A 491,923-nucleotide genomic window follows, 5' to 3' on the forward strand; every position below is an offset into this window, starting at 1 on the left:
ACTGAAATCCAAACGGATTACAGTACTGGCTTCCCTTGATCAACTGGGTGGGTTACCTTGGAAAAAATAGTTATAGACTATACTAGTTACAACTTAATGCTAGGAGAGGCTACCACCACTAAAGCTTTTTCCATGATGAGGTCAGATCTTGCCCCTTGGTTATGTTTCCACCTTCCCCTGGCAGGATGTTCATGCTGTTCATGGCTGCATGGCATCCTTGTGAGATCAGTGCTTTCCATACATGATTGGAGACATTTCTCCAGGTTCTCATGGCCATCCTCTTGGTTGGACTTAAACTGCAAAATCCAGGTACCTTCTAGATATAATTTCTTCTAACTGACTATTCTGAAATATTTTCAGTTTGTTGTTTGTTTGTCTGTGATTTTGCTTTACTTGTGGGTTTTGTTTTGGTTTTCTTTGGGTTTTTTGGGGGGGTTTTTTTGGGGTTTTTTTTTGGTTTTTTTTTTTTTGTTTTTTTTGTTTTTTGTTTTTTTGTGTTTTATTTGGTTGGTTTGGGTTTGGGGTTTTTTGGGTCTGGAGTTTTCTTGGGGATTTTTTTGGGTTTTTTTTGGTTTTTTGTTTGTTTTTTTTTTTTTTTTTTTTTTTTTTTTTGTGGGTTATTTTGGTTGGTTGGTTGGTTGGTTGGTCTGTTTTTTGGGTCTTTTTTTGTGGGGACGGGGGCAGCACCGTGGATATTTTTATCGATGTAGAAAAAAGACCGATTCACTTTTGTCCTCTGCTACGCTCCATCTCCATCTGCCCATGCTCCCGGCAGTGTCAGCGCTGGCAGCCAAGAGCCCATAACAATAGGTCCTCTCGGGGGCTGGAGCAAGGCAGCGAGCGCCGGGACTCTGGGAAGAGTGAAAGCTCTTTTCCTTGGGATTGGCGCTGTTTTGTTTGTTTGTTTGTTTGTTTGTGTGTTTGTGTGCAGTGCGCCGGGTGCGTGCGCGGAACGCCGGGGCCGCGGGAGCCGTTTCCAGCCGAGGCGGCCCGGGCACGGCAGCGGCGGCGCGGCCCGAGGGGCGGCCGGCGTGGCCCGAGGGGCGGCATGGCGAAAGTGCTGGCGGCCCTCAGGAACCACTGGAAGAAATCCACGTTCGGGGCCTGCCTGCTGGGCTGGGGTGGGCACTGGCTCTATGGGAAGCACTGGTAATGCTGGCTGGGGGCGGGCCGGGCCGGGCGGGAGAGATGGAGGGAGGGGGGAGCGCCTAAAACGGGGGTCGCCTCTCGGAGGGCCCCGGCAGCCAGCGGGAATCGGTCTCCTGCTTCAGCAGCTGTGGGCGTGGGAAGCTCAATGCCTTTTTATGCCTTCCCTCCTCGGTCGTGTTGTAAGACTGGGGCGGGTTCAGGCGGGAGGTTTAAACAGAGGGGATGTCTGGATGGTATGAACCATTTTAGGGCCTCTTGGAGAGGAGGAGGTTTTCTCTTTTCTAACTTAAAAAAGAATGTCGTGAGCCATACGTGTGTGTTCAGCTTGCCTGCTTTTAGCCTGTATTATAAGGATGACTGGAACCAGGCCTGCAGGATGTGCTGGGGGTGGCCCCTCCCAACGTGGGGATCCTGTGCCTGTGGGTTTTCCCACCTCCTTTTTGCTGTAGCAGAAGTCCTTGTCCCTTTCTTGAGGCTGGCACCGGCAGCGGCCTTGTGCTGTTCCTCTCTGGTGTGGTCTTCGCTGGTGTCGCCCACCCAACCGGAAGGAGCCTCTCAGCTGCTCCTGCCATAAGTTACACCTGATGGTGTCATTCCCACTGCTTACCTGTGGAACAAATGTCCCTTACAGTATGCAAAATCCTATTTAAAGAAAAAAACAAAACCTGGGTTTATATGTTAATACTTGTCCTTCAAGATTATGGTTAATGCATATTACTAAAATGCAACTGTAGCCAGATTATTTTTAAAAACTGTTACTTTTGGTTCTGCTGTTTACTGTCACTGTCTTAATGTTTTTTTAATTGTTTAGTCAGGTTTTTTAACAGTGTTTTTTTCTGCTTACATTGAAATGCTGCTAGAGTCTCAGTGGGAAAGTTAGGAAAATAAATCTGTTTATGTTGTTTTTGTACTCTCTTTCTTCAGATCCTTTTGCCTAGGGACTTTGGCATTAAATCAGTCTTTGTTTTGCATAGTACATCTACTTTAGTTGCTTGCTTCTTACCTGAAGCACTGAGGTTCAGCTGACTTTCAGAGAAGGGCTTGGGGGTCCTGGTGGACAACAGCCTGTCCCTGAGCCATCAGTGAGCCCTTGTGGCCAAGAAGGGCAGTGGAATCCTGGGGGGCATTAGGAAGAGCATTGCCAGCAGGTCGAGGGAGGGGATCTTGCACCTCTACGCAGCCCTGGTGAGGCACGTCTGGAGTGCTGTGTCCAGTTCTGGGCTCCTCAGGACAAGAGAGACACAGAGCTCCTGGAGTGGGGCCAGCAGAGGGTGGCAAAGATGATGTAGGGACTGGCTTGGGGAGCTGGGCCTGTTCAGCCTTGAGAAAAGATGACTGAGAGGGGGCTTCATTAATATTTATCAGTATCTGAAGGGAGGGAGGGTGTCAAGAGGATGGGTCCAGGCTCTGTTCGGTGGTACCAGGGAATAGGACAAGAGGCACTGGGCACAAACGGGTGCTCTGGAAGTTCCACCTGAAACTGAGGAAGAACTTTTTTACTGTGCAAGTGACAGGGCACTGGAACAGACTGCACTGAGAGGATGTGGAGTCTCCCTTACTGGAGATATTCTAGAACCATCTGGATACAATCCTGTACAATGTACTCTGGGAAAACCCTGCAGGTTAGAGCAGGGAGGTTGGACCAGGTGAACCACAGTGGTCCCTTCCAGTCTTACCCATTCTGTGATTCTGTGACTGCAGGGCAAGCAACAAAAAACTCTCCCTCCAAATTTTTTTCCTTGAAAATGCTGATTCCATGTTGGGGTTTTTTGACGCTTCCATATAGTGTCAGTGAACTTGCATTCAACTTTGTCCTCTGATAAACTGAACTTGGAATTTGGATAAAATAGTAGAATGTAAATGAGTAATTATTTGAAGTTCTATCATTCCAAATACCTCTTAGCCAAAAGAATAAGCAATGTACAAAATGAGGAAGAAGAAATTGCTTGGTGGCATTCATATGAGGGGCTGGCTGGTGGGGCAGAGCAGCCTGGGACCTTCCCAGGTACCCAGCTTATGTAAGTGGCCTCTTCACTGGTCTTTTGTTGCCACAGATACTGATGACAGGAGAGGGCAAGTCAGGCCCGGGTCCTCTGGACAGCTACTGAAATAGACATTAACAAAAGACTACCTGCTCCTTGTGCATATGGAGAGTGGGCACTTGAGGAGGCCTGGGAACAGTGACAGACACAGCCAGTGTGTCCCCTTTGTGTCTTTTGTGTCTGGAAGTTCGTGCCTGTGTGCTGTTGGTTTCAGCTGTGCATTGATTTCTTGTGTGGTAACGGTGAAGTTGTGTTCAGATCACAGAGAATGTGGAGCGTGCCACAGGGGATGCAGTGGGGAATAAGGAGGAAAATATGAAAGGCAAACAACCCAAAAAGGAATCTCTGGTATCTGAATTTTAGTGCGTGGAGGTTGTTTGCCTCAAGTATAGGCGTGGTGCTTTAACCCAGGTGATGGACTGGGGAGAAAAAAATTTTTACATATCCTGTTCTCCCTTTTTATCTGTAAAGGAAAATACAGCATTTCCTTAGCAGACACTGGAAATGCAAGGTGGGAAGTCCTGTGATGACAAACAGCTCAGTGAGACTTTGACGTAGGCCATAGCTACTGCTTTCAGAGTTTTAAACCCTGTTGGGAAGCACTGACAACTGTTTAGCAATTTCTGGGCCATTCTCTGTGGGGGGTTGTTTTATCCAGGTTAGAGAGAAACAAGGAACGACAAGAGCCTGATGGTAAGAGTGTGAAAAACAATTCCAAGGTGGTCTCAACAGCCCTTTGTGATACTCTGCATGGTGAGGAGCTTACCTTGTGGCAGGTGGACAGCAGGGAATAGGTCAGGATCCCACTCTGCAGCTTGTGGGGATGGCTTTTGGTGTGTTTTTGTACATTCCCTCTTCCCAGTTTCTTTGTCTGTGTCCCAGTTGTGCTGGGGAGCAGAGGTGCCTTTTGCCCCATGCACAGACTGCTGCAGGCAGCACTGGGAGAGGTTAATGAAGGATCTGTATGGACTGTGTTGGCCCTGAGGCTTCTTCTTATCCACAGCAGAAGGCTAAATTGCTATGTGTGAGCCATACCTGACTAGACTGGTATTTACCCTTTGAGAACACCTTAAAAGTGTAATGAGGTCTTGTGCTTTGGTTTCTGGCATCACAAGTTCCTGATGAAGGGCCTTGCTTTAGCACAGCATTGGTTCAGATTAGCCTCTGACTTCTTGGAAGCAGCTGAGATGTTGCTCAGTTCTTTGTAGTGAAGAGAATTTTTGTTTACCATCCTGCATCCTTCTTTCCGTCCTTGTGGATTTTCTAAAATATTTCTCTTGCAAGGAGAAGATGATTTGCTTTTTTGACTTCTCAAGGTTTCTCCTTCTTTTGGATGCAGCAGCCATGATGCCTGTATTAAGTGGAGCTTTTGTAAATAATCTGTCCTGCAGATAAATGGCAGCTCTTCTGTAGTCAGCTTCTACAAGCTCTTAGGGACAGAAGAGCTTTGAAGTATTTCCTTAAAACTTTGGAGGATGCTGTATGGACAAGAAGAATGTTACCTTTTCCAGGCTTGTTCCCAGCACCTCTTCCCTGCCTGGAAATGGGCAGGGATGTCCCCTTTCTGCACCCTGAAGACTGTGCTGTGGAGCCTGATGTGGATGCCCTTGTGCTCCCTAGGGTGTAAAGGGAAGAGGGGCACTGGAACGTGATGGATCATTGCTGAGTTGGTCTAAAGGTTGTGGATGGCAATAACTGTAAAGGTCGAGGAGCTGCTTAGTCTTGGTACTTTCTTCCTGCAGCATTTAGTTTCTGGATCAGGGTATTCGCCTTTCAGTTTGGAAGGTGTTTGTTCAAATACTGACTGATGCAAAAGTAAGGAGTTTTGGATGAGCAGGTAGAATAAAAGGAGGAAACCTTGTGCTGATTCCCCCTCCCCATATGTTATTCAGCCCTTCTAAGCATGGGATAGTACAGAAGGTATCTCTTCAACAGGGGTGTCAGTCAGGAGGTGGCAAAGGTTTTTCATGTGTGAAATGATAGGTGTTATGTCTGGTTGAACTACTGTTAACTAAAACCCTACTGTCATTCTTGCAAACAGTAATGAATCTTAAAATTCCTTTTGTTCTCATAAAAGAATAAGTTTTAAAAATCCATTGTCTTGCATTTAGGGTAGCAAATACTCTTGTGGTATCTGAGAAGCAGGAGGATAACTCAGTGTTGCTACATGTGAGGTTGTCTTTAATTTCTCTGGATTGCATGAATTTATGTATTAGGCTCATTTTAATCTATAGCATATCATGCTGCAGGTACAAGGGACACTTAATTTAATATCCTGGATCAAAGCTTGGAGGGTATGCAGATTGTCAGATGTCTGCTCATACACAGTAACATACTTCTGCTTAGCATAATACAGGTGAGGTTGATCACAAATAAAGATACCAAATGATTGTTCTAAAATTTTCACTAAGTTTGGAATCCCCTCTCCCCTTTATGTCCTGGGTCACCTTTCCTGAATTGAGCTGCAGCTGTTCTTTGTATGCCCAGGTGGTGCAGTGAGTTACCAGCTCTGTCAAATCAGCAGAAATGAAATCTCCAGCACCATGGACATCAGCTTAACTGATTGTCAGATTTGACCAGATTGTTCCAGTGATGTCACTGCATAAGTGATCATCACCATGTCAGGATGGAGACCCTGGATATTCTGCTGAGGCAGTGGACTCATCACATACTTAGTTTTACTTTCTATGCGTTAAAGTATTGACATTCTCAGTAGAAAGTGCTGGCAAAGCACCTGAGCCTTTGACTGCCTGCCAGTAATACTGAGTGGTACTGTTATCTACAATTTGAATGTTAGTCTCTGCGTGTTTGCCAGCTGATAACTCACTTTGTCACCTTTCTGCATATACTTCCTGAGTAGCTGACTTTATTTCATCAAAACTTTGTCAAAAAAACAGAGTAGAAGTTCTGAGTCTTAGGTAAAGCTGATGAAACCTAAGATTTGTCTTTCATGCCCTTCCAAGGCCAAGATGGAAGTAAATGCTAATATCCAGTAAAGAGGATTCTGTGCTCTTGCCGTATTAGAAGCAGCCAAAAAAGCTCTCTGCTAAGATAAAATGTTTTTCAAGAGTTCTGTTATAGCTCCTGAGGATTGATCCTGTGTGCACAGCTTTGGTCAAGTTTCTCCTCACAAAACTCTGTGTTTTGAAGATGGAGAGTTTTTAGGCTTCTTCATGCTTGAGTATATTTAATAGTCTTAGATTTAATGCTGATAACTCATTTCGGAATGAGATCCTGAGCTTCTTTATACATTTGTGGTGTGATCACTTTTAGGGGAGTTGCTTTGGTTGAATCTAAGGCAGACCCTTGCTGCAGCTGAGAGCCTCAAACAGCTTCAGTTTGACTTTGTTGTCTTCTGCTTGTTGCATTCATTGCTGCCTTGGGTGACCTTTCATCATGGGAGCTGTCCTTTCCACCCTGGCTTCTGCTGGCACTTGGGCACAGGACTTAGTCTCAGCTTGAGGAGCATCCATACTAAATTGTGTGCATCTTTGTGCTTATGTGTAAGAGTGTTAATTCCCTATTCCAGCTGAAACCGGTCAGGACAGGAGCAGTGGCCACCAGTCCTGCACCAGGGCTGTTGCAGAGAAATCAAAACAGCCCTGCCCAGGCGAGTTGTATGGATGTTGTGCTCTCAGAGCGTTGTGTTCTGGTAGCCTGGCACGGTTGGGGCGTGGGGAGCTCTGCACAGTTGCTCTTGGGTCCTTTCTGTGTTGGTTCCATCCTTTGGTGTGAGCCTGCTCTGTTCTCCACAGAGTCTGTGCTGCAGTGGCTGCCGCCCTTGAGGCTTTACTGGGAATGTTCTGTCTGTGGGTTCAGCCTAGGACAGCCTCTTTCTTCCATACCCTGCTGCCGCTGTTTGTTCCTCTCCGTTTCCCAATTTTTTACTGCTTAAGCAAGTTGGCCCAGCTGTAAGCTGTGTGATGCTTTATTCTCACAGCAGGAAGACAGCCCTGAGTTGGCCAGCGGATGCAACACTGCTTGTCTGTTTGGCTTTAAGGCCGAATTGTGTAGATAAGCCCTTAGGGGAAATGTAAAGTAAAAACTGATTTTTAGTTTGCGGTGGATATGGTGCAAGTCAGAAGAAATCTCTGTCTGTTCTTTAAGGCAGTGCAGCAATTTCCCTCAGCCTCCACCTGCTCGTGTTTGAGCACTGTTGAAAGGGCTTTGTTACTATCTAATAGTAGGCAATAAAGTACAAAAAACTCAGCAAAATCCTATGATTATTATTTAGTCTCTTCTTCTCTGGGGGCTGGTGAGTAATCATATTTTGAGAATTTTAAGAAGTTACCTTTTTACTGGTTTTCAAATTTTTCTAGCTGTATTTATTGATTGTTATGATTTGCAGAGGACTTGCAGGCCCACTTGTGGTACTTCAGGTGAGCCACGTGAGGTGAGAAAGACAACAGCTGTGATACAGGAGGAGGACTGCTGTTCTTACAGGTGCCCTGTGAGTGCACTTGTGCTGTTTTTTCTGGAGTTTGAAGCTAGTTAAGTGTTTTTAGGAAATTATTTTAAGGAAATATTTTAAGGAAATAAATTAAGGAAATATTTTAAGGAAATAAAAAATTTCCTGTTACCTGGCATCTTTAAACCAAACCTGGGACATCCTTAAGATAAACTCAGATGACTGTGAAATATGTTGTAGTTGAGTAAGTGGAAATCCTGTGAGTATGGCTAGGATGGTATGGGATTCTGGGTGCTGTGCTGCTGGAGAAGTGAGACAAATCACCTGGAAATTGCTGGATGGTAAATGATTCTTCTGGTCACAGAATCTAAACTTTTCCTTTGACACCAAAATGGTAAGTGTCAAAGTAGACTTCTTCTGTCTCTTTAAGTGCTTCGGTGCAGGAGAAAATCAGCATAAATGTTGACATCTAAATTGTCAAGCTTAATTTTTATGGGTAAGACTCCGCTGAGGTGAATCCTTGACAGTTGCTTTGAAGATCTTTGCAGGTTGGAAAAGAGAGTACAGTATCTTCTGCTTGCATTTGCAAAGTGTTGCTGGACTCCATTTTAAAGGCAATTAACACTGCAGCATAAAGCTGGGGCACCAGGAAAACAGACTGGCAGACAATGTGACAGAGCTTGACTTCTGAACAAAATAGCATCAATGTGAAGTAAACAGATAACATGGGTTTGGCTGGGATTTGTTCAGAAGGTTAGGACAGCAATCTCAAAGATATTTCTCAGCTGCGTGGCCATCATTTGATAGTGGGGGTTTCTTGATATCCCATAATATTTCAACTTTACATATAGAAATTGCAGTTGTTTTCTGTTTGCTTTGGCCACACATAGTCACGGGGAGGGGGAAATGTCCCTGTGTGAGGGCTCATGCCCTCAGTGGCACAGTGTGGACTTAGCCTGTCAGGCTGTCTTGATTGAGCTGGAATTAGCTGTGACACTGCTGTCCCACAGCTTGGAGCACCAGCCTTTTCAGGGGCAGTTGTTTTAACTGGTGCACTTTCATCATATTACTGCAATCAAACCCAAGGCTGTCACTCCTGTAATACTGCAGGTGCTTAATACAAGTTATCTACTCCTTTGGTTTTAAGGAGCAAATATGACAGCATGCCTCTGAGGATTTTTTTTTTCCAGACATTCCAGTTACTTGTTATCCTGATGAGGTGTTATTCACATATTTTCTTTTTCCATGCTTGAACTCTTCCTTTGTCTTTTCATTATTACCAGGAATAAATCTGTGGCTTTTATACCGTAGTTATTTTCTCAGAACCCAGTTTTATATCTCACATGAAGTCACCCTACTTCTCATTTTATGGCATTGCAACATCTCTTGGTGATGCCAAAAAGAGCGGGTTATGTCGTTCCAGTGACAAATAAATACTGTAAACCAGTGGAATCAAATAGATGGCACTTGGGTTTGGCCTCGCCTTGCCTTCTCTTCTGCCATTTCCATGGCAGGGTTTGGCCTGATGAGCCACACTTTGGGACAGAAGTGTGCTGTTCTCCCAGTCACTTGTTTCTGGCTGGCTGGCCTTTAATCCTTTTGGTTGGTATAGTGTTCATTTTGGTATGCTGACTGTAAGTGGGGTTTTTGGTACTTGGTATTTTGAGACAATAATATATGGTCTTGCCAGGTATTGGCAAGGGCAAGCTGAAGGATGGGGAGTGTCTGGTACCTCGAGGACAGGCAAGACTTTGGGCACTGCAGAACAGTACTCCCCATTTTGTCTGCAGGGGAAATAGGACATTTTTGGGGTTGGGGAAGAAACAGACATCTGTTCCTTGCTCAGTAGCTCTGTCTCCAGTGCTTGCCATCTATATACCCTGCTTGCCAGTAACAAGCCCAAGGATTAGTCGGGAATGTATTTCTGAAATGATGTCCGTGACATATCTAACGCTGACCATCTCTCTTCTGTTTTTAAACTTCACTTAACAAGTTGCGTGTTTTTCACCTCTCTGAGTTACTGCTTTGGGCCGTGCTCAGGTGGGTGGGAGGTGCTGCTTTAACGTGTGCTTGGCTTGCAAACTGATGGAGAGGGGAGTTCACAGTTGTGATGCACAAAGACTTAAGTCCTCTCTAAAACCCTTCTACAGTGCCAGAATGGTAAGTACCTTCAGTGTAAATACCAGGCAGCGAGAACATTGGAAAAACCCACACCTGAGCTCTGGAGTACAGTTATGTAGCAATTTAACAAATAAATCACAGTTACACAGTGTGCCAGAGTTTATGTAATCTCAGCACACTTGGCATCCTGGTCTTTGTTTTCTGCTTTTCTTTCCTCTAGAAAGAATGTTTGTATGCACATGCAGGAAAAAATATGCATGTGTGCATAAATGGGGGTGTTTTATCCTTAAAATGTTTTGGGTTGTTTTCTTTTTTTGTTTGTTTTAGTGTTGTCAAACTGTGTGTAAAAGAGGTATGTGCCTACATTTTAAAAATGAGCAAATTGTTTTAAACTTACATAATGTAATGTCTGCTCTCTTTTCTGTCTTACCTGATAGTGATAACCTGTTACGAAGAGCTGCATGCCAAGAAGCCCAGGTAATACTGTTTAAAGTAATAAAATTAGATTAAAATCTCCCTCTTATCTCGGTTGTGCAGGGCTCCTGAGATTTTCCCAGCAGGTCTTTCCTACGTGACAAGCCTTATAATGATGCCATCTGTGTTCTTTCCCTTAATGCCCAGGGGTGGACAGGGCCCTGGCCTGCAGCCGGGTACTGCCCCTTGCGTGCCCAGGCTGCTGCTGCAGGGGAGTGCAGCATTATCCTTGGGGTGATCTTAGTCACTGCTGGAGCTACTCACACCTCCATTGCTGCACATGTAATTGCTCTGTGCCTGTAAAGTTCTGGTAGGAAGATGATTTGTTGATAAGAGTGAAATCCCAGCCCCAGCAGGAGGGGTATAGTGTGGGCAGAAGCAGCCCAAAACACTTCGTGTCAGTGCTCAGCTGCAGAGACTTTGCCCTTGTCTGTTTGACCCTGAGTGGCTTTATCAGGGATGCCAGCTGTGATGACTGTCTGACCCAGCTCTCTAGAGACCCGTGTAGTGGGAACTGAATGGGGACAGCCTGGTTGCTGATCAGTGACAAGAAGGCCAGTGTTCAGGGGGAGGGAGCTGCTCTCTCAGGGTACTGACTGTTGCATTTCGTAGTTTGTGGCCTGCGTGGGCAAATAGCAATAAACAAACTCCCATACTGTAGTATTCCCACAAAGAAACTTGTCCTTAATAAGCAGTCTTTTGGAGGTGTAAGTGCTGCTGCCCATGGATGACATCACTTCTGTAGGACTTTAAGAGTTTTTACCTCCCACAAATAAAGTTTATTCTAAACCTGCTTCTTCATGAGAGATCTTTGAGATTTTGCAGGGTGTAACACTGCTCCCGTCATTTGCTACGTCCTGGGGCCCGAGTAGAAGGGTGAAAATTATTTTTCTCAGTAGAGAAGTGTTGTGCACCTGAATTATCCCAATTTTAGCCTGTCTGCTGTTGAGGGAAAGACTTTCACAGCAACTTGTCTTGTGCTATGGATCTTCATGGCAGAATAGATGTAAGGGAACTCACTGCTCATGAAAGGAAAATCTTTCCCTGAAAATACTGCTTTCACAAACCATATTTGTAATTTCAGAGTCTTACGTTTTCAATATTCATTTTTACTGCATAATAACAAAGTCATAGAGGTTTTTTGTATCACAGAAAATAGCTATTAATACCTCAGTATTTGAAGCATGCTGACCAAATTAAACCAATTTTTTTAAAAGGAGCTGAGGAAGTGGTTTGTGTGTATTGTCAAAAAGGTGTGAGTGCTAAGGGAAACACTGGTACCAGCAGATAGTTCAGTTCTGGAAATCTTGAATTTCCCATTTCTTCAATCCAGTTATTAAGTGACAGGTTCTATTCCATTATGGCTTATTCTTACAAGTGAAAATACAAAAGCACTGTCAGTAGAGCTTCCTACAATTTTAGTGGTTAAAGCCTGGGAAAATACCCTGCAGAAGACTCCTGCATTATAAAGGAATGAAGCAAAAAGCCTAGTAATCAATTCTTGCTGTAATTTCCATTCTCACTGATGTGTCAGTGCCAAATAGTGCTTGAAAAAACACAGCAATGCTGCATTAAGGCATTAAGTGTCTGGTATGTTCTTCAGAATAACAACAACCTAAAATTGTTTGAAAAATGCTGCTTGCTTTATACAAGTGCAATATATAAGTATTGGAAAAAAATAGAGGCAAACTCGCCAAAGAAGAAGTTTAGTCTGAATGGAGTGTGTGTGAAGTTCTTACCATTTTTACATTGGATTTTTAGGTTTTTGAGCCTGTTACATTATCAAATTCATGAGGGAGCTGCCTTCCTGACAAAGTATCCACTACGGAGGTATTTCCTGCAAAGGTTCCACCACGTGTGTCTGAATTTAAATATCAGTTCACGATGACAGCCTTGGTGTGGCAAATGATTATGGAAAGATTCTATAGTAAAGAACCCATTTATCATGTTTTTGACATTTTACACCTCTGTCTCTGGAATAAGTCAGTGTCAGCTGATTTGGACTTCCTTGACCAATCAGTCTTGCTGATTGACCTTGCTGTTGCTGAGCTCTGGGCATGTGTTAGAGGTGCTGTTTATCTGGAAAACAATTCACTCAAGGATAGTTTTCTGTAAAAGAATGTAGTTTCTTTGCTGGTATTCATAAAGCACTATAAAAACTTTGAATAAAGGGTTATACATAGTTGTAGAATAGTGATTATCATTTTAGAAGTCCAGAGATACAATACCTGGAAGTGTGCATTTGACAAGAAAGTGAAAAAGGCATTGGCTTACCTAAATTATACCTTCATATATATATTTAATAACCATTTTTATGGTATAACTATAAGTTGTCTTTACTTATGTTCTGCTCTGAAAGACTTCTAGAATGTTGCATTATTTTTTTTTTTTATTTGCTGTCTCACAAATCAGCATTTGCTTTAGAAATGCCCCTGTATGTAACATAAATGTCTAAGTATATTACATAAAGAAGCAATTATGTCATTACTCATAAAATCTTTATGACCCTTGTTAGATTGTTTGGAGCATGCAAATACATCACATTGTGCCCCCCAAGCAAATAATCAGTTGTTTCTAACAGCTGTAACATGCTAGAGGTACCCTATTCCCCAATTCCCATCCAACAATTGCAGTATAATAAGTTGGTCTGTTTTCCAGCTGATCTTTGAGTAAAGCTTAAGAGCTATTGATTTGTTTCACTTTCTTTGAAGATTTCTTTACTCTCAGCAACTTCTCTCATCCTTTTTCTTTCTTGAAGAAGAAATCTGGATGTTTTAAGCAGCACAGCCAGCTGTACCCTTCTTTAAATTGAGGTTTCCTGAGCAAAGTTTGCAAGTGGAATTAATAATAGATTTGAACAGCTAACAACCACTAAAATGTACTGTTCTTTGTGTACAGTATCACCTTCTTCAATATAAAAATTCCTGCTAGGGAATTAACTTTCAGGGTAAAGGGGAAAAAAAAGCCAAGGACGGTTGACTGGGCCACGTTCAGCACAGTAGTCTTTGGTTCCTACTCTGTTTCTGGGGCTTCTGGATGGTGTTGCTGAATACCTTGTCTTCCTTGTATTCAAAACCAATTTGATTTGGTGTGTTAGTGAGGGTGCCTTCAAAGTGACCTTCTAGAAGCTTAGAGAGTGGGATGTAACATGCCTGGAAGTTTCGCATTTCCTTGCCTCTCCTGTGCTGAACAGCTTTGGAAATAGGTACAAGGTGCAAGAGGCTTTATGGAGGAACTCTTAACTTAAAATTGAGGCACCTCGTCAGAACTGGATTAAAAGTTGAAGAGGAATTGAGTGATTTTATAGAGAGAGATTAGTTAAAAAAAAGTGTGAGGAACAGTGAACTTGCTTTTAGGTCAAGGCAGATTCTCTTGTAATTATCTTTCCTGTCTTCAAAAACTGAAGCATAGAAAATACTAAAATGAGTAGAAGAGATAGAGGAATTAGCATTCGGAAGTTGGAAAGAATGCAGAAAGAAGGTGGCAGGCAGGTGTATGGGAATTACATAAGGAAAGAAAATCAAGTAACCTTGGAGTCAAGGAGAGCTCCCTGGATCTCTGCCCATGGCAGAAAACCAGAGGTTGACAGAAACGAAATGGTGGTGGAATTGTAAAAATGAGCTAAAGAGTACTTATGACAGTGATGTGAGCTGCTGCTAAGAGTGCAGGTCTTTGAATAGGAGACCTGTACAATGGCTGAAGATGGAAGTCATTTGAGTGTCATAAGGCTTGAAAGCCCATTGACATTTGTAGAGATGCATTATTTTGAACTGTTTTAGCAGTGTGCTTAAAAGATAAACTGAGCCCTGCTCTTTTTCTCTTACTTAGGCTTTTGGCAACCAGCTGATCCCTGCCACTGTGCCATTGAAGAAAGCAACAGTGTTCCTCAACCCAGCAGCTTGCAAAGGGTAAAATTCCTCCTTTTCAGCACTCTCATTTGAGGCACTCTTTCTGCATTTTTGCTCTGCTATCCACTATAAAAGCCAGCCAGATTTTTGAGCTCATTTTTGCCTCCCTCTGATGCCAAGCTGGTGCTATGTTACTATGCCAAACTTTATTTCACCAAAAAGATTGGGATGAGAAATAGAATTAGTTGCTTGAGGTGGAAGAATGATTTCTAAGCATATATATATATATTCATATATATATATATATATATATATATGTATATTTTATTTCTTTCTTTAATTCTGTCTTTCGGCCTTTGTCATTCCTTCGTATATGGAATTCCTTTGTATTCCTTCCAAACTTTTGCATGTGATATATTTCCATCTTCAAAATCTATAGAAGTAAGAGATGACCTTGATAGCTTCAAGACTTGAAGTTGGCAAGAAGTAATCTTACTTCTGTGGGAACCTGCCCTTGAAAGGGCTGTGCCCACAAACTGAGAGGCTAAATATGGGCTGGGAGCAAGACTCCTGGAAAAGGTCGGCTGCTATTTTTATGTGCTCATTAGCAGAGAAACCATAGTCTTGGATATGATGTGTGTCTCTTTCTGCTGATCAGCTTTGGAATAGCTGCATTTGTGGAGGGGCAGAGAGTTTTTACTACCAATATGAAGAGAATAGTATACCTGGCATGGAAGTGCTTGGACTCACATGCTTTTGTTCAAAACACTCATGACTGGAAAACACGAAGTATTAATCAAGTCTCATGTTTCTACTTGTAAACAATTTATGGTTAGTGGTATAATTATTTTATTATACAATGAGAGGCATAAAATGTATCAGTCCTATAACAAAAAAGATCAGATAGAGTTTTGCTTCTAACCTTATTTAATAATATGTAATAATAAATAAGTGGGATTTTTTAAATGTTTCTGAAAACCTACATGGGCCTTCTTTGTGGTCCTTAAAGGCTGGTGCTTTGTAAGTAATTAATTTTCTAATAAATTTCTTTTTGGAGATCTTAATTTGTTTTTTCTGGGTCTTTGAAATTATTTTTGGCAAAAGCTAGATAGCATCTTTTGCATTTGTTAAAACTGCAACACAACTCTGACAACTGAGATGTGGGACTAGAAATGTAATACATTTGAACCACATGAAATCTCATCTTTCCTGACTGTCATGTTGAGTGACTGATTGTGCAGATCGAATGCTTGGTTTTAAGTAGACTTCTTCTTGCTATTCATTTGTTTCTTTCCTTTTGAATTTTTTTTTCAGCTACCAGAGTCATTAAATAGTTCTTACTCTGTTATTTCTAGCAAAGCTGGGAACCTTTTTGAAAAGAACGCTGCACCAATTTTGCACTTGTCTGGCTTGGATGTAACTGTGGTTAAGGTAAGAACTGATAGGTTCTGCTACTATAGAAATAGTGACTGCTCTGCTTTCTCCTCTTGAAGAATTGAAATTCAAAGCTGTATGCATTTGAAATTCTCAGTTGTCCTGTAGACATATTATGGGAAGAAATAAATACTGAGATATTAAGATGATACCTAATCTTTTTAATTCACTGTTAGTTTACAGTGTAGTGAGATTTTAATTTTCAGCTAAAGCAGTACATATGTTGTTTGTCTGTCTAAAGCAGCCCTTCTATAATTCATGTTTGAGAGAAAATTCTAAATATGTGAGTGCTGGCTAGTGGTGCATGCCCATTGCTGTTGAATTTGTTATTTCTGCCTAAACTTGAAGAATTCAAAAGTGAGGAATTTTGACATGCAGTTGAGCTGTTCAGATTAATTAAAAATAAGATTTTATCTGTACACTGAAATATGAGTATTTATCTCTCTCCAAATAATTCAACGTTCCCATCATGAAAGCAGAACACTGAGCTCTAAATGGTATGAATTAACAAACAGATTTTCTTTGGAAAGAGAAGAACAAGGAAACATGAAGGAATTCTGATCTTTTTGCAGGTTTTTGCGGCTGTGACATGTGGATTGCTTAATAGTCAGTGTGTCCTAACAGCAAAGTACTCTAATATGCATCTTTCTGCCTTAGAATCTTTTTCACAAGGTTTAGTCTTAAAGTGCTGTTTTTATTAGTCCCTTTTTCTGATCATTAAAAATACCTAGTCCCACCCTAAGAGAAGAAATTATTTTGCAAGACTTAAAACTGATGTTTGGTAGTGTCAGACCTGAAAAGCTGGCAAAACAGGACTGGGTAAGGAAGTGAGGCTGAGATGGCTCTGCAAAAGACATTCATTTGGCAGAAAACAGTTCTGATGGTTTAAAAAGTCAGTACTCTTTGCTGCTAAATACATTGTCAGTGGCTGTCAGGCAGTGGCCTGTTGTGTAGTTGATGCTGTGTTTCAGGAGATGCATTTGAGCACTTTTACTGTTAAAGATACTGGGAGTTTTTCTGCAAGAGCGTGGTTGGCTTCTGGATTTGTTTCAATGTAAAATTACCTGAAAATATGATTATTGCTATGGTATTCTAGATCTATTGAGTAAGATTTGCTCTGATATTTCATTTAACCTGTGTGTGTGTATGTTTGCTTGCACATATTATATTATGCATCAAACTGGTTTTATAAGTTGAAAAAAAAATCTCTGACTGTAAGTAATATACAGTACTGTGTGCCTGTATAAAAATAACTATTAACCAGATGGATAGATGATTTTTTTTCTAAGAGTATGTCTAAGTCTAAGAGACATACACTAGAAATAGTCATTTGAGTCCTCATGTTTGGGTTTCTGTTTCTTCAGACTGATTATGAGGGACAAGCAAAAAAGCTTCTGGAATTAATGGAAAACACGGATCTGATCATTATTGCAGGAGGAGATGGCACAGTCCAAGAGGTACTGCAGGAGCCTGGTTTGTTGAGAATCATAGCTGGGCTGAGGGCAAGAAGATTGAGTCTGTGCATTGTAGCAGCATCATAGCAGCTGTTCTTAGAGATCTGTCCCGCTCAGTATCTGTATTTTCAGTAAATGTTATATTATTCTGGGGGCAGAACACTCTGCTCATTGGTATTAGTCTTAAAGAGATGATAAGAGTGGGGACAAAAAGAGTGTGTGACATAACTGTCTTCCAGAACTTTATTCTAGAATGAGCAAACTCTTTGGAGGGACATGGTTCTAACTTTTTCTTTCTGTGTAATATAGTTGTAATGGTTTGATTTTCAAAGTTCCTTCCTTTCTATATGCTCCCCAAGAGGAATGCATATTTTGCGAAGTGGGAATCAGATAATTTAAAAATTACGTGGGAATGACAACAAAGCACAGAACATACTTAATAAATGCCTATTGTCAAGATGATTAATGACAGGAGCAGAACTGGGGGATATTCTCTTTTCAAGTAAGACTGTGTTTTATTCAAGCAATTCCTGGTTGCCAGCTACTGGTTTTATAAGACAATGGCTAAATGAATGCAATGACCTTAAGAGAAAGTGATAAGAATACATGTGCAAGTTCGTTCTGGCCTTTTGTTAATTGCACTTACTGGTGCTGGTTTTGCATTATGCAGAGCATTATCCAGTGTTAAAACCTTTAGACTGGCATTGGTTGTGGTGCCAGCATGTACTCGGGCACACTCATAACCCTGCTGTTTCCAACATGTTTGCAGGCTGAACATTCCTCCTTTCCTGTGTAAACAACTGTAGCACCTTCCATAAAAGAGTAGCTGCTCCTTAAATCTTTTCAAAGACTAAACATGGTTAAGAATTCCATAGCTTTTTACTGTAACTGAAAAATAAAATTCTTAGAGCTGAGCATTTGCCATGTTTTTCAGGTCATAACTGGACTTCTCCGTAGAGCAGATGAGGTGAGAAGGTGTCATTTTAAAAATTGTGTTTATTTCTTGGAGTGTCTTGTGCATCCACTGTGATGTCTTAGCCTCAGCTGCCTTCAGCAGACACGTTGCTTACTAATCTGGAGCCAGCTTGCTGTGTAATAAGCCAGCTGGGCTACTGTCCTGCAATGCTGCCTGTTGTTCTTTGTTCCCTTTCTGAGGGAGTGCAGTGACTCCCAAGGCATGGCTTTGGAAAGTTTCCAGTGTCAGAGCAGGGATTGTGGAGAAGCCAAATGCTCAATTTTCAAAGACCCATGGACCAGCTGTGCATGCCACTTTGTTTGGCAAAAGCATTGGGCCAAAGTACGTGTTTTTCTTGTATTTGTACAGGCTTGAAACCGAATTCAGTTCTGGTCACACTCCTACTGCTTTGGGATTGCTTTGCTGTTTCTTCAAGCAGTGCATACCTACCTATGCAGATGGCTGTACTAAGCAAATTTTAACCTCTCAAGGTGGATCACTCTGAATGGAAATGGAAAAAGATTTTTCTTTTTAAAGTGGGAGGACAGTGTTATTGAAGAAAGGAGGGAATCATTGTTCCCAGCACCTTCTGGCAGGAGCTGGCAAAAACTCAATTAAATGATCCAGACGAGATTATGATGATACCCTTGGCAGCTTGAATTGTTTCTGTTTGGGCATTTGCTTTGTCTGAATGTGACAAGGGGAACTCTGCAACCGAGCCAGTATTTTTAAAGGAGGGCTAGTTATATCAATTCTGAGAAATCACAGTTTTAAATTGAATATTATTATAGTTGGATCCTGAGACCTTTATTATCCAAAGATAGTGGAAGAAAAGTTTTAGAGGCTTTACTGGCTAGTTTCTCTTTATTTTTTTGGCTTCTTATCTTGATGTAGCTTGGATTGTTTTGCAGTAGTGTAGGAAATTCTGCATCCAGCACAATTACAGGTGGAATACCGCATTGTCGTATTGCCACTGTGTCACTTCGTGTCTTTGGGCAAGGAATTCTTGTACTTCATGTCACTCTGTCCTAGGAGCAGAGATCTGCACTTGAGCTTCCTCTCTCTGTGCCCTGCTTCCCTTTTCACTTGTGGGCGTCACACCACTGTTGCCTGCATAAGAAGAGCCTGTGCGAGGTGTTCCAGAAGCCCTGTTCCTAGCAGCCAGGGGGGCAGAGCTTGACTGCAGGAGCTGCAAGCAGCCTCTCATCTGCACAGTGTAAAGCAGGGCTGAGGAGAATCAGAGCAGGGTGTTTGAGAGTGTTAGGATTCGCAGGTGACACAGAGACAGCAGGGGAGAGCGCTGGGGGGTGCAGTGAGACGGGAATTCCTGAGTGGCTGCGGATTGGCTGTGCCCGGGTGCTGCTGGCAGCATCGCCCAGGAGGGAGATGGTGCACTGGGATATGTGGTATTTACACTGATTTGCTGACACGCTTCAAGAAGAGAGGTTTAAGATGAGGTGTAGGGTAATAACTTGCTCCTTCAACAAGCCCTTCTGCTGAACAGTGGTACAGAAAAATAGCATGGTCAGTGACTTCCAAAAATCAGACCTTCTGCTGCTTCATGATTTGGATGGCAGAGGAATCAATTAATTTCCTTTCCTTAAGTGAGAAAATCTCTTTGCTATGCAAGGTTACTCTGTCAGAGGGGGATTTCTGCAGTGGTAAATGAGATTCAGAGCCTGTGATGCCACCATCAGTATTAAGAAAGATGGCGGATTGCTGGTAGAATCCATGCATTAGTTGGGATGTGGCTGCCAAACATGTAACATGTAACAATGCTCTTAATGGTTACAGAGAGCTCCTTTGTACCCATTTGGCAGTGGTGGGTTCACAGATTTGGGTGCCATGTTCTGAGTCATTGTGTGAGGAAGTGCCTGGCTGCTCAGTGCCAACGGGGTGATGCCAGACACAGCTGTGATCTCCACACAGGAAGCTTCATGCAAATGTTAATTTACTCTCCTCATATGTCCAGGCTGCCTTCAGTAAGATTCCTATAGGATTCATACCCCTTGGAAAAACTTGCACTTTGAGCCACACACTGTACCCTGAGAGCACGAATCAAGTCCAGTAAGTATTGCATGTTTCTGAGACACGGTTTGTATCCAAGGAGCAGTGCTTCTTGATAGCTTGATGCTTTTCTTTTTCTTCTGTGTTACATAGAAGTTGGCAGTCTCTGGGCAGAGCCTGATGATTCTCTGGACTTGCCTGAGTTAATGACTTCCAAAAACTGACTAAAAATTAAAAGAAGGAAATGTATGTATTATTAGAAATCATTTGCTGTGGCTAATTTCTCTGTGATCGTGTGATGCTCAGCGTTTAAAAAGAAAGAGGGATTAAAAGGATCAGCATCTTAGGAAGAGCAAAAAGGGTATGACAGATATAGCGAGGATATGACAAAATAAGCCAAAAATAAGTCCTCTTTCTGACCCTTTTCCAGTCTAAGAATTGTAGAAACCAGTCCACATATAGCCTGGTTAGCACCTGCAAAGTAAGGCATACAAGAATATGGGAAAGGTTGGATCCCATTACTGACTTGCAGGGCAGCACTGACTTTTCCCTGAGGTGGGACTGATGCTGGCAGTAATCCAGCAACACAATTCTTACCTTCAGCATCCTGGATATGATCCAGTCTGGTGGTATCTGTTGCCTACAGTCCAGTTTGTTGCAGGATTGTTTCGTCCCCTTATAAAGAGAAAAGGAAGTCAAACAATCTTTCTTTTCCCCACACTTCATTTCTTTTCAATTCTTCCCCTCCTTGTAATAATGATATAAATAATAATCAATATATTTTTCATCATAATAAATATATTTCTTCTTGATCCTGAAATCTTTTCACTCTCACTCTCCCACTAACTCATTATCATTTTTCTTTGTGGAACCCTTGCTGGTAGCCATCATACATAAAACCCAAGAGTCAACTGGCATAACATCCTTCATTAAAACTACCAGAGTGCTTTGAAGCTCAGAAAAGTGCACAAGGCTGTAATCAGCAGCTAAGATTAAAATAATAATTTATGTTTGGGTTCCAAAGAAGCTGTTTGAAATGGATGATCTTTTCCCAAGGTAGTGAACTGTGCAGGTGGGACTGCAGCACACCGGTGAAGTTGAAGGTAATTTGGTCAATAGGCTGCTGAACAACCTGCACCAGTAACAGAACCTGAGTTAAGAAGTGCAGAAGTGACATTTTCAAATAAATATTTGGGCTTTGGTTCCTTCAGCACTCTCTTACTTTGGAGTGCAGGAACTGTAAAGGTCTTAGAGAAAGATAAGAGCTGGGAGAGAAGATGGGCTGTGGGAAGAATAGCTTCCTTATCTGTCTCAGTATTCAAATCCTGATGAAACCAAGGGCAATTTCTCCCAGATTCGCATGGATATTGGGCTGGATCTGAAAACTGCATTTTTTCCTTGTCCTGCTGAGACCCTGGAAATGTATGCAATGTGGAAACTAAATATTACCCAACTTTGAAAACAAGGAAGCAGTTTCAATCAAATGTATGCTTTAAGGTTTGAACACAGACTATTTAGTGGACTTAGACACTTTGGTTACAAAATTTTTACACCTTGAAATGACAAAGTGCCCTGGCTACTGTCCACAACTTAATGGAAACCTAAACGACATGAGCACTGCTGATAAGTAGATTTATGTTGATTGAAAACTTCAGAATAAATTAGCACATACAAATGCAGCTCAATCTCAGACACGAGTTGAGACCAGTCATGCTGCCCCCTTCTCTCCCAGGCTGTGATACTTGCCACCACTAAAATAAAACCATGGTTTGGGTCCTTAGTGCATTAAGTATCTGAAACAGCAAGTAACACAGTTGGCCTCTGACCTACCAGGTTGGCTCAAAAAGGAGGAATCTCTCAAAAGCTTAGGCTGATAATTACCTTTTGCTTTTTGTGGATTCTGCTGTTTGTTAGGTTTTGTCATGTGTTGCAACCACCCATTTTGCTTTTTGATTTCAGTTAAGTGCAGCGCGTTTCCCTGGGGTTTTTACGTTTGCTGAAAAAAACCCCTACCTGGACTCATACTGAAATTTGCTGAAAAAGAAATGTAATTTTAAAGCTTACACATTTCCTTTCTTCCTGTTTGTTTTCCTTTGCTTTTTTCCTATTTGTTTTCCAGGCATATTACTAATGCTACCTTGGCCATTTTGAAAGGAGAGACAGTTCCACTTGATGTCTTGCAGATCAAGGTGAAAGCATCTACTTATTTGGAGCCCAACATTCCTAAAACTTTCCTGTTCTCATGTGTTTATCTTTACATGGACTGCTTTTCCTCTGTGTATTGCTGTTACGAATGTTGGTTTATGATATCAGCAGTTCTGGTGGCAGTCATTTCTCTACCATGTGCTATGGCATCAGACAGTCTAAGCAGAACAAAACACTAGAATGCCTCAACATCACCTTTCCTTGAGACTCAGAGAGTATTGATGAATACAAAACTTAGTAACAGTGCTATTTCCGTAGCAATGGTGAGAGGTAGCAGTAGCTGGCTGCTGATTTGATGCATTTGTGTGTATTGTGAAGTTAATAGCTTTCTTTGACAAACTAAAAGATACAAAATGGGAGAACCTTTGACTATGCCCTGTATGGTTTTTGAATATTATTTTTCTGTTCAGTTGTAGAATGAACATTTCTGCAGTGAGAGTGTTGTGTCGCTGTGCAGAGCTCCTTGCTTTTGGCTGACAGTCAAATCCACAAAATGAAATGGCCATTGCTGGGTGTGCAGTCAAACTCAGGCTGCCTCTTCAAAACTTCACCTCTTATATTCCTCTCTGGAGCAGATGGAATGTACAATGCTTAAATTCTGCTAAGCTTTATTGCTGTTAGCTGTTTGTCATACCTCTTCTGTTAAATTTCCCTTTTGAGATTAATCACAAATCAGTTTTTATGTAGAAATGCTATTTTTCCAACTTCAGAAAATAAAGTTGGAAACAAGGTAAGAGAAAGCAATTTTGCAATGTTTCTTTTTCTTTACAGGGAGAAAAGGAACAGCCTGTGTTTGCAGTCTCTGGTTTAAGATGGGGATCTTACAGAGATGCAGGAGTTAAAGTTAGCAAGTAAGAAGACACTGTTTTTTGAAACCGTACCTTTTTTAGCATCTGTTGCCTAAAAAGACACATCCCCCTCTCTCAAGTAAGTCTTTTTTTGGGTGTAGGCATCTGACAGGCAGAGGCACCCACTCTTGCTAGGTCTTGCATTACACACATGGGAGTGCAAGATGTATCAGAATTTCTGTAATTTGAAATAAACAATTATTTGGTGCTGACCTATTCCTTTATGTATTTCTTTTCTTCTTGCCTTGTGGTATCTGCTTCTGGAACTTTATTCAGATTGTGATGGGAAAATCTCTCCCTTGAGTAAAGTCTAAGTAAAGTAATTGGCCATTGTTTTTCATCATCTGCCAATGAAAAGCTGCATGCGGACTCTGAAACTCAATTCCAACAAGGGACATCAGATGCAGTAGAGATGTCCTTCAGTTCCTGCCAGAAATGGCGTGGACTGTGCTATCTGATGACTGTTCTCTGAATGTTAAACTCATAATTATTGGGCTTTCTCCAAATGGACATTTAACATGTCACTGTCTGTGTATCAAATGACAAGCATTATCTGCTGGAGGAGCAGCAGGGCCAAAGCTGCTCACCTTCCAAGCTCTTACGGAGGAAATGCAGCTGTAAGGAAATACCATGTACTTTGTGAATGAGCTATCTGTGTCAGGAAGGAAGAGGTAGCAGACCTTTGGAGTCTGTTTGGAAAGTATTTGAGTAGGTTTGAGAAGTGATGTGGGATGGGAGAGATGCAGTAAATGGTCATGTTGTTTGTCCCTGGGAAGCCAGGGACATTCTTAGTAGGCTGTGTAGGTGCTGACTTGGCTGTGCTGCAGGCTCTCCTGCTAATTGCAGCCCCCAGTTCAAGGAAGTGCACTTCTCTCTGCTCTACACTCCTACTGGGCTTCCTGCCTATGCCCTGGTTTTCTCCTGGTGTCAGCCTTCACATCTTTCCCTGCAGCACTTCCGTTTTGTAAGAGTCCTTTGGGCTCAGTGCTGGAGGCATGACAGCACTTTTGTACGTGAGGCACACGAACATCCTCAAGCCTTGCTTCCTTCTATAAATGCTTTTGAATGCAGAGAAACATATCCAGCTTGGAAAGCACTTCAGCAACAAATGAACAGGTGCTCAGAGTCTGCTTGGAACAAGATCCACATGTGCTTGTCCTGTTTTTATACTTTCCCACTTCATCCACTTTTGCTCCCTGTGAGAGATGGGTTATTGGACTAAAAACATTTGGTGTGTTCTAGTGCAGCTGATCTTAAACTGAAAAGAACTCAAAGGGAGTTAAGCTTTAAGACACAGTTGCAGAAATGTACTTGACTATCCCTCTGCTAAGCATTGTGCTGCTGGAGACCCGGTGCTGTATTATGTTACTATTTTACAGACAATTTCATGGCTCGAGGGGAGTGGTGGGACAGTTGCATGCCTTAATGGTTAATGATATCCTTAGATCTGCAGTACTCTTGAGCTGGTGCTGTTTAATGTACTTTGTTGACCCTCTTTGGTGAAAGATGGTGATCAAAATGTGTGCCAGGCCTGCCTAAATGCAGTCACGTCTTTAGATTCTATACAGTGCTGTGTGGCTGGCAGGATTTTTATTTTGTAAAACCCTGATTTTGATGTGAGAATCCTTTGGGACTAATGAATGTTTGCTGGTTCTTTTGTCGCTGAAGCTTTTGATTTTTTGTTTGTTTCCTCCCTCCTTTGGAAACGCTGTATTGCATATTGTGGAGATGCACACCACCAGCTGTTAGACCACATCCCCAGTTGTCTCCTGTAACAAGGTAAAATTCTGATAGTAGATGTCCTGCTGCCTGTAGTGAAGATTATACACTGCATTTTGGTGGTGTGTAACTCAGGATAAGGATGTCACTGCTAGGCTGCTGGTGATGTGTAGAAACTATCTGACAGTATCAAAAAGCTAAAGGTTGTCAGGGAGCACTAACTCAGTGGCAAACAAGCCTGTGTGCTCTGACTTCATGCAAAGTTTCCCCCTTTCCTAATACTGACTCCAGGATATCTTAGAAGTTCTGTTTCTGTTCTTTTTCAGGTACTGGTACCTTGGGCCTCTGAAAACCAAAGCAGCTCACTTTTTCAGCACATTTAAGGTAAGTATTTATTGTGAGGAAAGTGTTTTTGTTTGGGAAATGAACAGGCTGACTTTGTTTTGTATAATCTGTCTGCAAGCTTTTGTGAAGGATTCTGGTAACAATATAAAATGGGAGTGAAACTCAACTTGTTAAAAAGCCTACCAGTTGATAGACTTCTGAAGAAAGGAAGGGGAAGAGAAATACTTTTTTTAAAAATTACCTTTACTGGGGATCTATTGCTGCAAGATCACCAGGGGAAGCCAATAACCCCCTGTGAAACTGGTGAGCAGCAGTGGTGGTGAAGTGCTAAAGTGCTCAACCACCTTTTTTCAACAGTCTTTGTAATAACATTTCACTCTGATTTATTCATCTGGCAGAAGGATCTATAATTAGACTGCTCATGCACATTGATAATCAGGCTTCCTTGTGTAGTAAAATGAAGGTGAATAGCTTTTATCTTGCCTTAAACTTTCCTGTTGCTTAAAAGTGATCCTGGAAAGGTTAAAATTTGACCTGCATGAAAGGTAAGGCATTTTCATTCACGTGGTTTTCCTGTTCTCTGAACATATAAGGAACCTCATGAAAGGCAGTGGAAATACCCAGGAGCTGGTGCAGTAGATCAAATAGTGCAGTCTAGCCATGCTGTCTGTGACAGTGCCAATGCTTCCCTTATAGCAAACTGCTGTAAAGGAGGGCTTAATAGTAAGGTATCCAGGAAAGTTGGGGTGAGTTTTCCCCCCCATCCCCAGAAAATCTGAGGTTAAGCTTCTGTGTGCTGGCATTCTAGGTAGAAACCTGTTCTTCATTTCTGACCAACTCCTTTCTCGCTTCCTTTGAGTCCTTAGGCTCATTTGAGGGTGGTGGTAGTGGATTTCTCTGGTGAGCCATTAATTGTACATTAAAAAGATCTGTTTAACCTGCTGAAGGTTAAAGAGAAGTGCCCACTTCTTCAGCTATTTAGATAGAAAAGTTTCTACCTGATCTCCCCTGATGGTGCTATTCATTGCTTTTATGTGCCTCGTATGTTAGCATTTCGTTAATTTCTACAAGAAGTAGCTCCAGCCTGTTGAGCTTAATCGCTTCCTGGCTGGTGTTTGCTGTTGCATACTTCATATTTTCTGGTTTTACTGTGGGTGTCTTTTGAAACAGGATGGCCTGTAGCTGAAAAAAGTGTAATTGGAAAGAGCTCACTTCTGATATTGGTAGGGGCATTGTTATGAGTGTTATCCGCTCTTCTAAAATACACAGCCTTAAATTACCACAGCATTGCTGCTTTTCCATTTAATCATTAATATTTATTGTTTGTGTACTGCCCTACTGATACAACCTCTGTTTGTCCTGCTTATTATGTAAGTATGAGAGTGAAATCTTTCCTTGTTCTCAGAGGTGTGAGGTGAATTAGCATAACAACCTATGCTACATGATCCAAAACTACTTCTCAAGTTTTATACATAGAAAAATAATGGTATTGAGTTCATGTGGGCTCTTGGCTGTGTTGTTTTCATATATAGATTGAAAAGCCAATGAAATTATTCCCTCCCTAAGTCCTGTGTTTGGAGCATTTTGGAAATTATTTTCAAAACAGTGACAGGAAATAAACTTTGTCAACATCTGGAGATATTTCAAAAGCTAAGGTTCTTCTGTAGCCCTGGGACTGGAATCTGAAATATCACCAAGAATAATGTGTTAGTACTTTTCTTTTTCTTTTTTTTTTTTTTTCCCCTAAGGTGCTTTGTGGAGCTCATGTGACTTGCCTTGAGACCTGTTGTGTTGCAGTTTATAAGCACCTGACTATCAGGCCAGGTCTGGATTGTTTGAGTTGCTGGAGAGCAAAGGCCTGTCAGGTTTTAGTGCCCCTTGGCTGCACACAGCACTGTAGTCTTTGTCTGTTTGCACTGGATCCTGCTGAGCAGTTGCTCTTTGAGGTTGCGTTTGTGCCATACAGAAACCAACTGTGCTTTCAGACATTAATGTTGACCTTGCTGGTTTGGGTTGTTCCCTCCAGCCAGAAGCAGCTGTGTCACCCTGCCACACATCAGCAGCAAGGAAAACATCCTTTCACCCTGTGTTCACAGAGGGGAAAATGCCTTCACTTCTGTGCAGGGAAGGATTAGCTTAGTGGATTTGGGAACTGTGGGTAATCTTTTTGAAACTGCAGAAATGTCATCTCACCCATGAATCTGGAGACTGGAGAGCCATAAAGTAGGCTGAGGCAGCGGGGGGGTCTGGGTAGCTCTGCAGGACTGTGTGTGAGTACACAATAAAAAGGCTACAGGACTAAACAGAATAAACAGGTAAGTGCTAAACAAAATGCCCTTTTATCATCTGTATTTCCTTTCTGTGTAAATCCAAGGAGTGGCCTCAGAAACATCAAGCTGCTCTCATGTACCTGGGTCCAACTGAGAGACCTCCAGAAGAGCCAGATGAGAAACCATCCAGACCTCCTTTGTATGTGAGGCTTTACAGACGGCTTCGATCGTACTGGTCATCTCCCAAAGGTGGGCTGGGTGTGTTCTGGCATGAACTCACAGACAGGCTCTACTCCTCTGATAGGTCCAGGGGTGTGTTGTGTGGAGGGCATGTCTACTTTACTGCTCTCTTTTTTATTACTATTATTTATGTGTTTGTTTACTTTTTTCCTTTATTTAAACTGTGATTTTTGTCAAGATAGTTATGGTGGTATCTGTCAGAAATGGAACACAGTGGTCCTGCCAGTTTATGATCTTATAAACGAATACTCATTTGTAAAGAGACCAGGGTATTCTCTGGACTCACAGTTGCCATTGCTTTGGAGGCATCCATAGAGGTTACTTGGCACTTCTGGGTGAGCTTCTTGAAATCTTCTTCCAGCAGAATGGCTTCTTAGTGAGCTGGGGAGAGAGGAGCAGCCTTTGCTTTCCAGGGTGGGGAGAGTTGCTGACACAGAGCAACAAATGTTACTTTAAATAGAACAGTATTTGGGCCATGCAGAAGCCCTAAGTTTCTCTGGGTGCATTAAATTCTTTCTGTACCATAAACTTTGTGTTCTCTGAGCCTCTCTTGGGTGGGGCTGTTGTCTGGGCAGTGCACGTGGCAGGCCACAGGAGGAAAGAGAGTGGGTATTTTGCATAGTCTGGTACAAAGACCTCGTTCCTCCTTGGCTAGCAGAGGTGATTCATGCAGGAGCATGAGCCGAGTGACCTGGATAGGAGAACTGAACTATCGAGCTTCCTCCTGTAGAAAATACATGTTACCACAGCATTCTGAACACTGGATTCCTGGTCTTTTTGCAGCAGCATTTAATGGGTTTTCTAAATGTTCCTGTAACCAGCCCAGGAGATCTGTTACTCCCTGGACATAAGGACTCACAGAGCTGTGATGTACTGTGCTTGACAGTCTTTTCTGCTACTGTGTAAATGCTGATGGTATCTTTTTCTTTTCCTCAGTACTCCCAAGCTCCCTTTTCCCTTTTTAAGATTTTGACATTTTAGAGAAACAAAACTAGTGGCCAAAATGGCTCTGACTGATTTTTCTGTCTGACGTCATGCTTCGTAGTGATCTGTGTAATTAAATTCCACTTAATGATTGGTATCTTCTCTTCCTGATATGCAGAATTCCCCCAGGAGGTAGCTCCAGAGGACTGGGAAGAACTGAAGCTATCCACTATTGAGCTTTCCATTGCAACTCGGAACAGGCAGCTTGATCTAACAGTAAGACCATAACATAAATGGATTCCAAATGCTGCCTGCTCAGAGTTTTCCTTTCTTGCTAAACTCCCATTCTTGTGTCTATATAAATAACATTTACTACCTCATGTAAGAAGAGGTCCATGATCGAATCCAGGAATGGGCAAGTTTCGGAGCCAGTGTAAAAGCACTGGAGACCAATGTAAAACTGGGATGCAGTGGGATCAGAAAGAATTTGTACAGCAAGGTTTCAGTAGCCAAACAGAAGCTTTAGGATTGCCTGTCAGTAAACTAAGCACCAAGAAGCATTCCTTTTCCTTTTCACCTGTATGAGAGTGATTCTGTTTCATCAACTGCTGCTAGAAGGAAGCTGAGCCTGAATGTCTGGCTGGAATTTTTGATTTTTCTCTCTTTTTGTAGACTTTCAGAGTGGAGTTAAAAATAATTGGTACTAGGGAAAAGACAGGGGCTACACTGATTTGAAGGAAAGGAAATGCAAGTGGCTGTGGAAGAATAGAAGCAAGGCAGCAAAGGAACTGTTCTTGTCATAACCTTCTCAGCATGTTCATGCTGTTCATTCATTGTTTTAGAACCTGTCTCTGGCTTATGCCTTTGTTTTGGTGCAATTTTACTTCTGGGAAAGCTATTTGGATGTATGTCAGTCTTTAATTTTACTGGAAAATGCAAACACAATGATCCTATACTTGTGAGCTTCCCTTCGTTTCCTCCTCATGGCTTCAGGAAACCCTTGCCACTATACCCAGGTTAACAGGAAGTGTTGAACTCACTGCAACATATTTCTTCCTTAGAATTCAGGGTCTTTAAGAACATGAAAACTTGAGTGATATTGATGTGTTATTTTGTAGGATCATACCAAAAAAACCCAAACAGGAGAGTATAGTTTTTAAAATGTTCTCCTGTTTTCTCCTTAGAATGTGCCACATGAACTTCAGTTTCCTCTTTGTTGTGGTTTATGATTTGGACTGTCAGTGTCCTAGTAATGGTAGAAGCTGGACAGAGACTAGTATTTTGGGGTTTTTTTAGTGGTTTCTAGATGGCACTCAAACACAAGAGATTTGGTTACTGAACTGGATTGGAGTCAGTGATACAAAGTAATAACAGACCTGCCGAGAACTGAAAAAGTATCTTGATTGCCACAAACTAGCCCTTATGCCCTTCCTTTGTTGTTGGTTTTGTCTCCTTCAGGCCTTCAAGATGCACTTTAATATTGGTTTGGAAAAAAAAGAAGTGATGTAGGGTTCTCAGGTCTCTTGCACAGCCTAGAAAAATGGACAAGTTCATGTTAGACCAGTTGTACTTTCCTGTTACAGAGTTGGAAGTATCTTGATGCTGCATCTTTTTTTCTACAAGTGTGGACCCTTACTACTGCCCTAAAGTCCCTCTCTTGTAACCATTGTCCCTGTAGCCCTCAAAGCTGAATAGCAACTCTCTGGAATCGATACCAGACCGTATCTGCTGACTGCTGCCAGCCACTCCTGTCTCGAATCTCACCTCAGATTCGTGCCTAGGCTGCCCCATTGAAGAGAAGCTGATAAAGCCATACAGGTGCAGCACAAGCAGTGCCAAGACTACATCTGCAGAACAGCAAAGGAATAGACCAAGTTATACTAATAGATGCATTTATTTTTACTTTCGTCATTTTGATTGCATCTGCACTAGGACTTTTGCCAGGACAGAAATATTAAAATAAATGAAAAAATAAGTTGCATCTTAATCAAAGTTGCTTTCCCAGAAAAAGCTTTACTGTATACTCAGTTTAAGGTCAGGCTGTAAATAGGAAAGAAGCTAAGTAAGGAGTTTAAAGGATTGTTACCAAGGACACTTTGATTTCCAATTTGTATTGTTTAAAATGCTCTTACTGTGGTGCTTGGTGGCCAAATGTTGTATCATTGTACTATTGCTGAAATTCATGAAAGACCCATTGAATAGAAATTAAATTAGTAAACCTAAGAGATCTGCTATTGTCTTTAAACGTAACAAGAAGCCAAATGTGTGACTCATTATTTTGCTTCTTGTGGTATTTATTGAATATTCATTAATGGGAAAATACTGTCTATAATTTCGAATTCAGATCTCAAGTTGAGATTTGAATAAAGCATGAAATGCAGAAATGCACCTTCCGCCTCCTTTTGTGGGACAAAGGACTGGCCGTTGTGTGAACATATTGCAGTATCCTGGGTGTGGCATTTTCAAATGTTAACTGCTTGATTTCTGAATCCTTTTTTGCACAGCGCACTGAGGACTTCATGGACATTTGCATTGAGGCAGAGAGTATCAGCAAAGGGGAGTTTGTTCACAGAGGGTGAGTATGGGAATGCTGTGAAAAGGGGACAGAATCTCAGAAAAGTGTACTGGTTTCCCCTCATGCTGTGCTGCAAAATTCAGAAGCAGAGGACTGCAAAGCACACCAGTCAGTAATGCTTCATGGGGGCTAATGATTTTGTTCTTTAAAATTCTTACTCATTTTCTGCTTCTCTAAACAAGGCAGAACTACAGAACCTGGAGTGTTGGTATTCAGAACCTGGAGTTCTCCCTAGCTTCTGAGTTTGCTATACCTTTCATCTTTTCCCCTGTTGCTCTAAGTCAGTACTGCTTGGATATTACTGTCATAACTGAGTTCTATAGGCAGCCATGCAGACTTACCCCAGAATCTTTGAGCCCTAGCTGCTCAGTGGGTTGAGAGGTGGGTCACAGAGCTGGTGTATTTGTACTAGTGGTACCTGGGAATTCTTGGCCCTAAGGAAAGAGCTTCCTTGTCTCAATAGCTCTTGTGAGAAATTACGTCTGAGCTGGAAGAACTTTGGAAGATGTGAATTTAAACAGGGACTTTAAGCAAATGTATCGGTCCAGCTTGTACATGGAATAAGAAGACTGCAGGAATGAGGAAGCAGTATGTGAAGAAAGTGAATGTTACTCACTTTCCTTTGTGCTTGTGGTGTTGTCTTGTAGTGTGCTTGTTCCTCCTGCTCTCACCAGATGCAAATCAGAGCTGCCTTTTCTGGCTCCTTCTTACAGTCCCACTCACAAATACATTGCGGCTTCAGTGCAGGTTTTATCAGCAACAGATTTTCCTGCTAAATCCGAGGGAGCTCCTCTCCATATTACCTTTTAATTTGCTGTTTTCTCAGTCTTCGAGCTCCCTCTAGTGAAAACAATGGGAGGATTTCAGTGCACTTTTACCTGCTTGTCATCACCCTAATAGTTCCTGCAAGATACTTGTTTATAATACCAATGGCAGCTCAGGCCCCTTGTTTCAGCATCCCAGGAGCCTCAGTGGGAATAGAAGTTTCTGACCTATGCAAACACTGTAAGTGGGGTTACCACCTGCAACTGCTTTTAAATTGCATGAGCACGTGGACCATGGTTGCTTGGGACTGATTTGTTTGCTTTGAAGGCTACAGAGGGAAAGGAGGAGGTGGTTTTCCTATTAGAAGCAAAAGGAATCTGGTTTCCTAAAGGAGCGAGACAAAGGAGATGCTGTTCTGAGTTCTCAAAGACTTTGCTAGCAGAAAAAGGTAGATGAGCTTGTGTGACTTGAGGGAGGCATATTCAAGTGTATTCCCACTGTAAGTAATACCTCTTGTGTTGACTGGACATGCTTCCTGCAGTAGTGTGGTACATTTTCTGACTACAGTTAGTGTCGTGCAGAAAAAGCCTCTGAGGAGCATTAGCATTGCCCTGCTGTTGAGAGCTAATTAGAGGCAGTACTGGAAGCTTTGAGCTGTTCAAGCAAAGTTCAGAGAAACAAGCTCTTTTGATTAAATAGTGCCAAAAATCCTGTAGGTAACAAAGAAAGACAAAGAGAGGTGTGTGGGGTGGGGGAGCAGTGGGAGGGACTGGTTAGTTGTACAGAGAGGAGTCACAGCAGAAAAAATGTGCCCTGTTTTCTCAAGGCTGAATCAGGGTGTTCAGAGATCCCACTGTGCCTTTGCCAGCTGGGTTTTGAGTCAAGCCCATTATCAGAGGCCCCCCCATTGCCTAGCACAACAGGGTTTGTCTTTGGAAATGTGTGAAACAGCTCTTTCTTTTTTCTTCTTTTTTAGTGCATAGTTTAAATACCAGAATTTGGGGGGTTGGAAAGATTTTTAGGGGAAATACCTTATCAGTGCAGATATAAAAAGGTTTTTTATATTGGAGAGGGCACTGACATGAGCTGCTGAGAACTGATGGGTCACACAGAGAAAACCATGCATCCAGCAGGAAACTACCATGGAGGCTCAGGCAGTGTGTGTGTCTGGGGAGGTGTGGAGATGCATCAGTGTGCTGGAGGGTAGCTGCTGTTGAATTTCAAAGAAAGGAGGAGGTCATCCCAGGTGTATAAAAGTGCCCTCTGGCTGTGGATCAAATTTGCGTGAACAAGAGCATCTGCAGCAGCCGTAGAGCCGATGTTTAGATAAGGTGGGGAAGAAGAGTTGTTTGCAATGGAGGGCCTACTAAAAAGTGCTGCAGGGAAGGAGAGCAGGCATAGAAAGTGTGGCATCAGTAATCCACATCCTGGTAGCCAGTTTAGATTGTGTATATGTACGTATGGAGAGCTGTCACTCTGGGGCATGAGTACAGTTATCAGCAACAGTACAGCAAACTGGGGTGTTTTTGTTAGAGGCCTCACTCTAAATCGTTTCACATTGGCAGCTTCTGGAGATGAAAACTAGGTTCCAGTTGTATGTTATGTGCTGTAGGTGTTGTGGTTCTCTCTCTGCCTGTATTTTTGTGATTCAGCATATAGAGTGGGATGCAACAATCAATAGAAACTTGCTGTTAGACTTCTGGTCTTGTTCCTGTTTCACATTGCTGTCTGGTCTTGAGTGAGGAGCAGAGTCGAAGGGAAATGAATTACGATATTTTTATGCGGGACCGCTAGAGGGATGATACTGCAAGTGGGGTTGTGTCTTACTTGTTTCTACCAGTGTTATCCTTTGATTGATCTTTGATTCCATGTCTTGGCTTTTTTGAGTTTACCTTGACCTCATAATTACATCTCTATAGAGAGCGCTTCATGTGCCTTCATTGACCAAAAAAATCTGCTTGCTCCTCGGAGTATGCCTTGTGTGTATCTAGTATCTAGAACCCTGTATGTTAAACTCCAAGCAGGTTAAACTTTAGGTGGGAAATCTTGCTGCTTGTTTGTACAGCACTGTATAAACTGACAGTATTGCATGCCATCAATGATTTATAATTTATATTGCTGGAGGATGTTTAATTCCCTCACAGTCACTCATCAATCTTTTAGTGTATACATATTTGATTAAAACCAAACTTGCACTGTTAGTATTGCTTCCGTCCTTCCCTGCCCTTTCCTTAGTTTTTCTTCCTTTTGTCTTTGATTAGCATCTCCTGTTTCAACTCTCTTTTCTCATGTTCCTTCTCTGGGATTTTCTGTGACTTTAAGAGGTGCTTGCCTTCCTCAGGGCATAGAAGACTTGGTATACAGGGAGATTCTGACATGTTTTTGTGAGTTCTTCTCCTGGGCAATACTGAAATACACTCTGCTTTCATATCAGTCTACAGGATAGATGGAAATTTGGGGACAGCAGGCATTGCCCATCAGAGGAACATCTGTGATAATTCTGCCATGCTTGAGAGTTACGGTGTATTAACACTGTAATTCTGTGCTGTTCTCTTTGCTATTTGTGTGTTGCTGTGTGTTTGGAGAGGAGCCCAAGTTGACGGGTTTCTGCCTGGGGTGCAGTGTACCCTTTGCCAGTCAAAAGGTTACGTGTGTGGTCAGTCAGGAGGCCAGAGGAAGGTCAGCACAGCCCAGAGCTTGTGCTCCCTCTGCAGCAGCACTTGTGGGGAAAAGGAATCGCAACTTGCTGTTTTGTAACACAAGTTACACTAGCTGAGCCAGTGACAGGAAAGCAGCCTAAAACTTGAAAAAGACCATGTGGCACTTGCACCACCAAGCAGTTTCTTGGAAAACTGCCTTCCATGTGCTCCCTTTTGACATCAGCAGGAGTAGGAAAGGAAGCAGCACTTATCTAAGTGCAGTACATAAACAAGAATGTCACAGGCACCAGAAGAGAGAAACTGACAAAAGCAGATATGTTACTTGGAATGGATAAAATGATGGGGGTTTCTTCATGAGTGATAACAGAAGCAGCTGATAAGACCAATCATGCTGATTGGTGTCGATATGGAAAACATGGGGGTTTTGTTAGTTTTGAGATAGTAATTTAATGGTTCAAATAATTCTATCTTTCTTTGGCTTAGGGTTGTTTAGGTTGCTGGTAAGTTTAGGTGCATGGGATTTGAGGAGATGGTATTCACTGCAGGAAGTTCACAGTTCAGCATGGAAGTGAAGAGCACAAAACTGTGCTCTATGTTCAAATATATTCAGTGAGCCTCAGAGCAGAAGCTGGTTGGAGGCTGTCGGTGCATTCTGGTATGTATTGACTGCAGCAGAAGAGGGAAGGACTCTTCTACTTTTTCACAGTTAAACCCACAAATATTTGTATAATTTATGTAACCTCTAAGTTTACCAAATGCATAGTGATTTACCACAACAAAATGTCATCCTTGAAGAAGGCTGTTTCTGAGAGAAACATGTCCTTACCTTACCTCTCTTTTGGTTTGGACAGAAGTCAAAAGATGCGTGATCCACATATGTGCCCTGACGGGAGTCAATGCATCCAAGCCAGCAGATGCATCTTGCAACTTCCAGAGGTGAGAAGCTGAGAGAGCTGAAAAACTCTTTCACTTTGTTTCTTGTACCTGTTGATGCTGCACTTGAAGAAATTCCTACTCTAAACCTGGGAGATGATTGATTACACTGCAGGTGAGACACTCAGTTCCACAGTGCAGCTAATGAGGCCCTTGCCAGGACTGACATACTGCACTTCCCCAGGTGGTCTGTAAACCTGAGGGGGAGCTTTGTTCTGCCAGGAAATAGTGGCAGATCTTTTATGAAGACAGTCCTGGTGGTTAAAGGGTCTCTTACTTGAGTGTATTGCATATGAACAGGAAGTTCCACCTGAACATGAGGAAGAACTTCTGGAAGAAGAACTTTACTGTGCAGATAATCAGGCACTGGAACAGACTGCACAGAGAGGTTGTGGAGTCTCCCTCACTGGAAATACCTAAGAGCCATCTGGACACAATCCTGTGCAATGTGCTCTGGGATGACCCTGCTTGAACAGGGAGGTTGGACCAGACGATCCACTGTTGATTCCAACATACCCATTCTGTGATTCTGTGATATGCAGATCTTCTTCTCCTTAGCATTGAAGATGTGTACATTTTGCCCTAGAAGGCACTGTGCTGTAGAGAAGAAGATTAATATTGGAGACAAAGGAGGGTAAGACAGGGCAAGGAAGCTGAGATCAGTATAAGGACATGCCTCAAAACTTTGAAATGATGAAGCTGAGAAAGAAGACAAAGCTGTGCCCACCTGTGTAATTTAGATTCATCTTTTCCTGCCTCTGAGCTGTTATTGTGGCCCTGGGAGGACATTTTCTTGTTTATACAGGGACATCAAATCAATCTCATAGATAATTTCTGTCTTCAAGTGATCTATCATTTGGCAAAATAATTCCATATTAAGGGAGAATAGAATGTGTTGAAAGGCAAAAAAATCTGTCACTACCAAGTAAAAATCATGAATTATGATGTCATGATTAACTGGCATCCTAATACTTGCACTGAATTCAGATCATGGCAGATTTGTGATTCTGAAAGAACACTCTGCAGTGCTGGGCTAAGTACAGCTGGGCCATAAGTAAGGGTTGTGGTATAAAACGAGCTGTTCATACTGCAGCTGCTGCTAAGATCTTCGGAACATGGATGCATGGTACAGGGCAGTGCTGTTCAACTCCATGGCCCAGCTCCAGTGAAGGAACTGGGAGCAGCTCAGATGAGTCTCACCAGCTTATGTTGATGGAGGTGGACTGCTTTGCTGTACCTTTTGTACTAGAACTTGTAAAAGTTCCTCTAGTCTGTGCTGTGCTGGTGTCTGAGTTCCCTTGGAGTTGGTTTGAGTATCCATGTAGCACAGCCCTCCCATGAGTCAAGGGCATACAAAGCAGTCACTGAAGTTGTTTTTACGTAAAGTCAGCCTGCCATTTTGATGAATGGTTTTAATCACATGGTGACTTTATCAGCATTAAACACTTGAGAAAATTCTACTGTTGAGTAATTCCTGGCCAGTACATTACTTTGCATCTCATGTTTCAGATCAATATAGTGAAACAATACTGAAAGGGGTTTGTAACATGGATTTAATAGAAGTTACTTAACAGGCATTTCTGCAGATTAGTTTATGTCACCACTGGCAGACCCAAGATCTAAGTGCACATAATTGTAGTTCCAATAGCAAAGAATCCTTCAGTATAAACAATGTGGGTCATTAAAGCTTCCTAGTGTTTAATTATCACTAATTAGTAACTAAGTGAGGTAACATCTTATGCACCAGACTCTTAACACATTCTGTGCAGTGAAGGATAGGTCTCCCTGTTGTGGAGAGCAAATGGGCTGGAAGACAGAGGCATCTTGGTTGAGACTCAGCTAAGTATTCACCTGTAGTCTGTTAGTAAAATCAGCATTACAGGCTTGCTGAAATAATGTGTGATGTTTGACTGTTGTCTGCACACAGGGCGCTGAGGGATCCTTTGGCATTGATAATGAGGAGTATGAAGCTATGCCTGTGGAGGTGAAGCTCTTACCCCGGAAACTCCGCTTCTTCTGTGATCCCAGAACGAGGGAGCAGATGCTGCAGGCAGCAGTACAATGAGAATTCATGGCAGAGGGGCCAGTGTTAAACAGTCTTACCAGGGTCTCTTCAAGGCACATGAGACCTAACTAACTTGATTAACCCCACTAGACTAATAAGCCTTTTGGCTATTTTTATGTGTGAGGTACTTCCATTGGAAGTGTATGATTTGACTGGTCTCAAAGGGGTTAAAAATGCAAATGAAAATTCTGAAAAGTGCATGTTAACTTGATGGCATCTTTTTTTTCCCCTCCCCTAAGAAGTCATCATTGTTCCATTTACAGCACTGCAGGCTGAGTGCTGTGTGCCAGATGCTACTGCTGTAATGCAATTGTACATTAAAGTAAAATGAAAGTATAGTTGTCCTTGTATTCTAAGAGTTTAGATCTACTTTACCCATGTAGAAATCTTGCAAAACCTGGGATCCTGGAAAAAAAATTATTTGGGGGGGAGTAGTGCTAAGTAATTCTATGAAACATTGGAATTGCCATGTTAAAACAGATGGTTGGTTATCTACTCTATACACAAAAATTGGAGATTGGTGATAAAAAGCTTTGGAGCAAGTTTAAAAATTCCCTGTATGTATCTGGATAAGATACTTATGCTAACTTTTTTCATCTTGCCAGATTCAACAGCAGAGAGTTCCAGTAATTATATAGTAGAAATATATTCCTTTGATCAATTTAGGTATATTGCACAGAAGGAAATTAGAAAACATCATTGACTCTAAGCTGTGTGAAGTGCATGTGGAAAGACTCTTTAACAAGCTGAGTCTTTTTTTTGTAAGTATTCCTTTTATTCCTGCAGTAGTATAACACCAGTAAGGACATCCAAATAACATTTATTATTTATTGTGTCTGATTGCTCTTTAATGTAAACAGTGCTCACCAGTCCATATGCAACCTCCATCCCCTGGAGCCTCAGTACCATAATTAGTTTTGTTGCTTTTATGAGCTTTTGTTTGTAGCTTTGCTTTAATTGCTGAAGGGAAGTATTACTGACTTAGGCAAGCCTATCTGTTGCCCTTATTCTAACTTAGAAATTCACATGATTCTGCCTTGCTTACTGGAAGAAGAAAAGTTATCCTTATTTTTCTGATGCGATTGTCTGTAGCCCTGTGTTACACTGTGGCCTAGTCTAAGTTCACCTGTTGACTCTCTGCTGTTACCAAAATATGGACAGAAGTGAGTTGGCTTCCAGCAGCTCTTCAGGACTGAATCCTGCCAGCCTGTGCTCCAACAGCATCCTCTGCTGGAGACATCGTAAAGGAAAAATGCCTCGAAAGGGGAAGCAGGGTTGGGTTTCTGCATGATGCTGAAACCAAACTGAATGTTATTCTTCCCTGAACTATACTGTGGAGAGACAAATTACCTCAACTAGGTGATCTTTAAAGTCCCTTCCAGCCCTAGCTGTTCTATAACTCTTGACAGAGACTGAAGGGGGTAGAAGCCTGCTAGTTCCTTTTAATAGTTACGCTGGTGATAGGACCTGGTTTGTGCTGTCTTTTGGTTTGCAGCATTTAAGAGTGCTCAGTGGAGCCCTGGGTCACTCTCCAAGCAACATGGTGGCTGTGCTCTGCTCTTTTTGCTTGCCACAGAGACACCTGGGACACTACGCTGCAGCCCCTGGCTTATTCAGAGTCAAGGGCACTTCTCACCACTGGAGTTTTTCTCAAGTTGATGTCTCTGTCATAAAATCAGCAATGTGTTTTTTTCTCCAGTGGCAGGAAAGACAAGGCAGCAGCCATTTCAAAAAGGTAAGCTTTAATTGTATTAAAAAATACCCATGTTTTTAGTAAGCAGATTCTCTACAGAGCCACAGGCCTATGGGAGCAACCACACATCTGCAAGATGCAAACAACATCAGAGCTGTTAGAATTACAACCAGCCTGCTGCAAGGGGTGAGATGGTGAGAACTGGCTCCTTGTTCATCTGTACCATTTTACAGGGAAAATCACTAGTTCTCTTCCATAGCTCCCATTGCAATGTGATTCCTTGCTTGAGGGTAACCAAGAGATCCCTTCAGAATTGGTATCATTGATGCTGTTCTGATGTTAAAGTACCAAGGATCAACTGAGACACAGGCTGATATTTAAATATTCATATCAGCATAAGTTGAGTAGCTTGTATAAATACCATTCAAGTAATTTTTCTCCTTCCTCTGCAGTTCAGAGTTCTTCTAGTATAGAGTAATTCTAGACCTCTGAATTGCAACATTCAGAGGGGAGGTGTGAGATAGACACTACATAAAATAGGCAGGGGCTGAACCCACCATCTACAGTGTTGAGGAAAGGACTCAGTTCTCATGTTTCTGTCTGACAGCAACACAAAAAACTCTCTTTGTATAAACTCCAAGACAGGAAGGAGGAGTAGAATCCTAGGTCCCACTTACAAAAACACTTATCCTGGCTTCAACTTACAGTCCATTCTAGAAGGGCTTAAAATACTGTAACAGAAATAAAAAGGAAGGATAACAAGCTAATGATGGACCAGCTCAAGGCACCTGTTTATTCTGACCACATTTAAACATTCCCATTTGAATGGCATGTTGCATTAACCAAGATCTAAAATCCTGGTTCACAGGCATTTAGTACCCTCTGTTTTAGACAGATCACACTGTTATGTTAATACATTTTAGTCTGTTGTAAAAGATATTGATGATGTCTTTTCCCATTACCACTACACCACTGGTTTTGGGAAGGTGGGAAGAAGACACCAACTAACTTAGAAGTAATGGCTAGGATGAGAGTTTGGGTTAGTGTGCATACTTTTTACCTCGAGTTTTGCTTTAGGACAGAGTGCTCTTGCCCTGCTGTTCCAGAAGCCACTGTCTTTCCACCTCCCAGAGCAAAGCATTCCTGTCCCTTGCATAGTCTGTGGCCAGGAGGGCCACAGCTGCTCCTAGGTTTTTGCTCATTAACTTTGGCAGGTGTTAAAATGGGGTATCACCATAACCCTGCTTTACTGATAACCTGTACAGGAAGCTACTTCCTCTTGAAAAGGTGATGGAACTTTCTTCTGCCCCTAAGGATGGTGGATAGGCAAGCTCACCTCCTGTGACAGTCATGACCACAGGCTGTAAGATACACTGCAGTAAGTACTTCATGTATGTTAGAAAGGAAGGCAGTAGCATATCTGTAAGATAAATCTGAATTCTGATTCCAAAAAGTGCCTTTCTCCTAGTATCCATTATAGTTCTTTATTGTACTTGGCTCTATGCAGCTTGGCCTAACCTTGCAGTGAGAAGACTTTTGCATGATTTAAATATCTGGCAGGGTGTTGCTTGTTCAGATTGAAAACCTAGCTTTTATGTCTCTCACAAGCTTTACCCTTCAGTGCAGATAGTACAAGTAGTAATAATTCATTGCTTGATTATACATTTCTAGTGCAGCTTGAGTTAAGATGCAGTTACAAAGCTCTTGTTCTCCTGGTTAAAGGCAAGTACCAGCTGAGAACTTGCAATGGCTATCCAATGACTGGAGTTTTGGAGAACACAGTGGGGCACAGGATAGACCTGGTTACTGTAACCACCATTCAAACCTGGGCTCTGATCGCAGCAATGGAGCACAGGCATTACACCCGAGAAACTGAAGGTACCACTGTAAAGGCAAAGTACTTCAGAGGGAGAAATCAGCAATATCCTATCTTATGCCATACTTTCCTCCCTCTTTTGATTCGAAACACACCCAGTAGCTGTCTCCCAGCTGCTAGTATGCAACAAAGCACCTATTGAGTGCCCAGGAGGGGATTTTGAATATCTGCACATAACTGTTTTACCTTGAATTATGTTATCTCCTGGAAAGATAAGACTCAGTTAAACTGGTTCCACAGAACAGTCCTTCATGTCCCAAGCTATAACAATTTGTTTCTATTATGTACCCATTACCCATTTCTTGAGGACTTTCCACATGTGACAACAATAAAAGCAGTATGTTTTCAAAAAGGAGTGCAGGTGAAAACACTTTTGCAGCTAATCAAATAAGGAAGGGTTAGGAGAAAAAAGTCTTGTTCTGTTTTCTGTTGGACAACTTCCTGACTTTTGTAGCTGTTGCCTGCCAAGAGAGACTTGGTAGAGAAGCAAAATTACAAGGAAGAACAAAATTACAAGGAAGAACAAAATGGGCTGCAGTCATCCAACTGGATGTAGCACATGGAAGCTACTTCTACAGTAATCTGCTTGCTTTGATGCTTCTGCACCCATATTACTACTAACAACTGAAGACCTAATTTCTGGAAAGTAGAGGTTTAATAAATGTGAAATAGTAATTTCCAGAGGTTCTACTTGGTGGGCTCTGGCAGTGCTGTCTACTGGACCTCATGTTCCAACAGCTTGTAAACAACAGTGCTCTAATGTAGGATGTTAGAAAGCCTCTGACTGCAGTGACTGTAAAATTTCAACACCAAATCAAAGGTTTGTTTCTGTTTAGTTTAGCAAAAGAACTACTGACAAAGAGAACAGAGAGTCATTAACAACTGACCACAGCTAAGCTACGTAGCAAACCTTCAAGAAAGTGAGAGGAAAAATTGCTAGAGACTCGTTTCAGTTCTGGTTTTTTTTTGGTTTTGGTGTCTGAAGAAGTGCCAGCAATTCGAGGGCAGCTATGCTTCCTCAGGGTCCATCACTGCAAAGAGCATGTTAAAACTAAAGTGGAAGTTAGAGGAAAAAAGTGTGCAGATTGTGGGCCACTTTTATACTTCAAGTGTCAATTTAAAAACAAAGCCATTTCTTAAGGAAAAGAGAGTGGTCTTTTCATTAAATGATACTCAGCTGTTTTTACCTCTTCCTACATTTTTTTCCCCAACCTTCTAAGGATGATGATGTTACAGTTGTGAGCAATTGACAGTACAAACAGCAGCATATTATCCTCTGTACAAAAACATCCAAAGCCTTGAAAAAGCAGCCAGGGGAGTGACTGCTCAGAGACAGGCAAATTGCAGGAACATAATATGCTGAAGCTCATACCAATGAACTGTGCAACAAGCCATGTGAAGCCCCAATACCACACCTCACTACAACTGTATCCACAGCAAGCAAAACTACCCCTTTGCTGCAGACAGCCTTCAAGGAAATACAGGACAGCCAGCCTCCTCCTTTCCTGAGGGAAACAATCCACAGAGGGTATACTTGGAGAACATTGCTTCACTTGTTTCCAAAAGGTGCTTGCCTGCTTTAGCATGGGTGAGACGTTGGTGGGTCAGGCTCTGTCTCATCCTATAAAATGCTAGGACAAATGGATACATCAGCTACAGTTTGCATTCCTACAGTGCACAGAAAGCCTCCAAGGGTGCTGGAATCTATAATGATAGAAGCAGCAACTAATTAGCTATAGCCACAGTTCAGGAAGAACAGTTTGCTTAAAGCCGATACTGCTACTGGCTGAAGGATTTGGGGCAAAGCAGTATGTCACACCTAGAACCCCCAATACATTCTTGGATTTTGCACAGCAAAGGGATTACTCTTTATTGGGATACCCTTCCTGGAGGTAATGACTGGTCCTTCATGAATTGAATCCTGTTCTTTCCACAGCATAAGAAAATACCTGTTTCATCTAGTTCTACAGCTCTGCCCAGGAAAAAAGAAAGACCTGCTTTTAAACATTGCTCCTAGCAGCTGTGCCAGTTAAGAACACCAAACTCCAAGGGAACCTCCTGCAAACTTCAGTTGTTCCAGTTGAAAGGTCTGTTGTCTCTCTCACATGGAAAGCCAGGGATAGCAGCAGGCAGTGCTGAAGGCTCAACAAAAGGAGGATTAGCAGACAGTGTTAAAGCAAAGGAGCAACAAGTCCCATCAGCTACAAAGGAAAGGCGAGTGACATAAGCTAAAGCATACTCATTCTACCCTGTCCAGCCTAGCACCATCCGAGCTGAGGCTGGAGAACAAAGTGATTGAAAAGTGGCTCAGTGGTGTTGGTCCCTGTTAAATGGGAGACCATCTTGCTGGTTGGAAGATTTTAAACCAAAGAAGCAGGTGTGACGCAACTAAAAACCAAAGGAAGTGGTGGGATGGATTGAGGAGAGAGGGTGCTCTTCTCCAGCTATGACACAGGTAGGTGCAGTCTGCCAGTTGAGACCACCTCAGATGCTGGGAGTGAAAGCATGCTGCTCCAGTAAGCAAAGTCATAAGATCCTGTAGCATCCCCGATCCCAAACTTGCCTCTGCCATTTACAGGGAAGGGTGGCTTTACTCCAATTCAGCTTCAAGTTGGGTGAGGAATATTTAAAGGAGTCCCGGTTCTTATCATTGGTTTAACTGTCCCCACCAATAAACTGGTAGGACATATTTATGAGACTGGGCCATTAACAGTTTGTGCTGAAGCTCTCTTCAGTCCCCAAGTGGAAGGGGGAGTTGATAATAGGATTTTCCAGCCAAGTCTGAAAGCTCAGCTATAGCATTTCACATTGGTTGTCATCAAACAAAGTGCTTTCCTGAAGTCTTCAGCCCTCAGGTATCCAGGCCAGGCCAAAACCTAGCTATCACTGGCAACAGTGAGGTTTGGTGCAAAGGTGCCACTGGTCCTAGCTAGACAAAACAAAAAAAGACAAATGAAAGGGAAAGGGAGACAAAACCACAAGGAACCCTAGAGCAGGTACTCAGTGGGAAGTTGAGTGTGAGAAAATAAAATCACATCTTGTTTTAAAATTATAAATACTCTCCATATAAAGTTATTAAATAACTGTGGCTGTGGTGAGTTCCAGTGATCCTCCTAAGCAATGTCAGGTAGTCTTTAAAAAGTGATCGTTGCTCCCCATCTCTCTTGCCCTTGGTTTAAGTGCAGCAGGGGTTGTCAATGACTAGCATAACATCAATGCCATACACTTCCAGGAGGTCCATAAGGAAACTTCGATCCCCTTGGGGATCCAGGCCCATGCCTCGTGCATGGTCAGCTGTCAGTGTCTTATCCTGGCTGGCTGACACCTCCATCAGTGTCTGGAATATGCGGTTGTTCTGCTCCATGAAAAACCTGTAGGGTAAAGTCAGTGAAAGCAATAGCACTGCACCTCCAAACAGACAGTGTATTTACAAGCAGGCAGCAGAGCCCCAGAACTGCATTTAACCTCCTTTCACCAGAGATCCTTTTCAGGTGACGCTGTAGTACTTTTCCATTCACTCTATGGATGACCCAGAATAAACAAAGATAAAGTAGTAACTTTTAATTGACAGTGCTGCTCCCATCTGTGGGAGGCATTTCCCTCAGAAGCCGCCACGTTATCAGCTAAAGTGTGATCTGTGGTCACCAAGCAGGTACATCATGCCTACAGCTCCCGTAATGAAAAGGAGGAAACAGTGTTGTCACCCATCTGATAAGCCACTGGGTAAATAAATTCTCCATTACTGGTGCAGAAAACACCAGTGAGAGCTACTTCTTACCTGTTGCTTTCCTAGAAACATGCAAAGCTATTCAGAAAGAGCTCTGGCTATGCCTGTGAAGCTCAACAATCAGAGCTCTGCCCTGACAGCCCTTCACAGAGTTTCATCCCATTACTTCTCACCTGCTGCAGAGTGTGAATAGCAACAGGCAGTGAAGGGCTTCAGAGGTGGTAGACATGTGGTTTTTATCTAATTCTGTACCTCCTACTCTACATCCAGTTCTGGTTCCTCTGTGTGCCAAGTATGAAGTCAGCCACATCAGTGGGCCAGTCCTTCACACGCAGGTCTTATTTCCACAGTGTACCACCCCCAGCATGGTACAGTGCCTGCTTCCCATGAACATTGTCTTTTCCAGAGCCAAATGTTCTGGCAAGAAAAATCCTATAGTGCTTATGTTTACAAAAATTGGAGGGCATTCTTACATCTCTAATTGTGTTTTTAAAATTCACTTCTCCCTCTTGGCACATAAGAGACCCCAGTGGATACTACATTTTGGCTTCTCAAAATGAAAGGAAGATGATCTGAAGAGGAAGAGCCAGTCTGTTTTTTGAACCCTAGAGGAAGAAAGCTGACTATGGAATTACATCAAACATGATGTTTCATAATATGCCAAACCAGTGCAACACGAAATCAGTGCAAGAGGCTCCCTAAAACTAACAGTGTCCAACTAAGTGTTAGAGGTAGCCACTCACAAGATGAAAAGGTCCTCTTCACAGGAGCTGCAATCCTCACCCACTTCTTGAGAGTACATTAACATCTGCCTGAGAAAAGGGAGACAGGTTAATTGCCCATACCTACTATGAACCTCAAAGCATTATGAGATGACCAGCACCTTCAAGAGATGAGCTGAACCAACCAGTGGGATATTTTAGAAATACTACAAGGAGGAAAGTTCAAAGGAGCAGTGTCCTCTTTATCCCACATCTCCTATCAGGACCACCCAGATGTCCGTGATTACCTTTGGTCATTGAGCCGTCGGTACTTCTCCTTGTCGGCATTGTTAATTTTCAGGAGTGGTTGCAGATGCTCATGATGCGTCTTCACATTCTGGTTGTCTACATAGACATCATAGAGATCCCGTTTCTGCTCAAAGATCTTTTCTGTTGTACCTGCCAAAATCAGAGAAGATTTTCAGAGCAGGATGTTGCTTTCCCAGCAGACCAACTGTTCTCTCCTGCTTTCATAGTTAGTCATTCCATGCACAACCTATTTCTCATCAGTTCTACTCCACAGCCTGGTGTCTCAAGACATTTTGCAGCCCGAGGCTAAAAACGCCTAATCCATTATACTTACAGGCCACGTATGATACTTCTGTCTCCAGCATTTCTATGTCTGCCACATTCACATAGAAGAATGGTTTGGACTCTGGGACAGTTCCTCCAAGACCAGGCAGAGAAACATTTGCAAGGCAACAGCAGCAATACACTGTGGACAAGAGAAGTACATCCTGAGATGCTTTTGGTTTTCCTCAAGGACACTCTGAATCCCACTTGCCCCGTTCTCCCACATGCCTCTATGAAAACAATGGTCAGAGCTCTGAAATGCCCTTGAACACCAGAACTTCTCAAGTGATGACATCCTGTTTTGCATAGGAAATAATCAGTTCTCCCGTAGGAATCCCACATTCTAGAATCCACAAATTCAGTCAGTGCTCTTTTCATCCTGTGCTGACAGGAACTGAGTTTGACAGTGCCAGATGTGTCCTTACTCATGAGGCCTGAAGAAAAGCATTTGGTAGGAAACGTGTCAATGCAGACTGAGCGGTATCTTCACGAGGAATGGTCACAATGGATTTTGAAGACCTGCATGACGTCTGTCCCCTCAGTACTCACAGCCATTTCTGCAGTGCTTCAGCCTACTAGATCAGAGCTCTGCAGTGTCCCTGGAAACATACCTCTATAGCAGACAACTCCAACTGGGGGTGGTGAAAATATCAGTATGCGCTTGCGCAGCAGGGCAAACTTCCAGAGGACGAGGATCTGCTCACCGAAGAATTTGATGAACTGAGACATACAGCCAGCAGGGTGTGTGATCTGCAGGTGGAGCGAAAGGGAAGAAAACAGCTCAGAGGTGAAACAGGGACACATGCACAGATGCTAAGTCTAAATGTGGGAGCAAGACCAGCACACAGCTTGCAACAGTCCAAGTAACAAAATCTTCACTAAAGCAGCCTACAAAGCGTGGGAGTGACTGCTTACATAAAGGAGTATGAGGCACCAGCAAGGAGCAGCAGCCCTCTGCCCATTCCTGCAGGCCTCAGGCACCTGCCTCACCTTCATCTCTGGGTACATGTATCTGTGGATGGAAGGCAGCCAGTGGACAGGTTGCTGAGAGCTGGGGGTGCCCTTGCTATCAGGGAGAACTCCTTTCTTGTCATCATAGAATGCCTCTAGATGGGAGTAGTGCCCTGGCATCTCCAGCTGGTGTCTGGAAAAGAAAGGAAAAAAGGGGAGACCTGTAGTGTCTCCAGACTATTTGTTGAGTGCCTTGCCCCCAGTAAATATCTGCTCTCCCAGCTAAAAGGGATCCTGGGTACCTCAGGGACTCATCCAAGGGGGCTAAAGAAGCATCAGGACCACCAGCAGCTCTCAGTGCAGCCAGAGAACATGCACAGGACTGACACAGGCAGTGAGCTGGGGTGTGCATAGCACGGATCCTGTTTGAAATACACTCAGGTAGGAAGAGTTTTCTTTTCTACCATCACCATTTTCCTTTCTAGATCCACTCTACACAGCTGAAGCACACAGCTAGCCAGGATCACCATTACACAATTAGAAGCCTTTTGTAAGCCCCTAGTAAAATGGTTTTCAGAAGAAGAAAAAGGGAAGAACTTCTTGTTCTCTGAACTCTCCCTGTGACACTTGTGTCTGCATACAATAAGTAGGGTTTGGATAGCATTTGAGTAGCCCGTTAGGAGGGAACAGACTGCTGCTAATCAGTTCCTTGTCTCCTTCACATTGTGAACCTGTAACACTTTCTGGAGAAATAGCCAGTCAAGGAAGTCACAGCACAGCATTGTTGCCAAATTCTCATTTGCCTAAAACTGCTCTCCGTAGAAGCAACATTACCTCTCCCAGGTGGGGAACAGCCAGTCTCATTCCCAAGGGAACTTACCTGACCTGGTTCTCCAGGAAGTGCATGTACCTATACAGCAGGGTGTAGGAAGGGGAGAGGATGCCCACGGACTTCATGCGGGCACCACGCTCTAACTCACTCTCCACAGGCATGTTGGCAAAGCAGGCCAGGCCAAAACAGAGCCCTTTCCGGAAATAACTGGAGACAAAGGTTTGACAGAAGGGTTAACGTTAAAAAGAGGAAAGAGGAAGAAAGGTAAGTAACTGAGTGCTAAAAATACTGATTTGGGAACATAGTTTCTTCTGTAAGGAACTCCCTGAAATCCCACCCTGCTAGCTGAAGGGCTGAGAACAGGCCTTGGGTGCCCCAGTCTTCTCACAAACAAGACAGAATATTTAAGGCAAGAGTTCCTACTAAAGCCCCTACTAGCCATGTCACAGGCTGGTAAGGAATGCAAGTAAATAAATAACTTGGAAGGAAGACCAACAGAATGCATGATTCAGTCAGTGCAGAGCCCTTCCTCCAAGGAAGAAACCTGCAGTGAATGCAGTTCTGAGTACAGTCCAGCTACCTGGTCATATTTTGGGTTCCAGCATGTTGAAGCACACTCTGACTGAAAGGGTTCAGTACACATGCCTTTAAGAAAGTAACTGTTATTCTTGACCAGAAGGAATTGTGACACTGCAGTTCATTGCAAAACATTGCTGCATTGCAACATTGGGTTAGCAGAATGCAGAAAATTCCTCTTACGTGTTTCCACTGAAGGAGCTAGCAAAAAAGAAAGTGAGTGAGACCTGTTTATAACAACATTTAAAGGAACCAAAAGCCCTGGCAGAGTTAAGAACATTTTTCAAAGTCCTGTTCCTGCAAAATGCTTCCTATTTTAGTTCTGCCATTCCTTCCCCTTCACCCTACACCTCTGTTCACAGTCCCAATAGTGGCAGTGCAGATCATTTGCCCAGTACACACTAAGATTTGCACACCAAAGCTGGCCTGCCCCATTCACCAGTTGGCCTCCACAGGCAGAGCAGTCACATGGCAGGTACCTGCAGCTAGCTGGTACTTAATATGATATGAAGGTGTCTGAAAAGTATCCTTGGCTCAGCTAGAAACAGTTTAGCAAGCAGGTTTCTGCAAAACCATAGCTTCCTAGATGGTATTTTTCTTGCATGTTCTGAAGTAAGAGCTGGTGGTGTAGATGTATAGCTAAGAAAGGAAGAAGTAATATAGCTCAGATGTACTCACATGAAATCTGACTGGATTTTGTGGGACCCACTTGCCATGGATTTGAATTCCACACCTTCCAAATCTATATCTTGGGGTAAACACCATTCCACCATGTTGCCTGCAGAGAAGCAAATTAATTTGGGTAAGCTTGAATACATTACTTGTTTCTAAAATGCACACCTCAGCAACAGCAAGTTGTTGCTTTTCTAACACTGGGATACCCGTAAGAGTGCCCTAACACAACTCCTGAACTCCTAAACTGTCACAGACAGTAGGTGACATAAAATACTCCACACGTCTTGCAAATGTTACTTGTAGCACGACTCACAGATACTGCAGGACATTTGGGGCCATTTCTGAAGCTAGTGCTATTTTGTGGGTTTATACTTGATAAGCTTAATCACAGAACAGCTACGATTTTACCTGTCAGTGGATAAGCTTTGGTCTACATGAGTATCCATCCCATACAGAAAGAACCAAAGGACAGACTGTTACTCTTTAGGATGAGTTTCTGGGATAGCTCACACCACCACCAATACTGTCCTTTGCCTATGCTTGACAGGCCTGGTCAAACAGAAACCTGTAGGCTGTCATCCAAGTCACCACTTTTTTTCTGAAATCTCTCCCATTTTCTTTAGGATAGGAGGAGTTAGCTGAAGCTTTATATGGAGGCTGAGGTGATCCAGGTACTGCAATGTGTTTGTGTATGCTAGAATAACCAACCAAAAAGTACATAAATTACAAGCTAGATCAAGATCAGCAAACATCTGTCACCTGCCAACCCAGCCAGAAAGCATGCAGTTGTTCAGGAGAAAAGGCCACCTGAGGAGCCTGATCCTGGAACAGATGATATCAGAGAAGTCACAAAATGTCCTTAAAGCAAATCAAGCCCAACAAGTTTACTATGGACAAAAGAAGGGGTGACTTCTCATGCTTTCCCATGCCAGCACTTCAGAGCCCACCCTGCTCACCTGGACATTCCCACTGCACTGAGATGTGCTCCAGATTTTACCCACTGAGTTTCCGTTCTCTGTCAGTTTGCCCACAGCATTTGAAGTCATGTGGCTTAGTTTTAAAAACAAGGCAAAAAACATTTTTCAGGATAATGCAATGGCAGATGCAGCACAAAGATGCTTCCTACTGCTTCACTCCTTTCCCTGCCCTTTGGGGTGAGCATCCCAGCTGTGCTTGCACAGACAGTGTACATTTGGAAGGGCCTTACACTCAGCCAACTCTTGGAGATACTTAAATCTGAGGCCTCATTTCTGAAGCCTGTCTTTTGTCTCATTACTCATACTGCACAAGTATATGCCTGCACAGGAATAGGGCTTAGCTACTGACATTTAAATAGGCTATTTTTCTTCTCACATAGATCCTGAATTCAGTAGACCTCCCCCAGCCCTGCCTGGCAAGGACTTCAAAAAAACCAACAGCGTTAGGCATGGCAACAGGAGAAGTTTTGCATCCAACTGCCCGCTTGGAGTGCACAAGCAGACCTCTCCCACAGAGCTGGGCTGGCCGGGGAGCAGTGGCAGCCTTGTGACCCCGAGCACAGCCCTGTGCAACCACACGCGAAACCACAGAGCTCTGCTGTGCAGCGCCTTGGCCTCTGAGGCGTGTGAAAGGCTGGCAGAGAGAGCCACTGACATCATAGCAGCCCGCGCGCTCCCCTGGAGGGCTCGCACATTATATAGAGATGGTGGCTTTTGTTGTTTGGGGTTTGTGGGTGCTGTTTGGTTTGTTTTTTAAAGGCACAAGACCCTTCCTTGAAAGAGTGAGGAAGTCAACTCTTGAGACTATTGCCTCATAACCACGAAATTGTGGTTAAGGCCAGATGTGCTTTTAAGCCTTGCCCCGCAGAGGATCCCTTATTGGTCATTACCTATAGATTAACAGATCGATACGCAAGAGTGCCATCAAGGGCAAAGGAAAACTGGCTTTGCTCAGTTTAGTCACAAACACTGTCAGGTGTCACATCCACCGCAGAGATGTTGAAGTGGACATGGCTTAAACAATGCCTGTTCTGTAGAAGCAATGGATTCACAGGATGCCTTGAAACAGATCTTTACCCTACAGGGCACCTCAAAAACTACACCTATCATGTAGCTATTTTTTTTTCTGGGATCTGTCAGGAGCAAACTGCACCTGTGCTCCTGGCTGTTCCTCACACCACCTTGCCCTATGAACACACGAGCGACGTGGCAGTCGGAGAACAAACACAGAGATAAAAAAGTAGGAAAGTCGGTCTGGCGAAACAGGAGAGCAAACAAAGGAGAGACTTCACCCAGATGCAATACGACTGCCAGCCTGCCCGAGAAACTAGAGGAGGGAGGAGGGAGCAATGTTGTAGGAAAACAGGAAGCATTGTTGTCCTTCCCCATGGAGAAAGCAGCTCTCGTGTGCACAGGAAACTTCCCAAGTGAGAGTCACCCAGCGTTAGAGAGCAGGCTAGTGATTTTGCTGAGAGTCAGATCTGCAGATCTGATCTCCTGGAAGCTGTCTCCCACCTTCAGGTCAAGTCTGAGCCAGCACTCATTTTCTAGTGTGCAAAGTTAAGGATGTTCTTCCTCTTTCCCCTTTCACATCCTCACAAAGAAGATATTGGCACCAGCATTTGGGGGTCATCACCTGGCCCTCCTCACTATTAGATGTTTCCCAAGGGCTTTAGGGTCCCCAGCTGTGCAACGCTACCATGTTGTGCCAGGACAGGAGAAGAAAGTGTAACCTAAACATCACACTCACTCCGTTTCCTTCGTGGAAGAAATGTGGGACAGAAAAAGAGACTATTTGCATGTTCACTGGTGCAAAACACATTACTTCCCTCTCTTCCCTCCTTGTCTCTCTCCATTACTTATAGACCCTTGACTGCTATCAGGTCCCCCACAGCAGCAGTGAAGAGAGCTCCTCAAGTGCCACAAGGTTGACCACGCTGGAGGTGGACAGCACCACTGATTCAGAAGCTGCCTCTGGCTCTTCCATCAGTCACTCACATGAGCACTGATGGTTACAGGGACACCGGAACTGTAACAGTGACCTGGCAACCCCATAACCTACCTTTGGAAACTCATCACATGCAACTGCTATACACTGAGTTCATCTGCTTCAAGCCCTTCTAAATTTAGGAGGGAAACTGTTACGTTCTTTATTAGCATAGTCACCACTTCATCCTTCTACCGTAAAACCTCTCTTGCCCATCTACTTGCCTATAGTTGGAGAGACACTACCTGGCATAAACCCCTGCACAGCCACCACCGGAAATTCAGCTGTTCCATGCTTCAGCAAGCTGCCAAAGAAGGTCTGCTGTGCTGTTCCTGGGTAGGATCAAGCAGGTTTCCAGCTCAGACACTAAATGGATGATTTCCTTTAAGTCATACACAAGGACCAGATACCCTTACAAACATTACAGAAGTCCTTCACACCATCTGATGTGGTTGACCAGTAATTCCCATATTATCTTTTTGACCCCAGCAAGTTCACACCTCTGCAACTTCATGACCTTTTTCCAAGTCCACATCCTCCGTAGGGCACTTTGCTCCCCAGCTGTAAAGCTGACATTTGTTGGTATATTGCTCACAGCCCTATCATGATCCTTACATTCATCATCCATCGTGGGTAGCAGGAGGAGGCTGAATCTTCCTGGACTTGACAGACTACTCCAAGGCTGGTGACACCCAGCATTAACTGCACATCAGATGTGAGAAGAGCTGTTGCCCAACTTTCCCTGGACTTCATTCAAAGCAACAGCTGGTTCAGAAAAACTTCTGAGAAAGCTCAGCTTTCTGCCAACTAAGAAAATCTCACCATTTCATAGAAGGCATATGCTGTTGGATTGAAAGACAACCTGCTGTTGCTGCAGTCATCCAGACTCTCTTGTGTTTTGGATACTTAGGAGAAACACCTCCATTTTCCATCTCCTGGTGGAAAGATGACATCCAATCTCATTTCAGATTTTTGTGAGTGAAGAGCCTCTGGCCTCTAGACTGACACTTCTCTCTGGTGCAGTATGAAAGGGTAACTTCTCAAAAGCCCTTGGCTGTTTTGGGACACAGCAGCCAAGCTGTCTGACAGTGGGCATTGCTGACAGCACATCACACCAGGGGCTATGTCCTGTTCACTACTTCCTTAGGATTTTCAGTTCAAGACCAGCATTCAGTCTTCACTACCAAAGCCCTCTTGTGAGCAGGATGTCAGTTACTCTCCCCTTCCACTGAAGAACCAACCTCACTGTGCTTTACAGACCTCTTTCCTGTCTCTAGTACTTTTGCTACGGATTTGCTAAGGAAGTACCTGTCCAGAGAAGAAAGAGAAGCTCACTCTCACATCAGGATGCAAATGGGCTCCTGAATCTCTCTCTCTTGCCTTTGAACCCCAGGTTGGTGCCTGGCAGCCAAAAGACCCAACAATGTGTCTCAGGACATGAGACCCCTATGCACAGTAGTACCTGTGTTCACAGGTTGGTGGGTGTTAACTTCATATCTGTGTCCTAACATCCTGTTTCGTGGATACTGTGGGAGCAGCAGGACTAGGAAAACAAAGTTAAGAGCTTTTCTGAAATGCTGATTTACAGGTTTGAAATTAATAACCTCTGTCAGTTGTGATACAACACCACAGTCCAACAGCACTGAGAGAGATGGATATGGCAGTGAGAAGTGGAAAATACATTCCCTTGCCCCTCTCCTCTGCCCTGCTGGATCACAGCACTCCTTCAAAGCACTAAGTCCCAGAGATCCCACCAGAGGCCAGCCTCTAAACACACTGGTCACCAAGAAATACACAGCCGAGCTGCTGCTGCTGGTGGCGATCATGCCCTGCGAGCCTGCCGGATTTACGCCTGTCACAAATGCCATCCATCACCGATAGCTGCGGGCAGGTCTGCGCCACTCCACGAAGACAGAAGGATGCTCTCAAGATGCTGCTAACAGGTTGGTGCCCTCCAGGCAGCGCTGGGCAGAGGCTCGGCCTAAATCGGTGCTGGGCACAGGGGATGCCCCTGCGCCGTCCACAAACTCCCTGTGCCGTGACCCGCTGTGGGGAAGAGATACACCCATCCCTCTCCTCGGAGCCGCACCAGACGCGGCGCCTTCCTCCCGCCAGAACTTCTCGGCGGGATGGAGACCAAACGCAATCCCCCTTGTGCTCCGTTTTCGGCAAATGCCCACGGCCCCCGGTCCCGACAGCCGACGGCAGCCGTGCGGTGGAGCCGCGGTCCCCCGTGAGGGCAGAGGGCAGCCCGGCTCCCGCCGGCCGCTCTCCACTGGGTCCGGCGACGCTGCCCCTGCGCGGCGGAAGGAGCGGTCCCTGGGGGGGCGGGATGCGGGGGCAGCGGTCCCCAAGGGATGCCCAGTCCCGGCCGCATCCATCTTACTCCAGCGGCACCGGGAGCCCCAGGCCCGGCCCCCGCGCCCCGGCCCGCCCGCCCGCCCCCGGCGCCGCTCACCCGTGCGGGGGTCGAAGGTGACCACGAAGACGGCCACGATCTGGTCCTCCTCCGCCTCCGCCCGCGGCGGCCCCGCCGCCTCCGCCGGCCCCTCGCCGTCCCACGGAGCCGCGCTCCAGCCGCCGCTGAGCCGCCGCCCGCCGCTGCCGCTGCTGCCCGGCTCGGCCGCGGGCGGCGGCGCCGACACGGCGGGGCCCTCGGCCCAGAACAGCAGCGGCGCCTCGTCCGAGCGCTCCACCATGGCCGGGCCGGGCCGAGCCGAGCCGAGCCGAGCAGAGCTGAGCCGAGCTGAAGCGAGCCGAGATGAAGCGAGCCGAGCCGAGGTGAAGCGAGCCGAGCCGAGATGGAGCGAGCCGAGCCGAGCCGAGCCGAGATGAAGCGAGCCGAGCGCGGCAGAGATGAGCCGAGCCGGGCCGAGCCGAGATGAGCCGAACAGAACCGATCTGAGGCGAGCCGAGCCGAGTGGAGCCGCACCCCCCGCGCCGCACCGGCGGGGGGCGGGAAGCGAGGGGGCGGGAGGACGGGGGTGTCACCGGCGGGGCGGGGCTTGGGCCGCGGGGCGGGGGCCGCGGGGCGGGGAGCGAGGGGCGGGGAGCGAGGGGCGGGGAGCGAGGGGCGGGGAGCGAGGGGCGGGGAGCGAGGGGCGGGGAGCGAGGGGCGGGGCTGGGGCCGCGGGGCCACCGCGCCGAGGCGGCCGCGCCCGACAGAGGCCGGAGCCGCCCGGGGCAGCCGGCGGAGATCCCGGCTCGGAGCTCTTCGGTGCCGGCTCCCGGAGGAGCGCGGGGGCTGGGGGCAGTCCGCCTGCCCGTGCTTCACCTCCCCGCGCAGGGCAGAGCCAGCTGCCCGCCTTCTGTCCCCCCCAGGCTGTGACCCCAGTGCCGGGCAGCTGCTTCCCCCAGCCCTGTTAAAGCCATCCTGCTGGGAAAGCCACGGGAATTGGGCAGAGCAGCCTCAGGGCCAGCAACGGGGAAGGCTCGCCCCCACCCAAATTGCTGTGGTGGAAGCTGCGAGCCACAAACCTGAAGGAGTCAGGGATGCTGATCCAGTATCTACTGGTGTGTGTGTATATATATGTGTATATACGTATGTACATAAATATATATACACGTACATATGTGCTACAGAAGGATGTGAAACTGTTTTGGGAGGAACAAGTGGAATCAGCTTGAAAGATGAACATAAGCATGACCAAAGCATCTACAGGCAGCCAACTTTTTGTAATTACCATCCTCCTTATGCTACCACCAATGTCATTAAGTGTCATTAGGATCAATTTGGTTCCCTAGGTCTTCCTGATTAATTGAATTACCCAATTAAACAGGCCACAATTAAAAGGAAGATATTGTCATAAAAGCCTTAATTGTCTTACTTTTTTCCTGTTGAGCAGTTCTGAGCGTTCAATATCCCATTAAGAAACCCATCATCCAGTTTCCTCAGCAGTGGGGTTTGGGTTTTTTCTCTCTTTTTTTGGTAACATTAGCATCCATTTGCTGTGAGCTTCATTTCAGACAGCTCCAACACTGAGTGGGCATTTTTGTTTTGCAAAGCCCATGCACAAGTTTTCTTTGCAGAGCTATAGACCAGAGTAGGTGGTGTTTAGCAGATGGAGTTTTTCATAGAAGGTGACTGGTAAAGAAAAAAAGAAACAAACCCTGCACAATATTTTGTTACTGTGTAAAGAAAAGCCAGATTCTGCAAATACTTGGCCACATGCTTTGCTTTAACCGTATAGACAGTGCCAATCTTCATTTGGATGAATATATTTTTGCATGTTGGTGACGCTGAAATGACAGCTCGTTTCTATCTTCATCTCCACAGTGGTGCTGCTACAAATGTCAAGTGTCTGTCCCCCAGCAATCTAGGTGGGAAACAAATCCCAGCAAACAAATCTTCATGACCCACACAAGCTATTTGTGGTGCAGAGCTGTTCCTGGTCCCCTCAGCAGTGCAGTCACACCAGTATTGCCCCTGCAAGAGGGAGGGGATGCGGTGGGGAGAGCAGCCAGTGGCAGGGAGCAGGGGCTGCCAGTGCTGGCTCTGAGGTGTGTGAAACATCATCATGCTCTGAGCTCTCTGCTTTGCTGAAAAAACCCCGTGGGACAAGTGACCCCGTGGTACCAAAGCAATTGATACGGCTTTGGCCAGCAATCTGGGCCTGCTGAGGGCACACTGTTTGCTGGATACATGCAAAAAACAAAGGCCACATTTTCTACTATTTTATTATTTCACCAAAACTGAAAAGATCTAGGCTGAGAGATAATATTACCCTTTTAGAAATAAAAACTCTACTTCAAAAGAAAATTAACACCTTCTCCCTCCAGCTGAGGGCTCTGGAAATTGTCATCAGGTCTTTGAACAGTCAGGAAAAATGTAAATGAAAATGTGGTGGTTTTTATTTTTAAAATGCAAGGTGAACAAGCTGGGCCTTGTTTACACAGCAGGTCCAACTTTTCTCCTTTACATATCACATCCCTCTTTAGAAAAATGGGTACTGCCTCTAAGTCTTGAGCGGGAAAAAAAAGAAAAAAAATATTTTTTAAGGTGGGATTGAAAGCTGGTCTGAAGGAATTTCTTTGCTGGGTTATTAAAAACATGTAGTTATAGGGACTAAAAACATTATTTCTTCAGAATTAATATATTCCAGTCTAATGCTTCGGGTACTGAACATCTGATGAATGCAATCAGATCACAGCAGTACTAAGGTGGTCCTGGATCTCAGCTGGCCAGGTGCTGCAGACACTGCTTGTCATGGCAGAAAGCAGCCAGTGCTGGCACTGCCAGGCTTTTGGACCTGGCCCAGGATAAGGCATGAGGAGATGCAGCAGCTGCATTTCAGACCAAGGGAGACTTGCATGGCAGCAACAGGTTCTGTGCCTGGAAGAAATACTGCAACCTCTGGGCCAGATGCAACCAGTTCTGGGTTCCTGGCATGGTGTCCTGAGACTGTTTTGGTGGCCTGTATCATATGAATTGTTCATCACAGTCTTAACAAGCAACTTCAGAGACCCACATGGCCATACTTTTCATTTAAGGAATGGGTTAGGAGAGCACAGAGACCTCAGACCAATGTGGCCCTGTATGTTGTGGTGGAAATTGCCCTAGATGTGTGCAAGGGAAAGCAGGTGCTGCATCTGCCAAACACCCATCTCCTATGGGCTGCAGCCACTTCCAATCTCTGCATGTCCTTCTAGCAGCTCTCCTCAAGGCTAAGAAAAAAGGCTGCTGTAACCTTGTTCCCAATTAGTTAAAACTTGCTCTAATCCCACTTTGAAACACAGGTTCCCAAAGGCTCAGAAGATTCCTGTTTTTACAAAGAGGTGCAGTGAGGGGAGACACTGACCTGCTCCCAGGGAGCAAGAGAGCAGCCCCACCTGTGGGGCTGCCTCCACCAACACAGCTTCTCCTTCCTCTCCCTTGAAATCTCAAGATGGGAAGCTATACTGAGATACTGAGACCTGTGTATGGCTCCTAACTCTCTCCTGAAGTCTTATAAATTATACATTCATAAATGTATATGTTATAAATTAGGCTACTGACCTCTGCATGCAGGCTGTAATGCTTGCCCAAACTAATGCATATCTAAATGCAGGAAGGGAAATTCAGACTTAAAAGAAGGAAACACAGGGCCCCATCACCACAAGACAATTAACTCATACAAGTAAAGCCCACAAAGACTGGATCCCTGATGGGATTATGGAGCAGACTGGCTGTCAGCAAACATCACCCCCCTTACAGGCCGCAGGAAGGTGGAGAAGGGACCAGCGTGCAGAAGCAGGGAGATGACTCAGACTCAGAGAGAGTCCTGGCTCCCTGCAGAGTTGGGTGTTAGCACAGCAAATCCACATGCACAGAGAACTCCTCATCCACCAGGCAACTGTGGACAGGTGCTGCCAAACTCCAGATGTTTTGCATTAGCATTGGCTCAGGTGTGGGGCGATTATAAATGGTCCAGGGCAGGAGAGAAGCTGTCTGTGGGGTATCTGGTGACTCCTTGGGGCACCCTCTGCTTTTACAGCTGTATGTACCATGGGATTTTTTTTTTTTTTTTTTTCTTTCCCCCCTCTAGTTGAGAAATTTAATGTAGAAAAGAGTGAGGGGAGGCTGTGTGTGTTATTCTGTTAGGATGTGGTTTCCTTGTGTGATGAGACTAGTGGGTGGATGGAGGAGTTGTCTTGGAAATTTACTGGGAAAGGCAGTGGCTTCTGAGTTGTATCTGAATTATGCTAATAAGGTAAAAAGCAAAATCTGGTGTTGCATAAACAGTAGCTGAATGGCTTTGTACTTGGTAATTCTGGGATGCTCTTCATTAATCAGTGATGTCTAATTACACCAATGAGTGACCAAGGCTTCTGTGTATGTGGGATTGGGGAGTGTGGTCAGCAGAACTGATGCCCTTGATGAAGCAAGGAAGAAGATAGTTTAGAAGACAGCTATTTAATAATGCTGTGTTTCTCTCCCTCTGTACCTCTAACAAAACAGGCCAGTATCAGCTCTACTTGTTCTGTTTCATGTGCTAACATGGATGACTGGGACAACAGCAACGAATTCATTCAGCGACTGGACTTCTCCAGCTGTGGTGAAGACAGTGAAGACAAAAGTGTAAATGAGGAGGACTCCCTGAGCTTGAGCCCCCCCAGAAGCTCAGAGTTCCAGAAATGGCAAGAGAGCAGTCCTCTGCCAGCAACCCCTCAGAGAAAGCTTAGTGAGATTTTCCTGAGCAGGACAAAAGCTTGGATGAGTCCCACCCTGAAGTCTTCCCCATCTGTGAGCAAGAGCTGGAGTAAACCTGAGACACCATTGCACATCACGTGGAAAAAGCTGCAGCTCTGTGACACCCCGCACACTCCTAAGGTAATGGCAGGTCTGTAGGAGATAAATGTATCTATCTCCTTTCAAGAAGCTCATTGTTTGGGGGGGACTTGGAGATAGGCAGCTGCACTTGCTGCTCTGTTCAGCACGTTTCTGGGTGCAAGTGGGTTTTGTCTTGAAAGTTGGAAATGGTGTTATGGGTGGGATGTGTACTTTGCTCGGTAAGTGTGGATCACCTCCAGCCAGCTTGTTGTCTGGTGCCATGGTTTTTCTTCTTGCATGGAGCAGTTGCTTAGTGAATTTGAGGAAAGCAGGGCTTTTTTCTGAGGGTAGCAAATCCCCTGTGGAAAGGGTAGCAAACCAATGTGTGCTTGTGGAGGGAAGTTAGCCTCTCTTCACCTGTGTCACTGTCCCAAAAAGCACCCTAGCTACTGGGCTAGTTTCTTGGGAGAATGATCCCAGCCCCTATTTTATGTGTAACTTCTTGGACAGAGTATAATACAACTGCTTTTTGTCTTGAGTAAGCACAGGTGGAGACTTGGCACCAGCTTCTCTGCTCCTAAATAATTTCTGGTGTGTGCATGGCTCCAAGCAGTCCAGACCTGCAGTGAAGCGTAGCTGTTGGTCTTGTCTCAATGTTCCTTCTCTACTGATAGATTGTTTGCTCCTTTGCTTAAGTCAGAAGATCAGTTCTTTAATGCTTCTGAACTAGGATTTGGCTTCTGTCCTCATCCAAAAACCTGATTGTGTGGAGAGAAGGATCCCCTGGCCTTATATGATTGACTGTGTGGCAATATTTACTGAGGAATGGCCTACCATTCTCTTGGGGAAAGCAGTCTAAAGGGCATCACTTCAAAAATTTCCTGCAGGGACCCTTTATCAGAATTCTCCCTAAATCTCACCTTACCATAGGTGAGAAATTATCCTAGTTGGCTAGAGTTAATTTTCTCCATAGTAACTGGTACTGCACTGTGTTTTGTGGGCTTAACATAAGGACAGTGTTGCTGAAACATGGTTGTTGCTGAGTGGTGTTTACCCAAAGTCAAGGACTTTTCAGTTTCCCATGCTGACAGTGAGCAGAAGCAGCAGCTGTGTGGCACCATAGCCAGGACAGCTGCCAGGAACAAACCAGAGGCGATTTCATACCATAGAATGCCATGCTCAATATATAAACAGAGGGAAATTACCCAGGAGGGGCTGATTAGGGCTCAGGGATGGGCTGGACATCAGTCAGCAGGTGGTGAGCAATTGTGAGTCACTTGTCTGTCTTGGATTTTTCTTTCTCTCTTTCTGTTGTCTCTTTTAATTGTGATAATAGTGATTATATTTTATTTTAATCATTAAATTGTTCTTTTCTCAACTCACAGGCTTTACCTTTCTTCCCTGTTTCTGCTCCCTATCCCACTGGGGAAGGGATTGTAGTTGTGAGCAAAGGGCTCACAAGCAGAGGGCTTAGTTGCTGGCTGGGGTTAAACCATGATAGAGGTCTATAAAAATCTTTTCTAGACCAGATGGGCTGCTGGTAGTGAAGGGTGCTTTCAGGGTGTGCATTGTGTAGACAACATGTTGGCTGGATGATTCAAAACATGCTGCTTGTACTTTGTCATGTTGTACCCCATAAGCAGCAATTGCATGAAATCAACAATTTCTTTTCCTTTCTCTCTTGGGATAAAGGTCTTGTTTTCCAAGCATGCTGCAAAAGATGGGCTCAAAAGGGCCTAAATCTGCTTGTAGACAAGGCTGGGAGCATTGGCCTTAGACATTTGAAAGGGATAGGAAGGATGAGAGAGCAGAGCCATGTGTAAAACTGCAGACAGATGAGCACCAGACCCACCAGATGTGAGTGGAAATGTGGCTCCAGGAGCATAATAGTGAGACCACTGCTGGATTGAGAAGATATGAGTACCTTGATCTTCAACAGGGAGACTTTTATATTCTTAAAGGGCTTTTAACTAGAGGAAAGTACAATGTTAAATAATCCTGTAGACCTTACATCAGTCTCTTGAAGCTGAAACAAGTCAGACCCAAACGTTTTTTAAAAGCTGATGGTTACTAAAGGAGTCAAATCAGAGTGAGTAGACTTTTGTTTTCAGCTCAAGACTGGTGTCTGTGCTTTCCATGGCCCAAGGTTCTGAATTAGTCTGAAACACAGTGGCCTGTGTTCTGTAGCAAGGTGACTATAGAAGATCTGGAGGTGCTTTCTGAACTTAAAGTTCTGAAATTCTGGTTTTTATCCATGAGGAGAAATGGGTTCTGGTTGCTTCGCTAGTAGCCGTACAAAAAATTTCTACCAACTTACCCTATTCTAATGCTGCTTATTGCTGGGGAGCTTGGGTGATGTTCCAGCTCATCTCCTGACAAACCTGTCCTGACCAAACTGATGCAACAGTCCATGCCTGGCAGAACTAGGTCTTCCATGTTAATGCAACATATGATGCAATTTCTGCTTCTCTGTGGGAGGGAAAGAGGAGCAGCTGGCTCCTCTTGAGGACTGTGCTTGCCAAAATGGCTCTGCAGGCCTCACCCAAGTGAGCAGGGAATAGAATATGAAAGGGCTTAACAGAGAATTAAATGCTTTGTGGAAAATGAAAACTGTGGGGACTAAACTAGGGACACAGGGATTTAATGATTCAGCTACTCCAAGGAAGGCAGCTAATTTCTCCTTGGGTCACAGGAGAACAAGAATTTTATTCTGAAATAGCAGCAACAAAAAAATGTCCTGGTTTATCTTCCACTTTTTTCTTCTCTCAATACAGAGCCTGTTATCAAAGACAGCTTTTCCTTCATCTGCAACAAAGGTCCCACCCAAAGGCTTCCGGCATCTGAGACTTACTCCTCGTGCTGACTCTGATGACTCTTCCCAAGCTTCTCTTGTCAACATTAATCCCTTTACACCAGAGTCCTATCGACAAATGCTCTTTCATCCTCATGGCAAACGGAAGGCCAGAGAAGAGCTGTAAGTGAGCTGCTCTTAAGTAGCAGACTGAAATCAGACTGTTGGAAGGAGATAAGTAATGGAGATGTTCAGTATCTGGACTTATTTGCTAACAATGAATCACTCACTTCTGTAGTATTCATTGGTGCAGAGCAAATGTTAGCAGATATATGAAGGTAGTAGAACTATAAATACAAATCAATCATTGCCTTTGTTCAGAAAGGGAAGTGGGGGATCAACAGCTCTCTTTAGTGCTATGGCTGCAGCTTCACTAGTAATAAGGAGGCCAGGAGAATGATGCCTCTGGACAATGCCACTCTGTCCTGTGGGCAGTACTGAAGTTGCTTTGTGGAGGCCTTTTAAATGGAAACAAGGAATTCCTAACCTGGGACTGTAGTCTTTAAGACCTCAACTAAAAACCTGTATATCAACTCTATAAAATATATGATTAAGCTGTGAAGCAAGATTTGGAGGTTCCTTTGAAAGATGTTTTAATTTCAAATCCAGTTGGATTGCTGCACTGAAATAATACACCAGACTTTCCTAATCTTCTGTTATAGGAATGATCCTCATCCAGGAAGCCAGATTAAACAGGAGCTACCTACAAATGTGAGTGTCTGTATATTTTCCTCCCATAAAGTGGATAAGATGCTTGTAAAGGCTTGGTGTTTGATGGAATTTATTCTGTTATTGGAGTATAAACCATGGCACCATGCCAGAGGATGAATACCTATGACAGAAAAGTTCCAAGCTGAATGTTTTGTTAATATTTGTTTGAGATGACAAACTTGGAAGAGGCGGAATTGTTCTTTGTAACTGTGCGATAGCCAGGCTTACAGAAGGATAATGGTACCCTCTAGCTGAGGAGACTGGGATTGCAGGCAAATGGTCTTCATGGAAAAATTACACCTGCAGAGCAAATAGCTACTGGCAGCATCCACTATCCGGCTGCCACGATTATTGTTTTACCTAGAAGAACGCCTCAAGTAACTTGTGAATTACTGAAATACTATTCTGCTCAAGTGCTAATTAGATTGAGTATGTAATATAGAAATAAAATTGTCTACTAGGAGGTATTTTTACTCTCAAGCTTTTAAGATAGTGTAAAATACAGCTGCCTTATGAAATGCCACCTGTTGGGAAGGGCTGCTGTTTCATGTGAGCCACGTTTTACTCCCTGTGAGGACCAAATCTTACTCCCTCCTCTGTAAGGCCATATACCATAAAGTACAGCAATGACAGCAGTGGTTTCTGTGCAACATGAGCTGCTGTCCCTGTAAGGGATGCAGGAGAATGGAGAAAAAAATCACTTAGTCCACTCTTGTTGTTCACTTCATGCTCCACTGCTTTTCTTTTCTTTACTCACTTTCCCTGCCAGTAGGCATCACTCTACCAACAATTCCCGGATCCCTAGTGGCTATTGTTGTAGCAATAATGATGTTCCAGCTGTTCTGCCAGCTTTCAACCTTTTGTGGAAAACTGTCTCTGGGTGAGATATCAGTGGGAATACAAACAAATACACTGAGACCAGCTAATCTGCCATTAGTCAACAGCTGGTGCTTCAGACCTGGAGAGCCTGAACTGATGCAGAATGGCCTTGGCTGCAGGCAACCTCAGCTGCCAGGATAAAGCAGCTCTTGCACAGCTGGGGTCACAGGAAACCAACACACCAAGCTCCTCTCCTGAGCTCAAAATAGGCATTAGATCTAAGGTCTTCTCAAGTCCTATCTTTAGGCCAGTTACTTCAGTATATTGTTGTTGCTTGCTGTTCATCCCTGACTGACTCCATCAGCTGTGGGTCTAGGAACTTGTCTGGGTTGTCAAGAGAAGGGATGTGATGTCAGTAACCCAAGGAAGCTTAGGCATGTACAGCCAACTAGACCAAATTTCTCCTTTGCTGTAATTTCTACCTCTATGGCTAACAAGTCCTGATTTTCTAAAACCAACCAACCAGCCTTGCAACTTGGCTGAACCAGGGAAGATGGCCTGTAAGTAGTCAGAAAAAACACAACAAGTGAAAGGTAATTTAAAGGATTGAAACTGCTGTTTCAAGAGCCGGCCACACACACCTGCACATGTGCCTGGATGAACATCAGAATGGGAGAGGGATCAGTGTGGGTGATCAGTGACAGCAAGTGTTACACATCTCTAAAACCATGACAGATATTAAGTCTTTTAACTCCTATTTGTGTTTGCTGTTTCTGTGACCTTGCAGAGATACACTCTGAAAGCGAGCAATATGGTTTCCCGCTACAAGAAGGAGTTCCTGGAACTAGAAAAAATTGGTGTGGGGGAATTTGGCTCTGTCTACAAGTGCATCAAACGCCTTGATGGATGCGTTTATGCCATCAAACGCTCCAAAAGGCCTCTGGCAGGATCCTCAGATGAGTGAGTGTGCTTGCTGGAAACTGCCAGTTGAAATGATGGGCATGTTCTTGTGATGGGAAGGAGGGAGCAGGGATCTAAAGGTATCTGATGGAAGGCATGAGCAAAACTTGGCTGCTGTTGCACTTCCAAGTAACAGTTGGGAGAATGGGGGAAGATATCACTATACAATTATTGATATAAATGTCTAGAAAAGGAAGAAGTCACATGCATTGCCAAGTGAGAGGATGGCATACCTGAACACCTTGGGTCCATCCAGACTGTTTCTTTACAGTAACTGTCAAGTAGTTTATTTGTGGTATGTCCCTGCCTTGCTGCATAGCCAGCACTACTCACATCTGTATTGACCAGCTTGTGGTGTCGTGTATGCTAAAGCAAAGTCTTTGAAGCTGCTGCTGCCTTTGCCTCTTTAACAAAAGGCTTGCTCAGTGATCATTTTCTTTAACAGCTGCTCAGTGCATTTGAGCAAGGGCAGGTTTTGCTCCAGCAGCTGTAAAAGCCAGCCTGTCAAAACCCAAGAGAAAGGGGCAACAGAGGTGTTCTGGGCTTTCAGGCTGCAAACCAGGGCTCCTCTCCTGGTGTGAAGCAGCCTCTGGCAGCCTGTCACCTCTGCTTTTTTTGTGTGTGCTTCCCTAGGCAGCTGGCACTGCGCGAGGTTTATGCTCACGCTGTCCTGGGGCACCACCCCCATGTTGTGCGCTACTACTCGGCCTGGGCAGAGGATGATCACATGATTATCCAGAATGAACACTGCAATGGTAAGAGCTGGGACAGTGTTCAAGGCTGAGAGCTCAGCATGGGCAAAGTTGCCTTCTTTTGTACTTAAATATGGGATATTTTGGCTTGCAAGAAAGCAAACTGCACTGGGGCTGCATTTCCATGGAGAATCCAGTCAGGGCTCATAATGTTTAGATGGATCTCTGAATGGTGCTTATGTTTTAGAAGCAGTGAATACCCTCTTCTTTCTGGGATTTGAAACCTGTTCCTCTATTTTGGCTGGCCTGGAATAGCATTGCCTATGCCAATGCTTAGAACTGTGCCTGGGACTGTCTGGGTAACACCTGATATGGGTGACTCAAGAGCAACTAACTCTTAAGGGCCATGTATCTTGGCAAGAACCTCTTCTTAATGGAGGTGGGTAATGACTGGAAGAGTGGCTGCCTGGTTGAGATGAAGGTACACTGCATTCTGACTAGAAGAAAGGGGTTGACAGCTGTGGAGAAATGGAGCAAATGATGAGGCAAAGTGTAAATGGCGTGCTGCAGGCAGGGTGGTAAACTCCTACTTGAGTTTGCCCTTGGCAATACCACTGCTTGAGAGAAATTGGAAAATATACCTTTAGCTACCAGAGTTACTGAAGGCAAATATGTAATATTTATCTTTCAACTGCACCTGTAGTATTGGGGCTCAATGAAGAGTGGTTATAGCTGTTTGGAATATTGCTTTCAAATCTGGTAGAGGCAACCATGAAATGTGGTGCTCATTGCTGCAGCATTGATGTATTGCTTGTGTTCTGGCGGATGAGCATCTGAGACTAAAGGAGAAGTGGTGAAAAGTAGGCTGATGGGGAGAGGCCATGATATCTTCTATTTCTGCAATATCCAAAGTGTCTCAATGGAGACTCACAAAACTGTGTCAAATGTTACGTTTTTCAGTCAAAAATCTGCTAGTGGGAACTTAATTTCCTTGTTCCACCATTCCTATACCTGCTTTCTGCACCTAAGCACAGCAGAAGCAATTAAGTGTTCTGTTGTTCACTTGCAGCAGCACCAGCATCATTAGAAGGTCAGCCCTCCTGGCAGGATGTAGAGCTGTAGGCTGGAGGTAGAAATGCAGTTGTTCATCCTTGTTGAGCAGCAGGCCGGGCATTCCAGGGCAGTGGAAAGGCTGAAGCCTTGTCCAAGTTTGCTCACTAGAGCACACAGAGCTGCTGTAGTTGGGGTGTGTCACTAGCAAGCCTCCAAGTGTTCTGGGCAGCTAAGCTATTTCAAACATGCTGTTCCATAAAACCTTTGTCAGGTCTCAGACTGGCTGTTTTCCCCTAGGAGGGAGTCTCCAAGATGTGCTGCTGGAAAATGCAAAGCTCGGGCAGTATTTCCCAGAAGGAGAGCTGAAGGAAATATTGCTACAAGTCTCCATGGGATTAAAATACATCCACAACTCTGGCCTTGTGCACCTGGATATCAAACCTAGTAAGTATAGTGCTCCCCTCCTTTGTGGAGGGTTTTCCTAATGATTCCTCAGGGGTAGGACCTCTAATAAATCCTTCTGAGTGGACTGATTGTCATGCTTCAAAGGAAAGAGTACCTTGCCCTTGTCTTGTGTATGGTGTTTTGGGTCTTTTTTTGATTTTTATTTTGATTTGTGCCACTACTGCTGCTCTAAAATTGAGTAGTCTCTGATATTTGGCAGCATTTCACTCTTGTCTTGTGACCTTTGCAATCCTGGCTCATGGGAATCACCTTCATACTGGTGGAGCAAGTAGGGCTGCCAGTGAAGATGGGGACTTCCTTGTTTATTGCTCTTTTGTTGCACAAGGCTTGACTTTTGAGTGTGTACCTACCCTGAGGGATTAAGTTCCTGCAAAAATAGCAACAAGGTTTCCTCTCTGCAGCTCAGGATGGTCACCTCCAGGGCGATGCTCCCCTTGTCACATAGTTAATATTCTCAGAGCGGAGCTCCTTTTTCCTGCTGAAATTACGCTTCTGCCTCAGAGGGCAGAGGAAGGGGAAGTTGATTTCACTAGGATATTTTATGCCCAAGATACAACTGTCTTATGCCAGCTGTGTTGCTGAATGTGAACTGGGCAGAAAGCTGACTAATGGGTGGGAAGCATATGCATGTTTTCTCTGGCTGCAGAACTTAACTACTTTGACAGGTGGGATTTTTACGAAGTTGTCAGGCTGCTGCAGCCCAACTGCTACTATCACCCTATTGCTAAACTTCTCTGTCTTGCAGGTAATATCTTCATCTGTCACAAGCTGGCAGTTTCAGGCCCTACTGGGCAGGAGGAGAGTGACAGTGAAGATGAATTCTCTCCTGGTGTGGTGTATAAGATTGGTAGGTTTTAGCCTACTTTACAATTGGTTTAAGATTAGGGCTGCCCATTACTGCTTGATACTGCCCTATCCTGCTGGCTGAAGAGACTTGCACATAAAAGTGATAGCATAGTCCTGAATGCCCCAATTACTTACCAGAATTAATTCCTCTAAGAAAAGTCACAGAAAACTCATGTGCCTGTTTCCAAGTGGAGATTTCTGAGTTACGAGTAGGCTTGCTCTTTTACTCATTATTTCTTTTTTGGTGCCTATAAAATGCAGACTTTTATTTGAGAATTCAGTTTGCTTCATTACATTTCAGCTTCTTGTTCTTTGTCTCAGGTGACCTTGGACATGTGACATCAATAACAAACCCTCAGGTGGAGGAAGGAGACAGACGATTTTTGGCCAATGAGATTTTGCAAGAGGTACAACTGGTAGAGCAGGGCAGTGAGGAGAACAGGGTGGGAGAGCAAATGGGGAGAAATCAACTGTAGAGCAGACATTAGTCTATCTTGTTCCTCCCCTTATCTCCTCTTTCTTCTGTCTGGTCTGGCCATGAAATCTGCCAAATTAGCACTTTAGCATGAATGATAGTGGTGTGGATATTGTCATGGAAATACTTACTTCATATGTGAATACTTCATAAGTAGCTATCATTGGATTATTGCAACGATTCCCCTTGAGGGATCAGTGGGACAAAACCTTTATCAGTTTGAAGATATTTGGTTTGCGTATCCAGCTGAGATTAAACTACTGGATGTGATTACTGAGGAATAAATTTACCCAGACAGATGCCTTGTAAAACAAACACTGAACAAGTAGTGGAGGCAGGTGGGAGGCACAAGGAACCTCTCCAACTGATTGCAGTTTTGTCACTCTGGCCAGCAAATGAAAAGGGAATCAGTATTGAATAACCAGGTTGGATGTGTTACTCAGTTCAGATATTTAGGTGACAGTGTCTGTTTGGGCTGGAAGTGGATTTAAGAATTGTTAGGCCAATGCATCAGATGCAGTCTTCCATTTGAGTTGAGCATGGGTAGCTTATTGCCTTGTGAAGGCTGGAGGTACATGTCTGTTGGGCCATCCTCTGGCGCTACTGCAGTGATCCCAGTGTGGCCTGCAAGCTCCTCATGAGTGGGTGAAAGCCAACATGCTTTAGTGGTACTGCCTGCTGCCAATGTTTTTATCCTGAGGAGGAGAAAACAGCTCACCAGGGTGGTGAAGTCCACAGTGCCATATACACACACTTGCTTGGCGGTTTCTTTTTGAGCTCATACCCCAACTCACCTTTGTTTAGTATAGCAAGATGTTCCTTTCTAACACCTTTCCCCTTCTCTCTGCAGCAATACTGCTACTTGCCCAAGGCAGACATCTTTGCCCTGGCACTCACGGTGGCTCTGGCAGCCGGTGCAGCGCCACTGCCTCACAACGGGGCCCTGTGGCACTACATCCGCAAAGGAAATATCCCACCCATCCCCCAGAAGCTTCCCCACTGCTTTCTAGAGCTCCTGAAGGTGAGGAAGTAGTCTTGACAGAATGGTGGCTTTTGCAGCTGGCATGTGACAAGAGTGTTAAGCTCTGAAGTCCTTTGCCTTCTAGCTCATGATCCATCCTGACCCAGTGCAAAGACCTTCTGCCACAGCTCTCACCAAACACCCTGTTCTCCGTCCTTCATATGGAAAAGCTGTGCAGCTCCAGGAGCAGCTAAATGAAGAGAAATGCAAGACTGCCATGCTGGAAAGGTAGGGCTGGCTTGGGCATGACCGGGAGAAGGTGTGAGCAATAACAATGCTGGTCACCTGCTCTGAATGGAGGGGTGGTGGTGTTGGGAGACTGCATGTGCAGAAATACCCAGTCAGCTCCTGTGCCTGGAGCTGGGAGGATGATGGGGCTGTAACAGGGACTTGCAGTGCCCAGGCAGCAGCTGTGCTTCAGCTCTGGGTTGGAGGAACTGGCCGAGTTACAACAATGAACTCGTGTGCTTCCTGCAACCACTGGTGATGCAAAATGCAGCTAGTGGGCAGATGAGGAATTGAAAATGCACTGAGATAGTGGTCTAAGCACAGAAGGAAGAGAAATATCAGGTGGTGGCAGATAGCCTTTTTTTCTCTTGTTCCCTCTCATTGCTGTTGGCAGTAGTGTTTAGAGGTGCTGGGATCTAAGAACTGCCCCACAACCCCTCTAAGTGCAGTAGTCAGCTGAGGAGTAGGTTTTCTGTGTAGACAGAAGAGTGAATGCTCTGGAAGAACAGCAAGTACCAGGGAAGAAAGCCAATGGAAAAGAAGTATATGCCTTTATGTAGGTATTTGTGCTGCATGAGATGACATTGATCTAAGTTAAACCATTCACAAATACCTGAAACAATGGGAGAAAAACTGAGCGAAGGGTTCCTCGTACTGGTGCCAGTGTGTTGCTGGCCCGATACATAGTTTTCTTTTGGTAAATCATCAGAGCTCATGCCTTTTCAAGCAGAAACTCTAGAGACAGCTACAGTAATCTTCACGTCACTCTCTGGGGTGAGAAGTTGCTCCCTTCCAGTGCTGCTGGCGTATTACAGTATCCCTCTTGTGCAAGATTGTTCATAGTTTGCTTCTGTAGCTGATGGGGATTCATGCATGACATGGTTTTCTTCCTTCCCTCTTCCTTCCATCTCCTCCCTGCAGGGAACTTAAAGCAGCTCGCCTTGCCCAGACCCTCATGAAGGACCAAGCCTTAGGAAGTGCCAAGTTACAAGAGTCTGAAACCTCTTCTAAGCAGAAGAGCAAGCGTCTGGTGGGAGGGAAGAGCTGTCGTTCGTTTAGCTTTACTCTGGGTTACTGAATTTCTGTGTTGTCCAAAGAGCTCTGACTGCTGAATGGCCCTGTGAAAGCAGAGGGTCTGCACAGACCAATGCCCCATATTCTCTCCCTGTCATTTTCCTTTTATTGTGGTGGTGTTTTTTGTTGTTGTTCCCCTGTTAGTTATGAGATGTTGGCTGAGAAAAGAATGACTGGTTTGCAAGTGTTGGATCATGGGATTTAAGGTTGTCCTCAGTCCTTTACCTGTTTAATTTCTTGTGTAACTGGTCTTGCTAGAGATGAAGTGTAACTCTGCCATGACAAAAAGATGACATTTTCTCTACTCACTTCCCTCTTTCTTGAGTTGGGCCCTGTTATTGGTGATTTTTGTGGTCTTAACACTTGGGCTGACTGCTGACTATATCTTTAGAGGGGTGATAGTGGCTGTACAGGGAGACAGCATCTACAGCTGGGCCCTTCTAGGAACAAGTAGGCAGAGACTATGGCAGCCAGTTTTAGCTACACATCAAGAGCCAGGCTGGTTACACAGCAGTCCTAGGGAGTTTGGGCTGCAGCTGGAGTGGCATTTCACTGAGGGGGGACACAGTAGAAAAGGAAATACTTTGAGTTAAGGAGTGGGAGTTGAAGAAAAACATTCTTTCAAATTTAAGCAACAAAACTTTTGTAACTGGGTATGTTTTAGCAGACTAGTTAGTCCCTGATGCCTGACTTGTTTTCTGTCAATCGGCAAGGATTCCCTGGTCAAGGAGGGGGAGACAACTGCAGTGTGTTGGTAGCTGGGTCTGTTCCCATTTCCCTTCCAGTATCTTGCGTGTGGTGCAGCTGCCTGCCTGTGAACTGCAGGCAATTAGAAAGGGCTTTTTCAGCTTTTTGGAGTTGCCCATGTTAATTGTATTTTGTGTTTAAGATCCCGTACACCCTTCTCCCTCTCCCCGCTGACTGTAACTTTGGGGGTCCTTGTCCCTTGTGTGTGTTGGATGGACAGAGCGCTGCACTGTTATGAGGGACAGCGTGAACTTGGTAACTCGGTTATTTCCAGGTCTTACTGGTTTGTTTTATGATGTTGCACATGCTGGCTTTTAACTGGGAGATCGTTTCGTGCGAATAAAGGTTTTATCTTTTTTTAACCGATGATGGAGTGATGGAGTTTTGTTCTCTCCTTGCCGGCGAGCTCTGGGTCCCCCGTGGGGCGGGTCTCCGCTGCAGGCGCTGCCCGGCCGCTCCTGCCCGTCTCCCCCGGGCCGCGTTTCCGCCCGGAACCTCCGGCCTGTGCCTTTCCTGTTCCGGCCGTCTGCGGGCGCAGCGGGGCGGCGGGAGAGGTGCGGGGGGCGCGGGGTCGGCTGCTGGGGCTGGGCCCGGGGCTCCCTGGGGCGCTGCTTCAGCCCTGCTTTTCCCTCCGCAGGCTCGGCGGCAGCATGTGGCGGCGACCGGCGTGGCAGGTAGGGCCGTGCGGGGCCGGGGCCGCGGCGGAGCTCGGGCCCGGCCGCCCTCGGGGCGGGGGGGAGAAGCCGCTGCAGCCGCTCTGGCCCCGCCGCGGGGCTGCCGGGGACTCTCCGGGAAGGGCAGCGGCGGACAGAGCCCGGCGCCCCGGAGCCCTCGCCCGGACAGCGCCGGCTGTGGGGCCGCGGCTGCTGTGCCCGCGCTCCGGCCGTGCGCTGGGTCTGCTTTTGGGGGAAAAACGTGAGCTCTCCCACGGGCCTAGAACCACATGTTATGGGAAATGAACCTTCCCCCCCGTTTCTCCACATGGATCTCTAGCAAAAGTGTTCCTGGGTTTTTTTTCCCCTGCTCGTTCTAGGATGGAATATTTGCTGGCATAAAGGCAGTTCCTTTACTTTTTTCCCCACTTGCAGTACTGAGAGTTTTGTGTCCTTGATTTGCCTTGGGAACAAGGGTGTCAGTGCATCCATTCCAATGTGTGGATGTACTTTTTGGGCACACCTGGTTAATCTCTGAAGTAAAGCAGAAAGTTGGTGGAACTATCAGACCTGTTTGGTTCCAAAGACCAAAGCTCTAACAACTAAACCACCACAGTACTACAAACCACCTCCCCCCTACTTATGTATTACAGAAAAAACAGTAGTTACTGCATGTCCCAAAAATAATTGCTGGAGGTACACCATTGGACCACCCTTCTTTCTTGGCAACTTTTTAACCTTGATTTAACCAGACATTCTTAAACAATCTTATTAGTTTCATTTGGCTGAACAGATTTCTTTCCTCAGTTTTCCCATTAGTTACATAAAAGAACATACTTGCAGAACCTCTGCAAGTGTTCCAAAAATGAGGTGTAAAGGCTTGTGAATGCTGTTCATAGTTTGTGTGGTGCAAACTCGCATTTCTCTGTTTGTTCAGGTGCTACGCCAGTTTGTAAGACATGACTCTGATATGGCTACCTCATTGGTACTTGAAAGATGTAAGTAGCTCCTGACATGCAACTTAGTTGTTTCTCACTGTGTTTATCTCAGTTTTAGAACATCTGAAATAGGGCAGGAGAGAAGGAGCTAGGAATGGTAGCTCCTCAGTGTAGCAGCTAAGAATGTGTTGTTTCAAGCACACAGACTCTTGAGTGGCTTCCTGTCTGGTCGCTGCAGGAGAAGGTGAGGTCAAGCAGCACTTTAGGGGGAAAAGAAAAAAGCCCTGATGAGGATTACCATCTGTAAAGGGCAGGTAGTTGTACTTTATCTGTGGCAGTGGTTTGGGTCTGCTGTTGTCATGGTTTCTAACACCTGTCTTCAGGTGCCTTGTGTGCTTGTTTCTCAGACTCCTGGGTCCCTGGGGGACTTGTGTGGGTGCTGCTGCCCCAGCAGGATTTGTTGCAGGTGTACTTCAGCCTTCACTATTCACTTCACATGCTCATTGTGCACAAGGGACGCCTCCCTGACCTCTTCCAGTTATCCTTGAACATGGAGAAGGGATAAACTCTGTCTGCCTAGGCCTGGTACCTGTGTAGAAACAAATGGCTCTCTCATTCAGAGGATGGAGTGTAATACTGCAACTTTGTTTCAAAGATACTGCTATGCATTTTATTTTTATCGTTATGAAACAAATAAAAGTCAAGATAAGTAAATGCAAATTAGCCTCAAGTGATATATGGATGTGTCTGTGAAAAAGATAGAACAGAAAGAATAAAGAACCTTTGGCTTTTAAATAGGTTATATCATAGTAATAATAATGACAGTACAGACACAGTCAACCACCTGCTGGGGCCTGAAAAAGCCAAAAGTCACAAGAGCTTGAAAAGTGGTTAGGAGGATCAGGAAGTTGTAATCCTAGCCCTTGACAAAAGCTGCTGATTCGCAGCTTGCCATGATTAGCAGTTCACCTTTATATGTGTTTGGTCTCTCTTGTTTCAGCCATGAATCGTGTTCAGCTGCTTGGTCGGGTTGGACAGGACCCTATCATGAGGCAAGTGGAAGGAAAAAATCCTGTTACCATATTTTCCCTGGCAACCAATGAGATGTGGCGGACAGGAGATGGTGAAGTGAGCCAGGGAGGTGAGTCTGCATGAGCAGCATGTCCCAGGTCACCGCTGCATGGCCAGCAGCGTCATGCTTGCAAATCTCTGGGGTGCAGGAAAGTTCCTTTGAGGTCAGCAGAGATGCTGCTGCATTTGTGTGCCTTACTGATCCCCAGCAGCATATACTGATGAGAGATCTGCTGTTGACCTTCCTCAGTAGGAGAGGAGTGTTGAGTGGGCAGTTTGTCACTAGTGGGGTTTGTCAGAGGCATAGCAGGTTCTGTACTCTTACTTGTCTTTCAAGATGAGGAAGATAAAGAAAAGATAATTTTCTCATTGATTCTGTCATCAGTTTGCATCTACGGATGTCTCATATTCTCTAACTTCTAGTCAAAGTGGAGTGTCTGACGGGGGAAAAAAAATAAGAGCCTGAGAGCACTGTCTTCCAGGAAAAGTGATGACTTGGTTTGAACTGTGCTTCTGCACAAGATTTTGTTTGGACACAGATGAGTGGAACATGTCGTTCTGGAGTGAAGTGGGAGATGGAGTGCTAGTATATGTCTGTTTTCAAATCACTTCTCATTGTTTGAGAATACCAATGTGTTGAAACTAATTTCTGTGTCTTGTATCACAAAGAGGATTTGGCATCCAGCTCTGTTGTTTCTGTTCCTTAGGTGATATCAGTCAGAAGACAACATGGCACAGGATCTCTGTCTTCAGACCAGGCCTCAGGGATGTCACCTATCAGTATGTGAGGAAGGGGTAAGTGAATAACAAATGTGGTTGAGGATTTAATGCCTTAATAATGGATTAGTGTAATAATTATGGTGTCCAGGAACTATACAAAGATACAGGTGCTGTAAAACAAGTTAGCAGACCTGCTACAAACAACTGATACAAAAGCCTGTGTACTCTGAATCAGATTCTGAGTTCAGCCTTTTCATCAGGAACTGTAGTAATAGGACAAGGAATGGGCTCAAAGTGAAAGAGGGGAAATTTAGGTTAGATATATGGATTTAGGTTAGATATACGCCTTACTGTCAGGGTAGTGAGGCACTGAAGCAGGCTGCCTAGAGAAGCTGTGGATACCCCATCTCTGGAAGTGTTCAAAAGTCAGGCTGGATGGGGCTTTGGGCAGCCTTGATCCAGTGGATGGTATTCCTGCCCATGGCCAGGGGGTTGGAGCGATACAGTCTTTAAGGTCCCATTTCAACCCAAACCATTCTGTGATTCTAGATACAGGGTGGAAAACTGCAGCACCAAAATCAAATTCTTGTTTTTTTCCAGCTCTCGAATCTTTGTTGAAGGAAAAATAGATTATGGTGAATATACAGATAAGAACAATGTGAGGCGACAGGCCACAACAATTATAGCAGGTAAGGAGCAAAGCACCAAGGTGCCCCTTGCCCTTTTAAAATGGAAAGGGGGTGGAGGACCTCTGGACTGGAGCTTGGTTTGTCTTCAGCCTCAGCATCCACACTCAAGGATTTTGAGAGAATGGGTAGTGTGTACCAGTAGATTTTCTCTGGCACTGCTTGTGAACACACAGAAAATGAGAGAATGCTGTTGCAAACTGTTGGTGTCATTTGCTTATGCCAGTTGGTGCAGGAGGCAGACACTGAGTGTTTTAAGAACACTGGTGTGTAGTGCTGCAGGTCAGGCAGATTCCTTTTCTAAGCACAATTTGTTTAGAAGCTTTGTCTCAGTTTGCCAGAATTTTTTTATTCCTGTTGAAGACTGGAGATGTCACCATTAAGGACCTTAGAAAGATGTGCAGATAACTTGATGGAGAACTTAGAAACACTTTGTTCTGGTAGCCAGGAGTGGTAAGAAGAGCACAGAATGGATGAGGAGTAGACTTGTGCCTTGGATAAACACAACAGAAAACTAGGAAACTCAACTTTTCCCAGAGCATTTAAATAGCCTGAGCATCCTACATCTTTATTGTGGATAGAGCTGCTACTGTGTTGCTTTTGAGTGAGGGGTAAATTAATTGGGTAGTAGAGCAAACATTTCTGTTACACAAGTATGTCTAAAAAAACTAGGACAGAGGGAAAGCAGGGGGGGCAAAAAGGAAAAAGAACAGCCATAGTCCTGGAGGCTGTTTCTGCAGCCTCTTTAAAAGCTAGCAGTGCTATAAATTACTGGAGGGGAGAAGCAATTCTCTTTTTTTAATTAGTGTTCTCCTAATGGTTTCTTGTTGAAAAGGCCCAGTCTCAAGATGCTTTAGAAGTTTGTGCGATTTGATGCAATGGGAGCTTCCTATAGTCTGTAGGCTATTGGCATGGGTAGTGCAGACTGAAAATGACAAAAAGGAAATAAGCTGTAACTGATAAAGATTGTACTCAAAGAATTAAACCATTATTTTAAAATGTTTCCAGTGTCTTTGACTGTTCAGCAGCTTTTCATCAGCTTTAGCACCCTTGTTTCATAGTAGCCACCTTGAATTGTCTGCTTTCAGGGCAGGTAGAGAAAGAACCCTGTATTGGACACTGTTTTGTTTTATGAACTATTATTCTGTTCCAAAATCCACATCTTAGCAGCTTATTTTAACACAAATAGCTGGTCTTCATGGTGTGAAGGCTTGCAACAGGGCAAAACAATCCTCAAGATTAACTTTTAAAATTTCTTTTCAGATAATGTGATTTTTCTGAGTGATGGCTCGGTGAGAGACAAGGTGTGATGTCCTTAGTGCTTGGACCCAGGCCATTTCATTCCTTTGGTTTTTCAGTGCTTCATAATTATGTAATTGCAGATATTGCTGTAGTTTCATTAAGAAATAAATAAAATGTTTGTTACCTAGAGGGTACTTCTGTGTGTTTTGTTTTCCCATGCGCTTTCTCTCTGTTATCATTGTTTGGATTCCTTTCTTTTTTGCTGTTAAAGGAAAAGTATCCCAGGCAGCTGTATCAATTCTTGAGCTGATGAATATATAAATGGGAGTCAGTCTTCGCATCTTCAGCTATTTTCAAACCTTCTGTCCCTCGCTGCCTTAATCTCTCTCCTGTCTTGAACAGCCTGACAGCCTGATCTCACTCACTGTTGACATGCCTCCTCTGTTCTGTGGGTTTCATTCCCTGTTTTTCCTCCACTAAGCCAGTTGGACAGTAAGTTTAAAGCAGAGCCATTGGTCTTAACTAGTGCTGAGCTGGAGATTTGTCACAGACCCAGAGAAGGCCTCCTGTGCATTTGCATCTGCCCCTCTGCTGATCCCAGCAGTTGAGCAAACCAGGTGTTGTCTTCCACCAAACCCTGCTTCGGTCTTGGTTTTTATGGCATTTGGCGTCGGATGACATCAGCATTCCCATCCAGTCCCTCCTTAGAGTGCTGTGCCCGTGGTTTGCCATCAGGAGGAGCTGGAGGAGCGACTGCCTTGGCTGTGCCTTTGGGGACTCGCGTGAAAAACATTCTGGGGCCGGGATTCTCGGAGTGGGGGTGGCGCTTGTTTCACGTTTTGTTGTCAGAGTGAGAATTACTTAGTATTATTGGTGAGAGGTTGCACAACTAAAAGGTGTTTAGTTCTACTACATGAAGAAGAGACAGTAAAATTCCCACTGTAATACGACATGATGTGAACAGGGAAAGAAAAATGCTAGAGGTGACAATTTCCTGCCTTCAGAGCTGGTGGGATTTTGTATCTCATCTCTCTCTGAGCCCAAGGCAGAACACATTTAATAGTCTTTGCAGCTCTTTCCCCTACAGAATTTTTGGGGTTTTTTTTTATGCCCTGTGAACACTGTCTGTACTAAGAAAAACTTCAATTCTTTCAATTTAGTAGCTATTTCTGTTTGAAGTTAAAGCTCTAGCAATTATCCAGGTCCCTGGCACTGGCATACTGGGGTGTTAGACGTACTGCAAATGCTCAGCTACTTCAGTGGGTTGTTATCCACAGGAGATTGTGGTGTCTTTTTAAATAGGAAGTCCTGACTTTAATTCCTTTAACTACTGGTTTAATCTGAGCCTGGTGTACTGCTGGGAGAATTGTGATGGTGCTCTTGCACAGCAGTGATCTAACTACAGTTTGTGCTTGGTCCACACAAATTTTTCCTGTTTGCTGAAAGCTGGGGTTTGTCTTGAGCTTTCTGCTAGGAGGCCTTGAGCAAATGTGCTGAGCTTCTTTTCATTCAGTGGTCACCTTGTTTGTACTCTGCTGTGGTGGTGGAGCTCATGGCAGTGTCTGTTTTGGAGCCTGGGAGCTGCCTTTCTACTCCAAACTCAGAGCAGAAGCCGCAGCAAGGATTCCCTTCCCCACCACCTGGAGTGGCCTGAACTGCCAGAACTCTGCAACTGCTGAATGGCTCCTGCTAATCTCTGCTCCTGGCTCAAGGTGGAGACAGCAGAGCTAGCACAAGATATAGGACTGGGTGCCAGCAAGGAAAAGTATTTGCTCAAGAACTTTGTATTCTTGCCCTTCCAGTTCTATTTAAAGTAGCTAGTACCCTTTTAAAGATTGACCTGCTTCAAAGACAACACACACTGACTTTGGGCACACACTGGAAGCAGTGTGCTGAATGTTCATCACACCTTGGCAGTAGGGTAGGTTTTCCCAAATGGTTCTGCACAGCAAAAATAACCAGTGGCAAAGGCTTGCTGTGTGTTCATCTCTTATGTCTGCTCTGCTGCTCTGGGGCAAAGTTAATCTGTAACTAAGTCATTCTCAGTTATGAGAAAATCCTGTGTGAAATCAGCATTCCTATAGCATCTGGTTGGTTTTGGTTTTTTTTTTTTATGGATAGGTACTTGTTCTGTGAGGAAACGGAATGGAAATGGTATGACCTGAGTGAAATACAGTGATTCCTTGTTTATAACTAGGCAAGGAGTGTTTTCCCACACTGTCCACTGGAAAATGGCATTCTGCTTTTGCTTGTCTGTTAGCATCTTGTGTAAACCTGATGAGGCAAACCCAGGTTGCTTGCATCAACCAGGATATTTAGAAGTGTTTGACCTTAACAAGGAATTTTATTTTATGTATTTATGGAGATAATTGGAAAAGATAAATACGGGTGACTTCTTTTTAAAATGTCAGCATGTTCAACAAGTACTTGGAGCGTTTCTGAACAGCTCTGAGGCAGAGCTATCCTGGTCTGCAAGGCAGCTCCACGGCACTCAGTTATTTCTGCCAGCCTGGTGTAAGGTGTAGGAAACAGTCTTCTCTGCTTGTTTTTGTGGATGGTTTGAGGAAGACACCATGGCACTGTGCCTGTGTCACACAGCAAAGAGCGCTTTCAACTTTAATTCTCATTAATCTGCAGAAATTGCTCTGTCTGCAGAAATTAGTTGTGAAAGAGAAGTAAGAGAAGATACTTCAAATCAAGTCTCTCTTGTTACCCTCTGTGTCCTAAGGGGTTGGGGGCACTGTGTGTTCCCAAATACAGGTCATGCTTCAGTTCAAGACCAGCAATGCCTGTGGGAGGCTGGTGAAAGCCCCTGCAGAGGGGCAGGAGTTGCAAAGGCAGGAAAGCTGAATCAGAGCTTAGAGAAGCCCCTGGGTACAAGAGCAAAGAAGGTTCTGGTAAAGGGAGCCTGTATTTCTGTCAGTACACCAATTATGTGGGTTTAGTAACAGGCTGTCTTCAGGGCTGGATATCCCACTATTTTCATGTGTCAGAAAAGGAATAAAATGCCAGGATTGTGGGAAGAAAACTTCACTATTCTCAAGCTCACCTTCTATTTTTAACTCTGAAATTTCTGTGGTGGAAGCCTTTTTGCCAAGTAACTGAGCGTGTCTGAATGTACAAACTAAGACTTGGTGTCTGTTTATCTTGGCAGTGGTGAGCTCCTCAGCACAGCAGTGTGATTTAAATCTCATTTACACAAGGAGTTTGCTTTGTTAGTGCATTGCCAGATACTGGGTAGTGCAAGTAAATTCTTTGCACAACACTCAAAGAAATAACTTTCACAGGGTTTCTCCTGAGACATCCTCTTGTGGGAAACATGTCAGCATGTGTGAGATTTCTTTCTTCTGCTTGTTGCTTAGTCCCATGTAAAAAATTCAGCTCATTATCATACCTGGCCATTTCACAAAAATCTCCAGTAACTACTGTGATTAGAAATTGATTGCTGGTTTATTCTGTATATTCTTAGTCCTGAAGACTCTTTAAGAGGTGCTGAATTTGTTGAAGAGATCTCTAACTGTGGCTGTTTTCTGTTGCTTTCAAGGGGTAAGATTTTTATTGGTAGCTGGTCAGAAACCTGGCAATTTTCATCCTGTGGGCTCTGTTGCTGTTTGTTCTTTTCTTGTTGCTTGCTTTCTCAAACTGATTTGAACAGAGTGGCTGTAGAAAATGGATGGTTATCTTGATCCTGGTTGTCACAAGTCAGAAAAATGTCACCTGTAAATATTTAATGAACCTTTGTGCAGCTGACCCGATCAAGAACTGAGTAATGATGTGGTTGCAGTTGTTGTGGCTGCTGTAACCCGGATCTGCAAGGAGAAAGAGAGCACCTTTCCTTTGCCAGGCTTTGTATTGTTGATTGCTTTGTTCTTTGATATTTTAAGTAAGTGGTGTTTGTTTGGAGCTCTGCCTTACCAGCCTCTTCTTTCTTAGCTGGTTAGGTTTTCTGTGTAGGTTTTCTGTGTGGGCTTTCTGGTCCTTGCAGAAAGGGGACAGAATTCTCTGTAAACAAAAGCTGAGCTCTCCTCTTCCCTGTCTGTGCAGACAATAACTCCCCACCCTTTTATCTTCTTGTAGATTTTTGGTCAATTTTTGCACTCTCCCCCTGTGCTGCAAAGTGAGTTCAAACCCAGCTCAAAAGACTGTGGTGAGGAAAGGGTCTTACACAAAAGCAGAAATCAAAAATGCTCTCAGAATTACATGAGTTGGAACTTAAAAGTACTATTATACCTGCTCTAAAAGGAAAGTAATGAAGCATGGAGAAACAGCCTTGATTTTCAACAGGCTGGTAACTATTGAAATCCACAATTTAAATCCTCCAAGCAGTGTGGGAAAAAGTTAGGATAGCTGTGTTTGTATCATGTTCTTGCTGGTTTTGTGGTGCTTTCCCCAGTGCCTTATTTCTGGTGTAGTGTTGGTCTGTGGGCAGCAACATGTGACACATTAGACTGCTGTCCCATGCTGTATCAGCACACTGAATAATTAATATTCTCTGGAAAGGATTAGTTTCCTCCACTTTTGTCTCTTCCTTCTTGGCGCCCTGTATGTGCTGCCAATCTCTAGCTGAAACTTGCCTTTACAGATTTTCTTTCCCAAGAAGAACTGGTGCTGCAGCACAAACACATCAGTGTGGTCTGTATGCTGTTGGTTGCCACCATGCAAAGCAAATTGGTCACATCTCCTCACAAAGTCTCAGGTAATTGCTTCAGAGATGTTGAAGCTCAAAAATAACATGTAGCCTCGAACTAATTTTAATAATGTGTCAGGAACTGGGCAGGATGCCCAGTTACAAATGTCTAGTTACCAGTATTGTGTTTTATATTTATATTATAGCCCCACAAATGGATAGTTTTGTGTGTCAAAATATTTCAGTGGCCAAAGAAGTCTTCCAGGATGCTTATGAATCCTCAGCAGCTCTGTGTCCCACAGCAGCAGCTGTGCTTCAGTACCAATGATAAAGAGAGCTCCTGGGGAAGTGCAGAGGGGAGAGGGACACAACTTTATATGGTGCAGGAGGAGTGGAAACCACTGGGAAAACCAGCGTGCTGTTTACCCAGGGTGCCTAAATTTGTATGAGTGCTTTACCCAAGGAGGAATGTGAGGAGTATAACTTCTCACATAAATAAATATTTCTGCCTGAGACATGTGTTAGGGTGAGAAAGTTCAGCCCAGTACTCTTGGTCAAATACCAGTCCTTGGGAGTCCCTTGTTCTCATCATGCTCAGCAAAGGAAGCTGCAGTCAGTCAGCACCACCTTCTTCTAAGGTGGCTTTCATTTTGTTGGTTTACAAAGCAAACATGGGCTTCCCTTTAGACTTCTCATTTGGGCAAAACATTAATTTAGTGCCCCAGCCCCAAGAAATTATCTAGTCACAGCAGTGATTTTAGAAAGCACAAATCTCAGCCAGCAGGGTGATGGAGAGCCTGTTGTTAAAGGGATTATCACAAGGCCATAAAAGCTTTGAAAGGAAGAACACATCCAATGAAAACACGGAGGCTCCTGGATAAGGAACTGACCTTTACAAATTTCACAATCTGCATCTCTGGACTGGCACAATGGAATGGCTTTGATAACAGTGCCTGGCAATGACAGCAGAAAAGAAGTTTGTACCTCTGGTGGAAGGTAGCAGTTCAGGCACTGGTAATTTGGCTTTAGGTTTGGCTTTAGATGTTTTCTGTGCTGCTGAAGGCAAATCTCACACTGACTTCTTTTCCAATGACTTAAAATAACTAATCTTTGCAGAAGATCTTTGATTAGGGCAGTTAGAGATTTTTCCTTCACATTCTTACCAAAACAGTGTAACTTTTGTTACACTTTTATTTTTTTTTCCTCATCAAACACCATCAGTTTAATAAATTTTAAAGGAGCAAACCTGGTCCAATCATCATTATTTTTCCTCTTTTTGTTGCTGAGGGCTGGGAGCTCCTTCTGGCTTTGTTTTCCTCAGAGGGCTAGTCTGGGCTCTCGAGTGAGGACTGGATCACTCGTGCTGCACACGCGCTGGCTCCGTCCGTGGATGGAAGTGGCTGTCACAAGGGGTGATGCCTAAAGGCAGGTCTAGAAGAGAGAGAAGACACACCAGGAGGTCCAGTTATGGTTCCTGCTCAAGGCAGCCTGGAAATGTCAATTAGTGTTGAACTGACCCGACAGCGCCCGGCCGTGCCTGAGCTCCGGGAGCTGCAGAGAAGCACTGAGGAAGGCCCAGCTTTTTGAATCCTTAATACTTGGTAACTTCTTATTTTCAAAGAACAATGGAATGTCAGTGTTGCCCCGGCTTGGCAGGAACACAAGTCTTAAAATACCAGAATTTCCCGTTGCCTGTGATTATTTTTGCTTCCGGTTGATGAGCGCTCTGGGACCGATCTGAGCCAGGCACCAGCGTCCCCGGTGCGGCTGCCCGGAGCTGTGCAGTTCTGGTTTGCACAAGGCGCGTTCTGACCCGCGCCTGCCCGCTCCCTCCCTGAGGGCGGGGCGGGGCGGGGCGGGGCGCCGCGCGCCGGCCGCAGTCCTGTCGCTGTCCCATTGGCTGACGCGCCCGCCGCTCCGCCGCGCCATTGGCCGCGCGCGCCCCGCCCGCATTCCGCGGCCGGAGCCTCCCGGGGCCCGCGCCCATTGGCCCGCGCCCGGCGGCCGCCCGCGCTGCTCGCCCCCGATTGGCGGGCGGGGTGGCGGGGGCGGGGCGGGGGCGCGGCGCGCAGCTGGCGGGGGTGACCCCCCCGCCCGCGCGCTGCCGCCGGCTGAGGGGACGCGCCGGGGCGGGAGCGAGCGCGCGTCTCCGCGGCGCGGGGGAGCGGCGGGGGCAGGGTCCGGCAGCGGGGCGGCGGACGGACCGACGGACGGACAGACCGACGGGCCGGCGGGGGTGCCTGCGGCCGCCATGGAGGTGTGCGAGAGCGGCGGGGAGCAGCCGCCGCTGCTGCACTGGGACCGCAAGCTGAGCGAGCTGTGCGAGCCCGCAGACCCCGAGACGCTGCTGAGCCGCACGGTGAGGAGCGGCGGGGGCGGGCGGCGGCTCCTGGCGGCGCCGGGAGGCCGGGGGTGGGATGGCTGAGGCGCCGCCGTGGGCTGCCGCGTTTCGGGGGCCGTGGCAGGGTTCCTCGGGCTCCCCGTGGGCCGGGGTGTCCCCGCGGGCGCCAGGGTCGGCGCCGGGCGGGTTCTGGCCAACAGGTGCTCCCCGCGTCCCTCGCCGCGACTGCCGCCCCTCCGGGGCTGCTCCCCCGAGGGCCGAGATGTCCTGGGGCAGGCCTTGGGGTCCCTTCTGCGCCGGGGGTCTCAACTCCCGCCCCTCCGAGCCTGGCGGTAACTGGGGTCCCGCAGCCCTCGCTCCGTCCGTCGCCGCTTCCCCCCGCCCGGCCCGGGCTCCCTCTGCGCCCTCGGCGGTGCCGCTTCCCCCGGGCGACCCCTCCGGAGTCGCCGGCCGCGTCTTCTGCCAGACGAGACCCGTCCCGCTTCCCAAGAGCAGGAAGGAAGTGACACACGTTTCGATGGTTTTGTTGTTTATTTTTTGGCTTGAATCCCCATATTTCGGCTTGTGCAAAACGCATAGTTCGGACAGTTCCGAAGAAATGTGTCTTGTTATCTCTGCTCCGTTGGTTCGCTGTTACTCGGGAGGCTTCTCGCAAGCACAGAGAGATACACGAATATAAACCCGCATAGGTGCAAATCCCAAGTGGAAGTGTGCCGTAGCACCTTGGGACAGCAGCATGGAAGAGTCCTCCAGTCCCCTGCTGGTGCGAGGCTCAGGGCAGCCACGCTTGGTGTGGTTGTCGAGCACGTGCTTGGATGGAGACTCAAGAGGAGCATGGTGGTGGTGACTGGGATGTGGCAGTGCTTGGATGGAGACTCAAGAGGAGCATGGTGGTGGTGACTGGGATGTGGCAGTGCTTGGATGGAGACTCAAGAGGAGCATGGTGGTGGTGACTGGGATGTGGCAGTGCTTGGATGGAGACTCAAGAGGAGCATGGTGGTGGTGACTGGGATGTGGCAGTGCTTGGATGGAGACTCAAGAGGAGCATGGTGGTGGTGACTGGGATGTGGCAGTGCTTGGATGGAGACCCAGGAGGAGCATGGTGGTGGTGACTGGCATGTGGCAGTGCCTGAGGGACGGCGCTTGGCAGGGGCTGCCATGTGCTCCGCGTTTCTTCCTTGCACCAAAGAGGGTGATGTGCAAATACAGCCCCAGAGTGAGGGGCCCAGCTCTTCACAGGAGCAGCGGTGATCCCATGGCCACTGCCTCCGTGCAGATCTTGGCATTAGTCTTGTAAGGCAAACAAGGAAAACCTTATTTGTTGTGTGTGGCAGTGCTAGTCTTACTAATCCGGGATCGCGTCTTTCACAAGCTCCAAGCCTCGTTCCAGCAGGAAGCAAGCCTGCTGCACGCGTGACGGTCTTTAAACAGTGTTTGGCTTCTTTATCGTTGAAAGTCTTGGGCTTTCTTGCGCAACGTGTATCATCTGGTAGATCCGGGCAAAAGCAATCATGTTACGGTGGCTTGGGCTTTTTAAAGAGCCAGGAGGAGCACTTAACAATGGAAAGCTCTTCCCTCAAACAGCTGTTTTCTTGTGGTTTTGTTGTTTTTTTTTTTTTTTCTTTATCAATAGGAATGTTGTGAGTGAAATGAGGGGCTCTTTGGAGAGTGTTCCCCTTCAGATTTTACAGCTGTGCTGGCATACTTCCTCTTGCTCTGTTTGGAGCCTTGTGATGAGAATGGAGTTGCCACTCTTAACTTTTGTTTTCTTACTTAGTGTTCTCGCATCTTCTTTAATTAGTGCCCCAAAGGAGATTTTACTCTTGGGCTAGAACTTGTGGCCACAGTGACATGGATATGTGTCTTTTCTGCCCTATTTCAAGGAGTCTGAGAATTGAGTTTGCATGTATTGATAAAGAAAACATGCTGTTTGTCTGGTGGGTGGAAATGGGATGCTTTTCCCTTTTCTGTTTTCAAGTTTTATTGGGGATTTTCAGCTTTAAATGCTATGATGATGAGCATTTAGTAAGGGGCATAGCTGGATCTGCAAAATTTTGGGCTGTGATGATCTTCGTTGGCAGTAACACTGACATTGATTTGTTTGTGTTGCTGTCTTGTTTGATTGGGTCTTTTTAGGAGTTTAAGATTTCTTGGGAGACCCTCTTGAAGCCAAATAAAAAGTGTGAAATCAATTTCTCTTTTTGGTTGTTCTTGGAATTCTTCTGAAATAAGTTTCAGAAATAAAAGCCCACGCAAATGCTATAAAGTAGGTGTAGTGACATATTGCAATCTTTAAAGAAGAAAAGAAGGTTTATGAAATTAACATCCTTTAAAGTGAAAAAACCCCACACTTCTGCCTGTTGAACTTTTTCTTTTGTGAGTGTGCTCTGCCATGTGGAGGAAAATACTGAGCTTGATACCATGAAACACAAGTTCTCTATTTACCTCTGGCCAAAACTTCATAGAATTACTTGAAAAACCCAAAACAAACAAACAGGCTCTCTGGATGAAACATCTGTTCTTCTCCTGGGTTATACTTTCCATCTGGGAGGACTGGTTTGACCCAGTTACTGTGCTGTGTTTATAAACTTACTGCAGGGTCTTTTTGAAAAGATTGGGATGATGAGGAAACCCTCCTGCGCTCCCCCTGCAGAAGTGCTCATGCCCTGTGCTGTCTGTCACCCTCACAGCCAAGGAACACATGTCCTACTGCATCTTCTGGTCTTCACACACTCCCAAGGTGTCCCTTAGCTAGATGTGCAGGTCTGCATCCAAGGAAACTGTGGGCTTAGGAAAGGTCTCTGGGACAGTCACGCAGCCCTAGGAGTGTGAGCTGGACTGGCAAGGGGGAGGAGGGAGAAGATGATGATGAAGATGATGATGATGATGACTGAGGGGAGCGCTCACAATAGGAAGAAGAATCAATGTCATTCCACAGTCAGACCTACCTGTGTGTACAGACTGGTGAGGGTGAGAATTCCGTGCCAACTGCCTTTTGTGTATTTTAAATTAAAATTTAACCTTTCTACGACCAAAAAGGCTGTTCCCAGCTCTTGTTGATTTGAACCTAGCAGACAAGTGTGAAAGTATGCATACACTTAAAAAGTCGATCTCTATTTTAAACTGTTCCAGCCTGCCTTAATTACCAGGGTTGAAATCCAACCTCCTGGGGATTTACATTTCTCTTTAACAGCTGATGATTTCACCAGTGCCTGGAGCTGTGTGAGGAGCCGTTCCCTCACTCCACTGGTGCTGTCAGTGATATCATCAGCTGTACCTGGAGAAAGTGGGGCCTCGAGGAGCTCAGCTCTACTATTGGCAGGTAGCAATCCTTGAGGTGGCTCATTAAAGTCCTCAGCTGGATGCCAGATAGCTTTATAGCAGTTATTTTTCCGGAGTGGTTTAGTTTCCCATGGAAGAAAAGGCCGAAAGATTTCCTAGAGGCGTGTTCATGGTATGTGTCACATGTCTGCATTATATAATCTTCATCTGTGCTGTAGCTTGTTGTGACTGTGTTGGTAGTGCCATGTGCTGGCACTGTGCAAGGCAGTGTTATTATTATTATTTTTAGTGTTATTATTGTTATTCTTTGCTTTTTCCTGGTGGTCAAACAGAAGGCAAACACAACACCTGCCACTGCCTGAGGGGAGAAGGAGCGTGGCCAGGTGGCAAAACCTCCAGCTTCTTGCTGCTGCTGTTACTTTCCATAACACACAGGTGGGCTTGAAGTGGGAGAGCTCTGCTGGCGGCCGTGGGACTGTGCTGGAATTGATCTGTGGTTGGACATGGCCCAGCTGGGACTGTGTTTTCTGTGACAAGTGCCAGATCTGGTGCAGATGGATGAGTCTGACAAACATGCTGTGAAATGCCAACTACCTGTCCCATTGCTGGATGGGGGCTGAAAGGCAGATGGTTCTTAGGAGCCTTTGGCATTTAAAACCTCTTTATGTAATACTGAGGAGGCAGTTTTATTTTTCCCCTCCATTTTCATGGCTATTTTAACACATTGGCTGCTGTTTCCAGATGGTAGCAAAATGCAGCTGAATGTAGGCATGGATGTGATCTTGGCATGGCAGATGTAGAACTGCAGCTGCCCTACAAATACATGGGGACAGCAACTGGCTTAGATTTAGGACTAAATTCCTAGATGTCATGTCCTGGATGTCTGCATGAGTGGTTAACTGGAAGATGACTAAAAATGCTAAATAGCCCAAATGGTTTATTGGAACTTGGAAGTCATGAAGAAATTGAAATTAGTGAACTGTCACATTGCTGCTGCTGTTGTCTGAGTGGTGTTTGAGCCCTGTGATCCTGTTTCCATGTCGCTGGCGATGCTTTGGGCATCAGCTCAACCCTGGGACCAAGGGTGTAATGTAGGTTGGCATGAGAGGAGGACGCTTCCCAGGCCCCAGCTACCAAGTTTCTGTCTCCCTGTGAAAGCAAAACCAAAGGTGAATGTTAATGCTCAGGGTTGTGATTGTCATCTAAGATGAGCTCGGGAAACTCTGAGCTGGCCTTCTTTCCTCCCCATTACAAACCTCTGAACCTCACCGGCGCTTGCTTGGTGACTCATTTCCTCTGCCGCAAAAACGATGGTTGCTGTTACTTTGTGTTTCTAATGACTTCTGCAGGAAAGCTGCCTCTGGATGAGCTGCCAGGGAGTGCCTTGAGCTTTCGGAGTACGGCAGTCCTTATTTTAAATGGATGACAGTGTTGGATTTTTACAATCTGTGTGTATTTAACTGAAAGCTGCGGTTACTGCGGCGGGTATGGATGTGGAGCTGGCTGTAACTTATGGTGTGGTGGCTGCATGTAGCTCTCTGGTGTCAATATAGTTGGATCCAACTTTTGTTTCATTTTGGTAGGGGGAGAGCTACTTCATTTATTTGCACATGGGGTTTGGTCTGTTGCCCACAAACCATAAAGCTGAAATTCCTCATTCTTTCTTCTCTATACACCTGCAGCTGACTTTATGTAAAATATTTGTACAGTCAGTACTTGCAAAGATTTTTCCAAAATTGCAGTAAAGAGGGGAAATGAGAAAGTTAGATTTTTAAATAGTTGTATACAGATCTCATACAAAGCAGTAGTGTTAAATTTTGTCAATGACTTTCCATATCAATAAAAAAGTCAACATCACAACTGCTGAACAGCAAAATTAGTTGTATGCGGTGCCTTGCACTGAAAACCATTTCTCCTCCTCATTTTCTTCCCAAATTGAAATAAGAAAACTATTCCAGTTTGCCAAGAGACATGCCACATACTTGTAATGGGTTTAACTGATCTACAGTTCCTCTAAAAGCTGAGATAAACACAAGTAGGGGACTTTGAAACTTTACCCTGCTGTTTCCTGGCAGTTAAAATTAGAAAAATGGGGCTATTGAGTTGCTGGCTGTAACAGTATAGTGAAGTGCTTGATCTGCAGTGAAGACAGGAGCTGGAAAAAATGTTAGTCTGTCCTGGGACTGACTTTGAAGCGTGGTAGATAGGAATGAGCCAGCATTTAATGTACAAACCCATTCTTTATTCTTTTTCCTAATGGACGTGACTGATGTGCACTGTCCTCTGTAAATGTTTCCTTTGGAAAGCCAGCCCTTACGCATGGAGCAGGTTGTGCACGATAGTGGGGGTAAAGGAATTTCACTTACGGTGTTACCAGACAGGGCTTTCCTGTGTCTGGAGTTGTTCAGCTTATCTACAGGGCTGGTGGGAACTTGTGCTCTTTGCAGGTCTTTGTTTGTAATGTGAAGAGTCCCTTCTTAGCTGGGACTAAGTGAGTTTCCCCTATCTTGGGATGGGGACAAGTTTTTATTAAAGCATTTATTAAATCATTTATTAAAGCATTTATTATCTCGCTTTTTAGGATTGTCTGTGTCTATGGAGGAGGCCAGTGTGTGCTGTGCCGTGCTGGCTACTTCTCCCTCCACAGAGCTGGGAGCTCTGTCACTGTGGGCTCATTTTCTCTTGGTCCCTCAGCTAACAAGGTCCCTCCGAGATGCTTGGCTGTTGCTTTGAAGACACTGTCCTTTGAAAGTAGCCTCCATCTCTGACGAGGGAAGTTTTCTTGCTGGCTTTGCGCTTGCAGATAGGTGCTGCTTTTTTGTGCTGTATCCAAATGTTGGTTATCAGGCCGTGCTGTCCTTATTGCCGTACACCTTCCTCCCTGCGTTCCCAAAAGCTGTTTTCCAGTCACTTTGTAATACTTGATTTAAGCATCCATCATCTGTATCCTGTGTCTTGGGCTGCTTCTCTCGCTTTTGGAGAAGGATAATTTTGTGGGTGAGACGTTAGCAATTATTGATAGGTGAAATTGCTGTCAGATACAGTGTCTGACCTGCCTCAGTGGCGTTTGCCACAAGCTGCATTGGCTGCTGACCCTGAGCTTACAAGGTCCCCCCTTTAACTCCTCTTAAATTCCCTAGAGCAGCTTGCTTTTTCCAAGAGGAATAGGTTCCTGGTGGGTCCCTTAGGGGTGCTCTCACAGTAGAGCTCTTTGTCTGTGTTTTCAGGAGGGTACATTTTTTTCATGCTGTTGCTCCCTATTCATCTCTCTCTGAATCATGGAGATGCCTTTTGGCTGTGTTTTTTGTGGGTGACAAGACCTGACAGTGCAGTTCTGCACCTGGATGTAACCACAGGCTGTTGTGGCAGCTGGCTGGGAGCTCATCCAGTTTTAAAATGACTTTTTTTTTTGCCAGAAAGTACCTTTCAGGGATATCAGTTCCCTGACACAGATTGCCCTGTAGCAGCCCAGGTACTGATGCTGACATGAAAGGGCAGATAGGAATATTTGGCTGGGGAGGGGGCAGCGGAACTGTATTTTGAGCTAAAGGAATGTGCTGTGGGAATAGTCAGAGTAGATTTATGAGTTGTGCTTAGATGTAAGCCTGATGTGTGCATGTGTATATTTATTTGACACCAGTAGACAATTATTTGGAAAAGAACAGGGTTTGCCTGGAACAGGTATTTGTTCAAGGATAAATAGGAAAACGGGTTGTTTGAGAAGGAGGTGGATCTGTAGCAGAAAAATAGGCAGACCTGATATTCAAGGAAGCACTGGTGTTGGATTGGTCCATGGTCCCACCACCCCTCCATGATGTCAAGTGCTAGTGAAAAGTGGAGGCTGTCTTGGATGCTAAATTATTTTTCTTTCATAAAAGTGAAAGGAATGGCATGCAAAGAATAAGCTTGTCTTAGGGCCACAATTTTGCTGGCAAATATGTTTCCCTTTCACCTCACTGAAGTGAGTAATATGCAGTAAAGAAGACAGGTGAAAAAATGGTGGGGTTTAACGAGGCGTAGCTGAGGTGGACATTCAGCCTGAGATGCTGAACTTTTCAGAGCAGGGATTTTTTCCTCATTCTTTCTGTCTGTGAGGTGTCAAACACAGATCACAACTGCAGAAAAGAAAGTCACTGGGTTGAGTTGGATCAGTGCTAAATGTGTGCAGGAAGGGTACAAATACTCCAAATAATGAGCATTCCCTCTCCAGAGGGTGGGTAGGGAAGTGGAGAAGGCAATGTGAAAAAATAAAGTGTGGTTAAATGGAATAGACCTTAATGGCTAGAGCTGTCCCCATAGGTGCCATCCATCCAAATGTGGAGCTGAATGCTGCCAGTAACCTCTCTGTGCCTTCTCTGTGTCTTGGAAACAGCTACCTTTTTTTTTTTTTTTTTTTTCATCTGCTGCTAACTGGCTTTCAATCTTCTGTATGTGATCTGGCTCTGCTGTTGCGACAGGCAAAAATTTAATGGAAGAACGTGACACCCACTTCATCTCTCTGCTCTTTGCCAAAGACAAACATTCCTCTGCAGCTGTGCCGGGGCTGGCTTTGTCCCTTCATGCAATTTGTCAGTCATATGGGGTGAGAAACAGAGACCAGGCTGCTCTGATAACCTCTTAGGGAGCTCTGGGTGTCTTAGGGAGCTTCAGGCCTCCTTCCTTGCCAAATTGGAATTGTCCTGAGCAGCAATCCAGGGCAGAAGTGAGTTGGTGCTGGTGGAGGCTTCTCCCCTGTAGTTCCTGATTGGCTTCAGTGGCTCACCTGGAGCTGGGCTCACTGCTGTCCTGCAGCTCTGCTGGGACAAGCCCTGGCTGTTTGGTGACCCTACAGCGCTCATCTCCGAGCTCTTGTTGCAGCTGAAGTTGCCTGCAGAGGTAAGGAGTGTGCTTTTTGGGGTGAGATGGGCTGATCTCCATTAGACAGGAAGAAAGTCATTTGCCCTTGTTCTGCACCAGAGGTGTTGAGTGCTGCCCCTAACTTTGGATGTGAGCAGAGTCCTCAGCTGTGGCAGAATTCTTTGAAGCACATGGTGGCTTGTGAAGCAAGAAAAGCATCTTTCAATTGCTGAGATTTGGAGCCCAGTCTAATTTCTCTTCTCCAAAGTTTGGATGCTGCGATGTGAAGGTCTGTCAAAAAGACTGGAAAAAGAGTCAGGCTCTTTGCACCACAGCATGACAGGAGGGTGAGAGGAAATGGACATCAGCAGAAGTGAGAGACGTTCAGACTCGTAAGGAAAAAGGGCTTCATGGTGAGGATAACTGAGCACTGGAGAGAGAGCTGCCCTGGGAGACTGCACCACCTCCTTCCTTAGAAGTTTTTAGGACCTGACTGGATAAAGCCCTGAGTAAACTGGTCTTCGGTTAGTGCTGGCCATGTTTGGGCAGAAAGCTGAGCTGGAGACAACCTGAGCCCCATTCCAGCTGGTGCTGTGCTGTCGTTCCTTTCACAGCAGTCTGGACTCAAGGCACTGACCTGCTCAGATTTAGATAGGGCACTGCTGGGCAGCAGACTTGTTTGTCTATGCTACCTCATACCTGTGTTATTTCCTTTTGTGGGTAACCCTGAAACTGTGGGTGTGGGAAGAGACCACCTCATGGGGTAGCTCACATGAGTAGCACGGAGAAGGTTTTCTAGACCTAAAACTTGAAAAACACTCAACAAAAAAACCCCCAATCCCCAAACTCCCCCAAATTAAATACTTGAATACCAAGCAGATTTCTCATCCTTCATCTCAACAGCAAATTTTGTGCACAAGAGAATGCTTATCCCAAGGCTGCTTTTTTTCCCAGTCTTCTATAGGTTCTTTTGTTGGCTTCAGTAATCTGCCTGCCGTGTTTTGATTTTATGGGGGTTATCTGAAGACATGTGTGTTCTCATTTATGGAGCCTCTGGTACCCACAAGAGAGATTTGTGTATGTGTAGAACCAAAACTCAGGAGCAGCAGAGAACTGATCTTCTCCTCCGGATTTTCTCACTGCCAAAGCAGTGACGGCAGGGTTGCCTTAGAAAGCTTGTGGTATTACGGACACGGTGATGCCTTCAGGAGGAGCCAAGACTAAGAACTTAGAACTAAGACTGCAGTATTTTTTGCAGCCAGACACCTGGCTTTCTGGAATCCGTCCTGGCTAGCAAAGGATGAAGACTGAGGGAAAATATGATGTCTGAACTCTCCACTTTCATAAGTCCTACTATGAGGCAGCGGCTGACTTTCTGCAAAACATCTGTCTTTCTCATCATGGGTGTAACTGGCCTCGTCATCAGCACTGATGGTATGTCTTGTTTGAGCTCCTTGGTGCTGCAGCTCCCTTCCCCTCCTCCTCTGTGCCTCCCCCCTGCGCAGCTGGGTGTGCGACTCAGGCCTGGGACTGGTGTGGGGTTTCAGGCAGGCTGGTAAGATATATTTTTCAGAAAACAGGCATCAAGCAGAAGGGTTTTTTTAAGAAAAGGAAAAGAAAAGCAAGACAATCCTGCCTACATATGGCTCTAATGCCTTGTGTGCTCCCTGGTGAAGTGCTACAGGGACTGAGGGCTCTCTGGGGATGTCCATCATGGTTGGCTGTGAGCCATCTGCCCTTCCTCTCACTGGGAAGCATTTCCTCCTTGCCTCTCCAGATGGATGCCTGTGTGTCTGGCTGACCCCTTCCCTCACAGCACTCCTGAAGGGGCTCACTGGGAGAGGGCAAGAGCTGGCAGCTGCAGGAGGGCTCCAGATGTGCGTGGGTGCTGCTCCCTCGGGATCCCCAGCTGGCTCGCTCCGCCGGCTGCTGGAAGGCACCACTCAGGTGTGACTACCTGCAGAAACAGGCGTGGCAGGAATGAGCTTTGGCACTATTTTTAAGGCATGAGCTTTCAGGATGCAAAATTTGTCTCCTCCTCGAGCCTTAGTGCTTTTGCAGTTCTTTTTCAGTTCAGCTTGTTTGCTCCTCCTGGCTTTCAGTGGATGTTGTTGCTTGCCAGAAGGACTGAAAGAGAAAAAGTAGTATTTTGTACTTGCCCAGGGTGACTTGTGACTTTTCACTTGGTTGTACTAATTCAGAGCAAAATTATCAGAAGAGTGCTTTGGGGAGTCTGCTCTATGGCTTGGGAATGCTTCCCTATTGCCATTGTTTGTCTGTTGGGTTGCTAGAAATATGTTAGAAAAACCAGAGGGAAAAGATGAACTTAATTTATGTTGCTGTTTTTTTTCCCAACTACAAACATCTCTGCAAGATCAAGATGAACACAAAAAGTGACTTTCAAAATTGTGCAGTTAAAGTCTTGATTACTTTTCTAAAATATTGAAAGGCATTTTGTATCCAGAACATCTTTTTTAGCTTTAATGAAAAAGAACCTTGCTTGGGACAGCTTAGTTGGGGATGGGAAAAAACCCTACTTGGTTTTAAGATGTGGCTTCAGTGCTCAGGAGGGACATTACATGGTGTGGTAGCTGGGATGGAGCCACTGGAGCTCTGAGGAACTTCTGGTCTCATTTGCTTTTGTTTCAAATGCTCAGGCATCTGAGGGGGAAAAGGGAGCTTGGAATTATAAGCAAGAAAGGAGTCTGCAGAATCTTGCATTGCTGAAGAGGCTTTTGAAGCAGTTAATGAGTGCAGAAAGCTGTAAAGTCTGGGTGTCGAAGGAGCCAGGGTTGTGACTGGGGATGGCCAATTAATGGTGCCGTTCCCATTGCTGTGATTAAGGTGTTGGAAAGCATGGTTTGGGGAGATTCTTAAAACCCTGGGTCTTGCAGGTGTCAGTATGTCACAGTTTGGCTGAGGACCTTTCAGTTCTTGACACCTGGGTATCTGAAAGAGAGGCTAATTTGGGAGAATGCCAAGAAAAACAGCAAAAGTGGTTGAAGTAGCAGGTTTGTGAGAAATGATTACAAACATTAAATGTGTATTGCTTTGAAGGTGGGCAGGTGTTTGGAGGAGTTTGAGGAAGTGGTGTGATCAGAACAGTTTATGTTGAGCTCACATTACTATTCTTGAGGCATCTTTCTCAGTTTCATGTGATGTATGTCATTTTCAGTAATGTACCAGAATAGAGTGTCTGCGAAAACTTTGATTTCAGCTGTGGTTCTCGTAACACACAGATAATGAATATTTCTGTACTTGCAGCAAGATCCCTTCAGAGCTTTGTGCTTAGATTAAAATTATGAAGGGGATTATATCTCCTAAGATTACGCCTTTTTTATACAGCTAGTGTCCTCTGCAAGTATCTTTTCTCTTTTTGCCTGATCCAATGCTTACAAGTTAGTGAAAAGTAAAAAAGAATCGGTGTGAAATTAAGAGAAGCTGGTGATGATCAGCAAAGAATATCCAAGGGGGAAAACACAATGTTGGCAAGTGTTAAGGGTAGCAAGGGGACTTCTCTAAATGGTGTCTCATGAAAATTAACCACTGTCAGTAATCGGGTTACAGAACATCTTGGAACCAGTAAATCTAGATAACTGGAAATCTGGATAGGCTGGAAGGTCCCAGAGGAAATGTTTGGCTTGTTGACACTGATTTTTTTGGGTCATGACATTATGAGGAAATACCTGAAAATAGTCAATTAATAGACTAAAGGGGAGGAAATTAAAATTATACACTGGAGATCCTGGTACCAAACATATGTAAAAATTCTTGGAATCTTTTAGGATTCCACAGTTACAGAGTGGAATAATGCAGATATGATTTAACCCTGGTAGGTAGAATTTAATGGAAAGCAGATATAGTCAGACAAACATGGTTTCATTCTTTGAGATGAAAAAAAATTGATAGTAAATGGAGACATTTTGCAAGCAATTTGCTTTTTATTTTACTGTATTGGTTGAAAGGTTGTACCACAAAGTGTATGAAATTAAAGGGTTGACTCAAAGCAGTTGCTAACGGAGAATTGGTGTCAGAGGATAGATTTATTGAGTTCTGCAAAATGGTACCAGACAAGAGGCTTTTCCAGGTTTTCATCCATGATCTGGAAGCAGAGTTATGTGACTAGGAATAAAAAACTGTATCTACCTATGGGACAGGTGAATACATATTGGAAATCAGAACTTGGAAAGCATTACAAAAAAAGTGCTAAAATATACTTGAGTTAAAAAAAATGCTCATTCCTCAATCTTTGAGGCACACCCATGTTCTCCTCTGGCAGTTATATTTCAACAAATTATCAGATCCTGTATAAGAGTACCTCATGGAAATGGTGGGTTAGGACAGGGAAGATTAGGAAGGTTTCATAGTCCTTTCTAGCTTGAAATGCTGTAAAACTTTATTGCTGGGCCTGTTGACTCTCTGGATACTTCAAGGCATAACATACATCACATGCATCACAGCATTTGGTCATTTTCCTAAACTGTTGATTTCAGTGAAGTTTAAATAAATGCTTTAATTGCTTCAAGCTGTTTTTGAACTGCTTGTGTTTATCGTGACACCTCTTGGCACATATAAACGAGGAAAATGTGCAAGCATGGGGGGAAGGATAAGAATTCTGATAGAAAAAAGGCATTAGTCCCAAAATACAAGGCCACCTTTATGTATATTCCCTCTTGAAGTTGAGTACCAAAGGTGGCCTTGTATTCTCTGAGCCTCTGTCTGGGATAGACTGGGTAAAACACATGTGATTGGTGTCAGTGTGCCAAGGGTCTTCAACCCTGGCAAGTGACAGGCAGCGGAAAACAAGAAAGCAAAACAGGGTGAAGCATGAGGAAAAAGGGAATGTGTGAGAAGATGGGATAAATATACAGATAAAAAAGCAAAGTTTGTAGCTTTCATTTTAAAGGTATAATTCATGGAAGGTGGTGGTGGATGTGGTTCCAGTTGTACTAATGGTACCAGCTTTTACCCTGGTGTTTAACAATGGAAGATGGTTCTTGTCCGTCTGCCTCTGTGCATCACACTACAAGCCTGTACTTTTCTACACCATCAGCTGGAGGAAGCTTAATCTTACTTTATTAAGGCCTGTCCAGAACTTCTGCAGCATTTTAACAAGCCTGGAGGTCTCTATGTGATCCAGCATCAGTCTCCTCATAGTTTATAGGGGAATAGTCTTTGGTTTTGACATGCAAATTGAAACAGGAGGAGAAGAGTGCCTGGGACATTTGGGGAGGGCAAGTAATTTTTCTCCCTTGGTGTTCCTGCATTTAGGTAGCTGGCAGACAGAAGATACTGCCTTAAACTGCTTCCATGGTATGGCATAACCTTTTGTAGTGGTAATGCTGTTTTGCTTTTTCTCTGGAATATGCTAGAAGCAAAAATATTTTATTCAAGTGTAGTGTGGACAGCAGATGTGGTTTGAAAGTGTCCAAAAGCTGTATTGGAAACATGGCAATGAGCAGGAATGTGCCCAGCTTCTCTAAAGCAGTGTTGCTTCTCCTTGTGGTGTGAAGTCCCAGTGCGCCTGTGATGTGATGGTGTGTGGGAGGTGCTGCTCCACTCGTGAAGTGGCTCCTTCCTGACCTGCTCAGCATGGAGTGCCTCCTGCAGAACGGATGGCGAGGAATGAAGCTCCTCAGCCTGATGATCCTGTCAGGCAGGTCAGGCTCCACCAGGAGAGACTGAAGCTACGTGCTGCTGGGAGGCACCTCCGGAGCCTGTCTGAGGATGGAATAAATGAGCAATGCTGGTCATTCGGCACCGGTTAATTTGTGGAATGCCTTCGTCATTCTGCTGTGCAAAGGTGACCTGTGGCAGTGGAGCCATAGGACAAGACATGCCTGACTTTTCAGAGTACTGCCAGAAGGCTTTTGAGGAGTCTCTCTTGAATTACATATCCTCTCTTAATTGAACCCTTGTAAGGCACTTTCCAGTAGGTGTTCCAAAAACCTCAATTCACACTTCTGCTTAGATCCTCTACAAGAGGTCTGATGTTTGAGCCAGGCAGGCTGCATTCCATCAGTTTAGTCAAGCAACAGGGAAAAACAGGAGTCAAAATTCTGTGGAGATGATATGAAGTGAGTGGGCAAATGCCTGAGAAAAGGTGGATCAAGTAGGGGTGTGAAGAAGTGTGGAGGCAGATGGGGTAAAGAAATGAAAATGAGTTGTGTGCAGCCCGGGCTGTGACTTCAGTGGTCTGCACTGTGTACCAAAGAGAAAAGGCTGTGCTGGTGCTGGGAAACAGCTCCTTGACCAGCTCAGTCACTGGCACATGCTGCACTGTCTGTGAGCTTTGAGGCAGTGCTGTGACAATCTGAAATGTGCCCGTGTGATGCTTTGCTTCAGAGCTCTTGCATTAAGCAGGGATACTTGACGCGTCTTGGACTGGAGCTGGACCCACACAGGCACTGATCTCCCTCTGGGCTTCGGGGGGGAGAGGGGCCTGGTGTAGAAGTAGCCCTGAGGTTACACATGGCCTGGTGCTGTCTCATAGCAGCAGGGAGGAGGTAGCTGTCCTGGTTTTTTCTTGTCCCTAAACAGATTGTCAGGGATTTCTCTGAAGTACAAGGGCACAATTAATGTAACCAGCACATTCAGGTTCCTCACTGTGGTTATTTGCAACACAGAGACACTTAAACCCTGTTTTGTTAGCTTAGCCAGGGACCAAGCAAAGACTGTTTCCTTCAGCATGCTGTATTTATTCCTGATTTGGTTTGAGGAGTGGTGCCCGTGGTTGCATCGTCCTTTGGGCTTCTTGGAATCTCCCTGCAAACCCGCCTGTTTCCAGTTAGTGACGCAGCACTTCAGGAAACTGAGCCAAGCCAAACAGGGATGTTCCCCACTTAGGGAGTGAGCAGGGAACTGTAGGACCTTATGGTCAGTGTAACTGCAGACGGTATATTCAAATGCTCAAGATCACTGTTAACTTCTCAGAGTCTCCTTTTTAGCAAATAGTCTTTGTGTCCCCGTGGTGTTCCTTTGAAAACCAAACAAGAGAATAAGGTTGGAAGGAAGGAGAGAGTTTTTCCATCCCCCTGTGACAGGGAGGAAAAAAAAACATTATAAAATGTAATTCTTTCGTAGTTTTATGTGAGGAACAGCTCTGCCTCATTTAGGTCTTCTCCATTACAGTCTAGTGCACAGTTTCTCACACTGGTGGACAGGCTCATATGAAAGGGTACAAGTGTAACCACTACTGGGAGTAAAAAGGGTTTCCATTATTTTATTGAGAAAGGGTATAGCCAGAGGATCTGTTGAGGAGATCCGGGGAGGGGGCAGAGAGAAGTAGAAGAGCTGAGAAATGTGTGCTCTTTCAGCCAAATCCTGTCCTAGAAACCATACAGTGTAGGAGGGTGCCACTTCTGCTCCTTACCTTGCTGGTAGGTGCTGGTGGTCTTGTGGAGCTCTCATTGTTAGGTTTTTGTGTATCTGACCCAAACAAAATAGCTCCTGCTGAGTATGTTTTAATAGGAGAACCTCTTCCCTTTCCGAATTAAGCTTTGGAGAGCTCTTCAGGGGGTTCAGACTAAGGGACAGGGCACGGACTGGACAACAGTCACTTTGACAGATTTTGGGAGGAAAAATAGCAAGGAGCTCTGTTAGCTTAAAACTTTATTAAAGACTAGTTGGACTGACCAGGAAGAGATTTAAGAAAGCAGAAACTGGCTGTAATCTTACTTAAAGCAAGAGTTATCAGTAAGGGAGGCTGGGTTCCTCCTATTCCATATGTCTGGTATATACATGATGAACCTGTGACTTAGCAGCAGAATTTTTATCTGCAGACTGTGCTTTTTTATCTTTCCCTGGCAGACATCATGCAGCTGTGTGTATCGATGCCGCCGTGGAAAGCTGGGCTGCTGGTCTGAGGCACCTCTGGGAAGTCTGCACTACTTGCTTTGGTCAAAGGCTGGCTGATAAAAGTGTAGTGCAAGCTGGCTCAGCCACTTTGGTTTGGATTCTGACTGGGCTTAGAGGGGTTTAAAGGAGATTTAAAGATGGGAAAAAAAAAAAGAAGACAAAATGTGCCTTTACCAGGAAGTGATGCAAACCTCAGATGATCCAAATTTGATTCCCTCTTCAACATGGGAAGGGGTGTACTCAGCCTTAGCAAAAAACTGTCTCTGTCCACTGGTGTGTTGTTTTTGTTGGAGGTGTGCAGTATTTTGGAGACAGTTTCTGTATTTTGGGAAAAGAGTGGGAGTGTACCATCCAAAGCAGAATATATCAGAATGTGGCACTGGCACATGAGCAAAATAATGTTTAAATAATGTAACTTAAATAACTTAAAGGAATTTAAGTGGAAGGTGCATGTTTTGCTTAGTTATGATTATGCATAACCATAAGGAAGGTAAAGATCTTGCTCATTAATGCGATGGGATTTTGCTAGATGGAAGCATATGTGAAGAAGAAAACGTGGAACTGTGAAATATTTTATACTCTTGTATATGCAGTGCTTAAAATGTGACTTGATAACTCTTTATAAAAATGAAATCATTCCTGTTATGAGTTTTTGATTGTTGCCAGCCAGCTCTGATCCTGCCATGATCTTGAGCAACACAGGAAATGCACTGCTCTGGAATCTGAGATGCCATCCACGTGGCTTGTCCTGTTCCTTAGACATTGCACAGGTGCTGCCTTGCACAGGAGACAAGGATTTGGTACTTGTGGGAGGACTGGAGCACCAGCACTGCTGCAGCAAGCCACATCCCAGGCTTGTCATGCCGTGTAAATAGAGAGGGAGGGGTTTGTCCCTCTGAGGACATCTGTGGTGTGGGTGGGTACAGACTCAGCTACGGGAGGGCGGCTGAGCAAATGTTTTACTGCTACTGTCACAACTATATATGGAAGACCAGGACAAAAACCCCCACTGCAGTGGTCAGGCCAAAAGAACCTGAGCTGAATTTTATTTTTCAATTGCTAAAGCATGTCCAGATTGTTTCTGTAGTAAGAAACAAAGTCGGGTACTTTGTGTCTGGTGGATGGCAGATGGCCCAGAGATGAGTAGATTGCTCAGTTTGAGGCTGATCTGCTGCCGTCATGAAGTACTTGGCCACCTAGAGTAATCTTTTTTGGTGGGATTTGGGAACATTATATGCCAGAAGCAGATGTTCCCTTCAGTAGGAAGGGCTGAATAATCCTGTCTGTGTGCTCTAACAAAAGTGTGCACCGGTTTAGGAGGAAGCAGCGTTGCTAGTGCCCTCCCAGAGCTTGCAGTGGCAGTCCTGTCAGTATAGCCTGCAGGATTATGCTGATTTATGGTAACTCTGACACCTCCAGCCATTAGGGAACTCAGGGTTGGGGAGAGTAGCCTGTAAAATCCTACTTGGCGCTTAAATGTTGTTGTTGCAATATTGTAGGAGACAGTACGTCCTGGTCAGGATGCACTGTAGCCCGAGATATTTCAGGCTAATCCATGAACTCATAAGGATAGAGAGCCACACAAACCACATGTTCTTCTCTAGAGAAGAGCTGTTCACTTTGGAGATAGTACAGCTACGCAGTGCAAACTTGGACAAGATGTCCAAATCCATCTGCTTTTTTTCCTGTCCTATGATCATGTGACGACAATTTAGTGAAATTGGACTTTAAAGTGCATCTTCACAAAGAAATTTTGTGAAGTCTTTAAGAGAACTCAAATTCCATGAATTTAAGAAGAATTCATTCTTTGGGGGGAACCCTTAAAGATGTCTGTTGTCTCTAGCAGTTTTGGTTCTTCCTGAGGCTGAAGACAGAGTATCTCTTTTGCAGACTTGTACATATGAGGATAGGTAGATTTGCAGATCCCTTACAGGAGTACTCAAGTTTTTGTTGCATTTTCAATGCCAAATGTTGCTCTATTTTGAGGAGGTCACTTCTTGCATTACCTTATCTGGAAAATAGATGCTAACATACCTCACTGTGTTTTATGGAGTAATTACAGAAAATGAAGAGTTGCCCGTATTGTTGGCAAAGATCTGCTGTAAGAATAAGGGTTTTATTTTTTATTCATTTTCCATGGAAGTGCATTTTTCACTTCAGTGAAGTTCTGTGCACCTGACCTCAGCCAGAATGGTCTAATTGTTGCAATTAAATCACAGATTCTGTCATTCGTAATACCTGTAAAGGGAGCAGTGCTCTGTGCAAGACAGTGTGATTTAGATGAAGCAGCCTAAACAACCTACATCATAATGTCTCATTTTGCAAAGACTTACTCACACCAGATGATACAGGAAGAGTGCATGATTTTTCATCATGTCACTGTAAGATTATGCATAAAAACACTGAATTACTTACATACTTCTACATTCTCTTATGTTTCCAAGAGGAAATAGGCTGTGAGGTGAGCTGCTGCTGTAAACAATGCAGGTCTGAGAGGTGGAGAGAAAAAAAAAATCCTAATTTTGCTGTGAGAGCTTGAGTTGTGCAGGGCTGAGTGCTTGGGCTGCTGTTGTTCCAAAGTTGTGGAACCTTGCTGACCTCTTAAGTGAGGTCAGTCCTGATCGACCAAACAGGTAGAAATAAAGCTGAAATCACTCGTGAGAGGGAGAGCAACAAATGAACAACTGGCTAGGTGTTCTGGCTGGCCCCTTTAGAGCTGCTGCCATAACTGAACCTGGAGTAGCTCCCTCATACTGCTCTGCCAAGGTGGTCTCTGTTAGCTTGAATAATCCACAAATCCATCTTTGTGGAACTGGGTTGGAGCAGCAGATGTGGAGTGAAGCTGCTCACTCCGAGAGAACGGTGATCTCTGGGAAGGATGGTGCCTTCTGTTGAATATGAGGAATAAACCAAAAGTTTCTGGCAGAAGGCCACATGTCTCTGCAAGTTATGCCTGTTAAACATTTTTATCTCAGGATTCCAGTGACACAGCAATACTAGGATTTTCTTGGTGGTGGCCTTTTTCGTGGTCTACTGATGCTGTGGGTTGCTGAAAAGAGGCTGAACCGCACCTTTTGGTGAAACAGATAGGATGGAAGGTCAGGCTGTAAGAAATTGCATATTTATGAACTCCTTTTGCATTTGCAGTCTGGTGTGATGGCTTCAGATTCAGTCTTCCAGTTGGAACGTGCCTCTTTGTTGTGCTCAGTCTGAGTTTTAATGACAAAGCTGGCGTAGCCGAGTAGTTTGCATGTGACTTTGCCAGGACTTGCTCAGTTTTCAAGATGTGCTCTCATCCGTTGGATATGAGCAGCATTTGGACTCTTGAGCTGTTAAAGATAGGTTGCCAAAGTATGTTTCATAGCTTGATATTGTTATAACACTCCTTCCTGCATGCTGGGTTTTCAGGCATGTCAAGGTTTTCTGAAATGTGTTCCTTCAGCTTTGTTCGCACTGGTTTGTGTCGTCTGAGATCCATGCTTCCTTCACCACTATCAACAAAGAAAAATAGTTTCTCAGAGTTTGAAGAAACCCAAGTGTTACCCAAAAATGAGGGTAGGACAAGACTGTGGTCATTTAGTCCAGAGAGTGTCCCTTCAAAGTCTAAGAATAGGCAGAGGAGCATGCCATCACAATAGGCTGCCTTATAATTGCTCCCCTTGCCCCTCCTCTTCCCCATCCACTTAAAAGTAGAACTTGGGAAAGAAATAAGAAAGACAAAAAAGAAGCCGACCCTAAAATGTACCCAGCCAGGGCAGTCTGAGACGGTGAAAGCAGAGGCATGCAATTAAAAAAAGCTGCGTGCGCCCGCTCCTAGACATTCCTGCAGCTGCAGGCTCCTGGCGCGGTATCCGGGTGGGCTGGATCCCTGCCAGCCCCGGCCTCGGCAGGGACTCTGCTGGGGCGTGGATGGGGGAGAGGCGGGAGTTACTGCTCTTTCTCCACAGGGCGATGAAACTGCTGCTGCCTCTGCTCAGAAATGTCTCACTTTCTCTGTTTATGTGCCTTGGACAAGCTGTGCTGAAGGAAGAAAGAGCCTCAGAAATCCATCTGAAAGGCAGATGGAGCACAGCTCCCCTCCAGCAGGGAGCCCACCTCTGCTTTCCACCCTGCCTGCACAGTCCCTACTCTGTGTGCCTGTGGTGGAACGGTTTCACAACAAATGTCTCTGTGTTTCCTTTGGATCTGGAGGGGAAGGGGCAGGGGTCAGCGGCAACAGTCAGGCTTTTGAGACCCTGGGACCATTGAGCCTTGCATGTGTGCATAACTTTTAACCAAACCCCGCTGAATCTGTGTGGTTTTATTCTGCCAAAGGGATGATGTAAATCCAGGGAGGGGTTAACACATCGGGTACTGGTAGTTAAATATAAAATGTGAGAGCATGGCTGGGATGTTGGTGGGGATGCTCTCGCTTCTTTCCAAGGACAACAACTCTGTGTTTGTGCTTTGGGCTGAAGCAGGCCTGAAGCTGCTCTGGGCATATACTTGGTCTTTCTTTGCGCAGTGTTGCTTTTCCATGCTGCTGCCTCCAGTTGTCCCTCTCGTGTCTCTGCCTGGGAACTGTCATGGGAAGTGGTGCCTGGGCCTTACACAGCAGTGTTTTAGCTTAACCCTGCCCAGGAAGGCCAGTTGTGCACCTTGTCCCTTCCTGAGAAGTGGCAGGGGTGAGGGCCTGCTCCTGCCATCATGAGAGTGATGGTCCTGCAGGTAGCACGATGTTATCTTAAACCAGGGCTGTTTTTCTGGATTTTTTTCTAGAACTTGTTTGTCTGAGTTTTTGGGCAGTCTCTGAAGGGTTCAGGTATCCTGGGGCTAGATCGCTATCTTACACAAAATACACCTGGGGTGTTCTCGGTGAAATATTGTCCCTTTCCCCAACATCCCTGGGGCTCTTCCCCTCATAGGCTCACAAGTGTGCTCTTGTGCCACCATATATCAGCACAGGAAGCTTGCCTGCGGTGTTCCTGCCCAGTTTCACAGGCGTGCTCTTGTTTTTGGGAAGGAAAGAGTCATTGCCATGGGAATTTGAGTGTTAAAATGCAAGATGGGGAGCTGTGCACATTCCTCTTTTGCTCTCCAGTTGTGTCTTTGTGTCTTCTTCATGCTCATCTCATCACTGAAGGCTTTAGAAGGTCTGTGTTCAGATTCTTGTAAGTCCTGGCAGGGACCCTCTCTTTAGTCCTCCTTAGGTGCTGGATGTTTTCCCTAAACAGAACACCAACTTCAGAGTGTCCCAGGAGAGCACCTGAATATATGCATGGACATCCCTTGTCAGTGGGAGATTTCACAGCCCTTGGCTGGGTCTGTAGCCCATTTACTTATTGGCCCAGTTGCCCTTCTTGGAGGTGCAGAGTAGTGGTGTTGTCTGATAATACAATGCATTGCCTAGTAATACCGTGATGTGGTGTGAAAAGTCCTGTCCAGCTGTTACTCCTGCAGGTACAGCTCTGTGTGTATGGCCTCTATCTTATCGACAGAAAAGCCAGGAATACAAATTTCTATACATCAAAAAAGGCTGATTCTCAGCATGTATCCCTGTTTACTGCTTGAACTTTTAAGAATGGATTTACATCAGAATCAGACAAATCATCTGCTTAAATAAGAATGACTAGAGCACTAAACCTTTAAAAGCATATCAGATTGTCACTGCTTTTATTTAATATTTACATTTTAGTTAGGGAATATGCAGTTTGAATTGCTATTAGCATGGGAATCTGGTTTAAATCTATTTCCATATTCTGTCCTGACCTTTCCTGACTGGTTTAACAAATCCTGTCAAAAGGGGAGTAAGTCTAACTGCAGCTACATGCGCTGGAGATTGTAGTGTTGTAGGCAGGATGGGGAGATTGATGATCTCTTCTACTCCTTGCCCCCATCCCACTCACCTGGCAGCTTGTAGAATAGCACAAACGGTGGTTACGCTAAAAGCTGGATGGTCCATTTAAATTTCTATTATCTCCTTCTGCTTGCAGGCTTTTCTGGGTGTGCCTGGCTGTCCCCATAGAGCTCAGACTGGAGGCTTGTGTAACGGAAGCCTTTCATGGAAAGAAACTATTACATCTTTCTGTAGAACGGTCTAGTGTGTTCCTTTTACAAAATTATTCCCTACTGGACCTTTTGATATGTTATTAGATATTTTTTATTGTATTATTGGAAGAACAAAGATGACTCAGTGGGGAAAAGAGGGACAGCTGCTCTTTCCAAAAGAAGAGCTATTTCTCTCTACTGTCCTATGCTTGAGTTCCCAGTGTATGTGTGCTTGCTACTGTTACAAGACAGGTACAATTCAGCTTACAGAATTACTGAAATACTGAGTTCTTCTCTTTTGGCATTAGTGCCAGCCATGCTCATTTTGACTTGCTGAAGACCAGATCTTCCAAAGCCATCTGGAACCACAACTTGTTGGTAGAACAGAGCAGTGATTTTAAATCCCTTGCTGTTTTTGCACACTCAACACTTCTCTGAGGAAGTTTGTGGACTCTGCAAACTTGAACTTATTTCATGTTCTTTAGTTTCCTTTGTTAGCCTTTGCAGCTCTTGCAACCAGAGAAAATTTTAAAAAAACCTAAAAATAGAGGCACAGAGAGGAGGATGCTCAGAAATTCTGAAAAACTGATGGTTTTAGTTTTGGCACGTCTGAGTCTTTGTATTATTATTGCATAAGATGTGATTATTGTGAGCCTTGATTTATAAAATCTTCTAGTTTGTAAAACTTTGCTCTAGTCTCTGGAGAACAGAAGCTGCTGAAGGGTCTGGAATACAAATCTTCTGAGGAGTGGCTGAGGTTGCTGGGTTGTTTAGCCTAGAGAAAAGGAGTCTCAGGGGAGACCTTACTGTTCTCTATAGCTACCTGAAAGGAGGTTGGGTCAGTCTCTTCTTCCAGGTAACAACCAATAGGAAATGGCCTGACACTGTATCAGGTTAGGTTTAGATTACATAATATGAAAAATATTTTTGTGGAAGAGGTTGTGAAATATTGGAACAGTCTGCCCAGGGAAGTGGTTGACATTCTATCTACACATAAACATTACGAATGTGAAGCTCTCTTGGTCAGAAGGATGTCGGAATGCTTACACAGGAACCATTTGTTCTTGTGTGTTAATTTAATGAATAAGAACTTGTGTGGCTTTGATGTGCTTTTATTTTTTGATGGAAGCATAAGATACTCTGTGCTAACCCACTGAAAGTCAGGTACCACTTTCAGTTCATTGGGGCAACATCAGTTCAGCGCTTGATCTTCTGGCACACTGATGCATGTCCTGACAACTTGGTTTGGTTCCATTTCATGATGCTGAATTTAAGTGCTATGAAGTCAGTACTGTCGTCTGTAGCCAGCTCCAACCCCCACAGGAAGCAGCAGTTTTAGGATCACTTCTCTTTCTTTTTTTTCCTTGTCTTAGTTAAAGAACCTTCCTGATAACACACATTTGTCAGTGTCCCTTACGCAACAGTTTTCTGTGTAAAATCCGCTGCAAGTTTCAAATTCCTCAAAAGTCCCATAGCATTTTGGTCTCCCTCCCTCCCAGTCCAGATGGTCTGTAGCAGATGCTCATCCAAAATGTAATGCAGCCAACGGTGTGGTGTTAAAAAAATGATCTATATTTAATACACACAAACACACAAGCACACATACACATGTATATATATCTATATATATATAGTCCTAGCTGGCTCTGGAGTTTACACATTGCTGATAAGCAGTACAAGGTTCCCCTGATTATTTTTCTGGCTCTGTACCTGTGTTTCCCTAGAGCCAAACAGACTCCTTTAGCTGCGGGAGAATTTTCCTCCCTTTGGGTGCTTTCTGTGTAAGCTGTGTAATGCGGGGGGCTGTGCTGGGTTGGTGCCTGGAAGTGGGGTCTTGTGTGGCCATGCACCACATGTGGCTTACAGGCTGCATGGAAGAAATCACAGCACCTGAAATTTGAATACAGATTTTGATTTCTGAGCTCCTGAGCTTGCACTTTACCTCTGGATAGCCCTCAGAGGCTGAAGTACTGTATGTGGCATTGTTGAGGTGGCATCTTGAATCCGGTGTTTGTCCTCACGACAGGAAAGACATTGAGGTGCTGGAGCAAGTCCAGAGATGGGCAGTGGAGGGGGTGAAGGATCCGGAGCACAGATCTTATGAGGAACTGCTGAGGAAGCTGGGGTTGTTTAGTCTAGAGAAAAGGGGGCTCAGGGTTGACCTTCTTGCTCTCTGTACAGCTATCTGAAAGGAGGTCATAGCAATGTGGGGTGGGTCTCTTGTCCCAAGTGACAAGCGGTAGGACAAGAGGAAATGGCCTCAAGTTGCCCTAGAAGAGGTTTTAGATTGGATAACAGGAAAATTTTCTTTACTAACAGGGTTGTCAGGCATTGAAACAGGCTGTCTAGGGAAGGGGTTGAGTCACCATCCCCAGGGATTTTTAAAAGATATGCAGATGTGGCGCTTGAAGACAAGGTTCAGTGTTGGACTTGGCAATGCTGGGTTGGACTTGATGATCTTAAAGGTATTTTCCAACCTAAACAGTTCCAAGTGCTTGTGTGTGTGTCTCTCACTCCTGGCCTTGGTGCAGTGTCCAGTGCTGTGCCCTGCAACAAGGGGCTTTCTTTGTGTCCCAGCTGTCTCTGGTTTTCTTATGATCCTGATAATTTTGGCATTGAATGTGATGCAATCTCCCGTACCACTATCCTTGAGATCCCTCCCTTGTGACTGGAGAGTATCGCTTTGTTACTGCCCTTGGGTGTGTGGAACGAAGGGGCAAAGGGTGCCTTTGCCTCAGGGGATGAGAGGCCCAGGCAGTGTGGGTCAGCAGCTCCTGCCCAGCCCTCTAACCACCAGGCCATATTTCTTTCCTTAGAAGAAGGAAAATGTGTTGATAAAGTCTGGAAAAACCACATTTTCCACCCTACTCCCCTCGCTTCTAAGCTGTGGGGTAATGGTTGCACAAGCAGGAGCCAAGGGGCCCCTGAAGGTACTGGCTGGGTGCTGGGACAGGTCCCATGTCCTTACCCAGGCACATCCCCAGGCTGGGTCTCCCCTCCTTTCTCCCCCATTCAGGCACCCAGCCGCCTCTGAATAGCTGGAGTAGATCTTGGCCGCGGCTGGCAGGGGTCTGAGCTAGCCCTGGCTGGGATAGCGGGAATGAGCGATTACGTGTGCCTTCGCTTATGCAATGTCTGATACTTCCCTGTGCCGTCGCTGTCCCCAGGATGCTGGCAGGCTCTTTCAGCAGTCTCAGGAGAGGCATCTTCCACGTTGCACAGCTCACTCTCTTGCTCGGTATATCCAATTAATTAAATTTCAGTGCTACAAGTGAAAGCGGCTTTGTTTGTGTGCTAGCATTTGGGAGATGTGGATGGGGAAGATGCTGCACAGGGCTGCGTGTGTGTGTGCTGGCTGGAGGTGTTGGCTGGAGCACCTTCTGCTTCAGTGCCAGAAACTCACATCGCCTGCTAGCATTAATCTTGTAATTAATCTTTAAAACTGGATGAAACTCCTGCTTTCCTTAAATGCTCCCTCTCCTTCCATTCTGTCAGCTGGTTGCTTTTAAAGCTTTTCTTTATCAAACTAAAAAAAGCTTTAAAAACTTTTTTTAAAAAAAAGCTTGTTTCTAATGTAAAACAGGAACACAAGTAACCTCTCTCTGTGTGTTTGAACAGGGTTGCACATTGCATGCTTGTGTTTATGCTCTTTGTCAGATTTAAAGCAAGAGTAAAGTTACTTGCCTTTGATTTCTCTGCTATCGGCAGCCTTCTGCTGCTGCAGACTTGGCACTTGGAAAGGATGATAGGTCCTGAAAGAGATGCCCAGACACATGGAGCTTTACTAACTAGAAGACTTAAAAGAGACTTTGAAATGAGCAACTACTAAATGACTTCTTTTGAAGCAAATCCCTTCACATGGAAGCTCCCTTTTAATTTCCTCATGCACCTCGGCATTCCTCTCGCTTGGCCTCATGGGGAGTCTCCCATCACCACTGAAACTGACCATCTATTGGATGTGGAAATTAAATGTGGACACTGAAAATGATCACAGTGCTCTGGGCTTGTGAGTCCTCGCAGTTTGTCACAGGCATTTGCTCGTGCTGTGGCTGCAGATGCAGCTGCCCCTCCGATCCTGAGGAACAAATCAGTTTCAGAAAGACGGGATAGTTTGCATGCGTGTTTGTGTTTTCAGTCTCTTTGATAGAGAAACCCTGAAATCCAATGCAAGCTTGCCAAATCTTTCCTCTGAGACCCTCTCCCAGCTTGCTGTTGAGGTGTGGCTCTTGGAGTGATGGCAAGTGGTAGGGGCTCTGTCTCCCAGCTAGTGCCCTCACCAGCCCTCTGGTGTGGGGAGGAAAGCTGACTCACTTGTGCAGCAGAGCTGGAGAACCCAGCCTTAAAAACAAACAAGGGAAAAGGCTTTCAGTGGGCTAATGCTGTGGGATGTGCCGGCCACTTGAAGTTTGCTGAGCACTGTGTTTGGAGCAGGCTTGTAAGCGGGGCAGTTGTGTCTAACATGAACAACCTTTGGTCTTAAACCTGGGTTCTTGAACTGTGTTCCCCAGCTGCCTTCCTGATAAGGATATCAAGTTATCTGCAATACAGGAATGCAAAGCCGTATCGGCAAGTTTCCCAGCTCTGGGTTTGCATCAGTTTCTCCAGAGCACGCTGCCATTCAAGTAAACAGCCTTGTTTTGCTGCCAGAAGGCCAAAGGAAACAATTATGATGAATTATTTTAACCTTATGTAAATCAAGGGCTATAAAACTTCCCCAGATTGTTTCCTGTTTGAATTCCTGCATATCTTTTTAGGGCGGTCTCTAGTCTTCAGTTAAGAATGGCTTGGGTTGAAGAATTCACACTGTTCCTTCATGATTGATTGTTCTCCCCTTTTTTAATAATGTGAACCGCAGTGAGTGGATCTGGCTCCAGCTTGAAAACTTAGCTGCAAGCTGGTAGAGCCATCCTCTTGAGTCTTATTCCCTGTTTCATTACTTAAGAACATTCATGGTCTGCATTTGTTTCCTCTTTGATAAGCTGAATACATTGGTTTCTTCTTTTCTCCTTTGCTTTTATTTTGAGGCAAGATTTCCCTTTCTATAGTGATTCTTGTGATTCTCTGAACTTTCTCCAGTTGTTCAACTTCCTTTTTTTTGACATTTGGTGGTGTAGGAGGGGAGCCTGGCTGTGGCCAGTAGCAGCTGCATCCACCATGAGCACGGAGAAATTTGTGCTTCACACCTCTCTGTCTCCTGAAGTCCTCAAACTCATGTGCTCTGGGTTTTGCAGGGAGCACAGACTTACGCAGCAACTTGTGTGATTGGCATGAGGCTGCAGTACAAAGCTGTAGCTGGGGGTTGAGCTTTATAGGGACACTTCTTTTAAATATGAAGCCTCATTTAGGAAACAAGTACAAACAAAAGAAGTCCTAAATAGATAAAAAAGGCGAAATTTCTGCAATACCTCCCTGCTGTTCTTTGGGTGCTGGCCCCTCAGCGTGGGATGGCCCTGCAAGAGTCCCCAGTGCTTGACTGCTCCTGGAACTGTGTGAAACCCCAGCACTGGCTGAGGGGCTCAACCTGAAGTGCAGCAGGTGTCTCCTGCATTTGGAGTATGAGCACACATCTGCAGTATTTCATCCCCAGGACCCAGTGCTTGTGGTACCTGTCCCACAGGGGTTTCTTCAGCCATGTCTCTCCCAGAGTCCTGGGGTCTTGGCTTCTGATTGTCAGTTGCCCAAGTGTGACTTGGAGCCTTTTGGTTTTGCACCATAAGATACTTTTTTTTTTTTTTTTTTTTTTTTTTTTAACCTTCAGCTTTACTTAAGACATGTCTCTTGTTTATGGCTGCTTACTGAGTTCTCTGTGTTTTGCTTTTGTGACCTGGCCTTTTTGTTACTCACTGCCCCTGCTGATACTGCATTATCTGCAACCTTCAGAGGCTTTTCCTCTCAGGTCACTGATAAAATATTGGAGTCTGGGGCCAAGAACTGATCCCTGTGGGAACCCACTGAAAATGTGTGTCATGATCAGCTCATTTTTGTTTCACATATGGAGATTTCTGATTTCCTTGTCACACGGAATGAGGCCTGTTGACTTCATCTCGCTCCGGCTTTGTTTTGTATAGCACCAAGTCAATTGCCTTATGGTACAAGAGGTATTAAGCTTGTAATATTATTTCAGAAAGAGATAAAATTTGAGAAACTAGATTATCAGTTATCGTGGAATTATAAATTAGATTTTTCTTTCCTTTGGAAATTCTTGGACTCTTAACTACTCTCTTCCCTTTTCCATCGCTTCCCTTCATCATAAACAGTAGGTAGGTTAACTTGATGTTACTTTGGTTGCCTTGTTTACACTTAAATATTTTCATATTATCTTTTACAGTCCATCCGTATTGTCTCCTACTGAAAATAGTTTCAAGAGCTCCTTAGAAGCTCTGTTTAGACTTTATAGATGGAAGTTTTCTAGGTCTACTAATTAAAATGGCCAACTTTGAGTAGCTGTTTCCATATTCTCTTCCATTATTGTTGGGATAAAAGTCATTTCATTAGCATCCTGTGGGATGGCTGTATCATCTGTTCTTATATAAAAAGCAGTAATTCAGAACCGCCCCCTCCCAGGAATATTCAATTAAACATTTTGATCTTCTTTTTTCTTCCCCCAATAACTGCAGCCAAGCAGTGGCCTGATCTATAATTAACATTCCTCTGGATCCTGAAAAACTCAGAAGCACGCCTTCTCCCTCTGAATTGTATTTTCTATTAACTCTTTCTTGTCTTCTAGATTCTGATTTATGTTAATTCTTGGTAATTTTTCCTTTCTCCCACTAGCCCAAATATATAATATTCATGTTCCCATGGCAAGCATGTTTGTTTTCCCTGTGTGGTTTTCTCTTCACCTGCCATGGTGAGATGGAAGTGGTTTTGTGTTTCAGGTGGGGAGGAACAAATGAGAGAAGGTCCAGAGCTGTCATGAGGGTGAGCACTGTAATGTGCTGAGATTTAAATGGCAATGCACAAAAGGCAGTGACGCTTGGCGAAAATGCACAGCTGGGGATGGAGGAAGTTCTTGCACAATCTTAATATGCTGCTTATCTGTCACTGGTTTATTTTATCCCTTTCCAGGTGCTGTGACTTTGCCTCCTCCTGTTGTTTCCCTTCTGCTCCCTTGCTTTTCTGGCTCTGTTCCTCCAGAGTCTTTGCCCACAGTTTGCAGCTTCATTCCCAGTTCTGCTGATCTTCTTTATGTCCTGCAAGGGGATGAGTAGCTTGGCCTCTCTTTCACCTGCTTGGGAGCAAAGGCCTGGAAATGGAAGGTACAGAGAGGAGGTAGAGATGAAGGAGAGGGGTGCTCTGAGTGGGAGAGGGCTAAAGAAAGAACCTGAAAGATCAGTTCACAGGCAAATGATGGCAATGCTGGTTTGAGAGTCTCCCCTGTATTCCCAGGACTCATGAGGAAAGAGAGCCACCATACCTCTTGCTAGATAACCTGTTCCACAAGTCCCTGCATCTCTGGAAGGATGCAGAGGGGAGATACAAGCTCACAAGTTTGTTTTTGTTTAAAACCTGGTCTTAGGATACAGATGTTTCTATCTACTGCTATTTTGGGTCCTGAACCTTAGTCCAGTACCACTCATTGTTTATTTATTTATTTTTTATAAAGCTGAGTGAAGTAATGTTTACTGGCACTGTGACAAAAGGCTTGTCATAGGAAGTGGAACAGCAGCTCTCAAGTATGGGGTGTCTTAAAACAATTTGTCTAGATGCATGCTACATGTGCTTGTAATTGTATATTTATTTGATCTTGTTCATATCCTGTCTCCTTTTTGCCTTTCTGCAGCTTTCAGCAGGGCTTCAAAACAAACTTTGTCTGCCTTTGACACGAGTCAAAACCAAGTGACCCACCCGCACTCTTGTTTTGACATAAAATGAAATGCGTCTTTCCTCAGAGGAAGGGTCCCAGAGTACCAGTGCTGATGGAAGTACTGGTCCATACAAAATGAGGTGCCAAAACCATTTCTGTGGGTTCCTGTGTGAATTTCTGCAGAGTTAAGGCTGTACAAGTCCAACGTGGGTGTCTGGAAGTATCCATCTCTCATGGTACAGAGGACCACTGGGGGTGGCTTCAAAATGCAAGCCTTTTTGCTGTGGGATGGGTTTGGTAGGGCTGGCTCATCTGGAGCAGCTCCAGTGTCATGGCTTTAAAAACCATGTTCTGTTTCAGGTACAAGGTGGGGATGTTCTTCCCCAGTGTTGTCACCATCAAGTGCTGTCACACTGCTGCTCATTAGCTTGCTGGGCCAGTAGCAGGTTTGACATGAAACTTGCTACAAAGTTGTAAGCTGGAAACGTTTTGACAGTCAGGGATGGGAAATCTGTGATGATACCTGCTGTTGACAGAGTACTAGCTCTGTATGCATCCTTGGTGTCTGGGCTTAGTGCAAGCTTATGGGAAGGATGAGAGATACGCCAGATCAAACTCCAGGATGTTTCTACTGAAAGCAAGGTAGAAGACTTGTTTGGAAAGGTTGTTTGTTTCACTGTCTGCTGAGATCACACACTGGAGTAGTATTTGACACACAACCAGCTTTTTTAGTGCACGGTACTTAATGTGTAACCCTCAGTGACAGCAGCACTGAACACAAAGTCCTGCCAGTGCTGTTTCTCCTTCTGCCCTGATAGTAGATACCTGTGTGATTGAGACAGAAATTCTGCTGGGCAGGGTCTAAACCCTGTGGCAGCTAAGGTCATTGCTAGCCAAAGGCTGCTGATCCTTGAGTTCTGCATCAGGCTGGGCAGTTCATCCTCCAGGCAATATGACCTGTGGATTTCTTTACATTCGTTTCACAAAAGCACTCCGTTTTTTTTTCTCCCTCCACTGTTCTCAAGCACCTGTTTCTTGAGTTCAAGAAAGGGTTATATGTGCATGGTGTGTTTTTTATTTTTTAAACTATACACACATCTGCAATTTCAACCATTCAGTGTATGAATTTTTGGCAGTTTTTATAAAAGCTGATTCATATTTTCGATAATCAGCTTGGGGTGTCTGCATTTAGGCACTTGATAGTCTGACTCTTCAAAACTGAAGAGTGTCTAAATAAACACTGAGGAGCTTAAATTTTTGTCTTTTCAAGCCTCAGGTTCTATGCTTCTATTCTTAAAAACAAACAAACAAGGCAGCAGAACACCCCCCATACTCAGTACTATAAATCTGTAAAACAAAGCCTACTAACTCTTTTGTGATATAAAATGCCCAATCTCTCTTTAAGCTGCCAATACTGATCATAAAGCCTTACTTGTTTTGTAATAACAGACAGCTTTAATTAAAGAGCAGGATTTTAATGGGTGGTGGGTAGGTTTGCAGCCAGTGCTAGGAAAAAGAGAGAACGATGGCTCCTTCAAGCTGGAACCCTGCCATTTAAACTTTGCAACTATTAAAGAAGAAACACTGTTGAAGAAGAAAATAAGGATTTTTATTTTAAATGTCAAGTGTCCTGTCAGTCAGGACTAGCAAGCACTGCTGATAGAGCAGAAGTTGTTTCCTACCTATAGCAGTCAGACTACTGAAAGATCCTCCTTTGAAGGACACTAATTTGGTCCTCATGGAGGAGGCTGTTGAGAACACTTTAAACATGAAACAGCTGAGCTGGAAAGCATCTGTGTTCTGCAGAAGACCCTCTGCACTAATGGGAACTTAGATGTGAAGTTATGATTTTTCTGAGGTCTCCTAACAGTGTGCCCACTGGCAGGGTTTTATTTCTGGGAGGTCATGCCTGTGGACAGGGGCTGGGAACTTCAAGTGCTGCTTAACCTGTGGGAGCTGCACCAGGACCTTGCAGGGTGAGCAGATGAGCGAGCTGTCACTGGCCTGCAGGGCAGGTTACAGCATCCCTGTTCTAAGGAACCATCCCTGAACTACATGGTGCTAGCCATCCTTTGTGTCCATGTAGGATAGCTGGACAGCAGCAGTATTATCAGTGGTTATCTTTTCCTCCTTCCTGTTATAACTCTAAAGTCAGCTGGGAGTTGGACTTGATCTTTACGGGTTCTTTCCAACTTGAGATATTCTGTGATCTCTAAAATGCATGCAAGTAGATTTTGTTTAAAATACAGGAATTGTGCTGGCTGTGCCCTTTACAAAGGGCTCATCTGTACTCATCAACAAGGGATGCTGTTACCTGAGGCCTGAGATTAATTTTCTTTGCTTTCATGCCCTCCCATTGCTATGTTGAGGGAAGATGTTAAATGAAGCCAAGTGTAGTGTGCCCAAACGGTGTAAAACTCTCCTATATTGTTAAGATCTGTCTCCTGTCAGGAGGGAACTGGAGCAGCCATGTTCTTTAAAAAGTGGCTGTAAGATAAACCAGCTGTGCAGCAACAAAATGTGTTGTCCCTGCTGCCGAGCTCTCAGGCAGCAAACAAGACCCTAAATATGCCCACTGTTGAACTGTAAAACTTTCTTCACTGTTTATTTTTTTGCTTAACACAGTGAGTTACACAGAAGACACTAGTTTCATGTAAAACTTGCAGTAAATGCAAGTTCCTTCCGTAGAGCCTGGAGGTATACCTGGGGTGTAACCAAGCAAATTATTATTATCTCACAGCAAATATTTATCACTGGCACTGCATTCCTGGAGCATAGCTGGGGCAAAAAAAGCCCCAAACAAACCAACCAAACATACTTGTCTTCACTACATAGCTTTTAACACATAACTGGTCTCTTCAGGTATCTTGCGTGGGTGCCAAAAGTCATTGGAGACCCCAGTGACTAAGTTTTGGAAGCTGAGTTCCCCTCCTTGTGTAGTGTGCGCCACACTACTAGCTGAAGGTGGCAGGGAGAGGCTTGCCCCTGCTCTTGGTGGCTTGGAGGCTCCTGAGATGCAGATGGGTCAGTCAGGCCTGTCTTGCAGCTTCTGCAGTCGCTGGGGGTAAAGAATTGTGACCCTGCTGCTCTCTGGGTGAGGGGAAGGGCATGGGGACAAGTAATGGAGGGGTTTAGTGTTCTGTGGTTGTGCTGCTCAAGCTGGCAAAAAAAAAAAGGGATGGAGGAGTGGGTGGGGAAGAGCTGAGACAAAAGAACAGCTACATCTGACCTGAGAGCATATTCCAAATGGTAACTTGCAACCCAGAATTAATAATGTACTTTGAGGTCTCAGTCAGGGACTCACATGGGGGGGAGCCTTTCTGAAGGGCTTCCAGCTCACTGACTCACTGCTCTGGCCCCAGTGACTCACTCCTCTGGCTTTTGCTTTTTGGGGAGAGGGTGGGAAATAGCAAAACATGCACCCAGCCTATTGAAAAGTTAGGCTAGATCCAAGAGCTATGCACTGGGGGAAGGGCAGGGGAACGTGAGAAGGATTTTCCTATTTTGCATGACTCCCAAGAGACTTGGGCTAGGAATGAGCAATAGCATCCTTTTCTCTGCTTGCAGGCAGTGGACTTAAAAGATTGATCTTGAGGGTTATTTCTCACTCTTGCCTCGACTGCACAAGAGCTTCTTTCTTTCTTTGTCTTTTGTTTTTCTTTCTTTTAACCCATATTTAGTCCTGTCTATTAAAGAGTTTCATTTAGGTTTTAGTTATCTTTTTAAATACAAAATACTTTTTTTGATGGGGGTTGTTAAAGAGGAAAGTGAAAGAATATTTTGGAAGATGGAAAGGCAAAGGAGTAAGCATGGTTCTTGAAAAATCCCCCTGATTAGTTAAAAATAAATGCATGTCTTCTTTGCTGGTTGTGGGGTGGAATATTTGAGTGTTTGCAATGGAAGTGTGTGCATACATGTGTACATAATGGGGGGGATTATGAGATTTGCTCAGCATGAACTTCAGCATTTCCAACTGTGTAACCTGAGCAAGCTGGGAAGATGTGCAGATTTAATTACCATGTAAATCTATTGGCTCTGAATTTCGTGGCATTTGTTTTGCTGGTGACACAACCTGTATGTTATTCACTTAGAGGATTTTTTTAAATCTGACCACTTTTTTTTTTTGTGCTTAAAATGAGTAAATGGTGGTGTGAGACTGCAAACAATCGTGTCTGCTCTTACAGTGGATCTCTTTGCTGGTTTCAAATACCAGTTTTGGGTTACTCTTCATAGTCTCCCACAAATGAGAGAATTTCAGTATAGTTACTGAATAGACATTGAAGGATTTTACAGTAGAATAAAGACATAAAACCCAGGCTGTTTTGTACCTACAGGTGGATGGTGGGATATTTTTTTATCCCATGAGTGCCTATTGTGTACCTGACAGTTCCTCCTGTGGAGGGGTGACTGATCCCTCCAGGGTGGGGAGACTTCAGGGTGAGCCAGGAGGGAGCCACTAACTCCCAGGAGGGTAATACCTGGAATATTTGTGGGTGGTTATAACCCAGTCACGTTGCATGGCTGCCTTGCCCTGGTCTGCTGGGAGAGCAGGGTTTGTTTTGCAGTGTGCCAGGGTGCTGTCATTGCAGCTCTCCTCTGGGGTGGCTCTGCTGGAGAAGGTGGGATTCTGCTGCTGCAGTCGGTGTGTGGGACTGGCAGCTGATGCAGTGCACTTTCCAGGCTCTGCAAGGCCTGCTGCTTGTTTAAAAATATAAATATAATTGTGAAGTGTCATTTGGGACTCTTGACTTCTCTGCGTTTCTTTTTTAATGGGTTCTTAGAAGGTCAGTTTTCTGAAGATGACTTTCATTTTTAGGCATGGTAGTGTCTTCTCTTCAAACGACTAATTGGGGTAGTGCTGCTCTCATCTGGCTTCAGGTCAGCTGGTGGAGAAGCCAGCACTGCCATGCACCTAGCAAAACCTGAGTGTTTTACTTCACAGATCTTCATTTGATCAAACAAGAGGGAAAAAAAGCCCTGGTCCCCGAGGCAGTTGGAGAAAAGGGCCTTTGTGTGGCAGGAACAGGCAGATGCTGTGGAGAGCTGCAGCCCGCGGCACAGCTGGTCTGCAGCCAAATACTACTTTCGAAGAGCTATCCAAAAATCCCCTGTGCACCCGGATGTGAGAGCTTTCCTCTGTTTGCTTACTGCAACGTGATGTCTGGAGGTGTTTGTGTTCCCCAAAAACACCCAGGATAAAGGCATGAGCCAATGTTCAGCCAGATGAGTGCTGAAACTCCACGGGGCTGCAGTTTGCTTTCTGTGTGTAAACAGGAGTGCTGCTGTTTTGTTTGTCTTTTCAGGGTTCTGGGGGAAGGGGAGGTGGAAGATAAGGTAACATCTGTCCTAAATCCCTGACTTTTTACAGAGGTTAAAATCCCAGCTGAACACAGCTCTTTGCTATGTGGTGAGAATAGTTTAATAATTCAAACAGACTCCTTGTACCAACACATGTCTGCAATTAGTGCTGAGGCTGCCAGTGGGGTGTGAGGATAGCAGGAAACTGGCAGCTGGGCTGTCTACAGAGGTATTAACAACAAAAAGGGAAAAGAAGAAAAAAAGGCAGATTCTCAGTGCAAGTGCTCTTTCCTCTCTTTTTAAAATTTCTGTAAAGGTGAGCTCTCTGGGTGAAAGATGCCCAGCTGAAAGCCATAGACAAAGAATTTCTTTCTTTTGCAAGCAAAAAAGGTTCTAAGGGTAAAAGTCTCAGTTTCCTTCCCAAATTGCCCTTTCCTGTTCCTGGCTGCAGGGGTGGTTGCTGCTGTGTCAAAACTGAGGGTTATTTTGGGGCTTTCCAGCTATGGAAGTGGCTGATGACCGCTGAGGTGCATATGGAAGCAGAGAGGGGAGGATGGGGTGGGGGGGGGCGTTGGCAATGGGAGAACGTGCTTTGAAGAGACAGAAGGAGCAGCTTAGGTGTAGGTGGAGATTTTGCAGAGCTGGAGGCCTGACTGCCCCCGGATGGTTTCTGCTTTAGCTGCTGCTCAAATGCCTTTTCTTCTTTAGTTCTCTAAGCAAATGGAGCCACTTTCAATGAGACAATTGTTTTATTAAGGACAAAAGGTGATCTAGCTTTAAGCATTCACTGTAGTAGAGAAGTGTATAACATATGAAAGATTCCTGTAAATCAAGGAGTCTGTGATTTTTATAATCACAGAATGAGAAGTCCAGATCCCTAAAATTGTCTGTTTGGTGAGTTCAGTAGCTGCAGAGCCTGACCTGTGGCAGTTGTTTTAGGTTTCTCTATGAACCAGTGTTCAACATTATATCACAGAGCATTAAAACTAAACTTGAGAATTATAATGAAACTAGAAAATCACTTTAGAAACCAACCATTTATTTGCTATCGGACAATTCTGTTATAAATGCATATTCTTTTCTTGCTCACAGCTTGCTGCTTTGCAGCGGCATGTGAAAAGGAGAAAGCACAAATATTGACGAACATGTTGAACATCCTTCCTCACCCCAAGGTTCTCTTTCTCTCTGGTTTTCTGAAGTTGAATGTTTGTTTCCTCCTTTGCTTTTTCTGAAGTGGTTTTAGGGAAATTCCCCATTCAGAAAGGAAAAAAAAAAGAATCTGATGGACTTAACTTCAGTCAAATGGAAAAGTAAAATAGCATTTGATAAGCTTTTATTCCATATCAAAACAGTGATAGACAGAAGGCTGATAAAAGTCTTTATTTGTGAATTTGCCAAAAACAGCTGAGTAGCCTGTGGCCATGTTTCTTTCAGTTAAGTTATAACATCTAAGTAGTGTCAGACTAAGTCAATATGTAGGTATGATATTTTCAAGGATGACATCCTGAAATTGGATGATGCTGGTGGTAAAGTAGCTCCAAGTAGAAACCACGGTACAAATATTGTAGCAGCCATATTTCAGCATCTGCTACTCATCAGTCTGAGTAATGCATGCAAGCATTGGAAAGAAAGAAATGCTCCAGCTTTAGGAAATTATGTAAACAAATATAATTGACTCTTGCTGTTACTCCAAATGAAAAGAAATGTGTAGACTGGAGGGAAAAACATTGTCCCTAAGAAAGGCACTGCTTTTTTATAGGTTCATCCTTGACTTCTTTCATGGCTGGGAAGTATTTCTGTCCCTTGTTTACACATTAATGGCTGCCTACCTTGTTTTACTCAGTGTTTTATTGATGCTCCAGGCTGTTCAGCTACTCTTGTGCATCCTTTTTCTTTCTTCTTTGCATAGTGGGGTGTTGTAGTTTATACTTCTATCCTTGCTGGGAAGCACCTGGTTGTGAAGTGCTAGTGAGTCCTTGGGTATCAAAATTAAAATAAATGAGGCTTTCTAAGGTGGTCATGATCCTCTTGCAGAGTCCTTTAAGAGTTTGTTTATTAGCGTTATCATTTACAGTAAGTAAATATGAGACTACAAATCTTTGTTGCCATTTGTAAAGGCTTTTCTTGAGCTAGCTTGTTATTCCAGCATAGCAACTGTGGTTCTCTGTTTATTGCCTTGTATTCAGTCAATATTTTCTTTTCCTCAGAGTCAGAATTGACTCAAGACTTACTGATTTAGAAAAAAGGCACAGTTAGCATTCGGAAGAGGTGCTTGAACATCCAAGGAACTTTGTGAGAGCTGGCTGTGCTCAGGGTTTTCAGCATGAGGCTTCAAGGCCACAGGTGCTGCTGGAATTGTGAAATGTGAGTGCATGAGGGTGTGAGCACACCGCTTCCCTTGTGGGTTTATACAATATTGACTTGTTTAATTCTTAATTTAGCCTACAGGAAGCTGAATCTTGAATTTCAGTGTTTGTTTCTGCAGGAGAGAGCAAGATGAAGAGCCAAGATCAATTCTGCTTGCAAAAACTAAACAAATCAAACCTAGACTTTTATAGCATCATGCCTCAGCCGACAAAGATTCCTATATAAGATGGTAGATAATGCCTCATTGTTCAGAAAATCTCATTACAATTCACTGTGCAAGTATTTTTATACAAAAATAGAATTCTTTGTGTGAATGAGATGAACAGAAATGATTTGTTGCAGTGCAGATTTTTCATCTGTCAAAGATACAGTTTTCTGACATTGGAAACGAGATGAGACAAAGTTTTTGGCTTGATGGGAACTGCACTGGGGTCTGGAGGAAATAGATTGCAAGGTTTGGTTTGTGCTCATTTTGAATAACAAACATGAAGTTACTCTGCTACATACAGATCTAACGTGCTGCTGGTGTAATGAATTCAGTGCAATAGACAAAGTGGTTATTAGTACTGGCTGTCAGGAGCTTTAGCTCTGGGGCCTAGAAGCTGGGTGTGGGCTCTAGGTAGAATGCTACTTCTAAAATAGATACATAAATCAGTCAGGAAACCCATTTCATAGCAAGCGTGTTAATAGCTTGGCTGTGGATATGCATGGACTCGTTTTCCTGGAGCACACAGAATGTTCTGCACAGCTAAAATAGTCGTGTGTGGTGTCAAAGTTTGTGCTGGAATGTGTTTCATTTTTGTTCTGTGCTACAGTGAACATTAACCCCCTATATTCTATTCCACGCACAAAATGTTCAGGTGATAGCTCCTGCAGGATCTTTCACTCTGTCTGGGAAAAATGTGCTTTCCCATTTTTGGTGTCGCACTGTAGTGTGTACCTTTGGTGTGGCAGGAGGAGGCTGCTTCAGGACATGAGTACCATGCTTCCATTTCCCATTTTTGTTGCAGTTTAATGACAGGCTCTTCTGTTGTAATGTATGCCTCTGAGAGGACTTTTGTTCTAGCTGTAGCTCTTCAGCTTGAAGTAGTGATTGGACAAGGAGGTTGTTAGGGCTGGTAGATCCTGCTGCTGACTGGCACGGATGACCAGTGCACATATAGAATTGTTCCGATCTATTCTCTCCCGTGGTTGGCATGACAGACAGGCAAGGAGATAAACTTTCCCCTGCCTTTTTGTCTCCACAGCACTTCACAGAGTTCCTGGATGAATTTTCACCTGATGTCCTAGGCCAGCTCTTGAATGATCCCTTCTTGTCTGAGAAGAATGAAATAATGGAAGTGGAACTGTCTCCGGCGTCCCCAGCGCCCCTCATCCAGGCAGAACACAGCTATTCCCTCTGTGGGGACTCTCGACCTCAGTCTCCCTTGACCCACATCTCTACTGATGACAACTTTACTGAAGGTACAACACGCTGAGCCCATGTTCATTTGTTGTGATGATGCAGTAACGAAATGTTCCTGGTGGAACTGTAGCTGTGGAAAATGGTGATGCATAGAAAATGATGAAAACCCATAGCATTTTTAACAGTTATCTGTAATTCAGCAGTTATAAACATCTGGAGGGGAAAAAGGGGAAAGGCAAGAATGGTGGGAGGAAGAGATCCAAGCTGCTTGTTCTGGTGTGAAGAAGCTTGTTCTGGAGGAGCAAGACCATGAATATCTGGTAACTATAAGGAATAATTGCAATGTCAGGCTTTAACTCCTAATAATTAGTTTATGTCTTCACCATTAGCTTTACAGTACAAAGCAGTGGAGTGTTAAGCTGCATTACAATAAAAGGGAGAGAGATTAGTGCTTGTGGCTAAGCACTGACAAGCTAAGCTGTTTGTGAAGATCCACCAGACAGGTCTTCAAAGGCTGACAGTTCTGTAGTCCCAAGTGCTCTGTTGGGACAAAATGAAATCTGTTAGAGATTTTACAAGAGGACAACTAATAAAACCTGTGAGAAGGATTTTCAGTGTGGGACAGGGGTTTTGGAAATGACTGGGAAACATCACCTGCAGAAAGTCTTCCATTTTTATACTTCCTAGCTGTTTTATGTGAATATTTTAAAATTAACACATACAAGAGACATTAATTGTGGCAGGGAAAAAAAGAAGGAGCATGAGAAACCAAGCTTTTCTGGAAGTTAATAGGGAGAAGCTTCAAACTAGGCTAAAAGTGAGGGGAGTTTCCTTTGGGGAAAATTCCTGAAGAAATTCATACTGCTGAGACCACTGTAATAGAGCTGTAGTCAAATGATGTTTTAAAAAGCCAAGAAACATTAACAAGTGGGTTTAAAAATAGCAAATGAATGGAAAACATTTCATCTTATGCTCACTCTGCAGAGTGTTTCATAAGAGAGGAGGAGGAGAAGTTGTTCTTGGTATTTGGGATTTTATTTAATCTTAACCCCAGAATCATGCCCACAACCTTTCCATACCTCTTGACTTCAAAACAGTGAAACTCAGAGAAATACTTAAGGAAATTGCAGTAATAGAGTGAACCTGGCTGTCTGATAGATGTTCAAAGGCATCACCCTGATGATTTTTCATTCCTTGAATCTGTGAGAGCAGGAAAAGAGGATTTTGTGGATGGCAGTACTGCAGGGTTTGACACTGGCAGTTGAAAGCGTCTCTTATTAGATAGTGAAGGTGCACAGTGCTCCTGACAACTCTGATGAAGGCCAGTTCCCTTGATGGAGTAAGAGGACAGATACTGAGAGCACCAGTGTCCTTTTGGGGACCAGAAAGTAGAGGATATGGAGGTGGAGGTCCATGTGCTCCAGCACCTCCACCTCCATCTCTCTGCTGCTGAGGAACTGGGAGGGGTTTTGTGGAGTGGCAGAGGCCGAGAGACACATATAGAATGTCCAAAAAATTTACGTTCTCCAAATACTCACCCCACTGGGCAGATTGGTGAGCTCTTACAGCTGTAGTGTTTTCATGCTTTTTTCCATGGCAAGGCTTCATGATTCTGTAGTGGTTTTTGAGGAGTTGCATGGAGGCTGAGAAAAAGGCCAGCTTTGTTCAGCACACGATCTTCAAGACAGGTTTAAGCCATTCAGTGTCTATTTCTGTCTTTTGTTTTTTCCCAAGTCTCCCAAAACCTCATTGAAAATGTTATTTAATGTTTCCTCTCAGCCATTATGGTGGAGCGATTGGTTGCTCTGACTCCATTTTCCTGCCCACTCCTGCCAGGGAACGAGTAACTTCTCCTGTGAGCTGTTTCTTGCTGGCCACTGCCTGGCCATTACTGTAATTTCTGCAGCTGCTGAATTGACCTATTCCTGTAATTGTAAATCTTATATAAAGTTTTTCTAAAAGGAGCTAGAACTGTAAAACCTATGAAACTCATAAGCCTGGGTTTAACTTTTCCGAGAAGTCCCGTTAAGTTCAATGTGAGAACACATTTAAGTGTCCAGAAAATCAAAGTCCAAACACTGGTTTTCTCCACTTACTCTTCTGACTTCACTGCATTGAGGCCATTTCCTCAACTTTGTACAGAATAACTTTCTTGAATACTTGCAGCCTGTTGCTAGTGTGGGGTCTCTGAAGGTGTCAGTTTTAAAGCACATGTGTACAAGACATCTGGCATTTAGTTATTTGGTTTCTCTCCATGATGAGAATCTATTCATAGGTTCAGTTTTGCATAAACTTTAAAGATACTAGAGGGAGAGGGATTTATAGGCTTGACCTGCCTGGTTGCAGCTGGCTGATCACTTTTGTTTGCGTGAACTGGTGAATAAGGCATATGGCCTGGGGAAGGCTTCAGGCTGCAGCACAAAAAAGGAGGCTGTGTTCTGTGTACCAGCTCTCCACACCAGCTGCACTGCCCCGTCTCGCCCACCAGGTTTCTGCTTTCTAGTTTTGAGCCCTGGGGTTTTTGAAACAACTATAGAGTGGCTGTGGAGAAGGACAGTGGGTAGCTGTGGAGTGGAAAATGCTCTTGAAAGGACATGAAGAAGCTGGCAGGGCAGACTGAGCATATGGCTGATGGGTAAAGGAGATCTCTTGCTGTGCATCGCAGCCTTTTGGGGCACAGATTCACTTCTGACAGTTGTAAAGAAATGGGGAAAGAAGCCTAATTTTCTGTTACGGTCGGTGCAGGTTCGTCTTCAGTTTTCCAGTCTCTGCAGCCTTTTAGCAAGGGAGGGCTGTGGGTCAGAGAGCCAGGAGCAAGGCAAGACCCAAGTTTCAGCAGGCACTATGGTTATCCCCCTTCTGACTTGAGATGTCAGTGTAGGCTCCTTCCCTGCCCTCCCATTGATCTTGTTAGCTGTAGGCACAGACTTTGGGATAGTGGCTGTCCCGTGTTTTGGACATGTGAGATGCATAGGTGGCAGCTGACTACAGGTAATACTGAGGGGCTGGTGTGTAAGCAGGAATGTGAAGGCAGAGCCTGCAGCATCTCTGTGGGGCTCTTCATCCTCTGAGATCAGCTCAGGTGCTGGGGGTGTTTCATGGTGGGTGTATGTTTGATTTTTCTGGTGTTTTTTACTTTGTGAGCCTGGCAGGGCAGAGACAGTGGACAGCTGACCAGTCACTTGTATGCTGTGTCTCCTCAGATTGTGCCTAGGTGGCTGGGTGCATTCCTTTCCCAGTCCCTGGAGGGCTCTGCTTTTGAGACTAGTTTGGGTCCCCACCTGCCCCTCCTGTTGGTGCTTTCCTGCTCAGGAATGCTTTGAAGTTACTTTTGGATTTGAAGAGACTTGTCTTGGCTGAAGGTTTGACAGACTGATTGCTGAAATGGTGTGTTTCTATTTTACTCCTGGCTGTGCCAAAACTAGGGCTGGCCCCAGACTGTAACCTGTATTGTTACTGGGTTTTTTACTGCTGACGTTATGTTTTTCTGTAATGTGCTTTTAAAACTTGAATTTTCTTTTTCAGCTTTTAAACTTCAAGTCCATCTCCCTACATGGTTTGAAAAAGAAAAACACAAATAAGAAACCCAAATGAACCAAACAAAACCCCAAAAACCATGGCTCCCACTTCTCCGGTGCAAGTAACCCTTCAACATTAAATCCAGCCCTCATCTCAGGCAGGGCTATGTGCACAAAAACCCTAGCTTAGGTATGGAGTTCACAAGCAGTAATCAGTGTCATGTGCTGTCTCTGCATAGAGGCATCTCTGGGCTTGAGGCTCACGCTGGTCTTCATAGATTTTGTATGTAACCATATGTATGCACACATATAATATACATGTGTGTCCATGGTGTATGTGTAAGTCATAGGAGTTTTATTATTTATAGTAGGTTATATTACATACCCTAGTTTTATTTTTTTATATAGCCTATATATAGAGAGGTATGTCTAGCTTTTGTCTTTTCTCCAAATACTGAATCAATGCACTGTGAACAATGAAAATGGGAATCTCCTCTGCCCTGACTTTAAAGAAAACAGAAATGAACAAAGAAATTCACTTGTGCTTTCAAAAGTTGCTGTCAAAGCCATACTGATAATTTTTGAGAGCACATTCCTGCAACTTTTTTTCTGTGTCTGTTTTTTCTTTTGTGTGTTTATTTAGGTAATGAGGAGAAAGCCATTTAGTGGGAATGGCCTGTATTTGAGTGATTTTTATGTGGAAAGGTAGCAGTCGATCCTTGTCACCATATACAGTTTTAAACTCATAGAACGTGCTGGGTTGGAAGGGACTCATCAGGATCATCAAGTCCAGTTCCTGGCCTTGCACAGGACACCCCAAGAGTCTCACCAAATGCCTGAAAGCATTGTTTTGTATGAGAAAAACTAAATTCATACTAAAGTATGAGAAGACTTTTGAACTTTTATATGTCCAAGGTCCACAATCTCAGTAGGTCACTCTGCATCAACCCTGTAACTCCTAGTTGAGCAGCAGCATGTCTGAAAGATGTTAGTTTTGATTTAGAGGTGGGCATTTTTACACGGTTACTGTTAATAATTGTCAGCTTTATTTGCAGTCTGGCCTCCTTTAGCTTCCAGTTCTACATAGATGAGATCTCATTATAGCCTTTATTCCTTTTAAAGAACCATCTGCTCTCTGAAACCTCTTTCTCTAGGTGTTTGTAGGCCATGATTGAGTTCCCTCTTGATTTCTGCTGGGATACAGTCTAAATGAACTGCACTTCCTTGGTGTTTCCCCCTAGGTGTGGAATCTTCTGGACCTTCAGCTGTTGCCATGCCTTTCTCAATATAGGGACATTTTCAGTTTCTTCTCCAAACTCTTTGTCAAGTGACTACAGGAACTGATTACCCAGGAATAGTTTCCCTCATGATGCATACTATGGGAATACTCCTCCCACTTCCAGTGCTGCTGTTTGTGAGACCAGTGATCTCATTTTTTCTGTAGTGTTGCACTGACAGCTTGTGCTCACTTAGTTATGCACTGTGAGCATCAAGTCCATTTCATGTGTGTTGAAGCCATAATACAGATCTGCCTTCACAGCATCTGTGTGAGGTGTGAGGAGAAAAATTCAGACATGAGAGAAAGAACTGTTTTATTTGACCACAGTGCTTCTGTGGATAACTTTCGCATACCTTAAAAGAAAAAAACCATAATCTTATATAGGACATTAATGGTATCCAACTTTAAGGCTGTAAATCTAGCTACCACCTCAGTCTGTTCCTGTCTCCCATGTATATGTGGATGGGTCTTCGTTTCTATCTTAGTAACTTTGATAGTGATACAAATTACCTGTGGGTTTTTCATGGACTCCACACTGGTCAAAGAGGGGGTGCTGATATGAATGATGGTCATTTGTTATGAAAACAGCAATTTCTGCTATGCATTGGGATTACTGTGTGTCACTGCTGCTCATCTTTGCCCCTTTATTTAATTTTCTCTCCTGGCACTTTAAAAAGGACCCCAATGTTTGATAGTCAAACAGTATCTCTTTTGTCGCAGCAGTTCTGAGGGCTTCGGTTTCATTATTTGCGGTGGGAGTGTGTGTGCGCACTGGGAGGGGGAAATGCCATCTGGAAAATCTGTAAGAGGAACTGTTTGTCGATGAATGTGGGCTCTCACCTCCCAAAGCAAAGAGAGGCAGAGGTAGTGGCGTTGGAGTTCAGCATTTCAGGCATAATAAACAGGGCTTATGTCTGACAGGGAGTGTTATGTGAGGCCAGAGCTGGGCACTGAGAACCATCTGAACCCAGAGGAAAGAGAAGGAAGCAGTTATTTCTCCAGAAAGGTTCCAACTTGCCTTTGGGAGACTGGAAAGGCTCAAACTGCAAAGCTGGGGCACTGAGCTTCCTTCCCTGCAAGTGGCATGTCCAGCAGCATGCCCAAAATCTGTGCATCAGCAGAGGCCCTTTTGGGTTCATGGTGAGGTGCTTCGCTGACAGATCAAGCAGTCATTGCCCCCACAAACAACTAGTGAGCCTCTTCCTAGAGGTGCTTTCCCCTTGCAGTTAGCTGGCTCCCAGATGACAGCTGTACTTCTGTGGTGGTGGAGAGCTAGTGAGCACCCCTGGATCCTACTGCTCCATGTGGAGAGAAAATGCCCTCAGAGGGAGGATTCGGGTAAGGACTGAATGTTTATCAAAAGGCCAGCTTTGCAAACATGGGTCCTTGGTACAAGTTCAAGCACCATCTGCGTCAAAGTGTATAGTTACCATGTGGTGAGCTGAGCCTGAGGCTGCAGATGGTCATACATGTCACAGCTGTGCAAAAGCCAGGTGGGCTGTGCCTCCAAGCCCTGTGGTTCGTGGTGACAGTGTAACGTCTGTCATGCGCCAAAAGGAATTAGTTGAAGCCCTGTTGTTCAAATCTGTAACACAGCTGAAGAGGGAGGTTATTTAAATACACTTGGCTGGTGAACACTTTGACTCATTAGGGAACTTCCTGCATTACTCTGTTCAGAGATGGCTTTTCTGATACCTGTGCAGAGCACTTTGACTGATAATCTGCTGTGATCTCCTTAAATTTTCAGTTTTGTTTTTCTCTAAGTTATTTTATCTGTTGCTTGAACAGTGAACTTTAATGAGGAGGCAAAAGCTGCCTCTTCATTCTGGTGATACAGATAATATGCCTTGATGATTCTAGACATCTTACTTGCACACTAGTTTGAAATGGCATTCAGTGCATGCATCTGTTTTCTCTGATGGAGATCTGCAATGGTGGTATGGGCTTTTGTTCCCCTTAAAGATTAGGTTCAGTGATACACCTTCATGTGGGTTGTTTACATAGTGGTGCTATCTCACTTCTTACTGCAGGGGGAAAAAAAAGGTGAAACCCATGTTGTTTTTCTGGGTACTTGCATTCTCTCTACTTGAGAGGAGTGAGGGCGAGATGCAGAGTGCATCTCTCATTTATTTAAAAATGCACAGTAAATGCACATGCAACTTAATTATCCAGCAATAAATGTCTCTGTTTAATGAAAAGTTCTGAAAAGAATGTGGGAAGCAAGGGACACCATTTTAGTTATTTGGTAAGTTCTGTTTCTCTGTACATCTGGCAGAAAGGGTGAAATTTAGTCAATGTTGGAGAAGATTTACATTTTCACAGGAAAGGAGGTGGTGTGTTGGACAAGATTGAAGAATTAGTTGGATAGAAATAAAGAAAGGAAAGCAAAACTTTCTGGGAACTCTGATATTAGAAAAACTACTGTTGAAGTAAGCATTTTTGACCTTGTGTATGAGGTATGCAGTGGAAGATGCACACTGAACAAGTCTGCGGGAGAAGAGGCACAAGCTTGATGACAGAATAAGCACACAAAAGCTTTCTGAAGAGATGTAATTTTAGTCTTGGACACAGGAGATCTTAGGTGCATGTGTCACAAACCCTGGGTGGCTGTGATGAATGGGTTTTTTGGATGCCTGAGTTAAAACACTGATGTTTAACTTGCATCAGTGGTAGATGCTCATAGCCCAACCTGAAAGCTCGATGCACACTGTATTTTGATCAAGTGTAATAACAGGGCTAAATCATCTGAAAAATCCAATTCCAGTTGTTTCCAGTTGGCCATTTTAAATCGCTGGTTACTTTTTGGCCTTAATCTCTCCATCTCACTTGAATTTTCAGCTCCACTGTGGAAATGAATTCAAGTTGTGGAGCGTTTCCCTAGGAGGGAATTAAACCCATGACACCCTGTGGGAACAAAATTTGAATTGTCTTTGGTAAAGGAGAGGTGAGGCTGTGCCTGTGACAGTGCAAACAACAAAGCATGGAATATCTCCTCAATTCGTGAAGCGTCATGCATTCTGCTTGTTGGATAAAGCATGGGTTCTGTAGAGAAATTGTTTGGTCACATTATTAAAACATTCCTATTTTTAGGTGTATATGATGTGCAAAAGGACAATGAGTTAAGCATTCGTAGTATTAATACCTGGGTGCTTTGCAACATGAATGTTCAGTTCACATGTGCAATTTACCAGCACCAGTGCATTGCACGTACAAGTGTCAGCTGGGATTTTGCTAAGTACTGCGTAGACTCCCTAAATTACATGTTCCAGGTGCCAAAAGGCCTAGCATTCATGGACTTAAGAAAGTGTAGGTAAAGGCGAATGCTTCTGATTTAAACAGTCATTGCATGATAGAGTTCTGGGATTTGTAGGAAATTTCAGCTGGGGAGAGAACTGGCAGCCAGGATCACTTGTTCAACAGTGAACTGTTCTGAAGCCTGAGAAGAGATTTTTAACAGCCAAAGTGACTATACTTAGGATGTGTATTTTCTTAGTCATTTGGATAGCTAAATCTCTTATTTAGTCTTTCTTCTCTCTATGTCTGAATGACTTGCAGTGTATCTTGTTTTACGTTAGAGGATGCAGTGTTGCCCTTTTCATATTTGTCTAGAATTTGTACCATCACGAAGACTATTTTCTCAGCCTCTTTGTTTGGACTCTGGCTTAAATGTTCATGTGTAACTCCTGGATCGTGTCAAATATAAATAGAAACACCTCTAACTTCTTGACACCAGTCATTTTTTCTAACCATAGTATGTCTTGCTTGGTTTGGAGAAGACACCTCCCTTTTCCTCCAGTGGGTCTCTTGAGCCAGCCTCTGTTGTCCTTTTCATTTCAATATTTCACATGCACCTTCTTGCTTGTTCTCATTATTCCATGAAACCTCTCTCATGGTTCTCTATAACCCTCTATCAGAAATACTCTTGTCTTGGAGGGTGTGCCATACCTCTCTGTATGATCACTAATCTATTAGCCTGCTCCATTTTTCCTCTTTGCGTAAGTTTTTCTGGTTTTCTGCTACGTTCTCAAGGGCTTTGGGAGAAGGGCTGCCACTCTGCTCTGCTAGTACAGTGCTTGGCAGAGTAGACTAAGCTGCTAAGGAACTATTAAAAGAATAAACTAAGAATGATTTTCAGATAATGTCAACTTGCTGTGTGCAGGAAGAGGAGAAAGGAGAGTGGGAAATATCCTTGCAGGTCCCTTGGAGCAGAGGAGAGATTGTTGGTGACTTCAGAAGTTAGAATGTTGTCAAAAGAAAGTAACTTGCAGCGCAACACTCCCTGATCCTGGTAGCGAATGTGTACCAGTGACTTGGAAAAAGTCGAGGGAGGAGAGTATCAAGGTGAGATTTGACCAGTCCTCCATCCCTTCCTTTCACAGGATTGTTCATCTGGAATGACAGCTGTCACCATGGATTGTAAGAGGCAGTGTCAAAAAAGTGTCAGATGCAGTTTTTCGGAATTATCTCATTGTTAAACTCAGTGTGTTGCTGTCGCTGGAAACAATTCATAACCCTACAAACTGGTTAGACTGGCATAAAGCCTAGGATAACCCTGAGCAGTTTATGCAGATCGAAGTGGTGATGGCAGGGATGTCAGGTTAATCAGCAAAGTCGGCCTCCAGAGGAGTAAAATGTTGGGTTCCAGAGCAGTGAAATAACCAGCTGAAGGCCAGCATATCTTGCTGTCTTAGAGTAGCTGAGTATTTGTGATGAGTCTGGGGATTAGAGGTGATAAACATCATAAAGTGCAGCCTTAGAGGACATGCCCTGTTTTGCTGGTCACCCATGGCTGGATTTCTCTTCTACTTGCATGATGATACAAATTTGAGAAAATTTAGGCCTGATTACTGGCTTCTCTAATAGCTCTCATTTATCCATAGCCTTCACAATAGTGCTGCTCCAGGGGTAGCTTGATCCAGAGGTGCAAGAGGCAGCAAATGGAGGCTCTGCACAACATGATTATGGGGCCAGTGTTGACACAAGTTATCCAAACACGCGTTTGCAAGTTGCATTTGCCAAGGGATTCTGGATTTCCAGGCAGATATCACTTTAAAGGTTTTACCTGAATGATGCACACACAGCAGGCTGGGAGGGAGCTGTGCTTTTGTGTTTGTGATTAGAGAGGCTCAGGGAGGGTTGAAAGAGAGCAGTGTCCTCTCTCCCGAGGAGGTAGACAAGCCTACCTCTTTTTTTTTCCTAAATATTTCTATTTTTGCATTTCCCAGGAAGCTTTGGGAGTAAGCTCTCCAGAAGCTTAAATATGGTGTTTAGCCCTTGCTCTGCAGTTAAATCTGGCAGAGCTGGGCTTGCTGCTCTTGAGTTTCTGATTACAGGATACGTATTTTTCATTTTTAATTCCTTGGTGTGTCTTCACCCAAATTACCTCCTTCCTTGCCAGTGGTGGAGGTTAGGTCCCACCACAAAGTAATTACTAGCACTGGAGATGTACATTCTTCTCCCTTCTTCCAGGCACCCAGCTTCTGCCCAGCGCCTGTGTGTGTGGTCCTAATAGCAGGGACACACAGCAGCACAGAGGCTGTAAGCCCACTCTTATTTTTGTTACCTGTTTGCAGCTGAACTCTCTTGACATCTCAGCAGCTTGATACACTCAGCTGTGAATGAAGAGTCTTGTGCAGCCTTGCAGAATGCTGATGGCACAGCCACAGCCCCATGGCTGCCTCCCAGGATGTTGGTGCAGCGCACAGTTAATTCAAATCTCTGTTGCTGTTCACTGGCCCTACAGTGTATGTTTTTGCTCTCTCTGTTTGAATTTTGTATATGCAGTAAAGACTCTGTATGAAGGCATAAGAAAGCTTTGAAAGAAAGATCAGCACTCTTTTTTCTTTTATGTATATTTGCCTTCAGATTCCAGCTGCTCAGTTTAATGGATACGCTTCTCACAACTACTGCTCAGTGGCAGCAGAGGACCATGCTACATGCTGTTGAGATGAAGTGCACCTGGTGTAGGATATTCTCCTGCAAGAGGAGGGAATCTACATGAGTCAAGTCTAGCAGTTGGAATAGGAAGTTTTCTAAGGCAGAATTGCAACTGCCAAAAATGCATTTGATTATTTTGTATTTTTAAAAAGGATTGTTAATAGCCTTGTGGAATTCTTTCAAAGTTTGAGTCTTTCCAAGTTCTTGGTCCTCTATCGTACTTCAAACCCAGGAAAATAAGTCCTTTTTCAGCAAGTCAAAAACAGTGAATGGAAATGGAATGGAAATGGGGAGCTAAACTTACCATGCCAACCTTCTTCCAGTTCTTGATAGTGCTGGGCAAACCTTTCAGCTTTGTCTAGAAAACAGTTGCATGGCTTTCTCCTGACTAGTGAGCTTTCCGTAAGTGGAGTTAGGGGATAATCCTGCCAACACGTGATGCACGTTTCATTGCTGTTAGTTAAAATATGCATCCTGTGCTGTGACTTCCCAGAGGCTCTGTGGAGGAAATTAGCATGATCACCATGGCACTGGTGCTCCTGTGAAATCATCAAAGAATATTCTCTTTTGCACTTACTAAATGAGTCCTTGGGGGAAAAAAATGAAGTTAAGGGTGTGATAAATACTTTGTTCTTAAAAGTATAATCTCACCATTTGAGCTATTTGCTGACTGCAAGCAGTAGAAGCAGCAGAAGTCTGGCTAAAGGCTATCTCTAGAAGGAGGAATAAAACTGAGTCAGCAGGCATTAGCCTGTTTAGGACATGCCTCCCTGGCTGCTTTACCCAGTGGTTTGTTTAGTCTTGTTCTGCTGCGCATTAGCAGCTTTCAGCAATGTACAGTGATTAGTGCTCTGTGTCTTTCCTCGCTGCTCCACTGTGTATCCTGGGGCTAGGATTAGGTTACAGCCCTGAAATGGCATGGTTGTCTGCATTGACTGAGAGCTGAATAGTAAGGGCAGAGTTTTGTTGATAGACTAAAATGTCTTCTGTGTTTGTTTTCCTTCTCTGGAGGAGGAATGACATTATTTTCATTTGTAGTCTTTTTGTCTCTGATCTAAACATGCGGTGTCCAATTTCCTTCCCTGGCAGGTGACCTGGAAAATGAGGAATGGTGTCTGGCTACAGAGTTTACTCCAGCTTCAATAAAGACTGAGCCAGGGCTGTGTGAGACATCAGGCCTTGCTCCCTCAGTCAGTCTCACCATCACGGCCACGTCGCTGGAGGGGGAACAGCCTGTACTACAGACAGATGCCCTGGTACTGCAGACTTTCTGTTCTCCTCTCTGCACAGTTAGCTGCAAGTTCTCCTAAGGCTGCATACCAGTGTAGCCTTCTTGGTGCCAAAGCTTGGCAGCTCAGGGTGCACACTGCAGTCTGCTTTAATGGTTTTTGATGTTTGCTGGTGTCTCACTATTGCTGTAAGAGCTTGTGTTTCAAAACACTTTTCTGCATCTTCAGCTCTTAATGGATGGCTATACAACTTAGTCTTCTATGCTAGCCCCAGAGCCTGGGGCTCTTGGGTTTTTAGAAATATTTGAATAGTTTCTAATGAACCAGTTGCACCTGAACTGACTAATCCATTTGCTCTATCAAGCCTGTGACAAGCTAAGTGTCTTTCATAAGAACTTGCTTTAGTGCTGCTGTGCCTTCCCCTAAGCAGAGTAAGACTCCTTGTTTAGATTGACTGGAGAGTTTCCCTGTGTGCCTGCGAAGTTACTTTTGCAGATCTGTGAAGCTTTGATATTTCATGCTGCTGCTTCTTCCAGACCAACCAGCCTCATAAGAAGCTTTGTGATGCCTTTCTGACCACAGCTGGAGCAGCAAGTGGGCATTCTAAAGAGCTTAGTTTGGCTCAGGAGAATGAACTGCAGCAGCTGGTGGCTCACCAGGTTCCCAGCCAGTGGAGGAAGAAGCATGGCTGTTGTCAGCCCCCAGGATGCAGTGTCAGCCCAGGCTGGAGGGAGTTGATATATGCTGAAGAGAAAGATTTCCACTTGGATGTGGATCAGAAATATGTGCAACAGATACGATTTTATGAGAAACTGAAAAAAGCTAAGCACAAGTTTCCCATAATTCTCTGTTAGTTTGAATGTGCTGTTCCCAGAATGTAGTCCTGCTGTAGCTTGGATGCCATGATTTTCAAGGTATTGGGACTTACAGGTGGTTCATTGCTGTTGCATGGATTAGTTATACAGGTTACTGAGAGAGATTTTGGCTGCAGTTAACCTGCTGGTGTGCCAGACTGGCTTCCTCAGGCCTGGGACTGTAGCACACAGACAGGCTCTGGACAACAGCTTGGCAGCCTGGTGCCCCAGCCCTGCCAATGGGGCAAGCCAGGTGTCTTCCAAACTTTAGTCAGCAGTGACTGTTGCTTTTCCTGCTCCTCAACAGTGTGAAAGGAACTCAGCTCCCAAAACCTGGTGCTCAGTGACTGGCACCTTGTTCTTGCTGCCAGATGACAATGGCCTTTAACAGGCTCTCCCTGGCTCCCAGGGGTGTTTCTGTCCTTGCTCAAACAGACCATGCAGTCTGGCAAATCCTAGCAGCAGCTCTGTTGCTAAGAGAAGTAATTTGAGTGGGTTACATGTTAGCTTTCAGTCTGAAATGTCATCTCTGAGGTGTAATCTTTTATTTTAGCTAAATATAGTAGTAAGAAAAGCCATAGTGGGAGTAGTCAGGGCAGTATTCTCTGTAGCCTGGTTTAGCAAACTGTGAAGCGGTTAAAGCTTTGCCTGTGGCAGAGCAGGAGGAGAGGATACCTCTCCATTTATGGAGAAGTAATCCTTGTGTCCTTCTATTAAGATTTTTAAGATATGTACTCTAGGTTTTCATGCTGGTAATTTCTCTTTTCTAGATGAAACCGCTGACCCAGAAGGTTCTTCCAGAGATTAAATTGGAGCCCCATGAAGTGGATCAGTTCCTGAACCTCTCTTCTAAGGAAGGTGTGTTAAATACCAAACAAAAATGTAGGCAGACATGACCAGAAAGCACAATAAATGTACTTTACCTTGATTAAATATTGGGATTTCTTGTTCACTGTGTTAGTATTTGTGCTGAAGCTGTTGTTTTCTAGGGATTCAACTCAGGCTATTGAAGAGCCAGAGTCTCTCTGAGCTTTTACGTGGGCTTCTTTGTTCCTCCCCCCCCCCCACCTTTTTCAATTTGAAGAAAATGATCCCTTTTTCTCTGTAGGATATTAATAATTGTACTGAAGGGAGCTTGAATTCTTCAAGTACAGGATTATGTAGGGTAGAAAAGAAGTCAATCTGAGGAGACTTAAATAAGACATAGGAAACTTTACTGTTAAACTCTGATGCAAAAGCGGGATGTGAGCTTATATGAAAATAAAAGTTAGGTGAATCTGTTTGTAGCATATTAGTTTTAAGAAAAACCATCATCTCTTTGTACTACACTATAATGTGGGAGGAGGAGCAACAATCCGTCCTCTGAAAGCTAAACATAATTAAAGCCAAGAAAACTTTGGAAGACCCAAATATTTGGCACGAAATCTGAGCAGATAGCTGCATTTCCGTTAGAAACACTTGATATTCTGTTAGTGAATTCATTTCTGTAGGTAGGTAGTACAGCTCTAGGGAGAGAAGCAAATGATGTAGCAGGTGGATAAAGGGAGGCTGTATCTCAAGCCAGGATGTAGATTTGTTTGCTCACTTCGTGGGATTAAGGGCCTTTATGTTTTTCAAATATGTTTCTTCTTCTGCAAGAGCTAAGATGTGAAACAAAAAGAGTTTCATAGCTTTTTTTATTACTATTTTTCTCCCATCCTCCCTTACTACCCATTTGATCTTTTCAACTCAAATTTGCAAAGCCTAACAGAAGAGGAAGGTGGCAGATTAGCCCTGTATCTTCCTATTTCAAAATTTAATTGCTGTAAATTTAGCTCAGAGAAAAAAAATGACTGAGTTATGGCTGTTTTGAGCATCTGCTAAATTGTCCATGCAATAAGAGTAGGTGAGACATGCCCCGTTTCTCTTGGTCCAGACCCATTTGGTCATAAGCAGCGCTTTGCCTGCCAATTCTAGAGCAGGTTTTTTTGGCTGCAATTGAATTTATCTTATGGCCCTGGATAGACAGTGTGAGAGAGGTTCGTGTGGTGGCTGCCTGTGCTGCTCCTGCTCCATCAGTGCGTTGAAGCCTTTGCTGTCACTAGGTTGTCAGTCACTTCTCAGTTGTGCCAAACCATGTCCTTAGGAGGCCTTTCTCTCCTTCCTGATCATGTAACACCTTGGATGTGATCCCTTCCCTTGAAAATACTGGCAAATTGTTTAATCCACAGTAAAGTTAGAAAATACTATTGTTTTTGGAGAGAAAGTATGCTGGCTCAGAGCCCCTCTGTTCATGTGGTTTCCCAGGAACAGGGAACTTGTACTTTACATTATACATAAACCTCAAAACATTTGAAGAAGGAGCTGAAGTGTAGGTAGAAGTGACTGGAGCATATGCACAGAGCCCTGTTTTGTCTGTCAAACCTAAAGATAGCTGCTGCATTTCATTCCTTGTTTGGAGACCTACATGCTCCGAACCTTTTCCAAGTTGCCACTTTTGCGCGATGCATTTTTTTAAGCAGACATTCCTAGTCTTGGAAACGGTGGTGGTGGTGGTGGTGGCTGTAGTGGCAATTTAAATTGACACTTTAAACCCTTGTGTTACCTTCTGTCTCTCTTGCCATTTAGCAGTGGATCCCCTGCATTTGCCTCCCACCCCTCCCAGCAGCCATGGCAGTGACTCCGAAGGAGGGCAGAGCCCAGCTCGATCACTCCCTCCTTCCAGCCCAATCCAGCTCCAGGCCACGGTTAAGGTTGCGTCACGCACAGCTTCAGTGCTCTCCAATTCCCCTCTCCTGACTGCACCACATGTAAGTTGAGCTGGCTTTCTCCATCATTTATCTGTGTGTCTTTTTTTAAACTTTTTTAGTTACTGGTTTTGGCAGAGATTTGCTAACTTTCTGTTGTTGTTTAGATGAATTCCTGTCTGGTCAAAACTTCAGATCCGGTAATTCTTGCTCACTGGTCTGTTCTGTTCCCACAGAGAACAGCATGGGCCTCTCCTCTAAGTTGAGACAGGGTTCACTGGTGTTATTAGCTTTATCCCATCAGGGACTGTGTTTTGCCTCAGGGCCCAGCCCTGCTGGGTTGACCTGTCTCTGGTAGATCTGCATCTGTCCTCTTGCCATGTCATTAGCAAGTGGTGATCTTTAGGGAGGGATTTTCAGTGGTCTTTCTCATGTATCTCTTTCCCTGTTTGAGCCAAAGACAGTTGTACTGTTGGCCTCAGTGTGTACAGAGCTGGGCCAAGAACCACTGTTTTGGGGGAATCCTGTCCCAAAGGTTCGAACTCTGAATAGAAGTTACCTAAAATGTCTTCCACACATTCACAATTGCAGGGGGCTGTTCTAGTAGGCCTAGTCCTCTCTGAAGGGGGAGACCTGCCTCTCTTCCCTAACAACCTTTTCTTCTAGGACTGTGTGCACTTACTGTTTTATATTATTTCATTTCTATGACCTTTGAAGAAATTACAGGGGACTGGCCCTCTCATTCTGACAGAAGAAGAGAAGAGGACTCTGATAGCAGAGGGCTACCCAATCCCTACCAAACTGCCCCTGACAAAAGCAGAGGAGAAAGTTCTAAAGAAAATCCGCAGGAAAATAAAAAACAAGGTAAATGTTAGTTTTGCTGGGAAGTTCCTACTTGTCCTTTGTTTTAAAAAATGCTGCAGAATTCTGTAGTCATGGTCTGTGGTACTGTTGAATGCTGTAAGTTGTCTTTTAGTAAAATGCTTTTCTTTGTTCCTAAACACATCCATCAAATTGTCTGTCACTGTGAGCGTGCCTCAGTGTAGGTATTTACCTGAGCCCATTAACAATAGAGTATTTAGCAGGCAGAGTATCAAGTTGCTGTGGCTTGGCTCCGTTTAAAAATCAGTACAATTCTCCCCTTATGGTAGGCAAAGACCTCTGTGTTCTTTGCATGGTGAGGAAGGTGTTCTTTTCTGTTTCCTGTTTTAAAATATGACTGTGTATTTCAGTGCACTAGTCTTTTGATCACTGAATTCAATGACTTGTAAAGTTGATACCAAGGCTGCCAAATGGCCCTATAAGCCTTTTTTTTTTCCTCCTTCTGACATGGGGAAGATTCTAGTGATAGGGAAGAATGCAATTTTTTTCAGACCTGGACAGCTTACTTGTTCTAGAGGATTTTAGCACATCTTTTGTGGTTACTCTATTCTGCTGCTGGTTTTGCAGATAGAGGTGTAAATTTGTCCATACTAAATTGGAATTTGGTCTTTTAATGTGTTTTTTCAAAAATTCTTGAAGTGGTGTGCATTTCATGTACCACTTACATAGAATCAGAGTCATTTATATTGAGGAGAAATCCGGAGGTCCTTTGGTCAAAGCCCTGGCTTGGAAACCAGGATCAGCTTAGAGTAGGTTGCTCAGGGTCTTGTCCAGTCACATTTTACTGCCCCAAGGGGTGATGAGTCCTCTGTGTCTCTGGGCACCATGTTCCCATATTAGGCCACGCTTGTGGTAAAAACAAATAAATATAATCCCTAGTGTGTAATTGGAATTTCCTTTGCTGCAACTTCTATTTGATGTCTCTTGCCATTTTGCTGTGCACCTGAGAGCTCTGGCATCATCTTTGCTGCATGAGATAGTTGAAGACAGCCATAGGATTCCCTCCTTGGCCTTCTCTTCTTCAATCTGAACAAGCCCAGCTTTTTCTGCCTTTCTTGAAATGTCACGTGCTCTGCCATGCTTATTATAGCAGTAGTTTGCCTCTGGGCTTGCTTCTGTACATCCAGAGGATTTATTTCTGAGTCATGGACTGTACTGCTGTACTCAGCTGTGGTTTTGCAGTCACTGAACAGAGGAGGAAGAACTACTTCTCTGGACCTGCTACCTACAATCTCATTGATGCAGATCCAGGTTTGGTTGGATGCTTTTCCAACAGGAGCATTGCTGACAGATGTTTGACTTGTTCATCAGGACCCCATGTCCTTGTCTGCTTTCTAACACATTCATGGGCTTTTCCTCTCCCAGATGCCACACATTGTCCTGGGATCATCTTTTAGTATTTGTCCTAGGATATTCTCTCCAGATGAATCTGATTTACTTTTTAAGGTTAGCTGGGGATGATTTTTTTCATGTGACTGAGAGGAGGAGTCTTGCTTCAGAATGTGGAAATAGATCAAGTCAGTGCTTTGCTTGCCAGGAATAAAAATGAGAACAAGACAGAAGCTTGAATCTAATAACACTGGGGCTTCTTACCAGTTTATTAATTCATCTCTGATGCTTTTGTTTTCTATGCAAATATTTGGTGTTTTTCCTCCTTTTTCCTTAGATCTCTGCCCAGGAAAGTAGAAGAAAAAAGAAAGAATACATGGACAGTCTGGAAAAAAAGTAAGCCAGCCTCCTTCCTGTTTCAAGCAGGCCAATAGCACTAGTTGTGGGACTGGGAAGGGATCCAGCTGTGGATGCTGGGATGGTTCCATGCACAGAGTGCCAGCTGCCATCTTGTGGCAGTGACTGAGAAAAGGCCCTGCTCCTGGCAGCTGCTTGTTGGGGGGTCAGGATGGTGCCTGCCTGCAGCAGGTCACTAAAGTGCCAGCAAGCCCTTCACACCTTAAGTTAGGCAGGACCAGCTGTATTGGCCTTTGCCTCAGGCAGCTGTGTTGGCCTAGTGGACAGGCAGTCCAGGGAAAGATGGATCCAGAGTGAATATATTCTGTCTTCTAGTGCAGATGGAAACAGAAATAGGAAGTGGGTGAGTCAGGACTGCCTGGGAAAATAAGCAGGACTCAGGAAAATAGCATGTGACCCATCAACTCCCTTAGCAAGCAGGAGGCAAACCCCCAGTTAGTGATTTATATTCCAAATTAATCTTTCTTCCAGGAGATGAATATTCTAGTATTACTCTTATGCAATTCACCAGATGGTTCTGTTAAAACCCTTGTACCATCTTTGGTGATATCTTTGATGTCATTTCCATTTTTTTCTTGTCTCTTTATAGCTCTGTCTTGCTTCCTCAGAGTTACTCTTGTGAAATTCCACCTCATGCATACCAGATATCAAGGCTATTTCCTTTTCCCTTTTTTCTTCTTGAAGCTATTCAGGATGGTCCTGTTTGTCTTCTTAGGAGTCACATATTTTACTTGGACCTCTTACGTGCCGTGTTATGACAGTTTTCTTTAGTTTGGGGATTTCCAGGGACAGTGTGGAAATGGGTAATATCTTGGGACAGTCTTGAGCACAGTCTTTGGTCTCCTGGCTTATTAGCCCTCATAAACTTGAAATTTGAGGATCTGATTTCAGAAGCATGGCATTTGCCAGGCAACTAATGCAACTTTCGCTATGTGTTTCACACTATGAAGAGTGATTAAATGTTATGACTGAAGTTCATTGGTGTAATGTTTCTTTAAATTTAGGCAAGATCATAGAGCTCTCAGTGAAAGCAAGTTTGCCTTGTTTTACAATCACTTGAATAAATAACTGATGTTTTTATATTTCTTTCTGCTGTCTCCAGAGTTGAGACCTGCTCAAATGAAAACAGTGAGCTGCGTAAGAAGGTTGAAGTCCTGGAGAACACTAACAGGTAAGGTATGGAGATCACCAAACAAAACTGTAGCAGGATATTACAGTGAAAAGTGGAAATAAGGAGGTTAAGAGATCAACTGAAATATGAACAATGGCTGTGTCTGATGGGCTTCATGTCAGAGAAAGATGTGGAACGCCAGTTACTGTGACTGCAGTGGGATGTAAAACATGGAGGTTTTGATGGCATGTCTTAAACTCTCTCCCTAGCCTGTGGTGTGCTTGAGAAACCTTTTAGCACTCTTCTCTGAGTTCTTCCACTACCCAAGGGAAAGTAATTAGAAATACAAAACAAACAAAAAACTACAGTCCAGCTCTCCCAGTTGTCTTTATTTAGTGAAATTTTGCCAGGAGGCTTTAACCTGGGACATGACACTTCCAGAAATTACAGTGCTAAAACTCAAGTCATTATTAGTTCCTTCTGCACTACTAGATGTCATTGCAATTACTGTACACCCTTCTAACCATCTCACACCCCAGAATTTCCTTCATTTGGAAGGAAAATCACCTTCTTGTTGCTTCATTTCTGAGGAAATGGGTGACTCAGTGGTGGCTTTTTCAAAGGACACATGGCAGAAGGTGTTGAATAGCTAAGCTTTTAATTGGGTGTTAGCTGAGAGTGCAGTGTCAGTCCTGGCTTTTGCTCAGTGTGGCAAATTCCAGTGAGTAGGTACTAGATGAGCCCACTCTTAGCACTTTGCAGCTAGAGGCATTTGTAGTGATGGTGGAATATTACCATGGAACATGATGGTGACACTGAAGTGTGGGAGGAAGCTGGGTTTTGAAGATAAGACCCACAATCATGGAAAATGGCCCTGGAGCTGATCTGGCAGCTAGTGTATTGCTAATTGAGTGGCATGTGTTGTTTCTGATCTCTGGATCCAGTCTCTGATTTCATGAAGCCAGACCCTGTAGCACTGTGACTTGCTGGAGAGTGTCTCCCACACACTGCTCATGCATAAAGACATCTGCTGCTTTCTTGAAGAGAGCCAAGCCATTTCTGTGCCTCTTATGTCGTCCTCCAGGGTTTGACATAAAAGAACCAGGAATTATTCTGTAGGTGTGTAGTAGGGATGTCTCACCCAGAATCTGTCCCAGAAGGTACTGAAGCCAACTTCTCTTAAGAAAAGGTGCAGCTGTAGATTATCCACTTGGGGACAGCATGTTGTCAACCCTGGAATTTTTCTCCCCACTTAAGATAAATTTGGCCAGCTGTTTTCACCTCTGAGCTGTTGAGGATGCACTCATGAGAACCAGCTATGTTGGTATTGTCCATTCTTTCAGAAAGGACCTTTAGCATCTTATCTATTATTTGATTATCTTAATTCTTTCATGCTGAATGCTCTAAAAACTTTTAAGTAAGTGATATTATCTCCAAATCCTTCATACTTTGGCCATGCGGGATGAGTTGCATTGTTTCCTTCCCACTGCCGTAGCATTGATATTGATCTGCGATCTCTTGCAGAGAAGCAGATGTTCATCCTTCTGCACAAAAATTCTTGTAATTCATGGCAATGCTGTTTTGGCTATTTACATATCAACTGAGTCTAAAATGTGCTAAGGCTTACATATGAAATACTGAGGAAATTTGTTAAAGTGCCTGCTTTCATCAAACCTCAGTTTTGTAACATACCATATTATGAGGCTTTCACCTTAACTCCAAAAAGCCACTTTTCCTATTTACTGTCTCATTCAGAGAATGGTTCCAGGCCCTGGTTTAATGTACATTATCCACATCCTACAGTGAATTCAAAATGTCTTATTTCCTCACTGGTATTTTCACAGAACCTTGGCATGATGTCCAGAAACTGTTCATGTTTCAGAACTTGTCTTCACAGCATCCTATAGCTGGAACTTCCATCTCCTACATACAGTCAGGAATCAAAATTCGGAGCAGTGGTGGTCAAAATTATTTAGTGTCAGTTTGGTGTGTCAGATGCCCAAATTTATATATTTAGGACTTTATTTCTTGAAGTACTTAGCACAGTTATGCAGACATGTATCTTATTTATTATGCCCAAAGCAGTGCCCTAGTTCACTTTAGTTGTAACTTTGAGTTCATTTCAGTAAAAAATGAAGATATTATTGAATATATTATCTAAAAGTAGATCTACAAACATCAGAGCTGTTCTTCCATTGTGAATGATTGTAAGAGTGGAAGAAAGATAACAGGAAAATAAGAGCTATGATTGCATATTAAAATGATGCATTCAAGTGTAGATGAAGACAAAGTTGGATTTTTACCTTGTTGAAAAACTGGGCTATAGCTGCTTACCTGAAAGGTCATGAACATGTATTGCTGTCAGTCAATATCATGTTTATTCTCAATCTAGCTGGATTGAGAGGAACTGAAGGGCAATTTCCAAAACATACAACTATTGAGCAGCAGTTTCCTTTCAGTATGTGCAATTAGATTTTAAGAGCATGCTATTCTATATATAGAAAACATTTGCATTGATAGATACCTTAGACTTAAGGGAAATCCTGCTTGCATTTCAAAATCTGGCTCCAAACCATGGAAATGCTAGAATTTTTTTCTGATAAAAGTGTTCCTTCATTACTCTCAAGAACATTAAAAAAGTTAGAAGAATCTTCGTTGAAAGCCAGCCTTAGCCTAAAAATCTGGGTCCGAAAAGATGTAATGTCAAAGGTGCAAGTGTGGTTAAAAAAATTGCATCCAGGAACATTTCCTTTGGCATTCACACATCTTAAAAGACAAGGCAGGATCAAGATGCCGGAATCTTTAATTCTCATTACTTTGAGTGGGTGAGTGCAGCATTTTTGTTAGCTTTAGTATTAGAACACTAGCATATGTTACCTCTCCTAATTTGTGTGACTCAATCCCTTAGAAGAAACCTGTCCAAGTTCCTTCCTAGGCAGTTTTCTCAAAACTTAGGAAGCATGTTATGACATGCATATCTGTTCTGCCTTACAGCCACAAGTGAGCCATTGGTTTGAGTAGCATCTAAACATGTGGGACACTGCTCGCTTAGAAAGCAGAGGGTGTGAGAAGAAGCTGGCACTGGGTAGTGAACTGAGTTGTCCCAGTCACCAGCAAGGCTTGATCCACTCACATTTTGGCATGGAGACCAAAGGCAGAAATTTCCAGTGATCCAGAGGGTTGCAAACATTCTCTGACACCAGCGTTGTTTAGCTGGGAGCCGGGTCTGTTTGAACTTAAAGACAATTTTGAATCATCTGGTGCTGGATATGATGTGTTGAAAAGTGCTCTTGCTTCTCACTTCTGTTGAGTCTGTATTTGTAAGTATATTGATGATCCCTTTTCCTGGAGAAATGATAGACATAGTGCGTGTGTGGTTGAGAGTGTCACACATGGACAATGCATGCAAGTGGCTGCCAGAGTTGCTCCCATGGAGTAACAAGTAGCCAGCTGTGTAGATCTGCAATAACAAGCACCTTAAAGGCAGCACTTTGTAAATAAAAGTGGTATATTCTTCCATTTCTCCAACTCGCAGTCGTCTAAAGATCAAGTTGCACATCAATTTGACCCACCAAGGGTTTATCAGCACCAAAGCTGCCAGACTTCACTGATTTGCTTGGCTGGTTTTTTTATTTGAGACTGGTAAAGTAATTTTACCAAATCATTTTCAAGGAGTAAAGGATCTAGGTTTAAGCTGCAGTGAGGTATCTTGCACTTAAATTCAGGCCACCCTTACAATATTTGACAAAGCTTGGCAGCCCTGGAATAAATCCTTGCTTTCAGAGCAGCAGGACATTGGCTTTCCTGCTGAAACATCTTTTATGAAAAATTGATGGAGATTTTCTTTGTAATTCAAATGACGAAAAGTATGGATTTAAGTGGTCTTTTACTTAAAACCTTACTTTGGAATTTGTCCTCTTTCCTACAAATGGGACAGGCAGAGAAGGAATCTGTGTAGAGTTAAAAGACAGAATGATTTTTCTCTCTCCTCATCAGAATTAGGTTTTGTTCCTCACAGAATGGGAACAATTCTCTAAAAACTTTTGATTAAGACAAAGTGTTTGGTGTCCCCTAGAAGATGTCTTGTTTGTTTGTTTGTTTGTTTGTTTGAATCGATGTTGGATTTTAAACAGAAGTATTGACTTGAGGAAGTCTCCCAGGTGGTTCTGTAGTGAAACTTCTCTCCTTAATCAAAGTATCACTGGGAGCAGAGGGGAAGCCTTGACTTGGTCCATACTTTGGTAGTGAAGAGGCCTCTTCTGAAGATGAATATATGTGAATATGCACCAAAAGACATCACAGGCAGACCAAGGTTGCTGGCAGTAAGTGAAGGAAGTGCAGGAGTCTTCAGTCGCTTTACAGCTTTCCTATGAGGTGCTTCCATTGGCAGGGAAAAGCGTGAAAGCACGGTCACACCTCCTATGGAGGTGACCCTCTAATTGAATATCCCTGGGAAATGTGTCAGACACAGTGAAAATAATCCCTGTGGGTGCAAACCCCCTTAGCATGCTGTCTTGGGATAGCATTTTCTCCTGTTAGGACTTAGCCATAGGCAGTGTATTCCACTAAAAGCATTTGTGGCCTTTCTACTGCTATTTAGAGGGAGCATCGTATTTTAGGAAAGTCCTTGTTCTGCTGGGCAGAGATTTTGCCTCTCATGGTCCAGATCATCCATGCAGCTGTCCAGTCACAAGCTTTTGCATGGGAATCTTTTGACCTCAGAATCCAGATTTCCACCATTCCAGATTCAAATAGAGAATAAAAGCACCAAGGAGTGTCCCATTTTGGATGTGGCAGGATAAACTGATGTCATCTCTGATTGAACTTGTTTCTTGCTCTTCCCTTGGTTCTTGCTCACAGTTTGCAAATGCACCTGTATCCTGTCAGCTCCAAACACTAAGTCCTTGTCTGTTGAGAAGAAAACAGTAGCTCTGCTCAAACAGATAATTGACTTGGGGAAGAAAGACATTTTAAGTGAAGATAGTTGGTAAATAAGGTGGAGGATGTGTATTGGAGACCTCAGAATACCTGCCTAATTATACTTTCCAAAGAGACTGTTTTGTAATCAGCTCTCTGGGCCCACTCTGCCCAACAGGTTTTTTAAATCGAGCATAAAAAGGCAGAGATGAGCAAAATGAGGAGAATTGCCTCTTCTCTGTTGATTTCCTCACCAGCCATTAGCTGTTTTCTCACTGACGCCTCCACAAAAAGTGGCAAGAATGATCAGCATTTCAAGGCTGCTGCTGCTGCTGCCAGCCCCCGAGCTGAGGAGGATGAGAGCTCCTTCCTCCTCACTCTGCAGAGCTGTTCTGTGTCGAGCCCAGTGAGTCAGGCCCAAAAAGGGGGAAAGATTTAGTCTTCCAAAATAGCACTGAAAGTGAAAGTTCAGGGTTAAAAAGGCATTGCTGTCTAACACAGCTGGTGGCACGGGGTGGGAATACTGCGTGCAACGTGTTGTGTGCCAGGAAATGATGTGCACAAGTCTGGTGAACCCCGTGCCATGCAGTGGATGTGAGGAGGAACTGGGGAGAGATGCCAAAGGGAGCAGGGAATTAGGACGGTCTCATTTATGTGATGGACACTGTTTGTATCTCTCAATTTGCCTGTGGTCTCTGTAATACTGAATAAAGGATTGAATTGGGCATATCGCTCTCCTTTTTTAAATACTGGGCTGCAGAATAAGCCATGCTCTCAAGAGCATGCAAGACATCCTTTCTTAATAAGTTGAGAAGGATCTGCTGGCCCAGATAAATCTGTGCTGTGAGAATGCCTTGTGCTCATTTCAGAATGTATTCCTGAAGTCCTTGAATTCATTAAACCCTAATTAGCGATGAGCATTGGTGATTTAAAAAAATCTATGAAAATAGGCAGACCAGTGTATATTGAGCTGTGAAGGCACCTCTGGGTCTGTCCTACAATTAGCTTTTAGCCAGTTTGGTCTTAAAATACTCCTTCTATTTTCTCTGACATCCTGACCTTGCCTCTTGCTTTAGCTTTTGACGTAACAGCCTCCAAAACTGTTGTCTGGAGTTTCTGTGGGGTATCCTCCAGAGTAGGTTGTGAAACTTACAGAAGTAAAAAGTAAACTTGGAAACAAACAGCAAATTTGACATCTTGATATAAAGTTACACTATATTTGTGTTAAGGACAGGCATTTGGGTTGCTCCTTGATTGTTAAGAAAACTGCTGTGAAAACCCTGTATCAATCATACTTTGAGATCATTTCCCATTTAAATTACTTGTATTCTGACTGTAGTAATTGCTGCTACAGCAGAAAAAGAAAAAAAACCAGAAAGGCTCTGCTGGTCTGGGACTGTTGACTCCATCCATATGGGAATTGTCATTATGGTTGGGACCTCTGAAAGACACAATCAGAGTATCCACTTGCAGCATCTGCAATTTTTGTCAACTCTGCAGTTTAACAAATAGCAATAAAGTGTTTTATTTAATAAATGAATGTGAGAAATGAGGTCTGTGCCTATGTCTGGTTTTAAGACATTCTCTTTAGAAGTCATTCAGCATGTGTTCTAAACCACTGAACAGCAGGTTTTTGGAAAAAAGGAGGTAGCCCTATACCTTGATAACCAATGAGAGCAGTTATAAACTCAATTCTGCATCTTTAAAAATAATGGCAAAATTCCTGCTGAATTCATGACACAGAGTCAGGGTATATATGCAACTGGTCTCTTGCATGTAGAGCAGTTTCAGTTGTTAATGTGCCATTTCTTATAGAAACACTGAAAATACAGTTTTTATTTATAAGAACTTACTGAAAATACTAAAGAAATAATTGTTCAGGGACATCAGCTGAGGGAAAAGCAAAAGATCTTTTTGAAAGTTCCAGTGCTAATACATGTAAAAACTTCATAAAATTAAAAACATTCCTTGCTAGTGATTTCAAGGAGAAGACTTTAACCATTTCTACCTTATCCTAAATGCTGTATTATTTCCATGTGTGGAATTTGAAACAAAAAGCTATTTAACCAACAAGCAGGTCAGTGTGTGTGATGCTTGTCTGTTGTCTTTGCTTTCCAGAACACTTCTGCAGCAGTTGCAGAGACTCCAAGCCATGGTTGCTGGCAAAGTGTCCCGCTCGTGTAAGGCAGCTAGCACACAAACAGGGACCTGTCTTATGGTGAGTGTCCCTAAAGCTGGGAACTGTAAGGGAATGAGAATCTCTTTCCACTCCTCAAAGGCACATTTCTTGTTCTGCAAAGCCTCTCAATGGCAAATTTGCAGCCTGGGGAACTCCTTTTTCGTGATTTGACAATTTTGAGGGAGGTGAGACTTGTGACTGATGAAGATTAATGATTGTGCGAAGGTACTAAGTTCTGAAGGAGACTGGGCCTGTGCCTTTGGTTGGGTGCTGCAGTGATGAAAGAAGGAGCAATGCTCCTCCAAGTAACCCAGTTTATAATTTCCTGCAGTATTATATGTGGGAAATGGTGTTTAGGGTTGTAAAATGAAAATGAAGGGTGATCTTTGAGGCTCGGTTCTTTTGATACCAATAAAAATAAACTTGCTCAAGCAAATCAAAATATGACTGAGGCTGTAAATCTACCTCTGTTCTATTTCAGTAGTAGTAAAGATAAGAAAATTAGTAGAATGAAACATTTCCTTTTCCTTCCTTGCACTCATCTATCAAGTTGCCTTTATACCTAAAGTGCTGCAAATTGATGGAAATCATTTACAAGGCCTAAGATGTTCTCCCAGTCTAGCCTCACTGTCACTTGGAAGCAAGACTGGGGCCAGCAGCAGAAGTAACCTTGGAACTTCTCAGCAGTATCTGTAAAGCACACATGGCAGCTTTATCTGCTTTTCAACTTTGTGAGTAAATAAGGCAGCTGGTCAGAATGGTGCAGACATTGAAAATGAAACCAGCATTGAGATGTGCCCTTTAGAACACTGAATTGTTATTGTATAGGTGCCTTTTCTAGGTGTGTAGTGATGAGAATGGCCTCAAATGATTTGTTTTGATAAAGTAGCAGTTCTCATGTGCGCATGTGGGTCAAGTGCACTTACTTCTCCTGCATCCTCCCTTTGCCAGATGGTGGTGCTGTGCTTTGCAGTAGTTTTTGGCAGCTTCTCTCAGAGCTATGGGCCATATCCTTCTGCTACAAAGATGGTGTTGCCCAGGCAGCATTCCTCACCAGAGTCCTACACAGATTCCATTGGTAAGTGACAGCTGTTCCAGTCTTGCTCTTTACTTGGTTGTACTTAAGCACTTGTTTTCCACCCCCATTCCTAACCCCCTTCTCAAGCACCTATTGCTTTTCTGCTCCTTAAATGGCCATTTTTTTATATAAACCCATGTTTTTCTAAGAAGGATAGTTTGGCAAACTATGCTGATGGCAGCAGTCTTCATAAAAATGAGCAAAACCTTTTCCCCACTAGCATCCTTGGTACTTCTGTTTAAAGAATTTTTGCCTCTGTTTGTGGAACTAAAGATAGTGGTCTGTGAAAAGTAGCAGGGTTTCTACTCAGTAGCAAATGTTCATACTGTTAAAATGCACAAATTATTTCAGTTGATGTTTTCTTTGCCACTGTCACCAAAGAGTCCAAGGACTGAATGGGAAATTGTTAGTATTACATAACCATAGTGAACCAATATATTATCAAAGTTATTATTTAATTTTGTTCTTGTTTTGTGAATAATTTAGAGCTTTTTGATCCCTACCTGGAGCATTCCTGTGGTTTCTTTCTTCAGCTATCAAATTGCCAGTTAATCACTGTGAAAAAGAAAGGTCTTTGCTGCTTTGGCTCTGCTCTAACAGTTTCCATTTCCTGAAATGACCAGGGCTGTTCTCTGGGCTCTCTGTTGCTCATCTCATTTTGCCTTCTGTCTTTGTATGCAGTGAGGTCAAGGAGTCTACTAATTTATGAAGAGCCTCACCAGCTGGAGGAGCCATCAAGCCCGATCTCCTTTGCAGATCGCAATGACAGGCAAACAGACACCTCCAAGTTCACAGCACTGTCCCTGGAAGCTGTGTCAGGGACGCAGCAGGATGATATAATGCAATTCACAATAGCCAACGAGACCAGGCTAGAGAAATCAGTGCTGCTGGGCCTGCAGCAGCACAGGTGAGTGCAGGGTGGGCTGCTTGGGACACAGGTGTTCTGTCACTGTTGTTCATGCCTGAAGGCCGGAGGTTAGACTAGCAGCTCAACTATGCTGGGCACCACGAAGCATGAAGTAAGAGTTTGGTTTTTATCTGGAGAGTCTACAAAGTCACTGTTGCTCTGGAGAAGTAGTTACAGCAGAACTGCAGTAATACAGCTACCAAACTCAGTACTTCTGCCAGAAACCTAACCCCTGTAAGCCTGTTAGTTGGGCCTACCCACTTCTTTAAAGCACTTACTTGTGTGCTTCCCAAAGGAATAAGCTTTTGCCAGTTGTATGGAGTGTGAGGTTGTGACTCACTGGGCTTTCTATGAGGTATGGGCGTGAAGAGCTGGAGTTTCTCACAGCAGTTGTCTTACTAAAACATTACTGCAGAAAGTTTGCAGGACTCAGTCTCAAGAGACAGACATATAAAATTACCTGAGTACTTAAGTTCCTACACTGAGTTCCCTCACTTTCAGCATAAATGTAAGGGTTTTTTTGTTGTTGTTGTTTTATTTTTTTTAGCATAAATGTAAGTTTTGCAGGCCTCTGAAAAGAGAGCGATTCACTGGTTTAAATACGTGTGCTTCTTTCTGCTGCACCTTTGCTTGCCTAGAATCAGAGAGATGACTAATTCAGTATGTTACCAGACTCAACTGACTGACAAATACCTGGTAAATACTGAATGGCTCTTTAGCATTAGCCAATTCAAGCAGGATATGTACTTTTAAAAATTACTATTAACATTAACCTTTTGTTTTTTTGTTCCCTAGAGTCAACTCCGAACTAGAAGGAAATGAAACACTGAAGATAATTGAAATAGATAGAAGAGTCAATGCCACCTCTTAAAAATAAAAAAAGGCCTTTTTTCTTGACTTCCCTCTTTCCCACATATTTTCAACCAAAGTTCCCCTGACTTGTCATCCTCAGTGAACCAAAGTACAAAAGAGAGGGAGTTCAACTTCTGCATTGACTGGTGAGGCTGTGACTACAGATGGGATCTCTTGTCTTTGTAACTCCCTTCCTCACGTCGCACACAGTCCCTGTCTCTGCTTTTATCCCTTTCCTGTCTAATACTGCAAGGGCAGGATTGAATTATGGTAACAGATGATGCCAGCAGTGTGCCAGTGACTGGTGGGTGTGTGTGTCTGTACATGCACACAGCTTGATCTGAGCACAAAGACATTCTGGAGAAGGGTGAATTGTGCAAAACCAATGGGAGCATGTGGGTGATAGGTTTCTTGGGAGAAGGTAATTGGGAGAGAGAGGAGATGCAGCATGATGGTGCTTAGAGTCTCACCACAGCTCTGCCTACTGGTCTACAGCACTTGAGCCTTTTGGGGGGATAGAGGCACGTGTGCAGCCTGCTTCTGAAGGGACAAGAAAAGACCCTGACACTGCTGCGTTCAGAGCACAGGCAGGAGAGGGCTAGTCCATGATGCTGCTGAATTGTCCTCCCCTGGCTCTTTCTCTTCTCCCCTCCAGCCTCTTCATCACTTAGCGGGGTAGGTTTCTCTGTGCATTGAAAGCAGTCCTGGTAGGCTTCCCTGCTTCCACCCTTGAGAAATTAAGCAAAGATCAGTCACTGTCTTATCACACTTTGTGTGGGAGAATTACACTAGTTCAACTAAATCTGTTTAGAAAGCAGGTTTTGTTACATTTATGCAATATTTTAGACGTATGCCCTTTAGTCTGCTTAAGGCTAATCTGTTTAGCTTAAATCAGTTCCTTCCCCAAACTTAATCAATGTAAGGCTTAAACCAGAAGTGCCTCCTGAGAGGACCATATGGATTTAATTTATTGGCTTCTAGGTGGTTGATGAAATTTCTTGTTTAGACCCAGTCTCAGATTGTCTTGTGTTTTGTTTTCCCTTCCTTACCATCTTCCTGTTACTGTTGTAAATAGTATTTATTAGCTTTGAAAAATTCTGTTCAGGCAGTTGCAATGAAGACAACTGAGCTTTCCTAACACTGCAAGTGAGCTGGGCAGACTCTGAAATCGGACACACAAAGATCACTGAACATCCATTTCCTCCCCTTAAGCTTGAATTGTCCTTATATAAAGCCATGTGTCTTATTTTCCCCTTACCTCCTTTTCCAGAGATGTGATCTGAGACCAACTGCTTTGGGTACAGATAGGCACGGTTCATGCCTAGAGGTGGTGGATACTGTATTAACTGTATGGCAAGGCAGCCTCTAGTCTGAGGAGCTGATTTTGTAGGCAAGAGACCTGTTGAAAGAGGAATGAGATGAGCACATGGGGAGGTGAACTGACTGGCCCAGGCTCAGTGGGAAAGCCAAGAGCAGCAGTCAGGTCTGATCCCGGTCCAGTACTCTTCTCCATGCTTTGTTTTCTCCTTGTCCCACATCGTTACTGTCTTCAAGCGTCCTCTCTCTCAGTACCCTGGTCATGCCTTTGCCTGAGCTGTGCTTCTTGCAATTTGTCCTTGCAGGGGCATGGTTGAACTCAGTCCAGAATGTGAGCAGGGTTTTATCTGGTTCCTACAGAAGGGCACTCGTGCTCCATTGAGGATGGATTTAATGTGAAAATCCTAATTCAGCAGGCTAGCATAGCTACTTTACAGTTTACCAGAAAAAGTCAATTTAAAAAAAAAGTGATTTGAAGCTCTTTTTTTCTTTTACTTTTTTCCTATTGATAAATAAGGGAAAAACTAACCTAGCCTTACAAATAATTTTTTACTATGTACAGTAGATATTTCCTGCAACTATTCTATTTTGTAAAATATTGTATTTGTATTTTATTACAGCAGCTGTCACACCAGCTCCTTTCTTGTTCTCCATTCTCCTTAGACTTTCTTCCTTTGGCATCCTATTTGCCACCCTCAGGCCTGACTCAAAATTCAGCGAAATGAATGGAAGGAATTTGGTGAACTGGAGGGGACTGTGGATCAGTCCCCTCTGTGCCATTTTAAGAAGGTGTTTCACATCTGCGACAGTGAAACAAGTGCCTGACTCCATGAGCTAGTACTGAGTTCTGGTGTACAGATGTGCTTTTCTAGGTAATGCCCTATTTGTCTATGCAAGTGCCTTAATATTTTACCTGAGGTGACCATGAGAGGAGAAATGCTGTTGTAGTCTATTTTGCAAGAGTTCCCTTCTTGGCGTGGGTCAGTCTCTGCCATAAAGTCTGTTTCTCTTCACAGTGATCCTGCTGGGTTCTCTGAATCATTCCAGTATCCATTAACAACTTTTGTGTTTGGTTTTTTTTTAAATGGTTTAAGGCTTCACAGTGATCACTGGTGAGTGCCACAAGGGATGGCTGCATTGCTCAGCCACTTGAGGTCAGCAAAGTGACAGGAGAAAGCTGGGGTTGACCCCGACTGATCAGCATAAGTGGGCAAGGTCATAGTTTAGAAAATTCTTTAAACGGTCTTTTTTTTTCCAGAACCCCCTTGCTTTGCTCTGAGGGCAACCAAGTGGTTAAATGTTTTGCAAAAGGGGGCCCAGGGTGTGAAGCACACCACCACTTACCAGTCTTGCAGTTTGCACTGTGCAGCCTGAGCTCCTGCCCATTGACAGCTAAATGGATCACCTCCCATTTCAGATACAGCTGGCTAACTTCACTGCGTGAAAACCAAAGTGGAATTATTTCTCAGTTCTTAAAACATAGATGATTTTGCACAACCAAAATGGCTCCTCCTCTCTGAAACCTACTGCACTCGCCACCATTAAAACTTTGCCCTTTTTTTTGTTTAATTTGGGCATGTTGGTTCAAATCTGGTTGGAAGATAATCATGTTTTCATCCTGAGCATTTTAAACTACCCATGGTCTGGGTCAGGCCTCTGTACTAGTTCATCCAAGCCAGTATGGCCATACTGATTTCTTGTAAGTGTTTGATAATCTATTGCTATAATCTGAATTTGTGTAATCCTGTAAGTTATTTTTAGGTACTCCTTTAGGGAATCTCTTGACCTAGCACACACATTGCTTGGGGATTTATTGTATTACATGTTACTTTATAATAAGGAAAAGCTTTGCTTCACTTTGATATGTTTGTGATCATTTTTCTTCAGGGGCCTTAATGGAACAGGTTTCTCTGCTAGGGGCCAAGGAATCCCCTGTCATCACCTACTCACAGGCTGTTGTGTGGCAAGGGCCCCACAATCTCCAGAGGGAGTTTGTGCCCGTGTTTTGTACTTAGCAGGGGATGAAGGAGGCAGCACAGGTGCCAGCCTCAGCATCCAGGGATGACCTCAGTGGGAGTGTTGGTGCACTGCAGACCATGTGGAGAGGCAGCTTCTGTGCTCTGAGTTAAGGGCATAGGGCAGGAGTAGTAAGGCATATTCAGGGAGGATGCCAGTAAGTGCTTTTAGTTAGTTCAGCTCTATTACTTGAAGCCTTAGCCTTCTGCTAGTGTGCTTTTTCTGGTGATCAGTGGCTTGGTGCTGTAGAATCGGGTGTGTATGGACAGGATAAGCAAAGGCTTTATGTGCTACATAACTTCCATTTCCAGTAGAGGACTTCAGTGATAAACTTAAGATTCCTCAGCTGTAAGGTTATGTTGCTCATCAGCACAATTTTATACACACTAGTAAACTTACCTTTTGGCCTATAGCTTTAAAGCATCTAGATCTGTTGGGTCTTTGCTTCTAGGGAGATAAGCTATTAAGGAATGTAGGGCATTATTTTATATATATGTATATTTAAAAAGTCTGAAGCACGGGGCATGTGATGTTTCTAGCCTTGTTACCAGTGTGTAGATAATGTTGGGGCTTTTCCCCCCGGGCTGTTTATAGTTCTTTGCTGCACTTCTTTCATTTCGTTTGTACCATTCAATATTTTTCAGCAGCACAGACTAATGGATTAGGCTGAGGTTCTTAGGCCAGATCCCAGCTGATATAACCAGCATAGTTCTCACACACTGCTCTCGGAGGCTGCAGGTCTGATTTGTACTGACAGGGGACCTCTTCCTCCACGTCTCTCTGTGTAACAGTATATCTCAATGTGTTCTTGATTTTTCTAACATAGACCAAAAATTAATCTAAAAACTTTTTTCCCTGCTAAAGAAACCAACCCACTTCTCCACTCCCATCCCCCCAGACTATCAGTGGTGAATTCTGTCTAGACGCTTTTAGAATGTAGGTCAAGTAAGTGAATGATGCTAATTGCTACGTTGGGAGGGATTTCCACTGAGTATTTGGGCTCTAGATTCTAGCTAATGCCAAGAGGCCATTGTTCAAAACCCACGCAGCTAAGAACAGAGGAATATGGAGTATTTTTATACTCTTGGTGACTAAAATATTTCTTTTTCGAGTCACTAATTAAAAAGGGAACATTTTGTATTCTGAAGGTGAAATGATAGGTCAGTACTTTGTGGCTACAAAAGTTGTCCCAGCCTAAATAATAGTGCAGTGCTATGATGTGTTGCTGCTTTGCACTATCTAGTGATAAAGTTGAACAGCTTTGGGGGTTGCAAAGGGGAATCAACTGATGTATGTGTTAAGTAAGGTCTTTTCAAAGAAGATGTAAGGATTCAATCCATCTTGTAGCTTTCTCATGGCCAATAAAGTGACATTGGGCATTCAGAGAATTTGTTGAAGGTTGATCCGGATTAGTACTGCATTGCTTAGGTGATCAGCATCCATTGGAAACTCCAGGATTGAGAGGGAAGCTGCAATTTGGTTTTCTCATTTTTATGTCAGGCCTTTTTCTGCTTTACCTACAAATTCCTGTGTAGGAGAAAGTGCATCATGCGGGAAGCTCATTCGTGATGCTGTTTGGATCTGATGCTGAATGGAGTTTGGATATTCTTTATTAGCAGTAGTCTCTTGTCTGCCCTACAGCCGATCTCCAGATTCTTCCTCCAAGAGCTGCAACTAAAGAGGTGAGAACAGAACATGGGAAAGCTGGATCTGTAGACCTGTCTTACAGAAAGGGGGAAAGAAAGGCAGGTCAAGGGACTCCTCACATCACAGGGAAACCTTCTAGTTCTTGATTCCATAAATCAGCAGTGATAGCCTCTTTCATTAGTTACCTGCTAGGTTTAGCTTTACTCCTATTCCCCTTGCTTTTTAATACTATGTAGTCCTGTTCATGCATACCTGACCTTTGTGTTATATTCCACTTTCCCCTCCAAACAGCAGGAAAAGTCTTTTTAAACCTTAGCAGTCCATAGTAAAGGGAGTGGAAGAGAGAGAGGGGGAAGCAGAGGCAGGTAATACATTTTTTTTAACAGGACTCTGCTCACATCTGACTTTACCATGACAGATTTTAATCCAGTGGTGCTGATATAATGGCATCTTGCTTTGTTCATTTGTACAGTTAGCAAGAACGAGTGTGTGTGTGAATCTGTGCACGTGTGCATGGTGAATAATCAAAAGGTATCAAAACCACAGAGTTTTCTTAATGTAATACATGTTGCTAAATAAAGGCATCTACCTGAACACACAGGGCACTTTGGGCTTGGTGCAGCAGAAAGTCCAGGCATTTCTCTCTGAAACCTGTTCACATTCCACATCACGGAGCACTCGTAAAACTGTTGTGTGAATTGCTGTCTGAAGACTGTCCTGTGATTAACTGTCGACTGAATGTTGTTGCACTGTGTCATTTTGTGTGCATAGACTGTCTGGCCTTTCTATAGAACAGTTCTAGCTTGGTACAAAAAATAATTATTTTATATTCTGGTATCATTTTTGGTCTGTAGCATTATGGCTTTGAATTTTTTTTTTTTTCCTCTAGTGGTGTAAGTTAGCCTTAAAAGGTGGCCCCTGGGAACTGATAGCTCAAGGAACACAATTTGTTGAGCTGGTCTTCTGGGGTCTTCCCTGGGAGCACTGCTGCCCTGACTACCCCTTGGGCGCAGTGAAATGCCAGCCAGGGGAAGCAGTTTCCTCTCAGAGGGTGGTGCAAGTACATCCCAGTTTCCCTGAGGTTCACTAGGCCTTCCAAGGGTAAATCACCTGGTGTTACTCCCCTGAAGAGAAATACATATCCAGGGCCAATTCCATTGCCTTGGACCATACAGAACAGCACCTTGTGACTAAGTCACTCTGCTGTGACACCCCTAGGGCACTTAAGCTGGTCTTTCCCTCTCCCTCTGTTCATGTGAATGCAGTATAGGTTTGTGCAAACATTTGAAACTATCTAAGATGACAGGGACAGTGATACTAGTGCAAAAGCAACCCCACAGTGATACTAGTGCAAAAGCAACTCCTTGGTAAACTTCACTGGGGCCTCTTCTGACTGCAGATATCTCTATTCTCTTGCCATGTCTATTTAACTCTGTGTCTGTGTTCAGTGGCCTGTCTATTTTTGTACAAGTGCTGTCATCTGGATGCGGTCCCACCTGATTTTCATACTGCAAACATGTCCATTGGGTGGAAAGAAATTGCTGTTTTTCCTTTTTAAATCATCTGCCTGATTCTGTGAGAGAACAGACTACCTGCTTTTGTAGCCTAAATATGTATGTAGTGAAGTATGTTATGCTTTTCATTTCTTGCAAATAAATATTTTCTGTAGAAAAAAGCAAGTATGACTTGTTTGATTTCCTGATGATCGGAAAAAATCTGGGCCCTTGGCTTTCCTGAGTGTGCCAGTGTGTGCAATGTGTCCATCTTCAACATGGCAGAACCCTGGTAATTTGGTGATAGAAAAGGAAGGTAAAAAACAATGATGTGGGGTTTTACTAAAGCTGGCTGCCCCTTCCCTTTTTGAGATTAGCAGAGAATTATATCTCAGTAATGGGTGGAAATCAGGTGCGGGCCGAGGGCATTTCATGGTGATACTGATACTCAGTGCAACTCTGTGCTACAGCCCCATTAGCAGTAAATTCTCTGTACAAGTGGGATCCAGGAAGGCTGATGCTCCAGGGGGCATTGCTTCAATCCAGTGACATCAGGGCCTGTGGGGCTGATCTGTGTGGGCCAAACAGCCCTCTGCAAGGTAAGGCCTTTCCCTGCTCTGGCTTTGCACTGGGCTTGTTTAAACTGGAGTGAACTCTTAAAAGAGCACTTTCTGCTTTGGCTTTTGGGGACTGGTCCTCTGCTGGCCTTGGCTCGTTTCCTTAGCTTGCCTCACCCCCGAGATAATTCAGGAGCTTTCTCCAGCAATTAAGAAGCTGTTCTGCCTGTGTGAGCACCCAGCATTGCACCCTACAGCCCAAACCAGCATTCAGCCAGGGGACAGATCTGACCTTGCTACTTTGAGTAGACATGGAAAAGAAATGCCTGATTGCTTTCAGTCTGGGGACTCTGTGGCTTTGCTGGTCATCCAGGGACCTTGACGATGGATGGCCGAGTGCAGATGAGAAAATTTACCTGCGCAGAGCTGGCATCACAAATGCTACAGTGATCTGTTTAATGCTGGTTTTCTACTAGGAAGGAGACCTCATCTGTGTGTACCAATCATCCCCACAATAGCAACCAAGAATTTATCTTCCACAGGAAATACTAGCCATGAAAGTAATAGTTCCAGCTTGACTGAAAATGGGAGCAAGACATGGCTTTGGTGCCTCCTTTGCAAGGCCTCTGAAAGAAGGCTGCTTTAGAGTTTGGGGAAGGCAGCCTACCACGAAAATTGGAACACCATGGCCCGCACTAAATTTGTGGCTGATGCGGATTTTCAGAAATGCCTTGATTTTAAAGAGGTTAAAGTAGCAGAAGAAATTGGCAGTGAAGGAAGAAAAACAAGGAAGCTCTTCTCCAAGAATCTAACCTGCATGCCTCTTTCTTTCCAAACAGGCAATTTCACTTGCCAGAACTATTGATCCAGGGCACTTGTTTGCAGCATCAAGCATGTATAGCATTTTTAGAGGAAAATCGTTAGACTGTGACTGATTGGGAAAGTTACCCTCAGCTCAGTTCTTCCAAGCAAACAAAACACAGACCAGTGATTAGCCGTCAGTTAAGAATCTCCTTGGATCTCCGTGTGACCCTTAAAGCATCACACAGCAGGTGATGCTGCAGGCAGGGAGTCTGTGATTAAAAAAGAAACCCACACACAATGGGGAAATGCTGTGTGATGAGCTGTCAGCCTCCCTACCTATCAACCTCTGGGACATGCTGTTCTTGGAAAAGCATCTTACTGTTTGAATTCAAGGCTGGATTTTGATACTCCTTTCTCAGGCTGATTCCTGTTGCAGGTCAGGAGGAAGGATATCCAAATGCAGATTGTGATGCCTCTCATGGCATGTTTGGGTAGAAAGTGTTCTCCTTGTGCTGTTAGCTATTGTTTGTACCTATTTTACAACAGCATAGACTTCACCCCCCTTGAAGGTATTTCATGGAAGATTCATTCCTGATGCTCCCTTTCTTGATTTGTTTGCTTTAAGATTTTTTTAGAAACATGGGCCTCATGCTTGTGGCATGCTGGTGAATTTGTCTTGCCCTATTTATTCCATGCTTCAGATTCCTGGTCTGCAAAGCCAGTGGTGGTTTCCTCCTCTCTGCAAATCACACTGAGATTAAGCAAAGCAAGGTGATCCAAAGGAGATAGCAATTTGAAACAAAAACATATTTCCTTTCTAATGAATACTAATGCTTGGGTGTCCCTCCAGATTGTGCCTCAAAAGTTGAAGTGATTTATTTGATTTCTCGTTTTCTTGCTGTTGCCTCTTTGTGGGCTTCAAATGGTCCCTAGGAATGATTTCTTTAAGTTTTCATTGTTGAATTAATCTTACGCTGTATTTGCATGAGTTCTATTACACTGCTATAAAATTACTATTTTGTGTGTCTCTAGTAAGGAGGAAATTACAAATTCTGGCCCGTACCTTTGCTGTGGAAGAGCTGAGGGAAGATAACTGCTGTAGAGTAAGTTCATGACTGTTGGGTTGTCTCAGTTTGCCTGTCTAAAGAAATGCTTAAGTTCTGGTTAGCCCTCTTTTTTAAGCTCCTTTGGTAAAAACCTGTGTTTGATCTGCTCCGCTGAGGTGGGGCCCTCCTCGCTGAGCCTCAACATCCCTCAGTTCCTCAATGGATGAGCAGTGCTCCACTAGACCTTCAAATGTTGACCAAAAGGGAATGTTTTTGTGGGTGGGTCCAGTCTGTCAACACTGGATCTGGAAAGGGAAGCCGGCCACCTTACGTCACAATTGAAGGAGATGCAAATACAGGCATACACATGTCTATGTGTATAAATATACTTTTATATGTTTTTTTGTTTTTCCTGAAAGTTGAATGTTGGGGGTTGACCTGGGGATGAATTTTGCATGAACTTAGGGAATATGGAACATTTAAAGTAGACTGACTTCTCACTGGCTAGCCTGGCACACTGAACAAGTAAGGTTGCCTCACCCTTTTCTTCCCAATCCCCTTTTTCATATATCCATCTCTTTTCTATTAGAAGAAGAATTTTCAGTCCCTCCCGCTCTGAATAAAACTTACTGCAGTGCGCACAGTCTGTGCACACTGGAGTGTTCAAAATGGGATTTAACAGGCATGTGAGTAATGGAATAAACCTTCCCTTGGCTTTGCTCCAGAAGGCTGAAATCCCTCCTTTCGCTGCATTTCCTCCTTCATTCCCACCATCCGCCCTGCTATTCATGGCATGCAGTATGGTGAGAAGTTTCCGCCCAGGAAAAAGAGCTCCCCACCTGCTGAACCTTGTCAGCTCTCCCAGATAAGCAGGGGGGGCACCACGGAGTGATGCGAGGTGCTCCATTTAACCTGACAGCACTTAAGAGATGAGAACCCAGACCTGGGAATTCAGATCTTTGTTAGCATGATAATCCTGGATAGTGGCAAAACCTGCTAAAAATCTATTTTTGTGCTCATCCTTTCCCTCCTGGCCCAGTGGTATGTCTGCAGCCACACCTTGGGGCAAACGTGATGCTCCTACAAAGTTTCTGCTGTTGCTGCCTTGCTGTATGCACAGGGATTGACAGCTACACCACAGGTGTAATTGTGTGAGCAGGGCTTTCCTTCACGAGCCTCAGACTCATAATTGCTCATATTCAGAAAAAGGCAAAGGAAGTCAATTTAGCTCTTCATGTTGCAAATGAGTCATTCAAATTGCAGCAGTGAGAGGAAAAATAGGTAATCCCGGAGCAGAGTGTAAATTTGGTCATGTGGGTAAAAGGGTTATTGACAAGCAGGAGCTACAGGAGGGCTCATGCTGGAGGAGGAGGTAGCTCAGTTGCATGGATGTCCACTGGAGAGGGGGTAGGAAATCCTGATTAGTTGTTAGGCTTTGCTCCAGATGCTCTGGGGGAGGTGGAGCCATTAGCTGGGGCACAGGCCACAGAGCTGTTCTCATGCGGTCCAAAGGCTGAGAGAATAAAGCTGTGAGATGATGCAGAGTGTTCTGCTCTCCGAGTGCAAAATTAATTTGCAGTTACAGGTTTTTTAGCACATGTCATTGGCATCTCCTCATAGCAACAGGCCACACGGTTTTCACCAATGACAAAACCTCAAAAATAGCACTGATAAGAGAGGGACTTACGGTGCCACTCCCCATTCTTTAAGCTGGCTTTTGGGCTGCCTCTGAACTACTTTTTGACAGGTCCACCCCAAGATGGTTTAGTTTGGTTCTGCTAAAAATGTTTGTCACATGCTTTTAAACTGAATGCTTTCACAAGCAACACTGGGTGCTGATTTCCCTGGAAGTTCAATCGGAGACTTCCCAGTTGAGGTCCCAGCTCTCAATGGAAAAGGCACCAATGGTTCCTGTAGAGCTCCATGCTGGTTTGTAGAACTCTCTGCACACAGCTCAGAGGAGGATCCGGACCTTCCTTTTACAGTTCTGCATAAGAACTTTAGTTTCGCTTCTAATAACCAAGGGCTCTACATTGCTTAATTATGCTTTATTCTGTGTGCTTCAGTCGTAATTAAAAGTACTCTGAGGCTTGGGGGAGAAAAAATATATTGGGCTAAGCGCATATGCATGCAGGGAATGTATGTGTTGGTTATGCATAGGGGTAGGACATTCCTTTGAAGGTCAGTTCAGCTTTTAAATACTCATGCTCTAGTGAAAAGAGCCACTTTTCATCACCCAACAAGCTGCTGGTGGCTACTGCCAGCGAGGGATGGGAAGATGTTAATTGGCTGGCTTGGAGGGCCTGTCAGTGCTGAAGTTGAGGTGAAAGATGTGTACACAATACGTGCTACACGTGGAGAAGCTGAATCTGTAAATGGGATTGGGAAGGAGACAGGGTCAGGTGTCAGGGGTCTGTTGACTGTCATAAACCTGATTGGTGCTCAAGATGTTGCAGCATTTTCATGCTGGTGCACATGGGCAGCAGGGTAATGCTATTACCTGTTTGATTTCCAATCAGCCACTGGCTGTGCTGTGGCACAGAGTTCACAAAGAAGAGGCGAGGCTGCGTGGGGAAGTTATCTGTGGAGCACGGGAGGTTGTGAAATCTGTTCCTGTAGGGTTTGCCTTCTCTGTAGAGCACTATTGTTCATGCTTCTCTCTCTTTTTTTTTTTTTTTATGTCTTTCTATTTTGGATCGCATTAGTGTAATTCCTGCAATAATTTCTGTATAGCCACAGACCTCGACCTTTTCTGTACTTTTTAATCTTGTCACTGCCAGCTGAAACATGCTGACGCTTTCCTCTGAAGTTTTCCGTAGTATCCCCTAGTGAAGAAAATGGAGAAGCAGGAAACAAGGTGGGAGTACAATTAACTTTACGAAGGGGCACCGTGCTGCTTTATCAGAAGATGTCTCTGCTATTGGGTGCTTTGCTTCTGAGTGCACCAAATTGAGCTCACCTGGGGAACAACCTGGAAGCAATTGGTAGACGAGCAAGCGCAGGTGTAGGAAAACGAGGGCGCCGCTGGGTGCTCCGGGGCACCTGGGCGCACTCTCGAAGGCGTTCGCAGTGCGAAGCCGGGCGGGAGCGGGACGCGGCTGAGGCCGGGGGCGGCCGCGGGAGCGCTGGGGCGGGGCCGCGGGGCGGGGCGCGGCGGGGCGCGGCCGCGGGGGCGCGGCGGGGGCGCGGCGCGGCCATTGGCCGGCGGCCGGAGGGGCGTGGCGGCGGGCGTGGCCGGCCAGGAGTTTCCCACAATGCCCCGCTGCAGTGCGGCCGCCGATGGATGCTGCGCGGTCGCGCTGCCATTTGCAGCCGCCGCGGCTCGCAGCGCGCCCCGCGGCCCCGGGAGCTGCGGTCCCCCGGCCGCCGCCGCCCCCCAGCGCCTGCAGCCGCCGGCCGGCCCTCCCCTGCCCCCGCCTCCTCCTCCTTCTCGGCCCCACTGCCCCGCCGCAATGAACCCCCCCGCCGCGGCCGGCGGGGAGGAGACGGGGGCGGCGGGCGGCGGCGGCTGCCGGGGGGCCGAGGGTGGCGGGGAGGCGGCGGGCGCCGCCGGGGTCCCGGAGGAGCCGGGGCTGTCAGCGGCGGACGAGTCGCTGGAGGAGAAGCTGCGGAGCCTCACCTTCAGGAAGCAGGTGTCCTACAGGTGGGTGCCGGCCGGGCGGGCGCCTCTCGCTGGGTGGGGAGGCGGCAGGTGGGTCCGGCGGCGGCGCGGCCGGGCAGCGGTGTGAGGGCAGCACCCTGGAGCCTGAGGGGCTTTTCCTTCATCCTGAAGCCTGAAAGAGCTCTCCCAGATCGGCTTTCCCTTAAGCCAGCGAGCGACCTGCTCTCAGCCCCGCTGCTGCCGTCAGGTTTAGGGTGCTCCTCCGGCGCGGCAGCGCCAGGGGAGATGGGGACCGTGACGGGGAATGTGGGTGAACTTCAGAGTTGCTCCGAGCCAGAGTCGGAGATCTTGCCCGGGGAATAGGGCTGCCTGTGCGCTTTGCCCTTTTCAGTAAAAGCACAGCCGCCCGTGACCCCGGCGCCTCCGAACGCTCGTTAAGGGGATCGGAAAAGCCTTTCTGGCGGCACCGCTGCTCCCGGGAGGGGTTTCTCTGCGGGAATTCTCCAGGAGTGCAGTGTCCCTCTCCCTGCCTGCTCCCCACCCGCTCTGGCCGCCGTTGCATAAGCCCCAGCGGCTGATAAGATAGGGGGGCTGCTGTGCCCAGCAACCCACGCGTGGCTGTGGGCTGAGGGCCACCAGCGGGCAGTTGCCCGGTGCCACATGACCTGCTATGGCCAGCGCAGGACGTTGCTTTCATAATCAGGGTCTTCTGTTTTTATGGCCGTGCATTTACCTCACTGGTCTGATGCCAAATAAATGGGTTTGTTCCTCCTGTAAATACACCTGTGTGAAGGACCCGTCGGTGGGGCTTGTCTGCTCTTCTGTTACCAGCTAGGAGCTGTTAATTACCAGCATCTGCTGAAACGAATTGCTGTCTGAGACGCTTCATGCCAAAAAGTTTTTGAGCCTTACCTAATTCTAGCTGTAGAGCCCCTGTGGAGGCAGCACACCATCAGTAACTAGTGTTCTAGTGTGCTTAGGGATGAGCCCTCTGAGCTGGGAGGATAGAAAACACAGAGCTGTTACTTGTCTCTGCAGGAAAAGGGTGTCTCTAGCCCCAGGTAAATCAGCTGAAGAATTTCCCCTGCCGTGGGGATGCTTAACGTGCTGTCAATTTACAGCTGGGATAACTTAGGAGCCGGTCTGAGTCTAAGCTTTGCAGGTGTCAGGGCTTAAAAATGATGTAATTAAACACTCTTCGTAGCTGAAGTTTTATATAATACTTGATGTGTGCAGAGAGACTTTTCCCAGCAGTGAGTGTGAAGTTTGGGATGATTCATTCTGGACTCAGTAAGGTGAGCAACGGGAAAATGAAAACTTACTGGACACCTCTGAAACAAACATTACATCAGTCAGCTCTTGGTACTTTTGCACCTCTACCCTGACAATTTCTTTAGCTTGTACCGTTTAGGGGCAACTCCACTGCAGAAAATGGCAAAGTCTGAGGTGAGCTTTTGAGATCAAGTGGCTGCTAACGAGACAGATTTGCTCATGTGTCTGCTCTTGGGACAGTAGGCAAGGGGTTTGCAGTAAGTCTTCTACCTTTTTTTTTTTTTTTGAGGGGAAAGGGAAGAGGAGGTACTAAAATCTGTTTTTAATGTTCTGCTCTCTAGATTGCCTTCGAAGTGTGTTAAAGATGTTGGTATTCTTGAAGTTTTCTGCATGGTCGTTATTTGTAAGGGCTTCATAATAAATGCTTTTAGGAGGAAATGTGGGGTTTTTTTTCCTCTTCTTTCTCCTCTCCTTCATCTATGCAAGTCCTGAACCTTCAGATACAAAAGCCTTTTCTTAAGCATCTCTTGATGCATATCACTTGCTCTACTTGACTTAAGATATGTGCAAGAAAGTACATTTTCTTTGCATCCTTGGATTTCCACACCTTTTCCTGATTTAGAGCTGGTTTCCTACAGATAATATGCACTTTATCATTTATCCATAATGAGAACAATCTGGATAGACAGTAGAGTAAATAACTTCCACAGAGGACCTCCACTGAGTTCTCCACACCCTGCAACCCCAGGCTCTTTAAATTGCTACCATTTCTCTCAGGAAATTAAGGTTGCTGAAATACACTTGCAAATGTAAATGACTATATCAGGTCTAGGAAAACCTATTTACATTGGCACTTGGACTCCCTTATCCACTGGTACAATAGAAATTATTCAAGGCTTCATACAGCCTTTCAAAGAGCTCATTTAGGGCTCTCTATGCAGGTGCATTACACTGCTGTACACAGCCATAGAGCTGTATTTATACATTCAGGAAAAAAACCCCAACAGTTGGAACTTGCTTAAAATAATAAAGATGCATGAAAATTCATGTAAAAAATAAATCTATTGGTGGTAGTTGAAGGAGTGAAATGGGAGGTCAGGGTATTGTTACAAGGGAAAAAAAAGGAAGAAAAAACTTCTGCTGTACCAACGTTATTAAACTGTAGTTTGCCTGGGGCTGGGCCTCAAATATTATCTTCCTCCCTCCCTTTTGTTTTGTTGTTAAAAAGCAAATGTCTTCAATGTAAACACATCTCTAATTAGCTGACATTGTTGTTGCATGCAAATAACCTGTTTGTTTCTCTAGAGCTGTACCAAAACTATGAGTAACATATTCAGAAATCAATGTTTTGTACCGGTGGGGCCAGTAGCTTGAAAAGCAGAAACTGCTGTATTAACTATGCCACGATTTTGTGTAGCAAATACCAACGTAGGCGTGTTTGTCCCCCAGTCAAACCGGCAGGAGGAAAAACTTGCTTTGAATAACGCAGATATGCCTCGTGGGGAGCTTGAAAATTCCCGTGCCCTTGCCATGTTCCCAGCCTTATCCACCGTGCCCCTGGCGCTCCCCAAAGCTCGGCGTCCGCACCCGAAGCTCTGTTGAGAGCAGAGCTGTGCTCTCCCCGGCACTCTGCTCTAATCACGGCTCCATGCGCGCTGGGGATGTGCCGCTTTCCCGTGCTTCGTGTGCGGGAGCTGGTGGCTTTCCAGCGCGGCTGCCCCTGCGCGTCCGTGCGCTGCCAACGCGCGGCCCTCGGGCATCTCCCCGCGCAGCGGAGCGCCGGGCACACGGAGGGCACGGGAGGCTCCCAGCAGGACCCTCCATCCCTTACCGAGGGGTGTCCTGCGGAGCGAGTGACAGCCAGAGAAATCATCTCCCTTCTCAGCCTCACGCTGCTGAACGAGGCCAGCCGCCCCAGGGGTTGGGTGCTGACATCAGAATGCCAACAGCCAAGCAGCGATTCTTAGCCCTTAAATATTTTACCCTGCAAATATGGGGTTAAGTATCTCCTGCTGAAAATCCGAAATACTGGCTCACAAAATGAAAACTTTTTTTTTTAAAAATAAGCTGATAGAACCAAAAGTTCAGTTTCCTGCCCTACTGTGAAAAGATTGGCAAATGAAAACAGAAAAGTGAATTAAATATGTACATCTGCCAGAGAGAAATGCTTTCTACATTTGGTTCTTGGAGTAGTATTTGCCCCATACATTTCTAGACCCAGCAGAATATTTACAAGGTAGTGGAACAGAAAGCAGTGAGGTAATTTTTTCCCCCCTTAATTTGTATTATTTTGTCATTGCAGAATTTGTGAGGAACCTCATGGTGTCTTTTAGGTTACGTAGAGATTAAAGTTGCTTTCCTGAAGTAATTCTTGATATAAAGAGAAATTCAGATTATAGCAAAGATGGATGCACTGTAAGAATATTTCCACAATAAAAAGCTAAGGTAAGAGGAAACCTTGGAAATAAAGCATTATGTGGTAGTTTCCTGCAGGTATTTGCAGGTCTAAAATCTAATCTGAAATGCAGTCTTGTAATTTAATTGTTTATGCTTAGAGAAATAGTAAAAGTAACAAATAAATGAATAAAAACCCCAACCAAACAAGAAATCATCCTTTAAAAATCAGAACAGACAACACAATCTAAAAGGAAGAAATCAATAAGGCAAATGGTGTTTAATTTCTTAACTAAATGTTATTTAGAAATCCAGGGAATCTTGATTAGTGGTATTGGAAATAAAAATAAAGTTGTAATTTTTAATGGCCCTCTTGTGAGAGCTCAAGTGGTGTTTGGCATACACTTGTCACTGGAGAACAGTTTTTCTAGAGAACGTAATTTCGTTTTGACCAACCAGAAATCCTGACTGAGGCAGTGGGTGGCAGGCTTTAGAAGTGTTGCTCGTACGTGAGTCAGGAATTTCCAGATGCGGGGCCATAACGAACCATCTCGGAGTCCTGTGCCGCTAATTGGCAGCGTCCTGGCAGCTCAGTGGTCGTGCCTTGTCTTTGGCAGAGGTGTCTTGCTCCAGCAGGGAATCATGCACTGCCCTTTTGGTAATGGAAGAGGCTGGAGGCACTGGTTTCCCTAGCTCACTGTGCTCCTGGCCACCCAGTTCCACTCGTGGTGGAATGAGTCACCGTGAACGGTCACCATCTCAAATAGGTGGTTTGAGGTTCCTTGGCTGAATTTTCTCCCCCAGTTGCCAAATGAATCTGTTTGGGATGTGCCCTGTGTGCTTTCCCGCCCCTTCCTCTGCAAGCAGAAGCCAAGAATTGAGCTGGCCTCTCCCCCTGCACCATCAGCAAGAACTGCTCCTCTGCCATGGCAATAAGTAACAGGAGTTATAATTAGAGTTGGTTTTGTCACTGCATTTGAAGGGGAAAAAGTTATGGCAAGGAAATTCCAGGAAATCCTTATTACACAAGCCCTGTCATTGTTGATGAGCATATAAGTACCTGAGACTACAGATGGGGACCAAAATAGAAATGTAAACAAAGGTAACATGCTTATTTTTTTGGTTCTTTTATTTTCAGACATGATAGCGACCGTAAAACGCGCATCACTTCTCAGTAAATATTAAATATAGACCGGATAGTAGAGGTGCCTCCTATTACTAAGACTTAATTGTTTTATGAAATGTGACAACATTTACTAGTGTACTGTGAAATATTATAAATAATTAAAGCTGAATGACATTTGTAAAAATGAAAACACCCAACACAAGCTTTTGATCGTTTGATTGTGTTGTTTTATTTTACTTAAGTTCCCTTAAATCTTAACACATTCTAATGCTGTAAATGTGTGTGGTTGTTCTGCATGAAAATGATGGATAGATTTTTATCTTCTACCAAATGTCAAGGAAATAATTCTCACACTCTGGCCTAATCTCAGAGGATCTGTGTGCAACTGTCTTTGTTAGAAGTGGTGGGTAGGTACTGTGCAGTCCTGTTACCACCCACTCGTGTAACAGGAACTCGATTTACTTTGTCACCTAAGACTTTCATCACCATTTTGTTTCCTCCCAAAGCAGATTACTGGATGTTTTTGGTACATGAGGGGGCTTTCATGAAGCTATTTGATTTATAAAGCTTTGAGGTGGAAACTCTGTGCTGCAGCAAAATGCAGAAAAATGCTAGGATAGTCAGAAAGAAGAATTCTGCCATGGGAAAATCAAGTTGACATTTAAGGTTCCCTCCTGACATTGAGTTGTGGCTGCCAGTGTGGCCATCAATGTCTCTATGTAGCACAAAGTAAAGGGGACAATCTTTGAATTTAGAGTGTGTCTCACATTCTCCCTTCTGTATCTGGGCTTAGCAGCACCTCACAAAAGAGGTGTTGTGAGTGGTAGCTCTGACTAAAATTACACATGAGCTGCAATGGAATTATGCACATAGTCAGAAGGAGATAAGTGCATCACTGATCTGAATGGGTGAGCCTCTGTGAGCACATAATGAAGCTGTTGTGCAGCACAGGCACGGACCTGTACGCTCAGATTGCCCTGCAGGTGGAAAATTTCATCGTGTAAAAAGTGCTGAATCAGGCGCCACATAACTTTGATGAAGTGGAAAATCACTTTTGTTCTTTCTGGTCCTTTGGAATAAATGAGCAGGTAATCAGTTCTGCTCTCCCGGGTCACTCATGGGGCTCATGAAATTATTTTCTTGAAGCCTCACCAGACTTTTGACAGATTTGTTTGTTTGGGGTTTTTTTTTGTTTTGTTTTTTTAATTAAAAAATATTTTTTATTTGGCAACTTGGCTGAGTTTTTGGGAAGGAGATGTGTATAGGCAACAATCTTCTGTGCTCTTTCTGTTCCTTTACTGGTACGTGCAGCAGAGCCTGGGCATGAAATACACACGTGACAGTCAGACAAAGGATTTCACTGATGTTAAGGAAAAAGAGGAACGGGGGAAAGAATAATAATAAAAAAATGGTCAGGAACGGCAGCCTCACATCTTTGTATCCCCTTCTAGTTACAGAACTGTCAGTGAAAAATTTTGCCTTGGAAAAGAAAGGATGTAGAATGTTGGAGCTCTTTTTTTATCTCACTTTACAAAGTTGTTGTTTTGCTTTTTTAAAAGCTCTTCGTAAGTGGAAGTGGTGCATGATCTCAAGTGTATTTGACATGTTCACCCACATGTCCCAGTGTTGGTTTGGGGAGGTTTTTTTTCACCTTCCTTCTTTTAGTTTTTGGATGATTCTATGGTTTGTTGCTCTCAGCAGAGAAAAGCTGTGTGGGACTGGGTATATTTGGAAAAAAAGTGTTAAGAGTACCTCTAGAGAGCCTCTGTGTGTGTGTGTGTGTGTAGGGAGACTGTAGAGGCCTCCATATGGGTTAGTGCTGGGTATTTGGTGTCTGTGTGGTTAAGGTGATGGCCTTTCAGGGTGGAGAAGGTGTATGGTGGGACATGGGCACGAAGGACTTTGCTGTGTGTTTTAAAAGGTGCAGCCTTGTGGGAAAACCATCTGTGCTTTCATCAAATAACTGCTGGGCCTTCTGTGGGCTCAGAAATGTATACCAGGGTGTGTTGTGTGTTTGTGGGCCTTGGTGCATGCTCTGTGTAAATATCCAGGGACAGAGATGAAGTGATGTCATTATGTTGCTAATTCCAATGTATGGTGTGTGGGTTTTCAGCCCTCTTCTGTCCTTTCCTCTGAGGTAGTACATGTTTATGCATATAAAATGTTAATGTGCTTGCTCATGGCGAAGGCCACGGCTCTGATGGAAAGTGCAGGGCCCAGAGCCGTGTCCCAGGCTTCCAGGCACGTTTCTCTCTCTTTCAAAGCCCCCAGGTCTCTCTGGATTCACTTCTAATTTCTGTCTGTACTGTGTTTTTCCCTTCTGTTTTCCTGTATCTCTTGGTGAGGATCTGCTGGGTACAGTTGCTTCCCTGGTGCCATGTTGTGCCAGCCCCTGGATTCTCTTGTTACCCTTTCTCTTGGGATGTTGAGCTCCTGGTGTGGCTGTTTCTGATGCACGTGCAGCCCACTTCATGCTGCCAGCAGGGAAATTGATTGCCTTTCAGCCAGCTCATAAAGGCTTTTTTTTTTTTTTTTTTTTCTACCTAGAAACTTGTCTTTTGTGTTTTGCCTATAAAGGAATTCCAGGAGGATTTTGTCGGTGAAGATTAAGATGTGTGCAGTCCTCACACCAGCACCACCTTGTCTAATGTGTTGGCTGCTGTGGGCCACAGATTGGCACAGACTGTCCAGTCTGTGCTTGAATCTGTCTCTGAGTAAAACACTAAGCTTGGGATGACTGTGGTTAGGAAAAAAAAGGTTTTTCTGCCTTAAATATCACTAGAATTTTTTTGCTTATAAAAGACCACAGTCCCCCATCTTAGTCTGCAGAAGAGATCCACAAATGAAGTAGGAGACTGTGTAGTGTCAAGGAAGAGGCTGTTTGCTTTTTGACTCCAAAAAAATCTATTGTGCTGGTTAGAGCAGCACAATAGAGCATTAGGAAAAGAGCACTTTTCCTAATGGGAAAGTGCTACTTCATAATTTGGTTCATCCAACTTTCTTTTTTTTTTTGAGAGGTTGTAGCATGAAATTCTACCTACAAAGTTTTCCAGCTCACCCTACCTCAAACTACAAAGTGTAATTCTTGCCCATTGGACGTTGTCTCAGCTTTTTCCACCTGTAGGGCTGCAATCTGTGACAATACAGAACACAGGCAGTGTAGGGGCTGAGTCTTTGTAGATAGGCTCCGAGAAACAGAGGGAAAGGAACATAAAGTGACTTATTTTAGAGTGCAGATGGAGTCCGTGGGAAAAAGTGGAAACAGATCTTCAACTCTAGCACTTAGAGTAAGACCTCTCATCCAGGCCAAAATGAGACTGGAAGAGAAATGGATTGAAACCACAACTTTTGGTAAAAACCTGAAAGTTGGGGGAGAGGCAGAGGACAACTGTGCATGAATATTATAATTTGATCTTGCTTAGAGTATAATGTACCCAAATATACCTAAAGGGGGCCTACAGGAAATTTGGAGAGGAGCTCCTTGAAAGGGTGGGTAGTGACAGGACCAGGGATAATGGCTTTAAAATGAAAAAGGATGGGATTAGACTAGATTCCTGTTACAAAGAAATTCTTTCCTGTGAGGGTGGTTAGGCACTGGAACAGGTTGCCCAGAAAAGCTGTGGATGCCCCATCTCTGGAAGTGTTCAAGGCCAGGTTGGATGGGGCTCTGAGCAAGCTGGGATAGTGGAAGTTGTCTCAGCCTGAGGAAGGGGTGTTGGATCAAGATGATCCACAAGGTCCTTTTCAAACCAAAGCATTCTTTGAGTCCAGGAAGTTTTGCTTCTGACTTCTTTCACTGAGCATGTGAGAGGGTTCATTTTTAAAGAGCTTCAGTAGCCTGAGGCTGCCACAGGGCACTAAGTGGTTCTTCTGAATGTCTCAACACCTTCAGCTAACTTAGTGAAATGGCTCAGCATAAAGGTGGGGAAGAGGCTGAGGGAAAAGGGAAGGATTTGTTAGGTGATTCTGAGGAATGAATGATCACTAACTGCTATGCTTGTGACAAGGGAAGCTGGTGCAGGGCTGACCTTGTCTATGCTCTGGGATTGAACATGGTATTTCCCAGTACCTGTTTATGCTGCATTTTTGAGGAAGTTTAGTGGTTTGAAGTGCTTGTGCTAGAAAAACCTTGGTAATCAGGTCCCAAAACTTTCAGTCCTGGATTTCCATTCCACTGCAGCTCTGAATGGCACTGCCAGAATCCCTTTCCATTTAACAGCTGTTTGAAAGCTTAGTTAGATTCAAAACTTACAGCTCCTAATGGGAAAGTGCTATTTCATAATTTGGTTCATCCAACTTTTTTTTTTTTTTTTTTTGAGGGGTTATAGCATTAAATTCTACCTACCAAGCTTTCCAGCTCACCGACCCTACAGACTGCTTAACACTAATCCCTGCTGCTGTAGACAAATGGCCATGCAGTCAGAGAGAAGGGAGGTGTGTAATTGTGCTTGGGATTGAGGCATAATTGAACACATCGTTGCTCCTCCTGTGGCTAAGCATGATAGATGAGAAGATGTAGGATTCTCTTCCCCCCAGGCTGCCAATAAGGTGTGTACCATCAGCAATGAGGTCACTCACTGGCAGTGGGGAATGGTGCTGCAGGCAGCCCTATAACCTCAGCTGGGCTATGGATGCGTTGCAGAGATAAATGATATTGGTGCTTTTGGTTGTCTGACTCTGTGCAAGAGCTCTTGGAGGAGAGATGTGGGCTCCTTTTCAATGTCCAGGGACTTGGAGGAAGGTGCTTAGTGGTCAGAGGTGTGGGTAGTGGGAATGTGGTGGGTGAATACTTTGTCTTGCTTTTTAATATCCTTTTCAGATTTATTCAAAATTATCCATTCCTCCCTCGCTGTTACTAAGGAGCTTGTGTTTAATATGTACATCTAAAATATGTACATATTAAGGCTATATGATACAGAAGTGTTTGGGGGTATGAGCTGGTGCTTTTTAAAGAAGGAGAAGAAAATTATCATGTTTAATAGAGACGTAATTGTTAGAACCACTATGGTTATGTAGAACTCGCTTCAATATTTGTAATTTCACCAACTTCAAAGTATTTCAAAATTGTAAAATTTGTTTCAATATTTCTAATTTCTTTCAAATGTTCATGAGTTTTGCTTGTCATAAAAACAAATAGCAAAGTTCTTGTTAGTCAGATTATATTTCTTCTAAATTGTGTGACTCATCAGGAAGCTTGACCCACTGGGGAGCATTTTCCAAGTGGGGCAGGGATTAAGCTTCAATTGCACAGATTCATCAAAGATGATGAGTCGAATACCTTAGAATCCCTCTGTGCTCTGAAACTGCTCCCTGATGTGTAATATGCAGGAGAGAGGACTGCCTGTGATGCTCTGAGAGGTGCCATGGGGTTTCTGGCCACAGTAGGAGAGGGTGAGGAAGCAAAATAGCTTTAAAGCCTGTTAGCATTAAAAGATGATGAGAAAATACCTTCCTGTCATCACTTTATTTCATTAGGTTGCTAACGAGTTTCCTCTAGGGATGGTAATGGGGTAGTTCTGATGCTTTTATCCAATTAGCGAGTGATCCCAGGAGTATATCCTTTTGTTGTGAAAACATATCGAGGTTCATTCCTCCTGGAGCATTGCATCCTGCAGGTGCTCTGAAGGCAATGAAATGCCATGTGAAGGTGCATGCTAGGCCAGGTCCTTCGTTATTAATTGCTGATGTTAGCCCAATCTATGGTTTTGAGATGGAGCCCTAGAGGGCAATGGACTCTCCTGTGAAAGTAAGTGAAATGCCAAAGATGTGAATAAATTTCACTCTCAGTGTTGAGGTTATTTGTAAGTTGAGACACTGAGAGAATTCGCATTTTAAAAACCCTCATGTAGATAGGAAGCAGAAGATAAGTGCCTTTGATGCTGCTGCCTTTAGGGATATCCAGCACCAGTGCCTTGCCAGCTGCCTGTGCTCGTAGGAACCTTTGCTTCTGGCACTACGGCCACCTCCAGGTTTTAGCTTGATTTGAAATGACATTTCAAATGAAGAAGGAATTAGCAGCAGTACTGATGCAGCTGACATGTTTGGTTGTGGGTGGCCTTCCATTAGTGAAAAGAGCTTGAACTATTCCTTGGTTTTCATTTTTGTCTCTGCAGGTAGCCAGCAGTTGAAACTTCTCTTGTAGGGCAGTATATCTGGCTTTGTGGCAGGTAGTTTCGTCCCTGGCCAGTGTCTACCATGAGAGAATTTATGTCTTTCTATATCTTTTGGTTGCTCTCTGCCCTTTTAATTCTGTAATTTTCCTCTGTTGCCCTGCCTTCACCGAGACACCAGTGCTCTGTGTTATTTATATACCTGGGGCTGTGCAGTGCATGGTACAACGGACGAAGAACACGGAATTATATGAACACTGGGATTCACATTCTACAAGGTTAAAGTTACTGAGGTTGCTCAAACAGTTTTTTCCTGCCTCCAAGGTTAGTGTGAGCTTTTTAGTGCAGTGTTTTATCTCTGATTCTTTACCATCAAGATGCCCATAAGCTGCCTCCTTTCCCCTTTAGAGTTGCAATATAGGGAGTTTCCAGGCCCTGCAGTGGTAGGCTGTGTTGCAGAGGGGTTACATGCTCTTTTAAAGTGTAATTGGAATAGAGACTGTTTTTTGACTCCTTCCTGTCTGTACAATGCAAACCTATGGCAAAAGTAAGAGGTACTACTTACCCTCTCCAGCTTTTCAGCTTTTACTTTGTTCAGCTTTTTCAGGTATTGAAGGAATGCTGAGAGGTGTCTGACAAACCCCACTGATGCATAATGAACAGTGCTGGAGCAGGCTCACAGTGGGTTGGGTACAAGGTAGTGCTGTGATGCTTGCCTGGGCTCTCTTTAGGCTTTGTGAATCTTGATTCAGCCTGGACAGCAAACAGCAAAACAGTGCTTTTCATTTCCTTGAGTGTGATATGGACCATGTCATCGTTTGATAAATGTGCTGTGTTCCAGAGTGAACAGCAAAATTACCGAGTGTCGGGTTATTTGGCCTCTGTCTTGGCAGCATTTTGCTTCTCTTTTTTCAGCAGAGAGGAGAAGGATGAGTAATGTTGGCTGTGATGCTGGGGCAGCTACAAGTTGGATTGAGACCAATGAAGCAGTTAAGATGCTCCCTCACAGATTTTACATATGGTGTTTGGAAACTGCTGCCCTGATGGTCTTCAGTCTAGTGGCCTAGGAGTGGCAGCTCTTTCCCCAAAAACTCCCTTACCAATCAAACCTTAATCCATTTGAGAGGGAGAAAAACCATAACCTTCAGCAGGGATGGCTGCTGGCAGCCTGGCTGGCTCTGGTGCCCTCCAAAGGGAGGGCTGGCAGAAACATAGCTTTTCTGCTTTCCAGAGGAGATCCTACATGTCATTTCCTCTGGGAATAGCCTGGGCTTTCCCAGTGCACAGCAAGCTGCTGTCCAGACCCCAGACTCTTGGGGATGTGATGGACATGAACAACGTAAGCCAAGCATTATGTAGGTTTATCCAAGCCCGTGGGCAGTCTCAAGCCAGAAGCACTCTAAGAAATGCTGTCCAGGGCAGGACAAACCCAGAGAAAGTGTTGTATGACCTCCCCTCTTAAAGAATGTGTTTAGAAAAACCTCATATATGATAATATTTTTTGGTGGCGTTTGTTTTTATTTTGAGTAGAATAAATTCAGCTAATTCTTAATTTTTTTTTTTTTTTTTTAATGAAGGGCGCAAGGCTGAGCTATCTCTGGCTGCAACTGGAAGAGGTGTTTAGTATGACGCACAAGTAATTTTATTTCCTCATAGGTAATCTTCTAGAGTCACCTATTCAAGAGGAAGGCATGTATTCTTTACAATTTTTGCCTCGTGTCTGGTGAAAACGTGAGGGATCAGATAGCAGGGAATTTAAAAGAAAAACCTAATCTAATCCCTTGGTTGGGCAATATGATATTTTGTCCCTAATCCCTGGATTGCTCAGTACACTCTTCTCCCCTTACCCCCACCTCCTTTGTGCAGAAAGGAAAGCACGGAAATGTAATTCTGCCATCAGCAGATGATGGGTTGAGGCTGTCTTTTTCCTGCCCATACAATAGCTGCTTACATTTCCCATTTCCCTTCTTTCTGAAGAAAGGCTTTGCTTTTGCTGTTTATATTAGTACCTGGTCCAGTAAGCCACAGTTGCTGAGCCCGAGTGGGGGGGCTCCTCTCCTTTCACAGATCATGCTATTTTTCTGTGGGAAGAGAAGATAAGATGACTAATTTGGGGAGAGAGAGAAGGAAGAAGGGAGCTGACCTGTGGCTTTGAAAGTGCTGGGTTCATTCCTCCTCATTTCCTAATTGGTAGGGGCTGTTGTCTGCTCAGGGAGAGGTTCTGTGCAGACCAAGGCAGTGAGAGCTTCCATCACACGCTGATTATACCCCTCTTCTGACTTAGCAGAAAAAGAAGGTAATTCACTTTCTTTTCAGTCTTTGGCCCTAGTCCTAGGATTGCTCAAGTCTTTTGCTTCACAAAAACTGGAGATCATCCCATTTTACATGTGAAGTGCCAAGATACCAAATGGCCTTGCCTTTCTGCCACCAGTGATGTTATTTTACTATCCTTTGCAGCTGTGCATCTTATCAGTTATAAAGCTGAACTTTACTGTCTCCTGAAGAGTATGGATGTGGGCCTGCTCCATGTGTCTGCTTCTCCCATCTGCTTGTGCTGGGAGCTGTAGGTGACAAAAAAAAGATTTGATCATTTCAGCCCAGTCAGAGTTTTAGCTGACCAAAGATCGGCTTCTCCAGCGGGTCACCAGCAATTATGAGGCAAGGAGAGGAAGGAAGGGTGGTGCACGCTTAAAGTGCACTAGGTGATGCTTTGTAACAGTAAATTTTACAAGCTTGAAAGAAGCCATTAGGCATATGAAATGCAGAGAGAAAAAAAAGGGGGAGGAAATGATCTGGGAGAGCAAAATCCACACTCAACTTCACCTGATTTGATGCAATGGCTGAAAAAGAGAAAGATGTGGATTTTTCTCCTGTAGGAGATGCAGCTTGCTGTCTCATGAGGCTGTTCCCTGGCAAGCCAGCTCTCCTGCCCACTCTGCATCATGAGGATCATGTGCAGAAAACATGGTGTTCTCCTGGGTTTTGCTGTGTCTGAGCTGTGCCTGCACAGCAGCCCCTGATTCTGCATGGTAGCCCCTTTCCCAGCCATCCCTACCCAAACACAGTGGGAGCTTTTTGTTTCTGATTCAGTCACTTTGCAAACAGTGTCACAATTTGTCAGGTGCTGAGCATGATATTTGCTTGATGGAAATGTTGGTCCTATTGTGAATCAACCCTAACAGCTTCTCGCAGCGAGGTTGTAAGACAATGAGACAAATTTACTACAGAGGCAGACAAAGCAGCTTCTATTATGTGTGGAACCACAAATAATAGGAGCAGAAATGAAAACCAGTGAGAATATCTTTGTGTTGGGTGGTTGCAGGCACAACAGTGCGCGTCAGCGGCTGGCTCGAGTGACGAAGGTGTTGGGGACAGCCAGGTGAGCCCGGAGGACTCGTGCCTGGTGTGGCTGAGCTGGGGGTGTGTGCTGAAACACAAAGAAGATTTCAAAGTCATTCTGTGAAGAGTCTGCTCAAACAGGGAGGCAGTGGGAAAACACATTTGTTTCTTAGAACAGTGACCTTTCACTCATCCTAAGAAAGCCGGGCGTGAGGTAATACTTGTGAAGGTACCACAATACATACACTCACTTGTAACTCCAGTCTTCTCTAGTGGAGAAGGGTAGCTTAAAATCTCCCAGGGGAATATTCTCATTTTAACATTTTAATTTTGACATAATATTTTCCAACTGAAATCTTCTGGGGAAGATGTTGATTTGTTTAAAAAAGCCTCCCAACATGACCAATATATTTATATCTTCATCTTGTAAGTGAAATATAGAATGGTTGATATTATGGCTCCTTTTGTTCATGCTGAGTTCTTTTTTTCACTCTGATTCAGAAGAGAAAAGTGATTTTGTTTTGATTTGAAACATAAGAATTTCCCAGTGAATGCGAGTGCTGCATTCTGGCAAGCCAAAGTTGTTATTTGGAGTGTTTGTGAAACTGTCTTGGTCACGATTCATTTTTTTGTGATAGAAATGTGTTGTAATAACCATGGTCAGCCCTACCACACTTAGCCTCTTCTGAGCTACCAGAGACTGAGCAAACATGGAAGATGAATTGGCCTCTGATTGCTAGCAGGAGCTTCTTGATGTCATGATTAAAATATGTTATCAGAGTAATACTGAGTGGTGGATGGCCATCCAAATTTTTACAGCTGAAGAGGGAGGTTGTTCTCCAGGGATGTCTGAAAGCTGAATGTACATCAGGTGTACGGTTAACGGTTGGCTTTTTCCTTCTCTTTCTGAGAACGTTCTGTATCTGGGAGTCTTTCTCTGCAGCTGCTCATGGAATGTAACTGGTTAGTAGAAAGCCAAGTAGTCACTTACTGGCAACAACTCCTGTCTTACAGAGAGAATGAAAGTGATGTCTGATGTTAGTCTGAAAAGTCTTCTTCCCTCAGGAAGTGTTGACCTGCTCTTTAGCCATTTCTGCTGCTCCTTTCTGAGCATGGAGCAGTTGGACCAGCATTTACCCTCTCTCAGGGAGGGCGTACCAGGGTGTTGGATCTTGGCAGGATGATGGTCTCTCCCACCATGCTCTGGTTGCTGAGCACCACAGTGTGCTTTCCTCAACAGGGCGAGAATTTTGTACAAGTCAAATTTCCGTGGGATTTGGCTCTCTGGACTGAGGAGCTCCTATCCAACTGGTCTGGGCAGCAGAAAAGAATGACTATGTGGGGAGGGTTAATGACAATCTTCTGTTCAAGACCGAAGGGTTTTTGGTAACTGCAGCCTGGCAACAAATATAAGAGATAGGCAAAATAGCAAGGCAGCGTTTGTTATAGTAAATTATGTCTGGACAAGGGATTGCTGAATTGTCAGCCACAGAACAGTGTCTGCTTGTACTGCTTTTGCTGTTCCAGACATATATCTCCCACAGGATTTAAGAACTTTCTTGGGAAGAGACCATGTGAATGTGCAGTTCTTGCCATTAAGACTAATGCATTTCCTTCTAATGGCTCTGCTGTGATGAATCAGTCCCCACGTGCACGCCTTGGTGGTTGGTGTCACGCCCTGCTGGCTCTGGAAAAATTGTGAGTACTGGTATGTGTGAAGAAGTCAGTATGAGGAGAGGAGGAATTATTCCTGAAGGATAATTTCAGGCTGGGGAGACTACCTACCCCTACTCAATGGTCATTAGCACGTGAGAGAGTCTTCTCCAGAGGACCATTTTGCCAACATAATTCCGGCTCCAAATTGTCCTCTGGAAGAGCCCATTTCTATTGACTGCAGGCAGTCCATGGAAAGCAGTCTCACAAAGCTAAAATTAGTTTTTATGTGGACCCTTCCTACGAACACGATGAATAGATGTATATGCTTGTTAGTGTTCCACAAATGTTTCCAAACAAACAAACAAAAAAAGGCAATATATAGAATTTTTCTTGCAAAAAGTTTTTTTTTAAGTGGGTTTTTTTGTTGCTGTTGTTGGGTTTTTTGGGTTTTTCTGGCAAGATATAAATCTGTCTTGAAGTGGAAGTGGTGACTTCTTTTAGTGGATGCTGGCAAGTATGTCAATTTTATAAAGTGCTGCAATATCTCTACAGCCAAATAGAGACGTTGCCATTTTGCCTGCTGTGACCTGCATCTTGAAAATGAACTGCTTTGCCAGCTGCAAGGGCAGCTGGGAGCCACTTGTTCTGTGATTTGGTCCTAGTGCAGGACATGAAAGTAAATCTCTTCCCTCTCCGGGGTATATATATATATATCTAGGGGTGCACATTTGTTGTGTGTTTTGTGAGCTACAATAGATTGCCTGGAAAGTAAAATGCATGGATTGCCCATGACTGCTGGTCTCTCAGGATTGTTCTTTAATGGTTCAAAGACAGGCCTGGCTGCTGAAAGAAGCATGTGTTAGAGGAGGGTTGGGCAGGTGCCTCTGTGCAAGTCCTGATGTTATTCTGTGGGACAGCCCCTTTTTTGGTGAGCTTTGCTCTTAGCTTAACATTTGCTGTTCCTCTAATTCATTTACCTTGCCAGAATGGCACGAACAAAACCTGCAGTGGGGAAGGAATGGGGACAAATCATCTTTATTGTGAATATGTGACACCTCCAGCTGTTGATGATGTGCTGAATGGTACCTGGGTGGCTGATATTTGACCTCTTTATTCGTTTTACATTTTTCTTTCTTTGGTTTGTTGGGAGCCTGAAAAGCTAGAGATGAAATGAAAAAGGACTAAAGAAGGGTAAATCACTTCAGGCATTCAAGTGTGTTTGTGATTATTCTGCAGGAAGAGAGATGACAGACTGTGGTTATTTGGCTTACAAGTAGAAGAAAATATGATGAAATAAGTGAGCTCAGAGGCTTTTTCTTTACTTGCCATACACGATTGTTTTGTGTGTGTTTAATAGGGACTTCAGTGCTGCAGCTAATCATTGAAGGGAAGTATTCAGTAGAATCCAAAGAAGGATTAGGTTTGTATAGGAAAATGAATTGCATTTGTAGCAAGTCTGACTATTGAGTACCCACAATGTCACTGGAGCTGCCAATGGTTTCTTGCTTCAGGAGGTGAGAATGTGACCTGGAGGGGCAGGAAAGGGAGTGTCTGTGCACTGCAACTTTCCATCCTTCACTGAGTACATGCCACTGCCTCTGTTTCTGTCTGCCTTGCCCTAAAATACCAGGTATTGGTGGGGATATTGAGCAGAGTTCTTGAACTCACGGGGCAGTGATTTGATCGGGCGTGACAGCCGCTAAGGACCTAAACAAACAGCAAAGAAGCTGATTCTGTTCCCCTATCTAAAATTCTAATCTTGTTTGTGACATCATAATTGGTTGCCATAGGGACAATTATGGTGTCATAAAAAAAGGATTAATGAGGAGTTTAAGTGAGGATTAAGCAGCTGGAACAGATGAACTTTTTAATAACTCCTGCCTTCTCTGAAAGCTACTGTTTTGTGCATAAAAATATAGCTCCAAATAAAGAATGATGGGCTGCATGAAAGTAAACATGCATGGAAGGAGCTGTTATGCATCTGAAAGAATATTGCTCTAAGCTTCTGGGGTCTATCAGGATGCTGCACTGTCAAGGAAATCTCATCCATGCAGAGAAATGCTAGAATGAGCAACAGATCTCCTGTCTCATGTGGACTTTTCCAGGTGTGAAGCCCCACAGTTTTTGATTTCTGTCCATCTTTTTTTCATGTATTTAAACATTAAAAGCTATGTGTACTTGGGGTTAATGTTTCACTGTAGTTAGTTTAGAAAATAAATACGAGGGAAGTGATAGGTAAAAGATAAATGAATTTTGATGCAACTTATGTTATGTTATGCATTTGTGAGGGTGCTTAAAATTTTAGTGGCTTGTCTGTTTGGAATTGGTTTTGTCAAGAAAATCAGGATTCCTGGAGCTAGCATGCTTCAGTATAGATCATCTGATGCTTTAGTTTTGCCTGTGCTATAAAAGCTAGGAGGGCTACTTAACGGAGAGCTAATTAGGCAAACAGGATTCTTGTGCCCAAGCTGACAGGATCTGAGCTATTTTATTAAATGACTGGCTCACACAAATTTTCCATGCTGCTGATTGTATGCGATTTGTAAAGCAAAGTTTTGAAAAAATCTGAATTGTTTCTGCAGCATGAATGTCTGTGCTGGCTGCTTTGTCCTCTCGACGGCTCTTGCATGTTCCCTCAAAGCCAGGCAGGCTCTGCGTGGCTCCGCAGCTCTCGCTGCTGTTTGCGCTCTGACCTGACCCGCTCTGGCAGCAGTGTTTTAGCAGAAGGGCCATCAACAAGGATTATTAATATATGACGGGGTGGAAAAGTCGTGTGAATAGCACTGGGGATGGACTCCATGGCGAGAAACAACCTGAGGGCTCGTGCGTGGGTGTCAGTGCTTTGTTTTTTCTCTTGCTCTTGTGACATTTGCTTATCTCTTTCTGTCTCCCTCCTCCTGGTTCTTCTTGGTGCCTCTGTTATGAGCTGGAGAGGAATGGCTGTTTCTGCCTGCATGGGAGGGGAAGCACAGGGCTCCTGTGAAGGGAATCACAGTTTTCTGGGCATCCAGCTCTCTTTCTTATTGCCATGATGGTGGTCTTTGTTGTGGCTGTGGAGTGAGAACAGCTCTGTTTGGTTGTTGGTGCTGAGCGTTGGAGCAGAGCTGCTCTTGCATCCATTACTGAAGTGCATGGGAATCCTTACCAGAATGCACAGGCTGGCAGGCACTGACTTGTGTTCCTGTGATGTACTCCTGCTGGGATTGCCTTCTGCCTTGGGGTGCTGGTGGCAGATGAGGTTGGGCCTCTGTGGCCCTGGCTCTGCTCTTGGCTGCTGCATGCTGAGAACAAGCCTCTCTCTGAAGCATTTTCGGGGAACAATGACAAACTCTGGGGACTTGTAAAGTGGTTTTCAAAACCCTGTACATACATTAATCTCTGCAGCACCACTGGGATGGCAGAGGACAGGCTGTTCTCTTACTGCAGGAGATGAAATTCAAGAGTAAAGGTTAAACTATGAATTTTCCAGATGTTTGTAGAGGTGGAACAGTCCTTTCAGAGTACCTGCTCAGGGACACATGAGCTTGGGGTACCTAAGAGGCTTTCTCTGATTTTTAGGCAGGCTGAAGGTTTTACCACCATTATAAGGATTTCTGTGGGTATAATGCCAATAGGTTTGGACGCTCTTTCATTGTCTGCTGCCTCCTTAATACAGTCTTTCAGTTATCTCTTCTCTCCCAAAGTCTTTGACCTTCATTCCTCCTGGATGAAGCAGCCCAGTGTACAGCATTTCACCTCAATCTGCCCTTGTGCCCCCAGGCAAAGGATTTGCTGGCCAAGGATCCAACCCTGCTGTTTTGTAATACTTTGGGAAGAGGAGTTTATAACTGGCACGAGCTGTGCTTTGGCTAGTCCTGCCCTCTAAGGCAGTGATACTGAAATCAGCTAGAGAACAAGATTTTTAACACAAATGGAAGTATTAGAAAGCAGGCATTTTTTATAACAGCACTGGACACATCAAGGGGATTTTTCCTCTAGCTGAATATGTGTTGTGAAATTTTACAAGAGGGTATTTATTCCATCATAATTAAACATATTCATTATAACATATTTACTAGCTAATACACAAGCACCACTTTTCCTAGAATTAATTTATTACATGCCTCTGCCTCTTACTGGAAGTCCTCTTATGGTCCTAGAGGGTCATCTAAAGGGGTCTCTGGTGGTCATATTCATTGAGAGCCCCCAATACCGTGATGACCTTGTCTTGTACTTACTTCTCTTAGGGCACGTGCTATCATTTCTTGGTGCACAACTTTGCCACAAAAGCCACTATGTTCTCCATTGTCTGTTTATCCACAGGTTCCAGCTACACTTATCATCCAGTGTGCCTACTTGTACATGTTTTTATTTAGTTTGCTAGTTGGTTTTTAAACTCTATTTTGCAACTTCATGGGAACTGAAAATTTCTATTCTGTGTTGTCTGTCAGTAGGAATATTACAGAGTAGGGACGCTGCTGCTCTGAGCTGTGCAGGCAGGTTGGGGAGTTCTGTGCTGCCAAGTCCTGGAGCAATAACTGCAGGGCAGAGTGGCATGATGAGCCCAGAGCAGGGCAGATGGCTTGTGCCTCTACAACGTGGGTTTTCAGGGGGAGCTAAAACCTACTGCTGTCTAGACCTTGGTGGTTCTCTTCTGAAATAGATTATTTAGTTGAGTCTCTTAGCAGATCACAACAGTAAGTCCTTGAGGAACGGCTCAGAGGGCACAAACAATTTTATCATCTCCTTCAGACTGAGAAGGTGTGCCCAACATTGGGTGTGCAGCTTCAGGCAATTTGAGAATGTAATGCCCAAGGAACGACTTTGTTATTTTTTCCATCTATGCTTATCCAGTGGTCTGCAAGCTCCTTCCTTCCCATATAGAGATGTGGGGCTCTGCCCTGGGAACACCTCATCTCAGTGCCAGGCTTCCTCAAGGTTTTTCCAGGGACCTGGTGCCACCAGTGTAGCGATGGGGACCTACTGGTAGCTCAGAGGGGTGAACCTGGGAGAAGGCACTGCCCCGGCTTCCTCTCAGATGTGGTTTTCCCCCTTAAATCCTAAGCACTCCTTTGTAAAATCAGGGACATTGTTTGTTTTCAACAGGCTGCACCAGATTACTTCCTTCTCAGTAACAGCAAAGGCAAGGTGTACAGCTGGAAGGAAGAGTTCTGTTCTAACTCCTGTGCCATAAAGTGCTGGAATAAGTATATCTCAGTCGTGTCTTGGACTGTCTGTGTATGACATGTGGTCAGTGAGAAGGCACGACTATGTGCCTCTGAGCTGAGCAGGAGAACATTATTCATGAGTGATCACATGCAGCTGACAAATGGTGGAGGCATATGATAAATTGGACCTTTGGCTGCCTCATACTAGAGAAAAAACTGAGCCTGGCTCTCCACTGAGTGCCTGCTGCACTGCTGGGGCTAGTGATGGAGGTGTCCCTTGTGACAGGAGAGCTTATGATCTGCCCCTCTGTGGGAGAGGAACAGGATAGGGCTGTCCCTCCTTTCAAACAGGGTGTGAAGTACATCTCTAGACTAGCACAACTGTTCTCAAAGTCACCTTGCCCTTGCAGAGTTCAGATGCTGCAGGGATGGACACCAGCAGCACTTTCTGCCCCCAGGCTGAGGGTTTTCTAGAGACTGGCCCTGCCTGCCTGGCCTGCAAAAGTGTTCCCTGAAAGTGCAGGTCTTGTGTTCTCAGGAGGCATTAAACACAGACTGAACCAAAAAGCGTGTGGGAGCAGTGGGTCTGGGTGCTAACATCTGCCAGAGCACAGAGGAAGTATTTGAAGCAAGGGGAATTTCTCTGTCTGTTGATACCTAGGTAAGAACTGTGGGCCAGGATGCTTCAATTATGTGTTTATATAGATGTCTCGAGTTCCCTGCTGCTTTCCAAAACACAGCCATAAACCAAGCCTGCTTCACCTTCTGACATTTAAAACCTATTTCCATTTGCTGTGTCAAAATCTCTCCCCTCTTCTCCCTCAGTATTTTATCTTCATCCTATTTAATCAGAAGATTATTAAAAGCCCCTACCCAAACCTCGTAAACAACTTCTTAAATTCTAGACTGAGTTTATTTCACTTCAGCTGGGATTGAAGGCTTCTACCACTTGCAAGTTACTGAAAAGCCTTTGCATAGGATATATTAGTTTGCTCCCAAATGGGTAAAGATACTGTTTTGGTTTTATTAGTGATCTCCATAGCAAAGAGAAGACCAGGCTCTGAGGCTGACCTGGAGACCTTTGGAAGAAAGCTAGAGGCAACCAGATCCCATTAATTTCCATAAGATCTGCTCCCCAGCTTCTTAGATTCCTCTGGAAAATTGCTGCAGGTGGTTTAACTGAATCCACCTCACAGGAGCATTCTCTGGATCAGGGTTTTGTGGCTCTAACCAGGATGTTGATGCTGTCCTTGTTTGAAATGGAGACTTCCCATGGGTGAAGGAGTAACACCTAAATTTAGGCCTCACTTCTTAGGGCTTCCCTTTTAAGACATTTTAGAAGTATTAAGTAATAAATTTCACTGCAAGATATGTGTAAATGGGAAATTATTTCTGTGTTGTTATTTCATTTCTGAAGAGGTGCTGTTCAGTCTTATGAGGTTTTTGATGATGCTAAATGAGAAAAAGAAAACCCTCTAGCCAAATATATCTTGAACAGAGCCCCCTTTTAATCTGACTCTGGGAACATGAAAGTAAAAATCTGTCTCTTGCTGAAAAATTTCATTTCTGTTCTAATTTGTAATAAGTCTCTAGGTGCTGAAACAATTTTCCTTTCTCTGCAGATTTATCCTGAGCATTTGTCAACGGTTTGGAACTGAATGGATGTTTAAAGTACATTATTCTCTTTTCTTTCCCCTTACATGTAGTATAAGGAAAAGTCTAAGCCAGTTGCTGACCAAAACAAGCCATGGAGACAAAAGTGTTAAATATGAGTCAGACTATCTTGCTTAAGAGGATGAGTCAGCTTCGGTTTTAAGAAAAACATTCAAAAGTTGATCGGAAAAAATGCTGAATGGAAATATTTCAGAAGAGTCTCTCTCTGTCCCTGAGAGAGCAGATGGGGGATTTACTTATCTCCCTGCAGAAATGACAGCAAGTGTTAAAAGTAGTAGAAGTGATGAGACCATACTAAATTGAAGGTGCTTCTTTGGGAGTACCATGCCCAGTGTCCTGAGCTGGCCACTTACAGCAGAGGAAACAGTTATTCAAGGTGAAGATCAGGGATGCAAACCCAGTTCAGTCAGTCCCTTGATTCACTAGGCACAAGGGAACATGTGGGTGATGGGATTCCCAGGAAGGAGAGAGACTCAACTGCTGGCTGTCTGAGCTGGCTTGGAGGCCTTTGGAGCTGGACTTGAGCTGAGGCATTGGAGGATGTTATTGCCCTTGGCTGGTGAAGGCAGGGGAGCTGCAGAAGGTGGGATGCTGTGACCACTTTTTGGGGAGGAGACTTGTTAGTGTGTGCACTGAAGCTCAGCCATTTTGGTAGGAGGGTAGCAGGTGTTAAGGAGAATGGAAAGATTGAAGAGATGGCAGACATCTATGGAAGGTTTTTCCTCTCCAGACTTATTATACCTGCTTCCTCTATTTCACAGCATTACCTTTTTGAAAAAAGGATGATCAGCCCAAAGGGATAATCTTCAGCTGTAAAGTTGGAAAACACCAGCAGAGAAGAGCAGGTGATGTGTGACACAAAATAGCAAATGAACCAGCTAAAAAGGCATCCAAAATCCCAATAAAAAGAACATATTGAAAAAGAGCACGAGAGTTGCTATTAGCATGGAAGGACTATTGCCATGCACCGTAAATGAAGTAAGTTTATTCTGGAATCCACTCTGACTTGAGGAGCTTTCCTTATAGCCAGACAAAATGTTTCTACAAAGAACACAGTAGCTTCTTCTCACTCATGTATAAAGATGTACTGGCAAACTGTGGTAATGTGTTATTATTATACTGCATCACAAGGTAAGGGTTATTATGTGCTCTGCCTGGCTTTGTTACTTGTTATAAAAGGCTACAGCACTCAGAGCTTTTAGCAAGCCTGAGTACTTGAAGCAAAAGCAAGGGATTCTTTATTTACTGCTCTAACTCTTGATGCTCATCCTTGGATTTGAAGTAAAATTTCAGGAGGATCTGGAAATTGCATGGGTTTTGCTTACTCTGCTTTTACTTGCTGTCCTGATGTTCAAACATTGTCAGGTCCTCCATGGAAAAATATAAGCAAAGGAGGTTGGTTTTTTTTTTTTTTTTCTTCTCCCTGGTTTATAAGTAACTACTCATGTTTTCACCTAAATATAAAAAATGGGAAGGGAACTGAAGCCTACTCATATGACAATTGTTCCAGTGGTCTCTCAGGAACCACCTCTTCCCTCCTTCTCCCCCTCATCTTTTTATCACTTGGCTACCCTGGGGCAGTCACAGGGTACTCCTCAAGCCTCCCTGGATCTACAGCTTTCTTGTCTTCATGCTGGGCAGCTCCTGAAGTTGACAAGAAAGTCAGACACTGGGTGCTGGTTGCAGGCGCCAGCAGAAATTTTCGGGAATGTGGGACCGGTGGAAAGACAAGCATCCTTGGAATACACGAAGGTTGGAAGTTTATATGTGCTGGTGCATACAGATCTATGTGGTCTGGGCTGTCAAGTGTGTATGTATATCTGTGTGGGCCATCTACACGATCCAAGTTAGCTGCAATGTGTGTGTCAGCGTGTTTGTGTGTGTACAATAACGAGCTCATGTAGTAGAGAAACAAAGGTGCTCTTTAAAGGGCTCACCCTTTTTGCTTTCTGTCGTGGCAATTTGAGTGGAGAGCTAAAGAGGAATTTTCTCCTTAAATGTCACCAAGAACTAAGTGGCTTTAGATGTATGGTGTGGAACACTTGAAGTGTGACAGAGGACTTTGCAGACTCTAAATGATATTATGCTTTTAATAATTTCTTGTGAATTCAGGCCTGGAAGTGCAAGAATTTTAGAGGGGTTTTGTGAAGGGTAAGAGGACTGAAATTTGACCTGCCCTCAGAACAAAGTTTGCTTCATGCTTCTGATCTGTGCAGTTTTTATTCCTCCTGCAGACAGGGTGTGATGTTCTGGATATGGCAGGCGCTCTCTGCTGCCAACCCGCTGGCAGCAGGCACAGAAAGCTGGGCCACCTTCAGGGTGCCAGGGCACTCAAGCAACCTTTCCTTTATGCCTGCCCCTTTGAGTGGATAGACTGAGCACTCATCTCTACTGGTTATTCCCCCCTTGGTTTCCAGGGAGTGGAATTCTTACGGGATCCCCAAGAGTTGGCTTTCCTATTGTCTGCTTTCTTTTGTTGAAATTAACCTGGTTTTGAGAGCTGTAAAATTGCTAGTTTCAGAACCCCTCAATTGTATTTGTAACTCTTGGTGGTCAAGATGTTTCTCAGTGTGAATGCACACAAATCACAGTGATTTGGAAGACAGGATGATGTGTTTGCAACAGCCTCTGTACAGAGTGCATTAAATACAGAATAATTTGGGACAAGGGAACCTCAATTATTAGTTCCTAGATTTCACTAATGAATCATAATATTGTGTGCAGCTCTTCATAAATCTTACTTAGTTTATAACTTCATCATCTTCTCTCACTTGCTCCTTTGAAAGATGCAGCCCTACAAAAGGCACTGAACATTGCAAACCCCTCTGCACTGTTTTCTCAGCTGTCGAGCCCTCATGTTGTGCAGTGTTTTTCTAACCCATCAGCTCTCTAGTTTCTACTTCTCTTATTCTAACTCTTAGACTTCATTCAACAGGCCTTTATCCTGTCTCTGTCTCAGCAGCATCCCGCACTGAAAACAAAGATGGACTCAGTATTAAAGCCTGTAGGATTAATTTGTTCTGTCTTCTGCTCATCTCATGTCTGATTTGGTATCCATTGGACCAGACAAAGTGACTCCCTGTGATTCTTCTCTGGCTACACTGCGCTCCACTGTCGAAATGTGATTTTGAAGCATATTTTCTTGATTATTGAATAGGTGTAGATGACTGTATGAGTTGTTGCAGCTGTGGTCCAAGACTCTGCACTTTAATTTTGTGTCTCTTGTACCTATTTCTCAAGTTTCATTGATTTTTTTTTTTTTTTTTTTTGTCTTTTTTGTCATTTTTGTCAAGAGATGGCATTGGAGAACCTAAAGAGGTACTATGTTTTATTTCAATTTAATTGAATGTAATACAATTTCTCTTAGTCATAGTGATTTGCCCAGATAAGTAGTAAGCTTTCAGTGTTTACATTTTGGAAGTTGGGGAGGGTCTAATACTATCTAGCAGCATATCAGATTTTATATAACTGAATATAATACAGCAAAAGTAGTCTGATTTTCTTTTACAATATTAAAAATTCTCTTATTTCATGGTTATGAATTTGAGCCCTAAAATTTAGCCTTCTGATGGTATTCACTGTGAATATATTTTTAAAATTTAATGGCTATCTAGCAGTGAAATTTTTGGTAAATCTTTGCTGTTTATGGCTGCTTTCCCCCCAGTTGTTTACAGTGCTATAAAGTGAGTGCATCTAGTGTTCAGATTTCTTGTTGTGGTACAAAATGAGGAACATTTTGGTGGCTAGGCTTATATGCTTTTCTTTAAGTGTGCCAGAAATAGAAAACCTGTTTTCCTTCACCCCTGAAAGGATGTATGTCAGAAATACTAATTTGCCCTCTTCCTGTGAGTTGGGTTATGGCAGGGCTGCTGCTGGAAGTACTGGGTGTTTCAGATGCAGTGTGGTCCAGAGCAAGATCAGCAAGATGTTTTTGTTTAGTTTTCTCCTTTGGCATCTATTCACATTACCTCAGCTCTCTGAGGAGCTGCAGTAGGGGGGGGACTGATGGAGTGACAGAGTCCCAGGAAGTGAAAATTGATGAATTTGTGTTTCAAAGGAGGGGAAGAGGAAAGGTGTGTTCTATGACACGCTGCATTAATTGTTTCAGAAGAGGATGTTTGTGTCTTCAGGCTTTCTGTGTCTCAGACTCTGCTCTACAGCTGAACCAGAAGAACTGAAGCAAGGAAATGGCTGTGTCACCTATTCTGACTCTAAATACTGGTGATGATGATAACAGCTTTCTTGGAAATTATATATATAGGGATGGAAGGTTGAAACACTGCTGAAGACATCAACCAGCTGATTTTGAAATTGTGGTGTACTTAACCCTCCTGCCCCCAAACATAGAACTCCTCCCCCTTCTCTGAATCCCAGATCTCCAGCTCTATTTCAGGACTTGATTGATCACAAACTTCCTGAAATAAGGGAGAAGGCTCAAGGAGGATGTTAAATTTGGATATTCAAAGATGTTAATTGCAATAGAACCAATTTCCTGATGAGAGCTCTTCTCCACAGAGAAGTCATCTCATCATTGTAGAAACACCACCATAATTATCAGGAGCTGAAGCACTTATTGGCAGCTCATCCCAGAGGCCTAGGTTAGTATGTGTCCAGATATATCTCCTTCTCTCACAGGAGTGGTACCTTCAGGCTCAAAGATGAGGAGTCTTGGATCATATGCTACTTCTCTGTTACTGCTGATGTCTCAACTGTTCTCTGAATAGCTAATGTGTGGTTCTTCTCTCCAGTTATCCAGACTCAGAATTATGGTGACTAAATATCTCTTTGGGTAAAATAATCCAGCAGCTTTCCAGAGTGTGTAAAATTCCAGCCAATAAAAAAACCCTGGAAAAGTGAAGAGGGCAACCTTTCTCTTATGTCTCTTCTCCCTAGCTCTGTTTCCCTCTGGTGTTTTTTGTGTGAGGCTTATGCTGCAAATTTGGACACTGAGAAGATAAATGCTGTGTGCCTGCCTCTGAGTGAAGAACAAAATGAATCCAACTCCTGTTATCCAGAAAGCAAATCAGAAACCTGTTCTCTGGGAGAAGGTGTTTGAAAGGGTTGCAGTGAAATTACAGAAGGGTATTTTACCCGAGATGAGGCACAGTTTAATTGTTCTCCTAGGTCTCCAGCAGGGTCACTTGGTTAAGTACATCCCAAATAGGTTAGACTTGGAAGTCTTTTGTCAGGGCAGACTGTAATGTTTGAGTAGAAGTGGTGCACATGAACTACAGTTGTATGGATCAGGGCAACAGCAAAAGACTGCTGCACAGAAAGCAAAGCCATTTGCCTAGCCCCAGGGGTTTCCAGCGTTTTGCCAGGGGATATGAAATGAAGACACACAGAAGTATGCTTCAGAAATGGGCACTGTTTCTTAATCAGTACACAAGTGTGACAGAAGACTATTTTAAGAGCATCTACATTTGGTACAAAGGACGCAGATTCCCTCATTTAATCTGATCCGTGCACTCCTTCTGCTTCAGCCTTCTCCTCAGCCATTTTCCTAACTCCCACCTGATGCTGCCAGAATTAGAAGTCTGTCCCTGTTCCTACCTTAGCGACCCACAGCTCAGCAGGCCCCTTGCCTTTCCCAGTCCCTTTCTGATCGAGGCAGACAGCTTTCCCTACACATATCCCTGAATGTCAGGAACATGTTCTCTGCTCCCACCACGCATCCTCCTTCTGCATGTACATCCCACTCCTCCCCACCTGTTGCTGGTTATGAAAAGGGAACAAAAGCGAGCATGAGTGAATGTGCGGAGCTCTGTGCAGCAGGCAGAGGTGTCAATCTGACCAAATCCCCAGCTTTAGCAAAAGCCTTCCTTCTCCTGCAGTGCCAGTGTTGCTTTGCAGCTCATGGTCCTTCCTCTGCTGGCACAGGCACCAGGACCTGGGGGCTGGAAGGGCTCTTTCTTGTCCTGCTTCAGCCTCCTGCTTTGTGCCCAGTGGCCACCCAAGCACCACATCCATAGTCTGGTGGGATATTAGGGTACCTGCTGGTCCTAAAACCTGATGAGAAGCTTTTGTTGCCCAAAACCTCTTAAAGCAGGGGTAAATAGTGATCTACAAATCCCTCTTCTTGCATGGGACAAAACTTCACCATTCAAAGGAGCCAGTAGGTTCCTAAACCAGCCCATGGCACACCATGGCTGTGGTCTGCATGCAGCATATGGCTCAGAGCCAGACCCCTGTGCAGCAAATGCACTGAGCTGCAGTGCAGCACTAAGGCCTCTCCCCACCACGTGTCTGGTCATGGCTGATCTTCTGTACATGGCAAACCTTGCCTTTGCCAAAGGCTGTGCTGGAGGAAGAAGAGAGCTACTTTAGACCTTCTTGTCCTGGTGTCTTCAAGCACCAGCTCAAAATAAGCTTGAGAGAAGCCAGAAGTGTAAGTAAAAGTTGAATTCACTTGGGTGGGTTTTGACTGGCTCTGTCATCCCAGGATGGGGGAGTGCAAGAACTGTAGGAGGAAAGTTGGATGAGAGAGGGTGGTTGGGTGAGGATTTCAAATATGTGCAGGAGTATGTGCCTTAATGCATTGAGTGTGTTGGAGGTGAGGAACTAGAAAAAGAGAAGTTATCTTAATAAGTCTGAGTCACTGAGTGAGTGGGGGTTGTGGCAGGGATTCATAAACTGAGGAGGACACTGGAAATTTTGCATGGGCTGAACCGTGGAGGGGAAAGGAATGAAAACTGCTGTGCCAAGTTCTTGTGAAGAAGCCTTTGAGCTCTTTTCAGTGCCCTCCTATTCCTTTACAGTGTTTACCTTGTGAAGTTTGTGAAAATAGAGCATGCAAACCTTCTGAGTGACTGGCAGTCTAATCTCATGTAAAGAGGAAATGGTTAACACTTAGTGAATAAATCTTAGACAGTTTTCTCCTTGGCCCCTAGACTACCTCTTCCTAGTTCAGGTACAAACTCAGAGGAGGCTTCAGCCGAAATAGTTTCAACTGAATTTCATTCTAAGTTTGTTCAGCTGTGAATGTCTGAGCAAAACTGCAGGTAGGAGACTCATGGGGATTGAAGAAGAAGAAATAACCCCCACAATGCTCTACTGCTGATCTGTGCACTCTGACAGCCTGGAATATACTTTACATATGATGGGGCGGGGTAGCAAAGCCGCTTGGGATTCCCATGTGCACCTCTTCAAAAAAAGCAGCCCCCGCAGAGAAATGAAAAAAGCAAAGTAGAGGGAGAGAGGAAACTTAGGTTGAATTTAAAAATGGCTTTCGTGAAGAACAAGGACCACATTTATCACAGAAAAGAGACTTCTGACAGGGGGCAGATTCATTTAAAGTAGGAATTTGCAACACCTTCATCCAGAACATGAACGAAACTTAGCTTAACTCAATGTTATTTTATTGACTTGTCTCTTTTTTCTAGTTGTGGGCCTGACCACACATGGATAAATATTCCCAGAGATGGCTGCTTGAGTGCTGTTTCCAACACTCCTGTAAAGAGTAAGAAGTAGTGGGAATGTCAGAAGGATCCAAATCATAAGAGATTATAGTTTGGCAGAGTATAGACTAGTGGGGGTAAAAGCCAAGTTGCATATTTGAAGCTTCATTTGAATTATGCCTGAACTCTGCACTTAAAATTTAGGGCTGCTAATTTAAGAAGGGATATTTCTGAAAGAGTCTGGGGGGAAGCCTAGCTGCATTCCTGAGAAATAGAGGTGTAAGAGCATCCATGTGTGTGGGCAAGCAGGGGACCTATGACCAAAGTACAGCCATAAGACAACTAATTGTAAACCACACTGTAAGAGCAGCTGTTTCTCTGGCAATTATTTGCCAGAGCTGTTGGATCTTTCAGCTAAACTCAGACCAGCCCAAGCCTTGAATTAGCTAGAAATCAGAAGTCCAACTGCTTTCAGAATTGTGCTTTTATTCACTGGAGGCAGGCTGAGCAATGAAAAGTCTTCCATTGGGACCATGATTCATATGCCAGTGAGCAGCTGTTGCACATCCCAGGGTATGCCCAAATGATCCTGAAACTGATGCTTCTGCTATGGTGTGAGGTTATTTTGTTGTAGTGTGGATGAAGGATTAACTAGTTATTAATTTCAGGTAAATAGGATCCTTGTTTGCTAACCTGCTTCGGTGTTGCATGCAGTGGGAATTCAGCCTCTTGAAAATCCCCTTCTACCTGTTCTTTTCCATCTTGACACTATTAATTTTCTAAGTATTTACTTCCGTGCAAATGAGTGAGATAGCATTGCTCTTTCTCTGAATATTTGTTGTACTAAAAATTATGAGGGGAAAACCAACTTCGGAATCTCTGCATTTAATCCATATATATATATATATATATATATATATATACACACACACACACATATATATTCCTCTGGAGATGGAAAGAATGGTTAGACAGTTACACATGCACACAAAGCCATGTGGCTTTATTCCTTCACCCAGCATCTCTTGCCACTTCAGTTTTTTGTCTCTCTTTCAAGAAAATACATCAAGAAAAAAAATTGTGTCTCTGAGTGGGAGTTATCACCTTCTGAGTATTGGCTTGAGACCAGCTGAAACAAGGTTTACTTGTGACCTACATAATTCTGGCCTAGATCTCTGGTCCATAGAAAGGAAAAAACTTACTTACTTCATGTTAAAAAGCTCTAGGCCACTGCAAACATTTTGTCTTTTTGGTTTTTCTTGTATATTTAGTCTCCTTTGCTTTTTGTTTTCAGTTTTCATCTCTGAAACATCTTTTCGGGGCTTTCCCCTCACTAATGGCATTAAAATTGCGTTGCTGATGTATAGTGAGGTAGGACAAGGCTGGTAATGGGGACTGTAGGAGAAGAGAGTTGTCATGGGAAGTGTTGGAAAGCTTCATCTAAAGTAGCTGGGATTAGGTGTCTCTGTTACTGTGGCATTTGGGTCTCAAGCTGCATTATCCTACCTGGTGCTCTCTGCTGTGCCTCTGATTCCTCTCTTGACAAAGCCAGAGAACACTCAGGCCTAAGGAACCCCTCTGCATCACAGTGGCTATTTCTGCCAAATTATGGATATTGGACTTGGAAAGCTCATAGGAGCTGTGGAGAAAGGAAGAGAGGAGGAAAGGATGATTATCAGACATATTATCTTTTTGATCTCTTCTTCAGAGAGGGAAGGAGTGGTAAAGGGAGGAGAAGGACAGAGCAGCCCATAAAGGAGAGTTCTGATGCTAGTTTATTTAACAAGCAAAACACATAAAGATTAAGGTTCCCATGGCAACTAGCTACTAGCAGAAGCACCTCAAGGATTTGGGGAGGAGTTGGGGGAATGATGGAATGGTTAAGCATGAGGTTCTAACATTTTGGATTAAAAAGATCTTTACCCAGCTGCAGCAGCATTCTCAGCTTATTTGCTGAAGAGCAACTTTTATGTATGAAAATGTCCTCAGCACCAGAGGCAGAGGACACGTTCTCCATGTTAGTTGAGTGAGGCCCTAAAGTCAACAGGAATTGTTTTATTGACAGTCCTGTCATGTTCCTTCTCTGAGGAGTCTGAAGGAGAAGAGTGGGAGATGGCAGATGATGAGGCGAAGATGGAGGGACCTTAGAAGCTGAGTGGCAAGGGCAGAAGGAGCACAAGTTAAGGTTTGTGGATATGATACCTAGCTCTCTCCCCTATTCTGCAAGGCCATAGGCGCCACATCCCTTCTCCTAGATGTGGGAAAGGTTGCAGAGCAACTTTATTCTCTGGCCTTCAGACTATGCCATCTCAACAAAGTCAGAGAGGATAAGTGTATGTACAAGCAGCAGAAATCTTTAAAATGTCAGTTTTGTTTGGCTTTTTAGAAAAAGTATTATTTTCCCCAGTGTTGTAGTAGCTCCGAGAGCCTGGGTGCTTGTATTTGTTCTCTGCTTGGTGCCAGACCTCCTGCTGAGAACAACGTCTCTCACCAGGTAGTGGGGTTTTCTCATTTGGATTTAAAATGCCAAATCATGTAGTCATTTGAATCTGGGAGTAAGAGGAAGATGAAGGAGGTTAAGTAGAGATTCAGTTTTACTTTGGCACAGCATGGAAAAGAAATGTCTTTATACGACCTCAATTCTTTGTATCGAAGGTCCTACTGACTGGTTCCTGGATCAAACCCGATCCTGGGAGGTTGATTGAGTGATTTTCTTAATAGAGTTTTGTCTGTTGATCTCACTTTCTTGGTTTTTTTTTTTAATAACTTATTATAATAATACCTTTCTGTCTAAAAAAATCCCCTACATCTCACATTGAGAAAGAATTGTACTTGTCCTTTGGCATCTGGTGGTTGGCATAGTTTCCATTAGAGCTTGTGATACTGCTGAGCAGTGGACACAGGGAAGTGCTCCCTGCTCATCCTGGGCTGTGCACACACAAACATGCACAAGCACAGCTTGTGCTGGCAAGGGTGAGAAAGAGTCTGTCAATCAATCTGCAGGTGAAATCTGAAATCAGGCTAATTTTGGTGTTCATGGAGTAAATAGCAAGTTGTGAACTTGTCCCGCCAGAAAGAGCTGCTATTTGAGTGGTGTGATACAGTTCCATGACCATTGGCTATCCTAGGTTAAATCATTCCATGTTAGAAGAGAATTTGCCCTACTTGTGACAGAAGACTGCATATAGCAGGAAAGAGACGTGTGTGGGGCTTATAGACAGATAAATAGCACAGGAGGATGAAGGAGCTTTAGTTCTGATCAGAAAAACTTATGTCCAAAATTTCATTAGGTCATAGCTGTTAATAAGAGGACCAATCCCATGACTGTTGTGGATGAGGAAGGAAAAAGTTTAGGACATGGGAAATATGCAGTGACAAGATGAGGGGAGATAAGTTGATATAAGAACCTGAATAGAATTCAGGAAAATGAAATATAATGAGGAGGTTTGAAACTGGGGCGGGAGGAGAAAGGCACAATGGATGCTGTGTGGGTAGGAATGAAGTGGGGGAGTAGGAACTGAGTAGGATAAAAGGGGAAGGAAGGAATGGTTAGTGGAGATAATGAATGGGGCAAGGAAGGTAGAGATTTGTAAGTCAATGGGAGGGAGGAGATTTAATGGAGAAGGTGGAAGAAGGAAGGTAAGCAAAGAGCATAAGTGCAATGAGGCTCTGAATTAGAGAGGTGTGGGGGAAGGATACTAAAAGGTGAGAGCAGAGAAAGGAGGAGAAAATGTTCTTTTACCTAGGGAAAGCAAAGGGTTTAAGAGAGAGAGAGCATTAATTTTAAAGGGGAGGAGTGCAGGGAATGGAGAGAGCAGTAGACACCAAAAACCTCAGAAAAAAACCCCATAGAGCTATAAAACAAAAACAGAAAGGAAAAGGTGAGAAAATAAAAGGAGAAAGGCAAAAAAGAAAGAACCTCCAAGGGTGACAGTGTGTTACTTTGTAGACATGGCACCTTCAGAAGCCCCTCAGACACACAGGTTCCTGTGAGCTCCCATATAAGCTTATCTTTGTGTTTCCCCTGATCTCCCACTGATGGAAGTGGGCAGCCAGGGCACAAATGCCTTTGCCAAAGGAAATGAAATCTCCACAGCTACAGGGTATGACTGTCTAGATGAGCTAACAAAAATGCCCTCCACACTGCCTCTGCCTGTATATTTGCTACATAAATTTAGAGTGAGGATGCACTTTAATTCCAGTTTCTAAAACTTTCCTGCTGTTCAGAGAATGCCCTTAATGTATGTAGCACTGGGTAGCATGCCTGTTTTTGAGTAACTTGTATAATAAAGATTTTATTTTACTGGTAGGAGCAAATGCTGTCCTCAAGAAGCAGATGTGTATCTTGAGTGGCTGACAGATGAAATTGTTCAGTGCAAATAATGCTCAAAACTGTCCTGTGATCAATGCCTGAACTGTCTTTAAAAGGAGACTGCTGTCATTCTCTTGCATATCTGCCCTGCCCTGGAACAGCCACAACCAGTTGTGACAGGCAGAGCTATAGGGAAATTCCTGTTAGCTTGAGCTGCCCAGCCAGGAATGGCAAAAACCAGGAAGGATGCATGGGATTTTCCTGCAAATCCACAAGATTTGTTCTTGCAGCAAGAGATGTGCCTAGAATGCTACCACTTCTAAGCCAGATTTCCAAGTATCTTGTGCTCTGAATGAATTCATGAGCACAGCCTGCGGCACACTATTTCTCCCTTGTTCTGGTCTGCCTGCAAAACGGCACTTTAAGGGAAGCTGGGATGCCTACCCCAGGCACTCATTTGTGGCTGAACTCTGTCAGAGAGAGGGAAGTGCCAAACACATGCTCTGATTTGTAAGCACCATGAAGGAATTCTTCTAGAGGGGATTGCAGCTATTCAACCACTCTTCCTACCAGGCCTTTTATACATTTTTCATTTCCAGTGATAGATTGAATCAACAGAGAAAATTGTGGATGGAGTGAAGCCTCAGGGATCTTCAGTAAGACAGAGTCTGTCAGGCTGAGCTCTTTGTGCGGAGTTTAATACTGGCATGATGATGTTTCTAAGCAAGGCTTCACTTTCCCAGGCTTAGTTTCAGCCTACCTGGTAGCTCACCTTGCCTCTCTTGATCTCCAATTAGATTTCCTTCTGCAATTGTCACCCTTATAAGCATCACTCCTTTGACTTAGGTTTTCATTGGGAAATTACTTTTTCATTTCATCTGGAGACTTTCCACTCCTGTTTCCTCTGTATACACTACTCTAGAATTCTCCATTAGTAGTAACTTCTGGGTGTTCAGCCCAATTTGAAGTAAAATAGGTTGCTATATTAAAGTTGCATCTGAAATGCAGAATTTCAGTGGTGGGCTGAACATAGGTGGAAATCAATCACATCTTTGGCTAATCTACTGAAAAATGCTTTTCTGCCTGTGTGAAGGGGTGCAGGCTCGTGTGCCTGTCAAAGAAACCCAACTCTTATGTAATTTTTGAAAGCATAAGGGGAAAAACATTAGACATGTAAAACCAAAAATAAGTGGGGTTCAATAAAGAATTGGATGGGACTATGCTGATCATTGGGTCCTGTTCCTGTAATTGCAGGTAACCATAATTGAAAAGTCTGGGTTTGTGGGGAACAAAAAAGTCTGAATTTTCTTGTATTTAAATTTTTAAGGAACTCTCATATCCCTGTAATAAAATCAAGCCCTCTAGCACAGTGCTTGAAAAACTCTCCTGTGCTGCGAGGAACCATCAAGTGAGATGTCAGACATTGCCAAGCTCCTGGATTCCTGCTGGAGTGGGAATTTGGTAGTGAAAATGCCCAGGTGATCTTAGGGAAATACACAGGGCCATCTGCTAAAAGGAAAGGTGGGAAAATCTCCAAGGTTTCTGCTAATGTGAGCTTGTAGGAAAGGCACTGCTGATCTCAGGGTGGTGATTGCTTTAGTCACAAGTGTGTGAGCAAGACACCAGTCACGTAGCTGAGGGTTTGACCGTGTGGTTTAATAGTGCCAGTACTCAAATAGTGGATATTCATTGTAAGGAGGTCAATCAGTAGAGAAATTAAAGGAATGCAAGAGATGTTATTTCTAGTCTGACATCCACTAAATCTATTAAAGTAAGCCAAGATTTATAAAGAAGGTTAATTTGTTCTCTTACACAATCTCAAAATAACAGCATAATCTATTGAGACTAAGACTGATCCCTGCTAAACTGTCTCCCACTGTCTTTGGTGATGTTAACTGCTTTGTGCAAGTGTAACAAAGATGGGGAAGGTCAGCTGTTCTCCATCTGATCCCTGTCTTTCTGCTACCATAAAGGGAACCTGAATCTTTTCTTCTGTGAGTGGGTTTTATCTGTCCCCAACTGGTATTAATGCAGCTACATGTAAAATCTCTATCATCTTTATTGTGAGTGCTTCTGGTTTGTGTTGAACCAGCAGTCTTGTTTTGGGTAAATTCTCTTGTTTGTTTTGGACATTAAATATTTAAAGCTTCCATTTTAGTGGGTACTTTTTTGGCTGGTGAAAGGCAAAACCGTTTGAATGCTTTTATTCTTTGTTTCAACCATAGAGTTTTTGCCCTCCTGCACTGAGTAGGTAAGCAATTTTATAAAAGGGAGGTTTTTTCCCTTTGCTCCTGATGCAGCTTTTCTTGGTAGCTTCAAGCTACAAGTTTCTTAAGACGAGGCCTCTACCTTATGCAGATCTCTGGAGCTTTTTTAAGAAAAAATCCTCCTCCCACTCCTCAAAGTTGTGTGGCTTTGTACCACTGTTCCTGCTGTGTGCCTCCTGTCTGTCACAGAGCTCTGTGGAGGCTTGGCTTAGGTTCTCTCCTTTTTCCCTTCCAGAGGTCTGAGATACTGCTCTTGCGTTGTGACTGGACATTGTCTGTGGGTGAGAACACACGGTGCTAGATTTTCTCTTTTTCGGTGTTTGATTGAGGATTAGGACAAACAGTTGTTTATTTTCGTGCTGCTGTACTCCTGCAGTCTTGAATGGCTTTCAGAAAGAAAATGAGAAAGTCCTGAGGGCATCTATGAGATCATCAGCTCTGAAATGGGAGGTGGCTACTGCAAGGACAAAATCTGTGCGGATACCTTGGCATGTGCTGGGGCAAATACTTTCCTGCAGCTGCTTTTCTCAGCAGGAGAAATTTTAAACTGCTCCTTGTCTTATTTGCAGTGATGAAGCTTAGTTGGCTCCCAGTGAGTGAGAACTGAGCCTATATTAGTGTTTGTAGATGGAAGGCACTAAGAATTTTCTGAAATAAAAATGTTAGGAGGAAAAAAATATTGACTTGATCTGCAAAGTCCACCTGAATATAATGACTAAGACAAAAAGAGATAAACATCTGCTCCAATTTGGGAGCAGGTGATTTTGGAGCCTACACCATGTTGGAGTAGCTTTTTGTCAAAGGAGGACAAAATGCACTGAGAGGCAGGGTCAGGAAGTGGGGTAAGCTGGGCAGGGGGGTGAATCTGCTGGGAGTCTGGGTGAATTATGCAAAGGTAATTTCTGTACTGCAGCACTGGAAAGGATTCTGGGGAGGGTCAACAGCAAGCAGGTGTTGACCAAAGGGGAACTGCATGGACTATCATACCCCCTTTGGTGATGGGCCAAGCTAGACTACGGATTTTCCAGCTGGAAGCCTACCTCTGGCATGTTTGGTGAAGGATAGGTCAGCAGGTTGCCCTAGAAGTGTCCAGAACCAACCAGAGATGAGGCTTGAGGCTTTGCTGCTGAGTCAGTGCCTGAGGCAACCTGAGCCTCCTGCCAGCCATGCAGAGGCAGCTGTGATTCCCCTGCACTCAGGACTGACAGCCTTCACCCTCGGAGCTCGCAGCATGAGCACTTGGGAGTTGTAGAGCTACCTGGGGCTTAGTGCAGCTGGGAGGTTTGTGTTATCCTGCCTTGCTCCCACGTGCTGTGCTCAGCAGAGATCTTCTTCTGACTCTTTTCAGTCCTATTGACCAAGACCCCACCACCAGCTAAATATTTAGAGCTTCATAAAAATATGGGAAAAGGCTTTTAAACTCCAGTTTGCAAACTATGCAGGAGGTTTCATAAAGTGGGTATTTTTAGCATGTCATAAAAATATAAAGCCCCACTCTTATTTTTATCCCTTCAATCTCTGCAAAATTAATTGAAGGCATTTTACCTTGCTTTCCTTTGCTTCCCTGACTTTGAGAAACCAGCTAACTTTAGGACCCAGGAGGGAAGGCATCCTCAGATGTTGGCAAACGCTGGCCATGTTGTGTGTCTATTTATAGTAAGTGTGTGTTGAACCACCTTGTCGTTCTTTTCTTAGCATCAGCTGGGTGAGCACAGCTATCAATTATCCATGAAGCTAATGATAATACAAGTAAAGCTATGTAAAGCAGGTGCTCAGAGGCAAGAGGAAAAGGGGGAGGTAAGTGACAGGACAGGGGGAATGAGGTTTTAAGAACTGAAAAAAATCCCTTTGCTCAGCCTGAAAACCCTTATTATCTGTAATAATTAGTAGTAACAGGGGTGCCTGCACGAAGTCATTATGACTGCTGGTATGCCCCTCCCAAGCATTATTTCCCTCATTTATTATCATTGTGTTGGCAATCAAGGGCAGTGGGTTTTTTCTTCCTTATTTTTTTGTGTTCTTTTTTTCTTTTTCTTTCTCCCCTACTCACTTTGCTTTTAATAGATCTTAAGCTGAGCATTTAGCTTCCCCCCACTCTGTCCTGGGTTCTGATATTTGAGTTGGTAATAGCAGGTTCTAGTTTCCCTGTGAAAAAACTGAGCCTCTGGTATTTCTCACGCTGGGAGATTGCACACACACGTTTGTTTCCTCTTTTGTCTCCATTTCAGAGAGAATTTTGCCTGTAAGGGCTCTGGAGGGAGAAGGGAGGAAGTGAAGGGATGTCGTTCCACTCGCTGCCAATGACAAAGCTGATTGTCAGCTATTTATCAGCCTTTTTTAAAATGGCTTGTCTTTGCTGCTTTCATCTCTAAGCACAGGAGAGCAGGACAGTGTGAACTCTGCTCTTGACAGCAGCTCAGGTTCTGACACCATCTGCCACCTAATCCACTTCCAAGGAAGGGGCTGACGTTTGTGTGCATGTGTGTGCACACATGCCCTCCCCACCTAGCCATGCATCATTTCAGCAGACTCACACTGATCAGCTCACGAGCAACATTTCTCTTCTAGGAATTGGCCTTTGGTGATATTACCTCTTTTCTTCCTCCTGCTTTAGATTTCCCTGATTCAGTTTGACACACTGGTGGGAGGCACTTCTCTGTTTTCTACCCAGCCTGGTTATCTGGGGTGCTGGACTTGGAGATTTTTTTTTGACTTCTCCTGGAAGTTATGAGTGTGAGATACATGGATTTCTTTTGCAAAAGCAGCAGGAAACAGAACAGGTGTAAAATGTCTGTGTCAGGCTCCTTGGATAGCTGGTAAGTGCTTCTTGCAGGAACTGTCGAATTTTAAGCTTGAAAACCTTCATGACATAATGCTTAGTGACATAATGGCCAATCTTGTCCACAAGCACTGAAGGTGTTTCAAGATTTCTGGACTGCTTTCTCTAGCCCATGAGGAATGACAGTCCTCATGACACGTGATGCTGTGGTGTATCTGCTGGTGTTTTTAGATGAACTGTACTCAGCACAGTTCACTGATTGTACTGGATCACGTTTGCTCGTGGCGTTCAGTACTGTGCACATTTCATTTCTGTGGAAAACGGCTTGAGAACTGAGATGGGAAGAGAAGAGGGGCTTTGGGAATGATGGTGAGGGAGGGAGAAGTATGCATTCAGAAAAGCCAGTTGTTTTACTTGAAATGATCTGTTATGCCATTTTTCTGGGCTATGGTAATGGGTGCCTGGATTAACTTCTGGCATACAGTCTCTCTTTCTACTGCTGGGTGGTTATTGCACCTGAGTGTTGGGACTTCTACCTCCTGAGTGCTCATGCATAACCCTTTCCTCCCCCTTTGAAAGAGTCTCCATTGTCTCCATTTATCGTGGCTGAGGAGGAAGGAATAGTGCTGCCTTCAAAAGTTAAACACAGTCTTGGGAAAGGGGTCTCTACCTCTGCCAAGCAAGGGAGGAGGAATTCAGCTTCCCTGCAAAGCTGAGCAGAGCTCTGCCATGTAATGCAGAGGCTTTGATGCAGGGCTGCCATCATCTGTAGGGGACTTTAGATGCGGCTCAAACCTCCCATTGATTCCAGTGAAGATCTGCTTTACTTTGTGGTTGTATTTTTTTTCGTCCCTCCACTTGCCTTTGTAAACCCTCTGCCTCATTTTCCAGGCACACACTAATTGCAGGATGTTATCTCCCCCTGTGAGCATCCCACTGAGCTTGGACCAAAGGAATCCTCCTGTTCAGTTTTCCTTCATTTCATCAAAATACTCAAAGCAAAATTAAAAAAAAAAAAAAGGAGAAACAGTTTTATACTGAATAAAGATAATCAATTAAGAAAGCAAAAGAACTTTATTCAATTAATTTGAGGTAGATTTCGATACAAATCTAGTTTATCAGCAATCTTTACTAAGTGCATTTTATTTTTCTTATAACAGAAAAAAAGATGTTTTTGATTGTGAGATTACTTGCGGAGATATTCAAAGAAAGCGTTAAACTGAGACTGTATTGATGTCTATTGATGAAGCCTGAAAACTTTTCTCCTTTTCCCATTGACAAATTAAAGCAATTTTCTGCACTTCCAAAAGAGGTAATGGAATAATTCTCTACCTCCAACTAGCAACTTAATATTGATCTGACTAAGACAGAATACTTCAAGCAATTGATTAAAGAACTTATCTTCTAACCCAAGTTTCAGCTTTTGTGTGGGATCATTTCCTGTTCACAAGACAGTTGCAAGCTTTAGGTTAATTTTGAAAGTGGGTTCTCCAGAACAAACTAATAGTGGAACTGGCAGAGGTGTGATGCTCTGGTTTCGTTTAGAGGATTGTTCTTCACATTTTGCACTTGTCTGTGTAGTGAAAATAGCAGTGTGCCCATGGAGGAACTGGGCTTCTGAAGTCACACTCTTTTGTTAGAACATTGTAATTTTTCAGTGAAATATGTATCTCCAAGGCAATGGAAAAAAATAGTAATGAGAATTGTGTGTGTGAGAATTGTGCTTCATTTTGAATTCAAAGTATTCAGAAGGTCCTATTTTTCCTAGTTGGTTTATTTTTCATTGGAAAATATCTTCTGATGACTGCTAATTAATCCTGATGTGTATTGGTCGTCTAAGATAAAAAAAGCTCTTTTCACTGCTGAAACATCTCTAAGGAATTAGAAAACTCTCGCTCCCTTCAGTACTAGAAAGTTTAGTGATTTGTTGTTTTTCAGCTCTATTTCTCTGCTTCTGTGCCTCTACCATTCTGTCTCAGTATGGCAACTGTGTCTCATAAGCATAGACCTTTTCCAGCCTTCCCTTGAGGTTTTGACAGACCTACTGCAGGGAGGGATGGGGAATTCCCTTGGGCATGGGTACTCCCCTTGTGCCTCCAGCCAAGCTGCAAGGAGCTCAGCTGGTCCTCATGGGAGGTGCAGACTGATCTTGCAGTTGAAAGCTTGGAAAATTCCAAATGAATCCCTGGAAAAACATGAATGTTTGAACTAAATCCAGGCATTTTGAAGTTCAGTTTCCAGAAAAATTTAATGCATGTAAGAAGAGCAGTGGCGTTCAGAAGACTCTTTAGTCAGCTCCTTGCAGTCAAGCTTATCCAGCACTATTGATGAATTGAAACCCTAAAAAAAAAAGTGCAAACAAATAAAAAAGGAGCCAAGATCCTGTCTCCTCTAATAACACTGGGAGTAAGTGTTGAAAAAAATGGATGAAGGAGGATGCTGAACGTGCTCCTGGATCTGGCAGTTCGGAATATTTTTGATTGTGTTACCTGTATCACCTGCTTGGAAGACTCTAGCTAGATGTGTTATTCTCTGTGGAGAGAAATGCCTTTCTACATTTATTAACTTTGTTATTGGAAAAATAATGTAATTTCTGAATGTGCAAAAAACTTAAAATGTGGTAGATTGCTTTTTTTCTTTACTTAAAAAAAAAAAAAGAATCATGTTGGATGCCCATGATGAGACCAATAAGCTAATTTGCTGAGCCTGGGTGCAAGGCCATTTTTGAAAATGTGCTTTTCATGTTTGTTTATTTGTTCAACTATTTACTTCAAATTAACTTTAAAAATGTAAATAATAGGGAGTGACATTTTCATTCCCCTTACTTTGGAAATGGCAGACATAACATATGCTTGCTTGTTTCCTCATCTCTAATATGTGCATATATATATATATGTTAAATCTGCCCAATATTTCATGAACTGTTTTTAGGCTGAATAGCTTTGACAAGTTTAGTCTCCTCTGATCAAAGGTAAAATCACAGGTCAAATTATTAACTGCACCTATATAGGCAATTGGAAGGCATTTTTCTCCACTTGGTCTGTAACTGAATGTCTAATCTGCCACAGCTCCTTGAATGTAAGAGCAGCAATAGCTGAGCTAGTATTTGGTTGCCTAAAATGTGAATTTGTGCTACTGTTTGTAGTGATCAGAAATACCAGTGAAGAAGCTGGAAGACTGATGTGAATCTTTATGAAAATGGCAGTTTAAGTCTGTTTCAGAATTTTCAGACAGCAGTAGGCTATGGTGAGATTCAGGGTGGCAAGCTCCCATTTGTGTGTTTGTGGTGATCTAGAGGCAAACATCTGTTTGGCAATGTGATTAAACTTAAAATCAAGTTAACCTCATATGGAAATATTTGTTGCAAGCGAATTTGAGATTTTTACATCAGGAACAAAAGATTATTCCATACTGCTTACCCTCAGTACTCTGGATTTCTGGTCTGCTAGTGTCTATTTTATATAAAGTAACAAAAGAATGAGAGGTTAGATCACCTAGACCGGATGGCACTCATCTTGGATTACTGCAGGGAATAAAGTGTGAAATAACAGTGGTACTGATGAGGACACATGATATATCCTGAAAAATCAACAGCTGTTCGTGACAATTGACAAAGTACCAGTGTGGGATCTGCCTCCAGACTGGAGCAGCAAGGCCCTGGAAATCAGGGAATGGGCAAGCTGCCTGGTCACTGCAGGGGAACTGAAGGAGAATCTCGGGATAGCACAGGACAGTGTGTGAGTCTGGGGTCAAATCACCATTTCACTCCGCAGGTGGAATCTTACATCAGTTAGACTTTGCAGATATGAAATTGCACAGACATAGGACTACATATGAACACAGAATAAGGGCAGTCCAGCTTAGTTGACCTGAGTAACTTGGTTTTTCAGAAGACTTTTTAACTAAGTTCTGTCAGAATTTGGAATATGTATTATGAAATGCTGACAATAATAATTAAGAAGTGAGTATAGCTTCTGCCAGCTCTCATCTCTGTCCTATAATTTTAGTCAGTGGGTTCTTAAATTCCTGTTTGTTTTGGTCTGAAGCAGTTCATATATTTTATATCTCACCCTGGAGGTGGATAAACACAGCTCATCAGTGTATCTTTATTCTTTCCTTTCTGGGAAATCTGCATGCAGTAGGCTGCTTCATCAAATATTCCTAATACTTCAATAGCCTTGAAAAACCCCTGATGCAACCAAATCTTCAAAGACAAATACAGCTAGGACATGTTCTCTTAAAACTCCTGTTGAGTATTGGTGCCTATTCCAAATGCTGCAAACACTTGTAGGCATATATGTGTGTCTGGAAGCATCTCTGTAGTTCACAGCTGCAACCTCCTGCTCTCAGCACTGATGTTAAATGGCAATTCAAGGGGCATCTGAACAAGGGAGATGAAGAACTCCATGGGCTTTAGACCCTAAGCATCCACTAACTTTAGGGTGGGTGATCCCTTTATATGATGGTATCGACACATTGAAATAAAGCTGAATGTATAGATTTCCATCTGTTTGTGAACCTGTATGCTCTTTGGAGAGGCAAAGTATTTCACAGGCCTGTCAACAGTCAAATTTTCATTTGCAGAAAATTCATGTTCGGAAAAAAAGGAGAGGAGAAAACGTTTGGTAGAGACTGTAAAGGACGACAAAAATCTCCAAGTAGATTTTGGTGTGCCAGGAGCTTTGTATCATGGCGACACTTTAAATGTCAAGTAATGCATGCTGGCAAAAATGGCCTAAATTCACAGAGAGTGATGTGCTCTGGAGCCGTGGAGTTCTCTAAGGAGTAAAAGTCACTGTGGATATTTCAGTGAGGATGTCTAAACAGAACATTACTGCAGCTGGAAAAGAAAGAGGGGGGAAAAAAAGAAGAGGGGTCTTCTGAGAAATACAGTGGAGGCTAAGTAGAAATTTAAGTGGGTAACTGGGTTCATCCCTGTCTTCTGTATTTTCTCAGGGATCAGTCTCTCCTGTAATAACCTTATTCTGCTTTCAATAGTTGATAAAAGAGTGCAATTTCACTGTAATTAATCAAAAGCAGCACTGAGGTAAGAAATCTTTGCCCAACTCCTACTCTTGCCTTGCCTGCACAGATCTTAAATGAAACTCACCAGGTGTTTCCATATTTACTGAAATTCCTTTAATTCAAGGTTTTCCCTCAGCTTCAAGATAGAAAATGTTGGTCTAATCATTGTGAATTGTGAAGGAATCACTGGAGTCCTTTGGTTGGAGAGGAGCTCCTACGAGGAGCAAAGTGCTCTTACTGCCGAAGGTCTTTATTTGTTATGTTGTTCTAAAGAAAGTATTTGAATTGCCATATATTGTTACTTCTCTCTTTTCTGGTGAGCCTGTGGGCAATTGTGAGGAACAGAGAGCAGCTCACACAGCTCTGTGTTCAAGTGGGAAACTGCTGTTTTAGATCAGGTTTGAAAAGATTATTTTGAAACTGAAGACTGTCCTTAGAAAAAGCATCAGAGGTGTGGGGACTTGGAAAGACTTCAGGGACTGGTAAATTTAACCCTTTAAAGAGTTTTAGGTTGGGATTTATGCCCCTTCATGGGAAGGAAATAGCCAGTCACATGGATGTTTTGGAAAAACTGGGATGCAGGGTTAGAGCTGTTATTCTCCATCAAGGTCTGAGATTTTGCTTTCAGCAGGGACCCATCTCACATCATTGTATTCAGCAAGTGGTGTCGGAATGAGTGTGGCTACTACAAATTAGAACTAAAAGCACTCAGCAGTTCCTGATGGCAAAAATCTCTGCCCAAAGAGCAAATGGTTATGGAACTGTAGTATCTCTCTTGCCTTCCCTGAAATGAGGCTGGGAATTAACTTGCATTGGCCGAGCTGGAAGGAGTTAAGGCAGGGAGGTGAGCAACATGAGGAGCTGTGGAAGCTCTTGTTATTCAGAAGGATGGGTTTGGTGTCTCACTAGCAATATTGGCAATTCACTGCTCTCTGTCAGGGAGGCTTTTGGATCCAGGCATGTAACTGCAGTCCCCTGAGGTTCCTCTTCTCTTGACAGACAAGGAGGCTGACTCAGACCAGTATATAAGGGCTTCCTGACAGTTCCCTTTGCTGTACATGCCTGTGTACGTTTTCAGGTGAATCTTATTTCCTTCAAAGCAAAATAAGCAGATGAGCCTTCTTCATAGTTGCTTTAGCTAATATGGACATCTCTGCAGGATGTTTTAAGTGAGAAAATTGCCATGTAAAAAGTTTAGCATAGTGGTATTATTCAAGAGTTGCTTTTTTTTTTTCCTCTTCAGGCCTTCATTTAAATTACCCCATGCCAACAGACTTTTTGCTGGGATGCCTCTTCCATGAAAGAGGTCTACTATTAGTAAGAAACAAATTGATCCTTTCCTAATTCCTGTTTAGGTGGTCATCTATGTTAGGGGTCAGTTCCTATTTTGGTGAAGCTGTAAGAACATGGCTCTATCCTGTAGGGCGTATAAAGAGCATTACACAAACAGTTGGAACTTTGAGCAGTTTAGGATTACGTCCTATGGGAAAAGACAAAACTGCTGTCATTATAAGGTCAATAAACCCTTGAATTGATCTATACTGATATTTTTCTGGGTTGCATCCTCTTCTGCCATTCCTTATGTGGGAAGGAAATGGTTTTCTGAAAATGTTTCTGCTGATGTCAGCGCTGGTGTTCCTAAACACAAAACAAATTCAAATGGTCTGGGCTTCAGTGACAGCTCAGCACTTCTTGGTCCTGGTCAATACGAGGCTTAGTTCTCCTATAATTTATTTGGCATGTATTTGGACCTCTTTCTGAATTTTACTTGTTTCATGTCTGTGTTGCTTGCACTAGAAAAAAAAGTGCTAGCAAAGATTTTTGCCTTTGATCCATAAGAGTGGCACCTCTTCCTTTGTTTTCTAGCTATTTGGCATTGCTGTTTTAAGTACTTTTCTATGAAAAACAAATTTCAGTCTGCATTGTCCTTTCTATTAACAAAATTACTGGCACACAACCGTAATTATACTCTTCCTCTTAGGTCAGGGTTCTTGATGCTTTTAAGGGGAAAGGGTAAGAAAGGCTTCAGAAGGGCACTTTAATTTAGAGATGCATGTGAATTTGAAGAGATTTACAATGCTTCTCTTAAAACAATGCAGAGCTAAAGTCTACAGGGCTTGAAATTGGAAGAAGTCTGAGAAAACAAATGGAGCTATTGGACTGTATAGAAAATGATTGCATAGCCCAGTGAACTGAAGGGAATTGCAGGAATAAAAAAATACATGCAGCTGAATTCCCAGATTTTTTTCTCCATTGTGAGTGCTTCTCATGGAAGATCACTAATGGCCAAAAAATGTAAGTCTCTACAGTGTGTCTATCCACCTTAGCAACCCAGTCTTATGCTGTAGAGGCTCTAAGCACCTTCACTTCTCATTTGTGATGCTATTCACAGTTTTCTGGGGACACCTGGGGCATGTTGGCCTTACTGGGGAAGAGTAAGGGGGAAGTAAGAGTACTGGGGAAGTACTAGTGTGGAATAGTTATTATGCAGAGTTATCTGGCAGCTGAAAGACAACCAAAATGTTTTACCAGTCTGGTGGAAGCAGCTATTGAGGCGCACTTTGATTGCATTTAATCTAAAAATACTTCAATCTGTTTAACCTAAATAGACGCAGCAAAAAATTTTGGCAATGCCTGGTACTTCCATGTTTTATACAGAATTTGAGCTGTATCAGTAAGAAAGGAAGGTATTTACTTTTTATATGGCAAAGGCATCATTCCCACCCACCTCGACCTCCAGAAAGGCTCTGGGAATGATCAAACTACTGCCCTTTAACAGTTGCTTTCTTAGCACCATCAATAACCATCCAGTGAGCGTGAGCTGGGGTATGTTAGGGCTTTAGGGATGAGTGGCTAGTGCTTTATTTCCCATACATGTGAGCTTTGAGATAACTGTGAATCCTTGAGGGATTTGGATTTAGTATTGATATGCAGACAAATCCCTAAGCCTGACTGGGATTTGCTTGCATTGAGTTTGGATTGCTCAAGGCTGAAGATGGGCTTGAAGTGGCAGTATTTAGTCACACTGCTTCTGGTTCCTCGGCCAAAGCTGTGTTTGTTTTATGATCTAATTGACACAATGTCTCTGTATTTGCTACTTTCTTATTTTTCTGAACAGCATTTTTCTTAGTCTAGAAGAAACAGAACTACATTCTGTGGAGTGAAGATTCTTGGTCTAAAAACTGATTAAAAAAGACTGGACATGAGTGGTTTTTGGTCTAGAGGGGTGTTATCAGAGATTTATGCAGAGCTAGAACAGTTGTTGCTAAATGTGCTCCTGGAAATTGTTTGGAAAGAGGAAATAAACTATGGGGTGCTGAAACTTGTCTCTAAGCTATTTAAAATGAGAATTAACTGTGGAGTAGAAGGAGGATCAATTGTAGTGAATGAATGGACTATAAAATGGGGCTTGCAATTCTGTGTTGATAGGGCTACTTTTCTCCATCTGCACTACACTGCAGTTAACTCAGGCAAGGATGGACTGTGCATTAGTTATTACCCATTTGGAGAGAGATTTAGTAGTCACTGTAGATAAGTCTGTGAATATTTCTGCTTACTGCTCAAATAGAGCAATAGTAATTCAATCAGTGAAATACAACAGTTTATGGCTGGGAAAAGACTGAGTAGAAAAAGTTTTACCAGCTTGAATGGCTTGGACAGCAAACAGAAAGCAGGTAGGGAACACTAAGTTGGTCTTTCCTCTGATGTAAAAGCCAAGGAGCACCAAATAAATTTGTGAAACAGGTTTAAAAGGAGAGGAATGATTGCTTCCAATTCAATATTATGTGGTGGTTTCCATTGCCAAGCAATGTCATGGAGACAAACATACCTGTTTTAAAAGTCCAAATAAATGAACACTGAGAATCCGCTGGTGAACAGGAAGTGGGAGGATTGGATGCAGCCCGTTCCAAGGAGACCAAAGTTTTGCTTTGCTAAAGGTAGGATGGGTATGTGGAAGGCAACATACCTTTGGACATTCTCAAGCTCTCTCTATTAACACCCATCACTAATTTGGTGTGAGCAAAAGCTGCTGGCTTAGGTAAACATTTGGTCTGTCTCAATAGGGTTGTTCTCTTAGTCTTTGTGCCTGTCTACAGTAGACAGAGGTGAGATTATACTGCCCTTTGCGTAGGAGATTGAGTCTGAAGAACAGCTCATCTTGTTGATGTGATACTGAGACTGATCCAAAAACCCCTACTAGCAGGACTGCTGGATCCTGCTCTCTTTGAGTGGCTCCATGTGAGATCCATTCACATAAGGTGGTACAGACATGGAGGCACTTACTGTCACTGAGGTGTCAGGACTGCATGTGAATTTTAAGCAGAAATAGAGACCACCCGTGCTGCACTCTCCTAGCACCTCCCTACTAGCCAACTTAGTTGCTATGTTACTTGGAAGAACCTAATTCCTTTCCTCTCAATAAATTATTATGTAGGGAGCCTACATTTCTTTGTGGGCCAGTTATCTAAAATGTATCTACAAGACTCCACATTAAAATACATGCATCTGCTTCTGCCTCAAGCTGTTGTTCTGGAGCCTATTTTTTTACAGATGGTTCCTGTTATGTTTAATTGTTTTAATTTGCACTGAAAGCTGAAATTGTAGCTGTCCTCATGTGTGTTTTAATGGTCTAAAACCAGTTAGGAACTGCTGAGAAAGTCCACTAAGCTTGAAATAATCCATGTTACCCACATGCTTCTAGTTTTGCTGTTGAAGGCTTGGAAAATCCTTCAAACTTCATAAAGCTCAATCTGAAATAAGCAATTTTGCTGAGCTGCCAGACAGGGAAATTGTTGCATTTGTCAGACCTCTGATGTGTATGCAAGGTCAAAAGAACAGGAATGGAAGCTGGGTTTGCTGTCTTTTTTTTCCACTTCCTTGATGCTCTAGTCTCATTGCAGCGTTGCACAGAATGGTGCTATCCACTGCACACTGATGTGGCTCTGTTGTGCCATTGCAGTTTTATACTAGATAAAAGCTGATTTGTGACACATTCAGCACTCGCTTTTTTTTTTTTTGGCCAAAACTGCAAGGCAGTACCATTGATTTTAGCAAGCTCAGTATATATCCACTTGTCCTTCAGCATGTGGCATCATAGAGATCCATGCCAAAAAGAGATTCTCTACAGAAGCTGGTGCATAGTTTCCAGGAAAAACAATTAAGAATACTTTCTAGTTCTTATATATGTGTACACAGTGCCCTCCACGAGTCCTCTGAGGTTTGCCTTTCACATTAAGGAAGAGTAATGTGGTTTAAAGAAAAAAAAACTTATTGTAAAACCTCATCTCTTTGCTAGAGTTTCCAGTTCAAAAGTATTTTTGTTTTTTCCTTCCTTTTAAAATTATTTTTCTGTTTGAGCATCTTCTCTGACTGACTGGAGCAGGAGTTAAAGTAGAAATCAAGCTGGTGCCCTCAGTGCTAGCACAAGATGTATAGAGCTTCCCTGAAGAAAACAAAAATGTTGAGCCAAATGATTTTTTTTTCAGGTAGCTTAGCCTACCTTTGATCTCAAAGATCTCACTGTCTTGCAAATTAGAAAGAAAAAAAGCTTTGTTTTCCTCATGAAAAAACCAACCCACAAAAACAAAAAACCCAAACCCCTCCAAAAAAAAAAAAGCCCCTCCAACCCAAAAATGTAGGCAAAACAGACCTTATGAGAAGAAATGTGGGAGAGAGAAGAAAACAAGATATCAGAAGAACAGCATTAATTCTTAGCTGTGTATTAATTACCAACATTAAGGTGCATAGGATCAGACTGTATTGTCTCTGTTTTTTTGCTGATTTAATTAGGTCTTCTGCACCCTTGGGCTGATCTTTTGAGAATTATCTTTGGCCATGGAAAACATAATTTTCTGGGACTAGTGTGTTGGGGGAAAACTGCTGTCTCCACTCTCTGTGAGATCCAAGGCTGACCTTTCTACACTGGAAGAAGTGGTTTCCCACCATCTGTGCAGACCAGGATTGTTGGACTCGGAACATCCCCCCTTCACTTGGTGACCCCTGCCTAATATAGACCTCCAGGGATATGAGTAACGTGTTATGAAGTCAGGAGTGTTGGGTCACTGGAGACTGGTGCTACACGAGCTGTCTCCATCCTCTTCTTCGAGCAGCTGAGGATGGGTGTGGGTAGCACCCACTTAGGAGAACACGTTTGACACATTCTTGGGTGCAGATATCAGCCAAAGGAGCATCCAGTGTCCTTTGTCTTCTCTCTTGTATCTTGTACACGTTTGGCACCTCTCACCTTTCTACTCCAGCAGCAAGGGCTTGGAGAATGGAGGTCTTATTGTTTTAGCAGTGTCTGGAGAGATGTTTTCCTGCCAGCTACCTTAGCTTAGATAAAGAAAAAGCTGTAGGTCTTGTTAAATATCACTCTCTTTTAAGATCTAGAAAAATAAACTTTTGGGGGAGTTTACTGCTTTTCTTCACAGTGGGAGTGCCAGATGAGTGGGATTTGTTAGTCATTAGCACAAGTAACAAGGATATTCAGATTTGCCTGAAATGAGCAACCTGGGAAAATCACATGACAGATTGATTACATGGAGTGCCCTGTTTTCTTTGTTTAAAGTCTGTAAGTTCACACAAGGACCTGCCCTTCTGCCTGCTCATTTCCAGAACACTTCTGAGGTGTACCCAGTGCATAGAGCTGCCTCCAAGCACATTATGTATCATAAGGTAATGCGTCAAACTGAGAGAAAATAGATGCTTTGACAGAGAGTTCTGCACTTAAAAAAGCAACATTCCTCCTAGCTTCCAATCTTTTTATTTAGCTATTTTAAAAAAGTATTTTCCCACAAAAGCAATTTATTGCCAAGTCTATACCAGCAAAAGTTGAAAGTGCAATCACTGTTTCGAATTTGAAAGGTCTGGGGGGGAACGATAGGTGGTACAAGCAGTGTGGTTTGTTAGCAATGACTGCAAGTGATTGCATTGTTTGATTTATTTTTGTTAAAGTGCTCAGTTCTGCTTCTTCAAACACTTCTTTAGCTCCGTCTTTCCCCTGTTTTGACTCTTGAAAATTAGCGAAAAAGAAGAAAAGCTATGCTTACCTACCTCTTTTTATTTTTTTTTTATAAGTAATGCAGGAGAAGTAGGCTTTCACAGGGGATTTGAAAGGGAAGAAGATAATGGTTTAAACTGGTGCAGGAAGTAAACTTAAGAGGATACAGAATCTAATCTGTGTTGGCTAACAAGGAGAGTAAAGTAATAAAAGTAAGAATAATATTTCTGTTGCTCGTGATTTTGGAGGGAGAAATGGTCAAGAGGCCTATGAGGAAACTAAATCATGCTTTGGAATGCATCACATTCTAGAATCATGGAAGATTGCATCGCGTACTAGAAAGACTCTATTGTTGACAAAGCATTTCATTTTAATTTGAAGGAACAGGAAAGACTGTATTTTCCATATGTGTCTCTATTAAAAATGAGAAGCCTATCTTTGGGGAGGAAAAGACACTTTGTACCTTTTATGTGCTATCTGTATTTGGTACTGTTTTGTATATTTAAAAAGTCATTAGAGCCCCAAGTGGAAAATCCAGACTTTTCATCCCAGGCCTCTTCAATAGGAATATCCTTTCCCCTCTCCAACCAAACCTGTATGGAATTAACTTCTTTTGTCTGAAATGACCCAAGGGAACCATTTAGGACTCCAACAGATCTTATATATTTTAAAGACATTAGGTATTTTTGAAAACTGTAGTGTATGCCTCTTTTCAAATAGTACCTTTTATTTTAAAATGAACCAAATGGTTCACCAGTGCTCTGCTTTGGTAGAACCACACTTTCCTCACCAAAACCAACTGATAATAGATTATGCATTGCTGAAAGGGATTTTTTAACAGTGACTGCCAGGTTCACTTGTATGTTGAGTCCAACTCTTAGCATGAACTGTTAGTGCCAGGCAGTGGCTGTATAAATAAATACAACTGAGGACATTGCCCAAAAGCACTTAACTGCAGCAGCTTGAATTAATGCTGAAGGAATGGAAATCTCAGCAATATTAGCTAGTGGATGGAACTGGGGTGGGAATTTTCTCATTGTGCTGGGATTTTTCTAGCTGTAACTGCAGTCCCAGAGAATCAGATCCACTATTGCTGCTCATTTGTGTTTGCTCTGAAGTAGTCTACATGGACCAACAACAGGCAGGGAGACTCAGCCAAACTGCAGCTTTGCAACTGATGTCCCAATGTGAATTGATAACTCCTGTGGCAAAGGAAAAAATACATACTCCTTAAGATAATCTCAGACAAAATTCTTTCAGCATGGAGACATTCTTGCTGAAAGTATTTTGTCATTTCTTAATCTGTTGCTCATTGTATTTGTTATTATTCTGTGGAGGCTTGATTAGCTTCTGCAACAAGAGAGATAGGGATCAGACATGCTACCTGAGTAAGACTGGTCAGAGAGATGAGAAGCTGTGGAGTGGGAGCAGAAATACCTATTAGCTATTCCTAAGGATGGTGTTCCATTTCTTGATATCTCCTTTCTATTCTCCCTGCTTTTCTTGCACATTTGCTGCATAGGCAGAGGAGGTGAAAGCAGTGAAACTTGCTATATAGTAAGTTAATTGTTCACTTGTTATTAAATAATGCTTAATATAATATCAAATTACCAGAAGAATTGCAGGTTTTTTTATAGGTAATCCAACTGTAAAATGTGACCTTCCTCCTTTCTTTCTTTTGGAAGTGAATATAATAGAGTCAGCCCCTGGAATCCTTAAGTTGTTGGCTTTGAGGCGGAATAATTTAACCCAAAAGCTTATCTCTGCAAGAGGAGGAAACAACACACATCAGCAGCTTCTGAACTACTCATGTAGTGCTTCAAATGGCAAAGCACAGACTACTGGAGTCCAATTATTCATTGTCACATGTTTTATTGGCAGGCAGGAGTTATGAAGAGAAGGTGGAGAACTTGCCTGAACTGGATGGAGTGTAGCTTGTGAACAGTTAGTTGATGCAGTCAGTTTAAGTCCTTTGAAAAGAGGTCCTGTTCAGATTTTTCCTTTATTCTTCCTCCTCCCCTGCACTGATGCTGCAACAAGCCTTGGGAGCTTGTTGTTGAAATATATTCCCTTAGTGGTGGATTTCTCCTCTGGATTCCCTTCTTCTGAGTTACCACAAGTTGCTCATGAGTGCTAGTCATAGTGTGTTAGCTGCATTTTTCTTTCAAATGCTCTTTTTGCTCTATCTACAGTTCTGATGGTGTTTATGACCTGTCTTGTTAGTCCTTCACTTGTACAAATAGATCTGAATTCAATTTCAGGATATTTTTATAGAATGAGGATAACACTGGTTTGGGTTTGGGCACCCTCCCCAGTCTGAGTACTGCAAGGTGAGTCCCAGCCTTTGATGTGGGACACCAGCTGGTGGCTGTGGCTTCAATGAAGTGGTTAAGTAGAGTGCAGGCCTTCAGTTTGGGGAGCACAGTGCTGAATTACAGCCTGGAGTGCTTGTTTATATACTGGGCATGTGTTCATGACATATGGAAAAGGAGTGCTCATGTGACTGCAAAATCAAACATGCAAAAGTGAGGAAATGCCAGGATGTGAATTTTCCCACCCGCTTGCACATATGCCTTATGACTCACTCTTTAATTACACAGTTGCACACTGCTTTTTCCACAGAATTCCTGCATCCCTCTGTGCATGGGATGCCCGCTGCTGTTTCAAAGAGAAGCCATTCAATGTTTTGTTTTCTCCTCATTGCTCCTCATGGCATTATTCAGGCTGCACAGTGAAGGAGGGATTATGAATGCCCTTATGGTTTAGTTTTGGTTTTTTGCTCATCTTCACCACAGCATAAGGGCCCAGGGTTTCATGAGCGCCCTTTGCAGTGGTCCTGTCTGATGCTGGATGCTGTCCTGACCCCATTCACAAACCATGGGAATGCAAGAACATTGAGGATGTACTTTGGACAAACAGCCTCACCAAGTGTTTCTGATTTTATTATCTCCATTATTCTCCTCATTCCCAGTGTCCCATTTCAAATCCCAGTCCAAATTTTTTCCTCCTCTTACCTGGCTTTAAAAAATAAATTGATATCATAATTTTTTTGTTATCTATGTGTGATTTTACAATCCTTTTTAGAGATATCCTGTACCAGAATAGGACACCAAGCCTCTTGTAAATATAATGCTTAGAGAACCACAGGGGAGAGAAAAACTAAAGAATAGGGAAGGTAATGTTGTTTTTACACCCACACTCCATCTTTTTTCATATTACTCTTGGTCTTGTCTGTTTCAGTGAAATTTCTCTATTTTTTTCCCTTTAAGCAGTGCTTTGAGAAGATGCAAACACCACCCATCAGCTTTCTTTTAGTTGGTAGGTTAGCACAGCATTCTGTTACCAATAAGCAGTAATAGATGTAGAAAAGAATGTGTGGGGCTGCTGGCTTCAGGTAAGGGTCTGAAAGCCTAGCTTTGATATCCTTCAGTGCTCTTGAGTTTTTGTAGGAAGCTGAGCAAGCCACCAGCGCAATCTTGTTTCCTTTTTAATTTCTAATAGCCAAAATATTGTTTCTCTACCTTGGTGGTACCATTAGAAAAATCAATGAATGTCAGAGGATGCTGGAATACTTGTTGTGGCAAAAGCCAAATAAGTTGATTGTTTTTAACTCAGCTGGTTACATTTGAATTGATTTACCAGTATATTAGCTTCAAAAGCAATCCCAGTATAAAATACATTGACATGTAGCTGCCTCACAATGATTCATACATTTGCTGTAGTCAATATCACAGATTGTGTTTAGTGTTTACATTTTGTACGTTCACTGAGTTTACCCAAAACATGGAGTTATTTCTAGTCCTGGTCTTTATGTAAAGCTGAGTTTTGGAGTCCGAGCTGGCAAAGCATTGCTGTATTTGATTAGTAAAACCTAAACCAAAACAAAGCAACTGACTGTTCTTTTCGTCTGCATTAGGCAGTCCAGTTCAGCAAAGTTTCTTGAGAGTCTCATTTCAATGCCATATAATTAATTTACTGTCATTATGACTGGGCTTCAGGCTGACCCACTTGCGTGGTGGTTAATCCTCAATCAGAGTGGTGACTAGACCTCTTTTGACTTGACCATATTTAAACTAAAAAGAAGGGAAACACCAAAGCTGTAAACAAGTCACTAAAATTTCAGTTTTTCACTAGAACCTCTGTTTCAGGTAGTATTGTGTGCATATATAATATATATAACACAATATATATAACTCTGAAAGTTATTCTTGTTCTTTGAATTCCGTCTCTTTATACAAGATACTGTCAATATGCGGTTTTGAAAAATGATAATTGTTTCTAGATTAATGTGTAGGATCACTGCAGCATTGGGGAAATTCTGGTCTTTTTTTGTGTGTTTCTTTTTAAAAATATTTTCTCTGTTTCTGATCCACACTTAAATCTACTGAGAATTTCATGATCAAATAAACCTAAAAACTCTTGAATGTTTGCTAATCTGTTATTCTAATTTGCACAAAAGGATCACTTGTCATTCCTTCTACCTTCTGGTGCCCTGAGCTCGTGAGGTAGGGCATACACCTTTGTACATAATATATGGGGAAAAAAAATTTCCGCATAGATCTATTGCCCCCTACCTTCAGCATTTGGCTTTGGGGTTGTCATTGCGAAAAGGACCACAAGCTGCTCTGCTTTCTAGACTAAGAGTCACTTTCTTTTATGGATCTAAATTTGGGATAAAGAAGGGAATATATTTTTTTCCTGTATGCAGTCTCTCTAAGGCTTTGCATGCCTAGAAGAGCATATTAATAAACCAGGCCTGATTTTTATTTCCACAATGTGACTCTGGCAAGCCTACTTACAGATCCAATCTTAATTTCACTGTATTAGTATTAATTCTGTGTTAAAAATCAAAGTTCAGCAGCAGCTCCCAGTGGGTAGGTCCCAGTGACACTTCAGGAGATTAATGTTCTGAGCAGCATTGAACAGCAGAATCCAAAGTAGAAACAATTATGTAGAAGTAGTTAGAAAATATTGGGGTTTGGCACCCTTTTTTGATGTCCCAAAAACTAGTAATTTATCTGATATTTTGTCCACCAAATGTACATTTTTGTTTGTGATCTGTAGGCTTTATTTGTTCTGTGTATGGATCTCAAGGTGGACTGGAGTTTCTCTGGTGAAAGCATGGGGGAAAGTTCCTCGACACTTCAGCACGTGTGTAGTGTGTGATGTCTCTTTGCCCACATCCTCTCCTTTGGGTGGGCACTGTGGAAACTGATCTGGCACGTTCTTCACTGAATCCTTTTCAAGGCTCTAGCTCTGCTCAGTGAAGAAATGATGGTATTGCAGTTACGACAAATGGAGAGTCAGGACACTTTGGCACAAATGGGTGAAGAAACAGATATGGCTTAAGTCATTTGTGGCTCAGATCTGCCAGGTTGAAAGTCTCCTCAGCACAGTACAGAATTAGTGCTATCCAGTCACCACTGGATGCAATGAGTGTCTTGAGGAAGCCTGACTACTCTTGTCTTGGCCATTGAAAAGATGGAACCTGGATGAGTCATTTCACACCTCTGCTTCCTTTCCACTCACCATTAGAGCAATAGCTCATAACAGCAGGGTCTGTCGCTCATGGCATACATTCCTAGCTTAGGAAAGCTTTGATGTTTGCTGTCAGCTCATGCTGTAATGGTGATAGTCTCCAACACAGCAATCCAGAGTGATCCTTTCCAGTCCTCAGCATATAGCCATGGGTGGCAGGGCTAGATAAAACTGAGATACAGACACATTGCGAGGGGGCTGGAGCATGACAACACATTTAGAGTGTTACTTTTGTTAAAGCAGCCCTTTCTTTCTCCTACTCCTCCTCTTCTTCCCTCAGATGATGATGACATTGATTTATTTGTTTTACTTCTATAGTTAGCAAACATGGTTACTGAGCCAAATTAAAAATAAAGCAGCAACCCTTCTCTGCTTTAACACTGTGAGAGCTGCTTCTGTTGAAGCTTTGCATTGCAGAAAGGGCATCAAGTCCTACCCCTAACTGGGGAGGTTGTGCTCCAGATCGACACACTGGAGTAGCTGGCAATTTCTGTCCTTTTTCTCTCTTTTGTGTGACTTCAGGCATATGAGCATTAAAGTCATCTTGGTTAAAGAGTGAGGTCCCATTTCTATGGTAACATGGGGAAATGTCTTTGGAGTTTTAAAGGTCCTATATTTATTGTGTAGGATTTTCATCTCCTGTTTAAGCATTTAAAACAAAGAAGTCTGCAGTGCTGGAATCTTTTAAGAGAGATTGAGTTAAATGAGGGGGGCAATTATAAAAATGACATTTAACTTTGTTCTGCTCTGTAATCCTGTAAAAATACATCAGCTGGTGAAAAAGCAACCTAGTAAGCTTGAAGCCAATGGAAATAGACTAATTTACTATAGCCAGGACTTTGTCCCAGAGGTCTGGTAGCCTGTGGATTAGATTCCTAAAGGAAGCTATGGGGTTTTCATCATCTGAAATTAATATCTAGAAAATATAAACAATATAAACTACTGAACAGGTATGGGGAATTTTAGTTCTTCCTCAGCCCTAGATGAACAAAGCAATTGAAAAATTTCTTTAGAATTTATTATTATGCTCATGGATTTCCTGATGCAAGGTTTATTTATGTCTAAATGGCTTAATATTTTTTCACTGTTTAGTGTCAAAAGAAGCCAGTAACTGTGCAGACATTTTTTGTTTTAATGTGGGTACATAGTGTTTCCTATTTAGTATGAGGTGCATGATATTGAAATGACTATTTAAACAGAATTCAAATACTGTGAATTCTTCACCTTCATCTTTGTTTTATTATAAGTTATTTGCAGTATATTACTGTAAAGACTAATAAAATACTTTAGAAGGTACTTGGTGCCATGAACAATGCATGGGAAGATGGAATGCACAAAAGGCAAAGTAAAGAATATGTTTAAAAAGGCTTAACTAGTGGCATGGGAAATTACAGTCTTTAACACCGTTACTGAAGCTGAGGGATAAAATACTGGTCCAGTCGATGTTGATGTTAGGGTCATTGTATTAGATGAAAACCTGGTTCAACTGAAGATTTTTAACCTTACACATCCCTTTGTTTCACCTTACAAATCACCAATTTTTTTTTACACATATGAATCAAATCCCTGTTCTGATTTAAAAAAAGTTTTCTTTCTTTCACCAGTTGAATAGGAGCTGTTCCTGTTTATTCTGCATCTGAACTTTGTTCTTTTCTGATAACCTTCAGAAAATTCTGCAATTGCAAATGTTAAAACCTGCTTGGAATAACAACTACTACATACATGTGTCTCTTGACAGAGTACCAAAGGAGCAGTGCAGATAATCAAACTTAAAATGTGACAAGATCCCTGGATGATATATTATCTATAAGTAGTAAAATGAGAACATAGAGGGGCTTTGGATTCAGCAATGGCCTTAATTTTTGTTGCCATCTGATTCCTACTCTTTTGTTGCAACCCCGGAAGAGTTATGCTTTGCCTTTTTGAACCTTGCTGGTCGAAGGGAGGTAACTTAATTTCACTTTGAGCTTCCTGAATGTAGGACATCACATATGGAGCTGAACCAGAGATGTCAAGTGTATTTGCATTTACTTCAGCATCAGGCAGCTCTTAAAAATTATGAGAAGATATAGGGGTGTGTAGGTGTCTGGGGGGACTATTCCGTCTGGGGGAACTCTTCCATCTGGGGGGACTAGCACCAGACTTGTTGCTTGGTCTTCAGTGCAACAGAGAAAATTCCTAAATGTGGGGATTTCAGGGAGAGGCTTAGGGCACCTGAAATTGATTTCTTACTTCTGGGCAACCTATTTTTTCTGCAAGTTTCTAGTTCTCTGGTTCCTTCTGTATACACCCCGGCCTCATTTTCTTTAGTGTGTTTCCCTGTTAGATGAAATTAAGGGGAAAGATGAGGTTGGTGAGCTGTACAATTAGGTGTGATAAATTCAACAGTAAGTTAATTTTCAGGGGGCTTTTTGAAGACTGGAATATTAGTGAGACAGATGATGTGCACGAGTGTTGAATAAGTCTCCTCCCTTCTCCAAAGAAATTTTTCTCAGTAAACAATTGTTAGTGCTTTCCTTTCTGATCTGAATTTCAAACCAGTGACGACGTACACACTAAAGTGAACATGATCTCAGGACAAGGTCTTGTACAGATTAGAAGATTAAAATACTGCTCTAAATTTAGGATGCAGTCATTGGGGGGAGATATGATGGCAAATGACTTTTATTTGTTTTAAAAGAAGAAAATCCTATCCTCAGCATCTGTTAAAAATATTAGCTGCTCTGATCAAAGCTGAGATCCAGAGGTCTGTGGGAAAAAATTGTGTCTGAGGAAGATGCATCTTTTGTTTTATATCTACATGATTCTGGCTTGTTCCCTGTTTTATAATGCATTTCAAAATCTGCAGCATGAACAACTCTACAGAAATGAAATGTCACAATTTATAGTGCCGCAAAGATTTTTTTTTTTTTTTTGTACTTATGAGCTTAAAATGAAGTTACAAATAAACTGTTAGTCAATGGTATGTTTTGACACTATAAATTAACTCATAAAATAGAACAAATAGCTTCTCTCAAGTTTCAATTGCTCTTTGTTTGTCTGCTGCTGCTTCTGTAAAAGCTCCTGAAACATTTTATTGATGAGGTAATGCACTCTTGTCTGCATGTAGTACTTCTGTAACTCCAGCAAAGGTTTCTGGTGACATGCTAGACCACAAGAACAAAGCTCAAATTTATTGTGTTCCCCCAGATGGAATTACAGTCTTCATCAGTTAATGCAGCATCTCTCAAGTTTGGAAAGCTGAATCCTGAGTTGTCAAGAAAATTAAGCTTACACTATTGCTGCTACCAGCAGTGTTGTTTTAAAAGGCTGCCCAAAATGAGCAGTCACTCAAATCGACTGTGTAGGTATTCATCCTCATCTCTTGTACACTTTGATTAGCGGTGCATTGTCAACAGTGTTGAAGTAATGTCATTGGCATTTGAATCATGACCCTTTTATAACCAAAATTACTGCATCAGTTTCTCTGCAAATTCAGACAGGCTTTTCTGCATTATGGATGGGCTGTGGTTTCAGTATTGCCTTTTGCAATCAGATGTCTTAAAAAAAAAAAAAGCAATCACAATAACAAAATAAGTGGAGCTTCTGGAGGACCTGTAAGAGTCTGAGTTAGTATTCGTTGCCCTGTAGATTTTGCAATTTTTGTTATTGTACACAATTTACTGTTACTTAGTTTTTCTTAGAACACTGCTAAGTGGAAAGTTTGCACTTGATTTATGTACCCGTGTGAATGAGTGGCTTCAGAGCACTGTGTCTCCTGTAGGCACTCCCTTAGCAGTTTTTTCAGTTTATTATAGTCTGAGGGGCACAAACTTGGCCTCAATTGCAGTAAGATGTTATTAAGTGAAAGTAATTTTCGCACTCTTATTTGGACTAGTAAGAATCAAGTAGTCTAAAAATTTAAGTTGAAGTATTGCAATTTTCTTAGGTAAACAGTGTTTGTGCTCTGCTTTTTGGTGTGGATTGTAATGTTTTATTAGCCCCCACCATACACAGAAATTATCTGCTTCTGTGCCTCCTGACAGCAACGGGAATTGGAATGTTTTTCTCATTCTTTTTAATTTTTCCTGACAATGCCTAATTTAGTTTTTTTCACTTAGTTCTTGCTTGGTGCTACTTATAAATAATTGATTTAATATAATACTGCTAGTCTGTTAAGAACAAATTTGTGGATAATGGATCCAAAGTGGTATTACTTCACTGGAGTCAGAGTTGCACCACGTTTGCCAATTGCAGATCAGGACTCTTGATCCCAGCACGGCAGCTACTGGTCTCTCCATGTTCAGAAGTGGCCATCCTTATTCAGTTCAAGGAACAGACAATATATTGAAGAAAATCTGGGGCAAAAGAATGGCAAGAGTACTTCACTTAGTTTTTTTATTTCTGTCTGTTTTGCTTTTCCACGGAAGAGATTTATTTTTCTTTCTTTTTTGTTGCCTAGAACTTTATGTGTGCAAGAGTTTTAGTGCAGTATTTGTTTTAAGAGAAGTTACCTGCTTGTATCTGGAAGGATCTTACTGGATAGTTGCAATTGCCTCCCTGATGGATTTTTCTCAGTAGGAAGTTTTCATAACCTTTCAGTATCACTTCATGGCTTGAAAGCCTGAATGTGGCTGTGGGGAAGAAGCATCACCTGTGGAGTCATCAAGATAATCTGCTGCAAGGGCAGCCAGCCAGGATGGGTTTTGTGGTCATATTAACTTCACCAGTTAGGTGGGTTTTGTGGTCATATTAACTTCACCAGTTAGGTACTTTTTGCAAGATTTGGAAGCAGTGCATTCCCCCTCTCTTCCCTGTTGCTCATATAGATGTGCCAGGATGTCAACTCTGTCCTACCACCAGCATGAGCTGATTATGTTTGCTTTTAGAGCAGCGAAAATCAATGCTAAAAAGTACATTTTAATCCTAGGTTGAGCAGATATTGGTCATGCTCCCCTCAAAATTTCAGGATTTCTCTGTCTTTTGCTATGTGCCTTTTATTCCTGCTCTCGCTCCTTCTTAACTATGTTCTTCTTAACTGTGTTTTGTCCTTTTGCCCTGGTAAAGGCAGTTGGAAGAATGAAGCTGGAACAGGTTGATGCAGTAGCACGCAGTGGTGGTGGGACTGTGTAGCTTCCCTCGTGTCCTTCTCCTCAGTGACTGGTATGCTGTGGGCAAGGTCCCCAAGCAAGCTGGTTGGTTTGGTCAAGCTGTGCTGTCACTCCCACTAAAGAATACCCCTAGAAAGGGCAATGATACTATTTCAGTAGCACCCTATGCAAAATATTTATTCTCTCACTTCACTGCCCATTAGTATTTTCTTGAAGCCTTTGTTGAAGGCATATACAGGATGGAGTTTCAGGGGAGAATTTATTTCTCCCTCCAAAGTGGATGTAGTACCAAAATCAGCATAACACCCAGTGATTCAGTCCTTTTTTGAGTGCTGGGAAAGTGACATAGTGACACCAGTAACCTAGTCCTGCGCTTGGGTGTTTTTTACATCTATATTGTGATCCCATCAGATCAGATGATCCAAGGTAGTTTGGATTCCATGCTAAGAAAAGGTCAGGTTTCATCTCACATGTGTGCAATGAGTTTCCAAAGAGTATCCTGGCCTGGCTGCTTCTGTATTTGCCAGGAGCAAAAGGCAGCTGGGATATTTTTGCTCCTGTTTGATACAACAGTAGTCGTTTTGTGGTCAAGGTGTGATTTCATCTAACAGATGGTTGCTATCTAAAGAAATGATTTCTGTGTGCATGTCTTTTTGAATAGGTGATGCTGCAGTAAAATATGTGGAGAGAAAAATAAATTACTGCATTTCTGTACCTTCCGGTGCTTGGTGGGGCTGATGCAATGAAACAAGGAAAGTGCTACTTAATTTTAATTCACAGGAGTTGGATTTTCTTTCTTTTAATAATGCTATATCTGGAGACAGTGCCAGTTCAAGGCATGATGAACAGTTCGCTTCAGCTGATTTTAAATCCAGATTTAATTCTACCTGAAATCAGGATGATTTAATGACTATTTAGTCATGTGCCAATGTAAAATGACTCAGCATTCCCACACGGGTCAAATCTTAGGAGACGTAGTTTTAACCTGTGCAAGAGGAATAAGACACTTGGATCCATTGCTCCCTTCTTGAAAAACCCCAAGAAAATATGATGTAAAAGTTGGATTGAATCTGGTGATTGACCTGCCTTCTCAATGCTACAAGTGTTATTCCAGGGTAAAAGTGGGTGGGATGGATGTAGAGTTGATACCTTTTGCTCTGGTAATTTTGTGATAAAGGATTTTAATCTCCCATGCTGTCAGTTATCTTCACATGTTAATGCTCAATGATAGAAGAAGGCCTCAAATACTGGTCTTAGTCTTTAATGATAAAACCAGTGCCTAAACAGGTAATATTTTCTTTCTATTGTGGTCTTATCAGTGACTTAATTTCAAATCAGTATTTTGACCCCAGTGACTAAATAATACACCAACACAAGAGTTAAGAGTGTGGCATTACAAATCTGTTTTACACTCAAAATTTCTTTCAGATTAAAATAATGTCCAAGTAATAGGCCATGTCCTCTCATAAGGTTAATATCCAGATCTCTTCCAGTTCAAGGTGGGCTTTCAGGTTGTTCTGTCTGAGCATTTATCCAACCCTGAAGAAGCACCAGCAATTTAATGTGCTTTTCTGAAGCTGTATAGGCACAAGAGAAGCAGCACCCAGTATTACGGTAGCCAAAAAGAAATTAGAAGAAAAATAAGTCTTCTTCCTCCCTGCTGTTTGCTTGTTGTATGCATTTGACAGTGCTTTGTATTGCGGAGGTTATTTTAGCCTGCTTGTATACAACTGGTGAGTCAACAGGGAGGACGCAAAACCACATATGTATAATTTAACAGAATTTAGATGAAAAAAAGAAAAGGACAGATTATGAGAAAAATGAGCATTTCTTAAATTGGTTCCAAAAGAAAAAAAACATAACCCAAACTCCAGTTATACCATTTGTTTACCTAGATCAACACAGCTGCTAATGAAAGTGAAAGATTTCCACTTTCATCTCAGCCATGAAGATCACTGCTCTAGTTGATACTGCCTGCACTTTTCTGCCTCAATGGCTCCCTGAAAGTTTCCCTATTTCAAGGCTGAGACATAGGCTCAAGCCTGTGACAGCTGTCCCTTGGGGTCAGGTGAGAATGCAATAATCTCTCTCTTGTCTGAGAGTGCCTTGGCGTCTCCCTGCAGCACAATTCAGTGTCTGCTGCAAGGTGAAGGCAGCAAGCCCTCACTGTGATTCTGGTGAGATTTGTAACGTTGCATGACATAGGTGATGTTGTCATCTTAATCTGATGTGAAACCTGGTGTGATTTCTCCTCCAGACAGAAATGTTAGTTTGCTACAGAAAGTCTGATTTTTTTTTAAAGAAATGTGTATGTGTAACTCCCAACATTTATTACCAAGAATAAGCTTCAATCATAAGTATTTTTGGTAGGTAATTAATGTTTTATTCAGAGCTAAACAGCTGGAAAAATACATCATGATGACAAAATACATCAGGGTGACAACTGGCTCGCAGGTTGGGCACAAAGGGTTGCTGTGAATGGGGTGACATCAGACTGGGGACCTGTCACCAGTGGGACTCCACAAGGCTCTGTCTTAGGCCCTGTGCTCTTCAACATCTTCATTAATGACTTGGATGTGGGGCTGGAAGGCATACTAAGCAAGTCTGCAGACGATACAAAACTGGGAGGGGCTGTTGACTCCCTTAAAGACAGGAAGGCCCTGCAGAGAGACCTTGACAAATTTAGGGGCTGGGCAATCACCCAGTGGGTGATCATGTGAAGTTCAACAAGGGAAAGTGCTGGATTCTGCACCTGGGACAGGGCAACCCTGGATGTACAGACAGACTGGGGAAGGAGGTTCTGGAAAGCAGTGCCACAGAAAGGGACCTGTGGGTCCTGGTCAGTGGCAAGTTGAACATGAGTCAGCAGTGCCCTGGCAGCCAGGAGGGCCAACCCTGTCCTGGGGGGCATCAGGCACAGCATCACCAGCCGGGCAAGGGAGGAGATTGTCCCCTCTGCTCTGCACTGGGGTGGCCTCACCTCCAGTGCTGGGGGCAGTTTTGGGTGCCACAGTATGAAAAAGACAATAAGCTATGAGAGAATGTCCAAAGGAAGGCAATGAAGATGGTGAAAGGGCCTCGAGGGGAAGCCGTACGAGGAGCAGATGAGGGCACTTGGTCTGTTCAGCCTGGAGGAGAGTGAGGGGAGACCTCACTGCAGTTACAACTTCCTTGTGAGGGGAAGAAGAGAGGCAGACACTGTGGTGACCAGGGACAGGACACAAGGGGATGGCCTGAAGTTGTATCAGGGGACATGCAGGTCGGATAGGAGGAAAAAGTTCTTCAACCAGAGGGTGGTTGGGCACTGGAACAGGATCCGCAGGGCAGTGGTCACAGCACCTGACAGAGTTCAAGAAGCATTTGGACAATGCTGTCAGGCACATGGGGTGATTGTCAGGGTGTCCTGTGCAGGGCCAGGAGCTGGACTTGATCCTGGTGGGTCCCTTCCAACTCAGCATATTCTGTGATTCTGTGAGTGGGAATTCATTTTTTATAAACACACTGGGTATTCTGAGGCTAACACCTCAGAGCAGGGCTTGAGTCAGATTCTCTTCCAGTTTTGGAAGTTAGTTTTAAGCTGTTTCTTAAGTTTTCTGCTTTCTGTGGATTGAAGGGAGAGGGGGAATCTTGTCACAAGGTGCACTTTCCCCTCATTTCTGTATTGCCATACAGTTGTTGCTGATGAGGAAAGGGGAAGGTGCTGATTTATTGTATTTTATACACACATCCTTCATTCCTCGTTTAATTCTTTTGGAGGAAATTTTATCCCTAAGCCTCTGTTCTTTGATCCTAAATCTTGTTAAAAGTAATCAAACCCTTTTGATTAGAATCTGAGCTTTGGTTGGGGTCCTGCACGAGGAGGTTGCTACACAGACTTGCTGGGGAACTGACACTTGCTCTCTGTTTTCATCTGCCGTTCACTTACTTCAGTAAATCCTCTTTCTCCACCCTCTGCTGAGCTCTTTTGGTTTGTCTCAGAGGGAATTGAAAGCAGTGGACACGCATCTGCTCCCTTGGGATGGGTGCATAAAAACCATGCCAGAGGGAAAAGAAGAAATTTGGGAATGGTATGGAGAGGATGAAGGTGCAGGTGCTTGGGGCATGGTGGTGCTTGTCTCGCCTGGCAGCCACCAGCCCCCTGAGGTATTAGGGGCCTCTTGTCCCACGTGCTCAAAACAAGATTTTTTTAAGCACAGCAGTAGATACCATCAAACAGTGTAGTCTTTGTGGTGAGGAATGAAAAGAAAAAGACACTTGTTGAATTTTTTTTCCATCAGTGTCTCTATCTCATAGGATCCTGGGGAGGGAAGGTGGGGGACAAAACCTTTGTTTTTTCTCAGTTGCTGGACTTCCTTCCTTAGAGAGAAAATAGAATTTATTTGGTTAGTGAATGGTAGTTTTATAATTTTATCTGTCTTTCTCGAGTGTCACTCTAATGAAAAGTAAATGTAGGCTTTTTTCTTCTCGCTCTCTTTTTTTTTTTTCTTCCCCATGACCTGTGTAGGCCATGCCTGAACTCCCTTCCCTGCTCTGCTCTCTAGACTGTGTTTGGAATTTGAATGTCTAACTTGTTTTTCAGAAGAGAGGGTATTTCTCTGTCCTGTGTACTTTCAAAATCTTTTGTTAGAAAAAAAAAAAGGTTTTTTTGGATTGTTTTAAAGCTTGCTGTTGTTCTGGGTCTTCCTTGAGTCCTACGTATTTCTATATCTGGAAAGAAGAAAATTTGATTCTTATATCAGTACTTGGTAATAAACTTGTTCTGGCATCCCCTATAATATTCCATTTTTTTTCTTTAATCCACAGTCTAGAAACTGTGGGATTATTTTTCTTTTGTCTAGTAAGTATGAATCTCCATTACCTTTTCAATTTTTGTTTGCACACTCAGAAATGGGAGATTTTTATTTTTAACCCCTCTGAGACCTTTGCATGCTAAATGAAAGCTTATCATGGGGAAAAAATGTGGAAATGGACAATCGCAATTTTTGATGTTTTTCGCTGTCAAGGAGAAGATACTACACAAAGAAAGTAAAGGACACTTAGTGATTCAGGGACATGGAAAGGTTCCCAAAAATCCAGATTTGAAACAACTGTCTGCAGCTTACAGTGCAAAACTGCAAGGCACACATTGGATTTGTAGGAAAGAAGAAAAACATAGTAGTTTATGATATAGTTTGTGTGAGGCTATACTGTTCTTGAGTCATAATGGCATTTCAGCATGTGTAAATAGCTTATGCCAATGAAGGATCCTGGTCTGATATAGAAATTACCTTAAATTAAGTTATTTTAGAAAGCATGTGCTAGCATCTGAGTGGCAAGAAAACATTTCCAAGACTAATGTTAAAATGCTGCTCTAAATTCCTCCTTTCCTCCCTGTCTTATTTTCCTTCTCTTTATCTTCCCAATCAAATGAAGATTAATTGATGCCACCAAGAAGTACCCTGAAAAAAAAGCTTAACATTTTTTTAATCTGTTTGGCAGAGTGATAACATAGAATATCTGCACTCTTATTTTATTTTGGAATATTATTAAAAAAAAAAAAGTCACAATTATACCACAGTCATGTCAATCCAATTTGCTGTCACCACTGTTTGTCTATGCTTGAGCTACAGAACGCAGGTCCTACAATATCCCATGATTTTTGTCTGGATGAAATGCATGAAAATGTGTAATGAAAATGATTCCCATTCAGACTTCCTTTGCTTTCTGAAATAGTAAAAACACATCAATCTTCTGTAATACTGATGTCCAGTCTGTGATGCAGCTGGAAATCATCTATGCTCAGAGTTCCCTAGAGCATTTCTTGTTGTTTGCTTGGAAAGACAGTGATTAAATTTTATCATCTTGGTTACTCGATTGATTCCAGAATCTTTGAAATGTGAGCTTCTAACTCCCTATGCACATCTCTGCCCTACATAAACTCACTCAAAGGATTTTGATCCAAAGATTTAAAGATTTCTGGATCAAAACTTTCAGGTACCCTCTATTCTGTAGAAGGATCATATAAAATCATTGGTTGTCAGTTCAACTTTAACTCTTTGGATGAAATGTGAAAATCCTCATAATAGGAATTTAAAGATGATGGTGCAGAGGCATGCATATTGAATGCAAATTACAAAAAAAAGGATTTTAATGATGGAAAGAGTGGAGTTCTACCATAGCTTCTCAGTAGGAATAAGAGAGAAGGAACAGCCGGGCTATATTTGAAAGGCGTCTTTAACTTTGTGAATTCAAACATATGATAAGTTTGTCTGAAACAGAGTTGACTGGATTTCATGACCTAAAAGGTCTTTCCCAGATCTGATATTCATGGCTTTAAAAACTAAAGGCTACAAAAAAAAAATTAAAACCCTTTTCTGAAACAAATTGGTTTTGACTGCAGCAAAAAAATAAAGAAAAATCAGTTTGAGAAAGCTTTTGTATCTTTTTTTATCCCCAACTTTCCTAGACCCCTTTGTTAGTCCCTTTCTTTGTAAATTACAGGGATAGAGGACACTCTTCATCTTTATTGCATCACCAACTGTATCACTTTTTTTTCTTTCCCCCTCATGAAAATGAACACCAACATTTCTGTTACTGCAAGGAGTCCTCCAAGGTCTGTCACTTTTTGTGGCAAGAGTAATCACCACATTTGTACATATCTTTTCAGAATTTTTAAGTGAAATATTGGGAGGAATCCCATTGGTCCTAAAATTTAGCTGCCTTGTATCATAAGTCCCCTTCATGTTTTATCCTATTTGCTAAGAAATCTAGAGGATGAATTAAGAGTAAAGGCAAAAAATCCCTGTGGTGAGCAGAAGGAAGAAATGGGTGCTACCCATTGATATATGGAAATCTGAGCTCTGATAGGAGCTCAGAGAGAATTCCACATGACTTTGACTTTTTCTTATAATTATCTGATTAATTATCCAAGTCTTGGATCTAAGCCATTTTCAGTTCCCACATTGCAGATGAGGATTGTTACAGAGTTTCCAGGGGAATAAGCTGGATCCAGGGCCTGGCCAATGAAGGCATGCAGGAACAAAGTCACCCTGATTTTAATGCAATAGAGACTCTGAAGTGGCTTATAGATCTGGGACAAGATATATTGGTCACCTTGATAGGAGCTGACACAAAACTGTGTACTTTCTCTGGCTTCTGAGAAGATGAACTCTTGATGGAAGATAAGAATTAAGGGATTGAATAATTTAGCACAGTTCAGGATCAAATTGAAACCATAAATTACTTTCCAAAAGATAAAATTTGGTCCTTAATGTGTGCCTACTGGTCAAGTGAAGGAGAGCAGAGAAAAAAATATATAGTAGAGATCTTTGGCATTTGGGCTTGCACTGTTTTGACACTAAATCAAGCTCCAAGTATAACCATAGGGCAGTGAGGATTTGCATGTCTACATTAAAGAAACTGCAAACATATTCATGCCACAACTTGTGAATGCCTCCTGTAACACACAACCTGTTTCATGAATCTATTTTATTCTTTTGGGATAGGAGAAGTAACCTGCCATTCTTGTACCCAGAATTTGAAGGGCAAGAATACCAAAAGGCTTCCTTTTAAAGAATATCCCTTCATGTGCATAACACAAAAATGTCTGTGAACTGCAGCATTGACACAGAAAAGACAACATCATGTGGTAGAGGTACTTCCTCTGTTAACCTGATCCAGCTTTCTGCAGTTCTTTTCTGCTCCTTTTGCTTTGCCTCGTAATTCCTTTTGTAGGAGGGCTTGTTGGCTCTGTTTGGTCTTGCACCTGCTCAATACGAGCTGAATAAAGTGTTTGATGTGATAGATCCAAATGTTGTTACCAGGACTTACTAAGGAGTTGATGGGCTATGTTACAGCTCTGCGGTTGCTGTTTGAGGTACTTGGGAAGATTGTCATAGCAGAAATTTGTTTCACTCTCTTCAGGTCAGTCTCTAGTGGACATGAGCTTGCTCCAGGTACAGGTGGGCTGGGCTTGAGGCTGAAAGTAAAGCTGCCCAGAGCTGCATGAAGCTGCAGTGTTTCATGGAGATGTACCAGTTTCCATGCACTTTTTATCAAATAGCTCTGTATGGTGAGGGGTGGAGAGAGAGGCAGGAAAGGTTTCTTTGAGGTATTGGTGATGTGGATGTTGACTGGCTGGGAAATTACCCAAATCTTTGCTTTCCCATACACTGGTTCCCTGGGCAGCAGGGAGTGACAGATGCTTAGGAAAGCATTTCATAAGGAGTTTTGAAAGGTCTGTTTCTTTTAGTGCTGATTGAATTTCTTGCATCAATGTTCCCTGCTGAGGGTGCTTGAGAGTGTCCTAGGCTGAGCTGCTACTTGTGTGGATGATCCTGAGGAAAATGAGAAGGTTAATATAGGAGGCTAAAGACCATATTGAGAAAAGGGCCATTAACTAATCACTGAGATTTGATTTTGCTAAGTATTCTGGTGGAATTCAAATAAGAAACTGCTGAGAGGGCTTTATAAATCCCCCGTTAAGTGAGCTCTACTCTTAAAGGAGTGGGTTGGTCACATGGGTTCACAGAGTGCTGATGGGGTAACCCAGAAGCAAGTTTTAATCTGAGAAACTGGTAAAGCTGCTGATAAGATGCAGGATTAGTAAATGCATGGCTGAATGTGATGTGCTGGAGGAGAGCCAGCACAGCTTTCTCAATACCAGGACTGGTGAATCTTGCAGAGGTTGCTGACAGAGGCATGAGGCCTGTGAACTGGGGTGCTCTGGCCAAGAGGGGCCCATGTGGGCTTCCAGAAAGCTTCGATGGGGTAAGAAAAAAAGCTTTTGGTACTGAAACTAGGGCTGATAGGCATGGTATCCTCATGGTTAAACAACTATTTATGTGTAGCAAGCAATGGGGTTGGTGTTCAGAGTTCACCTAGGTGTTTACTGTTGAAGACCACTGAGGATCTGTGATGGGAGCAGGGCTGCTCACTGGAAGCAAAATGAAAGGGGGTAAAGTTTGCTGTTGCTTTGCACAATTAGAGTGGGCATGGTCTGACTGCAGAAAATTTTCAGAAGGATCTCATGATGCTGAGTGACTCTGCAGCAGATTGCAGCTGAAATGTGAGATCGGTGAAGGCAAAATAATGCACGTGCAGGACTAAAAAGCTATCAAGTTTGGACTTCATATTAACATTTAACACTCAGGAAAGAGATCTTTGGATAATTAAAGAGAACAGTGCAAAAAGTGTGATGTCACCACTGATAAACCTCTGGTGCTGGCAGATGTTGAATATTTTTTCTAGTTCTGGCAATTGTACCTCAAAAAAGACATACTTGAGCTAGAGAACATTGATAAAGATAGAGCCGATTCAGGATTAGCAGAAGTGAAAGTAGTCTAGGATGCTTCCACTTGGGGTTTTGTGTGATTTAAGGGGTATATCAATAGATTCATAAAATCACAGAAGGTGTAGAGAGGCAAGTGATTACTCGCTGTTACTTACAGTATGATACAGAAATTGAATTATCCAGAAAAATTTTAAAACCAGACAGAAGGAAGTACTTTACATTGCTCATAATTAAATATTAGAGCTTATTACACAGCCTGCTGTGGAGACCAAGACTATAAATGGGTTCAAGGAAGGACCAACACATTCCTAGAGTAAAGAGCCATTACAGGCTATTAAGCGCAAAGGTCTGGAAGCAGCCGCCAGCTCAGGAAGTCCTTAAACTACTGATTACTGGAAATTGGGACTGGAGTATGTCAGGGAAAGGATCACCCAATTTGTGCCAGTGCTTCTCTAAACACCTGCTACTGGCTACTGTCAGGAATGGGTTGGTGCACCAGACAGATTATTTAATTTGGCTGAAGTTGGCTCCTTTCATAGCAAATGCAAAAAATCTGGGAGCCGATGTGGCAGTGAAATAATCGCTGCCCAGTGGTCAGCTAAAAAGGAGAACAATACATGCCCAGAAGGCAACCTGGGGACAGTGGGTTTCAGGGTCATGATGCAGTCAGCAGAGATGCATGGGGAAAACTTAAATAATACCAGAGATTAACCAGTACATTTTCTTCATTACATTCATAAGCACCAAACTGCAAGAATGAAAACCGCCTCCAAACAAACTCAGGCACATATAATTTGTTCATACAGCATACAGGTGCTGTCTGGCCTTGTACAGGGCTTTTCAAGCTCTGGTTGGGAAGGCTGAGGGCTGGCAGGCGTAGTCTTTGAATATTCAAAGAAATTCAGAGCTACTGTAACTTAAACATCATTATACAAACGACTGTCCCTTTCTCTGTAGATATCTAGGTTAACTTTGAGAAAACACTCCCAAAAACATCTCTCCTGGCAGATGTCCTAGCCATAGGATCTGTGAAACCAGTCTCTCTGCATTTTTATATTCTCTCAACCTTGCAGCTGAGAGATTACCCCAATGTTAATGTTCATATACAAAGGAGGATAATAACCCCAGCCTTCGAAAGGCAGCAACTCCAACACCAGTGGCAACTAAATTGACAGTCAAAGCTGTTAAGCACATACAACAGTAATTTACTCTTTCTATTCCAAATAAATTTTTTTCTAGAGCTTAAATGTGTTGCATACTATTGACTAATTGTTGTGGTCTTTGAGGGTTCAGGTAAAACTATTCAGTCTCAAGAACTCATTGGAGGATATTTATATGCCTTCAGTGGAGGAAAAGGCTCAATAAAGCCAAAGGCTGGGATATAAGCTCAAATCTCCCCTGATCAAATATGTATCCTTTGATCTAATAAGTAGGTTGAGTCTCGCCTGACTTTTCAGCAAAATGCAAATTTAATGCTTTTAAAAAGTAAAAAAAATCAGTCAGTGTACTTGAACAGCTTGAATGTCTGATTGCTTTTGATTTTCAAAACAGTTGACTGCTCTGTTAGAGAATTTCCTTAGTGGTATCAACTATGGAATTAGTATCAGATATTTTTGTTAGTTGTATATTTTTATGTGTACCCATGCTTGTTCACAATGGTGATGTGTTAGCTAAGTCAATAAATAACATCTACTACAAACGACTGATTACTGGATATGAAAAAGTAATTATCAAAATACAGTTTATTATTTATGATGAAATATTTCCTAGCTGTTGGTTACTACATCAGCAAGCTGGGCTGGTTGTACCCATTTTAACAAAGTTGTTCTCTTCATAGTCTGAAGAATGGAATATATGATGAAACCACAGATTCATTTTTTCTGTCTGTCTCTTATCAGGGGAACAGTGATTACTTCTCTGGGAAAGGCTGACTGTCAAGCCTGTGTTTTCATTCATGCACTCAGCACAGTGGAGATGAAATTTCTGGGAAAGATAACTAAAAGCCAATCGTGTTACCTTGACGTTGGAAAAGTGCCAGGTGGTGTAATTTGTCAAAGTAATATGAGATATGATCACCTGGATACTCAGCATCTGCTCTGTTACCAGATCTGCACTACCTTCCCTTTCCCCCCATTTTCCCCTCTCTTGTCTGTCTTACATTTATTAGAAGGCCATGTGCTTGCTCGTTAGCTTGGCCTCCTTTTTTAATGGGAAAGGCTTCTGCAGTGCATACGGTCTGTTTTGACACTTTGTGTCTCTCTTTGCTCTGACACAAAATTCTGATAAGAAGCTGTGCAAAAGTAGACTTTTTTTAGCTTGTTCCTGGGCCTAAGGGTCACTTCTGACTGGCTCATGCGAATGTGCAATCCCTGAGATCATTTTAAGGCTTATATATTAAAAAGACCAGAAAAAAAAAGGCATTATTGTCACGCCTGTGTTTTGTGTACTTTCCAAACAAAGCCATAAATCCAGCTTGGCATGCAGAGGAAGGGCAGGCTTTTGGCACAAAACTGTGCCAGGTCTCCCCTAAAAAGGATCATCAGCCTCGGCTCACTCTTAAGGAAATGTGGGCCAAGTCTCAGGTTCTCCTGTGGGAGGCTTGCACATCTTTAATTCTGACTTGAAATAGTATCTGAGGCTTGGTGCTGAGATGTCTGTAACCACTCATTACACATATTTACCTTCCTCTGTTGTGAGGACAGCCTAAGTAGGTTTGCTTTACCCCGTCAGTGATGCAGAGTGGAAAAAGTGATAGTGCCCTGTTTCCACCCAAATAAACTAACACATTATAAACCACAAATAGATACAAGAATATACTCTGGTGTTTAGGAAGCCCGAATAACTACATTGATACTGAAAACAGCATAGAAGGAGGCTGCCAAATATTGGGAAGTTTTCTTGAAAAATACATTTAAAAAACATTTTTGTAGTTTCTTGTAGCTTATTTCTCTAAGGCTTTAATACAGTCATTGAGATGTGTAGCTTATGTTGTACTTATATATTTGGCATAAAATCTTTCTTGCTAAATTGTTCCCTCCTGATACATTGCCAGATGGTAAGAGTATTTTCCTTGGGCTTCTTCCCTTTTTTTGTCAAATGCAAAATATTTTGGAAAAAAACACCTTAATGTCAAAGTCTTGCCCGCATTAAGTAGAAAGAGAGTATTGGATGATCAGAGGCTGATGTTAATGTTCTGAGTTGTTCATGCTGCCCACAAGAGAGGGGATTTAAGAGATTCTAGTTCAGTTCACTCAATTTTTCCAGACAGGCACTGTGAGCAGTGAGGCTTCCAAGCTCCTTTACTGCGGATATATATCGAACTGTATATTTTCAGGACAATGAAAAGATTTATTTAGCATATGGCTGACCTGGATTGTCTCCACTGGCTCAATTGACCTTTATTGCCTTGGGACAGTGGTAAGATTAAGAGATGCTATAAATAGCTGTAGCACTGTGAGAGCGATATCACAAAAATGCACTTTACACAAACAGCCTGTCATTTTACTTTGTGGGGGATGTGTGTATTTGGCTTACAAAGGGAGCTATCTCTCTGAGATGATTTTTGTCCTCTTTTGAATCACTGCAGCTGAAGCTGTGAGATTATTTTGGCCAGTACTATCAGGTTCTAATATATACAATGCAATAATGTTGGGAAACTCTGGGAAACAGACTGTTCAGGTGCAGCTGAGCTTTGAATTGGCAGCGTACTGTGCTTCCACCTGAGGGCTCACTGGTGGAGGCAGTGCTGTCGGGGCTGGATGTCTCTGGAGAGACAGACAGTGGGGATATCCCCTCAGCACTCTGGAGACAGCTTCAGGAGGGTTTCTGGCCACCACCTATGACTTTTGAAGAAGGCCACATCTGTGCCTCAAGAGCTGTAAATATGATTTTAGACCAGAAAGATAGAAATGAAATATAAGTGGAAAGAAGCTGTAATTCCTTGGGGGATTCTTACAGGATCAAAGAAGGTGGTGGTTTATGACTTTCCTTCCCAATGGCATCCCCGTGCCTTGTTTTATGTAGTTGGATGCTGAATGGATGACTTTTTCCAGCCTATTAACTAAGAAAAAGCAACAGGTGTTTGATTCTTTGTATAAACTCATATTTTGTCTCTCCTATAAATGGTATTTTGAATTATGCATAAATTGATTTAACAGGTCTAGTTGGTGTGTAAGGAATAAGTGTAATGCATGATGACTCCACTGACACTGGCAAACATAACCACAGATAGTACACTGGATTTGATATTTCAGCTTAGTGCCAGATGAGTAACTGATCTCCATTAAACAGTAATTTCCAGTGATCAGGTTGCTTTATTCTTTCCCTAAACTGCTTTAACAGGAGATGGCATTCAAGCACCATTTCACTGAAGCTGAAATGAGATGCAGTGCTGCCTCTTCTGATTTCTGGAGAAGGCTGGGGAGGATATCTGGTAATTATGTTTGAGGTATATATTTGTTATATATACACTCTGTATATACACTCCATTTATTTGTGTTTTTATTCTTCTTTTCAATTTGCAGGAAAGCAATCTCCAGGTCAGGCCTCCAGCACTTGGCTCCTGTGCATTCCCTCAACATTGCAGTCACCAATGGACCTGTGAAGGAACCAAGAGCGGCCTTAGAGTGGACTGTAGGTGTTTGGTTTTTTGGCAGTTAATTTGAGCAGTATCTCTAGTTAGTGCTCTCTCCATCCTTAAATCAACATAAGACATTGTGTTTCTATCAGAATTAGTGCTAGTCATTAGGAACATGTTTCTATTATGAAGCACAAGGCAGAGACACGACAACTTGTGGGGACTTGAGTAAAACATGACAGATTTTCCAGCTTGGAAGCTGTCTGGCTACATTTGCCATCCTCCTTCTTGACAAAGTCTGCCAACAAAGGTTGATCTAATTTTAGCACAGTTTTGTGCCTCTGCTCGATGGGCGAAGATTTAAGGCTGAAGACACATGTCAAGTTGTCTGGGTCTGTAGAGTAGGTAATTGCAATCTTTGGTCACAATTCTTTGCAGGTGTGATTAGATTTCTTCTGGGCCCAAGCTGGCATATAGACATGGAGAATATGTTTTTGCCTCTCCTATCTTGCTTCTTTTAGGTTTCTGGGCTGGACCACATCAGGGCTGGCCAAAAGTTAAAGCAGATTGTTAAGGGCATTGTCCAAATGTCTTTTAAACATTGGCAAGAATGGGTCACCAACCACTTCTCTAGGAAGACTGTTCCAGGGTTTGGCCACCCTCTCTGTGTGTAATAATGGCAAGTCTGTACCTCCCCATAACCATCCCTACACACCTCCCATGTGCTTATGCACAGGTACGAGCTAAGAAGATGAGCCATAAGCCAGCAGGTCATACAAATGTCTCAATTAAAGCAAAGCATGCAGTAAATTTTACACTTGGCTGTTGGTAAAGAGCTTGATACATTGCAGTATCAAGGCACCAGCCACCCAAGCAGGTTTTGGTTGAAGATAACTTCTGTTTTGATGAATATGGCTTATATTTATCTTTGCTCTTTATATCAAAACAGAATTGCTTTTTAGATTGCCTGCTCTTCTTGAACCTCAGCTGTTGCACCCAAAGTTTAAGAGGATGAAAATTTGCAGGCTGTGCAGCATGAAGTTGGATTAGATTCACTATGAAGGTCTGCAGTTTGAAAGCTTGTGTAGAATCCTCTTGGAAGTGCTTTGGAGAATAGCTTGTTCTTTCATTCCAGCAAACCCAGGTACTGATTCAACAAGGTAGTAAAGATGCCTCTTTTGAGCCATCACTGCTGTTCAGTGGAAATCTGAAGGATCAGAGACATAAGTGAAGGGTTAAGCACATTAGCTAAATGTAACACCTTTGAAAACGGTATTTAGGAAAAACCAACAGCAACAATTCCTGCAAAAAATCCCAAAAACAACCCTGAACCCCAAGACAACAACCACAGCTTGCCCTTACTCAGTCAATTGTCTGCTACTCCTTTACCAGGATGATCCATGATCCTGTGATGATTACTCCTTTTACCTCATATGATTCCTATACAGCAGGACTTGCTATAGGTTGGTAAATATTGATTAAATATGGTGGCTTTTAATTGCATGTGGTGTTTTCGCAGTTTACTTCCTTGCTTATGGTTTAGATTTTTGATCAGTTCAATTTCTTAGCTGTTTACAGTCTCTCAGACTGATGTTGCTGCTTTACTTCACACTTTGATTGGAAAAGGGAGGCAACCTGTGTCATGCAGGGAGAGGCACAGGATAGTGAGTGGAAGATACCTGTGGCTGGGAGGAGACTGAACTGACCAGCTGTAGTAACTGGTAAAAAGGAGAAAGGTATTTCTCAAATCTGAGGTATGATGGAAGTAAGGTTTGGAGACTTGGGGACGTTGAAATGGACCAAAGTATTTTAAAATGTAGTGAACTTCAAAAAAGAAAAAACCCTAAATTTTAAATTAAGTCCAGAGGTATTACTGCAGGCCTGGGGCCTAGGGTATATCACCGTGTCCCGCAGCCATAGGGAGGAGGAGGAGAGAAGATCCAGCAGGCAGGAATTGTGCAGCAAGATTGATTTATTTAATTATTTTACAAACTCTTTTATAGACTTTTTTCTTCGTAGTCTAATTGGACTACGTAGACTTCGTAGTCTAATTGGATCAGCCACCCCTTGGGGTGATTGGCTAAAATCCTAAAACATCCATTGTCAAAATATTTTTCTACTACACCATAAACAAGACTTTTCAAGGCTGCAGGTGTTTGGTTGTTTACATACTCTGCTACCTCTTCTGTGAGAGAGAAAAGTCTCTCACGGACTTAGAAAATAGCAAGAAAATCCTTGCTAGCAGCATTTTTGTATCTACACAGAGGTGTGTTTGGTAGAGTGAAAAGATATTTCAATTGATGTGTCGGAGCCAGAGAAGAAGGTTTTGTATGTAATCACTGGAAGGCAGCATTGATCGGTGTGTGTTGCATCCCCATATACATCATCCTGCTCTTCAGTAGTTCTGAGGATGATTCTCCAAGGACCCATGATGGGAGATCTTTTCAAAGTCTAAGTGACACAAACATAAATTGTCGCTTGACTTAGCAGGGAGGAAATGTTTTCTACCACAGTCTTCACAATAATAACTGGAAAGAATTCCCTGGCCATTGCCTCCATTTTTGAGAACTGCTTGCAGGTGATTTGCCATTATCAGATGGTCTTGTGAACAGGTCACTGAGTCAGAGAGTGGGATTCCATTCTCTGCTCTGTCACTTACCTCGTGAGTGAGCTCAGATGAGTTGTTTTGCCTCTCAGTACATCAGCCTTTCTAGCTGTAAAACAGAGGTGACGATTCTCATGACCCCCAAGACATTTTACAGATAAAACCAGAATTCTTTATTATTGTTGTTGCTACTGCCTCCCTTCCCTGAGGTTTCTTTTCCCTAACATAGTGTCCAGTTTAATCACATTTGTTACACCTAATTCAAGTTAACTTGCAGCGTTGCTGTATAATTTAAGGTTATCTTTTCACACCAGCGCCATACAGAATACAGTGTCTGGAGTAAGTGTTATAATAACCAGAGCGGAGTGCTGAGGATGCCTTACCAAAAAGGAATTGACCTAAATGGCTGCCTCTGTGATACATTTATGCATATCCCTTTCTCCCACACTCCTCCATTTTAGACATCACTCCCAAGTGTTAAATAATAAAGTAAGTAAGTAATTCTAGCCCAGATTCTCAAGTAAGTACAGAGTGAGCCGCCCAATACACTGCCTGTGTGCCTCTGAGGATCTAGGTCTTTGTGTATTTTTCTACTGCCATTTGTTACCAAGGATTATAACCACAAGCTTGTACACAAAGTCCTCCTGTAATTTTAAGTGCTGCCTTCTAGCTCTTCTTTCTATGGTGTCTACAAAAATATTGACAGCCACTAGAATAATAGAGAATAATAGAGTGTTGAACATCCCCAAATATATCTTTTTTTTTTTTTCATAGTGCATTTTTTCTGTTGATGCCCATTTCTTTCCTTCTCCCATGACAAAGAGATTTAGAATCTTTCCCCCATATCTTAAGAAGCATTTGAAGATATTCAGTTTCCATTTTTGGAGGTCAATGAAAAAACTTGACTGATCCGTGCTTTGTGTTCTGCGAATGAATAGCTGGAGTTCTCTGGGTACACATTGAATGTTTTTTAGAAGAGAAATATTATGACTTATACCATAAATTATGCGTGCAAAGGACAAAGCCAGAAATCTTACAGACTTAACAAGAACAGAAAACTATGTGTCAGAGTAGAAGTTGAAAAGTGGTATTTGGTAATATGTGGAAGCAGGCTTAGGTCAGGAGCATTGTACAAGGCATTACCTGATTCCATACAGATGGAGTAAGGAAAGCCAGACCTCATCTAGAGTAGGATCTAACAGGAACAGGAAGGGTTACAAGGATGGTTTCTGTAGGCAAATCAACAGTGATAGATAGGAACAGCAGGAAAAATGTTGGGTTGCCACTGAATAGGTCAGAGAACATGGTGATAAAGGACACGGAAAACCTGAATTGCTCAGTCCCCCCCTTTTTTTTTTACCTCCATTTTTTGCTGGTAAGAGCTGCCTTCAGGAATCCCAGGTCACTGATGCCAGCGTCTGAAAGAAAGAAAACTTACTTCTGTGGATAACGATCAAGTTAGGGAATACTTAGACTGAACACACAGAAGTCCATGGGACCTGATGACATGCACAGAAAAGTGCTGAGGGCTGATATCACTGCTAGGACAGTCTGTTGTCTTTGAGTGGTCATGATGGTCAGAGGATGATCCTGAGGACTGCAACAAAACAAATGTCAATTCTGTCTTCAAGAATGATAAGGAGGATCCAGGGAAGACCAGGCTGATCAGCCTTACCCTGATTCCTGGAAAGGTTATGGAGTAAATCCTTCTGGAAGTAATTTCCAAAAATATTAGGAATAAGAAATAATTGAGAATATTCAGCATTGATTTATGGAGGCAACATGATCCCTGACCAGTCTTACAGACGTCTGTAATTAAATGACTGGCTGGGAGATGAGGGGAGAGCAATGGCTGTTGTGTTGACTTTTGCAAGGTTTTTGACACCATCTTCCATAATATCCATGCAGATAAACTGATGGGGGGATGGGCTAGACAAATAGACAGTGAGGAGACCTATACCAGTGAGGTATTTGTAATTAGTGAATGTGACTTTGAAATGAGTCTGTTGCATCATATTCTGTGCCTTTTTGGCAACAGTCAGTAGTTCTGTCTACTTACTGTCATGGACAGTAAGTGCTTGGAAGTGCCTAATGATATGCTAAAGCTTGGATAATTAGCATATGTGTTAATACAGTAGTACAAGTTTTACATATGATGAAACATTTCCCTCAATATAGATAACTTTATTTCTTTTCCCCATGAATGGTTTGGCTGCTGAATCATAAGTGCCTAAAAGCTATACTAAATTTTGCACCAAAGGATGGGCTTTCCTTCCATTAGACGGTCTTCAAGGCTAAGTTTTGTGAATTGGGAATTGAGTATTCAGTTGAAAAGAGTTGTACATTATTAGATGCTCTCATGATAAAAGGAGAATCTCAGGGTATGGGTATTCCATTAGTCACATAAAAACATGAAGAGGTGATGGGAATTCTAGTTCAAATTAAATAAGTTGTTGTTGTGGTTTGACACTGCTTTAGCACCAAGCCCCACAAAATCTATTTTTTTTTTCTTCTACGATAGTTGAGCGGAGAAGGGGAAATTAAAACTCCATTTTTCATAAGGTGAAATAAGGATTATTGGGACAACGAAAAGAAACTTCATGACAAAACAGGTCCACACTTAAACAGTTACAGTATAAAGAAAATTTGTTACTAACAGAATTAAAAGCAAAAAGAAATAATAAGAAATTAAAGCAAACTCCCAGAACACTTTTTCTTTCCAGTACCGTCCCTCTTTCCACCAACCTGTGCAAGGGAAACAGAACATGGGGTTTGGTCAGTGTTTCATTTCTTAAGAGTCTTTCTTTATGTTTAAGGAAAAGAGTTTCTTCTCTTCAGAGCTTTCCCATGGGAGATAGTTCTCTACAAACTTCTTTAGCATGGTTCAAACTTTCACAAACCAACAGTCTGCCTGGAAAATCTGCTGCAGTGAAAAAATATCCCTCCCATGAATTTTGCAGTCTTCTCACACTGCCAGTCATGGGCCAAAATAGCCATGGGGTTTAGTCTTTTAAGGATGAGCTACTCCAGCCTGAAAGCAAAGGCTCTCTTCAATCTCTAAAAGCCTTTCACAATATCTGTGGGCTCTGGCGTTGAGCACTTTTTCACGAGCTGTGTGTGGATTTTTGCATCCCCCCCCATGTATTTGAATGAATTACAGAGGAACATTTTGTAATATTGCAGTCCTCACCATGGCTTGCAAGGAGAATTTAAGTTCTGGTGCTGGAAGCGCCTTCGCCCTCTTTCCCTTCCTTCACAACTGACCTTGGAGTCGCCATGGTAGCTTCTTTCACACGACTCTAACTTTCCCTTCTTTCTGACTTGGAAGAAAAGTTGGCATCTGCAAGCCTTCAGCTGAGAAGTTGATCTCAGTCGGGCCTGGCACCGGGGAAAGACCCGTCCAGTCTCTCACCGTTGGCCGCGTGTGGCGTTTTTTGGTTGGCTGTGGGCCATGCTGGCTGTGTGGAAGGCTCCGCTGGCTCTGTGCAGTGGGCCCACCGTGACTTCAGATCTATCTTGGCCATGTGGTCCCTGCTGCGCTGTTGTTTAAGGCTGATCACGGCTACCTGCGGAGCTGGGACAGCTTTTTCCCCTGCCTGTGCAGGGGGAGCAGAGGCCCAATCCGGGATGGAGCCTGGGGCCCCCTCTCTTTGCCACCCCTGGCAGGGGGAACTGGAACAAAAGGAAATTCCCGCGTTTCCTCCTTCTTTAAATATGCACATTGCAGAGGCGTTGCCAGCTTTGCCATTGGCCCAGAAACCTGCCCATCAAACCTAGTTTTAAACCTACCACGGTTGTGAAGAGTGCAAGCCCCATGTGTATTTAGAAATTGCTGAAATTTTGTGTGCAGCTGACACCTGAAGTGCTGTGTTCTGGATCAGTAGTTCTACTCTGCTGCTTCTTTTTCATGAAGGTTTGAGAACTGAGATTCTTTCCGGAGAGATCTAAAGAGGAAAGAGGTCTGTCAGATTTCAAAATGGTGGCCAAAATAACCCTTGTATTTTTCCAGTGGTGTAGAGGATACAGTGATTTTGCAGATGGTGCCCTTCTTGAAAACATGTATTTTTTCACATTGCTGAAATGAAACTGTTATCAGCCAAAGCAGTGGTTCATGAGAACATAGGGAATTATCAACTCAATTGATAGCATCTGAACATTGCTGCTCCATGAAGACAAATGTTGTCATTCTGCTTCTCTATACAGGTGATCTCTTAACTGAAGCTTAAGGGGATCTCAAAATGCAATTGATGCAGAGATGTTGGAAAGCATGATGGGAGAAAGGAGAACCATATCTGCGTGCTGTTTTATTTTGTTCTATGTCCACGTATTACATTTGCAATAATTAAAAAATAGGTGACCTCTACAAGAAAAATATTCCCAAATTAAAATGTCCTAAGATGGAGTTAAAATTGAGAATATATATCAACAGAAAAATATCTGAGGCATTGCTCCTATTTGCAGCATGAGTATTGCAAACTCTGCAATTTCGGAGTTAAGGGTAAAACATAAACCAAACATGACAGAAAAACATTTGGGAAAGAGACATCCAAATAAATTTGTTTCTGCTCAATAATCATCTCATAAATAAAAGGGCCAAAACTAATAATTTTTCTTACAAATGTATTTAATTAAGTTTAGATTGATGAGCACTAATTTTACACTAATCATAAGTATTGCCCAGATGCATATTTGCAAGAAGATTCTTCTCTCTTGCTGGAGTGTTAACAAAGGGAAAACTTTCTTACTGATTTATTTTAGATATCTTTCTTAAATAAGGTTTTGTGGAATGTCAGTCATAGCGGGAGTGAAGGAGAGTTCCATTCCTCCTGTTACAATTAGAGATACAACTCTTTTGAACTAGAAATTTGGGCTGACTGGTTCATTTGTTTGGCTGAATAAGCTGCTTGACATGGCAAATTAAAACAGTCAGGTTTATCTGCATTGCTTTTGAAACCATGCTGACTGTAATCTGAGGAACAGTGAGGTATGGAGATACTGGAGGGCTTTAGAAAAATGGTAATTCTTGCTCTGTCATTTACTGTGCTGGAGCACTTGAAGAAATCTAGTTGAATTAGTGAAATGTGCACAGCAAGTTACGAACACATGCATGTAATTACATTGTTCCCAAACTCCTGGTCCTTGAATTCTCATTTCACTTCCACTTCAGGGGAGATTGTGTGTGGTATTTGTTTCGTAGGCAAGGAATGTTTGCTATACTGAAATTATTTTTGTTTGCTATTAAGGTGGTAATGGATCAGGAGCAGTCAAATGGGAGGTCTCCATCTAGGGGAGCACATTGAGTTCGTGTGTCCCCTGTGAGCCAGGCTGCATCTGCCAGGAAAGCACTGCTGTCTCTGCTTCACTGAGCAGTGGCTCTTTTTTCTTCCCAGATACTGAGTTCACACACTTGCAAGGGCTGGGAAGCTGGCGAAGAGAGAGTGTTCATGGTTTTCTTTATTAGGCCACAGGCATTGCTGCTTTATCCACAATGATGGACAGTATCCATTTTCCACATAGTGAACCATGCCAGCCCAAAAGCATGATTTGATGGGTCAGCTGAGGTGGCCCAACACTGAGCTGGCACCAAAAACATCAGTCCCGCTGAAGCCATCTTTAACCCACCACTCTTTGTGTCAGATCCAACAGTTATGTGGTCACAGGGTGAGTCATTTTGTCTAGCTGATTTGGGAGATAAGATATCTGGTTTTTTTCCATTAGCTGAACGGATTTTATATGGAGCTCTACAGCCACAGATTCGGCATGAAGAAAATGGCAAGAGCATGAGACTGGTGTCTGTGGCTTCAGGGACAGAAGGAGAACGACTGCTTCTTTAAAAACCATTAAATCCTAAAGCCAACGTAAAGACATCAAGTACAAAATAAACCAAACTGGCAAGCTTTTTATGGAAAAAAAAAAGAAGTCTGTCTCAAAATATACAAGTGATGACAGAACTTGTACTGTGGTTTATCTTTGTGTTAAACAAGATGTCATCCTTGAGGTTATCCCAGGGACCTCTTCCTGTCGGCTTCTGTGTTGGTAGGTGGAAATGAGTGCCCTTTTGCCCAGCATGTTGTGGAATATTGCCTCTAAATTCTGGAGTAGAAAATACTGTTTTATTGAAGTAAAAATTCTTTATAGAAATGTATTGATTTTTGCAAAAAATTTTTGTCAGAAGTGAATAAAAATTTGGCTTATAAAAGGTCACAGCACTTCCTTTGACTATATCATCTTGGTTTTCATAAGTGGCAAGAGAATGTCTCATCATATGAATGACAGAGCCCTGTAAAATTTAAAACAGTAATTCCCTTTGATCTTATTGAGACAAATTAACTGACAAAGAAAGATTTTTGAGGGAGGGCATTTCATCTTGGGCAGCCTCAGCTCTTTGCTCTCATTCAGGATGAAAGATTTTTCAAAAGTCAATTTGCTGGATTTGAAATTGTGAGTTTTCACACACAGTGAGGTGAAATTAATTGTGGCAGTAGGTATCTGGAAGTGTGCCACTTATACCGGATCAGGTTATGTACATTTTTATTACTTAGTCGTGTTAGAACTCTATAATAACATGAACTACGAAGGTCATCCTTGTAGACTACTGACTAATTTTATTTACATGGTGATGTAAAGTTAGACATGTAAATCTATGATACAATCTGGAACAATACAGAGCAAACAGTCTAAACTAGGTTATGGAAATAGGCCACTTTATCTTTAGAAATCCTGATGGCAAGTTGTGTGGACCTGGTCTGAATGAAGCAGCAGTTAATCTATTTTTTAATGTAATTTTTATTCCTTGTTAAAAATTCTGTCCCAGGAGCTGTGTGCTTTCTTACTTAGCTTTCAGAATTCGTCTCTCATCAGAGTCTTTTATAACCTATGAAATATACCTCTGGATTATAATGTTGAGTTTGCACTGTTTCGTCAGCAGAGAACCTGCTCAGGTCAAGTACCCTTTGGTGAGCTCATATCCTGCTGCTGAGGAGAAAATAGCTGCAATATAAGGACACATCTGAGGGACAGAGTTTAAAATCTGAATAATGTACCCTCTAAGAAGGGCTTGAAGAACTTCTTAGGTTAGTGCAAGTTCTTAGAAATTATTTTGCATTATAAAAGTGTTGAAAATCCTCACCTAAACTATTGTGCTCTGGGAATTGGAACATTTCTGATGAAGTTAAAGACCTTTAGGCAGGTAGACCTCTCACCAGAAAACAGCCAGTGTTATTCTTGTCCTCTTGTCTTACTTGAAGTGAATGCCATACTTGTGGTAGGCACCGTGTGAAGCCTTGCATAGGTCCTGGCTGTTGTGGATGCACTCTAGAAAGCAAAGGGTTTTGCTACTTCTACTTTTCTTCATTATCTAAGAAATCAGCGTGGCAAGGGAAGCTATCTCATTTTATCACTTTGAAACTGACAGTGGTATTTTAAATAAATGATTTTATCCAAGATGGCTATTTCAGAGTATCCTGCTGTCGGACGCCATCTGTTTGGTGAGCGTCATCATTTGTGACTTCTGCTGTGTGGGAACCAAATGTCAGACTGTCAAAGCGTTTTCTATCATGCTCTAATTCTAGCTGAACAGAATTCCTATTTATTCACTTTGCTCAAGTAGTGTGCAGAGACTTTTAGGCTTTTTAGTCACACCAGGATTACAGGCAAGTGAAACCCATAGTCTATCTACAACCAAGTTTCCCTAGAACAAGAATTTGCATAGAATCAAGGTACAAATTTGGTCAAATGAGGCTGTCAAGAAAAAGTTAGATGTTAGCCTGTTGATCACTCCTAAATATCTGTGTGCTAGGTAGATTCTTTTTTGAGAATGTTCTCGGATGAATGTGCTGTTATTTCATATATAAAGTCTGGTCTCTTCTGGCTGAGTAATATTTTGTTGATGTATTTGCAAACAGAGTGTTGACCCAGCCACTTCAAAGAAAGCATTTTCCCTTGTCTAGTTTATCCCATCATCCTAAAGCTACAGTCAGCATGTTGCTTTTCACTCCTGTGCCCAGTTCTCAAATTTTTTGGTCTCTCCAGTTGAAAGTTCATTAGTTGTGTTTTGCTTTCATCTCTCTGGATTTTCTGTTTCTTTAAAATTCTGTGTACACCTCATGCTTATGAAATCTGAATTCCCAGTTAAACTATGCAGCATGTGGGAAGAACATCAGCAAAGTTTAACTGAAGTGTGCTCAAAAATACTTTGGTTTTGATTGGTGACACATCATTGTATTGTCAGCATCCTTTCAGCTGGGATGGTCAGCCAGGGTAATACTGATATCTGCTATGGTTTTGTGTTGTAGAAAACCAAAGGAACACTGGTGGTGTGGTGGTTTTTGTTTGTTGTTTTTGGTTTTGTTTCTTTTTTTTTTTGTTTGTTTGTTTTGGGTTTTTTTTGGTTTAGTTTAGTTTTCTGAATTGATGTTGAAAATCAAAAATTTTTTTCCCTCTATACTCACGTGGCTGATATTCACAAAGCAGATTAACAAGTATTTTTTTTTTTTCAGGAAAATGCTGTGAATGGAGAGCATCTGTGGCTAGAGACAAATGTTTCTGGGGACCTCTGCTACCTGGGGGAGGAAAGCTGCCAAGTCAAATTCTCAGTGAGTTATTTTCGGATTTCTTTTTCTCTTTCTGAGGTAACAAGTCTGGCTTCAGACTGATGCAGTGCTCAGTCACTTGAGAGCTTGAATTGTTTGCCCGTGTTCCAGAAGGAGAGCAAAAAGGGCAAAAGGCTGCTGGTAAAGATTTTATTGCTTCAGGAAAAAAGCCCAAACCAGTTTTGATTGACCCAGATTATTTACACAGTGAGAATGTATGTAATGAACAGTTTTACTAACATGGTAAGGGGAAAAAAGGGTATAATATTGAGATGTTTCAGGAATATTAAAAGACAGTAGTCTATTTTATATAAAAATATATACAAATATATCACTTGTTTCAGCCTCTGAGAGGAGGGTCTGATCAAATTTCTGCAATTTTAATCACTGCAACGGCTTGAACTGAATTTTCCAAACTCTTGAATGCACTCACTGGCAATGAGTGCACTCGTATTTGAGTGTTTACCTTCTCCTCTTTGGGAAAATTCAAGGTTAGCTTTGTATTGAAGCTTTTCTGCTGCATATGAAAAAGTTTCACTGGATTGATCTCATACCCATGTGTCTGTTCTTTGACTGTTACAATGCCAGTCTACTTCAGGAGCTCTTTTTTTCCTAGTGTATCAGTTAAATTGCTTCAGCCAAAGAGAAGAAAATACCCAACCCCCTCTTATTTTGGTATTTAGGTAGCTTGGGTGAGAGTGGGGATCCTGTGTTCAAGTCCTTGATTGGAAACAATGCTCAAGGGGGTATCCTAGCCCTTGGACTGTGAAGGTTAAAGGGAATTCCTCTTCTCTGGGATGTTTGTGGTTGCTGTCTGTGACTCTTCATGATACTGTCTTTCTGCTTTTATTACCATCCCCCCCAACCCTCCCCCCTCCACCTTCAGAGCATTTGATTCAAATCAAAGCATTTTGATTCACTAATCACCCCCAGTTTTCAGGGCAATGGGATCCAAGATACTAGTGCTTTCCATAGCACAAATTTAATATCCATCTCCCAAATCTTCTCAAGCAAATTTGTGGATACAAATATGCTGCTAGCAAGAATTTTTCTTGCTTCTTTCCAGTCCTGTGAGATATTTTTCTCTCTCACGGAAGATATTAGCAGAGTTCTATAAACTATGAACACCTGCGACCTTGCTGAGCTTTGTTTATAGTACAGTAGAAAAATATTTTGACAATGGGTGTTTTAGGATTTTAGCCAATCACCCCAAGGGGTGGCTGATCCTTTGACCAATTAATTAGACTATGAAGAAAAAAGTCTATAAAAGAGTTGTAAAATAATTAAATAAATCAATCTTGCTGCACAATTCCTGCCTGCTGGATCTCTCTTCTCCTGCCTACCACTGTGGGATACCGTGGTACAAATTGGTTACATTATGGAATACAGCATTAAGGCCAAGCCTGAGAAGCCTATGGCTCCTTAAGAGTGCTGAAGCAAAGTCCCAAAAAGTGCTGATTGTGTGGTGATACTCAAGGGAAGAGCTACTGTGTGCTTGCTGTGCGCTCACGTTGGTCCTGAGGCACTGAGCAAAAGCTGGACACAGGATTTGTTTCACTGAGTGGACCTTTGGTCTCAGCCAGTGTGATGGTTCTTGTGTTCTCAGCAGAAGTTTGCCGTTCTAAAACTGAGAAAACTCTTCCTCGTGATTTAGCGCACTGGAAGTAACATGGAAATTTAATATTATGTTGCATATGGTGTTCACAGAGATTAAAAACATGAACTTACTAAGTAGCAAAACATGTGAAAGCTTAAGCTTAGTCTGCTATATGATGCCGTGATTCATGCCGTGAAACATTACAACACCACATACACGTGAACATATACAGTTAGGGTGTATCTAGATAATGATGAGAATTAATAAAATTATTAGAATTATTCCATAATGTGAGCTGAAGCTGTGTTTCCTGTTTCTTCATGAGCTTATTTAAACTATGCTGAAAACTATAAAGAATTAATTTATTAGCGATTTAAATGGACATGAATAAATTGAGTGTAAAAATCCAAAGCAAGGGAATATCAACTTAGCATGTATTTATAAATCTTCTGTCCCCCAAGCACAAGTCTGTAAGTTAAATTTCTATGAAAATTAATTCATCTGGTTAATTAAATTGAGTTTATGGAAGTAAAGTAAGTAAATAGATTCTCTGTTCTGGATGTATTCTCTTGCCTTTGATATGCTTTGGCCCAGGGGATTTGATGGAAATTATTTCAAAAGCTCTACTGAAATTAATAAAGCTAACCAGCATAATTGAGAATTTTGTCCCTGCTGTAACATTTCATAAGCATTTAACAGCATTCTCTGAGAACTTTATCATTCTCTGCTAAAATGACCCAAGTATTTTTCTGCAAGGCAATGGTCAGGCCGATCAAATTAAATATTATATGATAAGCATGAAATGACCTCTTGCGAACTGATCCAAGTTCACCGATTTGCACGTACCATTTTTCTCCTCTTTGCACTGCCTTGACTCATCATCTTCATGGGATGCTTGCTTTTAGAGTGATGCTCTGCAGTGTTAGCAGCCTAATCCTCTACCTAAAGGGAGGCATTCACTTCTAGTTCCCAAGCTGGAGTACTGTGGCTGTGTTTCTCACAAAGAAAACCACAAGAGCTTTAACCAGAAGAGCTTCAAATCTTTTCATTTATTTATTTGTTTTGTACTCAGTTCAGAGCACCAAAAGAGGAAAAAAAAAAAGGATATTGCATAGGGAGTGAAAGATCTCCTGTTTTTCAGCTGACTTTGTTTTCCTGAGGGAATAGCTCGCCTCCATGCACACACGTGTCCCTTTCCTGTTGCAGAAGTCTGCCCTGCGGAGGAAGTGTGCTGCCTGCAAGATCGTGGTCCACAACGCGTGCATGGAGCAGTTAGAGAAGGTAAGACATTGCCATCTTCTGGAGCCTGACGTAGTCAACACGCTTTTAATTCTTTTAGTGAGGTTTCAGCCTGTTAAAAACTATATATGCCACATTAAGTTTTCACAGCTGTTTTAACAATGTACTTGTTAACAAAAGCTGGCTTAAAATTCCACCTTTTTTTTTTTTAAGTATATTTCTTCGAACCCTGTGAACTATAAAAAACCCCAAACCCAAGAAAATTCAAAACCAAAGACCAAAAATTACAGAATGCTTTCACAGTTTTAATATTTAAAAAATAAATTGCCTCTACTTCTAGATTAAAAATTGAAGCTAGAAAATGGAGTATCCTGTCATGTATGAAATTGGCCTTTTAGAATTCCCCAGCTAAAGCCAGCATAATTCATTGTATGACAGCTATACTTATTATGAGCAGTACAGCATAAGATGCTAGTGTGAACCTTTTCCCCTGTGTTTACTAGACAATGCTGTTTTCTCCTCAAAACTTCAGAAATCAATTTTTTGTCTGTAAAATGGAAAACATCAAACCTTTCATGTATACTACCATTATCTGTGAGCATCTGTCCTTCTTTGCATTTCCTTCAAGGATCCTTGATCATACTCAAGCACCTACAGAATATCTATCACTGACTTCAGTCTTCCCCTCAGTGATTTGTCTTCATTATGCCTGACTGGAAATGTGCTAGAGAAATCTCCCCCCACCCTTTTCATTCCTGGTGGGATATGTGAAAAGAAATATGTGTGGGAATTTCCCCACTGCTGTCATTAGAGCTTCATTTTCACTCCTATATGTTTAGCAATGTTGCTCTTCATAAAAGAAGCTGATGCATAACGAATTTGTAGCAGCAACCCTATAAGGAGAGGGCTTTTTCCTTTCCAAGGAGTTGGACTCCTGTTGACAAATCCCACAGTGATCGCCATAATACCAACTTGGAGAGGTACCATTTCCACCCCCGATGCTTTTATCCACAGTGAAATTAACATTAGCGCATGCTTTCAGCACAAAATGTTACCAGTGAATTTTTCATGACTTCCTCCATCACCAGCAGTGCTGACTTTCCATAGCCCAGCGAGCTGGTGGCACTGCCAGCCAGAGGAAATGAGCACTTAGATAAAACCCAGCTTGCCTGTGCCATTATGGAGACTGTGAAATCCGCCTCTTGGCAGAGGGTTGTTATAAAGTCTGTAAAGTTTAAAGCTGGTGGGTAAGTCTTCTGCTTGGCCCTCTCTGCAAAGGTGCACGTTTTAGGCAAAATAAATGTAAGCTGGGTCTTTCCAGCCTGCCATGAGTGAGCAGTGAAACAACAAATTGCCATTCCAGGTGAAGAGCAAGGGAAGAAGACTAATATTACAATGCCCTTCATTTCTTTATAAGCACTAGGTATTTAGTTTTCTTCTTTTTTTGTGTGTGTGCTTTTTTTATTATTATTTTTATTTTTCTCCCTAGACCTAGTATTTTGAAGGCAATTATTAAATGAGGGAAGAACTTATTTATTTGGGGAGGGTTGTATTTGAATTTGGAGAAACTTGGTCCTTCTACCTTCATAACTGAAGCATAGCTGTGCAGTATCTTTAAATGTTTAATTCTTTGAAATACAGTCAACTCAAACTTGAATTTATTTCATTTAGTGCATCCTTACTTCACATATCCTTTGGTCTTTTTCCAGGTCTCAATCTTCAGTGTATTTTTAAAATTTCTACATCCCTCTATTCTTATTTCTGTAGATTTTCTTTTCTCAAAAATTTTTTTCCCTTTCTCTAGGAAAGACTGCCTTTTTAAAAATTAAATACTTTTTACTCTTCACCTTCCTAAAAATGTTTTCCATTCATGGAAACTCCTGTTGTCCTCTTTGTCTTTCCTCTCCCATCTGAATTGGCAATACCACTGCATGAGGCAGTACAATGCTCCCCAAATGATTTGTGGCTGGGGAGGTGGATGAAAACATCTTAATTTAAGGAAAGGGTAGAAATTTATGGTGATTTGCATGATTCTTCATGTAAATGACAATTACTCTACAGATTTTTTTTCTGAAGACATAAAGATGGGATGTGCAAAAAGGTTTTACAGAGTGAGATTTCCAGCACCTACTAACTTTTGAGACCTAAGCTGAAGTGTGCACTTATTTGCAAATGATCTTCTGAAAAACAAAACAGATGAAGCTGTTTCCTCCTACAAGGAGGAGGCAGTTTAAATATTTGAACTGAGTAGGCAGCAATAGCATTAGTGCAGATGGGGGTTGTGTAGAGATCTAGCTAGGAGAATTAATATGGCATATGAAAAGAGATTTTTCTGACATCCAGGTAAGTTACTTTTTTCCACCTAGTGAAGTTAATATTTTAACAGATAATAAATGCTTTGGAAGTCTGGCCTAGATAAAAATATTGGAATAAATTTTCTTTCAGCTCACTTTAAGTTCTAACAGTTTTATTTCAATGCCAGATTAATTTTCGCTGCAAACCGACTTTCCGAGAAGGAGGCTCCAGATCTCCAAGAGAAGTAAGTAAGGGACAAATGATGATAGCTTTTCATTTGACATGTGTGCTGATCCCCCTGGTGTGCAGCTGCAGAAGTGCTTTTAGACTGAGAGGAGTCTTAGACAGAGAATTTGTTCCCAGTGGAACACGTTCTCCTCTCCAGAATAAACGTAAAATGAATTCTAGCCGAAGCTCTCTATTACTTACACTGACAGAAACCATTTCACCTTTCTGTTGTCTTTCGCTCATTTGTTCAGTAATTCTTTTTCCTTTTTTTTTCTGGTAGCATTTTTTTTCTTCCTGGCCTTTGAGCTTGTATTTTTATTATTTTAAAAGTCTATTTCTCTCTCCTTTCACTTGTACTCTCTTCATATTTTTTTTTTTTTTCTCCTCTAGAAGTATCTCAAAGATAAAATCAAACATTTAAAAACCTGAATACTGAGGAAGTAGTTCTGGCCTCATTTCAATGTGGATAAAGAAAACACCACCTTGTCCTTATTCCTCCTACAGTTTTGGTGGTTTTTGAGGTTTCCTGCCATGCCTGCTGTGCATTTTGCTCCACTAATTGCTCCACTGGCTGAAGGGACTTTTTCTTTGGTGTCTGTTAACAAATTTCACATAGATGGTACCACTGACTGCAAGGTGCCAATGTTTCCTAAACCACATCTTTTTGTCCTTGTTTGCAGAACTTTGTGAGGCATCACTGGGTGCACCGGCGGAGGCAGGAGGGCAAATGTAAGCAGTGTGGAAAGGTAAGATTTCCAGCACAGCACAAGCATGACTCAGGGCACTCAGAAATTCTGGGTAGCCTGTAGGTCCTTCTAGTCACTGCCTTTTTTCCTATCACAAACACTTGGCCTCTTTTCATGGCTGATGACAAGCCTGAGATGTTGAGCATAAAAGTCCTGATTCCCACGTGGGAAGAGAAAGGCAGCTGCATCTGCAGGTATGAGCACATCATTTGTCCTGGGAGGTTGTGTTGTACTGGCTGCTGAAAATGAGGAGGAGGAAAGCTGTGACTCCTTGAGCCTTTTTAATTGCTAAGCTAACCCTGTACTAATACGATGTTCTTGTAGTGCTGTCCTCTGTGCCAAAATTGTGATGGCCTGTTTTTCAGACTCCTGGAAAAGAAATGCTGTTGCTTTCCTTCTGCCCTAGCAGACTCTAAGATTTGTGAGACTGCTTCATGTTTCCTCTGCTTCATAGATTGTAAAAGTTTATTTTTAAAAACCTATAAAAATGGGGAAGAAGTATTTTAGCTACTGAAGGTCTTTCTTCTGAATTATTATGAACCTCTGAAATATATTTAGATATATTTAAAAATTAAATTAACAGGAATTTAGCTTCCTTTCTCTACCACTATATTATACTTTTACCTCCCTCTTTACAACTAGTAAGAAAGTCCATGTCTCATCTCCATGGCACAGCACTTCAGTCAGAGGAAAATGAGATTTGTATCTGGCTACTCATGCAGATTTTCAGCTACCAGCTACAATAGGACGTGCAATAAAAATGTGATGTCCTTGCATAGCAAGTACCATAGGAACAGTGCAGCAAGGCAGTTTGCATACAGCATTCTTAGGGTATGACTTTGCCATCCTTCTCTGTGTTCTTGGCCTGGATCTCCCCTATAAGCATTTGGAGTTGATTTTGCAATGAGAGTGCTTACTGGCTATCATATCAAAACCTGTACTGGGTATGGGCAGCCTTGGTCAATATAGGTCTTCAAGCCCAGCCATCGGAGAATATGGAGAAGTTCAGAGAAAATCTCAGTTTTCTCCTTAAATAAGAAATATTCAGTTAAGACTAACATGAGTATACTGTAGTAGAGTGGTTCTTTGCCAGGAAACAAAGAATAAGAGAAAATTATAACACAAAAAAAATCAGTTATACTTACTGGCCAAGCCATCTCCTATTACAGCAAAATCCATGTGCTCTGCTATAACATTTCAAAAACATCCAAGTAAGAACCACCTTTATTATTCTCTTGTCTTGCAAGAAAAGGGGAGCTATAATTGAAATGGAATGACAGTAAATTTAAAGCAATAAAAACCCCCATTATTCATGGAATACTTAAGGATTCTTGTAGATCTCATTGTTGTGTAATAATCCTATCCCATGCCTGGAATAGGATGGGTAAATATGATCATTAATAACAGTTCAAATAAAGAATGTTTTTCGGATATACCCATCTCATGCTTCAAATCATAAGTAAGTGGATAGGAATGAATGCACCCCATATCCTTAACATAGCCTTGTGGCTTTAAATTCTGTGTGCCATTATGTGCCATGGCTGGCACTTCCTGAAAAGTTGAGTACACAGGTGTATGTCAGTGTTCCACCTCAGATCAGAAATGCAGTTTGAAAGAAATTTTCCTTATTGTCATCCCTTCCAATGGTTCACATGTGGGACAGTCTTGTAACAAATGAACTTTTAGATTAAACTCATTTGAAAGTTTACTCTGCAGTTACGAGTGGGCATTCAGTCCACAGGACCAGACTACAGCTAATCCAGAGTAAAATTATCTGAAAATCCTTGTGTGTGGCGTCCTGAGTACACACATTACTTGCTAGTGCAAATACAGCTTATATGAACTCATCTAGGCTTTAGGTTTTTACTCTTCCCAAGGGTGATTTCACTGATTTACTGCTGAAGTACTATATAGAGAAATTGATACCAGGGAAAGGGGACCTGGAATGTGCAGTGTAACCAAGCAATCTATTTCTGTCTTTGTCTCATGAATTCCCAGAAACTGTGGCTTTATATTTAACAACCTATCATAATTTCTTTCCTGTGGTCTTGCCTTGTTGAGCCTTGAGCTCTTGTAAAGTTGTAGCATTTACATCATCCTTTAGCAGAAATTCCTGAACTTAACTACATGCTGTGAGAAGAACTACATTTGGCTGTTTCAAACCTGTCACACATTAATGCTTCATCGCTGTTTTGTTGGAAGAGATGGTAATTAAGTGTTCCCAAGCCATGGTATCAACAACATTCATGAAGTATAAGAATTCTTTTCTTTCTCTTGAAGATGTGGAAAAAAAAGACAGTTTCATAGCTGTTAGCTTTTTGTTACCTGGGATCATCAGAGAAATCTGGATACATTTTTTATCTTTATATAATATGAAATAAAAATGCTCAGACCATGTGGCCCAGCATCCATTTCATAACTATGTGCAGTAATAGAAGCTTAAGGAGGAATGAGAAGGAAATGGAAAGGAGGAATGGAAAAGAAATCTGTTTCTCATATACTTCCAGTTAGCAGTGGCTGAGGGGCTTTCTGAGACTGAGAGCACATTTTGGACCATAATGCTAAACAAAAACTATTTCTTTAACCTTCTGTGGTGTCCAAAGCAGGGTGTCCTCTATACACCTGCATTATGTGTCTACAGTGTCTCTTTGTCACTGGTCCCTTTAGAGGTCTGTGGATTGATGCAGAGCTGCAGGTAAAGTTAGGACTGACATTTCTAGTACTTGAAAGGCTATTCTAGTTCTTCATTGTTTTAGCAGAGATCACCATCCAAATGCTTTTGCTGAAGTCTGTATTTGAGTTGTAATAATACCTGGCTCTCCTACAGTAATGTTGCATTAGGGTATCTCTAAGAGCACTAAAAAGAGAAAATCTATTGTAGGAAAATACCAGCAAAAAATATTATAAGTAGCCCTGACACTGGTGTGAAAATAGTCTTTAATGATAAATACTTCTGAGACTATAAATAAAATATATCAGAACTAGTAATCCCTATGTGCTCTGCTTGGTGCATGGGTGTTTATATTAATTTGTACTTTGATTCAGACTATTCAGACAGGTTGAATTACCAACACAAGCTGGTTTTACGGACATTCAGGTGTTTTTTTCCTAAGAGTACATTTTTTTCTGGTATGCACAAGTGTTTATTTCTACAGGAGCAGGTCACCACATGTGTTGTGGAGGGATTGGTTGCTGGAGAATCAGTGCTAATCATATACTGTTAGGCTGATGTTCTCAAAGAGGTGAAATTCATTTTATGTCTCAAAATTTCTCATTTGGTGCAGACCTTCTTGCATGATCGAGGACGTCTAAAATTCAATTTTCCTTCTCACTCAGAGAAGGCAGAAAATATGATTTCTAGTGAAATGTGGAGGGTTCCTGTGTTTCAGTCCAATAGGCCCTGTCAAATCTCACTCTGACTTATTTTATCAATTATTTTATTAAATATTTTATTTAGTTATTTTATCAATTGCTTTATTTGTAAAGCCAGCTTTCAAATAAATGGTATCTTACCCAAAACTTCCTTAGGAAGAATTAGCTCACATTTGTAAAGCAATTTGAGGAAGGAAAGTGATGGTTTATTGCTACTTATCATTAATATGTTTTTATTGCTGTATCATTTTCTCTAATGACTCCCTAAAAGCTAAATGCCTTACTAAATAAATGAAAAACGGTCCATCCAGAACCAGACAAGCTGCTCAGTCCATATGTTTAAAATGCACAGCGGATGGGCTGTGGAATTAATATACTGAATTTAGTTTTAATTAGTGGAGATTTTGGGAGAGAAGAGTTTTCCCCCTGGCTGTTACAAAGCAGAAAAAACCAAAACACTTCGTGCCCATGAGGGACTGAAATAGTTCTTTTTATTTTAATGCACTTTGGAACAAGGAGAAGTGAGATTTGTGAGAAACATTTCGAAGCACTAGAGTAAGTAAATGAGAAATAGTGTTTTGTCCAGTGTCAGACCTCTTTTCCACCACTTGTATCACAGTTACTGTCACTCTGGTTTTATGCCCACACTGAATGGCAGACAAGACGTGCCCAGCCAGAAGTATCTGGCCAGCTTGTCTTTATTAAGCCACTTCACTACATTCCATTGCTAAGCCTGAATTTGCCAAATCACCACCATTATGAAGAATCTACTCTTTGAATTTCTCTGAATGTAAACCATGAGGCATTAGGGGAAGGACTGAAACAAAACCCCAAAAATCTAGCCAGAGGTGACACAAGCCTTTTCAGGAGCTGGTCTTGGCAGTGAGGTCTGTGTGGCAAACTGGTTTGAGTGCATGCTGGGGACACCTGTAGAAGAATCTGCAAGGTGGTCAGGCAGGTAGAGACTCCTCCCCTTCTGAGTATCAATAGGGTTGTCCTCAGCTGCCCTGTATAGAGAGATTGTAACTCAATCTCTCACCTAACAAGACCAGGGCATCTCTGCATGTTTTTTATGGTTGTTTATTTAATTCTTCTTCTTGGTATGCCTGACCTTGTCATTTCACTGAGCACTAATAGGCTCATTTTTCCTGCAGGATGAAGGACTTTAATAACAGAAGCAGTGAGGCAGTGTCCTGTTAGACGTTACTAAATCAGTTTGTAACGTTTTTGCACTGGGTCTTGGGCATTGCCCACCGTGTGGGAGATTCAGGTGTTACCCAGCTTGTTGAAAAGAAAACTGGCTAGCAAATTCATCACTTGGTAGAGAGATCAAATTAGAAAATTCTGGGTGGTGATGGGCTACTTGCAGAGGTAGAGAGGCTTGGTGGAAGCCCATGAATAAAGGATCCAGCCAACTGCAAATCTGAAATCTAAGTAGTGAAGGTGATCATGACAAACTCCTCAATGAAATTCTGCACTTTCCATCTCTCCAGCCATCAACCCAAATATTTTTCTCTGACTGAAATAAGCTTTAACTCAACTCAAAATTACAGACTGTATCTTATTGTTGCCTGTGTTAGATGCAGAAGGTTATATATGATCCAATTGTCTTTTCCAGCCTTAGAATTTACAGCAAAGTCATATTGCATTCTATAGAAAGAAGCTCCTCTCTAGGAGAATAAAATCTCATTTTCTGGTTGAGGTGGGCTTTTTTATCTTTAAAAATGTAAAGAAATTTTTTTTGTGTGTGATCTGAATCAGACCATATTGTTTTTTTGGGAACTTACTGGAAAGATTTTAATCGGAGTCAGTTCAATAAAACTATAAACGTAATTACTTAATTTCCCTTTTAGAACATTCCCAGAGAGACATTGTAGTTAATTTTGTTCTGTAGTAAAAAAAAAAAAAGGAAAATTCAAATTTTTATAGTTAGAGTAAACAAGGATGCAATGACAGAACACTTTGTTCAACAGAAAATCTGAAACTTTCAGGTCTGTAGAAATCCATTAAAAATTAAAATAGACATTCCATCTCTATTTCTTTCTTTGTTATTAACTACAAAAAAAATTAAGGAAAAGCATAAAATTTTGCAGAAACCCTTTTAAAAGGATTGTGTGAATATACCCCAGTGGCAGAATCTTCTCTGTTACCTCCTGTAATTGTTTTATCCCCCAAAAGTCTGCTTCCCTAGCACAGTCACCTGGCTAGAGCTAGAGGTATATATTTTCTTATAGTCAAGAAGAATTAAATCCTTTTTCCCCCTGGTTATTCTAGGGCTTCCAGCAGAAATTCTCCTTCCATAGTAAAGAGATTGTGGCCATCAGTTGTTCCTGGTGCAAGCTGGCGGTAAGTGGATAATGCTTCAGGAGACTGTGATCTGGGTTTAACTGGGAGTGGCTATGGGGTTTTTTTTGGTTTGTTGGTTTGGTGCTTTTGTTTGGCTTGGTTTGTCTGTGTTTGTGTCTTCTTTTTATTTTTATTTATTTTTTTTTTTTTTTGGTAAGAAGGCATGGCTTAGCAAGATAATCTTTAGTTATATGTTCCTAAATCTCCATGGTTTGAAGGACTTGAAGATGGTGGAGTTGGGAATATTGCTCCAGTTTTTGTACCATCACCTTCTTCTTCTTCTCCAGGCTTCCCCTTTGTCTTTCTTGCCCTCCTTCTTGACTCTACTCTTTCCTTCTCTTCCAGTTCCATAACAAAGTCACCTGTTTCATGCTACATCACATTGAGGAGCCATGTTCCCTGGGGGCTCATGCTGCTGTCATTGTGCCTCCCACCTGGATCATTAAGGTGAAGAAACCTCAGGTAACTGCATGCTGATGTCTGTTTCTGAAGCTGTCTGGCTGTGCAGGGCCTGTCTGGCTGTGCAGGGCCAGCCTGGCTTCTCTGCTTGGTCCTCCTTCACGAAGGCATGCTTGTTCAACCTTGTCTCTATCCCTGAAACCCAGCATACATCCATGGTGGTTATGAACCTGTATCCTCCTGCCCCTCCATCAAGTCCTTCAGTAAATTTCCCTGTTTGGGATGATTAGCAACAAACATGACTTGTTCTGAGCTAATTCAGCTCAGAGTTGTTCCTGTAACTGTGAGTTCAGCAAGCATACTGCAAGAAATCCCGTGTGGTAGGCAGTCAAGCATGTTTCATTAAATAGAGCTGAGCAAATACAGGGAAAAACTTCACAAACATTCACTTGAACTGCAGTAAGAATTGGCTGTGTCTGGACTGGCATCCCTCTTAATCTGCCTTTAATGGACCTGTAAAGAATCAGGTCTTACTTACCACCAGTGCTTGCGCAGTCAGCAGTAAGCCCACATGCTCCTTCAGTTGCATGTAACAGGCATTGGACTTCAAAGCTTTTGTGATGGATGTGGTAGGTCTTGGAGAGGGTAATTCACTGGTGAACACAACAGGGAGAAAAGATATCCAAAAGAGAGCTGGCCAAAAATTAAAAGTGGGTTCACATCGTGCAATCTTTGAAAGTCTGTTTTCACTCCAAGTTGAGCTGAAAGAAACAAACACTGAACATATCAGGGAGTCGGAAATGGTGGCTAAATTTTTATTTCAGAATAATATTCTTTATTTCAGTCCATCCTTGGGAAGTGACCTGGGCTTTTTGACTCTGCCTCCTGGCTGTCAAGAAGAAACTAAGAAGTTCAGGCTGTAGCCAAGGCACTAAGGCAAAACCAGTCCATGAAACGAGAAAAAGGCCTGAAGCCTAAATTGTGACACTGTCTTTAGTTCCAGTTTAAGGATATGGCCAGCAGATTTGGGCATGAGTAGGATTTCTAGCAAGCTGGTTATTAAAGACAAGAAGCAGAGGAAAGAGGAGATATATGTATAGAGTAACCAAAAAGTCAACCAAAGAGGCCTCTATTTTTCCTTTAGGTCAAGAGAGAGCATAGCAAGACTCCTAACCACCTCCGCTCTGAGAAAAAAGGGGTTTTTGCCATTTGTAGATTTCCCCCACACTCTTCTTTCTCTGTTTTAGTCAGTCTCCTCCAGAGAAATACTTTTTTTCCTTTTGTTGAGGATTGTTCGAGGCCTTGGCAGGGACTTAATATCCTTGGCTAATTTTTGGCAACTGTCTGGTATTTGACAGATGTATGCATGTTTGACCTATTAAAAGAAGCTTTTCTTCAATCCTTTTGATTTTTATTTTATTTAATTTTTAGTAAAAAAGAAGAGAAAAAACCAAAACCAAACCAACAAACCCTGATGTGTAATTTTCTTTTGATTTGGCTTTTGCCTAAACCAGGCTACCTTCCTTACAACATTTGTAGAGAATTTGCTTTCTTGTCCATTTTTTTTTTTTAATAACGTCAGAATAAAAAATAAATCTAATCTAGGTAATTATAATTTATAGAAAAAAATTTTTTTAAATAAAGGCTTAAAATATTAAACTAAAAGAAAGTATCTGTTAGCTTTGTGTGCCTGAATCATGAGCACAGAGAAAGTACTTCATTATTAACTTGCCATCACATATCTAGTCCTTGAAATTCCTGGTCCGTAGCATGCAAAACCTTATCTTGAGTAGCTGAAGCATTAAATAGCTCAAAATTATGACAATGGGTGCATTTCCATGAATCTTCTTAATAGCACCCATTGGAGTTATGAGAAATGCATCTTTATTACTTTAGAAAATAGTGATGCATCTTTTGGATGTGTTTTCAGATTTTTGGCAGAAGTCTTGTTTTCTTATTTATTGTTTTCTTAGGAAATATTTTTCCTCTCCTGCTGTTTCTGGCCAGCTCTATTTCTACATATTATGACCCTCTTCACCCTATAGAAATATTTGATAAACACTATGAAATATTTAGTTCATTCGATCCAGAGAGTACAAACACAATATTTACAAATTTTTGTAATTTCACATTAAAAAAATGAATGTGTAATCAACAATCTGTTTTTCACATATTCCACAGTCGGAATAAATTTGGCTAGAAGCTTTTTGGGTTTAAAATATTTCCTCAGCTCTAATTACCTACTTACACTGGTCACAGACAACTCCTGAACTGAATTCCCTGCTCATATAAAATTGATTTTAGTGGTGCCTGCATCCTGTTTGTTTGTGGTTTCCTTTAAGTAAATAAGATGGCTTTTTGTAGCAAACCCTTACCCTGTTTTATAATCTTTATTTTTTGGTTGCCACAAAAATAGTTTTCCATGCTTATTTTGTACAACGTGGGTCACCACCTTTCAAATATTAGGCTTGCACAAAGACCACACTCTGTGTCTTATTACCAACAATGTTGTGCTAGTGAAGCATCGTGTTGTAATTGGTTAAGAACAAATTTATGCTGACAACCTATGTTCTAAATGGGGAGCTTTTGCTTCTTGTAAGAAACTGATTGCAAGATGAATATTCAGAATGGTTCAAGCAGCTTTGGAATAGGTGGTAGCCCTCTGTGTAATGACCCACTTAACATGAATGGAAAACTCCCAATACCTCTGCCATGTTATCTGTAATGTGAGCCCCTTCTGTAATTTTCTGCAGATTTTCTGTATTGTTAGCAGTGCTTTGATACCAGCTCTGTTTCCCTGGGGTTCAGTACAGTTCCATCTCCTAGTTTGTGAAGCAGGTCACCCCTGTTGACTGGTGGTATTTTGTTATAGGGGAGGTTTGGTAGCCAAAGTGGTGTTAGCTCTGGCAGTGGACTTGCTATGTGTTTGTGTTGTGGGAGAAAAGTAGATGATAAGGAGGATCTGACTGATGGATTTACTGATTCTGTCTTCTGTTTGGGAAGACAAAGGCAGTAACTGTAAAATTCCAAGGTTTTTCTGTTCAAGGTGAGTAAACTTGGTGTTTTCTTCACCTCCTTTGAGAACTGTGAGCTAGTTCTAGTGAATACTTGTATTTTTGGGTTTATTTCTTTATTTCCTCAATTGCTGAGTGCAGTTGGCTTGTCTGGTAGTGGCTTGTGAACAACCAGGAGATAGTCAAGATTGACCTTCCCAGATGCTGTTCACTGTTTAAGTAATTTGAAAATCAGTGTGCTAAAAGCCTTTGGAAACCGAGGCTGAAATATTGTTAAGGAAAAGGTTGAAAGGTTGCATTGGATTTGTCTGAGGTAGCCCATGGCCTTTGCACCATCCAACACCATTCAAGAAGGACTCCGGTTCTTCTGTTCATCTACCTAAGCTTGCTGAGGGTTACACTGACCATTCAATAACATGAAACATCTCTTTTTGAAGATGGACAAACTGACATCCACAAAGGAGAGGTTTCCTCTCTAGAGGCAAGTTAGGATTTACTTATGGTGCCCATTTAAAGGTATGCTTTGCTATCAGGTACCTTGCTGAATAACATTATATGTTTACAAAACGCTCATTACCTTGTTCTGTGAACAAGGTATTACTTACCCATTTCTTCACTTCAGTGTGCAAAGACTGCTGACACTCTTTGGCTGTTACTCTTCTGCATGTTTGCAACAAACCCTGCGTATGTTTAAGCAGCTTTTTTGCTGTTCATCTGCTATGGACATGTGGTTGCAATTACTGTAGCAAAGCTTTCGGTTCTGTTAACACTATAGATGTAGGCAGGTTTAAAAATTTTTTAAAAAAGAGGTCGAATAACATTGTTTAGTGCCTTTTTGAGTATGGAAATGAAACTGGTTATAATAATGGATGGACTCTTAGACTTAACCCTTTCCTTTAATACAGCTGTATGCCTTTTTCCACCCCACTGTTAGGTACATTATAGTGGGATTTAATGGCAACTACATTTAAACATTCTTCAAATTATTCTTTTATAATTAGCAGGGTTTTACTGAACTATCTTTATGCTTGGTATGCGTGTGAGTGTCCAGCAGACTGCTGACAAGACTGTGGATAGACTAGATCTCCTCTCTCTGTCCTGTGCTTTGCTTCAATCCAGGGAGAATCCTTCATCAGAGAATGCCTGAGGAACTAGGCTAAGGCTCCCATGGGAGACAGCTTTGAATGTGATGCCCCCCTAACTTTCTATTGACAACAAGACTTTTGCCTACAGTCAATGTGACTGCTGAGGTAGGGCAATGCAAGACCATGCAGATGGGATTGCTGATGCATTTGTGTAGCCAGTGCAGTCTTTATGGTTTACCATGCTTTCAGGATCACTGTGTATCAGACTAGGGAAGAGTACGAGCACTTCTTTATGTGGTTTCTCAAAATATGTTCTAAAAGGACAAATTCCTGTAATTGCTCTGCAGAGCTGTCTTGTCTTCAGTATTTTCAGTAAACAATATGGCATGATTATTTCCTTCTCCAGGAATGCTGAGAGCTTGGGACCTTGTGCTCTACAGCAGGCTTCTCTTGGTCCAAGTGATATAGGATAATACCTTCAGGTATTTCAGTTAGATAGCTGTTAGTTTTTCTTCTCAGGAATGTGGAGGCATTGTCCTGTGTATCTGGTGTATCATAATCAAGTCTTTATATTTTGAAAGTGGTTGATGTGTATTAAACAAAACCTAGTAGCTATTTCTGTTGATGTTGGATAACAAGCAGGATTAAGAATAGACATTGGTTTTAAAGATTTGATGATCTCTGCTTGTTGACTTTCATTAGTGGTATGCTTCTGATCAAGGTCAGGGCAGAAATGAACTTTCAGATTAGCTGAGTGAATCTTGGTTTCCATCTTATAGCTAGGAAAAAAAAAATCAATGAACTTTCTTTCCTCATGCTACTTTATTTCCTGGTGGTAGTTAGACTAGAAGTTGAAATACTGCAAAAATATTTGGAGTATTTCCCATAAGACAAAATTTCAGTTGTGGAAATGATTAGGGTTTCCTGCAGGTATAACTTCAATTGCTGAATTAAAATAAATAACAAAGTATAATAAAATTCTCCTTTTTGGACTGTTCTTATCCCACCAGAACACCGTTTTGCTCAGTGTCACTGAGCAGACTGTCGCCTGCCTGGAGAAAAGCCTTGACATAAGTTCTATTTTTATAGGTTCTGCAAAAATACAAGTAGTTCTACTTTTTTTTCTATGTAGTTAAGTGATATTGTTATTAAAAACACAACAAACAATCACCCCAGAAACACCTTCTTTACTTAAATCCTTAAAAATTAACAATTCAGTTTGTTCCTTAGCAGATGATTACACAAGTTTCTTGATAGGCCTGAACTGACTCTACAGTGCCAGCATCATATGCCATGGTGGCCTACGTTATGTTGAGTCATAATGGTTGCCAGAGCTAAAACTTGTTGTTTTCTTTCCTTAAAAAAAAAAAAAGCAAACAAAAAAACATGAAAAATATCTTATTTATCATGTTTTTTTATTACATCTTTATGCAGGTGGTCTCCATACCAGGAGACGAGCCTGATTGGGCAGGAGACTGGAGCCCCGAAGGGGAAACGGGCGTCTCCTACCCCTATTGGGAGGGTTGGCAGGTACAACATGTGGTGTTATGTGAGTCTATGGGAGCATCTGATCTTTTTTCCCCCCTCACAGCGTGGGAAAGTTTCCAGTTCCAAAGCACCAGTCTGGTCTCCGTGTGTGGCTTTCTCCATAAACGGTGGTGTGGAAGTGTAAAGCATGCAGCGCATGTAATTTAAATCTCGAGCATGTGCCAGATACTCTTATCATTCTCCAAGTGGACATGCATGGAAGAGCTTCGTAAAGGGGCTCTGTCTGGGCCTGTCTTCTAAATTTTGTTTTGCTTTTCATGTATTCTTTTTTCTTTTGATGTAGAACTCCTTAAAGACTTCAACACGGCGAAAGAAGAGAACGTCCTTTAAAAGAAAAGCCAGCAAAAGAGGAAATGAAGTGGGTATTCAAGTGCTTTGGAAATCATGCTCCTTTTGTTTAAATGTCTAAACACAGACTTAAAAGTTTTTAGGCTTTTTTTTTTCTTCTTTTTTTTCGCGGAAGTGTTTAATATATTTTTCCCCTGGAAAATTCCATGCTATTGAATGTGTTCTTAGAAGAGATAAAACTTGTATGAGAAGTTTTATTTTCTGAGTTGATATTTTTCAAGAAACAACGTACCAGACTCCAGAAGGACCATCACCTAATGAAAGAGTGTTCCCTTGGGATGTAAGAGACTCACCTCACACCCTTTTTTTCCACTAAGCAGAACAGGGGTGTGAAACTGAGGTTGTGAAATCTATGGTGAGTGCACTGATGCAAGGCTGTGGTCTGGTTTGAGGATATCTTCTTCAGGAGATCTCATATTAAAATTTGGCCACAGAGAGAGAAAACAGATTGTTGATCTATTGGTTTGATTTACCACGTGTCTTATAGAAGACTGTGCTTCCAGATCTTTCCTAGTGGATTAGTTATATGGACAAACAGCCTCATGGGAGAGGTGGAGGGAGACTCACCCTCGCATAGCCAGGGCTTTCTGGTTCAAATCCTTTCTTGTATGGTAGGAGAACTGCAGATCAGAAACTGGAATCTGTGTCTGTAAGAGCCCAGGACAGTGCCCTCTTACTGGGCTCTCAGGTGTCCTGCAAGGGTAGGGAGTAGGGAGGTAAATAGTTTTCTCAGTGATATCTCATGTTGGATCTGTGGCATTTGTTCAAAGGTGGGAACGCAGCAAGGCCAAGAATTTGAGAGCAGATTATCTGCAAATAAGTGCTTATGCAACTTGGCTGTTGGAATTAATGGAATAAGTAGTTCATCTCATTCTATTTTCCTTTGGAAAAACTGTTTGTGTTAGAAATAACATTGTATCTGACACATAATTACTGTTGTGTGAATAATTGCAGGAAATAGGGTCAGAAATAATCTTGAAAGAATTTTGAAATAGTTGTGTGCTACTCTGAAATGATACTTCCCCCTCTTATTTTATTCTGTTGTCTCAGCTGGATAAATTATTCTCAGCTGAGCACCACACTGACATGGCTGTACTGTTTCCAGTACCTGAAGTAGTTTTGTCAGAGCTAGGTTGGGTCTTCTGTGTGTGCTATGCCAAGGAAACATACATTTCTTGTGCTAAAGCTGTTTCTTGCTTCTGTTTCTCAGGATAACAAAGGCCGGCCTTTTGTGATAAAGCCTATCTCCTCTCCACTCATGAAGCCACTGCTGGTTTTTGTCAATCCAAAAAGTGGAGGGAATCAGGTAAGAGTATCAGTTGGGTCTGAACCACAAAGCTTAACAGCAAGGTTTCTGCAAATGAGACTAGTTCTTGGCCAGTCAGATAGGAAGGACTCTATGCCTGAACTGCAGCCCTCAGAAGGGGTCCTTGCTGTGGAATGGCCTTTCTGCTCCAGTGGAGTTGGATGACTGGAATGGGTACTTGAGTATTTGAGTGGTTGTACTCCTCCCTTCCGATTCTTGAGAGGAGTCTAATATGATAGTTTGGAGGTTTTCAGAAGATTTCATCTTTCCACAGAAAATCTAGGTTTCCAGTGAAGTTTTAGGCTTACCTTTATCCAAAAAGTGGTTTCCTAGCTTTGCTAGGAAAGGCTGTTGAAATTACTGAATGTGAAATGACATAATTCCTACGGCATCTAAAAAAATCATTAGTGGTCTTCTACTGCACCATAGAGACCAAGTTTCAGTGATTAAAATGCAGCGGACTTCTTCCTTAGGATTCTTGGAATTAATACTTACCCAAATGAATATTTTCCAGGTTCTGCCACTTTTTGAATATCAAAGAATCTGAGGGCCTTTTAATAGAAAAGATTGATGTAAGATACAACAGAGTCCTATAGAGCATGGAGAGTAGCATAGGCACTGCTCATTTTCTCCTCTGTTAGAATTAGGGAGGATATCAAATGAAACTGTTTAGACTGATTCCAAACAAAGGAAAAAGCTGGTCCTCCTCACAGTCTGTAGTTCAGCTGACAAACTCCTTGCAGTAGGATGTTGTGGATGCTAAACATTTAGACAGGCTGAAGGAGATACTTGGAAGTGAAAACCCTGAAGATTACTGAAGTCCAGTACCTCCCTCTGGTTCAAGAGTTCTATGAACTGCACACAGCTGAGACTGGAAGAATACTTATGGCAAACATCACACTTATTTTCTCTCTTCTTATACCTTTTCCTAGGTACTATGACTGCTATTCTTGGTTCTTCACTTCAGGGAAGGTGTCAGGCAGAAGAGCCGTCCCTCAGAAGGGAGAGCTATGGAAAATATGATGTGTACCCTCAGGCCATGTCTGAAAGGCATTCTTGAATTAGAGTACAAGCTCACCCCATAGAGTTCTTAGCTCTCTGCTGCTAGTAGGAGATCCTGCCACTTTGTGTCTGGGCAGAACACGAAGGAAGGAAATTGAGTGGAAATATGAACCCCAGAGACTGAGAAAACAGAAATTATACCTTTAGGTGATGGGCTGGCCACACTGCACTGAGCGATGGGGGCAGCTGTACCCCACAAAGTCCTTAACTCCTGCTGCTTTAGATGGTAGAGGTTACAATTATGAATGATCATTGTGGTGATGGTGGAGGCCTGAGCACTGTCATTGCTTGGATATTGGGCAGGACACTGTTCAGCATGATGAAGACTGGCTACAATCTTGTTCAACTTCTTGCTGTCATGGATGGCTGAGGGTGAGGTGGGATAACAGAGGTTTCTTCTTGTTGCAGGTGGTGAGAGGCAGGAGAACAGGTTGCTGTGGGAGATGAACCTTTGGTCTGACCCCAAATGCCTGTTCTTATGAACCATTAGTGATCTGTGTTGTTGAAATTAGTCTATATGCCTGCATGTGCACCTTGTCCAATTTGGTGGGTTGCTATTCTACAGAGCAGTCATTTGCTATGCCACTTTCTAGTTTGTCTTCTTGTTTTGTGTTTGCTTTATAAAGCACAGAAAAAAAGAAAAGCAGTTCAAATGTAGTGAATAATGCACACTTATTTGCAGTAATCATTAAACTACTCATAATTTCCCTTCCTTTGATTTTTCTTTCTTGCCAGGGCACTAAGGTTCTCCAAATGTTTATGTGGTATTTGAATCCACGCCAGGTCTTTGATCTCTCTCAGGAAGGGCCAAGAGATGCGTAAGTACTGGAGCCTTCATCACTGAGCACCCTATTTCTTGTCTGGTCAGGAAAGCAGGAAAAGATCTGCCTTGGCTAGATTAGTGACTGTGTGAGGCTTACATATCCAGGTTTTGGTAGCATGGGAAGGGCTGCTGTGGTGGCTTTTGTGACAAGAGATCAGGAGCTGCCCCTGTGTCCAGACAGAGTCAGGTCCAGATGGCTCCAAGGCTTGCTGCAGATCCCAGTGCCTGACCATTCCCTAATGAATGAGCATTCCAGTGGGGTGAGGCTGCCTCCAGACTGCCACACATGGTAGCACTGTATGATTGTCCCTGCTTGCTGAGTAACTAACTCAGCTTATCCGGACAACAGTTGAAGTGTAAGCCTCTTCCAAGGGAGAGAGGACTCTTTTAAAGGGCTGATTCTTGCTGCCAAGGGTTAAGAAACCATCCTTCTGTGGTATTGGACATGGGGATACTGGCCTTATTTAACCATCTGTTCAGAACTACTTTCACAATTCGTAAGTATGTTTTGTATGTTTTTGTAAATATTGTTTCTATAAATATTTTACAGTAATAATGTAAAATCAAATATTTGCCTGTAGAAGAACAGTCCAAGTGTTTCCTATTCAAGGAGCCCAGCCTTTTTATTTTCCTGCAGAAACACCTGCAATGCTGTTCTCTCATGATGTTTGGAAGCTTTAAGTTAGACATACATTTTTCAGAGCTGTATAATGGGGCAAAGGAGGGTTAGGTCCTCTGGTTACTTGGCTCTCTAGATGTGAATGTGTCCCCCCCTTCATTAGAAAATATTTCATTTTGCCTTTTTGAAGGATACAACTGAAGGAGCAGGACTTCAAAGGGTACTTTTTCTGGTCTCTCCTGTTGGTATTTAGATCACATATCCAGAGAAAGAACTCTATTACATATTCTTGCCTTCTGTGGTGTTAAAATACAGTCACTAGTTGAAGAAGCTGTCACATTATACAAGACTGAGGAATGGTAGCTCAACAAGTCATGATGAAGAACACTAAATATTGTTTTAAAACCTCAATATTTAAATTTGTTTGCTTTAGGGTAAGAGAAAAATGAAAGATTTTGACCTCTATAGAAGGAATGTGAAAATCTGGGAAGATGCTAAACTGATCAAACACTTGTCAGGAGGTGCTGTCTAAGATGGAGGAAGGCCCCATTTCACATCCTAGTGATTTTGCATTTCCACCTCCACTCAGATTCTTAGTAATGAATATTTGAAAGTGCAGTAAGTGGTGGGTTACACTGTCACTCAGCAAAATGCATAAAAAGTATCTGCATTACTGTTCTTACCTTTTTTCTCTCTCTTTTTCCCTTTTCCCTCCCTGGGCAGGCTGGAGCTGTACAGAAAAGTGCCAAACCTGAGGATCCTGGCATGTGGTGGGGATGGGACGGTAGGTGGCAGGGACCTGGCAGTCCCATGGTCTTGGATCAATGATTAAACTCCTCACAGTGGCAGGTTTCCCACCTCACACTGCCTGCTGAGGCATGGAGAGATAGCATACCTTACACTTGTGAAATCTAATACTTGTTTTTCAATTTTCTCTGTGGCCTGGACTGTGTAGCTATAGGGCCAGATTCTCATGTCCAGAGCCATCTTTCCTTTATGCATAAAGATTTTATACAGCTTAAAAAAGATAAAGACTAACTTTGCTGGTCTCCTCTCAACATTTACATTAGATCTAGAAGGATCTAGAAGGTTAAGTTAGTGTCTGGGAGCCATTAAATCTTAATTTCTTCTCCTTCCTGCTAGATTCTGGTAGATCCAGGTTCAGTATTTTTCTTTATAACAGAATTTCTGTGTTCTTAGATAAGTGACTGGAGTCAGATCTTTAAAGGATTTGGGCACCTTCATTTGGAGAAAAACTCTGCAGCTCAGGGTCTGAAGGTCATGAGTGGTAATGGAGTTGTTATAACTGCATTCTGTTTCCAGTACTTAAAAATATTTTAAATCTCAATCTGTGCCACTGAGTGCTAAATACTGTTGAAAAACTGACCTTAATCTCTAGGGCGCTCAGTTCCCCAACATGTGTTTGATGGCAATTTTAGCAATAAGTATGGTAAGGAAAATGCATTACTACTTGCAAGATGAAGTGATTGGACAGAACAGATCTATGTAGATGTTTAGGACATGGAGAGGTGGTTGGTTTACTTTGTAGAGAGCTGAATCCCCTCTCTTAATTCATCTCGGCTTGAATTTCTGGGGGAATTTTTTCAGCTTCTGTGTATTCTTTTAAAACCCCAGTGGCAGGGTTATTAATATCAATGCTTCCCCTGCAAGAGTGAAGAAAAAAATCAGTGATAAGACTGCTGTCTTTCTGGTACATGGGAAAGTAAGACATAATGGTTACTGCATGATGAACTTTCCTTAAGAAACATGCAAGGCATTGCTTTAGCAGGAGACACAAGCTGAGAAAAAGTGTTTTGATCTGTTTTCTTTCCCATCTGAGGAAGCCAGTGTTTTCATAGGGGGGAAAAATTAATCATGAAGACATTAAAAGAGAAAAGAATGCAGCTACATTGAGTCAGACCATCCTATTTCACTTTGCTGAAATTTGCAAGCGAGAGGTGGCAGCACCTTCTCATTAGTATGAGCAGCACTCCACTATTACATTTGCTGCTGCTCACTTTGAAGCAAATTAATATCTAGTTATTTCTAAAGCCATTACATCTAGAAATGAAAAATATGGCTCAAGTGGACTTAATGAATATGCAATGAGACCAGATGTTACCTCCCATTACTGAGGTGAATCAGAACTTATTGTAACTTTTCCATTGTCACTGCTTGCTGTTCCTTCCCGGGGCAGAAGTGGAAAGCTTTGCTTTCAAAGCAGTCAGGAGCTTTCTGTTTACAGGGAAATGATAGTCTGAATCATCCTGGATTGTGCAACAAATGTACAAGGTTTAGAAGTGACCTCAAGTTAAATAGCAGCGTTGTGCTTACAAATTAGTAATTTGATGTTTCTGTTCAGCTGTTAAAAGCATCTACAAAAGTGGTGGATGTTGTAATGTTACCTGTAGCAGGGGGAGGCTGAAGCACAATGTGTGGATTAAGTCAGTGGCAATGACAACGGACTCTTTAAGAAGTCCTGGCCCTACGGATATTATCTTGACTTTTTATTCTGTCTCCTGTTATCAGTGCAGAAGTATAGATATTTTGAAAGAGAGAGGATTGCTTACCTCTGAAAATCCCTTTAAAAGACCTCAGTATTTTTGGAGACACCCAAGGTCATGAGAGCTGTAAGTAGTTGAGATGGCTGTTGTCAGACAATGAACTCAAACAGGGGATCACATCCCAGATGAATGCTTTAATAATTGGACAATTGGTTATGATAAATAGCTGTCTGATAAATGTCATTTGTGCAAAATTAAATTTATTTTCTAAGAGACTTGGAGAAAGAAATACCCTAGAATACTAAATAGCATGGTGGTTTCTGTATTTATCAGGCCACCCCCTCTGCAGTCCTTCAAACTGCAGCTATTTTTCCCCATGCCCATGTTATGCTGGGTGCCTTTTGTGAAGCTCCAGTGTTATCTTGGTTTGGGTTGAGAATCTATTTGAAACCACAGTAACATTGGTTGGGGGAAGAAAAATTCAGTCCAGCTGTAGTCAGGATTTTGATTTTCTGTCCTCTTTAAAAGCTCACATTTCCAGTAGAAACTGAATCTTTGAAAACTGGCAACAGGAAAAAAAAAATCTGTTAATTTTTTATTAATTCTTTATCTAAAAATGCAGCACAGGTTCTTCACAATCTTTTTTTTTAAAGAGAGAAGTAGTTTAAGAAAGAGTCCTTTGTTTTTGTAGCAGGAATTTCAGTCACCAAAATTTGATAACATCTTTAGCAACAATTCTTGCTCCCCTTTGAAAATTTCTATTTAATGAGAACAAAATAACTTACAGTAATTTGTTCCTTCTGGCTAGGTTTCTATCTGAAAGTTTTATGTAGTCCAGAAGAAAGGAGAAACAGTTCTCTGGAATAACTAATAGCTTAGGATACAAAAGAGACAGTTTCATTGTTCCAATCCAAAACCTTCAACCCTGAGCCTTAGTCTGTCTTTTAGTCTAGTTTTTTATTACTTTATTAGATATGTATGTGTGTGTGTGTATCTATACATTGTATATATACAGATATAATGTCTTGTACTGAGTGAAATAATTCGGCACTAAGGTCTGTTCTCTGGGAAAAAGAGACTTGTGAGCAAGTTCATGCTTGGCAGGACAAGTTCTGAGATACCATGCTGTTTTAATATGTCTCTCATTTTCTTTCATAACTGTTGTCAAAAGTTTAGTTCTTTTTACATAATGATAATTAAAAAAATTATCTTGAATTGTCCATATTATTCTTCATTCATTTTAAAATTTATTTTACTTGATCTTCTCTGTGAAAGAGAATATGATATTATCAAAATATGTCTTTGTCCTTTTAATATTCCTGACAGTTCTCTTAATTTTCCTTTTTATAGGTGGGCTGGATCCTATCCATCCTCGATGAGCTGCAACTCAGCCCCCCACCTCCTGTGGCTGTCCTTCCTCTTGGCACTGGGAATGACCTTGCTCGCACCCTCAACTGGGGTGGGGTAAGGACTGGCTGGGGCACCCTTACGTGGGGGTTCTCAACTTGCTGCTCAGATTTAGTTGCGTGGGGTGGAACTTCTTTTTTGGCTAAAATAGTAGGCAGGGCTGTGTCCAAGTTCTGCTTCACTCTGGCAGAATGGTTTGCTTCAATTTGCAGTCTGGGATTTTGAATTACTAATGATGTTGTTGCAATAAAAGTGTACATAGATGTACCTGGTATTTCAGGCCAAGTAACAAGAACAGTAATCAGGCTTCTAATTTCAACAAAGTTTAAACTTTCTCTTTGTTTATCCTTTACTACAGCACTGAAGTTATTCCAGGAAAAGCAAATATACCTCGAATTCCTCTCCCTATGGCCTTACTTTGCCTGCCCTAGATTTGTGCACCCAAATAGTAGCTTGTTAAAATGCACGATCAAAAATTTATCGAGGGTCTTAGGTGTGTGTGAAAGGAGGGAAATCTGTCAGGTAATTGGTGAGTAACTCAATTTGTTGTCACCATCTGTGGCTGATACTCTGGTCACTCTGCTGTCAGGGTTACACAGATGAGCCGGTGTCTAAGATCCTGTGCCATGTAGAAGATGGGACCATTGTCCAGCTGGACCGCTGGAATCTTCAGGTGGAGCGCAACCCTGATTTGCCCCAGGATGAGCTGGAGGATGGGGCACGTAAGGTTAGAGGCTGCTTTTTCCCATGGAAAATATAGAATGCTTATGAACATCTTTGGGTTACATTTTAAGGAGCATGGGTTGGGAGTTCTGCAACTGTTTAATTTTCTATTTGCATCTCTGCCTGTGACTCTTTTCATGTGTCAGTGGTTCCAGAGTTGTGTGAAATGCATTTATTTGTTGTTTGAAACTCCCTGGCATTGAACATTTATGTCAAGGATTAAATCCTGGATAAAAATCCCTAGTGCTTCATCAGAAAGGTCATTGTTGTTTTTCTCTAGTTGCAGAAGTAGTAATCCTGTGACTACCATCCATTCCCCAATTAGACAAAACTAAAAACAGGATGTAAAATTTTATTCCTTAGGATTTTGCTAATGGATACCAGATGTTTCCTACTTTACAGTAAGGTGTAGTGTATTTTTGTGTTTAACTTCTTTGTGTGTGGGTCTCCACGTAATCTCCACTAGTGTATCTTGGTAGTTGAAAAATGGGAAAATTTTAGTGAGGAAATCACATAGTAATTTATCGTTTGGACTGGTGGTGTTGAAAATACTACAAAAATAAAACCCCCTCCCGATTCTGTGAACCATTTTCCTCTTCTCAGGGATAATTTCCAGCTTATCTATTGGATGCTACAGTTGCCTCTCTACAGCCCTGTTGGGTGTGTGTAACAATGAAAAGGCCAGATGTGTGCTTGCCTGCCTCATGCATCCTCAATAGGATTAGAGCTTCTTCTCTGGGACTTGGATTGCTCCTGGTTATATATGAAGTGAGAAGAACACAGCTGGAGTTTCGTTTGCCATGCTGAGCTTGAAGAGCTAGCAAAACCTTTGAAAACCTTTGTGTTGGTGATATCTTAAGTGGTGCAGCCTTATGGGAAATTTAAATGACAACATAAGGAACCCTTTGATGTGTTAACAAAGATACATATATGATCATAAAGCACTGTAGGTCTCTTTGTGTTCTTTGGGCTCCTGTATCTGATCATTTTCCACAAGCCATTCCTAACCTTCAGAGCAACCTTCTGCTTACATTTCTCTGATATTTTCCACTTTGTTCTTAGTAGGTTCTCATGATGAGCCAAGTTTTAATGCTTAAACCCTGGTGTGTTGAGAAGTGTTCCATTCATGTTGTTTTTATGTCTCTTTTTATTATCTAATTACAGCTTCCCCTCAATGTCTTCAATAATTACTTCAGTCTTGGGTTTGATGCACATGTTACGCTGGAGTTCCATGAATCCAGAGGTAATAGGAACTTTTTATTTCCTTAGCCCTGTGGGTGGGCAGTTATTTTATTAATTAGAAATAGAGTTGGATTTAACATACTGTTCTTATAATTCAGAAGTAAAGCTGGAACATAAAACCTTAAGATACATACAAGAAGAAAAAGTGATTGTATCATGAGTTTCCAATTCATTCATGATTAAAAAATGAAAAAAGTACAAGGAAGATTGTAATTTACTGGAGGAAAAGGGCTAAAAGGGAAGATTTCCAAAGTTTTAGATCTTGTAAAGGAGATGGTATGTAAGTCAGGTGCGAGTGTGGAAGTGGAGGGAAGAGAAGAGCCACAAGACTGGAAATAGCAGGAATACGATTGTGTTCTCAGACTAGACAGCTGTTACCTATGGATCAGTATAGCATAACATCCCTGGACTTGGTACAGACCCAGAGTGTCTCTATACAAGTAAAAGGGTTTAATGTCTGCAGAAGTGTCAGGAATTTGAGCAGTTGTAGCACCTTGTCTGTCCCCTTGCCAGTGGCAGTTATGCCCCCCTGTACATATTGACACGTGGCTTAAGCACTGATATGAATGGCTTTAGGCAGTGCTTGTAGAAACAAACCCTGTTCAGGTGTCTGCCTTCAGCTTTTGGTCATTCCGGCTTCATATGCAGGTATTTTTTCTGAAACACAGCCTTCCTTATATTCACTGTCATGCTATCAGAGTGTCATTTCAAGATGAAAAGATAGCACACTAACGACAGGCTAAATAAGAGCAGGATACATGATGGAATGAGCTAATGCATATTTTATGATGTTTAAGACTGCTTCAAGCTTTAGGAATAATAATGAGGGGCCACAAAAGGGCACAGGAATGAAATTATGACAGCTGTATGCGGGTTTTTTTATGAGTGCATATCACTCTGCATTGCTAATGTGACTGTGAATATACTGTATAGATTAAATGCATGGCTACTTTCTCATTTAATGGAGGCATTATTAAATAATGAAGTTATGGAGCCCTATAAAGAATGAATGTTATTCCAGACATGCCAGTGTTTTAAAAATTTACATGGGTGAAAAAGCACTTGGCAGAGCAAGCTGTGTGTCTGAGTACGTATGGCCAGGAGACCTTTTTGTAGCACAAGTCTTCACTGCTGGTGTCATCCTTATTTTCCTAAATGCAAAAATATATGAAACGAATTCTATGTATTTTAGGAGATGAAAGCTTATAGCCTTGGAGGTGTTGCTGGTGTGTGGGTTGTATTGTTTTTCATGTGGAATTGGGGTTGTGCTGCTTGGAGAAGAAAAGCTTCCTGGGAGCACTAATTATAGCCTTTTGATACTTGAAGGGGATTTATAAGAAAAATGGGCCCTGTTTCAATAGGACAAGGGATAATGGTTTTAAGCAAAAAGAGTGTTAATCTGGACTAGATATAAGGCAGAAGTTTTTAACAATGAGGGTGGGTAAACGCTGGCACAAGTTGCCCAGAGAGGTGGTGGATGCCGCATCCCTGGAAACATTCAAGGTTGGGTTGAATGAGGCTCTGAGCAACCTGATCTAGATGAAGATGTCCCTGCCCATTGCAGAGGGCTTGGACTAGATGGACTTTAAAGGCCCCTTCCAGCCCAAAGTATCCTGTGGCTCAGTGAATTAAGCAATACAAAGCAGATTATGATCTCATTTACCATTGATGACAATCCAGAGAAATTCTTAGCAACAGTAGCAAAATGTAAAGTACTTTAACAGCTATAGCATTTATGCTCTTGAGATAAGTGGCTGTATGCAGTTGCTTATGTGGAGCTATTGTAATCACACATAGTATTAAAACAAATGAATACCCTGCCTGCAAACCAAAATAAGATAAATTGATATGAACTCTCAGCCTAGCAGGACACTTTATACAGTAGAGATTGGTCAGCTGTTATATTTAGAATAAGCAGTGATTGCAATGTCTCAGAGGAACCTATATATTAATGTGGCCTTTTCCATGGCAACCTCTACACTTTTCTTGTGACTAATCAGATTGAGACTTGAGGGTTGGATCCAAGTCTAATGTATTTAGCTCTGCTTCTTCGGGAAGTGTTCTGGGTAGTGGCTCTTTCCAACTTCCTCCATTGTTATCCTTATGCTTTGGTAGAGCATGGAAGATGCAATTTACTTTATCCCTGCTGACATGCTGTTTGATCCCTCAGCTCTGCAGGACTGTTCATTTGCAGGAAACTCCCCCACTGCACGCAGAGTCTAACGTATTCAATTTTCCAGTTCCTTGATGGTTTAGGAATGGTGAGGATGGAGTGAGCCTTGGATATGCATTCAGTAATTTACTTCTACAATCAAGGTTACACTCAAATCAACTTAAGGCTCTATTTTACATCACAGAGTCCTTACTCCCTACCCATGCTCATCTGTGATGGCAGAAGTAGGAGCAGTAGGTTGAGAGACTGCTTAGTCCCTGACCTCAGAAGAGCTCCTTTCCTGTTCTAAACCAGGGCTTTTGTTATGGGGGGTGTTTGTCATAAGATCCATGTATGATCCAGTGCTGTGGTGTCTGCCGTCTGGAACCATTGGGGATAGTCACATGAGAGAATGTGCAGCACAGGCACTAAGCCTTCAGAAGCCTTCTGCTGCTTAGCATGGGGTGTCAGGACTCTGCAAAGAGCTGTGAGCTCAGTGTGATGAGATTGACTTAAACAATTAAATTCATTTTTTGAGATAGAAGGGGCCCTGTCTGAGTTTGAGTCACCTGTGACACAGCAACAGGTATAGTAACTGAGCCAACAAGCAAATCAGAAACCTCAAGCAGCTCATTTTTATGAAATGGAGCCACATGTTGTGAGATGTAGTGGCTTCCAAGAGAACTAGAAGTATTGTGTTAAGTGGTCATTTGAGGGGTAATTTGGATGTGTCCTCACTAAAGTGATGCTTTATCCAGAAGGACTGCTTTGGTAGTTTGATGTTTTCACTAGAGAATCGATGAGCAAGGGTGAGTAGTTGGTAGTAACACTGAATTCAGTGCCAGAAGGGCTGCTTCTGGAATCTCTAGATGCCACAAACAAGGAAAGCAGTTTCCAAGGAGGCCCAAGAATGAACTGTATTCTGGGAAATGTGCCTTGTATTGGGAGATTAAGGGAACTCCATTTAGCTTATTGGAAAGAGGGTTAAGAGGCAATTTAATTACTGCCTGTAAGTACTTACTCAAGGAGAAGATATCTGATAGTTGAAGGCTCTTTAATCCGACACAGAAGCATGACAAGATTTAGCAGTTGGCAGTTGAAGTCTGAAAATTTCAAGATTGGAAACCTCCACATTTACATTAACAGTGAGAATAATTAACCATTAGATGTATATTGGTACTAGACTCAAATTTCTCCATCACTTGGAGTCTAATCAAAATGAAACAGCTTTCTAAATAGGTTTTAGAGTAGCCAATTCTTTTTTTCCTTTTTTTTTTTTTTTTGCTGCAAGAATCTTTGGGTAGATATGTCTATTCCTTAGTAACTCTCTAACACTTTCTTAAATTATGATTAAATTCTTTAATTTAATCAGAATTTAAGGGTCTTTTCCACCTTGTAATTTACTAATACTATACTCCTTGTTCAAAGCACGGGTTAATGTTTCATTAATTTCTAATAATTCTTAGAGAGTTGTTCTGCATCGCTAGAAACAGAAGTCTCACAAATCGTCATGAGGGGTCATAAGATTAATAGTCTGAGAGGTGTTAAATTAACTGATTAAATTCCTGTTACCTCTTTACTCATGTTTCCCTCTATTTCCACTCTCTACCAGAAAGGGGAAGGATTCAATATCAATGTTCAAAATCTGATAGCAGAGAAAGGCACAGATGGGGGACTCATACATGGAAAACCTACTTATGTTAATATTTTCACTGAGTGATACACTGAAAGCACTGTAGTGCTAGCAGGGAATGTGAAGGTATAATGAAGTCTACTTGTTTCATTAGGGTGTTCATACCTTTATTTTTCATCCTTTCACAGAAGCAAATCCAGAGAAATTCAACAGCCGATTTAGAAATAAAATGTTTTATGCAGGGGTAAGTACAGATTTGTCTTACGGAATGATGTTAACTTAGTTGTTTGAATGTTTTCTTAATTACCTTCCCCCTCACTTTCTCACATCAGGAGGTCATGCCAGTTACAATTTCAAGTGCACACATGCTGTTTCTGGCAGTGCCACACAGACGTGTCTGTAGAAAAGAACCTGAGGTCCTGTTATACAGAGCTGAGCAGGTGTGAAAAGAGCCACTCCTTTGGACACAGTCATGGTCGTATCTTGGTCCCTCTGCTTCTGGCTCATAAGCTTCTCAAGACACTGCTCTGCTTCTTTCAGGGTTTGGGAAGTGCATTGATAGTGACTTTCCTAGAGGAATTCCCAAAGTTTTGGCCTTTGTAGCTTTGAGGAGTAGTCTTGGATGTAGGGCCATGGGGAGTGCAGGGCATAAATCAGGTATTTGGAGTGATTAATAATGTTTGAATATGCAAATATACTTGTGCATTCAGGAGGCAAATGGACAGCACTTTATTCTAAAGCTATTAAGAGCAAACACCATTTTGATAACAAGTGGCATATAATGTATTTCTGGATGGTGACACCCACTGTACCCATGAGCCTTAAACATGGAAACAAGCGAGTGAGCAGGAATTTGCACTTAACAGTCCAGGATATCTTGCACTGGGGTGTCCAAGGACTGTTTTTCAGTTAAGCTCTCAAAAGGAGAAGTATCACAATTTAAAACAAAATAAAATTATATCTTCTGAGAGAGTAAGTTTGACAAAAGGATGGCATTTTGGTAATTAGCTCTGCAGGGGGATAAGAACTGAGGGGAAAAAAAAGAGCAGAAGTGTTGGCAATTCCTGCACTTATTTCTGTTGCAGGCAGCCTTTACAGACTTTCTGCAAAGAAGCTCAAGAGATTTATCCAAGCATGTTAAAGTTGTGGTAAGTATAAGAAATTGTGTCATAGTATTTTGGGAAGGGGGTGGAGGTTTGGAGAGAGAGTGAGGTGAGAGTTTAATGGCTCTGTTACTTTTCAGTTTTGAGCATGACATTTGCAACACATTCCAAGGAAAGTCTTGGGAAAGTTGTTACAAAGCAGCAACACTTCTCTTGTCTGTGGCTCCATTCAGCAATTTCTCTGTGCTCTGTCACTTTGGCTTTGTAGTGTGATGGTACAGACCTGACTCCAAAGATCCAGGAGCTGAAGTTCCAGTGTATAGTGTTTTTAAACATACCCAGGTAAGTACAAGACAGATTCTTGAAGTTATACAAGAAAAATAAAAATAGTTTTCAAAAGACACTTACCAGCTGTCCTAGACTTGGTGAATGTGCAGGGAGCATTTTGCCTCTGGGCTACCTTGTTGAGAGCTGGCAGCTTATAATGCTATTAATGAGCAACCCAGAATGGCATCAGAGTTCAGAGTGCAGCAAAACCATCCTTTAAAAAGTTGAATATCCTGATACAGTAGAAATGCTTAACAAACACACTTTGAAAAGTTGTTCATATAACCTGCAAATAAGTTAGTAAAGAGACAGATGCCTGGTGTTTTGCTTAATTAGAATCAGAGTGTGAAAAAAAGGAAAGGGGGAGGAGGGGACAGAAATGGAGAGAGGGGAAGGATAAGTATTTTACCAGTTAAGGAATACCAAACTGCTGAAAGAAGTTAAAAGGTGTCCTTAATAAAAATATAGCTGAATTATTAAAAGTTGTCAATCTCCTGCTCTCTAGAACAGTAGTCTCCAGGCTTAATTTGATTGTGCATCCCTATCAGTAAAAATCTTTCAAGCACCACCCCAATATTTGTATATTTATAAGTTATATACATGTACCTCTATACCAGTATTACAAACAATATAAAGCACGCACAAATATAAATTAAGAAAAAATGTCATGAAAATGAAACAAATACTTATTTTAATGTTTGTTTTAAAATTTTGCTTTCTTATTTATTAAAAGTAAAAGCAATATTTTTCTTCACATCCTCTAATTGTCTTGTCAGGTGTGGATTTTTCTTGCATGCACCCCACTTTGGAGACCATTGCTTTAGACAACCTCCTACTTTGCTCCACGTGCAGTCCCAAGCACTTGCTCTTTTGAGTTCTGCACTGCAAGCTTCTACTTGGTGTCACCTCTCTAAAGTTCCCCCCTTCTATCACTTTTAGATCACTTTCACATCTATTCTTTGATGGTAGAAAAGAGACATGCCACAGCTGTATCTGTTCCTGCTTCTTATGTCTCCCTGCCTCCTCAAGCTATGCAATGTTTTGTGTTCCTTGTGCTGTTAGAACTGCTGAGCTAGCAGGGAGAGAGGAAATAGGGGCAAAACAGCTTTATGGCTTAATAGCTCACCAACAGGAATCAAAGCAAATGGGGAGAAAAGACTGCTGCTGCTCTGTTACCTATTTCCTGGTGTTTCACCATTTTCCTCTCAGAGAGGAACCTGATAAAGGTTATGGTGGATACATTTGCAGGTGTTATATCAGCTTGGAAACAAGCGGAACAGGCTAATAGGCTACTAGTCAGGACCCATCTGGGCAAGCTGCTGCCTCAAACTCGCTCTCCAAACTTCTCTCTGTAGGTACTGTGCTGGCACAATGCCCTGGGGAAACCCTGGTGATCACAGAGACTTTGAGCCTCAGCGTCATGACGATGGCTACATTGAAGTCATCGGGTTCACCATGGCCTCACTGGTGAGTCCATAGGGGTGCTGCCAGGCTGGGTGAGCTCTGTGGGCAACACTGCAGAGGGCAAAATTGTCCTTGTTACTGAAGAACGAGTGGGTTTCCCTGTAGTCAGCAAAGGCCAAAGCATTTCTCTGCTGTTAAATGGCAGAGTCAAATTGTTCTTTTCTAATAAGAGATGTGTTATTTAATAATAAAAAGTATTCTTTGTAAAATATGGCTAATTTGCATCTGCAGTGCTTCCAAGTTAAATGGCAAGATTATTACAGTAAGAACAGTATGATAAATCATGATTTTACTGTGGGAGTGTTTTATGATCAAATAAATATTGCTTTTTTCTTTTTAACTTTTGTCTATTTCAATCTATTTCAATAAATGCCTATTTTTAGGTATAGCTAGCATATAAATATGAAATATTATATTAAATTGTATGCACATTCAGTTTCCATATGCTCACCAAAAATCTTGTGAAACCTTAGTAATAGCTGTGGAACACTTTATTAAGTACTTCTTGCATGAATTTTATGTCTCCTTTTTATTCTGCTAGGAAAAGGAAATTCAGCCAACAATTTAATTTGTCACTGCACTTTCTGTCAATGCTGACCTTAAAGTGAACTAAAACTGAGTTACCATAAAAGCAATCTCTGTAAATACCCTGGTGTCCTGCTGTGGCAGTGGTCAAACACAGTGACAGTGTCTGCAGGGAGTGGTTAAAAGCAGCCAGAGTTGGTAGTTAGTGCTAGCACTAGCCTACCTAAGGCACTGCATCTTGGACTTAGTGTGGCCAACAGAAGGCCTGTAACTGGGCTTCCTGGCAGGTTTTTATAGCTCACACTTAGCTCCACGCCTGTAGGCCTTTGTTGCTGCTGTCTCATGTAAGCTAGTTTAAAACTAAGACGGATAAGCCTGTTTTAGCTAAATTCACTTTTTGTGTGACCTGCCCTCAGTCCATAACACTTTCACTAAATATCCATGATAATGGCGTTTGTTTTCTCAAAGAGAAAATCAGGCAAATCTAAGCTTCAAAGTAAGCAAAAGGCAGTCTTGGTCAATCTTTACTTTAAAAAGTTTGTCTGGGTTAAGGATAATTTTGTGGCATTTCTTTTTTTTTTTTTTTTGATGAGTCTAGTGGATTAGGAAAGAAAAATTGTTTATTAGCATAGTAGATCTCGTGGAATAAATGTCAAGAGTTTAGGGCATGTTTTTGAAAATGCTGTCAAAATTCTCTTTAGCATGTACCAACTGACAGTTTTCAGTCAGAAGAGATTTTGGGTTTGCCACTAACACTGCTCCAGCCAATGGAAGTGGCTAAAATGATCTCAAAAGCTACCAACAATTTCAGCTGGGGCTGAATTCAAGATGTTGGGTCCTTTGAGCTGCTGTTTCTCTTTAAAGGAAGCCTAGTTGAGAACAGAGGGTCTACAGGTATACATTGGTTGTGATGCTGAAGAACGATTGTAACCCTAGACTCTCTTGATATAACCCTAAATTGATTTGTATGTCTCTCAGATTTGCTTGCTCATACCTAAGTGGGTCTGTGAAACCAAGGGAAAGAAATACTTTATAAGAAGTATTAATTATTATATTATTGATGCTATTATCAATTGATCCATAATATTAAGTGCACAGAGCAGGATTAAGGCCTTGACTTGTGTTTAGGCTGTTCTCTGTCAGCATTGCATTAATATAAGATTTTTTTTTCTACATGTGAGAGGTGAAAGCTAACAGTCACATAATAGTCGTATTCATTAAAAAAATACATTTCTGCCCAAATATGTCTGCCTAGAACTTGAAGGATCTGCTTAGTGTCTTCCTTGCTTAATTTCTTTGAAATGAATTCTTAAACATGATATTTAATTGTTTTTAACAAGGTCCTTCTGCTTGCTCTTTTCAGCCAAATGTTGAGGTTGACTTGCTGTGTAGGCTTTCACAATAAAAAATTTAAATTTATCTTAATTATCATTAAGGACTATCCTTAGTCCTTCCTGTTCAGGAAGGGGAAATAATTTTTCTGTCTCGCAGATGTATCTAATTAGGGACCTTGTTTTAAAGAGCAAATAATTATTAACATTACTGTTATTGTAAAAACAAACCAACCAAAACAATTTGAAAGCTTGAAGAATGAACATAGGTATTTATTTGTGCGTGCACATATAGGTGATGAGTCCTGTAATGCACGTGGTTAGATATCTGCTTGTTGCCCACCACTTTTCTTTATGAAATTTGAAGTATTGCTTTGCAGTTTCAGGGTGAAAACACTTTCATTGTGCTCTTTTAGAAAAGCTTAGGTATGGAGTACTGTGTAATGGATGCTGGCAGCAAAGTGGCATTTTGGATTTGTTAACTGCCCCAGCTGTCTCTGTTCTGAGGTATCTTTTCTTTTCCCTGCTTGGTGTTTTGTTTGTTTGTGTTTTTTGTTTGTTTGTTTTTTGCAGGCTGCTCTCCAGGTGGGCGGTCATGGAGAGAGGTTGCACCAGTGCCGGGAGGTGACGCTTTTGACGTACAAGTCTATCCCCATGCAAGTGGATGGTGAACCCTGTCGGTTGGCTCCCTCACTCATCCGGATCTCCCTAAGGAACCAAGCCAACATGGTGCAGAAAAGCAAGAGGAGAACATCTATGCCTTTGTTGAATGAGTGAGTTGCATATGTGCATGTCCTAGTGGCAGGAGGCCCGTGTGAGGCAGCATTTTCGGTCATGGATTTTGCATGTACTGGACTTGCAGCGCATTTGAAAAATAAATTTAAAAAAATCACATCTTCTGAAGTCCCTTTTCACTCTATTGTAAATACTTATCTGACTTTCTTTTTATCTTCTGAGTTACCTCTGTCTTGCTTTTAGACTGGTGTTGTATCTTTCTGTCATGTATTTATTTATTTAGAGAGGTTTCTGCAGGCTTGGCAGTGTACCCCTTGGCTTCTGACAGTTCTGCATATGTATGCCATTTGCCCTTGAAGTTTTTTTTGATTTAGTTTCTCAGCTTTATTGATCTGCTTTTTAAGCTGCATTGAAGACCCTGTAAGAAATTGCCACAATCAAGAACTAATCAGGACATATTTCAGTCTCTGTTGTGAGCGCATGCTGCCTGGCAGAGTTTATGGAGAAAGACCTGAATGTCCTGAAAGAACCCTTTGTACTTTGTAGGAAATCTTTCTCCAGTATAGAAACCCAAATGAGTAATGTGTTTTGTAAATATGACTAGAGAAAAGCTAAGAAGATTGGAAACTAGTAGCTTGTGAAGAGGAATACTTAGGACTAACATTCCTTTCCATGATTAAACCTTCTTTACAAGCACTTCAGGGATATTTTAATTAGAAGACACCTAAATGGTCAAATTTTGACCTATGAAAATGTCCATCTAATAAAGTTATTTAGATTATTTTGTAGAGGGTATTAACTGTAATCCTTGTATAGGTCTTTATTGCTGCTAAAATGAGTGATGCAAGGGACTTGGCTGTTTTTCATCAAGTATTCTAAACGTGAAGCAAAACAGTCTCTCCCTTATCCAAAGATACTGAACTAACAACCTAAAGTTATTAAGATTCATTTAATTCAAACACTCATGCACCAAGGGCTTTAATATTTCTCAGGAAATGGGTGGGGAATTTTGCTGTTGCAATTGTAATGGTGAGGCAAGTTCTGTGAAGAGATGTAATACCTTTCACTAGACTAACTCATATAAATGGGAAAGAAAGGACAAGTTCTTAGGCACATCTTTTCTTTTAGCTATCTGAAAAGTTGTCTCCCATACAGCTGTGTATCTAGTGAAAGATATTGCTTTACTTCAAACTTTGACTCCAGCCCTTAAGAGTTTTTTTGTCATCCCCTGGCTGTCAATCTATTCATGTAATCAAAGCCACCCTGGTTACTTTCAACATGTTCCTGTTCAATTTAGCACTCTGTTCTCTTACTGAGACTAATGCTTTTATTTTCAGTAGAAGCCCGTTTCTCTGATGTGCAATTTCTATTTGTCTAGAAAATATATAAAGTATGCTCATCTTTCTGGAGCAGAGAATGGCAGACTCTTGACTGTGGGCAGCAGTGCCCAATTTCACCCAACCACTACTCTTCAGTCATTTGTGAAAGCTAGAATAAAGCAAAAGGCAATCCTGGGACATCTTTTCCTGCACTGAAGGAGATTTATGCAAACGTAAAAAGAAAATTCATGGTATTTCAAACTAATAATTAGCATGGTTAGGTTTGGACTTTTAGATCTGAATTTAAAGTATGGTAGGGAAATACAGATTTGTAGTATATGCGAATTGTCAGGGGGATATTCTTTGTGGTTTAACTTTATTTAAATGTGCCATGGTACACTAAATTACTGTCACAGTCCTTTGATTTGGCTGAGGCATTTTTCTGCAGATCTGTGTCTTGGGAAAATGCAAATGATCTGTCAGGAACTGGAGTCTCAGCTTCACATATCAGAAACTGTGTGTGTATATATTTACATCTATTTCTATATCTATCTGTGTATGTACTTCACTCTGAAGCATTGAAAGCGAAGGTCAGAGGGGTTGAATCTCACGGTGTGTTAAAAAGTAAATGGCATGTTAAAGGTTAAAATCTAAGATATTAGTATTGTAAGAAGTTCATTCATTGTCAGGCTGATTGGTAGTATTGCACAAGTGAAGAAATTTGTAATTAAATATGTTTATCTATTTTTCTTAACTTGATATGTAGGATATAACTCCTTGTTCTGTTGGAATCTCCCAGAAAGCCTTGTATGGGATTGAACATGATAGATTATGGGGTTATTTATGACTATAATTTGAATGTTAGATGTATGAGATAAGTAAGTGGGTCTGGAGCTATCCTTAGTTACTAGGCAGCTCTTCTTGAGCTCCTTGCCAGGAAAGCAATTAGAAAATTATCTTGGTCACAGAAATGCAGAGTTGTTATTATTATCAGCTTTGATATTGTTGCCAGATAAGAAGGGGGAGTGATTAGAAAAAGACCTAATTTGAAGGAGATTTACACTGTTTCTGTATTTTTTTGTCCCAAACATCTTTGTTCTGGGGGGTGGGGTTTTTTCTCCTTGAAACCCTTGTTGCCTAAGTTCTCATTCCTGTTCCCCACTATTGATCATGGTAGCATGTGAAAGAGACAACGTATAGCTCAGTTTTCTGTGATCGAGCCAAGAAAGTGGTTGTTGTGAGCTATACCAAAAATGATGGGGAATAAGAAGAGAAACTCTGGTTCAGCTTTTCCAGGAATAATTTTCTGATTAGAAACTCCTGCGTAGTATATCCCCCAGTAAATTTCAGTTAATGAACACTTTATGAATTGCAAAATGTACTTGGCTCTCACTGACTTTTAGTTTGGGTTGAGGAAGAGCGTCCTGCAAAATGGAAGAGGAAAAAGAGGGAAGGGCTTTTGGATGAAAAAAATTCTATACACCTGAGAAAAAGAAGGGCACCATTTGGATATTAACACTAAAGGTGAATTAATATTGGGAGCCACTGTATATAAAATGCAAGTTTACCTAAAGTATGAGAAAAAAGAATGGAAACAACAATTTGTCATTGTGGATACATAATCTCCAGTAAGGGTATTTTTTCTTGAACGGTAATTAGAGATGGTCAACCCTTGGAGCCAATTCTATCCATCTGGATCTCAGCTTTGATGTTTGCCTTTTTGGACCTGCTTCCAAAGTCTGTTTTGCTTTGAAATTTTTCAGTGCCTGTGGAAGAAATTCCAGGGTCCCTTGTCCTCCTTGTATACTTATATGCCGAGCTTGTCACTGGTCCTTACTTGTGTCTTTGGAAAACACCTGTGTGCCACATAGCAGTGATTTTCTCCATTTGCATGTCTTCAGTTGCCTTTGGCTTCCTAGTGTGAGCTCAGAGCTCTGCATGTCCCTTCATTCAACTTTTATGTGACACATTCCTTTTGTTTCTGTTTAAATGTTGTGTGTCTTTTTCTTTCTTCTCCTCCACTCCTTCTCTCTTTCTCTCACCATTTTTTCTTGTCTGTCCTCACTGTGTGCTGTTTTTCTCCTGGCCACTCATTTCCTGCTGCCTTATAGTATCCATAAAGTGCAGTCTGCTGACCTGAGGAGAGTCTCGGCTCCCCCTGATTCCTTCACTGTGTGAGTATCTGGCTTTTTTCTATCCTATAAGTTCCACAGCCTTTTGTTATTACCCTGTGTCATTCAGCCAAGAGATGAGGCAGTAAAATCCAGTGACAAATGGGAAGAGGGAGATTAGGTGACAGCACGACTGATGGGTGCAGGCTCTTGCCAGGAAGGGCACGGTTCTGTAGTAGCCAAGTAGTGTGAGCAGGACATATCTGGTGATGGTGACCAGGTTCAGCCATGAGCCAGCTCCCCAGACATCCATAGCAACAGGCAGATCTGAAGTTAAATGCCAGGCACCATTCCTGGAAAGAACTGAGATGAGATCTTTTCAATCCAACACAGGAGGTTTCCTCTGAACACGAGGAAAAATACTTTTTGTTATAAGGTTGACAGAGCACTCTCACAGATTGCTAAGAGAGGTTTCAGAATATCTGTCTTTAGTGATATTCAAGACACTGGACCTGGTCCTGGACCTGGTCCTGGACAGCCTGTGCTAGGTGGTCCTGCTTGAGCAGGAGTTTACACCAGATCACCTCCAGAGGTCTCTTCCAACTTCAGCCATTCTGTGATTCTGTGAAATTTCAGAAATCTGCAATACTTCGTTGTTATTTTGCAAACAAGGTAAGATTTCCAGTTTGGTGTGCCTTATTCCTGGGTCCTATTTGGGTACACTAAATTACTGTCACAGTCCTTTATGCTCCTTTATGAGGAGCATAAAGTAATGAAACCAACTTGTCTCACCAACTCAACATCTAAAGCAGCCTCTAGAAAAAAGTTGGGGTAACCCTTATTTCTTACACAGAGCATTGAGCTGTGTGTCTGGGAGAATAAGTACTATATCCAAGCTCAGGGATATCCCTTGGAAAATGACCTCCGAGTTTTGATGCAGTTCATTTTAATGTCCCGTTTGATAATCAACTGTCAGGATAAAGCAGGGAGAGAAAGACTTGCAATCCCCAAACTAATTTGAAAGTCAAAGATGTTTTCTATCTTAAAACCTGTAAAAATAGATTAAATATGCTGCTGCACTGGGGCTGCCAATTATTATGTCTGGCAAATTAAAATAAGAACCCATGAGGTAACAGGGAAATTTGATTTGGATTATGATGGCTTTGAGATTCAAACATGCCCTTGTTTTGTTGTTGAACAACATAGAAGCAGACTGAGTTCCAGTTAGTACTGAACAGCAGGGCAGATCCTACTGAGACCTGGATGGATATAGCTTATCTTAGGTAAATGTCAGGATTTCTGTGGCAAGAAATGCATGGGAATTTGGGGTAGCCAATTTATTAGGATCATATGGTGTTTTTTGCAGGGACAGTAGAACTGTAGTGTGATCTATTGCAAATGTTTGTACAAGGTGTGTAATTAAATACAAGTGTTGTATTTTTGAGGCTCTTTTAAAAGGAAGGTAAAGACTTACATTTTCCAGCTTTATGTTCAGAGATGAGAAGATGCACATGTGAGAGTAAGTTTGTCTTATGTGATTGATGCAAAGGAATGCTGAAAAAATTACCATTGAAAAATAAAACATAATTTACTTGTGTAACTCCTACAGCCCTTCTACAAGTGGAATAAACACTGTGGGTAGGCTGTAATTATTTTTTCAATTACAAAATCTGCATAAATGAAAATACAAATATCACTGTATTGGTAAATCCTATTCCTTTATGGAGTTTATGTGGCAATGATTGCAGCAGAGAATGTCTATAAAACCTGTGTGAATAACAAAAGGGTAATAGAAAATAATATTTTTGCTTATAGAGACAGAATCAACTTTCTCAGGCTGAATATGGTTACTGTCTACAAGAGGAGAGTCTAATAAAGACAGTAGGAGACAAGGTGTAAGGGAGAAAGTGGTAGAAAGTGAACTATTTTCCAAATGCAAAGTTAAGGATGAAAATGCTTATAGACATCTTCTCATTTTTTTATGAAACATGATTTGTAGGGAATTGAGTCTCATCCTTTCTTTATCAGTTTTTCCTGTTTAGTATGTGGGTTTCTGAACATGAGCTGTCCCATGTGCTCTGGCAGCCCAGAAAGCCAGCCGTATCCTGGGCTGCATCAAAAGGAGCGTGGCCAGCAGGTCAAGGGAGGTGATTCTGCCCCTCTCTTCTGCTCTTGTGAGACCCCACTGGAGTGCTGCATCCCGCTCCAGGTCCCCAGTCCCCACCATGGGAAGGACATCAACCTGTTGGGGTGAGTTCAGGCAATTAGAGCAATGGAGCACATCTCCTGTGAGGAAAGGCTGAGGGAATTGGGATTGTTCAGCCTGGAGAAGAGAAGGCTTTGGGGTGACCTTACTGTGGCCTTCTGGTGCCTGACGGGAGCCCACAAGAAATATGGAAAGGGACCATTTACGAGAGCACGTAATAAAAAGTGGAATCATTTCAGCCTGTAAGAGAGTAGGATTAGATCAGATATTAGGAAGAAATTCTTTACAGTCAGGTACTGGAACAGGTTGTCCAGAGAGGTTGTGGGTGCCCGATCCCCGGAGGTGTTCAAAGCCAGGTTGGGTGGGGCTTTGAACAACCTGGTCTTGTGAAAAGTGTCCCTGCTCATGGCAGAGGAGTTGGAACTGGGTGATCCTTAAGGTCCCTTCCAACCCAAAAAATTCTGTAATTCTGTTTAGTGGGATTATTACTACTGGAGAATCCACTGTGCTTGTAAAGTGTGAGAGAATCACAGTTAGCATGCAGGAGAAGAAAAGCAAGTACCAGGATTCTACTGGGAACTTTAGTATGTGTTTGTACTTTAAGTGTCTGTATTTTAAATGTCTGTGTGGGTGTGGCCTCTACAAAGCAAAGTGTGTTTGCTGAAGCAATTGTGAGATAAGAAAGTGCCAAAGAATTTACTACAGTTGGGTTAACCTGGCTTATCTGGGATAACACTTATGTCCTGGTTTTGGCTGGGTCATGGCTGGGTTTCTCCCTAGTAGCTGGTACAGAGCTGTTTTTTGGATTTATGGAAAATATAATGTTTTGGCTGTTGCTAAGTAGTGTTTATCCCAAGTAAAGGACTTTTCAGTGTCTCATACTCTGCTGCTGAGGAGCTGCACTCAAAGCTGGGAGGGTGTGAGGCCAGGTCAGCTGACACAAACTGGCCAAAGGGATATTTCACACCAGAGAAGGTCATGCCCAGTATGTAAACTGGAGGAGTTACCTGGGAGGGGTCTGACCCCTCTTTGGGAATGGGCTGGGTGTTAAGCAATTGTATTGTGCATCACTTTTTTCTTTCAGGTTTGTTACTCTCTCTACCCCCCACTTATCATTACAATTATTACTGCCATATTTATTATTAGTACATAATTTTGTTCCCTTATGAAATCCTTATCTCAACTATGAGGTTTACCTTTCCTTTCCAGTGCTTCTCCCACCCAAAGGGACTGCCCTTTTGCCCAGCATTCCATGACATGGCTGCTCATCTAGCTCAGATTCTCAAATGAAAGAAAAAAAAAAATAGGTGGTAGGGCTTATAATTTTAAAGTTATTTGTTTAGATAAAGAGCTTAGCAAGAGCTTTACCTTAAAATAATAGTGAACTTTTGTGAAACCCTGAAATTCATCCATAGAAGAGACTGGATGAGTCTGATCTGTTGTGGCAGTTCTTATGTTTTAAGTAGATAGATGCTGTCAGAAACGTATTTTTAATGTACCATTTCCAAGCTTTGTCAATGTGATCTTGAGAGGAAGGTGAATTTCTTTTTGTCTTCTGGCTACAACTTTCCTCTTTCCAATTGTTCTAAACACTGGAACATTTAATTAATTTTTCATGTTTATTTCTTCTCTAGGAGACAGGTAATTCATTAATCATTCATTGTCACTGCAAACATTCCCTAAAAGACTGATTTTTTTTTTTTTACTCGAGTATTTGTTGTATGGGGGGAAGTAGATTTCCTTTTCTGTTTACTGAATCATGTTAAAATCTGTTTGTGTGTAGGATGGTGGAGGCTGTATTATTGAAGATCTATCAGAAATTTGTCACTGGATTCTGTACACTTGTTGGACTGTTTGTTCTTATTATTCCTTTCTCTACGGATACATGAAGCATAAGAAATGGTTCATAAATAACTGATATAGGGATTGGGGTATTTATAATTTACAGGTCTGTCTTCCCAGCTGAATCAGCCTGGTGGCACGGCAGAAGTGTAACCGGCTGCTGTGCAGGAGTGCCAGACTTGGGCAGGACCCAAGCTCGCTCTGCCCCTGTTGTTCCCTGGGTGCCTGGAGGCAGGAGCATGTTTTCTAGGAAAACCAGCTGTGCTCCAAGTGAGCTGTCTGGCATCCTCTCACTTGTTGCTGGATGATCAATAGGGGTGAGAGGAGGAAGTCACAACTTCAGCAAAAGCTGAGTGTATTTTCTAGGTGAAAGATCTTGGAGAAGATTCGTATTTAGGGTTTATGTTTAAATGAAATCCTTATAAATAATAACATGAACAAACAGAATGGTTTAGTTGACCCAAATCTTTATTTACATCCTCATGAGGCAAATGACATTTAGTATTTAATTCTGTGGATTGATGTGTTTTTGGAATGAGGATCTTAATTAGATTCTTTAGGAGGTAATGGAATTCATTCATCCATACTTTCAAATACATTTTGTTGACTGTGTAATACACCATTCAAAAAATAGTAGACAAGTAATTTAAATATTTTAGGTTGAATTAAAGCACAGAAATATCCCCAAATTTATTTATAAATTGTTACTATATGTGGAAAGCTTTTCTTCCTCTCGTTGTGGCTGAGCAAGTTGTTTTACAAAGTATTCAGAGACATCTATTTCTATTAATACTGTACTAGTGTTTGTTTTCGGTGACATTCATCACCGAATTTGCTTTTACGTGGACATGCTTATGTATTTAATCTTTCTGGTTTCTGCATGTACTGAGTATGTCTGAACAAAGACAAACTGATCTATTTGTATAATAATATGGATTATTATGCAGTGTCTATGAAGACTACAGAAGCGTTGATAGTGGAAGTATTTTGCTCAGCTGCATTAAATAGAGTTCTGTGAATGAATGAGTTAATTAGTTTGACTGATGAGGACAATATACTCTGGTGTCAATTGCTAGTCTGATAGCACAAGAAATGAATATTCAAATAGTGAGTTTTAGAATCAAATTTATTTTGAATAGGTAATAAAATTTAGTGACAAAATGTGTCAGCCAATGACTATTCTAAGAGGAAAAGGGTGTTTGCAAAGAACTGATGAACAAAACAAGCTTCAGTTACTGAATAAATGTCTCTTTTGTGCATGTGTCAATATACACACATTTTTAGGAATGTGTACATGCCTACTTGTATAACAAATATGCTACTTGTGACTGGACCTGGCTGCATGTATAAATCTCTGCCCTGTAGAAAGGACCTCTTGGCATTGTTATTTCTGATAATAGTTTATTTTCTATAGAGAGCTACTGTTTCCAAGGCTACGTTTTTTTTGACTAGGACAGCTAAACTTTTCAAGTGGACAAGAGGCCAAGTTCTGTTTCTTTCCAGTTGTATGTTTTAGCACACAACCTGTTTATGTAGTAGTTTTAGCCTGTCTTTATAAAAATGGTGTGAGAGGAGGGCGGAACAGAATATCAAACTCTGGTACTTGGCAGCTGATTGCCCTCCTACACTGGACCTGCTCCTATTTCTCCTCAGAAAATGCATCACACTTAAGATGGCCTGCTTGCTGCTCCTGCAGAAGAAGAGTCAGAGATATACAATGTGCCTATATACCAAAAATTATACTTTTTGCAAAAGCGTGGGAAGTATCCTCTTAAACATTTTCTAATTAAAAGATAATTTTGGAGAGTGTGTGTGTGGCTCCTGGAAAAACAAATATATTCTAGATTTGCTCTTCATTTTGGATATTTTTCTCCCTTGAGCTGGCTCACTTCTTTGCAGGTGAAAGGACTAATTTGACTCAGAAGGTGATACTGTGTATGCAATAGGTTGCCATCAGCTTCAAGCTAGGAAATAACATTTGTTTTTCTTCCTTGCCTGGCAATAGGTAGTGAGTCAGCATATCTACAGAAGTCAGTGTTGTCTGTCTCTCCCCTTGGTGTCCAAACACTATCCTCAGGTTCTCACAGGTAGGTTGAGGGGAGGCAGTTAGCCAAGGTTTGGCAGATGTTGGCATGAGGTCATCCTGTTTCACTGTCTTTCCTCTCCTGCTTTCATGAGATATTCAGGTTATTCACTGAGATAATGAGTTGAAATGAGGCCTGTTGTGGTAAGTCTACCACTGATTAATTGATGAAGAAAATTCACATTTGAACCAGTGCTTAGAAATGAGGTAACACAGGTAATGCTTGTGAGATGTGCCTTGTACTGCACTAGCAGTGCAAATGCTGTAGGTCAAATAGTTTAAAATTGAGGTGAAGAGAGAAGCAAACCTGTATATTTATGGTAGTACACAGCATTATGGCTTTCAAAAGGCAGTGTGTATTAGTCAATATTACTGTAGGCAGAGTCCTGTTACTAACAGAATTAAAACAGAAAATATAGACAGTCTTTTGGTGAAAGCATGGAATGAGTAATCATTGCTTTTAACTGACCTGGGGCTGAGTTCCTATAGGACAGGCATTTGCTATGTGCATTATAATACACAGGTCGTCTATCTTTCTTCAGAAGTGGAAAATGCAAATGGGGCTAAGTTAATTTGCATAGCATCCAGCAAAACTTAAAAAAATCATATAATAGGTTATATTAAGGTAAGAATTAGTGTGAAATGAAAAAAAAAGCTTTTCTGGACAAATTTCTAGAAATATATGAACACTTAAATTTCTAGATACAGACCTATTGAGTCTTTCAAAATCATCACTAGTTGAGGTATCTAAATCAGACCAAAATCTGTAAAAATGATGTTAGCATACAGCTACTTGCTTTTAAAAGTCCTCCTGGGTTCTGAGTACTAGACTTACAATATTAGAAATCCGGTTGTTAGCCACATTTTTGTTGACTGTTTCTAAGACAAGACATGCTGGATCAGCATCCTTCAGAAATGTGGTGTGGATGCTCTGATGGGCAGAGGAATGGTTGTCCTGAGGTACTTCCCAAGAAGTATCTTTCCATGTCTTGAAATTCAAGGTGGCAGATCTGCTGGCTGTGGTAGGGCTCTAAGAATGTACACAAAGTCGAACTGGAGAAGGGGGGGGTAGCTACATAGGGGTGTAAGAACTCAGAAAAATCTTTACACACAAGCAACAAAAGGGATTCTTGATCTTGCTTATTATTTAAGGTGTAATGTCTATGCTTTTGTGCAGTAGAAAGTCATAATTTTAAATGCAGGAATAGGCCTGTGGGGACTTGGCCCAGTTTTGAAGAGGCTTGTTCTTCTTCTTTCAGAGAAGATTGAAATCCCTTCACATCCTGTTTTCCTTCACTCTTCTAGGGAACACTTTATCTAAGAAACTTTCTTCTTTTCTTGCAGCCCTCATTCCATCCCAGATCGCCTGCGGATCAGAGTGAACAAGATCAATTTACAGGAGTACGAGGGGCTACATTACGACAAGGAAAAACTCCGTGAAGCTTGTAAGTTGGAAGTAGCCAGATTGTAGCAGCTTTTGGTAGAACATTCTGTACAAATCTTACCTTGACCAAAACAACTCCTACCCCAAAAATAACAACAAAAAAGCCCCAAACACAGAGGCAAGCATACATTTTTGGATGAGTAATGTAGAGAGTACACTCATCTGTATGTGCATATGTACAAATGTGTTCTGTCTATATAAATAACCCCTATAAAGATCATGTATAGAGATTCCACCTGCTTTCTTATTTAACTATGTCTGTGACCTCTGATTTTATTTACTGTAAAATAAGTGGTTTTCACACAGGGTATTTTTTTGCTCATGTTTTTCTGTTGGTTCTGCTGGCTTTCTAGTATATAGAACTGTACCAGATTTTGTGATTAACATCAGATTTCAAACTGAGTGGGAGACCATGATATATTTGAAATTGAGAATGTGCACTGACCTGGAGCATGGTTCTTGCACAGGTACACTTATCTCAGGGAACAAATCTGGCTTCCCCACACTGTTATTTTTTACCAGCCTTCAGTCTTCCATTTCAGAGAATAATCACTGTTTTGTTTCCTTGTGTAATGGTTTAATTGCCGTGTTCAGGGGTAAGTCAAAAGCAGACAGTGGTTGCTTTGGCAACATTGATGATGACGATCTGCACTTAAAAACGGAGTTCCTTTTCTTGGTGACACACAGAGTCATTAATCAATGTGGGACAGGGCTGCTTGTGATAACAATTTAATAGTCTTGTTATGCATCTGGCTCATTATTCATATTAAATTATAAGCATGACTGTTGTGCAACAAAGCTTCGGTTCCCTCTGCAATACAGAGTGCTCTGGTAATTATAGGATGGCAATCCTTTTAATTGGTTTGCTTATCTTATTGTTGGAAGATAGTTAAACTGTTTCCATTTCACTCTTCTAGTTCCACCCCTCCTCATTCTACCATCTCTCCTTACAACAAAAGAATTGAAACGGCTTAAATTTTAATATAGGTCTTGACAGCCTTAACTGAGGTTCCAGTTAGTGGATTTTGGTCATATTTAAAGCAATCAAAGTCTTCTTCACTGGACTGAGAAAAATTTTAACAGGATCAGGATTATTCCTCACTGGATGAGAATTTGCCTCAAGTTTAAATTGAGAGTTTGAAATTGAGTAGATTTCAGGCCACATTCAACACACAACTCTCCAACACTGTCAGAAACAACTTGGTTCATTTGAGAAATTCACATCTGAGGAGAACTATCCTCATCCATCCTTACTGTGGATGTAAATTTTCTGTGTCTGTAGTTAGCATATATTATGTCCTTAGGAGCCATTACATATTCTGACACAAATTATACAATTTCTTACACTATTGTCACTGCAGTGGTAATTGTGTATCTATGTTATTTGTCACTTGCCAAGATACATAATGATAACATTATAAGAAAATGCCAGCGACTGATCTTAGTTTTAGATTTTATACGTATTTGATCACTTACTAGGAGTGTGCTTAAGAGGTTATCATTCAAAAAACAGACGTTTGTTCATCAAGAGTTAAAATAATTGCTTTTGGACATTGGTGGGTCATTCACAATAAAACCCTTTTGTCTCTTTGTAGTTAATGCATGGCCAGCTTGATAATATAACGTAGCTGTACTGGACTATTCTCCCCAGATATTTTTCATTGTGTTGTTTTTCCTACCAGTCCTCTTTGAACTGTCTCACTAATGCTTGTGCACTACTGTTTTTACATAAGAATATGAGAAAGCAAATTTTCCCATCATCCTAAAGTTTAGAAACCAGAAAAGATACTTCACCTTAGCCTTCGCAGTTACTAGGAATGTCCTGTGAGAGGACATGTAACTTGCACTATACACTGGTGGTCACAAGAATACTTCTCTGGTTCTATAACTTAAAATGTCTCTTTTACTGGGGAGCTGTTACTGAAGAGGTGCTGGTTTCCTGCAGCAGGACTGTAGCTCTTGTGTGTATGGATGTCTCACTAGATGCTTGCAGGAGACCAAGTTTACATACTTGTTCAGGCTTTGGCAGAATACCTACAACTGAATTTCAGAATGCTATGCTTAATATCCATTCTCCATCCACAAGGATTAAAAGCACTTCTACCTCCCTAAATAATTTGAGAACAAAGCAGAATCTCTTGCAATCTGAACAGGAAAAGGAAGCTGGTTAATAAGGAGTTATCTCTGAAGGAAAAATAGCAAAGAAGCTATTATGGTTTTGCATGTTACATGTCTCCATAATACAGTTTTGAAAGCTCTGACCTCAGTCTAATAACCTGGATCATTTTAACTCACAGTAAATACATTTAACTCCCCTTGTTTGCTTGAAGTACTGATTTGAATCTATCAACTGTTTCACCTAAGATAGCACTTCCCGACATAGAGGAGCTCATGGTACAAACTGTTCCATGAAGATTAATCTTCACTCTGCTGGAGGTAGACATCTCATTTTGAAAGCTTCCAGAACGATTAAAGAATGTCATTTTGTCCTTTGAAGAGCATGGTTGTCCTTAGCTCATTCTCCTTCTGTTTTCTACTTTTCTTGTCAATGCAGCTGGCATTTAACCAAGATGATGTTTCTGAATTGTCCCTTTCTTCCCTCCCCTTGCTCCTTCTTTTCTCCTGTCAGCCTCTCAGTATTGTGCAGGGGATGATTGATGGTGGTACAGAGGATGCTTATTGATCCTTCAGTGAGGAGGGATGAATGCTTCCAATGCAGCATTTTAAGAAAGGGATATATGTTGGCATTTTATTTAAGTTGTAATGCTCTTCACTGCAAATGTAGTTGTCTTTTCTAACACCTCCTTATTCATGTCCTAAGCACTTGTCACCTTAGTCACAAGCTTCACCATCTCTGGCCAATATGACAGTTGTACATTACAATGACCGTAACTAAGATTGTCTTACAAAGCGAGCTGGACGGATGTTTTTAGGTGGACAGAATTTAATTCTGTCTCTTGCCTACTTATGTTGTGTGCACTCTCTCTGGCTTCCTGTTATAGCAGGAAAGTGTGAGCCAATGCAGAACTCTGGGTGAACAACTGAATTATTTTTAAAACAGCAAAATCTTTCTGTGTGACACCATGTTTTCTTCTTTCCAATATAACGAAGAATTTCCTGACAACGGAGGCACATGCAGAAACTAATTATGTTAAAAATAAAAAATTAGCAACAAATAAACCAAACATAATCTAGCTAGTGACCTAGTGATCTTCAATACTTCTTAGTCCTTCCCAGCAACACCATTTCAGATTTGCACCATAAAAATGTATCAGTGAAGTAACTCACCCTAAGCAGTAACTGAACAGTTGTAGGATTTTTTAATAGGGTACATCAGCCCATACTGCCCTCAACTTCTGTGTGCCCTAGCCATGGAGAATAATCTTAGCTTGCTCAATACCACTAAGGTTAAGGAGGAATCATACCTGACTGCAGTGATGAGAGTATCAGAAATAACTCTCAGCCCTGTATCAGCTCTGGTTTCTCACAGTTTCTTTTACACAAGAGGCAACTGTTCCATATGTTCTCTAGAATAAAATAGCACACTAGCTTCTGAAGGAATTTTAAAAGAAAGTTTAGTTCCATTTGTATAACAATTGGACTGTCTGTAACCTAGCAATCCTTTCCTGTGCAGTCTCCTTGCTCTGTGTGTATGCATGATGCTTTAACATGATGGGATCTTAACCTCGAATTCTTGTCTCTTTGAGTAGCTAAATGTCTATAACGCACGTGTCTCTAATATCTGTGGATTACTTGAGGGTTTTGGGGTCATCCTAGGAGTTCTTATCAGATGCATGGGGGTACATGGAGTGACAAGCTTGTGAGTTATTGTGATGTGTACGTGTACAGTGATACTGTAGCTTCCTCGTACCAGAAATGCACTTAGAATCCTTGATCTCTCAAAGGCATTCTGACTCTCTAAAACTTAGGGATGTGACAGGTGAAGGTAATTTGGAGACTAGTTCATGTGATTATGAACTAGCTAAGTAAGAAAAGGTCAGCACTTAGGACTTGGTATTTATATCCTGAATATATAATGTAAAAGGCAGCAGGGAGCAGAAGACTTCCTGATGAGCCACGAAGGAAATGTGCTCGTATTGGGGAGCAACTTTGAGCTGGATGGATTTAGATGAGACAGGTTGTGCAGCTATAAACCTTCTCTTTCATCCTGTAAAGGAAACACCAATGGGCATTTATTTGTCAGGAGATCTCTTAGGGCACATGTTAGAAGCTCCATAAAAGACAACATTGCCTTCACTCTGCTTAGAAGTCAGTGCCTTGCTCTAGCAACTTTGTTTCGTCAATATGTGTTATGTACACATTAGCTAGTTTAGGCATTTCTTCATTACACTGGTTTAGTAAGACCTGAAGCTGAGAGGGGTTGGATAGATTGCTTAAAACCACACAGCAAAATGAAAGCAAGAGGATTAGAAATCAGTAGTGAGTTAAATATTGGAAATTGTTATTGCCTGAGGCTGGGGGAAGGAGTAAACCCAAACCATTGAAATTTCGTATCATAGAATCATAAAATGATAGAATCATACAATGATTTGAGTGGGAAGGGATCTTTAAAAATCTTCTGTTTCCAACCCACTGTCATGGGCAGGGACTCCTTCCACTAGACCATGCTGCTCCAAGCCCCTGACCTTGAACTCTCCCAGGGATGGGACATCTACCACTTCTCTGGGCAACCCATTCCAGTGTCTTGCCACTCTCACTGTAAAGAATTTCTTCCTAATATCTAATCTAAATCTACTTTGTCTTGACACCTCACAGGGCGTATTCAGTACAGTCCTCTGCCTTTTGAGCTAGTGGGAAATTGTCATTGTAAGTTTGCCATCTTCGTTAAACTAGAAGAGATGGGCAGTATTCCAAATATGTACAAATTTATATTTACCTTAGAGGAGTGGGGAGAAGCAAGAACATTAAGTTCCTTTTCAAACTTTCCAGGAAATCATACTGTAGTTTATCTTTCTTGGATAGGCTTTTCTGTGAGGCTCTTCTGTCCGTATTCTACTTGCGTGTTTCATTAGCGCTTTTCTGATTTGATTTCCTCTTACTATTTCAGTCCTGGTTGTCCCCTTTGGATAACTCATCCCACGCACATCCTTCCTGCCTGTCTTAGTCTGTCTCTGCAGACCTCACAGCTCAGGTTCCCGTTCTTCTTCTTAACCATAAATACTTATTCCTTGTTTATCCAGATCTCTGCTGTCGGCTCATAGTCCCAATACGCATTCTCAGCTCTTCAATTTTTTTTTTTCTGTAGTCTGTTCCTTTTTGTGTGGTGTTTGGCACAGGTTCTCTCTTCCTTTGACTTGGGCAGCTTCTTCCCTTTTGTGGCAAGGTATTGGAGAAGTCACTGAGACTGGAGGGGATGACTGCTTTTTCAAACATGGTCTGGTTTAATCCGATAACCTGCACTGTGTTTTACCTCCTTATATGTGAGGATTTTGCAAGTGGACTAAAAAAACTGGTAACAAATGAACCTAGGAAGAATTGGGTTTTCTCAGTATTACAAGCTTCCCTTCAGATCCCTTCAGAAGGGATCTGAGGAGGCACATGGCTTAGATTTGTGTGGCAAGAAAATCCTTTGTCACAAACTCAATGTTATTAAAACCATACTGGGGAAAGCCAAACCTCTTAATATAAATGTCTGAATATTTTGTAATTCTCTACCAAGAATTTACTTGCTCCTTCATATTCATAATACTGGTGGAGGCCCCTCAGGAAAATGGCATTCTTATGACATATTCAGTAGTGAGGATCCTTTATTTGTTACATTAAACATTTACAGTCCAATGTCTAATCTCCCCAGTCCCTTGAGGTATGTCAGAATCAGAACGAGTTTTCCTGGCATTCGCATCTACTGTAATGATTTGTCTTGAGGCTGCTTTGTTTGGGATTTGAGTGGGTTAGTCATGGTATTAAGATCACAAATTGAATCCTTTCATAACAATAAACAGGGGAGTTAATTGAATTTTATAATATATATATTTGGACTTCCTTCATTTGTGTCCTCAAAACTATTATAGAGTTCACTAGCTCTAGGTATTTAGCATGATGGGCACTTAATAGGTGGAAGATTTGTTTGTTGCTTATAAATTCCATAGCTAATTTCATGAGGATGTAGGAAATCACTCCTAATCTTGCAGTTAATTAGAACACCACTCAAGCCATACTGCTGCATCTACCCAACCCTCCTCCTGCTGATACTTGGTTTTGGTTAGTGTTGCTAGGAACAAAAACCTTTCTGCAGTACTGGTTCAGATTATGAAGCAATTGTCTGCCTGTCTCATTTCCCAGGGTTCTTGCACTGCTGCTCATCGCAGCTGCCTGGACAAAGTCCTTTATAATCATTCAGGGAGCACAAAGGAACTGGGAGCTGGATGCAAGTGGCCAGAAGAGCAGGCGCCTCAGGAGAAAAATATCTGGCACTTGAATGCTGTGGCTTGGCTCATGATCTGAGACTATTCCTTATTTTTGGCATATTCACATGTGTGGGTTTATCCATGTGTTCACAGGAGTGGACAGTGTGTGGGTACATGGAAAGTCGCTTTGTAGTGCCCATGCTCTTAATGTAAATATTTGCCCTCCCACCTCTCACCTGGCATATCCAGTAATCCTGAGCCCCTCAGCACAGCTCTGTGCTGTCCACATCCTCATCCACATAGCAAATGCAGAGGCTCCTTTAGTCCTGGATGAAAGTGTCCACAATGTTTACTGACTGCTACGACGTTGGCTTGGTCTTTAACTGATTTATCATAAATTAACTAATTTTGCCTCTATTGCATGATATTGCACTATTTGTAGAATGAACAGCAACCCCATAGTTTTTATCCCATTATCAATCACTAAGCATTTGCTTTTGTTTTAGAACAGAAACTATTGTGAAGCACTTTGCAAGTCTTGACTTTGCGGTGCATTTTGATTGCTTATTGTGGTTAATGATAAAAATGAGGGCTCTCAACATTTTCCTAGCTGAAAGCCAAATGCATCTTGCAAAAGGAACCAACCAAGCCACAAACAAACAAACAACAACAACAAAAATTGGAAAACAACATTTTAGCATATACTGTAGTGTTATCCAGTAATGACTTCAAAGCTTTTTCAAAGGGCGTGAACTATATGGAATGGAACCACTTGAGACCCATCTCACACATAATCCCTTAGCTAGCCATTGACCCCAAAAACCATAGATCATTCTAATTCACAATTTCCGAACAGTTAAGGCAGCACCATTTTTTTAAGAGCAAAGTCACACAGCCCAGAGTTTCAGAACTGTTTTTTGACCACTATGAAGCTGTATGACATAATTTAATTAAAGCTGTGAATCACTACTTCTTCAATCATTAGATGAGACCCATAAAGTATCACCACAAAGATATCTATTGCACGCTAGTTTTTTCTTTTTAGACATTTTGGTGGATTTCCCTAGAATAACAAATGTTTTAAGGTCCTTCTCCTTTGGGCTGTCAGGGATGGTGATAGTTAAGGATTCCAATTCTGTTGTCTGTGTTGTCTTGTCAGCTCAAAGCTTTAGTCCCCATTAAGGATACAGAAGAGAGACAAAATCTGTGATAATAGTCTGTGAGCCTGTGCTGTAACTCCCTAGTGCTCTGTAGCTATTGGAGATGTAGCCGTGTCTGCTGCAATTCAGTTTTTGGTGCTATAAATGAACTTAGCAAACACTTTTTTCAGAAAGGGCTGCAAAGGGATCTGCTCAATTGAAACTAGATAGCCATTAAGAACTCTCTGCAAAGAGCTTAAGGGGCTCCTGCCAAAGCAGGTTAAGCAATAATAAATGCTAAGCAAAGAGAATCAGTCTGTAACCCAGAGCACTAGAGCACATGAAGGAAACCCTTTTTCTGACCCTCCTTCCACTCGTTTGTCTCTCAGTCTCTGTTCTGTAATGAAAGAATCTGGGAGGTCTCCATAAGACCTGTTTCCACCTTGCCCTTCTGAAAATGTGCAGGGGGATTGTCATCACTTTTGGATGTCAGTGTTATTTCAGGAGATGTGTGAGCTCTTCCTTCCTGCCTATTCCCTCTTTATGTTATTGTTTCTTGCTCCAGCACTTTTTCCCCTGCTTCCTGTTTTCTTGGGTCCACAGCTCTTCTGCTGTTCAATTTGCTTTCCAAACACAGTTCTGGCAGCATTGCTGAGCCCTGTGCTGGCCTCTGAGGTCCACAGCGACCTTGACTGCAGTAGGTGCTCCCCAGGTCTTCTCCCTGGAAGCTGCTGAGCTCCTCTTTGTGCTTCAAGTCCCGGTGGTCCAGAAAAACAGAGCTCTGTTCCCCAACATCTTTTAGCACTGTCCTGTTCTCTTGTCAGAATGAAGAGCTTGTCAGTATTTAAATATCTCTCCCTCTTAGCCAACTTCTTTTCAGCAGCAGGAAGGGTTGCAGTACAGGTGTTTTTTCTGTTTATCTCAGAAACCTTGGTGATTTTATGTTGCTGTTCATTATCCAATTATCAAAATTGTTTATGAATTGATATTTTGTTCTCCTTCTGGAATATTTCATGTGAGGATTTAAATATCTTTCCCACTGCTCCCATAAATCTTTTGGCCATTCTTTGATTAAAGACCCTTCAGGGAGAAAAAAAGGACTTAATTCAGTGATTCAGTTTTATAAAATCCGGTACTCAAGAGTTTTCACTTGTTTTCTTTTTATTTAATGAGGTCTTAGTAGGTAGCTCTCTTGGTGCTTTTCTTGTGGAGTAATTTTTTTCCCTTTTATTAAGGATTCTTCATTATTTATTTTTCTTTTTGTGAATTTGTTTTGCACTCTTTTTGGCAGCAAGAACAGAACGACTGTAGAAACCTCAATCTCCCATTATTAAAAATTTTGCCCTAACCTGGAGGGAATTTTTTTCTGTATTTTCACAAGTTATTTCTTTTTTCTGTCTGACTAAATATGGAGATGTGTCAATTCTCTGTGTAGATGGAATAATGCCTGTTTTTATTTTAGAGCAGCCTTACATCCAAATAACCTGCTGTTGGGTAGTTTTCCCTGAAATCAGGCTGTGACTATCATTGCTCTAAATCTGTAGAATTTGAGTTCTGAGAATGAAATATCACTCTTATTTCAATGTATAAGGGTGCCCCCCCCAAACTCTTGTTCTGGGGTATGTTCCTTTGTTTTGCAGATAATATTTGATGTTCAGATCTGAAAATGAAGTACATAATTTAACTGAATATGTTTTAGCTTCTTTCATGAAACCATGAAAGCCAGTTGAAAATGAAATATTTGATAATTATAAATGGGTGAAACTAATGATGGATAATATGCTCCTGCTTTTAAATAACTGTTAAGATTTAGATAATAGCAAACTTTCATGAGGTTATTAAAAAACAAAATTGGAGCCCATCACAAGTCTGTTACAGTCCAAGAGACTTCAGTTAAAGAGGTTTTTCTTTGTTTTTGATTTTTTTCAGCCATTCCCCTAGGAATCATAGTTGTACGAGGAGACTGTGACTTGGAGACTTGTCGTATGTACATTGACCGTCTACAAGAGGTGAGGCTTTTGTGAATTCAGATATAATTTACTAATCTATTTTATGCTTTTTTCAGTTCTGAGTCTAATAATTGCTACAACCATGTATCAAGAGTATTGCAATTTGCCTACCGTTGAAACCAAATTTCTAGAATTAAGATATGGTAATAAAAAAGTACTGAAAAATGTTCCCTAAATAGAAAATTAAAAATCATACTGATTCCTTTTAAATGAAAACTGAATTGAAGTGGGTGGGTGTGTTTACTTCTGCTTGATTCACAATGGAATACTAGGACTTTCCATATCCCTTATTGAAATTACATAAATTATGGATTAGAAAGTGTGTTATGCAAGGATAAACATTGTGGTATTTGAGTGGGTCTAATTATGCAAATGTCATTCTTTAATACTGTCATGGAGCAATCTGGGACACCACTAAACACAGCAAATATCAACTAGATATTTTCAAAGACACAGAAATGGGTGTTCATGCAGCTAACAATAGTGTTGCTCTTATTCTCGAATACCTCGCCTCATGAGAGTTCATTCTACAATACAGTCTGGGAAATGCAGACTCCAAGTGGTTCATTGCCCAAATCATTTTAAGTGTGAATGCCTTTAGTGATAAAACTAATGGTTTTCATTAATGTATTGTCTCTGATTTTTTTAATCTCTTAGTGATAGCTTTCAAGAACATTTACAAGCCTGAGGACATTGCACTTACAAGCAATTTATATATTTACATTTATAACAATTTATAAATTGTTGGTCTAGTTTATGTACGAACTAGGAATCTCATCCCTTCAATTGAACTCTTTGGGAGCCGTTGACTTCCCATAGATTTTGGAACTCTGCACTTGCAGTCTGAATATGAGCATCTCACCTCAGGCTTTCACTTCTTTCCATTTCAGCCAGAATTCCCTTCATCAAATGCATTTCTGGACATTCAGACCTTGGGTGTGACTAGTGTTATCAGACATAAAACTATATTGTAAGGTGGTGCATATTTGATGTATCCAGTACAGAATATTACAGTGAAATAATCATGATGATGATCTCATCAGATTAGAAATGTGATTTCACACAGAGTTCAGGCAGTTTTAGGTGTAACCCTGAAGGGTTATACCTAAACTATATCACAGCTAGATGTTCTGGTTGAATTACCCATAGTGGATGTGGAGGAACCGTGTTTCTCCAACCTTTTGCAGAGTTTGTACTACTTTTTTGTGTGTGTGCTTGATTTGGCTCAGTCCCATTTGCTGGGAATAGAGACGCCAAGGTTTACTGGGCTCTGTCAACTTGCATGCTGCCAAAGAGCAATGGCTTGCAGGCCAGGCTCTTTGGTAGACTATGTCATGAGCTATAATTATTTGACAAAATCTCTATTAAAATAAATTAGATTCCCGAACCCTGTTAAATGTCAGGATCATTCTGATATGACCTTCTTGGAGTGAGGTTGTCTTCAAATAGAGAGAACTGTCAGTGGTTTTCTTTAGTGCATTAATCACTCAGAAATATTTGTAAAAATGTCTTCCAGATTTTTGACATATTTTCATTAATTTTTGTTGCTGATGTTGTAAGTTTAGATAGTTCTCTTGGAAAAAATTGAGTTTGTAACATGGTAAATATACATTAGTGTTATCTCTATATTTTTTAAACTATTTTTTGGACCAAATGCATACAAATCTTAACTTGAAGTGTACTTTCCTTGGCTTTTCTGTGGTGTTTGTTTCATATGCTTAAAACCAGTGAAAAATACTTGCAAAATGGTTTGTGTTTGCCCAACCGCTTCAGATAGTAGAACTGCAAACAGCTCTTGTCGTTGCTTTAATCTTTTTCATCACTGCTGTGTTTTTCATCCTCCTGCTAGGACCTACAGTCAGTAACTTCTACTACACAGAGAGTTCATTACCAGGTAAGATAAGCTTTCCTTTTAGTATCAGAACGAATAGAGGCTTAAAAATGGGAACGGTGTTCTTTGCATTCGAACCCATATGTTCTTGGGTGAAAGACCCATACGTTAGATGAGTTTCTGATTATCTGATTATCTTATTTACCCTTAAATATTGGAAGCTCGTTCTGCTTTCTCTTGGACAGGCCTTATGGAATCACCTTTAAAACTAGCACAGCATGATGATGTGAGTGATATTGCAATAGCAGTATTTTGCACACTGAAGTGAATGTGAAAATGTGTCCTGTAGGACAAATGACAAAGTAAAATTGTTTCTCTGTTTGAGAAACTGAACAATAACATGTTGTATTGCATACCTGTTGTAATAAAATCTATCACTGAGAGAAAAAAAAAAAAAAAGGTGTTTTAGCAGGCCCAACCTCTTAATAATTCTGTACAGGACAGACATCTACCTTTACTTTAACATAATATTCAGGGTAATTTTTTAATGCATCCTAAGCACATTTGTGTTTTCTGCATGAGATAAATAGGTTTTAGTTTAGGTGGATAGTTCTTAAAATTGGTCTCTTTGTGTTTTACAACTTTATTCTACAGTTTATGTAATACAGAACTTGCCTTTTCAGTTGGAAGTATGATTCAAGAGCACTATTTCTCTCATTAAAGTAATTCATTGTAGAGCATGTAAATTGGAAGTAAACTAACTGAGACTAACTCTACTGACTCCTGAATTATTTGATATTAGCACAGAGACTTGCCACAAATCATGGTCAGTTGACATAGTGCTTAGGATCACAGGACAGGTTTGCATGGTGTTGATAGCATTTTCCTAGAAATAACAATGCAAGTCTTGTTGGATCAGCAGGAATGAGTTCACTGAGAAAGCACACAGGGATCCAGCTGACAGGAATGAATTGTGGTGAAATTGTAGATAATTTCTTTGGGGTTAATGATGACTTGGGTGATACAGAATTCCAGTTTCACGAGAATGCCAGTAGGTGCACTGACTGCAGACACTGTAAGAAAATGCAATTTGGCATGTTTTCCTGGAGTTGCCTTCTCTATATCAGTTCATGGTTCGTTTCTTTGTTTCCCTATCCAATGCTAACTTCATATTCTTGACATTTCCATCAATCATTGCCCTGGAACTGAGTTTTAGAGAAGTGTTAGTGTCTAGCAAATTGACTAATGAACCAGCATGTATGATTCTGTTCCACTCATTATAAATTAACCTAAGTGGCTGCTGACTGTTCCATGTGTAGGAAACTGCCTGAGGTAAAATGAAGAACTAAATCTGCATATATGGGGAGAGCTACAAGAGAGTATGAAATGTCAGAAATCAGCTCCATACTTGGCTCTAACCTCTGCAGTTACAGCAGTATATAAATTAGTTTCCTACCCATCTTTTGTAGTGCACAGCAGTGTGAAATCCCTAACATACCGTTCATTTTTTATGATGCTGCATTTTAAATTCACCTCTCTCTGTGTTTTGTCTTCAATACTTGTTTGTCTAGGAATCTTCATTGTTTGTTTTTTTTTCTCAGTGGGTCATTTCTGCAAATTGTCCTCTTAGGTTAATTTGAGGTTTGCTCTGTATTTGTTGGTATCCCTCTACATATTACAGAAATGGGAAAAAGCAGGGGTTAAAGAGCATGAGTAGGGTGCTTGAGTTGATGGAACTGTCTTCATACTTCACTAATAAGGTGTCATGGGTACTTTTAAGTCTCATAAATGCAGTTCTCTTGTGTGATTCCTCTGCAGTTCAAAACATAGGCAGTCAGCAGAAATATTAACAAACCCAGGTGCAAATGAGAAAAAATATACCAGAGTTCTTTCTCATTCTGTTTTGTTTCTCCAGTAAGTTTAATGCTCACAAAATATCATTCTCATGGGCCTGAGAATTTGCAAGCTAGTTCTGTAGCTGAACTGTAATGAAGTCTTGGAGAGAGTGTGTTGCAATATGCAATGTGTGACTTGAGCTGATATTTACCAGCAGTATTCCTATCTTCATTTTGTACATTTTGTACTCCATGAATTTTACTAATTTCTCCTGTTTTTATAAACTCAATTTTAGTACACACTGTTGGATGTTTTCTTGCTTTTGTCCTTTGTGTTGCAGTCCCTTCCTTTCCACACAGAGTGGACTAAGTATTGAGATACATAAAGCTTTGTGCGTGTAGATACATCGATGTCAGCAAGCCTAGTAGAGTTCAAAGATCCTTGATTCTTCCACAAACACTCCAGTGGCAATACAATGTAACCTAAAAATCCCACAAGTCCGTTAGCCCGTATTAGACAAAGTTGTATTTTAAATCTGAGTCTGTGAAATCACTGAGATGTGTTATTTGCTCCTCATGCACAGTTACAGTTCACTTTATGGGATATTTTGCTCTCATTGTCTCCATCTCTGTAATGCACAGAGGCTGGAGACCATAAGCTGTATATGAGAACAAGGTTTATGGGATCAAGTGAAATCCTCCCTGTTGCTTCTACTCTTTCTTTTCTTGCCATGTGACTTGGTACACCGCTCTGTAGTCTTTTGCCTGAAAGAGGAGTAAAGTTAAGTCTTGAGGCAACGTGTACCTGAATTTGCATTTACAGATGTGCTGACTGTACTGCTTAAGATGTGAATAAGGATAGGATCTGTGTCTATACAAACTGTGTGTGCCAAATATCCATGCTACTGTGTTTTGCCCTGTGCAAATATATTTGTGTTTAAATGTTATATGCAGCAGATTTTGGAAGTTGTCTGACCATTCACTGGCAGCATGGAGCAGAACCATGATCACACTCTGCTCTCTTAGATCTCTTTTGATCCTTTTTACCTCTCCAGTAAGAGATAAAACACATGAGGTTCACTGTTTGAGTCCTTGATGAGTCTGGGTCAGGAAGAAGATCTTAATTCCTCCCCAGTCATTTCATTTGGTTCCTGGGTTATACAGAGTTTGCACATTGTGTAATGTCAGTAGAGCAAAATGAAAAAATCAAAGTCTAGAAAATAGTCCTTTTTAGAGAAGAAACAGCTTGTTGGGGTTTTTTTATAATGTAATTTCCCTGCCCTATCCAGGACCAGGAAAGCTCTTTCCCCAGAGTACTTTCTGTTCAGAGGCTCTCTCCTAGATGGTGCTTCCTAGACGGTAAGTTCGTCTCCCTTCTCTTTTGCCTGGCATGCTGCTTGCTTCTGGTGTGCTTCTGGAGGGTAGATCTGAGTGTATTACTAGAGAAGGGTAATTGCTCCTTCTTGTTACCCTGAGCAGGTAAAAAAGGAGCTGAGTGTTCCCCTTTCCCTTCTCAAAAAATGAAACAGGCCCTTCATCTAGCAATCAAAATATCTGCTGTAGCTTTTTCACCCCAAAGAGAGGTGATCCCCTGAGGGAGGTTGGAAGTTTGGTTTATCAGGGTCTCTGCTGTGGTGAGCAGACTTTATCGCGTGCACTGCCTGTGCTCAGAGTGCAGCCAGTTGTGGCAATTCACTGCTGCTGGTCAGGCTGAGTTCTTCACCCTGGTTTCTCTGCAAGTGCTGTATTCTTTAGGCACTACAGTGTTTAGGTGACAGAAAGGTACCTCCCTTTCCTTGTAATGCTGCACTTCATGAAACTCCCTGGAGAGCTGCACTTGTATTTGACCCAGACTTTGTCAAAGCAGATGACTTATCTGGGCTTTACATCAGGCTCCAGAGCACAGGAATTAGCAGCTGAAATGGATGGCATCTGCTTTTACAAAAACTTCAGCATGGAGAGACTTAAATTTTTAATGCTCTAAACAAAAAACAAATTCTCCTTGGCAATTTCTAATCACCCTTCCTTGTCTTTCATGAGGGACATTGATAAAAGACATAGTGAGAATCTGTTCGGTTTTTGGAGAAAGCTGGATGGGTAGATGTGTTCAGTTTTGTCTTTAGTATTTGATATTCCTGTGCAGTGCCAAAACCTACAATGCTCCATCACTGTGCCCTTGTGTCAAAACTGCAGAGTGAATGAACCTGATTTCACTTACCCAAATAAATGCAAAGCGGATACAAAAAAAAAAATCACATCTGATGAAGCACATTGTAGATGATAAATACTTTTGGGGTTAGTAATATGAATTATTTTGCAGTGACAAGATTCATAATACATGCTTTATTTAGTGAATCCCTCTATTTTCATGTGTTTTTCATGAGTAGCATAAATTTCCCTTGAACATATTGCTAATTCAGAGTCAATATCTGTGGCCATGCATTTGATTTATAAAGAGCTCCCAAGCATATTATTGTTCTTCAGATTCAGAATTTGAATTAATCCCATTAGACCCATCAAATTCAGTATATGCTTGCTATACTCTCATCAGAACAAAGTAGCTTTTTCTGTCACATATTTTAATGTAATCAATTCTTCTTATAAGACTGAAATCCATTTTATACATTTTTAAAATATTTATTTCAAGTTAATATTTTCAGTGACTGCTGTTTCATTAAGCCTTATCTTTAAATGCAGCATTTAATGGGATAGGAATATCACAGAATCATAGGAGATTAAGGGTTAGAAGGGACCTTAAAGATCATCTAGTCCAAACTCCCCCTGCCATGGGCAGGGCCACCTCTCACTAGACCAGGCTGCTCAAGGCCTTACCCAACCTGACCTTGAACACTGCCAGGGTTGGGGCATTCACAACTTCCCTGGACAACCTGTTCAGCTATCTCACTACTCTCACAATAAAGAATTTCTTCCTAATATTTAGCCTAAATTTCCCCTTTTTTCAGTATGTACCCATTACTCCTTGTCCCGTCACCATGGTTCCTGATGAAGAGTCCCTCTTCAGCCTCCCTGTAGGCCTCTTCAGATGCTGGAAGGTTGCTTTGAGTTTTCCATGCAACCTTATCTTCTCCAGGCTGAGCAGCCCCAACTTTCTCAGACTATCTTTGTCAGGGAGGTGCTCCAGTCCTCTTATCAGCTTCAGGGCCCTCCTCTGGACTTGCTTCAACAATTCCAGGTCGTTCTTGTGTTGGGGGCAGCAGAACTGTGCACAGCAGTCCAGGTGGGGTCTCACAAGAGCAGAGGGGGAGAATCCCTTCCCTTGACCTGGTGGCCACAATCCTTTTTACTGCAGCCCAGGACATGGTTGGCTTTCTGGGCTAAAAGCACACCCAGCAGGTTCTGCTGAGTTTTTCACCAGCCATCACCCCCAAGTCCTTCTCTGTAGGGCTGCTCTCAGTCACTTCTCCACCCAGCCTGTACGTGTGCCTGGTATTGCCACGGCTCCTGTGAGGACCTTGCACTTTGCTTTGTTGAACTCCACGAGGGTTGCACTGGCCCACCTCTCAAGCATGCCAAGGTGCCCCTGGCTGGTATCCCTTTGCTTCTGCATGTTGACTGCACCACCCAGGCTGGTGTGAGCAGGGAACTTACCAAGGGCACACTTGATCCCACTGTCCCTGTCGCTGACCAAGATGTTGGTCACAGCACTGACCGAAGGGACACCACTCATATGGACATAAGGAATCTGCTTATGTTCTTGTGGAGCCACTGTGACTTCCCTGATGCAGAGCTTGTGTTATGAGCTACTGATGTCAGTGCAGCCCATCTTGTCCATGCAGTTTTGCTCAGACTGTTTTCTGCTGTTGTTTCTGTGTTGCAGCAACTTCTGCTGATCGTTTTTACCGCATTGACAGATCTCAGGTAAATCCTTATTTGGTTTTTGTTTCTACAGATTTTTTTTTTTTAAAGCTATGTTATATGCAGCTTAAAATGAATTATCTGCCATTCTTCCTGTGTATTGCAAAATGTTACTCATGATGTCTCATGAGAAGTAGAGAAAAAAATTCTGGGCTGTTTTTTAGTTGATCTAATTCACTTTGTTTCACTGATGGTCTGGTATCTGCTGACCATCTGCCATTCTGTTCACTACCAATCTGATGTACAGATCAGAATTTCCTTATCAAGTCTTACTAGGGGCATCTGTGTGGTACCAGTGTATTTGTATTTATCATTTCACTGATGTTTTTATGCACCAGAAGTCTTGATCCTGTGTGTGTGCGCCATGAAATAGCTATGGAAGTTATGGTGTTGCTACAATTTGAGAATTATGAAAAGAGATTCATAAAATATTCCCAAGGAACCCCAAAACAATGCGTATCTCTGCTGGATTCAAACCTGTGGCATAGATCTGACAATCTGAATATATTTTCTAAAAGACACTGAAAATTTTACAAGGCTTTTGGTATTTCTGATTTGTAGCCAGAACAGGCCAATTAGTGGCTCAGCATTAAGTGCAAATTGTCGATTTCACACAGTGATTGTTTGTATCTGGTCCCCCTGAGAGCTGTGTAAACTGTTTCTGAATCATATGAACATATTACTGTTTCTTAGCAAAAGCAGCTGGTGCTTTAGTTCAAGTGGAAGGAGCTGTGACTTTAGTTTAGAGTTCCCAGGTTCAGTCTCTGCATGTAGCCACCATGGGACTTCTTTGCACACAGTCAAATAAATGCTTTGATGTTGTAATCTAACATTTGGAAGGCAGGGGTGAAGAAGATGCTGCTACAGATTAAACTAGGCAATGTGACTCTGTTTGGCTTATTCTGCATTTCTCTAATACTGTACTAATGGTCATCTTTAACTCCCACTCCTTCATCCTGTGTTTCTCTGGGGAAAAAATCAGTACTGTGTGTTGGTCCCAGCACACAAACAGTGGCAAATTTCCTGCCCATTTGCCGACATAGACAGGCACACTCACACTCAGTGGTTTTTTTTTGAAAGACAATGAACCTTCATTGTCAATAATAAAAATAAAGGACTGAGAAAGACAACTGTGGTAAAGGAGATGTGAAAACAGAATGTACAAGTGGTGGAGATCTGGAAGAGTACCCCCAAACAATGAAAAGTTCTGTCAACCATCATTGAAGAAGAGACCTCAGGTGTTGGTCCTCATTTCGAATGTGAACCTCAGCTTTTTGGGTAGATGTCCAGGTGTCATCAGAATGGTATACTCGTTGAGTAACAGCCTTTAAAGTGTTGCTGTGAGTGTGCAGCTTGGTCATTGGGAATCTTGTTTGGCTTGAAATCAATGACATATTAATAGGTGACTTCTGTGGCATTGATTTAAATATGTGTGTGTGTATGAGTACACATTCAAATAAAAACACAGAGTCCCTTGAATATTCTTCAGAGACCCTGACGTGCACTCAGCTCACTCTAGGGCAGCTGGGTACTCTGAGAGACCAGTGATGCTGCAGGTTCATTATTTGTTGCTTCTGTCACTCCAACAGGAACATTTGCACTTTGTGACGGAAATTTCGCAGGACGAGATTTTTATTCTGGATCCAGAGATGGTAATGTCTCAGCAGGTGGGGACACCACCAGGAATGCCTGATCTGGTAGTGGAGCAGGCATCTGGGTGAGTGCTGCTGGCATCTGATTTTCAGCAGTTATATTAGAGATGGGCATCTCTTTCCGGTCCCCTTTTCTGAAGGATTAGGAGATATGGGAGGGCAGGTATTAAGTAGGAACAAATCCAGCCGTGGTAATGACAGGCAGACAGTAGTGTAACATCTACTCTATTAAGCTTCCTGGAACACACAGCAGGAATAGTGGACTTCAGCACCTTTTAACCACCTCACACCACCTAACCCTAAATCCTGCCTTAAATCTCTTACAATTGAGTTACAAACTTCTTCTCTGAATGGTCAGATTCCACTGTGTAAGGCCCTGAAGCCCTTTGTGTCTAAGAACGATCATGAAGTGTCTCTGTTTCTTATCATCCTCTTGACGGATCAGAAATACGTCTATTCATCTTTAGGAACAGTTTTGTACTCATAGTGAATTAATTTTAACTTGCCATGGGCTGAAAAACGCTGGGACCCAATAAGCATAAGACAGCTTCAAAGTGGAGCTCACAAGGGGTGTGAATGCCTTTCTCTTCCTTCTTCTCTCCTTAGAATATCGGATCGGTGGAACCCTGCGGTTCGGAAGAGGATGCTGAGCGACAGCGGCCTTGGCAAGATTTCTCCCCACTACGAGGTACCTGACAAACAGAAGGACGCCAGCCAGACACATATGCTGCAGTAAGAGCCCTCTGCCTTTCTCTGCTTGATGATGCACTGTCACTGTCACCACAGACAGCTCCTAATGTGTTCTTTAAGCTTAATGAGTTGTCCCAACATTACAAATTGTGCTGAAATTACAAATACCTTTTGCTAATTCTCTTATGCTTCTCCCTTCTGTTCTTCTTCTTTATCCATTATTTTATGTTCTTGCCTTTGTTTCGTTCTCTGTGGCACCCTGTCCTCTTAATAAACCTAAACCCAAGTATTTGAAAGAAAATAACTTATTTTGGATGTCTGAACTTCCAGCTAAGAAAATCTTGGCAACTGGTTAGGTGAACGGTCAAAACATTCACCCTCAAGGCAGCTCTGATGCAATGTGACAAAGCAGAAACCTCTAGAATGGCTGCTTATTGTCAAAGATGTGGGTAATGGTTTTCATATAATCTTGAACCCTGTAGGATGGCTGTACAGGGGTTTTCTTTCTGATTATTCCTCCATGAAAGAAATTTTTACTGCCTTAGTACTATCGACTATGTTCAGATCCATTTAAAAATATCTCTTATTCTGCTTACCTATAGAAGTGGTTCTCACCTTTTTGGCTATTTCACTTTAGATTTTCAAAACCATCCGTAGATCACTACCAAAGATTAGATGGGAAACACTTGTCAGAGCTCTGTGGCTGGCTTTGAAAGTTGTTTGTGTTTTGGGGTTGTATTCTCCCCACCCCCCAAGTATATAATGTATAATTATGTTTCTAGTTCTACTGTATCAAGAACCCTATGGGTAGGTTTTAAGACCGTATAGTATAGTACAGCATAGTAGGTTTTAAAACCCATTTTCAGCATAGAAAAATTGGGAATAGTGACAATGTGGTCCTTTTTCAGGTTTTTTTTCTGTCAGGATGTGTGTCGAGGGGGCTGCAAGGTACAGGGCAGGCAGAGCCTACATCTCCAGGGCAGGTGCAGGGTGGATGGCAGGCTGCATGGCCATGGGGCTACCAACTGGGAACTTTTCAGCTAGCTGAAAACTGCTGTCAGGGGGAGGTGTCATGGCAAGAAAGGGTGATCAAGGTAGCACTGCCAGGAGACAATCACCTGGTTTTCCCCCTGAGGGATTCTGGATCAGTTCTTGATACTTTTTGCAAAGTGAAGAATGGTGAATTCAGGTTAATTTTTCCACAGACTGGAATGGCAGGGCCCAAAATCTGGACCCGGCAAAGCTGTGAGAAAAATGATAGTTGGACAGATTTAGGCAGTGTGGAGAGACGTGAGAACAAGTGGACTAATTTCTAATTGATAAGAAGAATGATTTTGTTTACACCAGCATGACTGGAAATGTTTGCTTTGCTGTAACAATTACATTTGGTAGATTTATTAAGTACAAGGTAAGCCAGTAGCATTGCTCAGAGTAAAGTGTCCCTGTCACTGCCTACTATAAGGAATTGTTTTCTTTACAGCTTCCCTAAACTTTAATTGATTTGGCTGAAATTTTTCATGCTAAGACTCAGTCTATGATTGATTTTTTTCCTTTTAGTAAAAACTTTAACAAAAAAGCCAGTTCTTTCTGAAGACAAGATTTGTGGGAAATGTGCTTCTTCAAATGACCTTCTTTCAAATAAATAAATCCAGTGGTTCTTTCCTGAGATGTGTTAGTGCTGGTAGTAGAATGAACTTCATTGGAATGAAATTTTGGAAGCTTGACATTTAGTAAAATGTCATCATAATACCAGGGAGATGCCTTCTGCTGTCTTGAAAATTACCCCTGAATTTGCCCTGCTGATGAGGTTGTTTGTGCACTATGGAGACACCTCAGATTCAAGAGCTTTGCTTTCAAAAGTTTCTGTCTGTACATGCTCACGGAAGAGTTATGCTTCTCTGTGCTTAATTTGGGTTGCAGACCTGCCCACAGAGCTGAGGGAAGTGGGGCTGTGCTGCTCATTAGCTGATCTCCAGTAGCAAGGAGAAAAGGGATGCAGCAGTCGTGGTCAAATGGAGATGGGTCAGAAGAAGGTCTATGAAGGAACAAGGAAAAGAGGTTGCAAGAGTCAAAGGAGTAGAAGCAAAAAGGGAGGATGTGCAGGAACTCGGGGAACAGGGTTAAAGGATGGGAGCTGTTAAGGGCACAGAGGATAACCAGGTGTCTGGGGAGTCAGAATGGGAATAATGAAAAGGAGGAGGGCATGGGACACTGATAGGTAAGAGATGAGTGAGGCAGACTAGGGGCATGGGGGAAGGGTCTGTGGCTGATTCTCTCCAGAATACAGAATTCTGGGTTTATGCAGGTTATTACACAAGTGGGAAAGTTCTGAAATATGTTTAGACACTTCCTTAAGTGCTACCAAGGTGGAAGGTGTATGGTAAATGAGTCAGGGGACTGCAGTGGAGGCAGCAAGGTATTATTATAGTTAAGACAGTTGAATGATGCTCTGTGGGACTGGCTTCTCTTTTCAGAATCTGTGACAGAATTTCTGAATGGTGAAGATTTACAACAAACTTTTCTCAGGTGGCTGGATCACCATGGCCTCCTCATTCTATGCATGTCCACTGTGAAGTGGGTTTGGTTACTGGGAGGCCATTACAAGGAGATTTTGAAAGTGTGTGGAGGGCTGGAAACTAAGCTATAGGCTTTCCATTGTCTCAGGTTGTATTACTGAAATGAATGGAAAGCTTGTGCCTGCTTTCCCAGCTGCAGAATACAGATAATATTGCAACCTCACCTTAAAGGAGCACAGTGAGGGTAAATTTCATGGTCATGAGAAACCTGGATACTACGGGGAGACTGTCAGAGATGCTGAGCAGGACATTAATCATTTTACCTTCTGTGCACAGTTTTGGCAGTGTGGGAGAAATAAATCTTGAGGCTGTGTACTACCTGTACAGGAGGATGTCAAGCAGGTTTCTACTTAAACACTGAGGAAAGAGTCTAGTAGAGAAAATAGAGACTGGCAATGTGACTAAAAGTTGTTGTAACATTTGAGTGCGACAGGGATGCAGTACGATGCTCAGTGATGTGAGATCCCAAATTTCCAAGCTTCTGGATGTTTGAATTTGCAATCTAAAAAATCTCTCCAACATGGCACTTCAAAGAAAAAAACAAGTACTTTAGAAAGCATTATTATATTTTGGCTGCTGAAGTTGCTCACAGGTTCTTTGCAGAGATTTGTCCCTTCAGAAATTATTTTTCAATTAAAAGTTGAGAAAAGGATTTCAGCAAAATTCCTAGACAGGAATATGGCAGAGAACAGAGGGGACAATTCCTCCTATAAATAGAGCTCTCATGGATCTTCTAAGAGTCGTCAGCATCCAATGCTTTATATCCAGTCAGAAATACTGCACAGCTCAAAATGCATTATCCTGTAGCCTCGGGCGAGTGACAGGAGACTTGGTATGAGACAAAGTGTCATAGCTGACTCACTGAGTGGTTTCTCAGTGGCCACTTTTCTCCTAAACAGGGGTTGTGAGTGAACCTCTTCAGGTGTTAGGAACAGATTAAACCACAGCTGGTGATCATATAGCTTCAGGATGCTTAGAGTGCATCTTTCATCACTCTATAAACACACTTCAATATGTGTATATGCATATATATATACATACATATAAAACTTCTTTAAGATGAAGTAATTATTTCTGACATGAATAATGTAGCTAAAAATCAAAGTATGCAGGTAGAATGATCCCTTATAGTGTTTCAATAACTGAAAGCAGAGAACAGAATATGTGATCTAAAAATAATTATAATGTTAGGTGTTGCTTTTGATCACAAGCTATTTGGTTAAAGCATAATGTGAATATAATGGTTCTGAGGCAGGGGTCTTTCTGAGAGAAAAATTATGCTTTTGTTTTCAATTAACTGAGCTTCACATTATTTTCAGGTAGCTGTTGATTAATGGTATTTCATGTTTTGTTCCTTTTTTGATGGCTCTTTGATCTGTGATGAACTGGACAGTATGTGAAATAGTGTCTTGATGCAGTAACCAGGAGCTGGGGCAGATTGTAGTTGAATAGGAACATCAGTTAGTGTGAACAGTGCAGAAAAAAATAAAGAAAAACACAGTGGGAAAACAATTTACTAGGACTAGAGGTGCTTGATCTTGAAAAAAATTAAATATTCTGGTCTGACTCCACTGAAACAGGTAACTGGACTCTTCCTTTGTATGTGAGTGGGTTCATCTTATGATTAAATGGTGCAGTGAGATGCAGAAGACCTCACAGCTTGCTGTAAGTGTTTGTTGTTGGCCTTATATTTCTCTTCTTAGTTATGTTTGTCACCCTGTTATGTGATGGGGCTAGAAAATTGATAAAATAAAAACCCCAACGGCATACAAAGATGAAAAGGTGCCTATATCTCGGTAGAGGTTTAATCTACATCATTTAATTGAAGTCATTAATTTTCCCACTATTTGGGGGAGTAACAAGCACTTTTCTAGCATCTGTCCAGCTGTGATGGCAATGTGTTTCTCAAGCTGCTAGCTGCAGATTCAGAATTGAGTTCATGGCTCATGAAGGGTGGGTGAAGGTTGGCCAGGATGCCATCTGGTCCTGTCAGGGAGAGGAATAAAAAACGCCTGTAGGTGCTGGAAGATGGCTGCAGCCCTTTCCACTAAATAGACATTAATTAGCTAGTTTTACCATCCAGGCATAGCTTTATGAAGCAGTAATAGCCTAGTTTCTCAGAGGGAAGAAGAAAAAGGCTAAATGCCAAGTGTTTAACAGCCACAAGAATCTGATCGTTGCCCAGGAAATCAGTGTGACACTGCAGATGTTATGAGGTGGTTTAGGGTATTTTTTAAAGAGAAATCTTTGTGTATTACAAGATGAGAAGAGCATCAGGGATACAAGTTTGCATGCAGAAAGGAGAAAGAATGCTCATTAAGTGAAACTTTAGAAAATATAATCAGAACAAGAACTGCCTAGTGACAGTGAATCTTTAAAATTTCAAAGGTTGGTAAGGACTTGAGAAATCCAAGGGTTTTCCCAAAAAATATTGCATTGGAAAACTCAACATCAGCTCCTAAATAGGTGGAGTAGTCTGCCCTACTGTTTTTGATAGCAAAATCTGAATTAATTTTCAGGTTTGGATTTAGTTCAAGCCACATTTATAAAATTACACTGCAAGAGTGAAGTGCATGTGTCTTCATCAGGTATTTGTACACCTGTAAGAATTACTTTCCATTCTGCAGATGAAGCTCCATGGGTACTGATTGCTTTCAAGCAAATCTTATTTTAGTGAAGGCATAAATCACCATCACCTTTATTGTACACTCCTGTGTAGTCCTTATAATAGGACTAGAATATAGCAGAGTGAAAGTGTCTGTTTTTTGCTCAACTCTCCCTTTTCTTTGTCTTCTGTTGTCTTGGATACTTTTACAAATAGCTTGTAAGTCATCTCTCTCACTACCTGAAAGTGGAGCATGAGAGATTTGCCTAAAGCAACTCTCTGCCTCTCGCTAGGGAAGTGATGTCAAAAAGGAGGGCTTGTCAGTGGAAGGGAAGATGTAGACTCAAAGAAGATGGAAAGTATTGTAAAGAGGATCTAGAATTATTCAGAAGAAGGTAAACATGAATTAAATAGGGAAAGAACTTCAAAGAAAGCAAAGAAGAAAAAATTACAAGAATACAGCAAATGAATAAGAAATGGTTTGGAGTGAAAGGAAGTTCCCTAAGTGAGACTGAGTGTGAAAAAAGTGGTGAATTTTGGTGTGGGGTCTAGTCCTGTATTTTTAAAGCTTTTACCATTTGCCAGCATGATGCAGCCACAACACTTAAAATTGTATGCACATCCCAGATAGAGGCTACAATTTATCCACCATTAGGTAAACCTTTCTTCAATTGCTGCTGTAAATCTTCCCTTACCCCCATGTATGAAGAATTCTTTGACAAGGATGGCACCTGTTAATTTTGTTCCTCTAGTGCACAGGTGTGGTAAACAATGTAATGTATTTTAAGTTTCTGTTGTGAATATAATTTCTCTCTATATACATCAAGTTCTTAGCCATGTTCATTGTTTTGGGAGATTTTCAGTGGGGAAAAATGCAATAATTATTTAGGGACTCCTGGCCGTGTCTGATTAGTAGAAACACCTTGACTCAACTGTAGAAGAAAGGCAGAGTTGGGAGAGGAAATCAATGTTAAAATAAGAGAGGATGGAGAGGAATGCTCATACTAAAATACCTTTGCAAAGACTGGCCCGCATGAAATACGCTCTTGGTTTATCCTGAGTGGGTTAAACATGAGAACAGCTGCTCTTAGCTCAGGATTCAAGAGGCTTTGTGCTACTTCAGCTGGAATGGTACCATCTCAGGGATGCTTCTGGGCATGGAAAGATCCTGGCGTTTAGTTCTGATGTCTGAAGGCACAAAAGCAGGATGAGGGAAAGTGTTGCCACATACAAGCCCTGCCAGGTCGGGGAACGAGCCATGGCTTTGTGGTAATTGCACCCATTGGACCTGAGGGACCTTTGCAAACAACAAGAATCAAATGGTTCTGGAACTATTCAACACAAACTTTCAGCAACTTCTGGTGTCACCTTTAAGTGACTGCATACAGGCAAAACCTTATTTAATCATCTCTTCCTCTGTTTTGATTAGTAGAATTTCTATGTCACTACTGTCAAGTCTGGCCTTATCTACCGAGAACTGGGCTGTAGAAAATTCGTGGGTTTTACTTAAAATTTTCTGCAACAGTCATTAGTAATTGGTACTTACACATCATCCTGTCAGCCCCAGCCCAGTAATACTGAGCTTTAAGATACAGCTTTTGCTTCTGCTCTTGTTAACCACAATTGGGAAAAGAAGAAATCAGAATTTGGTTTAGATTTGCATGTCTATGACCATATTGATGTATGTGAATGCAATGCAAAGAGTGAAGAATGAAGTCTCCAGCCTTTGCTGCTGAGGCACCCAGTTACTAAGGGGTTTTAATAACAATAGGCACATCTGAAGTGGGTTTGGGCATCTGCCCCTTCGATAGATGGCAGAAATAGAGCACATCCTGTACTGTATCCTGTACAGTGTTTTTGTTTCTCATCGGTACTTATTACCAATACATTTTATCATTCTGCATTTAGCTTCCCAGAGTGGATTGGGTGGGATTTAACTTCCTCTTTTCTCACCAGCCTGCTGCCTCTTAATGGCTTTTGTGGCATCTCAACACCTGATGCACAGCGGAGGAAATTCACCCTGCTGACAAATTATTTTGACAGACAGTGACATGCAAAACACTCCCACACACGATGAGACTATAAATCAGCTTCTTTAGAGAGATCTTGCTTCTTGACTGGCATCCCACTTTCCAAAAGGGAAATGCAAGCAGCCCAGCTCTCCTCTACTCCTTGGGGCAACTTCAAGCAACAGAATGCACATGCACTTGACAAAGGAACCATCTTACTTGAATGTTAAAAAGTCAATTACCACCTATCTTGAAAATGCTTCTGAATATTTCCAGTAGACAAAGGGGCAAAGCCAAGTTTTCCTCATGGAATGTAAGTTTTTATTTTGGAGTGCATTTAAAGGATAAAAAATGATGTTGTCAGAGAACAGATAGCTGGGTACCTTGGTTTTCTTTAAGTGGTTTACCTTAACAGCTATTAATCTGCTTTCCACTCTCTGGATGATAGCCAAGACTGAAGCAGTAGAGTCTCTTTTCTCTTTTTTTTTAACAACTGTGTTCTTTTTTCCACCTTTGCTTCCATCCTTGTTTACCTACTTTTAGTCCTGGGTTTGCAAAGCAGAATCTTCACTGAGAAGTGAAACAGCTTTACAGCAAAGAAGACAAGAATGTATCAAGAGAATAACTTCTCATAATCTTGTTTTCTTTTTGCCTGGGTAAAAGCAAATGACATTTGATAATTTAATTTTTAGGGCCTACTACTTTCCGTGCAAGCTTTGGACATGTGGTAACTGTACCTGGCAGGAGAAGAGTAGCAAAAGTAGATCTGACAATGCCACTGTAGAATGTGCATTATCCCTCTCTCCAGCTTTGTGGAGTGGAAACAGCAGACCTGTGGTCTCCAGTGACATTAAAGGCACTGGAAAAGGGGATGAATGGGTTTACTACGGTGATAAAGGATGATTGGCAGAAAGATATATTCTTCTGGGTATACTTTAAGCACTGTTATAAATATAGGTTGAATATTCTCCAGCATGGCAGACTTACAATCCAATCAAGGTCAGAAAAGTAGTGTACCTTGTAGTTTTAGATATGTGTGTCTGCATTTGTGTGTACTTCTTACTCATTTATAAGAGTTGAAGTAAGAAAAAAACCAACCACAACAACAAAAACCAAACCCTAATCCTGCCAGTCCTAATTTTCTTAGCACTGCACAGGAATAGCAAGCCTGTGTCCATGTGCTCTGTCCCTGCCATAAGGAGCTGCCATCTGCTTGGAGAGGAGACTGGTTCTTAATGTGTTCTCACTCAGTACCAAGCTGTCTTATCAAAGCCAAAACTAGCAAGCTTCAGAGCCTGGGTAAGAAACACAGTCTTGTACATGTGTTACACACACATTGGGCTACACACTGTGTTCAAGCTTTCACACTTGGACATCTCATAATATGCATTCAGACTGTGTTTATATTCCTGTTCATATCCCTACATTCTGGTTTAACAGGCTTTCAAAGAGAATAGAAATATAGTTTGGTAAAATAGCTGCTCTAAACTATCACACAGAAGCACTACTTTGCCCAAATTGACTGTGTTAGACACAAAAAAGCCAAACCTTTACATAATTCTTCAAATTCTTCATGTTTGTATTTCTACTGTGGCTGAAAACTGGGAAATGTCAAAAATACCATGCAACAAAAAGCTAAAGACAAAGGATAGTTGTGTGAAAATAGGTCATCTTTTGAGGTTTGCAATGGAATATTTTAGACCTGCAAAGTTTAGTGTTTGGGTGAGGCTGGGAATGACATTCTGACGTGAGCATTCACTTAACTCATGGAACAAAAAGTGAGATTTTTTCACTGGGGCTGCTTGGAGAGTTCATTGCTTCCCAAGTTGTGTGTCTTGGCATGGCTGCTCTGCAGGGAGCTGGCCTTTCCCTTCCATGTCTAGGGTGAGTGTCTGAGTCCCCTGGCTCTGGGCTTATATGTCAGGGTGTAGGAGGTACAGTGCCTCTTTATCATGCCTGCCAAAGGACTTGGGTGAGCAGAGAAACTTCTGAAAGCTTAAAAACATTCAAATTGTCCCTGCTTGCCTGCTGCTCCTCTGCACTAGGGAAGGAGCACTAAAACCCACAGCTTTGTCTTGGTAGCTGAGACAGAGAGAGTGTTTAGCAGTGCTGGCACAGAGGTGTGTGCATGGGAGGGAAGTACATGGGAAGCAGGGCCATAACATAGAGCCTTGCTGAGGTTCCTGGCAGTGCTGATGCCCATGGGCAAGCAGGGACAGATGGACCTGGCTAAATTATGCCAAGAGCTGAAATCAGAGAGCCAGAGGTGGCTAGGAGCCAGTGTAACCCTGACTCCTAGATTCCTGTTTCTGTGCCAGGCATCTAAAAGTGCAGCACAAAACCAAATCTGAAATTCCCATTAGAAGTTTTGCTCTCCATTAGTCTATAGCAGGAGTCTAAATGGCTCAGTAGTTCTGCTCTGCCTAGGATCTGTGTGTTATGCATATTAACTAAGGTGATTTTTAAATTTTTAGATTATTTTTTAAAAGATGGCAGCAAAGTGAGGGTTTCTTAGTGCTTAGCACTTGTTAAAAATCAGGCCACTTATTTTTTAACAATTGCAAGTATCTTTTTCTGAGGGATTCATGTGTTTTAGGAGCAAAATACTGTTTCTCTAAAGTGACTGGTTTGCATTGTTGTAACAAACACACCATTTAGGATAGTTTCTGGATTGTTTAGAAACTCAAAGTGGCCTAAGATTATTTGGGTAGTGCCTCAAGAAACTAAGCAGCTGATGTGCTTCACCTGCATCTAGCCTGAGGGCCAAGTGGAGATGTGTCTTATGAACTAGGTTATACCTGAGGTGCTTAAAATGAGGCTGTCATGGCATTGTGCTTAGCAAAACAATTTCTTTCTCTGGGTTAAATAAAAGTTAAAGTCATAACAAAGTGACCTCAGCTTTAATCTTTTCCTGGAAAAAGTAGAAGTGCACTCATTTGTTGTTGAGGAAAAGTCAGATGTTTTGTTACCTAATAGATATACTTTTATTTTCATGTAGAATGCTGAGGAAGTGCATAAATGTAGCCACTTCAGCTCCTGTTCCAGGTCTTCTTGACAATCAAACAACATCCAGTCCCTTGACATTCAGTTTGCTGTTTCACTAAGGCATTGCATGGTGTGCCTAGATCTCACTTTCTTTTAGGGTTAGAGCCACATCAGCTACCGCCTTTCCTTTGCCTTTTGACTCCCAAATTCATCAGCAAATTGTCAGGTAGGTCAGTGAGGATTTGGAAGATTTAATTAGAATCTGGAAATGGAAGAATAGCATTTCAAAGAAGCTGGGATAAGGCCCTCTTCAAAATAATTTTCTTGAATTCTACTGAGATATTTTGGTGCTATGTGATGATAATAAAAAGAAAGGCTAAGTATTTAAAAAAAGACAAAACAAAAAACCAAATCCAAACAAACTGTGATCATCCTACAGTGATCCTGCTGCTCATTTGGAAATACCTTCTTTTTCAAGTAAATACCAAGCCAGCTTGCTCTGGTCATGTTTTGAGGTAGAACTATCTTATTCAAGATGAATTCATAGAACATTTCTCTATCCTTCTTCTCCTTTTTAAAAATTCACACTGGGCATGTTTGGGTTTATATCTGATTTTGTAATAAAATCTTCTATTTGCTTTTTAAGCAGCAATTCCCAGACAGCTCCTCTGGGTGTCAGTACAGCTTCAGGTATAGCTGCATTGCGTTTTCGTTAAACCATTCCACAGTGGACAGAGGAGTGGTAAGAGATAAAAAGTTAGACAGGAGTGAAAAAAGATATGTGACAATAAAAAGGGGCACTGCCATGCCTGTGACCCAGCAAGGAACACATCTGAGCTGCCCTGGTTTCCCTAAGAAGCACCAATTACATTCCTGTATGTTGGACTGCATGTGAACAGCCTGATTGCTCTGCAGGTAGAGACTGAGACTGCTGGAGGAAGTTACAGAGATGCTAGACGGAATACTGATCTTTTCCTTTAGCAGAATTAGGAAAGAATATTCTTTCTAGGTTGTTGTTGCAGGCTACACGACATGTCCAAACAGATTTCTGCAATCTAATAAATAATTTGAATGGAATTAGATTCAGGGAGCATTGCTGGCCAGCATTTTCCCATGTGTGTGAGACAGTATGGACATTGGCTGTGAGAAATATTTGAGAGGAAATAATGACAGGAAAAATGTGGTAGTAAACCCAGAAAGCTTTGTAGAGAGATTTAAAGAATTGCAGAAAAACATGGGTTGGGAAGGACCTCTGAAGTTCATCTTATACAAATCTTCAGAACAGATCCAGCTAGATGAAGTTCAGAGCCTTTTCCAGATGAGTTTTGAATATCTGCAAAACTGGAGATTCAACAATCTCTTTACACAGCCTGCTCTTCTCTTTGATCATCCACATGGTAAAAATTTTTTCCCCTAACATCCTGTCTGAATTTCCCATGTGCCAGCTTGTGACTGTTGCTTCTCCTTTCTTCATGCAGACTCTGTCTTCTCTATACTTTCCTGTTAAGTAGTTGAAGGCAGCAATTAGATTTTTCCCAAACCTGCTCTTCTTACTGAACAAATTCAGCTTCCGTAGCCTCTCCACCTATGCCCACGCCATCTCTGCAGCCCTTTCTGGAACTCAGTTCACTTTGTCAACATCTGTCTTGTTCTGAAGTCTCCCAAGCACTGAGAAGAGAGTCAAAAATCACTTCCATCTACTTTATGGCTCTGCTCTAGCAAATAGAGCTCAGCATGTCATCAGCCCTTGCTGTCTCAGGGAACTCTGCTGACAGATGTTCAACTTGTACTCTGCTAACATCAGGAACCCTTTCTGAAAAGCTGTTTTCAGCTGTTAGACAACCCAGCCTGTCTTGTTGCATGGATTTACTCCTCCTGAAGTGCAGGACTTTGAATTTGCCTTTGCTGAACTTGCTAACTTGCTGTACTTCTCCAGCCTCTGATGGTCACTCTGATCTGGGAATGTATAGGGCCAAAGTGAAAGTATGGGGAAGGTCTCAATAATTCTTAGACTTTTATTTTTCATCAAGTGCCACGGTAGAAAATGGTGATGCCCAGACTGAGCATTATCTGGTCAGGGACCAGGAAAGCAAGCAGTTCTGCCTTTCTACCAGTAAAATGATGCACTGTCTGCAGCTGGGACTGCAGGGGACTCACAGTCCCAGAGGTATTGATATAAATTGCTGAATGAGAGGGTTTCCTCACCTATATTTAAAAAATACTTGATGTGCTAAAAATTTTCTTCATTTGCAATCAGGATATGTGAATAAATCCTAACAGGGATGCCACTTTTGATTCTGAAGAGATGTACATTTAAAATGAGAAGGAATGGGTTTAATTTGACAGCTCTTCCTCTCCCCTCATCACAGGCAGCTGTTGTCAGACTGAATTAGAAAGTGTGAAGAAATACATTCCTTAAGCAGGAAAAAAGTGGAATGGTCATAAACCCCAGTAGAATTGCTGCATAGAGATTGTTATTTGGCCTTTAAATATTAAATGGCTGGTTTTAAATAGGCCTGGTGCAGATGGTTTCTGCTGCAGGTTTATTGATTAAAATAGCTGCTTTACATTAGCTCCAAGTTTGTTTCTCCAGAGGCTTTTGTCTTCATGAATAATGTACCCATTGGCTGAAATTTTGTTAGAATTCATCTCCTGGAGGCTGGCTGTATCTCTAGGTTCCGAAGTCTCAGTTGACTAGGCTCAAAATTGTGACAGTCCCTGCACTTCCCTCCTTAGAAATGAATATTCCTTCTTCCACCCATCTAGTGCTGAACAAATCTAGTGCTTGCACATTGGAGAGTTCACTTGGAAATAGTCTATTTGGCTGTTTGAGAGAGGCTTGTATGATACTGAAGGTTGCCTTGGCTATATTGAGGATTAGATTTTTGCAGCAGTTCATCCAAACCCTGTGAGTGGAAAAAATTCCAGTGAGCTTTGGAGCAGACTGTGAATTTGGAGGCCTGTCATGGTTTTATGTGGGCAGGCCTCATGCCTTCAATATTGTAAGTATTCCAATTTGCTGGATGCAGCTAGTGCATCTATGATCAGGCTTTTTTTACACCATTTTTATGGCCTTTTTATGCATTTCTAAATATGTATACCTTGATTTCTGGAAGATGCTTGTGGATTTTCTGTTAAGCCTAAAGGTTATTGCTTTGCTTGCGTAAGGGGTGGTGGAACAGACATTGCACAGCTTCCCCTTGCAGGCTGAGGCTTGCAAATTCTGCTATCCCTCTGAGCTGAGTTTGCCACTCTGCAACAGGAGAACACTGCTGCTGGACCTATAAGAAAGGAGGGCTATGAACAGCATGGAAAGCAGAGCTGATAAGACCTTTCTTGATAACACGCTTCTCCTCCTCCTCCCTTCTGATCTTCTTCCCTATCACAGAAATATTTGTCTTTCCTTTAACTGTCTGCTACAACAAAAGCTGTCTGTAAAACCAGAGCAGGAGGAAAGTCAGATTAAAGCCTTTGGTGAAAATATGTGAAATCAGGCTCCCCTGTCTCATTTATGCTTGGGAAAATAAATATCATTGTTAGTAGAAGAGCTAATTGAATCTTGTGACTCTGGAAATGTAGCCAGTCACAGACAATCTGGCATGCCTTTACTCTCTTGGGGAGATGGTTATGCTTTCTTTCTACAAGTTAATTTTACAACAAGATAAAACCAGAAGAAAAACCCAGTTGATATGTGTGTGTATGTATATATATATGTAAAGAAAAAAGTTATTCCATTCTGAAATGGCCAAGAACAGGATATTGCAGTGCCTGAATCTTTTCCTGAAGATTCTTTCTGTTTTGTTTAACCAAATGAAAATCTCTTCAAGATGTCATTTGGCAAAGTGTTTTGACCCAGGTGAGACCACAGATCTTGACAGTATATTAGTTTTCCTGAAGTATCTCTGACTTGTGTCTAATTTTTTTTAAGGCATGGAGGCTGTGAAGATGATAACTTGCTTCTTTATGACAGTAAAACACATAGCAAAGATCATACTGGGAGGGTAGCTGACAGGCACTAGACAGATGGTTCCTGTGTGGATGTTAGCAGATGAGAATCCTCCCTTCTTGGGACACCTGTCTGGTGACCAGTGCTGCCACAACATATCTCTCACACTTCTTACAGACCTGAGAGAAAGATGTGTGACCGGAAATATGAGCATCGACTGGATTATTTCCTGTCAGGAATGCCCCCTGTGGCTGTGGAGTGAGTGTGTGTGGCTGAGAGCAGGTCATTAGGCTTTCTCTCTTTCCTCCCTTAGAGCCTGTCAAAGGCATGGGGTGGACGAGTCAGTGCACAAAATGCCCAACACTGTTTAGTGTGGAGGTTTCTGCAGTCTCACTTCCTTCCACCATAGCTACAAGCAAGACTCCCCTTGGTGTAGTTAGGACAGGACTTGAGCAGCTAGGAAAGCCTCCCCCTTGCTAAAATTGCATGGCCTGGAATTGTAGGAGGATGCTGAAAGTCCTCTCTACTCTTTGCCAAAATACTTCATGTCAGTAGTGGAACAAAGAAAGCCCAGTTTATTGCAGCTGATCCTTTGGTATCTCCAATGGTGGAAGCTCTCGTTGAGGCTTTTCCTGTGGCTGGGATATTCAAACCCTTTCTTTGTGCCTTTGCTACTACATCAGAAAAGTTAAGCTTATGCTATTGTTTTTCCTTGTGAAAGCAGGAATTGACTCTCTAACTCCTCTGTTAACAACACATGAAGTGAGCCAACAAGCTCAGAGTTTATAAGGGTGAGACAGAGAGGTGCATATATACACATCAAGATACTGATATAAACCTGATGAAACTGATATAAATAAGGTTATATAAATCTTATTTTCTCAGGATATCAGGCTACACAGTTACCTGATGGATCCTTTCAAATAAAAACACTCATAGTAGCATCAGTAGTAATGTTAAATTTCATACAGGCACTGTATTCAAGACATACAACAAAACAAAAAGACAGTAATATGTTAAAAAATAGATATTAATTTTAGGCACACAAAATATGCATAAACACGTTTTTCATCCTTTCCTTCAATCAATGCTTTAATTGAGAAGACATTGGTATTGTAATAGTGTCTCTTCTGTTGTTGATGCTTTAAGGAACTAACGACATCTGTTTTCCCAAGCATAAAGAAGCGCCAAATTGCAGGATAATCTGTAATGTTTATTTTATTGTTTCAAATAAAGAACTGAAAGGTGATGAGACTGGGCAATTAAGAAACAAAACAAAGGAATAAGCTCTGCTGATGCAGTGGAATACTGCATTACCAATGCGGGGGCAGTCAGGATACGTGAGCTAAGGAACCTGGCATGACACTTGCGTGTGAAAATATTTTCAAGTATGTAAAATTTGCACCACTTTTTATGACCCATTCTGCACTGTTTAACCTTGTAGGAAATACAGTGTGTTGAATTTTGATCTTCAGAAGGGTTTCTGCTAGGAGTTAAGGACAAAAGTCTGTAACTAACTGGTCAAAGCAGCAGGACAGTTCTAGTGTTGCCTGCTAAATCCTCTGGGTTACCTGCATTCCTGTTGTATTTCCACACACATGGCTGAATGGTCAGGGCAGAGCTGGCCTGGCTGGCAGCAGAGCAGGATACAGGCTTAGGATGTACACCAGCAATCAGAGCCTTTAATGGGAGTAGAGGATTAATTAATTCTGATCCATACAGACACATTGGCTTCTTGTGCAGTCAGAATCCTAATTAGGCAATCAAATTTTTTCCTTTCACAGTGACCATTGCTCCAGCTGTGCTCTAACTCTTTCCTCTCTTTATTTGCAAATCTCTCTCTTTTTTACAGCAAAAGAAAAATTACATACTTTGGCAGGAAAGCTTCCTTCTTTTCTTTCATTTTTTCCTGTTTGCATCTACATATTTGCATATCTGCTTCTGTTGTTCTATAATCCCTCAACCTTCATTTTCAAGCTCTTGTTATGAAATGAGATCATGGCTCCTTCCTCAGCTCCTTTATTCCTCTAACCCAGGGTTCCTTCCCTTCTTTTCCCCCCTCCGGCCCTCAGCCCCTGCTGACTCAGTTAAATATACAAGTGCTCTTTTCCCCTTTGTTCCTTCTTTTCCCTTCACCCCTCTGCGGCTGCTTTTCTTATGTTGGCTTTGATCTGTTTGCTGGCAACACTAACATTTTTAAATCTTTTCTAATTTGTTATTTTTGTACATTTTTTTGAAATTATATATCTTGGAAAGGAAACATGGGTTGCCCCATTCACTGCAGGGACAAACTCATTGTTACTTGGGTGGGAAGACTGTATATGCAATTGAAATCTGTGCTGGGAAGTGCTGAGGAATCGCCCAGTCCACTGGACTGTGTGCTGTCAGTCTGGTCTAAATAATGAAGGTACACCCCAGATTCAGCTGTACAGTTAGCCTCAGTTTTGCTAAGCCACGCTTCTGCATAAAAGGGAAAAATGGACGGCCAGTACTTCAGTGTCTTTATGTTCCTTTGTTCTGGGTGGTGACCAAAACCATAAGGAGTGTGATCCTTAGTGATGGGAACTGGACACAAATCCCTGGAATCACTGAGGTTCTCCTCTTTATCAACAGGGACACTGAGAGGTCACATGTGTTTTATAACCCTTCAGTCTCTTGGGGTATTATCAGAGTCCTAACCCACTGGTTAGGGTATCCTATAACTCTTGTGTTGCTGCTGGTATGTTGACTTTTTCTGTACCTACATCTGTCCAGATGCTTTTTTTTGATCTGTTCTATTACTTCTGTGAAGATGGTGTGAATTGTTATTAATTACAACTACTGTTTTATGCTAACCACTACACTGACTTGTGGCAAAAAAAATGGCCACTGTAATGACTCTTGAGTTCCTGCCAAGATGTAATTTCCTTGACCACCTCTAGTTGTGAGGTTTTCTCCTGGCAGTGACAGTAGCAGATGAGTTTCTGCCAAGTATCTACAGACAGTCTTGGCATCAATCCTCATGAACATGGCTCCATATGGTCACTCTGGCCTGCAGAACCTGCTGCTAGATGGCCTGTTCGGCTCTATTTCTTTTTTCTTTCTTTTTTTTTTTTTTTGTCAGGTGCCTTTCAGTCCTCTCTTCTAAGGAATAAGGAAAAAGACTTCAAATTACTCCATATCCCATTCCCCACACTGAGACTGAACTTTATTTGTGATCTTTTTTTACCAAAGATTGACTGCATTTTGTTTTATTCCAGGTCACCGGTTTCTTCAGAAGATCAAGGTAAGATCTGTTTTATAGATACTAACAGCATATTAAAAATGAGACCAAAGACTAGCGAGTAAGCTCTGTTTTAACCCAGTTGTGGTGGAGAAAAATGTTTTTATAAAAATGAAACTTTGATGTTGATGAAACTATGTTCACCCCTTGACATTAAGTGCTTGATCATTTAGTTAGTTTAATTGGGACTGACAGAAGTTGAGTCATTTGTAAAATGAATCTTGCTTAATCAAATGGAACTATTGCAAGAGTTTACAGTTTATTCATCCAACTGTATAGAGCTTCACCCATGGAAAATTGTGTGGCTGAAAGGATCATGCATGTTTTTTGTAAAGATGAGAACATCTTTCATGACTCTCATAGTACAGCATCTTTATTTCTGAGAGGTGAGTGTATTGTGCTTTAAAAGCTTGAACACACATTATCTTGGGTTACCAAAAGAGTCATTTTGGTAGGACAGTATGGAATTTAGTGCATCTAGGCTCTTCTACATGGAAAAGTCTCATGGCTTGAGTAGCAGGACTTGCAGGTTATGCCAACATGGTTGCCCTGAAGGAGACTTGAAGGATCTGATCTTTCCCTATGGACTAAAGAGGGAGTTTGTGGTGACAAGGTGCTTAATAACATGGTAAACTTAAGTCCATCTTAAATTTAATCACACTGCGAAGGGGTGGTAATTGCACTGCCAGAGTTGCATAAGGAATGAGGAACAAAAAAAAAGGGAGACTGACTGAGAGGAGGAAGTCCATCATGTGGCTCAGAACTGGGAATACTATTTTGGTCCAAAAGAGAAATATCTATTTTCTTCTGGCATCCAGTTTGTATGCAGTCCCACAGTCAGCAAATTTTCTGGCCGATACCGTAAGTATTACTTAAGAAAGGTCCACATGGGAATAGTAAGGACTGTTGCAAATGGAGCTGTAAGTGGGTCTGAGTCTGGAAGTGTGTCACTGAACTATGTTCACTTGGAGTGTGGAGTGACAAGTTAGGTATCAACCTACATTGTCTTTGGCTCCAGCCAAGAGCTTTTTAGTCTAGTATAGTGGATGTCAAATGTATTGTCATCAACAAATTCTCTTCCATCTCCTTGACAAGTTCTTTCTCAGTAAAGAAAGTTGTAAAGAAAGCCATAAAAATGGACAGACACGCAAGACCAAAGATCTATCTGGCCTATCTAGTCCATTCCTGGCGTCTGGCAGCAGTGGATCCCATGACAAATAAAAGTATGAGACTGGCAGAAGCATACAGGTTTAATTTCCTGGTGCACCCTATTAGATTTTTGTGATTTACAGCTCATTGATTTTGTGAACCAGTTGGAGTTTTCCTGTTTAATAGTTCCTCTGCTTTTTACCATGACTGCAGCTTCCAGCATGCAGTACAGGACACTTGTGAGAAGTTAACAGTATACCTCATGTCTCCATCTCTGAGAAGAGATTTGAAATCATTAGGGTCTAATATACTATTTCAGGACCTGGATTCAAGCTGCATCTCAGTGCATAAACTTGTTAGTGATAGACTGCTCTTGCTTTTTCATTTCCCTTGCATTTATTCTATTGCTTTATCTTCATCTATTAATGGAGCAACAGACGGTGTGTATGCATTTCCTTGTGTATCTTTAAAGGTTTGTATTTCATGCTGTCAGAATGCTTTCCTTCTTTCAACTATTTTTATACTATTCTAGTTTTTCACAAAACCTTCCTGTTTGCCATCTACCATCTGCTGCCACGGTTTGGCTTTTCAGGTTTGATCAACATCTCTGAATAGCCTCTTCTTCCTTGCTTCCTTTTCTCTCACAAGCAAGCTCTTCTGAAATGCAGAATGAAAGGCCTTGACCAATTAGTGACATGATAGTGCCAGTTATTAGAAGTTTCGTGACCATGGAGTATCCAACTAGGTTTGTCATCCATGTAAATAAGTAGGAGCTCCTCTCAAGCACAAAAGATTTCCCATTCCCCAGTGACTTTTCAGAAAGAGGGGTCCAGTACTTGGATTTCCTCTATCCCACCATGCCAGCTACAGAGCATGGTAAATGGGCACAGTACTAAGAAGAAAATGTGATAAAAGTGCTGCAGCATAAGCTCTTTAGAGCCTAGAAGGTTCTCAGTCCGCTGAGACTGCATGTGTGGAGGCATCTCAAATTAGCCTTAGATCTCAAATCCCTTATCTAAACAAAAAAGAGAGGCTCCAGGAGACAGCTGAAAACTTATCTCTGAATTTTATAGTGTTTATGCAGATGTCTCCTGGCATATTGTTCTTGGAGTAGATATCTTGGAATCAGTTTTGAGACTTACATGTTCATTAATAGTCAGTACTCAACTGCGTACCTATTCAATATGTTAAACACTCTTTTTTTTTTTAGTAAGGTAATAATGCTTTGGGCTACACAGTGAGGAAAGATCCAACTGTAGAATACTGTACCTACATTCTGTCCTATATTACAGCTGCTCTTCCCTATTATGGACACCATTCTAGTGCTGATTTTCTGATGTGATAGTTGATCATTACTGAGAAAAAGCTCTTCCTCTGTTGTGTTGAATCTTTTGTTTTAACCCCCCACTTGATTCCTGATCTTTTTGTCTGCTTTAATATTCAGTCATCACTTTTTCTTCTACTATTTCTCTGTGGTTTTTTTTTTAATCATCCTCTTCTTGCTTTTTAAATGACTCTTTCCCATGGACCACAAGGTTGCATTCTGCATAGATTTTCGCGTTGTGCTCCTCACCTTGGTTTCTGAATGTCCTGCTTCTCCTCCAGTGTGGACTGACTGCTTTGAGCACTGGTTGCAAACAGTAGCTGTAGCATCTGTAGTGTTCTAACAGACTTGTACCAGAATTAGCATCTAATGTGAGTGGCACTTCCATTAATCCCTGACGGGACAATGCATTATGCTGCCTTGACAAGTGGGTGAAGATAAAGCACCATCTGTCTCAGACTGGGCATCTATTGAACAATTGCAACTGCACACAATGCTCCTTGTTGTGGACACATGTTAAAGGCACCTTTATCAGTTACAAAACAGAGCCATTTTAATTGGCACAGAAAGGGCAAGAGCACTGCTAGAAAATCCCAGACTTCAAAAGAAAAAATACCCAAAGCCTCTTTGAGATTTTAAAAGGTTGGTGTCTTTGTTCTTGGTACAGATAGTTAGGAAATCGATAACTAAAGAGTGAAATCCATCTTTATCTTTTTTCTTTTTTTTTTTTTTTTTTGGATTAACAGAAGGAGTAGACAAAACCCCTAACCCTCAAATGCTCTAACTGATTGACAAAATGATACAAGCCAAGTAAATCCTAAAGCATACTAGTTTAGACAGGGCAGTGATGACTCTGAAGAATGACCTTTTCAGTGAGGCAGGCCCTAGTGCAGTTACCTGCCCTGCAGCCTTGGAAGTCAATGGTCTTCTTTGGGTGTTGGGGTTAAATGAGACTCAACAACGGGCAAGTGTCAGGCGCACAGAAGACTTGGTGGATGTCATGAGGGACGGCCAGGCAAGTCATCTCATAGGGAAGGTACCACCTGCTGTATTTTCACTGCATAAAAAGTCCTGGTCATATGTTCAGGAGGTCTGACACTGCTGGAGGTTATTGCATCCCTTGTTTCTGGAACAGGTAGGGTACTGTGATGGGAATGCAGATTTCTAATACATTGCATTGCCACTACACAGTCATTGTCTGGTTATCATTAGGTGAATAGTTGAGGTTTGCCAAACTCTTCATTCACCCAGCACCCTTCAGAGCTGCACTGTACTTTGTGGGCACACAGGGTCATGCCCTGCTCCCTCCTATTTACAGCCACCCTGCAGAAATCTGCATTAAAAAATCATATATTTAGCTTCATCTGGCCAAAGTTGGGTTCTCTCTACTGTTCTTTGTTTACCTTGTATGTTTGAGGTGGTTCTTCATCATCATGTGAGCAATTGAGGGAAATGGCCTTAAAAAGAGTACAACGAGTTCTATTTCCATTTCAAGTATTCTGAAAAAACCCCAGCAAACTCTTGCATGTTGCTATTAATGGTGTAGGGATATTGACATGTTATTCATGTCATGGCAACTTGAAGCTGATGCTGTTCAATATTGTGTGTCTAACTTGAAACAGAGGAAACTTGCCTTTGATGGATTTACTCAGTTTTAAGTAGCTGTACTAATGCACTTCAAGTAGCAGTCAACCAGAGCTTAATCCTTATGCATCTGAGTTGCATTCTGAATGGGAAACAGGAGGTTTCAAATATTTATGCCACTGCTCTCTTACTCATTTCTCTATAAACTAATGAAACTGGGCTTTTTGCCTTGTTTTCTTCCAGCAGACATGTTTTTGCTGCATAAGCATAATTTCTGTAATTTGAGGTTAGTGGTTTTGGTGGGTTTTTTGTGTGATGGATTCAAAATTCATGAGGGAATAGGGGACAACTGAGAAATTAATACAAAAGGGAGATATATTCAATGGAGCAATTTTGAAGACGGTTAGTTATTACAAAGTAATAATATTATGCAAGAGATTAAGATAAAGGATGGGTTTTCTGCTTGAAAAGACGAATAGCGACACTCAAAGGTCTTTCAGATCCTTCCAGATGCTGGCTCCATGTCATGGAATCACTCCATGACTTGGAGTCATCCAGCCTGGATATCCTACACCTCGGAGGGATTTGTGTAGAGCCAGGAGAGCATTAGAAGTGAAGTGAGTTTATAATGGTGACTTCTACATTAGTCTCTATTAGGAAAAAAGTTTCCACAGGGATTGCTTGGCATGGGTGCAAACTGGAAGTTTTAGGTGGGACATGTAATTCTGTCTCTGGATATCCCTCTGAAAAAGAGACAGCTGCTATCAGAATTGTAAGGAAGGGATGGATCAAGTGTGTGCATGGAAGGCAGCGGTGGCTCCATGCCATACAGGAAAATGCTTTGCTATGCACTATCCACTCCTGCCTTGGAGGCAGAATGTCCTGTACACTGTGGTATTTACTCTGGTGCCGTCTGCTCCACTAAAGAGAGGAAATCTAAACACATGCAAGGAGGAAGAGGGTTGCAGGAGTCCCAGAAAATAGCACAAGAAGCGATAACGCTTCTGGAACCTCCAATAGATGAGATTTCGTGTTGCACATGGTGGCCCTTGGAAACGCAGACTACACTCTCTCAGCCTCCTTTCTTCATTCTGGAGCCACTCTCCACTAATCTTGATAGTCAGAGTCTGCAAAGGGATGTTCTCCTCTAGAGTTTTGAAACAATCTGCCATACTGATTAATAGGATGAGCAGGATGCTGCAGATGAATCCAACCATCTCAGTGCTGGTAGAATTAAAAAAATAAAGATAAAAAATGAATGGCTATTTTGTACACCAGATGCTTTCAAAAGAGAGAGAGGGGATGCTGTGCTCTTCATGGTGATGTTGCAGCTGTTTACCCAGCAACAAACTGAGATGTCTTGGAATGCTTCCTCTGTACAAATTAAAGAGTGTATGGGAGGGGTTGGAGGGAGGCTCCCGACTACAGGTATTTATTTTGATTAATTAGCCCCTGTGGGAAGAAAGCCCTCCTGGATAGTGTTTTGAAAGTGACTGTGCCCAGCTGAGCCAATGATGCCTTGGGGATCTGCTCTGGGTTTGTTCATTTCCTTCTCAGATCAGCAGAGGCTGGTATTGATGCAGACCCAGGGTACCCCTGTATTATGATCCAGTTTCAAGGTTCTTAGAAATGTCTCTGCCCGAATTAAGGTGCAAACAAGATCATATGCCAGTGACAATAGTAAGGGTTTTATTTGATGGTCAATATGAGAGAGAGAGAGAAAGAAAGAAGTAGAAAATAGGTGGGGGAGGTGGACAGAAAGAGTGACAGGGACAGAATAAGGAAATTATCACCACTCCGTGCATCCCAGCGATGTTTGTTGATCCTCTCCAGCTGGTCTCTCGGTGGTGAAGGTGCCCCCAGAAGGCACAGAGTCCCATGGGTGTACATGCTCAGGCTGGGTAATGTCCAGCCATGTCCCCCTGGGGTGGGGGTCAGTCTCTCACAGCAGACTCTGGGTCTGTTGCACCACGTGCAGCCCTGTGGGGCCAAGCCTCTCACGGGAAAGTCCCGTGGATGTGCCCTGTGGGGCTGGGGGTTCCACAGCGGGGCCAGTTTGTGTAATTGGAGGATGGGTGCTCACTGCCTCTCACCAGAGGCTGCACCATGCACCCAAAACCTCCTCCTCCCCCCTCGCTTGGGGGGAGTCTGTGTAAACCTGGCTTCTGTGAGCTGTGCTCTCACCCCAAACTCAGTTGGAGGCTTTGGCCTGTTGTGGATGCATACCTTTCCCTCAGCCTGAGGTGATTGAACATTCCTTTTATCTAATCAGCAGTTCGACTTATAGTCCAAAGTTCTTCAAGGAGGTTTCTGTGGCTGCAGCTTCTTTAAAACTTTATATCAATGTTTGAGGCATGAACTGTTTCAGCCTCTGACACCCTGGCAAGAGAAAGCACTCTGTGAAAGCACATGTCTAGGGCTGAGGGAGGTCCTTTCTGGACAAAACCCTTAAAAGGTGCCTACACCCCACCTCTTATCATATCCAAGCAGCCTGAGGGGTCAGTAGACAGCTGAGAGGGAGATGTCTGGCAGATGTGGGCATCTGAATCAGTAATAGATAAAGCAGAAAAACATTTATTTCAAGATGGCCACTGCCATTATCCTTTTTCCCCTCTGGAGGAAGTACGAGCAAGGAATAAGTTGTCTCAATCTGAGCACTTGTTTTCAAGCAGAAGCTCTGGGTAACCCTGCAACCTACTTTGCTTCTTGGTTTTTTTCTGATGGGATTGTTCATGGTCAGATAAGAGTGGCGATCACTTCACCCACTGAAGAACCTGCATAGAAAAAATATTCTCGAACTGACTTTTGGATGATTTAGTCTTCCTGTGAAGGCCCAGCTTGTTGAGGAAGAGTAACTTAGCTATTGCCAGGCAAAGGCACTGCAGCCAGTGTTACAGTGGCAAAAACCTTAAGGGAGTGTGCTAAGAGTGCCTGTGATGGGAATGATCTACAAAGTCGGGGAAGAGGGAGGAACAGTGTGGCCCACAATGCTTCTTTTTTGCTGTCCTACTTATTTTTAAATTAAAAATAAACCACTTCTTAACTATTTTACCTAGAATTCTCCTTCTGCCAAGGTAGTGCCACTCTATTGATAAAACTGCTGCATTAGTCAGCCAAAGTCTTCCCTGCCTTGTGTTCTCACTTCATCAGAGACATTTTCTTCCACTGCATCACTCCTGAGAATGACATTAATTGTTGTCTTGGCTGAAAAATAAAAATGGTGGAAGGGAAAACGAAGGCAAAAAAGAGATGATGTGAGCCAGATGGTGCTTAGTTTATCTGTGACGGTTCTTTGGGGTTCTGAACTATTTACAAAGGCAGTCCTTTTTTTTTTCTTACAATCCTTTCCTTTTGTAAGTCTGAGTTAAACGATCTTGTAGCAAAAGTTCAATACTAGGGTCTGAATACTTCCACTCCTAACTATCAACTACACTCTCAGCTCTGCACTAGTGCCACATAAACAATTCAGGTTGGACTCTAATTGGCATCAAAGTAGCTTTAAACTGAGTCTGAGTGAAAATGGGGCTTTAAAGGCAGCTTGAGTGTAATTTACATCTGCTTGAAAGCCTCTTTATCCTTCCAGAGTTGTATGAAGGGACTTCTGTGTAAGTGAGAATTTAGCCTTTCTTTCCCTTCAGTATGCATGTGTGGCTAATTTTACTTTTTTTCCCCCCTCCTTCTCTCCTACCAGTGTTTTGGTGCTGTTGTTTGAATTTAAAATTCTTAAAACGTAAACGCTCATAATGCAAATTTATAGCCACCTGAGTAATGATTGATTTTTTTACACGTTAATATTTTTTCTTATTCACAAGTTAGGCCAACAGGTGCAATCAAAACTGTGTCAGTTCTCCAAATCTGCACGGGATGCAGTGCTTTTGTAACTAAAGGACAACCCTCAAATATTTAGAAGGGTTTTCTACCTCCTTTGTGCAATCCTAGAAATAGATGTTATTGAGGCATGACTTATTCAGAGGGCCAGCAGACTTCAAAAGTGTCTCTCTCAAACCATAAGAGGATGTGTGCTTATGCACATTTTCCTGTACAGATGAAATAGTTCAAGATACTGTGTGAAGGCCTTTGCAATATCCCTCTTGTTGAACAGCCATCAGATGTGTGTGTCTGGCTGCTGCTCAGCTGATGTGCTTCTGAGCTCTTGGTTGCAGCACATTGCTGCCCTGACAGTTTTCTTGGTCTCTTGGGAGCACTTTGAGCTCTCAGGCTCTTTATTAATTTGTCTTTCATGGAAATAGTGCCTGCAGCAGAGCTGTTGTGAGTTACCTAGACTGGTGCCATTGCCTTCAGGTTCCATAAGAAGCCCAAGACTTTTACAAATCTGAAAGCCTGTGGAGAACCCTTGTTTAACACCTGTTTGTTTAGGGCAGTGGCAGCAAACAGATACATTTTGGGAAAAAATTAAAAATTAATGAGTCTTTGCTTTATTTAGCACAAGAGATACTATGATCTAGGCAGGAAACCTCTAAACTGCATGTATTTTTTGTTGTCATATTTCCACCATGCTTCTTATGCAGTCTTTGGGCTGAGGTAGAAATCCTCTAGCAAGTTCAGGAACCTTTTTCCATTCCCATACAGCTGCTTCAAGTGTAGACCACCAGATGCTTTCTTATGGTTGATTTTGGATTAGAAAGATATATCATAGGGATAGACTTCCTAAAATGGCTAATGAGAGACTTTTGCTTCTTTAGAAGTTAAAATTACATTTATAATTTTCAGGCTTACAGGCAATCAACTTCCTCATCAAAATGCCCCTTGTTTAGTTATAATGCATCCTCTTCCTGAGCACTGAAACCTATGGCTGATTCTCATGGTCTGTTAGCTGTCTGCTGCTGAAGATGTTTCATTTTCATTGCTCAGCACCAAACTTTAAAAACGGTGCAAGAATATTCTTCTGTCAGATTCCTCCTCAGTACATGGGCTGTGTTTGCCGGATGCTCTCATGAAAAAGGACATTTTCTTCAGCCTGAAGAAGAGACGAGGCTCCAGGGAGACCTTATTGTGACACTTCAGTACTTGGAAGGGGTTTACAAAACAGGTGGGGATGGATGTTTTAGCAGGGCCTGTTGTGCTAGGACAAAGGCTAGTGGCTTTAAACTAAAAGAGGGTTGATATAAGAAATAAGTTTTTTTCAGTGAGGGTGGTAAAACACTGGCACAGGTTGCCCACAGAGGTGGTGGATGCCCCATCCATGGATACATTTAAGGTCAGGTTGGATAGGGCTCTGAGCACCTGATGTAGTTGAATATGTCCCTCCTTATTGCAGGGTGGTTGGACTAGATATACTTTAAATGTCCTTTCCAACTTGAACAATTCTATGATTCTGTGATTTTTTTCTTCTTTCCTGAACACATCTTACTCTATGCACAAGTATAAGAAAAAAGTCAGTCCTTAAAGGTGTGTGATAGGACCAAATGCTCTTGTCCTTTTCTTGGCTGAAGGAGTGCACTGTTAAAATAATAAGCTCCAAAGAGGGTGAGTATCCCATAATAGGGGCTTGATGCAGCTTTTTGCCCAAGCAGTTAGCTTGTATTTGGGGAATTTTGTCTCATTCTATCAGGAGAAAAATTTGGTTCTAACAGTCAGACAATTGTTTGATGTAGAGCATTTTTTCAGTGAATACAGAAGAAGTGATTTAACCATTTATTTCTGGATTTTTTGGGGTTTTTTGCCAGCAACTATAAGATCCCTTAACCTGCAAGGCTTAATTTCTGTTTAATTTTTTCATAGTCTTCAGTAGTCACTTCCACTACTTGCAGGTGCATAAAATATGTGAAGAAGAATTTAATTGCTCCTTTCACTCAGCTTATCATCAAAGGAAAATATTTAAGCATCGTCAGCTTTGGTGAGACTTGAGATTGTCTGTAGATCAAAGACCTGTGAGCTCACAGTCATTCCAACAAAGTGTTATTAATTTTGTAATTTAACTTCTCAGTTATGTAGACAGTTTGGCATGTGTATGTTATAGGTGGTTTCGGGTTTTTTTCTGTAACTTTAAAAGCAGATAAAATGTTGGAAGGAGGTAAAGCTTTTGTAAAAGCTCAAGTGCAGAGATTTGCAACTTCTCTTCATGGAGCCCTAAAATTGTTCTATGGGACTGGCAGGCCTCTCAGAAATACCAAGTGAATTCACTGCTCTGTATCTTAGGTGCCTGTTTCTCATAGTCCTCTCAGAAGGGAAGTAATCCACGAACCAAATCCCTGTGGTACCCCCCACCCCTTTTATCTGCAGGTCAAGGCTGAAGATCATGGCTAGAGTAGAAAAAAGTCAGTTCTGTACATTTCTGGGTAAGTTATATTACTGTGAGTTTGTCATAAAGCTTTAATGAGCAAATTGTTGTTTACAGAGAAAAGAGTCCATTTCTGAATGATAATCTGTATGGACTCCAGTAATTTGAAAGCCCAGCTTTTTGAGTGATTGATATAGAAGTTATTATTGATTTCTGTAAAAGTAGTGAAAAATAAACCCCAAGGGCTTCTTTTATTATCACTTCTGTAATGCTGATCTTTAATAGCTCAGAAGACTCCAACTGTGTAAAAGCACTCTTCTAATCAGGGTCAGCTTTTAACTTCTCAATGTGTAAAGCAGTAATTACTTTAAATTTCTGACTCTATGAATTACACAAGGTCTAAAACAGCAATAAAGGGTTGGAAATGTTCTGGAAGTTAAGGATAGTCCAAGTTTAGTAACTGTCAAAAATCTGATGAAGTCACCTTCTCCTATAGTTTCTTCTTCATTATCAGCTCTACAAGGTTTAAACAAGGCAGCATTTTATGTGGTATTCCTTAAGAGTTCCCCTGAGCACTCTAGTAGGCGATGGTGGTGAACACTGTGATTCAAATTCTGGAAGCCCCACACCAAAGCTCTTATATTTTTTATTAGGTGCCTCCAACCAGTAAGAAGCATCCAGCACTGAAATGCTGATGGCATATCAACTCTCAGTGCTGAGTCAGTGTCTTAGAAAGGGCTGGACAGATGCAGGCATTGTCTGTTAAATGAGGTTTCCACAAGGAGCTGATCACTTCAGATTATCAACTGTCATACTGTGTCTTTTGAAAGAGCTAAAGGTTTTATGAGCCTCAATTCTGCTTGAGATTAGAGAATCACAGAATGGTTTGGGTTGGAAGAAACCTTAAAGAACACCTAGTTCCAGCTCCCCTGCCATGGGCGGGAATGCCACATCCACTAGATCAGGTTGGTCAAAGCACCCTGCTCCAACCAGGTCTTGAGTTATGGTAGCTGAATTTTGTGATAATTTCCTATGTGCTTTAATATTCTCATACTCTGATTAGATGCATTGATACCCTGGTATTTTTTTAACTCATGGTAGGATGCATTATTGCAAATAATACTCTGCTCCCACACTGCATTTCATTCATAGGTTTATAATTGCCTGCATTTTAATCATGAATGTGACAACTCCTTGGCGTGGTATATATACTTCATAACATAGTTTTAAGTAATTCTGATCCCTTCAGTCACAATTTTTAGAACTTTACTGAAAAATTGCTTCTAAATGTTGAAAACTTCAAAATTGCTGTACATTTTAATCAGCATTCCCTGTGGCTTAGTTGGTACAGAATTAGTGGGTTCAAATATGGCATTGAAAGGGTCACATCAGGTGTGCAATCTGACTGATAAAATCTGAAGGATATTTATGCTTTACAAATAACTTTTACTCAAGTAAAAAGACACATTACCCCTGTACTGCTGACGGTGGCAGGCTGTAGAACTACCTTGTTCTTTGAGATTCTTTCCAGTGCAGACCAACTCCTCTTACTGACTCACTAATCATTATTCAACTAACTTACTAAATATCTTCCGTGTCAACCTACTTTAAGCAAAGAACTTTGTGATCCTGAGATGTTACTTACATGGGTTTACAAGAATCTTTTTCTTCATGTTCTTTCTGAAAGTGTTTTAGCAACAAAGTTTCTGGTGTGATAGTAACCTGGCGATGAGCCCTGCGTCTGTCCTTGGTGTTAAGCTGATCAGCAGCTTTAGGATTAGGAGAAAATTTTTCTGCAGGGCATACCAGGAAGGGGGTAGTTGTTTGAGGTTTTTCCTTGCTTGTGATGCTTCTGAGGATTTTCATGGCCTTTGAAGTGAGCGAGGTGATAGTGATGACTTCTGATTCTCTCCTGCTCTAGTCTTCTGATGTGCTGCAGCCACTTGCTAGCCCTCACATTTATGAGACATTCTCATTCTGCACCTGTATGGTATATGAAGAACTAAAATTTCCAATACCGTGAGCATTGCCTGGTGCTAGGAGTATCACACCTTGGAAAACCTTAAAAGAAGACCTCCTGTTTTGCCCTTGTTTGGTTGTCATTCCTGGAGGTGATCAGACCTGTCTCCTGGAATCATGCCATTCTGAAGGATCCCCTCTCTGTCTTAGTTTGACTCTTAATTTAGCTGCTGCAAGTTGGAGGTCATTTTCCCTAGAGCTCCTTTAGTCTGTGGAGCCCAACATGAACTGATGCAGGGAAAACCAGGTTATTGTCTATGGAGAGTTATTTTCTCTTCTGACCATCCAAGCAACCCTGTGAGACCTCTCAGGCATCCTGCAGCCTCTGAAGTTACTGAGTGTGAATACTTCACCCCTTCTTTATCTGATGCCCAGTGTTTAATGACCGATTTTGCAGCACTGTTTTAATGATGCTGGGTTCACATGCAGAGCCAGAAAGCAATTGTTATTTCATAAGTTAATTTTGTCTGGAAAACAAAAATGTTTGTTGTAACTCAGTGACATTAATGTATATTTTTAGAATATGAAATAAAACTAGTTGTTTCCAATGGGAGCAATGGATACCAAAACAGAAATTAGATGAGTGATATATGCCCTAGGAAAAGTAATGTTTTCAGCATGAGTGTGTACTAGTAGTTGTTTAGCCTGTGTCTCAAGCTGCATTAGTTTGCAGCATTACCACAATTCAATTAGCAGCCTTTTCAACATGGCTTTTTTTTCTGTTGGTTCATTATCCACTTGTATCTGCTCAATAATAATTTATAAGTCAGGTATGTGTGTGAGGGGGTTTGTTTTGGAGTGAGTGTTTTTTTGGTGTTTGTTTTGGTAGTCATTTTTTTTGTGTTTGCTGGCGGGCCTGGGTGGGGTTTTTGGTGGGTTTTTGTTTTGGTTGGTTGGCTTTTTGTTTTGCTTTGTTTGTTTTTGTTTTATGAAGATTGTTTTTTAAGTTGGGTAGTTAGTCTCATCATCTCATCTCAAAATCCATCCAGTGGAAATCAGAAGTTGCTAGTCCCTCGCAGCTCTTCCACAGATCACCTGCATTTGTGGCTGTCCACATCCTACCAGGTAACTAGGTAACTGGTTTTGTCAAGATCCATCAGCCTGGCCAGGGACTGACACATTTGCAGGCAGTTTCAGCTGAGATCTCAGTGATGCAGCAGGGACTCTCTGCAGGGGTGTACCAGTGGAGAGGGTTGAACTTTGCTTAGGAGGCAGCCTGGGGACCGAGTGCTTCCTCAAAATATGGACAGAGAATTCCAGTCACCAGTTTTGCCAAACTGTCACCTTACACCAGCAATAAAGCTACTTGCTAAATAAATATAAAAGGTAATAAACCACTTTTATTTGTAATGAGAAATGCTTTTCTTAGGAGAAATTGAGAAAATAATGACTTCATTAAAATGTTAATTAAATCAAGTAATTTTTAAGACATCTTTAAGACCTGAATGTATATTATATATGACAAAACAGTGGCATAGTTCATTTTATGTATTACACCATCAGTGCAGTGTTGCTTAGAAGAAATAAAACAATTCTCACTTTAATGTTTCTAATTTTAAGCTAGCCTGGCATTACATGTTAACAGAACTTTTCTCCAACTTCTCAGTCTGCTCTCTCTTGTCAATGCCATCTGCTTGCTTGCTTCACCACCTCTTTAACAACCAGGTGGTTTTTGCCATCTTCACCCTCCTCCTCAATATGCCCAGCAGTCCCATTTGGGTTTATGGGGTTAGTGTGCTAAGCAATATTTGTATATTTATGTAAACATGTTCCTGATTCTAAAGAACCTTGCTCCATTTCTAGCTCAACAGCTTCTAAATCTTCCTGCATCAGGACATACAGCTCTGAATTATTTTACTGTAGTCTAATCTCTTGTTATGCCAACTTGTTTTGTTGATCTGTAATGTATTCATTTATCCAATAGGTTCTACTGTAGCAAAGCACTTAATTTAAAGAGTGCAGGTAGACTTGGTGTGAAAAGAATGTAATTAGCTCAAAGCTAAGCACTTGCCTAAATGCTTTGCTGGATTTGAGGCTTAGGAAAGAGATGAAAAGATTGGTCTAATTATGTTGAATTTGTTTTATCCTTTATCCTAATAGCCTTATCACCAGACCAGCTTCTGGTTATGGATATTCAGCATAGAAGATTTTTCACATCTTGTCAGGCTTTTCATAGAATCATACCTGTCTCTCCTGTTTTTTTGAACTGTAATCTTAAGCGTGGCCTGCATAAGAAAATGCATCACTGCCTCTTAGGAAAGTGACTTCAGGGAATCCATGTCTTAAAAAATTGGATGTAGAAGGCAATGAAAAACTCATGTCACCAGTTCATTTGATTTTCATGTGCAAGGAGTGCAAAATATTTATACAATTCAGACTGCGGTAGATTAAAGAATAAAGAAGTCAATGAGACCAGATTGATGAAAAAAAGAGGGAAATAGATAAAGCAAATTACATGAGTTAAATTTCTGCTCTGCTATTAATTTGGGCTGAGCAATTGTTTGAACCCTTGGGAGAAAAAAAGGAGGATATAAGCCACTGAAAATAAAAACTGAAGATTGTTCTAGCTCTTACCTGCTGGTGTTTGCCTTCTTCAGTTCCTAAAATCTGTGTCCTCACTTTCACAGATGCCAGAGGGATTTTTAGGATTTAGCTTAACTCATGAGCACTGAAAAACTGCCCTAAATCTAAAGTTGCAAGAATTGCTGCTACTGCTTCCTGAAGACAGGACTTAGCTGGACTGGGTTTCTGCTTTTCCCACTGCTACATGGCCAGGGCATCAGGCATTACTGAGACCAGAAAGCCACATAGCCACAGGTGTTTTCAAAGAAAGGGACACTTGTTGAGTTGCCTTTGAACATCCTTCCTCTTCTGCAGTGTTAAGCTTGGATGTCTTGTCATTTCTGAAGGCGTAACAAGCTCATCATGGAATTCCCACTGTGCAGTTTCCTGTGTGTTATTTTTCAGAGGCAAGGCCATACTGTGGTTCTCTTTCCCCCCTTGTTCCTGCTTCCGTGAGCTTTTGGCATCTTTATCAAGGATGGCACTTGAGCAAATGCTTAATTTGATTGCACTGCCTAGATGCAAAGGTAGAAATGGGCTTAGACACTCTTGAAAAAGTATGAGTTGAGGCAGGTGTTTAATGCTTTCTAAGATGCAAACCACATACGTGCTGTCTCAGATTATTCATCATTGTTTTTTACAATATGTATCATGATAGGGAGAAGGAGGAGAAAAGAAGGAGATAGCCACATAGTGGTATGTTTGTAACAGCTTCTCTGGGCAATAGAGAGTACCAGGCTTTTGCCTTCCTTCTGTTTTTTAACAGGCTCAGGGCAGACAGAAGTGGGTGGGGAGAAGCTCCCAGCTGTTTGCAGCTCTGTCCTGCCTTGTTGTGAGCCCTTATCCTCTTTTTTGCTTTTTCCTTCTATGTCTGTTTAAAATACAAAGGCTGATAAGGTGAGGGCTGGCTCTTGCTCTGTGTTTGACCCTGCCTGCCAAACCCAGGGGACTTGCTCCCCGCTGGCATCTAACAACGTTTTTGTAACACAAGTAATTGTGAAGAAATTTCTCTCTTGTCACTTAATCATCTACAATTTGGGGTTCTCAGTGTATTGGGGACTGACTGACCACTCCACCATTGGTATGGCAAAGTCTGACAGGTCTGAAGATGCTTTCAGGTTCTCTGTGTGGATAACACTGATATCTTCAGTGCTGGTTCAGGTGCTGGAGACTCGACCTTGTCCATCTTGTGGACACTGTTGAGAGGTCTCAGAAGTATTTCAAGTGAAAAATTCAGACAGAAGCCTGCAGTTCCAGGTCAGCATTGGAAATGATGGCTTGATGTCCATACAGCTTTCATCACCATGGGTTGTCTTCTGCCTTTCCAATGTGTGTCAGTGCAGGGTTTGCACTGGTTTTAGTAGCACATGAGAGTGCAAGTGGACTGGGGGATGTCAGTCTTAACTTGCACGTGCTGTGAGCTATGTCCTCAGCTGTGAGGCTGTATGCATAATGCTTTCTGCCTGACATCAGTTTTCTTTTTGCCTTTTGCAGCACTTTTACAGGCAGTCATATCTGGTGATCTACTGAAGGTAAGTACAGAGCACTGAATGTCCACTTATTCACAGTTTTTTGCTGGTCAGATATACTGTAAATTTTATCACACCTCTGCTCAAAACATAAATAGGCGGCTGTAGGGACTGCTGGCAAGGGCCATTTTACAGCCTTTCCAGGAAACCCTGAATACTAGGGGAACACATCATTTAGGTGAGGTGTGAAATTTGTGTGAATAGGATCTGGTGTTAGACAGCACCTTTTTGCCCAGGATTCAGAGCCCACTGCACAGAGCAACGTGCCAGTTGCTAACAGGGAAATTACTATACTGGCAGCATTGAACAGCAGGGTAGTTCTGACACAGCCTTACACACAAAAGGATATTTTACACCAGTGAGGTTGGTGGCCAAGCCCCCAAGTGCTAGCTTTTTCAAAGTCTACCTAGGCAACCACCAGACCAGGTAGAACAAACCTCAGCTGGTTGTTCTATCACCTGATGGATGTCTCAAAACATGAAATGCCTTGGTATAATTGGTTTGGGAGAAAAAAACACTCATGCAAAATTTTTTGTGCCCATGACTGAAGTCCCGCATCAGAGAGCTATTCAGGCTGCATGTCTCAGTAGCCAAGTCAGGATCTGAGAACATGCCCTCAAATTTGGATGAGGACTGTGATTAATGATTGCAATTTTATCTGTGAGAAGCCAGCTTGGAGCCATTTGTAAAAATTACAGTGCTGTTAGGCCAACTTTTTGCCTGCAGGTGCCCCTTCTATACCACTGCCTCAGCACTTGTGCCTGCAGCATCTAGGGAGCAGTCCTTCAATTAGTCATAAAAATATTGTCTTCTTTCCACTTCTTGAAAACCTTTTTCCTGAGCTGGCTTTGATGGGGAAACTCCTTGCCCTTCCTCAGATGTGCTGCATCATAAATGAGTCCTCAGTGTTGCAATTCTCTCCTTTTTCTGCAGTGATCTGCACTGCAAATCCCACTCTCCCTCCCCCAAAGTTTGCAGCATTTCTGAGACCTGGCTGGTTGTTATTCCCCTCTCATTCTTACCCCTCCTCTGCTTCCTCCTCGGCCAGCCCTGAACAGGGGGCACAGTGAGAAGGGAGGTCCGTGACAGTCACCTCGCCTCCTTGTGGAATTTTGAGTTGGAATTTTCTGATTTAGTCAGAAAATCATCAGCTCCTGAGCTAAGGAAAAATTTGAGTCTTCAGTAAAGAAGCCAGAATTTTGTATCAAGTACATATATTTTAATATATCCCAGCAGTTTCACCAGATGTGGTTTGCAAGCATTGCTAGCAAACAATAAATCATCACCAGTAGAGTAGCAATGTCTCATTGTTTAGGAAATACAGACTGTTCTCTTTAACCCATATAATTGTCAATACTTCTGGTTTCAGATGTTTTATATTAGGGCCTAAAAGCTGGTTTTAAATTTATGTCTTATTTTCTTTTGTTTCAATTTGGTACTGACTTACAATTGGAACCAGTAAAGAATTTACTGACATACTTGTTTTTCTGCTCCTTCCCTCTTACCCTTCTGTATGTTTTTTTTTTCTCTCTCTCTCTTTTTTTTTTCCCCCCCCCCATCCAGTTCATAGAATGTTGTAAAAAAGGAGCCAATTTGTTAATCCAAGGACCTGATCACTGCTCCTTGTTGCACCATGCTGCCAAGACTGGGAATGGAGAAATTGTGAAATACATCCTGGAGCATGGTGAGTCACAGTGGGCAAATCCACAGGGAGCTATACTTCAGCCAAGTGTCAGTCGGGCAAAACCACACCGGGCAGCTGAAAGTGGCCTCACTCATCTGTGGTCTCCCTCAGTGAAATGTCCACCTGCAGTATGTGTGAGCAGGAGGCTGGGGATGGGGTAGCAGTGATAGTGATGGCTCCAGATAAAGTGTGAAAAGAAGAATTAGAATGGCTTTTGAGGAGGATGATGTTTTCATGTTTGCATCAGCTGGGGGGCTGTGCAGACACAGTGTGACGCTCTAGTTAGAAACGCTGGAACAGAAATCTTCTGAACTGTTTTTCAACTAGAGCATATGTTGTAGAAAGCATCTAATCTCCATTAAAACATTTACAGCAGCGAAGAGCCCATACAACCACTGCTATTATTTCAGCATTTAGTAACACACTGGTCAGGAATCTGCTTATTTATTTCTAGATGAATTCACCTAGCTTCCATACCAATCTTAGACTATTAAGTCTGTTAGATTCAAGACCACCCAATAGCAAAAACTTATGATCTGAATTTTGTATTTATAGACTGTGATCATGCCATTGCCCTTTTTTCCTTTTGACTCTTCTCTTCGTCAGTAGCAGGGATTGCAGGCTATGCAGCAATTTGTTTGTGTCTGAGGCAGTCACATTTAGGAGTTTCTGCCAGTTGCACCACTGTAACTTTGTTCTCTCACTGCTGGAAAGTGGCACAGTAATATAGTCACTGCTCTGCACATAGAGCTGAAGTCACAGTTATCAGCCTCCTTGATTGTAGGAAAAGTTTTCTAGTTGTGACTCTTCTCTGACCTCACTTCAAAATATCAGTGGCTATTTTGGCTTCTGAATGTCAAAATATCAGCTACATTATTTAAGCAGCAGTGTTAGCACTGAACACAGAGGCTGCCCTTGGCAACTATGATGAGTGTTAGCTAATGCTCCAAGGCATTGCACAAATTGTGCAGAGAGAAGAAAAAAGCACAACTCGTAAGAAAGGAAGAAGTAACAATGCATCTCTTTGAGCTTGACTCCTAAGTTAGGTGTTGACATATAGGTGTCAGGTATTATATAGGTCCAAGTTCCTGTACTGTCAACAGCAATCTGTGTCTTAGTTCATTTGTTCTTGTGTGACAGAGGCACTTGCAGTGGCAGATGGAAGTGAAGAGGGCATCCTTAATAGCAGCAGACTTCTGGCACGACTAACTCAGAGGAGATCCTAGTCAAGGTAGTCATTGGAGCCCAGAAAGTGATTTGGGCATCAGTTACCTGTGTTCATTTAGATAAACGTAAATGTCTAATGCCATTTGCCCTTGGATAGCCAGGACATTTGGTTAGGTCTACAAGATAACCCACAAGGCCCAGAGGAGGCCCAGCCTGCACAGATAGCCAAAGCCCAAGCAAGCATCTCTATCATTCCAAATGCATCCCAAGGCTGGTCTGTAGGTGTATCAAATGACACAAAATATCTGTGTGTGGGCAACTGAACTGTGCCCCAAAATCTGACTGAGAGGGGCTGAATTGTTCTTTTACTTCTCTACGTATAGATAGCTGCACATGGATAGGTCAGTGCAGTTTGCCTTATACCCAAATAATGGTTGGTTTTCTCACCAGTTCTAGCAAGCTTTACCAGAGCTGACTCTACCTCCTATTTAACTGCTCTGGATTATCTCATTAGTCACAGTGCACATATGTGCCACTGAATTCTGTAGACAGGCACAATTTTGTTTTATTTTCTTACTGCCCTGGTCTCTTTTCACACTGCACATGACCTGTGCCAATTCACTGTCATAGATGCTTTTCCAGGATTTTTATTAGACACATATACTTTAACTTAGTCACAGTCTGACCTAGTTACTGCTCTTTTGGTGAAGGTTTAAAGTGAGATAATTTAAACTGGTAAGAATGTAAGCAGGGAATCCATGGGAATTTTTGAAGTAGGTAGAGAAATGTGAGGGATTATGGACTGTTAGACAAAGACAAATCAGAAGCTTGAGCAAATGTCAGCTCAGTTAACCTCTCCCTTCTTTATCCCCAAGGATGGCAGGAAGCTTTTGCAGCTTTCCAGACATATGTCCTCTGGGCTTCTCCAAATGCATTGTTTGTTTAACGTTCTCTGGGGATCAGGGAGTGCATGGGACAATGCTCTAATAGAGTCCTCCCCTCTTCTCCCACCAAGCAATTAATGAAACTAATTTCTACCCTGGGCACTTCTCAGCCACAAATGAGCTCTCTTGCTGAATCATCATCATCATAATGTCCTTGTTTTTCTTTGCATTCTCTGGCATTTGGCATCTTCTCAGCAATTATTACTGTATACAACCTGATCCAATGCTACTAACATCTAAGGGTTTCCCTGTGTGAAACTTCTTGTTTCTGCCGATATAAACCCATAAAAATTTCATAAAAATGAGTCTTCTGTTCTGGCAATTACCTCTGCCCAGTCACACTTCCTCTCTAGTTTATCAGCTTCCCATACATGGCTGGAGATAGTCAATGCTAACAGGAATTCCGCCCTCAAGCACACAGCACAGAAAATCTGTTATTAACCACACGGGGAAAAATTTTCTGAATATCTCTAAAAAACAACAGCAACAAAAGAAGACAAAACCCACTGCCCTGGGAACTTTAATTGTCTAGTTTGAAAAACAGTGGGGTGAATCCAATGTAGTGCAGGAGTGGCACCCATAAAACTAGAATTACAAAGGAAGGAAAACGATGTAGTGATGCTAAAGCTGTCCTTTGTGGAGACGGCTTTCTGCAAACATGTAGGGCACATTGATATGAAAGCTTATTCTGTGATCATGATCAAAATGATTTCAGATGTTAAGGGGAGGAAAATAACCTATCTTAAATTAGAAATAGCAGAGATGAGTCACACAGGGGGACTGCTGTGCAATGCCACCTGATAATTCACAGCGGTCCAGCACAAGCCTGGAATAGTAGCTGAAGCACCAATGTAGTAGGTGTCAGGATGTCTTTTCCTTTTAGTAGAAAGGTCAGCTTTAAAAACTTGTCTGTAGCTGAGGTAAGAAATGCTTAGCTAGAAACTGAAGGCCAAACTCAGTAGGTATCAGAATCACAGCTTTTTAGTGCTGCAGTCAGCAACTGCATCACGTCCCAATGCGCGTACATTAGAGAAGAATTAACTGTCTGCTTGAGTAACACAGGCAGAATTGAGGAAGGCTTAAGAACCTCTGTTAGAAAAAGGGCCTCCTAAATCATCTGTATTTGGTATCAAACTTGGATTGGAGTCTTTATCTGGCAGCTGTGAAAAATTTATAATTTATAAACATTATGCAAATAATTCCATTTACTTTGTCTTGTCTTCTGTAGACATTCAAAAGACAAACAAGAACTGTATAGTTCATTTAGGGTATTTTAATTTTAAACAGAAGAGAGGAAAGATGCTTACCCCTGCCTTAGGAGTTTGTGGTGGGAACTTCTGATGTAACAGATGGTATGTAGGGCATCCCATCCTAAACACTTCTGTGTCCTCAAACATCAATGTCCTTGCTTCACTAGAAAGCATCCTCTGGTAAAAAAAAGATGATGCTTTCATTAATCTTAGCACTGCAAAGTCCAGAGTTAAGAGCCATCAGCGAATCTGGATTTGCATCCTGACCAGATTCAGAAGTTTCTAAGAAGGCTTTTGGAAAGCAAATTTTGTTGTGACAGAGATGTGTGTTGGGGACAAATTTGAATAGTCATCAGAAAGCAACACTGAATGAGAGTGAGTTTGTATGACACTTGTTAGTATGTCTAGATTTGCAGAGTGTTTTAGGGTAGTGGTCATTTGTGAGGGGCCTAAGCAGAAAACAATTTAGTTTTTCTAGAAGACATGAGGTATAACATAGTCTATTTTAATTTCAAGTTTACCAGATTTTACAGCAACATGACAGACAGCTGGGAAGGAATGCTCCCATAACCTGACTGGCCTCTATACTACAGTGGAAATTCTGAGCTAAAAGACACTAGCAGAAAAAAAACCACTGTTAATTTTCACATCAGGTAAAAAAGAAGAGGGTGGAGTTGGGGAAAGGCTAGAAATAGTTATGAATTTCCAGGTTATTGTTATTTTAAAAATACTACCACTTCGAAGGTAAGGATGCACATGCAGTTTTGTTCCCCAGATAACAAGCTCAATCAGGTTATTAAACAAAGAGGATTTTGACAGATAAGCATCCAGAAATGTTGATAATATCTGACATTACTGCTTAGAGTAAATACCCTTCTTCCCCAGTTCTGTGAAGGACTGACAGGACACGGGCCTGGCAGGGGCTAATATCTGTGGGTCTCCTGTGGGTAGCTGTAACCACATCCATTGGAGAGGGCTATGCTGTGGGCCCAGAGGCCTTCCAAGAATGTGTAGTGCTGTATATTTTGGAAATGCCTCTGAAATATGGTCACTTAAAGTATTTTTTTTTGTTGTTGTAGTGAGCTCAGTGAAGGAGCAGCTGCTTTTGAGCGTCTCCTTCCCTTCCCTCCTCCCATACCCAGCTCAGGCTGCTTTGCCTTCTGAGAAACTGGAGAAGGGCTTTGGTGAAGCAAAAGAGGGCAAAAGGAGAGAGGGAAAAAAGTTAATAATTCTACACAGACAGTCTATGGGCAATGTTAAGGAAAGAGAGTGATCTCAGCTGGGCTTCCCCTCGGTGCGTCATGCTTTTCAGCTCTTTTCAGGCAAACTTCTCCCCCCACCCCGTCCCCCGTCCCCATCCTGCCATTCTTCAGCCCCTCAGTCTCTTTTTCCCTTTCTCTCTCTTTTTTTTCCTCCCTCCACCTCTCCACACATTTCTATCTTTTGTTTTTATTTCCCCCCCTGCTGTTTTCCTTGATAGAAGTCTCACTCATGCATTTCCCTTCCGGATTTCTATTGGGTTATTTTGTCCTCTTTCTCTCTGTGCCTTGGTCCCCTTTTCTTTCTCTGCCTCTTGTCCCAGAGTAAAACAGCCGCCTCCCCGCTGGGTCAGGATGACAGTGCCGTTAGCTTTCCCAGTGCCAGCCCTTCCCACATCTGTGCAGCTTTTGTCCCTGGGCAGAGGGGGATTTGGAATGGTCGGTTGGCAGCGCCAGGGAGACTGATATAAAAATGAGGTCCAAAAAAGAGGGGAAAGGGAATTAGGAGGAGGGCGTGAGATGGTTTAAGAGAAGCACAAGTGAAAATAAAATAAAGAAGTAAAGGGCACAGCTCAGGCTGTGAGTTGGGACATTTCAGCTTCAAAGATAGGCCAGAGAGAATGAAATTAATCAATCCTGGTACCACATTGTGCAGCTAATTATTAACCCCAGTATCTGGCCCTTATGTATGGCTCGGATGGAGTCAGGGCTCTCCCATGAAATGCTGAATTTGGGACAGTATCCAGGAGAGCACCCTTCTCACTTAGGTGGGATGTACTTGTCATCTCCTCAGGTCTGTACTCACAGACTGCCCTCACAGTCCTCAGCACTGAGCTCCTCTGTCCTAGCCCTGCTATTCCTTCCTCGTTCAGATCAGTTTTCCTTCACCCTTGGCTTCTCTCCAGACCTACTCTGCCCCAGCTTTCTTCTCCCCCTCAGGTCATATTCTTCCAACTACTCTCCATTTTACTACCTTTACTTAAATTTTAACATCTTTTTCCGCTTACCTGGGCAAGTAACTCTATGTCCCATAAAGTCAGACCTGTCACTCTGTTCCACCTTGGCAATACAACCTTCCTTGCTCCATCCATGAACAGAAATAACAGGCGGCAGTGTCTTCTCTAACACACTGCAAGCAATTCCTGCTTACCTATCAATGGGATGTGGCATTGCAGGAAGCTATGGGGAATAACCTTTATTTTCAAGAGAACATGATTTTCTCCTAGGAAATGTAAAGGACTCTTTTTCTTCATATGTGTTTTTTTAATTGTGTTCTTAGTCTCTCAGGCATTATCTTTTTTTTTGCCTCAACAAGAAGCTCTGCTTATCACCCTTTATCCTTCTTCACGCTTCTGGGAGCTCGAGGGTAATGACTGATTCTTCTTTCAGACAGGCAGGAGAGAACACACCACTGCCAAGTGTGGAGATGAGGATGTGTGGTGGTAGAGCCAGGGTGCATTAAATAACTGGCAGTGGCTACTGAGTTTGGGGAACTGTCATGACAGGTATGCAGTGGCACACAATGCCCTGTGCACTAAGGACTAAGCACCACCCTTTCTCGTGATGACAGAAGATGAAGTGAAGGAGCTGCTTGCAGCTCCAGCAGCCCCCAGTGATGCTCCATGTGTATATTGTAAAAGCAGGGAGGTAAAGACAGGCTGCTCTGATCTGTTTTGACACACACTCAGAGTGAAATGACTGTAGAGAGGTTGCGTGTAGGCCTTTGTAAGCAAGTAGTGTGAAATTCCTCAGTTCCAGGTGAGATTTGCTGTAAGCTCTTGAGGACTCTTGAATTTCAAAGTCACAGTGTGCTGAAGAGAAATATTCATGTGCAGGAAGGAAAAGTCTTGTAAAGTTTCCCCGTTCCCCTTGCTGACTGCCCTATACCATCTAACACTACACTCCAGAGCAGTGAAGAGAAGAATAATATGACAGACTGCAAAGGAAAAGTTGTTGGTTTTTTTTTTTTTTCAAATGCTATCCAGATCCTAGCCTCTCCCATATCACTGTAATTCAGTGATGGAATTTGCTGCTATAAATATCTGCCTGTAGTGAATATCAAGGACAAAAGGACATTAACATAAATGCATTATTTTTTTCCCACTTAACAAAAATCTCTTCTGTTTTTCTTAATGTTACTTTCCTGATCATTGCTAACCAGTAGAGTACAGGATTTGCATATCAATATAAAGACTGCTGGGAATATTCCACCCTGATCTACATTTTGTATAACGCTATTAAATGGACTAGCACAGGGATGTCATTCAGGATGGAATTTGGCTAATTTCAACTTCCTAATGACATTTTCCCTCTAATGCCAACAATAGATTTTAACTTGCAATATATCAGGGTTTCCAGTATATCAGAATTTTCAGTGTACTGTACTTATGTGAACCACTTAATTGAGCAAGGTAAAGAGTGAGAAAATAAACCCCATGAATATTCATTCCCAGTATAATTTAGAGGCTGCTACTCCCTGTTGCTGACACTCCAGCAGTGACTGTGCATTCAGAATTTTACTAGTGCAAGGGCTCACACAAGCAAATATTACACTGAAGTTTGACATATTGTTGCAGGCTGAGCTTTCACTTGGCTTCTTTTATGTATTTGTACTGGGAATCTTCTCCTGGTAGACATACTCTTTTAGTCATGCAGGCAAATGCAATATGACATACCTGACTATCTTTTGCAGGTCCATCTGAATTACTGGACATGGCAGACAGTGAAACGTAAGTACAACCTACTCTGTCCTTCACATTATGCGTGTTAGACTGGCAGACTCCTCTTGGCTTTCAAGTGCAAACTTTTAAATAGGAAAAAGATTTTAAAATGGCACAGCTCTTCGAAAAAAACAAACAGAAGTCCCCCTAAAAACCACATATCAACTGCCTCATATGTGGATTTCTTTCCTAAACCAAACATTTCTTGGATTTCACAGAGGACTTTCTCCCTATTGCTTCCCATGATTCCTCAATCCTAGAGGAATAGAAGCCTTGCTTTGTGTTTTGATGTTTCTGGCCTCCATCAGGCCTCCTCCCTGATGTTTCAGGGACCAACCTGAAGAGTAAATTCCAGAAGTCAGGAAATTACTTTTCTTGATCTATACCTTTTTTCAGTCCCTTCTTGATTCATCCAGGGTGCTCTGCCTTAGCTCACCCAAGTGACCAGGACCTGTGCAGTTGAAGTAGTTAAAACATGCATCAGCTCTGTTCTGATATTAAAAAAACCCAACCCAACCAACAAAAAAATTACCTTCCTTTCCAATTCCCAACTTTTTTACATCTTGTATAATCAAAGTTTCACAAAAGTATGTAAGGGAAGCATGAAAAATCCTGGAAAATATGTGTAATACATGTGAAATAAAAGCAGTCTTTCTGACAAGGATCAAGCCTACCATTTCTCATCCCACAGTGCCCTCCTCTGCTAACAGAGAAGACCTTTTGCACAAGGTGCATGTGGGAGGTCCAGAGATGACAGGGGCTGGATGGACTGCCCGGTCCTTTTCATCTAGGAGTGTAGCACAACCACATAAAGTGTTAGTGAGCATGGCTATGAGCTATGAGCTTCCTTTTACAAAGGTTCCTCTACCTCTAACCCTTGAAAAGGGAAGGTTCAAGCTGTAACTGGCAGTATGAATTTGTCTTTTGGTCCTCATGGGGAAATAGGATAGTATACCATCCTGATACTAGTTCTCATGCAGCAAGAGCATATTTATTACAAGGTTGCCTCTTAACATTTCAACTTCCCCTGTCGTGGATGAGGGCTGAAATTCCTCTATGCACTCTGTGTAGGTAGGTGCAAGATTTGTCCTACTACACATATTTCTTGTCATTTGTTATTTCACCGGTTATGTAATGGCCCTGCTTGTTGGATATTTGTATTAAGGACTCCTTTTCAACCCACTCAAAGCATACTTGAAAACATCCTCTTCTTCCTAGGCAAATCTAGATGGATTTCTTTACTCTCAGTACTACAGCCAGTTTCAGAATCCTGCCAGACTTAGCTCCAGTGTAAGTGAGAAGCTTTGCAACAAATGCACTCCCACTACCCAGTCTTCCCTTCTGAAAAGCTTGTGTTTAATCTTCCCCAGTAGCTCAGCAGTCCAGTGGTGGAAAACAAACACATAGCTCTTGCTCTCATAAATCCAAGAGAGCAGGATATCAGAACCAGGGCAGCAAGTGCAGCAGTCATAGCTTTGATGGGCAGGATTTTTGCAGGATGACTGCAAGAATGAGGCTGAGGAAAAAAATTGCAGGAAGAAACAAACCCTGTTGCTGTTTTGCCTCCTGTGAAATAAGAAGGTGTCTGGTTTGCCTTTTCAGCAGTTAACAGAGCTGGTGGTTGGATGGGAATGTGACATTCAGTCCTCTGAATACATAAAATCTGTGCATGTTTCTTTCCCATCCCTCAGAAGTTCTTCGTCTGCTATTTGTGCATTGCAGGCTTTCCTACTGAGTCAAAGGATGTAGATGCTAAGGGAGAGAGTGCACAAGTCCACCTCTGCCAGCAAGAGGGAACCTCGCAGAAATGCAGCATCCTTCTGTGTCTATCCTCTGCAGCTCATACTTCGTAAATGTACATTGGTGTGATGTGTCTCACTGCTGGTTTCTGTACTTTGGTCTAGGGGTGAGACAGCATTACATAAGGCAGCCTGCCAGCGCCACCGCGCCGTCTGCCAGCTCCTGGTGGATGCGGGAGCCTCTCTGAGAAAGACAGACTCCAAGGTAATGCAGCTCCATCAACTGCTATAAACCCCTGCAGCCAAGCGAGACCCATCAGCATCCGTCCCTGCTGTTTGCATGACTGAGGCTTCCTTGTGTGTGCCAAGGGCAGCTCCTCTTAAGTAAGCTATTTTTATAGGGAAAACTGTATTGATTTAAACAAGTACAAGAGACTTCAGTTCACTCCCCTACATGGGTCACTATCACCATAGTGAGAGCCTGGCCTCCAGCTATTTGGTGCACTGGGTGTGAATGAGACATCTCCACGGCACAGCAGTATCCTCCTCCTGTGTGGTCAAAAGAGAGGCCTGTGGGCAAGGACCACCTGCAGGAGCCTTGGTTTCTGATTGCACAGCATCAGTGAGGCTTGATTATTGTGGCTGACTTGCTTTGTGAGGATGGCTAACTATCTTCTTTTGCCCTGGCTTGCCCCTATGCTCACTGATGTGACACTAACCACAGCACTCTCTTGGTGTAAGCTTGACTGAGAAAGAAGTCTGGGAAAAATTAAATCCAAGGAATATTCCGTCATTGCAACAGTCTGATTGCTTAGGAACATGATCCAGAAGCTGCCTCTCTGGAGTTTCTGAGCACAAGCACCCTGTGGTCAGCAGCTGAGAGTGGGTTGGTTCTCTGGGCTTCAGATTCAGAAGCACCCTTGCTGCAGCCAGGCAATCAAAACTAATTCCTACCTTCTGGGGCTCTATGAGGTAGCCTATAGTGGGAAGAGAAATCATCTATGATTCTATGATTTGTTCAGATGATAGAATTGTATGTTGCAAAAAGCTTTCAAAAACAGATGAAATCCAGACAAGTGACTTCTTACTTGTTAATTGTCTTCTGCCTAGAAATCATCTGTTGCTCTAAACATGTTAGCACAAGACCTTCTTTTCATGTTTCTTATTATAGGGTAAGACCCCTCGTGACAGGGCTCAGCAGGCTGGTGATCCGGATCTGGCCTCCTACCTGGAGAGTCGACAAAACTATCAAATGGTTTCCCACGAGGATCTAGAGACAGCAGTCTGATGTCTGAAAATGTCCAAGAGGATTCCTGGAAATCTCGAGACTGCACCTGAGGCACTCGGGCATCATGTGAGGAAGAAACTGATGCAATCACCGTGTCTCTCACTCTCGAGGAAAATACCTGAGGACATGCCACCAGTTTCTAAGGGCTACTGAGTCTTGCCACGGAACAGTTATGTTCCATAAGTTAGCCCATGATGGATGAGGTGGGACACTCAAAGGTCTGTGGAATCCATAGGCCACAAAAATTTACCTTTATTGCTTCCAGCAAGTAGCATGAACTTCTCCCATGTTCATCTGTACAATTTGTTTAAAAAAAAAAAAAAAGGAAAGAGTAAAGAGGGTGTGGGGGAACAAAACTCCAAACTAACTGGGACGTTAAGCCACCCAACCAGGCCCTCCTCCATCCTTACAGTTTCCTGAATTGCTTTTATTCTCCTGTTCCCCTCACTTCTCATCAGTTAAATATTACCTGTTATCTCTGTATTGTCTTCATCAATGGTCAGGCAGTAGCAAAATATTTGAGGAGCTCTGGATGCCCTTAAGAAATATCCAGTGTTTTTACCAGCTACATTCCCTCCCTTGCCATCCTCTCGGAAGCTATGTTGTCAGTACTCAGCACCACGGAGTTTCCTTGCTTTTGGAGAGGATGCTGCATATTGCCTTGTTTCCAGGGTGTGGGGCAGAGTTAGATTTACAGCAGTGACAAAACCCAACCTCATTGTTGCTGGGCATATGGTTATGGTATCCTCGTGAGACAGGCATTTGTATGGAAAGGAGGTATATGGGATATACCACGCTGAATGGCAGAGCAGAAAGTCACCAGGAAGGTTTCTCATACCACTTTTGTGCCCATAATGACTGACCCAGTTCTGCTCAGGTTTTAGGCCTCCCTAGAAGTTGATAGCTGTTCTTTACCTCTGAAAAGATGGGTTTTCCACTGGGGAGAGATTTGTGCAAGACTCTGGGAATTCTGATGGGCTGACTTGCTGACCTAGTCCCCTTTGCAGTACAGCCAGAGGGATGAAGGAGACCTGGACTATCAGCAGCTAGCCTGGGCTTGCTGCTGCCAGCAAACAAATGGGCACTGGCCTGGTGGCATTGGGAATGGGAAAACCTTTTTGACTGAACCTGTAAACGATCTGATTTTTCAAGGGAACAAAATTTTGGGGAGTCTGTCCCCCTGGAGAAGGACAAGCAGCAGCTCTTTGCCTTGTAACCCACAATAGGTTTGAAATGTAAAGCTTAGCTGCTGTAAAGGCCAGCTGTGTCTTCTGTACTCATCTGTTCTCTGTCTTATAACCATAAAAGAAGAGAAAGCAAACAAATACCCAGGCATAAACAAAATGTTTTACCTTTTGGTTTCCAATTCCTACCGATATCTCAGCCGACAAAATAGCAGAGCTTCCACTCCTACTTTGTCAGACCAGTTCCCATGAAGACGCTCATGGCTGACTTTTGGCATAATTCTTGCAATACATTTTTGAATTTTGCTTTGTTGTTTGATTCGAAAGATCCATCAGTGTTTGTTTTCACATGCCTTGCTAGAGGTAGCTCTCTGATAGATGGTGATCATCAGGGTTACATACATTTGGAAACCATGAAAATAACTCAGGTCATTATCCAGATAAGTTTTTCTTCTTTGGTAGAAGTGGAGGAAATCAAATGAATGCAATTTTTCTTTCTTTCTTTTTTTTTTTTTAACCACACATGATTGTTATGGTAGGGAGGGGGGAGCTAAAAAATATATTTTAAATTGTTTTCTCCTCTTTTCAAAAGTTCATTTGATATGGGCAAAATATTTCTTTAGTATTTCTTCCTCTGGAAGGAAACTATATATATTTGTAATCTATAGATCAATGGCGACATGAAATGTATTTTGTCTTATTTTCTGTCTTTACCTTTCTCATTTAAAAAAATAAAATATGAAAGCCAAATTACGTCCCTTGATAATTATCCAGGGGCTTGTGGAGAAAATAAGTATGTGTATATATTAGAACAGAATTTGGCAACTGCTAAAATAAAAAATAAGAATATAGTTTTGGTTTATGTGATATTTCCACAAGGAAAGATCCTCACACTGTGGTTTCATGGTAGGCCTTGCTTCATCTCCCAGCTGTGAGAAAAGACATTACTGTAATATTTCTATATGTTTGATGAAAGTAAGAATTATGTTTCTATCACTTTAACCTTTTGGTTTGTTTTACTGACGTGAGAAATGGAGGAAGTTTCAATGACACAGGAGCTTGGCTCTGTCCTGTGCTGAGGCCAAGCTGAGTATGGTCACTGAGCCTGTGACAGCTTCCTGGTCATTTAGTCCCATGAAGCAAGTGGAGCAGTAAAGGCTTGCTTTAACCACAGGTAGCCTCCAGAGGCCACATGTGGATTATGATAAGGGAGCTGGGTCTGGTCCTCGCCTTGTCAGCCCATCCCTGGTACACAGGAGGTGCCTGCAGCTGTGGCTGGATCTGGAGCAGCTTGTCAGGATGGGCAGACTTCCCGAGCAATTTTGTGCCATTTGGACTGCTCAAAGGAACTCAGAGCACATGAGAGAGCGTGGCTTGCCTTTTCCCCTGGAAGCTGGATGATATGATCAGAGTGAGCCTATTGTGTCTCTGGAAAGCTGCCTGTGCTGTGTGCTCAGCAGGAGACAGCTACTGTATGATAAAAATAGCCCTCAGCACAGGGGGAGCAGGAACTGGCTGGATGTAGTGCCTTTGATGTTCAAGGTGTCCCAAAGCACTGCACACATGATGCACTAGATACTGGTGACGTTTTGTATTTGTAGGTGACAGAGCGTGTCTATTGTTTTCTACAATGTCTCAGGCATGGAAAGGAATACCAGGTTCACTGAGGGCAGCTCGGGACCAGGATGCTGCAGGACTGTTCCTTATCCTTTTTCAAGTGTGATGGGATTACCAGAGGCAGGCAGACTCTGCAGCAGTTAAAGGTGACACATAGGCATTGAATCTCTGGAGCACCTGGAGTCTAGATTAGTACAGTACAATTGTGCCTGCACTGGGCAGGGCCCAAATTCCAGTGGGCAGCTGGGAGTCCACTTAAATTACACGTAAAGCATTTTGATTTACTCTAAGTGTCTGCTCAGTGGCTGTGTCTGTTAATGTGTGTATATTACTATATATATGTATATTTATAAATAGCAGTATGCATGTATATAGGTGCACACATACATATGCGAACACACTTAAAATTGTGCCATTTGAATGACAAAGTACCTGAGGATGCTCAGCTACTGAGATTGCTGGACTGACAAAACGTCATTTTCCATTTTAATTTGCTATTAAAGGGAACCTTTTTCAGTAGAACTGAGGAGCTCCTGAATTGTTCCATTGTACTGGTTTTACTATCTCATTTTGGAGTTAAATGGAGGGAAAGAAAGTATTTATAATGTTGATAAAATAAACTTAATTTTGTAATTTAATAGCATCAATTACTCTTATTATTTCATGTTTCAATGCTAGAGGTATCTTTTATGTGTTATTCAAAGCATGATGATGTCATACATTTTTCACTTATTATAGCATAGAATGGTAATGGACAGGAACACCTTGCACTAGACCAGGCTGCTCAGGGCTCCATCTAAGCTGACCTTGAGCTCTTCCAGGGATAGGTCATCCACAACTTCTCTGGGCATCCCTCAATACTGTGAGATGTGAGTTTTGCTTATGTAAAATCGGGGCTGAAGGTAAATTGCGCCTGTTACAAAACAGGTGTCAGACTCCAGTGGCTCTTTCACCACTTCATGTGGTGGCTTGCTTGTCTGTGTTTTAGCACTTTAAGTTGTCTGTAGGTGTTTTTACTGAGACCTGTCATTTTTGCTTTTCCCCAGCAGCAGTAGAATTGCTCAGTTTCAACTCATGATGCTGTAGCCTGGATTCAGTCTACATGAGATGTCCCCTTCTACATGAGGACTGTCATACAGAAGAACCCTAGACAAAGAAAATAGTACAAAATTGATGTTTTGTTGCCACTGATCTTCCCAGGTGTATTTGCTGAGCTGGTGCTGTTGTGTAAGAATAGATGGGGCACATGGTTTTTCTGGAGGTGTGGCTGTAGGAGGTTTGTTTCAGTAATATTTCACGGCCTCTTTGGCTCGTTTTTGTCTTTGCTGTGACAATGAAATGCATGGTAGTGAAAGTTTCTAACACAAATTCATCTAGAAGGTGGCTATTTTCCTTTCAGCCATCCCAGAGGCCTTCTATGGGACATGTATGTGTGTTGACCCTTCCAGGATGACAAAAGCATGTTGACATGATCTGTGTCTGGGATATGAAATGAGCAAGACACATCAGTAGCCTCAAGTTTTCTTGGAGTTTAATGGTACTCAACAAAGGTATGAGCATGCTGGAAATTTAAATGCCTTGAAAAATCTCCAAGGAAATTCCTTCCTTGTGCTCTATGTACTCTGAGAAAAAAGCAGTTCCTTGTGCTGATCCATTTGAGGTGTGTCATTTTCCTTGCCTCACTTTCTTCTTCTTTTGCACCAAATTAACATCTATAGAGAAGTATTCTATAAGACTTGTTTATGAGCTTGCAAAAAGTAACATTTTGACCTCCATTTTACCTATTCATTTCCATTCATAAGATATTTCCTCTCTTTCTTTTCCTCCGTGAATCTAAGCCAGAGTGACATTACATTATTAGCTTCCTAATTAGTCTAAAGCATCAAATGTGAATATCTTTGGACATTTCAGCAGTCCTGGAAACAGCTTATATTCCTGTGCCTTTCTGGATGCATGTGAAGCTATAAGACACAGTATTACAGTGCTCACTGTGTACTCATCTTCTCATCTTGCTTTCTTAAAAAAAAGAAAGCTGCTATTTTTCTTAGCAATGGATTGCTACAGCCTTAAATTCCATGATCTGCCTGCCAAAATCTGTTGATTGCAATGGCAACTCAGTAATGTGCTGAAAGTTACTTGCTGGCATACTGATGAATACCAGAATTTAGTGTGGAGGATGTGTCTTGAGCTTCAGTGTTTTCACTCCCCCTTTGTAAGGGCAGGATGCAGCTCATGACTGCATCCCTGGAAATGCCTCGAGAGGAGCTGTAACCCAACCCTGCACCCAGCTGTTGGGGTGAACAGAATCTATAGAGGAGTTGGGATATCTCAGCCTTTGCCAAGAGGTACCAACAGAGACAAATTGCAGCAGCTCAGCACTTGGCTTGGGCTGCCCAAAGCCAAGAGCTTGGGCAGTTTCTTGCTTCTAATTCTTTGTAAAAGCTTGGGAGGAGTGGATTACCCAGTAGTCAAAGTGACCATGGCTGCTTTTACTCCAGGTTCTGCCATGGCACCGGAGTTCTCTGGACTGCCTGCCTGAGATTCCCTGCAGGTACCAGAGCTCAGGGACTTCCCCTCCCCGGTGTGTTTCCAGCACCACTGCCTGTGGTGGTGCCCACAGAGAGTGCTGTTCTCTCATCCCCTGTACATGTGCACTGGAGCAACACCCCCTACCTTGGCCGAGGAATTTCCTGGCCCGCGTATGGTGCCATTTGTGCAAAAGGGGAAAATTCCCTCCCTTGGGCCTTGATCACACCAGTAAATTCATTACATTTGACTTCAGTGATTAGGCAGGCTTAGAGCTGAATAACCTTACTGTATTCAGCCATCAGAGTGCATCTTGTCTCCTGCCTTATTTATAAGGTGCCACATTCCAGTCTCAGCAGCAGTTTCTTGTTTCCCTGACTGATTTTATGAAAAAAAAAGAACCAAAAAGACAAAAACCCAATCTCTCCTATGCAGTACACATGTATCTAGTTACCCAGAGAGTGGGGAAGACAGGCAGCTCATTTTAAAATCCCCTCATTCTGATGTAGCACATCGTGGCTTCTAAAGTCTGAGCAGGGGGATGCCTTGCAACAAAAACATTTGTTTCAATATTAACACATCTATATTTCAGGAAATAACTTGAGGCTAAGCCCTGTTAAAACAGTCAGCTTATGCTGTTAGATCTCCTACATGTCAGAGATTTGGGGAATCTAAGAAAGCAGTAATTCTCTTGACAGGCGCATAAAGGTAGGTGAATGCCCCAAAAAGCGAAAAACCTTCTTTCTTAAAAAATTTGTTTCTATTTTGCTGCCCTCATCCACTAGAATCGGAACCCTGATTTGGGAATGCTATTTCAGAGTTCACCAATATTTTAACAGCCTCAGCATTCATATGCAAAATATATAGGAGCTGCAGCATTTTGACATGCAAGAAATAAAGCACTATTTCTTTGAGCAATATAATACTACGTATGTAATTGCTTCATCTCGAGCCAGCCTTCTTTTGCTGGTGAAGTGCCACACCTGGCTCTTCAATTAGTCCCTGTCTGGGAGGCTGCTTGATGTGTAAGCCAGCACTCAGTGAAGTGTGCAGGTAGCAATCCAACGCTCTGGTGCGGCAAGGGCTGCTGCAATTAACGAACTGCTAACGCATGAACCCCGTGCAATTCATTTCTTAGTGTGCACTTCATTTTAATGAGAAAAATGGCCCTCTCATTCCAGCTGCCTTAGTGATCTTCAATTTCCACTCTTTTCCTCAACCTGTGGTCAAGAAGTAGAAGGTAATCTCTGTTCCTATACGTATTCAGGAATCCAAATCCTGTCTAGGAACTGTACAAATCCGGTTTGTAGGTATGGAGAAGAACTCAAGAAGCTCTTGAGTCTGATGCAGCAGACATGAGTGATTTATACTTGGCTAATTAGGCTTTAATAAGTAGTCGCACTTTTCTAGGGCTGTTTTTCCTGTGTGACATTCACATAAAAAATGAAAGATGACAAAATTAGAAAAGCAAAGTTAAGCTAGCCCCTGGGAATGGGGAATCCTACAGAATGGCTTCCACATGCACTGCTCTTTTCTAGATAGGGAGCTGCAGTGCTACTTCTTGAATAACACTGTAATGAGTAATTATGTATCATAATTGGATATATCTAATTGTAATAGTGAGGTGGGTGCTCACTGTGTTCAACACTTGTCACCCAGGTGCAGAGGTATTCCTGCCCCTATAGAGATCACCACACAGTCTGGCGGGGGACACCCTTCTGTTGGCAAAGCTTGAGGCTTTTTGAAGTGAGACACGAGCCCTAAGGTGTGCAAGGACATCCCTCCCTGCTCCTCAGCCATGCTGGATGTTTTCCTTCCAAATGAATGGAAGCAATGCCACATCAAGATAAATGATTGTTGTAGGTCACAAAGTGAATAGTTGTATTTCCTCTCCTGTCCCCTGCTACAGCCCTTTTCCAGGACTATTTTTTTTTTTCCCTTCATCAGAATGAGAAGTCTGCTGATGTGCCCGTTTTAATAGAAGATAGGTGCAGTTGTGGTTGTTTGTGATCTTGCAATTATTGTAATACTCTCATTATCTGCATGGTATATGGGAGGAGTACATTCCTGTCAAAGCTAAGAAAAAAAGTGATCTTGCTGCAGCTAATGGCAGGAAGGAACTAGAACGTAATATTATTTAAATTTGATTTTAAATATTCTTCAGTGCTCTTTGCTTTTCCTTCCTCCCCCCCTCCTCTTTAGAGTTTCTGTACTGAAGTCTTTAATCTTTCATCACTTCTTCTTTCCTTAGCTCATCCTACCATCATTTTTTGACTGGAAAGATCAAAATCCTGCCCATGTGCTTACCCCTTGGGACGCTTCTGCTTGACCAGTCACAGATGGTTGGATCTCCTCTGACCATGTACAGACATGGGTAGGGAATGTTGAAATTCTCTGTACTAGGAATGAGTTGGTTGTGCAGTACTAAAGGCTCCTCTGAGGGCAGTTGTAATGCCCGAGTTGTAATCTCAGGATTAAACAGATGGGAAGTATGATGGACTTGGGTTTTTCATACCTGCAGGCTTGATTTCAGCCTTTCCAGACTTAGTCTTAATATGAATAAGGAAAATTCTTATGTATATTTTTTTCTGTCTACTCTCATGTTTCTTCCCTTTGTGATTTTCCTGTTAAATAATCTCTGTCTGGGCAAATGTAGTTGTGTTGCTCCATGATGTGCTTGCAGGAAGAGGCATCTGCTTCCAACTGGCAAGTGAGTGTGCTGGTCTCGCCTGCAAAATGGCTGGCTTTGCTACTGTACAGTTTTCTGCTCAGCATGTATCTCACAAAAATCACAGGGAGATGGCAGGGGCTTATCAGGATTTTTTGTTCCGTTTACATGTCACTGCAGAGAGATTCTCTTCCATCTGCCTCCTTTGATCACACAACAGCTTTGGGAGAAAAGAAAAGAAGTGACTGAGCCTTCAAAGCACTAAGTAGCTCTTGGGAGCTTTGTCTCTTCCCTAGCTTGCTGTTGCACCTCACAGAGCTGGGCAAAGGGAAAGCAGGGGATGCCTTATGTGCAGAAGGATCCATCTCTCACCCTCCTGGCAAAAGTAACAACTCTTTGAAGGTACCTATTCCAGACACCCCACCAGTGCCAGGTAGAGTGTAAAATACATAAGGACATCAGCAAGCCTGCAGGAGCTCACTTCCTTCCTTAAGGGCTCTTCCAAGCTCTTTTTGATTCTGTTCCTGGTGCCTCAGGACAGGGATTCCTGCCTGTGTCTTCCTACAGCAATCATCCTGAGAATGTCCTTTGTAATGGGTGCCATCTAGCTGCCCTCACACCGTGTGTTACATGTGCTCTGTGTCCTGTAACTCTATTGGAAAGTGAAACAATCAAGAGTTAAAATCCCTTTCAAAATGGACTTAGGAGCTGCCAGCTTTGGCCACTGACCCACCAGGGTGCAGTGCACTGGGGAGGGGAATATGGAATACGACTGCCAACATTTCTCTGTAGAAACGTCCTCAAGGTGAAATGTGCTTTCACAGTGGGAAATGAAGGTTATTTTTCTTCTGCCCATATTATTTTCTGTTGCAAACCCTGTGCCAGTCATTTTGGATGCAGACAGCTTTTTGGAAGCAGGAGGCTTTTGGAAGATTTTTGAAAGTCTAGCCAGTGATCAAGCTGAGGACTTGTGTTCTGCAGCTCCCACACAAACCTTCTGGCAGTCCGTGGAGGTTTCAGTGTCCTCTCCGAGTCAGTGAGCAGAATATTTTGCTACAAACTACAGGCCTACCTTTGTGCCACTGCTATTGCTACTTTGCTTCTGCACAGCGTTTAGAACAGGTGTGGTTTTGCAGCCTTGCACTGGGAAAAACCAAGGTGTTATAGGGGAAAACATGATTTTCCCATGGACAGAAACACTCCTCAAGCTGCAGTTTTGTGCTAATGAAAATGCGATTTTACGTAAAGACCGAGCTTGGTTTATGAGACTGTCACAGCTAGCTCGGTGAGGTTTTATTTCCAGCAAGACTGGACCTGTTGTTTCACTGCAAAACAAAGAAGATTATGCAAAAAATAATCACTTGGTTTAATGGTATGCTTCTGTCTTATGATAGTTTACAAGTCTAACTGTGCCACATGGTTGTGTCACAGAAAAGGGAAGTATTTGCTTTCAGAATTTATCAGAATTCTCTCTGGTCGTACTGTGGTCAAAGAAATAGGGCCAAAAGTAGCAAATCAAGGGTTTGAGATTGTATTCCTGCCACTTCCATTGAGTCATTTTGGGTAAGTCATTCAGCCTTACTGTGCCTCAGTTTTCTTATCTGTAAAATGGGGATAATATCACCTCCCCATACACAGACAGGTAAGGTGCTTTGTGTTATGAGCCCAAAATCTGCTGTATATTAACTATTTTTGAATTGTTTTTTATTTTTTTTGTTGTTTGTTTTTTTGTGGTTTTGTTTTTTGTTTTGTTTTATTTTTCTTTTTTTGGTGTGTCTTGTAATGTTACTCCTCTATGGCATCCTGCTTCTTCTGGAGCCTTTTTTTTAGAGAGTGAGAGTAGCCCTCTCCCATGCTTTTTAGTTTAACTGGTTTAAGTCGAGATAGTAAAGGGTGCTGGAGAATGACAATTTTCTAACAAGCTATTTTGCACTTCTCATGCTTGATTTCCATGTTTGTGCATTAAAAGTTGTAACTCAGGTGATATTTCGAGTCAATGAAAGCTTTCAGGTGGTTTTTCTCTCTTCAGAGAAGAGTATTTTGCTGAATTTTAGAGCAGCTTTATTCCATCATATTGAGTTGATTGAGCACAGAATTTTTCCTTTGGGAGTGCCCATCTCAGAAATAACTTTCTGTCATCTCTCTATTCTGTTGGTATGACAGAATTACTGCCTAAGAGTCCAGAAATCACCACTTCAGTTTGTTGATGCAAAAGGTTTTTGGGGAATGAAGAGAAACATTTGAGGGAACAGATTCTCTGGCCTTCATGTTAACATCTCCTCTGGCCACCTGGCAAATGGGAGATGAAAACGGGTAAAGAACAAGGACAAGAGTTAGCAAAGATTTAGGGAACTGGAAGTTTCTTGTGCAAAAAGGAAGAAGGCTAGGAAGGAGTGGGATGGTGATGAACACACTCTTGATGGAAAGGCTGAGTTCCATCAGGCTAGGTATATATATATATACCTCTATCTATAGTGGTGCTTCCTGGAGATTGTGGAGAAAGGACAATGGACAGATTCTGATCTCCTCTGCACTAATTTCACTCCTGGTCAACCAAGATGGGACCGAGGCCAGAATCTGAACCACTCCATAATGTGTTTGGCCCCCGAACAGAGCAGTAAATTCAAATAACAAACGTGCATTTTTAGTCAACATTTCATAGGCATCCAGAGTTCCAGTATATGTACATACCCTATTATCTGAACCCACATTTGTTCCAGGAGTTGTAATAACATCTCAAAGGGCTCTTTTATGCTACCTGACCCCATGCATAATGCGCTGGAACATCTTGAGGCTGCCACCTGGCAAAGGAATCTGAAGCACGCAGCAGTACCCATGAACTGAGGATATATGTTTAACAGAGAATCAAGGCACAGGTAATCATCAGTGAGGGGGAATATGAGAAGGAGGAGGGGGTTTTTTGTAACAAAGTAAGAAAGTATTTTCTTCCATGATTTTCTTGCATTTCCTATTTATACCAAGTATCTTGATCACTGTGTTGCCTATCTAAGGAGATTTTAAACTGGGGGAAGAAAGAACTATGTATACAGTGAAAGAGCTGGTTACTGTTCCTTTTGGACACTTTTTCTGTATTGTGACTTGTGTGGAAATGTACAGAATAAAAGTGAAGAAGCGCATGCCTTGGCTGGGCTGAGTTTCTTTGTGTCATTTGCCAGCAGAGCTGGGTTGCTGCTTCTGGCAGAGTGGAAAGTGGTGGAACTTGGAAGTTGTGAAGAGTTAGGGGGAGTGGAGGAAAGGGATCCAGGGGTCAAAATTCTGCATATGTGTGTATGATAGTGTAGAGAAGGGAGTGTTAAGCCTCTGGATAAATCAACTTCAAGGTCATGGTAAAGAAAAAGGTTAATGATACCTTTAATATTTCCAGGAAAATCTTTTCTGTCCCTTAGTAAACACAGATTGTCAGCACAGTATTCAGTGTGTGCAGGAGGGATCCAGCAGGGATTAGCAGGACTGTAACACAGGCTTATAGGTCACCTCAGGATCTTAGCTATGCATCTCAGGAGAGTTTCTCCAGTGCAGGAGACTATTATCTCAGGACTAACCCATGAGCATATAATGACTCTGTTAGCTCCTGCCCAGCTGTGTCTGATTGAAGAATTCTTGAGAATGTCATGGCCATTGCTCACTTTCTTGTCTTCAGCAGTTCCCCTCCCTGCCTCACTCAGGACTTTCTGTGCCATTTCTGACACAAAAGTTTTGTGACCTCTCTTCTGTGCAAGTCAGTATTTCCCAACAGCTCCCTTGCCTCTGCTGTCCCACCCTGAAATTGTATTCCTGAATCATTTTGTGATGTTTCCTTTGTGCTGTCTCTCTGGGACAGTGCCTGCCCCCAAAACACCTCCCTCACACATGGTTCTGGCTCCCTCCTCCACTCCAAGCCCTTTGATGCTCACTGCTGTTGCCAGCAGCCAGCTGTGTGCTTGTCTCTTTTAAAGGATATCTTAAGCTCCCTTTTCCTGCTGTCTCAGAGAGCCTAGGAATATTATTATAATTAATAAGAATAGTGCTAAAAAGACCAACTGTTCTGCCTGTGCATGACTAGCTGGAGCTGGACGAGGATGTAGCCTAGTCATGAGTTACACTGCACAGCAAGGAGCAACTACCAAGCCCTGCTTTGACGTCCATAAGCCGTGTGGTACAAAGCACTGACTCCTCTGGGGTCCTTCACAGTCACCAGCTGCACCAAATGGCAGCCAGCTGCTCTCTGGAAATGTCTGTGGAGAAGAGGTGCTTTTTGATGTGCTTGGGGCTGCCCCCACAGCAACCTCTGGAGGTGTTCCACCACCTGCAGGCAGAGCTGCTCAGTGGTGCATCTGAAAAAATGAGAAAACAGCTTTGCATCCTACTGGGTTTGCACCCCAAATTCTTGAATGTGTGTGGCCTTACACATGCATGTAGTTCTGAAGAGAGTCCAACTGCTCTTTTCTCATCCACTGTAATTTGCCCTTGTTACTCAGCCTTTCAGCTCTGTTAACTGTTTCTAACACAGGGCTGGTTTCTTGCCAACTTTCCCTACAAAATTCTTTAATAGGGCTAGTGAAATTCATAACTACATATGCACATACATACATACACACACACATTTAAATGTCTATCTCATAGGCTAATATACTTCCTTAAGTGAGGAAAGTATTCCCTTTTTCATGCAATCTTTCTTTACATATGAAATGTAATAATATTTCTTTAAAAAAGCTAAAGCTTTCATAGTAGGAATGTAACTACAATGAAAAAAAACAAAAACCCATTCTTGGGAGGAAAAAACCCCAATCCTGACAGGAATGATTTGCTTTGAAACTTTTCTCCCCCTAAAACCCTGCAGCTTCAGTGCAGCCAAGTGATTTCAGTATTTCCCTGCAGTTAAAATGTGGTTCTCTCTAACAAGGGACCTTTTAAACTAGGTAGTGATGCTTGTAAGACATGTTGCCAAGGTTGTTAAGTTTAAAAATAGGTAAATATTGGAAGGAGTCCCACAGTTTCAAGGTGTTAGATCTCATATTTTCACATTCAAGGCTTGATATTGATACATGAGTATTGTATTTGCAGCTGTATTAGTTCACAGCAGCACAAGAAAACCTTTAGAGATGGACACTCTCTGCTTCTGCCCCATCTACCCACAATCTTAATTGGCACCAGGGATGTGTGAGTGTGTGTTTGCCAGGAACTGTTGTTATGAGAGTGTGGAGTTAAAGTATTAGTGTGTCAAGTGCATGGATTCTGCAGCTCTCATTCAGTAAGGCAAGGAGTCCCGCAGGTATTAAAGGTGAGCTGTGAGTTCCAAGACCCAGAAAAATAAAGGATTTGTTTCCCATGGATAAGAAACAGGAGTTGGCTGCTGGATGTTAACTCAAATGGACAATTTGTAGATGACAGGAAGCCAGGGGAATGAAGCACTGCTTGGTTAACACCTATAAGAAGTTTGCTATCAGGGAACTAACAAAAATCGGTAGGACTGACTGTCAGAAGGACTTCTGACTGCAGCCTCCATTGGTCTACACTCCCAAAGCACATAACACCTTGACAGGAAGCCACAGAGCTTTCAGCTTTTGGATGAAGACTTCTGCAAAAATTAGAGGGAAGGAGGAGGCTTCTCACACAAGGATGGGTGTAGACCTGCTCAGGAGGAAGTTCTGTTAAGCTGGAAAAAACATGGAGGGCACAGAGTAGGTGGAATCTATTTTGTTGTTATTTGGATGACTTTTTTAAAGGTGATAGGAGAATGAAGAAGTGACTTTAAAAGGAAAGAATAAAATTAAAAATGTAGTTCTGAATATTTTGGATCCCAGAGCTCATCCAACCTGAATGACCTTGAGTGAAAAATGGTGTTAGGTGATTCAGACTAGTGTTTGGTGTCTAGATTTTGGGGGTTTTGTTCCTGATATTATCAGCCAACAGGCTGTGGGGACTGTGTTTTCTTGAAATAAGGTATGATTACCTCTTTTTCTTAATGCATCTATGTACCGCACAAATTTCTTCGCTGACAGAGCTGATGATATTCTAACAAGCTCTGGTCTTTCTCAGTCCATTTATGAACACATACTTAGCTCGAGGAGTATCTGTGTTTTGCTAATGGGTCTCACTATCATCCCTGAAGTAAGTACAATATAATGGGAGGCGAGGCTCCATATAAATATAAGGGGTTATTATTCTGGCTGTTCACCCTTTTTCCTTGTTCCTCCCTTCTGTCTTTTATGAAATGTATAATGAAAGGGCAGATATGAACAGTGGTGTCCAGTGGAATGAGATTGTACAGTAAGGGGTCACTGGATAACTAGCAGTTTCTCTGTGTAACACAGCTATTAAAAGTTCTTGTTAGTCTTTCCAGTCACTTGAAGGTTCTTCTGTAGTTTGAAGTTTTCCCTAATAAAAAACCAAGTGAACAGTATGTCTGACTCCATAAGTCACCCTGAAATTCTTACACTGGGTATGCAGTCAAGCTGATTTCTACTCACAGTGCCCATCTCTAAGAAGTGACCTCCTAATGGGAGAGCTAGTTCAGTATTGCAGTGTTCTGGAGATCATCTATGGCTTTTTTTCACCCTTTAATAATGAAGGAGGTCCAGTCTGTAGCCAGAAGTTAAACACCTTTGTGCTTATGGGGGGGAAAGAGAATAAGGGCTAATTAGGATTATGAGGCACTGTCTGATTTAGAATGCCAATACTTTCTGTCCTTCTCATGTTTAAGATTTCTTTTTTTTTTAAGCTTCTGTAATTTTCTGTATGCCAACTTTGAAAATACAGCAATACAGGATATGATTATCTTCTTTTTTTCATTATTATTAGTAACAAACACTGAGATTAATATTTGTAGAATACAGATTCACAGCTCCTTCTAAATGACAGCTTTTTTCAATGTCTCAACTCAGTCATCCAATAAAAAAGACATCTGTAAAAATGGCCATATGTACGTGTACAGTGAAGGCTCTGGAGCACAGGTTTTAAGAGGAGCAGCTGTGGGAGTTGAGGTTGTTCAGCCTGGAAAAAAGGAGGCTCATGGGAGACCTTATGGCTCTCTACAATCACCTGAAAGAAAGTGATAGCAATGTGAGGGTTGGCCTCTTCTCCCAGGTAACACGTGATGGTACAAGAGGGAATGGCCTTAAGTCGTGCCAGGTGAGGTTTAGATTGGATACAAGAAAAATCTCTTTTAAGAAAAGTCTCACCAAAAGGGTTGAAAAGCACTGGAACAGGCTGTCCTGGGAAGTGGTTGAGTTGCTGTCCCTGGAGGTATTTAAAAACCGTGTAGATGTGGCGTTTAGTGATGTGGTTTAGTGGTGGACTTGTGGTTAATGGTTGGGCTTGGTCTTAAAGGTCTTTTCCAACCTAAATGATTCAGTGGTTCTATGACGGTCTTGGATCCAAGGACTTGGGAACAGTGGATAACTCAGAAACTTCATTGTCATTGGCCAAAGTTAGTTTCTCTGCTTTAGAATCTTTCTTACTACGTGTGTCTTGAGGAAATGAAACTTTCTGGTGTGAGAAATTAACCTTCTGCTTCCAGACTATGATGACCACCTCTAGTTTTGTCTCAGATCTGAACTTTGGTCCTACCCAGACATATTGAACCTTCCTGTTGCTGCTGCCCTTTTTTCCTAACCAATTTGAGATTTTTTGCAGGTCTTTGCTATTTTTTGTCATTAGATTACAGAAACAATTTGTGTTTATCATATAACATTATATGCATATATACAGATTGTATAATACAAATGTAGGCTAATTTATGTTGGTGGGGACATCTGATCCAGTCTTGCGCTCAAACCAGGGTCAACTCTGAGGTTAGAGCAAGGTTATCAGGGTTGGATCCTTGCGTTTAGGACCATTATTTAGGTCTTACCAATGCCTTCCTTGGGTTTTTACAAAAGAAGAAAGAAAAAAGTACTTGCTATAAGGAACAGGGAATATGAATTGACAAATGGAAACACAAAATGTGTGTGATTTTCAGATCCAGGTGCTGAACACACCACAGACAGATAAAGAGAGGCTTCTTTCTATTACTCAAAGGCACCCAGGAAATCACTGCGAGAAACAAAGAATGGACCTGCAAGTCCTCTGACTCCTGCTATATTAACCTCACATCTGGTAAATTCTACTGCACTGTGTGTCTCCTATTGAATTTTCTAGTTTCTGCAGTCTCTTGTGCGGAAGGTTATTTCATGAACTTATGCACTTTTCTTTCAGTTGTTAGGGTTTGTTGTGGGCTTTTTTTGTTCCCTGAAGCTAAAAGTTGCATCCCTATTGTGCAGGAAACAGGAAACAGATTTGCTCTTCTCAAAAATATTGGGCCTTTAAATGGAAACTGGGAGGAGAAGGGGGGGACAGCCTGCAGCCTTGTCACATTCTTTCCATTGATACACATGGACACCAGGAAAAAGTCTGATTCTGATCCCTTAAAACAATAGATATGGAAAAGTTTTCTCTTTTGTTTAGTTTTTCTTCTGTCCATCTTAATGTGAGCACAGCAGCAAAAAGCACTACAGGGCCTGGTCTAGGACTTGTGTTCTCTGTTAGTCCACAGAAAAAGCGAGAGCTGCTTACCCCACAAGTTCAAATACCTCTGTACTGGCCAACAACAACAACAAAATGGTTTTATCTCAGTGGGAACTGAACATAACAGTTTAAAAATTATCTGCCTCAGGGTACAGCTGTGTTCATGCTTACCTAAACACAGCCATGGAGGAGCAGTGTGTTTGACTGGAAGGAGCACATGGAATTTTCTGATAAGCAGGTGGGTAATTCCTCATCTTCCTGCCACAAGGGTGGGAGGTGTAGGTTCCCATGGAGGTGTCATGATGTAGATATAGTTCAGCAAACCAAGCCAGGCCTCAGTGACCACTGTCTTTCAGTCCTGTCCTTGTCATCATTTTCTTCAACAACCATGAAGTAAGCGAGCCTAATGAGATCTGGTGCAGCCACAAGACAAAGAGCAACCATGGTTTGTCCTGGGATGGGAGAGGGCAAAATGCATTGGCTGAAGCTCCAGTGGCAGAGGGGCCAGTTCCTGTCTCACATTTAGAGAGGCCAGCCAGCATCCAGAGGCTTGAACTTAGCATTTATTTTGCTTACTAATAAAAAAAAATATGTAAATGCTAGTTTTAACTTATCTTAGCCATTGGGATAAGCACCAGCATAGAGCATGCAATAATATCGATGAAGCTTTCAGACCTCAGATGAAACGCAGATGAAACAAATGAAGAAAACTTATTACCTTTAAGGTAGAACTGCTGTTCCAAGCCTTCTTTTTTCATTTGCCTCAACCTTTCAAACTTACCTTCTTGGAAAAATTATGCCCATTCTTAGCTATTGCTCTGAAATATTAATTATGGAAGAAAAAAAGAACAAAAATCTACACCAAAAAGAAACAAACCTTGACCAAAAGTGACCAATTTAATCTCCTTCATATGTTAAATACACAAATGTTTTTAAGAATTCATAAGGAAAAAATTGGCACAAGAATGAGGGTCAAAATCAGCAGTTCAGTCTTGCCTCATGTCTCAAGTATTGATGAGATGTATGAAACAAGACCTCTTCAAGCTGGAGGACATTTGGTTAATGACTTTTACAGCTATGAATGCTAGAATTTTCAAAATGTTGGTCAAGTAATTCTGCACAAGGGTAACAGGAAATCACTTTCCATTTTCTTTAATTCATCTTCATTTTTTAGACAGCCCAAGCTTAAAAATGTTCTATATTCTGAAGAGGTTCCAAATCCAGCACTCTTCCTCTTCTCAGTTGTCCCACATAAAAAACCACCTGAATGTTAAAACAATATTGTTGGTCTCTCTCAAATTCTGTTCAATAATCTTAGTGGGTGGGATTTGAATTTTGAAAAGTTGTAATCAGAGGAAAATTTGAATCAGTAATGGTTTTGAGACATCTTGAGTGGTATCTTGATGTTCCAGGAATTGTGACCCTGAGGTTTTATAAACATATTGTTATTGCGGCCTGAGAAGGTGTAAATTCCAAATAATTTACCTGCTCTGTTTTGGTTTGGGTTTTTTTTTCTTCCTTTAATAACAGTAAGCCCAGCAAAATTTGCCTTGAATCCCCTTCCTAGAGCAATTCTTATAGTAAAGTGCCAGGTAGTATTTCAGACTCAGTCACACAGCTGGCTTATCACGTTAGTGGAGAAAATCACAGGTGAGAATACACTCCACAGTGAGGAGAGCCTGGATGCAGTGTGCCTGCAGTGGGATCTGAGCATTCCTTACAGGAGGAATCTGAGTCCTAGACAGGCTGGGGCAGCAGGGGAATCCAGCTGTGAGGGTTCATGTAGGATTTAATACAAAGGTTATCCCTGTTAATAAACCAGGATTCCATGGAGGATGACTTTTTCCTGTCCAGATCAGGTCGTGTATCAGTTTGCACGGGCTTCACCCATCTTCACTTTTCAATTTCATGAATAAACAAACCCACAAAAGACACTTGCTAAACAAGTTCATGGAATCCCAGCACTTCTTTCATCATTAGAACAACCAGGGGAAAAACACTATGTAAAGAGCATTGAATTACATCTGTGACCTGGTCCTATGACTGTGCTTCAAAATTAGGTGTTTTTCATTTTTCTGACCAACACTGTAGGAATAATTTGAAACATAAAGGGAGTATCATTTTACAACATTCCAAACCAATATTTCATCTGGAAAATGAATGGTACCTATAGATGCTAGAGTAAAGACAGGCAGTGCAGCTAGGAAAGTGCTCCTCATTTCCTATCCCAGACAGCTGAAGCAAAACAGATGTCACACACACACACCAAAAAAAAAAAAAAAGAGAAAAGGGGGAAAAATTTAATCAGAATCTAAAACATGCCACTAAAGAAAGAATTCAGGCAACAGTGATACGGGGTCACAGACACATATGAACTCCTTGTTAAAAACTCATGTTTTCTACCTCCTGAAAAGATATGATGATGGAAATGTAGACAGGCAAATTGTACCAGAAGCATGGGAATTTTGTTAAATATTGGGAACATTTCATTAAATGTCACATTGCCTTTAGGCAGTTAACTGTGGTTCCTAACACATTTCTGGTGGTGTTGCTGCTTTCAACTCCTTGCAATTTCTAGATGTGCATTATTTATGCTGTCCTAATCAGATCTTATATTAGCATCATTTAGACAAAGAGAAGGATGCAGGTTATTTAAAGAGAGAGGGATGAATGCTGAAGAGAGAGACAGAGCTCAACTCTTTGGAAAGGTCTACTTCACAATATCTTAGTGTTTAGGCAGAATAATTAGAAAAAGCATACCCTGGGGAGGTGAAAACAATTCTGAAGAGTCTCATGTAGTGTTGAAAAGCAAATTAAAAAAGCAAGAAAATTGCTACTGAAGTACAAATATCCTCTTAGGTTCTGAATATAATTTCATCAACAATGGCACATATATAGCTAAGATTGCATTCCTTTGTTTTAAACATTGCATAAATACTACTAAAAAATCATGGTGTCTTCAAAAGGCATAAAGTTCTTGAGGGGTCTTAGAAGACCAGATGAGACCCTGTTCTTATCCACTTCTTGGTAAAGAAGAGCTGTGGATGCTACAGAGTTACCCTGATTGTTCCTGCTTCTCAAAGTATCTTTGCTCAGACCCAACCCCTTTTAAAATCTCCATAATTTCACTTTAGAAATGAATGGTAAAGCAAAATTATTACAAGCAATAGCTATGGTGGTTTTGTCAAAATGAGCCTAAAATTAGGATTTTTTAAGTGATGTCAGAAATTATTCTGCATGGGAAGATACCTTCCCATGTCTTCTACCCCCTTCAAAATCCTGATATGCAAAGTAAACTACTGAAGAGAAGGATGTAGTAGAGAAAATAACCAAAAGAACGTGTGGCTATTTTCTTGAGTCTTTCTCACTATGTTGACAGTTCCAAGAATTAAAAAAGTGAAAAAACTCCCTACCAACCCTTGTGAGAAAGGCTCCAAATGCTAAACACGTATATGTATTATATATTATAATATACAAGTTTATGATATATAGTTTGACACATATTCGGAACATTTTTATTAACGCTGGATTTTTTAAACAACCTTTTAACATTTATATTCTGAAATTTTCCCATAAAGCATAAGTGGAAGAATCAGGACTTTCTCCCCTATGTTTGCTTGTTCACTTTTTACTATTGAAAACTGCAAGTCTAATGCAATCACATAATGCTGGGAACTAGGTCTTTGGGGAAAAACTTACATCATTCAGCAAGAAGTGTTAGCATTGCCCACAGTAATCCCCATAATCTGATATCAGCATGAAATTTTTAATGTGGATGGTAAAGGGTTTTAATGTGCACATTTTTTTTAATAACAGCCAGTCCAGGTCTAGGTCTGTGAATGATGATGCCACGTTTTGTTAAACTCCTCAGCATGAAAACCTAGATCAAGCTGACGTTGAAGCCAACAGCATCCCACAGGAGTTTCCATCAAAGATGTATTGTGCTTTATGAGGGCCATGCAACTGGCTCAAATCTCAAGCAAGAAATTGCCAGTAAGTTAAGAACAGATGTACCTAATTTTGTTCTTATGGGCAAAAAAATCCTGGCCATTACATTAACTAATGAGGCACTGCACATGTGCAGGTAATAGCTGTTTGTCCTCCAGTTCTTATGTTTCTAACAACAGACCTTTATGCAGGTTTCTCGTTATCTCTATATGTGTAGATTATATATTGCCTGAATTTCCCATTTGCCACAGTTGTTTCTAAAACAATGCCATCAGGTAAAGAGTACTACATGACCTTAATACAATTTCACTTTTTATTTTATTCTCTTGTGAAAATATTAGCTAGCTTCTAAAGTGCTTTGCAACCCTATCATCCTCTGAAGCAACCATTTTAGGGCCTGAATTTCATGATGTCCTACTTAATGGATGAGTTGCTGTCACTTCCACAACTGTCAGTCTCAGTGCACGCTTGCCTTTACTACAGTGAAGTAGTAACTAAAGTAAAGAAAAACCCCTCTGTTAGTATGTGCAAGCTTGTACTGTAACCATTGAAATCTGATGAGCTCAACTGTGAACTAGGCCACCAAAATCTTGGGAAAAACAGCTATAAAGAACTCTCAGTAATGGTATTTCTGAATATGTTTGAAAATTATTTGTCAATATTATTTTCTCAATGTTCCCTCTATTGCTGTGATCTCACTAAAATTCATAATCAAGGATTTAGCTGCCTATTCTGCAGTTGCTCTGAGAGAGAACTCTTATCATTTGATTGTGCGTGAGAAAAACTCGTTAAAACCACTTATATTTGTCCTTAAATGTGAAGTTTAGCATCATTATAATCACCCAGGTGAACTCTTTATGAATTGACAAACAAATTGGAAGGCAAGAGAACATTTTGGTTTGAGGAATTTCTTCTTTGTTCATACATTCAACTCAGAGTTGTGCTGGTTGCATCACATTGCAGATGCAAAGGGTGTTGTAATGTTTGCTCCCTAAAATACTACCAATTCATCCTATAGTGAGAAATATTTCTTTGATTATATAGGCACAATTGGATTGAAAGTTACTGATGATGTATTTCACAAGGTGGTTTCTATAGATTTACTTTTAACCGGAAAATGTTGTGTGCCATGATTCAGCTCATAGGGGAAGTATCAGAATGCTCCTAATTTTCTAATCACTTGCCTGCTATATAGTTAGAGCCTCTAATTTGTTATTTCTAGCTTGGCAGAGAGTAAAATTGACCATTTCAGTCCAGTGCCCAGGGCAAAGCTATTTAGTACTATGCCTGATACTAGCTAATTCTCTTAATGAAGCATCAAGGACTGAGTTGGGATTATAAATACTATCTTCTCCACTTCTAAAGCCCATCCTTTCATAGAGTAGTTAGGCATGTGGGTATAGTGCCTTGTGAAAAAATAGGTTTTAACAAATCAGGTTCTTCCTGCGAGAAACTGAGAGGGAAATTTGCATTCTAATTGTACAGTAATTTTCTGCCCTAAGTTTGAAATCAATTAAAAATGTTAATTTTATTGGTTCTTTTTCAAAGGAAAAACATGTTGTTTCTGCATTTTGCTTTGATTTTTGCAATGCATAGTGACAAAACCCCAGAAAACAGAAGTGATAGCTGTTGCTCAGCCCTTTGTAAAAAAATGCCATTTTCTTTTGCTTTAAACTTCTCCCTAAACTTCAAAACTAGAGTGCAATGAACATGTTTGCTTATGTAGGAAAAAAAGTGATCATGTACTCAAAGCAGGTTTTTTTCATCATAACTAAGGTATTTTATTTTCAATGCAGCAGACTTCAAATCCTGGATGTGTAGGACTTCCACTTCCAGGATTGCCAGCACAAACAAAAGAAGAAAGTAGTAAGAGAAGCCAACATACGAAGAGCAGCCCTTTAAATGCTGGGGATCTGGAAAGGCCTGCTGTGTCGCATTATATTTGTGGATTTCAAACTGCAACATGCAGATGTATGCACATGAATAATTTTGAGCAGAAGAGCTTTAATCCCCTCGTAGAAAAAAGAGTCAGTCAAATGTGTAAAGTTACAACATGTATTCATGGTTTGGCGACTGAAGCTTAAGATCAAGTTCTGGGCCACTGACTGTGTTTTCAAATATCTTAATTTTTTAGCATATGTGCATGAAAGAATAACTCTTCTGAGTTCATGCTTTCCCCCTCGTCTTCCACACGCATCTGGGAAATCTGATTTTTTATATGCTGGATTACTTTAATACTAGAGAGTGAGGTATGAATTATTATTTCTGAACTCCATGGATTTTTCTACTCCAATTATAAGATTGATAGTCTCCGTGATGATATTGTGCGGGCTTGAAATGAAAGATAGAGTGAGAGGGTACACAGCTCAGAAGCAGTTGATTTCAATCTTCAGTGCATTCACTAAATAATTCAGTATCACTAATGGAAATCTGATCTGAGCAGGGATGCAGGGCACTCAGTTGCCAAGGCTTGGCAGCTCAATAGCTCAGGAACAACAATGGAGCAAAAGGTGAAAAAACCTTTAAACTGTTGTGGGGTTCTCTTCTCTGCTTTCCTGGAATCAAGTTACGTTTTCCTGGAGCTGCTGTGGCTGATGGCTGGGGACGGCAGAGAAAAAAATTGATATTTACAGCGGACCTGAAACAAACAAGGCAAGCTCAGCTCCAGCTGACCTTCTAACCTACTCAGCAGTGGGACGGAAAACAGGGAAGCTCTTGAGAGAAAATTGCATAAAGCCTTGTCCTCTGACTTGCTCTTTGAACTTTAGAGTCAGAATTTTTATAAGGCCATCTTTGGAAAAAAATTACAAACTCCTGTTCGAAGCTCCAACTATCTCCTTCAGGTGGGTTGTGAAATGATTACCTAAGGGTAACAAAAACCCCACCTTCAAAGAGAAAACTTGGTGTTTATGTTTTTTCAAAGGGAAAAAACCAGCTAGGTAAAGGGAACTTATTATGGGCTGCTTTCTGCATTTTGACAAAAATTGTATCTAAAGCTGGGAGCTTCTTTCCCCAAAATTGTCATAAACTTTTACCAATTGAACTGGGATCCTAATTAGGAACTATTACTTCTGGATTTTTTATGAGACCATTTGCATGTAGCATCAAAGGCCCTTTTATAGCTTGTTATGGCTCTAACCATCACTTTTCCTTTTTAACAGGTATGTCAGCCCTGTCTCACTCATTAGGTTGTGCATTTTTGCTTCAGGTAACAAAGAGGACACGTGGAAACAGAAACTGGACTTCTACAGCTGCCAGTCCGTTCCTCACCATCGTTTTTTGACCAGAGTGGAACCTGTAGCTGTAAACAAATGTTGAGGATTTTAAAGATAAGTATCCCTGACAATCTGTGAGCAAAGTCTCTTTTCTAGGTTACTTTTGTATTCAGAGTAGAAAAGTAATAGTCGAAAAGTATTTTTTCAGTAGGGATTTTCCTGTATATCACAAAAAATGTTGACTAGTCTGCAGTCCCAGAGATCATGCAGCAAATATATCATTGTCTGAGACAAAAAAGTCAAGAGAGACAAAACAGCAGAGAAGATCTGGAGATAAGCTTCTCCAACCTTACTATTCTTTTACTAAGGAAAAGAAGTTATTGTGAAAGTAAGTGATCATAGCTTATCTTCCATCCATCCCTTTTCTCCATGCTGTACTGCTGTTTCCCACTGGGAACCAGTGCCACAGGCACCTTTGAGGCTGTGACTAACATTGGTTAGTGAAAGGTTGGTGACCTTTCTCTCGGTGAAAGAAGTTACATTTGTCCTCTCAAGACTGCTGTATTCACAGTCCCATCTTCTGCGTCTTAACCGGTTCTATCTCAATAGCAAAAGTTCAGTCCAGAAATTCAAGTGTTATGCTCCATTAATATCAAATGTATCCAACACAGTGAGCAATCTGGGGCAACAAATATTTTTTCAGTGTTTGTACAGTGCTTATTGCAATGGAAACCTCATTTAAGCCTCAAGGTGCCATTGAAACAAATAACGTGAACATTAAAACACATTTACTTTTTGGCAATCAAAAACTGAGATACTCCTTTTTTCACTCATAGGTGCTTCGAACAATGATCTGTCCCCTGAGAAACTCTGCTAAGCTTGTCTGCAGTTTTATTTTGGAGATTATGAGTCAAAAACCACACAAAACTAGTTTCTGTGCATGTAAACTCAGCTTTAGGAAAATAATGTCTGAGCCATAAAAAACAGAAATGGAGAAAAGCTGGGAGCAAATTTGGTTGAAGATTAACTGTTGACATTGCTTCCAAAATTTAGTGACCAAATGACGCTTCTAACATCACGTACATCTTTGTGAAAAGCAGTTGCTTTCTGCAGAAACTTTCCACTCTTTTATGAAAATGCTAAGTTTGCAGTCTTTTGGCTAAGACTCAGATTTCTGTGAGGAAAGTAAGAAATCTCTTGACCCATTTTGATGCAATCTGTTTTGGTTTCAATCAAGGTGAAGTTATGGCCATTGTTCTCTTTCCTACTTTGTTACTCAGACAGGATTGATCATCTGAAATGTGCTGCAGTGGTTGTATGGAGAATTTCTTGGGTCTGAAAAGTGTTAACCACTACCAGGTGTTTTTTGATGGAAAGTTTCTTTCTCTAGATGCTTGTCATGCTTAGCACCGTGCTGCTAGGATTTCACTGAGAAGCCATCAGGAAGGTGCAGGCTGGCTATCAAGCATTCATTCAGCTTTGCATGCTCTGAAACACGAGTACTACTGAGCGCTCATTTCCACTCATCCAGCTGCTAGAAAAGATATTCTCTCCATCTCAAGCCATTGCTTTACACTGCAAATCAAAATTGTTTTTTTAAATTACATCACTGTCATTAAACCTGCTGGTGGTGCAAATCCTGAACAGCCATGCCAGGACTGAACATATAACTGTGTGATGAAAAGAAGATGCCAAGGTGTGGATGGAAGGGGTTAGTTTACTTTACTAAGAGGACTCCAGGTGAGTGCAATTGCCCGCGCTGGGACTGGCTGTACAGTGCTTTTCATTGTCACAGATGGTAGGTGTTAGATGATGCAATGTGTACGGTGCCAGACAAATTACTTTTTTAGCTCATTCCTCTGGAAACAGGAGAGGAATCTGAACTGGATTTCTGTGCAAACCTGGAGCAGGAGCTGCAAGCTCCAAACCCAGCTGAGACCAAAGCAGTGAATGGGCCCAGTCTTTCAAGTGGAGGCAGAGACTTGCTCTGGGGAGAGGGAATTACACAGAAATTGCCTGGAGTTTGGAACAAGTCCACTTAGTTTTAAATTAAGCTGTGGACTGGGGAACACTCTTATTCAGTGGATGTAATGAACCTAAAAGTTGGAAAAGCCTGCTCCTAAATGAAAGCCTTGATACAACTCCAGCAACCACTATGACCAAAAGTGTTAAAATGGCATGGCAAAAGTTGTTCTCATAGCACTTGCAGGCCAAGTTGAAATTAAAAGCTGGGGGTGGAGGGTTGGGGGGGAGGGAAGAAGGGGTCGGCTTTGGGCTTTTAATTTTTAATTTATTTATTTTCTTGTTTCCCACTCCCCAGCAGTATTTCCAATCTATCACTCCCGTGGTCAAAATGGCAAGCTGGAAGTCAGCGAGGCCGAAGTTAGAGCTCTCCAAACTCTGACAGCCAAAGGCGACCCGGGCAAAAGCTGCGGAGGACGTTTGTACCTGCGGTGGCAGCTGAACCCCGCACCTGCCGGGGTGTAGGGCGAGGCGCATCTCCCTGCCCTCGGTTCGCCCTCTCCCTGGGTGATGAAGAGGAGGGCAAGCTGCCTGGGCTAACAAGCCCGAGAGGAGTCCTTGGGCTGGCTTCGCACCGCCCCACCGGGCTCTCCCCGGTGCGCTCCTCCCGCGGGAGCTGCGGCCGAGCCCCAGAGGAGCGGAGAGGAGCGGAGAGGAGCGGCCCCGTCCCGCCCCCCGCCCAGCCCAGCCCAGCCCAGCCCAGCCCAGCCCCGCGGCGGGGGCGAGGCTGCCCCGCGGGTGACCCGCCCGGCGGGCGCGGCCCCTCCGCATCACACGAGGGGGCAGCGCGGCCGCTCGTTCTGCCCCGGCGCCCGCCTGCCTTCCCTCCTCTCGCCGCCTCGCCGCAGCCCGGGCTCCGCCGAGTCAAAGCGCGGATCAGGTTCCCTGCCTCCAGTATAAAAATCGCGGCGAGAAACCTCCGGCGGGAGAGAGAGCCGGGGCGCGGGCGGAGCGTGAGGCGGCGGCCGGCGAGCCCGTCCGTGGGGAAGCGCAGGGACGCGCGGCGGCAGAACCAGCCGCTGCTCACCGGGGACGGTCGCGGCTCGCCCCTTTCAGCTGCGGGAGAAGAGCTTTTTGCCGCCCGAAGTAAGTCCGAGGCAGCGGCGGGTGCCTCCAGCGCTTGTTCCCCCGGGGCAGGGTGGGAAGCGCTTCCCCTCGTCCCTGCCGTGGCTGCGGGACACTTGCCCTAGCAGGGCTCCGCAGAGGGTGGCCGGCCAGAGGTGCCGTGGGGCTGGGTGGCAGCAGGGGGGCACCTGAGGGGCGCACCTGAGCCCCGGGAGATCCCTGGCCGAGGGGCAGGCGGGGGAGAGGTCTGGGAGTTCCCGGGAGCAGGAACGGGACCGCGCTTTGCCGGGTGCGGAGCGCTGCCGCGGCGGCGGCGCTTCGGTCCCTGGGAGCGTTTAAATGCCCGTGCAGGGCGAGAGGGACAGGGGTGGCGATGGGTGACGTGACCCAGCGGAGAAGGGAGGCAGGAGCACTCGGTCAGGTCCGTTTCGAGAGGACAGAAGGGCAGCGAAGTGACCCCAGAGCGGCCAACAGTTTCCCTGTGCCAGGAATGTCCCGGCTGAGACTCGGGAGTTTAAATTGTACGTTCAGGCTGAGCGTTTCGGCTGATCTTTTTCTTGGGACTTTGTCTTCTTATCCCTAGTTTACTTTTGGTGAAACAACTAAATCCAGCAAGTGCTGATAGATCTATCTAAAACTGCCGTCGTTAGTTGGTGTCTTCTCCTTCCTCAGGAGGGATAGGTTGGGGGAAAATCTGAGTTAACAACGGTGAAGAGACAGTCTCTTGTTTGTTGAACCTATGTTATTCTGCAAATGTTTCATGGTCTCCAACCTTGGCGCTTCGAACTCCTTACCCTCCTTTTTTCTCTCCTTTTTAAAAGTACAGCTTTTCATAGGAGAGAGGTAGTATTCATTCTTCGGGAGCTTATGTGCTCCTCTTATATCTTCCAGTTGGCTGTCACAGCTCTCTTCCACACCGCCAGTGGCTTTGCCTTGATGGTGAATGTCTACTGCACTTTAACTTAGTGGTACCCTCGGGAGCTGGCTTCTAGGATGTACACCCGAGAGACTGGTTGGGGAAATGTTTGTGACGAGTTAGATCTTTCTCTGTGACATAACCCTGCAGCTATGGGTAGTGGTGTTTTAACTGGATCCTGTTTGCTTGAAATGACTTGTATTATGGTAGAGGAACGCTTTACCTGTGGCTCATCACCTCTTGAGTTGATGTCCTTTCCTTGTTTTCCCTTTGGGCGCTGATTGTTTTTGGGCTTTTAGCAAAGCTCAACTTTTTGGACAAGAAACAGACTGTGTGTGCAACTGACTGTATTAGGCAGAAGGAGGGAAGGGATGAAGAGAGAAAAAGAGAAGGAAAATAAAAATTGTTACAAAGAAATACTCGGGTTTTTAGGTGTTCTGAGCAGTGTTCTTGAGCTGATTACAAAACAAATTTAATGTTTCTCTGTGTTTGTTTTGTTTGTTTCTATTTCCTCCCTGCAAAGGTATAAGAATTAAAAAAAAAGAAGTCTGAACTTTTGATCATGAGAAATAGTTTGAAGGGAAAAAGGAACCAGTGTATTTGTGACAAAATTTGTTAATTTGCCGTAAGAATTAAAATTTGGAAGTGCATGGAGACGTACTTCATTGGACCAAAAAAACCCGAAACCCCCATGACTGACACCAAAAAGCAGAAAAAAAATTCCTTCTGCATAATTTAGCAACTTTTGCTAGAGAGAATGAAAGTGAAGATTTCATATACTCGTCTCCAGGCTAAGCTAAACTCTTCAGTGATTTTTTTAATGTATGAAGCTTTGGGTGAAACTGAAGGACAGAAACTCGCCGACTTTGCTCCCGAGCCAGCTCTTGGGTGGGGAAAAAGAGAAGCGAGCAACAAATCTTTCTTTCACAAATGGTAAATATTCGTTCATAGTGTAGAAGTGGCCTAAGAAAAACAGGTTTTTTGCAATTATCCAGATGTCTATCCCTAGTTATTTGAGATGCAGTCTGTGGCTGATGCATCCCTTGCCAGCAGAAGGTTTGTCTTACTATAGTATTACAAAACATAGTGCTGCTATCCCAGTACCATATGCCTGAGCTCTACGCCCATACTGACGCTGGGGACACTTTGGAGGCTTATCTTATTCCTGACACAGTTGCACTGATGGATGTGTTGTGTAGATTAATCTTTCTGCCATGAATGTGAATATTATTACTTAGCAAACTTCCAGCAGTCATTGCTCCAGCAAGGTAGTTCCTTGACATATCCTCTATTTCTTCTTGATCATTTTGGGAATGGTTGTTCTTGAGTCCTCACATAACAATTAAAAATAATCCTTTACAGGAGCTCTGAAAATGCACTCATTTAACTCATGGTATTTTTATTTCTCTGTGTGTTGGGTTATTTTGTCAAGGAAAATACAATTTATCTAGTGTTATGGTATAACAAGTGTTTTAGTGTAAGACCAGGGCATTAGGGATGGAGCTGGCATGGCTCATTGCTTCTGCTCTGTTCAGGCCCCCTCATTACCTACATTCCCAACTGTGGTGTTTTCTGTGGGAATTGGTCTTTAACAATGTATGCTTTGCTTCGATATTTACAACCTCTTGCTGATCAGTGTATCAAAAGCATTTTCATTTAGAGGATGCATTTCAGGACTTTAATTGAGGAAATCTCTTTGTTTCAAGGCTCCATAATAAACCTTACAAAATGCTGTCTTTGAACGAACTAGGTCACTGTAACGCGTGCACACATAGAGTGATTCTCATCTGCTTAGGGTAGCCGACACTCGCTTGAGCCCTGTCCCTGGTGAGCTTGTCCCTGATTTATCCTTCTTGGACTGGCTTGTTCACAGGGAGCTTATGCTGAAAATTCACTGCTGGAGGTCATTCTCCATTCTTGGCATCTCTGGCAGCCTTAAGCTTAAATTGCAGCCTCGTTTTCTATCCAATCAATACCACTCTTATGTCGCTGAGTTTCCATGGTGCCCCCAATCTTCTGTCTACATATTGATGTCTGACAGCAGGAATAGCATTCTGTGTTGCTATATATACTTACTAAACCTGTCAAAACTATTTAGGGTCTGTCGCACTAATTTATATCCATATCCTGATATTATTTGTATCTGTTGAGCTTTGACTGATGGAACTTGCTGCACTAAGGAATCAGCCCCAACAATGCACTCCAGGGATGGCTCAAGGGATGGATGTTTTGAGAAAGGGGAAAAAGACTCTCTTCTGGAGTAGCTGGGGTAGTCTAGAATCCTTTGAGCACAATAGAGTCATTTTGAAAACATCCAAGTCTCAATGGCTCCAAGTTAATGCTTTGGAAATCATTCTTCATTGTGCTGCTCTGAATGCACAGAGGGTCCTCTCCAATGGAGCTGTGGAGAGGAAAATAGAAAAGTGGGCATTGTCAAGTGCTCACTTGAAATTTGAGTCAGTTGTCTGACATCAATTTCTTCAGCAGAAGCACTGTGAAAAAATGGAATTAAAGGAGCCAGCAATGTCTTCTGTAACGTGGATGTTTTTGTTTTACTACAGTAAGCCACAGAGCAGTCGTTGCGTAAGAAATGGTATGGCGGTGTCTCTGTGGACTGACAGCAGCAGTGAGGCCTGATGAGAAAAGGCAAATCTTCTGTGTAGCACTAAATTTCAGGGCACTGACTACTTGTTACTCATGTCAACAGTATTAGGCACTAAATAAAGACCATATAGATTTTTAGAAAATTTAAATATGCTTTGCATACCATTGGTTTTAGATTGAACGGAAGTGGTCATCAGCAAAGAAACTCTTTAATCCCACTACCTTTATCATGAGCTTGATCCAACCCATGAAGTAGGAGCGGGCAGTCAGTATGGAATTCGCTACTTAATATTTTGCTTGTTCTGAGTTGCCAGAAGAACTGATCTTGGGATGCCAAGTTTGTCAGTACTTTTCAGACCCTCTTCAGGCTCCTACAGTTTTTTTCCCTAGTGAAAAGCAAGGATCTTCAAGACTTAAAAGGACCTGTTGCAGGTGGTGGCATTAAAGTAGTTCAGTTTGTTTTCAGCAGTGGTTCACCTTATCATGGTGGAAAGGGTCAGTAGAACTTCACCTAACCAGACACTCTCTTGGCTGATATGTCTCACCTTCTTTTATTCCAAGGAACAGAATCACTATGCCATTTAAAATATCTGGCTCTACCTTCTGCAGCGGCACTGTGATGATTTTCTCATTTTTTAACTTTTTTATTTCCTTCCTTGTCTATATGTGTGGGAGTGACTTTCTAAAAACTGTAGTCGTCTTGCAGACTGCTTTTTCATGTCTTTCAGGCTGAAGATTGAGAGAACACAGCTGTAGGCAGTTTGATGGGAGATGAGAAGGGGGAATGGGAATGTGATAAAGGGCAAGCTGTATTCCTGATAAAGCCACCGGGGTATTTTCACCCTCGCCATCCCTCCACGCCAAAAAGCCCTTCCTTGCCTTCCCAGAATGGCACATTCTGGTTTCAGTGGGGATGACCTCTGGAGGTGAGGAGTTGAGCTAAAACTATGTCTGAGGCAAAATCCAATTCATTAAGTACAGTACATTAAGAAAAATGTATTAATGTATCATTTTGGGCCTTAGAAGCACATTACTTGGCAAGTGCCACTGATTGCATGGCAGCTGCAGCAGAGGACTAAAGACTTTTAGAGCAGAAGAGCATTACGGGAGTTGGGTATTTTCTGATAAAAATAGTCTTTGAAAAGAAATAGTGCATGGGGCTCCAGCACATTGCCATTTAGTAAACTACAAAGTTCAGTTTTAAACTGGGCCTTTCTCCTTTGAGGCCTGCCAGCACTATTTCAGAGCTCATTAAATGTTTCACGAGAGCATTATAAAAATCTTCCTTCCTCATTAGTTTCTACACAGTTTGAGCATAGCTTGGACCTTGTAAACATCCCCTATTTAGTTGTGGATGAAACTCATCAAATGGCTGTGGGGAAGGAAGAGAAAGAGGAGAAACTCTTTAATACCCCAGTCTAAATCCTTGTTTTGACACTGGTCTAGAGGTAGCTAACCACATAAATGAAACAGAATTTTGCCATCTTCAATCAATATTTTTGGAGTAATTCCCTATCCATACAAAAACTCTCCCCTCAAGAGTAAAACCAGACAGAACAATTGGGAGGGAAGATGAGTCTGGATGGGCTCTGCTTTCCTTCTGAAAGCCTCATCTACACACCTGGGGTGATGCTCAGATATTTTAGGGAGACTGGTCCAGCTGAGTGGAGGCAGGACAGGACTATGAGGTAGAGGTAGGCTGATTCTCAGGCTTGGGTGCAAAGTTGGTCTTGGTCTTATGAGCTCATTAAGGCACAGAGACAACTCTGCTGTTGTCTTCATCATCTGACTTTGCTAATTGCATCTACCTGTTGCTTTTTCTGTCCCTAAGGATTAAAAAGGCAAAAAACCAGATAATTTGACTCCATGAGTGCATAGGAATTCCTTTTGTGTTGACACAAACAGTAAATAGATATGTATCTGTGGAAGCCAGAGTGTCCCTGCACAGAAATAACTGAACTAACTTCTCAGATTCAGTTCCAGTGGATATCATGCACAAAACCTGTTTTGTTCTCATGTTTTTGTTTTTGGTTTTTTTTTTTTTTTTTGTTCTCCTCAGAGCCGTGTGAACAGTGGCATTAGTTTCATAACCAACTAAAGATGATATGACTCCTGCATTTAAGGCTTCCTTGTTTCTACGGGATCACTAGAACAACAGATCCATTTATGTATTTATTTATTTTTTTAGCTCTACTCCTCACACATCATGTATCTCGAAGTGCAAAGGAGCCTTAGTAGTGCAATGCAAATGTATGCACCCATCTGTAGCCAGCAACAGAAGGCTCACAGTCTGTAGCATCTTTTCTTCTGTGATAGGAGCATCCAGAATGTGCTTAATACATTGTGTAAGGGTATTTCTTATATCAGAAACTTTGTATTTAAAGATAACTATTTTAGGTGTTCTGTCTTTCTGTTTTTTAGCAGGTTTACAGCATGTGAGCAACAGTGGGAAGAGTAACATTGTCTAAAAATGCCCATTTTAACATTTCTGTAATGTTCATTTAGGCACTTTGTCAGATGGTAGAGGCTGGATCTCTTAAGGAAAGTCTATGGTCTTTGAAAGTAAAATAGGAAGTGATATAGAAATAGCCTTGGTAGAAAGATGGCATTTTTGATATGGTGGTGTCTGTGCAGTGGTGCTACAAAGTTACAGCTTGCTTTCAGACAACCCAGCTTCTTCCATTTCAATATTTAGTTCTTTTTCAGCTCACTAGAAGTAATATTCTTCCTGTCTAGCGGAGATTAATATTTAACCAGGCACACATCCTCCAAACATTATTCAGGCAAAGTTGATGCTTCAGCAAGAGCTTCATCAGAATAAGGAATATATCATTCAGTCTAAGATTTAGAAAGAGTAACTCCTCCTTTGTTTTGGTAAAAAATTCTTCAAAATAAGACACAAATGAGCTATAATGCTGCAAAATGGTTGTGACTTCTTGCACTTGCAGCAGAATCTCATTGATTTCATTGAAAGTGCCTTTGGAGTGAAGTATCTTTTAGTAAATGAAAGATAAATCAAGAGATTGTCCTGATAGTCTGCCTTAATTCTGATAGAAAAACACTTTGTTCCTTTAGCTCAAACAATAAAAATTACATGTTTAAAAGTAGCCTCCCCACCCCATGACATTAAACAGAAATAATTTGAAATTTTTTCTGCTCAGGATGGTTTCACCTGGAAAACCAGTCTTTTACTGTAAGGACTTAGCTTGCTTTTTGGTGCTGAAAAGCCCCTGAGATGCCGTGGTTGCTTCCCAATAGCTTGTGCCACCTGAGTGCCTGGTTGTTTGCTTGGATTGCTGCCTTCCCAGAGGCCAGAAAGATGTTTTCCTTTGTGCAAGAGTCACTTGCTTTTATTAGAAGCCTGTCTGGCTGCAGCTGATATGCAGTAGGGACGGGTGGATGGAAAAAATCTACTAACCAACAGATAGGATTTTCAGCTGTCTTCCAAAAATGCTGCAAGCTTTGATTCAGGAACTTCATGTAATTTCACTTACTAAATCCTCACTTTGCTAAGCTGTCCCTTCAGCCCGTGTTTCTTGTCCGATTTGTGCGTTGTCAGATGCTTTTGCTAATCTCTGTGGTTGATGTTTGCTTAAGTGATTATTTGGCAGCAGCGTGTGAGCAGGCGTGTGTGTGTGATTGCTGTTGGCACGGCAGTTGGTACGAGATGGCATTAGCATACTTGTTCCGTGCTCTGGGCCTCCTCCACTTCTAGGCTTGTTTATGCAGCAGAAGGACAAAAAAATCCCCCACAAACCAAACCAAAAACCCCTGCAAACCAAACCAGAAACCCATGTGCAAGCTGGTTACGCTACGGTGATCCTCTGGCCGGTTTGTCCAGAGATCTGCAGAGTTCAGAGGAGCCTGAAGGTTGCTCTCATTTTCCTTCTAGTACTAATTCCAAACAGACCATCCACCAGCAGCGGATTTATAAAGAGCTGCAGGGATTATGGGCTGCCTAAGTAGGGGTATCTACATTGAATCTAGTCTTTGCTGTGCTTGCAAATACCATGGGAACTGTGTTTATGGGGTGGTAAAGAAGAAAAGGCAAGCTCCTCTCCCTTCACGTTCGCTAGCTCAAGAGGCTGTCATTAAATGGGACATGGGTTTTAGTTTGTTTTGGACTCATTAATATTGAGTGGTCACTGGGATTATAGGTGTATGGGTTTTAAGAGGTGCTGTTCTCTTCCTTCCATCACTTCTAATTTGAGCTATAATCTTTGCATGTCTCGTGCATTGTTGGAACATCTTTATGGGCCCTGAGTTACCTTGCTGAGAACATTGGGATTTACTTAGACAAAGTAAGTGTAAAAGTGCATGTGAAGTCTTTGCTTGATCGTGCAAACTTAATTTATAACTGTAACATAATTAGTGGAAATAAAACTCTGATGACACAGTATGGGTTCAGGTCCATGCCCTTTGTGAGTCGGTGGGGATGAAAGCTCTTGTGATAAGTTTTATAGTGATACTTTTACCATGGGGCCTTTGACAGCTTCACTTGGTATTTTTCTGGACACTTGTTTAAGCATGAACTGCTCTTGTATTAATTTTTTTTTGTGAAGTCAAGCTAATGATGAGCTGGGTTTCTCCTCCACTTTCCAATGTAAACTGCTTCTGTTAGTCCATGTTAAGAACCATAACTTTTCAAGGCAGAATCTGGGCCGTGCATAACCACTGGCTGAACCTGTCCCTGAATGACAGTCTGGTGCTGTGAAGGTTCTGGGTTTATCCTGATGAGAGGTGGAGGCTGCCATCTTCCTGCTGGGATCAACCCCTGGTTTTGTCTCTGAAGGGAGAAATCTCTGGGCTTAACATCTGAAATGTTTTATAAAGTTGGCTGAAAGCAGAAATGTAGGAGAGAGGGCAACATTTTCTCTCTCTGTTCATAACTACCTGCAAAATTGGTCATATTTTCATGATGGAAAAAAAATCTGAAGTTCGAAAAGGGATGGGAATGTGAGGAGAAGTGTGTGAACTTCCTGTTCTTACTCATAGTATTGATCCAGAAAAGTTATTTTGAAGCTGCTTTCAAAAATACAGGCATTTCCAGTATTTTGCAACTGAGTTAACATTTACAAGCACCTTTTCTTACGTGGTGCTACAGTGTCCTACATGGTCCTGGCCTTTCTTTGGCTGCTTCTCTGTGCCCAAATACAGCACCTCTGTACTAATTTTCCCAAAGGGTGAGAGATTTTGAGAATAGCTGTAGGTTGAATACAGCCACACAAGACAAGGGCTTGAAAAATAAAGGTGGCATCTGACAGCATCTGCTTTGTTCATTTAATTGCTATGTACTATATTTTAGTTTGAATTATTTATGGCTATGTCTGAAAGTCCTTTAAATAAGAGCCCCTCTTTCTGTGCTAACCACAACCATAGAGGTTGAGTGGGTATGGCAGGCGTGTGTTTTTATAGAGAAAAAGAGAGACATGTATAGAGACTTTACCCTGACATCAGGCTTTACACACATACCAAAGACAAGTCTCTGCTTGGAGAAACTTTCAGAACTGTAGGAATGTATAGCAAAAATGTGTTAGATAACTTTAGACTTACTAATTGTGCAACATGTACTGTAAATGACAAGTTCACATCTTTATGCATTGACACTTTCAGCATATGCAATAAGGCTCTGATTCCAGTTGGGATTTTACCAACTGAGATTTCTCAAGTAATTGTGGGTGGGAATTTCTTGTCTTATTTAAACTGCAACAAACAAAAAACTCAGAGCAGGAGAAGTCTGTGAAGTGTAAATTATCTGTCTTAAGTCAAGAAAAATTGAGGTTGAAATATTTAATCTAAGGCTTATCGAAATGGAAATTTCTGAGTTACTGAATCCATGATTTCTGTTCCAGGTCAGTGGAATTCTAGTTTGTATCTGAACATTTTCAGCACTTAATGGGCATTGAGAGAATGGAAACAAGAACTTAGCCTACATATGAGATAGACACACTGGCTACAGTAGACTCTTCATGATGCCCTGTGGTGTCCAGCTGGTGCTGTTCATTAGGGCATTTTTATGATCATGATGTCTCATAAATAAGTGCTGTAGAATACAGCAGTGGGGAATGAGGAGCATTTTCTCTAATTTATCCTTTCCTGATCAGCTTAAAATTTTCTTCAAAGCATACCTTTGAGAATTAAAATCCAAGTGTAGTATTTATAAACATTTTAAACAGTTGCAATAATTATAAGTTATTATCAAGGTGTCTATTACAACTGTTTACAATTATTTTGTAAATAATTTGTAATTGTTATTTACAATTATTACTACTATTATTGTAGAATTGAACAAAAATACGAACTTGATTTCATTTTTTTTCCCCAAAACTTCTGCATGTCCTTTTCAGTTACCTCACAGGACATGGTGTTTTGAATATTTTTTTCCTTTTTTCTTTATTTTTATTCTCCCCATATAATCATAACTTCTGTTGCAAAAGATATTTTAGCCTTTGATCAGTGCCCTTAGGAGAGAATAAGCATGGTTTTCACTGCCTGATGCAAAGCATGATTGGTATGAAATGAAAGGGATATTTTTCTAATCTCATTTATATCAAGTTTAAAAACTATATTCTAGGCCTAAATACTTTTTGGAGTAGCAGAACTTCCAAGCTGTAGCTGCTGATCCCAGGTGAACTGTGATTTCCTTGCTGAGATTCAGGTCCCAGTTTTGCTGCCTTGCAGAGCTGAACCATTGAAGACAGAAAGTGCTTCTGTAGCAGCAGCTGGGTCAGTCTGTGAATTAGGCCTAGGTTTTCCCTGGGCATGGATCATGCTCTGTGAGCAGCAGCCCAACTCTACATGATGTGAAAGTGGATGGAAGAGCATAGGTCGAGTTCTCTAAAACCAGGCTTATGCGGGCTCCTTAAAACTCTTTGCAAACATTGTTCATCTTCCTTAGCTTTAAATGTGGACAGATCTGAAAGAGATTTCCTCCTGAACAGATAAGCCACAAGCAATCCGTTCTGGTTTTGAAGATGTATTTTCATTACTCTGACTAGCTGAGGTTTCCTGAATCTTAATTTTGAATTCATTTGTCTATAATGCCCTTATTTTCATAACCTCAACTTGTCTTTGCTTTAATCTCTCTTCTATTTAAATAGTGCAGTAGGTCACCTTTCATAAATATTGCACATTCTCTCATGTTTCTCATTTTCAGTAGCCTTTTACGGCCCCATGCCTAGTTCTAAATCAACAGAATATTTCAGTTTCTTTATTTCTAAGCGTGCTCACAATTCATGCCCTTATTCTGGCAATCACATTTAGCTGAAATTTAACCCAGCATTCTATAATTATGTTATAATTTCCACAGTCAAACATTTTCTTTCATATTACAGTTTAAACTTTTAGAAGTGCTGTTCCAAAGTTTTGTCTACTCTGGAATGACTCTTTTGCTAGGCACAGGGATGTGACATCATCTGTCTCCAGAACATTTTTGATGTCTTGGAGTTAGTTCAGTAGTTGCTGGTGTACAGTGATATGAAAGCAGATATATGACTTCACTATGTCTGTGGTGGATTTTATCTGGTATTTGTGCTGTCCAGTTGCCTGGGTAGTTGTGAGGACAAGTTGGTTAACACCACATTATATGGGCACTGTGTTTTGTGGCCTTGTTTTCCATTCCTTCTTTCAGATGCTTCACAAATGCCTTCTGCAACACTGATCCTGAGCAGTACTTGGGGTGCTAAAACATCTCCCTTTTGTACGAAAAAAAATACTATTTTTCTTATCCTGGGAGTCTCTGTTCCTTGGCTGATATTGAAAGAGTGACAGGACCTTTCTTCTTGTCGCAAGATGACAAAGCTCTCCTAACAAAGTCTTCGAAAATCTGAACAATTTACACGTAGTGAAAAATAGCCAGGATATGTTTTTAAAGCCTTTTTGTAGGTTAGTGAGGCATGATTTATCGTTGCGAAAAATGTGCTTTTTTAGACTTCTCTAGTTTGTGGGGCTCCTGGTTCAGGCTAGCTGGTTCACACTTGCCTTTAACTGACTTTTCTCAGCTCTGGAAATGCAGTGTAGTGCAATCAAATTTCTCGAGTAGTTTCTTTTTTTTTCATTGGCTTTATTTTATTTCCCCTAACTGTGTCTGGCAGTTCTGCCTCCAGTTCTTTACCTGTGTAACCCTGGGGTTTGTGTCTCCCTTCCCTGCTTTGAAGTGAAAACTGAAGGCGAGGAGCCATTTAACTTCTGTGCAGTCTCTCTTTCTGCCCTCACTGACTTTGTGTCAGGAGAGTCTGCCGGACCCACTGGTTCTTCTGGAGTTCCAGCTTCCCATGTGCTTAGGGAATGCCTTATTACTTGTCACTGTCTATTTGCTTCCTTGTTCTTCAGCTGTGCTCTTGGACCTCTTAATCTCCATTTTACATCTCACCTGCCAAAGTTGTTCTCTCCTATTAGTTTCACTTGGGCTGCATTTCCATTTCCTTTCTCTTAAAGACATTCTGTCAGTGAATAAATTCTTAAACTACATTTGCGAAGTAATTTTGTTTTCTTTTTTCCCTGACTGACCAGAAGTATCATCAGTGATTGCACTTTGGCATCATTTCAGATTATCTGTGCTCATTCTTGGCATGCTTTTTGAAAGGACAGCTCTCAGGGAACAGAAAGAAGCGACTCCCACACTGTGATTTTTAAAACCTGGTTCCCTTAGAACTGGTAGCCTCCCAGTCATACACCATAATCAGGCTGTAACTTTGGTGTGAAAATTTCAAATGACTGTGAGAGAATCCTGTGGAGATGTATCTGAACTGTCGCAGCCCTCACTTTGGAAATTGGTCTAGAAGTGGCCCTACCTAATTCCTTAATAAATTCTTTTTCATTGTTTGGGACTTACTCCTTGTAGATTTTCCTTTTGCAGTCTTCAAACTAACTGCCACCATGTGAATTGGTTACACTGACAAGAAATCGTTTATAAAAATTACTGCACTTTCACCTTTACTGAAAATGGTAATGTCATCATTAGATCACCAACTATTTCACTTTGATCAGCCTTGGTCTGAATTGGATACTTGTATATTATCATCCTCAAGACTGTAGCTGAGAATTTCTCCCCTTCTGTACCTCCCTGCGAGGAAAGCCTGAAAAGTCCTATTTGTCCTTCTGACTACTTCTTCCTTAGCTGGTATGTGTGCAATATTGTATATTTTTACCTTTTAGAGGAATTCTCTCTAAGCGTTTTATCTAAAAGCCTGATCCAAAGTATCTGAAGTCCACCAAAGTAACTAAATAAATACGTAAAAAAAAAAAAATGTATATACGTATATAGGCTCATTGTGATTTAGACTGGCTGTATAATTTAACAATTTGTGTGCTCCTGCCTTTTTGCTAACATTTGGGCTAACTGTGCTCCAGGAAACTGATCATGATGTTAGAAATGTGAGCTAATTGCACTCATGTACATCTAATTTGTTGCCCTGATGCTTTTCAGCTGTCGTAAATGGACAATTATTTTAAAACAAATATGTTGTCAGAAGTGAAATATCCTGTGAAAACTACCCATTTGCCCTTAAGTCTAACTGTGTTCAGTTCATCTGATGCTGTCTTAGTCTCCCTGCATCTCACAGAAAATGATTTTAATATTAACTTCTCATAGTAACACGCTTCTAAAATGTCTTTCATTTAACTCCTAGAATTATTTGTATTATTTTCAAAACTGCTGTTTATTCTGCCCTCTTCATCCCCTTTGTGATTCCTGTTAGGGAAAATCAAGACTTAGTAAGTCAAGGTTGAGGGTACTTTAATGTTATTACCTTTTAAATATGGAATCCCAAAGCAACTCTTTTTTTGAAAGGGAGGAAGCTTTTGTTTCAGCTTTCATTTTGGAGCTATGCTGCATGCTCAGTAGTGGTGGGGAGGGCAGGGCTTGGATATCTGCCACTGTGCTTGCTCCTCAGCAGAAGGTCATGTGCAACCCTTTCCCCAGGTTGCACTCCTGTGCACAGATGGAGTGAGGGAGATGGGACAGTAGTGTCTTATCACTAGCTGATGTCACAACAAACAGTCTCAAAACATCTCTGTGCATCTTTCTTTTCTGTTTTAATGCATGCCAGCATCTTTTTAGCAGAAGAAAATCAACTTATGCAAACATATGCCACGAGCAGGAAAGGAAGGCTATTTCATCAGGAAGTATGAAATGGGCTTGTCTTTAACAGTTGGTTTTCTCTCTTTGTGCTAATGGAACAAGATTTATAACAGTGATTAGAAATCACAAAGGACACCCAAGCCATTTTAAATTCATATCTTTAGAGAAAAGCATCTGTAAAGAAATATATGAAGAGCAAAGAGGCAATTGTGAGCCTGAGCTAGGCAGTGCTGACATTTTCTTCCTTTTTAGCAAACTGGTACGTGCGAGTTAGGTGCATTGCCGCTTGTCAGCCCTGCCTCTCAACATTTCCATATAAGCCTGTTAACTGGATTGGGCTGGACTTAAGAAAGAGCTCATTCCTAATCTTGATGAGCTCAAGTGGTTTTTATGGAGGGTGCTGTGCATGGGCACAAGGGCTGAGTGTTCCTTGCCATCATGCGAGTCACTAGATGTGTTACAGGTTTTGCTGTGACACACACAGCACCAGGAGTGGCAGAAGCCAAGTGAGCCTGCAGATAACCTCCTTCTTCTAATGATGGAGCTTTTTGCCTACCACGCCTCTGAGTGTAGCAAATGAAGGTGTGACAAGTAGCTTTTATTTAAAGTCAATCGTTGTTTAGGTGGGACTTGAGAAAAAACATGCCTGGTTTGAATGGTGCTCCGCTGTGCAAAGGCTTTGGAAATGAAATAACTTGACCTTTCTTAATAGCACACCTGTGTTTGACATCCAGCTGCTAATGCCACTGGGCTGAGCTGCACAGTTAGAGGATTTCTGGGGGAGGGAAGAGTTTAAGTATGCTGATCAGAGCTCAGTGGAAATGTTTTTGTCATATGACAGGGAGAAACAAGGACTGCCATCCTCCTGGGACTGGAGTGAGCCTTCACCTTGGTCCAGTGGGTCTATGGGATTCTCTGCAATGGAGAGAGTTTTTCACAGTAAAATGGAACACACTGTCCTTTGGATTTAATAAAATGTGCACACATAAAATTTGGAAATGTTGTATGATAGCAGGAGCTGGTCTAACAGCAGTTTCCATATGCTGCCAAGAATGCTGAGTGTTCATCTTTTAACCCAGTCACTCCAGGACAGCCGAGCTCTCGTTGTGGTCTTTATGGGTGGTTTGGTGCACAGGGACTAACCTAGTTACTGTGTGCTTTCAGTTATGACTCATTTTGGAGTGAGAATTTCTAAGTGAGAATTGGATGTAGTGGCTAAAATGTGCTTGGCCCCATTTGGTGTTACTTCAGCATCTGCCTCTTCGGAGGCTGGGTTGGTTTGGAGCTGGGGAGGCTCCTGAAAGAGGCAGAGACCTCTCGAAACATTTGACTTTGTGATTCCTGGAACATCTGCCATAGCTGTAAAGGCAGATGAAGGTGGTGTCCAAGAAAGGACCAAAGGGGATTAATTGCAGAGTGCTCTAAACCTGAGGAGGGAACTTTGATATGCTATGACAAACCTAGGCAGGACATGCTGGGAAGTTCCCTGGCCTAACATTGATTGGAAAACAAGCTGCATTGTCGTGCTCTTAGAGCCTTTTCCCAGGGCCAGGCTTGGGACAGCTGTTGGGATGGTGGGGTGGGAAAAAGGGCTCCCACACTGTGAGGAGCAGTGGATGCTGCATAGTGATTAAGAAATGGTAGAAGTACAGGGACACTGAGGACTGCGGTAGCAATGCATCCTTTTTTTTATTCATCCTTGTGGCTAGAACAGGACTGTGAATACTGAGGAAGTGCTGTAGGATAAGACACATGTTTTTATGGAAGACTAAGGGCAAGAGAAATGAAACAATGCAGTGTGAAATGCTTTGGCAGAGTTGTGTGTAGGAAGATTCCATTTCGCTTGTCTGCAGCAAACTTGGGGTAGTTAATAGTATTGAATGCGGGTTTTTTTTTTTTTGAGGTTTTCTTTTCCTCTCTTTTAAGCAATGTATTTACCATGTAAAGGAAAACAAAATGTTATTCATGTATATAGTACCTTCCAGGGAATTGGGAGGAGCCCAGGGCAGTTTGCAGTTGACACAGATTTATTTATTCCTGGCTGAAAAATCAGTTCCTGAGATGCTGTGGGATGGTCCCCAAGCAGGTGTGTGATTGGGCTTTCATGAACTTCCAGCTTCTTGTGTCATACTGTCCATTCAGATGATCTCAGGACATTTTTAAAAGCTGGTCATGATCTGGGCCCACTTCTGATTGTTGTCTCCCATTCTGTTTGCTGTTCTAATTACTTTCAACTTGCAGTGCCTGAGAATTGAAGATAAATCCCATCACAAATTGTGTGGAGTCTCTGGATCTTTTACTGCATACGGAATTGAGGCTTTCTCTTGCTCTTCACTGGGAAAAAGGAGAAAAAAATCTATTGCTGAAAACATACTGGGTTAAAAAGACAAGAGATGAAATAAATACACCTTATGGTCCCTTGGATGTAAGGACAAGTGGGTGTACTATCAGACTGCAAGGGAGATCAGAGGCAGAGCTCCTTCAAAGACTGTTCTCCAGGCATGAGCTGCCTGGTCTGAGAGTTTGCAGACTCTTTGAGGAGGTTGATGTTATGGGGCTCCTCAGAAGCCTGAGTGTTAAACAGCATCCCTTTCCCATTTTCCAGTCACACGGCTGCATAAGATAAAAGCTTCATCGAACTCCTAAACCTTGGATCAGTCTTGCAAAATCCAGCCAGCCATTGTGACTGGGGTTAATTCACACCGTCGCCACAGAAGACAAAATGGATCTTTGAAACAAATGTGGTGGTGGGGGTAAACCCATCAATCATGTGAATGCTGCTTTACAGTAATTCACAACTGCGGCTTTTCTCTTGAGCAAGGGCTGGCCGAGTCCGATCAACCCCTTGGCTCTCAAATAGGTCTCAGCAGGCACTAGCTTGCTCCTTGTGGGTTTGTATGTACATGAAAGCCCACTTTATATTAACTCTGTGGAATAGTATTTTTCCCTCTCTCTAAACCCCTTAGCACTAATTCAGTGTAATTATACTCATTGAATACGGTGCTGACAGCCCCACTCCTCCCCCTTTCCTGTCAGGATATTTGCCTAAAAATCGCCAGATGAAGAAAATCCAAAACAATGATGGGATTCTTTGTTCTGGCCTTCCACATAGGTTTTTATTATTTTAATGTAACCCGATGGTCATACTTTCAAGTATTTTCTTTAAAGACTGAAGATACATTTTAATTCTTTTTCTTTTAAAAATTAATGAAGAATTAGACTTTAGTCTATAAGGAAAATGTTAAATATTGCAAAAGTCATTACTAACTGAGCACTGGAGTAATTATTAACAGTCTGAGGCTGCCAAGGACCTCTTTCTACCTTTTTGGGAAGAGGGAAAGACATCAGGAGAAGGCAGGGAGCCTCTTTCCACCTGTTCCTTTTTGTGTCTGTTTGTGTCTTAGGGTTGGGTGACATTTTCCCTGTCGTGTGTCAATGCTGAAAATAATGATGCAAGTGTCTTAGCACAGCATGTTTTGGTCCTTACTATCTCCATATGCATGAATGAAACTTATATAGTGGAAATACCTGGAAAGCAGTGATTAGAAAGGATTTTAGGAGGTCATAGGAAGCAGGAATTGGCAGATGAGCTCTGGAGAAAAGTCTAAAACCAAATCGTAGGTATAAGCCAGAGAGGGCCAGACCAGGGTGATGATGGTGATGATAGAGACACCAGGATAAGGCATCCTGTGTTGGTGTCAACATTTTCAAAAGATGCAAAAAAAAAAAGAAAGGGAAGGAAAAACTCTCCAGCAAACTTGTGTCTGGAGAAAGTTTGCTCTGTGGCTTAAAGAGCTTAGTCTGCCTGACAAACTCAAGAAGAACAGATAACCACATTATAAATATCTCCTAGGGGAGAAAAATTACAAGTACTGAAGGCCTCTCTAACTTGCTGGGAAAAGCTATGATAAGAAAAATTCAATTACAAACTAATTTACTATATTACAGTGTTGATGGTGGGAGGCAGGATGATAATCTCACAAAAGCTTTCCTTAGAAGGCAGTGGATCCTTCATCTTACAAAGTGTAAATGGCAAATGTGGAGTTGTGGATACCAGAAGATTGCTACAAGGAACTAACTTGGGGCTTTTGCATAAGGACATCCATTTTGTCTTGACAGAAGAGTTTTTCTCAGCTTCTCAGAGGTGAAATGCGGTCAGGTCAGGGAAGCAGAAGCTTGCATTTTAAAAGATAGCAAATGTGTCCTGCTTTTACAAGTAATTGAGTTCCCTTTTTAACTGTAATATGCAAATACTGTAATTTAGGTGCCAATTTGCTTCCTACAAAGGCTGTGGCATGTTGCAAGTCACACCTCTTGTGTTGCCCTTTATCATATCAATTTGTAACTTGGCTCCTGTAAACCTAGTAAAATAGAGTCAAACATCATGTGAGAAACAGAGGGAACAGAGAAACATGCATTATAGAAACTAAAAGGGCCCTTTTGGGAGGTCATTTACCATCAAAATAGGGAGTTGCTTACTCTTTCCTTTCTAAGCATATTTTTGTTGTTGGTTGTTTTTTCTGTTTTCTTTCTGTTTTTTCTCCTGCTTACCTTTCCTTTGTGGAATGCTAGCTAAGTGCATGCTTTCCTTTCCAATCAAGAGAGATTTTCTTGTTAGCAGACAGGGAGGCCGCAGCCCTTATTCCTGAAGCCCTGGTCCTTGGGTACAAAAGGTCTCCATCCAAGCATTGTCTTCCTGTTTTCAAGTCTCACCTGTATGAAGCCTCTTAGAAAGGTGAATCTGAATGAAGAAAAACATACATTTTTGAGATAGGTAGACCGTGTTTAGGTGGGGTGGAGGAGATGTCAGTATTATAGGCTTCCTTTGCTCATGGGAGCACAACATGCTTTTCTAGTCATGTGGATAAGCCAGTTCTGTTTCCAGAATCAAGGGAAATGCTGATTTTCCTCTCATTGAGAAGAACGAAGAAGCTTAGCAGCTTTGAACTCTAGTTCAATTTGAGCACTGGCTACAGCTATAATAAATTGCTGGCTTTATTTAAGAAGATTCTGAAACATCAAATACCAAATAGGATTTTCCCAAATGGGAAAATTTGTTTGTCCCTCTCTCTGAGAATATGGAACTGTGCCAGTCCTTAAATTGTGTAATACGACTTGGGTGGGGAGGACAGGGGGCAAGAAAGCAGAAGTTGTAAGCCTGTGATGTGGAAGGTGGTTATAGTCTACATCAGTTTCACAGACCTTAGAGCAGCCCCTGTTCTCTTTGTCCTGCTTTGTTTTACACAATCGTCATTCTCCCCAGTGAGCATTAGGAGCCATTACCTTTTGTTTTGCCTCTGTGACTAATTTTGCCTGTTTTGATGATTGTGTTGATCTAGTTGGAACCATCTGGTGATTCAACTTCAAAAGGCTGAAACTTTAGGCTGAAAACTTTGGATAGAAGTGCCAGCATTGGCCAACCTGGGTTCTGTGGAGTGGTGGGAAAGTAATTCTGGATTTCTAGAGCTGATCAGATATTTATTCTTGAGCTTTATGCAGGTAGCTCCTCCTGTTTCTACAAAAAGTGTTTTCAACAAGTTGTGGTGTTTGGGCGAAGGCATCTTAATTTTGAACTTTCTTCTGTGAGCAGTTGCCTAGGTAGCAAACTCTCTAGCATAAGAGGGGACTTTTGTTTAAACAACACACACAGTAAGTGTTACCAGAGCCAGATAACTGCAGATAAGCAGGCAGCTTGATGAGATTAGAAGGGCAGCACTAGATACCACAAACAGAGGCATATACATTACGAGCTATTCTGATTAGCCCCTATAATCCTTAAACAGACTTTACTGAACTGTGCCTGGTTGAATTGTTCTCTCTTGGGGCACTGTGTTTTGATTTGTTGCTGACACAGAAGAACCATCCATGCTACCTTTTGAGTAATTGTGAGCTGCCAAGGCTGAGAGTTCAAAGCCTGGAGCACGAATTGGGCAACGGCAGCCAGGAGCTGGTGCTCTTGATGAACAGATGGTGACCCAGAAAGCTGTCTGCTCAGCAGTAAGTACTTAATGACTTGCAGGTGTCCTTCATGTTTGGCGCACTGAAGTTTTTAAGTGTACTGTAGGAAGTTTCTTTGAAGACCAAATGAGGCTTCCCACCTCTGTGGAGCCGTTTGTGGCACAATTTGCTGCTTCCAAAATCTGTCTGTTTAACATAAACAGATGTGCAGCAGAAAGCTGACCTGAACTGCCCTGCAGCAGGAATTAAGCATGGATCAACCAGAGACATCTTCATTCAAGACAATTCAAAGCCTGAGCCTGAGGCCACTAGAGAGAAGAACCATTTAGAGGGTAACTCCTCACTAAAATATTACTGATATCTGTTCTTAACTGTAACACAAGTTTGTTACACCAGGGCTATGTGTTTGCTCTGTCTGTGGAATAGCATCATCCTATTAACTTTTGCCATGCCCGGAATAAACAGGGATTTTTTAAGAACTAGCAAAACCTTTCCTAAGTGATCTCTTTCTGTTTGCAAGCCAGCTTTGAATAGGCAAAGCTACATGGAGGTGGGGAGAGAGGAAGAAGTCTGCAGCTCAGAGGCCTGGGGAAGATGAGGCAAAGTGTGAGGATGTGAGGAGCATCACTGTAGGGTTTCTTGGTCTCTTTCCCCCTCAGCCATGTTGCAGTGCTCTCCCTTCTGGCTTCAGGCTACAAGCCTGTAGCACTACTTGTGGCTTTTCCATGTTAGCAGAGCTGCTTCTCATGAAGGACAAGAGGGGTAGCAGCAATTCTGCATTGTGCCTTCAGTGCTGGCATCCCTCTGTAGTGAGATGTGCCTCACTAGCTTTAATAGGCAATACCTGTGATCTTATCCTTTGTGTGTGGAGGGATTGACTCCCCAATGACAAGGAATGAAGGTAAAAACACCACCTCAATAGTAGGCATTCTGCAGGTGAAAAGGAGTGGTACCTGTGCCTACTTCCATTTTTGATAGATGTGTTTTGATATCTGTGGAAGAGAGATTTGGAAGCAATGGAGAATGCCAGCTTTAGTTTCAGTTAATTTGTATACAAGTTGCCATTTCTATTTTTCTTTGTTCAGAAGGCTTTGTGAATATTCTGGGTCCCTCTTACTGTGATTCCCAGGCTGTATATCGTATGTATACTAAAGTGAGTGTTTCTGCTTGTGTACCTGAATTTCCCTCCCTGAGGAATCCTCAGGGTAGCTCGGGCTGGGGCAGGGTATGAGCCACTACAGAGACTAATACAGGTTAACCAAAAGCTGAAGCTTAATTATGAGCTCTAGGTCTGAGCTCACTGGCCAGCAGAGGTGCTAACGTCATTCCCAGGAAGCTTGGCTTGGCATCCAGTTCACTGAATTAACACTGAATAAAGTTTAATGATTCCTGCCTCTCGGGCGATACCTTTTCACTCGAATGCTAAAAAAAGGGAATTAAATTGTGGCCAAAGGATTGGAGGAATGAAAGAGAATCATGCCTGATTAGCTTTCGGAAGGAGGAAAAAGAATCTCACGGTTCAGAATGGTAATCACTCTGTGAGGGGCAGCTATCTCCTGGAGTTATCACTTAATCTCTAGGTAGGCTCTCTTCTGAGTCGTACTTAATGGGTAAGCTTTGGACTGGCCTTCACTGAAAAGGAGAAGTGCATTATTATTTCTCTGTTGGGATAAGGCTGGAAGGCAGTCTTAGGTAAGAATTTGCCTCTTACGGAGATCTGCCCTTTACAGCTTTTCTCCCATAACCATCCCCAAGGGTCCTGCTCGCTTCTGCCTAGTTTTTGGTATGCCTGAGATGAATTTTGACTGGTTATTCTGGGAAGTCATCAATTATATAAATATCCTAATACAATCTATGACACTCTTATCTAATACCTTTGCAAAAGATTCTGTGCTTAGGGAATCACTTGTCACAGCTTGTTGCCTTCCTTCTGTCCTGCTTATCTCTTTCGCAAGTGGTGCAGGCAAATAAGCTCTTTGGAGCTGCTGCATTTCAGGCTTTCCTTTCTGCCCTTCTCCCTTTCTGTCACTGGCATCAGCAAGCTCCCTCAGCTCTATGAGACAGCATGAAGTAGCACATTTTCCTTCATCTGACGTTGGGATACGTGGTGTCATTTGACTGTGTTTTTAATTATTATTGTTTTACTGTGCATCTGTTTCAGATGCTCTGAAAAGATGGAGCTCTTTGCAGTTGTAGTGAGGTTGCGAGAAATGGGGAAATAGAGGAACACACCAGAAAGCTGGTGCTATGTCTGAGTGAATTAAGCTATTACCTCTGAAGTGCTTTACTCCCTAGTGCTAAAAATTGCTTTGGTATTTGATTGATATCACATATGAAGACAAATCAAGCTGTGTGATGCGGAGGTGATGGGGAGGAAAGGCAGGTCTATGTATTGGGAGAAAAATACTTCTCTCTAAAGTAGGAGATTTGCTGAAGGGAATTTAAACACTAAAAACACAGCTTTCTTTCTATTTTTTTCCTTTCCATGAGTGGTCCATCCTTCAGACTTTGACTGAAATTTCTTTTCAGGCATTTCTCCCTTCTCCCCTCAAATTTCTATCCTTTTCCTTGGTAATCCTTTCCTATGAAATTCTGTCTTGGGAAGGGGCTGAGGAAACCACCCCTGCTCCCCAAATCAGCATCTTTCTTGGTGGAATCTGTAGTTTTTGCAAATGAACTATGTTGCCTCACACCTCCTGTGCTTTTCTTTTTCAAATCACATAACTTCCTGCATGAGGTAACCTTTTCTATCTCAGGCTGTCTCTCTCCCTTGCTTGCTCTGCCTCTGGCTTGCTCTCTGGGTCCCTTGCTCAGTGATGAATGAGTTTCATTCATCTTTCTTTTGGGGGCTCTGTGAAAAGCTTTAGACTTTGCCTGCTCCAATTTTTTCGCTCAGCTATTCATTTCCATGGCGATGGAGAAAGGAGGGGGGTGGCAGAGTGGGTGGCAGTGGGGCCAGAGGTCAAGAGTGGCCACTTTCTGAATTAAAGCTTTGAATTCCATTAAAGGTGACACGTTGTAACCTGGAGTAACTCTCCAAGAACTTGGCTGTCAAAGTCATCAAAGCAAAGAGAGAGGGAGGCAGGAGAAAGAGAGAGATCAGAGGAGGAGGAGGAAACCAAGAGCTTGGAGCTGCTGTCAGGATTACATCTGGTGACTTAATATAGGGGTAGTTCATTTATGTTGCCATACACTGTGCTTCAGTGAGGCCATGCTCCGAAATCTGCATGTGGATGGGGTGTGTCAGCTAGAGCGGATTCCCCTCATCCTTTGATCAACGAATGTAATCTTCTGATTAGGTAAACAGCCCTTCTCCTCTGAGAAATGGGAAGGGGAAATTGAGTACAGATAAGAATCCCAGCTACTTCGGCATTTCACTAGGTTATTTTTTCATTTCTTTCAAAGAGGTGCCAGGAGGACTCGGCCCGCAAAGATGAGGGATGTTTTCTTGGCATCGTACAAACAGTCCCTGAGTGAAGGTCTTAGTCCCAGAAGACAGCATGTGAAGTAGCAAAGTGTATCAAGCTGTTTCCAAGCGTCCAAAATTTAGATGTTTTAAAAACATTAATTTAGGAAACCACGAATCCCTATATTTAAGAAAAAAGCAAACATGAAAAAACAAAACCAAAATAAAACCTGCTGAATTTTGACATGTGCAGATGTTTTTTCTCTGAAGGTTGATTATACAGGGCAGGAATTGGAAGGAAGGACTTCATGCCGGGTGTGTTACATTCTGAATTCACATCCCCTCTTTGAATGGTCTCATCATAGCAGTAATCAAGTTGGTGCTAAGATTCCCCTTTTTTTTCACTTCTGTGACCTGACGAGTCAGTGGTTCAAAGCAGAATCTTCTGTTAGTTTCCAAGTGGGGGATCTTGCTTCTGGTACTATTGAGTTTCAGAACTTGTTATCCCTCCATCTCCAAGGTTATCCATTTCTTCTTGTACAATGACCTGAGCCTAATGTGAACTAGCAAGAATAGCTGCTAATTTTGAAGTGGATAAGATTTGTCATCCTTGATATCTTGTGTCTTCCATAATGAATGAAAATGCAAAAGTTTGGTTCTAAATTTCTTGAGGAACCTGCTTGGGAACCTTGCCTCAGCATTATGTTTCTCAGCTTGTTAAGTCTGTCTGGATCCCAGAGTGAGCAATACTGCTCTTGCCAGTCCTGGGTATGCCCCTGTCAAAAACTGTGCCGCGTGATCAGCAACCAAAGTTTATAAAAGTCTCTCTGTACTCTGAATCATACATGTTATGAAGCCTTCAGCATCCAGGTCAAGTTGGGAAGTCTGGAAAGACTCAGTTCCTTCTCATTCCAGGTACTTGAAACTTCTTAGGATTTTCTTATAATTATGGTTCCTCTGTCTTTTTTGCCATTCAGTAGCATCCCTGAGCTTCCCTGTGGGCCTGTAATGAGCAGCTTAACCTGTTCAAAGTGGAGGAGGATTCTGGGGTTTTTATTTTGCTAGAAAAGTGTGGCTTTTATTGCTGGAGGCTGTTAGGGTTCTTGGCTAAAAGTAAACTGTGACAGACTCTTGCCTGCAGACTTTTGCTGTTGGTTTTTTTTTATTATTATGCATTCCTTCATATAAAAAAAAATACATTTCAGAATCTTGTAAAATAATGATCCTAATGATTCTTTTTTGTTTCCGAGTCTGTATTTCCATGGAGTTTTTTTACTGATGTGTGGTATATAAGACAGTAGTAGCCAGTAATTGGTCTAGTAATGTAGCATCTTATTTTTTAATCTCAGGCATTTCTTCACTTGTTTAAAAATGCAATAATGAGGGACTTGTAGCAAAAGGAACACTGGATTTTTCAGACTAATTTGCACTAAACTCTGCATCTTTGCAATGGAGTAAAAGTAAGAATTGAGGCTGTATATAGTAACTACAGGAGTTAAAAACAAGCCACTAGGAAAGTTATTAGAAAAGTTTGACATTCCTGTGCATTTTTGTTTGTTTGTTTTGGATTTTGGGGCTAGGAAAGATAGGGAAGGAATAGTTTTGTTTGCCAGAAATACTCTAAACTGACAAGCAAAGGCGGAATGGAGGCTTACATTACTGAATGAATGAGAGTCCTATCAGTCAAATGGGACTCTAGAGATATTAAAATTCCTTTAATTTGGGAGAGAATCAGCTGTGATATGCATTTTTCCGTGCTAAAGGAGAGACTGCTGAGAGAAAGAGCTCTAGCTTTGGAGAAATGCTGCAGCTAATAGAGGCAGCTAAACCAGGCAGGGGAAGAAAGGATCAAAACTGTAACAGCAACCACTGGTTCAGAGGTATGCAAACTCAGGCTGAGGGACCCCAGAATAGGCAAGAGACAAAGTGAATGGAGAATAAAGGCATAGGAGGCCTTTTTACATGAGAGGTAGAAGGAAGCAGTGCAGGGACTGAGAGTGGAGAGTTTCTTTTTTGATAAGGAAGATACTGGCCTACTTTAGCACACTCAGACTCTGTTTGGCAGCACATGAATAGGGGAGCCGCTATCATGTTTGTAATTGTGGCATTTGATGGATGGGAGATCTCCCTGTATCTGCAGGATGGCGAGTTTGATATAGCATTATCTCAAAGAATGGGTGCTGTGAGCTGCCTCAGGAGTAGCACTTGTACCAAGTGTGCTGACCGGTGAACCAGGGCTATTCTCTTTTTCCTCTTAAGACATTTGTCTCCTTTTTTAATCTGCTTTTGTTGTTGAGATGCTTGTTTGGAACAAATCTGCTCCAGCAGGATTTTCAGTTCTGTTATTCCCCTATTCCACTCACCTGAAACAAACAAAAAATTAGGACAGTCGAGAGAAAGCATAGAAATTTGATTTGCTGCAGAGACTTGATTTATCTATTCTGCTATCTTTGATCCTCCTTTTCCAGGTACACTTTCCTTCATGTGACAGTCTCATAGTTTCACCCTCAAGGGTGTTGCCTTGCTCAGTCTTATTCAATTTCTTTGTATTTTCATATCTGCTTGGAATACATTCTTCCCCTCTCTGTGGCAAACCCACTTGTTAATGTTGGCTCTGCCTTGAAGAGCTAGTGCTAAGAGAAAGCTGACTTAATTGTGTATTATCTGAGGAGTGAGAGTACTGTTCCTTGCAGAAGCTGTAGTAGGACAGATTTGGTATAGCACAAGCGTTTTTCTTTTCTGTCAAGCCATTTTGAGAATCAAAATGCAGGAATACAGCATTTTGCAAGCTATAATAGTTGTGCATTCCATTTAGAGATGTGTCTTGCTGAAGAGCAGACATGACAAAACATTAAATCACAGGGCTTTTGCCTCCCTAGCTGGTTGAATCTTGACTGTAAAACTTGTTAGCATGGATGAGGTGAGGAGAAGGGCATGCACTGTGTGTTATCTTAAAAGAGAAGGGGACAATTGGTACTAAATTAGCTTTTTACTTGTAGGAACTAAGAGCAGCAGCACTGCCACTTCAGCTGCCGTCTCAGTCATGTGCAGACACTGACATCTTGATAAAGTTTTGAGTCTGAAGGGACAATGTTCTTGCTCCTTCAAAGAGACTTGATTGCTGTGTAAGACAACCTGGAGCTGCAGGGAAATTGGTCCCCTGCTGTGGTTTATACCCAAGTAACACTTAAGACTGCAACGCTTTCTAGGCATCCTGCGTGTCTTCTTCGGTCATGGAGCCGGGAAGCCAAAGCAGCCAGGGGCTAAATTTGGTAGGAAGGCATCTAAATCAGAATTTTCTTTGCTTTGGAGGAGAGTTCAAACCTCCAGTATATGCAGAGGAATGGTTCGATGATTTGTGCAGTCTGGGTGGTGTGAAGAGGTCCTGATCACATGAAGTGTTTAAATACAGCTTTCCTGAAACCTGTGAGGATGCATTGCTGCTAGGAAAACTGGTAAGAGTGTCCTGGGAGTGCTCTGCTGTCAATTGGCCCCTGAAATGGCTTGAACTCCTGGGATGGTTTTGTTCCTTCCTGCCCCTAGTCTCCAGGCTTTTTCACTAAGAGCCCTGCTTTTTATTTCTAAGGTTATTTCTGGGTCAGTGAAGATGTAATCCTGGAGCCTTGTGAGGTAGTTACCTTAATCATCCAACCTTCTTCTGGCAGAAAGCTGCTTACAACAAGCCTATGCTGTGGCAGGGAGAGAGGTGGAGTCAGAGGAAATAGGGTGGCCTGGATAACAGGTCTGGAAATAGGTGCTGGAAATCCCACTTATCTGACGTAGAACTCCCATCGTTAAATCTCCTGACAGCCTTTGGCTTATGTAAATGTTTAGATGAGGGGGAATCAAATTACTCCAATCTTCTCGAGGTTGAAAGTCTGACATCTACGGGTAATTGTTTTTTCAGTTAAATGCTATAAGGTTTAGTAGTAACAGTTATTAAATTTATGTTTCCATCCTTTGAAATCTTACAGGGTGCTTTTTTTAAAGTCTAACCCTTAGTAAGTTCCAGTATAATTAAGCTGTCGTCGTCTTGGCTTGAGAAGACAATCTTCGGAAGGATTTATTTTTCTCCATTTTCTTCACCGAGTTTCAGGGCACAGAAACAGGGCCGACTCTCAAGTGCTCTCAGGTGAGCGACTACCTCAGTTCCTGTGTCCTCAGCCCAGATGGCTGGGCTGAGCTTCATATTCAGAGACTTTCTTTATCGGTCTTCCACCTCAATTCACAGCCTCCTTGTCCCCGTGTCTCCTGGCCCATCCCATTCCTCATCGTTATTTTCTTCCAAGTCCTCTCTTGTACCATCTGTTTTAGGCCTTTGCCATCTGTAACACGGTCCTCTACCCTGAAAAGGTTCAGAGTCTTTACCTTGAGTGACAGAGTTGGGACTGATTGTTTCTCTGCTCGGTGTATCTAACATATAGCTTTTGTGCCATCCCTGTCAGCTTTTGGAAACTGTTTCTCATAACATGTATATGAAATATCTACTTTACCCTCTCCCTTCAGGAATGAGTAAGACCTTGAGTGACAGGGCTTGTGAAAATGCAGTGATATAGTATATTTGCTTTTTAAAATATATATTTAAAGGAATTAGTAAACAAGGGATACAGACAAATGTAAATCCAATCCCTGTCCACTTCTCACTGTATTGTGACTGAATCATGACTTTTCTCTTTTTCTGGAGAACTGCAAACCAGGCAAATGTTGACTCTGAAGAGATCAAGCAAATAATTTCTACTCTTCTTTGGTTCGTGCTGTTGTAGTAGGAGGGCAGATCAATGGAGTGAAACAGAAGCTGGATATCTGCCCTGACCCATAAGGAAACAGGGTCCTAGGAGTGGAGCAGGACAGTGATAGAACAGGCGCTGTCTTTATTCCATCCGTTCCAAGGGCAGGCTGCGGTTACAGCCAGTCCTGGTTGGTGTGGTAGTGAGGATGTATTGCAGGTTGCTGTGCATCAGAGCATCACAGTAACCAGCAGTGCTGCTCTGGGAATCTAGGAAGAGCATCGGACTAATTTTCTCATCACTTTTGGCTGATGTGATTAGCAGTCAAGGCTAATTACCTGCAGGAATGCTCCCTCTTGCCTCCCTGGATCCATACGTGAGAAAGCTGGTTGTTATGATCCTTGGCAGTATAAGCTGTTCTTCCTCCTTTCTGTCATAGATGAAGATATAAATATTAATGAATTTAACACAGGGTAATGCTTCATCCTCTTCGATTTTTCTTCTTTCTGTGTTCTGTGTTGTTTTGTTTCTCCTATTGCTAGAACAAGGAATGACTGGAATGTTCTCAGAAGCAATCTCATGCATACATCCATTACGCAAATAGATACAGGTTCTCTTTTCATAGCAAAATGTAAAAGTAGAAAAGAGCCAGCAGGTATCAGTACATGAACTAGTATATAAACTCTGTATCACAAACTATCCAGAAGGAAAAAACTAACATGGCAAGGCTGGATTTTGGTGTCTGAACCCTTGCCTCCTGTGGCGGCACACATCACTGAAGGTGCGTTCGGCCTCATGGAGCTCATTGTTCAGGAGTGGGATTGAGAATCGTTAGGAATGATGATGTACCGGGAGAATGAAGAGTGTATGACTGAGATCCATAAAGGCCTGCTGACTGAGTGGTAGCTTGGGGGCTGAAGATTGTGTGGCTACAGTAATGCAGAAAGGTAATGAGGTAAGTTAGCTTATAATGAGCCCTATGAAGGCAGAGATTTCCAATATTCTAGCTACTCAGGATGGAGCTGAGCTACAGTGATGTCTAGCTGTATTTAAACCACTGCCATGTGAGAAATTATCAGCACTTGCTGAGCACTGAGCAGAGGTACAAAGTGTTCACATTTTGTGAATCTAGGTATCTCACACACCAGTAAAGTCCCAAGTCTCTGAGGACTGAATATGCAAGTACTTGCCTGATTAACCCCATCAGCACAGAAGGGTGCCAGAAAAATATAATGGAGTTGGTGAGCTCCACACATTCATTAAAGGCAGCAAATTCACTTAGTGTGGGTTTTTACTTTCTAAAGCATGCAGCCTTACAGACATGAACGCATGATCTTGTAGTTTTATATGTGAGAGAAGATCCAGTGCTGGGTCCATTGAAAGTTTTGGGCTTTGTTTTGTTTTGGCTTGATTTTTTTTTAAGATTATTATTTTTATTTTTGTAGAAACTGAGATGGGAAGGGATTATGAATGCATGAAGTTTTCCAGTACTTTAGGCTTTGTTTGCAAATGAAACAGTTTTTGGCTCTGCTTTCTCTTGGCATGTAATGAACAAAAACAAATAGCATAATTTTCAGAAAGTTTTGACAGTGGAAGGTTGTTCCTTGCCCTTCTGTCAGCATTACTCTTTCATTTTCCAAATTTCATCGAGAGTCATGGTGCCATGAGGTCCAAGTTGAATGTAAGTCTTTCTGTTCTTGGACTGTGCTACCTTACTCATGCCTTATTGCAGTTGTAACTCGAACTCGATCCTCATAGGTATTTTCTCTGATAGGGGCTAAAAGTCAGTCTCAGGAAAGCTTAGATACACAGTTTCTTTCATGCAAGATATTTTGAAAACTACACTGGACTTTTTCTAGCTTCTTGTTGGCAATAATTTCCAAATGCAATTATATGGTATAATTATAAAGAGAACAAACTATTTTTTCCCCCTTTCCCTATTGGCAACATTTAACTCAAAAGGAGGCTGTATGTTGCCAGAGTCCTCCCACTCCAGTCCTGTCCTCTGATTCTGCATATTGCTTTGGAATGCACCAAGACCTTTTTTTATGGGACACCCACACCCTGTGAGAGAAAAGAAAGATCAGCCATTTGATACTTTTCCTGCATTGGTTTTCTGACATTGCTATGAAAAAGTATCAGGGATATACTGTGACTATTGTATTTGTGGCCATTTGAAACCTTGCAAAATCTTTTTTTTCTTTTTTCCTTGTGGTTGTTCAGGACAGGACAGTGATCACATGGAGATTTTTCACATTCTGAAAAATCACCAAGCATTTTCTAATGTAAATCATGAATAGCTACTGTTGTGGGAAAAAAAGTCAACTTAATCAGTTAATCAACAATATAATCAGTCATGATGCACAGTGTGCCCAAAGATAAAGAACAGTCTTAAGGAAAGTTTGCCTTTGCTACTTAAAATATAAGTTACAATGTGTTTTAGTTTGGAGTTTTGGTTTTGTTTTTTTTTTCCTTTGAATGGTTGTGCTTTAGAATGTAAAGTAGGGAATGAACCTGAGTGTGTCTCTGACTTTAGAGAATTTTATATACATTGCCTTGCACGTTGGATCACTTTGCTGAAATATTTGCATTGTGATTTATTCCCTCAGTCTTAAATTGGAGCAATCATCTGCATCACTGGCCATAGAGACCACTGATAATTCCAAAAAACCTGATAACTGGTGCTGTTTTGGAATTGTTGCATGTTTAGGTGTCTCCTGTCATTACAAGAATGATTTTATGGTGTGGCATGTTGTCCAGTCATTGGTTCAAGGCGAGTATAAAACATTAATGGACCATTTTGCCTACTCACTTTAAGAAGGATAGATAATTAAAAAAACAAAACCAAACAAACGCAAAGCAGTGAAAAATTGGGCTGTTGCTGTGAATTGTATTCTGTAATGTCTGCCTGATCCATAAAAGTCTATTTTGGCATCTAGGTAGACTCTGTATTTAAGAATTGATTTCTACATAAGGTGAACCTTATCACCTTTCTTTTTTGATATGTATATAATTCTTATCTTCCATCTGTCACACTTTCAGTACATTCTTCCCAATTTCATGTCTGAATGCTTTCATATGTAATAATGCAGACCTTCTATTAGTGTTAATTTTTCTACTTTGCACACTTTGTAAGCTGAAGTTGCTAGATGATCAAACCTTGACCTGTGGTGCTAACCTCTTTCTAGAGATCAAACAGTGTAGGGTGTGTTTTTTGTTTTCATTTCATGTGGCTGGGGTTGAAAATTTTTAAGTTAAACCCCAGCCACTGCTCTTGGCTTGCCAGTACAGGGAGAAAAAAGAAGCAGGAAAAGGGCAAAGTGCAGTCTGATACTTTGGAAATGCAGTATAATGAAAAGGTGAAATGTTATGGTGGTAAAATTTAATTAGCTGTAAGATAAGAGAAAACAAATCATGACATTTATTTTTAGGAAGAAGCCTCCCACAGAGAACTCTGAATACCTTACAGGGAGAAGCAGGCTAAAGGAGGCTGAGTATGGATATTCTCAGTAAGCAATGAAGCAAGAAAATATCTTTAGAAACTGAGGTGTTTATTATTGTTGTTACTAACACTACCACCCATGAAGAAAAGTGGGTTTCTCTCACAGCCACTAGAGACATAACAGAGTTGGAATCCTAAGAAAACCGGGGATATAAACAGCTGCTTTTGCAGACTAGAAATCCTGAAGAGAATATACTGCATGAATTTTTGGTGGAAGAAGGAAAATGAGTAAAATGTTAAACTGAGATTGAAATGAGAGAATCAAGTAGAGAGTGAAAAGGGAAAGAATGGTGGGAAAAGCAAAGTTAGAAGAAACCCAATAAAGGACCAATTAAGAAGTGCAAGGGTAGACTGTGGAAATTAGTATAAATGGGAAAGAGCTCTCTTTTTGCATTTCCTTTTTATCTGAAACAGTATTTTGCTAACTCTCAGCTTCCCGTATATTAGTCTGAATTAGCAGATGTCCTGATTCTCTGGATGGGGTCCCATTTTGTACAGCATCAAGCTACAGGATGCAAAAGGCCCTGCTGTGTCTTTTACATGATCAGCAAGAATAATAGCTGAAGAAATACAGAAATGGGATTTGTTGTCTTTATCTAGGTCATATGAGTATAATTAACCCATTGCAGGTAGCTGTGTTCAAGCAAGTATTTACACATACAGGTGTGCCCATATACGTGTAAATGTGTGTGCGTTTGGTTGGTTATACCAAAAGTCAATAAGACAAGGAATAGTCAGCAAATGATAGATGATAAAAAGCAGGAATGGACAAAAAAATTTGCTTTATATCATAGTGCTGCATCTAGTTTGCCCTTTTGTCATGGTTTAAACCCAGCTGGCAATTAGGTACCGTGCGGCCACTAGCTCAACTTTTTCTCCTGTGGGAAGGGGAGGAGAATTGGAAAGAAGGTAATACCCATGGGTTGAGATAAAAACAGTTTAACAACTGAAGCAGAACATAAAAATTATAACAATAATAATAATAATTGTAATGAAAAGGGAGACGGCACAAAAGAGAGAAATAAAACAAAGAAAAACCCCAAGTGATGCACAAAGCAATAGTTCACCATCCACTGACTGATGCCCAGACCAGCCCTGAGCAGTGACAAGCACCTCCTAGCCCATTTCTCCCAGTTTATATACTGAGCATAATGTTCTGTGGTATGGGACAGCCCTTAGGTCAGTTGGGGTCAGCTGTCCTGTCTGTGTCCCCTCACAACTTCTTGTGCACCTCCAGCCTGCTCGCTGGCAGGGAGGGAGAAGCTGAGAAGTCCTTGACTTCATATAAACACTACTTAGCAACAAGTAAAACATCAGTGTGCTATCAACATTATTTGCACGCTAAACCCAAGGCACAGCACAGTACCAGCTACTAGGAAGAAAGTTAACTCTATCCTAGTCAAAAGCAGGAGATCCTTCCTTATTCTTGTCACGCTCATCCTACATCAGTCCACAGTCTCTGTATTCATGGCTATGAAGAGATTGGAAATAGCACTTGAGTCTTCATCAGGAGATGCCCAGAAAGAAGTTGGTAGAAGTTGTATATAGCAGGAATGCTGTGTGTTGGGTAACACCCAGCTGGATGTGACAGTCGTGTGTGACTGATCACTCTTGTAGGTACCAGAATTCAGCCAGAGTTCACCTACGTTTCAGCTTTGGCTTGTTTAGATGTGATGTGTCTGTGTGTACTGAATCTGTGCAGTGTTTGGGCTCTGGGGGATGCATAATGGTCTGTGGCTGTTGCTGCATTGGGAAAGGCTGAATAAGTCAACACTGGCCCTTGTCTGAAGCAGTGCTAGCCCTGTGGGGGAAAAGAAAGGCTTAGGAATAAGCATTCATTCACTATTTCATTCCTTATTTGGTAGCAGGATATTCCCTTATGGTAATTAGTACAGTGTTTGTTTAAAAATCATCCTCTCTAGCTCAGCCAGAGGGAACTTTTGCATGAGTAGACAGCTTAAAATCCAGCAGAGGGCAATGCTGTATTGCACCTATACAGATACTGCAAATGAGTCTACTTCGAGGACCCTTGTGTTATCTTCCCTAATGAGAAATCGTGCATTTAATTTGTGATAGATTATACCAACCTTGTGGTTGGGGTTTTGCAATAAAGTCCTGAGGCACTTCTGGAAAAATCACTCCCATTGGAGGTAGGTGTGTTGCCAGTGTAAGAATGGACTGATTACATTTCAGGTTTGAGCTGTGCAGAAATAAACCAGTAAAGACTTGTCATAACTTTTCACCAAAACTATCAAGAGTTAACATCCCCCACCTTTTCTTCTTCCCTTCCCCCATCCCTCCTCAGTACCTGCCTATTAACTTCAGCTATTGCACCTTTACTAAGGCCTTTTCCCCCCGTCAGTATTTCTTGCAAATTCACAAAAATGAAAAATGACAAACTCAGTAGTTAAAATAGATTGTGTTCTTGGGAGACTCACTGAACCTGAATTCCTTTTTTACAGAAATTGTAAAAACCATGCATACCACAAGACTTTTCTGCTTATTAAACCTCTGGGAAGAAATTAGAAACAAAGAATCAGTGGGAAGAACCATTTAGAGTTACAAATATATTCAGCTCTCTAATGCCTCATGAAGAGTATAAAGAGCAGTGGAAAGCTTACAAGGTCTGGTGCATTTCCAGACAGCGTCAATTTCAGAGGTTTATATGACACTGATTTCATTTGAGGTGGATGGCACTCCTGTTGTCTCAGGACTCTTGTGTGTGTAGTTCTGCTGTAACTGAAGAATCCAGAGCCTTCAGGAGCTCTTTGCTCTGACAAGGGTCCCTGGGCCCAGAGAGGAGCCCATGAAATTGGTCTTTCAGTCACACACTAACTCGTCTTTATTACTACTGTGGCAGCTCACAGAAGTAGTACAGTCCCTGGAAAGCTGCTTTTGCCATGCTAGTCTCCAAATTCCTCAGTCAGCAATAGCAGTAAAGACTTTCAGTTAAGTTTATGGGAACAGAAACAAAAAGTGTTCACAAGGGATTCTGTCTCGAGTAAAGCATCTCTTTGAGAAACCTTGTGTACTTTTCCCATCCTCCCAGGTTAGACTATTCTCTGGAGTAACCTGCAGAGTGTATGTGTTTTTATCACACTTTGTATTTTTTTCCTGTTCCTAATTCCAAAACAAGTTATCAGTGAATTCTGCATCTTGCAAGCCCATTTGTTCTAGGGGACTGGCTGGACTTATTAGGATGCAGGGCAGAGAATCCATTTTCTGCGGTTTGCATATTTGATTATAATTGCAGAGAGCAAAGGAGAGGAGAGGGTGGAGGGGATGAGGATGTGTTTTGCTGGTGCTTACCTGTTGGGCACTAAGGATGGTATGATATTGAGGGAGGGTATACTGGAAGGGAAGGAACACAGTGTAAAGCCTTACTGATCTGAACCATGGGTGGTACTCCTGTTTGCATTTAAATATTGGTGTCTTGGAGAATCCAACTTGTACAGAGAGAACTGGCTGGAGAAGAGCAGACAGATGACATCCTTGCTTTGTGTGAGGAATTCATGCTGCTACTCCTGCCCTGGACAGGCATTACATAGAGACATCCAGCCTGGGACTGGCAAAATGCTGTGATTGATAGTTTATACACCATTATTGTAAAGAATAGAAAATCAACAACAAATTAAATGTTAAGGGGTTTATGACAGTAGATTACATGAGGGAGGTAGTTGTGAGTTTTTCAAACTGCAGTCTGGGATTTATAACTAATCTCCTGGCAAACTGTTTTTCTTAATTGATCTGGGGAGAAATGTCTTAAAATTCAAAGTCTGGAGCCAGTCCCCTCACAAATTCAGTGTGTATGCGGTACCCTGAGTGGCACAGACTGCCTGCTGTTTCCTAGGAGAACTGTGGTTCCTGGATCAGAGCTGTAAATCCCATGCTGTACAGGTAAGTGTCTTGAGCTACCTTCTTGCTAGATACCAAGCCAGTGGAGCAGCCAAGTTGTGTCCCAGGAGGAGGAGCTGTCTCAGGTGCTGTCCCTGGTCTGTACCTACCTCAGTGAGAGTTTTAAGGTGCTTTTGTGTTTTGGGTCCTGTCTGTCCCCACCAAATCTAGCCCCAAAATGGGTGTTAAAAATGGATGAGAAAATGATATTTATTTGTGTAGTAAACAACAGGCTATAGATGCAAAGAAGGATGAAGGCAGAAAGACTGCCCTGGCTTTTCTCTTCAGTGAGAACTAAAGCCTCCAAGTGTTGTTTATAAAACAAGTCTCAATATCCAGCTTTTCTTAAGTCTTTAAGAGTGCAAATATAGCTTGCAGCCAAAGAAATTTCATTGTCTCCGCTCTGTGGCCAAGTAAGTGTTTTAATTATATATTTTTTTTAAGGACATTCGGACTGGGTCTCTGAATACCAAGTCCCGTCTGAGCATGAATTCAAATGACTAAGGCCTAAGCCCCTGATAATAAGGGTTTATTAAGGAAGCACTAACAGAGCTGAACTGGAGTGGGCTGAATGGCTAAACCGAAATAATGGGATGCTTGTGGCAACCAGAAAATGATTGTTTATTGGCATAATCCCAGGATAAACTTCTGCCAAGAGCACACGGTCTTTCCTTGCCAAGTTCTTCATATGGGGAAATACAGTACTGAATTTCTGCACGTATTAGCAGTGCAGAAGACTGGGAGAAGTGGCAGTCTGCATGAGGAAGGGATAAAAATGTACATCCCAAATGCTGTAAGCAGAGTGATCCCTAGAGCTCCACTCAGCAGCAGGCTCTAAAGAGACCACCTGGGTTTAGACTTCAGGAACATGGTCTGAAAAACATGGATTTGGCTATGGAGTTCTATCACTTGAATCTCTTAGGTATCCCTGCATGCATCATGCAGAGAGCAGAAAAATTTGGACCTTTTTTCTAAAAATCCTGCCTCTGTGATTGTTGAAGTGCTTACAAGCAGTTTCTTTCACGCATGACAGACAGGGCTCTTTCGCAGCTCTGCTGGGAGACACGTTCTCAAGAAAATTCTGTTGAATAACACTTGGCAAATATTTTATTCACTGAGAAAGGCAGTTACACAGCATAGCTACACATGAATGCAGGTTAAGTTTAAAAGTTTGTGGAATAACTGCTGTTCATACAAGGAAGAAGAGAGGCTACTCTGTATCATACTGCCTTACCCTTTTCTAGCAGTCTTTTGAATATGATACTTAGTGAGGGAGTCCTGATTCACATCACCTCTCTGTTGTTTTGGAGAAGATTTTTCTCTTCAGCCCAAAGCTGGCATATCTGAATGCCATAAATGTTGTCCTGTGAGGCACTTTATAGTGGTAGTTTCCCCATACCTCCTGTGGATGATAAACATGTGGTATAAAATATTTTAATATTCCCTAGGGCATAATAATGTCGCCTTCCAGGAAAATGTCTTGGGGACCATCAGAAATATCTGTAGTATAAAACAAGTCCTCTGTATGGGGGATTGAGGTGCTGCCTGAAAAATCTTTGAGCTGTAGCTAGGGCTGTTTACAGGAGTAGGAAGCAGTAATCAAAAGATCAGCTATCAATTAGAGAAGACAGCTCTTCCAAGATTTAAAATTTTTGTTTTAAATTAAGCATAACCATAAATTATTTTTCTCTTTCTTTTACTTTCTGCATGCAAATTAGCACAAAGATTGTGTGAGTAACTGATTGTTCAAAGTTCCAGAGGGGTGGTTCTCAAAGAGCTTCATCCAGAGCCTGGTTGCTGTGATGTAAGGTCCAAAGTTGAAAACCAGTCTGGTTTGGAAAGATGTGGAAGATTATATTGTCTGGAAAAAATCAATCAGTAGATCAGCAAGAAATCTGAGCTTTTCTCAGCCTGCATTTTTTTTTTCTTTTTTACTTTTAGTTATTACTGCATTTGGATACGTGGCATAGATACAGCTTTTAAAAATTACCTTATTTATATGTTAATAAGAACTCAATTTGAATAAAACCTGCCTTTCAGCAGTATTTCAACATCCTCCAGGCTGTAGCCTCCCTTTGGAGGTCAAAAATGCCAACTTCTTCCTTCCTAAATGCAGTCTTACCTTTCTGGCATCTCCTGGCTGATTCTGTAATTCTGTGATGATACAGTATATCATTAGCATGACCTATATCACACAAGTCTACAGATTCTGGACACCATTAAAAAAACACAAAAGAAATAAAAATGAACTAAAATATCTCTTTAGCCATTGGGATTTGGAAAGACAGTTGTCTAGAAAGCTTTTCACGTGTGACCTGTTGCATTTTTATTTATGTGAATCTTGAGTAAACTGAACAGTAGTTCTTGGGTTATTTTGTTATTCTCAGCTTGCTATTAACTCTCTCTGCCAAAGATGTCTTAAATGTCAATGTTTAATACTTATTTTTTTCTTCTTTGAGTATCTAGTTCTCCTGTTTGGACTCTCAGGATAATGGTGGGTCTGGTTCATCCTCCTGTTAGTTCCCAAAGTCTCCAGTTGTCTCCCTGAGATTTTCTGGCTCCTACTTGCACATTGAGTACTGAGATCTGTGGCAGATGCAAAATGAAGACAATGGGAACAGTGTGAAATGTGTATTTGCCTGCCCACATTTTAAGAGGAGTTTCAGCTTTTCATTGCAAATTTTGCATTAGTGTTACTAAATGAAATTCCAATTTTCTGATTATTGTTGTGTGTTATCTTCCCATCAAATAATCTGTTAAATACTTAATAGTATAAATAACTCCTCCATTTTTTCCCCTTTGTGGTGTTGTTTTATGTTCCCCCAATGCTAGAAATTATTCTTGGTTTCAGAGACATAGATGGAATAGAATATGTGTCTGGTGTTGGAAGGACATAGCTTCCCTTAGGAACTCTCACCTTCCAGTGGTTTGGTGAATGCTACCTTCCAGTTTAGACAGAGGATATTTTCCCTCCCCCCCTTTTTTTCCCCTCCCTCCCCCCCTTTTTTTCCCCTCCCTCCCCCCCTTTTTTTCCCCTCCCTCCCCCCCTTTTTTTCCCCTCCCTCCCCCCCTTTTTTTCCCCTCCCTCCCCCCCTTTTTTTCCCCTCCCTCCCCCCCTTTTTTTCCCCTCCCCCCCCCCCCTTTTTTTCCCTCCCCCCCCCCTTTTTTTCCCTCCCTCCCCCCTTTTTTTCCCTCCCTCCCCCCTTTTTTTCCCTCCCCCCGCTTTTTTTCCCCTCCCCCCCTTTTTTTTCCCCTCCCCCCCTTTTTTCCCCGTCCCCTTTTTTCCCCTCCCCGTTTTTTCCCCCCCTTTGTTTTTTCCCCGCCCCCTTTTTTTACCCTCCCTCTCTTTTTTCCCCCTTTTCCCTTTCCTGTTGTTTTAGTAGTCTTGAGGGAACTTTGTGACCTGAAGCAGCCATAAGGTGCAGAATGACTGATAAGGACATTCTCTTTAAACGTGTGTACAAGGATAAAGGAGCAAAGAGGAAGGGAGCATCATCTGTGATTGGACAAGATGAGACTTGGAAGGGTAATTGAAAGGACAGAGTGAAATGGTGACCCTCAGTTTACAGCAGGGATGTCAGATGACAAGAATTTTTCATTTGAATGGGGTTTCTTAATTTTTTCCACAACTTTCCACCAGATAAGGATGGCAACAGAGAAGACTAATTAGCCATGAAGACACATTCCCACCCTGCTTGGGTAGATGAAAACAGACTTTTAAAGAATTGAATGCATTTTTACCTGTTGCATTGCTGGAATGAGACACAGTGTCCTTTCAATAGTAATGCAGCAGCATGCAGCCTTACTCTGTAGCTACCAAAATTTTCCTGCAAGTGTGCAGCTCTGTACTGATTTCCAGAATGGAAAGATTTTTATGGAAAGTAAAAAAAAAGCTCAACAGTCTAAAAGCCAAAAAGGCTGCACTGAAGTCACACCTCAGATGTGTTGCATGCTGTACAACTTCATGTCCTACCACCTGAAATGATATAGGTGCAGTATTGTTTGACCTTTTTTACCTTGGATAGAAAAATGAAACTTATTCCTGTAAGGGAAGAGACTGGACAGGGACAACTCTGTCTTCCTGGGCATATTTGAAAGTGGGATTTTCTGTCTAGGATGTTTTTCTCTTTAAGGTGAAAGACTATTTTCTCTGAAAAAAGTTCTCTCTGTCACACGCATTTTTTTGATAATTACAAGCAAGTTGATTTATGTCTATAAACCTCAGTTTCTGTTCTGCCAAGTGAGGGTGATTGTACTTTCCTTTCTTCCACTGGCTTGCTTGTTTGCAGGACAATCTCCCACGGATGGAGGCACTACCTTCTGATGCTGACACCATCAGTGAACAGCCTAAAGCTGCTGCACTGCAGCTGTTGAAAGGTTGTTCCTTGCTAGCCCTGATATGGTCATGGTGAGCGTTGGCCAGTCTCCAGTAACTGGAAAGGGAATGGCAGTGCATCCCAACTCTTTTTTGCTACTGTTAAATGCTATGGTGAATGTTCTTTCATGAGTTCAAGGGAGGGTCCAGCTTAAGTGGTTGCTAAAGTGCTCTGGAATAAGCGAGGCAGTTCCTAACTTCTAGCTAAGTGGGAAGGGCTGGGAAGTACCTGACAGGAGGTTGTAGCAAGGTCTGGATCAGTCTCTTTTCCTGAGTTAACAGGTGATAGGATGAGCAGAAATGGCCTCAAGTTGCACCAGGAGCAGGTTTAGATTGAATACTATGAAATATTTCTTCACTGAAGGGGCTGTCAAGCACTGGAACAGGCTGCCCAGGGAAGGGGTTGAGTCATCGTCCCTGTAACGTGAAGATGTGACACTGAGAGACATGGATTAGTGGTGGTCTTGGCAGTCTAGGTTGATGGTTGAACTTGATGATCTTAAAGGTGTTTTCCAACCTAAAATATTCTATGTTTCTATGAATTAATTGCAGAACATGAGGTGTGGGCTTTTGTCTTTATTTGCTGGCTGGTGTCACACTGGAGGGCATATGAGTGTTGGAGATGCTATTTGATGACTGGCAAAGATGAGATAACACATACTCATACACAACTGCTGCCCTCTGCTCACTGTTTTTGGAAGAGAAGGATTTAAAAACACATTCTAGTCCTGTGTCACAACAAGGCTAAAACACAGATTTCCTTTCACATAGCCTTTGTTTCAGTTTATTTGATTTTTTTCCTAATTCATTTTTGCACAGCTGTCCCAATGCCCTGAGATTTGTCACTTGAAGCAAAGAGACAATTTTTCTGAAAAAAAGTATAAATGGAGTCCCTTGGAAAGATTAACAGGGGGCATTGGTGAGAGGCCCTTTGCTTTCAGCTTAGCTAGTTGTCTTATTGTACTGCATATTTTGGAATGTCATCTGAAGGGACAGACAGCAAAGGGGATGGAGTCATAATGAATACAAGAAAAAAGATGGATTATTTTCTTTATGAGTATGGAGTATTTCCCAGACCCTGATTTGAAGTAAAAAAAAAAAAAACCAAAAAAAACCAAACCAGTAAAAATTCTCCAACCCGACAGTCATCTCAGACAAATCAAAACTCAGGTATTTGCCAAAATTTGTTTACTTTTGCTGAAAGGTAGTTATCAAAGATGAGGGGGTTCTGCTGAGTCTGGCAGCTTTCCTTTAGCAACATGCTGAGCCACTGGGAGTTGTACAGTGTTCCTGCTGCTCTCCTCTGCTTGGGGGAGTCTGGCTAGCCTGCTCAAAACCTGGAACCATGGAGGCATGAGATGCAGGAAAATAGAGCAAGCTGCAGCTGATGCTGGATAATAAAATTATCCCCTCTTCACATAATCATTTTTATTATGGGTTTCTCAGTGTTCTTTTAAAGGAGGCAAGTGCTATTATCCCTTTTTCATGGATGCAGAAGTGAGGAGAGTGACAGATGCTGTGATTTGCCTACTGCCATTGAGCTGAAAATGTCTTCATTGGGGCAGAGGGAGAAAATGAAAATACAGTGGAGGCATCTGTTTGGCTTGTACAGTACAGCTGTTCATTATGCAAATCATGTCAGCTTAACCAGCTCTCAAACCATGATTCATTCACAATGGTGGTGTGACCACTGGGACTGTGGTGACACCAAAATATAAAATATATCTGCACACAGTTTTTGTCCTCACAGTAGTAGTAATAATCTTTGGCTCTGCACCCAGTTACAAAAACAGTTGTATTCCTTGATCACTCCTTTTCTTTTTCCTTCCTGTGATACCCATAGGACAGCGTTACAACTGCAATGGACAGGAAAATGAGGCTTCATAAACGTGCTCTGTTTCAGTGAATGAGTTTATATGAGTGAAGAAAACTTTCTCTTGGATAGACAGGGACAATGAGAAACTCTTTTCTGCCTCTGTTTAGCAAGTGGATGGGAATATGCTGCTCCTTACTCTAACAGTTAAGAGTACTCAAATTAATCTCTGGTAGATGAAAACACATTAGGGAGCCAAATAGGTGTCAGCAATATTCTTTATACCAGAATGCTCTCTGTAATAGTATTTATTTGCCCTTTTCTGGTCTTGTACTGTCGTGGTAGTGGAGTAGTTGGGATCTGGTCAGAGGCTTTGAAAAACCATGAGAAAATTCTTTGTGTTTTAACAATCTCAGGCAACCAGAAGATCATTAGGTAAAGCAGAGCCACTGGCTAGTTTGGGGTGGGAAAAGAGGCAGAAAGAATACTGTTTTCCCGCTGCTATCATCAAGTAATTATATCTTTTGCACCTTGGGGGAGCAGAGTTGAAAGAGAATAGAGAGAGGGGGTTTACCAGTCATTGTGGTACTCGTGGCCACAACACAAGGAGAGAAACAGTGATGCAGAGGATGCATGGGAGAGTTCAGTCACAAGTCTGGCCTCGCTAACACTGAAGCGAAAACCTTTGGAGGGAAAGGAGGTCAGTCTCCTGTGGTCTTCCTGGTGATCAGATCCAGGAGTGTTTAATCTTATCTTTAGCCCTGGAGAACTGAATGTCTAAGAAACCAACTGTGATTTCATTGGTACTGAAACAGCAGCTGTGATTGTTGTGGAAAGAGCAGGGAGGAGAGAAAATTGCAGTAACAAGTGGCTTGAAACGTCTTTTTCAGTTAAGATCTGGAAATATAGTAGAATGAACTGAAATATGAGTTGCTTTGGTTAGGGTTTTTGTTTTGTTTCTTCAGCCTCTCAGCTGGAGCAGTGAGAGTGAAGGTTAATAGAAGAGGCAGTTGCAGAAGTCAATATTAGTTATCAGTTCAGAGCCTAGACTTGCTCAGGCCCACAAAGAGCAAAAGAGAGGAAGAAAATGTGTGTGTTGTGGATGAGAACAAAATACGAGCTTGGCGAATGAGAGGAAACTGATTTCAACAGCAATGTTCATTTTAAAAATCTCATTTCTAAGACAGTTTTTGAAGACCAGGGCTAAAAAAATGATCTCTGTACACTCACTGGGGACCAACATAAAAAATAGCAACCACCCCTTGTACATGAAATAAGTGTAATACTTATTTTGAAAGCACAGCATGTTTTTTCTTCCTTTTATAGACATGGCTGTTTTCTTAGCATCACTTTATGGTATTGAATGGGGTTTTTTGTTGCTAGGTTGTCTTTGTTTTTTTTCCCCCTCCTCAAGTATTATTGTTTAGAAATATTAGATGTGTTCCCTAGGCTTTCTGAAAAAAAACCCCACGTTTTAAAAATCTCATGCTGGAGGTCTGGAAAGAGAGAAGCATAAAATTTTTAATCCCCTTGAAAGTTTTGGCCATCTTCACTAGATTTTTAATTCTTTGGCCATTTAACCATCACTACTGCCTGTTGTGTTTGTTTTGCACTATGTTTCCACTTACTACACTTTTCCTTCGAGGAAGAAATTATTTGCTACCATTATATCTCGTTCACAACTGTACTGCGTGAACGCTAACATTCGACACCCAAAATGACACCTTTTATTACTGATTCATTCTTCTGTGATCAGATAAAGACTTATAGTGACTTGGTTTGGCAAAATTTTGCTTAAAACTTGCAATAAAGGAATTGCACAGTTGTTGGTGCTCCCTGAGAGAGAGAGCTGGCTAATGAGAAGTCCAAACAGAAGTTCAGATTTGTAGTTTGGATGTCATGTTGCAGAAGTATCTGTAGAGTCTGCTTATGAGAAGCAGTAGGATCCTCTGTGTAGCTTGTGTAAAATGATGTTTTTAATGGAAGGAATGCAGTTGTATAGTAGTGAGCTGATAAAAACGCACATAAATTTATTTTAATTCACAAGAATGCTTTCAAAGACTTGCCATCCTGTGGAAATTGATGTTCTCCCATGAAACACTTCAATTTTGGCAAAACATTTTGGAAAAATGAAAGAAATGTTCCTTCTGTATTTGTTTGTACCATCCATTTCCTTGAGTCTTACACCAGTCTAAATTATGCTCAGCATTTAAAGGCAGAATTCATATATTAGGGGTATCTGTTATCAACTTGGACTATTAATTTATGTCTGGGGAACTAGAAATATAAAATATCCATGGTATGTGTGTTTGCCTTAGCCTGCTGTGAGAGACAAATATGCTAAGCAAATATCAAAGGCTAGGGGAACGGTTATCCACAACTTAACTGATTACTTTAGCTTATTTACTTGAACAAAGCTAGATGGGATGTGTTAATAGGTCATTGTTTTTTTGATTTTTTTTTTTTTTTGTTTGCATGTTAATAATTTTCTTCAGTCATGTAACCCTTGGTTCCTGACTTCTTCCTATGAGCTCACTGACCTCATTGCTCATTTTTCTGGCCCTTAATAATGTCCATGTTGAAAAGAGAACATAGAATTGGTTACATGTTGAAAAGTGTTGTCCCTGAGCTGCACACTGCAATTTTTGAAATTAAGCATTTGACTTGGGCTTATCAGAAGGGTCATGCTATGATTTTTTTGTTCCTTTTTAGCTAACTGTTTAATTCTGGTTTGTTATTATGGTACCCTGTGCTACAGCTGAGCATAAATGCTAGTTTAAAAAATACAGAAAGTTTGCCATATATAATTTCAGCCTTCTAGAGCTTTCTCACTTCCCTCTGGCTGATCTGTAGCCACAAACAGATAGTTACACTCAATTTTATGTTTTTCAAATTTGCCACTGTACTGCAGAATAAATTGCTGCTTACCCAACTCCTTCCAGCTCTGGCTCACCTTGAAGCAATTGCCTCTTCCCTCTCAGCTGCTGCGTGCCAGCTTTTCCCCTCCCTCATGGAGGGAGAGCATTTCTGGAGCTGCTTCCACGTGTGGTGGCCCCTCTCTATACCCCAAATGGAAGCAAAGCAGAGGAAGGAAAAAAGAAAAGCAGAAAAGTGCCTGCTAGTTGAAACTCCCTGCTTCTCTTGCTATTTTGCCAGACAGGACAACCAGTCAGCTGCACTGGGTTGTGTGTTTTGAAATGGGGACCTGAAGGGCTGTTGCTGGGATGCTGGCTCTGCTCCTGGGCTGAAATGCAGGGAGCTTATTTTTGGTTTCCAGCATGGCTTTGGACCATCTTGTTAGCACACAGGCTCAGAGTACTGACATCCACTGTTTGGTGTTACTGATGGAACTGCCGAAGTTTCATTACTTTGGGCAAAATTGCAGTGGCTGCAGGTCTCTGAATGAATATTGGAGAGTTTTTGATACACTGACCAACCCACTCACCCCTACCCTCCCAAGTGTAAAATATAATTTAATTACTTAATTTGTCCAAAGAAGAAAACTCAGTGTTTCATCATTGTCCTAGTAGGTTTTCTTTAACAAAACCATTCTGAAAGATCACTATTGTTATAAATGAGATTAGGACATGGTTTTTCAGCCAGAGAGAGACCATTTGGCTGAACAGTCAGTTATTATAATTAAGGGTTCGTTCTTTCTTTAAATCTTGGCTCAGTCTTAGGCTTAGACCACTAAGGCTATAGTAATATAGTAATAGTTTGAAATTAACACAGCATTTCTCCGGTCCATGAAGGTGCAATGAAATGATGGAGGGCAGCAAGTTGGCTCAAGATTTTATGCTCTGAGAAGAGTTTCGTGATCTTTACTCTTGAGAAAGTATACAGAGTAATGGAGGTGATGTCTATGTCTACTTTTTGTTCTCAGGAAAGGAAAAGTAAGGTGAATGAAGACTTTGCATTGGATAAAGGAATGAAACTACAATGACAGAGTAGACAAGACAAAGAACTAAATTAAACTGTGAACCACAGTAGTCCGGGTGGAAAGCAGTTAAGGAGAAGTTGGAACCTGAAAGACATTTGGGTGAGAACAGCGAGAAATATCAGGTGCAGACAGCCTGGGAAATTAATTGGAGAAAGAGGTGTAGTACTTGTAAATGAAAATTATTGGGTTAGCCCCCACACACTCTGTAATGGTAGTCATGGCTGGTTGACAGAAAGTCCAGAAAACATTCAGAAAATAGAGAAACCATAGCAAAGGAAATACAGCTGGAATTGAATGATATGCACTAAATAAATAAAAGCAAGCTCTTGGTGTACTTTGTTCAGCCTGGAGAAGAGACTGAGGAGAAACTTCCCTTGTGGTCTTCAGTGAGGGGAAGTGGAGGGGCAGATACTGCTTCTCTTCACTCTCATGATCAGGGACAGGACTCGAGGAAACAGCCTGAAGTTGGTTGGAAGAGGTTCACGTTGGATGATCAGGAGGAAGTTTTTCACCCGGAGGGTGGTTGGGCACTGGAGCAGGCTCCCCAGGGAGGTGGGGTCAGCACCAAGCCTGACAGAACTCAAGGAGTGTTTGGGCAATGGCCTCAGGCACACGGTGTGATTCTTGGGGTGTCCTGTGAAGGGCCAGGAGCTGGACTTTATGATCCTGATGAGTCTTTTCCAACTCAGCATGTTCTATGAGTCTATGATACATAAGATAATTTTGAGTCCTATGAACCTTATCTTGGAGGAGTATGGAAAAACATCTACTAGCTTTGTGTCGTCCCAAAGTTGGATGTGGATAACTTTAGTTAGAACTCCTTGTGTAATTATGCATGGGTAGACTAGAAAGAGATCTTTCATTACAGAAGGGTTTATCTTTCACAACTTAAATTAGAAGGTAAATGGGACTAATAGGAATAGGGACTATTTATTTGTGGATGTGATTTCTTCACTACCTACCACAGGAGTATAAAAAGTTGAAGTATTTTAGAATTTAATTCAGTATAACCTTGTATCTCATCTTAAAGCTTATTCTTGAAAATACCCACTTGTATCAAGTGTTAAGTTGATTTGCTTTATGTTGCATAGGAGCATGAACATAGATTCTGATTAAAGTTTTAAAAGTTGGCATTTGTGAAATTAAGTAAACTGGTGATGTGTGTTGGACTAATGCAAGTTTTTAAATAAAGGACAGATTCAAATTTATTTGTATTAAAGTAGCAAAAAAATTCCTCTAGAAAAGGAGTGGGGAAAAACGCTGTAGAGAGGAATTCCATGTCTAACTGGGGATCAACCCACTGAAGTGCTATTATGAGCTTGCAGAAATTTGAAAAAATGGTAGTGATCATCCTATAAAGTAGTGTCTGGAAAGTCCAGAAGTGGAAGATTGCTGAGACTCACCAAAAAATAAGGTGGCTTAAATCTTGGAAGGGAAATGAAAAGGAAATCTAGATTTTTATTTCCCTAGTAGTGCAAATAAAGACAACAAAGAAAATGTGTATGTGTGTGAAGGAAGAGGGAACACATTACAGTTGGAAGATTATGGTTCATAAAGGTCTAGATCCAGAAGCATGTGAGCATTTGCCTCAGTTTTCTATATGGGAGATCAGGTAGGATGTAGGGGCATGTACCACGTGGTGAATGAGATAAAGACTTGGAGAAGCAAAAGATTCTTCAAGTGTTTCTGAAGTAAAACTCCCAAGAGCCAATTGCTCTTAATTTCTCTTTTACAGAGAAAACTTGTGTTTCCATCTCTGAGTACTGTAAAAATGGCATTTGACATTTCAGATTCATTAAGACCATTAAACCATGGATCAAATTTTATTTCCTGCTGTTGTTCCTGACTGGAGCTTAGCAAATAAAATATTTACATTTAAGGAGGGGGAAAGAAGCACATCCAGGTAGCTGCAGACATATTCATCTGCCCTCAATGGACTGCAAAGTAGAGCAGATTTTGAATAAGAGAATAATTTAAGAAGTGCAGTTAAATATTAAATTTCATTAAACACAGCATGTGTTTACCAAAAGGAGACTGATGTCCCAAACTAGCTCATTTAAAAACTGATTTTGTAGATGTGATTAATCTGGCACTAATCAAACTGTAATTTATTAAAGTATTTGTTGTGGGACTTGATGAGAAATTATTCATTCAAGCAGGAAAAAAGAAGGATTAATGCAAAAGTTAGTTCTAACGTGGACAAGGAGTTTAAGGAGGACTTAAAATGAGCAGTGTTTTGAAGAAAAATAATGGGTTGTAGGAACTTCTTAAGTCTGCACCTGGGATTCATTTTTATTCTTGGTCATGGGATGAAAATAATAGTGTGTGAAGCTGGGAGTCATAGCTATGCTCAAAATATTGTTTACTGCAAAAGAGGAGCCATACCTTTTCTTAGATAGTTATATTGAGCCAAAGATTTATTGTTCGTATAATTTAAATCTTAATGATCTAATCCAAGGATTGTTATTAGTGCGGGTGTAATTACTGCAGAGAAAAATTCTATCTATGCAGGTGTTACAGTAATGTTAACAACAATGCTACCAGCACTCCACAGTTAAAATTGTTACACACAGACTTAGATTCAGCTGCTTTTCCTGATGTTATACTGACCGTTCCCCAGCTCTTCTTGTCCCCCAGGTTGGTGATTTCATTGTGGTGGTTGTGGTGACCTGTCATCATCTGGGGTCCTTGGCCAGGAGGATGTTCATGTTGCTGGTTTCTTTTTCCTTGCTTGAGGATCAACCTGGGGTTGGTTTTTTTGTTTGCTAGCACGCTTTGATGCTGTTCTCTCTTTTTTCTTTTGTCTGCAGTCATGTTATATCCAAACTTCCTAGAGTTTACACCTTTTAGGTCTATTGGAAACTATTTCTGCTTTCTCTTTCTTACCCCTATATCCAGTTTTGTCCAGATCCATGTCTGTGTTTTTTTATCTGACCTTGGGACAATTGTTTATAGCAAGTGTTTGTGTCTCCACTGTCAAGCCAGTGCCCCATCTCATATCTTCCATATCTGTACTTCTCTACAATGCATCCTGTGTCTCCACTTCCCAGGGCTATTGCTAACATACCAGCCCTGCATTTCCTTATAGTACATTATCATAATAGGGTTGTAAAACCTGTGTGGCTCCATACAATGACAAAGAAAACTAAATCAAATCAGCCGTAGCTGGTTGGTCAATTAGAAAAAATGCTGTTGCAGCTAAAGCAAATGTGACAAAGCTGTGGACAGGCCAGGGAATGCTCAGAAAGGGCAAACCTTGACAAGCCTTGGTCCAGAGCCCTGGCAAACTCACTACAAAGCCTGTGGCCCATCATTAGCAATGGCAATACCTTCAGTATTGCTTTACATGCAGCTTAACAGTATCATCAACACAGCTGGTGTTTGGCACATTATACTGGAAGAGCTGGAGGATATGGGCAGGTTAAATCACGTGAGAAAACCTGATTGTTCAGAGTGGTAGTTTGCACTCATATGGACTAATAATAAAATACTAGCTTCTATAATCTGGGACCTTGCCAGTTGCTTTGGAAAGAACAGATGAAGGGAAGGTCTTGTGCATGAAAGTTATTAACAGCAAAAAAAGGCACCTGCAAAAGGCATATGTGATCCTGGGATGTGCTGCATATGCCAGCTTCAGTCAGGCTAGGAAAAATAAACACTGGCTCACGGATACAGCTTCATCTGAAATTATCTGCTTTTTTCTGAATGCTTGTGTTTGGGAAAGACTTGTTCAGGTTCAGGAGTACCTGGGTGTGAATACCTGTGTGAGTGCAGATAGAGCCACTCTGGCAAGCTTGACTTGCACTAACAGAGATCCAGAGGTCTGAGAAGCACAGCATGGAAATGCCTGTGCTGCCTTGGGCGACCCATTTGAGTGGGATTGTAAAATCAGGTTGTGGGTAGTGTGGGATTTAGAGTGGGAGGCTCAAGCTCTGCTCAGAAGGTGCTTAAACTGCAGCCATAGAGTGACTTCTGCTTGATTCTCTTTCTAGGGCTCAACGTGTAATTGAAACCATGGATGGATGGTTGATGAAGTCATTAATTCTCTGATTGCCTGCCATTTTTTAATTTTCCTTTCATTTTTACTCCCAAGCAGAGATTGACTGTGAAATCAACTGTAAGACTGAAGTAATTCCTATGCCTTGTTTTTGCTGCAAGAAGCTACTTCCTGTGGTGTATCTCAGTTGGTCTTCAATTTCACTTCATTATACACTTCATGATTTTTTTACTCTCTCTCTTTTAGTGTTTAACTATCATTAACTACTTCTCTCTTCTCTCTTTCCTGTTTTGGTGCTCTTTACATGATTACTCCTCTCTTTTCCTCATGTTGTTCCAACTTCCCATCTAAAATGTTCTAAGCTCTCTTTCTCTCTCTGCACCTTTTCTATCTTCTGAAGTTTCCTGTAGCAGCCCCAACCCCAAATATCTCTTTTCTTTCTTTCACTTTCATCTTTGTCTTTCCGTGGCTGTGAACACCACTGCCATTTGTTTAAATGCTGCTACCTTGCTCTGTTTAGGGGCTGTCATACATGATTTTAGAGATGCTTTCCTTTCGTGGCACGTGATTTACTTGTTACCATTGGTGTAGCCAGAAGACTCATTACAAAAATCAAAATATCCAGGAGCAGTCCATTTTGTATGTAGTGTAACACTTTTTATTTCATTTTCATTAGAAGTTTTGGCAGTTCTTTAAATCAAAGGTTGAACAGGAAACATTATCAAAGAATCTAATAAAAAGGAAAAACTGTCACCTTTGAATTTTGAAAAAGTAAACCAAAAAGGACAAAGTTATTTTCAGTAGAATATATTGTTTGCAGAAAGAAGTCCGGTCTGGTGAGTTTTTATCTTAGTCTATCTTTTAACTGCCAACTGAAATATTTGCAAGAAAAACTGAAGATTGGAGTCAAATACTTGTTGGTAGATGAAATTTTCTGGCCTTTTGAAAAAAATACCTACTATTTCATGAGTACTACATATGGGCTGTTTGTAATTTTGTGAGAGCACCCACCTTTGCTGGTACCATGTACAAAACAGATAGATGGCTTTCATGTGGTCTACTGGTTACATCAAATTTGAGGTGTTGGTGTGTTGTGAGGCAAGGCCTCCATTTGTACAACATAGCTTTTCACGTGTTGGTATAGGAAAGGCACTTCAGGGAGCAGCCTGGGTCTCTGCAGAGAGACAAAATATCTACATCTCTGCAGGTTTAGTGTTTGCATCAGACATTTGACAAGTGTTTTGGCTGAAGGGAAGTCTTGAGTCTTAGGAAAACATGCTGTATTAAGGCTCTGTGGGGTTTTGTTTATAGACTTCTGAAATGTTTCAAACTCCAAAACCCAACTATTTCTCCCATTTTTTTGCTGAAAAGAATGTCACTCAGATTTAAATTTGAGTTCCTTTCAACTTAATATGAGGCAGCTTCCCTAGTAACAGTTATCCATGACTCCCAGTGGCTCCCAGCAGTGGCTGCCAGCAGCCTCTGGGGTATGTGTGACCACATCCCAGGTCCCTGGCGTGGGCAGCGAAGATTTGGAGGCAGCCCCATACCTTTGGCCATCTCTTGTATTTGGTGGCATCCTGTAGAGTAAAACCACTAGTGAGTGCTCCTTTGCTTCAGCTTCTGACACCCGCAGGCAGTGACTTGAGATTATGAAAGTATTTGTATCTCAGTCCACATGTGTTTCCATGAAAGTACTTAACTCTCTCCTTCAACAAAGGATTCTGGTGAGTTGATTGGCAGAGATGAAGTGAGAAGACAAATTATAGTGAAAATGGGATGTTAGGTGATATGCAGTGTTACTGGTGGGGAAGCTCCCCCAAAGGAAAGGGACGAGGGACTGGGTGTGGAGTTTGATTTTTTTAATAGTATGCAACTGTGTTTGAATCATAAAACGGTTTGTGTTGGAAGGGACCTTAAGGATCATCTAATTCCACCCCCCTGCCATAGGTAGGGACACTTTTCACTAGACCAGGTTGCTCAGAGCTCCTTCCAACCTGGCCTTGAACACTTCCAGGGATGAGGCTTCCACAGCTTTCTTCAACAGGGTAACCTGTTCCAGTGCCTCACCACTCTCACAGGTGGGAATTAGATATTCCTAATATCTAATCTAACCCTACTCTCATTTTGAATTCATTCCTCTTTGTTCTGTCACTATATACTCTCGTAGAAGGTCTCTCTTCATCTTTCTCGGGACCTCCCTTCAGGCAGTGGAAGGCTGCAATTAGGTCACCCCAAAGCCTTCTCTTTTTCAGGCTGAACAAACACAATTCTCTCAGCCTTTCCACATAGAAGAGGTGCTCGTTTGATTATGGAAAAGCAGTTTGAAGTAAGCTGAGCTAAAAGGCAGGTTGCATATTTAGTTTTTAATTGCTTATTTAATGTATTTATTAATTTGTATATCGATTTTATTTATTTAATTAATTTTCTGTGAAACCTGAGAGTCTCTGAGTGGAAACGTGTAGCAGAAGAAAGGGAAAAACAAACCTGAGCTCTCTGGCAACTCATGTGCTTACTCTGGGCTCTGTTTGAGTTCACTGGAAACAATGGTGGTCCTTTCTTTTTGAAGGGAAACGATACTTTCTTTTGAAGTAAATGAAACTGGTGCTAATGACAGCTCTTTCAGACATTTGAATGCCAGGTCTCTTGTAGTCTTCAAATAAACTTTATTTCAATAGACCTATTAAGTTGTCTCATCTGACTTCTAGAATGATATTAAAGCCAGATACTTGAAAGTCTCTGTGTTTGGGATTCCTCTCATGTTTTCCATGTCAGTTATAATTACGTTGCATTTGAGCAAGAGGTTGCCAGCAGAGAATACTGAGGAGTGCCAAATTAAATTTCAAATACATTTTGTTCTTTGTTCATGTTGAGAAACATTTCTCCTCTAAGGTTGGTGTGCTCAGCAAATAAGATCAGGCTGCCATTAAACTCTCTGTAAATATCAGTCTAGCTGAGTTTTAAAGGCCATCTTAGTGGCACTCTTACACCTCCTCTGAAGGCTGGTGTAACATGAACATCGTGGGTCCTGGTTTGAAGAAAAAAAACCAAAAAAAAAGTAAAATTGGAGAAACCTTCCTTTCATCCAAGCAATCTCTATCTTGGTACCTGGCTGCCTACTAGAGAGATGTCCCTTGGAAAGGGAGAGCTTGCTTATTTTTAACATTTATATTGAAGGCCCTGTGTTCTGATAAACAGTGCCAAAATGAGACAATGCAAATCATAGGAATGGAAAAGGAAAAGCTCAGAATGGCTTTTGGTGACTGGTTAGTGACTGATGCTTCACCCCCAAGCAAATGTATTTAATGCCTTTTTTGTATTTGAATATTTGCTTCCCAAATCCAGATTCTGGGTTCATTAGCATGCTGTGGATAGCCTCTAGCAGTGTGTGCAAGTCCTATCTCTGTGCCTACTTTGCATATCAAACAATTAGCTTAATTTATATTATGAAGAGACACTAATTGGAGGGGAAGGAAGAAGTAAGTAGCAACATGCCAATGACAATTAAGATAATGCATCACATCTCACCTATGTAAGTTTTTGTGAAAGAAGCTCTTTTCAGATGTCAATTAAGCCTCATAAGACCTTGAACCCTTGCAAGGTGGACAGTAGAGTATTCCCTACTTCATATGAATTGGTAAACCGAAGAATGAATTGCATGTTTTGCTTATTTTTACACACCAGAGGTCAGAAAAGAAGAGGGAAGTTCCAGACCTGTCAGGATCTTTGCTTCTCTAGCAAGTTTCTAGAAGACAAGCAATAGTTACAGAACTTCCCATGGCAAAACTCATCCAGTAACATCAGTGATGTAGATCAGGGATTTGGTACACAGGCTGGAAAACAGTTAAAAATCTCCGTATTCTCTCTGGAATGAAGATAATTGCCCATTCTTGCAATAGCTAATTATGTGTGACCTGCTTGTGTCTTGTGGTCCTGAAGCAGAGCTTCCCAAAAATGCTTTAGTTGGAGTCCCACTTTTTACAGTCTCACTAACCATTTTTTTCCTCTCTGATACTGATCTGCAGAATGCAACAGCAACAACAGCAACGTCGAATGTTCACAGCTGCCCTCCTGGCACTTATTTTCATTCTGGCCACCGTGGGTACCACTGAGGCTGGCAAGAAAGAGAAACCAGGTAAGGTCCAGTCTAATTCGGAGTTAATCCCCAAGATCGATAGCATGTGTGGGAGAATGTCAAATGCTTCTGGTTTTGTTATGAAATTCAGGTCATTTGTTAACCTTTTGACATTAGGGCAGGATTTGTGGCTGTGATGTGTTCTGTGTTAAACAGGGAAACAGAAATTGGTTTCCATGTCAAGTGGAAGCTTGACAGCCCCAGAGGCTGGAGTCCTTGGTTTATCACACACTGCATATTGCAAAGCAGCTTAAAATGTGCTCCGTGAGTAGTTTCATGCTTGACTTAGGGAGAAGCAAACAGGAGTGGTGAAAGAGCAGTTATGTCACTCGTTCAGTGTTATAAATGACAGTGCTACACTGATGCTGTGTGATGTGGAAATCCCCTGACAAAGAATTGTACTAACTCGCTGTTGCACAGACAGCCAGACGTTCAGCAGTACTTGCTTTCTGTCAGTGATGAACTCAGACCTCATTATAGGAGAAGCCAGCCTGGGGTGGAAAATTCATATCTGTCAAACTTAGTTTTGACATTTTTTAAAAAACATATTTTTTGGTGTTTTTCTTAAGGTTTTATTATTTTCAGGCTACTTATACACCAGATAATATGAACTGCAAATCTATCAGAATTAGTGTTCCCAGTAAAAAGAAAGGAACTTTTTAACCATTTTAACTTTGTGGAAATAATGAGAAAAGGGTAGCATAAACATGCAAGACCTAGAAGAAAAATAATTTTTTATAAGTATATTTAGTATTTAAGTATGTTGTGATATTTTAGGGGCCTAAGTAATTATATTTGTGAGCCCTTGGGTCTGATAACATTGCTGTCTTTTCTCATAAGACTTGGGCTTAAGGATCTAAATAAAATCATGATCCTTACATTTGTCCCTGAGCAACAAACCCACCTGAATTAACAGCACTTTGAATACACTTCTTCGTGTAGCTTCTTTGCCTTTGAAGTTTTGTTCATATTCTGATATAAAATGTGACATGGTATAGCAAATCAAAAGTTAGCATCCCCCAGCTGTTCCCTGAAGGTGCTCAAATCCTGTGATACACAACGTCAGCACATACATTTCTCATTGTTTGGTGTACAGTGCTTCAGCTGGAACTGAGGATATACTGGAGACAGAGGAGTGTCCTTTCTGAGTGAGAGCCCTCCTGCATGTTTTGGTCAGAGATACTTGTGGGTTTTTAGATTTCTGAAGATGAGAATCCACTTGAGAATATCCAGGAGGACTAGTAAACATGTCAGTGGGGCTGAGTTTGAGTGATGATCCAATGATCATCATTGGACTCAAAGGGGCTGACTTGTCTCTGCAGAACTGAGAAGACAATGTCAGACCTTTTGCTTTTAACCCAATTGTGTTACAAATTATTGCTTATTCACACTTCCAGGTGCTGTTACTTTGATTCAGTTTAGAGAACATCTCCATATGCACTGAGTACTGACTACTTCTCTTGCTTGGTTCCTTGTCTCCATCCAGAGAAAAAGGCGAAGAAGTCTGACTGTGGGGAATGGCAGTGGAGCGTCTGTGTGCCTACCAGTGGTGACTGTGGCCTGGGGACGCGTGAGGGCACTCGCACTGGTGCCGAGTGCAAACAAACCACCAAGACTCAGAAGTGTAAGATTCCCTGCAACTGGAAGAAGCAATTTGGAGGTCAGCATCACCCTCTTAAGGGATTTACTTCAGCTTTCATTTTAAGTATGGAGCAGGAAGCCTGTATTTTCTGCTTAGTTCTGCAAATGTCTTGGCGAAGGGGTTAGTCCTGTGCTTCAGGTTCATCAGGACTAGAACACGCAAGGCATCAGAAGGCAGCTTCCTCAGAGCTCCTCTGCAGAGAGTACTTATAACCTACTTGTTGTAAACTCAGCCTTCCAGCATGCTGAGATCTGCTCTGGGTGGTGTTCAGCGCTGTGTAGGGCAGTATTGCAGGTTCCCAGCTGTGATCCTCTGCCATGGCTATCACAGGCTTTACAGTGTGTGATGTGGAGCATGGGGCGCTGGCTGCCTGTGTGTGCAGTGAAAGGAGTGAGTGAAGACCCGTGTATTTCATTTTTATCATTCAGTTCATAAGGTTCATATGTAACAGTTTGGGAAGATATGTCAGATCTGTCCTGGACAAGATGTCTGCCCAAAACTCAAATTTTTTTTACAGAATCACAGAATTAACTGATTTGATTACTCTTGCAATCTTGGCTTTTTTTCTGGTAAGCAGCTTGCATGATTTTGAAGTTATTGTGACCTTACCAACACAATCAGTGCTACAGTTTCAGACTTAAGAAGTTTATGGTTGCACGTACATTCTAGAAACTATTCAAGCCTTATTTGGTAACCTCTGGCATCACACAAATGGAGAAACAGCCATACAGAATGTAAATGACATTTCTCGCTGCCGTTTCTTTCTTTTTCTTTTTTTTTAATTTTTTATATTCACAGCTGAATGCATTTTTCTTTATATGACAAAAATGCGATATCCATGCAAAAGCACAAGGATTAAATTTTAAAACATTGGGGAGGGGGGAGACTGCAATTACCACTGCAAACAATCTTTAAAGTTTTCTTGGGATTCTTTTCCTCAGCTGTACGTCTTTTTGTCTGTGAGCACCAACTGCCTGTGATATCCTAGTAGACTCACAACATTTTGGATTTCACACTCAGTCATTGTGTTTTAAATTTTGCCTTTTATTTCCTTGCTGCAGCGGAGTGCAAATACCAGTTCCAGGCCTGGGGAGAATGTGACTTGAACACGGCCTTGAAGACTCGAACTGGGAACCTAAAGAGAGCCCTGCATAACGCTGACTGCCAGAAGACTGTCACAATCTCAAAGCCCTGTGGGAAGCTTACCAAACCCAAACCTCAAGGTAAATTCCATTTGCTGAAACTGCATGATAGTTCATTTAAATCATTGGGTTTGGGATGTCGTGTCCTTTTCAGTGAGAGCTCAGTTTTACAGGGTATTGCACTTTCATGGCCTTTCCTCAGCTCTGCACTGCTCCTGTCTCTCAGTGCTCAGGCAGGGAATATTCCTGAGCTGGATAGTCAAGGCTGTCTCACACTTGAAAAGTAAGCTGAAGATTAGAGCTCCAGTTTTAACTTTAGACCACCTGTACTGTTACCAGTTTGCTTACACAACTAGACTTCCAGAGTAAAGATTCTTTTCATAACTCACTTGTTAATGGGAACAGAATAATAATAATAGCATGAAAATATACCCCTCGATAAAGTCATCTTTTATATAGGTTTTGTTTGGTATTGAATAATGGCTAGTTGGAAAAAGGACTGCTTTCCTTCTGGACAAGTAGCATTGAAAGGATATTCTTCTCACTGAACACTGAAATATGAAAATGTTGTTCACCCTTGGGGTTGTTTATTCTTTATTCAAACATAGCAGGAAGGATAGTACAGAATGTATATGTCGTATTTTTGACTGGCAGTTTAATTCCTAGCACACAGAAAGACATATGCCCTGCATTTGTGTTTCCAGGTGGCCCTTAGGAAAACTTATTTTCTTTGTAATAATTTGTGCCTTTTAATGCACTCTTTTGTTGGAGTAGCAGGTGTTATGTGTATAGGATGATTTACAGTGGGAGCTAAAACTGCGAGATCTTGTTTGAGATACAAAAGTAGTGTGTTTTAAGTAGACTATAAAAGCTATGCTACCCTGACATTGTTTACTTAAGACCAGCAGAGCAGTTGCAGGCACTTTGTGTTAGTGCATGCACCCATCTGCTTTGCAGTCAGTGTGGCTGTGACTGGCTTTCCTTGCACACTGTCCATGGAGTTACCAGACGAGCCTAGAACCTGTGTAGATAGTGACAGGCTGTGGAGCAGCAAAATTACAACTAGATTTTCAGAGACCACCTGGATTGGTTGAGCTGGCAACAATAAACATCATTTAGGGATTGAAGCGATTAGATGGGAAGGGCTTTGAGATGTGTGATTTTATTGTGTAGCAGTTTGGGGGGGCAGGAGGTTTTTTTCATGTTTTCGGGGTTTGGGTTGTTTTGATAGGCTTTTTTGGTGGTTTGTTTTTTTTTTTTCCCTACTGAGTTTCAATGCCTAAGTAGCATCTGGGAGTTTACTGAATGAGGCTTCCTGTTGTGCTGCCAGAAGGCCTCTGCCCCTGGAGCCTCTGCCTTGTCCTGCTTCCACTGAGTCATATATCCATATTCTGTCAATGGCTGTCAGAACAGGGGGAGAGGGAGACAAAGCAGAGCATTGATGCAGCATTGTTTTATGAGAGCAGTGCTCTTGGGTGGTACAGGCTCATTTTCAAGTTACAGTTTTAAAGGCAGAGCTTGAGAAATTGCTGGATTGGAGTCAACTTTAACCAATTCTAGATTCTAGGAGCGAGTTACAGCTGAGACTGAAACTTGGATTGGGACTGACTGCAGCAAAGTTATGGGGTTTGACTTAATTAGGAGGCCTGAGTTCCTTTGATTTGAAGGAATGCAAAAAGAGAAATAGGTACAAATGTAGGTTTTTAATCATAATAACTGTGGGCAGAAGTTCTGCTCTCCTGATCTGCGTTAGAAATCTCATGGCATCTTCCTGTGTGCCACCTGCTCATTCATCTGCTCTTGGCATTAGTAGCAGCAGCAGGCATGGGAGTCACACACACACAGCCTGCCGGGGCTCTGAGCTAAGTCCATATTGCAGATCTGTGGGTATAACTACATGGGAGCTACACTGGACAGTGTGCTGGCACCAGTAGGAGGATCTAGAGGAAGAAATTAGGTCAAGCAGATTAGTACTGTGTGAAAAGTTTTGCCCCACTGAACTTTATTTCTGACTTAAAAATCGGAGTGCTGGCATGTTGGCTGGAATGAGTGTTTGTTTTCCTCCTGAGGTGAAGGAAAATAGAGGTTGGAGGTAAGTACTAACCCACCACTAGATAAAGGAAAAGAATTACACTGTATTCATTCTGTAGCTAGAATCTTAATGAGTTGCCTTCTTTGGATATGAGAAGTAAGAACTGGATTATGGCCTGAGCCCTTCAAATGGTATACAGTTATATGTTAGGCTCCTTTTTCACCCCTAACTTTGCATCAGTGCCTCAAGACTATACCAGAAAAAGCCCGTGATGCATTATTTGGAAGCAGCAGGTTATTATCTGAGGCACAGTGTTGCAAAAGGTCTATGCTGAAATTCAGCTAGATCTCTGAATGCTGGTCAAGCGCTTTCCATTCCTCCCAGGATTGCCTGGAGTAGCAGGGCAGGGGCTTTCTGGCATTTGGGTGCTCTGGCAGCAGAGCAGTCTGTCAGGGGCTTAGCAGTCCCAGGAATGTGTTTTACTGTGAATGGTTTCCTTTCTGACTGGTGTGTGCATCAAGAGCGCATCTCTGACAGCAACAGGCTGAGAGCACCAAAAGCAGGCGTGAACTGACAGAGAATATTGCACTGAAAAATACCTGTATATTCAGAAAAAAGTGTTGTTTTTGTGATTTTTCCAGACTAACCCCCTTTGCAGTGAGGTGAAATTTTTTTTCTGTTAGGTTGTGTTTGTAACCTCTCCATTACATCAGTTTTCCTTTTGATGTCATATTGTAAATAAGGTCAGTAAAAGCCCCTATTTAGTTTCTCCAATCAATGGTAGTTTTATATATTTTCTTTTGCTTTTTTTGTCACTCGCCATCTTTTAAAGCTAAAACTTCTGACTTAAGTATTTGTGTAAGAATTTACCCACAATAAGAATACTCAACTGCTGGACTTAGCTAAATTCCTTCTATTATTGCAAAAGAGCTTTTGTTATGAAGAGACTGGATTTTAAGCAGTATTCTAAGCATGTCCTCTACAGGTGTGTGTTGAAAGAAGAAAATATTGTTGTAATACTACTTTTATTGCTCATTAGACCCACTAAATTAGCTAAAAAGAATTTTAATTTTGATCACCTATTGCATGGGGAGTACCTGAGACCTTCGAAATTCTCCCTAATTTAAAAAAAAAATAATTAATGTGATTAGTTAAGTACCCCAGAAACTGTGTGGGTAAGACAGGTTATCTTGTGTAAGCCTGACCAATGAATTGTTGTGTGTCAAATTTCACCTGACACGTTTCCTCCATGTGATATGGTGTCTGAAGTTCCTCCTCACCTTGTCTGTTCTTTGAGGAAAATGCAAATTGATTGATCTTAACTGTAGATGCTGCTCTACTGTTGCTTACCCACCTTTCCAGCTCATCAACACATGGCAGCTTTGCTGATAGGATGAGTCTCTCCCCTCTCACTTAACGGTTTCTAAAATGACGGCTGTTCATAGGCGTTGGATCTGTTCTTAACACAAAGCAAAATTATACTTGCAAAAATATCACAGGGTTTATAATTTTACAGATTTGTTGATAGCAAGTATAGTTTGGTTTTCCAGGAACTTCTATGATCTCTGACAAAACTTGCACTAAGTTAAAGCAGGAGATCCTCACAAAGTTTGAGAGTCAATGCCTTCTTCATAAACTGGAGACCTAAGTGTTCCTATGGATTTGTTTTATAGTTAGTAAGCATTCACAGAAAAGCCTTAAAATATTTTTTAAGCAGTCTTCATTATTTTGGAAACTAAAAAAATAAATATTTGCTTCTTAGCAACTGCTCTGTGTCAGTACTTTTTACTTCTCAGCAGCTGTCTTATGGATTACAACTATATTTAAGGGTGAGAGCAGATGATGAACCAGGAATTTTAATTTTATCTGGCTTCCTGACAAGCTCTTTTCTCCATAGCTTTGCTCACATGTTCTCAGACTGGAAGACAGTAGCTTGGTCCTGGGCTGCTGGGCTAAAGTGTAGGTATCACAGGATGAAAAACATTTTTCCTCCTTGAATATCGTGCATTTAGACAGAGAGATTGTCAGCAACATAACAATGATGTCCCAGGCACCACGATTTGTTGTGCATTTAGTCCACAAAGGAGGTCATGAGAAAGCCTGTCCCAAAGTCTGGAAAGGATGAAATGATAATTTTTATCATGAAATCCCAGTGGAGGCAGGCACCTCTCCTCTAGCACACACAATTGCATATTGTAATCAGTGTCTGCAAGGCTGCTGTTGCTGAAGGTCTCCCTAAACTCTCCTGACAGATGTGACAGACTGGGGCACTTCTGTCAAGTGGCTGCTCTAATGGCCAGCTTGTGCTGAGGAGCTCAAAATGCTTCCGACATCCTCCATCTGGTCTAGTACTTCACACCCACCCAGACTTGACTGATGCTTGTTCAGGTTCCAGCCAGCCAGAAAGCAGAAGAATGGGGTATTGTCAGGATTGAGGAAACATTTTGCTTTAACTGCTAAGAGACGAGGAATTTATTTTCATTGAGCTGGGTTGCCTGATGGACTTTTTCTTTTTACACTCTTTTTGTCAGTCTCATTCTTTCTCTCTCTCTCCCTCTCCCCATAACTGTTGTACTTTCAGATATTTATTCTTCTGATTAAGATAAAATTAAGTAGAATAAGCAGTTTGCCTGCCCTTTCTGCAATGTACCCTTCATTTTTTTGAGTTATGCTCCTTTCTGATAACTTTTTCACCTGGCTATATTTAGTTCTTTTTAATAAATCTCCCTTCCCAACTCTTGATCAATTTACAGTATATCACATCTATGAGTTACTTTGTCATGCCTCAGCTCAGTCCTTGCCACACAGCAAAACTGTGTGCTGAGGTTGGCAAACATTAACACTGCTCACACCACTGTTGTCTTTAGTAATTGGGGTGCCAACCAAAGATCACATAGTCCAACGTGCAGTGTTTTGGAAAGATTTCCCACATGAAGGCTAGACCTAACTGAGTTGTTAATGGCTGTAATCTCTTCTGTATGATTTGGATCAGGTTTAGCATTTGAGAGCATAGCAAGGTGTCAGTACAATTCCCTGTGTTTGGTGCAGTGTGAGTGCTACTGCAGTGGATGACAGACTGCACTCTGTATTTTAATCATTTCATATAATTTGAAGAGTTTTACTTCAGAGTTAAGTATAAATAATCCACCCCACCTGGTTTCTTTTATCTTTATATCTTTACAGGCAGCAATTAGCTAATCCTGCTATCACTCCTTGGAGCTTAGGAAGTCTAATTAAAAGGAAAGTAGTAACTGAAAGTCAGAAAGGCTAAATGATCTCCCAGATTGACTAAGTATCAGTGGCAGGTCCAGGCATGCAGCTAGTAGCTGCTGCTCCCTTTTATCATGGTCTGCAAATAAAATTATCAGAATGTGGCAGTTGACTTCAAGGTGAGTGTCTGAACTGCAGCCTTTAATTAAGGTCTTTGGTTTTGACATCGGTAATCTCAGTGGACTTCCATCAGTGTTAAACACCATTTTACCTGGGGTTTTCTTAGGGAGCTTGGTGTCAAATCATAGAGATGAGCTTGTGTTAATGGGCAGGTGTATCCCTGTCTTTACTTTGGTAGCAGGAAAAGAAAACAACCTGTGGTTTTTGAGCACTCCAGTGACAGATTCCTACCTGTAGGGAGAACGTCTTACTTGGAGTGCACTGCCAGAACAGACTGACCAGCTTTGGCAGGATGACTTGACTGCTGGTTGTTGCAAGGAGCTGACAGTGGGGGGTATGAGTGACTTGCTCTTCTGAGCTATTTGTTCCTCAGACAAACTGGGTGCTGCACTGATGAAATTGGACCACTTCATTTTGCATGTTGGACAAGTTGCTTTTTCTGGGCTGCCCTCCCTCAACCTTGCCTTTGTGCAACAGCACAAAGAGCAGCTGGAGGGGACACAGAGTGAGAGGAAATGACTTGTTAGGGCTGCAAGTTTCTTTTGTTTGAAAGATGCTGGTGTCTCCTGTTTTGGCTTCGCAGTCATGCTGTATCTCCCTCTGTAGGTTTTAGTATTCCCCATCTCTAGTGTAACTCATTAGTCGTGCAGGCATGCAGCTAGTGTAATAATTAGTATTACAGGAGGCAGAATAATAGAATCTGCTCAAACTAATTAGTTATAAAAATGAGGGATTTTCTCATATTAGGAAACAGCTGTGATAGTTAAAGCACAACCTGAAAGGCAAAATTGGGAGGTTTTTTTCTGTTCTAAAGGGTGAGACAGGTTTATTGAAGAATGGCCCCTGGCACTGACCAGGAGCCTGTAGTGAAATACAGTGATCTGAGCTCTGTGGGACAGGACACTGGAAGTGTTTGCCCAGTGGGAACAGCATAGCTGGCTGTTATTATTGTTGCTATCATCATGATTATTTGTATTGCATGAGTGCCCAGAGGCCCCAGCTGAAAAAGGGTGCCATTGTACTAAGCACTGCATAAACATTGTGAGAAGCAGTTTTGCCATGAATAATTTATGTCTTATGGTGCTGGGAAATGTGAAAACCAAGAGAAGAAACAGTGGTCCAGAGGGGCGAGACTGGGTACTAAATGCTTGGTTGTGTTTCCCAGTGCCCTGTGCTAGTCTGAGGACAAGGCTTGTGTTTCAGATGAAGTGAAACTCACTGGAAACTTTCGGCTCTGAGACAGATCTCTGTCATTTGGCTCCTTGCTGCCATAACAGGAGGAAATATGATGTTTCTCAATTTCAGTGGGAATGAGAATAAGCTATATAAGAAAAACAAAACACAATGGTGCTTACAGTGTGGACCAGCCTCAAGCTGCTTATAAGCTGCCAGTGTAGCCCATAACTAATAAAGTTTGGATGTCTTTTAATGGTGTTTTTTCTGGTTCCATTTCCTTAGGTTTCTTGGAGGCTTTGCACTGTAGTTTCCCTTGAGACTGCTTTTGTACCTTTGAAAAATTTTCCTGTTTGGATAAATAATTTGAATGCCTTGTCAGATCATAGCATATTATCAATCTGATTGATAATATCAATCTCATTCCAGGGAGAAGGAAATGCATGTAGGAGAGAAAGAAAAAAAAATTTTTTAAACGAAATATTTTTCAATTTTTTATTGTTCTGCAGCTTTTATGGGTGTTTTTGAAAAGAAAAACATTGGGATGTTTCATTGAAACCTAAATCTCCATGTTTTTCTGACCCCCTGGTTTGTATTTCAGACTTTTTTTTTTTTTTTCTATGCTGCCCCAAAAGATGAAGAACTGGATTTGACAAATTCTCATTTAACTGTGTTGCACCTGCAGGTGTTTCTTTTAGGGTTAGATGCAGGCCTTTGTGGGCGAAAGCTGAAATAGTCTTGTGTGTGTCAATTCTGTTAGGTGCTCATTGTCTCATTTTCCTGGCTTGTGAAAACAGCCCAGCCTCCTTGGCATTAGTTAGTGCCCTTGAGCCATAAAAATGCCTTAAGCTATGGGATTTGCTGTGATAAAAGGTATGCCATCAGCAAATGTTTACCCACATTACTGTTCCCAGCAGTGACACAGAGAGAAAGCCTTGTTCCTTCCATTCTGGCCTTTTCTATTTCTTCACTTCCTTTCCTTTCAAGTTTTCGGGTTTTTTTGGTTTTTTTTTCCCTTCTTTATCCCTCCATCTCATTTTTCACATTGCCATTTCTCTATCTTTCCTTCTATCTGTGCTTACTGCAAAACTTTTGCAGGCAACTCTGCAGAGTCTGAAGCACTGATCAAAGCCAACCCAGTGTCCTGTGCCCTGAGGGTAGAGCTCATCTAGGGCAGATGCAGGAAGCACAGCTGAGAAGGGCATGTGCCTGTTTTTCAAGAGCTAACTGAATAAAATAGGTTCTCTATTCACATTGTACCACAAATAACTTTCTGCTAAATAACATTTTATACAATATATATATATTTATATACTTGCATATAATACAGATCTCAGTTTGACATGTGTGATCTTTTTGCTGTATAGGTATATACTAAAGTCCCAATGGATTATTAATGCTCTCTGTTTCCAGCAGTCTCCTGCAGACATGTGAATGCAGAGAGTAAGTCCTAAATGTATCAGTCTGTGCCTGCACCTGTCTTGCTGGCATTAAGAGGGATCTTGTGTACGGCATAGATGTCTGTACACAGAGAGGGGGCTGAAGAGCCAGCTGGGACTGTGTCCCTCTTGTGCTGAGCACATAGCATGATGAAGAACAGTGAGAAGGTCCCTACCCTACAGCAGCAGCAGTGGAAATGTACCTGAGGTGGATGAGAAGAAGCCAACTGCAGCACAAAGTGAACTACTTCTGGAAATCAGTTAGCCAGACCCCTTTAGCAGACTCCAGCTGCAAAACAGCCTTGGTTTGAAAAGTTTATCCATTGCAATCTTCTGAATACTTACTCTTAATATCTAACATCTTAAGGGCTAACATAGATGTAAAGAAAATGAGATGAAACTTTCATGTTCTTTGCCTTCAGGCTGTTAGGCCATCTAGCAAAATCAGAAATTGCGGGTGTCTTTGTGGTCTTTTGAGTGCCTGTGCATAGGCAATTTTGAAACTTTTTCTCCCAGATATTTGAAGGAAGAAAATCATCAAAGGGAAACCTTTCTGATGAAAATCCTTGGTTTCAGCAAATTATCTCTTAAATAAAAGCTCCCTGTAATTCCTGTCTAGTTTAAGTAAAGATGTTAAAGGAAAGGTTTTAAAGGTCTTACATCTGTATGTCAGATTCAAGAATTGGCTTCTGACTGTCTAAGATAGTTTCAGGTTTTGTGGCTCATTTTAGAACAAATTGGATTATTTTTCCCTTACATTTATTTCTTTTTGAAATTCCAGTGAGAAAGAAAAATTATTAACACACTTTCTGTGAGTGGTGACTTAGTTCCATTCCTTTTTCACATATGTTAGTGTTTGTTACAAACATAAATCTGGCTATTTCCCATTCATAACACACTTTGCAGCATGACTTTCTGACTTTAGTGGGGCAGCTGCACCCTTTAGGTTTAAACCAAGTCCATCTTTTGTTCAACTGGGAACAAATCAAAGTCTATCCAAAACAAAACTTTAGCAAAGTGAGAAGCAGAACAAAACCTAATGGAGAGGATTAAGCACAAGTGTGAAGAAATTGAGGAACACAGATAACTGGAGAAAGCTGTTAGGGAGCACAGGCTAAAACATAAGGCATATAATCAATTGTAATCTATTAATGAAGTAAAAGTCCCATCAAGGTGATTGATTGATGGATTGGAGAGGTGCCTTCTGCTGTTCACATGGTGGATTATTGCTTTTTTTCCCTGTCCAGTAGAACTGTGTTTCTCAAAGAGGCTTTACAGAAGAATTCATTATGGAACAAAGTTTCTATCATAATACAGTTTTTCCTTCTTAAACATTTGGAATACATAAATGCTGTATATATTAAAGGAAAATAGGAAGAAAAGGATTTAGATAGCCATGAAAAGTTCTCTTTCTCTGCAAGAAAAAGAAATACCACGTTTAAACGGTCTTTGGAAATCCAGGGATTTGTTTTTACAGTCATGGAAATCACAAGATAATACAGTTTCTGTTCCTAGAGAGGAGTGTGAATCTCTTTAAGGTGAGATTTTTTTTTTGCCAAGGTATAAAATCCTTGATTTTACCAAAATAAAGACTTCTCCATTCCACAGGCATTGGCATTTCATCCCCAAAATTCAGAAGCTCCCTGCACACCATGGCATCATTGCCCTTTACCACCATAGCAACTTGGTGCTTTGGGAAATTTGCTCTAATGAGAGGTAGAGAAGCCTTTCTAAAACATGCCTTCCTCTGAGCTTAGTAGGACTGAGTGCTAGGTCCTGGGAAAATTGTATCCTAAACATCTGATGTGGAATTTTTTTTACTCTAACCTTCCATCAGCACAGTTTTTGCTATTTTGAATGATTTATATTGCTTTTGGGGACACTGCTCGACTTCTATGCACAGGAGTTCAGCAGTGCCATGAGTGAATTGTTACCTTCTTTTCAACAAATGAAAATAAATACCTGCAAATCTTGGCTTACAAAGCTTGACTTCCATTAAGATGTAATTACCTCCCTTTTGTGCCTTATACATTAAGAGTGGCTTCAAATGGTGTGTGGCTCCTGTTCAACTAAATTACTTTCATTTGCTGCTTGCGTGGTAAGAATGAGGTTCTGGAATAAAGATGGCTGTTTAAAGAGGACTGCTGCAATTCCAAATTGCATAGAGAAAGTTCTGCTAATCAAATTAATTTCTTTACTCAGTAAGACCCTGACTGGAATCTTTGTTACTGGCCATCATGGGCCCACAGAAGTGAGTCCAGTGCTTATCCATGACCACACAGTTTTTAATCCTGTGAGTATGTCTAAGGTTTGCAACAATTCATAGGGCTATTCTGGTGATGAATGATTAGATAATTCAGTGTCTGTGCATTGACACACTTTGCTCCTGCAGGGCTGCTTTTTTTTAATCTTGCTGGAAGTGCATGGGTTCCAGGGGGAGCAGAGTGGCTGTGCAATGCTTGGTTGTTGCACACTGCAGGGACTACCAGGCATTTGGAATTTGCTCTTTGCCTGTGCCCTGGTCCAGGATACTTAGCCTGGCTGAGCAGGTCCCTGAACTGACCAAAGTCTGCTCTTCTGAAATCCAGGATTATCATCTTGCCTTTTGTTTTGCTCTTGTCTCTCTGGATCCTGGATTCTAGCATAGATAGGTCATAAAGATGCCTCCAACTGGTGTCTGGCACAACTGGGCCACCCAACTTGAAAGCAAATAGGGCAGTGAGTAGATTCAGATGAAAATTCTGTGTGGGCTGGTGAGAACCTGAGTTTCATCTGGGTGAGTGGTTTTACTGTAGTGTCTCCCTATATTTTTGATAGCACTTGTCTGCAGCAAACACATTCCCTGAAGGCAAAGGACAGCTGGTGCACAGAGCCATGGCTCTGCCTGTGGAAATACTGCGCTCAGTGGGGTGGGTGAGGTGAAGGAGGCTGCTGTAGGTCCAAAGCGCCTGCAGATGGCCGGGTTCTGCTCAGGGTAGTCCCTGTTCACTGGGCAGCTTTTCCTGCTTCCTTCTGGCTCAGTGGTGAGTGTTTGCAGCACCAGTGGTCAGATGTGGAATCAGCTCAGTGGCTTCCCCATGATAAAGGCTGTCTCCGTGGGACTGCTTAGTGGGTCACTGTAATTTCTGATGGGACTGCATTAAGATGCCTGGTAGGAAAGGGCTGAACCAGAGGTCTCAACATCCGATCTGTGCTAACCTGAACTGAATTTTGAAAATTTTCATGTACAGAACAGGAAACTGAAGGGGACTGTTGGACACAGTGTGTGTAGGGAATCTTTCCCTCACTTAACCGGCAGCTGGCTACAGCTGATGCTGGAGTGTGGGCCTGTTGAGCTGGCAGATAACTGGCATTGTACTCTCAGCTGGCCAGCTTTGGAGCATGGTGACCCTTTTGGTCACGCCTGGTTACTCTGGGGAGGGTAGCAGTGGCAGGTTGATGTGGTTCCCAGTGTGGCTGTGTGAGCTGACCCAATAGCATGTCATAAAAGTGGAAATAGTAGCATAGGGGGAACAGAGGTGAGGACGATAAAAGCCTGAATGGCACAAATGCAAAGAGTAGGTTGAGAAATTAAAAAACATGAGCAAAGTGCATCTTAAAGCAACTTTATATGTTGTTAGCCACGGGCATACCATCAGTCTGTACCCTGAGCATAATCAAAACAGGTAGAGTGTAGCTGTGAACAGACTTGTACATGAGTGTATGAACATCAACGTTTTCATGGGTCAGCACATGGGTACTGGTGTCTGTGGTAGGAATTTTAAAAGAGCCTAAGGGCTGGGAAATATTTGAGCAGTTTTCTTTTTTTCCTTTTTTTTTTAATATTTCCACAATTCTGTGTATGCATGCCATTTCATGGAGCAAATATGCTGTGCATCAATACAGATTACCTGTTGGAAAGATGAAGCCGTGGTGGTGTGGGTACTTTTAATGAGGGAGGAATTACATCTAGCACATGACAGTTTTACTCCACTGAGGCCCAAAGCAGAGTCACTTGTCTTTGTAGGTAGATGGGTTTGGCAGTTTGGATGATGTGCAAATTACCACAAGGTAGACAGCAGGGAAGAATTGAGAAAGGAAGAGATGAGAAAGGGATTAAGTGCAAATGGATAAACAGTGGGTTGTCTGGTACCTCAAGTCAAGTGAGGATGGGGACCTGGTGCATTCACACAACTCCAGACTGAAGTTTTCTCCTGGTGGTGATCTCATTCCTACCATGAGCTGCACAAACTCTTCAGCAGAGTCCTGTTAGCAGTCTGCCTGCATTTATATGTCTCCTTTGCGTGCAGTAAATTTGGTCAAAGTCTGCATAGTGCCCTTCTGCTTGTGCTGGGTTTAAATAAATTTCACAGATTCCAGTGCTGGTCTGATTGATAAAATGTCACTGTTTCTTTCGGAGAAAGTGGTGTTGTGTGGGGAGTACAAAGTATGAGGGAGAGTGCAATCAATACAGAATCCAGGAGGGTCAGTTTTATAGAGAAGCAAAATTAGAGGAAGTGGAAGATGTGGGAAAGAGAGGTTGAGGGGGGATACAGGAAATTTGTGTGGGGGGGAAGCTTTAGCTGAAAGCAAATTAGATACTAACTGAATGAAAGATTACTTTCTCGAATGACAGGTTATGAAATAGTGTCAAATTTTGTGAATAGCTCCAGACTACCCAGTCAGATACACATGCAAGCACACACACAGACACATGCAAAGGCAGGGGGCAAAAATTAATTTTCAAATGAAAACAAATTACTTCTTTTAAATTATTATCCCTTTGAAAGTTAAGCAAATTTTTAAGGGAAAGAGATTTTAGAGTAGATTATATGACTAAACAAGTATTTTACTTTGACTAAAGGATTATTGGAAACAATTTTTGTCTTGTTGTAATAGGTGAAGAAAAAATTTTAGTTTGAAACACTCGGAAAGAGGAAAAACAACCATCAGAGAAATGTGATAGTTAGTCTAAGTTTGCCTTCTGCTGGAGGTACTTGGCCCTATCCATACCTGAAAGATGTTGGTATAGTTGCCTTGGTTTTAATAAAAACAAAATGTTTTTACCACAATTGGTGATTCCTGGACTGACTATGTTGTGTAAATGAGTCAGAGGGAAAAGAATCATATTCACAAAGAACAGTACCACCCTAAGGGCCAAGTGCTTTTCTTCTCATTCAAGGTGATAGTTGTTATTTAACCAGAGGTCGTGTTCATGGCAGCAAGATTGGCGGAGTTCAAGAAGTGCTCTCAGGCAACATGGTGTGATTTTTTTGGGTGGCCCTGTGCAGGGCCAGGAGGTGGACTCAGTGATCTTTCTGGGTCCCTTCCAACTCAGCATAGTCTATGATTCTGTGATAGCTTTGCTTGGTTTTGTTAATGAAATCTGGGTTAAGGCAAACCTGGGTCTGCTTGCTTGCTGTTTTGGTTGCAGGACAGATGCTTCACAGAAGCTCTGTTTCCGTGTCTCTGTGGTACCTGTTTTGCTGGTTTTGTGCTGATACCAGTAAGGAGTTGCTCATTATTTTCCCTATTACAAGGTGATATGTGACAGAAGACTACCTAATCCTCATAATTTGTTTTAATTTTTAGGTCCCTCTGTGAATTTTTTACCTGTAGAATACCACACTACCCTTCAGTACAGTGAAAGCTACGGCAGGTGGTAGTACAAGACATAAATTTTCACTTGTACCTTCACATCGTTCCCTTATTTATCCCAAATTAATTAGAGAAGCAGGTGCTCCTTAGTCCTTTGATCATTCCATCAGTCCCAGCTGGCTGGACAGGCCGTGCTCCCATGACCCCAGGCCAAGCTTCCATTGCTTCCCGAGTGCACATAGGTGTCTGTCCCAGGGGAAGGGGGAAGGGTTGGCAGTGGAGGAGCTGAAGAAACAAGAGAGCTTTCTCCCCATGCTCTGGAGCTGCTGGCACATTCAGAGAAAGCCAAAGACTAACAATGAGACAGAAAGGAAGCAGGGGAAGGGTATATGTGTGGATAGTGTGTGCAACGCTTTCTTCCAGCTCTCCGCTGAGCTGTGACCCGGTTTCTCCAGGAGATGCCTGCTGTTTTCTTATTTTCCGAGCAAGTTCCTGACACAATGCTTTGCATGCCAAACAGGGTCAGCTCCTCAGATAGGGAGGGTTCTGAACGGAACATGCAACTCCCTTTCCATCTTCTCTACTGCCTTGGCCTTTCCTGTTATTTTTCTTCTTTTCCTTCTCTTTTCCCTTTCTTTGCTCAAAATGAGGAAACAATTCTTATGTGCATGGAGAAAAAAAAAAGAAGGGGGAACTTACACGGGTGTTAAATGAAATTTATTGCAGTGCCTGCTAGACACTAATTTTTTATTGTTATTGTTCTGTCTTGACAGAATCCAAGAAGAAGAAAAAGGAAGGCAAGAAACAAGAAAAGATGCTGGATTAATGGAGTCAACTTGGGCAATGTGAGAAAGGGACATCAGCAAACATGATCAGTTAACAGTTTCATTTATACTTAGGCATTTTATCCTAAAATTATTTATAGCTTAATGGTACCATAGAAGAAAAAAAGCAAACACAGAAAAAAAAAAATCCTTTTTTTTTTTATTACTTTAGTATTTTTAATGTATAACCCTAACAACAATTTTTAGAGGCCTGTAATAAAGGACTCCAAACTCACTTAGAAAATTATGTCTATTGTATATTGAACAATATAGAGGTTTTTAAAATTTTTTTTTTGTCAAGTCTTGCCATAGGTCTCAATCTGGTAATTAGTCCATGCAAGCAGAACCTGAGCCTGTGTGGAGCTCTGCTGAAGCCAGTGGTACCCTGTGTGAACATAGCACTCTGGCTGGATGCATTTATATTTAAGATTGGGACCTTATATCTGAAAAATTGAGGCCTGCTTCTTAATTTCTGATCACATCTGCATAACTGTATGAAATCGAATGTTTAAGGAAAGGATGGGGGCATTTTGTTGAGTATTTACAAGTATGGATTTTTCTTGGATGTGTGCTTAATGTTCATTTCAAAATGTCACCATCTACAGGTAAAAGCCAGTAACACTCCTTTCCTTAACCATATTTTGAACATTGGCAGTAAATCTAAAATCTTTCCACAATTGGACATGAAAGAGTCCTAATTTTTCATGGTCTTCTAGCAATGATTTTTCAAAGTGGAATGATGACAAAACTTTCCACTTTTCAGCATATCAGTGTTGGTGGATGGTAGTGTCCTCCATTTTACCTATAAAAGCTGAAAAATGCTGTATTTTATTTGTTCATTTTGATAGAAGGGAGAAAATCCTTTTTATAAAAGATCTAGTTGAAATTGTTGTGATTCTGCCTGACCCAGCTCCCTTTTGTATCAGTGGCAATATTCCTGTTGATTTTAATTATAGCTGGTTAAAAAATAGTATGTCTGGTGGGAAATAAAAGGAGAAATGTTTGGAAACCACCAGACGTAGTTCATATTTTTGACCAAAAAAGGGACAATTTGTGGGACCTGAAACCAATAGGAATGAAATTATTTTTGGTTTATCTTTTAGTAAAACAGAAGGGAAATATAAAACCAGTACCTTTTGCTTTCTTCCATTTTTATATAAGCAAAAAGACCTTGGAAAAAGCTCAGTCAACATAAAAATAGTTGTGATTTTTTTTTTAATATGGTCTGCAGGGGGGAAAAAAAAAGAAAAGTTATAACCAGCTGCTTTTTAGTTTGCTCATTTTTAATGTAATTTAAATGATTCTGAGTCCTGAGAGAAGTCACAAGGTATAAAAAAGATCTGACAAATGGCTGGTCTGTCTCAAGGCAAAGGGTTATTTAACAACCTGACAACAAGCAGACCAAAATTTTTAGAGGAAACATAAGGGATTTCAGTGCCCAAATTAAGTTTAAAATCATTGCTTCTGAATTCTAAATCTTAAAGTTCAACAGCAAGAAATAAGCTTTGCCACTTGTGCAGGCTGGAGGCTTGCCTGCTGGTCAAGAGGAATAGCCTCCTTTGTACTCTCCTGCATGGTACCCACTGACTTCAGTGAAGCTGCAGCAGGTTGTGTTCATCTGAGTAAATCACATTTCTCTCTTGGGATTAGTTTACAGACAAGCAGAGTCTCTTTTTTTTCATAGTAACATCACTCCCTTTTCTATGCAAAAAGAAATTGTAACAGTTGCAGAGCTTGCCCTCTATTTTCTCACCTGGAGGGTATGGCTGATCTGGACTCACGGTGAGGCAAGTCCTTCTGTTCCCAAACACTCCTGAAGCCAGCTAGCCAAGCCTGCACATAGCTTAAGGTAGACTAGCCTCACAATTATTTCCCAGACTCCTTGGGTGTGTTTTGCAGTCTGTGTTGATGTTGTTGTTATTTTGACTATGCTGTTAGACATACCTGAGTCCGTGGTAGAGTTAAAAATGTCCCCCATGTACGGTGGATGTGCAATGACCAAATCTAAAATCATAAATGCTCATATTTAGGTGGTTCTGGGTGCTATTTGGTTTGTTCATGGTCTAATCAGGTCTACCTGTGCTTGTGCCTCAGACTTAAACTAATGGTTCGGTAGGTCTGATTGAAAGCAAAGGGGGAAAGGAACTTTTTCACTCACCAAAGGTTTGTCTGTCTAAATGCTGCATCAGTTCACTTAAAGTGGTTTAGCTTTGAGTGCAAACACTGTTGCACCACTGTCTCACACTGGTTAATCTAGTCCATGTTTCATAGGGGGCTGGCAGGAAATGGGAATGATGCTGAGACCAACACTTTGACTATCCTTTAGCAAACCTTAGATGTGACTTCTTATTTCCATCTCTGTGAGTATAAAAAAAATTAATTCCCCTGTGTTTCCTCTGGTACCTTATGGTCCTTTCATTTAACTGCCCATCTGGCTTGTTAAAGGAACATTCCTAATAGATTTTGAAGGAAGCCAGTCGAGTTCCTGTGGTGGCATAGGGCCCTCAGGGAGAGAGTTTACAGAAAACAAGGAAACAAAATATATCATGTTAGGACCAGAGGAAAATGCAGCAAAGGGTGTGAAATAGGAGAACATTTCTTATGTACTACTCAGCCACATACGTTCGGATCTGTATTGGCATTGTATCGTTGACAGCAATTGGAGTAATGGTTACTACAAAAACTTAACTTAAAATAGACTTAAAATGAAGAAAATTTCCAATAAGCCAGAAGAAAACATTCAGTGGAAGCTCTAGCTATTCAGGAGATGATAAAGTAATTCATGGCAGAACACAGAGGAAGATTAAGTCAGTCAGGTCAGCTCTAAAAGGAAGTACCCAGTACCTAACAGGAGCCCTTGTTTCACTGGTGACATTATCAAGAAAGCAAAAGGCACGATTCTGAACAAAACCTCTTCCCACCCATCTTGAGCAGTTTCTACTTCAGTCATTTTGAAACTTCTCCTTACTTGTTTTCTTATCTTCTACCCTTCCTGCTTTGGGAGGGCGAACTTGTCTGACAGTGCTGTGGGAGCGGCTACTTCAGATGAAAAACGTGTTTACCCTCTTGGTGCTATCCTATTGCAATGAAAAATGACTTAGCATAGATGTGCTACTTACCTAGTTTAACTGACAGAAATTTGTTTCATGAATGTCCCTCTCGAGGAGTGGTTTACATCTTCATTTGCTACAGCTGTAATGGAGTATGGGGAGATGATAAAAATCCCCCAAATGACAGCCTTTTTCTGAGCACTTAAACCTCTTAGAAAAGAGATGGTGAGTTGCTGAACATCAGCTAAGGATGAATCTGCATCCAGACTCTGGATTCCAGTCAGCTTAAACCTAAATATATTTGGGTATATCTCACTTCTGTTTCTCTAAGTAAGCTGAGGCAATGTGTCTTTCAGTTAGGCCCGTCTATATCTTGATTTAAAAGAGTATTTGAGGATTGGGACATTTTCTGACTTAGATGTGTCTTCTGGCAGAAATGCCCATGGTGAATGAGAATCATTGCTTGTCAGCCTGGCCTATTTAACAGTCTATTAGGTGCAGCAAAACTTCTGGGCAAGGCTCCAGGAAGGGAAAATGTTTGTTGTACATGCAGGTAGGTACTAAATTGTAATTTACTGATTTTCATCTTCTATTTCCATAATGACATTCTGGGCTTGAACTGTTTTTCAAAGGAGAAAAGTTAGAAGAAATTAAAGAATAACAATTATAAAATGTATCAACAGGCAGCTTTGGAGACTTGGTCAAGAAGAGACAGATAGGAAGTCAGGAAAATTTTATACAAAACTTCTTTTGCATGCTCCTTAAGTGCGGAAGGCAGAGCTACTGGTTGGCACGTTTGTTTTTGTGCTTTCCCTGATTTGTGCCTTAATGAAAACTAATCCAATATAAAGTGTTGCAGGAAAGTAAAGTCTTACTCCAGCCTCAAAAGAAAGTGTTCAGCTGGAGGCAAAGTCAAAAGGAGACAATAGTATATAGGCTAATGTGAGTGTTGAGGATGGGACAACGACCTGATTTTCCCTCAGTCTAGGAACTGCAGCAACATTAACAATGTAAACTCACCCCTTTTCTAAAGCAATATATTGGTGAGGTGTACCATTTTGATATGACACAGCAGGCTTTCATGTCTCCCAAATCCTAATCAGAAGGGGGAGCAGTATGTCAGTGGGGGTAGGTGTCTTGTATTCAATCCATTTTAATTCTCAAGGACAGCACTTCTATGAAGTTGAGGCTGAGTTCTCTCCTTTGCAGACACAGATTATACCTGTTGCCTGCCTTCCCACGCCTATCCGTAATTTTTGTGGTGTTCATAGGTTTTCTGTCAATTCTGCTAAGGAACTCCAGCTCTCAGTTGAACTTCTGTGGCTGTTGCTGATCTTTCCTCATCCTTGAGACTATATTCTCCATTTCTTCCTGGATTGTTGCAAAACAGCCCCAGGAAGCTCGTACCATCAAGTTCCTCCAGCTTTGTCCTTCTGAAACTAAAAGACACAGTAGCAACTTGTTAATCACTATATGACAATGAACAAGGAAGCGTGATAATGAGCTAGGGAGTCCCTGGATTTGCTGGGAGGGTGGATTGCTGGTAAAACTTTCCTCATAACTCAACCTGGTCAAGGCTTCCCAGGGAACAGAAACGATCAAATGATCATCTCAAAAATTAGAGACGTTGATGCAGGAGTGTCTGCCTTCAAACAAAAAAACCCCAGAAAACAGAAAAACACCCTAACTAGACAAATAGTGGCAAGAAGCTGTATCCTTTACCACTGTCTTCTTTTATCATCAAATTACCATCATGCATAGAGTTTCAGGGATAGTGAAAGACTTGCCTGAGCAGGTGTAGAGCATGGAGAGAGCCTCTTCCACCCATGGCTGTTTGCAGTTGGAGAAGATGTAGGTAGTCTCATTCATAGCAGCATCAAACTTTGCTTTTGGACCAAAACTAAACAATGCTGATATCTGATAATTTTCCTAATAGTCCCTTTCTGCTACTCTTCACAAATGGCCATCTGCCTTGTGGCCTCATCACTCTGAATGGAGCAAAAATCTGGGAAAACGTGAGAATTCAAATATTATTATCTCATTGATGGGGTTGTACAAACCTTTAGCCCTTTCTGCAGTTTGCCATTTCAATATGGGGTGTTATGGAGTCCCAGATGTCTAAAGAACTCTGTAAGTATCTCCTAGCCTTTAAATCACTTGGCTTTGAGTGAGTTGTGTATGAAAAAAACCTATACCTACAGATTTTACTCCTTTCTTAAAAAATCCACGATGACGAACAAAACCTGCAACAAAACTGAAAACATGTCCAGTGAGTGGATTTATTGATGAGATAAAACAGAGGCTCACAAGTATTCCAGTTTCAGCAGGTCACTGAAAGTTAAAGACTGTACAAAACCTTTAACCCTGAATTCAGTGATGGAAAGCTAGGAAAATGGATAGCCTCTGCAGGACTGTCTTACCCACAGCCAATTTCATTCAATTAATTTTGCTGTTTGAATGCCCTCACTCTAATCTACCTGGCACCAAGACATTATTTAATTTTTCTCATTAGATCGTTCATTGCACTCCCCATGTTATAATTATGTAGTTCCTCTAGACTTCTACAGCTGAAGGAAATGGCTGTGATAGTCCAGAGTGTGTTGTGGTTGCTGAGGTGATCTGAAGCACAGACAGGCTGCAGCTTAGAGCTAGAATTCACCTAATGCAGATATCAGCATCAGAGACAGCAGCTCTCCAAATACACACACGTGCATACTGCATAGATAAATATACATACACATATGGGGAAGCAAAACTCTAGGAAGGTGCATGCATAACTCTAAATGCGAATCCCAACCAGCGCTGCCACGTTTTCAGGCTGTGGGTGAAATGAAAGAGCTTTTGTCCTGTGTTGTTATTTAAGTGAGGATACACAAGTAGGATGAAGAGCTAGATTTCTTCCCACTTGCCAGCACTTCAGTTTACGGATAGCTGTGTCCAAGGGAAATGCAAAACACATGCTAATGAAATGGCCAAAAGGACTTACTATCACAGTGATGTTCTCTTCTGTCACACCAAGTACATTGCAAGGGTTTTGTTCAAAGCTTCAAAGTGGACAAACTGCTTCAGTTAGGTGTGAACATAAAAACATAGGCAGAAAAAGTCTTTTGCTCTGCCAATAAAAACTGAGGAAAATGGGTAAAATAAGATGGAAAACTAAAAGTAAGAGAGAAACCATCTGAATTCTTATAGTTTGAGTGTTAAACTGAAAGGAGAAATGAAAGTCACAATAACAATTTAAAGCCTGAATCTCATGTTCAGTGGATTTCTAATTCTGTATATATCTATTAAACCAGTGCTATATATCTTCTCATGGGTTACTTTCTTTTCCTGTTCCTTTTCCTTTATTTTCCAGTTTGTATATTGATTTTGTAAGCTAGCAGTGTGTTACCTTTTCAATTTTTTAAAACTTGTATGAAAGCCATATATCCATATTGTAGAATGAAAGCATTAATCCTGTAACATCCCTTAATGTTTCCCTTAGCTCTGTGGGATTGTGGGGGGCTCTAGCGAATGTATATGTTTACCAATTGTATCAGCATAATTTACTTGCTCTTAGTGGCGATAAAGAATTAAATAAACTAATACACAGACACATGGTGTCCTCATTTGGTTGTGGAAACCGTTTCTGGAGTTTCTTAAATTAATTCTAAGTACTTCATGGTATCTCTTTATAGTACTAATTTTCCTTGGCTGTAGGTGTTGCTTGACACACAAACAGATCTGTAAATTCAGAAAAAGTTTTAGTCTGTAGAGAGAAGTCTACCAGAAAGTGACTCTAGCAGAAAATATTTCTTTGGTTTGTGCACACCAAAGCCTGTCTGTCCCAGTTTCCTGGCACTTTCCAGTTCCTTTAAGCAGCTTGTTTCAGTAAACATTTATTTCAACCTGTGTGATATTGACACAATGATGGATTATTACAGATGAAGAATTTGGCTTTTTTTTTTTTAATGACACTATCATGACACACATATCATAAGCAGTGGCAAGCCCTTATTCCCAGCCCTGTCATGCTCAGCTGTTTAACAGTGACTTTAATGTGTGTGTGTTTGGTGAGAGATGATTAAGACTCAAGAGTAGAACAAAGAAGCTACATTATATTAATGAGCTAAATATAATTATGCAGAAATTCAGGTAATGCTCATTGTATGTTAATTTCTTTTCCTTTCTTTTAGTTCCTTCATTGTCCTTTTTTCCTAAATTTGCTTTGTTTTCCATATAATTTTTCTGGTTTTGTTTCTGTGTCCAACTATTATTTAAAATCCTAGAATAATTAATTAATTACTCTATGAAAACAATTCCATCAGTCACTGCCAAAAGAGGGAGATGGTTCACATTTTTTACAAGATGATGTGATTGATATAGGCTTCCTTCTTCTTTTGGAGGAAAATTAAGTATTATAAGGTATGAAAACTGACAGTACATTCTTCAAACCACTAATGGACTGAGAAACCTAAATCCTATCCTTGGAAAGGGGACCAAGTATTCACCATTGTTTAATTACAAAAGAAAAATTTTAATTCCTTTTTAATATGCTGCTTAGCAGTTAGTTACATTTTTAGGTTACTGAACAGTGAGAGAGTTTCAAGATGCTCTTGTACTGCCATGTGAGATATCTGATCCTGTCAGTAAACGTGAGCTGCTTGAGGAGTGTGTCAAGTCATGGTTAGCTTCCCTAAGCTCCATCATGCAGGAGACACAGTTCTGGATTTCTCATGTCCTTCCCACCTCTGTCCTCAGATGCTGACTGAGCTATAAACAGGCACAGAGCTTTTACACCCATTCTTTTTGGCTGGAATGGGTTTTAGAAGGCCATCTCTGATATTACATGGCCTCTTTTTGGTTTGTTATGTATGGAGTACATGAATGGAGAGGACTTCATGCAGAAGAGACCCCAAGTTTGGCTACCGCTTTGGTGCTCCAAACTTTTTGGAATGGTCGTTCATTAGGTGAGTGTGTGGATGGAAGGAGGACCGCCAGAGGTGAGTGGGGTGAGATGTCTGCAGACAAGTATCTGCTAGCAGCACAAAGCCACTTTGAGACCCCAGAGCTCATCTGGTGCACTGCTACAGCTGAGGTTAAAAGCCTGTTTGCATTTCATCATCCCTCTGGCCTTGAACAGGATAGACTTGTAAATAATACTCACATGCATGATAGTCACCCTTGCACAGACAGAGACACTCACATCCTCCCTTGCCTTGTAGATGATGAAGCAACACCTGATTTTCACTGAGAACAGAGAATTTGCAAACTGAACTCTTCATGTTCAGGATTAAACCTTCTCACAAAGTAGTAATCTAGGTTTTTGTCCATTATTATCTTTTATGGTGATATGGGAAGTCACCTACATGAGATCCTCTCTGTTTTTCTTAGCTGGTAATAATTGTCTCCAGTGTAACCCAAATGGAAGAAAAAAACCCGCTGTAATCTTGTAGTAAAACACAAGCCTCTTATAAAATCTTCACTGGGAGCATTTCTGAAGAAAGATTATTGCATTTGTGGTCAAATGAGATTAAATATAAATATGGGTACACACAGAGTATCTTTTACACAAAAATATCTTCATCCTTACTGGGTACCCCGAGTTACTGAAGGCTTTGTTGGTACCCAATCACCACTGAAATTATTGTCTCCATTGGCAGAGAATGTTTTTTTGTTAGTGTTTATTCAGTCTCTGCTTTCTAGTTAACACTTTTCATTTGCTGCTTTATACCTTTTCTACCACAGGAGCAAAATATGAAATCTTGGCTCTGAAAAGGTCAGTAACTTTTTTTTGTTCTGTTCAGTAGATAAAGCCTTGCAAGACCAAAACACAAATAAACCCCCAAAAACCTTGTCTTTACAAACAATGTTTTCAATTAATTAACGGATATTTAGGAGTTTTTCTGTATTTGTTACTGGAAGTTCTGGAGGCAGAGTAAGAGGAAAGTGTTTTATGTTGGCAGTGGGGGAAAAGCAAAGATCTTTCCATAATGATAATTAGCTTGCATACTACTGCATTTTGAGATACAGGTTTTTCCACCCCGATACACCATTTTAAAAACCCTACTGTTCCTAATAAAAGAGTTCTGCATGTATATAATTATGTGGGGGTTTTCTGGCTGAAAAACTTAAGCTTTTTTATTACATTTACTTTTAAATTTTTATTATTTCTTACAATTCACTAGAGATTCTCATGGGATCTAGATATTCAACCTTGGTCAAGTGCAGTGGGTGTTGCTCCAGGGTGTGCAGTGGGGCTCAGTTTGATGAAGAGGCTGCCTGGGGATGTGCTCGATGCAATAGGAATCTCCAGCTGGAAGGCTGAACCAACTTCCAGTTTCTCCTCAAAGCTTTTACAGTGGAGGTAGTAGTCAAAGAGATGTAACCCAAGGCAGTATTATCCATATCCATTTCCCTTCCTTTCTTTTCATTTCTTCCTTGCTTGCTTGCTTTCTTCCTTTCTTCCACTTTCTGCCTGGGCTTAGGCTTCACACCACTGACCCAGAATTCAGGGTTTAAGTGATGACCTGGGAAGAACCATGCCCGTGATGTCTGCAACTACATGGAGTCACTCTTGTAAACAGTCTTTAAACTTCTGTGGGGCTAGAAGATACAGGAAGAAATTCTGGGGAGAAGTGGTTTTGAAAAGTGGGAGTAGAATCTCTGATGTAAAGATCAACACAACAAAAAAATGGGTACGTGTATTATAAAAAGACACAAGAAAGGACACAGACCGGGGCACTGAAGAATCCTGTCCCAAATGTAGGTCTGCCTGGGTGGTTGCTGGAACTGGCTGCAAGGTAAGCCAAGTGTATCTGACATATAAAAATATATAGGTCATATATATATATACACACACACATATATTTAGTATATCTGACGAGATACACTAAAAAAAGATTTATGTTGAATTCAGGACCTGATTTTGGATCTATTCCAAATGTGAACTGGCCCGTTTTCAAAATGGAAAAATGTTTTGAGACTCATGATATGATGCGCAAAGATCCTAAAATATGTCATACCTCAGTCCTGTAACAATTTACATGAATGCTGTGCACGTAGTCCTACTGACTCAACAGGACACTTCCCAGTGCCAAAAGGGGTGGCAAGACCAGGTCTCCATTTATCCTTAGCTGGGAGCGAAGTGCCACGTTTGTTCTCTTTGCTGCTGTCCTCCTCTGCTGCCAGGGGTCCATCACAGCCCCTGTATAACTGAGTCTCTCAGAAACAAAACACACACTCCCTCAGATAAAGACTGTTTTGTAAGTAGCTGAATTTGAGCTGGGCCTGGGTTATCACAGCTGCTAGTTGCTGTCTTATCAGGAAAGCTCCCTAAATAAGCTACTGCTCTATCTGCTCACATGCAAAGAAAAAAGACCAGTCAATTTTCTTACAGTGCAGGGTGCCCTGCAACCTTTCACATAAGGGTCACAGTAAACTGGTACAACAGAGTAAGAAAACGACAATGGAAAAGGCAGCTACCTTCCTACTTTGCAGCATTTATGCTACAGGTCTCTAGAGACTTCATCAAGGGAGATGAAAAACAGTCTAATCTTAAATCCAGAAATATACTTTACTTGCTGTTGTTATTAGCAGCAATTACAACAACGATGTAACAGCCATTATTGTGATTTATGCTGTAGTTTAGTAATACACTCTCAGTTAACACCTTTGATTCAGGGGCTTTCACGCAGTTTGTCAGTGCTAGGCATCCACCATCCCTGTGTGTGGGGTCGGAGGTTAATCTCAGAGGCTGTCCTTAAGCTCCCTCTGTAGTCAATGGAGCATGACAAGTCCATTCAGAAGGTGATTCAGACTAGAGGGCTAATTTAGCAAATCTGAAAGATGTCAGAAAGGGCCTCTTTCCTTGCTAGATGCTGAGGGAGCTTAGGGAAATGAAGTGTATGAGGCTGACTGGAGTTTTGCTTGGTAGTTTGCCCTTCCAATGCAAGCTGCTAAACTGCAGGCCAGCACTTCAAAAGTATTTAGGAGTTTATAAAACAAAGTGTCTTAACAGCTCTGAGTACAGGGACGCAAATATGTAAAAGGCAAGTGGATTACAGCCACGTATTGTGGCAGTGAGAGATTTGATCTGAAGTCGCGGTGCAAAACTGCGCTGCCAGATGGAAGGACTGCCCACACAGCACAGCTGAGAGGGACCGGAGAGTGGGAGAGAGGGGACGGTGGAGAGCCTCCTCCTTGGCCCTGACATTGGTACTGAGGAGAGGGGAGGCAAAGTGCCCGCTTTTGTTCCCTTTGCCTGAGCTGAGGGAGGGGGAGGCCGAGCCCGTGCCCCCTGCGGGCTGCGGGCCCTTTGTGGTGCGCAGCGGGTGCGGGGGAAGCTCCAGCCTGCGGGTGAATGCGCGGCTGGACGCGGATGCCCCCGCTTCTTTCACGGCCGCGCTGGGAACCAGGGCGAAGCCGCATTTCTCAACAGCAGGCCAGTAATTCCTGGAAACAAGCGAGCACGGGAAGGGGCCGTGGGGGGAGAATGGGGATGGTTTGGGAATAGCTCTGCAGGACCACTCCTCATCTCGCTTTTCCTGCTGACAGATTGAGGGCTTCATCCCGCAAGGTGATCAGCATCTCTTGAGAGACCTCAAACTGGTACCTTAACTACTTTTCTCCATGAAAAGCTCATCTGGACAAAAAATCCCTTTTAAATACTTCAGTTGAAAGAGACTACATAAACTTGAACAAAATTTTCACAGCACCCACAGGTCCCTCTTCTGCACACCCCAGTTCCTCACTTGCTCTCTGTTTGATGTGGGTGAGCTGTCACCAGCCCAGTACTCTTCCCCCTGCTCCCATATCAGCAGCTGCACTGGCAGGAGCTCTCAGCCAAATGCCTGGCATGTGGGAGCCTCTGCCAGGACAAAACCACATATTTAGTTCTCTGTGCCAGTGCCAGCTGAGAGGTGTGAACGCCAAAGAGAGCAGGCCTGGGGCTGCAGCTGGCTGGCTGTGCTATTGATCCAGAGGGTCAGCCAGTGTGAGAGAGCTTCAGAAAAACTTAATTAAGCACAGCAAACCAGATAATAATTGAGGTTAGAAAAGACCTTTTATATCATCAAGTCCAACTGTTTAATCTGGGAATGCCACATCTGTGAATTAGAGCAGAAGGGTTGGAGTGCTGAATTTGCCTCATGCTTTTAACACTTAAAGTAGGTTTATAAAAAAGAGAGAGGGTGACTTTTTACACAGGCAGGTAGTGATAGGTCAAGTGGGAATCATTTTAAACTAAAAGAGGTTTAGATTAGATGTTAGGAAGAAATTCTTTACTCAGAGGATGCTGAGGCACTGAAACAGTTTGCCCGGAGAGGTTGTGGATGGCCATGCCTGGAAGTGTATAAGGACAGGTTGGATGGGGCTCTGAGAAACCTGGTCTAGTGGATGGTGTCCCTGCCCATGGCAGGTGGGGTGGGACTACATGATCTTTGATAATTTTTGAGGTCCCTTCCAACCCAAACTATTCTCTGATTCTGTCATTCCCGAGATGGTGTTGGTTTGCCTCACAGCCACATCATGTCATGTTTAAAAAGAAAGGTTGAACTTGCTTTTAAGTTTTTGAGTATGGTTTTAGCCACCTAGTCAAATAAAAAAGCAATCTTATATTCCCTTTTGTAGCAGATACTGTAGGTCAGGCTGTGAGAATTGCTGCCTCTAGGGATCAAACCTGCAGCCACTGGAGATAAAAAGTGCTGAACTAGGGGACCCATCCCCCAGGTGTGCTGTAGCACACAGGACTATATCCAGGTAGCCCAGACCTTTGCTGTGTTTCTGAAAATACTATTGCCTGTGGATTGGGCTCTTCTTTTCTGTGGGGCAAAACTGACCTGGTCTCTGACCTGTGGAATCAACAGATCTCATGGATCTCTTGACAGGACCAGACAGTCCAGATTTTCAGGGATATTGAAGATTAAAAAAAAAAAAGGAAAAAGAGAGCATACAAATATTCCCAGCAGAAATGGGTGCAGCAAAGATAAAGCTGCCTTTAGACATGCAGAGACACTTTATACACATCCATGGAAAAAGAAACAATTGTGCGTATAAGAATCTGAATTTTTGTATTGCCAACCAGCATGTAATTTAGGAAGCATTGAACTGGCATTCCTAGAACTCACAACTTTCTATTAAAAAAAAAGTCTTTGACACTGAACCTCAGCCATGCTGTGGGAACAAAGCTGGGCAATTTGTGGTTGTGATTGGTCATTTTCAGTCATTCCACCCCAGTGCCAGAAGGGATGATTGCTATCTACACCAGAAAGTCAGCTTGAACTCACTATGTGAGGAAAGGACAAAATGAGAATAAACACTGTGACAGGTTCACAGTCAAGTGCACAAAGAAAATGAGCCACAAGAAAACTAAACTTTTAAGCTTTGTTCATAGTTTGGAGGAGGTTTAGCCTGGCAAGTTGGAGAGGTGACAGGATAAGTTTTCTTCCTACACGTATCTAATGCTTGCAGTGCACACCCTGGCCTCCTGCCAGGGAAAGCATCTTTGTCTGAGAAGTTTGTTTTCATAGTCTGCCAGGTAGGCTTGCAAAACAGCACTCACAGAATCAGGCAGACTACTGCTCAAAACAGTTAACAGCTCTGCACCAAGAGATTTCAAACAGATTGCAGGTACCTTTTGGCTTGGAATGAGAAGCTGAAATAAACTCTCTTGCTTAGCATCGTTCATGGCTGTAAACACCTAGCAAGATGTGAACATGCCACAGTCATATCTTGCCAAGAGATTAGGGACTTCAGCTCATCTCTCTGGTGGCACCTCTGCTTGGGCTCTGTGCTCTCTGTCAAAGCACATTATGCCTCTTCAAGCTACTTGCTTTCTAATCTTCACCTCGTCAGAAGAGCTGGCTCCAAAACACATATTTAACTGTTGTGGGATGGAACTAAAGGCTTTTCTCCACTCATCAGCTTTCTATGGGTGAATTTTTTTAATTAGAACCTTCCATACTCTTTTTTTAATTGCTCGAATGTTGGAAATATTTAGAAGGAAATCTCGATTTTTTTTCTATGCAACTGAAAGGAAACATAGTGAATGAAGAGCTATCACTAGCTGCTTTTCAAAAAAGCTGGTCTGGAAAAGCCCTGAGCCCTGCTTCAGATAGATATCTTCCCTCTTGGGCCTCTGGGAAATGCCTGGGTTTGACCTAATCCTGGATATTCTTCACCCAACTGCAGCATCCCAGGGACAGGATGCTCTCCAAGAGGCATCATGTTTACAAGCAGCATTTGGAATGGCTTTTATTTCCATTTCTTGCTGAGAGTAGGCTGTAAAGAAATGAGGTGGGATGGTGAAGAGAAACACAGTTGATGTTTTCAGCCTGCTTTGTTTCTTTATCCACTGTTTGTGTTAATGATGGCCTGCAGAGTTCATTTTCTATCTGGCCCAGGTGGAGAATGTATTGGAGATGACCTTTTTACACAATGTTTATGCTGGTCATACTTTTTGAATATACATATATAGATTTCAATATATAGCCTATATCTATTTTTACATGGCTTATATGTGCATTTTGTGGGTTCTCTATTAAAAACTCAGTGTGTGCTTAAGTTATGGAACTGTTTCTATTCAGGTTGTTTTCACAGTTAAAAATTTAAACAGGTTCAAATAGTCATTGGACAAATTAAATGGAAAAATACACCAAAACTTTCTGAACTAATAAATGCAAAGTTTTTGCCTGTAATTTAAGAAATCTCCAAGATGTAGCTGTTAAGTTGGCAGTACACATTAATTAGGAGTTAAGGGATTGCCTTCCTTGCCCTGAATTTCTTCTTTTCCCTGGTGCCACTGGTCACTGTCTGTATTAACAACTCGTAAGGCTGGGATGATGCTTGACCTCTAGAACTGCCTCACAGTACCAGCCCCACAAAGCAAAACAAGCCAAAAAATAGCAGATAAACCAAAGCTGTTGTGGGACAATAACCAATAAAAGGGAAAGGGATGAGACCACAAAACTTTCTGGCCATGTAGAGGCAGCACACAGAACTTGCTGGACTCCACCACTTACCTGGCTGTTTGCCTTCGTGTTTTTTGTAATGTTTTCAGTGTTTAACTGTAAGACATTGAGTCTCATACTGCAACATTTACTAAACAACATTTCCCTCTGTTTCCCTGCCACAGCAATCTGGTGTCAGTGAGCACAGTGAAACAGCTCAAGGAGAGCAAAGAGAGCAGCGATCCCAGAGGGACCAGCAGTCAGAGGCATTCCCAGGGAGCCTGGCAGTGTGTCCTGCTGCTGCAGACCATGAAGGTGGGGGCTGCTGCTGTCCTTTCATGTCTTCTGCCCTCCTCTACTTTGGAACCCTGCCACAGAATTGAGTAAAGCCTGAAATGTCATGTATCAGTCCTGTATTAGTGCTTTTAAGCTGTCATATTTGTCCTATACTCACTAATATTTTTAAAATGAGCAAATAATTCTCACGCATTTTTTTTCTTGGTCCCACTCTTCTATGAGTCTGTTGTTCCTGAACAGTTCCTACATGCTGTTCTACATGGGTGCTTTCATTACTGGAAATTAATTGCAAGCATTTTCCTGCAGGGATTTGCTGTGTGACTTCTTGGTGGCTTTTCAGCTATGCACTTGCAGTATGGCATGAACTAAACCTCTGTCCCTAAGTGAGTCTGTGAAACTATTAGAATTGCCTTGCTGGCAGAAATTATAACATTTTCAGGTTCAAAAATTGACATAGATGAGCTATTTATTCTAACATTTTTTTTTTTTGTCAGCAAACTGCACTGCTGGGTTCTTTCCAGAGAGCTAACAGAAAAAAGGCATCTGTGCATTCAGAGGGAACCCACTTACAATCTGAATTACTGTTAGTGGAAGACATTTTACACTTGATTTAATGAGAGTTTTTGGTTTTATCTGAGGCTCCATGTCTTTTTGCTTTTGGCTAAATTTCCACTGAGCAACATGGAAGCCTGATAATCAGAGGAATTGAACCATCATGCCCTCATTTTCAACAGTTACAAAATTCTTTATTTGAAGCTGGGAAGTTTCAGTAACAGGTGAACACCCTTGCACAGATAATTATTTCTCATACTCTGAGACATAAATGGGAAGGTTGTCTCTGCCAAGGGAGTGTGCTTATCTTTTTTTATTTTGTAGTGTAGTTGCAATTTGAACCTGTTTATAAGGTGCTGGTGTGTACTCTGAATGCAAACCAGCCATTGTTGACGGGTTGGTATGTCCCATGGCCCCATGAGCAGACAATAAAATTCTACTGCTGTGTCCATACATTGCTGAAGAGAGCATAAGCTTTCCAGGAAAAGGAAAAGATCTAGGAAATCTGGGGGACTACTTGAAGCTTTTCTCTTCAGTTATGGCTAAAAATATACAGTCGGCTTATGACGCAAGTGAACTCGATCAAAAGACACATCATTAGCTTATAATGAAATGATTTGGTCTTCATTTATTTCCATCTTGAATACATCATTACTGATTTTTTTCATTACTCCCATTCTTTACATTGTCATGCAATTTTCAAGACAGAATGAGCTCCATGAATTTATCCCCTCTTACTGCTGTAGCTGTGAAAACACATTTCCAACTTTTAGCTGTCTCTGCTGTTTGAGATGGCCTCCTCCTGCAAACACAGTGACACTAAGACAGTCTGCTGTGATTTCCCAGGCATTCAGCAGGAAGCCCAAGTGCTGACCTGCTCTCCCGGCACAACTATCATCTCCTTCACAGAAGGAAAAGGCTAGAAAAAGATCATTTACTAGGGGATGTTTTGCTGCCAGACTGTGCCTGTTGTGCAGGCACCAGACCTTTATTTTGATTTTCCAAAGGGTCCCTGCCACACGGTGCAGTGCTTTCCAGGGTCACTGCTCAGGGCAAATTTTAGCTGGGACGACTTCATGGCTGCTTTTATCCCTCCTGGTCCTCCCCAGTCTGGCCGTACTTGTGGCCGAGCTGCTCTTCTTGGCCACCCTCAGGAGCTTCCTGCTATACTTGCCATCAGGTAATGTGGTGACTTACAGCTGATTTTTGCATCTATCACAGTACTACCCCGTGTCATCTTTACTGGAAAATCAAGTGAAGACTGAGAGAGTGTTGGGGGAAAAACAGGGCTGCAAGCCATTGTACTGGGCTGATAAAACCTTAGGCAAGTGAGGGCAAATCTACCTTATCGACTATGAAAAAAAGCCCCACACAATCATCCTAGGCATTTTGCTTAATTCAGTGTCCTTTTTCCATCCCAATGTCATTTGATTCTGACATTTATACCAGGGGAATAATGAAAAAGCTTTCTCTGTGTATATGTCTCCCTAAGATACATCATCTATGAGCAGTTAGATTGGAGACCAGACAGATTGCCCTGGGACGCTAATTAATGCAGAGCATTTACTGACATTACATCACATTAAAACCAATTACACTTCCATTACACTCATCTACTTTACCCCTTCCTGTACATGTGCCTGTTGAATCCAGTCCATATTTAATTTGGGAATGGATTAGCTGATGAGGTGGTAGAATCAGTTACTAGCCTGGCATCAAGGCAGTGACAGCCATCCAGAAAACACTTTCTGGTTTGGAAGTTTTCTCTGAAGGGCAGCAAAGAAAAAAGAAGCTGGAGCAAGGCCTGTTCATTAATCCAACTTCCCCTAGGAATGGTCTGACCATAGTTCCCTCATGTGGTTGATTTTCTTCTTTTTTCTATTTCGTGGTAGTGTGGGGTGACTGAAAGCCCAGTTACTGAGAAAGAGCATTTGTGCAATAACTGTTCCAGGATTGAGGAAAGGCTTACATTTGCACAAACTGACTCCAGGAGAACCTGCTTTAGTTAAATAGCAAATGTTCTGGGATCAAATGGATGCTCCACAAATATTTTGTCAGTGGAATTATTCTGGAATAATTCTAATTCTGTATCTAGTGCCCTGTTCTTGTGATTTTCACACAGGGGCAGACAGAAAGGTTGCAGCATCCACAGTCAAGCAAACATGCTGTGCATAAAGCAGGTCTGTGCCCCACTTGCTGGGAAAGAACACACAGTGACAATTAAAAGTGAGGCTCAGAGTTCTCCACAGGGAGAGGAACTGGGAATATCTTAGGAAGGAAGGGATACTCAGTGCTACCAGGGAGGGAACAGAAAGGAGCCCGGGTCCAGGTGGAACAAAGCAGAGAAGAGGGAAGAAAAAGGGTGGTGTGGGTACTGTTCCATCAGCAGTATTTTATTTGCTGCTTAGTGTTAGTCTTATGCACTTCTTTGGCCAGGCTGGTGTTGGTGCCTGGCTTTTTGAACAGGGACAACTGTTAGGTACAGCTGCATCTAGAATGTACAGTCAAGAGCGTTTCTAAAATTGACAGCTGATTTTAATAGCTTGTAGCTTTCAACCATGAAGGGAAGAGCTAACAAAACCTTTTCTGCTAATAATGTTTACACAAGTCCCAAAAGCAGGCTATTCTGTCCTTTCCTACAGTCAAGACAAAATAAACCAAACCAGACTGTCCAAAGAAGGGAGGAATGAAAGAGCTTTTCATCCAGGCTCCTCCCTCCTGTTATCCACCCCCTATTGTCTACAACAAAAAATTGACTGAATCATGAAAGATGGGAAATCCAGCATCACAGATTACAAGGACATGCAGCACGTCCACTTGCTTTATCGGGCAACAGCACAGCCTTCTAGTCACAGCTCCAGCCAGCTCTTTCGGAGCCCTGTTAACAACAACCTGGCTGAGCATGGCAGCTTGACAGGCTGGGCTGACCCCTATTGTCTGGCCGCTGCTTTTCATCCCTGCTGCCATCACTCTGCTGTGCGGCTGCTGTGAGTGGCAGCGGGCAAGGGCCGCGCTTTTGAGCAGAGGAGCTTTCTGAGGTGAAGTCGTGTGCAGCTTCACAGATGAGGGTTTAAGGAAGTGGTAGTGACAAAATGAAGAGATTGAAATTATAATCCTCACACCATTGTGAATTCAGCCACGAATCCAAAACACGGCAGGAAATGGTGCAAAGAGGAAAATGAGCCACTTTAGTGCAGAGTTCATTCTCATATATTTTTCATTACATGAAATCTTTATTTTTATTTACAGATGGACACAGCTTGCCAAGGGATGAGTATCTTCTGTTTCTGATTTAATGTTTTTAGCTTTTCAGCTCTAACATCGTGCTGGATTTTTATTTCAAAACAAGGTACATGGGAAGGAGGGAATATGTGAGTGGAGTGCTCCCCAGTAAATTATGACTGTATTTGTTTTGTACTTTGAAAATATCATATGGGCATCTGAGACAATTTTAATCGTAATATCTTATAGACTGGCCAAAGAATCATACAGTTCTTCAGCTACACTATTACATGGATTAGTTTAGTGTGTGTCTCTCCTCATAATAGCAAGGCTGCTGCTGGTACCAGAACTACATGGCTTAGAGGTTACCTGAGAGATGTTATAGTCCATACAGGTGGGAGCATGCACTAAACAGGAGATTGCTGAATTCCAGTGCAGTATCAGCCAAAAAGAGCAGTAATAAAGGGATTTGGCAGTAGGCATAGAAAAGACCATGTGAGTTTCAGATGCTGCAAAAATTTCTAAGATGATGGGCAAACAGCAGCCACAGTCATTAGCAACAGTCTAAATACGAGTCTGTGTGAATGATAAAAGAGAAGACAGCACAGAAGTTTCTGCTATTATTAATCATTGTAGAGATGGAGCAGGGAAGGCAGGGAATTCAGTGTCTGGGTTGTTGGATTTGAATGCATGGAGGAACTTGGAGCTGTGACAGTTTGGGAGGGCACCAAGTCGAAGTGTGCCTTACACTTTGCCCTTCCAAGGTCATATTTAAAACTGTAGCGTGTGAATGCACTTGCTAGGAAGCCAATGAGGTTTAAAAGCAGTCCAAAAACATTCAAGCTGCCATCAGCCCTGACTCAGAATGGCCAGTGTGCCCAGCCCATCACCAAGCAACTCGGGGATACACGGGGCTTTTTAATGCAAGGCATTTTAGCGCAGTCCAAAAACGCTGTCATGACACATGCCAGCAGTGATTCACTGCCTCTCAGCTACCATGTGATTACCTCCCCCCATACAGTCTCTCTAATTATTGCTTCCTTTAAAAAAAAAAAAATCCTTGTGTTCTTATCTTTCCCATATAAAACCATCAACTTTTCAAAAAAGAGAGTACCTGGTAAAAATTTACTTTTTTTTTCACCTTGTCTGGCTTCTTTCAAGCCAAGCTAAGCACAGCTCTAGTGCAGCATGACAAGTCCTAACTGCTGAGATTTCACAGACACTGGGGGAATGGTGGTGGGAGGGAGCAGGGAAATTGTTTCTGTAAGGGCTTTGCTGCAAGCTGCTGCATTCTCAGGGGCTCTCACAGATACCTTGCAATTCAGGGAGGGCAGGTAGCTAAAATGGAGCAGAGGAAGACACATTTCAACAGGAAAGCAGTGTAAGAATAGAAAAAAAATATGATGGTAAGTTGTATATTTCAGTGTAAGAAAAGCTGCTGATTTAAACAGCCAAAAAAGTGAAAACTTATTTCAGTAATGAGATCTGCCCCAGGAAAGGAAGCAGGAGGTCCTTGAGTCATTATTTGGTGTGTTTTATTTTGAGGCAGAGGACTTATTTTACTGACTGAAACTGGATTGAAGGATTACTGTGCTACAAGCAGGCCATCTGTCCATAACTGTATTAGACATGATAATGTTCTTTTCTTCGCAGCTATTAATACCATGGCTCCAGTTGGCCTGCTCCTCTGCATCGTCTGCCTGGAGCTGCCTGGTAAACAGGCACTACAAGAGACTGCTCTGTTCCTAAGATAAAAATATTTTACCAAGTCTAAAAACTCCCATTGCAGGGTTAGTGAAGGAAAGGGAGCATGTCTTTTGCCATGCAAGATGCAAACCCCCGGTAGCTAAAAAGTCTTGTAGCTCAGTGTTCAGCAGCAGAACTGGACCTCTTTACACCAGTGGTGTCATTCACACATTCATTGCAGCAGGAGAGCACTAGATAGGACAGTGCCTTCTTACTTTTACCTTTTCGTATAATTTAGATAATTCTTAACTGAAGAGATTTGGACAGGCATTCCTGATTTGTTACTTTCTTGTGCAGGTCTCCAGCTCCCTGCCAGATGCAATTACAATTGTTAGCATATTTAGGAGGAAAGATAGTGTTTTATGGGTTATGCAACCAAGGTGGGGAGGAGATGATGAAAAGAGAGATCTGCAGAAAGCAATCTGCTTTTGTAACAGCAAAATTTCAGCTTATTTGCCTCCTTGGTTGTGACACCTTTTATTTTGCCAAAGGAAGCAAGTAATAAGTAGCATTCAAGCATCAGAATACCCAGGGATACAAATGCACTGTGATTATCCTGGGACTTTCTTCTGCCACTATCTATAGCAGCAATTGAGTTTACAGCTGGAAAAACGTCTCTTATCTTTTTTCTCTGTTGTTACCTTTCTAGATGGCAGATAGGAGGCAAGCTTCTTTTCAATAGTTGTCAATCTCTAGCTCTTAAACAAAACCTGCTGTAGGAACTCCTCTTTCTCCTAAGTTATAGCAGATTCACCCAGGAGCAGGAACTCACTCAGGGGCAGGAAATCACTCAAGAGCCATCTTGCTCCAGAGATTTTTTGCAGTATTCTGGCAAGCATGTACCCAGCCTTCACTGGATGAGCAGCCACCAGGGGAGTTTGTTATGGCTCTCCATCAGCTCCAGTTTCCTCTTCCCCAGCAAATAGCTCTGGGCAATTCATGGCTTCTTGTTCCCTTCAGCCTGGCCATTGGATTGAGACACTGTCATCACTTTAGTTCTCAAACTGTGAGGCACCCCACAGTGCAGGCTGTATTAATCCAGAGGAAGTGAGGTTACACAGTGACAGTGCATGCAGTGTCATTATAACAACAAAAAAAGGAAAAACATTCCTTGGGCATAATGGTATCATTTTGCTAATATTCTCTAATTCAATAAACAAGCAATAGAGCATTGATTCATAGCTAGTTGAAAAAAGAACTGCATTTCTCACTAATAACATTTCCCACTTCTGATTTGACAATAGCTGATGGCAGCTTTTATACGCTGATCTCTGCTGAGCACACACCTGCAAGGAAATGGACCTGGGAGTTGATGTATTATATAGACTTAGCTCAGGAATAATTTGTACAAATTGATGGCAAAAGCCAAATCAAACACACACAGCCTGCTCTGACAGCAGCTAGTGAGGCACAGGCCAAAGGAGGTTGGTGACTTCCCCATGCACTTCAGCCGGAGCCCACAAAGTGCCCTGCTCTTCCAGCTGAGCCTAGAGTGAGAACAAATTTAAACCAACCCTTTGCTACAGCTACTTTTGGTAGTGAGTTCTCACTTGCATGTCTAATTCCCACCTGAGTAAATGCTCTTCACTACAAGGAAGGATTGCACAGCTTAGCTCTACATTGTGGGATGAGAGGAGGAAAAACAGGTGAAGACACCATATGTGGGGAAAGTTAATGTTAGTGCATTCTTGGTGCCAAAGGAGAATTTCTCAGGTTCTCCTTGACTCAGAATTTCAAGGAAAAACACCATCCTGAGGAGAGATAATTCTTGCTGGGTTTTCTCCCTGTTGTAAAATGCTTTTGCAGTTCTGTTTCTGTTGGAGGATGTGTAGGGCTCAAGGGTAGTCAAGGCTTTATATTGAAGGCCAAATGTTAACATAACAGGCTAAATTACTGTGATCACTTCATGCTTCTTCCCTCTCCAGGTGCTCACTAAGCCTTTTAACATAGCTTGAGTGGAGATGTTTCACAAAAGGTATTTCAGGTTTGTCTCCATTAAGAAAATAAACCAGTTCTAATTAAAAAAAAAAAAAATTCAAATTATTGTCAGGTGATTTATAACACTAGTATGTGTGAGCCTAAATCAGTTTGATTAATAGCAGAGATTGAACTGTTCTTCTGCACCCATCAGATTATTTGAATAGAGAAACAATCACAAGGGCTGTAGCTACTCCACTTCTGTGTATTAACTGTTTATTAGTGCAAGGAGGGCTGATTATGCCACTGCTCTGAGCATGCAAGTGCAGAGTGGACGCTGATGGACCCAGGGAGACATCCAGTGTTGTGTCACTAGAGGAACAGACAGTCCTCCCTCAGTGGTCCTGCAGAGATTTAGGCTAACATGTAGCGTGAAGAAAACTGATTTTCAGGTCATAGGGATTGTTAAAGAATGCATGGGAGCCTCTTGGTGGCAAAACCATGTAAGGGTATATTCTGATGGACTTTAGCACAGAAGGGGCTTTCTCTGTTAGGATCAACATGTTCCCTCAAAAAAAAAAAATCCTGGTTACTCACCAAGTTCTCATTCAGGCTTGAGGGACCTGTCTTTTAAATTTTTCTTCCCTCCTTCAGGAGAAAAAAATGTATGAGTTTGCTTCTGGAGACATGTGAGTTCTCAGTTCTATCAAAAGGAACTGCCCTCTTGTGGGTCTCAAATACCTCTTTCTCTTGCCATGACCAAACTGCAACAAAGATATGATGTGATACTGCACGCTCAAGCTTTCTTGTCCTCAGGAAAAATATGTGAAAGGTAGGGTCAAGCAAAATGGAGATAACTTCTATCCTAATGAAATAAAATACCTTGTGCTAAGTGAAAATAGCCTGCTTGACACCTTTTCTAGAGAAGAAAAGAAGAGTGAATCAGGAAAACTGCTCTAAGAAAATATCAGGTAGTTGGTTTCCTTTTTATTGGTCTGAGTGCAGATTGATCCTGGTCCCTAGAAATCCACACTTTCTCCAATAGGATATCATCAGCTGTTACTCACCTGTAGAAATATTCCCCGGGTGGAGGGGGAAGCTGATTCCTTACATGTATGAAGAAATCTATGGCTAAAATATTAGAGACTGCAAGCTTGTGTTTTCAGTTTCTATTTCTGAGGTACCAAAAGGTACGCTGTGCATTGGGGAGGATAAATAAAATTGCTATAGATAAAATGAAAATGGCAAATACTCTCCACTCTGCTGTTTCTCATCCATATTTTATTAACCAGTTTATGTGTTCTGCTGTCACTAATTCTTTTTGAGCGTGTCTTTTTCTCTCTTCATTTTGCACTCATCCTGAGTACATGTGCTGCTACAAGCAAGAACTCTTCAGCAGATGTTTCTGCTTTGAGGACTCTGGCATTCCATACTTGGATGCTTCTTGGGAACTAGAAATCCTGACTGGGATGATTCATTTTTCTCACATGAGCTATGGGAGCACCACAGAATAACATCTAATCAGTACTAATTCCTGTAGCTTGTATTAACATTAATTTCTCAACTTTGGGGACAGAACATACCCTCAGCAAATTTGCAGATGATGCTAAGTTGTGGGAACGCTTAACATGCTGAACAGCAAAGTTCCAATCCAAAGAAACTTGAGTGTTGGGCCAACAGGAACTTCATGAAGTGCCAGAAGGGGAGTGCAAAGCTCCGCAGGAATAACAGCAGGCATGAGTACTGAGTTAGAGGAGGTTCCATGCTGTGAGTTAGCAGTGCACTCTCATTGCAATCAACACGGACTGCACAGTGGGCAATGGCAGAGGCAGCATGGCCAGCAGGCCATGGGGATGTGACAGTTTGTCAATGGTGAAGTAGTTTCATGTTTGCAGACTTTGCCACCCAAGAGAAAAGGGAGAGAAAAGAGAGGATTGAGTAGAAGACTAATAGGATTTTTAGATGCCTGGAGCATAGACTTAGAAGGACACACTGGGGAGCTGGGCTAGTCTAGGCTGGTGAAGAGATTAGTCTAACTAACCACAGAATACAGCTACCTGCTCAGGAGCTGCAGAGGTGCCTGAGACAAACTCCTCTTAAGAGTGGCAAGTGATATAAAAAGGGACAAAAGTCACATGTTGTAACTTGGCAGGTTCAGATTGAACATTAGGAAAAACTTCTTCACTGTGAGGCTGGTGCAGCTCTGGAACAGGTTACCCAGAGTAGTCAGGGACTCTCTGCCCTTGGAAGTTCTTGGGACTCAGCCAGGCAAAGCAACAGCTGATCTGATCTGATCTAGTGTTGGCAACAGCCCTGCCTCCTATGGGGGACAGGGCCAGAGGCATCCAGAGATCTCTTCCAGCCAGCATTCCAATGATTGTATGAATTTGAGGGATGCACTGAGCCAATCTAAAAGAATCCTGTTGCAGTCAAACTTTAATTGAACAGCCTACAGTTATGAAGTGTTGCTGAGAAGTGAACAGTACAATGGGAAATCTATTCTCCCAGCTCGTGCTACACGTGTTACGGAGCTGCACCAGAGTTCATGAGTCCCTGATGAGGGCAACTTTTCTTACTGGCTTGTGCCCCAGTCCTGGAAGACTTGTACATGCCAACATGGAAGTATAGACTTTGTTTTAAACCTTGGCATCTATTTGTTGCTTGGTTAAACTCCAAAAGTATGTGCATCGCTCTTTAATGAATCAGAGGATTTGCAAGCCCTTAGCTGGCTCCTGGTGCAGTGGTTGTTCTGTTCCTGAGGTACTCAGCTGTGGCTGACTCTGAAGAATTAGGTCAGACAAACTGAATGGACATTTTGCATTGAGCACATCTGTGTCCCTTATTCAGGTTACTGGTTCACAAAATAGAATATCTGCATTCCAAGGGAAACTTCCATGAAAATACAAGCTGCTCCTACCTTATGAGTCCAGTTCTTCCCAGAAGGAAAATCCTCCAACATCTGCAGAAGTGATAACTATTTCAGCCAGGAGTATTTGCTTTGCAAAATACACCCAAAACAGCTGAGGAACGTTTTTAAAAGTAAAGGAGATCTTGCAAGTAGTCCATGACATGCTTTAGCTCTTCACCAGATTCCTGTCTTGTTACACTAAAGACAAGAATGTTATCACTCTGGTTGATGCATTATTCATAGGACTCATTAATTTGCTGTCACATGGCCAAAGTTATTTTTTCACAGTATCTCGTTTCAGTATGAGTGAAAGCTGTAGAACCTGAATTCAAAGCATGTTCCAGGCCTGTGGAAACCTTTTCTAAGGCTCTTTTTTGAGTAACCCTGTACGAAACTTGAGGGAATGGTGTTATATATTGAGACATTCTCATTTGACTGCAGTATTTGGATAATGTGTGTATTTGTAAGAATGCGTGCTATGTGAGTTTAAACATCTTGAAACTCAGATTCCCACTGCCCAGGTCAATGGACTTTTCCAGAATTGTTTCATGTTTCTCTACTTGTTTTCATATTTTTTCTTTTCATATACTTTTATGATACTCTTATTCCACAGAGAGAGTGGTTATACCCAGTGTAGAACAAGCCTTTGCTATATTCAAACCCCATTATGTGACCAATACTTTCTGATAGTTTTGAAAGGGTTGCAGGATGTCATTTGCAGCTAAGAGCAGGTAAACTAGCGAATCTTCTACTTGGCAAAGACTTCTGATCAGTAGAGAGATAAGAACTATAGTTAACATTACATGCATGTATTCAAAAGGGAAGTTATGGGGTGCTGCTGACAGCTTGTATCTTTTGTTTCCTTTCAAAAATATAGTATTTTGAGTCTTCCTGATTTGAACTTTGTCTTCAAAAAAATGGAAAATTTATGTCTTATTAACTGAAAAATGTCCTGCAAATCCTTTAGCCAGCATCTTGTCCAGTATCGTGTCTTTAGTTTACAACACTGACATTTGTTTAGGGTAACTCAGTTTGCATTATTGTAATGCAAATTACTTCATCCAGGAAAGTAAGAATAACAGTGTTCAAGTACTGTGACTTTTTGTTTGATCTTCACTCATGCTTTAACTTCCATATCGTTTATGTATTATAGGAAGCCAGAGACAGAATTAGTGTCAAGAAAAGCCAGAAAGAAAAAATTGCTCGAACATGCAAGATTCTCCTAGAGTCAGCTCATTCAGCCATTATACTAAATACATTTGCACAAGATTCTTTTTGTCACATCCTTTTATCCTGAAGCTGTGATTTAGTTGAATGAAAGAATGGAAAAGTACCACGGGCTGTAATGGACAGTGCACCAAACACTTGCTCGTGCCTTTTCTGAAGGTGTTACATTGTCCTGTTTCCAGCCCACTGGACGATGTATGGGGCTCACAGGCTGCCTTGTGCCTCTGCCCTCTGCAGGTGATAACACTCATTCATGCCTCCTATACTCCTAGAACACTAGTGGCCCATTGGCAACAGGAATAGTGTGTCTCAGCAGCTACCCTTCCGAAGGACTCCTAGCTGGACCCTTCAGAAAGGCTTAGATCTACATTTAAAAAGGATGCAGCTACCTACTTCTTTATGAAAGACGCATGGGTTTTGAAAAGAAATCATGCTTTAAACAGCAAGTAAGGATTAAAAAACAATGTTTTTAATGCAGAGGCTTCCATTGACTGTTGCTGCTAATCTCTGTGGAGCTCCTGGTCTTTTTACACAGGTATCACTGAATTAGTGTAAAGCCATATGCATATACAATTAGGAGACTGCTGTGTGAAATACATTTTTTTTAAACAATTACTTATTATTGACATGAATATTTGATGCTGGAGATACCATTTGGCATGTGGCCAAGGATAAAGACCCATAAACAACTATGTATGGTTTAGAAAGAGGGGCTGGAAGTGAGGATTATATTCAGCTCCAGATTGGAGACATCTGCATTAGGAATATGAAAGAGAGGTCTTCATATGTGTTGGGTGCATGAGTACCCATTCTAGTCAGAGGAGAGTCAATGTTTTAAGCAGCTTTTTTTTTTTTTTATAAATATCTAATCAACAGAAATTCTTTTAAGGAACCCGAAGTATCATCTTTGCACTGGCAAGTATGACACAAGACACAAAGGAACCCTGTGCTTTTCTGCACATAAATGAAAGTCAGGAAAGATACTGCAGGACAACTGAAACAGCAGTATGTGGACAAATGGACAAGCCCTAGACCTCCAGCGACTATGCTGGGAGTTCAGACACCTGAACCACAGGTAGATCCATACAGGTAGTACTTCAGACATCTGAATTTGAGTGTAATGGATAATCTAAGTGACTGAAGAATAGTCTTCACTGTAGCTGAGGAGGTACAAAGCCATTTTTGGTATATGCCTAATGATCCATCAAAAAAACTGTTCCAAATTGTTGGACTTGTTACAGGTGAGGCTTTAACTGATAGTTATAGTGATCCAAGATCTGATCTCATTTTCTAACAGCTGTGTAGGAGTAGCCCTTCTGAGCAATGACAGAGCTCTGAGGCTCCATTCAAAAAAGTCCTTAGCTTTTGCTCAGTGACGGGCACCTTGGTGACTTACTAGGCTGTTCTGGCTTATGTAGGAATAAGCTTAAGTAGTTGTAAGGTTTCTTTGGGCTCAGTAAGTTACAGTATTGTCTTAGTTGCCTTTTGTAAATGCCCTGGGTGTAGACTCCCTTCAGAGAAGCAAGCTCCAGGGATGTGATTACCTCCTCCAAGTACTTGGACACACACGAGCTGTTTCCCAGAGCACAATACCTGAAGGCAGTCTGTTGAAAAGTTGGTTTTCTCAGAAATTCTGAGTACTAGAAGAACCTTTTGTACTGGCAAGGTTTTCACTTCCAACTGTGCAAGAAACTCATGGATCTAGGAAAAACAGCAAAACATCTGAGTTTTTACCCTTGCACTGTGTTCTTTGGATTTAGGCCAGATGCTTCAGGGTCTCTATAATTCCTCTTACATGTCTTCTATACAGCCCATTTTTCTCCTCCCTGAGTATTATCCTGTATATAAAACCAAATTCCTTGTCAGCTGAAGTTGGTGAACTGACTTCTGTGAGATCTTATTCAGATACCACTAATAATTTTAAAGTGGCATCAGAAAGGCTTCTTACCTGTTCACTCCTGAAGTGTATTCCTATACAATTTTTCAGGGGTCTACGCCTCCTTGCCATTATCTCCTGAACTCTTCATCCCCTTTCTCACTTGATGTGACAGTGAAATTCTGGTTATTTGCATTGCTTAGTCAAAAGTTGTGCTCAGAGAGTAAATGAAAAAGACAACAGACTCACAATGAGAAAGCACACCGGAGGCACAAGGTACAACTCAGCCAGTCCCCTGGTCCTAACCTATACCTGCCCATTGAAGAGTACTCTGTTATACCTCCAGCTTAAAGAAGCTTTCAGTATTACACTCATTTCATCAAAGCAATAGTGATTTGCAGTAGCTGACGGCCTAGTTGTGCTCAGATTTTTAGAAGAAGCCCAGCAGACAAGTGCAGTGAATGTAAAGGATTATCAAATAAGCCCTATTTGTGGTTTATTCTATTACATATCTCACTGGTGTCAAAAATGCTTGTGTGGTTCTCTTTGAGGGAATACTTCTTCCATTTCAATTCTGGTTTCTTCATCCTACCTGCTGGGTTATTAATTTTTTTTCCCATAAAATTACCTTGCAGCAGAAGACCGTAACTTCTTAGGTGAAACACTCAATGGGCAGAAGCTGCAATCTGGCCATTTTCAAGGGGAGATCAAATTACACAGTTTGCTGTATAAAGCAAATAAATTTTAGTCTGGTTGGCGCTTATCTATTTTTGCAAGTACATCACTTTGGAAAGAGACTTGCTCAGCTAATCTATGGCTGTCATGGAAATATAATTTTTCCTTCCTCTGAACCAATAACAGGCACCTGGCAAGCTTGCTTGTGCACCCATGCGTTCAAGTCTAGCAGTTTCCATGGAAACCCATCAAACTGTCGCACCAGTTTTCTAACATGCTGCCACTTCACAAACACAGGACAAGTTGTTTTGCACAAAATTCCTCTATAATGCTGTTCTGGTTTCTCTCCGGAGACAATTCAGCAAGACTAAATGTTTATACATTTAGATGGCAAGAATTGCTTCTAGCTGCAAGTAAACCAGCTCATCTGTATGAGACCATTCAAGCTGAAGCTTTCAGAAACTCACTGAAAAATATATTTTAGGCTATGGAACACCCCATCTTTAG

General features: G+C 42.1%; 6 protein-coding genes across 19 annotated transcripts; 5 read left to right on the forward strand and 1 right to left on the reverse strand.

Annotated features, from left to right (window-relative positions):
* Positions 1-206: 206 nt before the first annotated feature.
* AGK (acylglycerol kinase) lies at positions 207-37,779 on the forward strand. Of its 4 annotated transcripts, none has more exons than XM_032105819.1 (16): positions 207-309; positions 10,158-10,197; positions 11,956-12,049; positions 14,023-14,102; positions 15,398-15,473; positions 16,841-16,933; positions 17,865-17,897; positions 19,858-19,952; positions 22,012-22,081; positions 22,869-22,948; positions 24,991-25,048; positions 27,384-27,528; positions 28,622-28,719; positions 30,948-31,018; positions 35,295-35,379; positions 37,304-37,779. In XM_032105819.1, exons 1-16 carry the CDS (start codon positions 270-272, stop codon positions 37,439-37,441), a joined length of 1,296 nt encoding a protein of 431 aa, XP_031961710.1. In that variant the 5' UTR covers positions 207-269; the 3' UTR covers positions 37,442-37,779. The 4 variants fall into 4 exon arrangements, with proteins under 4 accessions (XP_031961710.1, XP_031961712.1, XP_031961711.1 ...); XM_032105820.1 differs by lacking the exon at positions 207-309 and adding an exon at positions 1,050-1,149; XM_032105822.1 differs by lacking the exon at positions 207-309 and adding an exon at positions 7,752-9,591.
* Positions 37,780-39,166: 1,387 nt separating this feature from the next.
* DENND11 (DENN domain containing 11) lies at positions 39,167-54,796 on the reverse strand. Its single transcript, XM_032105818.1, has 9 exons — positions 54,528-54,796; positions 49,109-49,208; positions 47,903-48,061; positions 47,062-47,215; positions 46,683-46,821; positions 46,082-46,213; positions 45,747-45,897; positions 45,481-45,549; positions 39,167-44,381 (listed from the first exon to the last, which is right to left on the reverse strand). Exons 1-9 carry the CDS (start codon positions 54,766-54,768, stop codon positions 44,186-44,188), a joined length of 1,341 nt encoding a protein of 446 aa, XP_031961709.1. The 5' UTR covers positions 54,769-54,796; the 3' UTR covers positions 39,167-44,185.
* A 100-nt stretch (positions 54,797-54,896) lies between these two features.
* Positions 54,897-76,759, forward strand: LOC116442634 (single-stranded DNA-binding protein, mitochondrial). 3 transcript variants are annotated; one of them, XM_032105815.1, is made up of 17 exons: positions 54,897-54,975; positions 59,007-59,378; positions 62,093-62,292; positions 62,832-62,880; positions 64,487-64,659; positions 65,293-65,414; positions 66,702-66,848; positions 67,615-67,716; positions 68,037-68,122; positions 69,041-69,211; positions 69,297-69,439; positions 71,898-71,934; positions 72,851-72,911; positions 73,852-73,992; positions 74,630-74,717; positions 75,243-75,331; positions 76,592-76,759. In XM_032105815.1, exons 2-17 carry the CDS (start codon positions 59,046-59,048, stop codon positions 76,636-76,638), a joined length of 1,989 nt encoding a protein of 662 aa, XP_031961706.1. In that variant the 5' UTR covers positions 54,897-54,975; positions 59,007-59,045; the 3' UTR covers positions 76,639-76,759. The 3 variants fall into 3 exon arrangements, with proteins under 3 accessions (XP_031961706.1, XP_031961707.1, XP_031961708.1); XM_032105816.1 differs by lacking the exons at positions 71,898-71,934; positions 72,851-72,911; positions 73,852-73,992; ... (1 more) ...; positions 75,243-75,331; positions 76,592-76,759 and adding an exon at positions 70,361-71,626; XM_032105817.1 differs by lacking the exons at positions 54,897-54,975; positions 59,007-59,378; positions 62,093-62,292; ... (6 more) ...; positions 69,041-69,211; positions 69,297-69,439 and adding an exon at positions 71,796-71,814.
* Positions 76,760-83,374: 6,615 nt separating this feature from the next.
* Positions 83,375-158,291, forward strand: CREB3L2 (cAMP responsive element binding protein 3 like 2). 2 transcript variants are annotated; one of them, XM_032105429.1, is made up of 12 exons: positions 83,375-83,556; positions 122,260-122,476; positions 134,241-134,407; positions 136,005-136,092; positions 137,842-138,023; positions 138,678-138,824; positions 140,509-140,567; positions 141,691-141,759; positions 148,735-148,834; positions 149,747-149,873; positions 150,555-150,780; positions 151,576-158,291. In XM_032105429.1, the coding sequence occupies exons 1-12, from the start codon at positions 83,449-83,451 to the stop codon at positions 151,649-151,651; spliced, it is 1,566 nt and encodes a 521-aa protein (XP_031961320.1). In that variant the 5' UTR covers positions 83,375-83,448; the 3' UTR covers positions 151,652-158,291. The 2 variants fall into 2 exon arrangements, with proteins under 2 accessions (XP_031961320.1, XP_031961321.1); XM_032105430.1 differs by having other exon boundaries at positions 137,845-138,023.
* Positions 158,292-163,949: 5,658 nt separating this feature from the next.
* On the forward strand, positions 163,950-375,834 carry DGKI (diacylglycerol kinase iota). Of its 8 annotated transcripts, none has more exons than XM_032105885.1 (35): positions 164,034-164,155; positions 240,034-240,142; positions 251,190-251,285; positions 254,086-254,160; positions 256,601-256,657; positions 257,322-257,387; positions 263,034-263,105; positions 263,451-263,567; positions 269,038-269,133; positions 269,435-269,509; positions 270,710-270,805; positions 272,603-272,685; positions 274,033-274,093; positions 277,164-277,277; positions 277,810-277,947; positions 279,108-279,186; positions 283,159-283,214; positions 284,056-284,118; positions 284,342-284,415; positions 285,756-285,867; positions 288,294-288,493; positions 291,886-291,948; positions 299,361-299,461; positions 308,897-308,976; positions 310,826-310,870; positions 313,932-314,001; positions 316,481-316,521; positions 318,108-318,235; positions 318,777-318,902; positions 336,221-336,246; positions 352,617-352,654; positions 354,215-354,335; positions 361,648-361,684; positions 363,580-363,679; positions 364,586-375,834. In XM_032105885.1, exons 4-35 carry the CDS (start codon positions 254,143-254,145, stop codon positions 364,700-364,702), a joined length of 2,670 nt encoding a protein of 889 aa, XP_031961776.1. In that variant the 5' UTR covers positions 164,034-164,155; positions 240,034-240,142; positions 251,190-251,285; positions 254,086-254,142; the 3' UTR covers positions 364,703-375,834. The 8 variants fall into 8 exon arrangements, with proteins under 8 accessions (XP_031961778.1, XP_031961776.1, XP_031961777.1 ...); XM_032105886.1 differs by having other exon boundaries at positions 263,451-263,552; XM_032105890.1 differs by lacking the exon at positions 164,034-164,155 and adding an exon at positions 203,362-203,623.
* Positions 375,835-391,417: 15,583 nt separating this feature from the next.
* On the forward strand, positions 391,418-468,664 carry PTN (pleiotrophin). The gene is made up of 5 exons (XM_032105850.1): positions 391,418-391,473; positions 444,691-444,800; positions 446,287-446,460; positions 447,504-447,665; positions 461,969-468,664. Exons 2-5 carry the CDS (start codon positions 444,692-444,694, stop codon positions 462,019-462,021), a joined length of 498 nt encoding a protein of 165 aa, XP_031961741.1. The 5' UTR covers positions 391,418-391,473; position 444,691; the 3' UTR covers positions 462,022-468,664.
* Positions 468,665-491,923: the final 23,259 nt, after the last annotated feature.

Source organism: Corvus moneduloides, chromosome 4, assembly GCF_009650955.1.
Source record: "Corvus moneduloides isolate bCorMon1 chromosome 4, bCorMon1.pri, whole genome shotgun sequence".
NCBI classification, from domain to species: domain Eukaryota; kingdom Metazoa; phylum Chordata; class Aves; order Passeriformes; family Corvidae; genus Corvus; species Corvus moneduloides.

What these genes read in the sequence shown, in the direction of transcription:
- CREB3L2 (XM_032105429.1), top strand. Translation starts at nt 83,449, where the DNA reads ATGGAGGTGTGCGAGAGCGGCGGGGAGCAGCCGCCGCTGCTGCACTGG. An exon ending in GTCCTGGAGAACACTAACAG is followed by an intron (nt 141,760 to 148,734) that starts GTAAGGTATGGA and finishes TTTGCTTTCCAG; the next exon opens with AACACTTCTGCAGCAGTTGC. An exon ending in GTCCTACACAGATTCCATTG is followed by an intron (nt 149,874 to 150,554) that starts GTAAGTGACAGC and finishes CTTTGTATGCAG; the next exon opens with TGAGGTCAAGGAGTCTACTA.
- DENND11 (XM_032105818.1), bottom strand. Translation starts at nt 54,768, where the DNA reads ATGGTGGAGCGCTCGGACGAGGCGCCGCTGCTGTTCTGGGCCGAGGGC. An exon ending in CACCTTCGACCCCCGCACGG is followed by an intron (nt 49,209 to 54,527) that starts GTGAGCGGCGCC and finishes GCTTCTCTGCAG; the next exon opens with GCAACATGGTGGAATGGTGT. An exon ending in AGAAGTATCATACGTGGCCT is followed by an intron (nt 45,898 to 46,081) that starts GTAAGTATAATG and finishes TGATTTTGGCAG; the next exon opens with GTACAACAGAAAAGATCTTT.
- DGKI (XM_032105887.1), top strand. Translation starts at nt 163,965, where the DNA reads ATGAACCCCCCCGCCGCGGCCGGCGGGGAGGAGACGGGGGCGGCGGGC. An exon ending in ATAAAATGTTTTATGCAGGG is followed by an intron (nt 283,215 to 284,055) that starts GTAAGTACAGAT and finishes TTTCTGTTGCAG; the next exon opens with GCAGCCTTTACAGACTTTCT. An exon ending in AGCCAGACACATATGCTGCA is followed by an intron (nt 318,903 to 336,220) that starts GTAAGAGCCCTC and finishes GTTTTATTCCAG; the next exon opens with GTCACCGGTTTCTTCAGAAG.
- LOC116442634 (XM_032105815.1), top strand. Translation starts at nt 59,046, where the DNA reads ATGGATGACTGGGACAACAGCAACGAATTCATTCAGCGACTGGACTTC. An exon ending in CGGAAGGCCAGAGAAGAGCT is followed by an intron (nt 62,293 to 62,831) that starts GTAAGTGAGCTG and finishes CTTCTGTTATAG; the next exon opens with GAATGATCCTCATCCAGGAA. An exon ending in CCAGAATGAACACTGCAATG is followed by an intron (nt 65,415 to 66,701) that starts GTAAGAGCTGGG and finishes GTTTTCCCCTAG; the next exon opens with GAGGGAGTCTCCAAGATGTG.
- PTN (XM_032105850.1), top strand. Translation starts at nt 444,692, where the DNA reads ATGCAACAGCAACAACAGCAACGTCGAATGTTCACAGCTGCCCTCCTG. An exon ending in TGGCAAGAAAGAGAAACCAG is followed by an intron (nt 444,801 to 446,286) that starts GTAAGGTCCAGT and finishes GTCTCCATCCAG; the next exon opens with AGAAAAAGGCGAAGAAGTCT. An exon ending in TACCAAACCCAAACCTCAAG is followed by an intron (nt 447,666 to 461,968) that starts GTAAATTCCATT and finishes CTGTCTTGACAG; the next exon opens with AATCCAAGAAGAAGAAAAAG.
- AGK (XM_032105819.1), top strand. Translation starts at nt 270, where the DNA reads ATGGCCATCCTCTTGGTTGGACTTAAACTGCAAAATCCAG. An exon ending in ACTTTTTCAGCACATTTAAG is followed by an intron (nt 25,049 to 27,383) that starts GTAAGTATTTAT and finishes TGTAAATCCAAG; the next exon opens with GAGTGGCCTCAGAAACATCA. An exon ending in GCATCTTGCAACTTCCAGAG is followed by an intron (nt 35,380 to 37,303) that starts GTGAGAAGCTGA and finishes GTCTGCACACAG; the next exon opens with GGCGCTGAGGGATCCTTTGG.